This window comes from Alligator mississippiensis, chromosome 4, assembly GCF_030867095.1.
Source record: "Alligator mississippiensis isolate rAllMis1 chromosome 4, rAllMis1, whole genome shotgun sequence".
NCBI lineage: Eukaryota > Metazoa > Chordata > Crocodylia > Alligatoridae > Alligator > Alligator mississippiensis.
Window position 1 is genome coordinate 171,602,244 of NC_081827.1, and position 464,712 is coordinate 172,066,955.

Consider the following 464,712-nt stretch of genomic DNA (forward strand, 5'->3'; position numbering starts at 1 on the left):
GTCAGCAATTAAAACACGAATAAAGTATACTGCAAAGATAAGAGACTTTGTATCTTTCAGCTCTAAATTGTACCTCTTGAGATGATGGAAAAATCAGTTGTAGAGTTTGTCCGATGGTAGACAGGAGTGCATTTTTCAGAGATGGAAGAGAAGACAGTCCAGTGATCCTGGCAGGCAGAGTAACAGTGGAAATTGCTGTTGAGTTCTTGTCCTCTTAATAGATTCATTACATTCATGACAAAAATAATTGGGCTTTTTTTCCTCTAATGACAGGCATTAAGGAGAGCTTAGCAGTTGGTTCATGCTCTGCTCTGCCACAGACTTTCTGTGTGATCCTGCACAAGTTACTTAAGCCCAGGTCTTCAAAGGTAATTGAGGCACCTAGCTTCCATTGGTTAAATGGGAGGCGTCCCAGTATCTATAAGGATTTGGATAAAAGTTTGTCTATGCCTCAGTTCCTCATCTGCAAAATGGGGATAATAGCACTTCCCTGCTTTGCAGAGCAGTGGTGAGAATAAATACATGAGAGGAAGTGCTCAGATGCTAGGGCAATGTGAGTCATAGCAGTACCTAATATAGATAGCATCTAATTACTTCCTAGAAAAAGCAGTGGTATTGTTTATGACCCAAGACCACTTACTGGGGTAGAGAGAAAGTGCAGATAACCCTTCCTCTCCCCCAAGACCTCTTGTATAGGAAGCAGACACTATGTTCCAGGCAATATCCATGGAGTCCTGTAGGGATGGAGCTGCACTATACCTAGAGAGTTGTGACCACATGACATTATCTCTCCACTGCCAGAGCCCAAGGGTTGGAACCAAAATGATGGATGCAAAAAGTTGTCACTCCAGGAGCTTCTATGGCTATGTGAGGCCATTTAATCCAGTATCTGCGTTGCTAGTACCAGCTGCTTTAGAGATAGGTAACAATGAAATATGTGTTAGTCATACATCACAGTACCAGCCCAGATCTTGTCTCTCCAGTCTGTTTTTGTTGGTTCTGTTTGGGGGGGGGGGGGGGGGTTGTTTCTGAAAGAGGAAACATTTGAATTCTGTACAGAAAATGTTTCCCAGCCTCACTATTTCTGGGTAACATCTGAAAGAAACTTCAAGCTGGACTTACTAAACCAAGGTAATGCAGCCATGCTGCATGCAGCAGGGAATCCAGCCATGCATGGTAATGTAGCCATGCAGCAGGGAATCCTGGATACACAATCTCATTCTGGACTCCCTGGTTAGAAGCCTAGAGGGCATTTGCTCCACTCTCATGAATACAGGTACCAGACACAATAAGCCAGGTCACACATGCATGGGGAGCCAGGACTAAGACTCCCATCCTTCAGCACCAGAGCGTGTTCCCAGTTTTACCACTGCTTTGTCTTAAAGCCATTGAGACAGAGATCATTAGGTGACATACATCTCTGTATTGACCTCCCAAAGCAGCTCTCCAATCTTGGCTCCCGCAACAGTGGGGCTGTGTCCTGTTCTATTCGGTTTTCTGTGGTCATAGTTGAAACAAGGCAAGTTTCCCTGTAGTTTGTGAGACCACCTTTCAGGGGATGCAGGAGCGGGGAATAGGCCAGTCAGTTCCTGGTCTCTGCTGCAGTTTTAATGAGCCCAACAAATGCCAGCTAGAATTACTCTGAGAGGGCCATTTGCCCAGCAGGGACCTGTAAGTAAAACTTTACTGAAGCTTTATGGCCTACACAAAGTTCCCTTCCCTTCTTGATAAGGAGAATGAAAAATGAACATGTTCTTTTTTTCATATAAACTGTTAATTGCTCCTTTTTCCCCAGTATCTGCCCTATGAGTTTAGTTCAGCACACTTAAGTCAGAGTGGCCAACATGTGGCATGTTTTTAGCCACAAGTGGAACAGGTAATCTCTGTGTGGCACACAGCAGATCAGGCAGGAAACAGGCAGCCCTGCAGCAGATAGGGAAGGAAACAGAAAGTGGAGCAGCGAATAGAGCAAGGAGCACAGAGGGAGCAAAAAGAGCAACAGACAGGGCAGAAGAAAGGGATCAAAATGGTGCTTGGGCAGGGTGCGGGGCAATTTTGTGGTATGACTGCCAGAAAGGTTGGCCCCCGCTGCATTAAGTAATCAAATATAAATCTGACTGAGCACTTGGGCTACAATGCCAAATAGTGCCCAGTGGGAGCCAGGAACCCAAGCACCCTTCTACAGAGCTAAGCACCAGCTGGGACATGCCACCATTACAATGCAATAATGTCATTCTGCACTGCTTGTGTCACCTGTGGCTTTGGAATAGGCCTTGTGCAAGCAGCCCTGAACCACATCTATACTCCAGTCCTGGTTCATCACCTGAACTTTCAGGCTGCTTGGATCCATTCATCTTTTCCTTGGGCTAACACTGGTCTGGCACCAACTTCCAGGAGGGATCCTGTGTTTAGAGCTAAAGACATCACTATCTGGCTGCAGACTCAGGTCCAAGAGGTTGTGTGCCTTTCTCTAACATTGTGCACATCTCTTCTCCACAGGATTTCAACTGCTTGTGTCACAGGGGATGGATCTGCCCCACAGCTGGTTCATTGCACACCAGGCATCCACCCCATGTGCAAGTCATCGTTACGTGGTCTTTCTGTCCATTCTTGTTCCTTGGCTCTTGCCAAAATACACAACATGATGAAAGATCACTACCTTGTATGACCAGTGTCTACCAGAGAACTGATGATGTGATGTCAAACTGCACAGGAAAACAATCTAGGTGCAACGGTGAAGGTTGCCTGGGCACCCTTGGATCAGTAGGTATCTTGTGGTCTGTAACGGCATGTTTACATTCTATTTTTTCCATGTGTAACATTAGCTTACTGTGCTTTTTCATGTGTGCAATTTTCTGAGGTCTTGAGAAGCAGACTTGTCAACTCTCCCATATCCCCCCTGTGGAACTGTATTGACCTGCACATGTATCCCACCTTTGGAGCAGTTTTGAGGCTTGGGACTTCTAGAGACTGCACTCTGGCGGCTACAGAACATTTTGTAAGGGAGTGATTTTGTGAAAAAAATGAGGACTAGGTTGGAGTATCTCACGCCTGGAGCACAAGTACATTTGTGACCTGGGCCAGAATTTGCTGCCTTTTGATTCTGTAGTGCAGTGATCCTCAATTGGGCTGTAGCACCCTGGGGTCCAGCAAGGTCCTTTGAAGGATGCTATACAAGATAAGCTCAGAGATTTCAGATAGGAATCCATGGTGTCAAAAAACATTCTGCCCTGCTGTGGTCTTTCCGAGGTCTTTGCAACAGAAGAATTGCTCTGTTCTTTTTCTGTAGTCAGAAAACAAATGAAAGCTAGGAGCTGGCATTTTCTGAGGGGTTCCTTAAGTCTCATGAAGAGTGCCTTGAGTCTAAAAAGTTTGAGAACCATTGATTTATTGTAATGGGAGTCATAGAGCCCCATGGCAGAGTAGGGTGAGAAAATAATTTGCTCCTTTAAGAGTGAACACAGGCAAGCCCCCTCCCCCTTTTGCTGTAGCCATATAAGCTTGCAGCTTGCTGGGCTGGCCAGTTGTCTTCATGTCAGCCTGGTAGAAGGAGCTTAGGAGGGAGTAGAGGCTAGACTTGGATCCAGAAAAGTGAGGAGCATGATCCAGTCTGGAGAGCATGTAAGCAAGATGATGAAAGGTAAAAAAAAATGCACCCTGTGGGATTGATCCCTGGGACAGACTACAAAGGGCAGCAGGCCTGAAACTGAAAGCTGTTTGTGTTGTGGACTGGAGACCCTGCAACCTGAGGACTGTTTGGGGGTGTGAGCTGGGTGTGAGAAAATAATCCAAGGACTCTCTGTGGATAGCTGGCCTGATAATGAAGGGGAGAATGAGGCACCTGAGTGTTTGTCTTGCAAGCTAGATTGAGGGCCTATACTTCAGATAACTTCAAAGTTATGACAGGCAAAATGCTCCAATTTTCAGGTGCCGGGAGGGACAGATGAGTAGGTGAGCAGTCCTACCAACTGAGCTGTCACACTACAGAAATGATCAACCTGTCCATCTGGGCACAATAAGCTTTATCTATGGCAATGGTCTATGTGTCACTGCCCAAACCAAGGATTTTGCCCAGACATGAAACTAGACTGAGATGAGTGCTGCCTGGGCTCTCAGCCTATTGCACCAAAATCCAATTATATGTCAACCTAAGTAAAAAGGAAATGAGTCTGGTCTATCTCCAGAATGATGAAGCCAGCAGATCATTTAGTATTTTCTGGAAAGGGGCACCGCTCACACATTACTAGAATCCTGTCTGCTTTCCATTAATTCTCCAATGCATGTTTCTCTGTAAAGCACAAGCAGGGAACGCAAAAGGGAAAGTTAGCAGCCAGAATAATGTACTCCGGAAGCCCACAAACCCAAAGTAAGGCACCTGTCCAGCAACACTAAGTACCACTTTGCTCACACTTCCCTATTTGATAGCTGAATATACACGTCCAGTATGGGAAAGACCAGCTCTTGCAAAGAAGCTAGACCCTGTGTTGAATAACCACTGCCATTGCATTATAGCAGGGCTGCCTCCAGCCATGCACCATGTGGGCTGAACAGCCCCCAGGCCATGTACTGTGCCATGCTGTGTGCCATCCTCCCCTACATCACAGGCATGCATCCACCCTTGCCAAGACTGCAAGTGTGTGCATACCCCCACTACTGTACCACCCTAGCACCCCTGCACTCAGTTTGACTCATGGTTTCACGAACCTATCCCACCGACCTGCACAGCAGGTGCCCCACTGTACGATGCTGGTACCCCATGCTGCACTGAATGGGGTCTCCTGGAGCCAGCCACCTGTGGGCTTCCTCAGCCCTGCCCACAGGAGCAGAGTCAGACAGTGGAAGCTGGAGAAGAGAAGGGGAGCCTGGAAACTCTACTGGCAGCAGTAGTTGCCAGAGCGGTGGAGGGAGTGGCACCAAGACTGGTACCCTTGTGGGGGGCAGGGAGCCACATGTGGCCTCTGGGCCACTGATTGAACATCCTTGCATTTGAGGATTTCTAAAACCAGCCAATGTGAGTAGCCAGCATATGCTTACTGGGATTGCTTTGCTGGACATCAGAAGAACAGTCACAAGCAAAGTAGAATGATTGCAAACTGATGAAGAATACCAGAGGTTCACTATGCAGCCAGTCCTCAGCTGTTAGCAGGAAAATCTGCAAAGTCACTGTATTTACCTGATTCAAAGAGAAGGCTTTCTTTCCATTCAACATGGAAAGGGGGGCAGAGAAACAAAGTCTCATCTTGGAATCAAATGTTAAGTAAAAATGCAGCACCTGCAGGCAGTGCTGATTTCCCTTGCCACTCTGTGGCTCCACACACAACTAGGCAGTGGTGAAAGAATTGGTGCCAATTTCCTTAGTGGCTCCCTGTTGAGCCAGGGGCCTGGTGCAGAGTCACTAGGCAGTGCAGCCTCAGGTAGTGGGTGTGGGGACTGGAGTTACAGATAAAAGACCTGACAGAGGCAGGGTGGGAGTTAGTTGGTTTCTCTTTGCTATTATCAGTCTCTCCATCCTGACTTAAACAATATCAGCAAGGCTGGAGAGAGAGAGAGATGGGGAAGGAGTATGACTTGAGGGTCTTCTATAAATAATGATGGCCTCAGAGCATGGATGTACCTCCACCACTTTCATGTTGTCTTTGAGAGCTCTGCAGTGATGCATGCCCTGCTCTCTCACTCCCATTCCACATAAACCAACCAAACCTGGGCAGTGTAACTGCCTTAGCGCAGCTGTAGGTGTGCCCTTTGAAGTCACATCTCCAGGACAAACTTCCCGCCGGAGGCACTAGCATCCTTCAGCACCCCTCTGCTCTGCACTGATGGTCTTCTAAACCAGAAGCAGGGGAGCTCTTTTTGATTGCCGTATAGCTCCATCTCTCTACCGTGACAAGTTCTGATCATCCCTCTACTCACATATTCCCATAACAGTCACACAACTATTCACTCAAATAAAACACTTCAGTTTCCTTTGCCTGTTTCTCAGCTCCATTCACACTTGATGAAAACTGTAACAAAAGTTAACCGGCAAGATAAGTTAACCAGTTTGTTGCGAATAGCTTTTGCTTGACCAGTCTTATTTCCTTATACAGCTTAAATTTCATCTGCTGGTCTCTGGCAGTGCAATGCTCTCCAATAACTGTTTATAGAAATGATGTAGTGATTGCTTTGGAAAAACTAATAAACCCACAAAAATTACCCACAGCTTCCAGGTAACAAATAAGGACTCTTGACCAGCCAAGCTCCAGAGCCTGTGGGCAGTGCCCGCTGTCTGAGACGGTGTGGCCCCATGGCCAGGCCAAAGGATGTCCCCTGGAGGTCTCTCCCTCATGCTCAGGAGACATGAACCTGTAGGAAGGTGACCTGATAAAAGGGGACAAGGCCACAGGGGTCCCTCTGGAGCTCACCTCCCATCACCCACCCTGAATGGCACGTCTGATATCAGGGCCTCTGTGAGGTCACCACTACTTTTGCTCAGTGGGCTCAAGTCCTGCCAAAGGCCCCTGTGATATCACTGCAGGAAAGCTGTCTGGTAACCAGCCACTTCAGTTTCTGAGCTGCCAAAGGACAGTAAGGAGCAGCAGCTGGGCTGGTCCTGGAGTGCAGATGCAGCTGGTCCCGCAGAGGGGATTCATATCTAGGGTGAACTCAGGAAAGTGTGTGTGGAGCGAGTCAGTGTTTTATAGGTAGATGCTATGGTTTGATGGAGCTTTTGTGTTTGTGAAGCTTCAGCCCCTTTTTATAAGGAGTCTGTCACTCTTGCTGGGACCAGGTGAAGGCAAAGGTCAGGGGTGAAAGTACTCCCTGGTGGTGACATGCGGGACAGAGAGAAGTGGCTGAATTCATCTTGACTCCATCTACTGCTGTAAGCAGGCAGGAGAGGCTGACATCAGGGTGACCACCACCCCACTGCTTCTTGGTGAAGAAGCCCAGCGGCATAACTTGATCAAAGTGACTGGAGCAAAACTGGAAGTCACCGCTGCTCCTATGCATCCTGCTGCCCTGTTGTACCGTGGAGAAGCCCATCTGGTATTGGGGGAGGTGGGATAAGCCCCTTTCTGTAGTTGCCCAGCCTTCTAGGGAGATGGGTTGGCAGGCAGGGGTGAAAAAGGTGTGTGCCCTTGTAACATTGGGAGAGTGGTGACATCAGCCTTTGTGGCATCAAAGGCCCACCCCTGTGGTGAAGCCCTGAGCCCTTGCTCTGGAGCCAAGAGCTGCCAGCTGGCCCTTTCCCATCTTGGGGCCTCCAAGGGCCTCTGTGGCATTGACCTTGCAGGGGAATTCACCCCTGCTGTTGTACTGACTTCCTACAGTCCTCAGTTGCTTCTGTGTACATGAGTCCTAGCAGGCAATAAAGATCCCCTCCCCTTTATAACTGGGCTCTCTGATGCATTTGAATCATCAGGGGAAAATGGCAGGGCACCCTAGAAAAGGCCCAGCAGCACTGCCACTCCAAAGGCATGCTGTAAGGGGAATTTGGCTTATTCTTCTCTGAAGGTAAGAACTCATCTGGTCCTCACTGATTTCTGCCAGGAATTTAGTAAAAGGACACCAGGTCCAAGCATCAGAAACAGCCGTGCTCGGACAGCAGCCAGGGGAAGGCTGCAGCAGGCTCCGTCCAAACATTTGTCAGGCCCTTTCAGTACCTGCTGCCACTGGCCATAACCCAGAGAACATGTTCACCTTGCCCTCAGCTCAGCAGGAACTGAGTAGGCCTGTAGAGACATCCTGAACTAACGTGGCTCAGCACTCCTGCATGTTCCAGGAAGTGCATAACTTAATGCAACCAGAAGCAGGCCTCTCCAGCAAGTATTTGTGTTTTCCTTCCCTTTCCTTAGCTTGATATTGCCTTAGCTGCCAAAGGTTTCCAGCTTGCTTAATTAGTGGACCAAAAAGCATATTTGTAACAAGACTTGCTATTGCATCTGAAATGTCTGTTCATTTTTTGCATTTAATGAGGAGGCACATTAGTTTCTAGAAACTTTTAAATCCTATATGGTATTACTGAGGGTCAATTTTTTTCAGTTATGTTATGATCATGTATATCTGCTTTTCCTTTGACATAAAGGCCATAAGTATATGCCTGAGGGAACATTGTTAAAGTAATCTGTAATTCTTCCACATAACCTATTTATTTACAAGCCAGCTTTGATAGGACACTGAGTAACGGTAAGTCATTTTTTTGCTTGCTTGAAACAATGATCTCAGTCCAGTCCTACTGCACAACCCACTGTCACAATAGACAGTATTGACAAAGAAACCATGGGTGGGCTTAGAGGTCTGATTCTCAGTTACACTGAAATAGGAGTAAAAAACCTTTTGCCAGTGGTGGCCTTACTTTGCAACCTGGCCCCAGCCAAGGCTGCAAGCCTCTGCCCTCTGGAGTGGCCAGCTGTCTACACTTACCCTCACCATTGATCCCCAGACCCTCTGAAATGCAGATGCAGTCAATGCAGCAGGCTCCTCAGTGGATGGGAGCACTGTGGAGAGGATGGCCAGCATGACCCAGGTCCATACCACAGCTCCCCTTACGCTGGATTGGACCTCTTTGTTGACAAGATCTGGCCTGTTAGCAGAAGGTAGCCAACTCTACACAAAGGCCTCCTTTTAATGGCCTTTCTAATAAAGGACTAAGGTTTATTGTACTACTTGGTGCAGGGGAAGAACCCCCCTTAGCCTCTCTAGCCCCCACAGTCTCCCTCCAGGACAAGGGAGGACTTGAGGACCTCCCATTCTGTCCAGCCCAGGGGTTGGACCAAGGTGGTCAAGGGCCCCAAGGCCTGCCACACCAAGGCCCCTGCCCCGCCAGAGCTTTGCAACAGGTACCTCTTGCAGCCCCAGCAGAGCCTGCTGAGTTGCCAGCTCCCACAGGCAACACAGGCACTGCTGTAGCTACCACCCCCACTCTCCCCAAGACAAAACACAAAGTGTTTGTCGTGGGAGACTCCATCCTGAGGGGGACTGAGGGGGTAATCTGCTGCTCCAACCCCTTAGCCCAGGAAGTTTGCTGCTTCCCAGGAGCCCACATCCGAGACATTGCGGAGAAGATCCCTAAACTCCTCCAGCCCACTGACCACTACCCTATGCTCCTCATCCATGTGGACACCAATGACATGGCTCAGAGCGCTCCCAGCCAGGTCATGAAGTGCTACAGGGATTTGGGAGCGGAGCTTAAGGGTCTGGGGGCACAGGTAGTATTTTCATTGATCCTCCCTGTCTCCGGCTATGGGCTGAGGAGGATCCAGGTAGTAAACCAAAGACTGTGGCGCTGGTGTCATCGGGAAGACTTTGGCTTCCATGACCACAGGCTGCTCTTTGGTGAGAGAAGCAGTGAGCTGCTGGGAAGGGATGGCCTCCACCTCTCTCTGCTGGGGAGGAGGCTCTTCTCAGCCAGACTGGCTGACCTGCTCCAACCGGTTTTAAACTAAGCCCGCTGGGGGATGGGGGGACTACTGCCACTGCTGGCCCACTGAGCAACCCTTACAAAGCCAGCAGGTCAAGGCATTTAAGGGATCCCACCCCAGCCCCAGCCCTGGAACAATCTGTAGGCAGGGCAAGGGCCCCCAAGGGGACACTTGCCTGCCTGTACACAAATGCCAGGAGCTTGGGGAATAACTAGGAGGAACTTGTCCTCCTTTTAAACACAAATAACTATGATGTCATAGGGATAATGGAGACCTGGTGGGACTCCACTCATGACTGGACCACAGGTATAGATGGCTATACCCTGCACAGGAGGGATCGAGTGGACAAAAGGGGTGCGGGGGGGGACGGGACCATAGCTCTCTATGTTAAAATCTGTGGGGAACACGGCACAGAGGATACTATGCATGATTGTCATGGGAGACTTTAACTACCCAGACATCTCGTGGGAGGAGCGCTCAGCCAAATCTGAGTGGTCGCAAAACTTTCTCTCATGCGTGGATGAGCTCTATCTAATGCAGGAAGTCTACGGGCCGACAAGAGGTAAAGCACTGCTTGACCTCATACTGGCAACCAGGATGACCTAATCAGTGACCTAACGATCGAAGGGAGCTGGGTGACAGTGTCCACAAGCCAATCTCCTTCACCATCCACCGTAAAGCTGGCAAGTCAGTCAGTAATACACAAGTCCTTGACTTCAGGAAAGCTGACTTTGACAAGCTCAGGAGGCTTGTCAGTGAAGCCCTAAAGGGCCACAACCCAAAGGGGAGGGGAGTTCAAGACAAGTGGTTGCTCCTCAAGAGAGCAATCCTGGATGCATAAGCAAAGTCCATCCCATCTCAGAGGAAAGGCAGCAAAAGGGCACAGGAGCTGTCTTGGCTCTCCAAGGAACTAGCGGACCTCCTGTGTCTTAAAAGGAAGACCTACAAAGAACAGAGGACTTGAACCATCACCAAGGAGGAATACCCTGCTCTGGTCCGGACCTGCAGAGAGCAAACCAGGAAAGCCAAGGCTGCGATGGAACTCCAGCTAGCTACAAATATCCAGGACAATAAAAAGTCCTTTTTTAGGTATGTGGGGAGCCAGAGGAAAAGCAAGGGCAACGCTGGACCCCTGCTAAACCAGATGGGACAACTGACAACCAATGCCCATGAAAAAGCAAACTTGCTTAATGGGTACTTTGTGTCAGTTTTTCATCAGTCCCATGGGACGCCCCTGCCCACTGTGGATCAGGGAGGCCCGGGTGAGGGAGATTCCTTGCCCTCCATCGAAGCTGACCTCGTGAAGGAACACCTTGACAGGCTGGATACCTTCAAGTCAGCCAGCCCTGATGGGTTACACCCAAGGGTACTCAGGGAGCTGGCGAGCATCATAGCTCAGCCCCTGGCACGGATCTTCGAGAACTCCTGGTACTCTGGTGAAGTGCCCGAAGATTGGAAGAAGGCCAATGTGGTGCCTATCTTCAAGAAAGGGAGGAAAGTAGATCCGGCAAACTATAGGCCCATCAGCCTGATCTCTATCCTGGGGAAGGTCTTGGAAAAGATTATCAAAGAGGCCAGCGTTAACAGACTAGTTGACGGCAATATCCTGAGGGATACTCAGCATGGGTTTGTTGCCGGTAGGTCTTGCTTGACCAATCTCATTTCCTTTCATGACCAGGTGACCTATCACCTGGACAAAGGGGAAGAGATTGATATTGTATAGCTTGACTTCAAAAAAGCCTTTGATTTGGTATCCCATGATCACCTTTTGGCAAAACTGGCTAACTGCGGCCTTGACCTCACCATGATCCGCTGGATGGGGAATTGGCTCCGCGGTAGGACCCAGAGGGAGCTGGTTGATGGAAGTCAACTGTCTTGGTGCGCTGTGATGTGGGGTCCCCCAAAGCTCTGTCCTAGGGCCTATACTGTTTAACATCTTCATCAGTGATGTGGACATTGGTGTCAGGAGTGGGCTGGCCAAGTTTGCAGACAGCACCAAACTCTGGGGTAAACCCTCCACACCTGAGGATAGGAGGGTGATCCAGGCAGATCTTGACAGGCTCATGAAATGGGCAGATGAGAACCTAATGGTGTTCAACACTGAAAAATGCAAGGTTCTCCACCTTGGGAGGAAAAACCTGCAGCATGCTTATAGGATCAGCAGTGCTACGCTGGCTAACACTACAGATGAAAGGGACTTGGGGGTCAGGATTGACCACAAGATGAACGTGAGTCTTCAATGTGATGCTGCAGCTAGTAAAGTGAGCAAAACGCTGGCTTGCATCCATAGATCCTTCTCAAGCAAATCCCAGGACGTCATTCTCCCATTATACTCGGCCTTGGTGAAGCCACAGCTGGAGTACTGCATCCAGTTTCAGGCTCCACACTTCAAAAAGGATGTGAAGAAGCTTGAGAGGGTGCAGAGGAGAGCCATGCGCATGATCAGAGGTCAGGAAAACAGACCTTCTGATGAGAGGCTGGGAGCAATGGGACTCTTCAGCCTGGAAAAGCACAGGATTGGGGGTGATCTAGTGGCCACCTATAAGTTTATCAGGGGTGTTCACCAGGATCTGGGGGAACGTCTGTTCACCCGAGTGCCCCAAGGGATGACAAGATCAAACGGTCACAAACTCCGCCACAACCAATTCAGGCTGGACATAAGAAAGAACTTCTTCGCTGTCCAAGCCCCCAAGGTTTGGAATAGACTGCCGCCAGAGGCGGTTCAAGCACCCACTTTGAACGACTTCAGGACACATTTGGATGCTTATCTTGCTGGGATCCTATGATCCCTGCTGACTTCCTGCCCATGGGGCAGGGGGCTGGACTCGATGATCCTCTGGGGTCCCTTCCAGCCCGAATGTCTATGAAATCTATGAAATCTTGTGAGGAAACATGGGCTATTTCTGCCCATGTAACATTTGTGATTAAAAAAATCATGAGCTGGGCCTCAAAAAATGGCTTAAAATATCACACTTTTAAAAATAAAAGCAGGAACTTTTTTTTTCATCTTCTAGTTGTTCTTATGTCTCCTTTTTAAGCTTTTCTCTGAAACTACAATGGATAGAAATATACTTTTAAAAATATATGCAAGAGCTGGGATTCCTGGCTAATCACATGAATCCATGAGATGGGACTATGTGCAAAGCCTCAAATACTGCAAAACTTGCAATAAAACTTCAAGGGTTGGCAAAACAGAGACCGCTAATTGTGGGGAAGTAGTCTGAGTAAGGTGCAAGAGAATTTAATCCTAAGTAGCACATATATAGCTGTGAAATTAGCACTGTTTTACTTTTTTATGTGCAGTTTGGATTGTGTTTCCACCTATGATAAAGCAAGATTGCTGTGCATGTATACCTGCTGGGGCGGGGGAGAGGGCTCTGGGTAATGCTTCATGGGTGGCTGGGGTGAAGGGGACCTAGAACCTGCGTCTCCCTCGACAAGTCCCCAAACCAGTAGGTCAGGGGAGGGAGAGCCCTCTTCCTTCTCCAGTGTTGTGGTTCTCCCACAACTAAACATTCAGGACTTACCTGGTGTTATGCATGTGCTCAAATGATTTAATTCTGCTCAGACACTGACACAGCCTGAGTGGAGCCTTCTGGACATAGACAATTAGGGTTGGAAAGGACCTCAGGAGGTCATCTAGTCCGACTAAAGCACCCGATCTTTACAGACATCAGGCAAGCTGGGTTCAAGTAACTCACGGCCTCTTCTGAGCATGTGTGGGGCTTGACACAGGAACGCACTGAATTTAAAGTAAAACTTTTGGGGGGGCTTACATCTGCAAACACCCACAGTGGTTAACATCCAGGTGCAAGGGAGCCAGGACTAAGGAGGACACTCAGGGATTTGAAAGAAGCCAGCAAACAAGGTGGCTCTTTGGATGGGATGATACACGATAGACAAAAGAACTGGGATATGAGGGGTGAGGAGATGTACAGGCCAGTGTCTGATTGATTCTGGGAATATCTCTAGCACTAGGTCTGAGGACCTGGGGCTTCATTCTGGTATGTCAGACTGCTGCGAGGAGCTGGACTGGGAATGGTTGTGTGTTGGGTTTCTCTCTGTTTTAAACCGTTAAAGCAGTCGTGCTTGAGGGAACTGGACTATAAGCACCCTTTGTTTTCATCAGATTCTGTGAGAGTTGTGGGAACCCAGCTAGACAAATGCCTAGAGGCCCCAGGTACTTGAAACATCTGTGCACCCGCTGCCAACCATGTATGTGCTCATTCATCAAATATCAGACAACTTGGAACAGGTGTACCTCTCCATGCAGCAACTTGCTAAGGTGGGCTCACTTAGTGTATCTTATGGAGGGAGCACAGATAAGGCCAGGCTTGACAAAATGTAAATGTGCTACAGGCACTGCAGAGACCTGAGGAAGCCAACTAGCATACGTGGGCCAGGTGTGTCTCAGAAGGGAATCCTGGCATAACATCTTGGCCTGTAGAAAGGTGAGAGGAAGTGGTCTGCCATTAGCCTCTTGCCTCTATATGAACATACTGTCTTGGGGAATTATGTAAGGAAACTGTGTCCTTTTCCAGACGATCCCTGCTACAGCTGATCCTTTCTTTTATCTGAACTATTTACATCTAAAGCTGAATCTATTGATAGTAGAATCAGTCAGCTGCCATGCTGCACCCACTCCAGACCACTAGGTGTCCCTGCTGTCCTGTTCTAAGCACAAAGTAATTTTTTTTCCTTTTTTTTTAAGCACTGGCTTCTTCTATCCTCTAGCTTCTAACATGAGCAAAATAATACGGATAATTTTCTAGCAGCAGAATTGTCTTTGCTGCCTGTAAAAAAATCCAATACAAAAATAAAAAACTCAGTGTTTTAGTTGTCCATCTGTGCTATAGCCAGGGTGAAAAGATGATCTGTTCCACGATGAAGAATTCCCTTAGTGGTCAGCAACAAGTGAATTCCTACAGCTTAAGAATGTATTATATAAGGCAGGGGCGGGCAATTATTTTGGGCAGAGGGCCGCTTACTGAGTTTTGGCAAGCCATTGAGGGCTACATGACAGGCAGCCCAGGGCAGATAAATATTAATTTTCTAAATTTTTAGGGGCCCCACGGGCTGGATAGAATGGCCTGGTGGGCCGTATCTGGCTCCCCGGCCATGTTTTGCCCACCCCTGATATAAGGGCAGCTAACCAGAGTGGAAGTTATGTTTCTGAATCTCCTGTAATTGATCCTTGTCAACATCTCACATGTGGCTCTTTGTAAAAAATATTTTCAAGGTATTTTTTTCCTTCCCACGTTGGGTATGTCTTTCCTGCAATGAAGAAGAATGCAACTGATGCAGCTGCACTAGTGCTGTGTGTGCAGCTGCGTAATGCATTCTGTTCTGTCTACCTGGAATGTGTTTACCATAATCCGCCTTGGGACATCTTTGCTTTTATGGTTCTTTGGTTAAGAGTGACTGTCCACATAGTTCCTGAGCCAGTCAGAAATGAGGGTCACTGATTCTGGTTGTTTCTGCAAATCTCAAATGTTCAAAACCCAAGGTGAATCTCCAGGGGGCTTCTGACAATGAATAGGGGTAAGACGCCAGGCACCATTCCGAAGTAATATGCTTCCACTTTTACAAGTACAAAAGGGTGGAAAAGAAACTGCAGATTGAGACAGGTCTTTGATTGGGTTGAGATTCAGCCAAATTACATAATGCCACAACTATAGCTTTGTGCAAGAAAATTTCAGAGTGTTCTCTGCTTGGTTTGTTCCTTACCAAGCACTTGTTTTCCCAGATCAGAGGGCTCCACCCTTTTCCTCCCAAGATGCGCTCAAATGGAGTTAATTAGTACGTGTGGAAAACAAAGTGATTTCAAAATCTTTTTAGTGTAGATAGAGGGCATATTAATTTGGGTTTCACAATCTCCCTTCTTTAATTAGCAAATTGTCCATCAAAAATGATGGGGGGGGGGCAGGTGGGGATGGAGCGCTGTCACCCACCACCCCGTGCTGCTTCCGCCTCCCAGGAGAGGGGTGGGGGGAAGCTTGCGTGCCACCGCCGCCGCCACCCACTGCCCTGCGCTGCTGCTGCATTCAGCCGCATGCCACTCCTCCCCGCCGGTTCTGCTTCTGGCCCTGCACCACCCCATCTCCCCGCACCCTGCTCTGTGTCCACCTGTCATTCTTGATGGGCATTCTTGATGCAGCACTGGCTGGAGCCGTGCCCCGCCGGGAGCCATGCCCCCCAAGAGCATTATGGACACACAGGCAGACATACAGACAGATGGATCAAGCCCTTTATATATAGAGAATGTTATGGAAAGAAATGCATGCAAAGCCAGACTGTAAACTGTTGATGTCAAGGACCACATTCTCTAAAGTAGATCTATCAACCACCTATATAAGGTATTTACCACTACAATAAGCACAGAGTATGCATTATTCACTATTAAAATGTCATAATGTATTTTGGTTCCCACATTCCAGTGCCCAAGATACCATGTTTGTTTCCTATTCTAAATTTGTTCTTGGTGTAGTACTGAGGATGATTTCTAATAGTAAGCATTCTCCTTTATTATTCAAGCGGAGTCTTGAAGCTGGAACTGGAGAAATGCACACTGTATCTCCATATAAATATGGATCTCACCTTGGTAATGTTATTCTCACAAGAGCTATGATGGGGCTGTAAGAAAACACAAGCCCTTCTGAGAATAATTACTAAAAGCCAGGCCCCAGACTTGAAGCTGGAAAGTGCATTTTTGTCTTGAACTGCAAATAAATGTTCAGTAACTTGTTTACAGCATGTAGATAGTTTTTTTTTCTCTAAAGTATAGTTTACTTAAATGAAATAGGTTCCAATTCTCTGAACAGCACCAGATTCAGAGCTCCTGTGGATGAGGTCTTTTCTGTGCTGTTGAACCTCTCCCCAGCTAGAAACCCAGAAAATGTTTCTATGACTTGTTTCAGTTGAGAAAAAATTGACACGAGTTCCTTTCAGTCCCTTTGGGCACATCTACATGTCTCCCTGTGCTGACATAGCGATGCGGTACGTCACACTATTGTGATGTAGTGATCACGCAGGTCTACACATGATCACCAGCTATGTTGCCATCATGGTGCACTCCCCTGGTATAGCGTACCACTATGACAACATAGCAACAAAATCTAACCATGCCCCACGCACATGGCGCAGTAACCACCCACACTGCGCTGTAGCAATGTTGCCGTACGATGATATGTAGATGCACTCTCTGTGAGCTACTTCTTATCAGCCACAGGAACCAATTTTGAGTGAACAAACTGTCTCCTCACCCTCCTTTCCCCCCACCAACACCTGAGCCCTGCCTCACAAAATTTAGTGCTGTCATGTTAATCAAATGTCGAATTCATTATGTAAGTTATAATCATGTAAATACACGTAGCAGTGTAAAGTGAGTGTTGACTCTTAAAGAAATTAAACTGGGTGCCTCTCCCTAAATAATTATACTGGGTGCCTCTCCCATCATAATGCATGCAACGGGCTGGTGGGTGCAAATATCTTCTGCATTTTTATCATTATTGCTTTGGAAAATGGGGTTTGCCAGGGGCATGTGTATTCACTTAATGAGAATGAGAGACTGAAGTCTTGGGATATTGTTTTTAAGTTGCAAACCCTTTGTTTAAGGTGTTAATCATGCAATGGTGGGGAAAGTGCTATTTATTTACAGTCGTGAAAGGGCTTTGTTTGTTTATTTATTAATTTTGCTTCATATTTGAGAACCCATCCATTTTGTTGGTTATTTTTCTGTAAGTTAGATTTCTTAGTATCAGAACATCTATCCTCCATCAGTCCACCTGCCTATCCAAATGCCAGAAAGAAATATATACTTTCCAGTACTTCTGAAAGGTTAATAAATCATGACTCTGGCAAAAACCAGTGTAAAGAACATTCCAGCATCAAGGAAACCTCACTGTCAGAAGCATTTCCAGCACCCTTCCAGTTTGAAGGCATAACATTACCCTTAAATCCAAATTATTAAAGTGAATGAATTTAAATTAAGTATTATACCTGTTCCTGGGCCCTGCTGCCAGCATTTGTGTCTCTGCTATTACATTCTACTCCTTTAAGTGTTTTCCTCCCCTGTAGCTGTGTTAAAGACTTATATGAACAAGGAAAACTTTATTAAAGAGGAAAAACAATTAAACTGATTATAGGCAACAGTATGGTTAAGTATATAGGAGTGAAATCTTGATTTTAGATTAGATTGAGAATGATCTGATCTTTTGATTACAGCAATCTTAGATATTAGTCGTAACAACAGAGTCTCAGAGAATTTCGGGAACAATTGTGATTTGAGGCCTCAAGTCATTTACTTTGGCTTGGAACAAGGTATTCATATGTGAACGTGGTATGTTTTAGTAGTTTTTTTAAGCACAGTGTTCTCCATGTGCATTTTGTTGAGCAGTGGAAACTTCTACTCACACACCTCAGATCTTTAACAAAGCTCTCACTACCATTACTGTTTTTGATGAGTCAGAACTGTAAGATTTGTCTCTGTGAGTTTAGATTTTTTTTAAAGGCCTAATTTCTCTGCCTTTTTCATGGTTGATGTTTCACCTGTTTCCATAATTTGTCTATCTTATAGTTACACTGTACAGTTTAGATTTCAGTACCCTTCATGCTGGTTTTACATATCTTTCTGTCTTTGAAGGCATTAAGTATGTTCTGTTTGACACTTTTATAAACAAACCTAGCTGAATATATGCTATATATTTAGCTCTGCTTAGACACTATGTTTGTAGTACTTGAATTTAGCAAGATGTTTTTAAGATTGGTACATCCAAAATTAAATCTGCCATCAGTGATGTCAGTCCCATAGACTGGGTGGTGCCAGGTGCTGAGTACCCAAATACAAGTTGAATCAGTGGGAGCTGAGGCCTCTCATCATCCCACAAGATGAAACACTTCAATTTGACACATGAACGTGTGTTCTTTCTGCCTCCTGCTCTCTCGTCTATTTGCCTGCTTGGTTCATGTCAGATGGTTGGGAAAATGGAGCTAGACAGCAGGCACAAAATGTAGAGCAATGACAATGTCTGTATGTGTTTGAGATCCAAAATAAGCCCAGTGCATTCAGTGGGTTTACAGGTGGGTCACCTAACTGGCTGGTTGAGATAGCGTTGGAAAGCCAATAGTCTTGGAGGAGAAGGTTATTTTTTTCATTCTTATTTGTATTACACTGCACAGAAAGGCAAAGCCTCTGGCCACAGCCTTCCTAAACGGGTATGAAGAAGAAACCACTGAAAAGATAGTGTATTGTCAAAATGTTGGCTTGACACCTTTTGATAGTAGTTTTATGTCTGAAATACAGATTGGTATAAATCAAAATCAAGGTGTCAACAAACTTAACTTTAGGGAAAAATAGGATTTGGTTCTGAATTTTGTGGTTTGCATCTTTGTTTAATTTTAAAATGCTCTAAAGAATCTTTCAGTCTCTGTCCTGTCTTCTTCAAATGTTTGAGAACTCCTTTACTTCTCTATACCATTTTCATAAGCTCTGGTAGTAATATCCTGTTGTAACAAATTATTATTATTTGAGCAAAGGAATATATGAAGGGCACACAGTTTGATTTGGAGCACATACATGATTTTGTGCTGAACTTTTACTCGGACATAATGCACATAGAGCAATTAAACTGTTAGTTATTGGGTGAACAGTGTTCTTAAATGCTTTACATTCTCAGATCCTGTGGAACGGTGCTATTTTTGTAGTAATGTGGGAAATGTTATAGCTTTTACAGAAATCCCCATCCATAAGTACATTCAAAGTTGCAACTTGGTTCTCTGCCATGTGTCTTGCCAACATATTGATCAATGAGCCTTTTTCCTTTTGGTCTCTTGGAAACAGTAAGAGATACTGTTTGAAAGTGTTCTGGATGGTTTTTATTCCTTCTCTCTCTTGCTGTCCCTTTCTCCTTTTTTCCATAACTTCATAGTAACTTGCTGCCAAAGAAGACGTATTTTGGAAGTGCTGAACTGGTAGTGCTGAAGAATATGTAAAGTTCTTTAGATCAAGACATGAGGAATTGTAAAGAGGATTCATGTTACTTCATCCTTCAAGAAATTAGAAAAACCTCGATGCATTAAGAATGAGTAGGTAAACTAGGTTAAAAAATGGTGGGCCTGATCAGGGACGGATCGGGGAGAGGTGGGGTGCAGTGGTGCACTTTCACCCCTCTTTCATTCCTGGTCCACCCAAAGTTTAAAAACACTTGAAGTTCTGGAATTCTGCTGTCTGTTTGCTGCTCCTGGGAATTAAGCTCCTATTTCACAGCCCTGTTGATTGTTTTTAACTCATCCCAATGAAGTTACATCTGTTTGTGCTTCAATCTTAAACTGAATAATACAGTGCTAGACCCCGAGTCCTGAGCATATAGTAAAGCTTCCCTTTTATTCTTAACTGGAGAAAAATATGTGTTGCTTTTATATGTGATGATACATCTCACCATCTGCATCCCCCTGTTTCAAAATTCTAGATCCGGCCATGGGCTTAATTGTCATCTACAAAAAATCTGGGTGAGGGGGTCCATCCTGGAAACTTCCCTTTATGGAATGAATGTCCTATTCTGCTGTCAAAGAACAGGAGTTTCTAACCTTGTACTGGGGAAACAAGTGGACAAACTCTAGTTGCACAGTGGAAGGACAACACAATATATCAAGGACATTAATGCAATTTCAGAGACACTAAGAATCTTTCAATATATTTATCATTCATCACACACTTAAATCTTGATTGCAAATCATAACCAAAGGGGCCTTAAATTAAATAAATTGTAGCTAGTTTCCACTGTACCACTCAGTCATCTTGCAGCAGCCATGCTCTGGCAACCTACTTTAGTCCCTGGATACAGGAGGATGATCCTGTTCATATTCTTTCATCTGCCTGCAGCACTTGACGCCATTGACCGTGACTTATTCCTGGCCTGCCTTAGAAGAGTGCTGGGGATCAATAAGAAGCAGTGATTCAGTTCCATTCTTTTCTTTTGGGAGGCTTGTAGTGGATAGTGAGAGGTAATTGCTTCTCCAACTTCAGGGCATTCACCTGTGGAGAAGGGCTCAGTTCTTTCCAGCCTTGTAGCATCTACAGTAAGACACTGAGGGGAATTGTGAGAAATGCTTGTCGTATTCAAACATTTCTAAAGGCTGGAACTATTCCAAAGGTTGGAAAAGGCCAGTACAAAGATGAGAGACATCAAATCAGCCTACAGGCTTGGAGCCCTTTGACATTCCTGACTGCTGCTGCTACTGGAGTTTCAGCAACAAATGCTTTCTTCCCAGGTAGACCAGCTAGAAGGCTAGATCCTATAGTCTACTGGCAACAGGGACCCACATACTTGTGACCTCTAGGCTATAGTATCATAATCAAAAACCCAAATAAAAAATGGGTGACACTTGGCTGGATGGCAGCACTACAGAAAAGGATCTAGGAGCCTTCGAGGATCACAGACTCAGTGATAGTATAATTCAGCCCCATGAAAGGTGAATGTGCTTTTGGGATGTATCAATAGGAGCGTTAGATGCAAAGCATGGGAGGTGATAGCACCTCTTTACTTGGCACTGGTTAGGTCTCATGGGGCATGTCCAGATGTGTGGATGTTTGGTTCCCCGGGGACAATTAGCAGTGGTGCACCTTGCGCTGCAGCTACTTGTCCCCAGGGAACACCTGTACCATATGCACTTTGGCATGCAGCAAGTTACCTTGCGGGTAGTAGGGGAGGCTGGGGCCAGCACTGTGCTGGCCCCAGCAGCCTTACCCGGGGTCCTGGGGGCCTCCCAGAGCTTCAGCCATGGTTATCCTACTGGGCAGACCCTGACTGGCAGCTGCAGAGCAGCTCCATATGGTCCAGCTCCATTTCTCAGCAGTGCATGCTTAGATTTCATAGATTTCTAGAGTCCGAAGGGACCTGGTAGATCATCGGGTCCACTGATTGGTCCCAAGAATGTGCTACTCTGGGTTTTTGTTCCATTTTTTTTTACCTCTGGATATCCATGGGGTGTATCCACACATGCAGGCACATGTACTTGCAGCAACTCGAATGGTGGCACAAATGTGTACCGGAGATTTGTGCTTCAGCACACATGCCTGAACATACACTTTTGTGTGGGGCAAATTGTGCCACTTGGTGCAAAGTGACCCTGCCCAGCTCCTCATGGATCTTTAGCTAGGGGGAGCTAGAGACTGGGCAGCCCCAGCAGTATAAAAAGCTGCCCTGGTGAGCAGCTCAGGGCTACTTGCCCTCAGGAGCTTCTGAGGCCCAGCCAGTTAGTATCTGGGGACACTACCCCTTGTGCCAGCTGGACTGCCAAAGCAGCCCTGACCTGGAGTGGCTTCTGCAGCAGTCTGGCAGTGGGGGTTGCTGCCTGGCTGTGACCTGCTGCCACCTGTGACAGGATCTGCAACCTTGAACCTGTGACCTCATGGCTGCATGCCTGCCAGACCCATATGGGGACCACATGGCTGCCTGGACTGTGGTATGGGCACTGTAGCAGAGCCACCTGCACCTCTAGGCCAGCTGCCAGTGGGCCATGGCTGCACAGTTGGCCATCAGGCAGCACTGCTGTCACGTCTTTTGGTGTCCTCACTCTGCCATCTAGGCAGCTATCGCCCAGATGATATGCTTCTTGCGGTGGCCCGCTTCAAACTGTCAATGTGTGTCTTCCTGGCCCCAAATAGCCAGGAGGTCAACAAACTTGTCTGCCCTCCAGCTGGGTTCCCAGTGTTGGCCCCCAGGTCCTGCTACTTGCCTTGCTAGCAGAGATCCTGGCATTCCGTGTTTAAAAACTGCAAATTTTCTGATTAAAACCCCCCCAAATTCTCTCATTACAATACCCAAAATCTATGTTTCTCTACAATTAAAATGAAATGCCACTATATAGAGAGGAGATCAGTTGGGCAATGTTTTATTGATATATTTACAATTTTAAAGCAATTTGGAGGCCTACCAGAGCCTCCATCATCATAATAAAATTAACTCTAAATATCTATACCGGGGTGGGCAACCCCTGGCATGGGTGCCAGAGTGTGGCACTTGAAGGCATTTTGCTTAGCACACATGCCTCAGGGCGGATGGTAGGGAAGGGGCCAGGGCTGCACTGCCTCAACAAGCAACGGGCACCTTGTGGCTCCCCCACCATCCGCCCCAGGTATGCCAGCATCTTACAAGTCGAGGTTGGGGGTGTTTTTGGCATTCTGTTCAAAAACGTTGCTGACCCCTGATCTACATACTTCAGCATTTGCTTTTGGGTTTTTTGTCATAGAAAAATCGGAGCTGTCCTTGGCCCCTGTGCTTACCAGGATGTGGGGCACTGAGCAGCACTGATATGCTGGTTCCCTGCCCCTGCCCTTGCCCCTCACTCCCAAACCACAGCCTCCCGCCAAGTGCCCCTCACTCCTAACCCACAGCCCCTGCCTATCCCCTCTAGCTCCCTCCTGGAAGCAGCTCTGTCCAAGCACCAGGACATGAGTCCAGCTGCAGCTGTCCCACCCTCTGCTTTGTGGCTCTGAGCAGTGCCAGATCTTGCTGTTCTGTTCCCTGGGCCTGTGCCTGTGCCCAGGCCACAGCAATCCCTGTGCTGTTCCTGGGAAGCCCTCAATTGGGCTCAGGGACTGGGCTGGGCAAGCCCCTTCCCTTCCAAACCGGCCTCCCCCTGCAGAGGCTGCTTTAGGGGGGATAAGGGGCGGGGGACTATAAGCCCCGCTCTGGCACCTCTCCTACGTGGAGCTCGTCCCCATCTCTGACCCCCATCTCTCTGTCTCTCTCATACACACCCCTGCTGCTACCCCCCCAGCCCATCACACCCCCTCAAGTGGTTCCTGAGACCAGGAGCATCCCCAGGCTAGGGCCGCATGTCCCAGCACTGGTGTGGGCACAGGGCAGGGATGCAGTGTGACAGTTGCCCCTGCAGCCATGGCTCCTGCCAGCAGGTCCCATCCTGTCTTATAGCTAGGCACACAAGGTGTGAAATTTGTGGGGGCGATGTGGGGCTTGGTGGGAGAAGGGGTGTGGAAGGGTGGGAGTGGGGTTTGTGAGGGGCTAGGGAAGTTTGTAGTGGGGGGCTTGTGCAGGGGTTTGGGGTGATGTGGGGTTTGTGGTGGTTTGGGGGTGTGGAATCTCTGGGTGGATTGTGGGGGGTTGTGGGTGTGAGGGAACTGTGTGGGGATGGGAGGGGTGTGTGCTGTGTGGAGGGCGAGCGGGACCCACCCTACTCGCCCTCCACACAGCGCACACCCCCCTCCCACAGCAACAGCAGCTGTCAGAGTGCTCATGCCTGCTTCTGGCAGAGACCCCCAGTAGCTGTACCTGGTGTAGGGCATGGGCCCGGCCCGCTAGCACTCACCCTTGAACAAAAACAAGCTGCTCTTGCTACCACCTGGTGTCCCAGCACCACATGCAGAAGCCATGCACCCTTGGGCTGGGTTGGGTCCAGCCTCCATGTGCCTGGTATGCCGTCAGGCCAGGCCAGCTCCACGGAGGCAGGACCCAGCCTGGCCTGAGGGCACGCAGCTTCTGTGTGTAGTGCCAGGATCCTGGGTGAGAGGAAGAGTGGCCTGGTCCTGGTTGAGGGTATGCGCCAGTGGGCCGGGCCTGTGTAGGGTTGCCAATCTACCCGGATTGACTGGGAGTCTACCGGAATTGGCATCAATCTCCTGGTGACTACTGAAAACAATCCAGGAGATTAATATTGTGAATGGGTTGAACAGTACAATTAATGACTAGAGGTGCACCGATACATTGGTCACATATTGGATCAGCACTGATATAAGGAAAATTGAACAGTATCGGCAATTGGCTTTTTTTGGCTGATGTGGCCAATAATGTCACCAGTAAATGCCAATTGCATGTATGCAGCTGCAGCCCAGCCCCAGCACGCTGAGTGTGCCCTGTGCTGCTTTTTTCCAGCATGTTTATTTTTGGATACCAGGATTTCCTGGTCTCAGATTTAGTATCCATGCTGCAAATATGCAGTGCAGGGAACATTTTTTCATTCATAGCATGCCTTTTGCGGCATCTCAAACTGCTTTGAGGCACCGCAATAGGCATGGGCTCGCTCGTCTGGATGTGGCCATGTATAATATTGTGTACAGTTTTGGGCTCCATATTTTAAAAAGGATATGGAAAAGTTACAGAGGGCCTAGATGTAAGTAACAAAAATGATAATGGGCTTCCAGGGCAAGCCATATAAAGAGAAGTTGAAAAAAAATAGGCATGTTTAGCTTATGGAAAAGGCATTAAGAGGTGACATGATAGCAGTCTTCCAATATCTGAAGGGCTGCCATAAAGATGAGGGAGAATGCTTTTTCTCTAGCAGGATGTGAACCAATGGTTTGAAGTTCCAGCAAAGTAGGTTTAGATTGGATATTAGGAAAAACTTCTTCAGAGTTTGAACACTGCAACAGTGGAATAGACTGCCTTAGGAAGTTGTCAAATCACCATCACTGGAAGTATTCAAGAAGATATTGGACATGTGTTGGTCAGACTGATCAGCATATTTAGGATCATGAAGGAATTTTACCCCAGAGTCAGATTGGTGTGGACTGTGGGATTTGAACAACTCTTGCAGCAGCAGGACATTGACCACCATTGTCCCCTGCTTTACCTATGGCAGGTAAGGGTGCTATGCTTTGTGGCTATGTGACAAGGTTGCTTGTGTAGTAATAAGTTAGACAAGGATTTGTTTGGGATGGTTTGGGTAGGAATGATCCTGCCTCAGCCAAGGTGTTGGACTAGATGACTGACCTCCAGAGGTTCCTTCTAGCCCTACTTTACTATCGTCTGGAAGTTCACCCCAAGTAGGGCCGTTAAAAATAACTTTGGTGTAGAATGCAAGTGTACTTCATCAAGACAGGTCACCAAGAACACATCACCCTCATGCTCCATTCACTGCACTGTTGTGTCAGGGTCAAGATCTCAGTGTTAATCTTCAAGGCCATATATGGATCAGGCCTTAGCTGTCTTAAAGAAAGTCATGTGAATACCATCTTCCTCAGCAGCTGTACAGTCAAGTGGAAGCAAAGGCTTCTTTAGCATCAGAGCTCTTGCAAAGTTCCAACTAAAAGCAGCAAGAGGAGGAGTTAAAAGTGGAGTGTGATTAGGTCTGTAAGTCTCCTTCCATGCTTGGAAGGAAAAAATGAACTGGTCATCTAGCCACTACCTGATGATAAAGGTGCCAGTTCTACTTCAGCTTCAGATGGAAAAGATCGAAGCGGTTTATGTATTTATCACTGCTTGCAGATGTTAAAACAAAACCAAACCAAACCAAAAAAAGCACTTTATTGGGAAAAGCAGCACATTACTTTGACCTGGCTCTGCAGTGTCTGTATAGATTGAGCACTTCAGTGGGGCTCTGGCACTTTTAGCTAAAGCTGATTCAATCAGCTATTAAAAATGCTAAAAAAACCACCAGTATTAGCCTGGAAGTAAGCCTGAGTGAAGGACTATAGGCAGAGGTTAGATGGCCTAGGGCAGCAATTCTCAACTAGGGTGCTGTGGCACCTTGGATTGCCCTGAGATCTTTTCCAGGGTACTATGGGGTGCCACATAATGGTAGGACTGTTAGATGTGGGTATAGGATTCACACAATAAAGTCGGAGATTTCAAATAGGAATCCATAGCACTAAAGACATTCTAACTTGCTGTGATCTTTCTGAGTAGTATGCAACAGAAAAATTGGTTTCTTATTTTTCTGTAGTCAAAAATTAGTGAAAACTAAGAGCTGGCATTTTCCAAGAGGTACCTTAAGTGTAATGAGGGGTGCCTCAAGCCTAAAAAAATGGAGAACCACTAGCATGTAGACAAACTGAAGCTGGGTGTGAGAACTGAGTAACTTGAGAGGCAGTGAGCCACTTGGAGGGGTATGCACCTGGAGAGACTATAAGAGTAAGAGAAGCCAGAGTTTCTTCCCTCTTTATGGACTGGACTGATTCTAAGGATTCAAGTTGCCTCTCTCCTGTTCTGAGGATGATAGTAAGGGAGAATGCAAAGAGATGAGAATGTATTTCCTGACAAAGAGACAAACAAGGAGTATGGAAGAAAGAAGAGAGAAAAAATAGGAGGAACGAGAGAAAAAAAATTCCTAATAATAATACACCCAGCCCTACACACACTCGCTACAAGAAAAAACAACCTATACTTGACCTCTGTAAAAGAAGTAGGGGCAAAAATTAGCTCTGTAGATCAGGCATAGACTTGGTCTCTAATTCTTTGAAGAGACATTACAGTATTTGTTGTTAAAAACTACAGGTATGGCATTATTATGAACATTTGGAAAGAAAATATGGATAGTTATGGGCATCAGTATGAAAATATGGGTACATAAAAACCCCGCCATATTAGTTTCAACAACTAATTTGTAAGTGACATAATCTTTATATTTAAATAAGCAAAAAAAACCACTGTGAAGCAAAGTGGAATGATATAGTTTGCCAACCTTTGCAGGTGCCCAAATAAAAGTGTTGCTTCCACTATCTCTTCTTTCATGTAGGAGCAAATTCGTACTGGAATTCAACAGGGTGTAAGAACTGCCCTGGCTCTTGTTTTTGGTCTGTATGTGAGAAAGTTCCCTGTGCAAAATGAAGCAAAACAGGTGAGGAATAGGAAAGTTGGTATACATCTGGGTTAGAATGGAAGGTAGAGGAATGTTATCTACTTTTCTCCTGTATGATATTGAATTTGGTTGTATCTCGGGCTACTGATTCAGATACTGTTGTAATGCTCTTCTGTAGTAAGTCTTTGTTGTTTGTGCTTTCTTCCTCAATCTCAGGTTAAATGGGTTGGTATAAGCCCATTCAAAAATACGATCTATTTTAAGAATGATCCTAGCCTCAAATGAATGTATAGTACTAGTATATAAAGAATGAAGTTGAATACAAGTGTTGCTCATCAATTTGCTTGAAATGTAGGTGGGAAATTAGACAACAGGATTTTTTCTGGAGAGTAAACTTTAAGGCAGAAAACAAGCCTTTGAGGTGCCTACTTGTATTTGGACAAAGGTATTTGGAATAACATAATTACACTAACTTATAGATTCATAGATGTTAGGGTTGGAAGGGACCTCAATAGATCATCGAGTCCGACCCCCTGCATAGGCAAGAAAGAGTGCTGGGGTCAGATGACCTCAGCTAGATGCCTATCTAACCTCCTCTTGAAGACCCCCAGGGTAGGGGAGAGCACCACCTCCCTTAGGAGCCCATTCCAGGCCTTGGCCACTCTAACTGTGAAGAAGTTCTTCCTAATGTCCAGTCTAAATCTGCTCTCTGCTAGCTTGTGGCCATTATTTCTTGTAACCCCCGGGGGCGCCTTGGTGAATAAAACCTCACCAATTCCCTTCTGTGCCCCCATGATGAACTTATAGGCAGCCACAAGGTCACCTCTCAACCTTCTTTTGCGGAGGCTGAAGAGGTCCAGGTGCCCTAGTCTCTCCTCATAGAGCTTGGTCTGAAGGCCCTTAACCATACGAGTGGCCCTTCTCTGGACCCTCTCCAGGTTATCCACATCCCTCTTGAAGTGCAGCGCCCAGAATTGCATGCAGTATTCCAACTGTGGTCTGACCAGCGCCCGATAGAGGGGAAGTATCACCTCCTTGGATCTGTTCGTCATGCATCTGCTGATGCACGATAAAGTGCCATTAGCTTTTCTGATGACTTTGTCACACTGACGACTCATGTTCATCTTGGAGTCCACTAGGACTCCAAGATCCCTTTCCGCTTCCGTGCCACCAAGCAGGTCATTTCCTAGGCAGTAGGTGTCCCGGACATTTTTCCTCCCTAGGTGCAGCACTTTGCATTTCTCCTTGTTGAATTGCATTCTGTTGTTTTCTGCCCATATGTCCAACCTATCCAGGTCTGCTTGTAGTTGTTCCCTGTCCTCCAGTGTGTCCACTTCTCCCCACAGTTTTGTGTCATCCGCAAACTTGGACAGAGTACACTTCACTCCCTCATCCAAGTCGCTGATGAAGACATTGAAGAGTATTGGTCCAAGGACCGAGCCCTGCGGGACCCCACTGCCCACACCCTTCCAGGTCGATACCGACTCATCCACTATGACTCTCTGGGTACGACCCTCTAGCCAATTTGCCACCCACCGGACTGTGTAGTCATCCAAGTCACAGCTTCTTAACTTGTTCACCAGTATGGGATGGGATACCATATCGAAGGCCTTCCTGAATGTAGCAGGGCACTAAGGTGCCTGCTACTGAGAGAGCCAGGAAGACTTCTCAGGTGCTGGTTGCTGAGGCAACTAGAGGGAGCTAATGATCCACACCTGCCTAGCCAGCTGACAAGAAGGGGCAGGGCCTGGCTCCTATATAAACCACAGGCAGGAGGCCAGGTAGCAGTTCCCTACCAGCAGCCAAGGCAGAAGGAGCTCCCTGCCAGGGGGAAAAGAGAAGCTGAGTGGGAATGCCAGAGCAGTGTTGGTCACCGCAGGAGGATAGAGAACCCTGGTAGGCCTGAGCGCATTTTGGCTGGAGGCTTATGTTTGCGTTGTAGCCCAGGGACTTGTGTTTATGTTACTGTTTGTTTATGACCGGTGGTTTGGGTGAGGCTATAAGGGGCTGGAGGAGGCCTCATAGGGGACTCACAATAGTGTGGGGACCCCAGCGCCAGTGAGGGCGCTGCATACAGGGTACATATACCCCAGCCCCAGAGAGGGGCAGTTGAGAAACCCAGAGAAGGGGGCATTGTTGAGCAGCCCCAGTGCGGGTGTGGTGAGCCCCAGAGAAGGGGGCCGCCTTGTGGTGAGCCCGAGAGACAGGGCGGCGTACGGAGAAGGCCCCGAGAGACAGGGTGGCACAGACTCGAGAGAAGGGCATGGAAAGAGAGAGAGCAAAAGAGATAGACAGGACTACAGAGAGCCCGAGTGCCATAGAGGGCGTGAAGATGGAGAGAGGGACAGAATAACGTCCATTTACATCTGTGAGGCTTGGGGCGTGGTATTGGGGTGGTAGGAGCCACGCATAGCCCATAAGGCTCGGGCACGTGAGACACCCATGACAGGAGAACTGTGGCCAAGAGGACAGAAGGTAGCCTCCCTATAAAGTATAGAAAATCAAAGACGTGGCGGGCGAGAATCGGAGGGTGCAAGAAGGCTGCTTGGCACAGTGAAGGAGGCGGCAGGGGAGAGCACGGCGACCCTGACGTCCCTCCTGTTACACTGAAGTCTAAGATACCATATCGAAGGCCTTCCTGAAGTCTAACTTGTGATTGAACTAATGGTAAAATGTTGCAGAGACCTTTTGCTTTTTCATTGCACTTTGTAACATCTTGGATGCACTGTAAGAACTGCAACTGTGTGAAGGCCATAGGAGTTTGTTTTTCAAGGAATGGAAATCTTCCCCAAAGTCTTCTCTTCTATGGCTTCCAGTTTCATAGAATCATAGAGAAATAGGGCTGGAAGGGACTTCCATAGGTCATTCAGTGCAACCCCCTGCATGAGGCAGGATCATCACTATCCAAACCATCCTCTGCAATCCATAATCTAACTTCTTAGAGTATAAGAAGTACTATAGTAAGTCCTACCTGAGTTTCAGTGCAATAGAGAGCAGGATCTCATGTCAATGTAAATTATCATGCCTAATATCTCCCCCTGGTCCACCCCAAACACCCTCTGTCACGTGCCGCCCCCCCCCCCCTTCCTTGTAGTATGTACACAAATTGTTTTGTAGCAGTCAGGATCCTATTTTGTATTTGTGTCTATTTGCTTCTTGGCTGTCCACTGGTTTCTACCCCCTGACTCTGTAGTGTGCTTATAATGCTATGTATTTGTGGTGCATGACCTGTACATTTGCTTTGGCCTTATTAGGTAATCTTGCTTGTCATCAGTTACACCTGATAGAAATGGAAGATGAAAGATGGACAATAGAGAATAGACTAGAAAACTTTATTCTCTATTTACATATACACAGAAGTGTTTGCATGCAATATTTCTGTAGTACAAAACAGGGTTATTTAATGTATGTACAATGATATCAAGTTGACATATGATGGGGTGGAAGTTGAGAGGAGCATTTAAGGTATCTGAGGATTGCATTTGTAAAGTATACTTAAAAGATTTTTCTCCACAGGAATGCATTTCTGGGACAAGAACATTAAAAATACTAACATTTATGCTAACATTTTTAATCAAATGTTTTTACAAATATTAATTAATCTTCCTCATTCTTGTGATGCAAGCAATGTTATCCTTACTTCCCAGATGAGAAACCTGGGCCGTTACAGGTATCTAATTCTAGAAATAGTGATATAAATAAAACTAGCTTAAATTTCAGAAGTTGGACACCTGCAATTCTCAATGAAGGCAGTGAGTGCCTTGGGCATAAATGACATCATAAAATGGGGTCACTTTTATTTAACTGTTTAAATAAGGATTTAGTCAGGCCACTCACATTTTAAATTAAGATGACTTGCCCAAGGAATTCAAAGAAATATTTGAGTTTAGATTAGAACTCTAAGGTTTCCTAGACTCCATCCTCCTCTCAAGAGTAAAACATACTGTCAGAAATATAAGATGGTCAAGGTAGCTTTACTGCAAGAATCTTGACTGACGAATTTCCTGACGTGTGTATGCTATTTCTTAACCTTATATTTTGCATTAACATGACTCATCTTTAACATCAAGCACTAGAGGAAGATAGTAAATAGCAGAGAAGATTGCTTTTTTGTAATGCAGCCATCCCCCTTTGTTGATGATCTTTGTTTCCATCTCATAAGTTGATAATAGCTTAAGGACATCCACTGAATAATCCTAGCAGTCTGTGCCAAAGAATATCATCTATGGAATACACTGAAGATCAGATAGTGTACTCTAGTTAAAATGATATATATGTAAATTGTGCTTGTTATCAGACTTCCCCACATTACTTTGTATGCAGAATTTCTGCATAAATGATTAAATCCTAAGCACTTCCTGACTTGGTTCATGCTCGTCTGTCTGGATACCTGGCACAAGCATGAAAAGACTTAAATGTGTGGGGTGTTTTTTCACCTGTTTCTAAAAAAATATCTTTGTATAATCTTGCAATTAGGTGTTAAAAAAATTATACAAGGAAAATAATTCTTACTAACTAAATATTCCCAATTTGACACTAATACGGTTGAAGACTGGGCCTTACATGGTAATAGCAAATGCATCATTAATCACTGTATGAAATAAAGCATTAATTTTACAGTTGTATATTATTCAATAAATAGGTCATCACAATGATGATACCAAATTGCAACATCCAATTTACAAGCCATTACTTAAGAGTGTTGTGGGTATTGAAAGTCATCTTCAGTAGTGGAGAAGGAAGAGTAAATTGCCAGTTGTGGTAAAGGAAGGTAGTAAGAAGGACTTAATTTCTTCATGACTTGAGGCCCTTTCCTTGTATCCCAAATATGATTTATGGTCTGCTAGATGGCTTCATTTCCTCTACTGTAAAAACAGAGGTTTACAGTGTAAGCCAACTAAAGATTCTACTTACACATTTCAGTGAGGGGATATGAGTAGCAATGTCGAGGATAACAATAAACTTGCATCAATAGGGAGAAAGGTTTTAAATGTAGCTAGGTCCTCCCCCGTCTCTGTTGCCAAACAAGGAGAGTAACTACGTACATAGGTGGTGACGCTTCTCTTTATTTATTGAATTTGGTAAAAAATAATTGGATGGTTCCATGGATGATGATGGGCTTCTTGTGAAAGATGCTTTGGCAGCTTGGCATCAGGTCAAAGACATGGCTTCAGTTCTTTTAGTTTCTTTTTTTCAGTTTCCTGTACGACTGAAAGCCCCGATTCTTAGGGGCATTTAGGTGCCGAAAACCTAACTCCGTTGGGAGTTAGCTGTTAAATACTTTTTGAGGATCTGGGCTGTCAGGGGTGGATCGGGGGGTAACACCGGTGCACTTGCACCCCTGCTTTGATTCCTGATGCACCCCAAATTTAAAACCAACTGCTTCACAGTGGCAGCAACATTTGGAGTCAAGGAGTGCTGAGGGAGTCTGTTGACTTTAAGGCTCATCATAATCTACCGGATCCCTTCCAAAGTCTTCATTCCAAAGATGTTAACAACCCTCTCTCCTTTTTTTTTTTTTTTTAATGGTGTTAATATTCCACCGATCAGGTTATCCTTTGTTTTGCAGTTCTGTGGTCTGTTAGCTGCTCCTGGTGATGAAGCTCCTATTTCACAGCCTGCAGATTGATTTTTAACTCATTCCAGTAAAACTTGCTTTGTTTGTGCTTCAATCTTAAAACTCGAATGATACAGCCCGAGGCCCCTATTGCAGGGGTTCTCAGCCGTTTTTGTTCCAGGACCCACATGCAAACATCACTGGCCAGTCCCGACGCAGCGCTCCTCACTCCCGACCCGCTGCCCCCCACTCCTAGTGTGTGGGGCAGGGCCGCCCCCAGCAGCCCCTCCTATGCTGGACCTCTGCAAGGGAAAAGCCACAGTTTTTCTCCTTGAAAGGAGAATCCATTTTTTAAATTTGTTTGCAGCCCTTCTATGTGTTTGTGCAACCCACTTTTAGGTGGCGACCCACGGGTGGACAAATGCTGCCCTAGAGTACTCGTACAGCTTGTAGTGTCTTTCTAACTGGAGACAATTGTGTGTTGTGTGGGACCCCTCGCTGCGCCTCCCCCTGGACCCCTTTTCCAAAGCCCTTGATCTGCCCACGTGGGGCGAGGTGGGCCTCCGCGGGTCTCAGTGCGGCCCCTCTGTCTGCCTCTGCCCCAGTTTCGCCTCCGGGCACGAGGGCCGGGCCCCGACCTACGGGAGGAAGTTGGAAGGAACAAAACATAGGGCAAACGCTGCGTGAGTCGTGGGGTGCAAAAACTACTGCGGCTTCTCCTACGGAACCAAAGCTGTGAGGGAGCAAGCGTGTACGGCGGGGATCGCGGGGGAGAGCCCGGGGGCGAGCCCGCACGTATGCAGGGCAGAGGGCAGCCCCGCAGCGCTTGATGCGGGGCACGAGCCCCAGTGGGGAGCCGCGGACCCCGCCCTGTGCGGAACCACTCCCTCCCCGGGTGTCCACCTGCCAGGCTGAGCCCTGCGGGGCGGGGGCGGGACTGACACGGCCGCCCCGAGTGGGTGACAGTGTCCCCACCTCCCCTCCCCGCCCCGCCCCTCCCCCTTCCCCAACGGTCGCGGGGCCGCTTTAAGAGCCCCCCCTCTACACGCGGCTGCTCAGGAGCGCGCGCCGCAGCCAATCGGCGCGCGGCGGCGGCGGGAGCGGGGCCGAGGCGTGTCCAATGGGAGGCGGCGGGGGGCGGGGCAGGTGGCCGGGGCACTATTGTTGATGAGACGCACGGAGCAGTCGGCTCGGCCGCGGGCAGCGCGAGGGGCGTCTAGCGCCCGGCTCGGCGGGGAGCAGCGCCGCGCGCCGGGCTCCCTCTCCCCGCGCCGGCGCGAGCCATGTCCCACCCGCGCGTGAGGCGCAACGGCTCCCCCACCCCGCCCGCCGGCCTGGGGGGAGGGGGCGCCGCCGGGGCCGCCGCTCCCACCCCTGCCGCGGCCGCCGGCGGCCCGGGGGGAGCCAGCAGCCGCCTGCAGCCCATGCGGGCCACAGTGCCCTTCCAGCTCAAGCCGCAGCAGCACGGCAGCCCCACGCGGGGCGGCGGGGCGGCGGGTCTCCCACGCGCGGCGCCCGCCTCGCGCAGCGCCAGCCCCACGCGCGCGGCGCCCGCCAACACCAGCGGCGCGCGCGCCGGCCCGGCCGTGGCCACGCAGACGCCGGGGGGAGGCGGTGGCGGCGGCTCCGCCCCCGCCCCGTCCTCGCGCGGCAGCCCCACGCGCGCGGGGCCCAGGGGCAGCCCCCCGCGGCCGCCCGCCCCGCCGCTGCCTTCGTCGCCCTGCGCCTCGCCCGGGCCGCCGCCACCGCCTGAGGGGAGCGGCGCTGCCGGCCGCGTCCGCCAGCGCCAGAGGCGGCGCTCGCCGGAGCCGCCGCGGAGCTCCCCTGAGAGCAAGAGCCCCAGCTCCCCGGGGGCCCGAGGTAAGCGCTGGGGGGTTAGGCCGCCGGGGTGGGGGGGGGTCTGCGAGCCTTGCTCTGGGCTGGGGGGAAGGGTTTAGAAGAGCCAAGGGGAGGCCACGTGCACACACCCTCCCCCCCCCCCCCCCCCCCCCCCCCCCCGCCTGTCTGTGGGCAAAGGGGTTTTGTGTGGAAGGGCAGTGTGACCTGGGCATGGCCACTCAGCCACCTGTGGGCAAAGGGGTTTTGAGTGGGACCCATTTCCTTAGGAGAACCGCAGGGTGAGGCGGGTGTGGCGGCTGCCCCTGAAAGAGTTCTTTACACTCTTCTCCTTGTAGTATTTCCAGCTTAGAAAGCAAAAAGCGTAGGCAGAGCATGCAGGTGATGGTCAGCCTCTGCGCAGAACGTGAACTTGGGAGCTGCAGGACCTGCGAGCAGCCTGGACGCCACATCTTCCTTTGAGGCACTGCTACGTGTGGTGTATTACGCAATTTACTGGTGAAGCACGCAATAAATGTAGACCGGTCACATGTGTAAAGTGATTTATTGCGCACCAAACTGGTGAATTGCGCAATAAACTTAGACTGGCCGCACGTGAAGTAAGGCCAGCCACCGTGCAAAGTAATTGCCATGCATTGTGCTGAATTAACAAGCTATGAAAGCAGTAAATGTAGACCAGCTGCACATATGAAGTAATTATTGTGTAATGAGCTGGTGAACTGCGCAGTAAGTTTAGACTGGCTGCACACACAAAGTAATTATCACCTGATAAAAATGATTATGTAGCTATAGCTGCTTGCCTCTTTTAATAAAGTTAGTGCTTGAAAATATGTAACAGCTCTGCAGCTGGTTTCTATCTAGCTTTCATTTGAACATGTAGCAGGACCCTTACGTGGCCCCAAAGTTCCTTGGTTGTCCTGTAGCAGTGTCCATGTCTGGTCCAGGAGGAGGTGGCTTGCACTTCTGGGTATTGTCATTTTTTTTCCCCTCCCCAAATATGTGTAATGCCCTCCCATTAACTGTGACCAGTATTGTGTGTACCTGGAGGGGTATAATAAAGTTCACAGTGTAATGAAGACAGGAAGTATAGTGGGAATGATGCACGTTGCTGTTATTGGTATACTGTATTTGCAGAATTAAAATGTATTTACCAAATGACATTAAAACTTGAGGGGTAAGTGATAGCCAAAAGAAGAAAATACAAGCTTGTATGTGCAGTTTATTTTGCCCTGGGGTAAAAGCTTGCTTGAAATTGTATGAGCAACACTTTCCTGCAACATTGTAAAGTGTGTGACTTCAAGGCAGCAAATTTGGCTGCTAAAAAATTACTTTCTCATGAGATTAGTTGCACCGATAAACATCAAATTGTGTAACGTGCTTCGTTTAATTCTAAAACCAAAGCTGTTTTGATTAATCTTTCCACCCTGGCTTCTCTTTCTCCTGATACCGGCTTTCTTGTCATTTTCTGCTATTAATATATAGTCAGAGTTCAGTTCTTGCTTTTCTTTGTATGTGAAGGCAGAGGTCCCAAGTTGGGGTCCTTAGCCAAAATCAACTGCCATGGTTCTCGGGATACCTTGTCTACAGCTTCTTGACAGTGGAAATCAAGCTAATCTCCAGTAAAATTTGTCTGCTTAATTGAAGTGTAAAAGAACAGTGCCAAAACTGTAACTAGGTGACTCCTTTGTTACCTGTTCCTTCCTCTGTTTTGATCTCATGCCTTCCAGAAGTTGGTAGCATGCTTTGTTTGAGTCCCTAAGTCTGTTGTATTGAGAGAGACATTGTCTTTTTTCAGACAATGTAGAAGGTTAGTTATGAGTGATGCTAAGCAGAACTTCTAAAAATAATTATTTAGAGGAACAGCCCCTTCCCTGCCTGAAGCATTACAGGCTGTATGTATCTATGGGTAGACTGATGAAATCATGTGTGAGAGATAAGCAGTGCAAGAGAGAACTGTTGAGAGATTTTTTTTTAAGTCAAAGCAAACTTTCCTTTACTTTCTGTAGGACCTGCTCTGCTAGTGCTAAAACTTCATCAGTATTTTGAAATTTGGATATCCAAAATTAGTCATTTTAAAGCCATATTTAGATGCCTAACACTTGGTAGATTAACCCAAGTGCTGATTGCTCAATCCCTGTAAAATGTGGGTCACTTCTTTAGTTAGATACTTGACCCATGGATTTTTTTTTTTTTACATGGCTTTTAAGAGAAGATACTAGTCTTATTTCTTCTTATTCCCCATCCTTTACATGGCCCCTGGAAGCCTTCAAGTAAATTTGCTCTACACATATTTGTCAAGGAAATATAATATACTCAATTTAAGTGGGACTGGAAAACTGCTATGCATTTAATGAAGGTATTGCTTATCGAGTACAGTTTCTCTGACATCTGGGGAGAGAAACAGCAATAACATCTGTAGCAAGACAGGATAAAAAGGATTAATTTATTTATACTGTATATATGTAAAATCTTAAAGTAGAGGCATCAAAGATGTAGTGCATGGGCTGGATGCTGCATTCTTTCTAGGTGGCTGATCTGGGGTGTATGCTGCATGTGGTGTCCTGCCACAAGGGCTCTGGGGCTGCTGGTTCAGATTGGACCCACCCACTGGAGCCAGCATGTAGGGCCAGTCTGACATGGGCAACTCATGCAGCATGTACTGGTTTCATGTAAGCTTCTGATTGTACCGGTGCATAGTGCATGCAGAGGTGGTCCAGGGTGTGCACTGCATGAGCTGCTGGCTCTGGTGCTTAGGCCTGTAGATCTGATCTAGCTTGCAGGCTGGCCCCACACCCCTTTACTAGCCCATAGCCCACAAGGCCAAATGAGTTTGACACCCCTGTCTTAAAGGATTCTCCTTCACAGAGGTTTGCATTTATCTCACGTAAATCACTAATATACAACTTTTTAGAAGACCTTAAAGCCAATATAAAAATATTTTAATCCTAGAAACTGTTAAAAGCAATGATTTAATTTCTTTCACCTCCCTTACACTGAATTTCAGTTTTTAGTTCTAATGCCTAATCTGGCCAGGAGAGTGAGATACAAGATTGTTTTTAAACTTGGTGTCTTGAATGGAAGTTCATGGAGTTCTGTCTTGGGATATTAGACCAGAACAAACTAATTTCTGATCTATCTTTAAATAATCTTTTAGAAAACCAGCAGCCTGTTCCACTGTCTTGTCAAGCTAGCTTCTTAGTTTATGTAAGAATTGAGGTCTAGAAAGAAACAGATATGTTGGTCACTAAGGCTGTAACTAGACATGGGACTGATTGTCCAGGGTTTGATCCAGACAGAAACAGGCAAGCATACATCAGTCACCCTTCCAAGCTGCATTGCTACTTTTCCACCAGAGAGGAGCATATGGCCCATGTAGCTTCTCCCAAGAAAAAGTGCAATAATTTGGCAGGTGAACTGACAGCCATGTCCTGGGTGGGGGGAAAAAATATTAGCACACTCTTATTACGCGTATTTCAAAGGGACTTGAAGCAAGATTCTGCACTTCCGTCTGTAGGATTCTGGAATAAATGCTGTGTCTGTTTACAGGTTAGGGGCTCGATTCTATTCCATCTATTTAATGGCATAAGTAGACTGGTATCTAAGTCAGGTGGAAGGTAGAATAGTTTTCCAGGAAATAAAGCAGGATAGATGAGAAGCACACTTGAGGAAGTCAGGCAGAAGGTAAGGTTAGGGTGGCATCTTAGAGACTGACTGGTTTAGAGGGGCACAAGCTTTCATCAGCAACAGCCTACTTTGTCATGTACATCTGACAAAGTAGGTTGTTGCCTACAAAAGCTCGTACCTCTCTGAACCAGTTGGTATCTAAGGTGCCACCCTACCTTACCTTCCGCCTGACTTCCCCAAGTGTGCTTCTCATCTATCCTGCTTGAGTTTCTGGAAAACTGATGGCTGGGTCCTCTTTGCTACCTTTTTGCTGATTCAGTCTTCAGGGTAATATGTTGGCATGTTACAAAAGTAGGTGCATTAATGGATTTTCTGGACTTGAACATAGTGGAATAGAATAAGACTTAAGTGCCTAAGCCCACTGAGATGTCTAATAGGTGGAATAAAATTTGTCTCTGTCTGTAAACATATGCCTATAGAGAGAAGCTATGTTTTCTGTTAAGTATGTGGAAATACTTTGTAAAATAACATGCATTTAAATAAGACTAGGAATCAAAGTATTCTAGACCTTGTTTGTTTTTGTCCTGGCATTCTTAGTTTGTTTATATTATTTTTACTGTTGATGCTAAATAGTGTCTTCTTAGATATGTGTTCAGTTGTTAAAATTGATTGAATTACATTTTTCTTTTGTAATTTGGACGAAACTTGGAGTAGTAGCAACCATGAATACATGGAAGAGTGGTTTAGCTAATGGAATTAGGCCAATGAATACATGTAGACCATTACACAGAGATGTTCAAAACTTGTTGCTCAGTATTAATTTCGGCTTTCCTGGTTTTGGATCAGTTAAGGAAGGCTTTAACATAAAACTACAACCACAAGTTGGGAGATTAGAAGTTATTTGGTCTAACCTCAAGGCTTATTTTAAATTTAGATGCTGATACCATAACTTTGTAGAATTTGAGCTTAGTTTTATGTTAAAGTGTTGATTTCTCCAGCAAATAGCTGAAGAGAAATTTCAAATGGAGAGTTGGCAGGATCTGGGAGTTGGCTTGACTCAGATTTAAATTAACAGGCTAGCTGAAAAACTAAGATGTGGCTAAAGATCTTTCAACTTTAGCTTGGGGATTTTGAACTGAGTTAGAACTTAATTGACCTGTTAGTAACAGTCCCTTAATCTTCACTCGCTTCTTGGTGTTAAGCTGTTTTTTTTCCATTGTTCCAATTTGACTGTAGCCTAAGTGTTGGCATTTTACTTTGGGGTGGGGGAGAGCCCCTCACATATTTGTCACTTGCCTTTGACTAACTATTCCTTCTTTGTCTGTTCAGGATGTTTTCTTTTGGTAGTGCAAGGAAAAACATAATGGGAGTATTTAGCAGTTGAAAGCTGAAGCATAACTGCACGTCTGGGGCAGCCACGTGGTGCTTAGGGCAGTGCTGGCTCCTGCCATGCCAATTGTGGCAGCATGATCAGGCACCACTGCAGCAGAGGCTGCTTTTGTGTCCCTCCTTCCCCTCCAAAAAGGCAGGCACTCAAAGTTGCTGCCCCAGTTGCCTCACCCTCAGCTATATTGCTAGGTGGAAGGGAGGGAGATTTAGTAAGGAGCTGCCAAATGGCCAGTTTGAGGCTTCTGTTGTCTGTTACTTTAGGAAAGTACAAGTAAAGGTTAAGAAATGATTCTGCATTGGGGGTTGGAAAATGTCTTTGTACATAACAGAGTGAATGCTACCACTTGGACAGCCAGGTACTTATTTCTGATGTACAGAAAGAAATAGGAGGCAAACCTATTGAAACTTTCTAAATTAAGGTAAAATTGTAGATGTCTATTTTAGGCATTATATGTGTACACTTTACTATGCCACATATGCAAGCAATTCATCACACAGTTAATGTGGAACATCTTTGTGTGTGGTTTGTATTGCACTTTAATTTTCCATGTGGGGAGCCACTCCCTGGTGCCGAGTTGCCCCTGAGCCCTTTGTATTGCTATCGGGGAGCCTGATATTTGGGGAGCTGCCCCTTGATTTCAGGCTCCCTGCATGTATAGCCAGCTGCAAAGGCACCCTTTGAACATTCCAGAACATGGAGAGCCATTCTCCAATCTCAGGCTTCCTGCTTGCTGACAAGATGAAAGGGTGCCATGGAAAGTATGGCATAGGGGACTGGTCCCCAACGCTGTGCTTCCTGCATTGTCTCTTAGAAGTGCCACTGTGTGGGGAGCCCGTGATTCAGGTCTTTGATTCTGCACGTTGGCAAACATACAATGGGAATTAATGTCTGTGAGGGGCCATAGACAACTAAGCCAGGAAAAAAAGAATTACTGAAGAAAAAAGAAGAGGGAAAAGCAAGACTTAGTGTAAACAATTAACTGGAGTCACTAAATCACACAATTTGATATTTTTAACTTGCTTTAATTACTGTGATATCTGCTTGGAGGGTAACAGATAGTCTAGTATGTTTATGCCTTGTGTTGGAAACACAACTTGTTATAGATAGTGGAGAAGAATCTATTCTTGACTTGCTACATTATAACAGGGAGAAATTGATTGAGAATCTGGATGTGGAATGCTGCTGAGGTGGCAGCGATTTACAAAGTGAATGAATTCATGATTTTAAGAGAAGAAATGAGAACAGCAGAATAGAAACACTGGACTGCAGAAAAACAGACTAATTAACTCAAGGAACTGGTAGGCAGGATCCCATGGGGGAAGTCAAAGGGGAGAAAGTAGTCCAGGCAAGTTGGTTGTATCTTAAGCAATTAGGAATTGTTTAGAAATAGCACGTTCTGCATCTCTTCAGGGGTTTGGACTTCAAATATCATTAAGGGTGCCTTCCAACCCTAGGATTCCATGGCCCTAAGGCCACAAGAGCATGCTATTCCAATGGGAAGGGTATCAGGAGAGCTTGGATTAACAGTGAAGAGGCAAGAATGCACTTCATTGGAAAGCTTTTCAAAGTCTGTTTCAACCATGCAGTTGGTTCAATAAAAGGTATCCCCCACAAAAATTCTTGCCTCTTGCATATTTCCTAAACCATCGTGGCTACAATATCACTTCTATGCTGTGTAACAGTAAGTTCCCTCAATGACTTTAAACTTAGAAAAGAATCTCGCAAAAAGAAACTTGGCTGTGTAATTAAGAATGAGCAAAAGAGTATAGTATGGGCATGAAATGAGAAAATTGGGAAGTCCAAGGCACAAATTGAGATTACAGCTAGTAAAAGGCATAAAAGTAAACAGAAAGCAATCTGTAAGTATGTTAGAAGTAAAAGACGACCAAGAATTTTTTTATTATATTTGACTATATGGTGGTAATTGATGAGTAATACCATGAGTAATTGATGTGATTTATATTCTAGTGTTTAGTGCTTTTTACTTCAGCCTTCACACAGACACACACAAGGTTCACTGTAAGATGACAAGCACAACTAGCAGTGGGGGGTGGGGGGAAGCTTAGAGTAGGGGAAAACATCTAAAAGTTCATTTAGATCGGGGGTGTCAAATTTACCCTGAGCTCCAGGTTGGATCCAGACAATAGGGGCTCCTCCCAGACCAGATCTGCAGGGTCAGCAGGAACTGACTGGTAGGTCTGCATTAGGGCAGCAGCATAGGCCCAGAACCAGATTGCAGCTGGGGCTCCATTTGGTTGGTGGTGGAGGACTGGGGACCTGCTGATGATAATGACTATATCTACCAGGATCCATGGAACCTGACTTCTCTGGCAGGCTACATTTTCCTCTCTCCCCAACTTCTGATAGCCTGCTGGACTACTGGTGGGCTGGGTAGAAAAATTCCATAGGCTGTATATTTGCTGCCCCTCATTTAGATAATCTGGATGTTTTCCAATCAGCAGGGCCAGATGAGCAACATCCTAGAGTACTTGGGTATTGGCTAAGGTAGTTTGAGTCGGTAGTAATTGTCTTTCGGAGCTAATGGTTGTGTAAGATCCTAGAAGACTGGACAAGGGTGAATAAAAACTACCTGCTTTATTTAAAAAACTAAACAAACAAACAACCCCCCCCTCCCAAAAAAAAGCCAACAACAATCAAGGGGTGGAGGACAAGAAAACCCAAGGAATTAGACTTGTGGATCTGAACTCCAGTACTTCACAGTGTATAGGTTGCCCAGTATACAAGCTGACCCTATTTTTCTGATCCAAAAAGGTAGGAATTTCATAGATCCTGTGCATAAGTCCACCTAACTTTTTTAAATCAGAAATATGGGTTTGGTTTATACTGGCCCCTTTGTGCCCTCATTGTGTGCCAGGTACCCGATTGCCACTCATAGGGGGCGGGGACAGGTCAGCTGGTGTGGCCCCATCCCCTGCAAGCAGCGTTGCCTGGACTGCACCAGCCGAGTGCTGAGCCTAGCACCACTTGCAGGGGATGGGACTGTGCCAGCCAAGAACCAATCCCCTGCGAACAGTGCTGGGCTCCGCGCTCAGTTGGTATGGCCCAGGCAGCACTGCTCACAGGGGATAGGGCCAGGGCTGGGCTTGGCACTTGGGTGGTGTGGCTGGGTTGGGTACTTGGCTGGTGCAGCCTGGGCAGCACCACTTGCAGGGAGTGAGGCTGTGCCAGCTGAGTGCCAAGCCCATTGCCACTTGCAGGGGATGGGTATGGTGCTGGGCTCAGTTGACGCACCCCATCCCCTGCAAGTGGTGCTGCCTGAGTCGCACCAGCCAAGTGCTGAGACCAGTGCTGTTTGTAGGGGATGGTGATATAGTGTATAAGTAGAGGTTGAATTTAAAGTGTTAAAAATTGGGCTTCAAAACTCGACTTATACACCATGAAATATGGTACCTGTGTAGATACTGGAGCATATCACCAAGGAATGTATTTTTAGCCATCTAGAGAATAACAAGATAATGATAAGAACAGTCAATGTGGATTTGTTAAGAGCAAGTCATGAGCAGGGATCCTAGTTTTCTGTGATCAAAAATTGCAAATGCTTTGCTTTCTTTTTTTTTTTTTTTTTTTTTTTTAAAAACCCCCGAAATCCTGGATTAAAATTAAAGGCCCCCCCATAACCTCCCTCCCCAGCTCTGCTCATACCCCTTGCCCCACAGCCCCTGTCCCTTTGCCCTGCTGAAGAGGTCCCAGCTGCCAGGGCTATGGGACCAGGGATCTATGTCCACAGCTCTCTGCCCCCAACAGAAGGCAGCTGCAGCAGGCACATGGAGCTGCCTCCCCCAGTGCTGCCTGCCTGCTGCTGACTTGGGTAGGGGTGAGGCTGGCTCCTGGAGGCCGCGCATACTCCTGGGGGACAAGTGACCCACACCCCAAGATCTGTGTTGGGGGGGCTGGCTGCAGGCTCGAGTTCCTGCCTGGCTTCCTGCTGTCCTGTGGGGCCACTGTAGCCCTGCAGGCAAGACTTGGCACTGCTGGGAGCAGCAGGGCTGCGCTGGGATCTTTTACCACCCCCCCCTCCCCCCGCACTGCGCCTCCTGCTGCTCTGACTGATGGAGCCTTGCGCCGCTTCCCTGAGTGCAGCCCTGCATGCAGGAGGCGCATTGCTGGGGCAGCACAGAGCGAGCAGCTGCTAGGAGATCCCTGCCTGGTTCCTCTGTCTCCAGCCACACTGGGTCACGGGAAGGGGAGTAGAGCAGCAGGGATCGGGAATCTGCTGCCCTGCCCTGTGACCCTACGCAGCTGGGGACACAGGAGCCATGTGGGGATCTCCTAGCAGCTGCTCGCTCCAAGCTGCCCCAGTGATGCGCCTCCTGCGTGCGGGGCTGCACTGAAGGAAGCGGTGCAGGGCTCCGCCACTCAGAGCAGTGGGGGGGGGGCAAGGAGATCCCGGTGCAGCCCCATTGTTCCCAGCCATGCCAGATCTTGTTTGTGGGACTAGAGCAGCCCTGTGGGAGGGAAGCAGAGAGCGGGTGCTCAAGCCAACAGTCTGCTTCCCGCACAGATCTGGGGGTGCGGGTCCCCTCTGCCCCCTGAGACTGAACAACATGAGTGCCCGGCTGGCTCCACATCTCCCTGCTCCTGGCCGGCACCTCCATGTGCGGTTTCCCTTAAGGGCTACTAGAGCCGCTTTGGCTTTGCATCTCTGGCTGCAAGCGGGGAGATGTAGAGCCAGCCAGGCACTCCTTGTAGTTCCCTAACACCTCCCTGCTCATGACCAGAGTGCCTGGCTGGGGGCACGTGAAACTGAAGCGGCGCCAGCAGCCCTTAAGGGAAGCTGCACATGGAGGTGTTGGCCAAGCACTCATGTATTTCTCCAACATCTCCCTGCTGCCTTAGCCCCTAGGCAGCTTCTACCCCAGCCCTGCCCTGCAACCCCCCAGCCCCCTGCAAACCCCACCTGCCAGTTCACAGGCTTTAGGAGGAAAGTGAGCCTGACCTAGGCCTTACCACTGACTAAAAGCCACCAGCCTTCCCTCTCTCCCTCCCCCTTCCCCTCTCCTGGGCAGGGTTGGGGCTTTCCCAGCCTGTTTGCAAACAGCTCTTGCAGGCTGGAACTCTGTCTGCCTGCAGAGCTCTTTGCAAAAGTGGGAAATCCAATTTTTTTCTCTGATAAAGCCAGGAAATCCGTTGTTTTCTGTTTTTCCTTGGGAAATGGAAAACCCAGATCCCTGGTCATGAGTAACCAACCTGTAATATAACCTTAATATAATTTGCATTTAGCAAATCTACAATCCTCTGACTATTACATACAACTGTGCCAGAGAAATTCAGAGAAGCTTACAAATCATCTTTTTCACCTAACCTACTCCAACAGAGTATCAACTCAAGAAGGAAATCACCACATGCTACAACAACTTAGAAGAGAAAAATCCAGTCATCTTCCCAAACATTATGCAATGTATACAAAGAGACTAATAAAGATTTTCTACAGCATCCATCCAACATAAAAAGAAGGTTTGGAACCAATTACTCCAGGAACAACTTTCCCAACCACAGAACAACCATCAGAGAAACAACACCGACACTGTACAATATTCCAACATCAAGCTCAGTGAAACTGAAAGAAGCAACCAACCCTCCAATATCATCAATCTCTCCATGCCTGCACTTACCAAAACTGGAAAAACTGGCTTCTCTGAAGGCCAGAATTTCTGTCCAGAAAAATACCTTAATGAAATATTTCAATGTGGTGAGCTAGAATAATTCATTTGACACCTCAACCTCAAGGAATATTTTCACAACCAAAATGAATCCACTTCCAACAACACTTTATACTTTGACAACATTGAGGAAAAGATCAACCTCCCAAAAAACATTAAAAAATCAGATTGGGCACCTCCACCGTGGACAAAATTCTAACCGTGACCGTTATATTGACTGCTTCAGGGAAAGAATGAACCATGAAATAGCAACACACACCACCATAACAACCTCTCTCTCTCAGAGAGAGAGAGAGAGAGAGAGAAGTGCCATAGAATCTTTAAGATCTAACCACCAAATATTAATAAAACCAGCAGATAAAGGAGAAGCTATAGTTATCCTTAACCATGAAGACTACATAAAAGAAGCCAACAGACAGCTCTCTGTCACCACTTGGTACAAGTAACTAGGGGAAGATCCTACTCCCCTTTTTACTTTAAAACTCGAAACTACCATCAAATCACTTCCATTTGAACTACAAGAAAAACTAATAAACTTGATTCCCTGCACTGCCTAACCCAGGGACTTTTTACATGCTCCCTAAAATCCACAAACAAGGGAACCCTGGCAGACATGTCATATCCAACCATATCTGGGGAACCCTAACTGAGGAAATATCAGGCTTCATCAAATCCATCCTAAAACCTATTGTTACCCAGACAGCGAGTTTTGTCAAAGACGCAACAGACGTTCTACAAAAACTTAAAAACGTAGGCCGCCTTCCTAGCAACACCCTCCTAGCCATCATACATAATACTAGCTTATATACCAACATCCCACACCAGGATGGCATTCAAGCCTGCCTTACGTACCTACAAGAGCAAGATGACAATGCAGAGTACAGACCTAAAGATATTACTGAACTTGTATACTTCATCTTCACGCGCAACAACTTCACTTTCAATAACCAACACTTCCTCCAGACCATGGGCACAACTGTGGGCACCAAAATGGCCCCACAATATGCCAACCTTTTTATGAGCCACCTGTAAGAAGAATTCCTCAAGAACTGCTCCATCAAACCCTTGCTATACTTAAGATATATTGATGACATCTTCAGCATTTGGATTGAAAACCTGTAATCTTTGATAGATTTTGATCAGAAATTTGTCAATAGTCACTTCTTCCTTCAAACTATCTCTTGAATACTCCAGCACCCATTTCCTTTTTAGACCCTATGATTACTATTCAGAATGATAAAATACAGACCACCATATACAAGAAACCCATGAACCAACATGCATATCTGCACAGTGCAGATATGTAATATACAGCCAAGCCTTCTGGTACCACCGAATTTGCACTGAGGAGAACACCTGTGATCGTCACTTCACAAATCTCAAAAGGGCTTTCACTCAACCAGGACACTCCTCCAGAGAGATGATTTACACTTTTGAAAGATCCACCCAGATACCACATGAAGAATTGCTGCAGTTTAGAAAGAAAACCCCCATGAATCATTGCACACCACTAGTTATGACATAATATCCCTCCCTGGAGTCTATACAGAAAATCCTCAAACAATTGCAACCCATACTAGAAGAAGATGGACCCAATTAGAGATCTTCCCAGAACCACCTATCTTAGCCTTTAAACAAACACCAAACCTTGCCAACCTCAACACCAGAAGCAAACTTCCTAGGGCCCAAAACGTACCGAATGGATCCAGACCATGCCATGACAAGACATGTAAAACCTGCTGACATATCTCTACCATCCCCTCAATAACTGTATCCCCATAACAGAACCATCAGCATTCCTGGATCTCAGACCTGCACCTCCAGAAATGTAATATATCTCATCCAGTGCACCAAATGCCCCAATGACATATATGTAGGAGAAACCAAACAACAGCTGCATACCAGAATGAACCTAGTCGTTATTTACTGGACACTGTAAATTCAGAAAAACATCTGTCTGTGCCAGCCATAAAGATTATCCGTTGGTGCCACCCACTGCGTTTGGGAAATGATGGGCTGTCATTTCTGCAGGGCAGTGTATCTTCTGGATTGTTGGGTGAGATACTGTACTGAATGTTTTTCTCTCTCTGAATATAGAAACAGCTAAGATAATTGTCCCAGGGAGAGACAGGGGGAGGCCTTGGAACACCCCCCCTCCCCCCGCAGTGGGACCCAAGGCAGGGCTGACCCCCCTAAAGAAGAAAGAGAAAAGCAGTGAAGGCAGGGCACGCTTACCTTTTGTAGAAAAAACGGAACCAGATGAGCTATGCCGAGACGAACCGCCTGCGCGGTTCATCAGCTGCTTTTTATTGCAGGCTGGTAATAGTGCCAGCTGATGAAGTCATTAAGAATCGCTGCTCGGCTGATTTAAAATCTGGTGGTGGGGAAGTGTAGAGGAGGGCAGTATCACCATTGGGGTCGGAAGGCAAGGCTACTTCCCGGGCTGCACACAGGCGTGTTGGTAGCCCAAGAAGTATACTGGCAGGGACCTGATGGAGGGGTCCGGGATTTATTGAATGAAGTACTACACTGGCTCAGTGGGGTGGTCAGGGTAGAGAACAGCGTCGAGGGACCTTGGAGCCACAGACACTGGACCCATGAGTGGGGTGGGCGGAAGCCCCGTACCCCAACTGTTCCTTTTCTTTCTTCTTAAATTGTTTTGAGTTTCACAGGGCCCCGAAGCAGGGAGAAGGGGCCAAGGGCAATCTCCACAGACCCGGAGGAGCCAGGACAACACAGCAGGTGGCAGTATAGCAAGCGAAGAGCTGGCATTTTGACCAGGATGATCTAACACCCCGTGGGCAGCTTGTAGGCAGCTGAAAGAAGCTGGGTGATGAGCGAGGAGAAGAGGCAGGCAAAGACATCAGAAGGGCGAGCCAGCATTCCAGCAGCTGGCCATCCTGAGGGTTGGCACATGGCTGAGGTGTAGGGAAGGTGGAGCCCCAAGAACACCCGCTAAGGGCAGCGCCCAGGCCGCAAGGAGTGACAAGAAGGAGCTCCAACACTGAAGGAAAAGACCAAGTCATGGCAGGAACGTATTGGGGCCTCCTTCAGGGTGAACGGGACTCAATGCCAAGGCTGCCGGAACGCTCCCTGCAGCCGGTGCCATGTGCATGCTCCAGGGTGGCAAGAGAGTGCCTCCACAAGGCCAGACGGGAATGTGAAATGAACACAGACAGCTCAGTGTGCTAATATCAAAGTCTAACTTTATCAGTACAACAAATATTATCTTAGCAGTTTCTATATTCAGAGAGAGAAAAACATTCAGTACAATAATCTAACCCAACAACCCAGTGGATACACCGCCCTGCAGAAATAATGCCCCATCATTTCCCGAATGCAGTGGGTGGCATCAGTGGATAATCTTTATGACTGGTACAGATGGATGTTTTCCTGAATTTATGATGAGACGCACTTAACCTTTCTTGCTGTCCCCTTTTTATGGTTTTCTTCAACTTCACTCCTCTGACTCTTTGCTTTCGGATTGGTCACTCTGCGATCAGCATACTGTCCATATTTTATCCTGTCAGTATATTCCTTTGTTCATCATCATGAGGACACCTCTTAATTTGGTCTTTTTCTGGTGTCGTACTTTGGGTATTGTCCATTGGTTTCCCTTACCACCTTTTCATTAACATGTCCAACCATTTCATCCCTCTGATTCAGCTGGTTAGTGCCAAGGTCAGTTCATCTGAGCTAGTAACAAGGCCATTACTATGTTATGTTAGAAGAACTTCTCACAGTGATAGAAAAGAAAAGATGCAATAATAAATATATGAGCACTATGCGCTCTGCAAAAACAACTCAAGGCCAGCTGATAAGCAAAATGAAAAGTTCAGATAATGAGGCTATACGGAACTTAAGCAATGATTAAATAAAGTTGAATATAAAAGAAAAGTTTAAACAAAACTGTAACTCACCACTCTGTAACCAGGTGTACCTTTAAAGCATAAAATATGACCAGCTACCCTAACAGTAAGATATTTCCTAGTTCTCATAATTTATTTCTTGGTTAGCAGCAATATGGGGGAAAGTGGAAGTCAAGTGCAACTACTGTATTTCCTCAATTTCAAGATGAGGTTCACCCCCACCCCCACCATTCAACAAAGGGAAAACAAAGCCTTGTCTTAAAGTGAAAATGCAGTAGTTGCAGTCAATAGAGGCAGCAAGAATCCACTGGGTGAGGCACAGGGCAATGCGGGACCTGGCGGTGAGGTAGGGGCAAGGTGCAGGGTGGAAGGCTGGAGAGAAGAGCTGTGGCTTCTGCTGCCAAATTTCTCTCCCTGTGGGCCTGATGACATGGCTCTGTGCTCCAGATATGGCTGCAGGACTCCCCACAGGGCCAGAAATGTGGTAGGATGAGCAGCAGCTGCTGCCACTTGTCCCACCACAAAATTTTCTAGCCCTCCGGGGAGCCCTGCAGGCTGGATGGCACAGCTCCTGGCCCCTGGGTCAGATCTTTGAAATCCTGTGTTCTAGAACATTTGGCACTTTAACTGCAAAGTTGAATGATGCCACCAACTGGCTGTATGCTTTTTCTTCAGATCTTGATCATGTAGTCCAATGATTCTCAACCTTTTTTCCTGGAGGTCCAGATGGGCAGTGTCTGGTCCAACCATGGGCCAGATGGTGGTCCTGATTCAGTGCCTGGGGCTGGCACAGTGGGCACCATCTGGCCATGCATAGCGGGGTGGGGGGCAGCATGGCCTGAGCCCAGTCCCACCTGAGGGAAAGGGGGCATCACCTGACCTTGCATAGAAAAGAGGGTATGACCTAGCCCTAACTCAGCCCTGTGGGGGAAATGGGGGCATTTCCCAACCTCAGGATGGGGGGGAGGGGAAGAGGGCATAAACCTGGCTCTGAATGGGTGCGTAGGGTTTGGAAATTTGGCAGGGGGTGGGGGAGGTGACATATTATAGCCACCACTCCCCCACCAACAAATTTCCTGACCTGTTGGGAGCCCTGTGGGCCAGACGCAATAGCTCTGCAGGCTGTGTTTTGCCCGTGGGTCAGAGGTTAAGTGCCTCAATGAAGAAGAGGTGCTCTGGAGGCAGCAACCACAGGTACTTTTCCACAATATGTACCCACTAGAGTGCACTTTCCTACAGAGTCTAGAATGGAGCTCAAAAAGCAGTATGTTATCAGTCCACAGCTTCAGTATATATCTGTAAAACCCATTGGGAGAGTATCCCACTCTCTCTAGTGCTTTACCACAGAGGATTAAATATGCTATTCCAGTCACTTATTCATTAGCTGATGTGAGAGATCTTCACTGCTGATGAACCATGTGGGTGTAGTGTATGATAGAGCTTTCACATCATCAGGAAAGTACATGCTAAAAATTGCATTAAAAGCACAAATGTAAGCGCTCAGCAATTAAGTGAAGCCAAAATTAAGATAGCCTGTACAATTTAACTTTCTCCCTTTGTGCATATGCCACTGGTTCTTCACCAGGGTGTTGTGGCACCCTAGGATGCCTTGAGATCCTTTCAAGGGTGCTGTGGGATGTCAAGCAATTTTAGCATTGTTAGGTGTGTAGTAAACATAATTCACAAGATAAACCTAGAGATTTAAAATTGTTTTTGACATAAGGGATTCCTTTCTGAACTGTTGTGGTCTTTCTGAGTTCTTTTGCAACAAGAGAATGCACTGTTATTTTTGTTTAATAAAAAATGTGTGAAAAGTAATGTGGTCCCAATCCTTATTTACTGGACACTATTAAAACCTTGCTCTAAAGGCAGAGTAAGTTCTTAAAACAGGTTTGCTATGCTGTTCATTACTACAGTATTTGAACACTTCTCAAATATGAATTTAGTTTTTCACAAAACCCTGGAAAATGAGATTGGATTTGTGAGCAACAGGTTGCACAAGCAGTAAGTTCAAAAGTATACATTAATTTTGGATGCCCAACTTATTATAGTTAAGACTATGTATTACTTAAAGCATATAGAATTATAAAGCACTTCATGTGTTCAAAAGATGGGTTCCTCTTGATGGACTTTTCTCATTAAAAAACTAGGGGACTGTGGCATTGACACCTACACAGTCAAATGGGTCACTAACTGGCTGGAGGGCTGCACCCAGAGAGTGGTGGTAGACAGGTCATTTTCGATCTGGAGGGATGTGGACAGTGGGGCCCCCCAGGGTTTGGTCCTCGGACCCGCGCTATTCATCATCTTCATCAGTGACTTGGATGACGGGGTAAAAAGCACCCTATTCAGATTTGCCAACGACACTAAGGTGTGGGGGGATGTGGGCATGCTAGAAGGGAGGAATAGGCTGCAATTGGACCTAGACAGGTTACAGGGGTGGGCAGATGAGAACAGGATGGGTTTCAACACTGACAAGTGCAAGGTGATGCACCTGGGGAGGAAGAACCAGCAGCATACCTACAGGCTGGGGAACTCCCTTCTTGTCAGTGCAGAGGCAGAAAAGGATCTTGGAATCATTATTGATGCCAAAATGAACATGGGCCGACTGTGGGGACGTGGTCAGGAAGGCTAACTGCACCTTGTCAAGCATCCACAGATGCATCTCGAGCAGGTCCAAGGAGGTGATCCTCCCCCTCTATGCAACACTGGTCAGGCTGCAATTGGAGCACTGTGTCCGGTTCTGGGCGCTGCACTTCAGGAGGGACGTGGACAGCATTGAGAGGGTCCAGAGGAGGGCCACCTGCATGATCAGGGGGCAGCAGGGCAGGCCCTACGAGGAGAGGCTACGGGACCTGAACCTCTTCAGCCTCCACAAGAGAAGGCTGAGGGGGGATCTAGTGGCCTGTTACAAACTAGTCAGAGGGGACCAGCAGGTATTGGGGGAGTCCCTGTTCCCCCTGAGCACTACCAGGAGTGACTAGAAATAACGGTCACAAGCTGGCAGAGGGTAGATTCAGACTAGACATCAAGAGGCGCTACTTCACAGTCAGGGCGGCTAGGATCTGGAACCAACTTCCAAGAGAAGTGGTGCTAGCTCCTACCTTGGGGGTCTTTAAGAGGAGGCTGGATGAACACCTTGCTGGGGTTATTTGACCCCAGTGCTCTTTCCTGCCATGGCAGAGGGTTGGGCTTGATAATCTGTCGAGGTCCTTTCTGACCCTACAAACTATGAAACTATGACTTGAGCACCACATGGGGAATAAGTGCAGAATATAGGTAATATTTTTGTAGTAGCTGTATGGGGGAATTTCCTTACAGAGATAAGCATTAGGATTGTTGATGCCTCAGTGATTAATGGTCCTGGAAATTAAATGAGTCCATGTTTGCATCTCTGGTTACTAGTTTATTGGTTTTATTCCCTTTCTTTGCACTGTCTATTTTACTGCATGCTACTTGACAGTGATGCCTAGATTGTTGAAGAACTGGGTTTAAAGAAGAAAAAATTGCAAATAAGGAAAGTACATTTTAACTTTACTAAATGAGGTATGTGATTTCTTGTTTTCCAAGAGTTGGACTGCTTTAATAAAAATTAACTGCATTGGAGAGGTTTGATTTCAATGTAACCGATTTAAAATCTTGCATGGTGAGGTTTGTGTGTTTTTTTGCATATTTTTATTCACTATGTGGTTTAAAGTTAGTTGGTATCTACTTCTGGAGACTTGATAAGGTGAGATTAACTTTTCTGTGTTGTAAAAAGATAATAAATCTTAGACTACTTTAAACTTTGTGTAGTATTCATTTAAAGGAAAACAAGTGGTTTCATGTTTTGGTTTCGGACCTTTAAAGTTTCAGTAGCACTGCTTGTACTGATGTGCAGGGTACATGGGTTTCAAGAACCTAATTAATATGTTCCATTACTCATTTTGCCTTTTAAGTATTGTTTCTTTTTTAGCTCTCAATACTTTTGTGAAAAATTCTTTGCAGTTAGTTGGTTGGGAGATGGCCCTCCGTAAGAACCTCTTTATAGGGAGGGGAAAACATTGAAGACATTGTAAAATGAAACTTCCTCCTAATGGAAGCAGGATGTCATGCTTTCTGAATAAATTATATAGGTGAATAATTTGTGCTTCCATACAAATTCATATCTCTTAATCATAGTTGAAGGAATCAATATACATCTTTGTCAGAATTATTATCATGCAGAAAATAAAATGGAAAAGACTTCTGGTTATGTTGTTGTCTTGTCTCACCTCCCCATATAATACCAGGCTATCGGGCTTCTCTGGATTAACTGAGTTTTAATATGTGGTTCCAACATCCAATACTAATTTAAAAATTTACTTTGATGGAGAAACTCATAATTAGGGACCTACTGAAATTGTGATTTCACAGAAAATATTAAATCTGGCATTGCCCACAAGTGTGGGCAATGTCTGCAAATTCACCAGCAGGGGGAATTACTGAAAATAAAATGCTGGTTCTCCAGAAAGTTCTCATGATGCTGTGGCCCAGATACATCATTGCCGGGGGACAGGGCTGGCACATGGGAGCCCAAGATGACTGCTAGCTCTCCCCCCCCTTTGCTGATTTAGCTGAGAGGGCTGCCCTTCTCCACCACCTGGTGGCAAGGGCCAGGGCTGCATGACAGACAGCCCTCTTAGCCAATCAGTGATGAGGGGCAGGGCCTCTGCCACAATTAGCCTGTGAAAATGGCCAACCCTGTGATCTCCCCATGAAATTGGCCAGTCACCGCCTCCAGTTGGGTAGACATCTACTCATAAGCCTGGGTAATAAATTGTTCATGTGCTTAATTGCTTTGTTTTTAACGACAACAAAAACATTTTTATTTCTTTTTTGAATTTGCCTAGCTTCAGCTTCTGACAAATTCCTCACAATGCCATCCCTCCTCCCTTCCCCGCTTCAAGTTTTTTTCCCAAAGTTGCTGCTTCCCAGGTTAGTGTTTTTTTCCTCTCATATAAACATGGCATATGTTATTTGTTCCTAGACAAGTTCTCTTACATTTAGCTGAACTGAAACGCATATTGTTTTTATCCACTTCATCCAGGCAGTCCAGCTGTTTCTGTGTCAGTGACATGCTTTACTTATAATTTACAACTCATCTAGGCTCTACCAAACTCTCAGTATTTTTGTTTGTTAGAAGATAATTAATGTTAATGCTAAATGGGGTAGAATAAAAAACTGTTCCTTCAAGACCCCACTTGAAGCACAGATGTTTGATAGTGATCCTACATTTGTAATGATATTTTGTGAGTTGTCCTTTTAACTGGTTTTCAATACATTTAATGTATGTCTTGTCGGTTTTGTATCATTGTAATTTATTAACTGGGGTATTGTACAGAATCAAGTCAAATGCATTACATAAGTATTTTCCATCAAGAGTATTGCTTTATATAGGTATATTACATCAAGATTAACCTATACTAAGCAAACATGTAATCTGATCAGAAAAATATAGCAACTTAGTATGACAAAGTTTTTTTTTTTTGTTTTTTTTTTAACTCATTATTTTACCTGAGTTTGATGATAGTACAAATTACCAATATCAGTTGTTTCACTCTGGCTTAGCCACAGTTCTGTGGACATTCATGAACTGCTGGTGTGTTGGGGTTCATGGTAACCCACTCCTGGGCAACATCCTAATGCCCTCTTCATTCAGAGTGCATCATAGGTGGCACCACCCAGATGATGAAGATCTAACAGTGCTAAAATTGTGGAGCCATGATTTATGATAAATTGAGGAAAATCTGTTAATAGTCTCAGCAGATCCCCATTTTCCCCATCATGCAGTGGAGATGTGCACTGCTTTAGACATAACTTCTTGTTGTGGGAAAGCCAGAAGCTGAGAAATTAAAAAAAAACCACAACAATCTTACAAAGGCAGAACCTATTAATACACTAATTTTCCTGGCTGTGTGGATATTCTTAATGTGTCCATGCTTGACTAAGATGACTACAGAGCTTCATGTTATTTTCTTCTCCTCTGTCTTTTATCTATTCCTGCTGTGAAAGAACCCCTCTCATGGAGGATTCTTGAGCCATTTAAATATTACCTGGGTTGGAGGAAACTGGACAATAAAGCAAACGAGTCCGGGGCAGTAAACCATGCAGACCCAAGCCTGGAGGGCTGGATTGCTTATTAGGGCTGCGCAAAGCTTTGATCGCTGATTCAGTTGGGCCTGATTCGGCAGCCGAATCTCCAAATCCGAATTGAATCGGGAGACCTTTTAATCTCTCCGAATCGAATTGGAATCCTCTGAATTGATTTGGAGAGATTCGATGATTTGGACATAGACACAGCTTTAAATGTTTTTTCTACATACCCCTAGGTACCAGGCAGCTTGTGAATGCTGAGATGGTGGGGTGGATGGAGCATTGCACAGGAACGTGGGGGCAGGAGTCTCTGGTGCGCTCAGCAGTGGACCAGAAGTACTTCCGGGTCTGCCGCAGAGCGTGCAGGGCACCTGCCCCGGCTTGGTGACTAGTGCCTCCCTGTGTCTGTGGGGGGGGGGGGGGGGAGGGGGGGATCTGGGGGGGTACCTGGGGTCCCCCTGTGGCTGATCGCCGAGCCAGGGGGGCATGGGGGTGTGGTCCCCTGCACGCTCAGCAGTGGACCAGAAATACTTCCGGTCTGCTGCTGAGCACACGGAGTCCCCCCACAGTCCTGTGGGATGCTGCATCCGCCCCACCATCTCAGCGTTCACAAGCTGCGCCTGGTACCTTGAAGTATGTAGAAAAAGCATTTAAAACTGTGTCTGTAGCCAAATTGCTGATTCTCTGAATCGGCATCAAATCTTCAGATTCGGATTCAGCCGAATCAAATCGGGGCAATGATCTGAATCAACTAATCGAATCACTGTGCCCTGAATCGGGCCGAATCCAAATCTAATACAGCCCGCTTCACACCCCCCCAGTGCTTATACAGTATGAAGAGCTGTCCAAGGACTTGGGGTAACGGTAGTATAAGCGAACTCAGTATAATCCCATATGATCTCAGGGCTCTACTCCCATACTTGGACTTACCTCCTGGGTTTACACTGGCCCTTTCACATTAACAGAGGGGACTAAGGTCAACAATCCTTGTGAAAAATAATGCTGTAACCAGCTAGTTCATTCAGAATGAGAGCTCCACTCAGTCCTACCTTTTCTAGGGAATGAAGACACTTGCTCTCCCTGCTATGGCTCTGTTCAAGTTCTCTCTGAATAGCAAAGCTTCACATTCTACAAGCTAGAAATTAGTTGCTGTCCAGTTCTGTCTTTGGTAAGCAGATGCATCTTATATTAAAACCTATTAGGAATGGTTTAGTTTCTTTTTGTATTTGTGCCTAACTGTATAGTTCTCCTTCCTTCTCCCCTCCAAATGAACACTATGACTGTAAGTGAACATCTAATTTGAGCTGGTCTTGATTGTCCCAGGTTTTAACCTAGATCAAAACACTAGCAGCATGGCCGTTTGCGTGCAACATTGCTGCCTCTCTGCCAGTAAGTAGCCAGAGGAGGTACACTAGCAGTTAATTGCAGGTCATTCAAGTTAATTTACAGACTATATGGTATTGTCCCTAGGGAAAAAATACATTTAAAAAAAAAAAAATCTCCCATACTTCACAGGTACTTGAAGCAGGACAGTGGACTCCTATGTCTGTAGGATCCCAGGACATAAAGTTTAGTGATTAAACTTCCATGTATGAATGTGATATTTTGCTTAGAATTTACTTACTATGATTTAGTAAAATAAATAAGAAAGTTTAGGCCTTTAAACACCTTAATTTCAGAGTTGTTTCTAAAATAAAAAACCCAAATGAATAACAGTGCATTTATATTTAAAATACACTGTATTTTTAATATTTTTTTTTATTCCTTCCTTCCTCCAATTTTGAAATCCAAAATGGAAAATCACTGATTAACTTTTACTCACAGTCCCTTTTTCTTTCTTAAGAAGTTACCCTAATTTTAGGACGGGGCCTTGAAATGAGTAATTGTACTGTGATTGGGTAGTACTGAAGGTGGTTGCATTCCTTCAAAGATTTATAGGTTGTCTGTTATATGTTCTTAAAATTCTCGGTGGAGCTGCTCTGCCTATTGTCTTATTTGAAAAGGTACTATTTCACTTATTCCCAGTATCAGAAGACAGTGGGACCCATACACCAGTTTGTAATGTAACCTGTTTTCATGGCTGGTTTAATATATGAAGAACTTAAGCTAAGGTGTTGCTATAAAACATGGACATGTTTCTTATTATCTACTTGCATCAATTTACATGCTGCTTTCAAATTTTAAAATAATCTATTTGTGTGTATATTTAAATCTGGTTCAAGCTTTTTTTAAGAAATCCAGTTTATAGCAAAGTCCAATAGCAGAAACTGATTTTTCCACTATTATTCTGCAGCAGAGTAACAAACCCCATTACAGAGAACACCCTCTTTGTATTAACTTTTCTCTCTGCCCTGTGCTGATATGTTACAATGAGGTTGTACTGCGTTTGTGGAAGGAAGCCTTATTAGAAAAATGGAGCTCCCTCACTCTCTTAAATTACCTTTAAGACCATATATTCAATCATTAAAAAAATTAGAAAATGACAAAGTAATGGGTGCAGAACAGTAAACATGATTTCTTAATTATATGACTGCACGAGCTCTCATCTATAACTGTAAGACTGTAAAAAATGGCAATTTCTGAATCCCTGTGTTGGTTGCTGAAACTGTTTTTCATTAATTGAACTTCCTATATTCTTGCTTTCATGAACCTTCTATGATGTATGCAAACCAATATGCAGTAATAAAAAATAATTGTGCAGATCTAAAGCTGTAGAAAGGAATTGTATTGGCACTGTGATATACTTCATGCTAACAAAGCACAGACATAGAGAAAGAATTAAGCTTTGCCAGCACTATCTCTTCTTGACACTTGAATACTTGTGTAACCTTCTTTATGCAGCTTTGTTGGGCTTTGTTTTGTTTTTTAATAATTTAAGTCTAAGATGGGGGAAATTCCATGAAAAGTTAATTTATATTTATAATCTCACTTTTCTGGCTTCTTGCTGCAGATTTGGCAGAGAAAGTCACTTTGGTTTCATGCTTCATTCACTGGGATCAACAAATTTATTTTTCTTCAGTTTTCTAAAACTATTTTGGAAACCATAAACATCAGGTATATTACTACCAGTGGACAATTTTGGGTTGCTAGGAATCTAAGAACCAAATGGTCTTTTCTTGAAAGCTGCTTCTTTACTAGATAACAACTGGTAAAATATATATATATCTATATATCTCCATCCAAAATTAGGGGCCATATCTTTTTCTGTTGTTTAAGATAGGGAGCTCTTAATTCAAGTTTATGTAATGGAGACTACTGATTGAAATGTATTTAGAAGGGACTTGAGAGTCTGGATATTGTTTTGTTTTGTTTTTTCCAGCGGGTTTGTTCTCAATAATTCATACATATTCTGCTTAAATATCCTTTCTTCTAGTTTTAAATTTTTAGGGCAATTGAAGCAAGCCTGTAAATCCAAAGTATCTTGTTTTAGGTCTTCCCTCTTGTTTCCCTTGTTTTCTTTCCTAAGCTGTAGTTAGAATTGGACACCTCATGGACGCCTTTGTCTTACTTGACTTGATGAAATGTGATGTGTTTCCCCGAGGAAATATTTCATGAGTTCTTCTGGTTGCAGCGGTGGGTCTAATTATAGATTTGTAAAATTTTCATTTAAAAACATGTAGGAATCTATATTTGTTCCTTTTAGATTTGTCTCACTAAGCATTTTAACTGTCTCAAAAATGTATACATAGAGAGAGACAGAACCTATTTCTGTAATGTTCTGCTCAAAAAAGAAATACTCATACATAATTGGAGGCTAGTTCCTGAAAGACCATGACTGTAATGTTGAATCTATCTTCAAGGGGTTGAAGGGCTGATAGTTGTCAGAAGTATTAGTTTAAATAAGATAATTAGGCCAATTAAAAGAGACATAATATTTAAGAGGCTTCTGTTTGCTGAAACAGCTCCATTGTTTTTCATCAGCACAGCTGTTGTAACTGTTATCTCCATGAAAGCAGATCTCTTGTTATGTAGGTCACATCAAGGGAAGCTAGCAGCTGAGCCCTTAGTTCAAGAACTGTGTAGGAAAACACTATAAAAATATTATAGATAACGTTTCTAATATGACATGTTGCAACAACCTAAGGAGTTAAATGGTAGATATTGCAGACTGTACTAAGTTAGGAGTAAAAAATCCGATGGTGAAGTGTCTACTAAGAGCAGGTATGAGTGACTGTTAAAAATGTATTTGAATATTGTCTCCATTTTAAGTAACAGTTTAATAAACCTCAATCCTGAATGACTTCCCATTATTTTGGGAAGAATAGGAAATCTAGGTAAATGTGCAAAGTATATTTTTTAAACTCTGGTATGCCTCTCATATAAACAATTAAGCTGTTTCCCATAGATTTAAAATAGCAAAAAGAATCTTTCCACTTGTAATACATTCTGTGATAATCTTACTGTTCTGTGTGGATTTTATTGAGGGTTGAGTGATTGTAGTGGTCACAACTGCTTTTATTTTGAGGCAGGTACTTTACTAGTCAAGTAACTAACTACACAGGGTTCTTGATCTTGAGCTTTCTTTCTTTTTCCCTTCTGTATGCAAAAGGAATTAAAAAAAAAATACTTTGATTTTTACATAGACACAGATATGGTAGCCATATATTAGTCATGCCCTTCAGGTCTCTGTGTGAAGGCTCTTGAGGATTGCTGACTGCAAAGAAAGGAACCAAACTGACTATTTGCCCCTCCTCTTCTCTACCCAGCATGTGTTGTGTGCTTGGTACCACTGCTGGCCTCGTTATTTTCAGCCTGGCATAGTTTATCAATTGCAGGTATAGCAGTATTACCCCTGGAAGCTGGGAATGAACACCTCGTGCAGGGGTGGGCAAAATGTGGCCTGCCAAGCCATTCTATCTAGCCCGTGGGGCCCCTAAAAAATTTAGAAAATTAATATTTATCTGTCCTGGGCTACCTGTCACGCAGCCCTCACATGCTTGCCAAAATTCAGTAAGCGGCCCTCTGTCCAGAATAATTGCCCGCCCCTGACCTAATGTCTCCTCTCCCTGTGTTCCTTTCTTGTCTGAGCAGCACTGGAAGGTGTTTCTGCTGGAGGCAGAGAGTCATGGCCTACCTGGGTGTGCTTTGCATCCTCTTCTAGCTCATCTACTAGTTGGCAAACAAGACCATGGCAACACATGGCACCATGAAAAATGCCCTGGAAAGGTGCTTCCTCAAGATGTTCTTCTGGCATTGCATGGCTCAAATCAGCATGCTGGAGGATGGTGCCATATAACACACTAGGAATGTCGTTCTCTGGGACCAACTATAAACTGTGTACCTGTGCTTCTGGGCGAGGGAGATGAGCAGCAACTAATGGGAGTTCATAATCCTGGGGACATGAGATGATGAAGAGTTATAGCGAACTTTAGGATGACATGTCAGCTTCATGAAGGTCTGCATCAAGCTGTCCCTGTCACTCAAGCAGCAAGCTCTCCACATGAGACAGTCCTCACTGTGGAGAAGCATATGGCCATTGCTGTCTGCAAGCTAGTGGTCCTAGCAGCTGCTAGTCCACGGTCATCCACTTTAGCATGTGTAGTCCACTGTAGTACCAGTCGTATGGGAAGTGTGCCATGCCATCCAGAGAGTGCTGGCACCATGCTTTCTCCATCTTGCCAACTTTCAGGAGGCCATAGCCAGATTTTCCAGTGTAGCTGAACTGTATCTAGGTTATTGATGGCACCCACACCGTCATCCTATGCCCTGCCACCACAGCTCAATAGAAACTCACATTAGATGAAAGCAGAAGCACAGCTCAGAGCATGCAAGCTGCAAAGGCTGCTTCTCCATTGTGCTGCAGGGCATTTTGAAGCAGTAGAGAGATGGATTGTTTGTATGACTATTGGGTGGTTGGGCAAGGTCAGTAGTAACACCAGGGCATTCAGGAACTCTAGTCTGGGATCTTGATGATGTGGGAGATTTTGCCTGGACAGCTAGCAGCATCAAGATAGAAGGAGTAACTGTTCTATCCCTGATGCTTGGGGACCCGACATACTCGCTTTTCCTTTGGCTCATAAAGTCTTACCCAGGGCATTTGGATGAAAGGAAGGAACTGCTTCACCACTGACTGACTTACTATCAATGGCATATTGTGGAAGGGGTTGGGCAGGACAAGCCTGACCCTGGTGCAGCAGGCTGAGGGGGATAAACTTTGCTGTGTTGTCATAGTATTAAGCCCTGAACTCTGTAAAGGCCCAGCTATCATACTGGTTATATCACTCATGGCTAGTGCCATCTATATATGTATATCTACATGAAACCCACTTGGTAATCCAGTGCAGAGTGGTATTTTTACTTATTACGCTAGAAGTGGGAGAGATGCTTGATAATTTAGGTTGATTTGCCTTCAGTGCTTTAGAGCAATGTCCTGTTTAGCTTGTTTATAGCAGTGTTTCCCAACCTTTTTAGACTGAGGACTGGCAGCCAACCCTTTTTTATACTGAATAAAAAAGGTTGGCTGCCTGTCTGCAGTATGCTGGTCACTTCTGGACTTCTGGTCCAGCAGCCAACCCTTTGTGGCCTGGTACCAGACTGTGGCCTGGGGGTTGGGAACCTCTGATTTATAGCACTAAAACATCTGTCAGCTTCTCTCCTCTTTAGAGCTGATCTCTCCTTTTGCATCTAGTGCTTGAGTACTTCTGATTGCTGGATACCATCCATATTAGATATTCCATCCAGGTCTGTATTAGACCACTTCATTCACATCCTCTTTCTTCCTCTTTTTTTAAGGAGCCTGTCTCATGAGTGTGGATTTTAAGGAAGTAAATTACTTCCTTAGGAAAGGACCCAGAGAAGATGTTCTGCAGGCATAAAAAACAAAAAAAAAATCATTGTTTATTTCTTAACTTCCAACAAAAGGAATAGTTCAAGACCTATCCTGGACCACAGACCTCAATGGATTAATGAGGATATTTAAATTCAGAATTCCCACTCCAGGGGACAGCATTCCTCTTCTACTCTGGGAAAATTAGTGGGGTTTTTTACTTAAATGATACTTCTTCCTTTGGTAGACACTCTCCTCAAGCATCTGAGGTTGTTTGTGGGGTGTCAAGATATTATCTCTTTTTCGGCTTGTCCACAGGCCTACAAGTGGTTGAGTTCCTCATGACCCCAAGGTAGTGTATTTTCACTCTCTTTGATTCTAGGGTTCTTAAGCTAACTCAGTGGGATCTGTTCTTGCTGATCAATGCATATACAGCAGACTTGTCCAACATATGGTTCATGGGCTGCCATGTGGCCCGCCAAGCCGTTTTCTGTGGCCCACGGTGCTGCGATGAGTAATGAAGGTAAACACTGTTTACTTTCGTTCCCACCCCTTGTCCCTCCCCCGGCCCCTCAGCAGCTTCCTAATGGCTGCTGAAGGGCTGGGGAAGGGACAAGGTTCCCACATGCACTGCGTCAGCTTGACATTGCCGATGCGGTGCGTGTGGGAAGAGGAGTAGCCGTGTGCTGCTCGGGACAGGATGAGCCCGGCTGGAGCAGCAGGGGCTCAACTGCACTTTCCCCCTGCCTGTGCTGGTCAGTCGCCAGCGGCACATAGCTCTGCCTCTGCTGGCTGGTGCTGACCTGGGCAGGTCTGTCCCATCTGGAGCAGCACGCAGCTGAAGCCAGATTCCCATGTGCTGCTGGGGACGGGAGGAGCCTGGCCGGGTCGGCACTGGCCAGCAGAAGCGGCGGCGGAGCCGTGTGCCGCTTGGGACGGAACGGTGCAGGCAGGGGGAAAATGCAGCTGAGCCCCTGCTGCTCCGGTTGGGCTCGTCCCGTCCTGAGCGACACACGGCTCCGCTGCCACTTCTGCTGGCTGGTGCAGATCCGGCCGGGCTCCTCCCGTCCCCAGCAGCTCTTGGGAAGCTGGCTTCAGCCGCATGCTGCTGATGGGATGGACCCAGCCGGGTCAGCACCAGCCAGGAAAAGCGGCACGGCTGAAGCTGGCTTCCCACATGCTACTGGGAACGGGAGGAGCCCGGCTGGGTTGGCACCGGCCAGCAGAAGCAGTGGTGGAGCCATATGCCGCTCGGGGCGGGATGAGCCCAGCCAGAGCAGCAGGGTCTCAGCTGCATTTTCCCCCTGCCTGTGCCCATCAGTCCCGAGCGGCACGTGGCTCTGCTGCCGCGTCTGCTGCCTGGTGTTAACCCGGCCGGGCTCCTCCCATCCCCAGTAGCACGTCAGAAGCCAGCTTCAGCTGCATGCTGCTCCGGATGGGACAGACGCGCCTGGGTCAGCACCAGCCAGCGGAGGCGGCAGTGGAGCTGTGTGCTGCTCGGGACTGACCAGTGCAGGTAGGGGGAAAGTGCAGCTGAGCCCCTGCTCCTCTGGCTGGGCTCATCCTGAGGTTCATTTCAGGTTTGTAAAATACTTTTAGAGCCCCACATAGATGCACTGCATAGAAATGCAAAATATATTTTGACTTATTTGGTTGGCACCTTGGGCTGAGATTTTCAAAGCTGAGTCAAAAGGCCAACTTCCATTAAAATGAATGGGATTTAGAGGGCTCCAAATCTTTTATGACAACTTTGTAACATGCCTATCTACCCCTTTTTGCAAATCTCAGCCATAGCTTGGAAGCTCAGCCAAAGAACATAAGAGCTTCTGAACATAAGAGCATAAAAAGTGCCATGTTTGGTCAGCCCCATGGTCCATCTATCTCAGTATCCTTCCCGAACAGTGGCAGAGGTGGATGCTATAGAGGGCGAGTTTTGAACTGGTTATTTAGACCCATTTCATTGTCACTTCCTGCAACTTCATTGGTGTCGAAGGTCACATGACATCACTTCCTGATGTGATGTCACTTCCTGTGAGGTCTTTGAATGTGGCTCGCCGGCCCACTGGGTGATAAAAAGTTCGTGATCCAGCCCCACATTCAAAAAGGTTGGACACCCCTGATATACAGGCTCTTTTAGTCATTGGAATTATCAGTAGAGAGCAATAATTTGTTGTTTGTGCACTTCTTGAGTAAGTGTACTGTGTCTGTATTTGTTAAAAATAGCCTTACCAATGATAATCCAATCTATTAGGAGGGTGACTGAGCATAATGCTTTAGCTATTTTATTTTAGTGTGGGCCACAAAGATAAAATCTGAGGCCCTACTCAGCTCATGTAAGTGGTTTCAGATTCCTACTTGCCTCAGTGTATTTTCATCCTAGTGTTCTTCAGGCTCCATCCTTCCACAACAGAAATCTTTTCTATACATGTAAAGGGGACTCCTCTTTTATGTGAAGAGGTCTTCTAGAAAACCCCAATTATATGGGGAGTGTTGTCAGCAAATCCAGACTCTATCAGAAAAGAAAATGGATCATTGTTACATCCTAGCTAAGAAATCAGTGCCGTATAGTTTAAAAACCCATGCAGCTTACTTCAGCATCAGTGATATTCTGTGCCCTTGTAGAGATATACAGAGCAACACTTTAAATCTGCTGCACATTTTCATCTAATGCTGCTCTTTGGATTTAGTGTTGTTTTAGTTAAGAATTCCCTTCCCACTGGTCCTTTGCTGAAGCACTGACTGCTTATTAATTTCCTGTAAAGGGAAAGGTATAGAGGCCCTAGGAGAAAATAATTTTTTTATCTCTAACTGTTGTTTGACAATTGTCTCTCTATTTACGCTCTTCATCCACCTTCCTCTGAACTTCCCAGGTCTTTATAACCTCACAGCTCTGTGTTTGGAGGGATGATATTCAAACTTTTTAGTGCTGGGGCACCCCTTCCCAACTTCTTCAAATTTGACAGCATCCCTAATTGAGAACCACTCTTGTGCTGCCTCATTTTACTTCAGTGGTCCTCAGCCACTGATGGTGCAAGGTAAGACAGCTCCATGTGCCTCATGTACAGCCAGACTTGGAAGAACTGCAGCACACTTGCATTATCCTGGCTTTATTAGGGTTTTCTGATGAGCCAAAAGCAGGCAGGAGAGCCACCTTGTGCTCCTTCCTGGTCTGACCTTGCACAGTCTCTCAGAAAAGGAGGCATGTAGGATAGGTGGAATTTCCCCATGTGCCTCTTTCCAGGAGGAATGTGGTAGGGGAAAGAACCCTAGTAAGGCAGGCTGTGTACCAGGCGCATGGGGCACTTTGACCTGGCCACTGTGATACCCGTGAGGGGGTCTTGTGGCAACCTGGTTGAGAAGTGTCTTGATTAGAAGGAACAGAAATATTTGGGCGTATGTCCCCTTACAAAAGGCAGAGTGCTGACCTAACCTGTGCATCAAAACACTCATTGTTCTTGCTTAATGGATACTGTTTTTTTCAACGCTGCTACTCAGTTTGATGCCAAATCCAGCAACTGTGAATGCACAGAATATAGCAACTTTTTTTTTTCAAAAACCACCCTGACTCTATGTGGGAGGGTATTCCCTAATTTTAGAACCATGTTTAAGCGGGTTATGTTTTGAGCCTAATTTACCTTTTTTGATAGTAGAACAATCTAAATATTGTATGCATTGAAATAATAATATCATATAGTAGCTGACATTTTGTCTTTTATATCTTTGAAATACTTTATTCTGCACTCTGATATAATGTTTCATGTGTGTTTTTGGTAGGTTTTTATATATGTATATCAAACTCAGTTGTAGTTGTCCATCAGAATGGTAGGTTTCTGCTTAGAAGTGTTGGAACATCAGTTTGAGTATTTATGGAACCAAATGATGTAATATCTGGCACATGGATTAAAAGCATGTATGTTAATATATCCCATATTAAGTTGAAAAATGTGAGCAAAGGTTTGTATCACTACTCCAATCAAAAATGACACTTGGATAATTTAAGCATAGTATAACTATATGCTATTCTAGGAAATGCCTATTGCATCTTTTCAAATGCAGTATTTATCTAATGTTATAGTTGTTTCTCAGCCTTTTTGGAGAACCATGAAAACTTAATTAGTAGCAATTTATGCTCTTAAGGAAAAAAAAGCTAAAATCTGAAATGGCTACAAGTGAAACCTCAAATCCCTGTGTTAACAAATATCTTGTATTGTGCAACCAGTACAAAACATTTTTAGTTTCTTAATAGTGTACTGAAGATAACAAATATATTTCATTTGTCCCTGATATTCAGGTTTTCTTTCTATCTTTTTTTAAAATATAGTTGACAAATCACGACCACCCTCATCAAGCCCTTCTAGTATCATTCGTCGTACGTCATCACTGGATACGCTTGCAGCACCCTACCTAGCTGGGCAATGGCCTCGTGATAATCATGGACAAACTGCTCCATGTATGAGGGACAAAGCCACACAGGTAAGAGCTTTTTAAATATTGCACTTATTTTCCAAACTTGCTCAATCATAATTTCTCTTTATTTGCTAAGCCCTCCCCCATCCCCTGGTTCTATTTTCACCCTTCCTTTCTTGGGGAAAGGGGCAGGAGGATATCCTCTATTTTTCTCTTTCTTTCAGCAGATAAATATTGATTATATTTTGTACCAGTTTTTTTTATGCCTTGGGTATCATGGACAAGGTTCTGAGGCTCACATAAATATTGCATGGCATTTTATTGTGTAACTTCTGAATTTATAGCAGGAGTTGTTACTGACACCTATACTTAGGTTACCACAAAACTTTCTGTTATGAAGGACTCTTACTAGGGGTGCACTGATAAAAATATTTTTGGCCAATACTGATGGTGAATTATTAATCAGCCATATTGGCTGGTACTGATCTGATAGCTGGTATGCAGCCTGGCATCTTGGAGAGCAGCATCCAGCCAGTAAGTGCAGAGGGAAGGAGTGTGTGTGTGTGGGGGGGGGGGGGGCGGGGCAGGAGGGGTACAGGTCAAGGCCCTCATGGTGAGGGAGGGAGTGGGGCAGAGGCAGGCATTGCCCAGTCAGGACACGGCATGAGACAGGGCTGCAGGCAGCTCATCTGACAGGAACCACCACCGCTGCACACATCCCCAGGGGGAGGCATGGGGGAAATGTGCCCCCCAGATTTTTGCGCAGGGTGAGGGCAGGGGAGGGGGATGGCAGCACTGGGAGGGGAGGCTGTGGGGTAGGCTACAGCCCCCCAAAATTCACTGTAGCTGCCCGGCCCCACTTCCGGGAAGAAGCTGGTGCAGCCCCTGGCCCTGAGCCCGCAGCAGGCACCCTCACCCCACATGCAAATCCGGGGGGCAGGCACCCCCCCATGTCTCCCCTGGGGGTGTGTGCGGCAGCAGGGACTAGTCCCCATACTCCCTGCACCCCTGAATGAGCTGCCAGTGGCTCCATCTTGCACCCAGCCCCTGCCCTATTCCCTCCCTCTCTCACCATGGGAGCCTCAGTCTGCACCCCGCACCCCTTCCCTTCCACGGACTTACCGGCCAGACATTGCTCTCCAAGCTGCTGGGCTGCATTCCTGGTTGCATGGATGTTGCCTCTGCGTGCATGCAGATAGCATTCATCGGTGACATTATCAGCCACATTGGCCAAGAAAAGCTAATTGCTGATAATGTCAATTTTACTTTTATTGGTGCTGATACAATACGAACTGATATTGGTGCACCTCTAATTCTTGCAACCTTTATTTTGAGAAGCATTGCTCCCTCTACTGAGTCTTTTTGTTTTTGTTTGTTTGTTTGTTTTGGCAACAGTTCTTTGACATTTAGTTAAGCAAACTCTTAGGCTATAGAAGTAAGTTTTAGTTATCCTAGAAATTCATGTTCTGATTTTAACTGAATTGTTGATCACGCAAATTGCTCCTGTATTTCTCTTACTCAGTCAAGTTTATCAACTTCCCAAAAACAGTAAACTTTCTAAAAGAGCCAAGGTTGACTCTTCCTATAAAATCAGCACTCTGATGCTAGTGTCTCATCCTCTTTTCTGAGAGCCAAACTTGGGCTTGAGCTCCATGCAATGCCTTTGAGCTCCTAGGATGAAGGAGAGGCAAGCAAGACTCCACTTTAAATCTCTGCCCTGAAATACGATACCAGAAGCAAGCCCCCTCGCCATTCCAAGGGTATGTGTAGGTAATCAAGAAGTGATTGTAGCATGTGTAGGCATAACCGAGTTAATCTGTCCAGCTCAATTAACAATGTAGGTGAAGGTGTGGCAGCACTGGGTTCAGTGCACCCAGATTTGACTATGGATAGAATTTGTCTCTTGTTAGTAAGATGTAGCAGAAAGTGTGTAATTATAAAAGACTAATTTCTCAGGTGTGCATTGGGGTTTGCAAAAGAACAGTACAACCTGCAAACAAAAGAAGAGATGGGGAAGAACCTAAGGTTCACACCAGTTCCCAAAAGAAGGATTGTAACTGGGGCTTCTTAGCAAGAAGAATCAACAGGTCAGTCACCAGAGTTGATTTAGAGAAGTTTTGTCATTTGTAGGGACCTACTGAAATTGCGATTTCACAATTTGCATGGAAACCATGATTTTGGGCAGGTTCTGTGAAAAAGTATGGGCTCCTTGTGGTCATTGTGGTCCAGCTGCACAGCCTGCTGGTGGAGGGGAACTGCTGGCATGGCAAGATGGCTGCCACTCCTCGCCTATGATTGGCTGCAAGGGATGTCTGTCATATGGACAGTCAGCAGTGATGGGCAGAACTTTGTAATATAGGCAGCCCTTGCAAGCTAGTCAGTGGTGAGGGGCAGGGCCTGCCATGCTTTGCCCACAAAAATGGCTACCAGCCCCATGGTCTGCTTGCAAAATCAGCCAGTAGCTTCCTCGAGTTCAGTAGACCCTTAGTCATTTGCCAAGAGCAGGGGTGTGGGATGTATACATGAGGCTGAATAAGATTTATCATAGAAGCATGGAAAAATCCACTGTGTATGTCAAGAGAAATGGCACTGTTTCATATGAAACAGATCAAGGAAAACTGACCCAGGCTGCAAAGATACTAGATGTGGAAACTGGTGACTTTTCTCTGGTAGAAGACTTCCAGTCCCTAGAGAGAGAGGATAAAGGCAAGACATGAAGATGAAAATGAATAGATAGCTTAAAGACTGGTGGTCTGAGGAAGATTTTAGAATGTTTGCCACCTGGGAAGCATTCTTGATAAAGGAAATTGACCTGAGTTCTGGACTTCCTAATTTTCTTAGCTAAGGCTGACACAGTTAAGAACTTTAAACTTTTTTTAAAAGGAGGTTGGAGGAGAACCACATACTGTCAACATCTGTTTTTTTGATACACAGGTGAAGGAAAACAGGGTGAACAGGGCTGAAGTAAAAGTTAAATGAACTACAAGGACAAAGTACTAATCTTAATGAGAAGTTAAGTCAGGTGATACAGGTACAGAGACGTCTAAACCTAATCTGCCTAGGAATTTTGATGAGGACAGAGAAACAGCTGAGAAGTTGGTATGTTAATGCAAGGATCCTGTGCAACAGTACAATGGATGAGCTAGAATTGCTGCTCCACATAATGAAACTGAATAGTATAGAGTAACAGAAACATGGTAGAATAGCATAGTGGATATTGATATTGAAGGGTATATGCCTTGCCTTTTTTGTATTTTTCTAAAGAAGCAAAAGGGAAAGCTGGTGAGCTTTGTATGCTCATAATAGAATTGGTTCTGAGCAGTAAAACAATAGATGGAATGTTACCATGTGATGGTCTGATTTTTTTTTTTTTTTCTGGGGAAGGATGGTTAGAGGTTGCCAGTGTTCAGGATCTGCTATAGAGGCTTCAGATCAGATTTTGATATGGGCAAAGTACGTACAAGACAAGAGAGAGAGTGAAGAGTTCTGGGATTAAGGAATACTAACTTCCCAGAAATAGATTGGTGAACAAATAACAGAAAAAGCACAGTCCGTTCCTGTGTGTGATTTTCTTCACTAAATAGCAATGGAATCAAGACCATAAATCATACCATAAATAGTAACCCTGCCCCATGTTAAAGCCCCCCATCTTCCTCCTCCTCCTTCCCCCTCGCCTCCCCACCAGTGGAAGCAGCAGCTGGGAAGCAGGGAACTGCTCACTCCCCAGCTGCCACTTCCATTGGGACCAGGTCCTAGCTGAACACCAGCTTTTTAAACATGCAGGGTGCTGTGAGCCCCGCATCAGGGAGAGCTCCCAAGATCCCTGGTTCTTTAAAAAGCAGGCGTGCACCTATGACCCCAGCTAAATGCTCAGATGTCTGGAAAAGTGCCCACGGAAGGTGCTCCTCATTCTGCAGCTGCGTAAATGGCTTCAAACTGCCTTGCCCTGTAGCTCACATGTAGGTTGCAAGGCAAGGAAGGAAATCTGATTATGTTGAGGGAGCTCTGCAGGTTCCCAAGCTGGGGCTCCCCAGTGCTGCCTGTAGGATTTATTTAGAAGCCCGGCTCATTATATAGTAAGAGTTAAAATGAGGTAATTGTTTTGGGTGCTTTCAGAGTTCTTCCAGAATAATAATTTTCTTTCCTATTCTCATTCTGTAGAAAACATCTGTGATAGACAGTCATAATAAAAGAACCCATGCTCTTATTTTATTTTAAATTCTAGCTGATGGAGGCAGGATGATGCTGTGTACTGAAAAAAGTAAAAAGCTAATAGTAGCAGTTCCTTAAAAATAGTGCAAGTATTGGGAGGGTGTGAGGGTCAAAATACTCTTTTTTTAATCTGTTCTTGCATCTCAGTTTTTTGCTCAAAGTATTGTAGTGTAAATTGCTTTTTATAAATACAGGAATGACATTTAAATGAAGGATTTTGGTTTATGCATTTTTATTTCTGTGTATTAGTGGTTTTATTGAGGTAGTTAAAAATGTACACACATAGGCTTGCAGTTGGAGACTTGGTACATTTCAGGTTCAGAATACTAAAAGGTTTGTAGATTTGCTTTTTTTTTCCTCTCTTGCTCATGGCAAGAAACTGATTTTGGCTAACTTATATACATTTTCAGCATTTAAATGTGAGCATCAAAACAAGTTTTAATCCAGTTAAAATAAATTAGACATGGTTTAAGAACAAAGATTGGGTTTAAGTTAAATGAAAAGATTAAGACACTTCAGCCAATAAAATTTCAGTATGCAGATATAAAAGCCAGCTGTGCTGGATGACTGGAGAGACTGCCCATGATGTCACAGTTTTGCATTCCAACAAAGAGGTGTTGTAAGGCAGCAGCAAGAGATTAAAAAAAAGCCGGAGGAGAGGATTGGAGTATGCAAATGAAATTAATCTTGTATAGTAGACTTTAGGGCAGCCTATCAAAAGCCTGCTATTGAGTGTTCTTTTCTGTTGCACAGCAACAAAGGAATAACAGTAAATTTGCAAGTGCATACATATGAGAACAATAAAAGATGAGCAACAATTATAGCTGGTCATCAGTATACGATCTAGTTTTTAAATTGATACAACATATCTAATGTTGTTTATTACACTAGAGGGAGATGTCAGTGAATAATTGATTGCTCAGATAAAATATTTACATTTATGTAAATGATGTCTATTATACAATGAACGACAGTATTAATACAAATGTATATACTGGATATCATAGGGGGAAGCTAGATAGAGGATATTATTAACAATAACATTCTACAAGCTCTAGCCAAGATGAAACCTTTTTATGCAAAGCATTTTAGAGGCATAGAAAAGGTGGCTTATGCCCCAGAAGTTTCCTATCTAGAAATCAGGTAAGTAGATATAAACAACAAGTTTAGCAATTTGTCAGGAATCAGAAATAAAGCATTGACAGATTTAGTTTCCTTGCTTCTCTCCTTTTTATATAGCAGCATTCCATGTTGCAACAGGATTCGTGTACCATCATTGTTCATTCATTATCATCTATTTTTTTTCCCTGGGCCCAGTATTTCATAGATTTCATAGACATTCAGGCTGGAAACGACCCCGGAGGATCATCGAGTCCAGCCCCCTGCCCAGGGGCAGGAAGTTAGCAGGGATCATAGGATCCCAGCAAGATAAATATCTAAATGTCTCTTGAAGGCGTTCAAAGTGGGTGCTTGAACCACCTCTGGCGGCAGTCTATTCCAAACCTTGGGGGCTCAGACAGTAAAGAAATTCTTCCTTATGTCCAGCCTGAAACGGTTGCAGAGGAGTTTGTGACCATTTGATCTTGTCATCTCTTGGGGCACTCTGGTGAACACCTCTAATAAACTTATAGATGGCCATAGTTTCGTAGTAGGTAGGTCGGAAGGGACTTGAGCAGATCATAAAGTCTGACACCCTGCTGTGGGCAGGAAAAAATGCTGGGGTCAAATGACCCCAGCTAGGTGATTATCTAGTCTGCTTTTGAAGACCCCCAGTGTAGGAGCGAGCACCACTTCCCTTGGAAGTTGGTACCAGCTCCTAGCCGCCCTGACTGTGAAGTAGTGCCTCCTGATATCTAGTCTGAATCGACTGAGAGTAGACTGAATCTACTCTCAGTTGACTTACGGCCATTATTCCTCATTACTCCCGGTAGTGCTCAGGGGAACAGGGACTCTCCTATAGCTTGCTGGTCCCCCTTGGCCAGTTTGTAGATGGCCACCAGATCCCCTCTCAGCCTTCTCTTGTGGAGGCTGAACAGGTTCAGGTGCCGTAGCCTCTGCTTGTAGGGCCTGCCTTGCTGCCCCCTGATCATGCGAGTGGCCCTCCTCTGGACCATCTTGATGCTGTCCACATCCCTCCTGAAGTGCGGCACCCAGAACTGGGCACAGTACTCCAACTGCATCCTGACCAGCCTCCCAACTGTGTAAACAAGCTGGTGACTCTGGTGCACATTCTGCTTATCTCAGAAAGACAAATAACCAAATCTCTCTGCTTTGGAAATGTGATGGAGTGTGGCCTTTTATTTAGTGTCAAGAAGAGGAGCCTCAAGGAGGGAGTTTGGAAGGAAAGAAAAGAACAGATTGGACAAGAAAACTGGGGCTGGCATGAGAATCCTGAAGAATGGAGACTGGAACAAGGATCCAGGGACTGAGATGAGAGAAAGGAAAGGAATAGGCATAGAACAGGTTGGAGATGTTAGGGCAGAAGTCCCTGAGGTAAGGGGGTGACCTGGAAGAAGCACAAGCAGGAAGAGGGCACCAGGGGAGGCATTCTCATTTTTCCTTAAAGTAGGGCATTTAGTTGGTTACCTTGGGTGGTTGTACACAAATGCACAGAGCCTGGGAAACTAGCAGGAAGAACTGGAATTCCTTGCACATTCATGGAACCATGACATGATTGGAATAACAGACATGGGATAGCTGACATGATTGGAGGACTGTCATGGATGAGTATAAACTGTTCAGGAACGATGGGCAGGGATGAAGAGAAGTTGCACTTCATGCAAAAGAGCTCCATGATTGCTCAGAGCTCCTGGATGAAACTAGAGATAGGCTGTGGACAGTCTCTGGGTTAGTGTCAGAGGAGAGAGCAACAAGGGTGATGTGGTGGGTGTTTGCTATAGACCACCAGACCAGGAGGATGTTGTGGATGAGGCTTTCTTCAAATGGCTAGCACAAATTACCCAATCACAGACCCTGGGTTCTCATGGAGAGCAATACAAAGAACGAAGATTGGATTTACTTGAGACTTGATTTACTTGAGAAGCATCTATGTAAAAAATCCAGGAAGTTTTTGGAGAGTTGTTGGGGATCACTTTGGATGGAAGTGCTGGAGCGGCCAAATAGATTTCATAGACATTAAGGCTGGAAGGGACCTCGGAAGATCATCGAGTCCAGCCCCCTTCCTGAGGGGCAGGAAGTCAGCTGGGGTCATAGGATCCCAGCAAGATAAGCATCCAAATTTCTCTTGAAGGTGTTCAATGTGGGTGCTTGAACCACCTCCAATGGCAGGCTATTCCAGACCTTGGGGGATCGGATAGTAAAGAAATTCTTCCTTATGTCCAGCCTGAAATGGTCATGCAGGAATTTATAACCGTTTGACCTTGTCATCCCTTGGGGCATTGTGGTGAACAATCATTCCCCCAGATGCTGGTGAACACCCCTGATGAACTTACAGGTGGCCATCAGATCGCCCCCGAGCCTGCGCTTTTCCAGGCTAAAGAGCCCCATAGCTCTCAGCCTGTCGTCATAAGGTCTGTTTTCCTGACCTCTGATCATGCACGTGGCTCCTCCCTGGACTCTCTCAAGCTTCTCCACATCCTTTTTGAATTGCGGAGCCCAGAACTGGATGCAGTACTCCAGCTGCGGCCTCACCAAGGCCGAGTACGATAGGAGAATGATGTCCTGGGATTTACTTGAGAAGCATCTATGGATGCAAGCCAGTGTTTTGCTCGCTTTACTAGCTGCAGCATCACATTGAAGGCTCATGTCCATCTTGTGGTCAGTCATGATCCCCAAGTCCCTTTCATCCGTAGTGCTAGCCAGCATAGCACTGCCGAACCTATAAGGATGCTGCAGGTTTTTCTTCCCATGGTGGAGAACCTTGCATTTTTTGGCGTTAAACGCCATCAGGTTCTCATCTGCCCATTTCCTGAGCCTGTCAAGGTCAGCCTGGATCGCCCTCCTGTCGCGTGGATGCTTTACCCCAGAGTTTGGTATCATCGGCGTTGGCCAGTCCACTTCCGACTTCAATGTCCACATTGTTAATGAAGATGTTGAACAATATAGGTCCAAGGACAGAGCCTTGGGGGACCCCACTGGTCACAGGGCACCATGATGATTGACTTCCATCAATCGCCACCCTGTGGGTCTGACCTCGAAGCCAATTCCCCAGCCAGTGGATCATGGTGGGCCCGAGGCTGCAGTTGGCCAGTTTTGCCAAAAGGTGATCGTGGGATACCACATCGAAGGCTTTTTTGAAGTCAAGATATATGACATCAATCTCCTCTCCCTCGTCCAGGTGATAGATCACCTGGTCATAAAAGGAAATGAGATTGGTCAAGCAAGACCTATGCACAACAAACCCGTGCTGGGTATCCCTCAAGATATTGCTGTCAAGTAGTCTGTTAAGGATAGCCTCTTTGATAATCTTTTCCAAGACCTTCCCCAGGATAGAGGTCAGGCTGATGGGTCTGTAGTTTGCCAGATCCAGTTTCCTCCCTTTCTTGAAGATAGGCACCACATTGGCCTTCTTCCAATCCTTGGGCACTTCACCAGAGCACCAGGAGTTCTCGAAGATCTGTGCCAGGGGCTGGGCTGTGATGCTAGTCAGCTCTTTGAGTACCCTGGGGTGTAGATTGTCAGGGCCGGCTGACTTGAAGGTGTCCAGCCTCTCAAGGTGATCCTTCACGAGGTCAGCATTGATGGAGGGCAAGGAATCTCCCTCACCCAGGCCTTCCTGTCCCGTAATGGGCATGGGTGTCTTGTGGGACTGATGAAAGACCGACGCAAAGTACCCACTTAATAGGTTGGCTTTTTCCTGGATGTTGGTTGTCAGTTGTCCCATCTGGTTTAGCAGGGGTCCAATGTTGCCCTTGCTTTTCCTCCGGCTCCCCACATATCTGAAAAAGGACTTTTTATTGTTCTTGATACTTGTAGCTAGTTGGAGTTCAGTCGCAGCCTTGGCTTCCCTGGTTTGCTCCCTGCAGGACCGGACCAGTGTGGAATATTCCTCCTTGGAGGTGGATCCCATCCTCCATCCTTCGTAGGCCTTTCCTTTTAGCTGCAGGAGGTCCGCTAGTTCCCTGGAGAGCCAAGGGGGCTGTTGTGCCCTTTTGCTGCCTTTGCTCGAAGACGGAATAGCCTGAGCTTGTGCATCGAGGATTGCTCCCTCAAGGAGCAACCACTCTTCCTAAACTTCCCTCCCCTTTGGGTCGTGGTCCCTTAGGGCCTCACTGACAAGCCTCCTGAACTTGTCAAAGTCAGCTTACCTAAAGTCAAGAACTTCTGTATTGCTGACTGACTTGCCAGCTTTACGGCAGATGGTGAAGGTGATCCGCTCATAGTCGCTGTTGCCCACCTTCCCTTTGATCGTTAGGCCGCTGATTAGGTTGTCCCTGGTTGCCAGTACCAGGTCGAGCAGCGCTTTACCTCTCGTTGGTCCGTAGACCTCTTGAGTAAGATAGAGGTCATCCACGCACGAGAGGAAGCTTTGCGACTGCTCGGATTTAGCCGAGCACTCTTCCCACAAAATGGGTAGTTGAAGTCTCCCATGACAACCATGGACCGGGAGCATGCGGCCTCAGCCAGTTCCCTGGTGAACCCTGGTCAAGCTCTTGACTTCGGGTGGGAGGTCTGTAGTAGACTCCCACCATTGTGTCCCCTGTGCCGTGTTCCCCTCAGATTTTAACCCAGAGGGTCTCCAGTTGTCCACCCTGATTGCCAATATCGGTTTTCAGGGACATGTAGCTCTCCTTGACATAGAGAGCTACACCTCTACCCCTTTTGTCTACTCGATCTCTCCTGTACAGGGTATAGCCATCTATACCCATGGCCCAGTCATGGGTAGAGTCCCACCAGGTCTCCGTTATCCCTATGACGTCGTAATTATTTGTGTTTAGCAGGAGGACAAGTTCCTCCTGGTTATTCGCCAAGCTCCTGGCATTTGTGTACTGGCAGGCAAGTGTCCCCTTGGGGGCCCTTGCCTTGCCCACAGATTGATCTAGGGCTGGGGCAGGGTTGGGCTCCCTTAAGTGCCTAGGCCTGCTAGCTTTGGAAGGGTTGCTTAGCAGGCCAGCAGTGGCAGTAGTCCCTCATCCCCCGGCGGGCTTAGTTTAAAGTCTGGTGGAGCAGGTCAGCCAGTCTGGCTGAGAAGAGCCTCCTCCCCAGCGGAGAGAGGTGGAGGCCATCCCTTCCCAGCAGCTCGCTGTCTCTCTCATCAAAGAGCGAACTGTGGTCATGGAAGCCAAAGCCTTCCCGATGACACCAGCGCCACAGTCTTTGGTTAACTACCTGGATCTTCCTCTCCACTATCCTGGGGACAGTGCTTTTGACCTGCTGCTCACAAATAGGGAAGAATTGTTGGGGAATGTAGTAGTGGATGGCAACTTGGGCAGCAGCGACCCTGAGATGATGGAGTTCAGAAATTTAGGTTGGATATTAGTAAAACCTTTCTCACTAGGAAGGTAGTAAAACATTGGAACAGGTTATCCAGAGAGGTTGTAGAATCTCCATCCTTGGGGGTTTTTAAGACCCGGGTAGATAAAGTCTTGGCTGGGATGATATAGTTGGGGCTGGTCCTGCTTTGTGCAGGACTGAATCAGTTCAGTCTTTGGAGGTTAGTCTAAGCTAACAGTAAGTTTAGTAAGTTTAGCAGGTCAGGAGTTTAGTTGGAACATGTAGGTTGTAGATCGTGGCTCTGTCCTGGCTCCAGACCATACTGTCATTGCTGCAAGGAGCCAGGGCAGAGCCATGACCCACTGCCTGCATGCTCCCACCTGCAACATGCAGGCTGCAAATCATGTCTCTGCCCCGGCTTCAGGCCACACTGTCACTGCTGCAAGTTCCAGTCCAGCCTTGGAGCAGCTCCTCACCCTGCTGTGCACCCTGCCAGCACTGCTGGGGCCAGTCTCCAGAGAGACCCCAGCCCCCCTGTCACAGCGGAGCTTCTGCTGGGGTCTCCACGGAAACTCGCCCGAGCCACGCAGGCAGGGGCTGCTGGGAAATGGAGTCGCTGCTGGCCAGATCCAGCCCATGGGCCAGACTTTGCCTGCTCCTGGTCTGTTCTCTCCAAAGCTCTGAAAGGCCAGTGGAAGGGGAGGAGTGGAGAACAACAATCAGGCAAAAACATTTCACTTAGGATACTTCATACTCTTTCCTCTTAGCAAACCTTGTTTGTGAGAAGAGGGATGCTACAACTAAACCGGTTTTTGGGGTTTTTTTGTCACACTGCAGAACAAAACAAAACAACTTGGCCTGTTGGCTGGCTAGGGCTAGATTCCTGGTACAAAACGCAAAGAAACTGAACACCCACATGCAAAGATAGAAAACTTCTCCTGTACATTTTCTTTGCCACAAAATCTTTCTGACACTGTAGCATTCTGGAAAAAAAGAAGACAGTGCAGGCCAGTTCATAAAGGCAATATGATGAATGCACCCAGAAATGCACCTGAAACATGCAATTATGCAAGAATTCAGTGTTGCAACAGCAGCAAAGTTTGTACACAGAAGGGCACCTGGTCCACATGAACTGGGAGCCTACTGCTCTTTCGTCTCTTTCCCCCCGAGCAGTTCATGCTGCTCATTACATGGCCGCAGGGGAAGTAAATGAAGCATCCCAAACTGTTGTGTGGGCTTGGCAGAACCATATTGAAGACGCTCCATTTCCTCTCCTTACATCCTTGATCACAGGTTTAGACTTTGGAATCTGCAGTCTGGGGTGAAAGGACTATGGGAAAGCAAGGGGGAAAGTCCCTTAGTATGTATGTACATTTGCCCCCTTTCATAGTGTTGGGGAAGGGATTTTTCCAGGTGATTAGTAGCTATGTTATGTCAGCGTGCAACCATCACTCAGCACAGAAAGGGCAACTGTAGAAACCGTTGTCTTTATATTAGATGGACACATGGGAGCCACTGATCCCCATAGTGGATACAGCTCACTGAGAGAGCTTGAGACAGCAAAGAATGGTTAATACTATTGGGAAGCAGCAAATGATGTTACACATCTCTGTTTAACTTGCCTACCTTACTTGCTGTTTGCTTACCTCTCACAATTGGGAATGTACAGAGTCCCTCAAAAATGACAGATTAATTGCTAGTAATCATTATTCTGTGATTTGTCTTTGTGCATGTTACTACTAGACCACCTTCCTCTTTGCTTCAGAATTCTGTTCTGTATCCTTAGCCCTCAGTCTGAAAAGGAACTGAGGCAATAAAGGGGTTAGTTTGCACACTGATACAGGGTATATTAGTTGATAATGCCTTGATGCAGGAATTCTCACCCTCCCAGGAGATGCAGCTTTTCAACGGTATTCTGCAACCTGACACCAAACATACTGTATTAAACAATTATGCACAGTTACCTATTTAAGAATAATTATTGGTAAATAACCTCTATATTCAGAATACGTGTTGAATAGTGTGCAGCAAAATACTACGGGCTGTGTACAGAACAATGAGGATAAAACAAGGCATTGACTAACAGCTTCTTCAGTAAGTAATTACTGTTCTGTCTTCTAAAGGAATAAGGGATTTGGTGTAACAGTATTATGATACTATATTACTGTATCATAATGTAATGAATAATGTAATGCCCTGCAAGCATCCTGAATGAATTTTGTACAGACATCTTTAATTAGAATTAATTTCAGAATTTCCTAACTTTTGAAAGCTCCATGATAGCTGTTTAATACTGTCCCATTATATGTGTATTGTTGCCTATAGACAAGACTATTTGTTTATTCACTTAGCTCAGCAGTACTGAAATTCTGTGTCCACCAGCACAGGTTCAAATTAATACCTGGTGTGTTAATCACTAAACTGAATGTACACTATACCATATGAACATAATAAATCAAATTATTTTCTCATTTTGAATTAAAAAATTATATGTATGTTAGAGTAATATTTAAGGTGATAAGATTTTCCTACATATGAAATGGGAGGGAGGTCTGCTATGTAGACTAAAAGTTTCAAAATCTGTATTAATTTGTTCAGACCTATATCATCATTCTTGTTGGAATATCAGAGCTGGTATGTAAGGTTTTTATTCAGTTATTTATGTTTTCTAGGAGTGTTTTGAATCTGGAAGATCATAATTTATTTCAGTCCTGTAATTTGTCTGTGACTCTCTAGGAAGAATAAGCAAGACCCTCTTTAATCAGTTTTGTAATCTCTCTGCAGACAGAGAGTGCCTGGGCTGAAGAATATTTAGAAAAGAAGAGAGGTTCTCACAAGCGTTCAGCGTCATGGGGCAGCACAGACCAACTCAAGGAGGTCAGGAAAGCTATTGTTTGAAATATGTTGGGTTAAGCCTGTTTTCTGTATAAATCATTGACATTAACTTTGAATAAGCACGGATGTTGAAGTGTCCTGATGTGCTGTGTAAAATTTGGTGGGAGAGAAAATAGAAATACAGAATTACTGATCTTGTATTTTAAAATATGTACCCTGGGCCAGCTATTATTTTTAATTTATAAGATCATGCTACAAACCATTAGTTATTAATGCCTGTGAGGGAAAGCAGCAAGAAAGTGCTAGAAGTTCCTGCAGATCTTGATTTTAAAATGGGAACTAATATTTTAATGTGGTTCTATAGTTGTAGGTAACTGATTTAGCTTTACGCTAACACACATTAGAAGATTCTCAATGTTACAGATGTATTCAAAGGAATTACCTCTTTTTTTTTTTTTTTAAATAGTCCATAAAGTGAACTTGATGCAGTTGTTTGTGCACCTTATGATGCAAAATATACTAACTGAAGTCTAATACACTTTGCTTTGCCAGATTGCAAAATTGCGTCAACAACTGCAGAGAAGTAAGCACAGCAGCAGGCATCATCGGGATAAAGAAAGACAGTCGCCATTCCATGGTAACCATGCAGCCATTAATCAGTGCCAGGTAAGGCCATTCCTTTTTGCTATTAAGCAGCTTAATAATATTTTAAATCTGTGTGTTCTAGAATGTGATTTTTAAAGAAACTTTGGATTGCTGCTGAATGAATTTATAAATGTTGAATGCACAGATCATTTTTCTTGTGAAAATGATGAACTGGGTTCTGAGTGCTTGCCCACCTGGAAGAAAGAAAGGGTTTTGAAATTAACACTGACCTGAAAGGCATTCTGTTCACTTTGTGGTGAAAGAATGATGGTTTGTAAGGTAAGCAGGAAGAATAGTGAATTCACAGATGCGAATTGCAGAGAAACCACATTTTTGTCTAAAATAATAGAGTAGGGTAAGGCAATACATTTACTTAATTGTTTTATTCTGTATCCCTAAATTTATCCTCTATTTTATGATTGTGGAACAGTCTAGATCTTCCTCCTGGGCTCTTTTTATGTGTGTCATTCTCAGACTTTTGAGTTCCTTATAGCAGGGGCAGGCAAAATACAGCCCATGGGCTGAATCAAACCCACCAGGCACTTTGATCCGGCCCATGGCACCCACCAGTAAATTGTACCCCACCCAGCCCTTCTGCCTATGAGGGTGGGAGCGAGGTGCCTGTGTATACACATGCCCCCAGCATACACTATTGTGCCTCGCTCCCACCCTCAGACAGAAAGGGCCAGCCAGGTCAGCACCCAACTTCCAGTTGGGGCTGCTGCTGTTGCTGTTGCAACTGCCAGGGACCTGCTTGGCTTCCTCAGCGATCTGCTCAGTCTGGGCAGCAAATACAAAAGCAGTGGGGGCAGGGGCAGAGCTGCAGCTGGGCAGGAGCACAGAACATGTGGTTGGGGCTGGCTGCAGGGTGGAGCCTGTGCCCAGGGGGGTGGCTGCAGCACAGAGCTCAGGTGGGAAGGATATGGGTGTGGGGGGTGTGGGGATCCATCCATACACCCCCCACGGTGTGCAGCCACAGGAGGTGGTGGCAGCAGCAGTGGGTGGCAGCGCTTATGCCCAGTGCAGGTGCTTATGCCCGGCACACAGCTCCAGCCAGCATGGCATGTTGTGGTGAGGGGTGCAGCCTGGCCGGGCCATTTATCACCAGTGCTCTCCACCACACATGCACAGCTCCCGCACTTGCGCAATACTGTGGGGAAACCCCATGGGCTGGAGCCAGCTGCCTTCCCTGCTCCCAGACCTGTGTGGCAGGGAGCAGAGAAGGCAGCCAGCTCCAGCATGTGGGGCTTCCCTCCCGTGATGCATGAGTGCAGGGGCTGTGCACGTGTGGTAGGGAGGGCTGGCAATAGAGACAGTCCAGCGGGGCTGTGCCCCTTGCTGTGATGTGCCATGCTGGCTGGAACTGGGCACCAGTGCCCTGAGTGCCCCCTGGTGCTGCATCCTAGGGACAGTGGGGGGTGTCCACCCCTGCCACCTTCCCTCACCCCATAAACGCCATACACCCCCACCCTGCCCCCACATACCCCAACATACTGCATGCCCCCCAATACACAGCCACACCTCCTCAAAGTCCCACCACACATGCACGCGTGCGCGCACACACACACACACTACAAGATTAAGAATTTATTATTGAGTTATTATGCAATCCTCCCTATATACAATATGCAAACACAAATCGTGATGAAAGTATTTTTGTAATAACATCAAAATATGTTATAGTAGGTGTTTGACTTTTAGTTTATGATTTGTTTTTTTTCTGGTTCTAAGATGGCAGCCCCCCTCTCTCAAAAGGTGTATTTCTGGGGGGCAAAGAGAGGGACTTCAGGTGACAAAGGTCAGGGTTTGGGGTGGGACTTCATTTCCAAGCTGCCGACCAGGGGGCAGGACTATCCATGCAGCCCTCAACAGCTCACCAAACCTCGTTAAGTGGCCCTCCAGGCAAAATAATTACCTGCCCCTGTCGTATACTGAAGTAACAGGAAAGCTTCACATATAATTTCTTCTTTGTTTCAGATAAATAGATTTTTGTCATGACTATAAGGGCCCCTATGCCTATAAGTATCTCCCTATATTTTCAATAATTTGCAATTTTATATTATGATGATAAAATAGTAATATGTTTGTTGAAAAGTCAAGCTACCAGAAGTGAATCGCCTATAAGATTTCATTCACACTGATTACTTTTGAATGTATATTTGCTGTCACTTGCTCAACCTACAACCTCTACAACCTACAAATGCCAGGTAAAGGCATAATAGGATCTGATGCACAATACACACAATCGCATGTATAGTGTAGCTATAATACACATTTCAAATTAAAACAGGATAAAAATTGACTATAAAGTTATTAAACATTTCCAGCTCTAATTTTATAGCAGATTGGACCTTTTTAAGGCGTAATAGTTAATTTGCATGTGTAGCCAGTCTATATTAATTGTGCAATTAACCGGGCAATTGCATAACACATGTAACATGTAGAGGGGGCCTAAGTTGTAGCTAGTAATCTCTTTACAGTTTTAAGTTTTAGGTATTGTGCCTGACAACATGAATTTTACAAAAAAAAGTTTAAGGCCACATTAATTTATTCCTAATAGTTTCCTTTCTTTGACAAACTAGAGTCTGGACCCGGTATATCAGTCATTAGGAGCAAGTCTCTAGCCCTTTCTATTGGAAGTATACTGGTCTTGTTCTTTCCCCAGACTTCTTGTAGGTGTGTTGTTTTTCAAAAAAAGAATAATATCCACTAAAATGATCAAAGGTATCCAGGTCCCTTTATCTTCCCTAGTAACATCTTAAGATGTGACTTGTTTCTCACTGCATTATTTTATCTTCATGGGTAGTTTCTTTTCTGTAGCTATTAGGCCCTTGATATTTCTATGCTACAAGGAAAGCAAGAAGTAGCTTCTTCTGTTGAAGTTGGATCTCTTCATTACTCTTTAACATCTACTGCAAAGCTTTCTTTACCAATGTGTATATTTATGTATTTTTTATATTCCTATTACAATAAATAAATGAAGGCAAGCCACAGGAAAGACTTAGAAGAATTCCATCTATGGTAGTGCTTAATGCAAGAATACTGGTAGCTACTTTTATCAGGTTTAGTGTACACTGCTGAAGCTGTCAAAAATGTCGACTTACTAACAATTGCCAGAAGGGTTTCAGGGCTTAGCAGTTGCTTAGGTGATGTCAGTAAAACACCTGTCGTTGTTGTCTTTCCAGAAGACTGACAATGCAGGAATTTCCTATGAAAGGCTTTAAACTATTTTAAGGAAGGTGGTAAACGTCTGTAAACCTGAATATGCTACTGCTTTCTATTCATACTTCCCTAACAAATAATCTGTTGCATCACAGTGTAAGAACAGATCTTTAAAGTTGAAAGTATTAGGGGAATGCAACGGATCTCTCAATCCTTTTCATTTCCTTAAAGTCAAAGTTCCCCTTTTGCCCATGACAGATGGGAGACTCATACATTTTCAAAAGTAATACAATGGCTATCAGTAGTTTGGCATTTTCTGTTGTTTTGGGGTTATTAATATGCTTAAAATGCCAGTCTTTGACAATTTCTTACCGACTGATTCTGATAAATTTTGGGGGGCAGGGAAGAAAAAATATTACACAAGATCATTGATTGCCTGGAGCACAGCCACTTGTGTGCCCTTTCCCCAAAGTTTCTTCCCCTGACATCTCCCAAATAAAATGTAAATAATTGATTGGAGACATGAGTCAAGAAATGTTCTTATTTAAACTAGGAGAAGGCTCTTTGTGAAGTAGTCAGAGTAGGTGACTCTTCTGGGATTTTTCTCCTAAACATTCTGGGAAGAATGTCCTCTTTTTGTTTGAATGAGAGGATAAATTATTTAATTTGCCCAGTTTTATATCCAGGGAGCTTTCTATAACTATGCAGGCTCATTGCCCATAAAGAAGATTAGTTCTCAGTAGTTGATGTGTGGAAAAGACCTTTCCAGCTTTCCTCCTAAAGAGTCTGCTGTTTCAAGCAGTCTTCCCCACACTGATGTTATTTCAACACCTGAAAGCGTTTTTCTTTATGGTAGGCAGAGTTTTGGGGAAAAGCATCTTCAGAAATTTACTTTACTAGTGGGAAGTTGGCACTCAAGGATATGAAGGCACAGGCCTACTAGCCATACTACATAATACTTATGTGCATGGTTTGTCTTCTGCCCTACTAAAGCTAGGAACATTAAAGGCCATGGGGATGAACAGACCAGCCAGTAAGGAAAAATGCAGTCAAACTATTAAAGTGTGCCAAAATTTATAAAAAACTGAAAATAAGGTCTTGTAATGGAAAATGTCTGGCTGCTTTCAAAGATGGTGGTCCAAACTTGTTCTGATTAAAATTACATACATTTCACCAGAATTAACATAATTTTCTTGGCACTTGGGAGGAGGGGGCAGATTGCCTGCATTTTGGAAATTATCTCTAAAATACAAACAAAAAAGTCTCTTAATTAACCTCAGTAACTACCTGAGTGTGAATTTTAAGATAGTATGTATATCAGTTCTTTTCTTCTCTTAGCCTATATGTCTGTTCTCATTTGAGTTCATGGTGTCTTAATTGTGTTTTTCTTGCTATTTCCTTTGTCTTCTGTTGTTCAAATTAAAACTTGCTTCACAGAAAACTCTAGGCTGGGGCCTACCCTTCATCTCTTAATCAGGTGCCCTCCCATTCTGCCAGAAATCTTTGTTGTAAAATGAACTGCTTTTATGAAAACTTTCTAGCAGGTCTCTAAAATTTGCATGAATTGTCCTGAATTTGTACAGAATAAGCCTTTTATGAGATGCCAAGTATCTCCCTATATTTTCAATAATTTGCAATTTTATATTGTGATGATAAAATAGTAATATGTTTGTTGAAAAGTCAAGCTACCAGAAGTGAATCTTCTATAAGATTTAATTCACACTGATTACTTTTGAATGTACATTCGCTATCATTTGCTCAACCTACAAATGCTTTTTGTTAGTGAAAATCAAAACTGCATATGTTGTTATTAGGAGTGTTCTTCCACTATTACTTCATGAATGAATTGAAAAGGCTAGATAATCAGGCATTAACCTTCCAAAAATGTGAATTTTTGAGGTCTGAAAAGAAACTTTAAATGGGCATTTTATGTTTTCATAGTGTAGGTGCAGTGTAGTTGGAACTGGAATTTTTATATAACTCAGTCTAAATCTTTTGGGAATATATTTGATACACATTTTTGTGATTAAAATGGATTTTGGTTTCTTTAATCTTGAATGTTTGTATTTAGCCTTCCCATTTTGCAAAACAACATGGAACCTAGAGGTAGATTGGATATAGGAGTCAAGTAATGACTTTTGAGGCTAGACTGGCTCAAAAAAAGAAGTTTCTTTAGTTTTTTGCCTATTACAAATAAGCCATGAAATCATTTTGGAATGTCTGGGTTTTCATATAAAAAGATGTTTGCCTTAACGCAGCTATTTTAAGTTGATGATAATTATTATTAACAAATGACCTCTGGCAGGTTAAACTTTTTTTGTTTGTTTTTGTTTTTCCCAGCAGAAATTTTTATCCTTTTAACTATAGTATCAGTTATAGTTTTAAGCATTTTATAAGCTGGTGGTATAAATCTACAATATTTTCTCACTTCCTGTATGGTTTTCCCATACAGGCTCCCATCCCAAAGAGTGCACTCGTCCCTGTGATACCTATCACCAAATCAGCAGGCTCCCGATTCCGAAACAGCATAGAGGGCCTAAACCAGGAGATTGAGATAATAATTAAAGAGACCGACAAAGAAGAACAGCTTATTGTGAGTATCAGTTGTCCCCAACGTTCTTCAAAATAAGGTTGGTTTATGATTTTTTTTGGTGGGGGGGAGGTTGTTTTGGGTTTGGGGTTTTTTGTTTTTGTTTTTTTTAAAGAAATTTTGGTTCTGCTTCAGTCTTCCACAACTGAAGCAGTACAAAAGATTTTTAGGGATGCACCAATAAAGATTTTCTTGGCCAATACCGATAGCCAATTATTAAACAGTCATATCGTTCAATACTGATAACCAATTTACAGGAATGCAGCCGGGCAGCGTGGAGAGAAGTTCCATGCAGGTAAGTCTGTGGAGGGGGAGGAGTTTTGGGGGCACAGATCAAGGTCCCCACAGTGAGGGAGGGAGTTGGGGCAGGGAGTGCTGCCCAAGCAGGGTAGCAAATGGGACCTGGGGCCAGGGTGGGGAGCGGGATGAAACTGCAGGCAGCTCATCCAGGGAATCAAGCGCCACTGCCGCCATTTTTAAGCATGGGGACACTTTTAACTGGAGCAGAGCAGATTTGGTGCTCTCTGCTCTTCTGTCTTTGTCCCAGGAGCCCCACACCAGCTGTACACCCTCTGGCTGCCTGGCAGTGTGGGGCGCAACTCGCCATCCCCTCTGCTGCCAGGCAGGCAGGAAGCGCGTGGCTGTCACGGGGCTCCTGGGGGGAAAGGCAGCAAAATGGAGAGCCCTGAGCCCACAGCCAGCAGCCCGCATCCACTCTGCACAAATCTGAGAAGGCACATGCTCCCCCTGATGCCTCCCCTTAGGGGTGTGCTAGGCAGTGGGGAGCCCTTCCCCCACGCCCCCTGGATGAGCCACCTGTGGCTCCATTTCACTCCCCACCCTGGCCCCAGGTTCCATTCACCACCCTGGAGCATGGGGGAGAGAAAGGGTGTGGGTGTGAGGGGTACAAATCAAGGCCCAAGGGTGGGAGGAGCGCCCCCTGCCCCACTCCCCTCCCCTGCCTCCCTCCCTCCCTCGGGCCTCAATCTGTCCCCCAGCGGTACCCCTTACCCTCCACAGACTTGCCTGCAGGGCGCTGCTCTCCACACTGCTCGGCTAAGTTCCTGGCCGCATGCGTGCATGCAGCTGCGCACATGCACACAGCATTTATGGGCTCTGGCCAGAAGGTGTATTATAGAATCATAGAACCGGAAGGAACCTGTAAGATCATGGGCAGGAAGTTATTGGGCTCAGATGAGCTCAACAAGATATTTATCCAGTCTTATCTTGAACACCTCCAAGGATGGTGACTGCACCGTCTCAGCTGGCAGTGTGTTCCAGATTCTGGTGACCCTTTCAGATAAGAAGTTTTTTCTTATGTCCAGCCTGAATTTACCTTCTTTTAGCTTATGTCCATTGGTCCTTGTCCTCCCTTGAGGTGCCTTCCTGAAAAGTTGCTCCCCCAGATCCTGATGCTCACTCCTGACGTACTTGTAGGCAGCTATCAAGTCACCTCTCGCCCTTCTCTTACTCAGACTGAACAGGCCCATTCCCTGGAGTCTTTCCTCATAGGGCCTATCCTCCATGCCTCTAATCATATGGGTGGCCCTTCTTTGTACTCTCTCAAGCCTGTCCACATGCTTCTTGAAATGTGCCTAGAACTGGACACAGTACTCTAGCTGTGGTCTTACCAATGCCAAATAGAGAGGGAGGAGCATCTTCCTGGATCTATTGGCAACACATTATAGTTTCATAGTTGGTAGGGTCGGAAGGGACCTGAGCAGATCCTCAAGTACGACCCCCTGCCATGGCAGGAAGGAAGGAGTACTGGGGTCGAACAGCCCCGGCGAGGTGTTCGTCCAGCCTCCTCTTAAAGACCCCCAGGGTAGGAGCCAGCACCACTTCTCTTGGAATAATATTAGCCTGTGCACACCAGAGTTTTATTATATTTATCAGTGAACATTACTGGCTACACTGGCCAAAAAAAGCCAATAACTGATCATGTTAATTTTCCTTTTATTGGTGCTGATACAATATGCAACCAGTATAAATTGGTGCACCTCTAAAGATTTTCCTGAAGCATGAAGGGGGAAGGTGAAAGATTTAAAAGGATGTTTTCAACTTCTGCAGTTGTAGAAGACTGTTAATTATTGAGAAACTTGACAATTAGTACAGTAAATAAATAAAGAAGAAACATTTTCTACCTTTTATGTTGGAGAATTGCTTTAAATGTACCTCTCTGGTCCCCCCACACCTCTTCCTTCAAAACTCTAGAAATTTCTTACATGAATTTGTTTTCAGCAAGTTTGATTTAACAGCAACAAGAAAAGACCTGTTCTTATTTAGTAGATTATCCTTTTAGGAATTGTCTACTCTCCTGAAGTATTTTGGTGGAGTCTGACATGTATCTAATTTTCTTCAGGTTTATAGTCTGCTGGACAAAATTTAAGAAACTGCTTAAGATGTAAAGTAGAGGCCTGATGAATATGTTCTGTTTATAACAGCCACAAGATATTCCAGATGGGCATCGTGCTCCTCCTCCAGTGGTCCAGCGCAGCAGTAGTACTCGCAGCATTGATACCCAAACACCTGGTGGTGCAGATAGGAGCAGTAACAACAGCAGCCGCTCGCAGTCTGTGTCCCCCACCTCATTCCTCACCATCTCGAATGAAGGTAGTGAGGAGAGCCCATGTTCTGCAGATGACCTTCTTGCTGACTCCAGAGACAAAGGTGTGGCATAAAAGGGTTCTGCTTTTACAGTATTTTAAATATGAAGCATATAGTATTCAGGACTTCCTTGCAGTGCATTGTGTTCAGGATGGATATTCTTCAGGATGGATTGTGTGTAGTATACATCACCTCCCTTAGTATAGTGACGGGAAGGAAAGAAGGAGATCTTTCTATTTTCCAGGTCCCTCAGTATGTTCAGATATGCTCTGTGTGTGTATGTATGTACATGTAACATTGTCTGCAGTAGGGAAAATTCTGATAGAGCTTACAGCATTACTTAGTTTCTAGAGAGTTCAAGAACAATCCATACTAAGCTTCCCTTTTTGAGACAGGCTGTACCTTTGGAGACTGTGGTGCATATCATCACTGTGGGCCGTATTTTTAACACCTCTGCTTTAGGTGGAGTTTCTGGAACATGACTGAGATCTGTTTGATCAGCAGCTCCTCTTAGAACCCATTTTATTTTCTTTTGGTTTTGTACTGAAGTGCGTTCTTTCCTCCCCCTGCCCCATCTCTGTTTTATTAAGCAAAAGGTAAGGTATGGTGGCATCTTAGGATGAAGTAGGTTTTTGCCTACAAAAGCTCATGCCTTTCTGAACCAATTAGTTTTTAATGGCGCTTTTACATATGGTCTGGGGGTGGGGAAGGCGGTGCTTTAATTAGAGTGGCTCCGAGAACCGCTCTAAAGCGCCACTGCGTCTCATGTATCAACGTCTCCGCACTTAAAAAATGGCAGTGGGGGTACTTGAAATAAAGCTCGTTTGAGCTTTAATTCAAGTACCACCACCACTATTTTTAAAGTGCGGGGATGCTGATACACAAGACACAAAAAGCTGCTGGAGCACAGTAATTGCCACACTCCAGCAGACTCATTCGAGTCTACTCCTATGCGCTGGATTCCAGTGCATCAGACCAGCCTCTGCGTTCATGTATAGGTGCCTAAGATGCCACTGCCCTACTTTCTGCCTGACTTCAGAGAAACAGGGCTAAGTGCTTATCATTAGTGAAGAAATCTGAGGCTCCTTCAGCCAGGTGAAACTCTTGTTTCCCTCTTACTTCTTCCTGGCCTCCTCTTTGACTGTCAAAACAGCTTCCTCCATGTCCTGTTTTTTAAACTGTGTCTCTCCTTTAATTTTCCCCATGGATGGGAATGCCAAATACCCTTTTTTTGCCTAAGGGAGATTCATATTCCCATGGAGTGTGCTATTTGTAAGTTGTTCACTTACCTAGTCAGGGAAGATGGATGAGGCCAAGCTTCAGGTTTACCTTTGGGGTTAGCTGCTGGTCCTGGAAGGCAAAACTCAGGTGGGTATAGACCTCCCATAAGTATGAGTTTCTTCTCTTATCATTGGTGGCAGAGAAGTCTTCAAGTGCGTGTAGATGCAGGAATGATTGAAGCGAGAATTACCCATCTCCAGAGTTAAAAGTCTCTCATCTATCTCAGACTTTGCAGTCCTACATGGATCCCAGTGAAGCTTGGCAGCATCCAAGACCATGCACTTGTTCCAGAGTCAACCTTTTTCATACTTAAGAAGCACAAGGATAAGCATCTGAGATGCTGTGCTCTACAGTTTCTTTTTCAGCTGTGTGTCATATGTCTGGCACTTCACCATCAAATTCCACAGTGGCATCAGTGCTGGCTGCTCCATAAAGAAATTGTGCCTCTTAGTAGGTTCCTGCTTTGTTCAGTCCACCCATCCCAGTATCTCTGGCAGTGCCACTGTTTCATGACTGTGAATGACATAAAAATCCACCCAGAACTTGAATTTCTGCAAGGATGATATCAACTGTAGATCCTTCAGGCCTGCACTTTCTGATTCTAATCAGTTGAGGGCCTTTTAACACTATCAGTTGTGGTCTTTTCAGCTGTCCATTTTTCTTTGACTAACTCAGGATGTTGTGGTTACAAGAGCAGAGAGAGCTTCCAAGTATATTTACATCTCTCTTCTAAGGCCATGAAACACCTGGGGAGAAGCACTGGACCTCTGAGCTGCCTCCTTATGTCCCCTGACTTCCAGCTTTGTGGTCTCATTGCCTTTTTCCTGCCTTTTTCCCATGTGCCTATCTTACCCAAGGTTTTCCACTTGGGTAGGGGTGATTCCAGGGACAGATCTTGACACTAAGATAAGGTATCCTGTAATTATCTGCATGCACCCAGTTAAGTTAGTTCTTCTTATTGCTGAGGCAAGATTTCCAAAAAAAAAGAAAAAAGATGCCTTTCCTGCCAGCACATGTGGAAAGATTGACAGACATTATCTAGTTCTTACTAGGAGTGCCGTCTTTCTGTACTTGCCTACACCTTCCTTTCTGGTGGCTGCTATGACCAATGAAAGGTATGTATGAGTTTCATAACACCCCAAAAAGACAAGGAGCCAAAGAGGCTGAATTCCTGAAGAGAAAGCAGTATTCCTCTGGTAGCGTGCAGTTCAGTTGCCAGCTACCAAGCACTGTTGGCCTGCTGGTGCCTACTATCCTTTACCACAGATCTTTTACGAGACATGGGGGCAGCAGTCACTGCCCTACTTGTGAAAGGATACTTTGTGACTGGAACTTCTATTCAGGCTGCTTTGTTATACCTCTTTTTGGACTGTGGTCATATCTGTGGTCACAAGATACTCCTCTTGCCTTCTGAGCTCTGGTGTTTGTAGGGGAGGTAGACAACCTTCCCCTATCAGCCCTAAACCAGAAAAAGTTTTTGCACACCCTCAAAGAGAAAGCATAAATACCAACCACGCCCCTAGCCAGAGGTAGCCTCAGCAGTCATATCCTGCTTCATTCTTCACATACTATATTTCAGAGGACTCAAGGATGTGCCAGCATAATCATGAGAGGAAGTAGTCTTCTACTGCAGCCCCCTTTACTCTGCATCCCTTGGGAAATGAGCAGAATCTTCAGGATGGTTGAAAGATGCATTCTTCTACCTGTGGATCCATCACTCCTCCTTTTCCATTTGACAGTCCTTTGCCCCTTTTCTAGCAGTTATGGACCCACATCCCAATAAACCAATGGGTCTTAAATACTGCTAGAGCTTATTACACCATTGGGTTCAACACAGTGGTTATGCCCATCTCCATTTAAGGGAGGACCTTTCTTATGATGGTTTTGTTTTGAAAGCTAAGTCTCCTGCCAGCTAGGCTCAGGAGGCTCCAGCTAGCCTCAGTAGTATTTCTCTAACACAGCAGAGACAATTTTACTGCAGTTCTTGACCCTAGAAAGAAAGGGAGGATAATATCCTATCTTGGACTTTGTAAACATAAGCTCCTTCAACTTCGTGCTCAAACTCCAGTTGCACTAGCCACCATTATTTAGTCTTTGTAACTGGGGCACTAGCCATTTGGACAGCTCTGACTTACTTCAACAAACAAAGAAATGCAAGATTTTTTTTTCTTATTTCCTCCCTCCATCACAGGCAGACAGAAGATTCATCTCTGGTACTGTTCCATCTGTAACCAGATAACTCTAGGTTATTATCCATTAACGTAATGCTCTGAGACCTGTCTCCCCATGAAGTGGGCGTTGCTTTGGGATTGCTCACAATGGAACATGCACATGGACAAGTAGTCAAAGGCAAAGGAGAAATCACATATTGATAACTAACTGGAGTTCCCATGTGCTTATTTATATTCTGCTTATTGTCTTTCCCATCTACCTTTGGAGTGGCTGACGTTGTGGGATTATGTGATTATGCAAACATGCATGCTGTATGGCAGCTGCTAGGGCAAACATGTCTGAAGTTCCAAATGGTGGAAGTGTCTACACATCCCACAGTAGAATGTAGGTAGACAACTCTTGAAGGATATCAAGCACTACTGTTTCCTTCCTGGCTCTGTCATTGATTTACTGTGTAATCTTAGACAAGATACTTATCCTTATAGAATTTGAGTTCTCTGTACTTTAAAAGTGGGGTTGCTGATATTTACCCACCTTCGCAAACCATTTTTCAGATTGTGGAGCCTGCGCCTCGCTCCGTCTGACCTATCAGGGTGTGGCCCCGCCCCTCAACTCGCCTGCCACGCCTTGGATGTACTCAATTACCTTCGGAGGGGTCTCCAGTGGAGCTCTTTATCCTGGGTGGGGCCTCCCGATAGGCGGTGGTACTCACGGTTATCGGACGCGGTGATCCACGGGGCTCCGCTTCCCCTACACCCCGTCCACACGCCAGCTGCCGGGCGATGTCCTTCAGGTGTTGCCGGGCCCAGTGTGATGGCCTCTGCCCGGTTCCCCGGTTCTTGGTCGTTCCCCCCCCTCCTGCAGAGAGGGGTTTCTCCTTTCTCCTCCCTTATAGATAACACTCCTCCAGACCAGGGGGAGCTGGTGGTTGCTTCCCCTGGTTCCAGCCCCCTCCTGGGGCCTCCGCTATCTCCCCTTTCCTCCTGTCCGCAGGGCACTCCCCTGCTTCCTGTGCGGCTGCCGCTTCAGGACGCAGCAGAGAGAGTGCCTCGGCGTGCACTCTCTGACCGCCTCTCACCTGGCTGCTGGCGAAAGGCGTCCCGCTCCTCCCTATACTGCTTGCTTGAGACCCGCAGGTGGGGTCCTCGACGCTCCGTGCGAGAGCCGGCAGCACGGGCCGCGCACCCGTACTCTCTCTCCCTGGCTCTCCCTCCTTCCCTGTCCTGTCAGCGTTTTTGAATCCTCCCGCAGCGGCCGCTCCGGCCGCTGGGATTGGCTCAGCTGTTCGCCGCGCGGTGAACAGCTGTTGCCAGAGCCGGCGTAATGGCGGCTCGCACGGCTGCAGCCGCAGCTGCGGCTCTTCCTCCCGCTGCCTCTCTGCCAGTATGTATGCCCTCCTGGGGGCTTGCTCTCGGGGTCTAGGGTCTGTGGGTCCCCTCTTCTCCCCCTCACTCGCCTGTGGGGGCGCTTCGCCGCCACACAGATCTATGGATGAAAAGTGCAATTAAAAAGCATGATATTTACTCGTTCTAATGCAGCGGCTGGCAGCCTTTTCAAGCCATAGGCTGAAACAACAGTCTGGCACAGGCTGGGTAACTTTGGTGGCATGTCAGTGACAAGGGGTTTTGCCTATACCCATGCTGGGGCCAGGCAGCTGGGAGCTGTGCCAGCCCTGCATTTCCCAGGCCTCGCTCCCCAGCTGGGGTGTGAGTGAAGTTTTCAGTTGGTGGGGAGCTGAGCCAGAGCCGGGCAGCTGGAAGCTGTGTCTGCATTGCTGCCACCATTTCTCCGTAGCCGCCTGCTCCCCAGCTACAGTGCAGGTTTGGATTCTGGATTGTGGGAAGCTGTATTGGGTGTGGGCACCTAGAAGATGTCTGCACTGTTGCCACTTGGCTGTAGTATGGGGGCAGCTGGAAGCTGTCAAGCCCTGGCTCGGTTCCCTCCCAGCTAGAAGCTATTCCCATGCAGCCAGGGAACAGGGTAGGGAGAAATAGCAGCAATGTGAGTGTGGTTGCCTAGCCCCAGTATGGCTCCTCCCAGCCAAGCCGTAGCACGGGTGCATGCAGAAGTAAAGCCTTCTAGCTCTGTGGGCCAGATCCAATGGCTCTGCACAGGCCATGTGTTGCTGACCCCTCTTCTAATGCAATTCAAAAGCAACCTGCTTTGATTTTAAGGTTCACTGTTGACAGGTTCCAAGAGTCTTAACTAGTTAACTTGGTTGCAAGATGAGAAGCAACTGTACACTTCAGATGTGGGGCCGTAAAATGGAGGTGTAAAGGAATGGGGCATTCGCTTGGGTTCTGAAAATGTTTTAAGGGAAAATGATTTTACGAGATATGAGGTGGGGCAGCTGGTTTTAAGAGGAGCAGGTGTAAAGTGGGAGGGAGGGGGAAAACACTTCATTTAACTTCCTGATGTTGATAATGAAGCATTTAGATTTTGGGGGCAGAAGGAGAAGGAGTGTTTTGAAATATGCATTAATTTAATGTCTTAACTGGATTCTCCACTTAAACAGAGAATGGGAATAATTCTCCCCTACCCAAATATGCTACCTCACCGAAACCCAACAACAGCTACATGTTCAAACGTGAACCTCCTGAAGGATGCGAGAAGGTCAAAGTCTTTGAGGAAAGCTTGTAAGTATCTCTTCATTTGATAAGAAATAAAAATAAACAGGGTGATTTGAAATTAGTATACAGGAAAATCTGGCTAATTAAACACATCAAAGGGTAATGAAGTGCCTGACTGACAAAATATTAGTAGTTAGTCCTTTTCAACTTTTCTTGAGAGAGATTTTGCATGCCATAAGGATACACTAAAAAATGATTTTTTGATGTTTATAATGAAGAAAAAAAAAAAGTTCCAAGTATAAATTATACACTCTGACTTGCTATATGAGAATTGGAAAATTATATAGATAAATGGTTAATGTAAAGTTTCTAATACAAAACATCAGAATGCATGCTATATAAGAATTACATGATTCATTGGTAATCTGTCACAGTTGAGGATGATTGTCTTCCATGTTTGCTTTATTGTTGGGTCCAAAGATTACTGATAAGGCTGATCTGGGATCCACAGACTGTTGCAGTCGGGACACATGTTTCCATGCAGGGTGGGTGGCTCTGGATTCTTGATATGGTCTGTGATACGTTTCTGTCACTCCCACATGACCACAGGAGGGCTGTATGATTGGAGGAGTGGGGCTGAGCAGCCTCCATTTTAACTCGGGCTCTTAGGGCTGAACCAGCAGCCTGCTGCTGGCAGCCGGAAGAACACCACCCAGCTGAGCAGCTATTCAGAACATCTATGGAGGTAAGGGCAGGAGCTATGGGGATGATAGGAGGTTCCTGGTCCTGGGGCAATAACCGAAAACTACACCCTGATGGGGAAGGATGGCCTGGTGGGACTTCCCATGGTAGGGTAGTTCCTCAAAAATGCCAGGACAGTTGCCTCCCCAGTGAAAGGCAAGTAGGGGTGCTTTATAACCCCAGCTCCCACTACCCAGTGGGTAATTTTAGAGCAGGGACAGACAGTGGGGCCAAGCACATCCGCAGACACCTGAGCCTGTGGGGTGTAAGACCTTGAGCCCCAGAGAGAGGGCGTAGAGTTGGCCTCAGTGAGGGGGCAGAAAAGGGCCCTGGTGAGGAGCCAGGAGTGTGTAGAGAGACCTGCACAGAGTAGGGTGCACGGTGATGCCTGAAGGGCTGTGCATGAGGGGTGTAGAGTAGGGCCTACACAGGCCTGAAGGGCTGCATCAGGGGGCGTGTAGAGTAGAGTTGCTTGGGAAACCTGACGGGCTACACATGGACCAGCCCCCACAAGTGATGACATGAGCAAGTTGCCCAGAGAGGGGCTAGTGGCTGAGTTCAGCACAGTGTGAGGTATAAGGCCGGCAGTCACAGGGTCTTGAAGGGCTGCGTGTGGGCTGGCCGGAGTGGAAGTAGGAAAACCTGAAGGGCTGTGTAGAGAAGGGCGCAAGGGGGATTCGAAGGGGCTGCACGGATCCATGGCGGGTTGGGAGTGGCCCAGTGAGAGCGGGCAGTGTGAATGAGGCCGAGTGAGAGGGGGCAGAGTGCGAGAGTAAAATGCTAGAGGCCCACCAGGGCTGTTACCAATTTGCGATGCCATATTTGGGCCACAGTGTAGGGCAGGTTGGAGCCATGTATAATGCCCCAGGCATCAGGGCATTAAAAGGGCAGCCTCCCGCATATTTACAGCATGCTTATTAAACAGCAAGTTGTGGCAGGCAAGACGTGGCAGACTCCTCGAGACAGGTAGGCGGGCCAATGTTCGGCTGGCATAGTAATGGCACCCTGTAACACTCATTTTCTTGTAGGACTCAGTAAAGCTGTCGATGATGGCCCAAAGGTCTGCTTCCAAGCAAGCATACACTACAAGCATCATCACTATACTGGAGCTCGATAATTGAGTTCAGGGTGGTCTTGTTATTGACTTGGAGTCAGCTGAAATTAAACAGTTTACCATCCATTCGGTAGTTTAGCTCCACTGCAGCTGGAAGCTTGTTGGTGGTCAGTTGTAGCATTGCAGTAAGGGATGCTGAGAAGAGTGGTGGAGTGATGATGCAGCCTTGCTTAATTCCTGTCTTAACTTCAAAGGGATCTGTGATAGATCCATGTTGAGAAACACTGCTCACATACCATCATAGAGCAGGCAAAAAATGGTGATAAATTTCTGTGGACATCCATACTTCAGAAAGATCCTCCACAGCATTTTTTGGTTGATAGTCTATGGCTTTTGTGAGGTCAAAGTAGGCTATGTAGAGAGGTTTTATGTTGTTTCTGGCTTTTTTTCTGCAGCTGATGAGCAGTAAATATCATATCAGTTGTGCCACTTGATGCCCTAAATCAGGGGTGGCCAATTATTTCAGCTGGAGGGCCACTTAATGAGTTTTAGTGAGCTGTTGAGGGCCACAAGGATAGCCCTGCCCCTTGACAGGTGCCCCACCCTGTGGTTGCCATCTTAGGATCCTGGCCTTTGCCACCTGAAGTCCCTCCTCTTACCCCTGGAAGTACTCCTTTTGGGAGGGCAAGGTTGCCATCTTGGAACCAGAAAAAAAACAAATCATATATTAAAAGTCAAACACCTCCTATAACATTTAAATGTTAATACAAAAAATACTTTTGTCATTTGTGTGCATCCTGTATATAGAGATGATTGCATAATAACTCAAAAGTAGTCTTACTCTTGTATATTGTATGGGGAGGTGTGGGGTGTGGTTGGGAGGGATATGTGTGCATATGGGGGGGTGGGGTTTGTGAGGTGTGGCTGTGGGGGGGCATAGGGTATGTTGAGGGATGTATATGTGGTGTGGGTGTGGGGTTTGTGGGGATATGGGAACCCCCCCACACACTCCCCCTCCATGGCATGCAGCCCCTGCTGCTGGCAGCAGTAGCAGGTGCTCAGGGCACTCATGACTTTTGTAGTTGCTACCGCTCAGCAGCGCACAGCTCTGGGCAGTGCTGCATGGGGCAGCAAGGAATGCAGCCAGGCTGGCCCACCTCTCACATGGGATTTCCTGCGGCACATGTGCAACTAATGGCACTTACGCACTACTGGGAGGAAGCCCTGCGCCATGGAGCTGGCTGCCTTCCCTACCCCCTGCCGATCATGTCCCTGGACTTCACTGCAAGTGGAGCTCCGGGAGCCTTGCCCCCTGCTTCCTGGCAGAGTCCCAGGACCTGCTTCGCAGCGGGCAGGGAAGGCAGCCAGCTCCATCGTGTGGGGCTTTTACCCCTGGTGGTGTGCTAGTGCTGGGAGTTGCATGTGCGCTATGGGAAGCCCCACACAGTAGAGGTGTGCCAGCCTGACTTCGCTCCTTGCTGCTACGTGCAGTGCTGGCCAGAGTGGCAGCGCCTGCATGGGCCACGATTTCCTGCTGCTGCTACCATCAGTGGAAGGGGCTGTGTGCCATGGGGGGAAGGGAGAGGAAGTTTGGGGGAGTCCCCATACCTCCCTACTCTTCTTCACTCCCACGGCCACCCTGGGCGTGAGCTCTGCACTCCCACTAACCCCAGCCCCACAATCTGCACTCCTGCCCAGCTGCGGCTACTGCACCCCTGTTGCTTTCCTACCTGCTGCCTGGAGTGAGCGCTGCAGCAGGGAGACTAAGAGGAGCCACAGGATACAGGGGAAGCTGAGCAGGTCCCCCAGTGGCTGCAGGAGTAGCAGCAGCAGCCCTTGGTGGAAGCTGCATTTTGGCTGAGCCAGGCCCTTCCATGCACAAGGGTGGGAGAGAGACATGCGAGCTGGGCAGGGTACAATTAGTTGTGGGTGCCCGCAGGTCAGATGAAATTGCCTGGTGGGCCGAATCTAGCCCACAGACCGTGTTTTGCCCACCTGTGCCCAAACCTACACTGAGATTCCAGGAGGAGCTCTTCAGCAAGTGGAAGAAGGGGAGATGGTTCAGGGGGGGGTTCTCACAATGATCTTTCCTGTGATGGACAGCAAGGTAATCCCTCTTTTATTTCCACTGTTGGACCCGTCTCCCTCCTTGAAGGTTGTCACAGTCACGGTGTCCCTAAGATCATCCAGATCCTTAAGATGAGGGCACAGAACTGTGATGTAAGCTCCTCCTCCTCCCACTGCTTGAAGATTTTGATGGGGATTCCATCTGCTTCAGATGTCTTGTCATTCTTCATCTGCTTGATGGCTTCCCTCAGCCCATCAGGGGTTGGGGGGATTCCAAGATCATCTCTGACTGGATGTTGCAGGATGGAATTGAGAACACTCATCAGTGACAGAGCTTTGGTTGAGAAGTTCTTCAAAATCCTCTTTCCAACAGGTGTTGATGGCTCCCCTTTCCTATTTCAGGTCTTTTTCATCCTTGGGTCTCAAGTGGGTTGGTCCCCAAGTGCTCAGACCATAGCTGGCTTTGGAGGCATGAAAAAACTACATATTGTGAATGTCAGAGAGATGTTAAATCTCCTTTGCCGTGTTTTCCTACCATCTGTTCTTCATATTGTGGGTCCTCCTTTGGACCTCTTCTTTGGCTTGTTGATGATTTAGTTTCTTTTGCTTGGAATGCATGTCATTCTGCCAAGGACAAAAGGCCTTGCACTTGCAGTCGATCAACTCTTGGATCTTCTGGTCATTCTCTTCAAACCTATCTTTTGTGATAGAGAATCCAAGTGTCTCTTTACAGGCTGATGACTATGGACTTGAAGGCACCACAAGCACTGCCAACTTTCTCCCATTGTTGATTTGGAATTTGCCAGTTTTTCACTGAGGCACTGGTGAAAGAGGTCTCATTTGATTGGGGCCTTGAGTCCTTCAATGGTGATTTTTCATCAGCATTGCATCTGCCACAGCTGTCATTTGGGAGCTGGTTTGAGTGACATAACCAAGCAAATGAGTTGATGATCAGTCCAGCAGTCATCAGGTTCTAGCATAGGTCAGATGATGGGACACCTTTGTGATCCTGGGCATTAAAATGACTTAGTTAATCAAGTGCCCATGGTTAAATTGTGGGTGTTGCCATGATGTCTTGTGCCTATTTTTCTAGCAGACCAGGGTGTGGCTGATGGATGAGTCCATGTTCCCCGCCTTTGGTCAAGAGAAGGATGTTATTAGAGTTGACCTTTCCCGCTCTTACCTTGCTGGTGGCTCCACTCCAGAAGTTCAAGTCCTTTCCAACTTTGGTATTGAAATCACCAAGCAGAATAAGTCTGTCTCCCTCTGGAACATCAGAGAGGACTGGGTCAAGGTTGGCATAGAATTCCTCCTTGGTTTTGTCAGCAGCAGCATAAAGATGACTAATTATCCAGAGCAAATTCCATTGTGTTTTAGTATTTATGTACATTTCAAAATGACATTTGAACAGGTAATGAATTAGCCAAAATTGTTTGACAGTACATCAATACTGTGTCGCCTAAGTTATTAAACCATGATGGTGGTGTGGTGCTCTGGGCATAGACTATTAGGATTATCCATGGGGGTCCTCATGTTCTAGGTCCCAGATTGTGTATTTTCATTGATTTCAACCACAGTAAAAGTGATCCCACTGGACATGGTTATCCAGTCAGGAAAAGGGTAGGTAGACTCTGTTTAGGGAACCTTTTCTAGCCCCCTCCCTATGTAGGCTGAACAGAGCGGATCTTGAGAGCTGCTTAGTCACAATTATCATTGCTGAATTGCACTCCTCCCTCATCCAAGTGCTAGAAGGCCTTCTTGTAACTGCCTTCTTGGCAATTTATGACCAAGAGTTTCCAGACAACTCCCTGCTCCCATTGTCACTGGCTGGTTACCAAAAGGATTGAAAAATATGCTGGAAAAGCCATTTTCATAGAAGATGCCTGTGTGTGACTTTTTTTATTCATGGAGAAGCAAGCAGCTGCATGTCAACTTGCACATGGTTCTTTACAGAATGAGACCTGATCCAATGGCAAAGAAGTCAAGGCAAGAATTACATGAGGGAGTAAAATAAGTCAAATAAATAAATAAATTAATTAAAATTAAAAAACCACCCAAAGAAACCCAACCTTTTATTTTGCACTCTTGTACTTATCATACTAGAAGATAATTTTGCTTAATGAAATGGTTGATTTTTTTTTTTTGTCGTGTTGAGTCAAGATAAGCTGAAGAGTAGCCAATGTTTTGTAATAATTATCTGCTTTGAGAGGTACTATGGATAATATCTTTTAAGATGACTAATTATCTAGAGCAAATTCCATTGTGGTTTAGTATTTATGTACATTTCAAAATGACACTTGAACAGGTAACAAATTAGCCAGAATTGTTTTTTGTGAACATTCAGTGCACTTACTAATAGTGATGAATTTTCTCAGTGTCTAATTAGCCTGATCTCACTGTATTTCTACCTCCCCTTTTTGTCTTCTCCTAAACCTTATTCTCACTCAAGAGTGTTTCCCTTCCATTCTTCCAGTATAAAGAGGAATTTTTGTACCTTGAAAAGGCCCAGCCCCTTAGGAAATCAGATAGATTATTCATAATTTAAGTCATGCTTATAAAGAGGGTTTTATAGAGAGGATTGTTTATTAAATAGTTTTTCAAAGCAGGTGTGTGTCTGTGTGTGCGTGTGTACACGTACATACATGTACACACACACACATACAATCCGTTCACTCCTTTATAATACATTTGAACTTATCTCAAAGAAAAAAGTGATTGAATGATATACTGTAGTTTCACAAGCCACAGTCTCTTTCTAGGAAAGGTCCTGATAATCATAAGAGCACACTAGCTCAAGTCTGTCTTTCTACAGGTTCAGGATGTATTGCTGTCTTTGTTTTTGTACCTGTTATTTCTATGTTCATATGTATGACACTGCTAAAAAGATTGAAAGGATGAGACCAGCTCTTTCTAAAATAACTGATGAGAATGAGGTATTTAGAATGGTTTTTTTTTACATGCAACAATGCTATCCAACCCACTGCATTTAATTAAACCTTAAATGTCTTTCATATAGTGACTACACTCAATTTTAAAAAAAGAGGGAGACAGATGAACAATAATGTAATTTGACAAAATCCAAAAACTTTTGACCAGATGTATAATAAATGCACCAATTTCCTCTGTCTTGTAACTTCACTAAGAAGAATTTTTAAATCTAAGATTAATTTTAACCTTTTCTCTACCACTGTTTCTTAGCCCTGATCAACTGACACATGATTGTATATCTTTTGCATTTGGTACTTTACTGTAACTTTGAAAGCGCCTTAGCTCAGAAGAGAATATTTGTATCAAGATTGTCCAGATGCATAGAAGTTCTAGTACCATAAGTTGCAGGTTTATTTTCTTTAAATCTTGGGATATTAGCCCTTTGGTGCTGGCAATCTGTAATTTATAGAATTTCCAACACTTTGACTGATTGTAATAAATTGTTAAAGGTGCTTTGAGGCAGAGATATTTAGTGTTGTTCATATTAAATTAGAGTTGGTACAGCTGATTCCACTGAGGACTTGGTTACTAACGTAATAAGTTGGCTTTAGGAGCCTGGATTTTCTAAAGATTGATTGCTTCTTTGTTAGTACTTATGGGTTTTAATGACTGAGCTAATTGTTTAAGTTGGAAGAAAACATTGAGACTCAAGTATTTAGGAAAGTGAAGTTGTCTTCTGCTACGTGGGAAGTAGGAGAAAAAAATATGTGAGGTAATCTACACTCTGCCATGGAAAATAAGTCTGTGTATACAAATAAAATAATAGCATACCCTTGTAGCAAGTATCTGCACACACAATACTCTGTCTTGTGTGTGCAACATTTGCTATTTTGATTTCTTGGCAGTTGACTGAACAATCTTCCCTTTCTTAGGGAGTGTGAGTACTCTGTAAATTACTTTAAAAATGAATATATTATTTGGTATGCTTACTGATGTTTTAAATGGTCAAGTAATATGATATAGCAATCATTGTTCCCATCAGGAAATGTTAAACCCTAATAAAATGGTGTAAAAGATGTATTGTGATGCTTCTTGGCACCAGAAGGTTAGTAAAACTGGTTCTATGTACGTACATCTTTTTCTACAAAAATGAGAATCTAACTTAGAGTTTAATTTCTCTTAGATTTTTTTCTATGTCGCATTTCATAACTTGTGTAAAAATACATGCCCTTTTCATCTTGAGGCTTACTGGAACTCTTCCAGAGTAAATATACAACAGCTAATTAAAATTTGTTTAGAATGTGACAATATTGTTAACTTACATGGTGATGGGAACATCTCAGATGGGTGTTAAGTCATCAGCAAAATTGCATGGGTATAAGCAGGCTTGTTCTTCAGTTAAATTACTGTGGACTGTAATCTCCTCCTCCAAGTATAATTAAGTTTAGGCAGCACCTGGACTACTTCTGCCCAAGAAAAATTCATGTGCCTACAGGAAAAGGAGTGATGTAGAATCCAGTGGACTCTGTGGAAGCCTTTTGTTTCATTGACTTTGATAACCTTTGGACTGGTCCTACACAGTTGGAGATTTCCTCAGTGAAGCAGATGACACTTTATTGAAATGCCCATATTTTATAGTAGTGTAAGAAGACATAGGAAAATCCCTCTTTAGAGACAGATACCTGATTTAGTGCTGTTTTGTCTAAATATAAACACTAGACTATGATACAAGATCTGAAGCTCAACATAGTCTGAAAGTCAGTTATGGTCATGGGCACAGGTTATATTGGTACTGTTACAAGTGCCTTTTTAGTCTGAAATCATGTAAAGGTAGGACAAGGTGGCATCTTAGAGACTAGTTCAGAGAGGCATGAGCAGCCTACTTCGCAGATGCTATGAATGGTCTTGCAGAAAGAAAGGGTTTTTAGTAGAAAGGAACTTAAGTATAAAGGAAAGGGACTGGAGGAGGGGGCACTGTTGAGAGAAGCAAAAAGTGGTTTGAATAGATCCAGTTTGCATAAACAAGGCAGTTACCACACTGGGGCGGCATAAGGACAAACATCTGAAGTTAACAGCTAGTCCATGTAACTGGACTAACTATAGTCTCTGAGATGGTTTTACATGGTCCTGTCTGCGGTAATTTCTTTTCCGCAATTTCACATTCAAGTTGGGCTTTAAAGTTTTATTTAAGGATAACCACTCTGAGGTCAGTGGTGGAATGTCCAGGGAGTGTAAAGTATTCTGCCTTGGGCTTTTGTGTGTTTCTAGAATTGATGTCAAATTGATGTCTGTCTAAAAGCAGGTAATGGTATATGATAGACAGTGTTTTCGTTTGGATTGATATCTCTTATTAGTCCAACTTGGAGGTGGGTTGATGTTTCCACCAAGCTTTTGGATAACGCAGTATCCTTTTTCAAGCTAAGTTAAGTGCAGAAGGGGGTGACTTCCCTGTGTATACTGGGGAATCTCTCAGTATTTTATTGTGGCATATCAGAGTGGGATCCAAGATCCCTTGGGTCTGCTGCCTGTTTCCTGCTCTCCACATAAATGGGGAAATCAGAGTGCCCAGTGACTCTACCCACTCCCCTTCCCTCTCTCCTGGAGGTGTAGGGGGTTGGTGGCAGGAGGGAAAGAGTAGAACAATGTGGGATGTTGGGGGACTAAGAGAGACTTTCTGTTATGCTGTGGTACAGATGCATTGTACAGACATTACATTTGATACTACAGAGAAGCTGCTGTTTCATCCAGCAGTATTTCTGATTTGTTTCTGCTTTTTCTGAATGCATCTCAAAGACATACCTAGGTTGCACCCAGGGTCAAGCACATCTGTCTGACTTACATTACACCTCTGTAGTGCTGCGGCTGTCCACAGCTGCTTCTCTCTGGGTTGTGCAGCATCAGCAACACTAAATATTCTCTACATTAAATTCTGCTCTAAGTTATGCTCATGGTGTCTTGGTCATTTGAGTCCTTGTGTTTTGGGAACAGGAGGCCTGTAATTACACCTCTATTTCTGCTACTTACAACAGTAATTTTGTGAGTGGGCAATACACTCCTAGTACACTCCCATTGTCTGTTTTGAAGGTGTTTACAAAGTGCCTGGCAGCAGTAGCATCATTCCCCAGGAAACTGAACATGAGTTTACCCTGGCTAGAGTCAGAGTTGTCTGATCAGCAGGTGGTAGATAACATTCATTTCATTCTCTGTTTATTTGGCAATCTAGGTCACATGGAAACAAGGGGAAAAAATCTGTACCGATTCAGTCACAATAAATAGAATTCATAGGTGCACTGTATACCCATGTTAGTCCAAATTCAACGAAAGGTAAATTAGGACTTGGCTTTGAAACGGCCTTTTAACTCTTGAGTAATTGGCATTCTGCATGTTGTTGTGAAGGTATGGATGTGTTACTGATATCAAATATTACTAACATTAATACATTTGTTACATCTGTCCATGCCCTATAAGTGTTGATATTTTTTCACAACATGTACTGGTCACATTTTTTCAGAAAGATGCTGGCTTTTGTCATGAGTTGAATCTAATTGAAGATGGTAAAAAGATAGTAGTATTCTGCATTCTCAGTTTTTACCAATTTCTTTTTTTTTTTTTCACTGATAAATTCCCTGATTTTTTTTTTTAAGTCATTCAGTTATTACTGACTTACACCCATTTTCCAGTTCAAATCCCTGTCAACCGGCACGAGTGGGGTTAACACTTGTGCTGGTTAATAGGGATTTGAACTGGAAAACAGGTGGTGCCAGTAAGCTAAAAGTGCCACTGTGTTGGTTACCTGAGGCACAGGTTTCTGGCCAGACACTGGGGAGATGGGGGACAGCAGTGGCGGCCATATGCGGAGTGGGGCGTGAGGGGGTGGCAGTGGCCACATTGGGGCTGGGAGATGGTGGCTGGAACCGCTACCCCGCCATCCCATGCCTTGCACCATCTGACAGCTCCCCCCATTCTCCTCCCTGCTGCAGCCCTGGGAGTGGCCGGCGGACTGTGCCATGCCCCTGCCCCCCCGCCCCTTCCCTAGTTCCAGCCTTCCTCCCTCACTGCCATTTCTCTCCCCCCATTTAAACCAATTCCCCCCCGCCTTTCTTCCTTTTACCCCAATTTTCACCCCCGTTTTTATGTTTTGAAGACAAACTCCAAAAATTCCCAGAATTTTTTTAAAAATAAAACTGAAAATGCGGAACACTAAAAGATCCTGCCTTGAGCAGGGCTTTGAAGTAGATGACTTCTTGAGGTACCTCCAGCCCTTCTTTTCTGTTATAAACCACCTTTTTTTTTTTTCCTTAGGCCAAAGCCATTGCATGAAATTCCAGCCTTCTACTGTCCTGACAAGAACAAAGTGAATTTCATTCCCAAAAGCGGCTCTGCTTTCTGCCTTGTTAGTATCCTCAAGCCACTCCTTCCTACACAGGATCTTACACTCAAGGGCACTACTCATAGTCTGACTGTCTCCTCTGGCATGACATCCAGCTTGCTACAGCCCATTTCTATGGCCTCTCTATCTGCAAACACAGATCAAGACCGGATCTCCCGTGGAACAAGTACAGTAACACCACAAACGTCTATCCTCCAGCAGTCAGGACATACTGAGGAAGCTGAGGGATAGGTTTCTATTCTCTTGGCATTGTTCTGGAAAGACTTCTGGGAAAACCTTGATCACACTTTGCATCGTTTTAATGGTTTATGACATTGTTGTAGTCAGACTGTTGTACTGCTGTTCTTATCAACATGACTTTGTTGGTAGCTTGCTGAAGTATCCAGGAAGAAGCAGCAGCTGAAGCACTGCCGTACTATGCTTATGAAAGCTCAAATTCAGTTTTTTGCCTGCATTTTTTAAACATTGGTAAAACAGAGACCATCAGTAATTCTTTGCCCTTGGAAGGACAAGTTATTGTGATACTTTGTGTCCTTATTAGACTTTTCCATTATAAAAAATCTTAAGACTGAGCAGCTGACCCCCAGTCTCTGTTGTGATCTGCAACTAAATGGCTTGCAAGACCCATCTTTTGTACAAAAGAAGTATTTTATAACAACAAAAGTTTGCCTTTTCTGATGCATAGCAGGTAACAGGATGTCTAAAAGACACTTCCCTGACCACTGTTTCCCTTTTTTGGGGAGGAGGGCTTGGTTTTCTCAGCTCTTCCAGCTGCTGGGACCAAAGGATTATTGACATACTTCAGTCTCAGTCATATGTGATCTTCTTCAACAGCCTGCTCCCCATAAATAAAAACGAATGCATTTGAGAATTTCAATATGAAAAGAAATAAAAAAGCTGCATATTATGTGCTGTTGGAGGTTTGTGCTTTGGAAAACCCCAATACTCTTGAAACCCCTCCCTATCTAAAATTTAATTACATAGCTGGAAAAGGCATTTCATAGCATTTGTTTCAATAGTGTAATTTATCCACAGATTTTTTTTTAATATATATTTATTTAGGGGAAGGAGTGGAACATTTCTCCTGCACTTTTTCCCTCTTCAAAAATCCTGTCATTTGCCTCTTGGAAACTCATTTGTCATTCAGTCTGAATCATTAATCACTTTTGGGGGGAAAAAATCATTCTGCTTGGTTCATCGCTGTACTATAGCTCCTAGCCACATGATATTGAAATGTCTGTGCATGGCTTTCTCCTCCTTGTCATGGTGCTGTTTGTGCATCTGTTGAGGATAATAGTTTGTCATGCATGGTATCTGACACCGTATCCACAGCAACAGATATTCCCTTTTGACTAGTAACTTAGTCTAGGATGTTAAGCAGAAGATTTTTTGACAACTGGTTCTAGTCTGCAGCTGTTTACATTTTCTTGTACACCTACATGGTTCTTTTACAATTACAATAAAAAATGAAAATGAGGCGGGGGGTGTGCTTTTCACACGACTCATTCAGGGCTTACACAGAGGCTTGCAGATATTGAAAGTGCACTTCTCAAGTTTGAAGAAAGAAATATAGTGCAAACAACTGCAACTGCTTAATTACCAAAGTAGTTCCTGGTTATAAAATCAATTGACAAGAATGCTGTTGGGAGGCGCAGAGGTTCAATCCTTTCAAATTAAGTGTTGTAACGTTTAGACTCTGGGTCCAAATATTCAACTGCTGTACTTGAGCAGCTTTCATTGACAGCATTTGATTAATACATGGATCTGCTGCATAATCAGGCCCCTGTCTAATTACATTTTTTTATGAACCATATCACAAGTGTGATCATTTTGTTTCTTCTGCAACACACTATGAATTTGGTTACAGATACTTGAATTAGGAAAATGCGTGTGTATCTTTGCAGTTAAGTTACCTTGTACTTTGATGCACAGTGTTGGGTCCCATAAATCCCATAAACAACTGATATAGCAATAAATGTACTAACTGAGTAAAGGTAAATTGCACCAGCCTACACATGTTCTGTATTCATGGTATAATGAGCCCCTTCTTAAACTTCGCTTGATAGCCCAGCAAATAAAAACCACCGTGGACCTTTAAGTACTGAAACTTGCTTATTAGACCTGTTAAATTAATGAGTAGAGGAACAAATCCTGCTCACTTTACTCTTTCTCATTGGAATCAATGATATTACTTATTTATAGGAATATGAGGACTGGGTTTTGAACTAACAGATCTGGTCTGCACCTATAAAGCTGGGATAGAAGGAATTGATAAAAATAAGTGACTAGTGCATCAAAACTCTATTTTACTAGCAATGTTTCCTTAATCATGATTTCTTTGGACACACAGAGAAATCTCTCTCCTAAAATATTTAAGAATCTTGATGGAGACTGAAGTTCAAGATAAATTGTTCTAGTAATGTCAGTGTTGGGACAAAATCTGGTACTATTCTGACTTCATGGAAGACAGGAACACTCAAGCCAAAGGGACTTACTTGTATGATATCCAAACCAGTTTTTAATCCCATAGCAGTAGCAGGTAAGAGCTGCTACTATTAATGCTGCACAGCCTGGTGTTTTATCAGGAGAGCTTAACCAGATAGTTAATTACCAAAGGGCTAAAGTCAGCATATGATAAGCCTTTATTACAGTCTTGGTAGTTATTCAGTCTCTGTCCAGCTGCCTCCTAATGTCCTTTGTTCAGCAGTGAGTGGCTATTGCAAAATACATTGTTTCTGCATTCTTAGAATTGTCTTTAGTGCCCACTAGTGTAATAATTTAACGTTTCTCTTTTTAAGATAGATTAATGCCCTATAAGAAATGTGCACTGGATAAATAGTGGGCTACTCCAGTAGGAAATGTGAGGTTTTCAACTCTTTATAAAAATCATAAATGGAATTCAGGATTTTCATAGATTTTTTTCTGGACTGCATTCATTGTATTGGCAGTTCTATTTTACTATGGAGCTACAGGAGTGACTCAGCATTATGGGTACTGACACATACAATTTCACTGATATCAGTATCCTTAGATATAGTCTGTTACAATGCAATGTTATCTCTGCATTATTCCATAGTAATACAAGTGGCTCCAGTTTTTAATCCTGTTTCATTCAGGGTTGAATTTAGGTCAGTTTAGCTAATTTGTATCACTCCATGCTGATATAACAGTACAATTGCTGCAAGGTCCTGAGGAGCAGCTCCCGTCTCCCCTTTTAAAGCAGCTAATATGTATGTTTGTCCATACCCCAGATCAGGGCTATCTTGGGGGAGAGGCTGCATGCCACTGGCACCACTCACATAGTGACAAGTGGTTCTGGGCTGAAGGGCTGCCCCAGCAGCACTGAAGTTGGGTATCTCCTCCCTAGATAGTAAGTAACAACACCTTTTGTATAAGAAAAGAAAAGATAGGATCAAAATGTGGAAATATTTTGTGCCAGTGCACAATTATCTGGTGAAGCTTTTAGGTCATTTTCAGGACCTTGATCTCAGAATAGTGTGTGGAGGATTTTAAATTTTTCAGAAATTTATTCTTTTGTCTCATGTATTGCTAAAGTAATCTGACCTAAAGGGGTCAAATTAGTCTAATGGTACTTTAATCCCTCAATAGTATATAGGCCAAACAATCTTTTTGATTTCTCTAATATTTTAATAAAACAGCCACTTACGTGGCTGTATAACTTGGTATACCTAGCACTTGATTTTCTGGAGCGTAGTGCATTCTCACCCACAACTGCAAGGCAATAGGTAGCTGAGTGCTTAGCATTACTAAAAAACCCAGGTCCCTAGGCATTTGGGGTTGGGTGCCCCAAAATGATCAATGTAAATTCTGCAGAGTAAATGAGGTTTAAGGCCATTGTATTAATAACGTAGCCACAAGCTGGCAACTGCAACTATTGGAAGACTTTACTTTCCCTCCCTTATTTGAAAAACACAACAATATGCTTTTCTCTTTTAAATTTAATTTACTGTTGGTTCTTCACCTGTTTGTGATATCACAAGAAACTTGATGTCATGGAGAAAAAAGAATGACAGAACCTCTTAGAGATTAACTTCTTGAAGAGAAACTTTTATATAACATGCTTGGTAAGAAGGGGGGGAAAAGAAATAATGGAGCTACTGAATGCCATGGAAACAAAATTGTTTCTAAATTTTTAAGGTTCCTGTAAATCAACAGGATCTCTTAAAGAACATATTTATTCTCAGGGCAATTTTTGGTTTATACTGAACTACAGTTATTGGAAATCAAATTCTGAAGTTATTGTTGAGTACTGCAGAAGTCAAGTTCACTAGGAAAAAAAGAGTTGGGTCTACACATGACTGATCACTGGAACCATGGCTGGAAGGGACCTTGATAGGTCATCTAATCTGTTCTTTTGCCTCACAGCAGCATCCTAAATCATTCTTGGCAAGTATTTGTTTTAAGCATTTCTTAAAAACAGTCCAGTTACGATTCAACACCCCTTGTCCCCTTGATAATGTTTTCCAATACCAAGAGATTTTCCTAATATCCAACCTAAGTCTCTCGTCTTGTAGTTTAAGCCAGTTAAACTTCTTGTCTTAGCTTGATGGAGAAGAGTTTGATTTTCCTCTTTACAGTAACCTTCACATATTATGTTTTTCTCAGATACAGCTTGCACTTTTTGCCAAAAAAGCTGCTGGAAATAGGGGAACACCATTATAGTGGAAATATGGTAACACTTTCTGCTGTTTAAGCTTCTGTCAGGCAAAAGTAACTCTGTGCAGGATTCACAGGGAGCAGAACAGTAAGTAGTTTTGGCTCCCTCGCTACTGCTACTTGGTTACTTACTACAAAGAAAGATTCCCTCTGTCGTCCCCCCCCCATTCTGCCTTTCAGAAACAAGGTGCATATCTTATCAGGGTATGTTGTACATGAGAAAATACGGTATTTGAAAAAACTGTTTCAGTTTAGAGAAGATTGAAACGAGACATAGATCTTCAATCTAGGTCATTTTTCCTAGACCTCTAGTCACTTTTGTTGCTCTCCTGTAGGCTCTTTTATTTGGTCCTGCCTCTCCCCTGTCCAAAAATGGAAAGTTACCCAGCTGAGATTTTACCAGTGCTGAGTAGAATGAAAGGATTACCTCTTGTGTCCTGTATGCAATACTTTATATCCCCCAGTATAGAGTGTTTTCACAACAGAATTACATTATTGACTTTGCTTTCAGCTTGTGATCTACTACAACTCCTAGATTCTCCTCTCCAGAACTACTGGATAGACAGTCCTTCTGGTGAGATTAATGTCATGCAGTGTGTGCATGCACATAAACACTCTGGCTGAATTTAAGGCCTAATACAAGTGAAGCAGTACTTAAAGCTGGTAAACTGCAGTCAAAACTGACCAAAGTGTTAGCACTTCTAGGACACCTTTTGAATCAAGGAATGTTGTGGTGGTATTTGTGGGTTTTGTTTTTTTTAAGGGAGCACTGATTAAAAGGTAAAAACTGAAGTGATAGGGGCAGTCACGAATGGTATCTATTATCCTTTCCCAACTTTGAGGTCTCATTTGTATTGCCATTGGTGTCCTGTATTTAACAGAATGTAATGGTAATGCCAAAGTTCCTTACAAGAGCACCCTCTTTACTGTCTCCTGACCATTTCTGAAACACGGGTCCATCTTTGTTGCAGCAGTTCACTGCCATGGTGTCAAGAAGGAGCACATTGCCATTCTGGTTAATTTTCTTTTGCTGAAATTTCATAGCTATTTTGTTTTGGGGCTTTTCCTCTAACTCTTATGGACTGATGTAAGATCTGTGTCTACAAGACTTCTTTTTTTCCTTAACAAACTTTCAGATCTGTTATTGACATCCTGACCTGATTCCCACATTTTCAATAATAATCTCCAAAGCAGAGCTTTGTGTGTTCCTTCATTTATCCTTTGCTCTCAATTTATCACCGCTCACAAAGGACCTGACTCATGGGCACCTAATACTTCGCAACTGGCAAGGCTTCACCCTGTCCCTCCGGTGTTACAGTCAAGGTGCTATACTGGTTGCAGTTATTGGTGTTGAGAGCCTTGGGCCCAAAGTTGATCAGTGCATTTTAAAACAAAACTTACTTGCTCTCATGAAATTCAACTTAGGGCTTATGTGTCTCAGCCTAAATAGGTCAAAAGTACTATGTGCCAGCTATGTTTCTTTATAGTTAGTGTTCTCATGAGCTTATGGCCATGGTTTTCAAAACTGCAACATAGGCACCTAAAATCAGGCCACATATTTCAATTGTGTTATATGTCTACAGCACTCATTGTCCTGGGATTTTGTGAGCGCACAGCCACCCTGACAATAACAGATTTCTGTTACTTAAGTGCCTAGATAGACAGGAGACTTGGACATGCTTTCTGACAACGTTGGCTTGCATCTACTGTTCAGAGGGAGAATTTTACCTGTATTATATGCAATACATCTATCCTATTTCCAGACTTTGAATTTGAGCAAGCTGCTTTCAAATGCAAATAAAATTTTGTTACTGCATTCTTGGACTCATTGCTTGTCTGTAGACATGGTTTTGTGAGAGTCTCCCATTCTGTTTTGGGATTTATGGTTAGCTCAGCACTAAGTGAGCAGCTGATTTGCCATTTACCAGAACAGCAGATCAATTAATTTAATAAAACTGGAAGTGAGCTTTTCCAATCAGATCTGCAAAGAAAATTTCTCTTGAAAACTAAAGGTCAGTTTAGTGATCATTAAACAGGAATATTGTTTTCATTTCCCACTTCATGAACTGCTTTGCTTTTATTAAATATGCAAATTTTGAGGGTATTGGTATAGAGCTGCCTGGAACTGCCCCTCCATTTTATTTTGTATGAGAGTTGGCTGATGTCTTTTCCTCTGTTACACTGTGATAATTTGTGGAGATGTTCTTGTATATATTGTACTGATAGGTTATTTTGTTGCATGTGAGGCTATTTTCTGTAAGCGAGAGGACCTCTAGAGACGTTATGCAGAAAGGTTTTGGTTCTGACTTATACTGTTGTAAAACTGGGGTGACCTGGTTGACTTCAGTGGAGTTCCAGGTTTACACCAGTCTTTGATATGTGTACTTATGCCAATACTACTTTGCACAACCTTGTTTTGAATCTGAATTCTGATTTGTGAACAATTTCCACTAAAAACACTGAAAATCTTAGAGGCAGCAATAGTGGAATGGGGGCTTTGCCTAAAATAAAAAATCATCACTTCCAGTTAATGGGTTTCATTGTCATTTGTTTCTTGGTAGTGGAGAGTTTTGTGTGCTGTGGTGACTTGGGCATTTGCTTTACTAATTTTCTGAATGCTGGTAAGTATTTAATTTGAATCAAAACTTAACTAACCTTTTGTAGGGAGAGTTGGACAAGGAGGAAGATGTCATTATTTTCCCCTCCAAAACAAAAAATTTAAAGGAAAGGGGGCTTCTTTTTATGTTCATGGGTAAGGAAAAAAGAGAAAGGGGCACTCCAGTTCTATCAGCAGGCAGCATGTACATGTGTTTGCAAACAGCTGCACTGTACTGTGTGCACCAGATTTTGCCCCCAGTCTGCCTGCAGACTGTGCTTCTTTCATTGTGGTGCGCACCAGCTGCTGTCCAATGTTAGCCAGGCTCCTCCTTGATGACTCTGCTGCTGCATCCTTCACATAGTGTTTTAGTATCAACCCTTCTTTATTCCAGGGTGAGATGTTGAGACGGGTCAGAAAATAGCTGCCCTGAAAAGCTTCTATTCCATATATATTCCTTTCCATCGTCTGCTTATTCCTGTTTGAAGGATGTGGGATGCTGCTGACCAGGAGAGGCTCACAGTACAAGTGCCTTGAACCCACAAGGTGGGAATTACTATACAATGGCTCATCAAACAGCCAGGTATCAGTAAGAAGCCCCTCATTTCTTTATTAATATGTGGCTGACATGCATATAACCAAAAATATCAGTAACTGTTTCACTCTGCACTCTGCTATTCAATCCCTTAGTCATGGTTGGTACAAGATCAGCAACCGATTGGCTTCTGGTTCAATGTGAGCTTGCTTTTTCTTAGCCAATAGAAGAGTGTGTTTTTTCTTTACAATTTACACAAACCTGTATGGCTTAAAAAGTGTGAGAATGTTTGAGCCCTGGGCTAGTCTGGTTATTGCAGAGACAGCACTCTCAGATCTTTTCCTATTTAGTCTCCAATTTTTCTCTGCCATTGTAAAATCTGTGCAGGTCAGCAAGATGTTAGTTCTTTGATCAGAGTTTCCACTTGACTATAGTCAGTGTGGTGTTTTGCTCTGGCAGCTCCTGCAGCCAAGCTGGTTTCAAACATACTGACACCTGCCTTTCCTTTGGATTAAACTAGCAAGGCCGAGAGGGGGACACACTGGTGTGTGGGTAGCTCAGTGTCTCCATATACACCGCCCAGTCTTTTGTGCCCTGGAGAGGTCACTCCAACTTCACTTTATTTTTAAGTCAGGATTATGTTCAGCAAGCTGATGTCTCAGCGTAATTCTGTTATTCCATGAGAGACAGATGCTGCCGCCGCTGCCATTGCCATCTCCTTCTCCTTCACCTTCTCCTACTACTACTGTAGTAAAGGTTTTGTCCTGCTCTGCATGGCACTTGCAATAAGTGGTAGGGAATGTTGTCCAAGAGGCTTTTAAAAACGTATTTTATATTTGTATTTTTTTCTCAACATTTATCAATGGTCTGTGGATGTTCTTGGATAGGCTTAGTCTTTCTTGTAGTACAAATAACATTACATGTTTTGCAGTGTGATTAGATATAAGTAGGGACCTACTTCAGTCGCGGTGAGACAAAGCCATTTTCACAGCTTGCAGCACAAAGGGCTGATTTCACAGGCATTTCCCAGCAGCCCTGCCTTTGCTGCTGATTGGCAGAAAGGCTCTGCCATTGCCGCGGACAGTGTCAAGCACCTGAGAGTGAGTGCAGGGATTGCCATGTTATCTAAATATTGTAGTAAAAATTGAAAGATTCTAAAACTGCTTATTATATGAATAATATGCTGGGGAGGGCTGAGGGAGAGGGTTGATTCTTGTAGGAAATTGTGGCCGATAGACTATTTCCTGGCTACCACAAATACCGCTGGTTGTCATAGTTTCTGGAAAACTAGGAATTAAGTAGGTCCCTAGATATAGGAGTCTTCAATAAACAATGAAAGCAAGGCAATGTGACCATATTGTCAAGTTGTTTACAGCCTGCATGTAAGAGATTTTCTATAAAACCATCAGACTGAGTAGCAGAGGCTTTAAACCACCATTAAGTTCTTAACCATAGCAACATACCAATGGCATAATTCCCTAAATCTGTACTAATCCTTCTCCAGCCTCCCCTACTTTGAAAGGAATTGGGCATATGAGGAAAAATCATGACACCCCCCCCCCCCATTTTAAGCTGTTAATCCGTTTTCATTGTAATTGTAATATCTACTCACATTGTGTCTGCTACCTAGTTCATTTTGTCTATGAAATATTAAAATTCAGAAACATACTCTTGCTTATTCCAATTGGTAAAAAAATACGAAAACAAAAATAAAGATAGTAAACTTAAGTTTAAGTTAATAAACTTGAGTTTATTACATGAAAAAAATCTAGCTTCATGACTTAAAGGAAACAGGCCATTTTTCCAGTTACTGTGATGCAAATAATCTAATTGCACAGGATTTACTCCTATATTCCACCGAACTGACATCATTCTGGCATTTTAGCTCTTTTGGGAATTTCTTAGCTCATAAGAAGTGTTCTCTCTGGGATACCAGTTCCTGAGGCTTACTGATGTCCTGATGCATTTGCAGCAGGGCATATATTCTCTTATTCTCTTACTCTATTTCAATAGTAATAACTAATGTTTAGTGTCACTTGGGGTGGTGGGGGGGGCAGGGTGTGGCTGATGAAAAAGGTGGGGGCAGGGGAGGGAGCTAAAGGAATTTTCTCAGGTCAAGCCAGTATCTGAATTATCTGCAACTTACTTGTTTGTATTATACTTTTATCCCTTTGTACACATTAGTTTATTATCTGAGTTCAGGTACACATATTTCTTCTATGCCCCTGGTTCTCAACCTTTTTAGATTAAAGCCTCCCTTGGATAATGCCAGCTCTTAATTTTCACTTTTTTTTTTTTTTTTAACTACAAAAAAAATAATAGAGCAATTCTGTTGCAAAGAACTCGGGAAGACCACACCAGGGCAGAAAGTTTTTTTGGCACTATGGACTCCTGTTTAAAAAGTGTGGGTTTATCATGTAAATCATGTTTGTTCACCTAACAGCACCAACATCATGTGGCACCCTATGGCACCCTTGAAAGGATCTCAAGGCACTCTAGGGTGTCCTGTAGCCCTGGTTGAGAATCACTGTTCTAGCCCATTGCGAGACAACTTTCGTAGTTTATTTCAATGGTCTTGGATATTTCCAGTGACCTAATTCACCTTAGTACTGTTTTAGTCCTCATTTATCTCCCTTGTAGTGTATGTTGCCTGAGAATACAACAGAAGGTTTGTTTAAGCTGGGCTTTTCTATGTGTTTAGTTTTTAGGCATGTTTCTGGTTTACTCTTCTGTGTTAATTATGGTCAAACCAAGTGCTATGTACTGACAGGTCTCAGCATTTGCAGTGCGGGTAGTTGTAAAACAGTAGTGACATGCAAACTTTCCACTCTGTCTTGCTCCTAATACTGGAGGCAATGGAACTGTTCTCTATTTTACTACAGGGCATGCCTGAGGAATGTTAAAAATACCATTTACTATGCTGATGGTTGGCTGTATAAGAGAACAGACAAACTTTTAAGTGCAGCCACTATTACAGGGCTTGGTAAAAGATATGCATGTTGTTAAGTAAAAAGTAGCTGCATGATACCTCACTTGCTGTACAGCATCAACTTGGAGCCCAAAACATGTCTTTTTTTTCCTTTGATTTTATTAGTCAGCCTGGGGATAAGAGAGAGATGTACCTGCCTTTGGTATTGCTGAACAGAGAGGTGGGGAAGGTTTGGGGTTTTTTTGTTTTTGTTTGTTTTTTTTTCTTGTGATAAAGGAGTTTTCCAACTCCTTTCCATAATTCTTGGTTTTAGATCACTCGTACAGACCCAATAGTGAAGGGTTTCATTGACAGCCCATTTCCTTCAGTAGCTGAAAAATATTTAGGCCATTACTGTATAGCCTAAGCCTTATTGTGAAATGTTGTCTTTATACACTGTCACAATACAGCCCTTCTCCCAGGCAGAACTGCCACATACAAATAAGACTCGTTGCCTTGTTACTGAGTGAAGGCTAGGCCCTAGTTCCATCCACCTAAAACTACCTCCCATATCCTGAGTGCAGTGGCTATTGCTGCACCTGGTCTGCCAGCAGAGTGCTAGGATTTCAAAGAGTTTACCTCTGGGTTACTTCCCATTCTCACATCCACATTTTCATCAGGGAAGTGTAGTAAATCACAAAATCTTGCATGCCTCCAATAAAGTATTTACAGATAGCCATCTTAAAAACCAAAAACATGAATTCTTGACTAATTGTGCAGCGTAGAGCAAACAGCAAGTGCTTTACAGAAGGCATATGAACATGGGCGACTTGTGCCTCCCAAGTCTTGGGGGGGGGGGCACCAGATCACCGATGGAGGGGTGGGGGGGTCCCCCAGCGGCTGATCGCTGAGCCAGTGGCGAAACTGGAAGTCCACCTCCAGTTTCACAGCTGGTGGTAGCAGGGGGTGCACAGCTGATCTCGGGCCCCCTACACATCACCGACACATATCAATATAATAATGTACCTGTTGGGCATAACACTTTTTTATGTCTCAATGAAACTGCTTATGTAAAGTACTTCAATATTAGCCTGAGCGCTAACACTTGGAAGCAAAGTGGAGCTTTGGTTCCAGGCTTATGTTTAGGCTGACAAGTGCTAGTAGGGAAGTTCATCCGTTCCTAATCTTTGGTGTTCGTTAGCAAATAATTGCAACTGACTTGTTAGTTTTTCTTTATATGGAGCATCTGAATTATGTTCTTATTGGATATGTGTGCTACAGGAGCAAGTAGCTGTTTGAACAAGGTGGCTAAGGACATTTCTCAGTTTGGTGTGGGAGCCTGTAGGGAGTTCTCTCCCATCACCAGGCAGTGGGCCAGTAGACTAGTTGCTGTGTGTTTGGGATCTGGAGCAGTAAGTACCATGCCAGAATTTGGGAGGTTTAGTGCTGATGACATAGGAGGTAAGAATCCCTGTTCTCTCGCAGAGAGTTAGAACTACTCACTGTGGATCATGGGGGTGTCATAATGAATAACTCTGTGTGACTACAGGTCAGATGTTATGGATTAAGGTATGATCTACTAACATGATGATTCCCTTTTAATTTAAAACTGTGAGCAGTCTTGCCCCACAGAAGTATCTGGCTTTAGCTGCAGCCTGACGCTACCAAACTGGGATGGGGACATTTATATCATTACACTAGAAGCACACTTCTTCTATCCACCTAATTCTAGTAAAGCATATATCATTTGGTGTGTGTCAACCTGAAGAAAACTTGTTGCATCACAGTAAACAATTTGAAGCAATCTGAAAAGCATGCATACAGTCTGAGGTAAAAAGGTAAATACTTATCCAACAAGATTAAATTTACATTCACATACTGAAGTTAGAGAAAGCAACCTTCCCTGTGTGGGAGTGAGTTGCCCTACACATACTGCAGGAACATGCTGCTGGTGTTCACCTATAAATCCCACAAAACAGCTGAAATAGTCCCTTGAGTAACACTTGTTCTCTCTTTAACAAACTACTTAATCTATAGAACTAGAAAATGAAAAACACTTGTCCTATCTCCACAAGAGGGTACCTGGAAAATTCTTCCACAGCCTAGGTCATAGTTAATTTCTGTAACTAATGAATAAAATTCCCAAGTATTTATGGGAATAGCTACTCTAACTACACAGACTATGAACCAAATTCTGCACTGACCTACCACTTTTATAAACCCTCCAAAATAATTGCCACCACTACAAATCAAGGCAGAATTTGAGCTGTGCTTCTAATGAAAAGACAAACTAAATAGGCGGTTTTGCCCTTGGTAGATGCTTTTGTTGTTGTTGTGACAATACAAAATGGCTGTAGAGTGAGTATAACCAGCTATGTGGTTAAATTTAGTGGGACTCGATGGCTCCACAGAGCTGGTGCAGTGGCAATAACAAGGTTTGGCCTGTCGAAAGCAGATGCAACTAAAGTGCCTCTGTGTCTGGCTGACCCTTGTTTTAACAGCCCTTTGGAGAGACAGACAGCTAATGCTGTTTAATATTGTGACAAAAGCCAAAGGGCTGGCTGCTGCCAGAATTGGAAAGTACGGGTGATACCATAATATCACTGCTATTTGCTATCTGTTAGTCCTAGCCCACCTACAGAGTAACCAGTGGTGCCATATTTTACCAGGGGTTGGTGCCATATTTTACCAAGGAACATTCATAATGTGGTTTGTATCTGTTGTCTAGCCCACATGCACATAATTACCCCTAACTTGGGTCCTGTTGCAGACAAATTTTTTGTCCCATTGGAATGGTATATTGCATGGCATTATCAGGTCTGTATGAGGGTGTAGGCTAAAGTCAAAGCTTTGCTTATATTCAGACTTATAGTCAATCCACTTGGCAATATGAATGCAGCTTAAACCATTTTGCTGATTTACACCCTGGTGTCTTCACAGTTCTTCCTGTATGTTCCAATATATGGACAAAAGCTCCCACTATTGATAGGAGGAAAAAAACTTGAGCTTACTGCAGGCGCAAAGGACCATAGATAGAAACCTGGAAATCCTAGTAACTCACACAAGGGAGTACAGCACCAGGACGATGCAGCAGGTAGAAAAACAATTAATGTAGCTTTACAGTGTAGCCACTCAGATCTGAGGTAGCCAAATCCAAGTGCTGATCACCAGAGTTAATTCTGCTATGAAGATATAAACAGTTTTGTTGAATACACAAGGAGGAACAGAATCCAGTGCTCTGTGAAACAGCACTAATTCCATTGCAATTAAAAGCATACCTCATTTGCATAGAGTTTACAGCCCAGGGAAAATTTGTTTTTAACTACAAACTGTTTGTCGTCTTGTGGATTTTGTAAATCTGTTTGAACCATTAATACATTGTGCATAAAATTATTTAATTATTAAATGGTAAGTGCTGTTGTTATATTCAAATATACCCTACTTCCCTCTTGGTCTCTGGCATACAGCATGGTAAGTGTAAAGAGCAAGTGAGACATGCATGCCCGTGAAACCAAGAAGGGTTTGGAACATGCCATCTTACTAGTTGCTGTATAAGCTCACATCTCTCCACGCTACTGTGAAGGCTTCTACATCTGCTGACATCAAGAGACAAATTGATATAATCAGTAACCTACTAAAATTATGACCATGAGCTTACAATGCTTGCTTTACAAGGCTAACACCCAAATGCCAGTCACATTTTGAAAGTGGTTACAAAATGTGGCGTTAGCTTATGTTAGCTGATATTAATATGTTGCTCAGAGCGTTGGTAGAAGCAATTGGCAATGAGTTGTGAAATAAAATACAGAAGGATATTGCAAACAAATTTACAAACTAAAATTATTCTCCTGTTTCTAGTTTAACTGCTCAGAGTTGAGAGAAGTGTGTGTGTCAATTCTTCCAGAGATCACTTTTTGCTAACTAGCAAAATATTCTGTTTGAAATAATAAGGCAAAAATGTAAAGTATGAAATATTCTTTTGAAGAAGCCTAGCTACTTCTCTGTGAAATAACTTACCTGTTGGTGGTATCTTTGCAGTACTGTGTGAAGGGACTGGTTGGTTACCAGGCAGGAATGGAGAATGAGACTGCATAAATACTGACAGATATCCAGCCTTAAAGAAAAAAAGTATTTAATGGATGGCAACACATGCTGAAAATAGTGTAAACTAGAGGTGCACCGATACATCAGTCCATATTGTATCAACACTGATAAAAGCATTATTGGCATTCAGCTCTTTTTGGCTGATGTGGCAGATTAATTTAGCTGATAAATGGTGTATGTGTGTGCGTAGCCTGGCAGCTTGGAGAGCAGCATCTGGCTGGTAAGTCTGTGGGGGGAAAAGAGGCATGGGGGGGCAGATTGAGGGCCCCACAGTGAGGGAGGGAGTGGGGCAGGGGCAGGCGCTGCCCAGCTGGGGTGGGACATGGGTTGGAGCCACGAGCGGCTTGTCTGGGGGCACGGAGAGGGGAGGGGCAGCTCTCACATCTGGCACACTCTGGGGGAGGCACAGAAGGGCACATGCCCCCCAGATCTGTGCAGGGTGAAGGCAGGCTGCTACTGTGGGCTGCAGTCAAGGGTGGTGCTGTGGGGTTGGGCTGGGGCTGAGTTCAGAGTGGGCAGTGGCAGCACTGGAAGGGGGGGCTACGGGGTGGGCTACAGACACCCCCAAATTCTCAGGAGCCCCCCCAAACCTCTTCTCTCAGCACTGCCCCCCTGCTGGGAAGAACCCAGTGCTGTCCCCGGCCCACAGCAGCACCCCACTCTCACCCCATATAGATCCAGGGGGCACATGCCCCCATGCCTCCCCCAGGGTGTGCCAGTGGTGGGAGCTGCCCCCCCACATCCCTGGATGAGCCATTTGCAGCTGTGTCCTGCACCCCAGCCCACCCTGGTTGGGCAGTCCCTGCCCTTGCCCCAGTCCCTACTCTCACCACAAGGGCCTCGATCTGCCCCTCCCATCCCTTCCCTCCCCTTCCCCCTTTACCAGCCAGACACCGCTCTCCAAGCTGCAGGGCTGCATATTGGCAGTCAGATCGGTATCAACCAATATGGCTTGTTAATAAAAGGCCATCAGTATTGGTCCAAAAAATCTTTACCAGTGTACCCCTATGTAAAACAATTCTGGAGCACTAGCACAGAACATGGGACATCTTGTGATAAACTAAACCGACTAGGAACTCACTAATCAATTTCTGGGTTTTTTGCATTGAAGAGCCCAAAGAAATAACCACCTACAACATCCTAAATTTATTAATTGTAATCTTATCTACTTTTCAATATGGTGCTGGATATCTAGTTGTCCCACAAGTGTAAACATTCTATGATGAGATCTTTAATACTGTCAGAAGCATACATGGTTCTGCTGTTTCTGTTCTTAAACAACACCAGATATACACTTGCCTAACTGTGAGCAGAATGTAGCCCAATATGTTAATGTTATTATTCTAAAAGATTTATGGGAAGTTAATCCAAAATAACTAGGACTCAACTGTTCAATGCAAAGTCCATATCTGATTTCTTTCACTGTATTGTAAAAATCTACAAAAATTCCTAGGGATATTCTTAAAGCAAGTAATATAAAATTGACAGGTTGTTCCTCTGATTTTGTGCATTCAAAAATACTCTTTATATACAAGATTAAAAATTAAGCCATGATCTTCAAACCTTGCTCAGATAACCCTTATTCATGCAAGCAATCTCATTAACTTCACAAGGGCTATTCATTTAAGGATGGGAAGACTTAGTCCTCTATGAAATGTTTCCACTCCTGGATGAATGTATTTTGACTATATTAAAAAAAGGCAAATAGGTAAGTGCATTGTATTTAGGAAAAAAGCAAACATTTGCCATGGGGCAAGACAATAACTTTACCATAAGAACACACATTTTCTGTGTCTGTCCTAGGTAATACTCTGGGCTTCATCAAAGAAGCACTTGCATAGTAAAACATCCCCAACCTACATTGCAATACCATTACTGCAAGACAGAGCTCATTTTAGTAACTACTATTTAGTTAACTTTGCACCCAATCCTGCAATGCAAGCCTTGTTACTGACTTCAAATAGAAGCAAACACACAACTAAAAACTATCAATAGCTGAATATTTTGCAGATATTTACTCCTGAAGCTCCTATTGGTGTGAAGGAGTTGGGAAGGCAGAAATCCAGATGAACCAGCCAGAAATTCTGATTCTGTAAGTGGCTGTACAGAAGACAGACTAATAGGAGGACTCCCAAATACATATGGACTTTCCTGGATTTTCTCTCCAGCACCTGAAGACCTGGGACTCGGTAAGTTGCTCAAGAACATTTCTTTTCTCCAAATCCTCTCCTCCTAAAGAATCTATCAGAAGAGTACCTGACCCTGAAGGGAAAAAAAATGAATTTTTTAGAGAAAAGACTACAGGTTTCAAAAATGGGGCTGACAGATGTGCAGCTCCCTACTGTAACTCATAGCACTTTGCAGGAAGTGCCATGAGTTACAGCATTCCCTCCAACCCAACAGACATTTGCTGTTGGATCCAGGGTGGTGGGGGATCAAGGTCTAGTTTGGAGATCTCGGCTGCGTGTCTGCAGCCACTCTCCCCTAGCCCTGCCTTCCCCTTCCAAGCTCTGGGGCTGTCTTCAGAATGGGAGGGACAGAAGGGAAGGGAGGGAGTTCCATCTGGGGCATAGGTGATGCATGGGAGGGGATAGGGGGACACATGCCCCCTCCCCCCCCCAAGAGCACTGGTGCACCCCCTGAAATTGGCTCTGCCAGCGGCACATTGGTGGCGGAAGTATCACTCCCAGTCATGCCCCGCTGGTGCCCCCCTCAGACTTGGTAGGCACCAGTCACTCATGATCTGGGGTTTGTCCAGCCTGCACCAGAGGATGGGTGTGGAGCCTGCGCCTCGCTCCGTCTGACCTATCGGGGTGTGGCCCCTCCCCTCAACTCGCCTGCCACGACTTGGATGTGCTCAATTACCTTCGGAGGGGTCTCCAGTGGAGCTCTTTATCCTGGGTGGGGCCTCCCGATAGGCGGTGGTAGTCACGGTTATCGGACACGGTGATCCACGGGGCTCCGCCTCCCCTACACCCCGTCCACACGCCAGCCGCTGAGCGATGTCCTTCAGATGTTGCCAGGCCCAGTATGATGGCCTCTGACCGGTTCCCCAGTTCTCGGTCGTTCCCCCCCCTCCTGCAGAGAGGGGTTTCTCCTTTCTCCTCCCTTATAGATAACACTCCTCCGGACCAGGGGGAGCTGGTGGTTGCTTCCCCTGGTTCCAGCCCCCTCCTGGGGCCTCCGCTATCTCCCCTTTCCTCCTGTCCGCAGGGCACTCCCCTGCTTCCTGTGCGGCTGCCGCTTCAGGACGCAACAGAGAGAGTGCCTCGGCGTGCACTCTCTGACCGCCTCTCGCCTGGCTGCTGGCGAAAGGCTTCCCGCTCCTGCCTACACTGCTTGCTTGAGACCCGCAGGCGGGGTCCTCGCCACTCCGTGCGAGAGCCTGCAGCACGGGCCGCGCACCCGTACTCTCTCCCCCTGGCTCTCTCTCTTTCCCTGTCCTGTCGGCGTTTTTGAATCCTCCCGCAGCGGCTGCTCCGGCCGCTGGGATTGGCTCAGCTGTTCGCCGCGCGGTGAACAGCTGTTGCCAGAGCCGGCGTAATGGCGGCTCGTGCAGCTGCAGCCGCAGCTGCGGCTCTTCCTCCCGCTGCCCCTCTGCCGGTATGTATGCCCTTCTGGGGGCTTGCTCTCGGGGTCTAGGGTCTGTGGGTCCCCTCTTCTCCCCCTCACTCGCCTGTGGGGGCGCTTCGCCGCCACAATGGGGCAGATGCTTTTTTGTAGTCCCCTGCCCCTACCTTGGGGAGCTCCAACAAACCCCTCCCTTCCAGCTCAGGCTGGGCAAACCCCAGATGGAACTCCCTCCCTTCCCTTCTCCCCTTCCCCTTCTGAAGACAGTACCAGGCACAGGGCTGAGCTGTATGAACCCAGTCCTGCTCCCAGCACATGCTGACAGAAGTTAATGAAGGCATTCCACTGTGGAGCACCTTCATCTGAACCCTCATGTAATGGTTGAGAATGTCATGTGATCAGGCATTTTTAAAGCACTCTGCAGCCATGCTGTCTTATGTAAGGGCACAGTAAATTACAGGTCATAGTATCCTCATTTTAGTAGCATGTCAATAGATCCACTCTATGCTGCTGCTTTAAATGGCTGTTATTGAGAACAGCATCGGGCCCAAAATATCAAATGATATTGCACAGAGAACAAGATGATGTGTTGTGATCCTCCTTTAGGCCTCAGTTCCATAAACAAGCTTTTCATGTTTTCTACATTTGTTACTGATCAAATTGCAGAATTTTGCTAACAGACTGATTGGCAATCACAAGATACAAATATAACTTCATTTTGTTAAGGTGGCAACTTTCCGTAACAATTAATCTTCAAAATGTATGTGAATCTTGAAAATGTAGTAACTACCGTTTTTTATATCAATGAATGCATTTATTTTAAATATGACCAACTAAATCATTATATAGTTATTGGAATAGTAGTGTATCACACGTTTTGACCATTTTCACCAAATGGTTAAAATTTTCTCCATGCATTTCTTCCTATAATTCATTTTAAGATTATGTATAGCTCGACAGTGGGTTTGAGTAATTAAAATGGTATTACAGGGAAGGGGAAGAGATTCTGTGTTTGTTCCAGCTTTCCAGATTAAAGGAAGCAGCATCTCTCTGGGCAATAGAAATCTAGGATCGAGGGGAAGGAGAGATGATCAAGGGAAGGAGACAGACAATGGCATGTCATTCTTAGAAGCATAACATAGACAAGTAGTCTTCTAGGAAGGTTGCTGCTGCTAAGAAACAAGTGCTCTTCATTCCCTGAAGAATTACTAGAGAACACATGCTTATTTTAATTTGTAAACCTTGTCTGATACTCAAGTCCTCTTTTCCAAAATGGAATTTGTTCTCTGTACACAAAGGGTCTCTTGTTTGTGGAAAGACCTTGGAATTGAGTGCTTGGTCAGCCTCTAGTTTGCACTGATGCACGGTGAATTCTGATGTTTTCATTATTGCCTAGTTGGTTGTTTTCACTCGATCTCCCTGAAATAGCTCTCAGTCTTTTGGTTATGACTAGGTGTCTACCCAACTCAAGGAGGCAGCCAGCTGATTTTGCAGGGAGATCATGGAGCTGGCTACCATTTTCGCAAGCTGATTACTATGGGACCCCTCACACCTCTGGCTGAGGGGCCCCAGTGGTCCTATTCCTCACTGCTGATTGATTATAAGGGTTGTCCATCATACAGCTCCACCCCTTGCTGCTTATTGATTGTGAGGGCTGTCTGTCATGTAGCCCCTCCCCTCACCAGCAATTGGTGGAGAGGGGTGAGCCAGCATAACAGACCAGCCTCTCAGCCAATCAGTGGTGAGGGGTGGGGGCAGCAGCCATCTTGGGTTCCCCTTCATGCCAGAAGCCCCTTCCCCCCAGCAAGCTGCATGGCTGGGCCACAGCTCCATGAGTACTGTTGGATCCCTACAGGGAGTCAATATTTTATTTTCAGTTAGTTGTTTTTTCCCACAAATTTCATAGGTATGACCTGATGTCGCAGGGCACGTCAGTGCCTGGCTCCTAAGGAATGAAAACTGCCAGGGAGAGAGCCCTGGCTGAACATAATGGGCACAGCTGCAGGTTGCTGGGGCAACTAATGGGAGTCAGCTGGCCAGAAGGGGGCAGGGCCTGGTCCTTATAAAAGCCCAGGGCTGAGGCCAGGCTGGGAGTTCCCTGCCAACAGCCAGAGAGGCAGGAGCTCCTGGGGGAGAGATGCGAGAAGCAACTGAGAAGCAACCGCAGGTACTGCTTGAGAGTCAGCTCCAAGATGTTGGAGCAGTGTGGTTGTAGCCAGGCGGCTTATAGTTATGTTTCAGCCTAGGGGCTTGTGCTTTGTTTTTTTCATTGAACTGGTGGCTTGGGTGAGGCTATTAGGGGTTGGAGGAGGCCTCATAGGGGGGCTCACGATAAAGTGAGGACCCCAGCGCCAGTGAGGGCGCAACCTACTTATAGGGACCCGCAGCAGTGTGCGGGGACCCCGGCGCCCAGGAGGGCGCAGCATACGGGGTGTATAGACCCCAGCCCTAGGGAAAGGCATTTCTGAAGCCCCAGCATGGGCAGGGCGAGCTCCCAGGAAGGGGGCCATTTTGTAAGCCCAAGCGGGGCACAGCCAGACGCCAGTGAGGGCGCAGTTTATAGGGGCGTAGACCCCGGCCTCAGAGAGGGGCGATTGAGCCCAAGTGTGGGCATAGGGAGCCCCAGAAAGGGGGCAGCATAGTGAGTCCCTGAAAGGGGGCAGAAGAGAGATGACAGCAATTACATCTGCGAGGCTTGGGCTGCGGTATTAGGGGAGGTTGGAGCCGCAGAGCGCCCCCCGGCATCGGGGCATTATAATGGGCAGCCTCCCGCTAATTAATTAATTAACATCAAGACGTGGCAGGTGAGAAGGCGGGTGGTTGCCGCAGGAACAGGTGAGAGGGCCGCAACTTTGCTCGGAAGCAATGCCTGTTACACCTGACTTCACAGGTAATGCCAGATTTCACAATTTCCATAAAATCATGATTTCAGGAGATCCCTAGTTATGACTAACTTAGAAAATGTAATCTGTAAGTGATAACCTCTTACCATTCACTTTTCTTTCCAGATTATAGCTAGGTACCATATTTCTTCATATACCACATGCCCCCATACAAGACATGCCTCTTGTTTTGGGAAGGCAGAATGAAGATGAAAAATGTTCCCTGTCATAGCATGGGCTTATCTTGCCTGAATGTCGGTTGCATTCTGGAGGGGTGAAATCCACTCAACAGCATCACTTACCCTCTCCTTGCAGCTCCATGGCTAAAGGTTTAATTCTGTCACAGCTGCTGCCAATTTGGTGCAAGTGGGATGCAAATAAACAGGGCTTTCAACAACGTTGATCCAAGCACATATTGCTTGAGTTACTTTACTGTTAGCATATTTCCATTTGGAGAATGGGCCACTTATCCTTTGTTTTTTATTTCTAGCTTTTAATCTATGGCAGAACTTTATTTTTCTTCCTGAGGCTACTTATTTCCTTTAATTTTCTCTGCCAAGAAACTTTACTAGCAATAAAGTAGGTGACTGCTACATAGCTGCTTCATTTGTCAATTCATGTGTCAAATAATTGCAGTGATGTATTCAGGCCGGAATGTTCATTTTCTTTAGTAATCTTCATATTTCTCTCTCTTTCCCTCTCCCCCTCTGCATGCATGGGAAAGCCATGGTTTACATCATTTAAGCCAAAGCTGTCCAACTAGTGGCCTATAGAAGCTGCATGTGACCGCTGAGGATTTTGTAGCCCCAAGCTCCCACCTGGTTGCCCACCACTACTCTGGCAACTTAGGTGGCTGGAGTGACCAGGCTCCTCCTTCCTCCTCTGCTTCCTTCCTCTGCTCCTGGGGCCAGAACAGGTGGGGCTGGGTTGCTGGAGAGTGCTGTATGCATGTCAGGGTGCAATCTGGGCTGCTCGCACCGCAAAAAAGGAGCCATGCCTGTGTGGCTGAGTGGACCCATGCTGTCGACAAAGCAGGGGGAGGCAGGCTGCACATGTGAAGGGGAGCTGGTCTGCCTAGGCTGTGTGCATGGTTGAGGGGAGCCAGTCTACCCACATGGTGGGGAGGGTCCTGGGGGTCTGCAGTTTGTGTGGTGTGTGGCCTCTGTTATGCAGAAGCTTACCTGATGTGTTTCTTTTGGTTTAAGATTGTTTGTCCTAAGTCATGTTAGTTACAGGGGAGGAATTTAGTTTTATATACAAAATTTTAACTGAGTACATCCTGATGCTGCATGTCTATTGTTTCTTCAGACAGCTTCCTAAGGCTGATCTTAACAGGCCACTATGGGGAGCTAATCTGTCTGTAAGAGAGTCTCCTCACAAAAATATAGGCATGACAAATGTCAAATATCTCCTTTTTTTAAAGATGGATGGTTGGAGATAAATCTCAGTAAACTGAGAAAATTGTTACCTTTTTCTGTTCTGAAAAGCTGAGATTAACCAAGCTAGTTCATCTGCAAACTATATTTTCCTTGCTGTTACTGGAATAAATCCAGAAACAAAAATAGTCCAAAGATGAGAATACACTGCCAGAAGGGCTGAAAATTGAATCCAGCAGCCTAGATGAAACTCCCCCAAGAAGAGAGGGAGAGTGTGTAGGAATCTAATTAATGACTATTTATTAAAAAAAGGTGAATTTGTAAAATTTAGACAAGGAATAGTCATCTATAGAGTGCGATGTAGTTTAAAATTATTTAAACATAAAAATCACTTTAATCTGAACAGTGTTCCTTATAATGGACACTAACATTTGATTTTTAGACTCCATTGTTTGTAATATCCTCTTGAAGTAAGAACATATTTTCCATTCCTGTCAATTTTGTCCTTTTTTGTTTGACAAACATGGATATTTTTCCTACACTATATATGGAGTGAAAAACACTATTTTTGTTGGCTTGTGAAAACGGTGGCTTCCTCTCTAGTAAGAGCGGCAGATTTATTTTTATAGATGTACAAATATGTAATCTACACAGTTATTTAGCAGAAATGGTTTAACTAGATCTTAAAAAGATATAGTTTAGGCCTTCTGGTTCAGTTTTAGAGGCAGTTTTATATAATCAAAAAATAAACTCCTTTGTATCTGTAACCATGGAATGAACTACGTAACCATGGAATAAAAACTGTCTGTTTAGTGCTTTTGGCTCCCTTATTTTCCTTCTAATCCATCTCCAAGGGGGCTACTTCTAACATTCCAGCCCTCTAAGCAGCTTTCTGACATCTGCCATTAAAAAAATGAAGTTTGTTCTTAGTTTTATTCCCAAGTGTGATCTGGTAAAAGAGAGGGACAAATTCTTCTCTCTTACCAATTCTATACTATTTTATCTCTGTTGACTTCTCCTGATTTACAGCAGTGTGAGAGGAAAACCAAGCCCAGAGTTTGCAAGCAAGAACTGGTAATAATTGGTTATGGACATATGACAATTTTAAGGTCTGAAATAATTGTAATCCCTCCTAACTTTTATACCTCCTCCTCCTCTCCTTGTTGTGAGAAAGTATTTAGCAGAATTCACAGATTTGGTGCAATCTGACAGGGCCATGCTGTAAGCGCTTCTGCTATGGCCTCAAACTTGTGACCTTTGAACTATCAACCGTGTGCCTTAGTGCCCAGCCCAGCCCCGCCCCGCCCCCAGCTTTATATCAATGGTGATGTGGTCAATAATCTATAGTATTTATCCACAACTGTACCAAGAAATGATACAGACCTTAAATTCAAAACATCCTGACATTAAAAAAGGTATTTCACACAACTTTAAAGGAATTGAAAATGAAATAATATTAAGTCTTTGCTGTATATGGTAATTAAGGCAGTTAGAGAGGTCAGTATTAATAAACACATTTTGTGAGAAGCATGGATTCTTCGCAGGATATCTTTTTTTGGACTAACTGCATAGCTGGGATAGAGTTAGACAAGCTTTTGGATGCAAGGCATTCTTTTGAAGGTCTCAATTTAAAATTTTAAAATGTCATCGTTTTAAAATTTCAGTTTTTCCAAAACATGTTTTTTAAAAATGTTGTACAAGCAAAAATTATCATTGGAAAGTGGGGTTGGAAGGGACTTCATGAGGACTAGTCCAGTGCCCTGCTCAAGGCAGGATCATCCTTGACTAAACCATCCCAGCCAAATGTCTGTCCAACCTGATATTGAAAATGTCCTGGGATGGACATCCCACAACTTCTCAAGGTAGTATGATGAAGATGCATGGCAAAACGAGAAGCTCTTGTTAATGGTGCAACACATTTTCCACAAGAATTTCCAGTCATTAGACCCGCATTCTGATAGGTCCAGTAGCCCTTCCTTAGGCCTAATGGGCAGAGCCTTCTTTATCTTCCTTATTTCCACCCTTCCCCAAATGCCCAACTAATGTGTGTCCAACAATGCCCCTCCATGTAGAGGAGGATTTAACCTGTGCCTCAAAGTATTGATGCAAAGTTGGCTTAAAGCTTTTATTCATTTACTATTTTCATGTACTGTAGTCATAATGTTTCCTGACTCTAACCATTTGGGCTGAAATTATCCACATTAGGTCTCTGCCAGAAGCTGAATCATTTTGAAAAGTTTCTATACCACTGGCTCAGTCATTTCCAAAAACAAGATTAGAGAAAAATGCATTGTTTTGCTCATATTAAATGTTTTCTTATACTTGTTTTGTTGTGAAGCTTTAATGAACACATGTTTTGAAGCAATGGCTTAATATCTGGAAGGAAGTGGTTCTAGCATTGAGGATGTGCCTCTTGTCGTTCCTGTGGAAAACAGGCCCAAATCTGATAGTCATAAACCTTTGGAAAATTGGCTTAAATATGTTCAGAAAAGACTTGCTGGGGTTTGGCAGCTAGATAACACTTTCTTAGCAATTGCTGCTTGGTGTAGGAACTAAATGCAGGTGTTTCTCAACCAGAGTGCTGTGGGATCCTTTTAAGGGTGCCACAGGGTGCAAGGCAATGTTAGCACTGTTAGGTGTGCAAGCACCTACACATGGTTCACAAGATAAACCCAGAGATTTCAAGTAGGAATCGGTGTCAAAAGCATTCTGCCCTGTTGTGGTCTTTCTAAGTTCTTTGCAGCGGAAGAATTGCTCTATTATTTTTCTGTAATCAAAGAACAAGTGAAAGTTAAGAGCTGGCATTTTCTGAGCAGGGGCTAAAGTCTAACAAGGGGTGCCTTGCAGTCTATGGCACAGGCCCCATCTACCCACTTCAGTATACCCACACCAAATCTGTAAATGTATCAATGAAGCTGCTGAGACAGGTGCTTCTTGTGATATAACTGAGAAAGAAATCAAGAGTATGTTTAAGAGCAGCCACAGGAGTATCCCTCAGTATGGCTCCACCACTGTATCTTTGAGTTGGGCACATGTTAGCAGGATGCAGTGGCACAGGGCATGTTTAAAAGCAATTTTCTGTCAGAGTGCTAGGGACAGCATAGAAATACCGTTAATGCTTCCCTTGCAGACTAGAAAGCAGGAAGCTACTTCACTCGTATACACACATGACAAGAAATCAATCTGGACTCCTGTGGGGAAGGCTGAAACAGGAAACTGAAAGGAGACTCAGGACTGGCCAAGTAAGGAGACTGAGAACTGGAATCAGTTGGGTGAGTATGAGAAGAAAAGATTAGGACTGACTGGGCAAGGAGACTGGGAGCCAGTGTGAAGGGGAGAGAAAAGAGGGCAGCAAGGACTGTGAACAGGATTTTGGAAAAGGAGCTGAGGGAAATCTGGGACTTGAAGACCAACAAGAGAGGAGAGGGAAAATAGGATTTGTATTGTGGATCAAGGCAGGAAGGGAATCCATATTTAGACTTTAGAGGAGAAAAACCAGGATTGCCTGGGCAAGGGGACTGAAATGAGAATGAAAAGTTGGGAGGGGAGTCAGGCTGAAGGCAACAGAGTAGAGGAGTCAAGCTTTCAGAAACAGGCAGAAGGAACCACAATCCCCTTTAGATTCTGGAACAGAATCAAAATATGAATGCTGTTGTCAGCAAGTAATGGTGAAATCCGCTGACAAAGTGTTTGTTCATTCCCCTGTGAGTGGCTCATACACATAGGCAAAGTACAGACATTCAAAAAGCTCAAGCCTGATTTGATTCAATCTTTGCAGAGTAGTCTAACCTGTGTAAACTGGATGCCCAGCAGGGCTGGAAGGGGGCAGGGAATGGGGGCCCCCCCACCTGTCCTTGGGGCCCTGGAGGTGCAGGTGAGGGAGCTCCAGGAGGAGGTTAGCAGGCTGAGGGGAATCAGGGAGGCAGAGGATGAAACTGATGGGTATTTTCTCTCCCTGCAGGGCCATGCATCCAAGGAAGAAGCACCCCAGGAGGTGCCTTCCACAGCAGAGTAGCAGATGGTCCCCTCCAGAATCAGGGCTGCTCGCAGCAGAGCAGTGCCAGTTCCTCCAGTCCGGCTGGAGAACAGGTACGAGGCCCTGGCAACACTGCAGGAGAAGGAAGTAGAGGAGGAAAACTCTGGAGAGGAGGCAACTCCACACTCTGAACAGGCTGAAGGAGCTAAGCAGACCCAGAGGAAGAAACGTTGAGTGATCGTCATAGGCGACTCTATCCTGAGTGGTACAGAGGGTCCCATCTGTTGCCAGGACCCCTTGACACGCGAGGTCTACTGCCTGCCCCGTGCAAAGGTTCAGGATGTGACGGGGATGATCCAGGCCATTATCCGGCCCACCGATTTACTACCCCATGGTCCTAACCCATGTGGGTACTAAAGATGCGGCCAGGAGAAGCCCTGATCACCTGATGATGGACTACCACACTCTGGGGGGCGTGCTGAAGGAGATAGGGGTAAAGGTGGTATTCTCTTCTGTCCTACCAGTGAGCGGACGTGGAAGATGACATGAGACCTGCATCAGAGAGGTCAGCTTGCGGCTTTGGGAATGGTGTCTCGAGGTGGGCTTCGGCTTCCTAGACAACAACCCACGCATCAGGACGACCTGGGGCTCGGGTGGGATGGGCTTCACCTTTCCCCCAAAAGTAAGCATATGTTCTCTTCTAGGTTGGCTGATCTCCAGCAGGCTTTAAACTAGGCTTGTCGGGAGAAGGGGAAGACAAGGGCGGAGGAAGCCTTGGACCACTAAACCAAGCGTCACCCACAAGAACAGCCCAGCTTAGACCAACGACAAGCAGAACAAATACCCAGGTAAGCAACAGGAGCCCAGGTAGTACTGAGATTAGGGGGCCAGTGCATGCATCTTTAGGAGGCCACAAATGCCTCTACACTAATGCTTGTAGTATGGGGAACAAGCAGGAGGAACTCACCCTCCTGCTAGCTAACACCAACCCAGACATAGTGGGGCTCACTGAAACGTGGTGGGACCCAACACATGACTGGGTGATGAATATCAAAGGCTATAGGCTGTACAGGAGGGATAGGACAAGGAGGAGAGGTGGGGGTGTGGCGCTCTACGTCAAGGAGGAATACACATCCTCATCTAGTAGCACAAGGTCAGATGAGGGGCACACTGAAGTGCTCTGGGTTAGAATACAAGGGAGTCGAGGGGAAAGGGACTTAACAGTGAAGGTCTACTACAGGCCACCCAACCAAGGGGAAGAGCTAGACCGGGAATTCTTAAGTCAACTCACGGAGGTAGTTAGGTCAAAGGACATGGTCATCATGGGTGACCTGAACTTTCTAGACATCTGCTGGGAAGAGCAGTCAGCCAGGTCTGACCGCTCATGTAGGTTCCTAGCTGAGATACAGGACCTCCATCTAACCCAGGAGGTGCACAGCCCCACCAGGGGAGACGTCTTGTTGGAACTAGTCCTGGCCACGGTCGATGACCTGGTAAGGGGTCTGTGGGTGCTCGACCACCTGGGCGACAGTGATCATCGCCTGCTGGAATTCACCATCCAGCACAAGGTGGCAAAGGCCTGGAGCGAGGCAGCAGCCCTGGACTTCAGGAGGGCGGATTTCAATGAAGTAAGGTGATTAGTCGGGGAGGCACTGAGGTCCCAGAGGGGAGGAGAGTCAGGTGTCCAGGAAGAGTGGTCGTTCCTTAAGGAGGCGATCCTCCCAGCCCAAAGGGAGGTAATCCCAACGTGGACCAAAGGGGACAAGAGGGCACAAAAGCCCCCATGGCTCACCAAAAGCATACGGGTACGGGAATGTCTTCTAGTTAAAAAGGAGGTGTACATCCAATGGAAGGGAGGGGCCATCACCAGGGAGGACTATACCTTGGTTGCTTGGGGCTGTAGGGGGGCGGTCAGGAAGGCCAAGGCGGAGATGGAACTGGGACTAGCTACCCAGATCAAAGACAACAAGAAGTCCTTTTTTAAATGCATAGGGGGTAAAAAGAAGGTACCAGGTAATATGGGGCCTCTGCAGGACACGCTAGGAAATCTGGTCGTCGCACGAGACAGCAAAGCTAACCTATTTAACAATTTCTTTGCCTCCATTTTTCTGAGCAGGGACTGGGTCACCCCCCCCCCCCCAAAACCAGGACCCCCGTAGGTCCTGGGGGAGGCACACCCAGGCCTAGGGTCAGTGAGGACCTAGTCAGGGAACTTCTGGAGCAACTGGATGTATTTAAATCAGCAGTTCCTGACGATCTCCACCCCAGAGTGCTGAGGGAATTAGCAGAGGTCAATGCAGGACCCCTGGCATGGCTTTATGAGCACTCATGGTGCTCTGGCATGGTGCCAGAGGACTGGAAAAGGGCCAGTGTGGTTCCCATTTTCAAAAAAGGGAGGAAGAAGGACCCAGGAAACTATAGGCCAGTCAGTCTTACCTCGATCCTGGGGAAGCTTTTTGAGAGAGTTATCCTGGTGCATGTCCGAGAGGGGCCAGCAGGGGAGGTTATGCTTAGGGGCAACCAACATGGGTTCATTAGAGGCAGGTCCTGTCAGACCAACCTGGTGGCCTTCTATGGCCAAGTCACAAAATCCTTAGACGCAGGGGTAGCAGTGGACGTAGTGTTTCTGGATTTTAGGAAGGCCTTCGACACTGTCTCACCCCATTCTCATTAAAAAACTAGGGGACTATGGTGTCACCACCTACACAGTCAAATGGGTCACTAGTTGGCTGGAGGTCCGCACTCAGAGAGTGGTGGTGGATGGGTCATTTTCGACCTGGAGGGATGTGGGCAGGGCTCAGTCCTTGGATCCACACTGTTCAACATCTTCATCAGTGACTCAGATGAGGGTGTAAAAAGCACCCTGTTCACATTCGCAGACAACACTAAGATGTGAGAATAGGCTGCAGTTGGACCTAGACAGGTTACAGGGGTGGGCGGATGAGAACAGGATGGGTTTCAACACTGACAAGTGCAGGGTACTGCACCTGGGGAGGAAGAACCAGCGGCATACCTACAGGCTGGGGAACTGCCTTCTCGTCAGTGCAGAGACAGAAAAGGATCTTGGAATCATTATTGATGCCAAAATGGACATGGGCCGACAGTGTGGGGAAGTGGTCAGGAAGGCCAGCCATACCTTGTTAAGCATCCACAGATGCATCTCAAGCAGGTCCAAGGAGGTGATCCTCCCCCTCTATGCAGCACTGGTCAGGCCACAGTTGGAGTACTACGTCCAGTTCTGGGTGCCGCACTTCAGGAGGGACGTGGACACCATGGAGAAGGTCCAGAGGAGGGCCACCCGCATGATCAGGGGTCAGAATGGTAGATTTTACGAGGAGAGGCTAAGGGACCTGAACCTGTTCAGCCTCCACAAGAGAAAGCTGAGGGGGGATCTAGTGGCCATTTACAAACTGGTCAGGGGGGACCAGCAGGGAATGGGGGAGTCCCTGTTCCCCTGAGCACTATCAGGAGTGACAAGAAATAATGGTCACAAGCTGGCAGAGGGTAGATTTAGAGTAGATATCAGGAGGCGCTACTTCACAGTCAGGGCGGCTAGGATCTGGAACCAACTTCCAAGAGAAGTGGTGCTGGCTCCTACCCTGGGGGTCTTTAAGAGGAGGCTGGATGAACACCTCGCCAGGGTCGTTTGACCCCAGTACTCTTTCCTGCCATGGCAGGGGGTCGCACTTGATGATCTGCTTAGGTCCCTTCTGACCCTACCAACCATGAAACAATTTGCAAGTGAATAGACATTCACTTTTGATTCCAGAAATGCAGCCACATAGCTGCAGTGGCTCAGACTATAGGTGCATGCAGGTGCACATGCATCCCCAGAGATTGGCAGCACACCCCCTGCGATTGGCCACTGCCAATGCTGCCGCCAGTGCCTGTGGGTAGTTGCTGCTTGCCCCTCCCTCTCACCGTCAACACTGCCAGCAGTGTCTGTGGGCAATTGCTGGATCGCCCCTGGCTGACGCTGCCAGTGGCGTCTGTGGGTGATTGCCAACCACCGGTTGCTGCTCTCCACTCCCCCCCCCCACCCGCCCAACACCACCATGGCTGCCTGAGGGAGCTCCCTGCCACCATGCCCCCAACACCGCTGCCACCTGTGCGTGGTCGCCATGTCCCCCCAGCCTCCAGGGGCATGTGGCATTCATTGTGCTAGAGCAAGCCCTCCCTTCCCTTCAGCAGTAGCCACAAGGCTGAAGGGAAACTGAGCTGAGGGCATATGGCCAGGCCCTGGCAGGCCACTGAATATGATTGGGGAGGGGTTTAAACCACCACCCTGGCCTGCAGGGACCCCAGCTGGGGTGTGCCTGGAGGGGGAAGGAGAAGCAGCCCTTGCCAGGTTTCTCCCCGAGAGGTGGGGGCGGGGTGTGGCCAGACACTGGCCTGGGCAGCGCCTCGGGCAAGGGGGGGTAGGGAGGGGGATTAAACACCCCTGCCTCCCCTCTCAGGCACAGGCACAGGGATCCCAGCCTGGGTCTGCTGGGCTTTCCCCCCTGCTCAACATTCGCATGGTGGGGGATGTGGCCAGAGCCCACCTGGGCAGCAGCCTCAGGTGAAGGGAGGGGGATTAAATCCTCCATTTCCCGTCTACCCCGCTGGCATGGGGACCACAGCCAGGGTCTGCCTAGCTTTCTGCCCCACTGGCTGCTTGCACAGCTAGGGGTGTGGCCAGAGCTAACCCAGGCAGTGCCTCATTACTGCTCCCCAGTCCTCTATCCCATCTTGCAGGGGGCTGCTCAGGAATTACCCATCTGCCAATGACCCACTATAAACACGTTGCATTGCCTGGTGCTTGCTGGCTTCCCAGAACGGAAGATGGGAGCAGCTTGTTGGGACACAAGGGTGACTCCACATCCTGGGGTTCTGCTCTAAACAGATCCCTCTGCTGCTTGTCTGCGCCAGCTTTGTTTGTGCAGCCAGGAGACTTGGGGTGGTAGGGGCCAGTGCTGCGTGCTCACAGACTGGGGTCCCATGTGGATGGAAGAGGGGTGGCAGAGGGGTTTTAATCCCCTTCCCTTCCCCTAAGCCTACTGGCGCACACCCCAACCCTCTCCACTCCAGCGGGGTGCCAGGGGCTGCTCTACCCCTGTCAGCACACTGAGCTGTGACAACTGCGTTTCTCACCCCCACCCCCTTGTCAGCCAGCCATCACTGCTCAGACTAGGGAGCAGAGGGGCAGGACCAACCCAGTTCTGCTCAAGCAGACAGCACAGCCCAGCCCAATCCAGGGCTGTGAAGTATGCAGGGATGTCGGGGGGACTCTGATTTAACTTGAACCAGGAAGGGGTCAGGGACAAAAGTTCCATAAATTGGTTTGACCTAAATCAGTTAAGTCTGATACTGCATTCAACCAGGTTTATGTTAAACCAGTTTAGGCCATTTTGAAACCAGTTTATGTGCACTGAAGTTCTGTTCTGTTACAGGTTTAAACCAGTTTCTGATCACTTAAACCAGTTTATGTGTAACTTCTGTTCCCTAGCCATAGAGGATGACAACCTACTAGTGAAGTCATTTAACTTAAATGGCAGAGATCTGTGCTGTTTATCAAAATGTTTCAATTCTGCTAATGATTCATGTGTATCTCATTTTGATCACAAATGATGAAATTTGGGGGATTTGATTTCTTTTCTACATTCATTCCAAAGCATGGTTCATCATCACATGGAGTGTGTCAAACAATGTCTCGGGGAGTTATGTAATTAAAGACCGTATCATAATGCATTTGCACAAGGACACTGAATGAGGGTTGATTAATCTTTACTTCGGGTAACTCAGAACTTTCAAATGCTTGACTTTGCAACCTTATACTTCTTTTTATATAGTTTTTGTAGATATAAATATGTAACAAGTTAGATTGGGACTATAAAATGCACAATGGTATTTTATGAGGTAATGTTTTCATTGGCATAATTTTAAGGTGACTACATTACTTGCTGAATCACCAAATCAAATTATGCAGACTATATAAATCTACCTGTGTGTGTGTGTGTGTGTGTGTATGTACACACACACACACACACACACACACACACACACACACACACACACACAATATACATGTGTGTATATCTATGTATAGGGGTGGGTGTGTGTGTGTCTGTGTGTGCGTGTAACGTAGCTACAAGGCTGGAGGGAAACTGTGACCTATGAGCTCATAGGAAGTTTAAATGTAGCTCTTGAAGGAAGAGAAGTAGTTAAATAAAACATTCTTGTTCTTTCCATCTGTTCATATATTATTTGGAGGGGTGTTATTTTCTGCAATTCTTGTTTATTATTTATTGTAAGAAAAAGTCACCTAACAAATAATAATCAGTATGTGACTTGGAGCGCTGTGTGCAGACTGCTCACTTGGGCATAGGCATCTTGAAACAATTGTGCCCTGAAGTTCTTGGCCATGACAGGATTTAGAATTGTGCCTATAAGTGTTAGGGAATTTGTCCATCCCTGTCAAAAGGTTTGATTCTGAAGGTGCCACCCAACTCTTGTTAGGCATTAAATGGTCATATGTCAGAGGTTGGCAACTTACAGCCAGCAGGCTGGATCTAGCCTACAGAACTTTTGGATTGGCTTATGGATGTGGGACTTTAGCAACCTTTGGGCAGGAGGCGGCATCTTCTGTGGGCACTGTCCCCATGCTGTCATGGGAGTGAACACAGCTGCAGGTGCTCTCCGCATGCCACCATGAGGAAAAGTCCTGGCTGCAGGTTCTTTCACTGAGACACCACAGAGATGAACAACACCGGTGACAGGGTCTTAGCACCTGCCTTCCTCTCACTCTGGGTGAGTCATTCTGGCCCACAGCTAGAAAAGGTTGCCAGTGTCTACGCTATGTTATTTCTGAAGTCAGTAACACTTGTCACTTAACATTTCCACATATTGCAAACTGCAAAGTTCATAAAATAGAATAAACATAAGCTACTAAAAAGAAACATAACAAACTTCCAGGAGCAGAAGGGATGTGTTCATATAATAGTAACTTGGAATTCCCATTGTTCAAAATATAAATATAAATTTAAATGTCATACAATATAATGAGTATTGTGCTCTTGGCAACCCACTTGAGACAAGTGGATGAAGGGATCTGGTCCAGATAGTAAGGTATACATTTCTTCACAGTAGCAGCAGTAGAATAGGAACTGCCTTCAACTTGCAGTTGGCTAAGAGTGGCCAATTATAGCTTGTATAGATAACAGTATATATAGTTTAACCCTAGCTTTTTCAGTTGTTTTTAGCCTTGCCAAATTCTAACCTTTCAGGATGAGACGTGACAAATGTGGTCTCTCTTGCTGGACACTGCTGCCGCTGTTACCAGCTGACCCATGGGGCAGAGGGAGCTCCAGATTCACTCTTGCCCCCATTGAGCCACAAGCTGCAGGGACCAGCTATGTGGGCAGCCAGGCTTAGCAGGGGAGAGAGGTGGTGGCATGCAGGAGAAGACATTGGTAAGAGGAACCTGTGCACTGCCACTGCTGTTCTGAGCTGAGCTTGGCATACTCCCACAGATGCTCTCTGCAGCTTATGGTTGGAGTAGTGTTGGAATAGCTCTGGGCCTCCTCCTGTGCTTGTATCAAACAGGGACAGTGGTGGCAGCAGGGGGTGGGTTCTCCCTCCCAGTGCCTGCTCCCAGCCAGTGGAGATTCCCCTGGGGGAGTAGCAGGGAGCAGATGCAGGAAGAGGAAACCCGCTGCTGCTGTTCCCCACTGAACCCAGAACACCGCACAACACAGCTCACAGATGGAGCCGCACAGGAGTGGCTTTGGATCTCTCCCTGTGCCTAGGTCAGCTGGGGATAGCACTGGTGGCCATTGAAGGTGGGGTATGCCTACACTGCTTCACCCTTCCCCTGAATCTGCTCCTGGTTGTCCCTAACTTGGACAAATATCTCGGTGGCTTAATAAAGTAATGTTTTAACAAGGTCTGTGTGTTTTAAAAATATCTTTCATGAAGGTAACTAAGTTAGTAAGCACTGGATTTTTTAATAATGATATCCCACCATCTCTTCTCACTGTATATGTGCATAACAAAGTGGAATTTTAGAGTACACAAAGATCTGTGAAAAAACTCTCTCGTCTAATGTGCACATATGCAGTCTGTGAGAGTGAAGTCAGTGAGAATCCTTGCTTTAGAATCATAGAAAATGAGGGTTGGAAGGGACCTCAGAAGGTCACCTAGTCCAACCCCCTGCTCAAGGCAGGACCTGGCATATGGCAGTATCTGTCAAATAATTCTAAATTTTTTAATTAACTTTATTATTTTATTTTCATAGATTTTAGGGTCGGAAGGGATCTATTAGATCATTGACTCCGACCCCCTGCCCTGGGCAGGAAAGAATTCTGGGTTCAGATGATGAATGATTTACCTTCTGGGCCTACAGACATTAGCAAAGAACTAGGCTTAGAAAGAAAGAGTAGCGCAGGAGCCTGCAGAAGAGATAAGTCTGGTTCTAAAATCAATCATGTGCAACAAGGAGGGTCTCAAGTCCTGTAAAAAGATGTGGCTGATCTTGGGTTAAACAGCCCAGTGCCACGTTTAGAAATCAACCAGAATTTTATTTTATTTTTAAAAACTTGGAAAATTCTATTAAGACTATTTTGAAGGAATTTAAGAATGATATTCCAGATTAATTTTATACCAGCAGCACTAAACTGCTCACATGCAAGCTATGATGTTTTTGACCTGATCAGAAATTTTCCAGTAGAATGTTTCTCCGTTGGACAATGCTGATTCTTTAAAAGAGAAGCATTTGTCAGCGGTGTGTGGATTTCAACCAATCTTTTGAAGGAAACCAAGGAAGTTTACAATGGACACTCCCTTGATTTCTTGCTAGCTTGCCTACCCACTACATCCATTTTTCTTACTCTTGTACAACCCAAATCTTCAGATTCCTGAGGAGCAGAACTTTCTGAACTGCCAGGTTCCTGGTTCATTGACAACCTGCCTAGAAGGGCGCTTGGAAGTTGGGGTTTCCTATGCTTCTGAATTACCCAGCTACTGAGCAAGTCTGCCTATGCTACCCAGCACCCTACCTGTTTGAGTTGCTCTTGAGCTGAGGCCCCAGGATCCCCTGCTCCTTGGGCTGCTGAGGAGCTGGGAACCTGAGATCTCCGATTTCCCATCAGCTCATTTGAAAGGTTGCTTTGGCTTCCCAGCAGCCTACCTGGCAAGGTGCTATGGATCTTAGGAGTAAATTTTGTTTTGGAAACATCAAAATGAAATGTTCTGGCATTTCACTTCCACAATATTTTTCCAAGGTTTTGGCTTTGAACCCCAGTTTGGCCTCAAAATTTTTCTAGACCAACATTTTTTGTGAAAGCGAGTCTTGCTTTCCTGGCCAGATCTATTTCTGTACATATGCCCTTGGCTTTATCTAATGTATGTATTAGATGTTACATTATGGATAAAACAATGTTAGATAGTGAATGGAACAGGTGCTATGGGTCAACTTGTTTTCAGCTTCCACTCAGTGTAGGCTCCTGTAACTGAGGACTTTTCTAGGGAAGAATTGAAGGCACAGTGTTACAGTATATTATTTAGCATGTTCAAGCTAATATACAATGCATGATTTCTTCAACGTGCTTTTAAAGCAGTCAAGTTAAGCTGCTGAATATACTGAGTATGTATTAAAGGCAGCATGCACTGTTCGTACTAGACTTTTAAGGTCTCCTTGAACAGCAGCATTAAGGCGTGATTATAATATTATAGATGAATATACCTGTGCTTGTTTTCCATATCGTGGAACTGCCTTGGAACCTTATGGACCTTGGAACACTAGGGTCTTGAATCTAAGAGTCTGTGAATGCAACCTTGTATTTATAAGCACCTAATTTAACCCAAGGAAAAAGCATATTAATAAACTGAAAACCTTTTGTTGGGCAAAACAGAGGCTCTTCCCAGTGGCATCCATTATTTTGCCAGCTTGAGTTGCATCATGTTCTGCATGAAACTTAAGAAGGAGCCCTAGCTCATTTTCCTCCTCAGATATAGCTATAAAAGGAAATAATAGCAAAATAAAATGTGAGACACTCTTAACATATTTACTTATTTTAAAAATAGCTCTTAGGGGCTGGGAGAGCAAGCACATTGTTCAATGTGATAAGATGCATAAAAAGACCTTTAAGTTTTGACAACATTTACAGTTGGATATGTTATGTGTAGGAAGGTGGAGGAATTAATTTTAAAATAAAACATACAAATATCCAAGTCAGACTTCCAACTTGTTTTGTTTTGTTTTTAAACGGTGGCAAAGTAGTTTTAGGCTCTGGGTTTGGCAAGAGAAGTGGGCAAGGGTTATAGAAGCATACTACTATTATGTGAAATTTTAGTTTTTGTTTATGGTATTTGTTAGGCCTGTGCAAAGCGGCTAGTATTCGCTTTGGATTCAGATTTGGCTGATTCGGGAGGACAATGAATTTGATTTGATGATTTGAATCATTGTCCCAAAAATCTATGTGGCTAAACCTGATTCAGAGATTCGGCCACTGCCAATTCAGCTGAATCTCCAAATCAAACAGGCCCCATCCCCCTCCCACTCTCCCAGGCCCATTAATGGCTGCCCCACCTTGCCCCAGCATTCTGGCTCTTTAAAAAAAAAAAAAAAAAAAGCAAAAAAAGCCCTGTACTCACTGGCTCCTGCTAGGTGCTGGGGGGGGGCGCGATCCCTGCTGCCCCCCACTGCCCTGTGCTGTGTGTGGGGGCCCTGCCACGAGCCCCCAGAAGCCCTGACAGCTACTCCAGCAACTGGTGAGTGCGGGGCTTTTTGTTTCTTTGCTTGTTCTTTGTAAGTGCCGGGATGCTGGGGCTGGGTGGGGCAGCCATTGACGGGGCTGGGAGAGCAGGTGGGAGATGGAGGCTCATGGCAGAGCCTCCCAAGCAGTGGGGATCGCTCCCCCACCTGGAAGACAATGGTGAGTGCAGGGCTTTTTTTTAAAAAAAAACCTTGCACTCACCAGCTGCTGGCAGGTGGGGGCGCTGTCACTGGTAGGTGTTGTATGGCTTTGGCCCCTTTTCAGTTGGCGCCTTCCTCCCTAGCAACATCAGGGTGAGACCGCACCCTAGGGCCACCTAGATGGTTCCGAGTGCTGCCCCTACTCTCCTGCCACAACTTTGATGTTGATAGATGGGGGAGACACTTCCCTGTTGGTGGTCCCAGAGAGGTCATAGCCCTGGGTCTTTCTTCGTGGGGCTGCAAACCACCCCTTTACCCCATCCTTACCACATCCACGGCCTGGGAGAGCTCAGCCCCCCCGTACCTTTCCCCAGGTGATCTTTCACCCATGAGGCCCTTCCCGAGTGGGGTTGGGTTTGTTCGGCCGTCAGTCTCTCTTGGATTGATCCTTAATCTTCAGGCCAACCCATGGACAACTAAACATGCCCCAGCCTGGGGTAATGATAACTCAAAAGGTCCTTCTCTCTTGGCAAAGGCATTCAGCGTCTACCGGTGAAGTACAGGGGACTCCGGCTCCCAGGACCCTTCTGTCTCCCTGGGATGGGAGAGAGACTCATCATAGGCCCCTCCACATACTCTTCCCAGGGACCTGCAGGCTAGGAGTTAATTACTCCTGTTCCCACCACCTGGTGGGAGTCGCCCCTTTCCCCACCGGGTTCTGGGCCAGTTGCCACCTGCTCCTCTTTCTTCACCCGGCTGCCCACCAGGTCTTGGCGTTGCTTACCGCCCTTCCCCACCAAGATACCTCGCCAATCCCGCAGAGCCTGGTCTTCGCCCATGACTGTAGGGATGACCTTCCTCTCCCTGCCATGCCCCTCTAGCCAATTCCGGCTCCTCAAGCCCAGACCCGGGGTTTTCCCTGCCAGGCTGTCCTTTTGGATGCTGGGGCTTCTTGCCCTGTGCCCCATTCCACCACTCCTACCCAGCTCTGCTGCCTGTGGCTCCTTGCCAGGGTCCTGCTCCTCCCTGCTGATGCTCTGCTTTCCTTTGCTTGGCTCTGCCACCTGAGGCTCTTTGCCAGCGTCCTGCTCCTCCCCACTAGCGCTCTGCTTCCCTCCACTTGGCTTTGCTGCCCAAGGCTCTTTGCCAGCATCCTGGTTCTCTCTGCTGGCGTCCTGCTGTTCCCCGCTCAGCTCCACCATCCGTCTCACGCCAGCAGCCTCTGTCTCTCTCCTGGCAGCTGGGTGTCTCCCCAGCTGCCTTTTGAGCAGCCTGTGCTGCTCTCAGGCTCTGCCCCCGAGGTTTGCTGATCCACAGGCTCAGGCAGCTGCGGAGCCCCTGAGCCTGTGTCGGCATTTTCTCCCAGATGCTGCTTGTCCCAGCCCATGCGATAAGTATCAGGGCTTGTCGGGCGGGGTCCCAAGACATGTTGGGAGAGGGGCTTCTGTCTCCCTTCCCAAAGGGACGATCCCTGCTGCCCCCACTGCCCTGTTCTGCATGGGGGTTTCTGCCATGAGCCACGATCCCCTGCCTGCTCTCCCAGTCCCAGCAATGGTTGCCCTGCCTGGCCTCAGTGTCCTGGCACTTAACCTCTGCCCCCTCTCCTCCAACCTATCCTTATTGTAGCCCATGCCTCACAGATGGCATCCGAAACAAGTTCTTAACCTTTGATCCAAATTTGGTCTCACCATATCTAAAAACTTACCAGGGTCTCAGCCTGTGGCCCAACAGCGGCCTTAGGCATCCGTAGACTTACCTTGGCCTAACTGCTGCCTTCCTAGGCCTTCCACTTATGCCCTCTCACTAGGGCCACTCTGCATCTCTGCCCTGTTGTTGGGGGCTCTGTGGTCTTGCACCTCCATGGGACTCAGTTGTCCAGAGATGTGCCTGGCCCTTAGTCTGGGTAACCCACCAGGATGTGGGGGGCTGGGGTTTTAAGGAGCCTCTACCTGCCTTTCACCAGGGAGGCAACTGGCTTGGCATTTCTGAGGAGCTCCCCTGCTATGGGTAGCCTCACCAAACCATCTTTCCGCAGGTGGATGTAGTTTTCAGTCATACCCAGGACCAGTGCTGGCCTACCTGCCTTTATCTTATCTCTACTGTACCTTGGTTTCAGCCTCCTTCATTTCAGCTTACTGTCTCGCCGAGCCTTTCTTCCCCTTGCCAGTGATGTCCCCCCCCACACTAAAGTGGCCTTCAGCCTCCTTAGGCTCTGGCCCTGCCTCCAGGCCAGTTGGGGTGCTAATAGCTCATCATGGCCCAGGCCTGCCCCTTGTGTTGGGCTTAATTGCCCTTCGGCCTTCCAGCCTGGCCCTCTTGCATTGACAAGTCAGGGTTTGTTGGTCTCAGCCCTGCAGTAGCTGACCTCCTTAGACAACAGGGGTCCCCTTCTGAGCCTCATCATACAGCCATCTCACACTGGGCTTGCTTAGAGCCCCAGAGATCTTAATAACACAGCTCTACTCTCAGCTGAACTCGCTTGAGCCCCAAGCCTCACCCCTGCCTGTTCTAAATCAGGGGCTTGCCAAGCCCCTGTGTAGTTCTGCAAACAATAAGCCCCTTCGCAGGCTTGGTATTGCTCTCTTTAGGCCCAGAGCCTTCTCTCTGGGGCTTGGGAACCTCACTGGGCCCCTAAGAACCTCCTCCTTCTCCACAGTTTCTCCCTAGACCTCCAGATGTACCTGGGAACAGTAAATCTTAAGATAGAGATGTCGTCATAGCAGCGTCCCAACAGCAACTGCCAGCTCTGTCTGCCAGGGCCTGCTCTTATGCCATGGTCCTACAGCTTAGCCCCAATCAGACAGCCAGCTGGGTGTCTTGTGACTGCCTGATTGCCTCTGTACTCACCTGCAGGCTGCCACTCATTCTGCTCCAACCCTTAAAGTGGCAGGTACTGAAGGTGCATTGCCACATACTCCAAATATATTTAGCATTAATGAGTTCAGTCAAGAAACCAACAGTGGGCATGTCTACACATACAATTAATTCATCTGAATTTTCTATTAAGAAAATTCAGGTGCATTAAACTGGGTCCCCCACATGCATCTGAATGTGTGCCCATCGGGAACAAAATTGCAGCGGTCAGGGGAATGTGCAGTAAAGTCTTGTGTACTCGCACGCTGTCTTGAGGGTTCATTTGTGAGAATGTAATTATTTCATTATAAAAAACACTTTTTAAAACATGCTAATGAGTTGTTACAGGTTAAATAGTTGCATGATTTTAACAATGATTTAAAACATTCAAAAGGTTTTAAAAAAAAAAGAGAGAGAGCTGTGATGGTTATTACACCAAACTAAAATATATTTTTCATTGTGTATCACTGAGTCTCTGTTGGTATTTCTCAAAAGTATTTAGAAGATCTGTACAGGTCCCCTGAATAGGGTGAAAACCCTTTGAAAAGAAATGTTAGTACATTAATTTATGGCAGTAGTAATGCAACTCTAAACCAGGGGTCGGCAACGTTTTTGAGCAGTGCCAAAAATACCTACAGCTTTGACTTGTAAGATAGTGTGCTGGGGCAGATGGCAGGGGAGCCACAAGGCGCCCAATTCTTGTTGTGGCAACATAGCTCTGACCCCTTCTCTGCTGTCTGCCCCGGGGCACACATGCCAAGCAGAATGCTTTTGTGTGCTACAGGCAGACAAGGTTCTTTTTGTAAATCCAATATCTTTTATTAGACCAACTAAATAGTTGGACTTTTTTTTCTTACCAAGCTTTCGGGTTTAAAAACCCTTTGTCAGGCTAAGGAAGCATCTGCAGTTTGTGTGCTACACTGTGGCAACTGTGCCAGGGGTTGCCAACCCCAGTCTAAACTATAAAATGTCTTCTCGTTAAGTCAGGGGTCAGATACCTATAGCCTGCAAGCCAGATATGGATCTCAAAGAGACTGGATTCAACCTGCAGCAGCACAGGAAATCATTAGCATGCAGCTCAACTAGTTTGTTCTCTGCCCTGTGCCTGCTGCCAGTCTCCTCCATGACACTCCCCTTTGCAGCTCTTGCACCCTCTGTGGCAGCTGATGTTTATCCTGGCTACTGAATTTGCTTTTTCAAATGGGAATCTGCAGTACTTGGTCATGTGGGTAAACAGAGGAGACAGCAGGTGCTGAAGTGGGGGCCACTGCAGGAAGGATTGGTGGCTCCCAGTTGCAGGTAGGTCACAAGCGCCAGCCTGCTGTTTGTGACTTCCATAATTATTAATATTGGTAAATCCTTTCCAAAGTCTGTAGACCAAGCTCAGCCCTGGTATAATCAAAATGAGTGCATCTGCCTACAATGGGCTGCATCTGACCTGTTTAGAAATAAACAACAAATAAGGATTACTTAATACCAGTCATGGGAAAAGTTTATGAAATTTAGGAGGTCTCTCTGACCTCCTGAATTTGGAGTTCCAGACATGAAGTGTCTTTCACAAGATTCCAGCTTTGAATGACATATGGGGTTCTCCATTCCCCCGTAGGCAAGATTCAGCCTTACCAGCCTCCTGCTCCTCCTTTTCAGTGTGATGGTAATGGAATCTCCATCTCCAGGGGCCATGTAATTCCTGGTTGGCACAATGTCTCTGATCCCTGCCAGGCATTGTTTCCTCTGAGGCAATAGTTCCTATGTAGGGAGCCTGAAAGCAGTTCTCACAGTTCTGGAAACACAGACAGATGATCCTTCTGGAAGTCAAATGCTGCCACCTGTCTTCCTTGTTCTTCAGCCTCTCCTGCACTATTCTTTCATGATTCCTATCTGAGTCTTCATTCTCTCTGACACTGCACAGTGTTGATTGTTGGGATTCCAGGCCTTAAATCTTTTCTTCCAATATTGTCACCAACTTCCACTCGATGTAGGTAACAAACTACTGTATCTGCATTACCAGAGGATTAGAAGATGGGGAACACTACTGTGAACCCAAAATGTATCATTAATATAAACAGAACTACCATCAATGTACACCCATCTCCAGACATTTTCTGTAAGCATGCATTGCCAACAGATAGATGACTTAAAGGATAAATAGTAGGGCTGTACGAAACAGGCCCTATTTGATTCAGATTTGGCCCAAATTGGGGACACTGATTTGATCTGTTGATTTGGATCACTGTCCCTGATTTGATTTGTCCGAATCCGAATCTAAAGATTCAATGCTGATTTGGCGAATCAGCGATTCGGACACAGGCACAGTTTTAAAAGGGTTTTTTTTTCTACATACCTTGAGGTAGCAGCATGGCCCATGATCGCTGCAGTGCTGGGGCAGATGGAGTATCCCACAGGAGCATGAGGTGCTTTCCAGCGTGCTTGGCAGCAAACCCAGAAGTGAACTGGAAGTACTTACGGTCCACTTCCGGGTCTAATGGGGAGTGAGCTGGGGGGCCCCCTGTGTCCTGCCAGCTTGGCGATCAGCTGCAGGGGGGGGCCCTGGGTGCCCCCCCCCGGACCCAGGAGGCATCAGTTGTGCTCCCAGGTGGACCAGGAAGTGGACCAGAAGTGCTTCTGGTCCACTTCCAGGTCTGCTGCCAAGCACACTGGGGAGCCCCCCATGTTCCTGTGGGATGCTGCATCTGCCCCAGCACTGCAGCGTTCAGAGCCCCTGCTACCTATAGGTATATAGAAAAACATTTAAAGCTGTATATCTATGACTGAACTGCCAAATCTGTCTGAATCTCTCTGAATTGATTTGGAGGGTTCCAAATCAATTCGGAGAGGTTAAAGGGTCCTCTAATTCGATTTGGATTTAGAGATTTGGCCACCAAATTGGGTCAAATCTTTGCCAAATCGAATCAGGGACCGAAGCTTCACACAGCCCTAATAATTAGTGTTTGACATTCTCAGTTTTTACTGGGTTTTTTTTTCACTGGTAAATTCCCTGAATTTTTTTAAGTCATTCAGTTTTTACTGATTTACACCCATTTTTTAGTTCAAATCCTTGTTAACCAGCATGAGTGGGGAGTGGCCCATTCTCCACTCATCTCAGTTAACAGGGATTTGAACTGAAAAACAGGTGGTGCTGGTAAGCTAAAAGTGTAACCACTGTGCTGGTTACCTGAGGCACAGGTTTACAGCCGGACATGGTGGGGGACAGTGGCAGCAGCCACATTTGAAGCGGGGTGGCGGTGGCCACGCAGGGGCCGGGGGCTGGTTGCTGGAGCTGATGCCTGGGGGTGCAGGGCTCCTAGTTCTGACCCCGGGCAGAGCAGAATGGGCCACAGGAATTGCTCCCGGGGCAGGCGGGTCTGAGCTGCACCCTGGCAGCTCTGGCTTTGGCCCTGCCCCAGGCACTGGGAGCTGTGAGCCCCACCAGGGGGAGGCAGGTGATAGAGCCTGGCCCTACTTCCTGCAGCAGGTACTTCACTCAGCTGCTTTGCATTGGCCTGCAGGGCTGGAGTTGTTGCCTAGTGGTGCGGGGCTCCCGGCTCTGACCCCAGGTGGGGTGGGAGGTGCCAGGGTTGGTGTCAGGTTCCCCTCCCTCCACATCCAGCCACATGCCACTCCCACCCCCCCTCCACACACCAGGGCAGCGCAGCAGCAGGCTGCTGCAGTGGGGGGGCACAAATGCAGCCAGGGAAGAAAGGCAGGGTGCACCGCCATGTGCTTTCTGCCACTGATCCAGGGGCATGCACCCCCCAAGAAGAGCCCAGCACAGGCCCTTTAGCCCTTCTGGGGGTTGTGTAGTGTTGAGCTGTGCCCTCCCCCACCTCACACCTACTGACAACTCCCCTCTTCTTTGCTCCATGCTGCAGCCCCAGGAGCAGCTGATGGGCTGCGCCATGCCCCTGCCCCCCGCCCCTTCCCTAGTCCCAGCCTTACTCTCTTCCTCCCTCACAGCCATTTTTTCCCTATTTAAACTGATTTTTTTCCTTTTCTTCCTTTTATCCTGATTTCATCCTGGTTTTTATGTTTCAAAAATAAATCCTGAAAAATTCCCAGATTTTTAAAAAATAAAAACTGAGAATGCAGGACACTAAGCATAAAGTTTTATGGGGACTATGCCTTCAGCTGTCAAACCATACAGAGGAGTTATGCCACCCAGTAGCCTTCAAAGCAGCATCTGTTTAAAACTGGATTGAAAAGCACATTCCAAAATCTATCCATAAATAAACACTCTAGGATTGAGAGAGTCCAATCTGGCTGGCAGAGTTGCCATGCTAACCTTCAGTTAATGCAAACAAGAAACATCTAAACTATCCCACGACATTTTATTAAAAATACGAAGTGTTAAATGTGAAGACATACTAATGGAAGTAGAGTTTGTTCTGGAAAATACTTTATTCTGATAACTCCTTTTGGTTGTGAATAGATCTAAAAAGAAATAAATGACACTGCTACATTACATACCACTTCAACTTATCATGATATACAAATACCTAGCCCATTTCAAGTAAGTTATAATTATCAATGTACCATTAACGCAGTTGGAGTAAAAACTGAAAATTTTAAGTTATTCACTAGTTTTGCATGGAGTTATCAGTGATTTTTTGACAACTTTGGCAGACATCTATTCCATTCCCAAATGTTCACAGAATCTTCATGGTTACCCCTAATTTGGCATCCAGCTCTGCATCAGATGCTACCACATGTTCATCTTCTTTCTCTCCTGTAACTTCCATTAGGACTTGTTTTGTTTTCCAGTATTTTGTCTGCATTCTACTAACTCCTGATTGGTCTTCTTACCTATGTTGTCTGTATGTGTCTATGGTGTGACTATGAAAAAGACATAAGCAAGCAAATCACATAGTTGTTTTGACAATGTATTGTAAACACAAAGCAAAAAATTTGTAAGATTTTTAACTTTATTACCACAGAAACATTTAATTAGTGCTGACATAGCGAATATTCTGTAAATTCTTAGCTTTGTTTCCTACACACAGCTACTTCAGAGCCACTTTTTGTTTATGGCCACTGACTAAAAAAACTCATAATGCTTATTATCTATTTTTAACTGTATAGAAATAGAAACTGGAAAACCTAAATAAGATTTTTTTTGGATTGATTACTCAGATACCTATTTTTTTTCCAACACTGATCAGATTACTGATTTTTGTTGATATAGCTGTTAGATGTAGTAAATGTTAATATGCAATCAAAGGTTTAAAGGTGATCTCAAACAGATTCAAGACAATTGCATGTCTTGAAATATATACAGAATGCCTCTAATAGCCTTCAGAAAGATTATTTGCTTCAGTATTTACCTAGTCTTTCAGATTCAATAAGTCACAGCAAGACTCATGTCAAGATTGCATGCATCAGGATATCCATTTGAAAGTCTTTGAAGTATGTTGTATAGTTTTGCAAAGTTTACATCTTTTAATTTTGTATAAAAATATTTTAATCTGCAAACTGAAGCAACACAAATATGTACAAAGTTAAACTGTCACAGTTTGAGTTATTTCTTCAGCCTTTCTAATAGTAAATCACTTAATTGGGACAAACTGATAGATTATCCAAATATATAATGCTATAAAGGCATATAGCTGCAACTCTGTTCTTTCATTTTTCTTTCTTTTTAATTCATAGGATAATTAACACTTGTCTTCACTGCAGAGTTAATTTGATTTATAACTCAGGTGTTGTCCCTAACTCAAGCCCTGTCCTCACGCAAAAAAACCTTTCACCCAGGTATGGAGGTGACAGCAAATTGTGTTGGTAGGTCTATCTATTCAAATGGATTGCAGCCTGATGTAGCACAGCTTGTCAGCAAAAGAAAAGTGTTACAGGATTATTATACTTGCATAGAATTGCTCCAGGTATTTTTCTAATATTTAGGTATGTGAGTAATTCACAGATCTGTTTGGCAATATTTGACATTTGTTGTTACCATATCCATGATAAAGAAGAAATAAGAAGATTTTTTTTAATTAAGAAATTCTATAAATTTGAGGACATGTGAATATGTTAGGTAGCTCTAGAAGATCTGGGTTAAATACAGGCATCTGGTGTTGATATTAGAGCTGGTCAGAAATTTTCTGTCAATGTTGTTGTCTTTTGGAAAAACAACTAAAGTTTCCTCCGATCTAGGATGGAATTTTTGATCCAAGATAGAAAGACAGTGATGCCCACCTTGGACGTAGGATTACCAAGTTCAAGGTTCTACTTTGTGTGATTTAAGACCAAGGATTTATTTCTCGCCCACATTCCAGGTGAGTGTTGTAGATGTATTGTGGCTCTTTATAGACGACTCTCTTCCTCTGCAATAAACTGCAAAAGGTTTTGGTTTCATCCCAGTGCAGTGCATGAAAATTTGTCATATCTCAATTTTTTGCAGGATGGGAAAATTGTTTCCAACTTGGTTCTAATTATTACCATATTTTTTCAATATTTCCCTTAAAGAAAGAGGAGGAAAAGTAAATTGCTTCACAACTTTAGTACCTTGCTAAATATTGGGTTAAGAAACAGGCCAACACATGAAGTGTGCAGTGCTCTTATCCTTGTAAAATGATGCCAGACACTAAATCTACATTTGTTACATGAAGGTTTGATTTAGAAACAGATCAGATGTGTTTTTGCATTTTGGATTAATGCTACTGGATGCTATAGTTCTTAAGACATGATCCTTCAAGGTGATGGATTTGTAGATTTTTGTAGTAATTTATAAAGACCTATGCTGACCTGGTTACAGGGATGACGTCTATGTGAGCATACTGGCTTAGTTTAATAAGAGGCTGTTGAGAAAAACCAAACAGGAAAGGAAAGTCTCTCTCAACATAAGCCACTTCTCAAAGACTCAACTGTGGTACCATTAATAGGAACATACTTTCTCACATGGAAAGAAGCAGGAAACATTTGGGGTAGCTAGATTAAAATACAGGGAGATAAAGAAGCTGTCTAAAAAGTTAAGTCTGCCTACCACCAAGGTCTACAAGGGGTGGTGAGCAGTAGGGCTGTGCAAAACTTTGGCAGCCATTTTGTTTCAGAGGTGTTTTGGCCTGTTTCGGTACCCGAAACACTAAATCTGAAATGAAACAGAAGGCTCCAAAACATCTCTCATAGGCAACTGGTAGGGGCTGCATGTGCCCCCCCCCAACGAGGCCACGGCCCACATTGATGCTGTTGGTAGGGCTGGTGCCCCCCCCCCCCCCCGACGGGGCCACCACTGTTGGCGGGTTCTGCAGGTGCCCCCCCAGATTCAGGAGGCACCTGTCACTCATGACCTTTCTGAAACTAAAGACCTCTCTGAAACTAAATGAAATGGAAGTGGGCTTGCAGGGAAACAAACTCAGAAGAGGGAGGGAGGAAGGACTGCTCTGATATTGACATCTGTAGCTAGCCAGTGTCTGTGATTTGTTCCTGAGGTCCCTTCCAATACCCGTGCTCTGGAGGAGGGATGGCAGCCTGCTGTCATCCCACACACAGCTGCAGGGCCCTGCATGCCTCAGGAGGAGTCTGGCACAGCTCCACAGGCCTCCTTTTAAAGTGGGGGATGGGGCTGGGCAGGGCAGCCATGGGGGCTTCTCTCACGGCTCCCCCCACTGGGGTAGAGGCAGGTACAGTCGAAGGAGCTGTGGGAGAATTCCCCATGGCTGCCCTGCCTGGCCCCATCTCCCACTTGGCCCCAGCCTCCCGGCACTTAAAAAAGCCCTGCATTCACCAGCTGCAGCAGCAATGATCAGGGCCTCTGGGGGCCCATGATAGAGCCCCTCTGCACAGCGTGGGGCAGGGGGGGGGCAGCGGGGATTGCCCCTCCTGCCTGGCACCCGTGTGGCAGCTGTCACATCATGCAGGCACAGTGCAGCTCGGCAGGGCACCATGTGCTGTTTGTGAGCTGGGGTGGCTCCACCTGGCAGCTGGAGCCTGGCACTGCACAGCCCCAGTGGCCCCAGCTCCCAGGCATCGTGTAGCATGCTGCTGAGCTGCATGGGTGCCAGGTAGGGGGGAGAGGCAATCCCTGTTGCCCCCCCCACTGCCCTGTGCTGTGCAGGGGGGATCTTCCATGAGCCTTCAGAGGCCCTGATACGTGCTGCTACATCTGGTGAGTGCAGGGCTCTTTTTTTTTTTTTTTAAATTACCAGGAGGTTGGGGCTGAGGCTGGGCAAGGGATGGAGCCAGGCTGGGCAGCCATGGGGAATTTTCCTGCAGCTCCCCACACCTGGGGAGCGGCAGGCACAGCCGGAGGAGCCTCAGCAGAACCTGCAGCCACTGGCTATGCCTGCCACCAGTCTCACACCACTACTATACGAACAGCAGCCATGTGTAAGGACACTGCAAAGCTGCTGTAGCAATAACAGCAACAATTGGGGCAGGTAGGCTGTGTCATAGCAGAAGCTGTTGGAGATTTTGAATATCTGATACAAGCAAGACTTCTGTATTCAGCATCCTGTTCTATGCTTGGCACCCCTCCTGCTTGGTGCTTGATGGCACCCCCTGGCAGCGTCTCTCTCAGGGCACAAACCTTACTAGTTATGCCTTTATAGCCTATTATGACATCAAGAGACAGTAAGGCTTTAAGTAGGGTAAACATGCATGAAGTCTGTTGTTTATTTTGACAGTAGAAATAAAGTATTTAGCTAAAAAGGTTTTGAGACAATATTTTGGTTTTAAGGCTGTTTTTTTTGTCACTGTATACCCCTGATGATGCATTCCTAAAGGGAAGAACCTCAGGTGTTCAACCTCAGCTGGGTAAGAATGCTTGGTACACATAGTACAGTAGCTGACAGCCCAATCTAACAATGGGAGAACTGTGGAATTCTGTCCTGTGATAGGTCAGACACCTGAATTGGGGTGGACTCAGAGACTAGAAACAGAATGGAAATACAGCTAGCCCTGCAACCAAGATCGTGGTATCTTGAAAATTAAATCCAGAAAGACCTAGCCAGAAGTCTCTTTACCAAAAAGTAGCTGTCATTTTATTTAAAAAACATTCTCCTACAGGCTGCTTTGCACAGATTCTTATCTGCTTCAGTGTGGCTCCAAATAAGCACAGATGCCTTTTCTCAAAGTGCAACTTACAGGAAATAGCACCTGACATAGAACACCTCCAATTCTGCAAATATTTATGCATAAATTTCCTGTTGCATAGCTATTCACATATATATTCACAGGATTGAGCCCTTACTAAGCAAACTGAGTGTGAAGAAAACTATAGAGAATTTTTAAGCATGCTTGAGTGTAGATGACAGGAGAAAAACATGCAAAATAATCTCCTTCATAAACATAAATACATATGTAGTGATAAAAATATTTTAGGTTGACAAAACAAATGTCAGAAAACTCAAAGCTAAGGATGGCACAACAAAACACACTTATGCCACTGGAATTCAGCCTTTATAATGTAAATCTACCTAAATGCGACTTCAGGCAGCAAATATTAAACTTTTCTGTATCCACAGGACAAATTTCTTCAACACCAGTTGAAGTTTTGGGGCGGGGTGGGGGGGGTACTTTTTACAATGTTTACACTATGTAGACCAGTGATTCCCAAAGGCTGTGCTGCAGCATATCATTGTACCACGAGAGCAACAGAAGCCATGAGATTGCTGTGTGAGGAGAGAAATGCTCTCCTCCTCCCATCCAGCACCCTGTTCCTGACCCATCTACTCCAGCAGTGCCTGCAGCTGCTCCTTTGAGGACTGCCACTGCTGCGTCTCTGCCACTTTTCCCACGCACGAGCAGTACCTTTGCCACCACCTGCCTTCCCCCCACACATGCTCCCAGCAGAATGCTCTTCTGTGAGCAAGCAGGCAAGACAAGTGGATGCACAAATGGACATTTACTTTGCAGCCTGGCCCATCCCCTCCACACCTCCCACACTCCCAGGGCCAGCAGGAGGGACCACAAGACTGGTTGCTGGCTTGGAAGACCCTGCGGAAGCAACCTCAGCAGCAGGGGCTGCCCTGGTTTCCTGAGGTACAAACTGGGGGTTGCAAGAAGGCAGACAGTGGAAAGAACACAGTCCATAGCAAGGTGAGGTCCTGCCCCTGCCACTCTTCAGTAGCACCAACTAAGTCAGTGAGTCCCAATATTTTTGCCTAAAGGCTCCCTCCGTATCTTTTCTGAATTTAAATCCATCTCAGTGGGCGCATCCACACATGAAATTAGCACGACGCAATAAAGTCCAGTGCAGTTCACACTAGAGTTTATTGCTCCCTGGCACAACATTTACATGTGCACCTGGGACCACAGCATGTTGAGCCGGGGTGGTGCAGCCCCAGCTGGCAGGGGGTCTGGGAGGTCAGCCTGCCAGCCCAGAGCTGCTCCCCACTAGCTCAATGTGCTGTGGAGGGGCTGCCTGGGGCACATGAATGCTACCCCACCGATTTCCACAGATATTAATTTCATATGTGCCATGTATCTTGAGTTACAAGTTTTGAGTTGCACCTACTATTTATTTGGTGTGATTCAAGTCCATCTGGAAATGGATTTGTGCATGCTGACTTTGGCTGATTGTAGCTTCCTTCTTAATTGTTATTTATAACATTTAAAGGTATTTGGTTATTATAGATTGTTTCTCACACTCAGAAAAATGTCTTGTGTATATAAATAATTATTCTAAGAAATGAAATGATTTTTAGGATAATATCCTTTTGCTTCCCCCCACCCTCCCAGAAAGTAAATTAGCATGGATATATTCTTTTCATTCATCTTGATACCTTGTTTGTTTATAATCTGTTATTCATTCTTTAGATTTGTTAATTGGTTTGGGTTGAAGCCTTAATGAACCGCTTGCAAACTTCCTTTTCTGCGTTTTTGCCAGATGCATCCCGTTTCTATATTTTTCCATTTTTCTGTTGTTTTGGTGAAGTCAAAGCCAAGCTAAGAAAACTACTGTCAATTGTCCTAGCTGCTCACAGAGTATTGGGAAAAGGGTTATTTAATCTGCCCAAATATTCAGCCAACCATATAACTTGTTGAACATTGAAAGTATGCAGTAAATAAATTATTTAATAAAAAACACTGCAGTTTTACTGAAAAGAATCCATATCAGATGCCAACCACTATTCAACCTCCTTTACTAAATAAAGGGAATTTCTCCTCCTACATCTCAACATACTCCCGTGGAGTGAAAATCATCTCATAGTTGCTCTTGCTTATACCTAACTGAGAGACAGAATCCTTATCTTGGAAAATATTTTTCCTTGATATGTTACTTCCCTGGTTACACTATTAAGGCTACCATTTTTCCTTCTCAAATTCTTTTGTAACTGATGGTTCAATTTATTCAGAATATAGATATCAAGTTCAATTTATTCAGAATATAGATATCAAGTCAAGAGAAAATATATAATGTGTGCTTTCATTTTTTTCCTCACAGCAGCCTCCCTTGCTCTCAGCAAAAATGCTACCAGTGACAATTTTACTGAATTATAACTTGCCGTTAGAGGAGCCAGAAGCATCATCCACATGAATAGATCAGGTGACCTATCTATCTAATGCTTCCTCACTTTTTTAATTTAGTTTTCTAGCACTCCTGCTTTATTTCCCACATAGTCTATGTTCCCCTTAAAAGATGTAATATCTTAAGGGTTTGGACACTCAGGATACATATGGACTATAAGGGTCTGCATCATGACAGTCTAAGTTCCTTAATTGAACACCTCTGAGAAGTACTTTTCTTTCTGACACTTTCAAGTTGTTTACTTAGCCCCGAGAGAGAGATTTTCTATTTTCCTTATTAATTAGTTTCTACAGCAGAATTTCCTATAAAAAAAATCATGAGGGGGGAAAAATATCTAGCTTGTTGCTTTAATTAATGTTCTTACCCCTTCTTTAGGCTTCATCCTTTTCCCTGAACTCTCTTTAGAATATTTTTTTTATGTTTATAGGAGAAAATGGATTGCATATATAAATAAAGTAGACTCAGTGTTGCATTATGCACACTCATCAGTGTAAACTTATAATGCATTTACTTTTATCAACTTATGGGTTATCTGTACTAGGAAAGTTGTAGTCATTTAACTGAATGGATGTAAATTCTATAGATTTTCAATCATTCGACCTCCTAATGTAGATGCATTTAAATCTGTTCAGCATTGCTTGTAAATGATCAAACTAAATTATGCTACTTTAAATGAATGTTAAAAATGTTACATAGTAAACATAAAATTACCCTGTCTTCCCCCCCAAAAAAACCCAACAAAAAACAAAAAAAAAACCCAACCCCCCCCCCCCCCAAAAAAAAAAAAAACAACAAAAAACCAGGCACAGGAGTCTGGAGGAGCTGGGGAATAGAATTGCCATAAATTTAGAACAAGAAAGTGGAGCTATGTATATAGGGATGTCTTGCTAAACTATAATATTAAAAATAATACCAAACAAATCTAGTAGCGTAAGTCATTCTGCTCTGAAATGTAACAACCGATTCCCCAGGCTGCTGCTAACTGCCTTGCCCATCTTCTATAGCCCTACTTATGCTGTCTCTGTTCTTGAATCCCTTCCATTTTTCATCTTTTATAGCATCTGATATTTTTAAAAAGCATGATTTATCTTACAGAAACTGGTAAATCTCTTTAGGTGTTCAAATAAGTATTTTAAAACTGTGCAAGAGATTTTTAGCTCTCTAAGACAGGGCTGTTCAATTTCTGAGTGGCCAGGGACACAGGCCACATGGGCCACATACCACACCACATTGCATTGTGGGTTCTACCCTCCCCACTGCACTGTGTGGCAGATACCCCTTGCTACACCATGCCAATGCCCCCATGCCCTGCATGCAGGCTCCCCCAAATCACTGGCCTGACTCCAGCAGGAGCTACACCCAGACAAGAAGCCCAGGGGCCACAGATTAAACCCTCAGGGGCCAGATGCAGCCCACAGGCTGCCAGGTAGACAGGCCTACTCTGCAATAAACTGCTGTATTTTAAATCCAACTTATTTTAAATACATTAAGGATGGTTGTAAAGAGGATAATTGTAGATGATCATGGGTGGCCTCAGGGTACAGGACAAGAATTGCAATAAAAGAAATTTAGGCTGGGTATTAGAATGTCCTAACTGTAAGGGTATAATTAGAATGCCTAAATGTGGTTGTGGAATCTCCATCCTTGGAAGTTTAGAATGGTTTGGAAGATGGAATGGTTTAAACAAGAATGATCCTGCCATATTAAGCTAAATGATCTCCTGAAATCCCTGCCAGCCCTATTTTTCTATTAAAAATTTAATTGGAATAAGCATCTCAGAATATTATTTTAGAAGAAACTTGTTAATCTGTACCCTTTTAATTTAAAAAAAAAGCTTTTCTCCACTTCTCAAAGATGTGATACTAGAGTATTATTGATCTCCAATTATGTAGGAAATTTACCAGCATATAATGCAGTGCTAACTAAAATTATAACTAATATTTGTCAAATGGATGGTACAGCTGAAATATTTTCATTGTGTGGTTACCTAACAAGTTACATGATTCAGGAGCTTGCAGTAGATGATCTCCTGGTCGCCAGGATAGTTTTGTAAGGTTAAAATAGCTGTCAAAGAAACGAGCAATAATGTTAAAAAAATGCTTATCATAGCTCAGTATTAGAGCTTAAAATAGATCATTACAAATTGTGAAGAGAATAACTTGTATGGGTACACAGACTTTAAATAAAATATGCAAGTTTCTATTGTAAATGGATCTCATTTTACAAGCTTTGAAGTAACTTGGTTCTATCAAAATATAGATTTTATAAAATAAGTTGTACAACCAGCACTCCAAAACAGAGATGATTTCCTGGTTGACATATTCACCGTTGGGGGAAAAAGTTTGTTTTCAGATTAGTTGAGGAAAAATTAGGGGTAATTAATCCTAAATATATTTAAATCTCTGCTTTAAAAGTCTGCATTTATTTGTTGATGAACTGTATTTGAGGGATTCGCCCTGTTCTGTTTATCATTTTGCTACTAGTTATTTTAATAGGAGTTTTATATTGAATTTTTCTGTAGACCGTGATTTTCAACTTGGGTGCTGTGAGATCCTTTTGAGGGTGCCGTTATGCCGTGTAGTATTGGCACAATTAGACATGCGAACGTCTACACACAATTCACAAGATAAAACCAGAGATTTAATATAGGAATCCATAATATCAAAAATGTTCTAGCCTATTGTGGTCTTTGTGAATTCTTTGCAACAGAAGAACTGCTCTAGTATTTTTTGATAGTCAGAAAATGAGTGAAAGCTAAGAGCAAGCATTTTCCAGGGGTTGCCTCAAGTCTCAAAAGGCTAAGAACCACTGCCACAGACTGATGACTATAATAATTTTTTCTGATGTTTAATCCAGATAAAACCATGCCAACTTCCTCAAAAGTGGTCTTACATGCTTAGATTTCTCTAAAATAGTTTTTAAGGTCACAGTCTCTGATATGGAAAATAATAAATATTTTTAAATTGCTGCTTAAAAGGGACTTCTTTATGTTGAAAGTTACTAACAATGGTCTGATTTAAACTTGATTGGAATAAGTTGCCTATTCCATGGCAGGTCTTTCACCTGATTTGTCCAAAGATCCTGTTCTATAAGAATTCACAATACTGTGAGAACTGAAGAGTTTTTGAATGGCTGTTTTCCTTCTTCTAGGTTTCATTTTTATTAACTGGGATGTCCCAGCCTCTTTATTTTCTCTGGTTTAGGATATGAAAATGTGACTGAATGTCTGAAAGTTTAAGCATCTAAGAAATTCACTTGGGAAAGGCTGTCGGAAGAAAAGTTCCTTAGATTTAAACAGCCCTATTGTTGAAGTGCACTTTGTGTTTATAAACCTTGAGAAATCTAAGATTGAGGTGAGAGAGGTGGTTAGCTATGTTAGTCTGAAGTCAGTCAAAAGGCATCTGATGAAGCAAACTTGGATTCATGAAAGCTTGTGGTCTCTATGGGCTCCTATAGACATGCAGGGAGCTGGCTTGGACCCACTGGAAATCCAATGCATCAGAGCAGACTCAATTAATCGAGTCTACTGGAGCACAGAAATAAACGTGCTCCAACAGACTCGAGCATTGCATGCATCAGTGTTCCTGCACTGAAAAATGGTAGCAGGGTGCTTTGAACTAAAGCTTGTTCAATGAGCTTTAATTCAAAGTGCCCTGCCTCCATTTTTTAGTGCAGGGGATGCTGATACACATGATGCTCAGGCGCTTTTAATTAGTGCGGTTCACTAATTAAAGGGCACCCCCCCGCACCTTCCGAAGCACGTGTAAAAATGCCTCAAGTATCTTACTTAGTTAGATCATCATCTATAATTCCTAGCAAATGAGAGTTATTAAATTTTTGTTTTGATGACAGTGATGACTCTTGGCTAAAAAGGAGCAAGCTGTCTAATTCTATTCCAATGTCAGTAGATTAAATACAATTTTCTGTTTACTCATAAATCCAATGTAATAATTTCATACTATGATTTGTTCCATAGTAGGGCTCCAGTGCTGCCAATTTCCATAGAGAGAACCTTATGCTTATTCAGAAAATCTTGTAGGCTCAGGGCCAAAAAGGGAACCATCATAAGAATCCTTTTTGTGTGCCAAAACAAAAAAAATCTACTGTCAACCACATTTATTATTAGACTATCCCAAGAAGATAAGAAATTATTTAACTTTTAACAAGTAAAAACAGAGCAAAAATCCTGACAGTGCACCTCTTTCCCATCAACAGTTTAAAGAAAAAAAAAAAAAAAGGACGGAGAAGTAAGGCACTATGTACATCTTGCTTCTAAAAGCGAGTCCTACAGTCCTTATTCAGGCAAACACAAATGAAAGCTGCAATATTTGACCATTTCTCATTTTTTTACCGATAAAATGTCAACTAGGCCTGTGCAAATAGGGAAGTACAGTGGAGTCGCATTATATACGCATTTAACTTGCACGAATTCAACTATATGCGCTCGGCAAAAAAAAAGAAAAAAGAAAAATAACAATTTAAATAGTGTGGGTGATTCTGCTCACCATTCCGGTCCACTTCCAGGTCCTCCAGGGAGCACGCTGAGGACCCCGCCCCCCCCGGCAATCAGATCAGCCACAGGGGGACCCCGGATGCCCCCCAGACCCAGGAGGCACCAGTTGCCGAGCTGGGACCGGGTAATTTTGACTATACGCAATTTTTGCCTTACGCGCTGACTTTAGAACCTAACCCCTGCATAAGATGGACTTCTCTGTATTTGATTTGGATTTGGACAATTTGGAGGACAGGGATTCAATTCAGAGATTTGGATCATTGTCCTGAATCGATTTGGCTGAATCAGCTTTGGAAGATTTGGTGATTTGGGGAGATTTGGTGATTTGGAGAGAAAGGCACAGCCAGGCGGCTGCAAGTTCTCCCGCGGCTCCTCTAGCTGTGCCTGCCTCTGCCCGGGTGGGGGGATCCATGGGAGAAGCCCCCATGGCTGCCCTACCCAGCCCCAGCACTTAAAAAAACAACAACTCCGCATTCGCAGGAGCAGCGATTGGGGCCTCTGGGTGGTTGTGGCAGAACCCTCCTGCACAGCGCAGGGCAGTGGGGATCGGTCCCCCAATGCTTGGCACCCGTGCTGGAGCTGGCCCATGGTACAGATGCGGCATGGCTTGGCAGGGCGCTGCGCACTGCCTGGGAGCTGGGGCCACTGATGCTGAGTGCTGCCAGGTTCCAGCTGACTGCTGGAACTGCCCGTTCCCAGGCTGTGCGCGGCACCCTGCCGAGCTGCACTGCACCTGCGCCATGGGGCAGCTGCCATGTGGGTGCTAGGTGGGGGGGGAGCAATCCCTGCTGCCCCGCACTGCATGGTTGGACTCTGCCGCAAGCCCTCAGAGGCCCCAATCACCGCTGACAGAGCCGGTGAGCACAGGGCTTTAAAAAAGAAGTGTTGGGACTAGGCTGGGCCGGGTGGGGGATGGGGCTGGGCAGGGTAGCCATGGGGGCGTCTTCCACGGCTCCTCTGGCTGCACCTGCCTCTGTCCCCACAGGGAGAGCTGCGGGGGCTCTGCCCTGCTGCCACTTGCCCAACTGGCATGGAGGAGGGGGGGCATGATGCAGGCGCAGCTTGTTCTGGGCAGCAGCAGGGCATAGCCTCCGCTCCCTGCCATGCCTGCATCAGTGCTGGGAGTGAGGCCTCTGCCCTACAGCCACTTGCCAGCTGGCGCAAGGGGGGCACGGTTTTGCGGGCAAGGCTATGCCCTGCTGCCACTTGCCCCCTTTCGCCTAGAGTGAGCTGCACCCACATCCCTCCCTTCTTCTCCCCACTCCCCAACCCACCAGCTAGGCAAGTGGCAGGAAGGCAGAGCCGCCACACCCACATCCCACACCCCTCGCCCCAGCTGAGCAGCTTGTCCCAACCCCAATCCCCACCTCCACAACCTCAACAGACTTACCAGCTGGAGGCAGCTGTGTCAGCTACCTGTTTAGTCTATGGCCGAATCTCCAAATCAGCTGAATCTTTTCCGAAGGTTTTCCAAATCAATTCAGATGCTTTTAATTGATTCAGAGTTTTTCCTTGGTCTCCTGATTCAATTTGGAGATTCGGTCCCTGAATCGAATCAGCTACCAAAGCTTCGCACAGCCCTAATGTCAACTCATTGCTTAAAAAAACAAATAATTTCTGAGTCTACTACCAAATTCTTAATTGCTCCCTATATGTACTGTTCAGGGACCTAAAAGTACCCAAAATAGCTCCACTTATTATAAATATATTTGTATATATCTTATGCGTTATTGGTTCCAAGGGAATTTTTTTTCTGTTCAAAGACTTCATTTACTATTTGTTCCATATTTTAAATCAGCTTATTGACCATTCATATTTCAAGTTGATATAGTGAAGTTGGTAAACATACATACCTTGGGAAAGAAGCTTCTTTACTAAGATCTTTGTAAACTAGACGGTAGGACCAGAAAATGTTTTATTTTATACATTCTCAGAATTCAATAACTGTACTTCCCTGTGAAAAGAATTTTTGAGGGTTAGATCTTTTATTGACCAACTATATGGTTGATCTATGCATAGGCAAACTTTTGGGTGTCACAGTACCTTCCCTGTATTTCCGTGTGTTTTCTAGGGCATGCAAACTAACTATAGAGTGAGGGATGTAACTGGCATTATTCAAGGTTACAAGTGGTATCACACTTTGTATCAGTGATACTCTAACTTTGGCCCTGCAGACCGAAAGAGTGGTGTGGGGCCAATGTGTGTGTTGAATCAGGTCCTGCACTGCCTCCACCCAGCCTGGTGACAGGATCAGGCCTGCGTGTGCCTTCCACTGCCAAATTGCTGGATTCATGGGGAGCTCTGCAGACTGGATGACATGGCTCTGAGGGCCAAATCTGGCCTACAGGCTGGGGGTTGAGCACTCCTGCCTTATACTATGTTTTACTAGCTTTAGGACCCTGGCAAGTGTTAAATTTATAGTGTGGTTAATGTATTATCTTATAAACAGTAACCCTATCACATGTTCAGCCATTTATTGGCAATATAAGAAGAAACTAGCCAAGAGATGTTCCACGTTATGTAGAACATCTCTGTGGATGATTTGCATGGTTCCTTAAAATGACTGTGTGACACCCGGGCTGCCCCCAAGTCATCCCAATACCTCTCTATGCTGACTATCAGCTGATTACTGGCATAGGAGGGTGGGGAGCAGCCTTGTCTCCATGCCAACAGTCTCCCCAGTGGGAGCTACCCAAGGGTCTGCAAGTGCCAGGTAGGGGAAAAGCCCATTAAGTTAATTGCGTGGAAGCTCAAAGCTGAGCATCCAAACCCTCCTATGTAGGGCTACAGGGGCCTGCCTGTGAATTTGCTGCACAGGAGGATCACTTCCCCCCCACATGCTTTGAACTTGCTGGTGCAGTTGGAGCCCCAGCTCTGCTTGCCCTACCTAGCAAGTAGAAAAGATACAACTGGGATCACATGGCCTGTCATGCATGCATGGCATAGCAGGATGCATGTTTGTTGCAATTAGGGATCAGTTCCCATTGCACCATTAAATGAATGTCTGCCAGGGACTTTGGCAGACAAGGTTCCTTGGGTGAATTTGATATCTTTTATTAGACCAACCCAAATAGTTGGAGAAAAGTTATTCAGCAAGCTTTTGGGTTCAAAAACCCTTCGTCAGGCTAAGGACGCTGCAGCAGTTGGTGTGTGCTCTTCCTGGATGGAATGAAAAGTAAAGAAGCCAGGGGCTGCGCTGGGGAGTCAGTTGCCAGGCAGATTGTAATGTATCAAAAATCCAATGTCTATGTTTAGTCCATGATCTCTAGTATCCAGGAGGTTGATGAAATGGAGCTCATAGGCTCGTCTCTGGGAAGCGTTGTGTAAGTTTCCCTTGAGGATCAGGACTGAGAGATTGGAGAGAGAGTGGCCCTCCTGTGAGAAATGTGCCCCCACCGGTAATTGGGTGTTTCTGTCTTTGATGGATTTCCGGTGTGCGTTCATTCTGGTGCGCAGTTGTTGTCTGGTCTCTCCTACATATCTTCCATCAGGACATTTGGTGCATTGGATGAGGTATACTACATTCCTGGAGGTGCAGCTGTAAGATCCTGGGATGCTGATGGCTCTGTTGTGGGGTGTAGTAATAGTGGGGGTGGTGGAGATGTGTTGGCAGGTTTTGCATTTCTTGTCATGGCACGGTCTGGATCCTTTTGGTGTGTTCTGGGCTTGAGGAAGTTTGCTTCTGGTGATGAGGTTGGCGAGGTTCGGTGCTTGTTTAAAGGCTAGGATGGGTGGCTCTGGGTAGATCTTTTTAAGAATAGGGTCTCTGTCTAGTATGGGGTGCCAGGGACTTTAAAACTTTTCTGTCATACTACCCATCTACAGTGAAATATGCATCTGTTACTAAAATCTTATAATTACATCTAATATTGGTGACATTAGTTGATGCAATGGATCATAGGCGATCATCTTTTGAAGCCAAACTAGTTAATTTCAATTAGAACTTTTTAAAATTAGCACAGTATTGTTTGACTTCTTACAACTTCATCAGGTCATCCCAGTGATGCGACTGTAGAAGGCAAGTGATTTTCTCTTACTGCCTTAAACATGTAATAACTTAAGTTGGAGGAATGCAGAGTTTAATGTTAATACCACAGCTCTGCTCTCAACAGCTGTTGGATTGTTTTTCTTTCTTTAAACATCAGAGTTGACATTTAGTGCCAATGGAAATTAACAAAGCAAAGCTCTCAGCACACCTGGAGACAATAGCTGAACATGCATTTAGGGCTGCCTGGTATCTTCCTCCTAAACAGAAGACAAGTTTGGCAAAAATTGCTACTGGAAATAAAAGACAAAATGCCATATATGGGTTCTGGTATTAAGGGATAACCAGCTTCTTAAAACATTTTAATTAGAATTTTAGATTTGTGAAGTTTCCATGAAACTAACATTTCTTAGTACCGCAGGCCTTGGGCAACCTTCTAAATATTCTTTTTTTTAACCTTAAGAGGTTAATGTAAAAAAAAAAAAATGCAATCTTATTTTTGTGCATCTATGTCTTAAGCAGATAGGCTTAAACTTTTTAAACTGTGTAGTTATGGTACTGGTTTGCCAGTTACAAAAATAAACAGTAAGTAAAACTGGAGTTCACTCAGAGTGGCAACACAAAAGACACAACAGTTGGTAACGTAACCACTTCTTAATAAGCTGGTGTTGAAACACAGCTGTCAGCAACTGCTTTGAGTAAAACATAGTAATAGATATAATGATGCGACTAAATATTTTTGACAAAATATCTTTTTTCAAATATTATTTGCCTCTAATGGTTCACAGCTAGAATATACTAGTTTATTGAATCTGACAGCAGTTACAATATCCTTGTCAGTATATCATCAAATATCAAACGCCTCTTCCAAGTTATAATAAAAAGTTTAAAAAAAATAAAGTCCTTCTAATTACTAATGCTAGAATACTAGGCATCACAGATACAATGCCATCAAGGGTCCTGAAGAATAATGAAAATAAATGGATCCTTGATTCCCCATTTTTCTCCATCTATCCACTAAAAAGTCCAATTTTTACTCAGTCAAGGCACAAGTTAGTCATCTTGGACTGAGTAAGGATTACAAGAAGTCTTGGCACAAAGGTGCCAACACATTTTTAAATTATTAAAAATAAACAAACTTTGTAGCTAAATTCTCTCTTTATTCTCCTTCCCTTAATCATCAGTGTCTTTTGCTTAAATTATTTGAAGATCACCAATTATTGCCAGAACATATTTGGAACAAATGTGATGAGTGAAAACCTTTAATCTACAAGTGTGAAATATATATTTTTATAGCAGAGTGGGAAGGAATCTGTTAACAACATATGTTAAATTCTGATTAGTGCCATGGATCTCACAGAAAAACAGCACTTTCTGTATGGGATATACAAAATAAAAATAAACCTACTCAGTAGCTCATGGATTAGCACTACATATGTTTGCTAGTTCCATTTTTCAGAGTAAACTTAAATCTTAGATATCATTAGAAGTAAAATGACAGTATTTTTTAATTTAGGGGAAAGTAAGGAAGAATATAACTGCTGGCTGTACTAAACTGTAGGGTATGGCTGTTGCTGTAGAACAGAGTGAAATGGATATCATGAAGCAAATGGAAAATAAGCTGAAGAAGAAAAGAACTGGGAGTTATACCTGCACTACTAATTATACCTATGTCCCTATTGTTAAAAAGTAGAGGAGCTCCCATTGTTCAACCCAACTGCTCAGCTGACAGTTTAGAGATCCTCCCCCTGGATCCTTTCTGTTTCCTCTGTTAGGTTGGTATAATCAGCCTTGTTTATGACCTGCAACCTGCTTAAAGTTTGTTCAGAATTTAGACTCAACTACAGGGGAGGGGCCACATTTCAATTAATGACCTCCAAATCTAGTATTTAATTTACTTAATATTTTAAGCTTACTATGTTACATAAAAATACTTGGGGGAAGGACTTAGAGGTGACAGGTTGGTTTATGCAACAATACATAAGAATAATGAGTTCTTCTGTCCAACACCCTAACAGTGCAAGGTTGTCCACTTAGACCTTGTACTGGAAATAATTCCAGCAGCAGAGAAAATGGATGTTTAATTGATTTTGTAAGACATTAAAGCTTTGTGATAATTTTTATACTCTCCTTTCCCAGAAAATGAGTGAGTGGTTCTCCAACTTCTAAGATGAAGTTGTTGTTATGCAAACTCTAGTTAGCTCTACATACTTACGTCATGTAAATTGCAAAGAAATATTCCCCCATATAGGTTGCAGTTAGCTGGTCTGAAAATATGCTAGAGGAGAGGAGTAACCATTTAACTTCGCCTTTTTTACAGCAGAATTATGCTGAATTTGTATCCTATTACTGAGATTCTTTGGTGATGGCTAAACGTGTTGGGTTCTGAGTATTTAGACTAGAATATGGTATGGTCTGAGGACTATTATTTATAAGGTAATGTATTAGGTTAATTTTTGAGAAATTCCTACCAATTCTCTAGCTATAAAAAGATAGTTTTAATAAATGTATGCGATTAAACCATTCTTCTATAGTCATTATGTCAGCTATTCTTTAAATCTTCAGTTTGGAGTGGAGCCCCACCCCACTATTGAGACATCACATCAAGGTTCTATAGCGATAAAATATTCCATTAGATGTATATTACTATATAGTATTTTAAATGGGCTAACTTTACCGTGTTTTGCAATAAAAGTCAGTGATGTTTCTTAAAAAGTATAGACTCAGTGCACAGTAGCTTAGCATTTCTAGGAAATAGAATATTCCATCTTCCAATAAAATCTACAGTGAACTGTTCTTCTAAGACTATCATCATTTGCATTGTAACCAGCAAGCACCTCCATGACTACTAAAGCAAACTGGTGTTGTGGAAGCTCACTTCCTACTTGAGTTCATACCCTAATATGCTAAACTTTTAGATAAAAGATTTATTAAAGAAAAAAGGTGAACAGATACAAAATAATTTAATCCAGCAAACAGTACATCTCTAGGTCTCAATAAAACATTACTTTTAATTCACTCCATTTTCTTTAAATAGTCCTCTTTGGTCTAGTCTTAATTCAAATTTGTAAGCCTGCCAAAAAGCAAGAAAAATAACTTATTTTAGTTTCAGATTAGTTAAGTGTGAGGTTGTTTTGCTCCCCTTTTTCTATTATAAATATGCATACAGGTTACTATTCCACAAATACAAAAGATAGAAATGATTGCTCTCAGATACAAAATAGATGAAGAGTCTTCTAGAAGGCTACTTCCTTTCAGATGCCGTTCTGTAGATTGTTATCTGAGGACTTCCAAAAGCTTGAGAGTTCTGCAAAGTACCCTTTAAAATTCTCCTGTCATCCATTTTCATGCTCCAACATCAGAGGTTGCTGCTGAATATCTGTAGGAATATAGCTTGTTGTCTGCTCCTCCACTTAACAGCAACTGTAGTGTGAAAAAAGAAGTTGTGGCAAATCGAGTTTTGGTATCTGAACAACATCTAAGCTTTTTATTTAAAAATAATATTAACAGGTTATGTCCTTCCTCTGAAATTGAATGTGAGGAGTAATGAACAATGGTTGTGTGTACACAAGTGACAATCCTCCCCGCCTCTAATTTAAATGGCTCAACAGCATAAATAATGGTCTACACCTTACCTTCCTATTGAAAGTAATTAAGGAAAGATGCAGCTTATGTAAACATTTTCTAAATCTGTATTGGTTTGCCACAATTTACTCTCCAAAGAATGAGGCCATTGAAACTGTGGCAAAGAATTTCTTTTGTCTGTAGTGGCTATATAGAAATGCACACAGGAACCCTGCCATAAAGTTCAGGCCAAAGGATAATCTTTTCTTCCACTTTCACATGCCTGACAATGTTCCACAGAAGGGGTAGAGCTCCTAGTAAGGGTACTATATACGGATGAGTCTTGGCAGCCTCCATAGTCTCTGGAATAGCAAACAGTGCTTCAAGGTAATACATTTTCATCATCAGACATATCATTGTGAATGGCTGCTGCTGTGACTTTTCTACCATTTCTTGGCTTTGTCCTACTAATGTTTTGGCAGATCTCCCACATTATTCCATGGAGGGGAGAAAGGGAACCATATGGTAGTGATGTAGGGGAAAAATGGTTATGTAATAGCAGCACATACTGTCCATTCCTAGACCATCATTATACAAGTAAGGCTCTACTTTCTTCCATCCCTCATAAAAGAGAGGAAAGCATGGCCCAGCACACACAGGTGTATGTTTCCAGTTACAAAAATACATTATAACTGCCTAATTTAAAATTAAATATCAGCCTTATTATTAGTACGTTTCTCACCCAGAACACATGCACTCTTAAAAGGAATGAAGTCCTGTTCTTTAAGTTCTTACCCCAGCTTCAGTCCAGTCCACACACAAAACCTTGTCTTCATGAGCAGCCAAGTCATAGAGAGGAGCCTTGCAACTGATAATTAGACAATTTGGCAATTTAGATAAAAAGATAATTTAGCATCTTAATTCTTTTCATAAATTTATATCATATATAGAATTGTTTATAATATATATTAAGTTGTTTCTCACACAGAAAATAACTAGGATGCTATTAAAAGAGTAGACATTTAAAAGATAATTGTTTTTCCACAGAAATTAGTGGTAAAAAGTAAGTCATGTGCAGGTTATTCAGCCACTAAATTCAGAAGTCAGTTGTTCCAGATGCTCTCTCATATCTCTAGAAAATTGTGTCTGCATGAGAAAACTAAATCATCAATGACAGACCATAGGGACAAGATACCAGTGGTGCAGTCAGTACAAGACATCATTTGTTTCCAGTTTTGCCCCATGTGTATTCTGTCTTTGTATTTCACCATTACAAAGCTGAACTGCTTTCTGGGTTCTCAGCCAATGGTTTTCAGCAGCTATCTAAAGCAGTGGCTCAGGAAATTTTGAACAGCCTTCTGGAAGCCTGGAGGAATTGTGGAATAAGAGGGCCAGTTCCCAAGAGGCTCTGAGTAGTGGTATTATCGCCTTGTTTCTTCTCAAAATGGAAGCCAGGAACAAACACTTATCCCATGTTTCTTCCTTACCAATGATTTTGAATAATTGGCTGTTATGCAATACTTTAGAATTATAGTCACTGGGGAGAAACAGGAGAAGAAAGTTATCTGTTCTTTTGATGAATAAGTCCTGTTACTACTGCATCACCCTAAAAAACTGAAAGCTCAGATAACCATGGAAAAATTGGCAATAGTTCTATGGTGGCTAACTACCCCAGTTAGATACAAGTGAAGTAGAGCACCATTTAAAAATCTGAAAAAAGTCTTTACTGGGAACTGTTATGTGGAGATATGTATGGTAACATGAACAGCAGACACATACAGGCAGGTCTATGAAGTCTGAGACACCACCTCTAACACAAAGCAGATTACTGTGAGTGTTGATCACCACCCTCCTATGTCCCTACAAGGAAATGCAGAAATATTTTCACCTGCCTGTACCTAGTTAAATGAGATTATAAGGTACAGAGCCTTTTTTTTTTTTTTTTTTTAAATAAAAGACTTGATTATGCACTCAAATCATAGGCTATTTGGTTCCCTTTGATACTTTCCCTTTCAAGCTTAATTTAGACGTCTCGCTTCTGCACATCTCAAGATACAAACCAACCTCTCCTTGCAGACGAGTCTCATATGGAGCAAGTCAAACTGCATGTAATGTTAAGCTCTTCCTGAAGTGAGAGAGAGAGAACATGTACTACTCCTAAAAATCTTGTTGGAATAGCAACATTGATTCCCTGATTCTCAAACCTACTAGCAATTTTGTTAATGAAACCTCCCCGCCAGTCTCATTAATTCAATTTTTATTGTCATAAAAATCCTGTGTTGGAAGATAAGATACCTGATAAGAATGGCAAGACAGATTTGGCATGCACTAGATAGAAGTGCATCTTGCCCTCCACTATATACACCTGTTCTCCAATTGCTTCAGGCATTTCATAAACTGCAGGAGAATCTCCATTTAACTGCCTGGTATATTTTCAATGTATATTAAAGTACTTGAACCTGCAAGTGTTATCTGTGAATGTGTCAAGAACATTTTTTACCTTCTTGTGTCCCATAGCTTGACAACGTTGTCTAGAGAGCCTGAGATCAGCTGTTGCTCATGTGTTGGGGACCACTTAACAGACATGACCCAACCAGTGTGAGAGGTCAGAGAAAGGAGAACCAAGGAGCCGTCTGGACAGAGAAACAGAAATTCTGTAAACCCCGACTTCAGATTTCCACAACAGGTCAGTTTATGATCCTTACAAGATACAGCAAGACAGTAAAGATTAATGTATATGAGTTTTGGGTAATTATTTTTGCTTTTAGCATTCCACATGAACTTTTCAGAGAAAAGCCAGAGATATTAAAACAAAGACATGAAAGCAATATAAGCTCCTATAGAGAGAACAAGAAACCAAAACTCATCATGTTGTTATTATTATACAGAGATTATCTTCACTTCTGAAGGATTTCTTTGAAAAGTAATGAACAACTCAAAGTATTAGGATTGGGATAAGAGAGTCTTATCTCTAGATAATATGTTTAAATCTGGCCTATATTTGTATAAACTAAATAGAATTTCTGTCTATGAAATGAATATGGTAATCTCAATCTATATCCTGAATTGCAATGACTGGCAACCTTATGAGACTCTGTGAGAAATCTAAAAATGGATAGATATGGGATCAGCTACGCTTGCACTTCTAAAAAAGGTCCCTCCTACTGAAGACTTAGACATGCCAGCAAGACAGTTGCATTTATTTTATAAATAGTAACTTTAGGTTTCACAGCTGTTACTTAGATAACTTTTAAGATTAAATAGGGGGAAAATAACATAAAAGAAAGATTAGATTAGTTTTCCAAGGTAACTTCTAAGAAATGAAAAAAGCATGGACCAAAAGACAAAGAGCATAAATAATATGAAAAACCAAGCAAGTACAAGCTACTACTCTGGTCAGCAGGGAAGGAATGATGGCTTCTCACCACTTAGAACAAGCATGCTCCTATGACTATAGGTTATGGTACGTAGCAGACCCTAGTTCATACAGCTTTCCTCAGCCTTCATTGTTCCTGTCATATTTTAGCTAAATGGTATTCATGCTTAGAAAACCCTACTACATGCAATATCAAACTTAAATGTACATCTCTTGAAACACATTAAATGGAGACAAATTAGAGAATGCAGAATGTCAATGTTCCTTCAGTTTACCTTTGCTGCGGGGATCCCACAGTCTGATATGTCTGTCAGAGCTCCCAGATGCGAGACGCCGACATAGCGGTGAGTAGGAGATAGAGTTAAACACTTTATTTCCTGTCTGCATAAGAAAAATTCAGCTATGAAATAGGACCAACTCTTCATCCTTGTAAAAGTTCTTAATCTAATCTGAGATGAGTTACAGCAGACAGGAATTTGTCAAAAAATCCTATCAGCTTCATGCATTGGATACTGTATCTCACCAAAGTTGATTTGAGACCTCCTGTTTCAACATCCCATAACTTAATTGTGTGGTCCCATGATCCACTGCAAATTTCTTCAGCATCTGACCACAGCACAGAGGAGATGGCTTCTGTATGACCAGAGAGGGTTGCCATGGGAGTCTATAAATTAAGGATGAGAAAAAAACCTGGATTAGTTAAAAGGAGAAAAGCCCATTATTTCATTAATGTTAATGTAAATTCAGTGGCAGAAATTCCAACAGAAACTTTTCTTCAGATATATTTAGCAAAAGAGAAACTGATAATGCCATGCTTTTCAACTGAATTTCCATGCAACTTCTAACTTAACCATACCCTTGTCAGTCCAAGTTGTTCAGTTTTCTGCTTCTTTCTTGGTCTGTTTGTTGCTTCTTCCACTTCATCCTCTTCATCTGTAGGTACTATGACAGAAACAAATCCCAGAGCTTTAATAAATCAAGCTGAAGAATTTTTCTATCTATCTAAGTTGTTGTATGTCCCCATGACCACAGAATCCACTAGCCCTCCAGATATGAATGTATTTATGCTCAATACTCCTAGATTAGTATTGTTGCTTTACACATGGTGCACTTAAAACAAATGGATTGTGACCTTTCCAAAATCCCAGTTGAATTCCTTAATAAAGCTATCCTTCCTCATAGGAAAACTCACAGTACATCCATCCTATATTGCATGTGTATTCACTATTTTAAAGCTGAAAGTACACAAACAGACAGCAGACACACGTTTAAAGATACAGGCTAAATATAAACAGGTATTATGCAAGGAAACAGTGACAGTCAGTTGGAGTAGGGAACCTGGATAGGTATCTTATATTTCTGAGAGGATCAGCTTAGTGAGATTATCCCACAATTCAGGATGCAAATAAAAGAATAGGAAGGGAGAGGTAATAACTGCAAGACTTCAAAGCTGATTAAATGCTAAAATGTGTCAAAAATATTTTGGGAATGGAGGGGGAAATAAAAAAAGAAAACAGCTGTAGGCAGTTATCAGCCACATGATAGCTAAGGACATGTGCACACGAACAAATTATCAAGAGGTAAAAAACGGATAGGACTTTACAAAGCATCAGATGCTTTATGATAACCACCTGTGTGCATGTTCCCACTGTGGTAGACGGAAGCTAAACTTGAGTAACTTGGCCCTCAATGGGTACATCTACACATGATGCTATGTTGCTATAGCAATGTGCTATGGCAACATACCGTTGGTGGGCACAAAACATGATGCTGTTGTTATGTTGCTGTACCGATAAGCTACCTTGCTATAGTGCATGGCTACAGCGATGTAGCTGCTAAAAATAACTGTGCACTGCTGGGACAGCACAGTAGCAGCTGTTATGTGCCATTATATAGTACTTCCTAAAGCAAGTGCTAAACATCAGCGCAGTAAAAACTGCACTATTGGGGCATGTGTAGATGTGCCCAATGAAAAACAAAAGCATGCACAGTTATTATGGAATAGCCAACATGCAGTAAATTCCCAACCTTCTACCTCAGAGTAACTACAGTAAAAGCTGTGTTATCCAGCACTTTATCAACTGGAAAGCTCCACTTACTAGCATCTGAGAGATGCGGCAAAAGCAAAACCGGAAGTCCCACTTCCGGTTTCACCGCCATGAGCCGAGTTCTTCTTTTTCTTCACTTCACTACTTCTTCAGCCCATGGCACAGCAGCCTGCACGGGGCCCCATTCCCTGTCCTGGCACACTGATGCCAGGGAGTGCACCAAACGGTGCATATCTGATTAACCAGCATCCCCCATTCCTGGGGGATGACAGATAACAGAGCTTTTGCTGTAGCGTGTATGCACATCCAACTAGTACTCCGATGAGTGTTAAGACAGCATGCTCTTTGGCTAAACTGTGAGATCTGTATATGGATAAAAGCCATAATCTGTTTAAGGTGACCAAATGTCCACTATTGCAGGAAAAGCAGCAAATAAATTATTAAAACGAGGGGAGCACCAATAAAGATTTTCTTGGCCGATACCGATGGCCATATCAGCCAATACCGATCTGATAGCCGATTTACAGGAATGCAGCTGGGCAGCCTGGAGAGCAGCATCCAGCTGGTAAGTCTGTGGGGGAAAGGGGCATGTGGGGGGCGGGGTACAGATCGAGGCCCCCACAATGAGGGACAGAGTGGGGTGGGGGCTGGGGCAGGCACTGCCCAGCCAAGACAGTGAATGCGACCCTAGGGCGGGGCGCAGCTCTGAATGGCTTATCCAGGGAGTGTGGGTGAGGCATGCAGGGCATGTGCTCCCTCAGATTTGTGCTTGGGGTGAGGATGGGCTGCCCGCTGTAGGCTCAGGGCCAAGGGCTGGGTGGAGGGGCTGGAAGGAGTGGCTACAGGGAATTTTGGGGTGGCTAGTCCACCCTGTAGCTACCCCTCCTAGTGCTGCGGCTCCCCCCCCCCCGGAAGAGGCTGGAGCTCTCCTGCCCCACCCTCCCCCTACGCCCTCCAGACAAGCCTCCTGCAACTCCGTTCCACTCCCAGCAGGGTTGCTTTCACTGCCCTGGTTGGGCATCACCTGCCCCTGCCCCACTCCCTCCGAAGCCCCTTCCCTCCACAGACTTACCAGCTGGATGCTGCACTCCAAGCTGCCTAGCTGCATTCGTGGCCCTATGCATGTGTGCAGCTGCATGCATGCATGCGGCATTTATCAGTGCTAGTATCGGCTACACCAGCCAAAAAAAGCCAATTGGCAATAATGTTAATTTTCCTGTTATCAGTGCCGATTCAATATGCGATTGATACATTGTTGTATCTCTAATAAACTCCTATGAATTTCACATATAACTTCTGGTTAAACTCTGCAAGCTCCACTTCTTTCTAGATATTATTCTGTAAAAATATTAGAGTCCAGAATATGTTTGAAGTCAATGGTTTTATATTGAGAAAAGAAATGCATATATACACAGTAATCATGCCAGGGCATTTTGCTGGGTTAGAAAATAGGGAACTTCTTGGTTTAGACACAGCTGAACACAGTACTCAGTCCTGGAACACACTAACTTAATATCTGGTTAATGCTTGCTACCTTGCACAAATCTACCTCTTGCAATTCTCTCCCCCACATTGCAAGAGATACCTCTCTTGTCATGGTAGATTTGTCAAATTAAGGTTCAGTGACTTCATTTTACTAGTTATCTTTTTGTTATTATGGTTAACAATTTGTTGTAAATATAAATACAAACATCATACTACTGATATGTTAGGAATCAGCATACGGAGAGAAACCATATGGACAAGGAACAGGTCCCAGAATGTTTTTTAATTTTTTGCAAAACTGTCAGGAAGGGGCTACACAATCCAATGCAAAATGGATGAAAGGGGTAGTCTTTTTAACTCGTTCTGTTCTTTCTGCATTAACCTAACTTATTTTTTCATCAGACCACCAAAAAAGATAAATAGTGCTCAAAGTTTATATTTTATGATTTAGCTTTTGCCACTTCACTGAGATTGTAGCATAATGCTTTAAAGTTCCTGTTAAAACTGAAATCTATATCACAATCCAAGTGCAGCTATTGTTGCTCCAAAATAATCTACATTAAAAAAATTAGACCCGGCAAAAATGTATACAGCCATGCTTAAGTTTATTACCATGAATATAAAGAATTTCACTGAAATCAATCATCATCACAATAGCAAACTTAAGCATATCTATAAGAGTTTCCAGAATTGGGGCCTCAGATTTACTGGGGCTGTTGACAGATCTTAATCCACAAAACAGCTCAGAAGCAACTAAACTACAATAACCAAAGTTAAATACAAAACCAGGCATTTCTTACATTCTAAATGAAAGTTATATACAAGCTGTAGCATTTGAAAATATGACTTTCTGGTGTAATTGAATAATTGGTTGTATCATATTTTAAAGAGCTAGGGCTTTTTATATAACTCGCCTGAAAGAAGCTGACATTTTCACTTAGATTTGTTAATAAAAGAAAAAGTTAAATATTCACTTTCAGTTTTTACAGAGCTTTCAGAATCATTTTAAAATTCAAGATGGCAAGAATTCTGGAGAAGGTTTAGTAATAAATCTTACCTGCAGACCAGATTTTTAACATCTTATCCCAAGATCCACTGCAGAGCTAGATAAATAGAAATGTCTATTAAAAAAAAATAAAAATCCAACTAGCTCTCAGAAGCCATAGGAAGTAATCCTGCCACAAAATGTTCACCCATACATTTTATTGTACGATGAATCAAAAAATGGATGAGTTGCCCTGGACTCTTCTCTTTTCACTCCTAAACAAGGCTGTGCAATTAGTTCATTTTTTGGATTGGCTGCCAAATCAAAAAGCACAAACACTTTGGTTCAGATTGGACTAGATGTAACTTTTTTTTTGCAAAAACAAAACCTGAATAAGACTTCATTTCACTTGACCTAAATGTTACATTAAGTTTAGTGAATCCCCACAGACTCCAAGGAAGGAAAATGATGCAGTTTGAACCAATGTTTCATTATATCTTTCAGGTATGTATCCAAATCACTTGGATAGGAAATATTCTGATACGGGTGTTCCACCATGCCTCCTGTTTGAGCTGCTCCAATTTGTATACCTTATTTCCCAATAAGCCAGGGGCGGGCAATTATTTTGGGCAGAGGGCCGCTTACTGAGTTTTGGCAAGCTAACGAGGGCTGCATGATAGGCAGCCAGGGGCAGATAAATATTAATTTTCTTAATTTTTTAGGGGCCCCACGGACCAGCCTGGCGGGCCACATTTTGCCCACCCCTGCAATAAGCAGCAAGTCAGGGTGAGTGTTTCCCTGGCCTGGTGGTTAGGACACTCAGGTTAAAAGTGAGATACCTGGGTTTCAGCCTTAATCCCATGAATCTGTATTTGAATTATTGGCATAAAGTAGAGCAGTGGTGATGGAGAGAATGAGAGCTCTGCTAATCCTGAATATTGGAACCTGGTGGTTAAGAAACTCTTTTGGGAGGTGGGTTCAATTCTCCTCACCCAGAAGGGAAAATTTAACCTAAGACCCCTACAGACAGGGTGGAGTGCTGTAGCTAGTGAATAAGATGAATGATCTTCTTTTTCTCCTCCCAGTTTTGTGAAAAACTTTCCCCATCTGAATCCATTTAGTAAATTTGGGTAAAATTCACAAATAATTCCAGTACAACAAAACATGTATTTTCTAACAAAAATACTATACACTGAAAATATTTTGCACAGCTCTACTCCTAAAAGCCCAATTAACTGCGTAACTCAATAAAGCAGTGTCAATATCTGAAGCTACCATCAGATTGTATGTGCAACTCTGGGAACTATGCGAGTCTTTCCAATATAGCACATTTTTACATCAAATGCTATGTTATCACTAATTTATAAAAGTCTTGATATCTCCCATTAATGCACAGACATATACTAACAGGATGCATTTCCAATCCTTGATAATATACAATGATCAATATGTATGTAGATAATAAGAAAGTATATATGTATGCAATCTACACACAACACGTAGGTCACTAACTCAACAAAGACCTTCCCCTGCAAATAACTTACTTTTGTTCTTGTGCAGTCAACAGCAATAGAGTCAACACTTCCAGAGTGTCCTCTGCAGCAATGCAGGGCTTGCACTTTGTTCCTTTCTATATTCCACTCCCATAGCAGGATAGTCTGATCCATAGATGCACTAAGTAGCAGGCATGACAAACTATCTGAGGAAGGAAGAAAGCAAATACTCCTATATAAATCCACTTACAGCAGTCCTTTTAAAAAACTTTTACAGAATGTATAGAAATGACCCAATGTAAGACTCTAAATTTGTAAGTACCATGAAAAGTGCCCAGAGTTAATTTTAGCAGTATTTAAACAGTTAAACAATTATTAGAAGATATGATCATTTTTAAAAATATGGCTTTTGACTTCATAAAGGGATTGCATTAATGAGGTGATTATTCAGTTTCTAACTTATGACCAAGGTTCCTGGTTTTCTCAGTTTAAAAACTGCAAATTCTCTGATTTAAACAAACAAACAAACAAAAAACCCAAAAAAGAGAGAGAATTGTAAATTCTCAGATTAAAAAAACTCAAAATCCATGATTAAAATGAAACACCACTATATATATAGGTAGCAATTGAACACAATGTTTTATTGATATATTTATAATTTTAAAGCAAGTTGGAAGCCTACCAGTGCCTCAATCACTATAATAAAATAAATTCTAAGTACCTATACATTTTGGTATTTGATTTTGGGTTTTTTTTATCATGGAAAATCAGAGCTCCCCCTTCCCCCTTCAGTCACCAGGATATAGGTCCAGGTCCCTCACTCTCAAGCCACAGCCCCCAGTCCTGTGGTGCCCCTCACTGCCCACCCACAGTAACCCCACAGCCCCCAGCCCTGCCAGAGGGGGCTCCCAGCTGCCAGGGCTATGGGGCCAGGAACCCAGGTCCGCAGCCCTTTACAGCAGCGCCCAAGCCCTGGCTGTTGCCTGTGGGAGCCGGCTGCTGCTGCAGTGGAGCAGAGCACAGGTCTTAGCTCCCCTTCCCTCTCCTCCATGGGTATTAAGGCTGGAGCAGAGCCCGTGGTGGGGGGTGAATGCGGTCTGCAGGCTTGAGCTCCCTGCCCTGCTGCCCTCTGCCTGGGGCCTCTGTGGCCCAGTGGGTAAGACCCAGTGTATCATGGCAGAGCAGGGCAGGGAAGCTTGGTGCTGCCATGGCGAGGCGCCCCCTGCCCACCTGGGAGCAGCAAGGGGCACAACTCCATGCCACCACCCCTGCTGCTGCCAGGAGGGCCAGAGGCACCTTGCCATGGTGGTGTGGGGCTTGCAGCAGCAGCACTGAGCCTTCCTGTCCAGCCCTGCTGTGGAGGGTCCTACCCACTGGGCCATGGAGGCCCCAAGGGCAGGGCAGCGGGATGGGGAGCCCAAACCTGCAGTGGGCAGTCCACCCCTGCCCTGTGCACAGATCTGGGGGGCACATACCCCTCTGACCCCCTTGGAAATGCATTCAGTGGCAGGGAGCCAGCCTCCTGGCCCTCCAGACGAGGCCCACAACCCCATCCCACTCCCTGCCCAGGACCTGTGGCTGCACATTCTAGCCCCAGCCCCAAGCCTCATGCACTGCCTAGGATGGGCAGCATCCCCAGCCCTGCCCAACTCCCTCCCTCCCTATAGGGTCCTCAATTCCACCCCCACCTGCCACATGCATGGGTGAGCATGCACAAGACGCCCCTTAACTGACCACCCTCCTCCTGCTCTCCTCAGCCCCTTGCAGACAGGACTCTGCCAGCCTGCAGACAGCTCTTTGCAAAAGTGGAAAATGTGTGTGTTTCTCTGTTAAAATGAAAAATTTGCACTATTCTCAGCTGAGAGAGAAAAATAGGTGTTTTTTTCCCTGTGGGAAACTGAAAACCTGGATCTCTGCTTATAACGGAGTGCTTACAATAACTATAAGCATCGAAGGTTTGTTTGGGGGTTTTTTTCCGGGGGGGGGGAGCGGGGGGGGGGGGAGCGGCGCGCGCGCGGTGGGTGGTGTTTGTTTTGTTTTGATAAATTTTAATCTAATCTCTCTCCAAATCAGAAGGTAATGTACTGACCTTTTTTGACCCATGCCACATCTTTCACAACTTCTGTGTGCCCAGCAATAGTCATGATGGGTTTTCCTTCTAGAGACCATATTCGAGCAGTGTGATCATAAGAGCCAGTTAAAATCCTGCAGGATATAAAAGGTGAAACATGTTTATCTTTGCAGCTAATGCTGCTTCATAGGACATTATTTCTGTGAGGATCTTGGACAATATTAGCCAATAACCAATTGAAAAATGTGAATAAAGAAAAATAGCTCTTGATAGCAAACTTTGTCCCCTTTGAATGCAAAAAGGCTTATTTGCAAATACTGAAAAAAATGACATTTTATTCAATAAAGCTTATACTTTCCTATTAAGTACAGCATTAAAACATGCAGACTTTCAGATGAAAAATAAAGGAAAAAGAAAGAAAGGAGAGATAAGTATGAATATTGAACATCTTGTATATGAATTCTGAAGCGTTATATCTAGGTCAGAACCAATTATTATAAAATTATTATTAATACTTTGTACTTGATAATATCTTATGATTAATGGTTTGAAAGTGCTTTGAGATTCTCTAATTAACAGAGGATTCTCAGTACAGTCAACAGTGAATATAAGATCTGGAAATATACAATAGAAAGGATTAATGGCATGGTTACCTTTTTCTTCTGAATTTTTTAAAAGTACTTTAGGTAAGGTGTCAGATAATTATATTTGTCATCATTACATCGACATTATATTTGAAATATGAATGGTTTTAATTAATAAGTTTAAAGAAACAAAAACACTGAGTAGCATTTATTAATATTAATGTATACAATCAATATTGACTCCTCCTCTCCTAACCATGGTAATTTTCCACTTGGGTTAAAGTTACTTTTAGGGCACATTTACATGTCACCCTACTGCAACGTAGTGACATGCTCTCTGGGTGTAGTGCATTGCTACAGTGATGTAGAGGCTTAACCATGCACACAGCACAGTAACCATCCATACTGCGCCATGCTTTAGTACTTCCAAGAGGAAGTATTTTGATATAAGTACTTCCAAAAGGAAGTACTAAAGCATGGAGCCATAGCAATGTGTAGATGCGCCCTCAAGGTAACAAATAGCTATTCAAACTTCAGCTACTTTCCCAGCTGTATGATCCATCTAAACCTGACAGGCAGAAATACCAGCTTAAAAAAAAGGCAGAAATGGGAGAGGGAGAGGGCACCAATAAACAGAGAACTATAGCATCAGTTACTGAGAACAGGACAAAAATTGGAAATGTAAGACTGGCCGATACCATTCTTCAGTAGCTTCCACAGAACTAATCCAGTCGTCATGGAACATGCACTCCTCAGGTTGAGGTGCCGTGTACTTCTCCACATACTCAATTTCTACCACTTCCTCCTAAACTCTCAAAGACAAAAATATGGTCAGTTTGGGGGACTTGTTTTTCTTATTTCTGTTTTTTCAGCAGCAAAAATACAGTCCAACTGATCAGCCCAAGATCTTGACTATACAAGCATCCTGCCCTCCATATAGTTGTAAACCTCTTCTCTGCCACAAAATTTGAGTTACTACTATAAATAGGATTATAGGCAGCCCTGACTCCATGACAGACAAAAATATGCACAACTGAACATCAAGCAGATAGTAGCAATATCAGGACCTTACTAATCAAGAGTAAATTAACTACCTGCAAATGCAAGTAGCAAATTTACTTGCAATTAGTAATGGTGCAGTAGGGCTTGTGTAGATGCATGACCAGGAGCAAATCTGCTCCCATTCAGCCGGCCACTAGGGGGCAGGAGATTGCTCCCTGCCCCTGGGAGTTTTCTGCTGCTGGGGTGGGCTCCACCACCAAAGCCCGGGCAGGGACTATGTCCCTTTGCCCTGCCAGTTGGGAACTCCACACCTCCCATTCTGTTCCCCACCTGGCTCTAGGAGTGAGGAGCTGGGCAAGGAACAGGCTAGGGAGCTTGCTGCCCAGCCTGTTCCCCACCCAGTTCTGCACTCGTGCAGCTGAGTGGGGAACAAGCTCCCCAGCCTGTTACCCACCAAGCTTCACCCGCGCCCGCAGGAGCTGAGCAGGGAACAAGCTCCCCAGCCTCCACCCCACATGTGGGGTGGGGGGCTGGGAACAGTCTTGGTTAGGGCCAGGTTTCAGCCCTGTGCCCTGATCGGATGAATGAGGCATGGGGCTTGGAAAGAGCTGCAGGGGTGGGGTAGATCCCAGCCTGCTGCCCCACCAGTAGATTGGGGCAGACAGCTGGGACCTGCCCCTCCCCTGCAGCTCTTTCTAAATCCCCTGCCCCTGATCAGGGAGCCAGGCCTAGGAGGACATTGTCCCTGCCCCAGCAGCAGGCAGCCTCCTGGGGCAGGATGTAATGTCCCAGTCCGGGCAGGAGACAGATGTCTTCTGGCCTGGTGCTCCCTGCCAGCCCCTTGGCTAGCACCCAGAGGGAGCCTTAGAGTTCCCACTGGTGGCAGCAGGGGCCCATTGGAGGGTCCCACGAAGTGGGAGCAGTTTGTTGCCATTAGCACAATCTGCTCCCACTTCCCTGCCCGGGAACGTTTACTTATGAGTAGTTTACTCCTGAGTAAACTGATCCCAGATCAAATGCATGTGTAGACACGCCTTAAGAGGCCAATCCTACAAACATTTAAACGTGAGGGTAACTTTACTCGGGAAGCAGTCCCATTGAAATCAATGACTAAAATGAGTAAAATTATAGACATCCTTAAGTGTCTGCAGAACTAGATTCTTATGAACTGCAAGCACATCAGAAGGAAAAAATGGGAAATAATCTGTATTCCTGCAGAAGTGAAAGAACACTAAGAAAGGAAAATAAGCAGAATATTCAGAATTAGGTCACCTTTACATATCAGAGTAAGCAAGGCATGGGGTGGAAAGTTGAACTTTGAAACCTGAATTGAACCAAGTAAACTACCTAGAATCTTTTAAATTCTGTTGTCCTACAGTGAGGTCCAGAGAAAGCGAGCATGACTTACTGTTGAAATGTTTTCCAGTTCTACGTGTTTGACCAATGACATACGCAGGAATTGGCCTTTGATAAGGAAGTCGAATTCCACATATTTGTGGTTCTCTGAGGAAACCGAGAGAAACAATTAGTTTTAGTATATCATAACTTAATTCATACTCTCAAGAAAAGGATTCAGCAATGGCAGTTTTTAGAAAATGAAGCCAACATTTCATTTAAATTAAATGCAATGCCAGCTTCTTTTTCCAGATACAACTGTACTCAATAGGATTATAACAAATATCCACAGAATATTTTAAGCAGCATTTTGGCAGTTCCACTTAGAGTGGTAATAAGCAATCAAGACAAAGAGAGGGCTGTAAAGCAAAGCTGTATTTCTTAATCCTGTTATTTTATAGTTCATTTTTCACCATCACTCTACCAAATACATAAAATCTTTGTAAGTTCATATCAAAGTAAACTATTTAAAGGCAGGGGACAGGCTGGAGTTCCAAAAACACCCAAACCTCCACCCATGCCTTGGCTCGGCGTGCCAAAGTCAGTGCTGTGAGGGGCCCGATCCTCCTTGTTGGCAGTGGCTGCATGTATGCTTCTGGGCAGATGGCAGGGGAGAGGCCAGGGTTGTTCTGCCTGGGCCCCTTCCTCACCATGTGCTGTGAAGCGTGCATGTATCTGCTGCTGCCACAGCTGGTGTTGGGGCTCTGGAGTCTGGCACAACTGTTTGCAGCCTGCCAACCACCTGCTGCAGCTGCCCAGAGCCTGGGCCAGCGGTGGCAGGCTGCAAACAGCTGCACCAGGCTCCACAGCCCTGGTACCAACTCCATGGTGGTAGCTGCATGTGTGCTTCTGGGTCCACAGCCAGAAAAGGGTCTGGGGCAGCACAACTCTGGTCCCTCCCCTGCTGTCCATCCCAAGGTGCAGCTGCCACCAGCACAAAGCCGGGTTGGGGAATCCAGTGCAGCAGTTTGCAGCAGATGCCTGGTACAGCCAGCCCAGACTCTGGGCAGCTATAGCAGGTGGCAGCCAGGCTGTAAACAGCTGTGCTGAACTCCGCAGCACCAGTTCTGTGGCAGCAGCAGCTGCACGTGCGCTTCTGGGCAGACAGCAGGGGTGGTGCCAGGGTTGCACTGTGCCCTTGGGTCCGTTCCCGGCCATGTGCTGGAGCCACTGCAGCCACAGACCTGGTGCTAGGGCTGTGGAGCATGGCATAGCTGTTTGTAGCCTCCCAGTTGCAGCTGGCCCAGGTTCTGGGCAGCAGCTGCCTACAAGAGCCCAGGTTGCTTGCAGCCTCCCAGCCGCCTGCTGTGAGCAGCCTGGGCTCTGTGGCTGGTGGCAGCTGCCCAGAGCCCAGGCCGGCTGTGGCACGCCAAGGAAAATGGCCTCACGTCATACTCTGGCCAGGGGTTGCTGATCCCTGTTTTAAGGTAAGGTACTCCTCTCAGATTCAGAAAGCATATCTTGCCTTCAATATTGTTATGTGCATGGAATCCTGCCCATGTCCCCTAAATGCACCTGGATATACAGTAGCGGATGCGATTCATGAATGTCTTTAGAGTTTGTTACTGCTATTCTTCATCAACATCAAGGTGGGACCACTGTAATCACCACCAGGAGGGGTAGCCTCTGAAGAACTCTTAGCTTTAAACATTCAGTCTTTAATGCACACCTTCAAAATGTTATGGGTAATTGGAGAATACAACACACATTTAATGCCAGAGGCTAGAAACAATATAAAGCCCTTTTTGGATGGAGAGAGAGTTATTTGAAAGACCACGTCCATTCACATCTGCTCAAACATTTCAGTAGTTAATACCTGGAATTGGGTTATTCAGCCCTTGAAACTTGTATTCTCTGTTGGCTTGCACACCACAACTGAACTCTGGTGAGCTTCAGCTCATATTGCAAGATTTTATTGTTTAGGCAGCGAACTGAATTATTTTTTTTGTTTCCATTTCTCATCTCTCCTTTAATTTGATGCCTCAGAAAGTTTTATTATTGGTTTTATTTTGAATATGCCCCCAACACTACCTCAGGACCCCACTAACAAAATGAAGACAAAGCTTGCAGACTATAAAGAAGGACAGAAGTGTCTGTGTGTCTTACACTCTGGATTGTCCCAATCCTGCCTACAATCAGTTCTGCGCAACTGGTCCCTTCTGTATGCACACAGTTCCACTCACTTAAGTGAAACTCTGCAGGGAAGCAAAGGTTCATCTGCATGGACACTCTTGCCGGATCTACATTTTCAACGACCATTGTACAATACCAAGGAACTGTTACATTCCACGTAAGGCAGGTATAGTCACACAAATACAGGAATGACAACTATTTTCCCTCATGAGTATTTATAGGGAATTTGGTGATCTTTGATGTAACTAGTGGTTCGTATCTAATATAACTTGCAAAGGCTTATATGTGTACTTAACTTTATTCATATGCATAAACTGTTGTAGGATCCAGACCCTTCTAATTTAAATCTCTGTAGCAGTGGTTTTCAACTTGTGGTCAACGGACCCATGGGGGTCTGCAGACTATGTCAAAGGAGTCTTCAAAAGATTACTGTGATCAATCAAAAGCATGTGAATACCCATGCTTAGACTACAAAGGGGTCCACACTTCCATTCAAGATTTCCAAATGGGTACACAATCATGGAAAGTTAGTGTTGGAAGGGACCTCAGGAGGTCATTTAGTCCAGTCCCCTGCTCATGGGCAACTAGTGCCACCTTAGTGGCCGGGGGGGGGGGGGGGGGGGGGGGGAGAATGACGACAGACATGCCCCCCCCCGCAGCTAATCTTACTGACCAGAGGCAGGGTCCCCCCACGGCTGATCGCACCAACTGCAAACTGGCCATGGTGCTACTGGTAGTGGCTGCGGCATTTCATCTGGCACTCCCACTCCCTAGCCAGCGCTTGCGGGGGGGGCACCAGTGCTCCTGCCTACCCGTCGCCTAAGCAGGGAGCGTAGCCTGTCAGGGGGTGCACCAGCGCTCTCAGGGAGTGCACGTGCACCCCCTACATGTCACCACTGCCCCTGCTCAAAGCAGGACCATCCCCAACTAGATCATCCCAGCCAAAGCTTTATCTAGGCGGGTTTTAAAAACCTCCAGGGATGGAGTTGTCACCACCACTCTGGGTAACCTGTTCCAGAGTTTTACTACCCTCCTAATGAGAAAACTCTTCCTAATATCTAACTTAAACTTCCCTTACTGCAACCTAAGACTGCTGCTCCTTGTTCTGTTATCTGTCACCATGCAGAACAGTCTAAATTCATCTTCTCTTCTCTAGACTAAATAAGCCCAGTTCCCTCAGTCTTTCCTCATTAAGTCATGTCCCCCAGACCCCTCACCATTTCTGTCGCCCTCTGCTGGACTCTCCAATTTGTCCGTATCTTTTCTGTAGTGGGGGCACCAAAGCTGGACACAGTACTCCAGATATGGCCTCACCAGTGCTCACTAGAAGGGAATAATCACTTCCCTCAATCTGCTGCCACTGCTCCTACCAATGCAGCCCAGTACGCAGTTAGCCTTCTTCGCGACAAGGGCATACATACCTCTTGGCTCACATTCAGACTCCTGATCACTGTAACCCCCAGGTCCTTTTCTGCAGAGCTGCTGTGCAGCCTGTACCAGTGCATAGGATTCTTCCATCCTAAGTGCAGGACTTGTCCTTGTTGAACCTCACGAGATTCAGCAAGGGTCCGGAAATAAAAAAAGGTGGAAAACCACTGCTCTACAGTACAGGTTCTTAAGAAGAGATTCTGAATACATCAGCGTGTTCCTAGCTATGTCTTCTCAAATTAGTAAGTTACCTTCTAAGTACATACCATTTTTAGCTTCCAGCAATTTATTGATGACGTTACTGAGGTCAGCGATTTCCGAGGCGGCGGGGACGGAGAATGGAACATCGTCTACTACGTACCTACAGAGAAAAAAAAATCAGGATGAACTTTTCAGACACGCAGACAAAAACCACGCAACAAGCAGAAAGCAAATTCATTAGTTGCTGTTACAGTCCCGTGTCTTTTCTTCAGTAGTCCATCACCCCTGTAGCGAACAAAGCCAATATTCACGTGGTTGGACCCCACGACTTGCCCCTACCCTTTGCCAAGATTTTTGGAGCGCCTCTCACACGGACGTGACCCAGCAGATGCAGCATCAGGCCACTGGGTATATCTACACGTCCTGCAGGGACCACAAGGCGCCTGTGTGCAAGCAGCATCGAGGCGGCTCTAGGGTTTTATGCTGCGACTCCTATGGGCAGGAGACCAGGGCAAAAGAGGTACCACCTCGGCTCCCACACCCGGCTGCCCCTTGACGGCGCCTGCCCGTGCTCGGGCCCCGCCGGGAGCGGGACCAGGACCGCCCCACGCCGCGCTCCCGCCCCGCACTCACTTCTGGTTGTCCGTGAGGAACCGGGCCTGCAGCTGGGCCATGGCCGCGAGCGGTCCCAGTCGGCGGCAGGCGGCTCAAGACCGCGCCGGCCCCGCGTGCAGTAGAGCCGCGCGCGCTCGCTCGCCCGGGCCCAGGCGGCGACGCGGATCAACAGTCCCGCAAGCAGCTCGTCGCGCCTGTCGTTAAAGGCCCAGGGCAGATCCACCCTCCCGCAGCGCGGGGACAGCCCGCGGAGCACACGCGGAGCCTCGGGCCCGCCCTCGCGCAGCCGCCCCAGGAACCTGCCAGTGCCCGCACGCGGCCGGCTGGGACCTCAGGAGAGACTGCGACTCCCAGGAGCTCCCGCGCGAGGAACCACATCTCCCAGCATGCCGCGCGCCCCGCCGCTCCCAGTTTGCTGCGTCTCCCCTGCTTTGCCAGAACCGGACTGTGGCTTCGGGTGAGGACGGGAGCGGCCCGTCCTTCCGGGCACTACGGTGTCCCGCGGGGGCCGTGCGGGCTCGGGCTTGCGCCTGCGCGGCACGGCAGTCTCCATGGTGGCGACCGCGGGAGCCAAGACGAGGTTGAGTAGACTCGTTCTGGATCCTCTGCCGGCCGCGCCCAGCCTCCTCCCCTTCCCTCCCCTCCCCCTGCCCCGCGGGCCGCCCGCGGCTGAGGGGCGGTGCCAGTGCCAGCGGGGCCCCGTGGGGGGCGGGGGCGATGCTCGTGGGCCCGCGGCAACCCCCGCCCCCACTATGTGGTGCGTGGCGCCCCCGCCCCACCCCCGTCCCGGGGCCTCAGACTTGCCCTCCGCCCAGCTGCTCCGTGGGGCCCCGGGAGGAGCCGGCGGTGCCGGGGTCCCAGCTGGGCCCATCGCGGGCTGCGCGGGGCCGCGGGCGGGACAGGCTGAGCCGGGTTGCCAGGAGCCAGGACCCGAGTGCCTTCCCCGCAGATGGCACGAAGTCCCTGTACCCGTGCTTTCCTGTTCACGTTTGCAGCCTCCGCCATGATCCGTTTCTTGCAGAAAGGCCGCGCAGAAGCTTTCCCGCCTGCTTCTCTTCTTCGAGGCCCACCTGGCTCCGCCGTCCTGGGGAGCAGGCGGCTCAGAGGCTGTGCGGACCCACGGTTCCAGGCTGGGCCTTCCCCGGCGGTCCCCTGAAGGAGGAGGGCAGCGCGCTGGTGCTGGTTCAAGGATGGACGCGGCCAAGGTAACGCCGTTATTTGAGTGCACAAGGGCATGACTCTGCTTGGCCTTTTTTCCCCGTTACACTTCATTTGTGCCCATTACGATGTCTCTGTGCCAAGTAGATCAGCGGTTCCCAATCTGTGGTACACGCGCCACCAGCGGTACGCAGACAGCCTGTCAGCAGTACGCATTAATGGATTTATATTATAATTACTTTATATGACAAAAATGTGTTGGTGGTACTTACAGTTGCATCGTTGGTACTAAAGGTTGTATCATTTTAAATTGGTGGTGGGCAGTGTCAGAGTTTAGGAACTGCTAAAGTAGAGCGCTAACGTGTTGTCCTGAGCCTGCCAGCTGTGGGGCGGTTGGTGTTGGAGAGGGCTGGCCGACCTGCGGCACTAAGTGACTGGGGCAGGGACAGGCAACAGAATGGCAGCTCGGGCAGAGAGCAGGAAGCAGCAGATTGGGCCAGGGAAAGGAATCGAAATGGCAGGCGGGGAGGGTGCAGGGCTGATTTCTGGCACGCCTGTCCAAAAAGATGGCTCCCACTGGCATACAAGCTACTTCAGGTAAGGGTGATCATTAGTTTAAACATGTTGTCTAACCCTTCTCAGGTCTACTTGATGGGCATACCATCATCTGATGGTAAACATCATCACCTAGTCCAGGACAATATTTTTGGGCAGTGCTGAAAACACCCACAACCTCAACTTGTAAGATGTTGGTGTGCCAGGGGTGGACAGCTGTAGGACCATGAGGGGCCTGATCGTTGTTGCGGTAGCGCAGCCCTGGCCCCTTCCCCACCCCTGCCCCAAGGCACATGTGCCAAGCAAAATGCCTTTGCATGTCATGCATACCGGGGGTTGCCTAACCCTGACCTAGTCCACACTAGCACTTCCAGCTGGCTAGGATTCTCTTTAGGGAGCTGTACCACTGATAGTAATACAGCTACATTTTTAAGTTACTTAGTGTAGCATGTGCTATTTGTTGTACAAACTATCCTTTTCAGGGTGTTGGAACTGCTGGTACTATATTTGCTTGAAGAATATGAAGAAGCTACAGCTTCCAACCAAGCACAGTGCACACATTAAGTTTATATATCTATGAATTAAAGTCCAATACAGCAGCTAGTGTGAAAGTAGAACTCGTTCTCAATATGTTTAATTTTAAAATGTCCTTAAAACTAAATATTTCTGTTAAGTAGTTCCATTGTATTTCATAGCTTTCTTCTAAATTTTTAAGCCTTGTGCCTAACAGAAAAGGAATTACCTGGGTCCAGTAGTTGATAGGCTTCCATTGAGTATTTGCTTACAAGTTGCTGTTGTTTAGTGTTGCTCTGAAATAGTTTTACTGAATTTTGCTACAGACTTGATGTGGGTGCCTTTGTGAAAATCCATTAGAATTTTTATAGCACTTTGATGTCCCTTTGGATAAAGGATATTATATAAATGTCAGATTATTTATAAAAGTGCTTAAATATGTGCATACACACAGGGAGTCAGTGTGCTGATTCAGAAAAGGCAAAATGTTTTGCATTCAGGGCCTAACTTTAATTCTCTAGAAGAAAACAACTGTAATTTTACTTGGGTAAGAACTGAATAAAAATGTAAAGATTTAGAACTTTGTGAAAAATTCCATGGAAGTTTTGTCTTTGAGTTCCGAGGAGGCTAGATTTTGACCTAAACTTATAAGATTTACATTTTAAAAAGCAATTAGGAAGCAACATCTCTAAGCTGAGGTAAAGTGCACTCTGAATGAGGGGCTGAAATGAAGTACTGCAGTTTTTTTTTCCAGGTTGCCTTCTAATGGAAGAAAATGGAGTTGATCATGATGTCAGCATGGAGAGAGCCAAAGACTTACTGGTAGTCAACTTGAATAGGACGGGAGAGTCAGAAATACATGGCCATTCGTTTCAGGTGAGACAAACTGGAATGTAGTTGTCCCAGTAACTTATTTCCATCATCTGTGAAGAGTTTATAACACAGCAATTTGTTTACATTAAATATCAATAAATCTTATCTATTTTTCCTCTCATTACTTTATATCATGTACAGAATTGTCCTTACTTTGATTTTTAATACTGTTTAATTTAAAATGAATGGCTATCTGGGTGTTAATTCTAATTAGATTGCATTCTGGTAATGAATTTAATAAACTGCAGATCTTTCAAGGATGGTATGCTTGTATTACTTAAAAAAAAAAAAAAAAGTTATTGAAAGATTTCTGAAAGAAATATTAACTGGAGTGGATGAGAGTGGTGGGTGTTGAACACTTCTGAAAATCAGTCTGCTTATATTGGTGTCTAAATATGCATTTAGAAGCTTGTTTAGCTACCAGGGACTCTTCTGGCTGTTGCCATCTATCTTCTATCAAAGTATTTTCATCCAGTTCCTGAAAATATGTATTAACGTTCCTTTGTTCATTTTACAGTTTTGTGCATTCTAAGATGGTCATGTTCTCAAAATAAAATACTGTATTTTGTCCTTCATATAGTATGGTAAAGCAACTTATGCAATATATGAGTTATCATTGTTCTGATTTAATTGAATAGAGCAAGCCATCAATCCTCTTTCCTGAAAATAGGTGCTTGGAGTTAAGACCATTTTATTTAGAGGAGGAGCATCAAACGTATGGCCTGCTGGCTGGATCTGACCTGTGGAGCTATGTGATCTAACCCATAGGTCAGGGAGGGCAATTATTTCCAGCGGAGGGCTGCTTACTCCATTTTGGCAAGCTCTTGAGGACCACATGGGTAGCCCTGCCCCTTGACAGATGCCCTGCCCCCTGGTCACCATCTTGGGACCAATGTCTTGGGACCAATGTCTCAGGGCTAGCACCAGTGGGGTTCAGAGTGGGGCACAGGCTAGCAGGGGTCTGTGGAGCCAAGCTGGGCTGTACCAGCAGAGAGAGGGGGGAGCTGGCTCAGCTCCATAGAGCTCCTGATGCCCTGCTCTGCGCCCTGCTGGTGCTGGCCCTGGGACACTGGACTGGGTCCTATGCACCCGCTCACTCCCAGTGCCCCCCGGCCCCATGGTACAGGCAGGGGGCAGTGCGCAGCCCCGACCCCCTGCTCCCCAGCAGGGAAAGAGCTGGTGCTGAGCGCAAAGAAAAGCAGCCCTGCCCTGTGGCCGGCACTCCCTGCTGCAGCTGCTCACAGTCCACCTGGGGCTGTCCTGAGCAGGCACAGGAAGCCCCATGCGGGCTGGAAGCGGCTACAGCATGGGGCGCCAGCCACAGGACGGGCGATGGGCCGCTTTTCCCCACGCTTAGCACCAACTTGTAACCCACCCCTGCTGCCAGCCTGGGCCCCGCACCAGCTCCAGGCTCACCCGTCAGGGGTACACCGCAGTCGCAGCAGCTGCTCGGCGCGAAGGAAAGCGGTGCCCCTGCTTGCCATGCTGGGAAATGTTTGCCACCGCTGCCTCTGGGCTGCCCAGCATTCAAGCTTTGGGTGGGCAGCAGCAGCAGTAAACACTGCCTGGCACTGCAAGCGGGGGGGCCGCAGCTGCTGCTCTTCCCCTGCCCTATGGCAGGCGCCTCACGCCGCAGTCGCTTGCAGCCTGCGTGGGGCTACCTGTGCCTTCTCAGGACAGCCTGCATAGGCTGTGAGCCGAGCACCAGCCAGGGGGCGGGGGAGGGGCCGCTTTTCCCCAGGCTCAGCACCAGCTTGTAAGCTGCCCCTGCTGCCAGCCTGGGCCCTGCGCTGGCTCTAGGCTTGCCTGTCAGGGCTGCGCCACGGCGGCAGCAGCTGCAGCCCCCCGCTTGCCATGCCAGGCAGCGTTTGCTGCTGCCCTCCCAGAGCTCGCATGCTGGGCATGCTTCTTCCCCCCTCCCCCCCTTACCTGAGTTTCTGGTGCGGGTGCGGCCACATGTTCCCAGGTCAGAAACCCCTCCTGGGTCTTCCGGCTGCGGGGTGGGGCCGGGCAGGCCCTGCTGTTGCAGGAGTCCACTGGGGCTTCCCCTGGGGCTTCCCCTGGGCCCTACTGCCCCTGGCTCCTGTTATTTTTGACAGAAACCAAAGACAGATAAATATTAATTTTCTAAAATTTTTAGAGGCCCCGTGGGTCAGATAGAATGGCCTCGCGGGCCGAATCCGGCCTGTGAGCTGTATTTTGCCCACCCTTGTCGTAGGTCATGGGATCAACCTCCATATGCTGGCCCCCAGACACTCTGGACAGCATGGGGGGTTGGTTGGGGTGCCACTTGTAGCCCATGCCCTGGACCTCTGCTGCGTGCAGTGCTGGGTCCAGATTGTGGGTAGTGCATGCCCCTTTCTAGCCTCAGGAACCACGTACACACCGAACCTCAGGGCTGGCGCTTGCTGTATGCAACATGTGGGACTGGGCTGGCTGTGCACCTTGTACGCAGCACAGGGGGTCAGTCTGGTTCTGCATGCTGACTTCGGAGTTGGTCCAGATCGAGCCGTGCCAGAGTCAGCGCACAGGGCCAGTCTAGCGGGGTGTCACATGGAGTGTATAGCCTGTACTGGCCCCCTGTACCATGTGTAGCAAATGTGGCCAGTCCAATGCAGCATGCACTTGCTTCAGGGCTTCTTGTGCACAGGGCTGGCATGGGTGTTTGGCTTGGACCCTTCACATGGTATAAGGGCCTGGCACATAGGCTGGATGCAGCATCCTGGACTAATCTATGCTGCCCATAGTACAGATAGTGCACACCCTGTGCCAGCCATGAGGGCCCAGTGACATTCAGATTTGACACTCCTGATTTACAAGGTTTTTGACTTTGGTATAGAGTTTAGAAACTTTTTCTTTTTTTTCATATATTAGAACTAGTGATTAAACAACTTTGTGTTGTCATAGTGATTAGTTTATAAAGCACCATACAATAATTAATGGACATATGATTACTAGAAAAAGCTAAACAAACTCCACTTCTCTTCATATCGTTCAAATGAGATTAAAACAGTCCATTATACAAATAAACAACCCATTCTTTAGTTCTCAAAAACCATGCTAACATGAAAGAAAAAAAAACTAAGTTGCCAGTTAGTGCACAAGGTTCAAAAAGGAAAACGTGATGTGCTATGGTTATACCAAATTCTATAGACTTGGTGAAATCAAAAGACAGTTTATATTTTACCGGTTTATTCAACCTATTGAGTATATATGTTATGCTTTGTGTTGTTACCATTGCTTGATAATGCTATGAAAATTGAAAAAAAAAATTGTTTGTTTTAGTTTTATTTTGGCTATGGATAGAAAAGTAAAGGTTTGTTCATTTGAAATTCAAGTGACACCATATTTACAACGTGTTAAAAAGCTTGATACTTTGAAATTTAGTTTTGGAGCAGGTATTAGTTGGGATTGTTTCCCTTTTTAACTTTTTAAGCATTATTGTTCTTACGTCTTCTGCAGCAATCTAATAACTTGAAATAATTAGCTTTCTCTTTTTTTTTTTTTTTTTCTTGTACAAGAAGCATTGAGCACAACGTTTTGTTTTACTGTAGTAGAGAGTCATTCTAAGAGACATGAAGGGCTAGATTTGGGGGAATAAGAACAGAAAATAGTCACTTGAGCAGTTGTGGGGGGAAAAAAGCAAGGACAATAAAAGTTGGGACAATACAATGTGGCAAATACCACGTCAAATATATGATTCTTTAAAATATTATTTTACTGTCTTTCCTCTATGAAAGCATCTAACCTGCATGGATTCCAGAGAACCGTCATTTGGACAGAACGACTCTCCAACAGTCTTGCCCATTACAGTGCATGTTTCGGACAGTTCTTCTGCACCTTCAAATAAAGCAGTTCACCTGTCCCAGCAGCAGCCTCCTTCCATAGAAGAATTTCATCTAGTAGACCCGAATGGTCAGCCTCTCTATGAGCTTCAGTCAATAGGGGGTTCCAGTACACAGATGGTGAGTACAGCTGAATCCACATAGACACTGAGCTTCCAAAAGAAGAGCACGTTTTAAGGACAAAAGTCCTGATGTAATTTTTGAAACATTTTATAAAAAAAATTTCAGAATGATTTAATTAGTTTCCCAGTTTTCTCCTCTCAGGTCTCAAATTCCCAAAATAAGCCATCACTAGTTTTTTTTTCTGAAATAAAGAGACAGTGTATATATACATTCTTAAAACATGTAGAAGCCCATCTTAAAGTGAGCATGGTCTGTGATGCTTTCCTGCTTTTAATTCCCCCTCTTCTCCTCTGCTCTCCTATGCTGAATGCTTGTCCTTCGAGTGGAATTATGGCATCAGCAGTAAATTAGCCAGTTACAGCCCTCCATCTTTCTGCCATCTGATTAATTTGTATGTAAAAGAAAGCTTCAAACTATGCGTTGCGAATCTGAAACCCTTTTTCAGTAAAGACATATCTCTGAGTGAAAGTTTTTTGGTATCTCCTGAACATCTGCAGAGAGAGAAATTAAAAATACGTCTTGCTTATTAGAATTGCTAAGGGGGGAAAAAAACTTTAAAAACGTAGAAAACTATTTATTAGGTAGGGCATTTAAAAAAAAAAAATGATTTTGCAAAAATGTAAACTTGTGGATGTTGTGCCTGGCTATAACACTTTAATTTAAGGGAATAATGGCAACTTAAGATAGTAAATACCATTTTCAAAGTTCTTGTTGATAGAACCATTGGTTATGTTCAAAGCTTTGACACAAAAAGTCACAAGTGCTTACCTCTGCTTTGAGCTTATTAAATATTACATTTTAAAAAGTTCTTAAGCAGCTGACAATCAATTGTACCTATACTGCAGGGTGGTATTCTCTTCCATCATAAACTAGCAGTTTTATCCATGTTGTGAAATCAAATTGGAATTGTGAAAGCAAATGTAAAACCTTTTCGAAAGGAATTGATGTTGTGGTAGTAACCCAAGTATGTTAATGAAAATACAAACCAGTTAACCACATCATGGCTCAGTTAGTAACTAGCCCCACACATCTTGTTGTGTGCTTACTTTAAAGATGATTGTTGCCAGCCAGTCAGAAAATGGACAGGTATTACATGTAATACCTTCTACCCAGCCAGGAATGGCGCAAGTGATTATTCCTCAAGGGCAGCTTTTGGATGTAACCAGCGCTCAAGGTCAGTGTTATCTGTGGGGCTTGAGGGTTGTGTATTTTTGTGACCCAGTGCATCAGATGATCCCTTCTGATGAGCTTCTTGCACTTTCTCCTATCTTCAGTCACAATTAGGCATATAATGCCAAGAACTTGCATTTATAGCAACTGTAATCTGAAGATCTTAATTCACATTACAAACATTATTTAAAATGGACTGGGTTCCTGTGGAACAAGTGTTGTGCATTACGCTCATCTCTAGTTATGTTATGGGGAAGTGGAGATACTAAGAGCAAAATTCTATCCTGATTTACGTTTTGTATTGTCCCATAACTTTTTGTGAGAGTCCATAGAGTGTTTGACTAAGAAGGATTGAGTACCTTGCTCAGGTTTATGCATTGAGTTATTGTTACAGCCTGAAAATAAATCTAGTAGTTCTTGCATTGTCTGTGAACTAATAACTACATAAGTCAAATTACTGCATTTCTCACATACAGCATGCTTCCCCACTCCCCCCCCCCCCCCAAAAAAAAATAAAAAAAATCAGCCAGTGGAAATTGGGGGGGTGCATTATAAATAAGGAAATGTAGCAATAGTATTTTCTGTATGGTCAGTCTTTTCCCAGGGAAAGTGAAAGTAACCTGTGCTGCTTCACGGGGAGCAGCATAATGGGCTTGCTGTTCTCTCTAATTGTGGTAACTCAGATACTTGCTGCAACTTAGTAGTATTTTCAAGAAAAGATCCTTTTTTCTGCATCCTGCTTTTAAAAAATGAAGTGTCTTCATATGGGGCATGTTAGGATTAACACAAGGATTAGAACACGCAAGGATTGCCAAAGCTTGGTGACTTAAAACTTACTCAAGGTAAATGAAAAATAACCTTTGCCTTCTGGCCTGATTTCAAGTATACAGCTGTGTTGTTCAATTACTGTATTTTCTCGCATATAACATATAAATAAACTGAAACAGGACATTAATTTCAATGGGCTTTTAGTCAGTCCCACAATCCAAAAAACCTGTGAACAATCAATGAGAGTTCCCAAACCAGTCCTGAAACTAGGGATAGGCAAGAGGGGCACCATCTATGGGTGCCAACTTGAGTGGCACAAGGGTCACCAGCTACTCCCATGGAGTCCATGTCCCAACAGGAAGAGGCTCCATTCCCATGTAGCCTGGGGCACTAAGTGCAATCCTGACTCAGCCATCATAGCAATTGTACAGGCTGTGCCCTGTTGTTGCTGGTCGAGGCAGGGGCTGTAGTCAGTGACCCAGGCTGCAATGTGAATGGAGCCTGTTGGTACAGAGCAAGAGTAATTGTGGGTGAGGGGATGGGAGGGAGAGGATGCAGGGGGCAAATGGTGGGGTTTAGGGACAGTGGGTGGAGGCAATTGCTGCAGCTATGACCCTGACTCTGGGTAGGGTTGGAGCCAGAGCCATAGCAGCTCCCTGATACCCCATCCAATCCCATGGCAACATTAGTTTGGGATTTTTTGTTTGCTTTTTTAAGCCTTTGATGAGGGGCCTTGTCAAAAGCTTTTTCTGAAAGTCCAAATATATTTTGTCAGCTAGGTCCCCTTTGTCCACACGCTTGTTGACACCCTCTACAAATCCAGTAGATTGGTGAGGCAGGATTTCCTTTTACAAAAACAATGCTAACTCTTCCCCAGCAGATCATACTGTCCATGTGACTGCTGATTTGATTCTTTATTATACATTCTATCAATTTGCTAAGAATGGAAATGAGATTCACTAGTCTGTAGGGTCCCAGGAGCCCTTTTTGAAGATGGGTGTTATGTTGGCACCCTATCGGTCCTCTGGCACAGAAGCCATTTGTAATGATAGGTTACATACTGTTGTCAGCAGTTGTGCAATTTCACCTTTGAGTTCCTTTAGAACTCCTGGGTGAATGTCATCCAGTCCTGGTGACTTTTTAATAATATTTAATGAGACCTATGTACTACAAAGGCTTGATTTGGCTTGAGAAGTTCCCCAGCATTTTCAGTAAAAACTGATGCAAATAATTCATTTAGCTTCTCTGCAATGACCTTATCATCCATGAGTGCACCTTTTACTACCCGGTCATCTAATGGTCCTACAGATTCTCTAGCTGACTTCCTGCTCCTGATGTATTTAAGCAGGTTTCTATATTAACTTTAGCATCTTTTGCTAGACACTTCTTAGATTTGTTTTTTGAGTTGCTTTATTTCATTTTTGTGCTTGATGTGCCAGAGTTTGTGAGCTTTCTGGTTTTCCTTACTTGCACATAATCTATTTTTTTGAAGGATGCCTTTTTGCCTTGAATGGCCTCTTTAATTCTGCTATTAAATCATACAGGAGTTTTATTGGTCTGCTTTGTACCCTTTTTGATTTGTGACATATAAACCTTTCCTGAGCCTCTAATATGGTCTGTTTAAACAGCTTCCAAACTGCTTGCAGACTTATCTACCATCATCTCTATCCAAAAATAATATTTTTGCTCTTTCTATTTGTTTGTGTGTGGTAGTAATAAAAAGAAAACCTGACTTTTTTTGCCAGGGATTTGAAGACATGATTTTGTAATCATGTTGTTAAATTCTTTGATGATAAAAAGAGCTGTGAGTGTATTATCACTTTCACATGCAAATGACTTTAATGACCCACCATAATTAATGTACAGTGCAGATGCCTTTGCTCACTTAGATGGAATTATCTAAGGCCTTTGCCTCTCCATTTTTTTTTTTTGGTATTCCTTTTTATGAGAGAAACTGCTTTTAGTTTCTTAAGACATTCTTATTACGAAGTGAACCAGTGTGTAACGATCAATGTGTAATGCAACCCTGATACCTTTTTGTGAAAATGCAGGACCGAATTTTTTGTAATAAGTTATATACAATTATTTGCTTCGTTATATAAAACGAATCTTCTGTAATGGGGTTACCAAATACAACAATATAAGGGTATGGAGACTGCACGCATTTGGAACAGTTTCAAATGGGCAGTAGCTGTTATGTTTCTTTTATTGTGGGCAAACCAGCAACAGTGCAGAGGTTGCAAAAACACTCCATCTTTTAACATTATTTCATTCAGGGTTTAAGTTGGAGCAGTTTTGAAACATTTTATCATTCCCAGCTTGTCCACATATAATAAAAGGAACATAATACCTTCAGTCCTTTTGAAATGGCTCCAAATGTACACATATCTGTAACCTAATATTAAACATCCACATTTGTATATACATCCCTAGACTTCATCAGTAATGATACATAATTAATTATTAAACAACTCCAGAAACTGCCACCTCCATAATCTTATTTCATGTGCAAAAATGTTTACTTTCCCTACAGATCAAGATTAATCAGACCTTGTCATTTTCCCATTCTGTGGTTCAGTTATTAAATGGGAGGATTTTTTATTTTTGCAAAGATGTTTCAGAAGATAAACGCAATGCTGGGAACTTACAGACTGTTGCAGTGGCTGCTATTGCAGATGGTACAAGCAGTTATATCCTTCATCCTCACGCGTCCCTCACAGTCTCCAAAAAGACAGGTTCCAGGTAGGTCAGAAGTTTAGACTGCTAGCTACCACTTTGCATCGCTAATGCCTCTACAGTTAGTGTTTTTCATTAATTAAATTTATAATGTTTTTGTGCAGAACTATCACAGAATTCCCCCCTTTCCCCCTTCCAAGATATTAGTCTGTTACTACTATTGAGTGACATACAAAAGGTTTCAATATAGCAGGTAAAAAATGTCTAAACCTGATAGTGCAAGCCAGATGGGTGTTAAATGTAAATAGGGAGGCATGTAGTCTGATCTCAACAGCAGTGTACTCCGTTTTGACCATTAAAGTTATTCTAGACTGATATTTGTATAATGAGAATGGAAAATGGTCCAGTGAGTGAAAAAGGACAGTGGGAGTTTGAGGGAATACAATTCCTTGTATTTGCATTGATTGATTGATTGATTTTAAGGAATCATAGGTAAGAGCTTGATCTTAAAATGGCTTTTTAAAGATCTAGTCTGACTTGCATCTGTTGTGTTCCAGTACACTGATAAACTTTGTCTAAAGTCTCTAGCTGAGAGAAGTTTAGTATTTTTCTTTATATAAAAATTTATTTTTGTTTTAGAAAAAAGAAAAAAACTTATAAATATTAGTTTAGATTTCTTCCTGGTCTTTGTTCCCTATCTGGCGAGCATGTAATCTTACAAAAGTATTTGACGTAAACAAAAAAGACAGAAATTTACAATAATCTTAACCATGTAAAGTAATATTGTTTTACATATTGAGTATACTGAAGACTTCCATAAAATGTAAGGAAAATTTTTGTGAATGGATGCTTGGATTCATTTTTAAAGTTTTTGAAGATGTTAATATTAAAACTCCCAAGAGTTAGGCAGGTCTGGAGCTTGATTTTTAGGGTATGGTGATTAACTTAGGTCTTTGAATGGTAAGACAGAAGTAGGTTTTAGGGAGCTGGAAATATTCCCTGAACTGATATTGCATCTCACTCCTGAAAGAAGCATGGAAACACAATTCTCAATTTAAACACTTGATTCAGTCTCCAGAGTTCTACTACAGATGTCAGTAAATCTCCAACAAAATTGGTCAGTTTGTCTTAAAAGTGTTCTGGCTGTGATTTTTATTTATGTATTTATTTAGTCTGTAAGCAAACATTATGAAAAAAAATCTAATATTTGCCAGTGAAGCTAAAAAGTTCTAATATAAGGATATACTTTTGTGCTTTTACTGAATGACAGCTTGAGTGAATACAAAAGTTAGTTGTAGTTTAAATATGGCATTGTTGATTATATAATTGTTAATTATTTCAGCAGTAACTTGCAGAAAAATATATTATGAAAAAAATATCCACTGTTTTTAAAAACAATTGCCAAAGTCATGGGAGCGGCTACCATGACTACAGTTTCATGATAAACATTAACCATAGTCATAATGCAATGATATAGAACAAAGGAATTCTTTATTACCTGTAGCTTTGAGTAGATGTTGCTCTTCTCTCCTGGTTATCTATGTTGTTGAATTTTCTTTTCAGGATGGTGGAAGACCCTTTTCCTGTCCCTCTTCAACCACTACCCCCAAACACTCCTGCGTGGGCTCGTCGTCTCAGGCACTGCGAGGTGGGCTGCAAACAATCCTAACTTTTTCAATTCATCTAAACTGAGGAATACCCAAAGAAATAAAATGTTAGATATAGAATTTTTTTGTGTTTTAAATTTCACAAGTATATTAAAAATGTCTGGTGTCTTTTTAAAATGGAAATGTTTTAGAGCCATTCATGAGTGTTGGGGAAACTCAGGTGCTTATTCAGGTATTGTTTCTTTTTATTTTATTGAATAATCCATGGATTAAAGTATTTCTTCCTGAGGGCCCGATTCTGCAACTGTATGTAGCTTACTATACCTTTGTGAGTAGCCCTGTACCAGTTGAGTTCAACCTATTTACATGAGCAAAAAAATTCCCTGTATGGTTGCAGGATAGAGCCATTTGTATAAGTACTCTAAATGATCTGAGATGTTTGAAAAGTATCTTGTGATTTTGCTTAATGGCACTCCCCACAGACAACACAATGTTTGCTTGTTTGTTTCATTAATCAAGAGGATTTTCTTATTTTACCACAGATATTTTCCTCCTTGAAGTAAATAGACAGCTCTTTGCTATGGCAGTCATATGGGAAATGTGGTTGCAATTTCGCAACAGTTAATTCCTTTATGTTCCTCGACATTTCCCAAAACTTGGGAAATTATATATTCCTTGTTGTTCAGTATGCAGTTCTCAACACTTATAAAACTAACTATAAAATGGTATGTAACTATAGGTTGAATGCTTGTCCCTTACTCTTGATCCCTAGACTTAAGCCAGAGGCCTCCTGATGCCAAGCTCTCTCATTCACAGGCCTTTGGTCCTGTGCAGTTCCTATTTGTGTGAAGGGATAACTACTACTTATAGTGAAAGGCTGCATGTTATATTAAAGTTGCTTTTATAAATACTTACAAGGCTTTAATAAATGATTGATTATTATAAACAAATGGTTACTTGTTAGAGTTCAGGGGTCAATACATTTCATATAATTATTTAATTCCTTCTATCGTGTTTATCATGAATATGCTATTCTTGTCTGTAACACCTGTTCAGGCTGTAATAAGTATTTAGTCATTTAATCTTGCTCTTAGTTTTTTTAAAGTCTTTTATATAAAAATAAAGTGGCAGTTAGGTATCTCTCTCTGTTGGGTCCTTTAAAAAATCTATATAAAAGTCGCATTAGCACAATATTCAGGTACCATAGTGTTCTGATGTCTGCTGCTCCTGCTTCCTGCCCCCCCCACCCCCAAAATAAAAATAACCATAAAAATTGCGCTCAAATTGTATGCAAAATTGACTTGTAAGTGGGTCCCCGACAATCCAGTAGTAATCATGCTGCAGCCCCCGCAGAAACATTAAACAGACCAGTATAGAATGCTGTCACATCTGGTGGGGAGGCTGGGGAGTTGTGTTCTCTCCTCCCCTAAATTTTGAACCTGAAAATGTGAGGTTGCCTTCTTGGAACAGTACAGTAGTTGGTTAATTTTTATTTTTATTTTTCTTAAAAAAAAATAAAAATAAATAAAATCACACCTGCCACTGCTTAAAGGGGCAGTTCTACTGTGAGGGTGTAAAATCTCTGCTGCTCAACAGAACTATTCTGTGTGTGTATTCAGAGGCCTCTTCACCTCTTAGTAATAGAAACCTTTTTTTCTGTTTTTATTTATTTATTTCTTGTTCCTATTTGTCCCTCAGAGCCAACAGGGCTAATGAGAAATGAGCTGAATTCCATTCTATATGTATCATCAGCTGACATGTTTTATTAAACTCCAGATGTTTGCACTGTGTAAATCCACTAAAGGCAGTCGGGTTGTACTGATGTCACCAAGGATATAGTATGGAAACAATGGGATTTTTTTGGGATGTAACTTGTCCCCTCCTGTCCTGCAGAAATTTAATGGTAGGGTAAAAAGAATATGGGCTGAGTTTGTAGGACTGTTAAATTTGAGAGCGAACTTCTTTTTATTTCTGACTTGAACATGCTTGCAGCAGAAATCCTTGAACCCAAAACAGGGGACCCTTCAATTCCGTTTTTTCAGTCACTTGACAGGCTAGAACCAGACTTAAACAATGTCAGACTGTGTGTGTATGCTGAGGGGGAAAAGAGCAAGTGAATGCAGTGTCAGTATGCCATTGGTCATATATAATAACTGGCATGACCTTGAATCCATGGTTTCTTTGAATAGTAGGCTCAGCCCTTAGCATTCAGTAGCATTCTTTTGCTCCAAAGGGTGAAGGGTAATCTGGCCAGTGCTGTAATGCTGATTTTCAGCAACAAAAGCTTTCCAGAGGTATAAAGGAATCCTGATAACAATACTCTCCCTGAGCCTACTTGAATCATTCTGCCTATCTGCTCTAAACACACAACTTGCCTTAGGGTGCCATGTGTGCCACAAGTTGGCTCGAGATAAGGCCATCTTTGTGTGGCATGTGACGTATCAGGGAGGAGACAGGTGAGCACAGCAGCTGGTAGAGTAGGGAGCAGAATAGCAGATCAGGTAGGGAGCACAGGGCAGGAAGCAGGAAATCTCAGCAGATCAGGCAAGGGAAGGGGATTGGATTGGCCCCTGGGAAGGGTCCTTGGGGCTCACTTGTGGCATGCCTGTCAAAAATGTTGGCCCCCAGTCCCCTAGGACTTCTACATGCTGATGCTATTGCTTCCTGCACATTTCACGTAAGAAAAACTATGATCATATAAGATTTTATATTCATTTCACCGAAGTGAATGGTGCAGAAAAGGGGAAGAGCTGATGCTTTGCTTGGAAATAAGACAGGCGAACAGTGTAGTTGTCCATCTCACAATGATTGGCTGTTGACATATATCCCCCTGCAGCCCCTTCTTCCCATCTCTGAATTAGAAACGATCTTCCAATAATTAGATTCTATACATGGAAAAGTATTACAAACTTGCACATTTTCCATGTATAGAATCTAATTATTCAGGGTTGTCTTAAATTCAGGGTTGTCTTAGAAATGATACTGTATTTACTCAAATCTATTTAAAAATTGCCCAAGTCTTTGGTAGCCTTTTGACCCTTTTCAGCTTTATCAGACAGCTGATCAAGTGATTTATTTTGAAGCAAACAACTTTATTTCCACAGAATCCTAAGAGAAAACTGGGGTTAAAAATATAACAAAATATTCCACTTACATTTTGAAATCACGTGAACTTTGAGTTGCTTCCAAAGCATGTTTAAGCCCATCATTGAACAAACAAGTTCAGTCATTTTGCAAGTCATGAAGGAGAGAAAAACAGCTGATCTTGAGGGGGGTGAATTTGTAATTATAAATTTTGTTGGAGGATTTTGTGGAATGCCACATTTTTTGTGTAAATGCTTCCAAGTTTGGTATTATTCTTTGTTCATTTCTCTGTATAATTTGCATTTTCAGCTTGGCAAATTATTTCGCTCTTGATATTTGCAACATAGCTGGCCATGTACAAACAGAGGCTGTGGTAGGCAAACACCTGCTGTAAGAAGTACTTGACCCTGGTATTACAGAGCACCCTCTGGAGTGATGGAGAGTGTTCAGGGACCACCCTTTTTGGCCTTTGAGAGTACCACCTTGCCCCCCTGAAGCAACTAGGCTTGGCTCCTAGAGCAGGAGAGGACCCCAAGCTCCTTCCAGCTTTGAGAATTTTGGCATTTTGGTTCCTCACTCTCCATGGCTCTCCAGACTCAAGGAGCTAGCATCTAGTTTCTCTCCTGAGAGAGGGGCTTCACCTCCTTGCAGGAATTGAGTGCAGCCAAAAATTCCAAGCAGCACAGAAGCCAGTCTGTTTATTAAAGGCATTTATTGGGGCAAGGGCCATCCAGCCAGTTAAAGGAGTTAAGCAGTTCCTCTCTCCCCAGTCCGGCCCACACAGCCTTGAGCATCCCCAAAGATACTCACTTGTTCCCTTTCCAACTCCCCAAAGCTCCTTCACTTCTCTGTCCTCCAGTCTTTCTGGCCGGGAGCTGACAGGCTGCCTTCCCTGCTCCCCCGTCTGCTCTTCCGTTTTCAATTTTATTTCCTTTGGATACTTCTTGGATTAATATGTCAGCAAAACCTTTTAAAACTTGATGCAAAGGGTCCACCTTGTCTCATCCTACATGTAGGCAGCCCTAGCACATAGCCCTTTTATTTTCTTTGCACAGGAAATTGAATCACAGATGTTATAACAATATGAACACAGTTAACACACAAATATCACAATAAAATCCATAGTTCATCACACTTGGCTTTTGTTGTTAATCATTGTAAAAGTGATTCTGATAGGAAATTGCCTCCTGCATATTTTAAAAGATGGAACTGTGTCCAGTAACATGGTGGAGAATGGGAGGATGTGAATGGGACACTAACCCTGAGTGTATATGATGAGGGGATGTTGGGTGGGGGGAATGGCACCTTGCCCCAGGAGCTGTTGCCACAGCAGAGACAGCCCTGTGCCCAATAGTATATTTTAGGGGGCTGTGAAATGGAGTACATGGGGCTTGAATTTATGAAAGCGTATGCTCTTTCTATATATCATAGTTAGCTAGTTTGAGGTACATAAGTACCCTGCCTTCTGCTGACTCTAGACTACCATGACTGACTAGCTTTCTGTCTTTCAAAAAGTCACTGCCATAGACCACTTGATTAAGTTGCCTTCTTAAATGCATGTTTTTGGTAATCTGATAAAATCGGAGCAATCTTTGTACGTAGGCTCAGTCCCCTCTCCGATCCTCTTGAGATAAACAGCAAATTAATCTGCTGTAGTTGTAACTCCTTGTGTTATGGTGAAGTTTTGACTATTTTAAAATGGGTACAAGACAGTGGATTATGTATATCTGTACAATCATGGGACAAAAGACTTTTTTCCCTGTACAAATGCAGTGCCTATTTATAGCCTAAAAGCGACTTGCCTAAGGAGTTACAAAAAACCTGGTGGAGCGGAGAACTGAACTTTGGTTTCCAAATTCTCAGACTAATATTCTAACTACTAAACTGTCTTTCTTCTGTGTTCCCTCTATTATATGCATGCTTTTGTAACCTTCGGTTTGGATTGTTGCTGTGGATTCTAGATGGGGCTATCCTTAAAGACTTAGAAACTGAATGTAGAATACATACAATCACCAATTTAAAGAGCAGATCTGGTTGCAGGGAGTATGTTGTCCTAACTTCTGCAGATTGAGTTCTCTTTCACTTCTTGGTGCAGTATAAGGTATTTTGTGTGTTCAACAGAAACTTCAGTGCTCTGGGTCCTTCCTACACAAGGTTCTCTCCTCTGTGCAGCATTACAGTGGTTTAAACAGAGCCTCCAGCATCTGGGCTAGTAGTACCTATGATTTGAACAGAGGAGCAAGTCAAGTTTATAGATTTTTCAGGGCATGGAATAAGGATTACTTGTTTCCTTGATGATGGTTGTAGGAATGGGTTTATTACAAGTTTGAGGTAAGTTGTTCAGTGTTTTATTTTCTAGTGTAGGCTTAGGTGCTGAGTAAAAAGATACAAGATTAGATATCTAAATGCTTACTGCAGTTTAGCTCTCAAGTCATAACACATTTCCTGCTGCTAACGGACAGATCTGCTCAGAGTAGGTTTTAATGAAAAATGGTCTAGAAGAGCAATGCTAGTGTTTTAAAGGAGTAGCAGAATTAGTACTGTTCAGCTGTGAATTCACTGTGTCCATTTCACATATCTATTCCCATCCCATGGTAAGCAGAACTTAGTGGGGCAGCATACCTCTGAGTAAATTAGGATTAAATTAGTATGATTTAGCTTCTGTAGGATGGTCAGGAGCAGATTCAGGGGTGGTGCACTGTTACAGTTGCACCCCCATTTGATTCTTGCTTAACCCAAAATTTCAAACAAACTGTCTGGCAGTGGCAACATCACTTAATTCTAAACTCCATTCCACGGGTGTTAATCATCCTCTCACCTTTTTAATGGTCTTGATGTTCCACTAGTCAAGCTAGCCTTTCTTTTGCAGTTCTGTTGTCTGATAATGTCTTATTTTACAGCCCAGCAGATTGTTTTTAACTCATTCCAATAAAGTTATATTTGTTTTTGCTTCCATCTTAAACTGAATAATATAGCTTTAAGCCCCTACTTTATTAATAACATTTCTAGTTTCTTTTTACCTGGAGAAAATGAATACATTGTATTATATGGGATGATGAACTGCACCATCTGCACCCCCCTTTCCAGAATCCTAGATCTGCCCATGGGGATGGTACTGGACAGACCAGTCAAGTATGATGGATCAGCTGTGATTTATACTCAGAAGTGTTTGGCCGCCCATTCATATTAAAATAGTGTCATTGTCTGTCCACTAATTACCACGGCTGAGCATTCAGGCTGTTGTGGCAAAGACGAAACGCAGAGTGGTTGTTGTGGGAGACTTTGTCCTGAGAGGGACTGAGGGAGCAATTTGCCACCCCAACCCCCTAGCTTGGGAAGTCTGCTACTTCCCGGGGGGGCACATCTGGGACATAGTAGAGAGGATCCCAAAGATTATCCAGCCCTCCGACTACTACCCTATGCTCCTTATCCATGTTGGCATGAATGACACAGCTTGGAGCAATCCCAGCCAGGTCACGAGAGACTACAGGGCTCTGGGAGTGGGGCTTAGAGGGTTGGGGGTGCAGGTGGTCTTTTCCTCGCTCGTTCCGGTTGTGGGTCATGGGCTGAGGAGGGAGAGATGGGTCAAGGTAGTCAACCAAAGACTAGCACTGGTGTCATGGATTTAAACTAAGCTGGCTGAGGGAATTACTGCCACTGCAAGCCCACTGGGCAACCTTTGTAAATCCAGCAAGCTAAGGCATTTAAGGGAACCCACCCCTACCCTAGTCACAAAATGATCTGTAGGGAAGGCAGGGGCCCCCAGTGGGACACTTACCTGCCTATACACCAATGCCAGGAGCTTGGAAAATAAACAGGAGGAACTGGTCCTCCTGCTAAACAAGAATGACTGCAACCTCATAGGGATAACGGAGACCTGGTGGGATTCCACCTATGACTGGGCCACCGGTATAGATGGTTATACCCTGTACAGGCGAGATTGTATAGATAAAAGGGGTGGGGGTGCTACAGCTACACATCCCTGCAAATTGACGTTGGCTCCCGGGAAGGACAACTGGAGTCTCTGGGTTAGAATACGTAGGGAATGTGGTGGGCCAGTAGGGGGTGCTCCTGTGTTGAGCCACGCACCTCACTGTGCCCAACCACCTTCCAGGCTCCGAGTGCCTCCCTGGGGGCACCTCACATTTGGCCAACCCCCTTCCTGGAGCACACCTGCTAGCCTGGGGGTAGAGCTGCCACCACCCAGGGATGGGTTTGATTCTGGCACTGCACCCCCTGGGAAACACAGGCCTTGTAGCCCTCGAGGCTACTTGACTTGCTTCAAGAACTTGGGATGCTTCCCTCAGTTGGAAGCACAAGTAGTGGTCTCCCTTAGTCAGCCAAACCAAGGGGACCCCAAGGTATAATCTAGACCTAATCCCAATAAATCTCCCACGCTAGGTACAAAGGAGAACTTTATTGGTTACTAGGAGTAGGGTTGGAATAGGATACAGAGTTAAGTAGTATCAGATAAATCCCATAGAGCAAACAGGGTGGCTGGAGTAGCCTTTGATCATGCATATGAGTTACTGCAAGCTTATATATCTAGTTAGATCTCAGGTAGCTTACTCACAAGTATCATCCAGAGGCAGGTGGAGATTCCCTCTGGAGGCAGGCAGTTCATTGATCATGAGTTTTGAGAGAGAGAGCAAGTTACAGATGGTCCAGCTCTTCTCTCTCTCCGAGTTTTCCTCATGGCTACTGCTCCTCCTCCTAGGCAGTCCTTAACTTATATAGCCCTTATGACCTCATTTACCTGGTCCAATGGAGGCCAGCACCTGTTGGCTGTCAGTCAACCAATTTGAAATGCATCATTGGTTGCTGGGCAGACTGTCAGTCTCTAGCCTACCAAGGAGTCCCAAGTCCCTCACCCAGCTATGTGATGCCAGTCATGTAGGCAGAGGGAGCAGGTTTCCTCTCTTCCTCAGGAATGTATCCAGCTCAGGTTACCTAAAGAGATAGGGTAAGGTGTGTACCCTCTGCAAGGCCTATACTAACCAAATTGTCACAGAGCAGAGTTTTTGGGGAGAAACAGAGGTGGCCTTCTGCCACACTGAAAATGGCACAGGGGACATCATGGTAGGAGTCTACTACAGACCTCCTAACCAGAAACAAGACTTGGACCAGCAGTTCACCAGGGAACTGGCTGAGGCTGCATGCTCTTGGTGCATGGTTGTCATGGGAGACTTTAACCACCCAGACGTCTAATGGGAAGAGCACTCGGCCAAACCCGATTGGTTGCAAAGCTTAGTCACGTGTGTGGACGAGCTCTACCTGACTCGAGAAGTCTATGGGGCAGCGAGAGGTAAAGCGTTGCTGGACCTGATACTGGCCAAATGGGATGACCTAGTCAGTGACCTAAGAATCGATGGAAAACTGGGTGATAGTGACCACAAGCTTCAGGAAAAACGACTTTGACAAGCTCAGGAGGCTTGTTGTTGAGGCCCTAAGGGACCACGACGCGACAGGAAGAGGAGTCCAAGAGGATTGGTTGCTCTTCAAGGGAGCAATCCTGACAGCACAAGGGATGGCCATCCCATCTCGGAGGAAGGGTAGCAAAAGGGCACAGCAACCCCCTTGGTTCACCACGGAACTTGAGGACCTCCTACGCCTCAAAAGAGAGACTTACAAAGGATGGAAGGATGGAATTACCACCAAGGAGGAGTACTCAGTACTGGGCTGTACCTGCAGGGGGCGGATCAGAAAAGCCAAGGCTGCAACTGAGCTCCATCTGGCTTCACATATCAAGGATAACAAAGTCCTTTTTCAGATATGTAGGGAGTCAGAAAAAAGGCAAGGGTAACATTGGACCCCTGCTGAACCAAACAGGACAGCTGATAACTGACACCCAGGAAAAGACCAATCTGCTTAATAGGTACTTTGCATCGGTCTTTCATCAGTCCAGTAGGACCGCCCTGCCTAGCAAGATGTGGGAGGGCCAGGGTGAGGGTGTATCTATACTCAGCATCGGTGTTGATGTAGTAAAGGATCACCTTGAGAGGCTGGACACCTTCAAGTCAGCTGCTCCTGACACATTGCACCCTAGAGTACTCAAGGGCACTGGCAGGTGTCATAGCCCAACCATTGGCAAAAATATTCGAAAACTCGTGGTGCTCAGGTGAAGTACCTGAAGACTAGAAAAAGGCCAATGTGGTACCCATCTTCAAGGAAGGGCAAAAAATAGATCCTGGGAATTACAGGCCAATTAGCTTGACTTCAACCTTGGTAAGCTTCTGGAGAAAATTATCAAGGAGACCCTTCTGGATAAGCTGGCTGAGGGCAACATCCTGAGGGACAGCCAGCATGGGTTTGTCACAGGTAGGTCTTTCCTGACCAATCTCATCTCCTTCTATGACCAGGTGACATATCACCTGGGCAAGAGAGAAGACATTGATGTCATATATCTGGACTTTAAAAAAGCCTTTGATCTGGTGTCCCATGACCTCCTCATGAAAAAATTGGCAAACTGTGGCCCCGGCTACACCACAGTCCGATGGCTGCGGAATTGGCTCCGAGGTCGGACCCAGGGAGTAGTGGTCAATGGTAGCAAATCATTATGGCACTCTGTGACCAGTGGCGTCCCCCAAGGCTCTGTCCTTGGACCGGTTCTCTTTAACATCTTTATCAATGATGTGGACATTGGTGTCAGAAGCGCACTGGCTAAGTTTGCCGATGACACTAAACTTTGGGGCATAGCATCCACACCTGAGGACAGGCTAGTGATCCAGACTGACTTGGATAAACTTAGTAAGTGGGCAGATACAAACCTGATGAAGTTCAATACTGATAAATGTAAGATACTCCACCTCGGGGGGCGGGGGAAACCCTGCAGCATACTTATAGGCTCGGCAGCGCTACTCTTACTAGCACCACTGCTGAAAGAGACTTGGGGTCATGATTGACCACAAGATGAACATGAGCCACCAATGCGATGTCACAGCTGGTAAAGCAAACAAAACTCTGGCTTGCATCTAGATGCTTCTCAGGTAAATCACAGGACGTCATCCTCCCATTGTACTCGGCTTTGGTGAGGCCACAGCTGGAGTACTGCATCCAGTTCTGGGCTCCACAGTTCAAGGAGGATGTTGAGAAGCTTGAGAGAGTCCAGAGGAAAGCCGTGCACATGATCAGAGGGCAAAAGAATAGGCCTTATGAAGAGAGGCTAAGAGCCATGGGACTCTTCAGTCTGGAAAAGCGCAGGCTCAGTGGGGACCTGGTGGCTGCTTGTAAGTACATAAGGGGTATACATCAGGACCTGGGAGAACATCTGTTCACCAGAGCACCCCAAGAAAAAAACAAGGGCCAACAGTCATAAACTCCTCCAAGACCGTTTTAGGCTGGACATAAGAAAAAATTTCTTTACTGTCCGAGCCCCCGAGACCTGGCTGACTTCCTGACCCTGGGGCAGGGGGCTGGACTTGATGATCTTCGAGGTCTCTTCCAGCCCTAATGTCTATAAAATCTATGAAATAAAATCAGACTATCACTAGAAAATGCATACGACTTTTTTTTTGTGGTCAGCTTGAGATAGAGGCGCATAGCTGGCATGGGCCAGGTTTTCCAGATTCAGTGGGAAATGTTTTTCTTAATACAGTACAAAATGATAGAACCTAAAATACATAAGGTAGCATTTTAAAAACAAAACAAAAATCTAAAAAGATTGAAGCCAAACAAAATTTTAAAAATTAAATATTAAAAAAAAAATCACATTCCTGTTATTTAAGTGTTGTCCTTAAAATCAGTCTGTGATATAAACATGATTTTCCTGATCAGATGTTTGGTGCAGGAAACATTCTAATATAATTTTCTTTATATGCAACTGATTTTTTATATTTTAGCTGTATTTTATTTTAAAATACCCAGAATATCTAGAGAGAAGTGAATGTTTTCTCTGATTTCTTAGGCTTTGGACTCGTTTTTTACTTCCTATATAGAGCAGATTGAGGGGTGGGGAAGGGAAGAAGAAATTATCCTTTTGGTATCTTGGGCTGTAAAAGGCAGTGAATTATTATGCCTCCCACATCTTCTCTGTCCTGCTCCCTCTTCCTGTCTTCCATGCGTACGGATTTAAATAATTTTTCTTAAATTTAAGCTTAAAAATTATAAGTAAAGATTTATAGCAGAATCTGTTTCTGTCTTCAGTTGCCTTCCTCTTCCCACAGGAAATCTCAGATGTATTTTTAGCACAAACTTGGCTTCAAGGATCTCAGTGTTATGCTTATGAGTCTCTGCAAATTATAAAGACTATTTATTCCTCCTTTGCAAGAATGAGTACTCTCTAAATGTTAGTGGTATGTTTGTTGGACTAACCTAACTTGTTGTAGTTTTGCTCAACTCCATTGTCTTCAGCGCAGTTCTGTCCATGGGGTTGAGTTTGACTCTACAAATTCCTTTTCTTTCTTTTTGTGTCTGCTCCAGAACAGTTTGCAGAGAATTGATAGATAACCTTGTTGTTCACTTTGTGCTAGATAGCACTTGTTCCCTGCTTCTCTCTTCTGATGCTTTCTCATCTCTTAATTGGTAGGTCTTTTGGGATATAGACTCAAATGATCACCTCTCTTCAAAAGTTTGATTGCTAGGTGGAGTGTTGCACTATACCAGACGTAGGCAAAATAGTGGAACAAGCCAGGAGTCAGATTCCATTTCCCAGCAGCCCCTGCCCACATTGCTGGGGCCAGTTTCTGTGGAGATCCCAGCAGCAGCCGCACTGTGATATCGCAAGGCTGGGGTTTCTGTGGAGACTGACTTCAGCAGCGCTGGTAGGAGGTATGGCAGGGTGCAGAACTGCTCCAGAGCCCAGCTAGGATCTTGCAGCAGTGACAACATGGTTCAGAGCTGGGGCAGAGCTATGATCTGCAGCCTACATGCCCCTGGCCAGAGCATGCAGGATACAGATCATGGCTCTGCCCTTGCTCTGAATCAAGCTGTCACCACTGCAAGATCCCAGCTGGGCTCCAGAGCAGGGGCAGCACTAGGGGGAGGCTTGTGGGGGCTATAGCCCCCTGTAGCCACCCCTCCAGTGGCATCATTGCCTTGCCCACCGGGCATAGGCAGCGGCAGCTGAGCCTGCCCCGTTCCATTTCAGACCACAGCACAGCCCCCCCACCAGGAGGAGGCTGGCACCACTGCTGCCTGCCAGTGCTGCTGGGGCCAGCCTCCATGGAAACCCTGGCCCCGAGTGGCTGGATCTGGCCTGTGGGCCAGACTTTGCCTGCTCCTGCACTTAGTGATCCTGTGGCCCATTCTGAATTGTTGTGCTTTGCAGAAAACCAAAAAAATCCCCAACAGGTGGGGAATGAGGCAGTTTTAGTACTGAGTCCATTGGGGCAGGGGGAAGTAGGGCTGAACAGTTTGACTCCCTTAGGGGTGTCAAACTCACCTGGTGCCTTGGACTGCAGGACTTCCTGTCAGCAGGATCTAACATGGGGCACCCAGGCAGCTGCCAGGGCCACCACAGCATTGGTGGTGGGTCTGGCGGCGGCAGCAGCGAGGGATGCAAGTGCAGTGGGTCTAGAGGCAATGAGGTGCTTGGGTGCAGGGGCCTGGTGGTGGCAGTGGGTCTGGGGGAAGATTGCAGAGGCACTGGTGATGGCCATGGCCAGCGGAGTCCAAGGGGCCTGAATTTGGTGGTAGCCCCCTCCTCTTCTCCCCCCTCCCCCCCAGCTTCCAATAACCCACTGATAGCCTGGTCAGCCAGCTAGGGTAGCTCTGCAAATCCTGTTTGATGCCTGTGATCATATGATGATGATGATAATATGATACAAGATTCTGTGAATGCATGGCTGTGACTGCAATCTTCAAGGAATAAAATGCTTGATATGTTCTCCTTCATAATATAGCCAGTAACTCACCAAAAACAACCTTTCTAATATTAATTGACTAGTAATAAGTATTAATTATACTAGAAAAACAGGAATTTGAGAGAAATCCAGGCTGAAAGAATTAACTTGATTCTGTCTTGGTGCTTATACAACCACTGTGTAGTAGGAAGTTCAGTCTTTGTTGCATGTCTTGTTCTCTTTTGCCCAAAACTTAGTATGTGCTTAAAAGGTTTCAGAGATCTCCAGACCCTTCAGAAAATGGGAGTTATACTACAGATAGTAGTGTGGCAATTTTAACCACTGCTGAGACATTTGCAGTACTTCACCTAGTGTCTCAGGCCAGTGATGTTATCAACTCAACAAAGGCAGGTGCTCATTCTTTGGCAAATATGGCTGGGATGCAACCAGTACAAAAGCCAGTGAAAAAACCACCCAAACATTTTAGATAGTACCTTCACCTGCTTGCATCCCAGAATCTTTGACTGCATTTTTTTTTTTTTTTTTTTTGGTATACTGAATAGCAGTCGGATTGGTGAATAATCCTATTATTTCACCTCCTTTCCATGCAGAAAATTGGGGACTCGTACCGTGGCTATTGTGTGAGCGAGACAGAATTAGAGAGTGTTCTAACGCTACACAAGCAGCAAACACAAAGTGTGTGGGGGACACGCCAGTCTCCAAGCCCAGCCAAACCTGCCACACGGTTGATGTGGAAATCTCAGTATGTCCCATATGATGGGATCCCTTTTGTCAATGCAGGTAATTACATTTCTTTAATAACTGGTTTTCAAAGTTTCAACATCTGTAAACCTTTTGGCCATTAAAAAGAACCCACTTGAGACTGTATCTCAGTATTCTGGCAGAGTATTTCTAGGTATTGGTAAAGTCAAGTCACAAACATGGAAAAAGTTGCCTTAGTGAGTTGAGCCTCAAATTTGATGCATATGGGTTCCCTGGAACCACAGATTCATATTGTAATGTAAATATTTGAGTCTCTTGATTTTATTAGAAGTAGATTAACTAAGCACTGGGGCAGGAGTCTTTTTTTCAAATGAGACTTTTAAAAAGAAGGGTTTGTTTGCTCTGCTTGGAGATTGCAGTTCTCAGAAGGCAGTTCCAGCAGTCATGCAGTTTTGACAGCTTACTGAAAACCTTGGACAGCAAGAACCTGTAAAATATTTTAAATCGCCTTTAAATATATTTTTTAGTAATTTCATACTTTTTAATTTATGGAGCAGGTATTATATGATAGAATGAGTGAGCATTTAGATGTGATCATACTAATCAACCCTCAATTGTAACTTGATGTACTTATTGTGTCTGGTTGGGTCCAGGTTGTGTATGTACTGAAAGTAATTGGAAAAAATTGTCACTTGAATTAAAATATAAGCCTTCCAACTATAAAGTGAAACAAGACTAGAAAGGACAAATACAGAAAAACAAGCCTTTTTTCCAAGAGATGTGCCAGATGTTTTGGGGTACTTACAAGATCACTCTAATGAGCAATTCCTTCCCTCCCCAAAATGAGAAGGTTAGAGTTGGAACATGCTAAATTCATCACTTTGTTTCTTTGTTCAAAAAAATGATTGTTGGCTTTGAATCAGAGGGGATATATAATAGGGGTGTGCAAAGCGGGCAGTATTCGATTTGGATTTGGATTCAGACAGCTGTGATTTGATTAGCTGATTCAGATCACTGTCCTGATTCGATTTGGCCAAATCTGAAGATTCGATGCTGATTCTCTGAATCAGCGATTTGGCCATAGACACAGCTTTATATGTTTTTTCCATGTACCTTGAGGTACCAGGCACAGCTCCTGAACACAGACATGGTGGGGTGGATGGAGCGTCCTATGGGAGCATGGGAGGGGTCCCCCACGCACTCTGCAGCGGACCTGGAAGTAGACTAGAAGTACTTCCAGTCCACTTCTGGGTCTGCCACCCAGCGCGTGGCATCCCCCCCTCCCCCCCACCACTCTGGCTCAGCAGTTGACTGTGGTGGCTCAGCAATTGGTGCCTCCTGGGTCTGGGAGAACACGTGGGGTCCCCCCACAGCCAATCACCGAGCTGGGGGGCAGGGCAGTCCCCATCATGCTTGGCGATGGACCCAGAAGTGCTGTCAAGCATGCGGGGGAGCCCCCTGTGCTCCCTGTGACACTCCATCCGCCCCACCAGCTCAGCATTCATGAGCTGCACCTGGTATCTTGAAGTACATAAAAAAACCCATATAAAGCTGTGTCTTTGGCCAAATCTTCAAATCTCTGTGAACCGATTTGGAGGCTTCTGATTCAATTTGAAGAGATTAATGGGTCTCCTGATTTGATTCAGAGATTCGGCCACCGAATCCAGCCGTATCTACTCCGATTTGAACCAGCGACTGAAGCTTCACACATCCCTAATATATAATGCTTGCCTGGTCAGACTTAGAGCAAGGAGGGATTATGTAATATCTCTACATCAAGGGCGGGCAATTATTTTGGGCAGAGGGCCGCTTACTGAGTTTCGGCAAGCCATCGAGGGCCGCATGATGGTCAGCCTAGTGCAGATTAGTATTAATTTTCTAAATTTTTTAGGGGCCCCGTGGGCTGGATAGAATGACCTGGTGAGCCACATCCGGCCCCGAGGCTACATTTTGCCCGTCCCTGTCCTACATACTACTCCACTAACACATTTTATTTCTAGCCTGCAACATTCCCACTATTAAAATCTTTAGAGCAGAGTCTGTCAGTTACCAAGAGTGGCTGATTTACTGAATTGTAGTTATCTGAAATTCCTAAATAACTGAAGGTCAGTGACACTATTCCAGAGTTACACTTGCCAGAGGCTTTACTGAGGTACAGTTTCAGGCTTCCAGAGATCCTGAGCTGTTCAGGTTTGAAGTACCATTCTTCAATAGCTTGTAACCTCTATGTAAGTGGAGTTTTTGTGTTACCTTGTTTGCCTCTCTTTCTGTTGAAGCAGGTAGCCTTGAGAAAGCTAGCTAGCTTCATATATTGTAAAATAGGATGTTCTGATCATCAAGATCCTGACTTTACTAAGATTTCAGACATGCTATACCTTTGTAAAATTGAGGTCCTGCCAATTTTTTGCAATGCCTGTAAATAGGGACAGTTTTGATACTACCAAAAATTATTCTTCATAAGTTACATGAGCCAAAACTTGTTTTCTGAGGGTTTTGTTCATTAAACCAAAGTACATTAAACTATTTCTGAATTAGTCTCTGGTTTTATGTGCATTGATTTTTTATTTTTATTTTTTTTAATGGTACATGCTTGTACAAGGGATTATCATTCATGTAGAACCATTTGTCTCAACAGTATGATGCATTGAAAGTGCTAGCTGTTTCACAAGCTAGGAAGTGGCATATAAAAAGAAAAGGTCAAGGGTAGTTTGATTGTGGGAAAAGAAGTGCTAGGGACTAAACTTAAGTGTTTAGTATAAATAATCTCCCTTCTTAGCTATGCTCTGCCAAACTATAGCCAGCATTTCACTCCACTTGATCAGATGTCTGAATAAAAGAATGAAGTTTTTTCAGTGAAGTTTACAGCTAAATTAAGTTCTGTTTTGTAATGCTTTTAGGGGTTCTATATTCATGTCACATTGGTTAACATAAGAGATTGATCAAATGTGGTCAAAAGAACAGAACTTTGAAGGAGCATTCAAGTTCAGATTTTTTTTTTCTTACAATTGATTTGCTGTGTAATTTAGGACAGATCCTATAATTCGGGGAAGATCCTGCTACCCTTATTCATGCTTATCAGCATCTTATTCTGTGACTAGCTCAGAAAATGAATCATTATGTAAAGTAAGGATGCTAATAGGAGTAAAGGTGTCAAAATATGGCCTTTATCCTCCCTGTAAAATGATTGTTGCAATATTTTAGTTTCCTACCTGATAGAAGTACTCTGAGGAATAATTATTTTGGAAAATGCTATGAACAATGTACAGTGCTCTCTGTAAGTGCCAAGTTTCATTTTCAGAAAGGCTGGTACTCGGTAACTCAGGTATTTACTACCCTGAACACACTAGTCCTCAAAGTATGTGAAAATAATTTAAATAAAGTGTTTCAAATTTTTTTCCTTCAGAATTTTTTTAATAGAGTTTATGGAATTATTGGACGCTTGAATTTATAGTTGAGCCGGTTAATTTCTATCCACAGGAAGTAGAGCCATTGTGATGGAGTGCCAGTATGGGCCAAGGAGGAAAGGTTTCCAGCCCCGAAAAGCTGGTGAGCAGGAAAATTCCTCAGGCCATCTGTACAAAGCCACTTGTCCAGCGCGGTAAGCATTAGCAAGAAAATTGAAAAAAAACCCAACCAAGGCTCTCATCTGAAGACGCTGCCAGTGCTACAAGAGCTTGTTTCTCAAGAAATATGACTGATAACTGTATGCTATTAGAATGACATTTGTCTTGATCCTGGTACCTGTTCACACCATTGTCTACCAGATAGTGCGTAGGGATCATTAAAGCACAATTAACCCTTAAATAGAACATGAAATATGAACACAGACAACTCGAGCGTCCTAAAATCAAAGTCTAACTTTATTAGTAAAACAAGTATTATCTTAGCAGTTTCTATATTCAGAGAGAGAAAAACACTTAGTACAATGATCTCACCCCATACCAGATGTTACTTTGCTTCACAGAAAAGATGGCCACTCAGTTCCTGAAGCAAAGGGTGTGTCATTGGCTGGGACAATCCAGACAGGTGTTGAAAGTTGGATTCATAATGCAAATGATGATAACAACAACACATGCTTAACTTTCTTGCTCCCCCTTTTATGCTTTTCTTTAAACTTAACTTCTTTGACTCCTCACTTTTGGATTGGTCTCTCTGCAGTCAGCATATTTTATCCTGTCACCATGTTCCTTTATTCAACAGACCCATTACGAGCACAGCTCTTAATTTGGCCTTTTTCCAGTGTCTTACTTTTAGGCGTTGTCCATTGGTCTCCTTTATCACCTTCATTAACATATCCAATCATTTCATCCCTCTGATTCAGCTGGTTAGTGCCAAGTTCAGTTAATTTGAGCTAGTAACAAAACTATTACTATGTTGTGTTAGAAAAACTTCTCACAGTGATAGAAAAAGGAAAGAAACATCATGCCATGCGAGCAAACTTAAAGCAGGAAGCTGCTTGCAAGAAACAAGGCCAGCTGATATTGCCAGCACCAGCAAAATGAAAAGTTCAGATAACAATGAGGCTATACAGAACTTTAGGCTAGAACTTTAGGCTGGATATAAAGGAAACATTAAACAGTACTATATTTCACCACTCTATAAACAGGTACAACTTTAAAGCCTAAAATATGACAAGATACCCTAATATACCAGTCTTGGTCTTAGTACCAGTCTATGTTAAATGTATGTTCAGAAGAAGAATGAATAATTTTCTGAGTGGATGTTGTTAAAATTGATGGGTTTCTTAAATCTTCTATTTTGGGTCCCACTTGCTAGGAATTCCAGTATACCTTATAAGTCCAGCCCACAGACCGGACTGGGCCCCTCCAGCCATGCTCACTGCCAGAGCTGCTGGGGCTAGTCTCCATGGAAACCCTGGCCCCCCCACTGTGACCACTCTGCTGCTTGTGGGGTCTCCATGGAAACCGCCCACAGCAATGCAGGCAGGGACTGCTGGGAAATGGAGTCCGGCTGCCGGCTGGATCCTCTATTTTGCTCACCCCTGCCTTACAGGCTCTTAAATCATTATACATGTAGGTTATAACAACACCATTGGCATTTATTCTGGTCTTCATTTTGGCAGTATATAAGCTGGGTAACAGTTATTTCAATTTATTTCAATTTTCTAAAAAGGGCAAAAAAGCCTTATAGATTTTGGTTGACCTGTTTGTTTTTGCCTCTAGTAATTTGGAAGAATATATTTTTTTCAAATTAACATTGACAATGGATCATAGTGTCAAACTGTTTATTGTGAAGTTGGTGGTTGGGGAACTTTAGGTGAAAGGGGGGCAGGAAACCTCCTAAGTTACCAGGGTTATCAATTAATGACGTGTGCAGTTTTTTAAAATGAAAGTTTCATATGAATTTATGGTGTTTTATATTACCCTGTGGACTGATATATCCAGAAGCTATGCAGACTGATTTGCAGCCAGTAATTGATCAAAATGATGGGATAGAATGCAGTATGGCAGTGACCCAGATTTATTGGCGAAATCTCTGTCTAACCTACATATGGAATCCAAATTTACCAAAGCACTTCTTCTTATCTAACTCCAATAACATCCTCCAGTCTCCATCCTTCTCCTCCTCCTTCTCTGTGAACTTTCTGCTATTAATTTTCTGTGCTTTGGTTCTTCAGTCTTCCAGTTCACTTACTATCTTGCGAACAAACCTTTGTGTGTACTTCTGGGGTTTCTCTAGAGCTTCTCTGCAATAAATTTTATAATCTGAAATAAAATAGCTGGTGTTTCTGTCTCCTCCTGAAGAAAAGTATAATGAAACCAGGTGTTTTCTGGTCTGTTTTATTCCCTGGAAGAATCTATATTAAAAAGGTTCAAAAGTTTCCTGAGTACAGAGTTCCTACTGACCCCAAAATTGACAAGAAAATCATACGAGTGGAGCAAGAGAAAGCATTCAACATGCTGAAGAAGAATTTGATGGATGCAGGAGGGGTTCTCAGGTGAAATTTCCATCTATTTAATTATCTTGACAAATTAATGATAAACAAATTTGTTGCTGGGGGGGGGGGGGGGGGGGGGTTCCTCTCCCCTTCTCTATCACCATCCCACAAGACAATTTAAAATTTTTTGTAAAAAGCAGAAAGATGCTTTCAGTATTCTTGTTTAGTGTGGAAGATGTTATGTTGTGGGATTAATGCAAAAATACTTCATGATAAAAAGGCAGAAATGGGGTGCAACTTGGGTGTTTAACAGAGACTCATGCTGACTATTGCTAGAATGGCCTTATGCTTTAAATGCAGTTGGTCACTGGAGGTTCACTCCAGATATTGGCAGAGAAGTGGGTGGAGAGAGTCCTTCAGCAGAATAACCTTAAAGCAGTTGCTTTTCCTTTAGATTGTAGGGAAGGGGAAGGACATCAGAGGAGCACAGTAGTGAAGTAAAATCATCTTTGTGTGCATGCACCTTGCCCCTGAGCTGTGGTGTGCAGCTCTGCCATGCTCTCTGTGACCTTTTGAAGTCTTAACAACTGTGGAAAATCAGCTGTCTGGAAAGAGCAGCATCAATGCCCACAATTAATGCTACTGGGGTGAGAGTGTTTTGGACATAGTAGAGGTGTATGTGCACATACCTCAAATCCTGTTGGTAGCCTTAATGATGAGGTCCTCATTCACTAGATTTTGTTCCAAAACCTGGAAAAGAATTTAAATAGTCTTGTTTTGCTGTCTCTACTTGGGAATTGGACCTGGAAACTCTCTCTGTCTCGTCAGGTGGTATGTGCAGTTACCCACCCAGCAAGCGCACCAGTACCATGAAATGGAGCCCTTCTGCCTTCCTCTTTCACCCTCCCATTTCCCCATATCTTCTCCTGAGGAAGAGGAAGATGGACTGAGAGATGAGAACTGTGCTTTGCCCTCTCGGCTTCATCCGCAAGTAGCAGATAAAATCCGAGAACTGGTATCTCAGGGAACAGAACAAGTGTATGCTGTGAGGAAACAACTAAGGTATAGCATAATCTACTCTAAGTCAGTTAGCTTCTTTCTATAGTGCTATATCAACCATTGCATTAATTTGCCTTGCAACAGTAGGGCAAGGCTGACTTTTTTTTCTCCACAAATGATATTAGCATTTGTTTTAACTGAACCTTTACCCTTACATGTTAATATCAGATGTGTTGTCTTCTCTTGCCTCATTATATATTATTGCTTAAGGCTGCTCTTCCAAGTATTGAAACTCCAAGTTTTGCTAAAATAGCTCCCTAAAAATTTTAGGTCATGAGATTGGATGCAAAGGGAGTCATGCTGTGAACTATATTACCATATTTACCTAAATCCAAGACAACTTTGAATTTAAGATGACCCCTGCCCCCCAAAAGTTAGATTCTTTACATATGGAAAAATAACACATTTATAAAGTTTTCTATATAGAATTTAATAAATTATTGGAGGGAGTTCTTAAATTTACCCCGCCCTCCCACTGCTAAAGCAGGGGGAGGAGGATGCAGGCAGTGGGGTGGCAAGTGATGAAGGGGACAGGAAGCCTGACCCCTACATCTTTCTGCCCCCTGCTGCTTACTGTGTACAACAGTTCTGGCTCTGGTTCTGGCTCCAGGCACACAGTGGCTTCAGGTCTGGGGAGGCAGCTACTCTAGCCCTAGTCATGCAGCCGTGACAGCAGCAGCTCCAGCTCTGACCCTGGGTCCAAGTTGGGGCTGTAGCCAGAGCTGCAGCAGCTGTGAGCCCCAGGCCAGTACATCAAATCCAAGATGAGGTTCCCCACTCCCATCCATACTGAATGGGGGAGAATCCTTGTCTTGGATTTGAGAAAATACAGTAACTTGTTCGGATCATATTTGTGGAAAGAGGAGAAGACTGTTGGGAGGGTGTGGGGAAGTAAAATCTGCTAATACGCAAATATATTTTTAACTGCTTCCTCTTGCCATCCTCCATTTTCTAACACACGACAGAAAATATGTGGAACGCGAGCTTTTCAAACCGGATGAAGTGCCAGAGAGGCATAACCTGTCTTTTTTCCCCACTGTGAATGACATCAAGAACCACATCCATGAGGTGCAGAAGTCCCTGAGAAATGGGGAGATGGTGTATAACTCTGAAAGCATCCCAGCAACGGTACTATTGGTGCTATACTCACTTCTATCCCTCTTTTCTTTTTTTTTCTAACTTTGGTTGAAGGATTTCAGGATTCATCTAAAAGTTTCTGCTGACTCTTGTATTCCTAATAATAACATTTTCAAAGGACACTTTGCCTGGGGAGTAATAAATGATATCTGAGTAAGGGTCTTTAGGCCTTTGATAGCTATATTTATCTCATCAATTGACAGTTTGTGCAATAGTCGCATATAATGACGTCATGAAATGAAGGATGTGTCTTCTGGAAGAATGATCATAGCATTGCGAGGTTGTAATTCTTGCCCTGTCATCTTGAGTGTCTTGAAGTCATTTCTTGCTTTTCCTCTGGAAAAGAGGGATGAAATGTACCTTCCTACTTCATGTGAGATAGTTAATGCCTATGTAGTGTTTTGAACAGGTAAAGGACTATACTAGTAAATAGTACTTAACATACCTAAAAATGAATACAAAATAAATATTTAAAATTGTGCAGTAACTGTAATGTATATTGTCCATTAATTTTCTGTGGGGTCATTTAGAACACACAATGACAGTAATTTCTCTAGTTTGAAAGGCAAAGTTTATATTGGCTACGAGGAAATTCCCTGGATGTAAACCCATTTCTGCCAGAATGTAGTATGGTGAAGATTTTGTATTGCTTAATATATGCTGCCATGATAACCAGGGTATATCCTCCAGCTTCACAGCACTTCTGGTCATAGTGAATAGATGCATCTTCAATACCTAGTATGGTGGTTAACATTAAGGCTGCTTACAGATATAAAAAGCCCCCAAAAAACAGCACTCTACTTTAAACTTCATGTGCCCCTGTGCCGAGCCCAGCACATGGCCAGAATAGGCATCATGTTAGTTTGAACCAGCTTGCCCAACGTCTGTATAGATCGGGCGCTTCAGTGGGACTTTTTTGATGCTTTTATCTAATAGCTGATTGAATTGGCTTTAGGTAAAAGCACCAAAACCCCCCTGCCGAAGTGCACGATTTATACAGATGCTATGGAGCTGGGTCATAGATTCATAGATTGTAAGGCTGGAAGGGACCTCGGAAGATCATCAGGTCCAACCCCCTGCACCAGTCAGGAAAGATAGCTGGGGTCAAGTGACCCCAGCAAAGTGACTGTCCAGTCTCCCCTTGAAGATTTCTAGGGCAGGCGATTGCACCACCTCTGGAGGGAGCTTATTCCACAATCTAGACACTCTAACTGTAAAGAAGGTTTTCCTAATGTTGAGCCTGAAAAAATCTTCCAGGAGTTTGTGGCCATTACTCCTGGTTTTCCCCAAGGGTGCCCTGGTGAACAGTTGTTCAACAAGCCCTTGATGTATTCCCCTGATATAGCATTAAGCTGCTACCAAGTCCCCTCTCAGTCTTCTCTTTTCCAGGCTGAAGAGTCCCAGGTCCCTCAACCTTTCCTCATATGGCTTGCTGTGCAAGTCTCTGATCATATGGGTGACCCTTCTCTGGACTCTCTTAAGCTTCACCATGTCTTAGTTAAAGTGCGGTGCCTAGAATTGGACGTAGTACTCCAGCTGGGGTCTCACCAATGCTGAGTAGAGTGGAAGAATCACTTCCTTGGTTTTGCTGGAGATGCATTGATTGATGCATGCTACAGTGTTATTTGTCCTGCCAGTTACAATGTCGCACTGCCGGCTCATATTCATACTGTGATCTATTATTACCCCCAGGTCTCTTTCATTTGTGGTGTGTCAGTTCGGCACCACCAGGCCTGTAGGTGTTTAGGGAGTTGTTCCTCCCCAGGTGGAGCACTTTACATTTCTCAACATTGAACTTCATCTGGTTCTGGTCCTCCCAACTTGCTAGCCTGTCTAGATCCACCTGTATCTGTAGCCTATCTTCAAGTGTGACCACACTTCCCCATAATTTGGTGTTGTCTGCAAACTTGGCCAGTGAGCTCTTCACCCCCACATCCCAATCATTGATAAAGATGTTGAAAAGTACCGGACCAAGCACCGACCCCCATGGGACACCTCTGGCCACTTCTTGCCAGGATGACACAGATCAGTTCATTAGAACTCTCTGGGTCCTACCCCGCAGCCAGCTTCATACCCACCTAACTGTCTCACAGTTAAGCCCACAATCCTCCAATATTCTTGTGAGAACATCGTGGGATACCAGGTCAAAGGCTTTATGGAAATCAAGGATACAATGTCAACCTCTTCTCTCTTATCCAGGTGGCAAGTTATCTGATCATAAAAGGAGGTGAGGTTGGTAAGACAAGACCTGCCCGTGATGAAGCCATCCTGGCTGTCATTCAGAATCCTACCTTCTGCAAGCCTATCGCACACAGATTCCTTAATGAATTTTTCCAGGATTTTCCCTGGGATAGAAGTTAGGCTAATTGGCCTATAGTTACCTGGGTCCCCCCCCCTCCTCCCCTTCTTGAAGGATGAGCACAACATTGGTCCCAGTCCTCAGGGACCTCTCTGGAGTGCCACGATTTTTTGGAAGAGTTTTGCCAGGGGCTCCACGATGATTTTGGCCAGCTCCTTCAGCACTCTTGGTTGAAGTTCATCCAGTCCTGCTGACTTGTATGTCTAATTTCTTTAATTGATCACACACCAGTTCTACGGCAATAGTAGGAAGGCAGTCATTCCTGACCTCATTCTATAGTCTATCTGGCATGATTTTCCCTTGGCTTGGTGAAAGACCGAAGCAAAGTAGTCATTCAGGAATTAAGTTTTCTCCTGAGTGCTGGTAACCAGATGTCCTGAATTGTTGAGCAATGGCCCCACACTCCCATTTCTTTTCCTCCAGTTCCCTATGTACCTAAAGAAGGACTTCTTGTTGTCCTTGATTCCTGTTGCTCATTTTAGTTCAGTCACCACCTTAGCCTTTCTAATTCGTTCCCTACAAGGGTCAAACTAATGCAGTGCTTCTGGTAAAGTGCATTTGTTTTGGGTTTTTTGCCATGTCTGTCATCAGCCTAAATGGACCAGACAGAATATCAGGAGAGTGAGAGGGCAGCAATACGTGAGAGACAGAAAGTGTGTGTATGTGGGAGAGAGAAAATGGGAGGTGAGAGAGAATGTTATGTTGATGTGTGTTACTTTTACGCTTCATAAGAGGAGGAGGATTTCAGCCAAGATCTGAATAAGGGTATGTGCATTGGGGAATAAGAGGTCTGATGTATATTGGATGGCTTGGAAGAAGGCATGAGGGAAGAAAGGGACTTGCATCAATGGAGTGAAGGGAATGAAATTTATTGTTATAACAGATGGTTTGACTTGGGGAGCAAGTAAATCTATTTGTAAAGGTGTTTGAAGAGCGGAATGACTTGGTGTAAGTAGTGAGGAAGGATGAAAATACTGGCTATTGCATTTGGGATGAGTGCAAAGGAAGTGAGACAAGGAGATTGCAGTAATTGGATGAGAAAGCAGTACATGACTCTGAACCCAGAAAGTTGTATGCAGGGCTTAAATGAGGTTTTTAACAACCTCTGATTTGTATGTCACTGCTCTAATGGAACTTCAGTCACACTATTTAGAAGTCAGTTGATGTTTTAGGGTTTCTTTTAAATAAAAATGTCTAATTACATTTCAAAGCTTAATTTATTAATACATTTTATAAGTAAATTTTAGGGGTTTTTTTTCTTTTTGTTCTAACTTGCCCAGACCTGAATTCATGGCTCTGTTTCTCCTGCAATGACATAAGTATATAAAGAGGGCACACTGAAGAATTATTTTATTCTTTTATAGGCATTTGTGATATTTTCTGCTTTTGCAAGATACAAACAGAATCTTGAATTCAAGTCCTATCCTGTAAATAAAAAAAAACCTTATTTTCAGATCGTTTGTTTTTATATGTTTAATTTTCAGTTTTAAAGTCTACCCACAACCTGTGGCAGTTTAACCTACCAGTTACAGAGTGTTTTAAATCCTTTTGAAACATGGCACTTTATCTTTAAGAATCTGAAAAATTACCCAAGACTTCAGAAAATACACAGTATAAGGAAATAAGAAGGTAATATTTTGGCTGTTAGTTTTCATTATGGTTTGAACCTTTCCAGTATCATAGAGAATATTCAGGTGCTTTTCCCATTTTAGACGACTAACTTTTTTTTCTCCTTTCAGTTGCAGTGGACCACAGACAGTGGGAATATATTCACGGAGACAGTAACTGTTACATTTGCATCACCACCTGCAGAGGGTAGGAGCATGTCATATCTTGGTTGTCTTCAATTTTTGTTTCAGGTGTGTCACAAAGTAAAACTTCCTGCCAGAGAGCTTAGCATACTTAGTCATTAAAGGAAAAATGATGGCAAGAACCGACTATTGGAGAAGAATCTTCCCCCACTCCTACCCCTTCCCCTGTCCCCCTTCACTACATATATGAGAAATGTGTTTGAAGTTCCCAGTATAGCAAGTAGCAGTCATTAAAACCATAGACTTTGCCTTCTAGACAGCCTTTAACATGTCAAGATTTGGGTTTCTATGAATGTAGTAGTGTGAGCATATTAAAGAGCTACTTCAGTTTTGATTCACAGAAAATGCTAATAATGTCTGGATATAGAATCATGAAACATGCTCTGTGGAGTGATGTTTGTAACAGGATATGATGATCTCAATAGGGTTCAGTTCGCTGATACCCTTAAAATGTGTGAGCTCTCACATGCTTTACAGCTACACCTGGGCACCTTGCTGACTCAGGACCAAGTGAAGTTGGTGGCACATTGATTTCACGTGCAAATCTTTAAGACTCTGATTATGTCATTGGAATGCAATTTAATTTTTCCTAGTCGTAATTATAATAAAACACAGATTTTTAGCTGACACCAGTTCAGCAAGACACATTTTTTTGTTAAGTAATACTTTTGTCAAGTAACCTCTCTCTTAGCTAAAGCACGTTGCGAAGTCAGTATCTCTTCACAGCAATTACTGTGCCATTAACAGAGAAATGAAGAAAAGCCAAAATGTGATTTCTGAAGGAGTTAGTGCTGTCAGAATGGAGTCATATTGCAAGATTAGTTGTTGAGAGAAGCTCATTGCACATAATGCTTTTGTCTTAAGTGGGTAACTATTACTGCTTTAGATCAGATTATTTGATGAGCAGAGATCCTATTTTTCGCTAATTAAAATGGCAAATTCTCTGATAAAAATGCAAATTATCTGATGAAAACACAAAAATCCGCAATTAAAATGAAATGCCACGATAGATAGATAGATAGATATCAATTGAATATGATGTTTCATTGATATATTTACAATTTTAAAGCAGTTTAGAAGCCTACCAGTGCCTCACTCACCATAATAAAATAAATTCTAGATACCTCTACATTTTGGTATTTGATTTTGGGTTTTTTATCATGGAAAACCAGAGCTCACCCTGCCCCTTAGCTGACAGACTGCAAGCCAGACCCCTCACTCTTCCCTCCCCACCCCACCCCACCCCCCAACAGGCCCTGGCCCTGCTGGTGCCCCTTGCCCCTCACCCCCCACCCACAGCCCTCTCCCCCCCGCCCCAGCCCTGCTGGAGAGGAGCCTCCAGCTGCTAGGGCTACAGGGCCAGGAACCCAAGTCCGCAGCACCCGAGCCCTAGCATCTGCTAGCGGGAGGCCACTCCTGTGGTGGAGCAGAGCACAGAGCCTGGCTTCCCCTTCTCCTGTGGGTGGCATGGCTGGAGTGGAACCCATGGGGGTAGGGGCAGACTGCCTGCTGCAGGCTTGGGCAGGGAGGCAGGGGTATCCGTGCCCGCTAGATCTGTGTTGGGGGTCAGGGCAGACTGCCTGCTGCAGGATTGAGCTCCCTGCCTTGCTGCCCTCCCCCAGGGCCGCCTTGGCCCTGCAGTCAGGACCTGGCATGGCAGGGCAGGGTGGAACTGGACAAGGAAGCTCCTTGCTGCTGCAAGCCCTGTGCAATGTGTTCCCTGCTTGCCCAGCAGCAGTAAGGGGCACAAGCCTGCACTGCTGCTGCTAGGTGCTGAGGGGATGCCTTGGCTGGGTGATTCAGGGCTAGGAGCTTCCCTGCCTGGCCCCACTTTGCCCTTCTGTACCAGGTCCCACCCACTGAGCTGCAGAGGGGGAGCCTCTGCTCCATACACAGGTCCCCCCTGCCCCCTTAGGAGTGCATGCAGCGGTGGGGAGCTGGACCCCCACCCCCTGGACGAGCCGCCCGCATCCCTGTCCTGCTCCCCACTGGGGCCCTTTGGCCATCCATTCCAGCCCCAGGCCCCAAGCCCCATGCACTGCCTGGTTAGGTAGCAGTCCCAGCCCCAGCCCTGCCCAACTCCCCCCCTCCCTCCTTCTCTCTCAATGGGGGCCTGAATCCTCTCTTCTCCCTCTCCCCCTCCCCCCCGACCTGTGGCAACTGCTCTCCAGGTTGCTTGGTGGCCATTTGCATGTCCAGTAGACCTGTGCGAAGCTTCAGTAGCTGATTCAATTTGCAGGAGATTTGGCCCGATTCAGGGACCGAATATCGGAATCTGAATCAAATCGGGAGACCAATTAAAAGCTCCAAATTGATTCAAAGCATCCAGATTGATTAGGAAAAGCTTTGGAAAAGATTCAACCACTTCAGAGACAAAGCCATAAACTAAACAGGCAGCTGACACAGCTGCCTCCAGCTGGTAAGTGTTGGGGGAGGGAGTAGGGAAGGGGCGTGGGGGAGGGCTGGGGCTGGGACATGCTGCCCAGCCAGGGCAGGGGGGGGGCGCATTACTTGGGGAGGGGGGCAAGTGGGCACGGGATGTGGGTGCGGCAGCACTGGGAGCAGGGGCTCTGCTGCTTGCCCAGCTGGAGAGGGAGGGCGGGATGTGGGCATGGTTCACTCCAGGTGAAAGGGGGCAGGTGGTAGCAGGGCATAGCCCTCTCTCCCAGCACTGCCGCGCCTACATCCCACACCCCCGGCAGCAGGTGGCAGCAGGGCAGAGCCCCTGCTCCCAGCACTAATGTGGGTGCGGCAGCACTGGGAGTGGGGTCTATGCCCTGCTGCCTGAAGCGAGCCACGCCTGCATCACACAGACACACCCCACTCCACGCCAGCGGGGCAAGTGGCAGCAGGGCATAAGCCCCCATGGCCCCCTTTGCCAGGGCAGAGGCAGGCACAGCCAGAGAAGCCATAGGAGAAGCCCCCATGGCTGCCCTACCCGGCCCCATCCTCCATCCAGCCCCAGCCTCCTGGTACTTCGGGGGGGGGAAAAAAAAAGCCCCATACTCACTGGCTGTAGTAGCGGCATTCAAGGCCTCTAAGGGCTTGTGGCAGAGCCCCACCATGCATTGGGGGACAGTGGGGATCACATCCCCCACTTGGCACCCTTGCAGCAGCTGTCACATCGCACGGGTGCAGCGTGGCTCAGCAGGGTGCTGTGCTCTGTCTGGGAGCTGGGGTGGCTCCAGCAATCACCTGGAGCCTGGTACCACTGTACCCCAGCTCCCAGACAGCACATGGCGCCCTACAGAGCTGCGCTGCACCCGCATGATGCGGGCAAACCCTGCTGCACCCGCCCGCTGCCGCTGCCTGCCCCTGCCCTGTGCTGTGTGGGGGCGCTCTGCCACAAGCCGCTAAAGGCCCCAGTCACCACTACCAAAGCCTGTAAGTGCGGAGCTTTAAACAAAAACACCCCCCCAAAAACGCTGCACTCACTGGCTGCAACAAGGGCAATTGGGGTCTTTGGGCAGACGTGGCAGAGCCCCACCATGCAATGCAGGGCAGCAGGGATCATGCCCCACCCCGCCTAGCGCCCATGTGGCAACTGCCTCGTGGTGTGGGTGCAGTGTGGCTTGGCAGGGCACTGCACGCTATCCCGAAGCTGGGGCAGCTCCACTTGCCAGCTGGAGCCTGGCACTGCTCAGCCCCAGTGACCCCAGCTCCCATGCAGCGCATGGCGCCCCGCCAAGCCAAGCTGCACCCGCATCATGGGGCAGCTGCCGGGTGGGTGCCAGGCAAGGGGGGGTGATCCTAACCCTAACCACTGCCCCCCACTACGCTGTGTTATGTGGGGGGGGCTCTGCCATGAGCGCCCAGAGGCCCCAATCGCTGTTGCTGCAGTCGGAGAGTGCAGGGCTTCTTTTTAAAAAAAAAAAGTGTGGGGACTAGGCTGGAGCTGGGTGGAGGATGGGGCCAGGCTAGGCAGCCATGGGGGGTTCTCCCGTGGGTCTCCCTGCCCGGGGAGAGGTAGGCACAGCCAGAGGAGCTGCGGGAGAACCTGCAGCCACACAGCTGTGCCTGCCTCTCCCTGGCCGATCAAAATTGCTGAACCTCTCCAAATCAGTGCCAAATCTTTCAAACCTGATTTGGCCAAATCGATTCAGGACAGTGATCTAAATCTCTGAATCGAATCACTGTCCTCCGAATCAGCTGAAACCGAATCCTAATCGAATACTTCCTTATGCGCACAGGCCTAATGTCCATGCACATGGTGCCCCCTGCCTGACCACCCTCCTCCCACTGGAACTCTGCCAGCCTGCAGAGAGCTCTTTGCAAAAGTGCAAAATCCACGTGTTTCTTCATTAAAATGAGAAATCTGTTTTTCTTGGTTTTTCTGTCTGAAATAGAAAACCCGGATCCCTACTGGTAAGGCTTGTATCTAGACCGTTGACTGTTTCCATATTTTTAAACCTGTTTAACCCTGCAAGTAGAACATTGTGGCACAAAAGAAGGCTCTTCCCTATTCTTTCCCCTCTCTTGTATATATGATCATTTTCAATGTGTTAAAATGACTCTAAGCATCTGTAATTTAGTTAATATCAGTGGTCGTCTTGTACCATTATGTCTTTGGGATGTAGCATTGTAGTACCTTATAAAAAAGGTGTTTGATACAGGATTCTGTAGATTATTAAAGGAACACTGTCAAGGTTGTTATGCTTAAAGATTTACCTGTATTGACAGTTATCCTGCATTGCAGTTCTTGCCTGAAGAATTCCTGATAGGTTTGATTCTTCCTATAACCTAATCTAATCCTTATTGATATTGTAGCAGTAAAGGTACAAAAACAAAAGTTTGGCTTAATGTGTGATGTGTTATTTTTCATAAATGACCTGGTGAACGTAGTTCGTGGTGAGAGGTTGTGTACACCAGTGCATTTACAACCAGTTGCACACTAAGTTAGGCCTTTGTTTTTTGTTTTTAATTTTTATTTTAGCTGCTGTTGCAATGGACCAATTTGAACTGAAAAACATCCCCTACGCTTGGAACTCTTAAGGTAAGAATTTCAGGATGGACAACTGTCAAAATACAGGAGATCAAGTTTTAGATTTAATAATTTGAATAGCGTTTCTCTTCTAAGGAAGGCTTATTTTAGAGCAGAGGGAACCTAGAAAGCATCAGTTTCTGTTTATCTTTATACACATGCTTCTTAATGACTAGTTTTTTATAGTTGGGCCCATGGTGTTTGTGCCTTTAGAAGCTTTTAGGAGCAGGTCATCAGTGGGTGGTCCTAGGGTGTTTAGTTCCTGAAGGTAGGAAGTAATGTGGAAAGATCAAATCTTGTTTTATTCAAAGCCCACAAATAGCTCACTAGCACAAATTAAACTCATGAAACAAGATGCTGTTTTAGACATGTGGGTTTACCCAGGTGTCTGTACAACTTAACTAGACGCCTCAGTTATCTAACAATTAACACTTTTCTTTCCAGCCTATTTTGTCATCTTAATCCTGCTCAAATGAGTCTGTGGTGTTTATAACATTGTATTAATTTTTGCAGAAACAGAGTATGATATAACAAATATAGGCATATATAATTTAACTTAAAAAATAAGTAAAAAGAGAGGATACCTAAGTCACTTTCACGCATTTGAAATGGTGGCAAGTGGAAAAGAGCAACTGATGCCCAAGTAAACTGCTTTTAGTATGAGGGGTTTGTTTTTTTTCAGTTTGTCCCAAATGTGGACAAATCTTATCTTGCAGAGAAGTATCAGCAGAGGAAATGGTGGTTTGCTTTTCTATTAGGAATACTCTATTATTTTACATTTGGGTTCTTCAGGGTATGGCAGCCTTTTTCTTGTCCTCTGCAAAGCATAGAATCAGTTGCATTGTAGCTTTGTAAGTCTAGAGGTTCTTTCAACTCTGTTGTGAAGTAGTGTTCTCTATTTAAGCAAAAAAGTTTCAGAAACTGTTAAAAGGCTATACACTTAACCAGAGTATGTATTTATCCTGGAAAATGAGCCTTGATTAGCTTCTGTCAATTTCAAGGCTTCTTATAACAGCCTTTTGATAGCTGATTCCACTTAAGCATTTCTGCCACCAGTTATTAGACAATTCAATGGAATACAGTTATAATTCATAGTAGACAGTGGTGCTGAAAGATGCTAGGCATTTAACCAATATGCAGATAGCTAATGTTTGCTCTAATGTAAGTAGGAGGCAAAACATTGGGACTAGCAATGTGTTGTTCAGTTCAATAAACTGTTCTCGTATCTAGTATGCATACAGTGTATACGTAGACATTGTATTAAATACAGTGGACCATTCTTATACTGTGGGACATAAGGTAATAATCAGCCTCACAGAGTGCCATGTGCATAGATGCATTATATGGTATTGAAAATATTTTGAGCAGTGGTTTTCAGCCTGTTGTCTGTGGAACCCTGGGGTCCACAAACTGTCTAAGGGGTCTGCGAAAGATGTCTATGATCAATCAAAGGTATGTGATTGTCCACACTTCAAAGGGGTCTGCACCTCCATTCAAAAATGTTTTGGAGTCTGCAAATGAAAAAGGTTGAAAACCACTGATCTACAGCAATAGTGTACTAGCTATAGGATAGCAAGGTAATTGGACTTAAACAGAAATGGGAACTATATCTTATAGGTGGCCAGTTCTGAACTCAGGATACGTTAAAGTGTCTCTCCTTCCATAGTAACATTGGTGGAAAAGCTAATGTGATTTGCTGAAAGAAGTTTTGTAATTTCTGACTATTCAGTTTCCAGTATTTCTACTTACCAAGCTAATTCTCATAATTACAGATTTTGGATGAGTGATTTTCTTGCTGATTGTGCCTGCTGCTGATTTTGGGAATTAAATTGCATGCCTCTATAAATTTAATGTCATTAAATATATTAAAAATGTTTTGGGTTTTATACAGTGGAAATATGATCATCCAGTAGAAGATACTTTTTTGGGAAGCAGTCATAATAAAGTCTGTTTTGGTTTTGGTTTTTCACAGTAGTGCTTGGGGAGATGGAGGCAATAAAACTTCCCCAGAATATGTCTTCCCATATGGAAATACTGTACAATAACCTGCAAAGAAAGGCTTATGGATAAAAGGGATTTCTTTCAAATTCAAGTTGGCATAGTAGTTTACCTGTACTGATGTTATCTGAATTCCACAGAGCAGGCAGAAACTGCCCTGCAGAAAGCTACAAAGGATAGTACATTTTGTTTTTGTTCTTTTTATACCACTTTTCTCCTAATGGCTGTTCCTTTAGGATGTGTATGCATTAAGACAATTTGCTTTCTGCTTTGACAATAATTCTTTTACTTTTTACATTGCCTAGAATTTGACAGGCAAGGTGTAGAGCAGTTGCTTTTCTTCTTCTTCATTTTACTATCTCTGCCTTGATATATATGCCTGTCATCTTGCTACTGATTGACTTCTGTTCTTCCCCTCCCCCCTTCACTTAATCCTTTCTCATTCCTTTAGTCTTAAATTCTTTGCAGAATAAAAACATTTATTTAAATGTAAGTCTATATGTGTTCCAGTGTTGTAATATAATATATTTGAGCTTTCGAACATCAGATTTATTTAAGGAATCTTTAAACGAAAAGAGAGAATATTTGTTGTACCTGTTTATTCTTCTGTAGGGAGCTCACCAGGAGAATCCGTCATCACCAAAGTGGAACACAGTCAGACTGAGGAGTCCTTGCCTCTGGAGACAGCTCAGCTATTGTCTTCACTCTCATCACTCCGGCCCAAGATATTTGCACAACTTCAGGTAAAATTAAATTCTTAAACACCCTCCATCAAATAGCCAGAATTCCAATACATTTTGTTGTGGAAATCCTGATAGAGATTGGGGACTGCGAGTTTCATCTCCATTATTGCACACTCCCTGCATGAATGTTTGCTAGGTAAAACCAGATTTTGAAGTACCTCAGTTGTTCCTCTGGCAGCTTTCTTTCTTTTTATATCAGCCTCCAACTCATCTCCACTGAAACAGAAAGTTTAGGTTCAAAGATGAACACCTCAGCCCCCTCTCCCTCCTCAGTTAATGTTATCATCTGGGCATCAAGAGGGGTAGATTTTAGGAAGTCCTGGCTATAGTGTTCCTTTCCTTGTCTGCCTTCTTCCCTAAGCTGTCTCCTGTACAGTTATCTAAAGCCTCAAAAATAGGACTGAAAAGGACCTTGAGAGGTCACCTAGTCCACCTCACTGCTCAAAGGCAGCAACAGCTATATCTAAAATGATACCTGAATCGTGAAAGAAACCTTAGTCATGTCCCAGGAACTAGAGGTGCACCGATACATTGGTCCATATCGTATTGGTGCTGGTAAAAGGAAAATTGATGTTATTGGCAATTGGCTTTTTTGGTTGATGTGGCCCATAATGTTGTTAATAAATGCCACGTGCCTGGATAGGAGAAGGGAAGAGGCATGGGGGGGCAGGTCAAGACCTCTGCAGTGAGGGAGAGAGTGGGGCTGAGGCAGGTGTGGGAGGGTGACACGAACAGCTTGTCCGGGGCAGCAGGGGCATCTCCTGCAGCACCCATGGGGAAGGCATGGGGGGCATGTGCCTCCTGGATCTGTGCACGGGGCCAGGACAGGCTGCTGCTGTGGGCTGGAGGTGGCACCAGGCTCTTCCTTGTGGTGGAGGTTGGGCCAGGGGTAGGCAGAAGTGCCATAGCTGCGCGCCCCCCCCCCCCCCCCCCCCCCCCCCCCCCCTGCTCTGCCACCATTCACCTCAAGCGCAGCCCCAGCCCTACCTCCCCACCAGGAAGAGCCTGGTGCTGCCTGCAGCAGCAGCCTACCCTGACCCTGCACACAGATCCAGGGGGCACATGCCCCCATGCTTCCCCTTGGGGTGTGCACAGTGGTAGGAGACACTGCCCCTGTGGCTCCCTCCCGCACTCTGCCCCACCTGCTCCAGCTGGGCAGTGCCTGCCCCACTCCCTCACCACAGGGGCCTCAATCTGCCCCCCGACACACCCCTTCACTCGCCTCCTCCTGCCCCTTCTCCCCCAGCAGACTTACCAGTTGGACGCTGCTCCCTAAACTACTGGGCTGCATATTGGCAATCAGATCAATATTGGCAATCAGATCGGTATTGGCCGATATGTGTCATTGGTATCAGCCTAAAAATTAATGTACCCGTACCAGGAACTCATCTGTTTTTCCAGTTATATCCAAAATTGCAAATCTCTATCCTTTCCTCTATCCATGTTCTTCAGGGATGCTTTCCATGCCTCCTCTTCCCATTCCCCCTCAATCACTCTCATCTAGCCTTGCTTCCTCTTTTCTCCCTGTTTCACCCCTTAATCCATTAATGTGAGGTACTGGGGGTCTGTAGTGCTCCTTCAAGGCATTAAAAACTCATAAAATTCTTTAAAATAAGCATTACTGCCCCTTTTCTGTTTTTGTGGGATGCTTCCTATTAATGTCCCTCTTCTGTGTGCTCTCTGTCCTGAATTCCAGCCTTCTCTGCTATTAGCCACTGTATTGTTTGTTTTCCCCCCCCCTTCATGCTGTGGAAATGACATGCCTCCAGCACTCTGCTCTTTCCCAGCCAACTCTATCATTTTAACGGAGCAGCAGTTCAGGACTGCTTTGCCCTTTTATGCCCACCCTCCTCCTGGGAATATGAGCTAGTGGGGGAATGCTAATACTAAATACAAACAGTACGTTTTAATTTAGGCTTGCAGTTAAGACAGCTGAAAGTGGCCATGAGGCAAAAGGTTGGACACTTCTAACCTATGTCTGTTCTTGTAAGTCATGTGAAACGAGCCTGGGATTGCATAAAATCTCTTCCTGTCTGCAGTAAATTACAAATAGGGATTCCTCCAACACCAGCATACAGTATAAAGTAATAAGGCCAAAGTCCTCGCACTTTATTATTGAGATAGTCAATACCAGGGTGGATAAAAATCAACAATTTTTTTAATTAAAAAAAAATCTAATTTTTTTATAAATTTAAATCAGATTTTTTTGTTTAATCTTTTTATTTTTTTAAGATGCACTAAAACTATTTTTATATAGGTTTACTTAAAGTAAAATAGGTTAAAGCTCAAAGATAGCACCATGGAATAGGGATTATAACTTCTAATTATATACTATTTGAGACAATATATTCATATAACCTTTTTAGAAAAGTTTTATAAATAGGTCACAATAGGCCATGGGCTATATTAGAATCCCAATCTTATGGGGTTCCCAGAGGCTCAGTTTATAGATTAGTAAAGATTAAAGAAAACCACTGTACCCAATGGGGCTCAGGGCTCAGTGCTCAGTCTAGAACAGTGGTCACCAACCGGTCAATCGCGATTGACTGGTCAATCACGGAGCCTCTTGCAATTGATCTGAGGCTGGCGGGGGCACAGGGGGGCTCCCGCCACTGTGCACACCCTGGTGGAGGGCCCCCCCCAATCTATGCACACCAGAGATGGCTGCCATTGACGGCTGGGCTTTGTGCCCTAAGTCCCGCTGCAGCTAGCCCAGGACTGGCCCAATGTTATGTGCATCCCGCCACTGGGCAGGCAGCAGACGAAACTTAGCCAAGCGGTAGGACACATGTGGCATTGAGCCACTCCCAGGCCAGCTGCAGCAGAGCTTGGGGTGTAAAGTCCAGCCTGCAACAGCAGCAGCCTCCTCTGCCCTGCACACAGATTGGCGGCAGTGCTGGGAGTGGGTCTACGGGGAAAGGTGGGGTGGGTTTGGCAACCACCTGAAAATTCACTGTAGCCTCCTGCCCTGGGCACAGCATAGTCTAGCCTCCTGCCAGCAAATTTTCAGGTGGCTGCAGCCTCCCTCTCTTCCCTCCCCTGTAGCCCTGCTCTCAGTACTACCATCACCCAGCCCAATCACAGCCCAGCCTAACACCCCTGCCAGGTAGAGCCCAGCACCACCCCACCCTGCATGCCAATCTGGGGGCACACCCCCCCCAGGCCCTCCCAGACTGCATGCCCCATGCCCCCCGAGCAAGCTGCTCGCAGCTCTGTCCCGCACCCTGTCCCGGCTGTGCAGGGCCTGCCAGTGCCCCAGCCCCAGTCCCTCCCTCACCGCTGTAGATCTTAGGTTGGTTTTTAATTAAAAAAATGATCTCCCACTTAAAAAGGTTGAAGACCGCTGGTCTATAAGGTCCCATTAAGCATCTCTGTGATGCTTAGTTTCAGTTCTGAAACTGGATTCGTCTCCCCAGAGATCCTTGTTAACAGCAGTATATGGATATGAAAGATAACAGACCTGATTACAGCCCTCCTGTCTCTCTGCAAGTTTGCATACGCAGTCAAGCCCTTACCTTTCTCTAAAAGTGCAAAGTTTCAAGAAGTTAAATTAAGGATATCAAACAAGAATTCAAACTTTTTGTAGAAAACAGTGATTAAATCGAGGCTTCCTGACCAGTGATTTAAACCATGATTTCAGTCAAATCCATACTGGTCAATACTAAAGTATTTCTGTCTTCTTTTTTTAGGGATTGCAGCTGCAGCCAACATATGCCTCTACAGATGGAGCATCAGCCCTCATAGCTGTAAATAGCCACTCTCTTCCCAGCCCCGCCACCCTTCTGGATTCCATAGGGAGTGCAATAACTAACCACTCTCTAGTACTCAGCCAAGGACATAACCTTCAAACAGGTGCCAGTTTAACGCAGGGCAACATTAATGCTTCCAGTCTTGGAAATCTGCCTGTACCAGATCAAAATTTGGTTGCTATGGGCCAACTGGTAACTGTCAGAGGTGTGGAGGACACAGGAAACTTGGAAGGAAGTATCCATCAGATTCTTTTGGGAGATGTACAAACTATTCCAATACGGATAGTGGACAACCACCCAGCTCTTAGTAAGTTTGTCTGATTAATGATATTAAAAAAATATAAACTGAAAATATAATTTCTGTAACCAAGTGTGTTCTGGGGTGCTATAGGAAGTTTGTGACTACCAAGTTATTGCTTCAAGTAACTGAATTGGCTGATCTTACTTAGGCTTTATTGCAACTAGTTATATATATTTAAGTTGAAAGTTCAAAAGCAGTGTTGTTAAAAACGTAACTTTTTAAAACTTTAAATCTTTATTCAGTTTTTCATAACCCTTTAATTGAACATTTCTCATTTTTCTTACCCTGAGTTACTATGATTTTCCGTAAATAATATTTTTATTTCTTTTCTAAACTAGCAATTAAAAGGAAATCAACCAACATAGATGCATTTCAAACTCTGTAACTTCAGGTTCTTTTGGCTTTCCCTCCCCTTCACTCTACTACTTTGTGTAAGACCTGTTCTGTTCTTTGGGTAGGTTCAGTTTGTGCTTCCTGTATTTTACTGTGCTGAAATACTTCCAGAGATGCTGGAAGTTGGAGGTTTTTTAATTGTTACTTGTGGGGCTGTCAAACACTTATTTTAAAAAGATAATCATATAATCAAATCAGACTCTTATACTTTCCTAAAACAGAAAGCCCCTAAAAAATCCTCAGGATCCTGTGTAGTCAGAAAAGCCCCAGGTGTAGGATTGAATACAGAATGTATATTCTACTGACAACTGTGTTTTAAGAATCCAGACTTTCATTTAAAAAGTTTCTGGGTCTTTCAGTTGTGAAGAAAACTCTCTGATTGTGTACCACAAACAAATCAATGCAGTCATGTCTTTCTGGGTCTGCAGACAGCCTGAGAGATGATAGCTGGAAGTTACTCCTAGTTTTCTCTTTGTGAATTTCTTTAACCATATGTACTGAGCAGTTTAGCAGAAATATTCCGTGAATAATTTGCTTATTCTGCAATTCCAAATCACTTCCTACATCTTTCCAAGTGTGAAAGCCACTTGTTGAATAAGATAATAAAATTGTGCAAACTGTATTTAAACTATAAACTGTTTTAACAAAGCAAAACAGTCCTTTTATGTTTTCCTAAAGGCCATCCACCACTCTTGAGGGATATTCATTTTTATGCTACAGTTCTATTACTTCTGTCTGCAGGGTTTCTGTGTACAATCTCCATCCTGTTAGACACTTGTAAACTATGAGGAAACCCTTTCAGAGCATATCAGTGTTACTTCTGTTTTATCTGAGAGAGTTGTCTCTATCCAAAACAAATGTTTCTTCTGCTCAAGGGGCCAAATCCTCCTGCTGCTCTGGAGAGTAGGAGGTCGGGAGACAAATTAGGGCTAGATCCAAGGGAAAAGACTATTAAGTAACAAACCCAATCTGAAATCATTTACCAGAGGACACATTTTATAAGCAAACTTTCTGATCTTAACATTATGCATTTTGAGGTATCATTCCCCCACGTGCAAGCACCCATATACATAATCTGGACAAACCAATTGTAATTGTGCTGTATAATCCTTACCCCCTACCCCAATCCTTCCCCCTCCCCCCCAATCCTTTACTGAATGGTCATTAAGTATGAGAGTATTTCAACGAACTGATTCCAAACTAAGTAGGTATCTTTTTTGTTTTGGGGCAAGGTATAAATAAGCTGCTTTAAAACAGCACTTATAAAACAGCTAAGTGTTAGCAGTCTGCAAAAAACTGTTTGGTAACACCCTGCTTCCCCAAAGTACTATATGAAGATGACAACCTGGTGTACTGAAATGGATGGACCACATTCAGTCTTGTTTTTTAATTTGGTGCAATTCCAGTATTTTTGCTGTCAAAGCAGTTACGCACATTAGGGCTGATTGCAGTCTAGTAAATTTTTCAGATAGGATTCACTGGAGAATGGACTATTCTTTTAACAAAAGAAAGGATCTCTTCAGGAAAAACTAATCATATTATTAGTTCTTTTTTCTGGATAAAGCTATTCTAGCTTTGTATTTGTGAGCTGATTATTGAAATGAATTGATTTCTGCTTGTTTCATCTTTTAACATGACAGATGACATAACTTTTACCTCAAATTACTGAATTACCATGGTTTCCTGAACTGCAACCATTATATCTTGCTCCTAAATGTATACAGATCATAGCATCTAAGTGGTTTTTTTGTTCTCTTCTTTTTAACACACGTGTTTAACAAACTAGAATTTTAACCTTTGTTTTTTGTATGTGTTTTTGTTTTCAAAGTTGAAGAAAATCCTGAAGGTACCGTATGTGTGGGCCAAGTTAAACAAGAACCCAGAGAACAAGCATTGTCTGTAGAGGGAGATAAAATCAGAGACTGCCACAGCTCCTCCACTATTTAAATCTATGAATGCTTTAAGGATTTGCAACTCAGAGGACTCTACACTTCTTGGAAAAGAAGGCGAATATTCTCAAAATAATGCCATTCTTCAAAATGGCATTGTGACATTCATCGTAGGCACCATGTACTAGTTCTGACAGACCGCTGCTTTGATTTACAGCTGATACGGTTCACTGCCAATTCCAGGTCATGCAGCTCCCATGTGGAGCACGACCTCCCTCTTCCTTCCAAATTTTGGGTAATTCATATATTATCCAGACTGGTCAGTGTTTCAGCAGGTCTTCCACAATTAAATCCATGAGTTCTATAATGTGGGTCTAAAAACTGCTCTTGCTAGTCTCTTTGAAACCCTTTCTTGTCTTGGTTCTCCGAAGGCGCACAATCTGCCCTGAAATATTAATTGTATCTACAATGACAATAGTTTTATGGGAAAACTAATGTCTTTGAAAAGCAAGATGCTAAACTTAAGAGTGCTGAGGGATAGCAGACATTTGAAAAATGTGGGCTGGAACTCTAGGAGTTTTAGTGAAGTAAAGATAAAGAAAAAAAGGGAAAGTGCTGTTGCCACATGAAAGCAAAGATGTATAATGAACAGAAGTGTATGGATTGAAGTGGTAAAGGAGTCTTTATGTTTTGCCACTTACATTTAGCCTTCTGGCATTTACAATGGGGTTTATTTTCTCAGCCTGCAGTCTTTATTCTGAAAGGGCAGCTGCCAGCTGGTCATAATAACCAAAAGCAACAGTCCTGTCTCTTGGTGAATGATTACTTCAGCTTATTTCTCTTTTACTTTGTGCACTTACACCATGCATTCAGATAAGCATTATACAGTTTAACACATTGATGTTTACAGGGAAGGTATTAGTGGTACCATGCTACAAAAGAGCCTCCCAAACCTTTAGCTACCTGAGGAATTGATACAAGCAATAGGAATACAAGCAATATGCATAAGTATGCTGTTTTCAGTATTCGGAGAATAAATGAGTTTCTCAAATTTTAACCAGAAACCAGTTAAAAGTCCTTTTCGGATTTAAAAAGGTTCTGTATTGTTTCTAATAGATTACAGGTATATTTAAGGAGCGAATTCAATTAAGATTAGAGGAATTTTTTTTCTACATCATATTCCAGCATTAGCTAGGCCCCTATTAAACAGTAAAAATAGTCATAGTCAGCATGACAAGCATCATTCTTAACAAATGCCTCATGCTTTCAGAAAGTATATACAAATCAGTTTTAAGCACTAAGTGAAATTTTAAAAAAGGTCCATTATAACTTCCAAATTAACTCTAATTGGTTTGCTTCAGCTACTGAGTTTTAGTCTGTCATTCTCAACCACTATAGGTAAAGCTTTAACAGCATTTCCACTATTAATCCCTATTTCAAGTGATTGATAACTCAGTAATTTTTAATAAATCATTATAACTTGTATGACTTTCAGAAACTTGACCCAAGAACTTTTTCCATTTACATATTCATCCCAAAAAAACAGCTTGTCAATTTTATCTACTGATGTGAAAAAAAGAAAGAATTGTAAGTGTTTGTAGATGAAAGGATAAAAAAAGATACACTTAACATATGCAAAGAATGTGCAAAAATCTATAACTATTAGACATTTGAAATTATTTTTGACCTTTAAATGTTACCAGTGTTAGGTTACAGATTTTTTACAGTAAAAAACCTAAGTTCACAACAGTTTTAAATTCTCACTGTTCTTGTTTCTCCAGGGAGCAGGATACTCATTTAATAGTTACTGTTCTCCCTAATTTGATTCATTAATTATCTGATCTACAATAAACAAGGATATAAACTTCTGTTCGTGGTGATGCAGACTGTTAAAGGAAATACTTCTTCCATTCATTTTCAATAGCAGCCTGAGTGCCTATTTATAATCTACGTGGAATTGCACACTACTCTGTAAAGAATAGAATAAAAATGTTGCCATTAAAAGGAGATAAGATATTAAAGGGCAGCAATGTAGTAGAATAAATTACAAACAAATAAAAATGTTACAAGCCTATTTCTCTAGTTTGTTCATAGAAACATGAAAAATCATTTGTTTTTCATTTTGAACTGCTTTTTTTTGCTGAAACTCATAGTTTATAAAAAAAACTTCAGCTTCTCAAAATTCGAATTCTTCTATCCTCAGGTTTTTTGCTAGTGTCATTCTTTGAGATACCACAGTCCTCCCTCATACAAAGTTATGTTTATGTAATTTGTCATGTTTCACAAAAAACTGAAGTGAACTGGGCACATAGACCTAGTCATTTTACTCAGATTGATAGTGGACTAGTTTTCAGTGGAAGGTTACAGTTGAGAGAGACCTTTCTTCTCTCATGTATATTTGTGTAAATCAGAAATAAAATGCATTGATTTCAGTGCAGTCAGACTGGTTGAGTGAGAGACCAATCAAGCCCAGTGCTTTTTTGAGAATGTTGCAGTAAGATCCTTAGAAATTTGGGTTTGAGTTTACATTGAAAGCAGTTGGTTATGAGTTTACAGTAGCAGTGGTTCTAATGTTACATCCATTTCTTTAGGGTTGTCCTGTTCAAACCTTTACTTTCCATGCCTACTAATGTTGAGCTTCCACATTTGTTTAAAACAGTCTAATTCTTTACTGATCTTTCCTCTATGTATCAGTTGCTAATGGCAGCAATTGGTCAGTTACATAAGGGCTTTGTGTGTGTGCATGCTCGCAAAAACTCTGCTAAAATGCAGAAAAAACACTTGAGAGATATGAGTCTGTTTTATGTACAAAGATAGAAGCCTCTCAGATGGAAGCCAACAGAGTCAACTGGTCATCTGTTCTTTTTTGTGTTATTGAGACACAAGCTTGATGGTGTGCTTATGAGGAAACTTTCAGCTTGTATGAAGTCTAAAGAGGGGAATGTACATGTATGTTTGTGTATATACATTTGTGTACATATAAATACATATATGTGTGTGTGTGTGTGTGTGTGTGTGTGTGTGTATGTATATATATATATATATATATATACTGTAACAATGTATAGTGTTCTTTGTTTGGTTGTAAAGTTTTTTTTTTTAAAACAAGAGAGCTGTGTGTTGCGTTTTCTTTAAGTTTTGGTTGTTTTTCCTGGTTGAAGTGCTGTTTGTTGATATTGATTATATAAAATAACCATTTTCAATATGACTATTGCTACTAACTCCTTAGTATGTATTCATCAGACTTTGAAGAATACCAAGTCTTAGATCAAAAGCCTAGAACTAACTGGCCCTTATCAACATGACAATAGATTAGCTTCTTTAAAGTGAAAGGCTTCTAGGGACACTTATCACAAACTAAAATAAATAGGGCAGCGGTTGTCAACCAGGGGTACCCGTACCCCTAGGGGTACTTAAAAAGGGAGTCCGCAGATCTAATGTGGCTAATAAATGCCATGTGTATGTGTGCAGCTGCAATGCAGCACACAGGCAGCCAAAAGAGCAGCCAGGTCCAGCTGGTAAGTGTGTTGTGAGGGAAGGGGCCTGGGGGAAGGAGTGGGGAGGACAGATTAAGGTCCCAGTGCAGGGGAGGGAGTAGGGCTGGGGCAGGAGCTGGGCTGGGTTGTGCTGTGGGCGGACAGCAGCGATGCTCAGAGGGGACTATGAGAGGGCTGCAGCCACTCTAGAATTCGCCGTAGCACCCCCATAGCCCCCTCCCAGTGCTGCTACTGCCCGCTCTGAGTACAGCCCAGCCCCCCACCCTGAACAGCCCAGTCCACAGCTGCAGCCTGCCCCACCCTGCATAGATCAGGGGGCATATCCATCCCCCAAGCCCTCCCGAGATGCATTCAGCAACAGAAGCTTCCCCCCACATCCCCCTGATGAACTGTTCACTGCCTCAATCGAGGCCCCTGTGGTCAGGGAGGGAGTGGGCCAGAGTGGCTTCCGCTGCTGCGCACACCCCAGCAGGGCACAGGGGGCATGTGCCCCTGGATCTGTGCGGGGCAAGATGCTGCTGCAGGCTGGAGCCAGGGCTGTTCCAGGCTCTTCCTAATGGGGTTGGGCTGGGCTGTGCTTGGGCCTGGCGGCAGTGGTGCTGGGAGGGGGACTATGAGTGGGCTGCAGCTACCCCAATATTCGCCATAGCCTCCCACACCCCCTCCCAGCACCACCGCCACCTGCCCTGAGCACAGCCCAGCCTGGCCCAACCCAACCCAACCCAGCTCCCACCTGGAACAGCCTGGTGCTGGCCCCAGCCTGCAGCAGCAACCCACCTCCCCTGTGCAGATCCAGCGGCACACACCCCCATGCCCTCCTAGGGTGTATGCACCGGCAGAAGCTACCACCCCCTCCGCATCCCCCCCCGCCCCGGACAAGTCACTCGTGGCTGCATCCTGCACTCTGCCCCGGCTGTGCAGCCCCAGCCCCACTCCCTCCCTCACCTTTGGGGCCTCAATCTGCTCCCCCCCACTTAAAAACCAATAAAAAAATACAAAGGGATATATGAGCTGGAACTGTGAGAGAGAAGGGGTACACTTGTTAGGTTGAAAACCCCTGAACTAGGGCATTTTATGTTTCCTGCCACAGGCTTATGACTAGGGACCTACTCAGGTCTCAGTTTTGTGAATTTCACAGAAATTGTAAAATCAGGCATAGTTGGGAAATGAGGCAATGTCCGCAAAATCTGAAAAAAAAAAAAAAAAAAAAGAAATGCTGACTCCCCTGTGGGAGCCAGTGGTTCTCGTGGCTGCTGTGGCCCAGCCATGCATCCTGCTGGGAGGAGTTCTGCCAATGTGAAGGGGAGTAGCCAAGATGGTGGCCACCTCTTTCTCCCCTGTCTTCCCCCACCCCTCACTTGGCTGAGCGCTGCCTGTTGTGCAGCCCTGCCCTTCTCCACTAAGCAGCAGTGAGGGTTGGGGCCACGCAATGGACAGCCCTTGGCCCATCAGCAGCAAGGGGCAGAGCTGCATGATGGACAGTCCCCATAATCAGCAGCAAGGGGTGGGGCCACTAGGCCCCCTCAGCCAATCAGAGAGGGGGGCCTCCACCAAACTAAGACCACAAAAATACAGAGGGTTAAAGATCCCCAGTACAAATACTTTCTGTTTATTATCTATATAACACTGTAAGTATGCATGTTGCTATACATACCTATGTAAGGATTTCTCTGTAACAATAAGCTTGATGTTTGAAGCTGGATTGAGAGCATCCAAGTTTGCTGTATCCTGTTAAAAAAAAAAAAAATGTCCATTGGTAGGACTGGATGTTTTTGAAAATTTCTACAAAGGTGAGATGCTTTTGCATTGTTGTATCAAGCAATTAAGTTTGACACAAAATAGGTCCTAAACCCTATTTAAGCTTGTGGGATTTACATCTCTGTGGAAGTTGCTCATCTCTGTGAGCAATTTGCTCGTTACGGCCTGCTTCATTGTTGCCTGTGTGGCTCCTTTGGGGCTGCGCTTGCCAAAAAATACCCCCTAGATGACACTACAGGAGAGACGAGGCTGAGAGGACTCAGTGGAAAAGAATGCTGCTTTGTGTTGTGTTTTCCTAAATTATTTTACAGGAAGGAGGGGATGCACAAAAGGGGCATCACCAAGACTAGTGTTTCTCAACATTTTTAAACTCGAGCAAACTTAAGTCTTTGCTCTTCTGTTGCAAGGAACTCAGAAAGAACACAGGAGGTCAGAAGGTTTTTGACACTATGGATTCCTATTTGAAATCTCTGGGTTTTTCTTTTGAATTGAGTGTAGGTGTTTGCATGTCTAACTGCAAATATCGTGTGTCACCCGTAAATGGATCTCAAAGCACCCTGGGGTACTGCGGCACCCTGGTTGAGAATCGCTGCCCAAGATAGAAGGGCATGGACTGATTCGAGGCAAAAGCAGGAAGATGCAGCTCTTGACAATGGTAGAGTTAATGAAGTAGGGGCATGCTAGCTACGATGGGAGACTGAGTCTCTCTGAAAAAACTTGGGCTATCTCCTTGGTGGCTTTTCACAGAAGAGTCTCCAGAGGGAGTAAGTTCTTGGGAGTGAGTTTCCCAAAGGAGTATGTTGCTGAGAGCTGAATACAGGGATGTCCATGGGATTCTGCAGCTGGATTCTGAACTTGTCACAAAGACCTGCGGAATCTGTGGCTATTGGAGACCGGGGAAGGTCAGTACAGGGAGCCATAACCATGTACCAGATGAAATGGCGTATGCTTCCCAGAAACCAGCAACATTGTTCCTGGTTCGGTTGGTATCAGGGTCAAATAACGGCCCTTCTCTAGACTCACGTGCTTCTCTTAATGTGCAGGGGAGAAACGTTTGCTTTGAAGCCTCCCTTTAGTCTTACCAGGAGGCTATAGCTATTTTCCTAGGCTTAATATCCCTCATTACTCTATAGTTCCTTTTATAGGCCTCCACCATGGCCCTCTACTCTAAATGTATAATCTCCACTGATACTCCTAGGCCTTCTTCAGTCTGCTCACTTAATAGTGCCCCCATCCAAATCCACCAACTTCAGACTCCATAGTTCTAGGTGATTTCAGCTTTCTGTTTTTGGAATTGCCCTTCCCATGGGAGCAGTTGGTTAGCACCTGTCAGTTCCTGGTCCCTACTTTATCTTACAGTGCTCACAACTAAACTGCTTTTATGGTGATGGTGGGAGGAGGTAGTTTTGATCTGAGGTCTGGCAATTCTCTTCCTTCTCTCTGCCTTTCTTTTCTGACCCAGGTCTACAACAGAGTAAACCCGTATACTCAAGAGATCTAGATACAGAAACTACTCTTTCCCTGGTAACGAGAACATCTTCCTTATGTTGCCACCTCTTGGCTACGCTTCAGTGGTTACTAGCTAACACCCTGCTCCCCCACCTACTGATAAAATAAGGTTCTCTGTCTCCATATAACAAGCCAGGTGGTCTCCCAAAAAAGTTAGCTTCCTTACCAGTTAGTGATTGGACGTGCTATTACTGGGATTGCAGCTGTGTATAGACTGCTCTTGTTTGGCGTTTGGATAAGGAATGTCACCCACCTGTCCTGTTGTGGGAAAGGCTTCATAAACCCAGACTAAATTGGACTACCTGATCAGTAAGAATGAACTTTTATCCAGCAACAGTAGTATATCTTATTAATGAATGTTAAAAATAGTGTTTAAAACAAGCTGTATTATTGATTTATAGATCAGAAGTTAGCCATCTCATTTGACCAGCAGAGAACTTTTAAGGTATGATCTTTTCTGTGCTGATACCTCAGTGTTTATCAACTTTTATCACCTGTTCATCAACTCCTCTTGAATAAGATAGTTGATTTAGTGCTTTTCTCAAGTAGTATATTGGCTTTAAATAATTCAGTTATGATGTGTTTTTCCAGAACCCCTTTGGAAGATAAACCCTAGCAGTAAAAAAAGTAATGGATTTTGACATATTAGGTCCATATCCTAAGCCGTCCCAATGCAAAGCAGATTTAGCTACTCTAGCATAGCTTTGACAGCTCCTGTTGTAAGGTAAAGGGGCTGACAGAGTTAGGAATGTAGGAATTATTCAACTGGATCAGAGTCATTTGGCTAATCTAGTGCTGAATCACCAAGAGTGACTTGTGCCAGAAGCAAAAAATCCTGGGCACCTATACACAAGACGGAGCTCTGCTCTGACACATGTTGGAGCAGACTCGATTAATTGAGTCTGCTGTAAGTCTGCCACCACCATTTTGAAGTGGAGGACGCTGAATACATGTGACACTGCAGGCGCTTTAATTAGAGCAGCTTTCAGAGCCTCTTTAATTAAAGCGCCTCTTCCCCCTGGAGAACATGTATAGATGCCCACTGTGATCGGAAGCTTTGAGATAACCTGCCCCCTGCAAAAAGATCTGTTCTAATGTGCAATAGCTGAAGGAAGTTTTAAGCCCTGAAAGGGGGAGGAGTGCATGGGCGACTGGTGCCTCCTCAGTCTGAGAGGGCACCAGTGGCTGATCACCAACTGGGGGGTAGGGGGTGGGGGGGGTCTCCCAGAGGCTTATCACCAATCCCAGAAGCACCAGCAGCAAAACTGGAAGTACTGCTGGCACTTTTCTTGGCTCTTGGGGTCCCTGGCCAGCGCCAATCTCAGGGGGGCACCAGCCAGTGCTTCTCTCAAAGCTCCCACTCCCCAGCCAGTGAGGGCCAATCTCAGGGGGTACATGTGCCCCCACTTACTCCCCCTACGCTTAGCCTATGGAGGAGTGCCATATACCTTCCAAGCTCAGGTTTTATTTAAAGACAAGCTCTCAGTAGCGTTTCTTCTATGCCCATACCTGCTTTTAATGTGTACTTTATACTAACATAAAAATAAGAAGAATGGGGGACAAGAAACATACATGATTGGGTTTATAGGGTCCTGGTAAATATGTTTTCTAATAAAATCACTTTTAGAGCAGTTAGGAAAGGAAGAAAATTGATTTGTTATTTTTTATTTGATACCTGAGAAACCAGGAATCAAAGTTTGTTTTTGATTAACTGGATTGGAATCTATGTCAATTTTACATTTAATCTTTTACAGTTTAGTTTGTTTAGCAATGTTTGTGATATTTCTTTTAAATGTTTCTTATGTCTAATGAAGTGACTCTCAACTCATGCCGTGGCACCCTGGGGTGCCTTGAGATCCTTTCAAGGGTGCCACAGGGTGCCAAGCAATGTTAGTACCGTTACATTGTGCAAACATGACCCACAAGATAAACCCAAAGATTTCAAATAGAAATCCATAATGCTAAAAACATGCTGACCTGCTGTGGTCTTTCTGAATTCTTTGCAACAGGAGAATTGCTCTATTGTTTTTGTGTAGTCAAAAAATGAGTGAAAGCTAGGAGGTGATATTTTCCAAAGGATTTCTCACGTCTAAAAAGGTTGAGAATCACTGATCTAGTGTAAAAGGGCATGTGGGTTGAGGCAGCCATTCAGCCTGTGGACTAATGTATCTGTTTTTCTCTTGGAGTGACCTTTTTCTGCTTTCAGTAAAGATGCAGTAGTGTGCTTTGTTTCAGTGAGGTGATTGGTTAATGCTCTAAAAATGCGGAGTTCTCCAGATCCCTATTCAACCAGCAACTTAAGATGTTTAACACTTGTACTTCCCCTTCTGTTTGGTATAATAGTAGTAACATAAGCAGAGCATGATTTTGTCCTACGCTAAGGTTTGTAACCTGCTTATAAATCAATGGCATCTTGACATTCATCCCTGAATCTTACTGATTGCTAATAGAACATAAGCTGTCATTCCCTAATTGCCAAGCAACATGTTACGGTAAGCCATTTAACCATCTTCTTTTCCTGGAACCTTTTTCTGATCAAGAATGACATAGCTTGAAGAAAAACAATCTCATAGTAACATTGTGGTCACATAATTATTAATTACGTTTGAGGTACTTTGAGGTGCCTGAGTTAAAATCTGTCGATAGTGGACCATAAAAGCTTTCTGGTCTTTGTGCTTCCAAAGGCACCTGTGGGTTCTTTTTCTTGCAGATCAGCGGCTATTGTACAGTTAGTCATATCACTAAAATATTACTAAGCTGTAATGTCTGTTATGTTCTTAAATTAAAGATTAATGAGTTTAATATTCAGTGGCTCCTGTGGAGATCAGGACTACATTGTACTGTATACACCATGAGAAAGTCTTTGCTCCATGTTACTTATAATCTAAAAAGCTATGACAGACAAAAGTGGGGGAGGGAAACAGGCCTAGAGAAGGAAGGTAACTTGTCCAAAGTCTCAAAGTTGATGAATGGCAAAAGCGAGGAATAGAACCTAGATGTCCAAACTCTCAATCTGGTATATCATCCATAAGATGCTGCAGCCAGTCATTATAAATATAAATGATTACTAGCCAATTGCCCATCAAGAATAACGGGTGGGGAGCATGGGACGGAGCCCCGTGACCCTCCCCCACCATCCAGACCCACTCCCCCTTTACCCACTGCTGCTTGGGGTCCAGGCCCGCTCCCCACCTCCTTGCCGCAGCGGTGGGGGGGAGGGGAGGCCAGGGCCCAAGGGTGGGGAGAAGCCGGCCTGCTGCAGTGGGGGAAGCAGTGGGCCTGGGCCAGCCCGGCAGCGGCGGGGGAACAGGAGGAGCAGGCCCGCTGACGAGAAGGTAGTGGAAGGAGGAGTGGTTGTTCCTCCCTGCACTGCCGCCACGTATAAGGAGTGCGTGGGGGGAGACGGGGCCAGCTCCCATGGTCTCGCCACCCCCCCTTCCCCCGCTCCGTTCTTGCCACCTCTGGGAGCAGGGCAGGGGAGGCCTGGCCTCACGCCCCTTCCCCCCCGGTCTCCTGTGTTCAGACCTTCATGGCAGTGCTCTACCGCCGCCAGCCCCTATTCGAACGCTTGTTCACACTCTGGTTGGCTGTTTGCGAATAAAGCATTACAGACAGATGGACAGACTTAGGCTTTTTATAATATTAGAATTCTTACATTAGACTTAATTATTTCCTGTGCTTGTCCTTTTAAGAGTTTGTACGAGGTTACATTGGACATCATGATCAAGAGCAGGGTGTGCAAGATCTTCTGGCAGGGACTAAGAAGATTCAAAGAATTTCAGTTCATTTATGTGACTACTGAAGCATGCCAGACCTTTGGTGTGGAAGAAGTAAGGAATTTTTTTACATAAAGGAGGCTTCTCCTTCATTATAACAGGATCAATTATTACTTGGCTTTGTGCATGCATTTAAGTGTGCCTGTTACCCAGGTGCTATAAGCAGTTACCTCAAATGTAATGACTTACCAATGGTCACAGTTCACAGCTATTCCCAAATGGAGTTGGAGGTCCCTGTAGCCCAGTAGAATCTCTGGTCTTGTACTATCTAACATATTTTTATAACATGAATAGTGTGTTTATTTCTCACTGAAGTGAATTAAGACTTTTATTTGAAGTCCTCTGTAGTGTGTGTGTGTGTGTGTGTGTGTGTGTGTGTGTGTGTTTAAAGAACCGAAAAAAATTAACATTATTGTTAAAAAACGCCTTGTTGAAATGTCCCTATCTGCTAACTCTATGACATTTCTAATTCAACCAATTCTTCTTTTTTTGTTTTTTCTTTCTTCTCTTTTTTATTCAGGGCGAGAAGTATACCAAACTGTCCTTCAACTACAATGAGTTCAAGATCAGAAAGGTCTGATTGCCCTTCTGTTTTTGCTTTGAGCCTAGTCTCTTTCCATCTACTGTGCCAGTCCTTAAAATGTTTTAAGGCAGTCTCCAAGGCAGGAGTTGGAACTGGGGATGCCAACAAAACCACTGTATAACTCATTCCAGATCCCTTGCTTTGTCACTTATTTCACATGAGCGCACTTCCCTTTTCCTCTGTTTAATCTATAAAATTAAGACACGTGACAGAAGTACAAACTTTTTAATCATATATTTTCTTCCAAGAAAATTTCATATACACAGACTTTTTTTGTTTGGCCTAAAGCACCTACATGAAAAAAGGAGGGTGATTCAATTAATGCAAACACTGGTGCTGATAACTGGTTTCTGAGCATGGATGGCCAAGTCCCAAGTACTGAAAAAACCTCAGAGAAATTGGATTCTTTGCAGAGCACTGTGAAAGGAAAACAAAGGATTTTACCTTCCTCACTGTGGGCCCTGTACAAGCTGTAGACAAGTTTTGACATTGTGTTGCAGGTCTTCTCTTGCATAGCACTGAAGAAATATCTTAATCTAGTGCATGCTACCAAGGAGGATGCCAGCTTCTCAAGTTCCTTGCTCTGGCTTGCTCCACATGCTGTTCTTTCACTGTTTCAGGAATGGTGTGTGGAACTCTGCTTTTCATCATTAGGGTGGTGTCAGGCCCTTTCTGAAAACTTGGCCTACAGTGTTCTCAGGCTGCATGAACCTAGAGATTACAACAGTGACAATATTAAGCATGGAGTCTGCAGACTCTACGGTGCATATGTAGGGGGAGCTGAAGTCATGGGAATAAGTAGTTGAAGTATTAGAGACTCCATTATGGAAAGGTAGGCCTTCTTCACTGGGCATAAGTAATACTCAATGCATTTGACATTTTTAAGAAAGCTTTTTTTTTAAACTTAATTTTACTTTTTCAAAAGAAAGCTTTTGTACCATTTTGACATTGAAAACCTGCTCAATAATGACTCATCTTATTAGCTGCAAACTTGCCTAATAATAGATCCACTGGCATAAAACTGAGCACCCAATGTTTTATTTCAGGATTCTTTTAAAAAATGAACTAATGTGGGCATTATTAAACAAACTTAAGTTTTACCATTTTGCACAAATTCCTTTCCTTGAGGCTAAAATGAAAGAGGGAAAAAAAACTGTTTGGAATTGTTTCCATTACATCTCTGGAAGATGATGCTGATTAGTCTTCTGGAGCATGCAGGTGTTTCCTTTTTGGCTTTGTTTCATTTGAGGCTCCATTAGTTAATGTGTTGGATGCTTTCTCAGGATCACCTTCCTCTCAGAGCAATCCAGATAACCAAGAAGAAACCAGAATGGAGGACTGAGAAGGAAATTAAGCTGTTACAAAACTGCTTGCAGTTGCTAGAAAGCTACCGTAATTATAGCCCAAATCTACAGCATCTTCTGGCTAAGGTGATTCGCTTTGAACGGTAAATATTCTTTCAAGGATGGGTAGTAATTTTTAAAGTTGGCTTTTAGAATTCAGTATTCCAAAATTAAAAATTATATGAATCTTAGCCTAAATTTAGAAAAAACTACATCTTTATCTCTCCATTTATTTTCAGTCTATTAGGCATCTTATGACTGTAAATGAGTGTGATATATGACAGCAAGAACATATAGTCATCTAATTTGTTCTGTATGTATAATGACATACTGTTATGTCTCTTAAAGCCTAGAGCCATCCCAAAGCTTGACATTTTTCAAACAGACTGAAGGATTTAGATATTCAATTTCCATTAATTAATTAATAAGAATTAGGTATCAAAGTCTCCTTGGAGACTTGAAATCTCAACTAAAAAAATCATATTAGGAGTTTACATTGGGTATAAATCTAGTTATAGAACCATAGAAAAATAGCTCTGAAAGGGACATCAGCAGTTCATTTAGTTCAATCTTCTGCTCAAGGCTGGAACATCCCTCTCTAAAGTATCCCATTATTTCTTCAACTTTCACTTAAAAGCATATAATGATGGAGAGTCCACAAACTTTCTAGGTCAGGGGTTGGCAACCTATGGCTTCTGGGCTGAATCTGGCTCACAAAGAGTTTATATCCAGGAAGGTCTGAGCTGGTCTGTGGTAGCACAAGGAATTAGGTGGCACAGAGTTGTGCTGAGTCATCATTCCTCATAACAGCACTCTCCTCCAAAGCCCACCCTTAGGCTATCTCCTGAGTACAATTACTCTTGCTGAAAAAGTGCCAAGTATCTTCAGTGAGGGGAAAGTGCAGGCAGCTCTCTAAGGAACAGAGATTTGTGTCCTGCGGTAGGGAAGCAAAACATTGCCAACCCATTCTAGGGTAATCTGTTCCCCTACTTAACCACACTCATGGTTAGAAAATTCTAACCTACATGTCCTGCATTGAAATTAAAGCCCAGTATTACTTGTCCTAGTCCCTGTAGGCCTGAAGAATAGTCAATCATTATAACCTCTTTATAAGATCTTTTTTTTTATATAGGACGGCTGTTTAAAAAACAGAAAAATCTTATCTTCTCCAAACTAAATAAATCCAGTTCTTCCAACCTACCATCTGACATCATGTTTTCTAAACTTCTAATCGTTGTTGCTTTCCTCTGAACTCTTTCCAATAGGCCAAATCTTTCTTGAAGTACAGGACCCAACACTGTACAGGACCCTAAGCAGAAGGGCAAGATCATCCAAACAGGAACCTCTGGGTTTGGTCCCAGCATTAGCACTGGCATACCTCAGTCAAAATCCCCAGCCTTGGCTGTAGTCAACACCCAAAGCCTTTTGAGGGAGTCTTAAAAAACACTCTGACACAGGTAGCAGAAAGAGTGGGCGGGGTAACCAGCAAAGCCTAGAAGCATGGGAAATACCCATAGTAGAACACAAGTATAACAATGCCTGGATCATCCCCAGTCTAACCTCTGAGTCCACAACTTCCCTAGGTAGTCTGTTCCACTGCCTTACTATTAACCATAAAGAAGTGTTCCCTGATATCCAATCTAAACTTACTTTGCTGCAACTTCAAGCCATTGATTCATTTCCTCCTCTCTGCAGCAAGAAAGAAAAGGTGATTTATGTCAGCCTTTCAGGTATTTAAAGACTGCTATCATGTCCCCTCTTAAGCACCTTTTTCATAAGCTGAACATACCTAACTCTTTCAGCCTCTCCTCGTATGATTTGCTTTCTAAGCCCTTTATCATCTCTGTTGCCCGCCTCTGGACTCTCTCTAGTTTCTCCACATCTTTTAAAAAATGTGTAGCCTAGAACTGCACACACTACTTCAGATGAGACCTAACCAGTGCCAAGTAGAAAGGCACTATCACCTCCCATGTCTTGCACCTAATGCTTCTATTGATGCATTCCAAAACCACATTTTCCATTTGTGCAGCTGCATCACACTGCAAACTTAGATTGAGTCTGTATTCTACCAAGACTTCTTTTCCATAGTGCTGCTGTGCAACCAGGTGTCACTCATTTTTTCATTTGTGTTTTTGATTATTCTTCCCAAGGTGTAGCACCTTGCATTTGTCCATATTGAACATCATCCTGTTAGCTCTAGCCCAGCTGTCCAGTTTGTTGGGATCCTTCTGAATTGCACTCACATCCTCCAATGTGTTCACAATCCTTCCCAGTTTCATGTCATCTGCAAACTTGCTCAAGAAGCTTTATATGCCAACGTCCAAATTGTTAATAAACACATTGAACAGCACTGGGCCCAGGACAGACCCCTGGTCAAAACCTTCTGCCATTCTGACGTGGACCTGTTAATAATTACCCTTTGCTTGCAGCTATTGAGCCAGTTATCTATCCACCTTGTAGCAGTTTTGTCTACCCCACATTTCTCCAATTTGTTAATTGGAAGCTTGTGGGTGACTTTGTCAAAAGCCTTGCTGAAGTCCAGATATATTCTATCCACAGTATTCCCTTCATCCACCCAAGTAGTTACTTTGTCAAAGAAGGAGATCAAGTTTGTTTGATATGATTTGTTTTTTCATAGATCCATGCTGGCTGTTTGTGATCAGCCTTTCCTCCTTAAGATGTTTGCAAATGTCTGTCCTTATGATATGCTCTGGTAACTTGTCTCATATTAAGGTGAGGCTAACCACTCTGTAGTTCCCCAGCTCCTCCTTTTTGCTTTTTTTTAAAGGGCTCTATGTTGGCCCTTTTCCAGTCCTCTGGCACCTGGACTGTCTCCCATGACTTCATGAAGATCATTGCCAAGGGTTCCAAGATTTCCTGTGCCGGTTCCTTCAGTACCCTGGCATCAAGTCCTGCTGCCTTGAATTCATTCAGGGCTATCAAAAGGTCTTTGACCATCTCTTTTGTTATCTCCTCCCTCAGCTTGCTCCCTCCCTTATCCAGATAACCCTTATTAGGTTTCTGGCCTCAGCTTAATTTTTTTATGAAGACTGAGGGAACATAGTTGTTGAATAGCTCCACCTTCTTAGCCTCTTCTGCTAGGAGTTCCCCTGGCTTGTTAACAAAGGACTCACAGCTTCCTTGGTCCTTCTTTTCTGGCCAACATACTACAGAACCTCTTCTTGTCCTTAACCGCCTTTGCCAAGTGCAGCTCAGTTTTTATCTTTGCCTTCCTGATTCTGTCCCTGAAGGTTCTTGCTATTTCCTGGTATGCTTCCTTGGTGATCTGCCCTTTCTTCCATTGCCTGTATGCTTTCCTTTTTCATTTGTGGCATCCTAAAATCTCCTTGTACAGCCACATTGGTCTCCTGCTGTTCTTCTTGTGCTTTCACTGTGTGGGGACAGTTTCTTGTTGGGCTTCCAATACTGTGCCCATTAGAAGCTCCCAGCTCTCCTGCCTTTATCCTTCAGTCTGTCTACCCATGGCACTGTGCTTATTAACTCCTTGAGTCAGATGAAATCTGCCCTTTTGAAATCTAACGTATTATTTTGCTGACCTCATGCTTTCACTATCTCAGGATCTGGAATTCTATCATATTGTGATCACTTTCTCCCAAGTTGGCCATCACCTTAACACCCTCCACCAGTTCTTCCCTTTTGGTTAGGACAGGATCCCCTAGATGATACCCTAGTTGTAATCCTCCACCTTCTGAAGCAGGAAGTTGTCCTCCACGCAATTTAGGACCTGGCTTGACATTTTATGTTTGGCTGCATTCAGAGACGATCCGAGCAGGGTGCGGGGCCTGAAGCAAATCAACCTGTGCAGGGCCCTGCCCCTGGATGTGAGGAAGCCGGCGGTGGATTAGGCAGTGGGAGCAGAGCGGGGTGGCAAGCGGCTGGATGTGCTGGATTCAGCAGCAGATTTGGCAGCAAGGGAAGTGGGGGGCATGCCGAGCAGCCGGATGTGAAGCCGGCAGTGGCACGGAGTTGCTGTGCCTCTTTGCTCGGCTCCATGGTGCCCCCAAAGCATGGGGCCCAGGGCAGTCGCCCCAATTCGTCCCCCCCTAGGGATGGCTGTGGCTGCATTGTTCTTCTAGCAGATGTACAGAAAATTGAAGTTTCCTATCAGTATCATCCCATAGCTTTTGGATAGATTTGTCACCTGCTTAAAGAGTGCCTCATTTACCTTCTCTTCTTTATGTTGGTGGCTTATAATAAATCCCCACCATTATATCAGTGGTGCATCTTTCACTTTTCATCTTCACCTATCATCCTTGCTTCATTGTAAGATACTAAGTTTTCTTCTAATGTCTTAGACTTTACTTTACTGGTGGCTTTATTTCATTGCTTGACTGAAATACAAGATCACATGACATTTTGTTTCTATTAAAGGTCTGGAGGTGGAGGTGTGTTTTTCTCTCTCAGCTCTAGAAATCATTCCATTTTTCCCACTTCAGTATTATCTCCTCTCTCCCAGTCACATATCCCAGCCTAGCAAGACCATATATGAACTAATTTTGACTCTACTTTGCTGGCAGTTATTACTGTTGAATAAGCTGAGACACTTCTTAGATTCTGAATCTGCTAGTTCTGCAAGGCTGCCGTCTGTCCTTGCCAAGTAAATAACTGGAAATGAGAACAAAACGCAAGTCTCAAAAACGCAAGTCTCAGAAGTAAATGCCAATAGCTTTTTGAGCAATCTCTTTTTGACCAAGACAAATAAGTATATCCCTGATTGTTTATGCTCAAGCAAAATACTTTTCAGTCAATACCATTCTGTGGATAGAGAATAGTGTTCTGAAGTTCCAAACTGACCTTTCACACATTTCTGGGAGCACCCCGATTTGGTGCTTCAGTTCAGTGCAGTTCAGCATGTTTTAGAGAGATCTGAGATCAATAATTAGTAATGGATAGGGAGTCTGATTAGAAGAGGTTCTAGTTCAGGCTCATTACTGCTAGGAGGGAATAGAAGCTGCATTCCTGTTTTCCAGGTTTGGACGCAGAAGAGTTATCATCAAGAAGGGGCACTATGGAAACACTTTTTACTTCATCTATTTTGGTACTGTTGCTGTTACTGAAGATGAGGATGGTAACAGTGCCTTTCTGGATGGAGATCCAACTTTGCTTCGGAAGGGTGCTGCATTTGGAGTAAGTGGTGTTTTTAGTATAACTCCCATCAGTTGAGACATAGGAAAAGTTATTAAATGGCAAAATAAATAGTTGAGCATTTTGGAAGGTGTATAAATCCTCAAGTTTCTGGGCTTATGATATTTAAACTATGGAGGAATAGGGAGAAATTTTCACTGAAGACAAGGTATCTTTCAACTGCCCTTTATAGAGTTTCTTATACCTTCTTCTGAAGGTCTAGTGTTTGCTACCATTGGTGACAGGATACAAAATAAGATAGACTTCAAATCTTCCAAGCTGAATTGGCATTTGGAGTGTAACAGTGGAAGATCAATTGCTAATACTAACTCAGTTCACCTTCCTTCTCTGTATGAAAGGAGATTGCTCTTTTAAAAGGAACAAGGAGAGTTGCTACGGTTGTCTGCATGGAAGAAACTGAACTGCTGGTGGTAGATAAAGAAGACTTCTTTGCTAATAAACTAGATGAAGAGCTTCAGAAAGAATTACAGTATTGTTACACCTTTTTCAAGTAATTACTTTCAATGAGATAACTTGTTTCTGGCTCTGCCACTGCATTTTGTTTTACTTGCTTAATGATTTGACTGTTCAAGTACAGTATTTTTATTCTAGGTTCACCACTAAGTGCCTAGATGGTAAGGTATATTGTTACATGCAGTGTTGTCCTGCTTTCACTGAAGATGAACTATCGTACCCCTTTTAAGGTGATGCAGGTTTAATACATACTTTCTGTAGGTGTTAACACTTCTACAATTTAATCTGACATGGTACTGTATAGTCTCTCCCCTTTTTGCCCCAAGTGTCATAAAAAATGTAGGCACTGTGGGGTGTTTTCATTAGGAAGAGAAATTGACGCTAATAAATCCTTTATATGTGAACACGGGAAGAATAAAGTGTGTTTTACCATGTGCCTTTGTTTTGTGAGACTGTCAAGTGGGGCTGTACAAAGCTTCAGTCGCTGATTCGATTTGGCAGAGATTCGACTTGATTCAGTGACCGAATCTGAATTGAATCAGGAGACCCTTTGAATCTGTTTGATGATTCAGACATAGACACAGCTTTAAATGTTTTTTCTGCATACCTCAGGAGCAGATGGAGCGACCCATGGAAGCATGGGGGGGCAGTCCCCAGCGCACTCAGTGGTGGATCCGGAAGTGGACTAGAAGCACTTTTGGTCAACTTCCAGGTCTGCTGCAGAGCACGCGGAAGACCCCTCTCGCCCCCCAACTCAGTGACTGGTGCCTCCTGGATCTAGGGGGACACCCAGGGTCCCCCCGCGGCCGATTGCCAAGCTGGGTGGGAGCACGGGGGATCCAGTGGAACACTCCACCTGCCCCACCATCACAGTGTTCACAAGCCACGCCTGGTACCTCAAGGTATGCAGAAAAAACATTTAAAGTTGTCTATGGCCGAATCACTGATTCTCTGAATTGGCATCAAATCTCCAGATTCGGATTCGGCCAAATCAAATCAGGACAGTGATCCGAATCAATGAATCGAATCACTGTCCCCAGTTTGGGCTGAATCTGAATCGAATATGGCGTGTTTCGCACACCCCTAATGTCAAGTATTTTGGGTGTGGCTTGGGTGTATAAAAGATTTTAATGGCTTCTTATGGCTATCTAAAAATGGTAGTGACTACACCCAACTCATAATAATACTGGTAGGGAGAAATATTGTAACATGCAAGTTTTTCATCATACCTAGAAAGAAATGGGGAAAAAAACACTTGAGAATTACAGTGAATGTTGTCATAGAACAATAAGTCTGTAGGTTTTTATGAATGTAAGGATGAGTTTGCTTTTATTCTTTTCTAATGTACATAATCCTCCTGACATCCACTCTATATACAATTTTAGAATGCTCTAAGGCAATGGTTCTCAATCTTTTTAGACTCAAGACAACTCTCATTAGATTCAAGGCACCCCTTGGAAAATGTCAGCTCTTAGCTTTCACTCATTTTGGATTGTGGAAAAATAAAAGAACGGTTCTTCTGTTGCAAATTGTTCACAAAGACTATAACAGGCTAGAAAGTTTTTGACACTATGAATTCTTATTTGAAATATCTGGGTTTATCTTGTGAATTCTGTGTAGATGTTTGCATATCTAACAGTGCTAATATTGTGTGGCACCCTCTGACCCCCTTAAAAGGATAGCACTTTTAAGGATCTCAATCCTAGGGCTTCTGCAGGTGTTTAGGTGATAGAATCTGATGGACAATCCACACAGTCACACCTCCTGCTGTGCTACTTGTAAATAGCAGGAGGTGTGATTGTGGGATTGAGTATCAGATCCAGTCACGCCTTATTGCCAGTGTAGGCAAAGCCCAGGATCATGATCCTGGTCTTCCCCTGCACTGGTTTCTACTGCTGCAAGGCCCACAGCTGGTGGGCTCACAGTGGGGGCAGCATTCCATGCACTGCCACTATTGCAAGCCTCATCAACTGGTGGGGTTTGCAGCAGGACCAGCATTCAGTGCACTGCCCCCACTGCAAGCCCTGTCAGCTGATGAGGCTCACAGTGGGGTGAGTGATCCACATGGGTTCCAAGCACTGGCCCCTTTTTTGTGGCATAAGTTTGTAGCTTATTCCTTGTTTTATCACACCATTAATTAATTGACTATGTAGCTGGGTCACAATTGGTTAACCATGCCTTAAGTATAATGTGTAGATGGGGCCCTAGTTAATTTACTGAGGTTTCAAGCATGTTCAGGAGTCTGTCTGCATAATGTAACTTGCAGAACCAAGACTTAAGCCAGTAAAGCTAAAGTCTAAGCCAGTAAATCAAAGCCACTAAGGCTTCTTTCTCCTATCAGTTACAACAGCAAAAAGAACACATTTTCCTTGGTGAAAGTAGTTCTCTTGATAGGATACAGTGGTCATATAAAAAAATTATCTGCATATATTTCCTTTTCAGAGGTTTAGATGTCTTTCGAACATGGCCTGAGTACTCAATAGAGAAAATAGCTAATCACTGCAGAGCAGAGAAGTTTCATTCTGGACAAGTGATTGTTAGGGACATTGTGGAGTCAACCAGCATAATATTCATTACAAAGGTATGATCCCTCAGAGATTATTCCAGTGCTGAAAGACCTAATGTTCATCTCAGGCCAGCAGAAAAAAATACTGACCATAGGTTATAACAGACACAACAGAGAAATGAACAGCTTCTTCAAACAGACTCCCTTGCTGTTTCTTTTTTCTGTTGCTTTTGTCTTGTCTTTGCATAAGGCCTTTGCTTTTGTGCTGAGCCAATTACTAGACAACATGAATACAGCAATCAGAATTTAACTCATAATCTCTTCAGGGCAAGAAGTATATCCCTGATATGCTCTGTAAGGCACCTAGTTCATTTTCAGTGCTAAACAAATGTTAACAGTAGTTATCAGGAGGTATTATGGAGAAAAAACAACTCTGCTACCACAAATTTCTTCCTTATTTCTGGTCTTGTCCCTTTCCTTTGGATTCATTCTTATTGCTTTCATGGGACCATTTGTTTGCACTAAAATAGTTAACAACTTGCTATTAGAATATTGGCTACAGTAGAAATATCTGAGCTAGGTAGGCAGTCAGAAACTTATTTAATTTTAAAGAGCACCCTTACTTCTTAAGAAAGCAGACAGACATTTTATTTGCTTACAGTCTCACTACATACTCCACAAACTTTCATTACTCTTATGGTTATCTAGATGTCTAGATGGGTTACGCTGGGATGATGTGTCTGTGTGCATAGTACTACAGGCAAAACTTAAAAAAAAAGGTTTTGTGGAATTTTAATTTAAATTAAATAATTTCTGCCATCTTACCAAAGGTACTGAAAACCCGAAGGTATGAAGAAGCAATGCAATCAGTTTATTCTAACCCTTGTCTTTTCCTATTTACTTTTCTGTTCTTGTCATTTTGACCTTTGTTGAGTCGCATATAAAAGTTTGTAGGAAGCTCATTAGACCACAGATTTGAGTCAATAACATATTTCTGAGAGGTGCCTAGCTTTCTTTTGGATTTGCTAAAATATATAACAACAGTATTGCACTAACTGAGACACCAACTCAAAAAGATGCCAACAAAATTAAACACAGCATAATGATATAGCAGTGATATTTTTTGCTCAGTCATCCTGTGGAAATCCAAAACAAGACAGAATAATTGGTATAACTGTAGTCTTTACATAAATGAACTCTTTTGAGATGGTTGAGGTTTGAATTAATGGTTTATTTTCAGGGTTGTTATCTGGCAACAAAAAATTATATGTTAAATATGCTGAGAGGACTTTCTAAGACCCAACTGTCCCAATTCACTTTTTCGTTGCTTAGCATTTATGGTATGAAGCAGTGGTTCTCAGTCTTTTTTAGATTCAGGATATCGCTTGTTAGACTGAAAAGCATCCCTTGGAAAGTGCCAGCTATTCGCTTTCACTCATTTTTTGACTACAGAAAAAATATTGAGCAATTCTTCTGTTACCAAAAATGAAATAACAAAATTTGTTAACAAAAATGAGATAAATGGTCTTTCCAGAGACAAGACTACAGCATGGCTATGATTAAGACTTTTTTGCAAGCTTAGACTCAGAATTCAGGAGCAGTTACAATTTTCTTACTGATTACTCCTTTTGTAAACCAAGTTAAGATACAGTCACATTTTTCAATGATTTTTCGTTTCCTTTTAGCAGGTAAAGCATTGCTACCACCCAAGTCAGACAAAGAGTCAAGAGACAGGTCTAGAACCCAACTTTTTATTCATTATAACTCAAACCATAAGCATAAACCCTTGTTTCTATGCCTATTTAGCTACCTGCAACAGCACAATACAGATTTTTATCTATACTGGCTGGGAGAGACTCAAGAGGAAGGAGCTGGCATGCAGGCTGGCAAAAGGTTGTTTTGACTTTGCAGAGGTCTTCCCAAAGATTCCCTATTTCCACCCAATATTTTTATGTGGGTTACCTAAATAAATATTCTGATTGGTGTTATTCAAATTTGTTTAACTGAAACTTTGGCCTGTACTGAACTAGTTTTCCTGTGGACTTGGATGATGCCAGTTAGCTGGGATCTGTGGTCTTGAAAAGAGTAGAGTTATGGGAGGGAAGACTTTTTGTCTTTCCCTCACCATCTGGGAATGCTACTTGCCATGTTTTGTTTCTTCTGCTTTGCTGAGTAGACTAATTATAGTGTACAACAAGTTAATGAAACAAAACATTGGTTGTTACTTCTAGCTATTGTTACACACCTTTTCAAAATGCAGTTATTCATTTTTGGGTTAGTCTAATATTAAAGGCTTAATAAACAGATTCTTATTTTACTTTCGCAGGCTATTGTGATTTGAATCCAAGCTTATTGATTGTTGAGTGTATACCAGTTTAAGTATGTGTCATTCATAACTTGGGCTTTTGCTAGGGCTGTAGTCTGCACTAGTCAGTGTGGTCTGTCAGTCACAGACCATGTCTACAGCCTACACTTCTGTTGTAGAGAACTCAGGCCACAACAGGTCAGAATATTTTTCTATTTGAATGGATCCCTTTTTGAAATCTCTGGGTCTAGGTAGTGAATTATGTGTAAGCTTTAGCATACCATAGTGCTACTAACGAGTGATATTCTGTGCGACCTTTAAAAGGATCTCGCAGCACCCTGGTTGAGAAACTCTGGTATAAAGGATCTATTGAAAGCCTACCCAGGTGGATGGAAAAACTCACAATTTTACAAATCTTTTGCAAGCAAGTACTCTATTCACAAAAGTCACCTCTCTTTCTCCAGTGAAATTATACATTTGACTCAGAGTTGTAGGACTGATTCCTCATTGGCTTAGAACAGATTTGTTACTCTTGCCTAGATAACTTACAGTACAGGTAGTACAATAATATAATTACTGAAAATTAATAAACTGTGAATGTAATGCTACATACCATTTGCTACAGCAGGAGTAGGCAACCCACAGCACACATGCCAGATTGTGGCTCACAAAGGCATTTTGCTTGGCACGTGCATCTCGGGGAAGGAGCTGGAGCTGCCCTGCCACAAGGATTGGACCCCTTGTAGCTCCCCTACCATCTGCTCCTGGCATGCCAACTGCTTACAGGTCAAGGTTGTGGGTGTTTTTGTCACCCTGCCCAAAAATGTTGCTGACCCCTGTGATATAGCATTTCTTATCCAGAGATCTTGAAACATTTTCAGCAGAAATATCATCTCTGTATTACAGGTGATGAAGTGACATGTCCAAAGGTATGCCCCACAATAGAGGTAGTGCCAGTGTTAAACTTTCTTATGCCTTGCTCTTTATTAGGGAACATGTGAAGTTTTACATCTGGTTGATCTCACTGCTTGCCCATCCTATCACAAGTGGATCTGTCAGCAAATGGATCTTCCCAAATACAATCCTCATTCCACAATGGAGACTGGTATAGTATATTGATCTCTAGCCACATATAATCTGGGAAGTTCTCATGCTACCATTCTGTTGTTTAGTAGTTAGTGAATCAGAACTTCATGTTGTTTTCTCGTCTACATATATATTTATAACCTAATAGATTAAAGGTAGAAGGAATCATCACCAGCTGGTGTATGTAACACAAGCCAGTTAAAACTCAGTGTGACAGGGGCCTGTCATTCGGCCATCTAACTGTTGGCCAGCCCACCTGTCTAGGGCAGTCCGCCCACCTGCCTTGCCTGCCATGCCTTTGATGTAACTCAGAGAAGTTGTTTATAAAGCGGGAGGCTGCCCATTTAATGCCTGATGCCAAGGGTATAATACTCTGCTCTGAACCTCCCCTTATACCGTGTCCCGTACCTGGCAGATGGCATCACTAAATGGCTTCACCCCACAATGGACCTCGCTTTATGCCCACTTGATGTTTGGACCCCACCTGGATCCCTTCTCCTCAGACAGTCCAATAGCCACCCTCATTCTGGGTTGCAAACTCCCTAGACCCCTTTCCCTCTCGGCAGTGGCCTCCTCTGGGACCTTTGGCCTCGGAGGCCCTGGTCCTGCCTCTAGGCCAGTCGGAACTCCAGGCCCCTAGCTCTGGCTGTCCCTTGCAGTAGGCATCCTTGCCCTTTGACCGTTCTGGTCCTGGCCCCAGCATTGACCAGTCAAGGGTTTCCTGGCTAGGTTCTTGAGCAGCTAGCCCTCTCCCTCTCATATGCATCCGCCTTCTCGGGCCCTTCCAGACACAGCTCACTCAATCTCTAGGGCCCAGCCTATGAGCACTCCTTCAGGCCCACCCATGTAGACCCTACTCTACAAGGCCCACACACAGTCCTTCTGGCCCACCCATGTGGACCCTTCTCTACACAGCCTACTCACTTGAGTGTACTGCTTTCTCACATTGCCCTCTCCCTGAGCCATGAATGATGCCCCCAGAGGCTGGTGGGGCACAGCGACTGCCTGCAGGCAGCGGCAGTGGTGGTGGGGGCATGGGGGTGGTGAGTGGGGAGCTCCCACAGGTGGCAGCAGTGATGTCAGCGGTGGGTGGGGGGGGTGGCAAACGCCAACCAGCAGTCAGTGACCAGCCACAGACACCACCAGCAGTGTTGGCGGCGGCCAGCAGCAATCAGCGACTGCCTACAGATGCCATCAGTGGCAAGGCGGGGGGGTGGTGAGCAGCTACTGCCTGCAGGTGCCACCAGCAGCATTGGTGGCATGTCTCTCAGGGGGTGCATGTGTACCCATGTGCACCCCCTATGAGTTGCCAATGCCCTGGGCCCACTACTCTGGCCCCTCACTGGGGCTCTAGGCCTTATGCCCCTTAGATCTCAAGCCTAATGACATGCCTGAACCCTTTGCCTGTCCCATCTCCAGGGTAACCCACCAGGTTGTGGGGGCTGAGGCTATACGGTACCCCGTACTCATCTTTCACTAGGGAGGCACTGATGTGGCATTTCCTGGGGACCATCCTGCCACAGGCAGCCCTACCACACCATCCAGCCCTAGCAGGGTATAATTTTAGGTCATTCCCTATGACCAGGAACCTCCTCCATCCCCATAGTTCCTATCCTTGACCTCTAGATGTTCTGGGAGCAGCAGATCGCTGCTGGGCAATGTTACTCCAGTGCCATCCCTACAGCAACTGCCCACCTAGCTGTGAGGGCCTGGTTTTATACTGAGGCTGCCCAGCCCCATCCTCCAATCCAGGAGCCCTCTTGCAGTCATGTGACTGTCTTTTTAAACCACACCGAACCTGCTGGCTGTTCTTAAAAGCCTCTTAAAAAGTGGCAGGCACCAAAGGTGCCCTGCCACACCCAACAACAAGAATGTTTAGCCCTAGAAGCATGCAAAGCTGAACTTGACCTCAGTCCTGTGCTCAGTGGGGAAACTCATGGGTACACCACACAAATGGTCAAAGTCCTCTTTTCTCAGCCTTCTCTCCCCCAATCTGTTTTTTTGAGGAAAGAGATTTTTTTTATAGTCACACCTTGTTTTATTCCTGGGATACTGGAAAATTCATACAGGTTTAATTGTCCACTAAGTGTCTGAGAATTATCTTTATGAGAGGGTCTAGTAGTCATTAAAAATAATAATTAGCTTGTAATGATTAATTAGTCCTGCAAAGGGGCTGCCCATGTAAATGTTTATGCTCACACCGTGTCCCCTTGACTTCTACAGAGCTCAAGTCAAGTGTAGAAGTCTGTGTAGATGAATCCATTTACAGGGCTGATCTTTTAGTAGGCTAATTTAGCTCTCTACTTACAAAGGAGATTTAACTTCCTTTCTTTGTAGGTGTCACAGGAAGAAAAAAATTCAATGATTTTATGTGGAAATCCTTTCCTGTGCAAGACCTGAGTAATCTGAAATCTCTGTATATCCTGCCTTTGAAGCACCACAGAGATGAATGTTTTAAAAAACCTAGCCATGTTATAAATGGGAAACATGAAAATATAAACAGAAAGCTGGAGAAACAAAAGAGAGATGACAGAAACAGGTAGAATGAAATAAGGGTTCCTTCATACCTTGCTGATCTAGGACATTAGGAGTAACTATTGCATGCTTTCATTTTATGGCTGGTATTTATATAAATACATCTTTATTTTTTACAAAGTATTTCTGAGATATACTATGTTTTTTCACATATAGCATACACCTAATTGTCTTAATGTGTCATTGTTCTTCACTCCAGAGATGTTAACAATTCTCTCTCCTTTTTAATGGTCTTGATGTTCCACTCTTCAAGCTAATCTTTTTAAGGCCAGTATTGTTATCTGATAGCTATTCCCAGACTTTTCTCCTATTTTAGAGCCTTGGAGATTCTTTAGCTCTTTTCAAAATCATAGATCCACCCATGGAGACCAGCCTTCAGCAGCAGGTAGGGTTTCAGTATTAGTGAAGCAGGAAAGGGAGGGTGAGTGAGGTGAAGATTAGGCCCTGTCCCTCTTCTAGGCAGCCATAGCTCTGGGAAAATCTTTTTTTCCCTTTATTCTGCCTTTCAAAAACAAGGTGCTTATTATATTCTGGGGCGTGTTATATGAAAGAAACTATGGTAGTAAGTCTGTTCCTTATCTGATAAATAGTAATTATTTTTATATTCTTTTCAAGTATTTTCAAAGCCAGCCTTGGCATAAGCAACTTCTTTGTGAATAATTGATGGCGGTACCCATTTTTCGTTTTTGGAATCCTTTTGTGATTTGTGAATTTTTATCTAAACATTATTAAACTATTTTTATACAGAAACAAAAATTAAGGTTTACAATAAAAATATCAGAATATTTTAATGACATTTCAGTAAAAGCAGTGCATTTTTTATGCTTCCAAATTAAAGAAAAGAAAATTTCAAGTTTTATCACAAAATTAGATTTTTATTTTTTGACCAGTTCAGCTTTTTTGACCAGTTCTACCAGTTCTGCTGGAACAATTCTACTGAAAACCATGGAATGGCAATGGTGTAAAATTAAATAAGATCTGGACCCAACATTGCAACTTTTACAGAAAGATGTTAACTCCCCTTTATTTATTGTAATGTAAGGACATATATACAAAAAAAAGTTAATAATAAGATATATATGTAGGGCTAAGAAGAGAGAAGAAGAGAAAGAAAGAATAGTTGTGATGATACTGACAACAGGACTGTGGGGCAGGGATGAGTATAGGAAAGCAGCTATTAAGCTCAATTTTAGGTATGCTCTGTCCTGGCACCAGGGTCACATTTACCACCCTGGGTGGACAGCGCCTGCCCCTGCCCCACTCCCTCCTCACCATTGGGAGCCTCCATCACCCCTCCTCCAAGGCCCCTTCCCTACCCCCACCCCTTTCCCCCAACAGACTTATTGGCTGAACGCTGCTCTCCAAGCTGCCCAGCCGCATTCCTGTAAGTTGGCTATCAGATCAATATCGGCCAATATGGCTGGTTAATAATCGGCCATCAATATCAGTCAAGAAAATCTTTATCAGTGCACCCCTAGTTAAAGTTATGTGCATGAAAGAGTATCAACCAAGGGGGGAGTCTAGATCAGTGGTTCTCAAACTTTTTTGTGCCAGGACCCATTTGTAAACATTGGTCAGTCCTGACCCAGTGCCTCTCACTCCTGACCCACTGCCCCTGCCCGCAGGCTCTAGCCCCGCTGTGTGTGGGGTAGGGGGTGTGTGTGGGGCATGGGTGGCCCCAGGCAGCCTGTTGCAGGCTGGAACTCTGACAGCCTGCAAGGGAAAAGCCATGGTTTCCCACATTTTATTCCTTTAAAGGAGAATCCATTGTGTTGATCCTTTTTTAAAGTTTGTTTGCAACCCTTTCAAAAATTCTTCCAACCCACTTTTGGATTGTGACCCACGGGTTGAGAAACACTGGCCTAGATGAAGAAGAGCCTTCAGAACCTGTGGGAGATCAGACAGGAAAAGGAGAAATAGGAGAGGAGGCCAAAAGTGCTAAAGGAGATGGGGACTTCCACTTGTGACAGAGAAATCAAGGACAATGAGGGTTAGAGAAGAGGCTATTAGGTTTGAATACACATGGCAAAAGTGAAGAACTAATATTTTCTTTGATACAAACAATAGTTATATTGCTTGATATGGTGTCACAATAAATGCCTGAAAAGATGGGTTCAAATTTCTAACATTTTTTAAAGGGTTTGTAGATTTGACAACAGCCCCATTGGGGATGAAGGTGAGAGAGAAGTTGTTCAGAATGAAGTATTGGGGCTTATACGAAAGAAGCTAACCATTCTCACACCATATGGAGAACTACCCACAGCTCTTGCTGCAGCAGTTTATACAAGAGTGGATGAAATCCATGCAGGAGAATTCTTGGTGCGTACATTTAGAGAGAAAGGTTACTTTAACAAACTTGAATTCTATATGGCAAGCAACAAATCTTCAGCATCACAGAAAAACCAAGAGACATCATATCTTCGTACCTCGGAGTGTTCTGAGATGGAGGACTTATGCAAATTAGCTTTCCATACCCTATGGCCCATGTATTTAGTGGTCAGTTTTATAATGGAGAGTTCCTCTGCAGAGGAGAGGATATTAAATGCTTTGTTCTGTACAAATTCTGTGCCTGGGGAAGGGAGCATTTTCTCAGAAGAATTATATAATCTCCAAGTCTGTGGATCACAAAACAACCCTCCCTGCATCCAAGGCTGATAGCCATAGAACAGGGGTGGGCAAAATATGGCTTGCGGGTAGGATCTGGCCCACCAATTGATTGTATCTGGCCCACAGCTGCCCTCATGGCACTCCGCATGGGGCCGTGCCTGCCTGCTCCCACCTGAGGCAGCCTGTGCCATGCTCCCACCCACACCTGCCTCATGCCCGTGCCTGCTGATAGCACTGCTCTGGCCCCAGCCAGCATTCACAACTTCCCATTGAGGCTACTCCAGCTGCTGGTGCAGCCACCTGGGCAGGTACTGCTCAGCTCCCTTTGCTTCACTGCAGCTTCCCCACGTCTGGAGTGGGGCAGCTGGAGGAGGAGGAGCAGGAGGAGCCAAGCAACTATGGTGGCAGTGAAAAACAGCTCCATCAGGAAGCTGTGCATGGTGGCTGGGGCCAGGGCCAGGACCAGGGCAGTGCCATCAGCAGGTGTAGGGCAGGTGTGAGCATGGGCTGCCCTGGGAGGGAGCAGGTGGGGCTCAGCCCCATGCAGAGCACTGCCTGGGCAGCCATGGGCCAAATGAGGGGGAAAAAAACACACCTGCACCACACTGCCCAGTGAGCTGCCCCCTGCCCTCCCCCGATCCCTCCCCCACCCCCAGCCAGCTCCTGGGACCTAGCATGTGGGTAGCCCTCCCCATAATCTGCCACACAACCATCCACTCCACACCCTCCCCCCCACACAAACACCCTCACCCACTTCTCTCGCCCGCATAATATACAAGAGTAAGATTTTATTTTGAGCTATTATGCAATCACCTCTATATACACTGCTCAATAAAACACAAATCAGGACACAAATATTTTTTGAAATAAGATTAAAATATGTTGTCACAGACATTTGATTTTTAGTATATGAATTTTTTTATTTATAATTTGTAAAATTCTGAAAGATTTTATGTATGCATCCCTCAATAGCTCACCAAAACTTAAGTGGCCTACCAACCAAAACTTAAGTGGCTTCTACCCTACCATAGAAGCTGATTCGAGCCAACTCAAGTCAATGGGATAATTATTTAACATAAAAGATAATGTGAAATAGGTCCTGTCATATTAAATTGTATTTTTAGTGTAGAGTGAGGGATAATGCCCAAGAACCTAATGGAAATTTTTGTTTAGTCACAATTCTAGGTTGCTGCGTCCCATTCATTAAGACAGCCATAGAGGGTACAAAACAAAAGCAAAAAGACATGCATTAATTTAGGGTATTGCTTCAATATTATTTCTGATGGGGAGTCCAACTACAAACTTTTATAGGTGCTTCCTCTCGTACAGATCAAAAAGGAGTGCAGGCAGTACTAATACTGATTGCCCTTCTTCATGATGGATTTCCTCTAGGGAACAGGTGTCTTGGCTGCTGCAGGGCTGTGCAACTGAAACCATCCTGTCTTGCTTGTATGGACTTTAAAGTAATAAACTCTCTTGCTATAAAGTATCAGTTGTAGCAAGGAGTTTCCACAGTGACACATTCTAAAGCAGGGTTGTCCAGATGACAGCCCCTGGACACAGCCACCACTCCCCTACATTGCTTTGGTTGCAACAGCAGCTGGAGTTTCTGGAGTCCCTATTCCTCCTCCAGCTTTCACTACCTTCTCTTGTCCCAGGGACAAGGCAGCATAGCGTGGCACAGTCAGGGGAGATTAGGGCACATAGTGCAGCATGGGGCAGGGAAGGGACAATGGCTTATGAGGTGCAGCAGTGGAGGGAGCATACATGGTACAGCAGTATGTATGTAGTATGACCTGAGGGATCCATGGCTAGTCCTGGTGCAACCTGTGGGCATGTGGCCCCCAGCCACTTAGAAGTCGGACAGCCCTGCTCTAAAGTAACCTTCTAAATCATATCTCATATACCATACTTAACTCTTATTCTGCATTTCTCAATGCAAAGAACAGCAGCATACATGTGTATAGAAGTCAACAGAGACTCATGATGTGCAGATGGTGTTCTTTGTTTTGTTTTCCTCTCAGGGGATCAGTCAGCATCTCTTACCAGAATATATGCAAGATAAGCGATGCTTCGTTTTGGTTAGCCGAGGAGCTGAAATAATACGGTTGAAAAAGGACAGGTTTGAGGAGTTAGCAGATGATACGACAATAATGAAATTACACAAAATAAAGACCACATACCCCAGGTAAGTGAATGAATGCATCTGGGGAGAGAATTGACCCATAAATCAGTGAACTGGTACTCAACAAAAATTGAGGTGGTTGGCCTCAATTTATACAACTTCATCTTAATTCCATTGGAAATTAAGGCTAAAAACTGGCTTCCCTAATGTTAGTGGGAGCTCTGCCCCTGACTTCAGTAGAGCCAGACTTTCACCGCTAAGTATCTTTGGATCTTTTCAGTGATGATGAGCTTTGTCAGAAGTTCCTAAAACAAAACAACTGGAAAATGTTCAGGAAAGATGTGGTGAATCTTATATTGGACCAAAAATTCATGATGATGGCAAGCCCTCCATCTGTAAAGCCCAAGGAGGATGCTAATAGTTCCTGGAGCGTGAATCGAGCAGGTGTTCTGGACTTGGCTGCTCTTCGCCGTCCTGCTCCTTCAGGCGCTAGACAACAACAACACAGATTTGTCCCGGTCCAAACACAACAAAGACAGGATTCTCAGGCCCTTCCTAATATAGAGTTAAGGTTGATTCATGGCATTGCTTTACCACGGCCTCGTTTGAAAGGATTGTTTTAGTGAGCATGAGGAAGTCAGACCAGCAGGTTGAAAAAGTACAAATGCAGCTTAACAAACCAAAAAGTGAAACGGTATTTTTATTTGTTAAAAAATGTTAAAAAATAAATTAAAATATATTTTGTTGTTGCTGTTGTTGAGCTTTTTAATTTGTAGCTTTTTCCGCAGTTTCTGTGGAAGAAAGGTGGTGTTTCCCACACTTCACACAGATTCTTATGGATGTTTTCAACTTGGATCTTTGCTTTAAACTATGAAGTATATCTTATTTTCTATGTGGCAATTTGTATTTCTTTTAGCTGTGATAAGAAAACCCATTTTCACTGTGAAACACTTTTTCAGTCCATGTTGCACTTTGGAGGATGCATCTTTATATACAAAATTAAGGCATTCTGATTTATTTTTTGATACTGAAATACTTTCATATTATTCACATCCTAATTACAAGTAAAAATAAAGTTGAATAGAGAATTTAATATCTTTCTCATTCCACGTGACCAGCAAACTTAATGAAATTATTAATGTATTTTTTTTAAATGGTATGTAGGTACTGCTGTAATCTTTGCTGTGACTCAGTTTTCAGGGGACATTTATACACATACATTTGTCTGCTCTGACACACTGGAGATCTGGCGTGTCAGAGCAGGCTTAATTGATTGAGTCTGCTCTGCACGCGAGCTGACTGTTGGCACAGTACAAGATAAGGCTGCAGGCCCCTGCAGCCCTGCACCCAATGAGACTGGGCTGTGAAGGTGCGGATTCCCTTAGTTTGATCACTCAGCAAAAGGTCGCCTAATTCTCACCTGCCATGTCTTGTTGCTGAAGGTCTGTTTGGCAGGAGGTGGTTGAACCTGCTGCATGCTGGCTGTATGGGATCTGCTTCTTCTTTGGGGCTCTTACCTCCCTTACACCCCATCCAAGCACCACCCAGATGTTAATGCATCATTATGCCCTGATTTTGTATGGGCATTCCTCTACTTTCATTTGATCTTATAGGCCTGTGGTCTTCTTGTGCCTGGAGCCAAGGAAATGTTTGCCAAGTTGGCCTCCCCAGAAGGTTGTTCTGTTGAGGCTTGGTAAATGAAGAGAAATGAGGGACAACACAAGGTACAAAACTGAACTCAGGTAAGTCTTTTGGCCCTAAGGTCTTTGAACCGCTGGCTGCAGTGTCCCACAACCACATAAGTCAGTCCTGAAAGGGGGAAGGGGGCTTGTTCTCTCAGTCCCAGCCCTATCAAGTAAAAGCAATAATAATAAAAAAAAAGAAACACAGGAAAATCTCCAGTTGGTCTCCCTTACATGTTGGACCTTTCTATCTGCCTTGGACACCTCAGTGTCCTTCCTCTGTGCTGTTGCAGCATGGGTCAGCTCACCACATGAGATGGGCCCTCTACAGCCCTTACCAACTTGGCTCTGTCCAAAGGCCAAGGAGGATCCTTTCCCACTGTCCCTCCAGCTTGGGTCATTGCTGGCTGCTCTTTTTTTTTCTTTTCTGGATGGTCAGGACCCAGCCTAATAGGCTCTTCTCTTCTCGCACCCCCAGCCAAAATGAAAGAAAAATAACTGAAATAAAAAGACCTCACCTGGGGCATTGTCAGCTCTCTGGCCAGCTTGTTTCCTAATATGGTTTCCTACCAGCCCCTCCAACAGCTCTTGTGCTACTGTGGGCTCGGCTGTGGCGGCCCAGACTATTGGAGTCCCTCCAAGCTCCTGGGCTGGGAATCAGCCTTCTCTCCATCCCTTGGGGTTCTGGCTGTGGCATTCAGTGTTCCAGCATCCATGTCTCCTTCCCCCCTCGGTCCTGTCACTCTTCCTGCCTTGGCACTGGGCCAGAAATACCGGTGCAGCTGCGGGCAGGTCCAATCCAGACTGAGCAGCTGCTAATAAAGCAGGGCTCCCACATCAGCTACCAATCCCTTGTTGCTGCTGGCTCAGGCATTGCAGGTAGGTTTCTTCCTGCTGTGGGTGCACAAGGGACTTTTCTCTCTCCTTCACATTTATATGCCCAGCGCTGCGTAACATACGTTTATATAAACAGTGAACTGTGTGTCAGTGCTGGGAAAATGGCAGCTGTGTGCTTTTGAACTAAAACACCTTCATAGTGTTTTAGTTCAAAAGTGCGCCACCACCATTTTCTCAGCACTGATGCACATTTTGACATTTATACAAATGTATGTGCTGTGTACAAGTGCCCAGGGAGATGTGACGTGGCTTTAGCATTTCATAGTTAGACCACTGAGATGTGCTCAAGACAGGTGTACATGTTAGAGTTTCCAATACTGCAGGTGAAATTTTATTTTAAAGTTTTCTATGAATTACAAAATATTGAAAAAAATGATCTAATTTTTTTTGTTAAAATCTTATGTCACAGTCCTTATAATAAGGAGCATCTTTAATATAGAATTTAAAAGTCAATAATTAGACCACAAAAAATGCTTTTCTCCAAGCAGTTTTGAGAACTGTCTATCCTTCATATCAGTCTTGCCTGAAAGAGAGTTTTGATATCTCATTAGACCAGTGGTTCTCAGTGGTGCATCTACACATGCACATTTACTGCTCAGTAACTGAAATTACTGCACAGTACAGGTGCATGTCTACACATGCATGCCCATACTGCACAGGAAGTATGGCGACTTATGCCAACTTGAGCGTAAATTTGATACCTGCATCATGCAGGTATCACACTTACGCCCAATTAGTTACTGTGCAGTAATACACATGTAGATGTCTTACTGCACAGTAACATTGTGTGTGTGGACTGATTTGGGATTAACTTTAGTACCAAGTCAGTCCACATACAGTGCTAATGTGCTTTAATACCTGCACGTGTAGATGCCGGCTTATTCCCACTTACTGCACAGTAAATTTAAGCTGGCATAAATGCAGGTGTAGACATACCCAGTCTTTTTAGATTCAAGTTACCCCCTCTGAAAATGCCATCTTTTAATTCTTCTCACACATTTTTTGACTTCAGAAAAATATAATAACAATTCTTCTGTTACAAAGAACTTAGAAAGACCGCAACAGGTTAGTATGTTTTAAACCCAGAGGAATCCATAATGTTAATCTTGTGAATCATGTCTGCACACCTAACAGTGCTAACATTGTGAGACACACTACATCATCCTTGGAAGGATCTCAAGGAGCCCAAGGGTGCTATGGCATCCTGGTTGAGAATCACTAGACAGTATGGAAAAGAGACATTCCATGATCCTACTAGTATACCTGCTTAACTTCATGCACTATACTTAGTACCCATAAAGTTACTAAGACTGTTGAGGGTCCACAGAGATAAGTATTTTGGAGGATTGGCATCAAAATTGTTTTGTTTTTTTTTAATATTTCTCTATGCTAATTATATAAAACAATGCATTAAAATAGATACTTTAGCAGTAGAGGTGCACAAATACATTGGTCCAGTATTTGATCAGCACTGATATAAAGAAAATTGACTATACTGGAAATCAGCCTGAAGTGGCCAATAATTTGGCCGATAAATTCGTGTGTGTGCCTGCAGCCACAGCACAGCACACAGGCAGCAAGGAGCACAGCCCAGCAGCCTGGAGAGCTGAATACAGCTGGTAAGTCTGTGGTGGAAGGGGAGTGGGGGAGGGAAGGGGTGGAGGGGGTAGATCAATGCCCTTCCATGGTAAGGGAGGGAGTGGGGCTGGAGCTGGGGTAGGTGCTGCCCAGCTGGGGGGGGTGTGGGCACAGGTTGGAGTTGCGTCTTGTCCAGGGTGGCCAGGGGTGCGAAGAGGCGAGGCAGCTCCCACTCCTGTGGGATGGAGCCAAGCACCCAACTGCTCATCTGGTGACTCCCACCACTGCTCCCACCACTTGTCCGGGAGGGCATGGGGCAGGGGGGGCGGCATGTGCCCCTGGATCTGTGTGGGGTGGAGCAGGGTGGGCTGCAGCTGTGGGCTGGGGCTGGTGCTGCACTTGGGGTGGGTGGCAGCAGCACTGATAGCGGGGGGCCTATGGCGAAATTTGGGATAGCTGCAGCACCCTCCTGTAAAACCCTCCCAGCACCGCCGCTGCCTGCCCCAAGCACAGTGCAGATCCCAGCCTCAGTCCACAGCTGCAGCCTGCCTTGTGCAGATCCAGGGGCACACCCCCACCCCTCCATGCCCTCGAGTACAAGTGGCAGGAGCAAGATGAGGTGTGCGCAGCAGCGGGAGCTGCCCCCTCCCCATGCCCCCTGGATTAGCCGTGACTCTCTTGTGCCTGCCCTGCCCCAGCTGGGCAGCACCTACCCCAGCCCCACTCCCTCCCTCACCATGGGGGGCGTTGATCTGGCCTCCCACACCCCTTCCCTTCCTGCTCCCCTTCCACCACAACAAACTTACCAGCTGGATGCAGCTGTATCAAAAATTGGATCGATATCAGCCGATATGCCTCCTTAAAAATTGGCTATCAGTATCAGCCCCCAAAATCTCTATTTGTGCACCCCTATTTAGCAGTAGCTTAACCAGAGCTGGGCAATCACATCATGAGCCGTGGGTGCTATGCTGTGAAGGGCCAGAATGGACTCAGGTTTGGGGGGAGAGGGGGGGGGGGGGTCACCAGTGGAACGTGGCAGTGACCAGCCTTGGCACAGGCTCACCCCAAGGCTGTAACCTCCAGCCATACAGACCAGTAGTAGTATTCCCCTCATCAGCCTCCCTCTCCTCTGCTGGGAGGCCAACAGCTACTGAGATAACTGTCTCACAGCCACTGTAGAATTAAGGCTTTTACAATGTCATACTGTATACAATTCAGTGGCAGCTGTGAAAAGTTTAACCCTGTAGCTGTTGCAGCAGTGGCATCTCCCATGGGGGCTGGGGGAGTGAGACTAATAAGGGGAATCCACCCCCAACCCCCGTTTAGTCCAGGGGATGGCAATTATTTGGGCCCAAGGGACCCATAGGGAATTTTAATGATTTATCTTGGACCGGGTAACACTTCCCCCCCACCCCCCATGCAGCAATTCACCAAAACTCCCTGTGGGGCTTTGGGCAGACAGGGAGCAGTTTTCAGGAACAGGATGGGTGGGTGAGGCTGGGATCATGAGGCTGCATTGCGAGGTGCTGATACCTTGGGGCTGGGGCCCAGGCTGAGCTGTAATCCACTCCCTGCATGCCCTGCCCTGTGAGGATTGTATGGGGCCTGGGGGGCAGGGGAGGTTGCCTGGGTCATAGGTCCTGGGAGCCAGCTGGGGGTAATGGGAGGAAAGGGGAAGGGGCACATGCAGCAGAGCTTGCCCAGCTACCCCCATGGTGCTCCATGTGGGGCCAACCCCCACCTGGGCCCACCTGTCTGTTCCTGCCTGCCTGGCCCCAGCTCCAGCCCTGGCCAGTGCATACCTTCTGGTGAGGCTGTTCCTGGTGCAGCTGCAGGCAGCCAGGTGCTGCTCCGCTTCCCTCACCTCCAGCAGGAGCTGCCCTGCTGAAGCTTCTCTACTGTGTGCCCAGCCACCTGGAATGGCACAGCAAGGGCAGGAGTGGGAGGAGAAGCCACCACTAGAGGCAAGGGATTGCAGAGCAGCACCTGGCTGGCTGCAGCCACACCAGCAACAGCCCCGCTGGAGCCTGTGTGCACTGGCTGGAGCCTGGGTTGGTGGGGTGGTTCTGCTCCCCTTGCCTTCAGCAGTGGCTCCTCCTCTTGCTCCTGCCCCGGCTGCGCTGCTCCAGGTGGGCAGGTAGGTGGGGGGAGCTTCATTTGGGCAGCTCCTGCCCCAGCATGCTGGGCTTTGCCCTCTGCTTGAGCTCCAGCTCCCAGCTGTCTTTTACCCACTTCGCCTGCCTGCAGGTGGTGGATCATTGGCTCGGTGGGCAGAGCCAGTGGAAGGCAGTTGGGAGCTGGAGCCCTGCATGCTGACACAGGAGCAACCCACCTGAATCCCCCCTCCCCACCCAGCTGGAGTGGTGCAGCAGGGAAAGAAGCAGGAGGCAGAACCACCACTGGAGGTGAGAAGAACACAACAGCCCCACCAGCCTGGGCTCTGGCCAGCACTTGTAGCTTCTGGCAGGGCTATTCCTGCTGTGGCTGCAGCTGGTCAGGTGCTGCTGTGTTTGCTCCACCTCCAGTGGTAGCTCCTCCTCCCAATCCTGCCCCTGCTGTGCTGCTTTGGGTGTGCAAGCAGGCGTGGGGAAGCTTTAGCTGGGCAGCACCTGCTGAAGGTGAGGGGAGCAGAGCAGCACTGGGAACAGTCCTGCCAGAAGCTGCGCACACTGGTCAGGGCCTGGCCGGTGGGTGTGGAAGGGAGCATGATGCAGGCTGCCCTGACGGAAGTGGATGGGGCCTCAGCCCCATGCAGAACATCACAGAGGCAGCTGTGGGCCAAATCCAGTCAACTGGCAGGCCGGATCCAGCCTGCAGGCCATATTTTGCCCACCCCTGCTCTAGTTCTTTGAGCTAACCCTTCCATCCCTATTCTCCTGTGCTCAGTACAAGCCACCCCTGGCCCCTTTACCCAAGGTGCAGAAAGAGCTAGCTACACCTCTGTGCTTTAGGATGACAATGATAAAACATCTTTATCCTAAAGGACCTGGATGAGTGAATCAAATTTAAATCTTTGTGTAATAGTTATATTTCCAAGTTCATTAGAACAATCAAAAGTATAAACAAATTAAATGTTAGGGAAAATATAATTTCTGTTCTCTCAAAAGGTAAGTTATTTGAAACAGAAGATGCATAGGATCTAATTTTCTTCTTTATACATATAGCGTGTCACATGCATGAAGACTTCAGGACTGGAAGTGATACACACATAGAAATTATATAGCAACTTATTAAAAGTTGTTGCAGAATAACTTATAGGGAAGGGAGTATTGAAGAGAACCTAGAAAATTGGCTTGGAAAACTGTAGCTGCTATCTATCCCATAGAGCTCTATACTTCATGGTCTGAAATAGTGTTTACTGAAGAATATTAATCATGATGAGTGCAGTAGGATGTAAAATCTTTTCATGTAGGCTTTGGAGTTCTCTGCATGTTATCTGACCCAGATATGTGCATGAACAATTAATATACTTCAGACATGCTGTTGTCTGAGAGTACTAATCCATAGACATGATTTTAAATAATCACCCAGTATGGTACTGAAATCTCTTTACTAACAATGTGAATTATCATAACAATAGAGAGAAAATGAGATGACAGAATACAAATGTCAAGAGCATTTATGCACTGTGATGAGAGTGCAAGAAATTCTGGACTTAAGTTTTCAGAAATGCAGGATAGTCATGATGGATGTTCTTTCTAAAGAATTAACTTCTCTAACTTAGCATATTCTTTCTGTAGCTAAGTGCAGCTTTGAAAAAGAACTCGGACAATTTTAATTCTAAAGTACATATATATTTAATACATTGCCTTATATTTACATAAAAATATTCCATCAGTTTAGTCTCCAACAATCCAGTTCTCTAGTTCACTAGTTAGGCCAGGTTATTGGTTCACATCCAACCCAGGATGGTAATGACCTGAAGTTAATGATATTCGATTATTTGTTTACTGCAAAATGAGGTGGTAGTTTTGAATTAAGGGTGAAGAGTGACCAAGACAAAAATAATTAATAATTAACATCCTTGTTGTCAGTCTTGCTTCCATAAGAGCTCATCAGGACAGGATGATGGCACACTGATAGGAAATGTGGGAAAGTATGTACTATTGTTTTCCTTGCTGTATTTGTTCTCTGGATAACCAGGAGGTTTAGTATTAGATACATCTGTCAACAATCTCAGATGATGTGCAGCAACAGTCAAAAAACTGTTAGGACTTACAAGAGAAGGGTCTGAAAATATTATGCCATGAGATGAGCTAATGGTACCTCACCTGAAATGCTGCATCTCAAAAGAAACTAGAATAGTTTATAGGCACTGTTAGAAATATGGAAGTATTTCTGAGAAGAGATTTAAAAGATTGGGACTATCTAGTTAATTGATAAGAGGCACTATGAGAAGGGTATCCAAACCAATGATTACTATAGAGAAGGTAAACTGTGTGCTCCTGTGTGCGATTTGTTTTAATAATAACAAAGTGACGTAAAAGAAAAAGTTGAAACAACAAATTTAAAACCAAATAAAGGAAATATTTTGTGTAGTATATCAGTAATCTGGAGAACTCGGTGCTATAAGATGTTATTGACATCAAGGATTTAAAACAATTAAAAAAATTACGTACATCAAGAGTTGAACTTCCAATTATTTTAAATATTAGAATTTTTGCTGAGAAGGGATATAAACGTCCATGCCTCAGGGCACAGCTGCTCAGTAAGCGAAGCCTGAATGGTAGGTTATTCCAGAATTGTATGTGGGCAGTGTCAGTGGTGGGTCTTTGCGCTTCAGAAGCATCTGGTACTAGTGATGTCAGAAGGAGGATAGTAGACAATTATATTGATAAGTGGTCCGATATGCAATGATAATTCCTTTATATGTTCAAAGGCTGCTGATCAGGAGTGAACATTTATTAAAGATGGAAGCAAATTATTTATTGCGTAGACATGCCAGTGTCAGTACTTTTATTTATGTGTCAAAGTGAATATATTACCAGTCTTTAAAAAAAAATGTGTTAGCATTCAGGTCTTTGGTGCCTCATTCTTTTCCCCCTGAAAGTTCTGTGCTCTGCTGAGAATTATTTGTAGGTCATCAGCAGGGGCCAGGCAGCAGACACTGCCTATAAGGGTGCAGCTGTAAAACAACAGCTACATAAATTATAATGTTAGCAAAGGGAATGAATCTATATCCCCCATATCCAGCAGGTGTCAGAGAACAAGTCTGGAGGGAAGGAAATGGAAGGGACTTATACAGGTCATACTCCTCATCCTCCCAGCAACAGATCAAAGGGATTCTAGTTAGGCTAGTGGATCACTGCATGCTGTACCACGCATAGGTGCCAACTTTTATTTTTGCTGGGAGGGCAGAGGGTGGTGGCAAGCTAAATGATCCCCGCCCCCAGTGGCATGTCCGGAGCCGAGCTGATTGAAGCCCATGGCGGGGAGTGGCAGAGGCAGATGCAGGGTGCCTGCTGCGGGGTCAGGGCTCCCTAACATGCTACTCTCCCTCTGGGAGCCCTGCATTGGCTACACCGCTATGGTAAGACACCCCCTGCCTACCCTGCAGCAGCAGGGAGCACAACTCTGCACTGCTGCCCCGTGCTGTGGCTGGGTGGGCACGGGGAACCTTGCCATGGTGGCACAGCTGGCATGGGGCTCCTGGAGGGAGGGCAGCATGGTGGGGAGCCCTAAGGCTGCAGCAGGCAGCCCACATCTGCACCTACCCCACATACAAATCTGCGGGGCATGTGCCCCTCATGCCTCTCTCTGGAAGTGTGCGCAGCAGCAGGCAGCGCCCCCCACCCACCCCCTGGATGAGCCACCCGTGGCTCTGTCCTGCTCCCTGCTCCTGCCCTGGTCCCCATGTACCACCTTAGCTGGGCAGCAGCTCCAGGGCCAGCCTCTGCCCCACTCCCTCCCTCACTATGGGGGCCTCAACTGCCCCCCCCCAATCATAGACTTACCTGCAGGCAGCTGTGGGAGCTGCTCTTCACTGCTGCCTGGGGCTGTATTCCTGGCCACGTGCATGTGTGCACATGTAGACATGTGTGTGCTGCCCCCTGCATCCAGCTCCCCGCAGCCCCTTACAGGCTGGAGCTCTGCCAGCCTACAAGGGGAAACCGGCCGTTTCCCACATTTTTCCAGTGAACAGAAAACTCAGATCCCTGCATGATACTGGGAATCCAGGATAAATACTGTCTTAAGAGTCACGGAGCCCAGGACCAGGACTTGATGTTCCCATTTCAGGACAGTCCCACCCAGTCCCTCTTCCCAAGGGGGTCCTGTGTCTTCAGGCTTCAGTGCCTATGGTAGCAGGAGCGACTGGGAGTTTAACACTCATAGCTGGCTGACCACCCATGTATAGCCCATCTCTCTCCCCCTTTTGTTTGGCATGATGACATTTTTTTGCAACCACTTCTTCAGGCAGCTTGGGAGAGGCATATGTCTTACAGAAATTGTTCATTTTTCCTAGCTCAGCCTGATTTTTGGACCCTGGTTGATCCAGTTCGTCCATAACGTGGGTGCTCAACCTCCAGCCTGCGGGCCAAATGTGGCCCGTGGAGCTGTGGTATCCAGCCCGTGGGGCTCCACATCTGTTGCAAAATGTGGTGGTGGGAGGCGGTGGCCATAAATATGGACACCTCGCCCGGCGCCAAATTCCCAAACCCCAAGCTGCACCCAGCAGGTCGGGGCCAGGCTGGCTCCGAGGGGCTGGGTCTCCCCCCCGGCACTGCCCATCCAGCCTGCTGGCAAAGCAGGTTGAATGAGCACCACTGATGTGTAAGGTGCATCTAAATGCCACCGGCCTTTCTGAGGGGCAAACGGGCTGAACTCTCTGCGGGCTCCCCAGCGGTGCCCAGGAGTGACGGCTGGAGCGCTCCCCCCCAAGTCGCGCGCACAGCGGGGAGGAAGGCGCCATTCTGCAGCTGGCCCTGCCGCTGCCATGCTCCGGACCAGCCCTGCGCCTCGGCACGCAGTGAGGGAGGGAGGGAAGTGCGGCGGCGGACGGGCGGGCAAGCGCTGTGCAGGGAGGGGACAGGAGAAGCAGCCTTAACCCCCTTCAGCATTGGGAGGTGCTGCCAGCACTTAAGATGGCCGCCGCCCTTCCCGGCCTCAGTCGCCATGGCGGGGGCGGGCGCGGCTGCGCTGGAATGTGGGCGGGGCCTGGAACGGGACGATGTGGACGGGCTCGGCCGCGCCCCGCCCCCCAAGCCGAGCTGGGCCCTGGGGCGGCGGCGGCGGCGGCAGCAGCAGCAGCAGCAGCAGCAGCAGCAGCTGCGCGGACAGGGCTCCCGCACGCGCCCGGTCGGTTCTCGGGGCGGGAGCAGGGGCCGGGGCGGGAGAAGGGTGGGGTGGGGAGCCCCCCCATAGCGCGGAGACCTGGCCTCGCCCCGCTCCCCCGCGGCGGGTGCCGTGCTCGGCCCGCCTTGCTCGCCCGGTCCCGGCTGCGATGCGGGGGGTGCTGCTTTCTCGGGCACCGGGTCGTCCCCTGCTCCCTGCCCCTCTAGTGCCTCTCGCCTTTGTTATTTTTGTGTTTTCTTCTTTTGCACCCGCAGGTGAATCATCCCCATTCATCTTGCCTCGTCCCTGTGCTGCCGAGGCCGCTTCTTCCCGGCCCGGGGCTGGGTTTGGAGGAATCTCCCGTTTCATCTGACATGCGTCCTGGTGCGGCGCAGGCAGACTCCTGAGGGTCCTGTCTGACAGGGGAGGATGGTCTCCGTGTAGAAACCACCCGCGACCTCAGGAGCTACTGGGTTGTTTTTCTGTGTCTTCCATTGTAACACTGAAGGGATTTCTTTCTCTTTTTTTTTTTTTTTTGGACTTTGAGATGAACACTAAGGTGCCATCGATCATCGAGGAAAAGGGCCGTGCCCAGTAGTCGCCTTTAACTGTTTGAGCTGTGCGACGTTTATTTTACCCGGGGAAGAGTCTGAGACCATTTGCTTTCATCCTTGATTTCTGGTTTCCCTGGGTTATGGTAACGTTTGACTATAAAACAAAATCGTACAAAGGGACCTTGGATTATAGCTGAGCATGGTAGGATCTTGAACTCGTGTTGGAAACAGAAGAGGTAAAGGAATGGCATCCAGAGAGCGGCTCTATGAACTTTGGATGCTTTATTGCAACAAGGTAATGGTTTCCTTGGTCTTCTTCCTCCCTCCCTGCAATGTGCCTGTAAACTCTCTTTCTATGTCTTAAGCCAATGGTTTCCAAACTGTGGGTCACGACCCCAAATGGGGTCACAACATCAGCGGATGGGGTCGCAGGGGTGGGAGGCTGCGGTTTGGGAGTGAGGGGCCGTGCTGAGGAAATGGGGCCATGAATGGGGTCACACTGAGGAAAAGTTTGGGAAGCACTCTTAGGCTGGCATGCTTTCCTGTTTTCCTAGATGTCTAATATTTTGCATGGTTTGTGAAGCAAGGTTATAGCTGACCAAAAATAGAATCACATTATTTATGACTTTGTTCCACCTCTTTATTTTCATGTTTCGTTTAACTTTTGCATGTGTAACACATTTTTAAAAGATTGTTGTTACAGCAGCCAAGTCAAGCATTCAAAAGTTTAAAAAATGTCTAAGTACTAGATCAGGTGTTTTTTTCCACAGGACCTCTGGCTCAGGTTGGCCAGTGTTCATTCAGTTAGCAGCTGTCCAGTGTTTTGTTATATCTTATCTTATTGTTCTGTGTATGGCATTAGGCCTTGCTTACAACACATTATTCAAACTGTTTTCCAATGTTGGAGGTTGGACAGCCACTGGTTGGGGATGATCTAGGTATATGTTCTACTGTGGGTATTTCCCATGCTTTACTGGTTGCTGCATGGGGGCTGGGTGGTAATTCCTTGTCTCCTTCCCCCTTCCCCCCTTCTCTTGATACTTGCGTCAGGATTTTTTTCGAGCCTCCCTCAGAGGCACTGGGTGTTGGCTACAGCCAAAGCTGAGGATTTTTACTGGGACATGCCAGTGCTCTGCTGGGACCAAAGCCCAGAGGTTCCTAGCTGGAGGGTCTTGCCTCCTCCACTTAGGGTCGGATTGATTGCTGTATTTTGGGTCAGGAAGGAATTTTACCCCATAGTTAGATTGGTATGGACTGTGGGGGGGTTTTGACTTCTTCTAGCAAAGGGCATCGCCTTTTACCTGGGACCTCTTGAGCATATATTGACATTTTATAGAAGTAGGATGTTTGTTGGCTGATATGGTTCCCCTGCTTTACCTGTGGCAGGTTACGGTGTTATATTTGGTGTTGTCAGGGTTGATTTGTGTAGTTTTGTTAAGAGGTTAGACAACAGATTTGTATAGGATGGGTTGGATAGGGATGATTCTGTCTTAATCAGGGGGTTGCATTTGGTGTCCTGTGGAAGTCCCTTCCAGCCCCTACTTCTCTATGATTCTTTGGAAATTTTATTAATTTCCTCATAAGCCTTTCTGTGATGCTTATTATTACTATAGTATCTGAATACTTTCTAAAAATTGACAGTTCTGCCATGTGAAGGGGTGGTATTTGCTGTATTGTGTATAGCATTATATAGCAATTCATTTATTCAAACTACAGATCCCACTCAATTTACTATACCAAGTGTTGTTCCCCCCCTTCATTTGCTGTTCAGTTGCCAACTTCTGCAACAAAAGAGGCAGCAGGGGGCCTGTAAACAATGGTTTTCTTCTCTCAGCAACCTTGATGCATCCCCAGGACAGGTCCAGATCATGGCCTGAATGGGGCAGGCATCCCATAGAAAAAGTACTGTGTCGTCAAAGACTGTATGAAAATACATATTAACAGGAGGATTGAATTAAGATTACACAGGTAATGGGCATTTCCTAGTCTGGAATGCCTCACATTACTGCCACAATGTTCCTCTGACAGTTTTGTATGTGTGCATACTTTACTAACTTTAAAGAAATAAAACCAAAAAAGCCCCTATCTAATGTTATGTTAATGATAAGCAAGTAGTTTATTGCCTTACTAGAATCTGTAAATCCAGCTCACAGGCTTCTGCTTCTTGAGCTGATGGAGTGACACTAGTTAGTAACAGTTATAGGTTGTTTTCTGCTTTGTGTTCTAACACTGGATGGGGCTGAGAAGTGTGCTTTGCCAGTTGGTTTCACAGATATTTGTTGTCATAAGAGTAAACGGTGAGATTAGGAGTCTTGAGCTCCTTTCCATGCTTTATATTGAGGTGAGCTCTGTTGTATTTTAAATTCTTCTGCCTTGCCTCTTCCAGCCTGCCTCAGTCTCCACTTGCTTCACTGCTCTTGCCCTACTGCAGCTCCATTCCCTTCTGGTCTCAGTTTCTGCTCCTTTGGCTTTTCCTCTCAGTCCCACTCCAGTTGCCCTACCAGACCCAGTTCTTCCTCTGCACTCCAGTTCACATTTCAACTTCAGTGCCTTCTCTTTGAACTCAGCTTTTTGCAGGTGTTCCCCGACTTTCCAGGCTCTTAGTAACTTCGAGCCCATGTCTGTCTCACCTTCTCTCCCACCCACCTCAGTACCAGTCATACCAGCCTGTTTGTCCCAGTGTACTCTTTTTCCTCTTCTCTGGTTTGGCATTTGCCTCCTTTGCATTAAAATTGGACAAACTCCATGCTGTCTGATGCCAGCAGCAGAGTTATTGAGAGCAAAGGAGAGACAGGCTCTTTGCTCTTAGTTCCGTTGTCAGGCCTGGAGCATCTTGGAGGAGTCAGTCATTCTAGGGAAAGACTGCCTTCACCTCTCTAGCTGCAAAGGCCTGGAGAAATGATAGTAAGTTATTTTTTGGGAATGCCTTGTGCAGTCTGATCAGCAGTGGCAACTTGGGGGAGATGAGAAGTGGGAAGGTATGGACCCTCGGGAAGCTTTAGCTGCTAAAATTTAGTATTATATTATTTGATTCCAAGATGAGGGTGTCTGACCCCAGTTGTCATGGGGGGAAAAAAGCCCCTCATCTTATAATTGTGTACAAGGAAATCTCACTAAATACACTGTCTATTGTTAAACTGCTGCCAAAAGCAGCATGTGCTCAGCAATGGAAACCAACTATGAAGTGAATTAAATGTTGCCAACACTGAGCATGATTATAAAACATATGGCCCACATTGGGCAAATGTGCTGATGGAACCTTGTTGTTGTTGTCGTTTTCGGGCGTTTTGTTTTGGGGTTTTTTTTTGGCATGCAACCTATGTGCAAGCCCCAAGCCTGAAGGCCTTGGGGTTCAGATGACCCCTAGTCTTGCTTGCTCCTAGCCAAAAGGCTGAGGAGGAAGCAGGAGCGCAGTCCCCCATTGCCACAAAATCATGCAGAGAGGTTTTCTGCTTTCTGAATAGAGGAGAGAGCAAAACTCAAGCTTAGCCATTGTGTGGCATTTCAGGTTACTGCTAGTACGTCAGTCCGGTTTAGTTTTTCTTCTTTGAGATGAACAGGTGCTTGGGTTTGCATATTAAGTATAGCGGTAATGCCGGTATTCTACAGAAGTGGGGTGTTTAAACTACATTTACCTTCAGTGTGGATTATACTGAGATTGTGTCTCTTTGACTATCTACTTATGATTTCATGGATCGTGTCTTCTGGCTCATGTGATCACTTAACAATCCCGTGGCAAGCAGAGTAACTGCTTACTGGCAATGCAATGTTAGGAAAACAGTTAGGTATTTTTAGATGGCTTTAATGCAGTTTAGCAACTGGAAACAAGGACAGGGAGTACCATATGAGGAGCCAGCTCTCTGCAGATATTATTAGGAATTTCTCGGTTAACAGTACATTTGCCATCTCTGTTTGGTCCTCCCTCCATTTTTTTTCTTTTTTTCACAACCTTTCTTATGCATGAATCTAAAAACTCCTTTTATCTTTGTATTTGGTTATTAAAAATAGCTCTTATGTTGCAATTTTGAGTTGACACAAGGCTTTTGATCTAGTTCAGCTGATATCCCATTAAGAACACAGTTCTGAGTGTATCGAATTCTCATCCTAGAAGCTACTAGCTGCCTGTCTTCTTTTTAAAAAGTCTAATGACTGTAATAGCCACAAATGTTCTGTGACACTTTGGCTGCTGCTAGGAGGTGGTTTTAAAATTAATTGAATTAATTTTAGTGACGTTCAGGTTTGAGTCACAGCATTATATTGTTCATCAGCTGTGCTGTTTCTGACGTGATTCTTTTTAAAGAAAGCATTGTTCAGGATGCAGATTGCTGGCTTGATCTTTCTTGGTGGCTTTCAATGTAAAATGAGACCTCTTTATTCGGAGTGAACACTTTTCAGCAACATGCATTTTTAAATTTTAATGAGTGTACGGTACTATTGTCTAGTGCTTCTTACTGTTAGTGCTGACCCTACTCGTCTAAAAGAAAGAATACAAGCTTGTTAAAGAGAGCTAAGCTATATCAAGTAGTGTAGCTAACTCATGTAATTTAAGCACTTGATCCTGTTCCAAAGAAGCCACTAGTGAAAACAATTTCTACAGCAGCAGACTACGCAGAGGATGATAACACTAAGTGTTACTTACATGTATGGTACCATCAAAAGAGAGCTTCAGGTGACCTGAAGCAATATGAAAAGGTTGATTGGTGGGGGCAAAAATGATGTCTGAAATTACCTACTATTCTAAGTTTAGCAACTTCCTTAAATATTCATTGCTTGGTTAATAGCTTAAGAAGTATAATTAATGTATATGACATGTAACCCTGTTGAAGTGATTTTCCTTCACAAGGTATTTCGCCTTTGTGCAGCCTACCAAAATCTGATATCCCTTTGAAAGCTTTTGGCTACGTGTATTTGATCTGTCTTTTTTCCCCCCATTTAATAGGCTAATTCTTGTATCTGATATTGATTTAAGTTATATCATACTATGATATTTTTTATAAACAATTATAAAAAAAAAAAAATGTGGTGGGGCTGGAGTGTTGTTGTAGCTGTTATGGGCCAGGAAAAGTATGAGGCACAGGTGTGTTTTGTGATATTTTTTGTTGGACTAGCTCTATAGTTGGGAGAGAAGTGTGACAAGCTTTTGGGCACAAAGCACGCTTCTTTAATCCTGGTTTCTCTCTGAACTTTATAGTTGATCCAATAGAAGATATCACAGATAACCCTTGGCTAAAAAATACTCAGAAAATTTTATGGAGAAAGAAACTCATGTCTTCAGAGGAGGCTTTCAGATGCATAAATAGTAGTCCCCTAGCTCTTTTAGGTGCTTTTGAGAACATTCACCTTTCACTGTTCTGTTCATAAAACTGTTCTTTCACTATTGCTTAAGCATGTAAAATACGTAATATTAATAAAGCAAATGTTAATGGTTAATAGAAATAATTCGCATTGAGAGAGGAAAGATAGAATTAGGACCAGACTTGACTTCTAGTCTTTGGGAGGGCTGACTGCTTTGTTAGAGAGTCTTCATACATAGGCAAATATCAGGGGAGGCAAGGGGGGGGGGGGCATGTGTCCCCCCCCTCCCCCCCCAGGTTTCTGTGCCAACAGCAGGGTGTGGGGCACAGGGCTATAGCCTGGCCAGAGCCAGGGCCTGGCAGCAGTGGAAGTGTTAGCAGCAAAGCCATTTCTGTGCCAACAGTGGTGTGTGGGGATGCAGCCTGGCTGGACCCAACACTTGGCAGCAGCAGGGTTGGCATTGGTGGTGCAGAGTTGTGCCTCCCCACCTCTGCCCTCTCCCACTGTCATCATATATTTGAAATCTCTTAATTACATTTTCTTTCTTATATTTAGATAGATCCTATCTTCTCTTCTTTCTAGAAGCTGGAGGTCTTCACCAAGGTGTTGGTGTACTTGAAAGTTGAAGTCACATGAGTCAGCATTTAAACCTTTTGAGTTAGAAACAACTTCTGCTCTGCTCCTGTGTTCCTTTTACTAATCTAAAGAAATCTTTGCAACTTGGTTCACGTTTTCAGCTGCTGTTTATAAGGTGGGGAGGACCGGAAAAATGGTTCTAATTGTAGAACCATTTCTAATTGGTTCTAATTGTAGGGGCCACAACTATCCCTAGGTGATTTACTTAACCTAAACTACAACTGGAAACTCCATTTTGGGGTGGGGAGGAAGGTTTATCTAGTTAGCCTGGCAGTGTTGGAGCCCAAATGGCTGTCAGGGTAAGTAAGGCTCTTGTCATTGTTTGTAACTGCACAGGGTCAGACTCTGTTAAAGGCTTTGAAAATAGAGAGGGTCACCTTTAAAAATCAGTCTGCTTTGTTATGAACAGCTCACAAGGATTTCAGGATGGCATGTACCACAACTGCTTAGGCCAATGAGCCTGCTTTCTGCACTAGCTGAAACCAGGAAACAAGTCCCAACTATTTAAGGAACTTAGTTCTGCCCAAGCAGGTTTTCACCAACTGGTTTGTTCTGGGTTTCACTCATGCCCTTGTGTAGCTGGTAGGTCAGTTACTGGTTTGAAGCCTGCATTCTTTGTTCTTGAGCCCGCTGCTAGTTTATATGATAAACATTCTGCCTTAATGAGACTGAATACTATGATTGTATCATTTCTACCTGTAGGCCCCCAGAGTAGAGAAAATCTTAAAGTTATGCTAAAATTCTGATGGTAGATAAGACCATATTAATTGAGACAACCAAACTCATCCCTACTTATGACTTTAAAAAGTCCATAAATAACTACTGGACTATAGTGTTTTTTTTCTCGCTCTCAATAAAGTGTGGACAGAGAATTGTGATTTTAAAATTATAACTGGGGGATGATGTTTAAGCTTAAGTGATTGTATTGGGAAATGGTGTCTTAGCCTAAAAATGGGTAAAACACTATTCTCTTAAAGTTTTTTGGGGGTTTTTTATTTGTTTTTTTTCCCCTGTAGGAGAAGAATTCCCAGCAAGTCTCTGACACACTTTTTCAAAGTCTGATAAACAGATTTGGCTCAGGAAGTACAGCTTTAAGTGTCCTTGAGGCACCAGTTCAACTCCTTTCTACATCTTCCATTTATCACAGCATTGTAGGTACTCAAATGCTGTACACTGAGATATATGTGTAATATCTCTTTCTGTTCTGCACACACTCTTTTTTTAACGCATCTATGTGCCAGTTAAATGTTCTTCATACCTTAGAATAGTTTCTATGATGTGACTGTTTGTATTAAAGTTCTGTCTTACATTAATTTGAGTTCTTCCTCATTTGCTTTGTGGATGACTAATAGGCCTGTGCAAAGCGGCTAGTATTTGCTTCAAATTCGGATTCGGGGGACAGCGATTCAGTTTGGGGATTTGAATCACTGTCCTGATTTTGATTTGGCCAAATCTGATTCGGAGATTTGGCTCATGCCGAATCTTTGAATCAGCCAGGCCAGGGCCATCCCCCACCTACTCTCCCAACCCTGCAATGGCTGCCCTGCCTGCCCCAGCTCCCTGCACTTGTTTAAAAAAAGCCCCAACTCAGTGGATGCTGCTGGGTGGGGGGAGAGGGGGATCCCTACTGCCCCACACTGCATGGGGGCTCTGCACAAGCCCCCTGCCCCCCCCCGCCCCTTGTTCCCTCAGCCCCCTCACGGGTGCCCTGCCCGGGCTAGCTTTAAGAAAAACAAAAAAACCTGAAATAATCCCCAGACGCACGGCTCCTGCTAGCGGCAGTTGTGGGGGGGCTCTGCATGAGCCCCCGAGGCTGCTGCAGGAATGGTGAGTCCTGGCTCTTGGTTCTTTTTTGTTTGTTTTTGTTTGTTTGTTTTTTGTTTGTTTTTGTTTTTCCTTTAAGGGCTGGAGCTGGCGCCAGTGGGGCATCTGTAGGGGGGACCCAGGGGGGGTGTCAGGGGGCTTTACCAAAAGCAGCAGTAGGGGGCAGCAGGGATCACTTCTCCTGCACAGCAACACCTGGTAAGCACCGGGGGGGGGGGGGGGGGGGTTTGTTTGTTGTTGTTTTTTTTTAAAGTACCGAGTTGGAGTGGGTGGGGGCAGCCATGGGGAGGGGTTGGGGGGGCTGGCAAAGGTCCCCCCCATCCCCGCCCCCTTCTTACCAGCTTGAAGTCAGCTGTAGCTCCCTGCTGCAGCCACCAGGGACTGCCCAAATCATCAAAGCTCTCCGAATCTTTTCAAAGCTCTCCGAATCTTCAGAATCGATTTGGGCCTTTAAATTGGTCCCCTGATTCAATTCAGATTTGGAGACTTGGCCACTGAATCAGGCCTAATCTCCTCTGAATTGAATCACCACCCAAACCTTTGCACAGCCCTAATGAATAGGACCTTATTATTCATAACTGTCCATTTGACAGTCTTCACTAGAACAAAATAGTTAATTTGAGCAAACCTGTGTGCCTGGTGTTATGCCTAAATTATTGTAGAGTGAGTCCAAGCTGGATTGCATTTGTAAGAAAGCAATCATTCATTAGTAGTGATCTTGTCTTTGAAACGTCAGTACTATAGAAAACAAAGATTAAGTTGTTCTTGAGATGAGGGAACACTCTTACATACCTTTTGCTACTTCTGAGCATTAAGAATATGCTTCTCATGAAAAATGATGTGTAGCCAAGTATATAACTTGTAAATTGTGGCTGTAAAATGAATTGGAGCAGAATTTAATATGTCAACCTTAACTACTCATTTTCAGAAGTCGTCATCCTCCACTGAGTATTTTACAACTTAATCTACTGTCAAAGTGATCTGTATGTTTTGTTTTCTTTTTAATAATTTAATTGGATTCATATGCAACAATGCAAAAGTGAGTTTTGTATGGTTTCCTCTCAGATGATTGAATCTAATGTTTATACTTGTAAATCCTTTTTCATATTGCATGATGCTAAAATAAGCTTGGATAACTTTATATAAGTGTGTATGTGCGTGTTGAAAAGTAGTGTGTTTATTAACAGAATAAAGTGGATTTGGGTCAGACCAACATGAGCATGGTATTGTAGAGCAAAGGTAAGCCCCATAATGGAAATGAATTAATTTACATAAATGATCTTTTAGTCTCATATCTAAAACACACTTAGCACTCACTCTCAAAATAATATTTAGCTGTGGTGAGAGGGATGCAATTTAACCAGCACGCAATCTTTTTTAAATGTTGAGCTTTGAAGTCTGGAAACACTGAACTTTGTACCCCTCTCCCCCATGAGATCATCCTGACTACAGCGTGCACTGCTCTTCCCTGTTGTTTAATTGTTGATTTGTCCAAGTGATTCATGTAAAAACACACGAAGTACAATTATTGCTCTTTGCCACATCAAATCATTCAATATACTTGCAGTCAGAATCTATGTACAGTGGTAAAACTTAAATATTTGGTTGCTTGAAATAGTTATACATAACAGTCCTAATTTTTCATGTCTTTCCCTTCCTAGAGAATTTTGATTTTTTTAAATTACTTAAATATTTATATTTTTCTAAATAAATTCAGTTTCCTTTAATTTTAATTAAAAGGAATCTGTTGTATTGTAGAAAAGATTTGCGAATACTCTATTTCTTTTAAAGGTATCTGCAACTGTGAGTGGAGGAAATTTGACTTGGTTGTAAATGTTCTTTACTAATTTTGTAACAGTGGTTCCACAAATAACACTCTGTAGATATTTACAGAAATTCTTTCAGATCTAGATACATGAGACAAAACATCACTGTTCACTACTTAGAGATTTCTCAGTGTCTAATAACCATCATTTATATAAATATAAAACATTTAGTTTTGTGAGTTGGATAATGTGTATTTATGCCACTGATGTCTACAATGTAGAATCTCACTTACTGAGAAGCCCATATTAGGGGGCAACGACTTGTGTATCTTGTGAATTATGTGCAGATATTTGCACATGGAAAAGTGTTAATATAGAGTGGCACCCCATGACACTCTTCAGAGGATCCTGTGTCACCTTGGATCAAAATCACTGACATAAAACAACCCCAAATGCATATTAATAATTTTTTAAAAAACTTGTAAAAGAGGTCAAGCAAGAAAACAGCTTATTCCACTTTCTTTAAAAATAGTTTCGTTCTATGTAAGAGAGTTCTTACAAGGGGGAAAGATATAGTAACAAGCATTCAGAAGTATGTGTGGAGAAAACTAAGCCTAACTGCCTTCCTCAGACACACAGTATTCAAGTTTAGCTTTTTTACTAAGGGCTAAGACACTACTGTTTTATATACTTTAGTAGTGACGTATGTTGAAGTGTTCTTTTGAATTCTTGCACTTAAAACTGATTCAAAGATGAAGTTAGTAGACCCAAATAAGTTATTATACTTGTTTCAAATGCTCAATCTGTTTTCAGTTATTTTTTTTATATTATTGTAATAAAAAGAATAGAATTTATATTCTGCAGTTATTTTGAAAAATGATTAACATAAAGAACCAAAAGTAACTTTGTGTAGAAATGAGAATTATTCCCACTTTCTGAAAATGGATAACTTTTTCAAGAGCCACTGAGTGACATAGGAACTCAAGTTTAGAAAATTTTGAATATTTAGAGACGTATGGACAAAACAACATCTCTTAATGGTTAATATATTCTTCCTTTTGTCCAGGAGTGAAAAGTAATGCAGTTGAGACAAATGACAAACCTTTAAGTAGCTACTAAAGTGTAAATGAAGGTAGGTAATGTAATTTTAGTTAACCTAAATCCTAGAGCTAGACTTTTATTTATGTTGAATAAAGAACAGTTTTGTTTTTTTTAAGGAAAGGACAGCACAGCACAGCTTTATCTTAAAATGCTTCTCATGCAAATGCAGAACTATGAAAACTGAAAATGGTTGAAATGGGCAACAAATGGCAGAAGTTACTGAAAAAAATATAGTAAAAAAAAAGGAAAGCAATGGAATAAAACTAATCTGTAACCTTGGCAATAATGTGAGGAACATTTATAGAAATCAAAGAGCAAAGTAAGGACTTTGCCCTTATGTCTTTGTTAGAATTATCACAAGACTGGATGTAGGACGTTGGTCATCATTACAGGTATAAGCTATAAATGCAGGGAGAATCTAGGAACCAAAAACATTTCTCATTGATTTTGATTTATTTTGTCTAGGCACATCAAACAGTAAAAACAATGAATCAGACTTGTACATTGAATTAAGCTATTATTTGTAGGACCTCGGTCTCATTTGCTGCCTGTGGTGATATAATTAACAATTAGTATGCTAAGCACAAGAGGCCAAATTAGGATTGCACAGGCGACTGTAAACATGCTCTTTTCTAACGTTCGAGTGCTTAATTATGTAATGTTTTTAACACAGCTTTTTAATGCAATCTACTGTAACAATGCACATATTAATTAGTTGCAGTAGGCCATAACGGAAGAACTGAGCATACTAAGTAGTCACAAAAACTATTAAATACTTGATTAAACACATCACAATCAATATTTGGAAAAGTTTGATGCATCGTAATCAAAGTAGGTGACGCTTTGCAACAAGGATGTAAAAAAGAAAAAATGTGCCAGTATTCTACTCGGAACACACCTTTGCCACAGTGCCTAAAACATCCTTTGAAAATGCTTAGACCACCCAGGCCCAAGACCACTGGCCCTTACACAGACTATTATTATTTCATTGTGCATTCCTGTGAGTCAGCCTGCATCCATGTCTTGACTCTTCTGTACTTGGATTATAAGTTCTTTGGGCCACAGGAGGTCTTTCTGTTGTGTGTGTGTGTAATAGTGCCTGATACAATGAGGTCCTGGACCATGCTCGAGGTTCCAATTGCTAGTCATTAATCTACAAAATGAGTGTGTTTATTACTACATTTCTGTTTTTATAACACTGTGATCTATTTGTGTTCTAATATTTCTCTTTGCTGTTATATGGCTCATGAGTACAAACTTCTCTTGCGTTGGGGGGGACACCGATAATGTGAAGAAAGGTATAGAAATTGCTAGTCTTCTACAAGAGAAATAACGATAGTTATTCTTTTTCTTACTTTGAATCAGTGACAAAATTCTTATTAATTCGTAAGGGAGAAGAATCTGAACCATAAACTTTCCTTTGAAATGCTGGTCAAAATTTCCATTAACCTAGTGTCCTGTGACTTCAGACTTCTGCTCCACACATGTTTGTTCTAGTTGGCCGGGGAATTGCTCAGACTGTTTCCTGTTGCCATATCATTAAATGTGTCTTTCAGTTCTTACTGCTAGTGGGTGGTTGTGTCAGCTTGGATAGCAATGTGAAAATCTTTACATCTAATGCAATAGTATGGTAAATCCTGATTTTTTTTTGTCTTGCTTCAAAGTTGACTGAGTAACAGAACAGAAGTTGACTGGCAGAACAGAAAGCTGTGAGTCAGCTGTACATAGTACTTTTCCAGTCATACAGAGGAGGCAGTGTAGATAATTTGTAACTTAGAATGTAGGGACATCATTCAAATCTGTTTTGCATAGTCAGTGGAGGCCCTTCCTTTCTGTCCAATCTGCTGCCCTGCTTTCTGCTCCCTGTTCCCTGCTTGATCTCTTCTTCTTTCTGCTTTGTGCCTTGTTTTCCCTATCTGATCCACTGCTCTTCTTTCTCCTTCCTGCCCTGTCTGCTGCATTGCCTGTTCCCCCTCCCTGATCTGCTGCATGCCACAGAGGCTGCCCATGCTACTCGTACCACTTGTGCTGCAGGTGCACCATTCCTGAACTAGGTGATGATTGCTCTCATGATGTCTAATACACCTGTCATCTAGACCTACCCTGAGAAGGTCTGGACAACGTGGAGCATTTATACACATGCTCTGGGAGTGGGGCGGGCGTGGAGGAGGGCGCTTTAATTAGATCAGCTCCTGGAGCTGCTCTAATTAAAGCACCCAGAAAGTCTTGTTTCAATGTTCCCCACACTTAAAAATGGGCAGTGGGGGCACTTTATCTAAAGCTCATTGAATGAGCTTTAGTTAAAGCACCCCCACTGTCATTTTTAAGTGTGAGGACACTAATACATGAGACACTGGAGTCTGCTGGAACATGATAATTACCACGCTCCAGCAGACTCAATTTAATTGAGTCTGCTTCAATGTGCTGTAATTACAGCGCATTGGAGCAGTCTTGCTGCTTGTGTATAGGCGCCCATGGTGCTTAAATTAATGATCACCATACCTGTCATAGTTTATATGTTTGTGGGAACCAACATTTTTGGCAGGTGTGCCACAGATTAATAGTGTTGCCAGCTTTCAAGGTTTTTTGCCTTGTTCTTAAAGGAGAAGAAAGATTACTAAGCTGCTTTTTGTTATTTTTGTGTGTTTTATGGTGCATCTTTCATATTTGCTACATGGACAGATTTAATTGTAATATGCTTTAGAGGTATGCTGTTAAAAATTAAATGTTTAAATTCCAAAAGTTGCTCAGAATACTTTAAAAATGCAATTTTAAAAGATGGAAACCAACACGTGCTGATCAGATGTCATAAATTAATTTGTTTTTCCTTACCTGTCCAAATATGTGCTATATCCTTGAGATGTTTTTTTCTTCTACAGTGGATGACATCCTCAGTAGTTATCTTGAGCTGCTGTTCATTTCAAACTTGGAAAAATAACTTTATATTCCAGCTTAGACTAAGTATGAAATGTAGCTAGGGATTGTTATTTTTCTACTTAAAATTGATCAGAAATAAGAGGTTCTTCTATACACATTTATGTCAACTCATAATTATGCTGTTGATGCTGTAATAGAAGTTCTCAGGCTTACAGCTGAAGTTTACAGCTTTGAAATTTTTTAAAATAAGCCTGAGACATAAAAAGAAAGACCATAGAAGCGTCTCAGAATGAAACTGTCATTTTGCATGTGTACATTGCTATCTTTCTGACTAGTCTAAAAGGGGAAAGCATTCCTCAAAAATAATAATAATATACGCAAAACTGTCAAAATATTGTTAAGTTCTGCTTTAGATGGATTCGTTCAACCAGAGTTAAGGCTCTTAGATATATCCAGTGAATTAAGGACAGAGTTTCATAGTTAATTCTAAATGTATTATTTTTGTTGTAAGCATACTTCAGTCTTAATACTGTCTGGGTTTTTTTTTTAATTTTAAAATAGTACTCAGGAAAAATGAGATGTAGAGAAACTTGCTGGCTAAGTCAACTGAAGTCAATCTTGCAAGGTTGACTGACTGGAAAACTACACATTATTTAAATTAACCCTGCCTGGATGCTTTGTGATAGCATGCAAACTTAATGCCTTCAAACAACTGTCCAGTTGGGCAAGTCTGACAAGCATTTTTGAATTGCAACGTTGGGAATTTTTGCCTTCAGAGCATGGGATGTAACACTGAAAATAGCCCCAGGCAGATCAAGCTTTTGTTTATAGCAGCTAGTATTTCCTGTAGCTATAAAAGCTGTACTGAACTTTGTTCTTCTAATTCTGGCTCCAATTCTGTTTCTAACCCCTGCAATTATAATGAAGAGATCAGAGAAATATAAACTATTTGTTATCTAGAAAGCAACAGATTTGTGAGTAGATAAAAAAAATAAATAAAAAAAATAGAGTTTTCGAGAGGCAATTGTTTTGAAATCGGGGTCAAATTTTTCCGAAATATCCAATTGCACTGAGCCCAAGTCCCACTGACTTTTAATGAGAAGGCTTAAGCTCTGTAGGCACTTATCTTTACTCTTAGCTAATTAAAAGCAATAGTTTGATACTGATCACCAGGGTTTTCAAAATGTGTATTACAAACAAAGCACCCTTTGTTCTTTTGGTCTTCCATTTACCTGGGCAAATAAATCAGTGACTAAAAACAAAAAGGTGGTTTAGTTAAGATACTTTCTGCTACATATTTTGTCATTGTTTTCATAAGTAGTAGAGAAGAAAATTGTTAAGTAGGCACCCATCATTGATGTGCCAAACTGTCATGTGTTACTACTTTCTTTTACAGATGATTTTTGTAGCGTTGCTCCTGAAGCTTGTAATGTCTTTCGAAGAGATACAAGCTAATCATTTTAGTCACTTTATTCTTCATTTGAATTTGTGTGTTCTAACTGAAAGCTTATTTCCCTGTTGCATTGTCTTATTCCAGGGGTGTCCAAGATGGTGAAATGGCCCCCAGTCCACACACACTCAGCCTGTGGAGCTAGTATAGGGGTGGGGCCTGACTCTGAATTCCCAGTGACAGCGTCCTAAAGGGCACATGCATGTTAAAGGCAGTGGGGCAAACGATAGCTGCACTAATTGTTGTGCTGCTGTTCACCGTGCTGCCACCTTTGGGTCAAGATATGACCTATGGAGCAGATCCTGTGGAGTGGATCTGACCTACAGGGGTGGCAGAGTTTGACAGTGCTGTCTTAATTTACAGATAGCTCTTCTAGAGCTAAAAATTCCCTGCACAGCTCATAGATCTTACAATATATTTGTTAATTATACAGTGACTTGCGTAACTATATAAAACATGCAGATTAAGCTGTCCTTGAAGTTTTATAATGGCAGTCTTGGTAAAATGTGACAGGACACTGGTTGGAATCACTGTATTTTATGTTGTGGGAGCATTTTAAACTCTAATGAATGGTAAATACTATTCCATTAAGAAAATGTTAAGAAGGCGGCATGAGGTATGTTATGTTGGTGGCAAAAAAACTAAAAATAGTTGAAAGGAAAAAATAGAGAAACATTTTCATTTTCAGGCTGTAGATCATGGCTCTGCCCCAGCTCTGGACCACACCGTCACTACAGCAAGATCCCAGCTGGACTCCAGAGCAGCTCTGCACCATGCTGCGTGCCCTGCCAGCACTGCTGCAGCTGGTCTCCATGGAAACCCTGGCCTTGTACTATCACAGCATGCTGCTGCTGCGGTCTCCATGGAAACTGGCCCCAGCCACACGAGCAGGGGTTGCTGGGAAATTGAGTCCAGCCACTGGCTGGATCTGCCATTTTGCCCACCTCTAGAGTAGAGCATGGAAACAGGGAATAAGACAGCAGAACAAAAATAAGTGTAAAAATATAAAGATGCAGATGTGAATATCTGAATAGACATTAACTGTTTATCTCTGATTGCCTGGTAAGGATGGCTTGGCAGTAAAGACTTAAATTTGTTTTGTCAGTTTATTTCTAAAAAAAAATGAAAACTTTTTGCCTTTTGAAATGAGGTTAGGCAAACTTTTTTCATTTGCTGTAAAGGAGATAACTTCCATTATTTCCTCCCTTTGGCTGCAAACTTCTCTCTTTGAAGTGAGGAATGTAGATGAGAAGAGAGGAATGCATGAGACTAGTTCACTTGCATTAGAGCCTGAAATGCCAGTGCTCACTAACATAGTCCTTAGTAGTGAACTGGTGTGGGAGTTGGGCCCCCTGTGAAAAGATAGTGAGTGGCAATAGAATGTCACTAATACGCTCTAATGAGAAATTGGTCAAATGGGTCATAAGCTTTTTTTTCTATTCTTGAAACAGACTTGTTTCTCTGGTAGTCCAGAAGTTCACTTTTTGCTCCCATGCTGTTCTGCAGGTTGTGGCTGACATGCATATTCCTAGGTAGAATCATAGGCTTGAAAGGAAGGAACCTTGTCAGTCGTCCAGTCCAATCTCCCAGTCTTCTGTACTTGTGCAAGATTCTTTGTTCCTAAATCAACTTTGATAAATGCCTATCTAGCCTCATCTCAAAAACCTCCAATGAAAGAAATGCCATAACTTCCCTTGGCAGCTCATTCCATTTCTTAGGAAGTTTTTCCCCCACCTTAGAATGTAATCTGTTTTATGCATTGTGGTTGTTTAATTGCATGTAATTAAATATACTAAAAAAAGAAAAAACAATATTCCATCTGCTCCTTGATTTTTGATAAGCAACTTGTCCTCCTGTGTTGGTTCATAGCAGGGGTGCTCAACCCCTAACCCACGGGCAACATCCAGCCTACAGCACTGTATAATCCAGCCTACAAGGCTCACGTGGGTCCAGAAATTTGGTGGTGGGAAAGTGGTGCCATTCCCCTGCTGCCAAATTTCCAGATTCATGAGGAGCCCCGAGCCCTGTGTGCTGGATTGGGCACCTGATCCTAGTGTGCAGGGCTGGGCAGGGGCAGCACTGGGGCCCAGGGCCCAATCTTGGTTTGGGAGGGGGAGAAGCTAGGTCTCTGGCTCCAGGATCCAATCCCAGAGTATAGGGTAGGGCTGGGGACAGCACTGGGTTCCAGGGCCTGATTATAGTGTGCAGGGCTCAGTCCAGCCCATGGACTGGCCCCATGCTACTCAAGGCCAAAAGTTTGAGCAGGTTTATAATTACCTCAGAGTAGGTTATTAAGGTCACTTAAGATCTTTTAAATAAAAACTTCTCTCTGTTAAAGTCCATTGTAGGTAAGTTTGTTCTGTATTCCTGCCACTGCCAGGGCACAAGCTGAAAACTTACCTTACCTACTCACTCCCACTAAGGACCAGACACAGGCATGGGCAAACTGGGTGGCTGCCCGGGGCCTAGACAGAAACGGGGCCCAAAAATGGTAATTTTTTGATGATGATTATTATTATTCTCTGCTGAAGTGGGGTCCAATACTAAACGTTTGCCTGGGGCCGCCAGGAGTCTAGGCACGGTGATGCTCCCATTCTCACACACCAAACCTCAAAATGTAGTGTTGAAGTCAACTTGGGAGCAGGCACCTAATGTCACTAAATTCTGGAATTTGGTGGCATTGCTGATGAATATGCATCTTGGTCACTGGTATGTTGCCATGGCAGCTTTGGGGGAAACCCCTAAAATGTCTTCACTGCTGAATTTGGCTTGTGGGAGTGGGACATGCTCCAGAATATGTCCCTGGCAATAGCAGGGACACAGTGGAGACATCCTAAAAGAAAAAGTCATTTGGTTCATGTAACAGGTCACCCTTCCCAGCACCATCTTCCTAGTAATCCGTGCCTTGCGTGAGGCGCCCTTGGAGCCTTCTTTGGGGTTCTTATGTCCCACCCTGTCATGTCTTGATGGAAATTATGATGATGTTCTTGCAAGCGGGAGGCTGCCTATTGTATTGTATGTTGGGGCCTTTCCCCTATGTGGGCCCGACCCCTGTTTTTCCCTAGCTAGGCCTCCCTGTCTAAACCCACTAAACAGGGTTTGACTCCGAGGCTCTAGCCTTTTCTGTTGTCTTGAGGCTCGTGGCCCCTTTTTCTGCTCCAATCTGGAGCCCGGCCCTCCCTGGCCCAGAGTCCGGGGCACCAGCCCCACAGCCAGGGGGCTGCAAGTTTGATACCAGGGGACGACCCCGACCTTGCACCCTCTCAGCCCAAAAAACCCCCCAAAAACAAAACAAGACTACACCACAGGCACACCAGACCTCCCTGACCTTTTTAAGATTGCGCCTTCAGGCACCGGGGTCTGTGCCCCCCAAAATGAGGCCTCCTCCTTCCCCTAATAGTCTCACCCAAACCCCCGGTCTTATTCATTGATCAGAAAAGAAAAAAAAATAAACAGTCCTGTCCATGGGTGATAACTGCCCCCAGCTAATGTGAAAAAGAAAGAAAACCCATCATGTCCGCTTACTTTCACAGGGTCCGTGCTTCAGCTCCCTGCCGTCAGCTCAGGTCCTTGCTGTGATGTGGTTGCCTGCCTCTCCAGGGCTTCCATGGCTCCCCTCGTACTGCCTTTGGGCTGCTCCTTCGTGGAGCTCTCTGAGGCACCCCTTCCCCTTCAGTGGCTACCCCCCTAACTGCTGTTCCGCCCAAAGTTTTTATAGTCCTGCCCCTTCTGGTCAGCTGACTAGCTGGCCAGGCTCAGCATTTAACCTCTTCTCTTCCAGCCTTCTGTGCCCAGAAAGTTCTGGCTTTAGAGGGGTGGACATGTCTTCTGGTAACAGGGCTAGGGTCCCCTGTTACAGTTCACCATGTCCATAGTACAGACATTCTCAAGCCTCATACACGGGTGAGGAAAGTGTGGGAAAAGACTAGCAGGGCCCATGGAGACTAGCACTTGCTGAGTGCACAGATGCTCTTTCTCAAGTGGGAAACCGCGGAAGCAATGGTAGCAACAACAGAGCAAAGGAGCCAGCATCTTCAGAACCCATAGACATCTCTCTATTGCATGAGTAATGGTTGGCTGTTGTTTGTAATTTAGGACTAAAATAATATGAGATCAAACGTCCCTATGATTTACCCTTGATGTTTGCCTGTCTTGTCTAAATTGTAGTTGAGTGTAGGGTTTGTTAACGTTCCATTATGTCTTGCACACTGCAGTGTTGATTCTGACTGCATAGTAATTCATAATAATAGGGTTGACCTCTTGTATGATGAGGAAATAAAGTACTACTATGAAAACTGCAGGAAAACATATTCTTAATAGATTTCACTCCTTAGTGTGATGTTCAGTGGCACAGCCATGCACAGTGCAAACATACACTTATAAACAGTATATAATTCTTTACTTGGTTATTGCTGGAACACAGGACAACGTAAATCTTACATTATTTTGAAATAGGGCATGAGACAAATACATTGCTTAAAATAATAAGCCAGCAAACATTCTAGTGAACTTTGTACTCCAAAATATAATGTTGTATCTATTTCCTGTTGTAAGTGTGTGTTGACTTTTTTTTTTAAAGCCTCTATTAGGAAGTTGGTAACCTCTGGAGAATAATTGAAACTTGTTATAAAGAGACTATATGAAATATTTTGGTTGGTATGGATACCAGGAAGTAGAGAAGTACTAAGATGGAGCTTTACCTAATGCCAAGGAATTACATCTGTATAATATGGCTGATAATTTCAGCAGAGAGACAATTTATTCTAGCACTAAAATTATTCTCTCTTTTTCTTTTGATCAATTTTTTTTAAGTTAATTTTCAAATAAGCAACTTTGTCATGTAGATGAGATCATTTCTCATGCAGTGCTGACTACAAGCATACAATACAAACTTTCTTAATATTTTTCTCTCTTTACAGAAAGACCCAGATTACTTGAAGCTCTGGTTGGACAGTTTTGTTTCTAGCTATGAACAGTTTCTGGATGTGGACTTTGAGAAGCTTCCCACTAGGTATGTCAAAGTACAGACCTGCTCATTATTGTGTTTGGTGTGAGGATAGAACTTGACTGAGCTCCCAGACCTTTTTTAAAATAAGTTCATCCCCTTGTTCAACCACTGTATTGCTTGACCAGCTCTCCTCATCCTGTTCTTTGGAGGTTGGGTTTGGACTGGTAATGATAAAAGTAGGTAAACAAAAGAATTTCTGTTCAACCAGGAAATGGTGTTAACAAACGCTTGTTTTTGTTAACAGAAATTTATACATTACAGCACTTTATATGTTGCTAAAATAAATATTTTTGCAGTAATCATGAAAAGTGAAATAGTAGTGATTATATTTTAAAATAAATGTGTGCATATTAGAGGCAAAATCAACACAGGGTGATTCTATAGATTTGCTTTCTGGAATTGGTTTAATAGAAAGCATGAATTAAATTTCTGTTTAACTGAATTTGTCTTTAAATCTGCTAAACGTAACTAAATATTTTTAAAAATTGGTTTTTACTTTATGTAGCTGCCAAGAACTCAGCCTAGTGTTTTGTGTTTTTCTTTGCTACAGTAGTGTTTCCAGCCTCTTTCATTGGAATATCATGTTTGATTTAAAAAAAAAAAAAGTCTAAAAATAATACATATGGAGTTCTTGTTTGCTTTCTTTTGTTTCTCTCTCTCTTTTTTTAATCTTTAGGGGTTATGTTTATAAGCTTTTCTTTGTAGCCATGTGGGCTTGAAACTCCCTCTCTTCCTGCTCTGTGTGCGCCTCTTCCCCCCCTTTTTTTAAATGAAGGCTAAGGTTATGTAATCACACAACTCCAGGAGCTGGGACTTTCAGAGAAATAGAGTATTATTAGACTCATGAAGAAATTGTGTGTGTTTAACTGTACCACAATTGAGATCTTTGTCAGTATAATGAATGCAGGGAACGAAGCTTTTCATGCTCTGTGCACTATGATTCTGTTCTAATTCATTGAGTCAATGGAAATTGACTGAAAGGGTCTTGGATCAGGTCCTATTTGAGGTGTTGGTGATATCTTCAGCACTGATTTTTTTTAAAGAAAATATTGGACCTTCAAATAGATCTTAAGTCAAAAGGCAAAATAAGTTAGCAATATGTCATAAATAATAACATAGATTTCATAGACATTAGGGCTGGAAGGGACCTCGGAAGATCATCGAGTCCAGCCCCCTGCCCAAAGGGCAGGAAGTCAGCTGGGGTCACAGGATCCCAGCAAGATAAGCATCCAGTTTGCTCTTGAAGTGTTTAATGTAGGCGCTTGAACCACCTCCGGTGGCAGGCTGTTCCAGACCTTGGGGGCTTGGACAGTAAAGAAATTATTCCTTATGTCCAGCCTGAAACGGTCTTGTAATAGTTTATGACCGTTCCACCTAGTTGTCATCCCTTGGGGCGCTCTGGTGAACAAACGTTCCCCCAGATACTGGTGGTCACCCCTGATAAACTTGTAGGTGGCCATCAGATCACCCCTGAGCCTGCACTTTTCCAGGCTAAAGAGCCCCAGGGCTCTCAGCCTGTCATCGTAGGGTCTGCTTCCCTGACCTCTGATCATGCACGTGGCTCTTCTCTGGACTCTCTCAAGCTTGTCCACATCCTTTTTGAATTGTGGAGCCCAAAACTGGACGCAGTACTCCAGCTGCGGCCTCACTAAGGCCGAGTACAAGGGGAGAATGACGTCCCGGGATTTGCTTGAGAAGCATCTATGGATGCAAGCCAGCGTTTTGGTCGCTTTACTAGCCGCAGCATCGCATTGCAGGCTCATGTTCATCTTGTGGTTAGTGATGACCCCCAAGTCTCTTTCTTCCATAGTGCTAGCCAACATAGCACTGCCGAGCCTATAAGGATGCTGTGGGTTTTTCTTCCCAAGGTGGAGAACCTTGCATTTATCGGCATTGAACACCATCAGATTCTCATCCACCCACTTGCTGAGCCTGTCCAGGTCAGCCTGGATCACCCGCCTGTCTTCTGGTGTGGATGCTTTGCCTCAAAGTTTGGTGTCATCAGCGAACTTGGCCAGTCCGCTTCTGACTCCAGTGTCCACATCATTAATGAAGATGTTGAACAGTATGGGTCCAAGGACAGAGCCTTGGGGGACCCCACTGGTCACAGGACACCATGATGAGTGACTTCCATCAATTACTACCCTCTGGGTCCGACCCCGGAGCCAATTTTCCAGCCAGTGGATTGTGGAGGACCCAAGGTGACAATTGGGCAGTTTCTCCAAGAGGTGATCATGGGAAACCAGATCAAAGGCTTTTTTGAAGTCAAGATATATGACATCAATCTCTTCTCCCTTGTCCAGGTGATAGGTCACCTGGTCGTAGAAGGAAATGAGATTGGTCATGCAAGACCTACCCGCAACAAACCCGTGCTGGCTATCCCTTAAGATGTTGGCGTCAGCCAGTCCATTAAGGATGGCCTCTTTAATAAACTTTTCTAAGATCTTCCCCAGGATAGAAGTCAGGCTAATGGGCCTATAGTTAGCCGGATCCACTTTCCTCCCTTTCTTGAAGATAGGCACCACGTTGGCCTTCTTCCAGTCTTCGGGCACTACACCAGAGCGCCAAGAGTTTTCAAAGATCCGTGCTAGAGGCTGGGCTATGATGCTCGCCAGCTCCTTGAGTACCCTGGGGTGAAGATTGTCAGGGCCGGCTGACTTGAAGGTATCCAGCTTCTCAAGATGTTCCTTCATGAAGTCAGCATTAGTGGAAGGCAGGGGATCACCCTCACCCGGACTTCCCTGTCCCGTAGCAGGCATGGGCATCCCATGGGACTGATGAAAGACTGATGCAAAGTACCTATTTAATAGGTTGGCTTTTTCCTGGGCGTCAGTTGTCAATTGCCCCATCTGGTTCAGCAGGGGTTCAGTGTTGCCCCTGCTTTTCCTCCGGCTCCCCACATATCTGAAAAAGGACTTTTTATTGTCCTTGATGCTCAAAGCTAGTTGGAGTTCAGTTGCAGCCTTGGCTTTCCTGGTCTGCTCCCTACAGGACCGGACCAGTGCAGAATAATCCTCCTTAACATTTTAATGAACATATTACCTTAGAAATAATATATAGTGAAATTGCTAATATGCAGCTGATAAAAGCTACAAATTCATTCTGTTTTGTCTTGCATCATAAGATCCTAGGAAAGTAGGGCTGGAAGTGACCTTACAAGGTCATTTAGTCCAGCCCCCTGCTCAAGGCAGGATCATCCCTGACTAGACCATCCCAGCTAAGTGTCTATCCAGCCTACTCTTGAGAATTTCCAAGGATGAAGATTCTGCAGCTTCTCTAGGAAGCCTGTTCCAATGTTTTACCACCCTCATGATCAAAATTCCTCCCAATCTCCAACGTAAATTTCCTCTGCTGTTGCTTGAGGCCTTCACTTCTATCCCTTATGGCCACAGATAAAAAGCCCATCACCATCCTCTCTATAATCACATTTCAGGTATTTGAAGACTGTTATCAAAACCCACCCCAGTCTTCTCTTCTCCAGGCTAAATAGCCCTTATTCTTTCAGGCTTTCCTCATAAGTCTTTCTTTCCAGGCCCAAAATCATTTTTGTTGCTCTGTGCTTGACTCTTTCCAGTCTGTCTACATCCTTCTTGAAGTGTGGGGCCCAAAACTGGACACACAGCTCCAGGTGAGGCCTCACTAATGCTGAGTAGAACAGAAGAAATTGCTTCTCCCTTGTTTTGCAAGTGACAAATGTTGATACAATCCAGCATGCTATTGACTTTTTTGTAACAAGAACATGCTGTTAGCTCCTATTCAGGTTTTGTGGTCCACTGTAACCCCCAGGTCTTTCTCTGCAGTATTGCTTCCTAGCCCATCTGTATTTGTGCATGCAATTATTCTGTCCCTAATGCAGGACTTCACAATTTGCCTTGCTGAATCTGATCTGATGATTTTGTACCATTTCTCCAGTTAATCCGGGTTATTCTGGATCCTATCCCTGCCTTCTAGAGTGTCTGTGACTATACCCAATTTGGTGCAATCCACCAATCTGCTAAGTGTGCACTCAATTTCATCATCCCAATCATTAATGAAGATATTAAACAGTACCACACCCAGGACAGACCCCTGGGGACTACCCTCTTGATACCTCTTCCCAACTGGATGTTTAACCATTGATGATTACTCAGTGAGCATAATGATCTGACCAGTTATGCATCTGCTGTACAGCACCTTCATTTAGGCTGCATTTCCTTAGTTTATTAAAGAGAATGACATGTGAGAGTATCAAAAACTAGGGGTGCACGAATAGAAATTTTTGGGGCAGATACTGAGAGCTGATTTTTAAGGAGGAGGCATATCAGTTGATACTGATCCAGTTTCTGATATGCAGCTCAGCAGCTTGAAGGGCAGCATCTGGCTGGTAAGTTTGTTGTGGTGGAAGGGAAGGGGTGTGTGTGGGGGCATAGATAGAGGCCCTTGCAGTGTGGGAGAGGTGGGGCTGGGGCAGGTGCTGCCTAGCCGGGGCGGTGCAGCATGCAGGACAGTGCCATGGTTCATCCAGGGGTTGCAGGAAGGGGAAGGGCAGTTCTTGCTGCTGTGTACATTCCAGGAGAGCATGGGGGGACGTATACCCATGGATCTGCGCAGGCTAGGGTGGGCTGAAGTCAGGGCTGTGGGTGGGGCTCTTCCTAGCCGGGGCTGGGCCAGGCTGTGTTTGGGGTAGGCAGTGGTGGTGTTGGGAGAGGGCTATGGAGGGGCTGCAGTCATCACAAAATTTGCCATAGCCTCCCCAACCCCCCCCCGCCACTGCCCACCCCATCCCACCCTGTGCAGATCTATGGACACATGTTTTCCACCCCCTCCCAGGGTGCGCGCAGCAGTGGGAGCCGCCCTTCTCTCCCCATGCCTGCCAGACAATCTGTGGCTCTGTCTCGCACCCTGCCCAGCCCCACTTCCTTCCTCACCGAGGGGGCTCTGATCTACCCCTCCACGCCCCTCCCCTTCTCTCTCTCCCTTCCCCGTTCCCTTTCCACCACAACAGACTTACCAGCTGCCAGGCTGTGCTCCTTGCTGCCTATGTGCTGCGCTGCAGCTGCTCACATTTATGGGGCATTTATCAGTCGCATCAAGTTGATTTCTGATATGGTCAGTTTTCTTTATGTCAGTGCCAATCCGATATCGGACCGGTGTATTGGTGTACCTCTATCAAAAACCTTACTCGGCTCAAAGTGTATCACATTCATTACTCTCTCCCCAATCCACAGAGCTTGTCACTTTATCATAGAAGGAAATCAGGTCAGTCAGATATGGCTTGCTCTTGGTGAATCAATGCTGGCTGTTCTTGATCACCTTGTTCTCTAAGAAGTGCTTCACAATGGATTCTTTGAGAACTTGCTCCATGATTATTCAGGGTATTGAGGTCAGGCTGACTGACCTGTAACTTGCTGGACATTCCTTCTTCCCTTTCTTAAGGATGGACACTATATTTGTTCTTTTAGAATCGTCCAACCTCCACAAGTTCTCAGAGAGGTTAGCAAATGGCTCTGAAAAGACCTCAGCCAGTTCCATCATCTTTTACTTTTGCTGTCCTTCCTTGCTTTTTCATGTCCTTCTGACAAGGTATTAAGCAGAATTTACAGATTTCATTTGAATCTGATGGGCTGTACTGTGAACGCTTCTGCTGTGGCCTTGAACTTGTGACCTCTTAGGCTATTAGTTGTGAACCTCAGTGCCTATGCCACCCTAACCCCCTTGTTTTCCTTTAGGTACTTAGAAATACTCTTTGATGGCCTGCTTCATAATCTTTCTGGTGTTGAGGCCAGATTGACTACTCAAGCAGTTCTCAACTTTTCTGAATACAAGACATACCTTGCTGGACTTGAGGCACCCCTCCAGAACTTTTGTGAACTGAGTGGCATCCAGTTTCAAAATTCATATATGTATTAGTGCTTACCTTGCACAGGGGCTAGGCAGTAGATGTGGGGGATTGTCCAGGTAGGGACAAGCCTGAGCCTGGCTTATCTGTTTAGTTTATCTCCTTATCTCCTCATACCTCACTTACCTCCTCACACTTTGTGGCACCTACCAAAGATCTGGCAGCATCCCAGGGTGCCTTAGCACCCTGATTGAAAATCACTGAACTAGTCTATAATCGTAATGAGTCAAAATGCCTCCTCCCAGGATTATATTTTTTCCAAATTATAGACTAGTCTAGTGATTCTCAACCAGGGTGCCAGGGCACCCTGCGGTGCTGCCAGATTTTTTGATAGGTGCCACAAGGTGTTAGAAGATAAGTGAGGAGATAAGTGGATAAGCCAGGCTCAGGCTTGTCCCTGCCTGGACAGTCCCCCAGGAGCACATACTTTAATTTGAGAAACACTAATGTTGGAAAGATTTGACAAAATTAGAAGTTCATAATATTTGGATATGTTAGGTGGTTATATTTTTAGAACAGCTGCATTTTTATGGCAGCATGGCAAAAGATTAAAAGGAAAAATCCATAAACATAAAGCTTAGCATGCAAGAACCATGGCAGCATTTTCATTGTGTTGAGTGATGGTTTCAAAAGCCCCATATAAAATCCAATATACTGGTGAGATTAATAACACAATTAATGTTGCAGTCTAAAAGAGTAGGTAACTATAGTATTTGGACACATTTTATACCAGATATGAGAAGTGTCTAAACAACTAAAGGCTGTTGATTGATGACAACTGTGTTTTGGTGACTGAAATTGAATATCATGCTGTTAGACGGTGTGTGCTTATTTTAATAATAAATAATTGATTCCATTTCTTATAGCACTTCCATGTAAAAAGTGACCTAATTCTGGTTTAGTTCAGTTACTTATTTATTCTTTTAAATTCAATACTGTATTACCAAAGCTGCAAACATTTAAAAAAAATGAAAAATATCAGAAATAAAGGATTCAAAATATATATGGAAGTATCTTCCTCTGTAACCTGTGTATTACAGTGTGGCTGTCATTGATATCAAAGCTTTTCTCTAATAGTGTGCCAGAATTTCCTTTATTTTTCTTTCTTTTTTCTTTTTTTAAAGCTATTTTTGCTTTGATCTTGGAATTCAGCGTGTGTTGCAAGCTGAAATAAGTAACTGTTTAGTGGGTGAATACATTAATTTTTTATGTTACAAAATCTCCAATTGTTTTACAGCTATTGCATTTACATGCAGCACCCCTGAAAGATGCTTCTGAGTGAAGGGAACAGCTTTAAAACTGCAAAATAGGCATTTGTGCAGAGACAGCAGGGCAAGACCCCCTTATGATAAATGCCATGGTAGTGTTAGAGCAGTGGTCATGAACCAGTAGATCTTGATCCACCGGTAGATCTCGGAGTCTCCTGGAGTCAATCTGAGGCTGGGATGGGGGACTGGGTGCCCACGTGCATGCAGCGCATACCCCAGCTCAGCAAGTCAGTCCGTACGGGAGGGAAGGGGCAGGGGCTAGATCGAGGCCTCCATGGTGGGGGATAGTGCCGCAGAAGCAGGAGCAGGGATAAGTTGAGTGGGACCCCGGCCAGGTGGGACTTACCTGCTGGAGAGGCATGCCCCTAAATCATTTTTTCTCTCTCTACCTCGATCTGTCCCCTGACTTCCCTCCCCACAGACTTACCTGCTGGGCAGGGGGCTGTGGGGCTGGTGGTGGCACATGGTAGATCTTGGGCTGCTTTTAAATGCCAAAGGTGATCTCCTGCTTAAAGAGGTCGGAGACCACTGTCTTAGAGTGATGTTGTAGCTGTGATGGTTCATGAATTATTCAAGAGGCAAGGATTTCTTAGGGTAATCTCTGTTTCTGAGCCAACTGTATAGCTGGTGTAGAGTTAGAAAAGATTTTCAATGCAGAATATTCTTCATCAGGTCTGAGTAGTGAGACCCATGACATTTATGTCTGTGAAAAGTATATGGGCTTTCATTTGTCCTACTCTCAAGGCTGACTCAAAGCAAACTTAATAGAACCCTAAGTTACCTGTCTTTTGAAGTATAAAGGATTGAGCTGATGTTCTGAAATATGAATTGAAAATGTTTATGTTGCTCCTTGGTGTAATTGGGATTTATAAGAAAATCATTTGTAGAAATAAACACAGTTCCCTTATAAACTTAGTAGGAAGAGCTTGGGAACTTGAGAGATGCTGTTTTGTAGAATGCAGAAATGTATGTGTACTTGTGAATATACCAACCCATTAGAAAAAGCCCCCAAGAATTCATATGACAAGATATTTTCTTACCCTATTACCAAATTTCTTAGGTCTATGTTTTATGTTCTACCGTCATGCATCAGCACAGTTGTGCTCTGCAGCTTTCTACAATTTTTTTTTTCCCATAGCGGTGGTTAGCTGAGTTAGTCTGAAGCTAGGCAGCAGACAGGGCAGGATGGCACCTTATAGACTAAGTTGTTCAGAGAGGCCTGAGCTTTCATAGGCTACACTATACTTCGGATGAACAGTCTGTAATTAGGGGTCTACTGAAGTCGAGGTGGCCGCTGGCCAAGTTCTGTGGGCAGATGGTGGGCCTGGCAGCCATTTTTACAAGTGGAGTATGGTAGAGCCCCACACCTTGGAGGCCCCACACCTTGCCACTGATTGGCTGAGAGGGCTGTCCACCATATGGCCCCATTCCTCACTGCTGATTGGCTTCAAGGGCTGTCCATCATGTGGCCCTGCCTCTCACTACCAATTGGTGGTGAGGGGTGGGGCTGTATGACTGATGACCCTCAGCCAATCAGTGAAAAGGGGTAGCGGGGGGAGGGGGGTGGCAGCAGCCATCTTGTCATGCCAGCAGACTGCCACCTTCCCCTTCCCCTCCCAGCAAGCTGTGCGGCCACAAGACTGCTGCCTCCTCAGAGGAAGCCAGTATTTTGTTTTCAGTGAGGGTTTTTTTTTTTTGTTTTGTTTTGTTTTGTTTTGTTTTGTTTTTATTCAGGGAGACCACAAGTTGTGGATCCTGCTTTTTTTTTTTTTTGGCAGGGGGCCTGCCCAAAATCACGGTTTCCACAGAAATCACAATTTCGGTATGTCCCTATTTATAACATGTCACCTTGCCCTGCCTTCTGGTTTGGGAACTATTTTTCCCCTAGTTTAGATTTAAATGTTGCAGCAAGAGGATTTATACCACTTTATTTAGAAAGACCAGCACTCTTCATATAATTCTTTTACATATAATTGATATGCTGACAGCTGTGCACATTGTGTCAAGGATTAATCCACTCTGTTCTGCATTTCCCATAAGCATCTATGGCATCTCTGCTCTATTTACAATTGAAAGGGTAAAGCTTTACCAGCTGGTGAGAAGTTATTTTCCCCACTGAAGAAGGAAGACATTTTCACTTCATTTAATAAATGCTTTTGTTACAAAGACCATTCTGGCATTCCTTTGTTAGTTTTTGACTTAACTATAAAATAAAGGAGCTTAGAGGAAGTCCTTGCAAAGTAACTCAGGCAGTCTGTTTTTGGTTACTTTTATGTTGGTGTTACAACCCACAAAAATGATGTAAAAATTACAAATATTGCATATTTAGTAGAAATAAATGGATAACTGGTAAAATCTGTTTTTTTTTCCCCATAGCTGTTGGTTTTTAAATTCAAAATTCCTTTTTAAAAAGCCTAATGCTTTGTTTAAGTTGCAGTGGGATGAACATAATTTGAAACTGGTTTGCCCTCCATTCAAATAATTAGTGAGATGGATTATAGCTACTCATCTGTCTTAAAGCAAAGGCTGAAAAGATTCTTAATGAAAGAACTACTAGGGCTGTGCAAAATTTCAGCAGCCATTTCATTTTGGAGATGTTTGGGGCTGTTTTGGCACCTGAAACACCAAATCTGAATTGAAACGGAAGACTCTGAAACGTTTTGGAAATGTTTCAGAGAATTTCGAAGTTTCGGAGCTGAGCTTGCAGGGAAACAAAAACTAAGAAGAGGGAGGGGAAAGAGGAGGGGAAGGACTGCTCTGATATTGACATCTAGCTCCCAGTTCAATTTCCCCAGCTCTCTGATCATTTCCCCAGCTCTTTCTGGGGGGCGCAGGTCCCTGATCTACGTGCAGAGTTTCAGCAAGCTGCTGCTGCAGGTTGGGGCTAGCGGCAGCCTCTTGGCACAGCCTGTGCTGAGCACCAGGAAGACTGTGGTGCTGCTGCTGGCCTCAACCTGCAGCGGCAGCCTGCTAAAACCCAGTGTGCAGATCCGGGGACTCACGCTCCTCCGGGAAGAACTGGGGGAATGATCAGAGAGCTGGGGAATTGAACTGGGGGCTGGGGTGTCCCTGCCACGCAACCTGGCTCTGCAAGGAGCAGAGATCTGCATCGGGGTCTCCTCGCCACTGCTGCCCGCTCCACACAGCCCCATGTTGCCGGGGCAGCACGAGGTGGGCAGTGGCAGTGAGGAGACCCCTGGTGTGGATCTCTGCTCCCTGAGGAACAGAGTCGCATGGCAGGGACCAGCAGGTTTGCTTGCCGCTCTGTGCTGTTTCCCTGCCCTGTGACCTGGCGCAACAGGGATCAGAGATCCATGTGGGGGTTTCCTCACCTGCACAGAGGGCAGCGGCCCTCCTGCTCCCCTGGACGAGCTACCCATAGCCCCATCCTGCTCCCCACTGGGGCCCTGCAGCCCCTGGCCCAAGCCTTGCCCAGCTGGGTAGGGCCGTGTGAAGCTTCCCTTGCAGCCCATTTGAAACAGATTCGGAGGTACGAACCAGGACAGTGATCCGAAACACCAAAACAAATTGCTGTCCTCTGAAATGGCCAAATCTGAAACTGAATTGAAATGCAGCCATTTCACGCAGCCCTAAGAACTATTTTAGGTTGAAGTGCCTATTGTATGTTTGACTTGTGCTTACAAAATTATGAATAAAAACCCCTCAGCTAATATTAGATGTTGGCTTTGGATTTAGGACCCTGAGGCCTTGTCCCTCAGACTGACCAGGACCTTTCCATTTGATAATAAGCAAATTTATTGATACACAGTGATAACAGAAAAGAAGCAATACAAACAATCAAGCAATGCCATATATCTACCAAATCCTAGGGCTGTCATCTGAGTCAAAGTACATGGGCAGGATGCAGTCTTCACTCTGAGGCTGTTTCTTAGGTGTCAGATGTCAGGATTCTGGAGGTGGGATGCAGAGGCCCACACCCCCCTCCAGTGGGGTGGATGAGACAGGGTGCTGGTGTGTGCTCTCAGTCCATGGTGGCGTTGGGGACTCTTCCCAGGGACTGGAACAGGGAGAAGAAGAGGGAGGTAGGGAGGGACAGAGAGGAAGGGACCTGGGGTAGGACCCTTTGTTACTCTCAAGTCTCTGCTTTTGTGTTCTTCTTCCCTCTTGATGACTCCTGATGACTTCATCCATGGCTATTGCTGGTTGGTTGTCTCTCTGTGGTCACACATCCACATAGTTTTCCAGGCCTTCCCCTAATTTGGTCTGTTCCCACAAAACCCGGACTCGGCGCACCCCCCCCCCCCCGCACCCCCCAACTCCGCTGTGGGCCTTGTTACCTGGTGGCACTTATCTCATGTTATGGGCAGTATGGTATGTACCCCTTGGTTCCCAGACTGTATGTCCTTGTTGTGTTAGACAACCTGTTTGCTTGAAGGCTATGATCTTGTGTTATAGCATTTCTCCTCAGAGTTCTCAGGTCATGTGTCCATCCGTTGGCCTTGTTGTGTTAGACAGCCCGTCTGCTTCCAGGGCTGTAAGTAACTTTATGCATGAGACCCAAGCTCTTTAGAAATCAGTTAATCCCTGCTGCCCATCTTGAACCATTATAATGTATATAACCATACCTATAAGCCAGTTTCCAAAAAACAACCCTTTAATTGCCATTTGAATATGTTGTTTACAAAGATAATTATTTTAGTAAAAGCTGGTACAGCATTTTCACAGATGTGAAGAATGAATTTGTTGTAGTGATATGCTAATTACTTGCTTTATAATTATTGGGGGGTGGAATCTAGTTTGTTTTAAATAAACCTGTTCTTCATGTTCAGTTTGAGCAGCTAAAAAGTTTGCAGTCTTTACCTTATGTAGACTGGTCTATATGCATTTTAAACCTGAAATGGGCAGACATAGAAGCCTATTACACTGGTTTAAAGCCTCCTGGAACAATTCTAAAATATACCTGGAAAGCCAGTAATTCTTTTGTACCAGTGTACTGTGAACCAGCTATGCGTTGCATGTGGACACCAAGCATTCTGTGAGGTGGGTCGGGTCTGGTCTGTCCTCCAGGCATCCCACACTGCATCCTGTCACTCCACAAAAGGGAAGGAGTACACTGGATCATGGAAGATGTAGTTCAGCCAGGGGTGTTGACCAGTTGGAAAGAATGAAAATCATTAGCTCTCCAAACTACAGCTCACGTGGGGCAGTGTTTCACAGTAGGAAAATGCAATTAGTATGGTTGCTGTTTAGTTGCTTGTAAGCCCATAGCAAGCATGCTTGGTGACCATTCCATGACTTCTGTTGTGAAATTTACTAAAAAATTACTTTGTCATAGCTTCATCATGGAATACTTTTTGTCCCCTCTGGCCCCTCAGACCCCACTGTCATGGCAGCACTCTGCTGTCTGTCTGTGTAGGGCACTCTGATTGGCTGCTGAGACAGCCAATCAGCACAAAGTATTACGGGCAGAAAGACAGACAGACTTAGGCTTTTAGTGTGTGTGTGTGTGTGTGTGTGTGTGTAGATTGTAAGGCCAGATGGGAATTGGAAGATCATTGGGTCCAGCCCCCTGCACTGAGCAGGAAAGATAACTGGGGGTCAGGTGACCCCAGCAAGGTGACTGTCTAGTTTCCTCTTGAAGATTTCCAGGGTAGGTGACTGTGGAATAAGCTGTCTCCAGAGGTGGTGCAGTGTGGACACTCTGACTGTGAAGTTTTTCCTAATGTTGAGCCTTAATCTTCCAGGAGTTTGTGGCCATTACTCCTGGTTTTTCCCCTGTGTGCCGTGATAAACAGTTGCTCACTGAGCCCTTGATGTACTCCCCTAGTGCAGTGGTAAGCTGCTACCAGGTCCCCTGTCAGCCTTGTTTTCCTCAGGCTGAAGAGTCCCGGATCCCACGTCCTTTTCTCATATGACTTGCCTTTTAGGACTTTGATCATATGGGTAGCTCTTCTTTGGACTCTCTCAAGCTTGTTCATGTCCTTGTTAAAGTGCGGTGCCCAGAACTGGACACAGTGCTCCAGGTGTGGTCTCACCAGTGCTGAGTAGAGTGGAGGAATCGCCTCCATGGTTTTGCTGGAGATGCATTGATTGATGCATGCCAGAGTATTATTTGCCCCACTGGCTACAGCATCGCACTGCCAACTCATATACATACTGTCGTCTATTATTACCCCCAGGACCCTTTCATTCATGGTGCTAGTCAATTTGGTGCCGCCAAGCCTGGAAGTGTGTTGGGGGTTGCTTGTCCCCAGGTGGAGCACTTTACATTTCTCGATGTTGAACTTCATCGAGTTCTGATCCACCCAATTTGCTAGCCTGTTTAGGTCTGCCTGTTGGTGTCATTCACAAACTTGACCAGTGACCTCTTCACCCCCATATCCAAATCTTTAATAAAGATGTTGAAAAGTACTGGACTGAACACTGACCCCTGCGGGACACCACTACCTACTTTTGTGCACACGCACACGGGCACACATGGGCAGGGGGGGTGATGTGTATACATATGTATAGTTTTTTCCTCAACAGAAGTTAACTTTTCAGTGTTAGGGAATAAAAATTATAATTGTTTTTCCCTGAAATAGTGCTACATTTTGTTTTTAAGTATTGCAGTTTTGAGCTAAATGTGGGTTGTTTGTTTTTCCCTCATGCTACTTTACACTTTAGGATTTGATTTTGGTTTTGGATAATGATGGTTTCTATCCCTTCTTCATTTGGATTTAACTAAAGGCTGTGACAGACTGGGTTCTTTGGTTGTTCCCACCCTGTTTTTCTTGTAATGATTTACCATGTTTTCCTGAATTGTCCTATCATAGTCAAACAGCTGACATCAAAATAGTGTCTTTTCACCGGCTGGAAGAGTAGACAAGAGTGGCTGTTGTACAGAAAACTGCTCTCTCTGCCATCTAGATGGTGCCAAAAGGAGCTCCATTTTTAACCTTGGAATGCATTACTGCTTCAACCCACCTAAACATTTCCAAGATGCTTTTGAACCAAAGTTTTCTCTATGTTAGTATTTTGTCCTCTGGCATAGCTGCTATTTTTGTCATTTCTTTCTGCTTCTGGTTTTCTTTGATACTCTCCAGAAGTCTTTCTGTGTAGAAAGACCAATTGGTGATCATGCTTAATGTGCTCTGTGGTGAGGCCTGGGCATAACAGAACACTTGTACTTTGTGCCAGCACCACAGTACTGAGATTTTCTGTTTCTTTTCTTTGTTTTGTAAAACTAATTAGAGGAGCAAATCTATTTCCTGTCTTAATGATATCCAGAAAATAGCAACGCTGGGGTAACAGTTATTAATTGGTCAAATGCCAAGAGTCAAATGGATTGTTGGAGCTTTGTGTGTGCTAGACCCTTATTTTCCAATATTCAGTGATGTAGTATTAACATAAAACTTATTTGTGCATCATGTACAAGTAGGGGAGACCATGTTCATTGTGGATATTTAACGTAGAGCTACACTACATCCTCAGGACTTTTGTGGAGAGACCCTCTCAAGCATGCTTTGCCTGCCTGTTTTTGTTCAGGCACATTTAAACAGGGAAGTATGGCAGTGGGACTGCTCCAGGGATGCCCCACATAGCTGCTTTTGAAACTTCTGATTCCAGCATGCTTGAGGGCAACTATGTGGGCACTCCCACCTCGTATCTGGGGTGGAGCAGGAATGGGTCGCTGGAGTGTGCTCAAAAACATTCTTCCCAAGAGGACCAGGGATGAGTTGTAGACCTACCTTTCTGGTCTTTAGTAGCATTCTGTAACTAATATCTAATTAAGTAAGTTTCTTTTGATTTTCAACAGGCATTCCAAAACTGTTCACAGTGGGGTCCATATCTTATTACAGAAAATATACTGGAGATTACTTTCCCCTTGATTTTGGGCTTTACTGACAACCTCCTTTCATGCTGCTTTCCTGTTGCAACTCCAGTGGTTAACTACATGGAAAAGGAATATTAGGAAAGCCCCTTGGGGAAACCATTTTCATGTATTTTTAGCTGTCTTTCCATTAAGGTCAACAGCTGGGAATAAGGAGGAGCAGACAGTAAGTGCTATGTAATCATATAGCTCTATGTAGATTATCAGCAAATGCTTGTGGAAGACCAGTCACTGCAGTTCGGTGAGTTCCTGTCCTGCTGTGCTTGTGGAACAGTACACAATGACACAAAGGATGCACAAATAACAAATTCCATTGACATGTTTTAAATTGTTTCTATATCTTTGTTTTTAGGGTAGATGACGTTCCTCCGGGAATATCGCTACTTCCTGATAACATTCTCCAGGTCCTGAGGCTCCAGCTGCTACAATGTGTCCAAAAAATGTCAGATGGACTAGAGGAGCAGCAACAAGCTCTGTCGCTTTTGCTTGTCAAATTCTTCATCATCCTTTGCAGGTATCGGTTTGGTTTGGTGGCTGTTTTGACTGGACTGTAATTTTGGTTGGGGAAATTTTGATTTATTGCACATGCATAGATATAGGTTTCAACGCACATACGGGGCATGTATTTGCCATCAGAGGACTGGACTAGGGAATGTTACAGTGAAACCTGGCATGCATGCTTTTTATATGCTACACCTGGAAGGTTATAATGTAGCTGTCTTTAGCGCAGTACTTGGTCACATGTCAGTAAATATACCTGACCAGGAGAGCTGTTGTTATATGTTCAATAGTACCTATGCTTTATTATTTTGGGGTGTAGCATGTGTGGACAGGGCAGGCTGAGCATCACTGTGGTGTACTTTAGTGCAGTCCTTCTGTAGTATAGACATGTCCGTGGTGATAAAGTTTTAAGAGTCCCCTCCTCCTAAATTGTAAATTGTTATACTTAAATTATGTTAGTGGACATAGTTATTTCTAATAGTGCTTATTGACACAGAGTTCTTTTTAATTCACACACTATGGACAGGGTGACCGTATTTCCTTTCACTAGTTTCAACAGAGGATAGCGTATTGTCTGGGATGCTCAGCTTTTTCTGAGCTTTCTTCAGCTTAGCAGGCTGGAGAACATGGGGTTAATGAAACAGTCCTGTTTAAAACACTAGTCCTGGGTGCTCCACTGAAAATGAAACAAAAGCATTGCTTTGATAAGATGCCTGGGCCAGGTGTTTAAAACAGGACTGACCTGTTGAAAATTGGGCATATGGCCACACTGCTTAGGCCAGGGATATTTACCAGATGAGAAAAGTCTCTTTGGCCAGGTTCTTTGTTGCCTCCAGTATCTCCCCATGATTGGAAGCTGTTGAGGGACTAAGATAGCCTCAAGAAAAAAATCTTCTTTTGTGGGGATATTCCATCCCCCCTTGGCTTTGCTTTTCACCAAACAAATACCATGGACAGAGCTTCTGTTTGAAGTGCTTCAGGTGCCTTTGAAGCTATTTAAAAATGGCCCTCAAAAAAAGAGGGAATGTCTTCTGAAGCGTTTCATTTTGAGTTCCTGATTTTAGTGGCTTGTCATTAAGGTTGAGAAATGTTTGTATACCATCCATATTGAATGTGGTTTTCTGTTGCCTTTATGATTTATTTGGTGTTCTAAAAATATTTTTATAGTTTCCTTTCTTCCTTTAGAGACATAGAAACTGGTAATGGACATTGCTCAAGGTTTAGGAACCATTAGTAGTTAAGTCATTAGTTTTCTTGTGTTGTCTAACAGTGTGGGAGAAATAGAAGTTGTTATTTTCCGTATCAGGCTCTGATCTCTGTATTTGGAATGCTCTGTAAATCAACTTAACCCAAAATCCAAGCACCCAGCTAAAACTGGCTTGTAGTCAGAGCTCTGGTTGTACTTAAGTTTTCTTCCAGCTCTGAAATATTTACAGTATATTAAAGTGAGGTGAATAAACATTTCAATATTAAAAAATATTGTTGTGGAAATTTTCTTGAAATACTGACACTTTTTGTAATTTATTCTTAAAAGCTAAGATAAGCATTAGGGGCTAGTTTTAAAAAGTGTTACAGCATAAAAATGACTGAGATTGATATTGGTCCTACAGAAATTTGGCTAATGTGGAGGAGATTGGCATGTGCTCCTACATAAACCATGTCATCACGATGACTACTCTGTATATTCAGCAGGTATGTACAAGTACAATTATCATACACATTTGTGGATGGCAGGGTTGGTGGGAAAGGAGAATTGAGGCCTTAAGATGGGGAACTATGAGAACTGAATTTTTTCTGAACTCTGCCACAAAGTTCTTATGCGACTTGCAGTCAGTTGCATATTCTCTCGCTGTCTCATTTTTTTTCTGGCTTTAAAATGGCTTAACATTTTTAATGGTGATGCCTGTTTACCTTGATGGAACACTCTGCAGCAAGGTTTATTCATCAAAGTGCTTTGAAATACTAAGTTCAGAGCATTTTAATTAATTAGATAAATTTTGATAAATTCCAGATTTCATTAAAGAGGATGAAAAGGAGGATCAGGTATTACATATTTATATGTAGCTGTCCCTAGACTTAAGCTATCACAAGTATATTTAAGTTATGCTTTATAGGTATCTGAAAATGAATCACAACAAAACAGTTCTTAAGTACATTTCAAGTGAATAAGCTAAATAATTTATTTTAAAATTAATTAGTTCTTTTAGTTCAGAGATGATCTCAGTACTTTAATTTTTGTTGCCTGTTCAGAGTTCAGCCATTGTTAACTTTTTGGAAAGGGAATATTTAACATTTGTTTTCCTTATGGATCAAGTGAGTTGATGGCTTGTATGAATGTATATCGTGGAGGAAATGGTATTTTGAGTTGGTACCTGTTCTGAGGGTACATTCTGTATTGCATATATCAGAAAATAGAGTGAATGGATGCTTAGTCTTGGTTTTCAAAGGAGCCTAGAGGAGGTAGGTGTCCCAGTGCCTATGAAAGACGGAGATAATAGGACACCCAATGTTCTCTGGTTCTTTTGAGCATCCTAGATGTAACTTTTGTTATTGGATTCTCAGTTCACAAAAGTTTCTAGGAACATTATGACTACAATTCTGTATTTTCCCTCTCTCAGTTAAAAAGTAAAACAAAAGAGAAAGAAGTGGCAGATCAAACACCTATAGAAGAATTTGTAAGACATGCACTGGCTTTTTGTGAAAGTCTCTATGATCCATATCGAAATTGGAGACAGAGAATTGCAGGGTACGTATGACTTAACATGGTACATTTCAATATTATGATAATTACTTTAAAATGTCACTGTGGTGTTATTTAAGAGTTTAAGCACAACTGGGATTCTCCAGTGTCAAGCCAAAATGAAACATTAATTACACCAAAACTTCTGTGCTCTTGCATTTTTCAGTTGTAAAATTGAGGATTAGTTTTGATATCAATTGACTTGGTCAGAGATGTATTTCTACTGAAAACATGAATGTATTATCCAAGAAAATCTCTCATTTGAAGCAAGCGTCCTAATTTATTAAAAATGTCAGGGTACTAATATATCCAGTTCCAGCCAAAACTCAGTTTTAATTTTTGAAAGCTGGGGAGAGTAGACAGTTAGGATCCAGACTTGAGGATTTCTGTGAACCATTTTTATAGCAGATTAATGGGGTTTTCTTTATGCTAGGTTCAAATAATTGGAATAGTAAAAAAATTGTGGATGAAATTATACTTGCGCTCGTATCTTCATTTGAAAATGTAGATAGAATCATTCTATCAGAATATTTTTGGACCTCTGCTTATCTTTAAAAATGCTTAAAATATGTTAATTGTTGTTGAATATATACGAAGTAGAAATAGATACTGTTTATTTTATTGGCACTATTGGGATATTCATTACAATAATATTGAAGTTCTTGTATACTGTATGACTATCACCTTTTATTCTGTTGGAATTTTTTTTCAGACATTCAGACCCTGAGACTAATTGTGAAACAGGAGGGCTAGAGTACTAATTGGTTACATCTGTGAGTGTAAAAAACAGAAAGCCAACACACTGTTTTAAGAGTGGCCCTGAGGGCCCTGCTACACATTCAAATTAAAGCTGGGTAGAAACCAGCTATAGAGTTGTTACACAATTTCGAGCACTAAATTTATACCTGGATGGATAGTCATTTTTATTGTGTGCAAATTCTTTTGCTCATGTGGGGGGTCTGAATTTTATTGCGTGATTAACCAGTTAATTTCATAACATATGTGATGTGTAGTAGGGACCTCAGAAAAAGCAGGGGGACAGAACCAGAGCCCCTTGGGGCATACAGAAGAGAGAGGCCTAGAAATTATTTGCTTCTCTTTCAGGTGGGTACATGAATAGAGAATTGTGTAAATGATTTGCAAATAAACACTTTACACTTGAGAAACACTTGAGAAATACCTGACTTGTGTGATCAGTCTCTCCTCCTAATGGAAACAAACAAGCAAGGCCCTAAATATTTTGGCCAAAAATGGGTAGCAATTCAAAGCTACAGTTTGAATAAGCATTAAAGAGTACATCCTTGTTTTAGTAAACTTTTACAATGATACTTCTACGGTACTTAATTAGTTGATAAACTGCTGCACAAATATAGGCTTTGCCTCAATTTGTATAATGAGATGCTTGTTCCATGTGCATTCTCTCTTTTGCAGGTATAGTAGATACATTTATATATTGATAACTTATTATAATTAGTAGCATTCCTCCTTAAATCCACTTGGAGGGTTGAATCAGTTGAGACAGTCTATAATAATAAGTATTATCATGCTTCCCTTAACAGAAAGATTTATAATTTTCGTCTCTAAGTCCTTTGTGAGATTTCCTTAAAAAAAAAAAAAGAATGAATGTGTGAAACTTGAGCAAAGTCCCTCAACAGGACTATTTTTTTTTAAATCTGTTCCATTTCAAGAGCAGGAGGTTGTAGAACAGTGGCCAGTAATTATAGTTACTGTGTAGGAGCAGTTAGCTAGTTTTTTGTTTAAGTAATTTTTTTATTTCTGAAGAACTTGGGTGTTCTTGTGTATGTGTGAGATTCATCAACATAACATTATAATTAATTATGGTATGAAAATTTGGAACTGTTTGATTATCTTGCAGACACTGCCAGAAAGGTTGCATAAATGATTTTAAAAAAAGGAAGGTCAGCATCCTCTTCCTACATGCTAAGAACAGGCATAATGGACATGTTAATATAATTACATATATAAAAGGCAGGGCAAGGTGGCACTAACTGGTTCAAAGAGGCATAAGTTAGCATAGGCGACAGCGTAACTTCATCACATGTTCATAATACAAGCATCTGCTTCCTACAAAAGCTTGTGCCCCTCTGAACCAGGTAGGACAGAGTGGCACCTTACAGACTATCTTCTGCCTGACTTCAGACTGACATGGCTAACTGCCCCTCCCTTGTGTTCTTGTGTGCACATTCACACTTTCACACATGCCGTCTCATTCTACCTTTGTGTGTGTTCTGTCTGTGTGTGTACGTGCACATACACACTCTTATAATTATACATATAATAAAATAACATTTCCATTATGCAACCTATATGGCAGTATCTGCAAGTGTATTAAAATAGTTCCATATTTTAGTATCCTAATTAATTAGTGTTATCTTGATGAATCACACAATGGCACTACTTACTGTGTACAATGTCAAAAAAACCATACATCACAAGTTGTGCTCCTTGTATTTTTGGAGGATGTTGAGATTCTAATTTCATACAGTAAGGCATGGTTGCCCACAGTTCACTAGGTTCTTTCTTCATATAAACTATTTTAACTTTTTGCTCTTGTAACACTGTCTTAGCTACAATGTATCTTATTGTTTGTGCTTAATGCATTTTAAATGTATATAATCTTAAATGCCTAATATTTTATATAATGAAGATGTACAAGTTCATGATGAGTCATAAAAGTCCCATACTATGGAAACAGTGCCATGTGCTCTGGCTTCTATTCCAGTATTCATCTGAATGTAGTAAAGATCTAATTGAAACTACTTGTTTTACAAAAAAAAGACCCCAAAAAACCCCCCCACACACATCCCAGATCTGAAAAACAAGCTGTGTCTCTTAAGTCAGAATGAAGGAAAAAATGGTTTTTCCAGAGTGCAGCGTGCACAGACTAGGGACAGAGTTTAATTTTCAACTTATTGTCCCTTCACTGCTCAGGCAAAAGCCACAGTTTTAACCCTTTTACAGCTGAACTGTCAGTAGCTCTTGGCTGCACAGCCAAAAGATGAAGCCATAGTTGCTGCTGAAGACTGGATTGCATGGACAAGTATAGGATTTTGAAAAGATCTGTTAACAGTCTACAGAGCTGCAAAATTGGCTGAGAGGGACCAGGAGTAGCTAACAGATAACAAAATTGCTGAACAAAGGATACCTTGATTAGTGGAACATCCAAACCATTAAAAGGAGAGAGGGTTGTTATCACCTTTACAGTGAAGAACAATTAGCAGGAATCAGATAAATGATAATGAGCTGTTAAGCCAGTTGATCCTGTCAGTGCTGTGTGAATAGAAATGCCATTGCTGCTTTTGGACAGTTAGTTTCAAACTATTGGTAGAGCAGGAATCAAAGCAGGGTGCAGCTATATCATTACACCCTGTCTGGATCTGCTTCTGTTGGAATCGAAGGAAAATAAGCAGCAGGCATCTTGTGGTGTTTCAGTGCTTCTATTCTGGGTAGAAAATCATTTTCCCCAATTTTGGAAGGCATGGTTTTTGGGGGAGAGGTGTGAATGGTATGTGAATAAATAAGATTTGTTTATAACTACAAATACATATGCTGGTTGCCTGCCCGTGTGTTTAAAATTAAATCTGAATATAAACTAGAGGGAGCTTGCCACCAACTAATACACTTCAAGCTTTCATTATTACTTTCTTGATTCTAAAGCATGACCCATTATTTCTGTATTGGCAGGAAGAAGCTAAGAAAAAAAAAAGGAAAAAGAATCATGTTTTCTTTAAAATTGAACTGTTTCTTTTCTTCAAAAGTTCTCTTTCCCATGTCAGATTGCCTGTCATAGAAGCTTGCCCTGCCCCTTAAATTGATGACTCATTGCAATAGTAAAGTAAAATAACAGATTACTGTTTTTTTAAATCAAAACCATATTTTAAAAAATTAAGCCATTTTTAAATGTGGAGCAGTAAATACATGATTAACAGTGATTACTTATTTTGGATGCAACTATTTTATTCTTTCCTTTTTTCTTGTAGGATAAAGATATATTTTATTTATTCAAGGTCTCTATGAACATGTCCCAAAAACCTTATCTCTAATATCTCTTATGTATCTTTTCTTTTTTAATTGTAGACGAATTCTTAGTAATGTTGAAAAGAGCAGACAGAAGTATAAACCAGCCTCTCTTACTGTGGAGTTTGTCCCTTTCTTTTACCGTAAGTAATATTACTCATTTAGTAATGATCACTGTTCAAGAAACAGACTTCTTGTTGACATAGTTTAATTCCCATTGTAAATATTTGATAAGTGTCAAAAGTCTTCTGTACCCTTTCCAAGATGAGTTTGATGAAGTTATTTGTTGTCCTTCTTGAATTTAAGACTTTAGCTTTGTCTTTAGTATCATCATCTTGGTATCTGCGTTTATGGTATTACGGACTTTCTGAGCTTGTAAGTTATATTAAACTTTAATGCGATTCAACAGATAGAAACAACAAGTATAAACTTCAAATGCTCGTTGAACCATAGTTTGGTAATTCCTGCTTTAAGCCATTTTGTTTTTGGTGTGAAGTCATTAAATGTAGTTGTGACTACTCCATATTGTATAGTCCAAATGTTCTTAGCGTTACAGATTTGCCAAAGGGAGACATGACTTCTGGCTTGTTTCCTGCCTGAATCACCCTTTAGTACTTGGATGCAGGGAATCATAATACTCCCTGCACAACCTTAGCTAGGCTGAAACACAACATGGGGAAGGGGAAAGGCTGGGGGCTCTTTTGTGCATGGCACTGAATCCAACCTCACCTTCTCTGAATGTGCCTACATTCACTTAAAGAAGGAAAAAAAGGCCTGCAAAATAGGGGTGCACCAATAGAGATTTTGGGGGCCAGTACCGATAACTGTTTTTTTTAGGAGGCATATTGGCCAATACTGATCCAATTTCTGATACAGCTGCATGCAGCTGGTAATTCTGTTGTGGTAAAAGGGGAGGGGGGAGAGAGAGGGCATGGGGGGGTAGATCAAGGCCCCTGCGGTGAGGGAGGGAGTGGGGGTAGGGCTGGGACTACCCAGCTGTGGTGAGGCGCGGGATGGAGCCACAGCTTGTCTGGGGGGTGTGGGTTGCGGGGGTGGCTCCTGCTGCTGCGTGCACCCTGGGAGGGCACGGGAGTAGGGGTGCCCCGCATCTCCGTGGAGGGGCAAGGGGGGGATGCAGCTGTAGGCTGGAGCTGGGGCTCTTCCGGGCTCTTCCCGGCATACAGGGGCTGTTCTGGGTGGGTGGCAGTGGTGTTGGGTGGAGGGTTATGGGGCAGCTACAGTGAAATTTGGTGTGGCTGCAGCCCTCCTCTGTAACCCTAATCCTAGCACTGCCACTGCCTACCCTGAGCACAACTCCCACGTGCAGGGAACAGCCTAACACAGCCCTGACCCCAGCCTGCAGCTGCAGTCCAGCCCGATTCCCCTCCCGCCCCCCACCCCATTCATATCCAGGGTACAAGTCCCCCCCCACCCCCCATGCCATCCTAGGGTGCGTGCAGCAGCAGGAGCCCTGCTCCATGCCCCCTGGATGAGCTGCAGATCCATCCTGTGCTCTGCCGCACCCCAGGTGGGCAGCCCCAGCTCCTCGTCTCCCTCACCACAAGGGCTTTGATCCGCGCCCCCACGCCTCTTCCTTCTCCTCTCCCCTTGTACTACAACAGACTTACCAGCTGCAGGCAGCTCTTCAACCTGCCGGGCTGTGCTCCTAACTGCCTACACGCTGTGGTGCTGCTGCGCGAATGTACAGGAATTTATCAGCCGCATCAGGCTGATTTCTGATGCAATAGATTTTCTTTATCAGTGCCGATCTGATATTGGACTGATGTATCGGTGCACCTCTACGGCAGAGCTCTCTGCTGGGCTACGTGGTGCACGACCCCCTGCCTGTCCAGCATCTGTACTGAAGGCTCCTTGCTTTTCTGTCTGAACTTCTGTGCAGGTCAGTTTTTCTCTCAAGAAAACAAACCTGGGAGAGCTGTGCTGGGTGATTTGATTGTGTGTACACACCCTGAGTCTCTGTTTGGTGTAGTCTTTAGGGCTTATCCAAGTATGAAGGCTAAGTATAGACATTTGGGATGTTAGGGGGCAGTTAAATCAGTTAAAAATGGTTGCCTGATATCAGGTAAGTCAGGATGGGGGACTAGCGGGGAGGGGGTTGGATGTCCAGCAAGCTTCTGGGGAGGGGGGAGGGCTTGCGTCATGAGGGGTGGAGGAAGGGGCTGGGGGGCAAAAATCATAGCCCAGTGTGGGAGAGGGAGAGGAAGGGGGATGAAAAGAGCAGCCCAGGGACTGGGGTCAGTGGCTGGGTTTTCCCAGCCCCAGGCTGTGCAGGGAAAGGGTACAGAAGTTCTACGCACTGGTTTGTCCTAAATCAAATACGTTTGATACTGCATATATCCAGGTTTATCTTAAACCAGGTTCTGCAATTTTAAGACCAGTTTGTGTACATGGAAATTCTGTACAGTTAGCAGTTTAGACTGATTGCCAGTCACAGCGATTGGGTCTGTAAGTGTAAGTTCAGCACTGGGATGTGCTAGGTTTAAACTGGGCAACCATTTTGAACCTGATTTAACCTCCCCAAGTGTCTGTGTTCAGCCTAATTGGTTTTCCAGTACAGCTATATAGGCAGACCTTCCTAATGGTTTTACAGCATCTATCATTGAAAGAGTTTTTTGTGGGTGTAGTTTATACCAGTTCCCTGAATGAAATAAGTATTCTAGGAAAGGAGATTTTGGTGGTGTAACTGCATTCACATTAGGACTCTTGCCAGCATAGATAGATATGTGTGTTGGTTTAGGGGTTTAAGGCTTATTTTCAAGACTGATGTAGCTGTACTGAGAAATGTAGGTGTGAACCAAGTCTTGATTTTTATTTTTGCCTTCTAAACCGGTTTTTCATGATCCTTTGTACCAGTGGTTTCCAGACTGTGTTCTATGGAACCCTGCGGTTCTGCAGTAGATCATCAGGGGCTCTGCAAACAGACCGGCCATAGCAGGCCAGGAGGCAGTGCAGCTCTGTTGCTGGGCTGGGTCATCTGGCTCTGCGTCAGTTCACATGGCCCAGGCAGCCGGGGGTAGGGGTTCCATGGTAGAAGAAGTGATGTGCTTAAGTTCCATTGAAGTTACTGAGGTTTAAGCACGTGCTTTCCTGCTATTATGAATTGGGACCATAATACATTCCTGTGACATTTCTTTCTGGTTGCAAAGTAAACAGATCCTTGTAAACAAATCTTAGCTGTTGTCCAGGTCGTTAACTATCCGTCAGCCTTCCTGGAATAGATGAAGCACTTCTGTGTTTCTATATTTCTCATAAAAAGATAGCTGAAAAGAAACTTGGATACCTGTTACAGCTCCCAAGTGGTTAATAGTAGAAATTTGCATATATAGCAGAAGGCTTAGGTGCATCAGCCTGGTCATGAGCACAAATTACTGATTTAAGGGTGGGGATCTAGTCTAAAGATTTATCATTTGGAAATGTTTATAGGTAATTTTTTCCTATGTGGCAATATACACTAGTTTCAAGAGTTTGAGAAAGTGCACAGAATGAGAAATAGGAAAAAAAAATGGTAGCTGTTTCTCCATATTCTTTTGAAGTGGGGTAATGCACACAGAAATTTTTTACTGTGTGCACAGAAACATTTAGTTAGGCACAGATGTAATTACTAGATTATAGCACTTATTTCTACCTTTTGCCTGGCAATTCAAGCTTTGTGAAAATGACATTTTAACAGTGTTGGCTTGTGTTGTTACTGAAAGTTTCTCAAGGACTAATTCCAAACATAATAATCGATTGTGGCTTTAGTTGAAGCTATTTTGAGGTTATTGCTATAGCAACAACTTCCAGGTTAATGTTTATTGTTAAGAGAAATTGCTAAGGCTATTTGTAAATGGTTTATGTTCGGGTATGGTACGAACAAAGATGAAGGACAATTAACTTTCAAGAGACTGCTAAGAAGATTATGGGCCTGTGCATACTACTATTGGAGTCAACAAGGGTTTTTTCCCATTAACTTTGCATGTACAACAATAGGCAATGGGTGCTTAACATAGCTACACTGAAATCAGGGAGAGAATATGTACATTAGATTAGACTTTATATGTTTGAATAGATTTCTTTTTGGAAGAGTCCTTGCATATTTTTAACAGAATTGGAATGAAGTAAGCATCTAATTAGAAATTTTAGTATCGATCATCAGATGAAATAGACATGTAGCTTTGTTGATTTCAGGGGAACTATTGTAGTACTATCAGTAACCCACACTTGTACTCAAATCAAGACAAGGGACTACCCCCCCCCCCCCCAACCCCAATGCTCAATTGGGGAAAAAAACCCTTGTCTTGGATTTGAGCAAGTATGGTAGTATATTGTTGAAACTGTTTAAAAGCTTCTCTGTAACAAAGAATGAAGAAGATTTTATGTTGTGCTTCTATTTTCTTTGAAGGGAAGACATTGTAATGTTTTCTTATTTTGGGATTTACAAATTACTTTTCCTTTTATTTCAATCAGAATGCTTTCAAGAAAGTGAGCATCTTAAGGAAAGTCTTAAATGCTGTCTGCTACATCTCTTTGGAGCCATTGTGGCTGGTGGACAGGTAAGGACAATATTGGAAACTATTATTAACTAACTTAAACCTGTAGAATTCAATTTCTGTTCAACATATAAGATCTATAGTTTTAGTTTTATAGGGTATTCATCAATATACAAAGACTTATTGCAGAAAAGAAGACTATCCATGCTTAAATGTGAATTATTTCTTCACTTGCCTTACAAGGATTGGAGGCTCATTGTGCTGGGTGGTATATTAACACTTCCTTGCTGTTGGAAATTGTTTCATGCTTTATATACATGCAACTGTGTAAGCTTGCATGTGTTTGTTAGTACATAGTGCATATACTTTTAAACTATCATGTGACAAGAAAGGGTACAGGAAATTGGACTGAACAGTTTCAAACATACAGATATAGTCTAATATTAAATCCCAATATCCAAGTAGACATACCCATACTGAGGGAGTAACTGTATCAGTGGGAGGTTCTCATTGATTGGATACTATATATTCTCAAAGCACAAGATCATCAGTAGGCTGAGTGAAATTGTATGAGAGTCAGTAAAATACCTCTGCTGGACCAAGAACATGATTTTCTCTGTTGGCACAATGAGCATAATGTTCTAACCTAAAGGACTACTTGTGTGTGACCGTGCGCCAACAAATTTAGAAAAGAATATAAGAATAGACTGTAATGCAATAGCACTTCACTAAATCATCAAGTTTAGTATTTCAGAGGAAGGCTTTTGAAGTGTACCTGTGCTTCACTGAGGCTTGTGCTAAGGTAGCATAAGTGGCATTAAAAGAGTAGGTGAGGAAGACTAGGAATTATATAAATCCCTGAATTGTATTTGATTTAGATGCAAACATCCTGTGCAAAATTTTTTGGGTAAACTTTGGAAAAATGCTGTTCTCTGACCATCAGATGATGCTGCACTGTGTTGTGCCTGCTTTCTCAAAGTACTCAAGAATTTGCCACAAGTAAACACCATTGCTGTTTTTTAGTAATTGATTATCTTTTGGAAGTTTTATTTTCTCTGTGCAACTCCAGGCTAGTAAAATATGACTGCAGATTGTAAGAGCATATTACCTTTGTTGTCAAAATAATACCAATTTGAATTCTATCCAATTTAGTTTGTAAAAGGTTATCAGATGACATCTAAGAATATCTGTGCGGCACAGTGCGGTGGTACCCTGTCCTACAAAAATTGCGTGGGGTACAAAAATTATGAAACTATAACTAAAATAAGATTCTATTTAATCTTAAAACTCATAATAACCCTATGACTGAAGAATATTAATGTAAAACCAAAGAAAGGGATAGAGAAATGTAGAAGTTGAGATCTGGAGGGAGCATTAATCATGCACATTATATATAGTACAACAATTTCAAAGTAGTTAAGAATGCCAGGAGTGTTTAATTGCTTATCTGATGTGCAGTTGCACATAATACTATTTATTTATGTGTTTATTATATTTATATGTCCCTCTTCCAAACAAAGGTTCAGAGCATCTTGCAGTAAGACAAAATAATTTATTAAAATAAAACTATAACAAAACAAACTCCCCAAAATACTGTGTGCACACAATTCTAAAACGGCATATACAAATATGTCTGTTTTCAGTTACTTGATTTGTATTGTCACTCGCACACATACATTTTAGATTTTTTGAACATTTTGTTCAGCATGTTGTTGATTTTTTTGTTTTGTTTTGTTTAGGTGGTCTTGTATATATGTATCAATAGTCTCAGTGTAAGCCTATTCATTCATTAACAGTTTTTTTTTCATTTTATATACATTATGTACTCATGCTGTATATGGGAAACCCCTATTTTTCCCCATAAATGTTCTTATTGAAGCTAATAGATCTAATCAAGTGATAAGAGGACCAGGATTTGACCTATACATTATGGTGATCAACAGAATCAAAGTTGAATATTGAGGTACTCTAACAGTGATCTTATTAGTACCATTTTTATTAGAGTTCAAAGTACTTAATTCAGGGAATTCAGAAATCAGAGTTGTCATTGTAACTATTTGGAAGGGACTTGATGCTTTTGATTTAAGATACAATTGTTTTTATCCTGTATTTCAGAGAAATGCTCTTCAGGCGATATCTCCTGCCACCATGGAAGTCTTGATGCGTGTTTTGGCAGACTGTGATACCTGGGATGATAGGAACCCTGAGGAAGTGAATAGGAAGGCAGAACTGACTCTTAAGTGCCTGACAGAAGTAGTGCATATCCTTCTGACCAGCAGTTCAGACCAGCGACAAGTGGAGACCAGTAGCATATTGGAGAACTATTTCAAATTACTTAATTCAGACCATTCAGCTTTGCCTAACCCAAGAAGATCTAGACAGTGGGAGAGCAGATTTATAGCACTACAGATCCAAATGCTCAGTGAGTGATACATCCATGTAATTCCTCCAAATCTGCTTAGTTAATTTTTTAAAAAAGAAATAGAACAAGTAGAAATGTAATTGTTATGTGAAACAGAATGTTTCCTTATAATTGAAATTGATTCAGACACATTCCATTTTGCTTTTTCAAGAAAAGATGTGAAAAAAAAATTACGACTTCATTAAAGTTTGGCATGAGGATGTTACAGTGAAGATCTTTTAGGTTCAACAGCCCCAGAATACAAAATAAAGATTAAATGGTTTGCGTGTATGCTAGCCTTTGGTAACAGCTTCCATGCAATAGTATCTTAAAGATACAAGAATAACTGGAGTATTGTGTACTTTATTAAGGTTTTGAAGTTGTTAGTGTTGTAAAAGGAATCATTAGGACAATAGTTTTAAACCATTGATTGTAACCTGTTTGGTTGTGTACCTGCCTCCACTCTGTTAGACGCTCTCACGCCGCCTTCGCCTGAGCAGTTTTTCTAGCTTGCCAGGGACCCATGTGCGGACCCCAGGGTGCACCTCAGCTGTCTTCAGGATAATCCCCTAACTCGCCTGCCACAACTTTGATTGGTTCTTCAGTGGAGGGGTCTCCTGTGAGGTTGCCTCCTGGGCTGTCACACGTCCTGGCAGACGTTTATGGGGCTCCAACCTCCCCTATACCCCAACCCTGTGCCACCCTTTGAGACGGGCCTCTGGATCTTCTTTCTTCCTTTTGGTTGTGGCTATCTATCCCCTGCTGGTATCTTCCCTGGTCTCCATGTTGCTGCTCGATGGTGACCTCTAGATCTCCCGACGTGCATCAACAACGACCTAAACCCAGCACTGTGACTACCAAAGAAGCGTGGGAGAAGAGAATAAAGGAAGGGAGGGGCAACCCCAAAGGAAACGGAACACCCCAGTGAGGGATTAATAACCCTTTTGCCCCTAATGTTCCTAGGTTAGAGCGCCCTGTGAGTCAGGACCCACACTTCCACCCCAGCTGGGGGGTCTCTGTTTTCTCCCCCGAGCTTCACCTCAGATGGGGAACTGCAGCCCCTTGCTGCCCCGAATTGGGGCTCTCCCACTGGTTCTCCCAGTGGTCGCTGCCAGTCTCTCCACTGACTCCTCCAATCCCTGCCGGGCTTCTCTAACACTGGGGTTCCCCACAGCTCTTACTGCAGTCGCTGCTGCTGCTGTTGCCACTGCTGGCCTTCCTACCAGCTCCCCTGCTGGCATCTTTGATCCCCACCAGTCTAATCTGGCTCGGGGATCCTTTGCCGCTCCAGCTGCCTTCACCACCGCTGGTGTATCTGCTGCTGTTGCTGCCGCCGCTGCTGCCAGCCTTCCTGCTGGCTCCCCTGCCAGTGTCTTCGATCCCCACCGGTCTAATCCGGCTCAGGGATCCTTTGCTGCTGCTGTTGCTGCTGCTGCTGCTGCCAGCTGCAGCGGCTAGATGCCCTCTATCCAGTGGTTCCCCGGTGTTCCTCCAGTCTTCAGTGGCCCTCCTGCACTTTCACGGCTTCCTTTCATCTCCGCCGGGCGGCATCTCATCATGACGTCACCCAGCTCCAGCTGTATATGGGCACATTTTACAAACCCCGCGGTCGGTTTCTCGCCTTATGTTTCCTTGCTCCTCCCAGCCCCTGAAACAGGTATGCTGTTTCCTTCTTTTTTTTTTTTCTACGGTCTGGGGTTTGCCTCTGAGCGAGGCTTCCCCCTCTTCCGATCCTGTGCCCCTGGCACAGGTTGGTATTAATTTCTTAAGCTGATGAAGCAGAATGTGAAAATGTAAACTAAAAACATCTATAGCCCCAAGCACTTTAATTTTCTCAGTATTTTGAGAGAAGAATGAGGTGATACACAGCACTGGCAAAATAGGACTGCACTGTAATGTTGAGGAATGATTTGCTAATGAGGAAGCAAATATGAGCATAGGTGTTAAATATGAAAAACATGCTGCTTTATACTTGTAAACGACAGTGATTTTAATCAGAACCCAAAGGCAATCGAAGATGTTTGGTTGCTGAAATGTTTCCAGGTTTAGTAGGTTGTGTGTTCATTTCTGCTAGATTAAAATGTTCTCTAGACCTGTTGGTTTATGCACCAATTCACTTACTTTCATCAAAACATTAATAATATTTGACTGTGGTTTGTAATACAATATATTTTGTGTGCTATGTATTTTTCTTTTTTATCAAATGGATATTTTAAGGAAAGCAAATTAAAAGATTAGTGTACTACTTGTTTGATGTATTTTTTTATTTTTATAGACACCATCACAGCCATGTTAGATTGCACAGACAGGCCTGTTCTGCAGGCAATTTTCCTTAACAGCAATTGCTTTGAGCATCTCATCCGCCTCCTGCAGAACTGCAAGGTAAATTTCTATTAATAAGAATATATTCTTTCTTGTAACAAAGTGCTTCTTATGACAGTGTAGCTACATTAAATACTTTTGTAATTCTTTCTAAATTAGACAAAATTCTACTTAGTATACACATGAACGAAGTCAAGGACTGGGCCTGTTTATTACCATTGTCTTGGAGAATGTTTCAAAAGTTTTGAATAATTAGAATTTTATGAAGTAGACATGCTCCATATCTTCTAAATATATTTAAAGCAGAGACTGCTTAATAGATGTGTGCAGTTTTAGCTTTCTTTACATTTTTAGTTTGGTATCAGAATTGATCTTTCCTACTATGAGTATATTTGTCACTGAGAAGTTGCTTATAACGCTTACCAGATGGAGGGATAAATTCTAATTTTAGGGATACATTTTTTGTGTGGGTGTTTCTTAATTTAAAAAAAAAAAAATTTTTAATCCAGTCTGGTGTTCAGCTGTAAATATTTCAAACTACTTGGTGGCAATTTCAACATAGCTGAACTATATAAATGAACCTAAGCTGTTACAAAATGCTCCCCTTGGATGCTGTCTTCTTTTAGATAGGACATAATGTTCATATTTCCTGTGAATATTTATGCAGTTCCAGTATTAATCCCAGATGGCAATTAATTGTAAACCAGTGCCTGCCACTGAAGTTATTATGCTGTCCTAAGATGGATTTTCCTGCAACAAAAATGGGCATAAACACTAAGAACCTTTTAAGAGTTTTGTATTTTTTTTCTGTTGATATGTCTGTATTGAATGTTTTTAAATAGTTTAATGCCAGCCACAATATGTGAATTATTCTCCAACGTTTCCTCTAGTTTATGATTAGGAAATATTTTAAATACAATGTCCATGTACTAAGTATTGTCTGAGTTAGCTGTGATTTATTTTAATGAGAAGCAAAATCCCAGATGCCTTCAGGAGAACCATACTGGGGTTTTACATAGTATTTGCTTTAACTTCTGGTTGAAAATATTGTGTCATCTTTCCATATTTTTTTCAGCGTCCGTCTAGGAACATACTCATTTCTGTACCTTTCAGTCTTTACTAGGCTTCTGTAAAATAATTATTTCGTTTCTAGCCTGATTCTTAAACTATCAAACTACAGGTGATTAGCTGATTCATGTGGACACTAGCTCGCTTCTAGGGTTGAAGTCGTATTGACTTCAGTGAGAACTGGAGCAGCCACTCTGCTTTAATTTTTTTGTGTGTGTGCTGCACTATACAAAATTGTCACCAGAAGTCCTTCTTGAATCATACCCTGTGGACGTGTCTAAGTGTGCATTACTTTGCAGTAAATGGAAATAGGTCAGCATCTACATGTGCAGGCGTTAAAGAGCGTTAACACTGTGCGTGTGCGTGTGCGTGTGCGTATGCGTGTGTGTGTGTGTGTGTGTGTGTGGTCTAGCTTGGGACTATAGTTAGTCCCAAATCAGTCCACATGCACAGTGTTACTGCGCAGTAAGGTGTCTGCATGTGCGTTACCATGCAGTAATTAATCAGGCATAAATTTGATACTTGCATCATGCAGTTCGGCCTAAGTCATTATAGTTACTGCACGGTACAGGCGCACACGTGTAGATGCGTGCCTGTACTGCACAGTAATTTCAGGTTACTGTGCAGTAAATGTGAACGTGTAGATGAACCCTGTAATTTTCACTACTTTCATGCTGAAGTGGTTCTTATGTATTGACGTTTTATATACAGTACTACTTAGCCTTTTCTAAGACAACGACACTTTTTTTTCTTCTAAATACAGTACAACTCTCTTCAAAGCCATACTGCAAAGATTAAGTCAGTTTGAGGCTGGCAGTTTTTGTGCTGAACACCTTCGGCAGCCAGGCAGAACTTGTTAAACATACTTTTTTCTCATCCGTGGCAATCTGCCAGACTTGTGTATTCACTTGCGTGCCCCTATTGTGGATAATAGAATCAGTACACCAGAATAGTATTTGACACACTAGAATAAATTGTCTCTACTAAGTCTGGACAGTTAGAGGCTTTCATGGAGGAGAGTGAATAAGAGCTGAATCACAATTTACTTCAGTTGGTGTTTTTCCCAGAAGTTAAGTGTTAGGAGGGGCAGTCAGCACATATTACTGATCGTATCTCAAAATTGTCTACAGCTTTTCAAATCCTCTTTATCTTCAATTCACTTAACCTTAACTGAAGCTTTTGTATCTTATGCAGAGCCACTTTCTTTTCATTTTGCTTTGGCTATGCACCCAGATCATTAGCTCTGAATTGATCAGACAGTTTAGGGATTGATCTAATACCTCATTTAATTGAGAATTATAGCTGTTACCTGTAACATTTGGGTAAAAGGAGGTTGTACTTGGATGTTGAGAGGGGTTTATCTATATGTTAACAACATCTTACGTTGCCACTTCATAAATCTAGAACTTTGTTATTGGGTAACCTCCTTAAAAAAGGAATAGGTTTGGGGAAGGGCAGTGATCATTATGCCTTCCTGTATAGCTGCTGAAGAAAACATTTTTAAGTTAATATTCTTCAGGGTGAAAGAATTAAAGGCAGAGAGAGCACTGTTTATGAGAATTTTAATACATGTATAGTTTCTAAATCTCATTTTTTTTCCCCTTCTACAGATCTATTATGGAAAATCACACAATAACAAATTGCAGTCATTTTATTTTTTCACACCTGTCATTTTCTGCTCATGGTTTTATCTCCGATTGCTAATGCTATAACTTCCTAAACATATTATAGTTAGTTATTTTTCAGTGTCACCAGGGGTTTAACTGATTTAATCTTGACAAATGCCTTTCAAAATGATCTGTGTTTTCGAAATGTGTTCTGACACATCTGTCATACAAAGTAGCATATTTGAGTGTGTTCAGTGTTTGTCCTTGAATACAGAGTGAGAGTCTTTACTATGAGCATACTCTCCAGTGGGTGTCTACATGTGCAATTAATTTGAAGCAATAAACTCTGCAGCAGTTTGAGCCAGAGTAAATTGCTCCTGGGCACAAGATCTACACAGCTGTTTCATCACAGTTAATTTCTCCTCTGCAAGATAGTACTGTCCCTGACGGTATTACTTTATAGTGACTCCACCATAAAATAGTACTGTCCCTGATAGTACTGTGTTCAGGCAGTGTTAATTAGTTTACTGTGGCTACTACTGTTGTGCATGTAGATAGTGATGGTGACTAATCTTTTAACTTTGCAGCCAATTAGTCTTCTCCACAGTAAAGCGCACATATAGACATGGCCAGTGAGTACAAAAAAAAGTGATGTTTAAAAATAGTTTCTTTCAACTCTGTTTTCTGTTGAGTGTTTTCTCTGCATTAAGTTGGCACTCCTGTGCTTCCAAATGTCCTTTTTAAGTTTTTGATCAGGAAACCCATGCATTTCTAAGAGTCTCTTGAACATCAAATCTAAAAAAGCAGAAGAGAGCAAAGCTTTTGTTTTGAATGGGGATGTCTCTCTACTTCAGTCATTTGAAGAACATAAATTGCCACACTGAAAAAATGACTGCAACAAGCAAGGGTTAGCACCCTACAGCCTGCAGAAGCTTTAGATCCAGTCTGCAGACCTGCGGTTTTGATGGCATTTGGTGGAGCGGTGAGGCCATCTCTCCATGGTGCCACAGGGACAAACACCAGCTGTGGGAGCTTTCCCTGTGCTGCTGTGGGAGAAGTGCTGGCTGTGGGCAATTTCCCTTTGCCTCTGGAGAGATGAGTGCTGGCAATGGCAGAAGGGTCTTAGTGCCTCTGCCCACTGCTGACCCAGGATGGATCATTCTGGCCTGCAGCTGGAAAAGGTTTCCTACTCCTGGCATAGAGATGATATCTGGGTTATCTCAGGCATCAGTGACTGTCTAGCCATGGTAATGTTGACCTTAGAGCTGCTGTGACTGTAATGAAGACATGCCCTCAGTTAAAGCTCCTGAAAAATTTACCCTTCTCCAGCGTATCTTGAAGATTATATCCCCAGCAAAACATCTGCCATTGTTACCTCAAGATTATGAAATCTATAGCAGTCGGTATCTGTGCTCCTTATGGACAGTAAAACCAGACTAAAATGCTAGGAGGCATCTGTATGCTTCTTTGTCTTTCCCATTATTAAAACTATACAATCTTCCTTCTTTTAAAAAAAAAAGTAAGAGTCTGATAACCTCCTATCCTGCATCTTACTTTCCATTAATTTAAGAGCACTAAGTCAGTAACAAAAGCACTGCTTAATTGTCTTACTAATGACATCTGTTGATCTGTTTCTGAAAAAAAAAAATCTAGTAAGTATTTAACAGTGGTTTGGTGTAACCTTATTACTAGAAGAATTAACAAAAGACTAATATACATGTGGCTCACCCATGTAAGATTTTGCAGGTTGTATATGAAATATAAATTCATGGCAGCCTTCCCAGTTTGGCTGCGGGCAACTATTTAATGCACCTCTTTCCATTATTTTTGTCTCTGTTTCTAACAGCTGTTTTTAAATGCTAACAATAAAGTGGCAGACAAGAGTGAAAAAGACCTTGCCAACAAATTACTGACAGAAATGACTGAGGACCAGGTATCTACACAACTCGCATTTTGCTTCAGTTGAAGTCCAGAGACAGTCCAGTCAGTAATAAAAATGATTCCTGTACTTCACCTTAACCATTCTCCTTACACTGCTGCAGCAAGATGAAATTATGCTGCTGCACAGATGAGTATTTGTTATCACTAACAACTAATCTTTTAACTGTACAGATAGGCTTCAAATTGCAGACATCAAAACACATTTATTCCCTGATGTGCAGTTTTTAATCTGAGGAAGGTGAAGTACATGAATAAAATCCAAATATCAACACTATCAACCTGGTGGTGATTTCACTTTTTTTCTTGTATACTTTTTTTTCTTAGCACTGTGGTGTATTGGGTTCTGGGGCTTTGTTTGTGAATCTCTATGGTTGTATTTAATGTTCTGATTCTTTGCTTGTTTTGTCAAGAACAAATGTGCACAGTACAATGGACAGGCTGAATCTGGGAGGTGGGAAGAGCCTGTTTTGAGTTTTCATTAGCATAATTGAAAACATCAAATGCAGATTCTTATTGTATCGCTTCTTATATCAGCATAAAAGGTTTTACTGAATCAGAGATGCTGCAATGCTAAATGCAAGGAAGGACTGCAGTCTAAAACACCTAGTTCTGATAAATAGCCAGGGCTTTTTTAGAAACTCAGTGTGAGGGTAAACATAAACATTTATTCACCTAATGTTGTCTTCTCATTTTGACTTCTCACTGTCCAAACGTGTCTGATATGTGATACTATTTCAGTGGCTGTCATATGGAGTCTGTTCATTTCACCATTCTGCCAGTCAGGCTTATACATTGACCTACTGGTAGAGTGGTACAATATTTTCTGTTCATAAAGCAAGATGAAAAAAGTCTCAAGATTCAGAAATATTCACAGAAAAAAAATAAAAGGGAATGAATTTGTACCTCAGTTGGTCTGGAAGAAGTGTATTGACCACCAGGTGATATGATAGTTGATGAAATCAGTAGACTGTACTATTTTAACTAATCACTTCTGTGCGTTGCTCTGATGTGCAGGAATCTGCACTAAAAAGAAAATCTGTTAACCCCAAGCTGGTTAAAGGACTGATTGCAGAACTTGAGTGTTCTGCGATGCACATATGCTAAAAGGATTTGTTTAATTTCTTTTCCTCCCTCCCTTTTGAGGTTGTCCATTACAGCATGAGGAAAGCTTGTAAGTTTGTCTGTTAGACTGTTGAACTGTAATGTGTGTGAATGCTTCTCCTCTCCTGAAGTATGTCGCTAGTTGTCTGTCATTATATATCCTCTCTTGTAGGTTGGGCTGTCATGAAATCCGTGTTGATGGGATGATGATTTTGAAGCATGTTTAATTAATTTAACTCTTGTTTTCATCCTGACTGAGGTGCACAGGGTATCCAGCAAAGCAGAATTATAGTTAATGTTTGTTTTTAATATTTGTTTCTTGTGCTGTCAGGTGTTTCAGGGGCAGCTAGACTGCTTGGCAGTTTCTACCATTCAAGCCCTTACAGCAGTAATGCACAAATCTCCGGCTGCTAAGGTATGTATACACATACACTGATCTGTTTATGATAGCTCTCATCTCATTTCTTGTTCCATTTTTTAAATGTAAGATCTTATAAGAATTGTTTTATCATCAGCATTCCTGGACACCTATATTGTCTCATTTATAGGATTTGGTAGAGGAAGAATAAGTGGTCAGGGCATGCTTTGTGGTGACAATCCTGGGTGCGATATGGATACATTGTAGACAAGTATTTAGATCCTACAACATTTTTTTGGAAAAATTTTCAGCACACTCTTACACACGTGCTCTTTTCTATATGCACATCACCTAAAACCCTGCATCTGCTAAAACATTTATTCATTTAATTTTTTGAGCATTAGTACAGAAAGCAATCAAAGCAATGCGGAAATAGCGTATTCATTTAGCAGGATTTATTTGCTGTTCATTGACTGATAGAGATTTGTATCTGTTTAAGTTTCATAGTTTTTGAGAGTTGTTTTTCAGTGTAAAAGTAACCAATTTTAAGAATATTTTAAAAATATTTTTCTATTGCACATTTTTCAAATGTTGTTCTTTCAGAAAAATATTTCATTCAGATTTGTCACTGAGTACTTCACATGCTGAACCTGTACTTGTTTTGTTTTTTTCTGCTTATGTGCTAGTTCGCCTTGAAAAAAAATGTGTTTTGTAATAAATTTGAAAGGACATGGAAATATATGAAAATGGTTATGTTGTTATATTTTTGTATTGTAATGATTAACACTTATATTAAAACTGGAGTTTTTTTATGGTGTAGTGTTAAGTAAAATGCAGCCTTGCTTTTTAGGATATACTTCTGTTGTAATTTGCCTGCTAGAACGAAAACTTTCATGAAGTTGTTTTCTTGAAGCCACTTATAGAAAAAACAAATTATATTGATTTCTCTAGGCATTGGATCAAGATCTGTGGTATTTTTATAAAGGGTATCCTAACACCTGAATTACTTTGCCTCTAGTGTTTTTATTAGATTAAATCTCATTAAGGCAGACAAGCCATTTGTGCCTTCTTTTCTAATGAAACTTTTTTTAATCTTCAGGAGGTCTTTAAAGAACGGATTGGTTATGCACATTTATATGAGGTACTCAAATCTCTGGGTCAGCCCTCACGGGAGTTGCTGGAAGAACTTATGAATATGGTAAGATGAGCTTATTTTGAACGTTAACCAGAATGGTTATGTCTCTTGGATAGTTTTTTGTAGCATTATTTTATTTCAGTAGAACAGTAGCTCACCTTTTGAGTTCTCTGCTCTTTCCTAGGCTGTTGAAGGTGACCACATGTCTGTTGGACTGTTGGGCATTAGTAATGTCCAGCCCTTACTGCTGCTAATCCAGTGGCTTCCAGAACTAGAGTCACATGACCTGCAGATCTTCATCTCAAATTGGTTGAGGCGAATCTGCTGTATTAACAGGCAGAGCCGTGCAACATGTGTCAATGCAAACATGGTCACCCGCATCATTGAGACGTTAAACTTCCACTCTGCCCTCCATTGCACTCTTGCTGAGAACATGATTGCCCTTCTAGGGTCTTTGGGGAGTCAGTCAATGAGCTCTGAAGAACTGCTTCAACTAATACAACTCCTGAGGACTGATGAACCAAAAGAGCCTCACCCTTATGTCATCCCTGTGATGCGTGCAATTCTGGCAATGGCTCGGAAGCAGGGCCTGGACAGTGCCTTGCAATATTTTGACTTATCCCATAGCATGGCAGGAATTGCTGTGCCACCTATTCATAAATGGCCAGGCTCTGCCTTTTCTTTCAATGTTTGGCTATGTCTCGATCAGGACCAAGCAATTCCTGGCCTCAGCAGCAAGGGTGGCAAGAGGAAGCAACTGTACAGGTATGCTTGCTATGATTACTTTGTGTGGTAGAACAGTTCTGGGTAATGTACTCCCTGTCACATACTTGGTACTAATGTTCACATTTATATAGCACATTTTGTACCAAAATACTTTTTGTTTGAGTTTGTAAATGGCAATTGTTATGTTGTCCCAGGGCCTTCATAATAAATTATTCCATCCACAAGTATGGGAAAGTGCTGCCAGACTGGCAGGCACAGATTGTCTTGAAAACACAAAGTAAAACTCAACATGTATTGGAATGAGCTGATTTAACAGAAAGTAACTGTAAGATTTACACATGCTGATTCATTATATTTGCATATGTCACAGTGGTAGCTTTATCCATCCACTCTCAGAGTTTAGTTTGCTACAGGAATGCAGACTTACAGGACAGGAACACCCAATTCTATAACTGTATTCAGGTTAAATCAGAAGGCTAAAATACTGCCTCCCACAAGGATTGCAGGATGGCTTTTTCTGTTTGAAAACAGGAGGGAAATGGACCACATATTGGGCATGTAAACATATATTAACATGTTTCCATAGTGTCTAACAGGTCATAAAATGCAGCTAGTTCTAGTGAAAACTGCAGCTGGAATTGCAGAGGATAATGTCTAAATTTGTACTTGGCCAGGACACCAGAGTTAACCCTCTTCTTTTGTGAATTATATCAGGAAATAATACCTTCCTTTTTAATGACCAGAGAGTTCAGGCTTTGATTTTATTTTTTTTTAAATCTGAAATGCTGGGTTTCCAGTAGCACAGCACCAGATAACATTATGTTGGGTTATGAGCACAGCATTACTCGGTGAACAGTGCCATCTGCTGAACTCCCAGCACCATTTCTTGTATATTTAAATCCAGACCCCTTCAGTTTTTGAAATCTGACGAGATTACAACATAAGATTGAAGAGCTGCATTTGGATTTGGGTTTGATAATGCTAGAGTAGTAGTATTGGTCATTAAATTGAATTCACAATAAATTGTGTCTTCTAATAAGTTGGTGGAGTTAGTATATTGTATATGATACCATATGTCTGCTCACTGGTTAAGGATTGTTGTTGGAGATCTTGGGTTAAGATAGCAGGGTGTCAAGAGATGTATGAGTAAAATTACAATTGTTACTAAACTGAGAAATATTTTTAAGCTTACAACTGAGTTAAAGCATGACAAGACTGGCCTTACTGCTATCCTCATGCTTTGTGGTCTCTAAATATGTTGTAGCTTTCATTTCATAGGAGGATTATGCAATGGTAAAATGCAATATGATCATGGACAAAATGTCTCTGCTCCATAATAATAGCTACATTTCCTCAGGTGCAAGTCTGACAGTATTTCTTAGCATGTCTTGAAGACTACATTAGAGTTTTTACATAAGAAAAGCTAACAAGCCTTCCTATTATAGATAAAGCTTATTTTGGTATAAAAATACATTGCTGATATAGCTTATGCTTATGTAGGTTTGGCAAGCGAAATAAACTATACTCACAAAAGTACTTGTTTGCCAGTTTAGGGCATGCCCTAGGGCTTTTGTGTGTATCAAAAATGTGCATCAAAAAACCCATCCAGAGTCCAAACTCTACACCAGTAGTTCTCACCCCTTTTACAGTCAGAGCCCCCCTCAAACCCTTTTTGAATTTGGCAGTATCCCCAGTTGAGAACCACTGTTGTACTGCCTCTGCTTACTGCAGTGGTTCTCAAGCAGGGTGATATCATATACTCCTGCCTATATATTAGGGTTATCTGATAAACCTTAAGCCAGCAGGCGTAGAGGCATAACTAATGAGTTGTGTGCCTAAGCAAAATTCCGCTGTACCCTGTGGGGCTGCTGGGTGGATGAGGAAGGAGGGTAGTCTTACTTTAATAGCCTTGGATGTGCCTGCACTTGACTCCTCCAGCCTGGCCTGGCTCCTCTTGCCAAACACTGCTGTAGCTGGAGCACGTGCTCTTCCTACAGCCCTTCATAGTCCAACCCTATGTGCTCCTCCCAATGAAGGGGTATGGAACAATCATAGGAAAGTAGAGCTGAAAAGGACATTACAAGGTCATCTAGTCCAGCCCTCCACTCCAGGCAGGATTATCCCTCACTAAACCATCCACAGTTTCCCTAGGTAGTCCTGTTCTAAGACTTGATCATCTTCATGGTCAGAAAGTTCTTCCTAATCCCCAACCTAAATTTCTTCTCTGGCAGCTTGAGGCCATTGCTCCTATTCTTGTCTGTTATGGTCACAGAGAGAAAAGCCTGTTGCTGCCCTCTCTGTTATTGCCCTTCCTGTACTTGAAGACTATTATCAAGTCCCCCCTCAGTCTTTTCTTCTCCAGACTAAATAACCCTAGTTCTTTTAGCCTTTTCTCTAAGTCTTGCTTCCCAAGGCCCTATTCATTTTTGTGGTTCTGCACTGGACTCTTTCCAGTGTGTCCACATCCTTCTTGAAATGTGGGACCTGAAACTGGACACACAACTCCAGGTGAAGTTTCACCAATGCTGCATAGAGCAGAAGAATCATTTCCCTTGATTTGCAAGTGACACTCCTGTTGATACAATCCAGCATGCTGTTGGCTTCTTTTGTAATAAGAACACTGTTGCCTTTTATATTCAGGTTGTAGTCCACTGTAACCCCCAGGTCCTTCACTGCAGTACTGCAGCCTAGCCAGTCATTCCACAGTCTGTATTTGTGTATGCAATTATTCTGTCCCCAGTGTAGGACTTTGCAGTTGTCCTTGTTGAATCTTATCGGATTGATTGTGGACCGTTTTTCCAGTCCACCCAGATCATTCTGACCGAGGTCCTTGCCTTGCCATCCAGAGTGTCTGCCACTGTACCCAACTTGGTGCCATCTACAGATCTGCTAAGTTCCCACTCAGTCCTATCATCCAAATCATCAGTGAAGATGTTGAACAATCTGGACCCAGGACAGACCCTTGTGGAACCCCCTTGATACCTCTTTCCAACTAGGCATTGAGCCATTGCTGACTACTAGTTGGGTATGATGATCTAACCAGTTATGGACTTCATCATACAGTACCTTCATTTAAATCACCTTTCCTTAGCTTGTTACTGAGAACGTTATGGGAGACAGTGTCAAAAGCCTTGTTACCTTATTGTAGAAGAAAACTAGGTTGGTTAATATGACTTGCTTTTGGTGAATCAGTGCTGGCTTTTTCTGATCACCTTCTCTAGATGCTTGATATAGTAAGTTCCTTAAGGACATGCTCTGTCACAGGCCAGCTGGGCACTGTGAGTATATCAACTTAGTTGCGGGTTGACTGTGTGCTGCGACTGTATCAGCCACTGGGCTGTTTAAAACAACAAATAAACAGACATAGGTTGGCAACATATTGATAGTCCATCAATGCCAGGTGTGCACTAAGTGATTCCAGCAAAGTTAGGCATCCCCAATCGATGCTGTTGGAAGGGTTACCAGGGAATATCCCTTGATCAGGATCCAATCCTCATTCACACCGGGAGTTCAGATCCCGGCTTGGAAAAGCAATTACCATTCTGTTCCCTCCTTCCTGCTGGTTACCTGACACGTGATTTTTTTGTACCTAATTTTATGCTAATCTGTTGGCTTTAGAGTCGCTCACAATCTTGCCCTATAGCTGTTACCCTGTGAGATTGAAAGGTGTTAAAAATTATCATAAAAGGTTACTACCCAAACTTGGGTTTATCCAATATGCAAATTACAATGCAGCATCTTCAGGTTTGAAATGAACATTACTCTGCCTAAATCCAACCCCTTTAGATTTCTCTGACTATGCTTTCTTGAGATGTGCTTTCCTGGAATGTGCTGGGTATACCAGGCAGTTGAATCCAGTTTTTATCATCAAGGCTGAACTCTGAGCAAAAACAGTTAGGTCAGCTAATCTTACAGCTATAGCTTCGCCTTTGAGGTTCAGTCAGGAGTCCACAAACAGTTAGTTTTATCATTTTGGTTAAACTTATGACAGGCAAGTTACATTTGAAGGTTACAACCTTACAAGCTTTATATTAGACAAAAATTCCAAATGCCTCCAAGAAACACATATTTATTGCTTATTCATTTCTTTGGTTCTGGCCGTCACACTGCTCCATGATTTTTTCCATGTATTGAGGTCAGGTTGACGCATTTAATTCCCCAAATCCTCCTTCTTCCCTTTCTTAAAGATGAGCATTTTACCCTTTTCCATTCATCTTGGATTTCACCCAAACTCTACCAGTTCTTAAAGAGGATAGGTTGTGTTTCTGAAATTACTCAGCCAGTTCCTTTAGTACCCTAGGGTACCTCCCATTCAGACTCCTGCCTTGCAGCCTGGGTAACCAGGTCAGCTGTGTAAAGCTCAGTCAGGTTCCAGCTGTGTAGCCCTTTAACTGGGTCATTCTCACTTAACAACTAATCAAGGACTGCCAGGCCTTTCCCTCTGGTTGGTTCTAGGACTGCTTTTAAGGAATTCCTCCAGAACCAGAGCCTTGCTTCACAACTTACTGGTCTACAGTCCCTGTGCAGCTCTTGTCCCAGCTCCTGTCCCTTCCTGGTTCTAGCCTTGGATTTCCCTGCAGATCTGTTTCCTGGCTCTTGAACTTGGTTTGGCTCTGTTCTTGGACCTCATCCTGTGGATTGCCTCTCGGGGTGCCTATACATGTGCAGTGAGGCTGCTGTGACATGCTGCAATTATAGTGTGTCAGAGCAGGCTCAATTAATCGAGTTTGCAGGAGCATGGTAATTACCACGCTCCAGCAGACTTTAGTATCTTATGTATCAGCGTCTCTCTGCTTCAAAGTGGTGGCAGGGGTGCTTTATGAGGTTTATGAGGTTTAGTTAAAGTGCCGCCCCCCGACCCCCCCCCCCACCTTTTTTCATTGCAGGGATGCTGATACACGAGACGCTCACTCTGGGCGCTTTAATTAGAGTGGCTCTCAGAGATGCTCTAATTAAAGCATTTCTCCCCCCCCCCCCCCCCCCCCCCCCCCCCCAATCCCAGCGAACATGTATAAATGCTCTCAGATTTGGTAACTGGGCCTCTGATCCCTGGATCCTGACCCTGGCTTGATATTTGGTGCCTGAGTCATGGCTTTTGACCTCCAACCTGTAATCCCCAGTCCCACCTCCAGCTCTGGCCATGAGGCCAGGTGGACTGTGACACTGCCAACTTGAAAACATCTAGCTTCTTTAAGTAATAATCCCTAATGTGTTCTACTACTCCAAGTTTCATAGATGTTAGGGTTGGAAGGGACCTCAATAGATCATCAAGTCCGACCCCCTGCATAAGCAGGAAAGAGTGCTGGGTCTAGATGACCCCAGCTAGATACTCGTCTAACCTCCTCTTGAAGACCCCCAGGGTAGGGGAGAGCACCACCTCCCTTGGGAGCCCGTTCCAGACCTTGGCCACTCGAACTGTGAAGAAGTTCTTCCTAATGTCCAGTCTAAATCTGCTCTCTGCTAGCTTGTGGCCATTGTTTCTTGTAACCCCCAGGGGCGCCTTGGTGAATAAATCCTCACCAATTCCCTTCTGTGCCCCCGTGATGAACTTATAGGCAGCCACAAGGTTGCCTCTCAACCTTCTCTTGCGGAGGCTGAAAAGGTCCAGTTTCTCTAGTCTTTCCTCGTAGGGCTTGGTCTGCAGGCCCTTGACCATACGAGTTGCCCTTCTCTGTACCCTCTCCAGGTTATCCGCATCCTTCCTGAAGTGTGGCGCCCAGAATTGCACGCAGTACTCCCAACTGCGGTCTGACCAATGCCCTGTAGAGGGGAAGTATCACCTCCCTGGACCTATTCGTCATGCATCTGCTGATGCACGATAAAGTGCCATTGGCTTTTCTGATGGCTTCGTCACACTGCCGACTCACGTTCATCTTGGAGTCCACTAGGACTCCAAGATCCCTTTCCACCTCTGTGCCACCCAGCAGGTCATTCCCTAGGCTGTAGGTGTGCTGGACATTTTTCCTCCCTAGGTGCAGCACTTTGCATTTCTCCTTGTTGAACTGCATCCTGTTGTTTTCTGCCCACTTGTGCAACCTATCCAGGTCTGCCTGCAGCTGTTCCCTGCCCTCCGGCATGTCCACTTCTCCCCATAGCTTTGTGTCATCTGCAAACTTGGACAGAGTACATTTGACTCCCTCGTCCAAGTCGCTGATGAAGACATTAAAGAGTATCGGTCCAAGGACCGAACCCTGCGGGACCCCACTGCCCACACCCTTCCAGGTTGAGACTGACCCATCTACCACGACTCTTTGGGTGCGACCCTCTAGCCAATTCACCACCCACCGGACTGTGCAGTCATCCACATCACAGCCTCTTAGCTTGTTCACCAGTATGGGGTGGGATACCGTATCGAAGGCCTTCCTGAAGTCTAAGTATACGACATCCACCCCTCCTCCTGTGTCCAGGCGTTTCGTAACCTGGTCATAGAAAGAGACTAGGTTGGTCAGGCACGATCTGCCCGCCACAAACCCATGCTGGTTTCCCCTCAGCATAATTTGCCCTGCCAGGCTCTCACAAATGTGAGCCTTGATAATTTTTTCAAAGACTTTACCAAGGATAGAGGTGAGACTGACTGGCCTATAGTTGCCCGGGTCCTCCTTCCTCCCCTTTTTGAAAATGGGGACCACGTTAGCCCTTTTCCAGTCTTCTGGGACTTGGCCCGTGCGCCATGAGCATTCGAATATTCCCGCCAGTGGCTCTGCAATGATGTCGGCCAGTGCCTTCAGCACCCTCGGATGGAGCCCATCCGGGCCTGCCGATTTAAAGGCATCCAGTTCTTCCAAATGACTCTGCACCACCTCAGGATCTACGTATGGAAGTCCGGTGCCTTGCTGCTGCCTCTCTACAACCCCAGTGAGAGACTTGTCGTGCCCCTCACTTAGGAACACTGAGGCAAAGAACTCGTTGAGGAGTTCAGCCTTGTCCCCCCTATCTGTCACCAGTTGTTTCTGCCCATTTAGCAGCGGTCCTATTCCTCCCTGGGCCTTCCTTTTACTCCCAATATATCTAAAAAAAAATTTCTTGTTGTCTTTTACTTGGGTTGCCATCCTCAGCTCCATGGTAGCTTTGGCCCGCCTAACTGCCTCCCTACAAGCACGAGCAGAGGAGGTATATTCATCTTTAGTGATCTTGCCCTGTTTCCACTTTTTATGTGCTCCCCTTTTGGCCCTTAGGCTGCCCTGGATTTCTCTGGTCAGCCATGGAGGCCTCCTGGCCCCTTTCCCTCTTTTGCCTCGCTCGGGGATCGTCTTGCTTTGTGCCCGAAGGATCATTTCCTTTAGGCGCAGCCACCCTTCTTGGGCTCCCATCCCATCAAAACTCCTACTCTGCAGTGCTTCCTTGACTAATCGCCTGAGTGCATTGAGATCAGCTTTCCTAAAGTCTAGCACTTTCACCCTACTAGTTACCTTACCCACTCGCCGTCTTATGTTGAATTCTATTATAAGGTGATCACTGTCTCCCAAAGGTGATCACTGTCTTCCAAGTTGTTTGTCTCCTTCCCTGTCTTTGCTACCAAGTGCACTTGTCATCTGGTTTTTGTCCCTGTTTGTGAAGTCTGAAGTAAAAAAGACATGAAATACTTCAGCTTTCTCTGTATCCTCTGTAACTAGATTGCCTTCTGTCTTCCATAAGGAACCTATGATTTTTTAGTCTTCCTCTTACTTTTGATGTGTGATTCACCCTGTTCCCAGACACACAGCCTGATTGCACCTCTGAGACACATTCCCAGGGTGCTCTCGCACTTTCAGGGGCACTCTTCAGCTCCAGACTCTTCCCTGCCATCTGCTGCTTGACTACTGAGACCCAACTGATATGCACCAGTTCTTCTACTCCCCCCAGCTTGGTGTCATCTGTAGACTTGCTGAGGGTGCATTCCATAACCTCTTCCAGATCATTGATGAAGATATTGGACAAAACATGTCTAAAGACATTTTTAAATTTGCATAAAATGGGACAGGTTGCAGGCTTGTGTTTTCTTTATTACAGTGGCATGTCTTGCAAAAACTAGGGTATGTTGTACTTTGTATTGAAACCAGCTGAAACTCTGAGAATCAAACTAGAGCACTGCATGCTGAGACCCTGGGTCCACCATCATATAAAAGAGGGGGATGGTTACCAGCTTTTTTGAGAGATTTTGTGGAACGCTTTTGACTTGCACACCAGGACCTGTTTAGTATTCCTTGTACCTATGCTATTTACTTTTCTTTGTTAGTTTTAATGAAATGGGCCCATTGAAAGTCCTTTGGTTAAATAGTCCATTAGTGGTGATAAATGGTTTCAGGTGTGCCAATTTTTTGCAAGTTTTGTTCTGAATTATAGCACAGCTAGATTGTTTTCCAAATTTTATTGTGCTGTATTTCATTTTTTTTCCTTCATTCTGTAGCTTTTTTACAGGAAGTGGAATGGGGTTTGAGGCCTTTATTACCTACTCTGGAGTGCTGGTGGTTGCTGTTTGCACAAAGCGAGAATATGCAACAGTGATGCTACCAGACCATTGTTTTTGTGACTCTCTCTGGGTAAGACCTGCTTTGTAAGCCCACTTGGTTTAGGACAGAATAACTTCAGTTTGTAAAGATAAAACTGGTAGCTTTTGCAAGTGGTTTAATCTTTATATTGCATAAGGACAAATTCGAATTCTAAGAATAGGGCACAGTCCATGTAAGTAGTCTGTGCTTATTTAGGTCTTAGAGATGTGTTATTTGTATATTTATGCCAAAAACTTTTTCTAGTTTGTGTTAGACTGTTTAGAGCCTCTTTGTGTACATCTGTGTGTCTGTCCTTTTTAACGTTAAATCTCACGGAATATTAATGTCATGAAGGATCCTTGGATGCGTTAATTAGATAGGGTCTGTAATGTTTACTATGTGTATTATCTATGGTATGGTCATGCTAATGTCATGCTAGTGCTCTAGATATTTAAGTTCTCCAAGAGTAATTCTTACATGTGACACAAGTGTCCCTTTGACTTCATTTTTTAAAGAAGGATATACACAAATGAGTGGATCTTTGGGATGGGTTTTGGAAGCTGGGATGCATTTTGGGCTCTTGTTATGTCTATACACTGTAAATGAGTTCCAAGTCAAAGACTTAGAAAATGCAAATGTGTTACTATGTTGCCATTCTTCTTCCTTCCTATATATGAGGAATCTCTTATTATGAAAAGTCAGCTCTCTTTTTATGTAAATTTAAGGAAATCCTTGAATGAAATAAAATCTTCCTAATTCTGACAGAAAGAACCTTTAAAATGTTGCCCAACTAAACAAAATATTGGCAAATTATCAGGAGACTAGAGAAAGCCTTAGCAAGTCTTTTTGCGGGGTGGGAGGGAGAGTGGGGGAATCTTTTTATTTTTTTTTAATGCATGCATTTTTGTGTTACTTTTTTTTAAGAAGCATTTGATTTGGTTATTTAGTCTAGTCTACCAATTATGCTATAAAAGTTTATTTACTGCAATGATTTTTTTCACTCATTTCATAGTGAGAGTGAGTAGTTATATAGAATTATTTCATTGCTTTTTAGTAATGTCCTAATTAATTCTTGTTGTTATATTGCTAAACTAGCACAATATAACTATTGTTCATGTGCCTGGAAAAAGGCCCTTTGGTCAAAGCCTTGTCTACATTTATGTCAATGGACAGCAGAAGGTATCTGCCCCACTCAGATTTCCTGCAATGAATGAAGTAAGTCAGCCCTTCTCATCATATCTATTGATTTCTAAAATTATCTCCTTTAAAAATGTTAAATAAAACTGAGAACTAAAAGGAAAATGGCTCGTCGGTGATTTAAAAAAACTATGGTAGAAACCAATTAGCAGTTACTGCAGTTTAAAAACATTTAGGTTAGTGTAGCTCATCCCCAGCATGTCTCTTGTTCAGCATTGGATCATCTCAAATACAGCAGCTTAGAAAGTAAATAAATGTTGACCAAGAATTCTTTACTGATCTCTGTTCAGCAGCCTATGTAAAAGAATTTTACTCCAGGTTATATTTTTTTTTCCTACTGCAATCAACTGAGCATTATCACAGTTAGCATCAATGGTCTGTCTTTTTGGCAGTCTTGCAACAGATGATGTTCTGATGACGCACAACAGAAAAATAGTTCCTACAGTTAGAGGTGGTTCTCTTTTGTACTTTAGAGAGGCACTCAAAGTGAGAGTAATGTTGTATAGGCTGTTATCTGTGCTGTCCTTGGTTAGTGGATATGTTTACAGGAGACAACAGTTTATGGTGGTGTTAATCTGATCATTTCTACAGGAATGAATCAAATTCACTTGAAAAAGTACCAGTCAACAAAATGTCAACATGATTTATAAAAACAAATGATACAGAAAAATAAAATATGTGGATGTTCTCTGTCAATGTAGTCGCTCCTCTTTGTGGAACGAGTCAGTGTTAAACCTGGGCTACAATATTATGAAGTTAAATCAATACTCTCTTTTAAAGGAAAGAAGTTAGACAAGTTGGAAGGCCATTTTGTGCCTGAAGGTTATCTAACATCTATCCCAACTCTGTAGTTAATCCCATAAATTATATTACCAAACAAATCCTGTTGCTTATATTTGCCTGGACCATCATGGCTACAGTGGCACTACATTTTTTTAGTCAGACAGGTCTGACTAATATTAACATTTAATATTTCTTGGATTTAGTTAAACTTAATTCCATTTTATCTAATTGATTTTTGTGAAAGTCTCAAGGATAGTTGATATTTTTCTGTAGCATTATTTAATATTATTTTTTCCTTACACTTGGGTTTCCAGCCATTTACTTCTTGTTGCATTGGTTCAGCTGGTCAGAGGACAACTACTCCACCTCCATCTCAAATACCAGACCCACCTTTCTCCTCTCCTATTCTGCCTCATCGAACATCACTAGGTGGGATTCTTTCCCCAGCAAGCTGGGGTGGGCTACTTACAAAACCAGAGTTGATCACCAAGATGATCTCAGCAGGAACCCAGGATAGTGAATGGGGATGTCCAACATCTCTGGAGGGCCAGCTTGGGTCAGTTATCATCTTCCATGAAGCACTCCAACCCTCTCAGGTGAAAGCATTATATTTAGCAGGTAAGTGGTCATTGTGTTGATAGCATCACTGAGCTCCAGTTATGGGTTGGGACTCCATTGTACTATACACTGTTCAAATGTATAAAAAAAGATGGGGATGATTTTAAAGAATATATCATGTTAGTAAGAACGTTCAGCTATAATAACTATGTTAGCTGGTAGATACGTCCTTAAAAATGAACAAGTTTAAAATTGATTTCTTCATGCATATTTGAAAAGAGACATTGTATCTTAAAATAAATTTGCTACATTTACACAGATTTCTCTGTTACCTATCAGATTTACAAAACTGCAAAAAGACCAGATTACTTTTTTTATTTGCCAGCCTCTCTAGCTAGGTCAAAATTATAAATACAGGTATTGACTAGTTTTGGTTCTCATTTCATTTGGTGAAATCTTTAATATCGCCATTGAATCCAGTGGAGTTTGGATTTCAACCATTTAAACTAAAAGAATTTGGCCCATTAGGTAAAATAGTTTAAAATGTTCTGATTGGTAACCCAAGAAAAAAGTGTCGTAAAAAATATTACTTAACTGTTAAATTACACGACTTAAGTAAAGACCAAAATTAAGCTAGTCTCTATCCACTTTCAGCCTGATTGTGGATGTTTAAAATTATATCTTCACAGGACTGTAATTATTAGCTCAGTTTCTAAATCCCTCAGATTTTTAGCTGTAAGTTAAAAAAAAGTATATAAATGCCAACCATGAGTCTTCTCAAATTACTTCCCAACATATTGGCTTGTAAGTGAAACTATTCAATTTTCTTGCCCTCTTTAAGTCAGTTAAAAGGTAGTTATTCATCTTTGAAGATTCATCTTTAGGAACTATATTAGCAATTAAAGAAGGAGTTTTTTCTCCATAACATTTTTGATAATGTATTTCAAGCATGTCTTAAAAACTGAGGAGGGGTGAGGGGCTTTGCCTATATGACCATTAGGGGTGTGTGAAACGGGCCCTATTTAATTCAGATTTGGCCCAAATCAGCAACAGTGATTTGATTCATTGATTCGGATAAGTCCTGGATTCGATTCGGCCAAATCTGAAGATTCAATGCTGATTCAGAGAATTAGCAATTCGGACATAGACACAGCTTTAAATGTTTTTTTTCTACGTACCTCAAGGTACTAGCGCAGCTTGTGATTGCTATGCTAGAGCAGATGGAACATCCCACAGGAGTGCGAGGGGGTGCTCCACGTGTTTGGCAGCTAACCCGGAAGTTCACATCCATGTCTGCCAGGGAGTGTGCAAGGGGGGCCCTCTGTGCCCCCTGGGCTCGGTGATCAGCGACAGGGGGATCCTGAGTGTTCTCTGAGACCCAGGAGGCACCAGTCACTGAGCCGGGGAGGTTTGGGGGGGGCTCCCAGAGTACTCCCTGGGGGACGCAGAAGTGGACCAAAAGTGCTTCTGGTCCATTTCTGGGTCTTTACCAAGCATGCTGAATCTCTCTGAATCGATTTGGAGGATTACGATTCAGTTCGGACAGATTAAAGGGTCCTCTGATTCAATTCTGATTTGGAGATTTGGCCACCAAATTTGGCTGAATCTCCACTGAATCGAATTGGGGACCAAAGCTTTGCACAGCCCTACCAGGTATATGGTTCAAGGTGTCCTGGATCTTTAGCAGAGTGTAATGTATATATTTTATATCACTAATATTAAGATCTAGTATGTTCTTTAAAATATTTTACAGGTCCAAACTGCTTGACTCCATGGAAATCCCAAGAGTCTGAAGTAGCAGATCTGCTCAGTAAAGTGCTCCTTCACTATATACCCAAGGTAGAAATGAACACATGATTTCTTTTTAAGAACACATTCTAGACAGTAGTTCCAAAAGTAGGCATACCTTAAGAACATATGAAGTACCTTGCTAGGTTAGACTGGTCCATCTATCCAAGAATACTTTCTCTGACAGTGGCAGAAGTGGATGTGTTAGAGGAAGAGCGTTAAACCAAGTACACTATCTAAAGCAGGGCTGTCCAACTTCTGGGCATCTGGGGGTCCCCTCTCCCCCACTGGTCCCATTTGCCAGGCAGGCTCTCCAGCAGCCCCTTTTCACCACGCGACATGCACAGCTTACTCACCTACTGTGTGGCACATGCAACTAGGGAGGAATGGTGCGGTTGTGTGGCTGAGAGGGAGGATGGCTGTGCATGTGTCATGTACATCTGGAAGAGGAAGGGAGTTGGGCTACACAGCACCACTCCCTGCCCACCCCCTTTCCCTAGCTACACGCACCAGCCACCTGCAGCGTGGGCAATCCAGTTTCCTACTTTGCCATGCATATAGCTTTGGGCACTCCAGCTCCCTCCCAGCCACCACAGAAGGAGCAACTGGGTAGAGGGTGGGTGGTAGCCAGGCAGGAGCCCACAGGCTGCATTCTTACCCTTCAGGGACCGTATATGGCCTGAAGGCTACCAGTTGGACAGCCCTGGTCTAGAGTGATCTAGAGTGATTTGTCCCATAGTGCTTTTCCTGGCATTCACCATCATTAGTTTAGAGGTATCAAAGAATACATCTCTGACTTATGTTCTTAAAATATAAAAATATATTCTAGGTATCCTATCTCATTCAAGTCTTGCCTTTAGTGTTACTACAATGCCACTTTGTTTCTTACTGTGTTATGCTATATATTTTATGTAAATATATACAAGTAATTCAGAAACTTTGAATTTTTCAGCAGTTACGTTGAAGCTGTTTTTTTCCCTCCTCTTAAAGGCCTGCAGAACTCCAATCTGCCTTGACCTGTCCACAAATCTTTTACATGGAAGGTTAACTGGAAACAAAGTAGTGAACTGGGATATCAAGGTAAATGTATAGTAAACCAATGCAATGTGATATAAATGCATACTGGTTACATTAGGAGTGCTAGAAGTTGCCATGATATCAGAAAGTTGCTTGACAGGCTTTTTCCCCCAAGGAGAATTAATTATAGAGCTGTAACAATTGCAGTAAATTTTAGGAAAAGTATGGAGGAATTCTACTAATAAAGTCATCATGAATAATGTTTTAAAACAAAATTTAAATATTAAAAAGCTGTGATGAGCAAATGACTACTGCAGAATCAGCCCAGTTCATATATTGTGTATTTTGAAAAAACTTCAAGAATACTAGCATGTTCTATTATTTCCTAATAATATTTTAGTATTCAGCATCAATCCTTTACATCTTTAAGTGACCTATGGACATCAATTTAATATAGTCCTCCATGTAGACCAGTTCTTTTCTCATGTTCCCTTAGCCTCATAAAATACCCTAAGGTAGCAGTCAGCAACATTTCAGAGCCATAGGCCCAACCAACCCAACTCAGGTGCAAGGTGGGTCAATGTTCCTTTTCAGCCACCACCACCACTGCTGCTTCCTGCTGTTGCTTGTTCCCACTCCCTGGCTGTGGTGGATGCAGCTTCCCACTGTCCAGCTCCAGCACATTTCCTCATTGTCAGCCCCAAAACCACCTGCCACCAGACCACCATCAAAGCCAGTGGGTCAGATCCAGTTGCTTGTTGGCTGGATGTTGCTAATCCCTGCCCTAAAGAGCTAAGTCTTGCAAATCACTGGGAAAAGGAAGGGATCCACTTAGTGTGCAGCAGTTTTAGCTATTATGTCCCTGTTTGTCAGCTTGTTCAGTAATTTACCCACCAGCCAACTCTTTAGCACAAGCTAATTTCAAAGGTTAGAATCAGACTCAGTGTATGCATGAGTAACTCCATTGATTTCCAGTGACTGAGCTGGAATCTTTTAGTACAAACTAATGAATGATGCCTTAGAGAATTCTTAGTTTTGCAGTAAATACCATTTCATAGTATCTTAAGAATGAATACTTGAACAAATAAAATGTGAGCTCTCTCTAGCAAGGACAAAGTTCAAACTCTTTTGAAAGACTTTGTCAAGAATAGTGTACATATAATCATAGTTATTCTCCACTGACATGCCTTTTCATTTTCACAAGGAAGTATTGTAGGAGTATGGGCTTTGTGCAAGTTGGCAAATACTTCCTTTTAAAGTAGAGGCATGCTTGCTAGCTAATGCGGTAATGTGATTCACATGAACAGTTGATAATGATATAATATTGCTATCCTTACCTGATAGAATGTGATTTTGACTCCACTGCCTCTGTGGGAATTTATATTTAGCAGAAGTCTGTTGAGCCGAACAAGTGTAGCATTTATTTTGAGAGAGAAAGAGAGAGTCAGCACTTACCTCCTGGGGTCTTTCAAGAAGCTTCAGAATGAGGAGAATTCAGAAAGATGGTTGTGAACACCCTTTAGGAGTTCTTTTTGGCTAAAGAGATGGTGCAACTAATGCTCTCAGACTTCAGACATGTTTCCTGTTTGTAAATTATTAAGCTTTAGCTTGTTCCCATATGAAACATGACTACACTTCCTCGTATTTTTACCCCTAGGTACAAAAAAGACCTATCCAAAATCAGCGTTTTTTCAGGTGTGAAAAATAAAGGCTTTTAAAATAGAATTCTGCAGGCTGAAGATGGGGACATTTATGAGGAGGTATGGGGTTCAGAGCAGTAATGAAGGAACTAATGGCAGTAAAGAGATGGGGAGACAAAGGATGAGAACACGTGTCCATTCTCCTCTTCTCCTCCCCCCAAAAAAGCTTCTGTTCCCAAAACAGGTTGAAGAAAGAGTAGTGTCCCTTTCCAGTACCCGAAAGGAAGAGGAAGACGCACACTCTGTTTTTGCATGCAAATGAGTAGACAATGTCCCTGAGCATTATGCTTTAAGAAATATTTTTTTAGATAAGAAGAATTGAGGTTTTGAGTGATTTTACTTAGCAAGCCAGTGTAGAAACAAATTTGATTAATATTTTATTTCAATTTAAAATTTATGAAATGGGGATTTGAAAAGGATAGTATTAAATTAAGAAATGTTTGTTTGTTTGTTTGTTAATTTGTTAAACTAAGGCCTCTGGCAACCATTACATTTATTGTGTGATTAACATAATAGTCATTGAATAAACTGCTACATGCCACACATTCAGCCATTTATCGCATGATAAATTTAACATGGAACATCTTTGTGGCTGGTTTGTATCATGCTTTAATTTAAATGTGTAACATGTTAAAGCTGCACCCTGCAGCCCAATGCTGGGCTGCATGGCATGGCCTTAACATGCTACAAGTTCAAATTAAAGCGTGCCTGATCCCCAGTGCTGTAGGAATTAAACGTAGCTGTAGTAACTTGCATATAGAACCCATAGATTTATTTCATCCAGATCCAGAATTGATGCACATTACCTTTTTTGAAACTGCTGCAAGTTTCTGAATAGGTACTCCATAAGCACCAAAGGATATATATGATGATTAGCCCCTCACTCATGACTGGAACCGAGTGTTCTTGTTATGAGTTGTGGGATGCTCAAAAAATGTATATGCAGATAAGGGGCAGGGCAAGCTGGTGTGGCTTCACCTCATGGAGCCACACTAATCATATGTGACAAGTTGAGATAGGGAAGCAACAGAGGGATTCTGGGTGAACCTTTTAGGGCTCTGTTTGCTAGACATTTAAGGCTGGTGAAGAAACAGGACTCATTGGAAATGGGAAAGAAAAGTGATGGAAGTGAAGAGGAAGTATAATGCATTCAGTATGGTGACTTACCATGACTTGTAAAAGAGTTGGCACTGAGGAAGACTGTGTGCACTAAGATTTTATTCAGATAGCTTGCACTAACCTATACTTGTGGTAGGTTCCCATCAGGAGACTTACTTGGCTGAGGAGATACCATGATCTTCTTGGCCTCGAATGACTCAGTGTAGTTAGAGCATGGGTGGCAAAATATGACCTGTGGGTCACACTTGAGGGGGGTGGGGGTGGTGTCTGGGAGCAGGATGGGCTGGTGGGACTGGGAATGCGGGGTGGTGACAGTGTGGGGCTGGGACTTAGGACTGAACTGCAATCCACTCCCCACATGTCCCTTCCTGTGAAACCGACACGTGTCTCAGGGATGTGCGCAGAGTTGATTGCAGCTCTCCCCTGGGCCCTGGCCCTGTGCTGTCACTGCCCCATGATCCTGGTCCTGCTCATTCGTCCTGTTCCTAGACACCACTCCCTGTCCACCTGCCCCATCCTATCTACCTGGCTGAGCACACCCTACTTGTGGGGGTCCTGGGCCAGTCTCCATGGAGACCCTGCCTGCCCACCCATTCTTTCTTAATTTGGAACTGATTTGGCCTTGGAAACTAAATTTAAAAAAAAACAAGCATCTTGGCCTTTTGGCTAAGATCATGCATTTTTGGCACTAAGGGGAGGATGTCAGGGCTGGCTCTGGCCCACCCAGTGCCAGCCTGGTATTGCAGTACCTCTAGGCCCAGTGCCAGTTCCCTGTGTAGGCGATACCTGCCCATTATTTTTAAGAGCCAAAAAAAAAAAATAGTTGCCAGCAATTTTGTGAAAATGGGGGACTGCTTTTGTGCTTTCCCCCTACCTGCTCCTTTGCCTTTTGGCTAGGAGCAAGCAAGAATAGAGGGCATCTGAACTCCAAGGCTTCTGGTTCTGGGACTTGCACATCGGATTGCCCTCCCCCCACAAAAAAAGGTAGGTTCCCTTCAGCATGGTTGCTCAATATGGGCCATGTGTTTTATAGTCATGCTCAGTGTTAGCTGCATTTTAATCAGCTTCATAGTTGATTTCTACTGCTGAGTATATGCTGCTTTTGGCAGCAATTTAATGATAGACAGTGTATTTAATGAGGATTCTTTATATGCAAATGTAAGATAAGGGACTTTTCCCCCCATGCTGATTGTGGGGGGGAAAAACCTTGTCTTGTAGTCAAGTAAATATGGTATGCCTTTCTTAAAGAAGAGGATACTTTTTCTTTTACATTTAAAAATATACATACAATATGTATATACCTATTTTTTTTTCTCCTGTCTGTTTCTCTTGCTCTCTCTTCAGGATATGATAAATTGTATCGGTGGATTAAATGTGTTTTTTCCACTGCTGGAGCAGATCAGCTTTCTCAGTGGACAGGTTCCTGAGAGGTCTGATGGGACCACTATACCTCCAGAACTGCTGACTCCTATTGAAGGAGACTGGGTAGTATTAACTTCCACCAAGGCTTCAGGTAGGAAAGTACTATGGACCAGAAATTATGTTAAAGCTAAGGATTTAATTAAAAAAAATAGGATGCCACTATTAGTGCACACTTAGTGATTCAAATCTGGCTTCTATGACTAAATGCTACTTTAATGTAGTAACTGTATAATACTAATAAACTATTCTTACTCCTGAGCATCTGAATTAGCCATCAAAGTGTTGGTATTGCTTAAAATTAATGGAAGAGCGTATACATTGAATATTAATTACCTTAACTGTGATATCTTAACGTTTTGTTATTTATTTGTGACATATATTAAGGAGTAAAAAATGTAGTTGTTCCATTTCTAAACAAAATGTGGCTTGACTATTTAGAAAAATAATAGAGGCTGATTCAATGTCCATTAAAGTTAATGGAAGAATATATCATTTGTTTCAGTGGTGCTGGATAAGACAAATACAGTACTTCCTCATGTTATAGACCAGTAACCTATACATTTTCATTTAGATTTTTCAAGCTATTTGTTTATGGACAAATTTCACTCATTTAAATTTAAAAAGGGAAAACTATTTAAGCACCTTTTTAGCTGTGTTGAATTTCAGCTTGGCATGAATTCTTGTAGTTTAAACAGAACCCCTTTAGAAATCAGTATTTGTAAAGAAAAAATTAGACATTAATTTTGGAATAAAAATGGTGAAGTAAAATTTAAAAATCTTTCTAGATATACTATGCAAAACAAAAAGAGGGGAGAGAAGAGGACATTTTGAACTTTAGGTGGAGAGCAAGTGCAGAGAGATGATCCAAATTGTGAGTTTAAAGAGAGGAATGCCTTGTCCAAGTGGCACAATTGAATAGACGCTAAAGTCATGATTGGAGATGAAAGTAATGACTCTGGCTCTACATTTCAGGTTCTAAAAACTGGTTACAGCTAGATGGTAAATATATTGGGAGTTAGGAAGTTCAAGAATACAGTGAGAAAGTTAAGACATTTGATTTCATGTCTCTTTCCTCCTAATTTAACAAAATAGCACAACTGTAAAACAGGGTTTAACTAAAGGATATGCTGTTTTGCAGAGGCTCGCCTGGAAAAGAATATTGTTGCAACTTTCATCTTGATGATAAAACACTTTATCCAAAGGCATCCTATTAATCAAGAAAATCTCATTCACTCCCATGGAGTTGCTACCCTAGGAGCCTTGTTACAGAAGGTGAGCAAACCTGAATTCCTTATACAGTGAATATGGCAGGTGAAATGCAGCCTCCACTGAAACCCATTGACTTCAGTGAGGCCATGATTTTACTGTAAATAGCAATACTTTTCAGAGATTCACACCACTGGGTGCATCTACATGTGCCCTTAAGGTGCCGTGATGGCACATGTAGATGCTCAAACTGTTGAGGTCCAGGGTGCATGTGCAGACACTGTGCCTGGGATTGCAGCAGTTTGAGCTGGGGCAGAGCAGCCCCAGGCTGGCAGGGGACTTGGGAGTTGGGGGTCAGCTTCAGGCTCCGGGTGTTGGTGTTGGGGCTGGCTGTCCCAGTGTGTGGAGCCCTGTAGCTAGGCAGCAGGCAGGGGTCTGACCCCCTGCTGCCTGGGCTGACTGGGTACAATATATGCCCAGGTCAGCATTTACATGTGTGTTTAGGTGCAGTTATTTTCACTGCAGTAAGATAGTACTTTTCCCTGACAGTACTTATGTCAGTTAAAATTAGTTTGCTGCTGTCTAATAGTGTTGCTTGTGCAGACTGTGATGCTTTATACTGCAGCAAATTAGTCTACTGCGCAATTAAACGCATGTGTAGATGCATCTACTGTGAAGAAAATATTTAGGCTTGGTGGTATACAGCATGGAATTAGCCTAACTAACTTTGTGCTTCTCTTCTGACTGTCATATGTACAGATACATATTGTAGAAGTATAAATATTCATTATAGACTTCTGAAGACAGTATTTTGATGAAAGAAAGTGATACAGTTTTTTGTTATGCCTTCAAAAAGAAATAGTGATTTGTCTGTCTTCTATGTTTTGTTGTGGATTTTGCTGTCTAGCTATTTAAATAGGAACACAAACCAGACAAAAATATTATACAAAAAGTATTTTAAAATCAGAAAAGGATTTTTAAATTATTTCTAAGAGCTCTTTGCTTGAACAGAATTGCCATATGGAAAGAAAATATTGATATGTGAAATTCAAGACGGTCTTATTTTTTAGGTAGCAGTTTAACAGAAGGTACATATGCTGCACATTAAATAACCAGCACCAGATTATTACTAGTAGGCTTGGAGACTTGTAGCTGCGATGATCCAGGCAGTGTATAAGAGTCAAGGATTTTTTTTATAGTTTTTATGATCTCTTTTGTGCCTCTTATACACTGCCTGGACCATCATAAAGAAAACAATACTCCAGCCCTACTATAGCATGGAAGACTATACAGTTGGTTCAATAAAAGACATCATAAAAATCCTTGCCCCTCATAATTAGCATTACTAATATATATTCTTTATCTTGTTGGCTTGAATTTTAGGTGCCAAGGAACTTGATGGATGTGAATGTATTGGTGGCTGTGCAGTTATTGATTGAACAAGTCTCTGTAGAAAAAAATGTGCAACTCTTGCAACAGATGTATCAACACTTACTCTTTGACTTCAGTATCTGGAACCATGGAGACTTCCCTTTCCGAATTGGTGAGAATGTGCAGTTTGATTTATATTAAAACACTGTACCTTTTTTCCTATGTGGGTGTCTCTCTGTAGGTTCTAACAGGAAACATTTTGTATTTTAGGACATATACAATACCTTTCCACGACTATCAAAGATAGTAGGAGGTTCTTCAGAAAGAAGTATGGAGTGCAGTTCCTACTTGACACACTTAGGATTTATTATGGGTATGACTCAAGTTATTCTGCTGCTTCATATTTTGTTGTATTCTATCAACAGCTTCCTTTCAAGAAGCCAGGCACAAAACAAGAATTAAGATTGTAGGCTGCACATGTTCCTATAGTTAGTTAATTCTCCTTCACCTTAGTTGACTTTTACAAGATTATATAAAACTCATGCTAAAAGCACTGGAAATTTGTTGAAAACTTAGTTGAGTTTACAAGATGGAAGAGGTTTTTTTAGTATTTTTGTGGAGTATCATGGCTATCCAGAAAAAACAATTGGTTGATGATCACTAAATCTACCACATTCAAGCTCTAAAGGGTGAAAGTGTCTAAAAGAAGCTGAGTAATGTGATTGATAAGTTGTCCTGATGATTCTAATAATCTTAGTGATAAACTTAAAGCAATTTAGAACTTTCAATGAAACTTCAAGAGCAATGGCTAATGATCTTTCTGTATAAATGAAAGCTGAAATCCTGTTTTATGTTCTGCCCAAATCAGAGTTATTCTGTACCAGAGGGCATTACAGAACCAAAAAGCTGCTCCTATTCTGTTCTTTTACTTCAAAGAGGATGACAGTATCACTCAATTGATTAAATTGCAGGTTTATTAATCAGTAGGGATGTAAATATCATTAAAAAATATATATTTGTTTAACCTCCTTTAATTATGTCAGTTAAACAGGTAACCAAAAACACAGCAGCTTGGCCACAGCTACTGCTGGGAGCCACTCCTGGGGACCTTCGGGGGTGGGGGGATGGAGGAGAGGGGAAGTCAGTGGCAAGCCCAACCAGACAATACAGCCCACAACCACCTGTGAATGACCAGCTATTGCTTAATTGAAGAGTCATTAGGCTGCCTGTTGTTTTCCTCTTTAACTTCCTGGGCTATAGATACTAGTCCCCCTGGCTCCTCCCTCGCCCCTTCTCCTTCCTCCTGCCTGCCCTGGTCTTCTGGTTCCTGCTGGGGTACCGCATGGCTTCACTTCACCCCCTTTCCTGCCATATTGTGCCCTGTCCCACACTAAACAATAACCAGTAAGCTGATCAGTTATCACTGGGCTTATTGGTGAAAGGATTAATTTTAACCTTTCACATCCCTGCAGGTAGTCCAAAGTATTGGCAATCAACTTCTTATTTCTAAGTCTCCCATTGCACAATGTAAGAAACATCATTTCTTTACTGTCTGTTTTTCTTGTCTCCATTAGAAGTGGCTACGAAGACAGTGACTTGGCTCCAGATGACCTCAGAACAATACGTACATCCCTCTTTGGACTGATTAAGTATTTCTTAAGCAAAGGTGGGGCACATGAGGAAATACAGAGCATCATGGGATACATAGCTGCCACTAATGAAGAGGAACAAGTGAGTGAACAGTTATGGTTGCTTCTGTCTTTCAGTTTAAGAGTCTTGATCATATCTTCATCAGAAGGAGAAGATAAGAAAAATACAGTTCAGTATGATGCTTTATTGATATAATTGAGGCCAGCCATAGAATCAAGTGAACTGTGAAACTGCATTGAGTACTGCACTGTTAGTAGTATCATATTTACCCACATCCAAGATGACTTTGAATTTAAGATGACCATGCACAATAATTAGATTCTAAATTTGTTATAATTTTCCATGTGTATGATCTAATTGGAGAATCATCCTGAGTTTGTTCCCCCCCCACCACTCTGGCAGGGAAAGCAGCAGCAGGGGGGTGGGGCAGGGCATGGGGACAGGCAGCTTGACTTCTGCCCCTTGTTCCCCTGCCTGCTATCCACTTCCACTGCCATCCCCAGCTGATTCAGTCACAGGAAGAGCCCCAGAGCGACTCCTGGCCCACTCCTCTCCCATGCTGTAGAGAGTAGCTAGTCAGGGAGCCCAACACAGCAAGGGATGGTGGCAGCAGCATGCAGGTTCCTCCTTTAATGCCTGTTTCCTGCCTACATTCTCCTTCCCCTTTCTCCCGTGCCACCTGGGAGCAGGCACTGGAAGGAGGAATCTGTGCACTGATGCTGCTGTTCCTTGTCAAATGGGGCTTCCTGCATAGCTGGTCTCTGCAGTGTGGTGCAGGAGCAGCTCTGTGGTTCCTGCATCTGGATCAGACAGGGACATGCTGCAGCTCCCCAGAGCTCCTGACTGAAGTGGTTCTGTTCTTGATACTAAAACAAGGTTTTGTTTTCCCCATGTTTTTTTTCCACAGGGAAAAAATGTGTCTGGGAATCAGGGAAATGTGGTATTTTAATTGATGCTCCTAGTTTTAAATATAGTATGATTTCTAGTTCTGAATATAGGAAGTTAGGGAAGTATATTTGGACTATTCAGAATATGTGAAATAGTGTGCTGTATAGGAACCAAGAATATTTTCCCCTAAATGTGGCATCATAATGAAGGTTCTATACAGTCAGGGTTTAATTAATTTTTGTTTTGTTTTTACTTTGTAGCTTTGTGGTATTCTGGATGTTCTTTTCAGCCTACTTCATACCAGCCCAAACCCAGACCAGCTTTTTTTGTTGCTTTTTGAACCAGGAAATGCTGACATCCTGTATGCTTTGTTATTGAACCAGAGATATACTGATAAGCTAAGGGAATTTGTATTCAAGGTAATACATTGAATTTTATGTTTCTTAATAGTAGCTTTACAAATATATACATACATACTCTTTCATATGAACTACATTTTGCAGTAAACCACTCTTAAAAATATATACAGTTATGTAAAACATTTGTAGGACTATTTTATGTTTTTTTTTTCTTTGCTCTTGGTGTACTGACTAGAAGTTGTCAAAAAATCTACACAGGTTTTACTTGCTGTACTTAACACTGTGGAGTTTGTTGCATTCCAGTAAATTAGAATATTTTACTCATTGGGATGTTAAAAGAGAAAAAGACAAAATACAGTAAAACTAGGTTCACTCATCTACATTTATATTGGCATTTCTTTTTGGAGGTGACTTCTTTAGCACATGCACACACACTGGCAGACACAATTAGTTTAAAAAAAAAAAAGGTCGTTTGGTATTTGTGTATGAAAGTCCCATATACCTTTCTTTGTAGATTGTAGAGCAGATGCTGAAATGTACTAAAGTTTATGAACGGAGTAAACAACGTTTGAGACTCAGAGAAGTGGGATATTCTGGACTGGGTCTGCTTCTGAATGATTCGCCGGTTACCATTTCTCTCATTAAAAATCTTCTCAACCAAGTTCTATATGCAGGTAACTGGAGATATGTGGGTAGCTACTAGTATATATTAGTGAAAGCTGGATAATATAACTCCTCTTTATATTGACTTTCATCAACAACAGCTGATTTCACTACATCATAATGAAAAAATGTATAATTACTATTAAAGAAGTGCTTCATCTCAACAATTTAACCATTTGCCCCTTCATAAATTAAACACTTATTTTCATGATTAACAAAATGTACTTCATGATTGAATTAGTTAGCAATTATTGTCAAAATAATTTGCTTTGTTGAAGAAGTATAGTTGAAGAAATACAAGAACAAAAACTTGGCCGATCTGGCGGGGTTTCTTTATAACTGTAAGATATAGGCTTGCTTTGTGCTTGTGAATTAAAGGTACCACCAGAGCTTGTGTAGGGCTTATGTAGAGCTTTAGTGCTGTATGTGTAACTTATATCATAGTTAAATGATTTAGTATTGCATGTGTTCTTACTATATGGCATAACTTTTGGGTTATAGTTTCTGAAACTCGTGGGGAGGAAAAAGACAGAAAATTAATAAAAGGATCAGAGAGTGGATACAGTTCAGGCATGAGGCCACCTATGAGAACTTGAGCTTTCTTTACTTCTTTGTACAGTATGTGGCAGGGCACACTTGGTGCCTGCCACTTCGAGGGCTGAGCCAAGCAGCCAGCAGGTGCTTGATTGTGGTGGCCATTTTAGATCTCTGGCTGCATATATAAACAGAGCAGTTTGCTGCTAGCAGGCTAGGCAGAAGCATTGCCTGGCTGCAAGGCTGCATGCAACATTCTGGAGGTAAGGGCAGGAGCTAAAGGGGATGGTTTGGAGGCTCCAGGTCCTGAACATAACCAAAAACTGCACCCTGCTGGGAGTGGGTGGCCTGGTGGGGCTCTGTGTCATGGGAGCTCCCTGGAAATGCCAGGCCAGTTACCACCATGGTGAAAGGCAAGTAGGGGTGCCTTAACCCCAGCCCTCACCTTTGGATGGGTTGTTTGAACCATCTGATCCAGGGAAGGCCAGATAAGCTCCATGGGGCACCTGAGCCTGCTGGGGTGAGTGACCCTGCGGGACCAGGCATGCTTCATGAAGCACCTCCCTCAGGAATGGGGGACCCCAATCCCTGAATGCAGGCAGGAGGCATAGACCCAACCAAGGGACTCGACTGGTCAATGCTGGGGCCAGGACCGGAAGGGTCAAAGGGCCAGGAGTACACCATGAGGGGTGCTCATATAAAGCAAAGAAGCTTGGGGTCCTGACTGGCCTGAGATGGGGCCAGGGCTTAAAGGGAAGCCAAAGTTCCCAAGGAAGGGGCCACAGCTAATGGGAGAAGGGGCCGGTTGAGTTGACTGCCTGAGATGGCATCTGCAAGGCTTGGGCTGCAGTGTAGGGAAGTAATGGAGCCGCAGATAGCACCCCTGGCATCGGGGCAAGACTGGGCAGCCTCCTGCCTAATTAACACCTCAGTTATGTTCTATCAAGGCATGGTAGGCGAGACAGGTGGATGGCATGCCCAGAGGCAGGTGGGGAAACTAGCACTGTGGCTTGTCAGGGAGCCCCACTTTGCCACACAGTAATATAGCTGCTAGCCGCTCCTCTCTTCAGTTCATTAGTATATTTTTAATGCAGCGTTGGTTTATGATTGTTTCATTTGTCATGTTAAATAAGTGTAGCAATTGGACACAACATAAACTTAAATACACAAAAATAATTGGGTATGAATTCCAGCTTCTCCAAACTTACAGCCATGACATCTCCCCTTCTGAAGCGATCAGACCTCAAGTACATTTTGTGATTAGCTACCACAAACTACATATTCACAGTGAAAGTAGCCTTTTATCATTTGCTGTCATCTTTTAAATTACTTCTTCATGTGTCAACAGCTGGTGTTAAACTAGTTGTTGTCAGTTCCACTTAATATTACAGGACTTTGTCAGTCCAGTATATGAGATATTATCAGAATATGACTAAAACTGTTATTTTTATGGCAAATGTATTTGACAATGATATTCTCTAAGCAACCTCTCCTACTCTGTATATCTGCTTGTTGCAATTAACACTCAGATAAAGTCTGTTTTTAATGAGTTACAGGTTTAATGTCTATTCATAGAAAAGTAGGGCTGGAAGGAACTCGGGAGTCATCTAGTCCAGCTTCCTGCTCAAGGCAAGATCATCCCAGACTGAAGTTAGTTAAGTGTCTGTTTAACCTGCTCTTGAAAATTGTTAAGGATGGGGATTCCACAGCCACTACAGGTAGCCTGTTCCAATGCTTAGCCACCCTCATAACAAGAGATTCTTTCTTGTCTCCAGTCTCAATTTCCTCTGCTCCAGTTTGATACCATTGCTCCTAGTTCTGTCTTCTACAGCCACACAGAATAGTCTGTCACCATCTTCTTTATAACTGCCTTTTAAGTATTTGAAATCTGTTATCAAATCCCCCTCAGTCTTCTCTTTTCCAGACTAAATAATCCTAGTTCTGTCATCTTTTCCTCAAATAATTTTTCCCAGGTAATCATTTTTGTCTCACACTGCTGGATTTTTCCCAATTTGTCTATATCCTTCTTGAAGGGTGGGGCCCAAAACTGGACAACTTTCAGGTGAGGTCTCACCTGCACTGAATGTAACAGAAGGATCACTTCTCTTGATTAGTAAGTGACACTGCTGTTAATACGTTATGTTTTGGGGGTTTTTTTTGCCAACAAGAACCCACTGTTGGCTTGTATTGATGTTATTGTCCAGTATATCCTCCAGATCCTTCTCTGCAGTCATTCCGAAGTCTGTGTTTACAGAAGAAACTGTTTCATCCTAAGAGCAGGACTTTGCACTTGTTCTTGCTGGATTTCATCCGATTAACCTGCAGAAATGTCTAAAATCATTCAGGTCATTCTGAATCCTAGCCCTACCCTCCAGAGTGTTTGCACCCAACTTGGGGTCATCTGAAAATTTGCTACACTGAGTCCCCAGATCATTAATGGAGATATTAAACAATATGAGCCCAAGACAGACCCTGGGGAAATCCACTTATTACCTCCTCCCAACAAGACATTGAGCCATTAATGACTATGCATTGAGCATGATGATGCAGCCAGTTACGTATCTGCTTTATAGTCCTTTCATCTAGTCTGTATTTCCTTAGCTTATTAATGAGAACATTGTGAGAGACAATGTCAAGCGCCTTGTTAAAGTTCAGGTATATCATATCCACTGCTCTCCTGCATCCCCACAGCATGTCACTTTATCATAGAAGGAAATTGATTTAGGCATGACTCACTCTTGGTGAATCCAAGCTGGCTGTCTCTGATCACTTTGTTCTCTTCTGGGTGCTTAGAAATAGATTCCTTAATGTCCTGCTCTATCATCTTTCCAGCTGTTGACTGGTCTATAATTCTCCAGAACTACTATTTTTCTTTCTTAAAGATGGGCACTATGTTTGCCCTTTTCCAGTCATCCTGGACCTCACCTGACCTCCAGGGATTCTCAAAATAATAGCTAATGGCTCTGAAATTAGTTAACCAATTCCTTCAGTACTCTAGGGTATCTCTCATCTGGCCTTGCCAACTTTGAAAGTGTCTAGCTTCTCTAAGTAATCCCTAACCGCAGTGCCGCAGTAGTCTGGGCTACCGTGACATCCTTTCAAGGATGGCATACAATGTTAACACTGTTAGATGTGCAAACATAATTCATAAGATAAACTCAGAAATGTTAAATGGGAATTCCTAGTGCCCTGCTGTGGTCTTTCTGAGTTCTTCCCAATGGAAGAATTGGTCTGTAATTTTTCTGTGGTGAGAAAACTGAGTGAAAACTAAGAGCTGGTGTTTCCCCAGGTGTATCTTGCATCTAATGAAGAGTGCCTTGAATCTAATGAGGAGTACTATGTGTCCAACTAGGCTGAGAACTGCCCTACCCTGTTCTTCTACCACTCAAGGTGGTTTGTCTCCTTCCCTATCTTTACTGCCAACTGCACTCATCATCTGGTAGCTGACTTGATTTGCGAAGACTGAAGTAAAAAAAGGTATTAAATACTTCAGCCTCTCTGCACCATCCACAATTAAATTGCCTTTTACTTTCTATAACAGACCTGTCTTGCCTTGATATTGGTGGTTTCAATTTAATTAGTCTGTTAGTGTACTCTCTTTAAAGGTGAATTGAAAAAGATTTGTTTGGACCACTTGCACATGGTTGGGATAGAGTTAGAAAAGCCTTTGAATGCAATTAGTTCTTCTTAAGGTCTCTTGCATGCTTCATATTCAAAAGCTTGTCTAAATCTATCCCAGTCATGCAGTTGATCCAGTAAGAGATATCACTCGCAGAAATCCTTGCCTCCTTGTATGCTTCCTGGACCATCACAGGTACAACATCACTCCAACACTACCAAAACAATTGTTTGCTATTTCTCTATGTATAAAGATTGCCTGGAAGTTTTTGAATGTACTCTTTCTTTTTTCTCTTGGTTTCTCCCTGCAGATCCTGTTGTGAGTTATAGAGACCTAATAGCTGTAGTACACCTGGGTCATAGAGCAGATGTAAATGTCAGAGTGGCCATCTGCAGAAAGGTAGGTGCTGCTAATTTAAAAATAGCAAGTAACACTAACTTACGGACACACAGGGCTTCAGCATCTCATATATTGGTTATGGTATATGATGATGTATGTTATGTCTTTATACTAATTACATGAAGTGATGAAGCTTGATGTGCTGTTTGAAGCTATACTTTCAGTGATTTTTTTTTAAAACTCTTTGGCATTCAGTAAATGCCAAAGGTAATGTTTTCTGTGTCAAACATGTATTTTTCTACAGATAAATGCAGAATCCACACAAGATTTTGTGCAGGTCTTCTTTTACAAGTTTTTTTTTTTCCTGTGAGCATTTTCTTTCAATTTATTTTTTCATTTGTGTTTAAAAAGGTTATGAGCTTATGGAAATGCAAGGGAGGAACAGAATTTAGTTTCATCCTAAACTGTACTGTTTCTGGAGAAGGTCACTGAAATATTTCATGGCATAGGGTCAGGCTGTGAGATGCTATATTGTCTGTTGCAGATTTCATCACAGTTTGTCAAGTTGAACTGGAAATGAGACATGATAGTAATGCTGGTTCTTGGTTAATCAGAAAATATATATGATTTGTGTGTATACAGTGTTGTTTGTCCTCTCTGTTACCACCTCAAGAGTTAATAACACAAATTTTGTAGTTTATTGATTTTGAAAAGCAGTGTTCTGAATGTATATATAATTATGTAGATACATATTCTGAGTATATTTTCTGGGAATAGTTGCAAAATAGTGCCCATGACTTAAAAACATTATTGATATAATGTAGTTAAATTTCTTTGCTGAAATAAAATATAAAACTTTCTTTCTATGTAGTAATGAATAAATGGGTCATTATGACTACTGACAGACATTCATTTAAAGGCATGATGGTATCTGATCCCCAATCCCAACAATTGCACCTCTTGACATGCCTCACATGCATAGGAGTAGGTGTGATTTTTGAGATCGGGGATCAGATCTGTATCATGCCATACTTGCCAGTGTAGCAGGAACCTGGGATCATGATGACCTGGCAAGCTGAGAGTCAGATGCCTGACAGCAATCAGTTGTCACCTGGTTTCAGGGACTGCACTGAGGTCTGAAATCAGCCATCCAGAGCTACTCAGCATGGAGTTTTAAGTCCCCTACGGAGGAAGGCAAAGGCTTCCTCTGCTGCGAGTCTCTGTTTCCCTACACTAGCAGCATAGCCAGGGCTGCCTGGCACAGAGGTTAAAGTCCTGGCATGGGGTAACAGAAGCTCCTGGCCGGGGGGTGTAGAGGCTTTCCCTTGCTAGGGACTTTAAGCCCTATGTGGAGCTGCTCTGGCTGGGAAGCCTAGCATGGGGCAGTCTCTGCTGCTTCTGCCAGGAGCCTCTTCTTCCCCATGCCAGGTTGCCTGGCCAGAGCTGCTCTGTGCAGTGCTTTTAAACCCCTGGTGGGGTAAATTGAAGGCTTCCCTCATCTACACTGGGAGCCTCTGCTTTCCTGTGTCAGGTAGCCCAGCCAGAGTTTGCTGGCATACAGTTTTTATGTCCCAGCACAAGGTAGCATAGCCTTCCCCTGCAGGTACTTTAAGCCCTGTACCACGCATCTCTGGCTGGGCTGTCTGGTGCAGGAAAGCCTCTGCTCCCCCACTCCTGACTAGTGCTGCTCTGTACAGGATTTAAAACCCCAGAGAAATAAGCCAATGGGTTCTCCCTCGGCCCCCCCCGGAAGCCTCTGCTCTCCTGTACCAGGCAGCCCAGCGAGGGCTGCCAGCGGAGTGGTGTTCAAATCCAGGTAGGGAAAACCAAAATGGTTGGGCTGGCAGGACACATTGGTTAGACTATTCCTGAAAGAAGAGAACTCTGATATCAAGCATGGCGTTAGAGAGAGCAGGGCTGATTCCACAAAGGAAGATGAAAGGAAAGGCTTTCCCTCATCCAGCCTATGGGAAGGCCAAAAATCAGCTTTCTCAGCTACCTGCCACGTGTTAAATTTCCAGGCACAATTTAATGTAGAACATTTTTATGGCCCAGTCCAGTCACCAGTTTGGGGAAGAAGCAGGGCGCAGCAGGGTAAAGCCCCCAGCCCATTCTTCAATCTAAGCAGTTCTTGGTCTGGGGAAGAGGTAGGGAGCATTGCCCTGCTGTTCCCTTCCCCTTCCAGACCAGACTGAGAGATTGCAGGCATTCATTTTGCAAGAGCGTTTTTCTGCAAGGGAGAACTTCTAGGTGTCAACCTGAAAAATCTTTTTCCTGGAAGGCGGATTTCTGGGAAGGTGGGTTTCCCCTGGGAGAAATTGAATGAAAGTTTGTATGCTCCTAATTTCTACCAGGAGAGCAGCAATTCTTATAGAAGCATGATGCCTGTACACGGCCTGAGTTACTTGTCATATACAGTAGAAGAAAATAATGTGGTTTACTATTTTAATTCGCACAGAATAGATCCACACAGGCTTAACTTTCTCAGTGACTGTTTCGCTTTCTATTGTGAAGAATTATCTCTGGATCTCATATTCTCAATGGTCATTGACTAACTGTGTCACAAGAACATTTTTCTGTACCAGGCATCAAATGGAATGAGACTATAATGTTTATTATTAAAGGCTTGACTGGCTACCACCATGTAGCATAAGTTAATTTTTACATGCTTTGGAATCTTGTGTTCAATGCAGGTGTTACATCTTTTGCATTACCAGCTGGATGCAGCACAACAGATTGGTCAGCAGTTGGGCTGGCAGGACACGTTGGTTAGACTGTTCCTAAAAGAGAACTCTGATATCAAGCACGGCATTAGAGAGAGCAGGGCTGATTCCACAAAGGAAGATGAAAGAAAATTTTCTGCTGAAGAGCTTCGGAAACACTATGCTGACAAGGCAGAGGGGGAGAAATCTGGTGGTTTTGCCTCGGTTAATGGTTCATGTGATCAGTGGAGTTTGGAAGATGGCAGATCTGTAGATGCTGCTGCTCCTTTTTCTGGGACACTGCTGGAGGATACCTCTGTGGCTGAGATGTCTTTTAGGACAGAGGACCAAGAAGAGTTATGGCACAGTAATACTTCACACTTGAGTTTAGATTTGTCCCTTGTTGACTCCTATGTACTGGGTGATGGTGGGAATCAAATGACAGACAGCTTACCCAGCACACCATCACCTGTGGAGAACTCTAAACCTTTCTCTGGTCAGCCTGATAAAGAATCAAGCACTCTAAATGATATGGGCTTCAACCTTGATCTTTCTTTATTTGAATACCAAGGAGTAAGTAATTCTCCCCTTCCTCAAACATGTTTGACTTCCATTTTTATTTTTAATGTTTTTTAAAAAGCTCACCAGTTATACTGTTTTTTCTCTGAGAAAAGGGCAAACCAACTGGCTCTTTCATAGTGGGTGGCAATGCTTCTTTTTACTTAGTAAAAACATGTTTTTGAAGCACCTATATTAAAGTGATTATTTGAAATTGAAACTTTCTTCAAATCTGTGTCAACCAGATTTCCTTATGGCCATGAAAAATTGTGCATGGACCAAATCTGTGGTACCAAGGCTGAAATGTTAAATTTGTGGGTAGAGAAAACCAATTAGATTAAAAATCATAACAAGCTGCTATTGCAGCAATAATTTTATGTTAGCATTTTGTTTAATAGACCTTTTAGACCAGAGGCTGGGGACCTATGGCCCGTGGACCAGATCTGGCCTGCAGAGCCAGGATGTTGATAGCAATTCTGTGGTGTGGGAAATGACACACGGTAGTGTTCCTCTCCCTAAGCAGTTTTTCTGCCGCCTCCTGCCCCAGCCCTCCCTTCGCTCTCTCTTGTGCCCCCTTACTGTGCCCATCACTTTTGCTTTTGAATTAGTCCATGGTGGGAGTTGGTGGTGAGGCGTAAGGGGCAGCAGTAGCTGCAAGAAGGATAGAGCAGCTCTAGGCACAGGAGGGGAAAGCTAAAACAGCAGCAGCAGCGATGGTGGTTGGGTTACAGGCAGCAGCCTGCTTTTGTTCCCAGCTGCCTCATTTCAGTCCACAACTCCCTGAAGTTTAACAGTCTGGTCTAAAATGGGCATTGGCAAAGATGGATGAAATATGTAATCATTGTGTACTGTGATAAATAACAAACTTTTTGGAAACTTTTTACACTAAAAAGAGTACTTTTTTCACCATTTCCCAGGGATCTGAAGATGACCTCACACAATTGCTCACAGATAGTTTGCTCTGTGTAATGTGGAAAGGTCTAGAAAAGTCTGATGATGCTGCCTGGATTGAGAGGGGACAGGTGTTTTCTGCATTGACCAAGCTGGGGATATCCAATGAGTTGCTGCGACCTTCAGATGAAATAAAACTCAAGTGGGTACCATGTGATGGCATATTTCTTCTTTTGGAAGAGAAGGTGAAAGAGATGGTGTTACGGGTATTGTTAAGTTCTGGTGACAGAAGTTTAATAGGTTGTCTTTGATCTACTGTTGTTCTCACGCAAATATGATCAAAAGCATACTTATGCATCTGTATCTAATCAGTAATGGAGTTTAGTTGACAAAACTTATATGTATGCCTCTGACTTGCGTGACTCTAACAATCTTCTTTACCTCATTGGCTTATAGAGTAAAAGGCAATTACAGCACTACATATGCTTAGGCTCAATTAAATATGTAAGCTGATTTTTTTAAGCCACTTATTCTCAGAAAATCTAATAATTGCTTTGGGATTTTGTTTTCCATTTAGCTTGCTAGAGAAGATGCTGGAATGGGCAGTCACTGATAACAGAGATGCAAAAGCTCTCCTAACACACGCTGAAAATGCTTTTCGGCTCCTGCTCATTGTACAGGATTTTTTACAGGCAGAAGGGCTAGTCAATTCCAACTTGTGGACGGAGAAGGTAAGTAAATTTAATATGGTCTCAGATATTTATTAACATGCCAGTTTGGGTGATGTCAGCCCTTTAATCGTGTGATATTTTGTCTGTTGACAAGAGATTAAACAGCTTTAGCAGTTGATAGGGCAGTGAATTTGACTGTACTCCATTGGTGCTAATTTAATAATAAATTATCATTCTGTTTAAGTTAAGTAAATGTGAAAAAGGAGAAAGAAATGGAATCTAAATCAGTGACTGAACTAATGATTAAGTTTTATAGTACCTATCCTTTAGATTAGAGCCTTTATAACCAAAGCAATCATGTTTATAACTGCTCTACTTTTTGTGGAAATGAAATTTTATAGTGATAATTTAGAGAAACAGGATTTTTAGCTTTATGTGCACAAATAATTTCCTTCTTGTTTTATCAAATTGCATTGTAATGCAAATTGCTTTTGAAATGCTGAACTCTGTTAAATTGGTAGTTGTACTTCAGTCCTACAGTATATTTATTTTAATCACTTGGTTTAAGGTATGAGGACAGTCTGATTTGTCTGTAGATTTCTCAGCTCTTTAAAATTACTGTGCAATCCCATAGTTGTATTAGTATCTGAAAACTATTTTTTTTCTCTTTTTATTTTATGCCATACAATTCTTTCACTGTTAAAATAGCTCTTGGAAGAGCTGGTGACTCTGATGGATGACCTGTCAGTTTGGTACCCCGATGGCCCGGAATCAATCAAACTCTCCCAAGTGCAGGTGCAGTTGCTCCTTGGATTCATTGGACAAGATAATTTACAGGTTTGTTACTTATTTATGCATAGGATACTGTGCAAGACGCATGCCAACTATGTATAGTAAAAGCTGTGTTAACCGGCCTGAGTGGGGTAAGGGGGGTGCTAGGTATCTAAAAATTCCGGTTATCTGAGGCAAGGGTTTTCAACCTTTTTGAAACCCCCTGGGGGATGCGGGGGAAGCGCCATGTGTGAACTTCCCGTGCGCCTGCCCCCTCCCATGTCCAGCCGGAAATTCCGGTTAATAGAGTATTCCGGATAGCAGAATGCTGGTTAAGATAGCTGTTACTGTATATAACTATTAGTGAATATAAGGATTAAGCTTACTACAGTGGGTTTCCTGTAGATATCCTTGACCTTGTAAATTGGACACTTCAACAGCTTTTACCACATGCATATTTACACCTGTTTGTCCTCATCCCCTTAAAGTAGTTGCATATTTAATTGATTAAATGAAACTGTAAACTTTTCCTTGGTGCATATATGCAGTAGTTGCCACAATGGGGCAGTGATCCAGACTGAGGCTTTTGAACACTTTAGTACAAAAATATTAGCACAGTGTAGTGAAATCTGATCTGACTTATTGTGAGTTTCTGTATACCTGAGAAGCAGCTTGCAGTATGCATGCATCTCTGGTAAAATGTTAAATGCTTGCCACTAGCTTCATAGATTTTTGTGTGTTGAATTTGTATTTGCTTTTCTTTTTCTCTGTCTAGGTTTGTGCTATGGCAGCAGCTAAGCTAAACACCCTCCTTCAAACCAAAGTAATTGAGAGTCAAACTGAGGCATGCTACCTGCTGGGCAAGCTGGAAGGCATTCTGAGTAGATCAATCAAAGAGAAGACAGAAACATACTCATTCCTGATTCCTCTGGTTCGAACACTGGTATCCAAAATTTACCAACTTCTTTTTATGAACCTGCATCTACCTTCGTTGCCTTCTGCCAATGGCAGCCCTTCTTTCTTTGAGGATTTCCAAGAGTATTGCAGCTCTAGTGAATGGCAAATTTATATTGATAAATATGTAAGTAATGGCTTCTTTTGGGTATTCATCTATTTTCTCTTTACTGGGGCGAAGGGAATCTACTCAACCATCTTGTTTGGTTTTTTTTCCCCAAATATTTTTGTTTACCAGATTATTCCATACATGAAACAGTATGAAGACAATACGTTCAGAGAGGGCCGTGAGCATATGGCACTTTATTGGAAGGACTGTTATGAGGCTTTAATGGTGAATATGCATAAGCGAGACCGAGAGAGGGGAGAAAGCAAGCTGAAATTTCAGGTAAAGTTTTTAAGTTTCTAAAATCTATTTGCAGTGTTGCACAAAAAAGTGGAATCAGCTGCCAGCAGATGAAGGAGTTTATTTGTAAGGTGATCTCTGACCCCAGTATTCTGAGGGGAAAAAAAACATACCAAAGGCATATCCTACAAATGTGCATCTTGGAAGAACTGCTTTGAAAAATTTTTAATATCAAATCAAGCTGTAAAACTGAGTTATAGTAGAACATGTATGCCCCTCTCATAATACATTATCCCAGAATTATGCTTAGTGTTAGTTGCATCTTTTTAGCCCATTTTGAATTACCGAAAGCTGTTAGTCCCTACTACATTATGTCTTAAGTTAATGAATTTTTTTAAAGTTATTTTAATAAAATGAAAAAGGTTCAAAATTGTACCTAACATGAACTGCTCCCACATTAAACTTTGATTCATTTTTGTGTGCAGTGAATTAAATCAAAACTATTTTTTCTGTGTTCAGTTAAGATTGAAATTTAGTAGTAAAGGTACTACTTGCAGAAAGAATAGCAAATGTGGAAGAATAGCAAATTGCTTGCAGGAAAAATAGCAAATGTGGCATGCAACCAGCTTGGCTTGGCAGAGAACTCTTTGGTGAGCTTAAACAGAAAAAGCGAGCTTACAAGGAGTGACGGTTTGGACAAACAACTTTGGAGGAGTATAAGAATATTACTTTGTCATGCAGGGATGAAGTCAGAATGGCCAAGCACAATTGGGGTTGAAGCTAGTAAGGGATGTGAAGAGTAACAAGAAGGGTTTCTACAAGTATGTTAGCAACAAAAGCAAGGTCAGGGGAAGTGTGGGTCCCTTACTGAGTGAGGGGGCAACCTAGTGACAGATGATGCTGAAAAGGCTGAAGTACTCAATGCCTTTTTTTACCTTGGTTTTCACAGGTCAGCTCCCATAGTACTGCACTGGGCAATACAGTTTGGGGAGAAAATGGTGAAAGAACAGGTTAGGGACATTTACAAGTCCATGGGGCTGGATGCAGTGCATCTGAGGGGGCTGAGGGTATTAGCTGATGTGATTGCAGAGCTGCTGGCCATTATCTTTGAAAACTCGTGGTGACTGGGGGAGGTCCCAGATGATTGGGAAAGGGCAAATATAGTGCCTATCTTTAAGAAATGGAAAAAGGAGGATATAGTGAGCCTCACCTCAGTCCCTGGAAAAATCATGGAATGGGTCCTCAGAGAATCCGTTTCTAAGCACTTAAAGGTGAAGGCAATTAGGAACAGTCAGCATGGATTCACCAAGGGCAAGTCATGCCTAACCAACCTGATTGTCTTCTATGACAAGATAATTGGCTCAGTGGATGTGGGGAAAGCAGTGGATGTGGGGAAAGCAGTGGATGTAACATACCTTGACTTCAGCAAGGCTTTTGACACAGTCTCCCACAACATTCTTGCAAGCAACCATAGGAAGTACAGATTGGATGAATGGACTGTAAGGCAGATACAAATCTGACTAGATTGTTGGGCTCAATGGGTAGTAATCAATGGCTTGATGTCTAGTTGGCAGGCGGTATCAAGTGGACTGCCCCAGGGGTTGGTCCTGGGGCTAGTTTTGTTCAATATCTTAATTAACCATCTGGAAGACCGGATGAATTGCACCCTCAGATGACACCAAGGGGGGGGGGGTGGCATGTAGTAGATACGCTGGAGGGTAGACCTAGACATTTTGGAGGATTGGACCAGAAATCTCATGAGGTTAGATTCTGTGATTTCAAGTTACCTGTTAATTACAGTGAACAGTACAGTGGTTACATTTATTTATCTTTCCTTGCATTATATAAAAGATCCATATATGAGTTCTTTTCTTTGCCAGGCCACTAAAGCTAAATTACATTATAAAAAGCCAGAATGGTACTGAAAAATTCTAACGCTTCTGAAACCATAACTGGAACTCAAGTGCAGTCCATTTAGCATCCTGAACATGCAAACTCGTTTATACTTGACACATTTCATATGGCCAGTATCTGTCTTTCATTGTAAAATCTCTGATGTTTAACATACATGTTTTAAGTTTGCAGAATTTGTCAAGTTACTTGACAGTGTTTCCTCTTCACTGGTAGAAATTTATCCTTTGCTTTGAGCAAATGACTTCTGCAAATTCCAGGATTCTTGTAGGAAGCTGAGTAAGACTTATTTCCAGTTTTCTTTCAGGAGTATTTTGTGGAGCCATTTAACCGAAGGGCTCGCCAGGAAAATCTGCGTTACAACAGCACACTAAAACAACTTAATAGTCAGCGGACAGCTATACTGAGACAGTGGAGAGCAGCACAACTTTACCTCACTTGTGAAAGGGGCCCATGGGCCGAAAGGTAGGAGTGTAATCTTTTACTTAAATGCCATCTTGCATCTAAGAGAATTGCCCAGTCCCTTTATTTAATATTTCATACAGCTGGAATTGTAAAAGGTATTTAAACTATTTTAGTAGCCATTTTTGGTAGTCCTATTGATTGTTCTATTGAAGTATTTCCTGAATTATCAAAATACCAGTACTGATATTTAATATGTATCTGATTTCTTGGTAGATGAATATCACTGGGTGTATCTACTTGTGCAATTAATGCAAAGCAATAAACTCTGGAGCGCTTTGAACCAAAGTAAACTGCTCCTGGGCACAGCATCTACACATGTGCCCAGGACAACAGCAATATGAGCCAGGGCAGTCACTGTCTACGTGTGCATTTCAATACAGTAAATTACTCTGCTGAAAGGTAGTACTGTTTTACAGCAGAGTTGATTAGTTTACCAATTGGTCTACTCCACAGTGAAGTGGATGCGTAGATGCACCCACTGACAAATAACATGAAAATTAACTGAACAGAGAATTTTTAAAATTCATGACAGATAAATAGGATGTGCAGCAGACCAACAGTTGCTTAATATGCTTCAGAAAAATGAGATGTAATCTGTAATCAGAATTTGCCTTTGTATATAGGAATAGTTACAACATAGTTCATTTCCCTCTGTCGTCTTGAATTTTCCTGGAAGTTGTAGTTGTATAAGATATTCCTTACCTTGATGCTTATCAGCTGCTGAATTACAGTGGAGGGTAGATGTAGTTTGTAAAGTGCTTTGGGATCTGGGGGCACCTACACGTGAGTGCAGAGGCTGCTCCAACGCACTGGAATTCCAGCACTTTGGGGCAGGCTCAATAATCAAGTCTGCTGGAGAATGACAATTACTGCACTCTAGCAGCCTCCTGCATCTTGTGTATCGGTGTCCCCATGCTTAAAAATGGTAGCAGGGGTGCTTGAACTGAAGCTCATCAAATGAGCCACCCCCTCACCCCCAGAGCACATGTAAAAGTACCCTTTGGGACTGGAATGTAAAATAAAATTCATCTTTTTTACACGCTACTTCTGAAGTTGCTTATGTACTATAATTACTCAAATCCAAGATGAGATTTTTTTTTTTTCCCCTCAGGGAACATGGGGGGGAAAACAAGCCTCAGCTTGGATTTGAGTACCAGTACTCCGGCTCCTTCCCAGGGCAGCAAGCGTTGCTGCTGCTTGGAGTCAGCAACCATGGAATCAGCAGCAGTTCTGTGAGCCCCAGTCGGGGGCCAGGGCTAACATCCAAGATTGCGTAGTAGAGGGGGCCAGGGATCAGGCAGCATGGGTCAGGAAATATGGCAGCAGTGTGCAAGGGGGATTGGGCAGCAGCACAGGTCAGAGGGTGGACAAGCAGCTCATTGTGGGATGGGGCAGTAGTGCATGCTGCTGTCCCATCCCCTGACCTGCTCTGCTTCCCATTCCCCCTCCTGATGATCAGTGCAGGCTTCTGCCCCATCCCCAGCCCTGTGCTTCTGATGGAGCGGTAGTGCAGGTCAAGGGATGCAGCAGCAGTGCACGTGGGGGATCAAGCTGGAGATTGGGCAGCAATGGGAGTTATGGATCAGGCTGTACTGTGGGTTAGGGATCAAGTGGGGGACAGGCGGCAGGGCTCAGGCCAGGGCAAATGGTAGTGAGAGTAGGGGTTTAGGCAGGGGGGATAAGTGTCAGGAGACACGAGACAGGTATTGGGGGGGGTGGTAAGTGGCAGGGGTGCAAGGCACAGGAGTCAGGCTACTTGCCCCCCCACCATGATTGGTGACAAATTTAAGACAACATTCCAATAATTAGATTCTATACATGGAAAATTGCATCACGTTTTTATTTTCCATGTATAGAGTCTAATTGGGGGGGCGGGGGCTCATCTTAAATTTGAAGTTGCCTTGGATTTAGGTAGATACAGTAAATGTACACACAGCTTATGCTTTTGAATACAAAGCTGGCTAGATCCAGTTAATTTTCTTAATATTGGATTTTATATCTTTGTCACTTCTAGGAAAGAGAGTCCTATGCATTGGAAACTTTCAAATGTGGAAAATTACTCGCGTATGAGGCTAAAACTAGTGCAGAATTACAGCTTCAACTCCCATCAAGAGGCCAGTGCCCTAAGGGACAATCTAGGTGAGATGTGCTTACTGCTGCATTCTTCCTTTGAGAATTTGAATGGTTGACTACTTATTTTTATGATTATCAACATTTTCACAAATTTAAGGCATGGTGTTTGGTAGCTGTTTAAAATACATACATTTTTTTTCTCTAAACCACACCATGTTTCCTTATAACGAAATACACGCAACAAGATAAATGAGAGAGGGATGGTAGACTTGAATAAAGTTTTCATGAAAAATCTGTTTCACTGGGACACTGTTGCTTAAATCCCAAACAGAAGGAGATTTACTAATAAGGAAAGCTTTATCCATATATGTGTTGTTGCCAGAAGGCCTAGAGCAGTTCCTTCCCGCCCACCCCAAAAAGGAATAAGCAAATATGTAATAGGGTGATAGAACTATAATGGTCGTGGAAATGTATGGAAGGCAAAGATTTTTTTGTGATATCTTTTATTGAATCAACTGTATAATTGGGAGAAATGTTAGAGAAGCTTTTAGGCACGAAGTGCCCTTCAGGTTCAGATTACAAAAAAAACCCCTTTCCTCTCAAACATAAGTGATCTTTCTTAGTTATCAGATAGTCTGGGTTCAAATTTAAAGAGAACATCTGACATCATAAAGAATTATAAATGTGATCAAGTGTCTGATCATAATTATAACTAGGTAAGCAGATGATGTTGCATTTTTCATATATAGAAAAACTCCAAAAATATAATTAAGCAGATTTATTAAAAGAACTTCTGATCAATAATATAGCACCAGGAGGGTATTTTTAAAAAATTGTTTGATTAAACTAATATTTTAATATAGCCTCACAATACAGAAACTGGAGCTAGGGGTCATAAAAAGAAACTAGTATACAGTAAGTTTAAAACTAACAAGAAGTTCTTTCTCACACATCATGTAACTGAAGTGTGGAACTCATTGCCACAAGATGTGGAAGCTGACAATTTAACTATTTTCAAAAAGGAATTGGACAATTTCTTGGAGGAAAAATCCATCAGTAGCTTTTGAGCATGGGAGTTAGGGGTACAGCCTCTGAATCGGAACTTCATAGACGTTAAATGCTGGAAGTTGCAAGTGAGAAAGGAACAGTAGGAAAACCCCTGGTCATACGCTGTTCACTCTCCTTTTCAGCATCCACACTCTGCTACTGTGTGACACAGGGAGACTGGGCCAGATAGACCTATGGTCTGACCTGATAAATGGCAGTTCTTACATTCTTAACCTTCCAAGGACACTTCTTCGAAATTTTTCTTTGAAAGAGGAGGCCTTGCCCAGCTCAGGTTACAGTAGATGCTTGGGAAATGTTATTAAATATAAAGGATAGAAACCCCATTCACATCCGGAGCAGAATAATGAGAGTATTTTATGCTTAGGGGAGGTGCTAGTCTAAAGGTAACTGTTATTAAAAGAAATATTATTGCAAGAAATATCTGCAACAAAAACACACAAAATGTCTGTGACTGCAATCTCTACACTCATATTATACACATTTTATATTAACCTTGACCTAGTTTAGTTAGAGCACTTGTATCTTAACTTGAAAATTCATTTTATTGAAGCTATGCTATGTTAGCTCTTTTTCTCTATGATTGTTATGTAGTGCTTTGCAGTAAAAATTGAAGAGAAGGACTCATGTAAAAACAGATAGAAATGGTTTAGGTCAAAGCATTTTAATGCAGTGAGCAAGAGACAGAAACTGTTTGAAGGTTTGATTGCTCTGTTTTTACTTCTTATGAAATGCCAGAGAGTCTGTGTCATGTAATAATGGATGGATAGAGCTTACTGACCTGCAGTGACCAAACTTGGTTTTGATTTTTAGGTATTTATTCATTCCAGGACTCAAAACTACAACACTCCTAAGTTTGAACCCATGGCCATGCCAGAACATGTTTATGCAAAACATTACAAAGTATTCATTGATGCTGCTGAATAGACTATAAGCTCACAAGTAACTTGTATTCGTGTCCTCCTTGGCTTAGCTACAGTTATAATACCTTGCTATAAACTTGGAGATGTTTTTAAACTATTCTACTTGCCTCCCTGCGGTATATTTTCTTAATTCCAAGCTGCTCCTTCTCCAGTAAGAATAATGTGCAGCAGCAATAAACATAGTCAGTTGCTACCATTCAACTATCAAGAAGCATTGTGAAATTTAAAAAATCTGGTTTTTGTTTGAGTTGAAAATCTGTCTCTTATTCCAAAAGGAGTACATCAGACACAGCCAGCTAGCGAGTCTCTGCTTCTGGAAGTGGTAAAGCAGGTGAAAGTCAGTGACATGGAGGATGATGTCCTTGAATTGCCAGAAGAAGACACAGCAGCCAGTATAAACAAGTATGTACAGCAGCTTGGAGAACCTTGAAATTCATTTCTACCCAGCTCTGAACAACTTTGTTCAGAGTTGGCCCTAGGGATAGCAGGGCTTATCTAACGTGCTAGTTGGCAATAATTCCCAAGGTTGTACCAACAACGTAAGTATAGCTTGAATTTAACAGTCTGCAGTCCTCACTCTTCCAGTCGCATGCAGGTTAAGAGGTGTAGGTGTCACTTATGCTGTCCACATGTCCATGAAAATTCCCCTGCCTGAAAGATTCACCGTCCAGGGGATGCAGTCAAACTGTGGTTTCCTTCATATCACCAAAATGGCCAGAAACGAATGGAACTGAGTAGATAATGTGTCTAGTAACTGCATATGCAGAATCTTTTGAACAATTCTTTGTCCCTACAAAATCTCAGAAGTGAAAATGGAAGCCTCTGTGAAGATCATATATTTTGTTTTATACATTGAATAATAAATATTTACTGTCTTATATGTATTATAACTTTAAAGTTACTAAAGCCAGCACATGTATCTATGTAATAATTAAACCTTTTATCACAAAAGGTTCATTAACCTATTTAAAATATTCCTGTGGTTAATTTGCAGTATCTTGGAAAGTAGTACTAAGGACATTTACCAGATAAAGCTCTTCTACAGACTGAGAATCTGATTTGGCTTTCTTCTAAGCTTTTAGCACTTTGTGAGCAATATGAAAATTGGCATTATGCTTTATACTGTTGATAATATCAGATCCATCCTGTCAGATCTTATTAGATAAATAAAATGACTGGGAAGGAAAGATATGTAAAATTCTGCCAAGAAAGAACTGAGGCTTGAAGTCTAGTGTTTCAATCTGAGGTAAGATGGTTGCGTAAATGAAATAACGGGTGTAGGTTGTAGCCTACACCTGTCTGCTTGTTGGTCTAAGGACACAGGCAGATAAGGTTCTATGGGTAAATCTGATCTCTTTTATTAGACCAACTCAAATAGTTGGAAAAATTCTTCTTAGCAAGCTTTCGGGCACAAACACCCTTCATCAGGGTGAGGAAGTGTCTGCAGATGGCCTGTGCTCTCCCTGGATGGAGTGGTAAAGCAGCCAGAGGCCAGTGCATATGCAAGAAAGTAAAGCCAGTCAGTGAAAATATAAATTGAGGTGGTCAGTAGATGGGACACAGATGCGGGTGTTGCAGGGAGGAATAAATGTAACTGCATTCAAACGATGAGATAAGAGAGTGGGGAGGAAAGGGAATGAGAATTTCTGGTAAAAAGTGGAGGGTTTACTTGGGGAGTCAGATATTAGGCAGGTTATGATGTGTCACAAATCCAATGTCTGTATTTAGTCCATTATTTTTGTTTGTATCCAGTAGATTGAAGTGAAGTTGATAGGCTCATCTGTGAAAGGTATTTTGTAAATTCCCTTTGAGGATTAGAACTGAGAATTAGAGAGAGCGTGGTTTTCTTGTGAAATGAAATAATGTACATGAAATAATGGAACTTTTTGTGTGATGCTCTTAAAACAGATCAGATTTAATTCTTTTCTAAATTGTTCTTTTATTTTTCTACTTGATGGAACTGGAAAATTCAGAAAAAACAATGACAGTTGGTTGTGTTGTTGTAGGGATGAGAAGGAGGAGCAAAGCCAGAAAGAAAAGTTAGTATTGTCTGAAGACTGTGAACTTGTTACAGTAATTGATTTAATACCTGGAAGACTGGAGGTAACTACTCAGCACATATGTTTTTTTGATGGTAGCATTGAAAAAGAAGGTGAGCGTTACTAATAACTCATTTTCCTTCTTAACATAGTGCATCATGATGTTCTTACAAATATTATTAACATCCTTTTTTTCAATGAACATCAAACTGAGTTCCAGAAACCTTTCTGCTAGTTAGCAAAATTGTTCATAAAGTTCACTAAACAGGCGACTTGAATAATTCTTTTGGAGCAAAGGTTTTGTAAACATAACTGTTCACTGAGCCATTTTGTTAACCCAGGCTGCTTAGATTTTATTTTCTTGGGTAATACCAGGGTTTTTCATATATTTCATAGACATTTGGGCTGGAAGGGGCCCCGGAGGATCGAGTCCAGCCCCCTGCCCCAGAGGCAGGAAGTCAGCAGGGATCATAGGATCCCAGCAAGATAAGCATCCAAATGTGTCTTGAAGGCATTCAGAGTGGGTGCTTGAACTGCCTCCGGTGGCAGTCTATTTCAAACCTTGGGGGCTTAGACAGTGAAGAAGTTCTTTCTTATGTCCAGCCTGAATTGGTCGCAGCGGAGTTTGTGACAGTTCGATCTTGTCATCCCTTGGGGTGCTCTGGTGAACAGACGTTCCCCCAGATCCTGATGAGCACCCCTGATAAACGTATAGGTGGCCACCAGATCACCCCTGAGCCTGTGCTTTTCCAGGCTAGAGTCCCATGGCTCTCAGCCTCTCATCATAAGGTCTATGTTCCTGACCTCTGATCATGTGCATGGCTCTTCTCTGCACCCTCTCAAGCTTCTCCACATCCTTTTTGAATTGTGAAGCCCAAAACTGGACGCAGTACTCCAGCTGTGGCCTCACCAAGGCCAAGTACAACGGGAGAATGCTGTCCCGGGATTTGCTTGAGAAGCATCTATGGATGCAAGCCAGCGTTTTGCTTGCTTTACTAGCCGCAGCATTACACTGAAGGCTTGTGTTCATCTTGTGGTCAACCATGACCCCCAAGTCCCTTTCATCTGTAGTGCTAACCAGCATAGCACTACCGAGCCTATAAGCATGCTGCAGGTTTTTCCTCCCAAGGTGGAGAACCTTGTGTTTTTCAGTGTTGAACACCATCAGGTTCTCATCTGCCCATTTCATGAGCCTGTCAAGATCCGCCTGGATCACCCTCCTGTCCTCAGGCGTGGATGCTTTACCCCAGAGTTTGATGTCATCGGCAAACTTGGCCAGTCTGCTTCTGACACCAATGTCCACATCACTGATGAAGATGTTAAACAGTATAGGCCCTAGGACAGAGCTTTGGGGGACCCCACATCACAGCGCACCAAGACAGTTGACTTCCATCAACCACCACCCTCTGGGTCCTACCGCGGAGCCAATTCCCCAGCCAGTGGATTGTGGTGAAACCGAGGCTGCAGTTAACCAGTTTAGCCAAGAGGTGATCAGATTGGGATACCTGATTGAAGGCTTTTTAAAAGTCAAGATATACAATGTCCATCTCTTTCCCCTTGTCCAGGTGATAAGTCACCTGGTCATAAAAGGAAATGAGATTGGTCAAGCAAGACCTACCCGCAACAAACCTATGCTGAGTATCCCTCAGGATATTGCTGTCAACTAGTCTGTTAAGGATGGCCTCTTTGATAATCTTTTCCAAGACCTTCCCCAGGATAGCGGTCAGGCTGATGGGCCTGTAGTTTGCCAGATCTACTTTCCTCCCTTTCTTGAAGATAGGCACGACATTGGCCCTCTTCCAATCATCGAGCACTTCACCAGAGCGCCTGGAGCTCTCAAAGATCCGTGCCAGGGGCTGAGCTATGATACTCGCCAGCTCCTTGAGTACCCTTGGGTGTAACCCATCAGGGCTGGCTGACTTGAAGGTATCCAGCCTGTCAAGGTGTTCCTTCATGAGGTCAGCTTCAATGGAGGGCAAGGAATCTCCCTCACCTGGGCCTCCCTGACCCACAGTGGGCAGGGCCGTCCCATGGGACTGCTGAAAAACTGATGCAAAGTACCCATTTATCAAGTTCACATTTTCCTGGGCGTCAGTTGTCAGTTGCCCCATCTGGCTTAGCCAGGGGTCCAGCGTTGCCCTTGCTTTTCCTCTGGCTCCCCACATATCTAAAAAGACTTTTTATTTTCCTCGATATTTGTAGCTAGCTGGAGTTCCATTGCAGTCTTGGCTTTCCTGATTTGCTTTCTGAAGGTCCAGATAAGAGCAGAGTATTCCTTCTTGGTGGCGGTTCCAGTCCTCCATTCTTTGTAGGTCTTCCTTTTAAGACACAGGAGGTCCACCAGTTCCTTGGAGAGCCAAGGGGGCTGCTGTGCCCTTTTGCTGCCTTTCCTCCGAGACGGGATGGACTTTGCTTGCGCATCCAAGATTGCTTCCTTGAGGAGCAACCACTCGTCCTGAACTCCCCTCTCCATTGGGTTGTGGCCTTTTAGGGCCTCTCTGACAAGCGTTCTTAGCTTGTCAAAGTCAGCTTTCCTGAAGACAAGGACTTCTGTATTATTGACTGACTTACCAGCTTTATGGCACATGGTGAAGGTGATCAGCTCATGGTCACTGTCACCCAGCTCCCTTCGATCGTTAGGTCACTGATTAGGTCATCCCCGGTTGCCAATATGAGGTCAAGCAGCGCTTTACCTCTTGTTGGCCCATAGACTTCCTGCGTCAGATAGAGGTCATCCACACGAGAGAGAGCTTTGCGTCCACTCAGATTTGGCCGAGCGCTCTTCTCACGAGATATCTGGGTAGTTAAAGTCTCCCATGACAACCATACACTGGGATCGTGTGGCCTCAGCCAATTCCCTGGTGAACTCCTGGTCAAGGTCTTGACTCTGGGTAGGGGGTCTGTAGTATCCCTTGTGCCGTTGTTACTATGTTATTAAGAAATAAAGTACCTTTCATTTTACAGGGATAAATGAGAGTTCCCTGTAATCTCTTCCATGCTAGTGACCAATTATACTGAAAGATGAGCTTTGTTCCCCATATGAATAGATAAAAGAAGTAGTTTGAAGCATTAATTAGCTATAACCATTTGATGACCTTTTGTAGGGAAGTTAATATGTGCTAACAGCCCAACATGTGATTTGAACTTGGGAAAGTGAACTGAACTGTTTGACCAAAGGAAATATAAAAACTTTACACAAATGGCATATTAACAAGCTAGTCTTTTCAGTTAGTGGTCTACTACTAAGGACTGTTTTTGAGCAAATCTTGGTTTTGTCAAGGGCTTTTAAGGATGAAAAAATTATCTTTCAGTTTACCAAAAAATGAGAAAAGAAACATTTACTTCTATTTCTCTATCACAGGAACACTGCTTGAAGGCTGGAATGATTGCCAGCCAAGTATCCGTAGTTGTATATAGCTACAGATAATCTTGCATTAAATGAAACTACCATTTCTAGATGACAGTGCAGTATTAGGAATTTATTTTGACTTGTGGAGTACAAGTACCACTGTGAAGTATATTTTTGATCAATAACTGAAGTTGTTTTGTTCCCAGGGGTAGGTTATGATTTCAAATGGGCTCTTTCTCAAATTCGAGAGATACACTTGCGTCGTTACAACTTGAGGAGGTCAGCTTTGGAGATCTTTCTTACTGATCAGACCAACTACTTCCTTAACTTCAATAAGGAGGTATGAACATGTCATATGTCCCTAATGATCATTCAGCACAAATGGAAAGTTGTAGCTCAGTGGCCATTTCAAATTTGACTCACTGCATCATCTATAGTATTATCATAGTTGCATCAAAATATGTGCTAGATTAAGCTATGTTGGGAAATAAGGATATGGACCGTATCTTGTTGGAATAATCAAAAGGAGAAAAAATGTTCCAACGTTGAACAGCTATGCAATTCTACCTCACCAGAAATTATATGAAGGGTAACTTTCATATTATACAGATTTTAAATAATTTCTACAAATGAATCATGAAATGGTGGATACTGTGTTCTGTGTAACACTGGGATTGGAAAATAGAAATTATTACAATTTTTCCCTCCTGATGGTTTGAAAAATTGTTTTTCTCTAAAATGATCCCTTTTAGGTAGGGCTACAAGAACTAACTGAACATGGATGGATTAAATACTGAACTGATGAGTTAGTTTTACTGGTAGCTGCTATGTACAAGGCATTTAAAGTGAAGATATCAGACGAGTAACTTGTACAGTAAACATTTTTTACAACTGAAGATGCATAATAGAGTTTTCAGTGGAATTGGTTTGGATATGATGATTAGTTTTGCTGGTTGTGATTTGTGCAAGAGTCAAATTTGTTTTAGTCACAAATATTATCTATTCCTAGTTCCTACAGCTGAATAAAAATGTTTTTTGGCAACATGAGAAGAGCATAATTCAAAATGCAATCATTTTTTTAATTAATCGATGATGAAGGTTGCAGACTGTTTTGTTAGCTGCATTCTTTAGTGTGATTTTTTTTTTGCATGTTTGTTTGTTTGTTTTTACAGGTGAGAAACAAAGTATACAGTCGAATTTTGTCACTTCGCTCTCCAAATATTTATGGGACCAGGTCTCCTCAGGAACAGTTTAAAGCTTCAGACTTGATGCAGGTACATAGATTTTAGTGGGAATAGATGTAGAGAATTTGAGCATTTTTCAAAGAACTGGTTTAAAAATAAAATTCTGAAGCTAGGGTTTATGATAATTTTTCACTGTTTCTGGACATGAATGGCAAGGGGGCTATCTTTTCCCCTCACTTCTGTCTGTCAGGACCACCAGCCAGATCCGGCCCACAGACAGCCTGGGCACTGCCTGTCCAGCCCACTGGCCAAAGAGGTTGAGCACCATCAGTCTAAACCAAGACTCTTATTCCATTACCTGGATTAGCTTTTATAACACGCAAGTCCCTCAATGGGTTAACTGCATTTTTTTCCTCTCCTACTCACCTTGCCTCTCTCACCAGCGCCTCCTCATTTTCCCTCCCCCTTTCCCTGCCCTTTGTATTCTAATCACAGCTTTCTATTTAGAAGCTCTGCTTCCTTCAGTCCCTTCACAGCATCTGATGAAGTAAGCCCTTTGCTTATGAAAACTTATGCTATAAATCCCTAATTTAGCTAGTCTGTAAAGTGCAAATCTACCCTGCCTTTATAAAGATCTGTAGCCACAAACTCAAAGCCCAAGAACCAACTTCAACCATGGATAGCAGTTAAATAATTCCTTCAGGCCTCAAGTGTTTCTAGAAGAAAATCTGCTTGGTAAAAAACTCAACATATGGCATTTGACAAGTTAGAGTTTATTCCCCACTTGAGTCAAATTCATGTCTTCCTATACTAAGTGCTTTCCTTAGTGTATACAGTTACCAGATTCATACCACTTTATCAATCTGGGTGTCTGCAGGAGCATCGTGTGCAAAAAAATTAGAGGACACTTGCAGTAATTTTACTTCTGGTGTTAGCAAATAGGTTTGGCCAAACATTTGTTTCTTTCATTACCCACCAAAATAATTTGCCATGCAACCTATTATAATGGGTATCTGCAGCAAAACCCAGTTGAAGTATGACATGTATAGGTCCTACTTCCCACTTACAGTGCAGTAATCGTAGCTTGCAAGTAAAATGTCAATTTTCAGAAGAAAGAAAAATTACCATATTTTTTCTGACTTCACTCAACAGCCTTATCTGTGTCTTTGGCAGATACATTAATTATGCAATAAATGCAATATCACTCATATGATAATTGTAACACGATGCTGTAAAATGGCAAACCAGCTACAAAGATGCTTCATATTTAATGTGGAACATCTTTGTGGCTGGTATGTGTGGTGCTTTAATTTAAATGTGTGGCATGCAGAGTGGCAGAGCAAGGCATTTTAAAAGTTCTGCAGTGCTGCGGAGCCAAAGGGCTCCCCCTGCACTAGACATGGTTGCAACCTTCCCTGGTTGCTGATATGCTCCATATAGGCCAGGACATATAGAAAAGCTATGGTGCAGGGAATTCATGTGTATCCCTTGTGCCCAGCATGGTTGCAGCCCCATCCCAATGCAGGCTGTAGGGCAAGGCTGCAACTTGGACACAGGTAAGGGGGGGCCTGTCAGCTCCCCATGCTGTGGCATTTTCAAATGCTTTGCTCTGCACCCTGCGTGTGGGTGCAGGTCAAGCCTCAAAACATAAACAGTACACACTTTCCCCCATGGCCAATGTATAGATTCTGAGATTTGAACCCCAAATGGGGCTGCCCTATGTCCCATCGTGAAACTCAGCTGAGTATATCATGCATGGTAAGACTCACTGTGTTTGAGATAGCACATAAAATTCCTCAGATCCCAGTTGCACTGTTAGTTTAATATCTGCTGCAGGCCTATGTCTTTTTGCATCACTAGACCTATATTTTCTTTGAGGAAAAGAGGGGGAGTTGTACTGTTGTTCAAAGGTTTAGTATTTCCCAATGTTTCTCCATTTTACATTTTCTCCTTCCTGACACTTGAGCTCCACCATTTTGCTCTCAAAGTGTAATAGACAGAGCTCCATAGAAACAGTCTGCACAGGGTTCAGAGTTACATAAGACATTTGGCAGTGCTTTCACAAAGACAATAATAACTCACTAAGATCTGCATAGTTAACAGAGCAAGATGTAGAGACTTTACCCTTTTAAATTGGAAGTTTGAATCGTGTGTCAGGTTCCTGCTCTTTCTTATCCAGTGCTACCTATTTTTCTCCTTTGCTGTTTAAACTTCATTCCATTTTCCTCATCTTCTTTCCCCCAATAGCTCTTTTTCCCTATTTTTTAATCTATCCTCTTTCTCTTCTTTCTAACAGAACTTTTAAAATTGTTTTTATTGCCAGTCTGGGAAAGTGGCTGCACTGCATTTAAAACAATTTGGTACATCAGTCAGCTCTCTGTTGATCTCAAGGGATGGGCAGCCTAGCCTCAGAAGCAGCTGGACTGTAAACTAGGTTATGAAAAGTGAAACTTGTAAATTCATATCATGTTTGTAAAGTAGTGCCCCTTATTTATTAACAACTGATAGCTAGACACAGAGAAAAATATATAATCTATAACTGCAACAATTATTCCAGTTTAATAATTTCAGTGTTCCCTTTTTCTCTTATCCTTCAGAAATGGGTGAACAGAGAAATATCTAACTTTGACTACCTCATTCAACTGAATACTATGGCAGGACGAACTTACAATGACCTTGCACAATATCCAGTGGTAAATTTGTTTAGTTGCTGCTCAGTGTCCTCTATATCTATATTATTTATTTTTGTTGAAAGATGGGGTTTATACCTGAGTTTTGAACTACCATTTTCTAGTTTCCCTGGGTCCTTAGAGATTATACTTCAGAAGAGTTGGACCTGAATAATCCTGCTGTTTTCAGAGATCTGTCCAAGCCCATTGGGGTAGTGAATGAAAAGAATGCTAAAGCTGTGAAAGAAAAGTAGGTATTTTTTATTATTTCCATTTCTTTCTCAAATTCTATTTCTTCTTGGTGGAAGGTTTTCAGACTAATAATAATTGTTCGTTTTGCTAATTCCTTAATTTCTGTGACTGATGTTAAATACTATTAACCTTTTTATTTGATAGAAATGTATTTGCAGAGTTAACTAGGAAAATGCTAGGTAATTATATTGGAAGCAATGGAAAAACAAGTTTTACTGTCTTCAGTTCTAGAAGATCAAATCTTTAAGTTGGTTTATTTAAAAGGAGGGCGGGATGGAAAGGATGGAGTGAAGAAATGAAGTGTTATGAACTAACCCAGAGTCACCCCTCTGCAGTTGACTTGACCCAGACGCTTTAAAGTGACTTATCCTGTGTCTGATTCCTTTTTCTGAATAGAAGTGGTTCATATGAAATAAGAGTGGTGGACTGAACTGGAAGGAGAGATTGGTACTATTTCTGAATTTGGTCTTCCCTTGGCTTTTTTTTTTTTTTTTTGAGCTAAAATCTCATCTTTGAAATGAGTTCAGTTTCTTCTGATAGCTGATTCTATGCACTGATATCAGTCTCTTGCACTCATGGTATGAGCATAGTGAATCATGGATTTGGCTCTAGTAGGGAACAAATCCTTTGGCTTGTCAAATGCCATATGTTGAGGATCTTACCAAGCAGGTTTTCTTCTACAAACACTTGAGGCATGAAGGAATTATTTAACTGCTATCCATGGTTGAAGTTGGTTCTTGGGCTTTGAGTTTGTGGCTACAGATCTTTATAAAGGCAGGGTAGATTTGCACTTTACAGACTAGCTAAATTAGAGATTTATAGCATAAGCTTTCATAAGCGAAGGGCTTACTTCATCAGATGCTGTGAAGGGGGGGAGGGAAAGTGAGGAGGCGCTGGTGAGAGAGGCAAGGTGAGTAGGAGAGGGGAAAAAATGCAGTTAACCCATCGAGGGACTTGCATATTATAAAAACTAATCCAGGTAATGGAATAAGGGTCCTGGTTTAGACTAATGGGGCGCATCTACACATGCAAGCACGTGTGCTTGCAGCAGCTTAAATAGAGGTGGTGCAAATCTGAGCCGGTACTTTTTGCTTCAGCACACATGCTCAGACATGTACTTTGTTGTGGAGCAAATTGTGCCACTTGGGGAAAAATAACCCAGCCTGGCTCCTCCCGGATCTTCAGCCAGGGGGAGCTAGAGCCCAGGGCCAGCACCTGTGCTGTCCCCAGCTGTATAAAAAGCTACCCTGTCCTGGCCCCAGCAGTATAAAAAGCCGCCCTGGCAAGTAGTTCAGGACTACTAGCTTTTAGGAGCTTCTGGGGCCCAGCCAATTGGTACCTGGGGACACTACCCCTTGTGCCAGCTGGACTGCTGAAGCAGCCCTGAGAGTTCCCTGCACCCTATACCCACTGCAGCAGTCTGGCAGTGGGGGTTGCTACCTGGCTTTGACCTGCTGTGGATCTGCCAGACTCGGATGGGGACTGCAGAGCCAGTAGAGATGCCTCTACCCCTCTGGGCCAGCTGCCAGTGGACTGCGGTTGCAGTGTTGGCTTTTGTGCGGCACTACTGCCATTTGTGCTCCCTGCCCGGCCATCTGGGCAGCTATCACCCGGAAGACGTTCCGGGTGTGGTGGCCTGCTTTGAACTGTCAAAACATGTCCTCCTGGCCCCATGTATCCAGGAGGTCAGCCACAGCCAGATGGGTCCAAGGTGCCAGCTCTGAGCAAGCAGGGTTCTGCCACTGGCCTCCCTAGCAGGAATTCTGGTGTTCCCTATTGGAAAACTGAAAAATCCCTGATAAAAATAAAAAAAAATCCCAAAGTCACTCTGTAAAATACCCCCAAATCCATGTTCCTCCACAAGTAAAACAAAAGACCACTATAAAGACAGAGCAAGAAAGAGACAGTGATCAGTTGGACAGTGTTTTATTGATATATCTTACAGAGTTAAAGCAAGTCTCATATTAAAATACAGTGAACTCTAAATATGTTTCATCAATACATGTTTTGCTGCACTCCCACAGGGTGATGGCCCCCCAACAGGGGGTTCAACCCCCCAAACAAGGGGTACAGGCCCCCAAAGGGGGCCAAATGGCCCTGACAGGGGCTACCACCCCCTTGCAAGGCCCAGATGCCCCACCCCAGTCCCCCAATTATTGCCTCACCTGGCCCCATCCCCCGTCAGTTCCTGCAGCCCCCCCAATGGCTGCCCCATCCCTGTACTGCCAGCTGGCACAAGGGGTGGTGTCCCCAGGTACCAATTGGCTGGGCCCCAGAAGCCCCCAGGCCCCCCAATGGCTGCCCCACCCAGCCTTACCCCCCCCAACTTGCACCCCCAGGTCCCCATGGCTACTCCCACAACCCCAGGCACCATCACTTAAAAAAAACCCAGGAAAAAAATGGGGAAAAAATGCTCTGCTTACCTTAGAAGCAGGGGTGGGGTGCTCCATGGCCACCTGGCAGAGCCCGCCGGCCAGCACAGGACAGCGGGGAGGCAGGAGGGCTCAGACTGGGGCCACTGGGGCTGTCACCCTGCCCCGCACTGTGCGGGTGGGGCCCCAGGCAGCCAAACGGCAGCTCCAACTGCTGGTAAGTGCCAGGGTTTTTTGGGTTTTTTTGTTCGTTTTTTTTAAGTATGGGTTGGGGGGGCTTGGGGGGATGGGGCCGGTCAGGGCAGGGGGAGGGGCCAGCTAGGGCAGGGCTCGGGGAGTCTTGGGGGGGGCTGGCAGGGGGGCCGGGGCCTCGGGGGGGCTGGGGAAGTGGGTGGGGCTGTCGGGGGTCCCCCCATGGTCCCCTCCCCCCTCCTCCAGCCCCCCCAACCCCTTACTCACTGGCACTGAAGCCCTGGTGCTGAACACACGGCTTGATTGGCTGCATGTTTCAGCACCAGGGTGAGGGCCAACCATAGAGACGCTCTGGCAGCCAGAGCGTCTCTGTGGAGGACCCAGCCTCTGGTTGCCTCAGGGCACAGTCAGGGACCATGCCCTGCTCTGCTTTTTTAAACATCGATCTAATTTTCTCCCCGTGCTGCAAGTTTGCATCGTGTGGACGCACCCATGGTGTTCAACCTCTTTGGCCAGTGGCCCAAATAGGCAGTACCCTGGCTATCTGAGGGCCAGATCTGGCTGGTGGTCCTGATCTGACATGGGGCAGTTGCAGCAGGGCCTCATTCAGCTGTGCGGAGGAGGGCAGGGAGCATCCTGGCTCCAACCTGGCCCCACAGTGGGCAGGGGGTGAGACCCTGCCCTTTTGGGGAGAGGGGCTTGTCCCAACCCCAGCCCAGCCCCATGTGGGGGAAAGGGGTGTGTGGCCCATCCCTACAGGGGAAAGGGGGCTTGACTGACTCCAGTCCAGCCCCATGGGGGAAATGTGGTATGGTCCAGCCCCATCTGGTACAAGGAGAGGGGCCTCATCTAGCTGTTGAGGTGAGGAGAAGGGGCGTGACCTGGCTCCAACCTGTCCTGGGATTTGGGAGTTTGGCAGCCAGGGCAAGGGGATGGCCATATTTATTGCCACCACTCTCCTGCCACCAAGTTTCCCGATCCATGGGGAGCCTCATGGGCTGGATACCTATGGGTCCCTGGGCCTCATTTGGCTTGCAGATCAGAGTTTGAGCACCCTTGGTTTAGCCCATACTTAACATAATCCAGTCTGTGGATGATTTATTGGTCTGCTATTTCCTATTCAAGTTCAATTTTAAAGTTTTGTTATCTAAGAGCCTTCTGAAGTCGGCAATGGAAGGTCCAAGGAGGTTAAAGTACTCTGACACAGGCTTGTGAGTCTTTCTGGAACTGATGTCAGATCGGTGTTCATCCATTCTTACATGTAGGGATCACCCTGTCTGTACAGTGTAGACAACATAGTTGTTTCTGCCAGGCTCACAACCTTCAAGGATACAAAATATTTGGTGTCATAGCAGTGGAATATCTTGCCAGTTGAATCTCTTGCAATCTAAAATGGAAAGATCTGGCACTTACTTAAATGTTAAATACCTTTATTCTTTGTACAGTTTGAGGTATTTGGTATATATTGATCCTTATATTTTAACAGAATTGCTATAGTCCCCCTGGGTTTGTTTTTTGTTTTTTTTATTTCGTAAAACATTTATGTTGTTTCTGTACATAACCATAGTCTGTGTATTAGTGCACTGTAGAAAAAGTAGTTATACTTGTAGTTAGACAGAGATATTAATTGTATTTAGATTATTTGGTAATAGCTACTTAATAATAACTAAGCAAGCATGCCTAATTATAAATGTATATAGTTATATCATTATGATGTTTATAAAGATATCTCTCCATTTAGATACGAGAATTTTGAAGATCCTCTTGGGATTATTGACAAATTTCACTATGGTACACACTATTCAAATGCTGCTGGTGTGATGCATTACCTCATTCGGGTAGAACCTTTTACCACACTTCATATCCAGCTTCAGAGTGGCAGGTATATTGTGAGCAAATTAATATCATCCTTCTCCCTCTTTTTCTCCTCAGGTTCTTCAAGGATGGTTTTATGAGAGTAATCAAAATGTAATTTGTCTTTTCCAACCTACAGGTTTGATTGTGCAGACCGGCAGTTCCATTCCATTCCTGCTATGTGGCAGGCTCTCATGGACAACCCAAATGATGTGAAGGAGCTTATTCCAGAGTTCTTCTGCTTCCCAGAGTTTTTACAGAATCAAAATGGTAAACAGAATTTTTGGAACGAATTATGTAGACTATACCTCTCATGCTTCTTTATTAAGAATTGTTGCAACCTGTTTCAATGTACTCAGGAAAACTGTTCTCAAGATCATGCTATCTTTTAATCATTTACCAAGATATCAGTTATGTTAAGCCACTGTTTAATCGTGTGATTTCAAATTTGGAGAAAAAATGTCAGGATGGCTAAAAGTAGTAACATTTGGTTAACAAAAGAACAAAACCGTTACGTTTTTAAAATATTTACAATTTAAACTGCATTGATCCTGGATAACTTGCTTCCCCTGTCTTTTTTCTTTTGTGAAAGAACAAGGGCATTCTTAAATTATATAGGATCTTTTATTTGTTTTTGGTGGGTCTGTAGAATCAATGCTAATTAGCATTTTCAGAAGTGTTCTAAAATAACTGGAATTTACAGAAGTCTAAGGTTCCAAGATTTTTTAGAAGAAATAAAAGCTGTTACATTCTGTAAACTATGTTTATTGAAAAACAGCTTCCCTGCATATTGGTAGGAGACCTATATTTTTTTGTTATTTTTTCACTTCACTTATTAGCTAGGAAAAAAAATCATGCTTGATGTCTCATTTCCCAGAGGCCAGTTTACAAGAAGGATTTGTATTGCGTTTATGCTGTTAAAGAAAAACAACAGTTTTAAGACTGGCATGTAAAGCCCATTACAGCTTTGGAGTAAAATCTTTAAGAGCCATGAAGTCCATGAAAAATTAGCATTAAGTGTTTGCAGACCTGCAACCTAAATTAATTAGTCACTTTTAACATTGTGATTTAAGTTCCTAAGTTATTTAAATAGTTTTGAAAATTTTACCAGATATCATATACCTGTTTAAAAACTTCAGAGCAAAACTGTCCCTCCGATACTATTAAGAGCACTATCTTTCTCTGAAGCACTTTGATCTCCTTCCATGTGTCTCGAATATAACATCTAGTACAGGAGACAAATCTACCTTTTTAATCTCTTTATAATGATTAAGGTATTTGAAACATTGTCATGAGTTTTAAACTAAGTTGTCTCATTTTGACTTCCTAGGTTTTAACTTGGGTCAGTTACAGATCTCCAGAGAAGTAGTGAATGATGTTATTCTCCCCAAATGGGCCCATTCACCTGAAGATTTCATTTGTAAACACAGGAAGGCACTGGTAAGACAAAGGATAAGTTGATTTCTTTGGATTAAGTACCAAGAAACAGAAATATAGTACTTGGTATCACAATGGCTAACTTAAGATAGTGGGAGCAGAATTAGAACTGTACTGTGATGTGTCACGTACCAGTTTCCATTTCTCAATAACAATTTTGTGAGGGAAAGCTGTATGACAGTTGATTTAATCTGTATATTGCTTTATGAACAAGTAGATCTTAATTCCCTAACGTTGTTAATACAAAAACATTCATGAATTCTAAACTCTCTAGGAAGAAGACCTGAAAAGGAGTTGGTTACCTAGAAGTAGTGTTTGAATTTACAGTTCAAAATGCTGTGAGTGTAATGCCCTCCAAGGCCACATCCACACAAGTGTGGACGTTTTGGTTCCCCGAGGACAACTAGCAGTGGGGCACCTTGTGCCACTGCTAGTTGTCCCCCGGGAACATCTGTGCCACAAGCTCTCTGATGTGCAGCCAGTTACCCTGGGTGGGGTAAGGTAGTCTGGAGCCAGCACTGGGCTGGCCCCAGCAGCATTACTTGGGTCCTGGGGCTGGCTGCGGGAGTGGTGCTCCTTTCACTCGAAGCCTGGCTGGCAACTGGAGTATGACACTGGCCAGCCAGGCTCCAGTTCCGAGTTGCACGTGCTGCATGCGCCCCTCTACTTTTATTTTGCACAGGATTTTGGACCCTTGGATATCCAGGGGTCCAAAAAAAACCCCCATTCTGCTACCTTGCAGTGTGCAGAGCTGCTGACTGCGGTATGTGGCACCACACTCTTCTGAACTTAACCCAAAAGGGAAAAAAGCAAAGTTTCTAAGATCTTACTGTAAGGGAGTTTGTTGTTTTATTTAGGAAATCATATATAAAGTGGTGAACTTTTTGCCACTGTTGTGAAAATTATTCTACTGTTCATAGTTAATATTAGGAAATTTACTGATAATCTTTCTAATTTTTTCTTTTCTCAATTTCACACAATTACTCTGTTATAATCCTTTGCTATGTTAAACTGTTCCCCTTACTTCATATTAACTAGGGTAAATAGACATGCATATTCTATGTCTTTGCAACCTGTTGGCATACGTACACTTTTGGGGCATGTTTAAATCTTTTTTTGTGTGTTTAACATCAGTAGAGACACCCAGAAGACAGTGCGTACCTTTAAAAAAAAAAAAAAAAAAGGAATATTATGCCCAGGATTTTATTTCAATTGCTGTCATAAATTCTTTCTCTTAGGAGTCTGAGTACATCTCTGCTCATCTCCATGAATGGATAGATCTAATTTTTGGCTACAAGCAGAGGGGACCAGCTGCAGTGGAGGCACTCAATGTATTCTATTATTGTAGTTATGAAGGTACAAAGCCTTGTGCTTTTTCCTTGACATTACTGTCATATTTGTGGTTTACTGAGCAATATCTGGAAAGAAATGTATCTATGTACATTTAGTAATGTAGCATATGGTAAAAGGACAGAATTAACAGAAGTATAGCAGAGTATTTTGCAAATTCATCACATCTAGAATATTTGATGTTCCGATAAGGGAATGTGAATCTTTAATTTAAAAAAACCTCTTCAGCACTTATTTAGGGATTGCTGATGTTCCTTCGGCTTGTTTAAAAAATATAGTGTATTAAGAAACTGGATTTTTTTTTCTGGTCTACTCATAGTAATTTACAATTTACAAGTTTTAGAAGGTAAACCTAAAAGATATATTTAATGAAAAATGTGTATGCTGGGTTGTTTTACATACCTTAAATAGATGAAAGTTAAATTTTTCCAGAACCAGATTCTATAATCAAAGCATGTATTGATTTCATTAGAAATTCTATATGCAGAATATTTGCAGAATGAAATCTTTAGAAGACTAAATACATAGGCTGTCATTGGAAATTTTCTGTTGTGGAAAGGATGATGGTGTTAAAAATAATGTTCAGTTTTCTACATTTGTTTCACATCTTTTTCCTCAGTGAATTATGTATAGATAGTGTTGTGGTTTGATTTTTTTCCTCTTTTTACTACCCTCCATCATTCTGATTGATTCCAGGAGCTGTGGATTTGGATGCTTTAACAGATGAGAAAGAAAGGAAAGCCTTAGAAGGGATGATTAACAATTTTGGACAAACACCCTGTCAGCTGCTAAAGGTAAATCTCCATATCCATCCCTGGCAGTAGGAGGCAAGTACCCTTGAGGACCAAAGTCCTGTTAATCTTTAATGAATTTTAAGCACTTGAGAATCTATGTCACTTTTTAAAATAGGAATTAGACTCCAGAGTCACTTAAGAGCCTTTGAAAATTCTCCCTGAACACCTCAACTTTTGAAATAACTAAAATAGGTGTATCCACATGTGTGTAGGAAAGGTCAACATTCTTGCCTTACCCTGAATAACTTATGGGTGTGTTTGCTTGGCTACAAGTCTCTCTCCTAGCACAAAAAGGGGTCCAGGATAGTTTGAACCATAGGCGAATGCACCTCCTGCCCATCCTGACAATCGGCTATTTAGAGGTGACCAGGTAGGGGTGGGGCATTCTCCCCAGGGCTCCAGGACAGCTCCAGCCCAGGCCCATCTGCCTTCTGCCCCTTTGCATCCCTCTGGGGTAACTTGGAAGGATACACTGAGCAGCAGGGGTATTCTGCCATTCCTCAGGCAGATCCAGCTGCATTGCCTCCTGGATACCTAGAGCTGTGCAGGGGATGGGAGGCAGAGGCAGGCTGGAGACACCTTGTTTGCCATGGGGGCGAAGAAAAGCAAGGGAGCAGCTTCACCTTAATTGAAGAGCTCACCTTTGAGGCAGCTCTGTTGCTCTCTAGCCACAGGGCTGGAATGCTTGTACGCCTCCCTCCCTTGGCTTCTCTTTAGGGAAATTTGCAGAGCTGAAAGTAAACACCTGTCCTACCCCATGGCACAAGGCAGCATCATGCAGAGAGAGATTTCTCACTAGCCTAGTGTGCACTTTTTCCACAACCAGAAGCAGTACAATTGTGTTACTGTAGCATGGCTCACAAGCTAAAAAGTATTAGTCATCAGGCTAAGTGTGGCCGCAGCTGGAGTACTGCATCCAGTTTTGGGCTCCACAATGCAAAAAGGATGTGGAGAAGCTTGAGAGAGTCCAGAGAAGAGCCACGTGCATGATCAGAGGTCAGGGAAGCAGACCCTACGATGACAGGCTGAGAGCCCTGGGGCTCTTTAGCCTGGAAAAGCGCAGGCTCAGGGGTGATCTGATGGCCACCTACAATTTTATCAGGGGTGACCGCCAGTATCTGGGGGAACGTTTGTTCACCAGAGCGCCCCAAGGGATGACGACTAGGTCGAATGGTCATAAACTACTACAAGACCGTTTCAGGCTGGACATAAGGAATAATTTCTTTACTGTCCGAGCCCCCAAGGTCTGGAACAGCCTGCCACCGGAGGTGGTTCAAGCGCCTACATTGAACACCTTCAAGAGCAAACTGGATGCTTACCTTGCTGGGATCCTATGACCCCAGCTGACTTCCTGCCCTTTGGGCAGGGGGCTGGACTCGATGATCTTCCGAGGTCCCTTCCAGCCCTAATGTCTATGAAATCTATGAAAGTACTAACCAGAAGCTAATAAACATGGCACAATAACACAGCTATCCTGCCTTTAGTTCCTGAGCTAGCACCCACTGAGTTAGTACATGATATCTTGGCATAGTGCTGCTTTGTTCCTTGTAGACACATCCTATGTGACTTGAATAAACCTATTAAAGATCTTGTATAATTTTGACTGTATTTTTTCCTAGGAACCTCATCCTCCTAGATTATCTGCGGAAGAAGTGGTGCAGAAGCTGACCAAAAGTGATACTGCCACCCTGAATCTTTTCCAGCATCTCCCTGAGCTTAAGTCATTTTTCATTGAGGTATAAGTTGACAGGCACAGCACGTCTTCTATGTCTGTTCTAAAACTTGTTGCTATACTGAATAAAAGGTCATAAACCAACAATTTAAAGAATATAGTATATCCATATGGAATCAGTTTTTCCTTTGTAATGAGTTTGTAAGTGTTGAATGCCACAAGTTACTGGCTCTTATCTTACAGTAGTTATGTAACGCTTATTTTGACCATCTAAATGCTATTCTTTTAATCATTTTTTGCATCCCTAGACATGTCTCCCTGCTTCTTAAGTGACTGCCCTGTGGTTGGACAAAGTCATGTATGAAGTCCTGGCCCATTGATTTCAGTGACAGAACTCCCACTGACTTAAATAGGGTTAGAATATCACCCTCTGATATTAGTGGCAAAATGCAGCCATTTTAGATATACGTGTACCTATACCCAGTACTATAATTTAGTGGTTTTTTTCCTGTTTCTAGTAAGTCACTGAATTATCTGTACCATCTCTCGATGTTTGCCAGCTAAAACTGTCATTTTTCTTAGGGAATCAGTGATGGTGTTCCCATTGTGAAGGCGGCTGTCCCTAGAAACCAGTCACGTTCCTTTATGTCTCAGGGGAGCCCAGAGATCTTGGTGAGTCAGAAGTGAAATGCTGGGCAGTCAGATTTTCATTAGAAATTCCTGAATAATGATTTTTTCTAAGTTATAGAGAAACCATCATTCCTATATCTGAACAGTGCCCACTTGTCCTAAGGTAAGGACAAAGTTATAAGCTGAGTGTTTGTAGTGTGAAATGACATTAATCAAAAAGAAATATAAGACATAGACAAGGTGTTAAAACAAGGTACCTCCTCAGCAATGTAAATAACCAACTTGATCCATACTGTACTGCAGCATGACTGGAAAAGGTCAAATGTGGTTCCCATTTTCAAAAAAGGGAGGAAGGAGGACCCAGGAAACTATAGGCTTGTTAGTCTTACCTCGGTCCTAGGGAAGCTTTTTGAGAAAATTATCCTGGCGCATGTCCACGAGGGGCCAGCAGGGGAGATTATGCTTAGGGGCAACCAACACGCGTTCATTAGAGGCAAGTCCTGTCAGACCAACCTGGTGGCCTCCTATGGCCAGGTCACAAAATCCTTAGACGCAGGGGTAATGTTTCTGGACTTCAGGAAGGCTTTCGACACTGTCTCTTACCCCATTCTCATTAAAAAACTAGGGGACTGTGGCTTCGACACCTACACAGTCAAATGAGTCACTAGTTGGCTGGAGGGCCTAACCCAGAGAGTGGTGGTAGACGGGTCATTTTCGACCTGGAGGGATGTGGGCAGTGGGGTTCCACAGGGCTCGATCCTCGGGCCCACACTGTTCAACATCTTCGTCAGCAACTTGGACGAGGGGGTAAAAAGCACCCTGTTCAAATTTGCAGGTGACACTAAGATGTGGGGGGAAGTGGGCACACTAAAAGGGAAGAATAGGCTGCAGTTGGACCTAGACAGGTTACAGGGGTGGGCGGATGAGAACAGGATGGGTTTCAGCACTGACAAGTGCAAGGTACTGCAACTGGGGAGGAAGGACCAGCTGCAGACCTACACACTGGGGAACTCCCTTCTCATCAGTGCAGAGGCAGAAAAGGATCTTGGAGTCATTATTGATGCCAAAATGAACATGGGCTGACAGTGTGGGGAAGCGATCAGGAAGGCCAACCATACCTTGTCATGCATCCACAGATGCATCTCAAGCAGGTCCAAGCAGGTGATCCTCCCCCTCTATGCAACACTGGTCAGGCTGCAGTTAGAGTACTGCGTCCAGTTCTGGGCACCGCACTTCAGGAAGGATGTGGACAGCATGGGGAGGGTCGAGAGTAGTGCCACCCGCATGATCAGGAGTCAGCAGGGCAGGCCCTGTGAGGAGAGGCTAAGGGACCTGAACCTGTTCAGGCTCCACAAGAGAAGGCTGAGGGGGGATCTAGTGGCCATTTACAAACTGGTCAGGGGGGGACCAGCAGGCATTGGGGAAGTCCCTGTTCCCCTGAGCATTACCAGGAGTGACAAGAAATAACGGTTGCAAGATAGCAGAGGGTAGATTCAGACTAGACATCAGGAGGCGCTACTTCACTGTCAGAGCGACTAGGATTTGGAACCAGCTTCCAAGAGAAGTGGTGCCCTGGGGGTCTTTAAAAGGAGGCTGGATGAACACCTCGCCGGTGTCATTTGACCCCAGTACTCTTTCCTGCCATGGCAGGGGGTCGCACTTGATGATCTGCTCAGGTCTCTTCCAACCCTACCAACTGTGAAACTATGTCAACTCTCTTGTTTTTCTAAACTGTTATATTGGAGTCTTAATAGCTGCAGTGCATTCTTTACTCCTGTAAGAGCCTTTGAGTGGGGGGTTGGACTAGATGACTTCCTGAGGTTCCTTCCAGCTCTAATTTTCTATGATTCTATGATCCTTAATTTTTATCATTGGAAATCTATTCTGATTTATGTGCATTACACATGACTGCATTGTTCCTAAAATTAAATTTTGTATTGATAAAAGTATGGGTACAGTAATGTTCCTGATCCTGATGATGTTGGGAATAAATAAGTTGTTACTTTCTGTATTTAGATTTTTGTAACTACCCTCCTTCCTGTAGCATCTGAGCATTTTCCGATTGTCTTGTCTTCCTTCACTCACATTTGCATAGACCAAATTAAGTACGCACATGTATGACTTGTGCTTATATTAGTTAGGATTTGCACATGTGTATCTAAAGATTTGGTTCTGTTTCTTTCAGGTTGCTGAAAAAGTACTGCAGTGCATTCAAATGAGATTATATTCACACTGATTTAGGAACAAAAATGTTATTGGGAGTATCTTAAATTTGTCATAAGTTTAAATGATAGTTATTACAACTGATTTTCAAAGAAAAGAAAACGCAAGAATTAAATGGCTGTGAAATACATATGTAAATCATAAGCCTTCTTTCAAGGCTGCATCTCACGTGCTAATCTAGAACATATACTGTTCTGTGTCAGCAGTATATGCAGCATAAATCAGAATTGCAATCCACTGATTACTGAGAAAAAAGGGAAAAAATACAAAAAGATGAACAGTAATGCTTCATCCTACCATCGTGCTATCCACAACTATGAGCATGATTGATTAGGAGGTGAACTCTCAAGGGGCCTATGTTTGCTCACATGTAAGCTCTCTTATTGAGAAAGATGCACCAAGAAGAATGTTTTTCACAAATACACAATTTAATTTATTTCTTTCAAACTTTTTCAGGTAACTGTAAGCCTGAATTACATTGTTGGAACCCATGGGTGGCTACCTTATGATAGAAATATCTCTAACTATTTTACATTTCTCAAAGATACAACTGTGACAAACCCTAAGTAAGTAAAGAGGACAAAATGTGCTGTAGTGGACATCCACTATAACAAAATATTTTGAAGATAGATACTAGAATAATAGTTTGATAGTGATTTGATAGCACCCCTTCTATTTGTTGAAATGTTATTTAACAAGTTAGCTCCCAGAGTATATTGGATATTTTTTGAAGAATTGTACATTCCCTAATATTAATTCACAGTCCTGTTCCAAAAACAGTGCAAATGACATTGCAAGATGTCATACAATTCTGCCTTTGTTCTCAGTCAGGTTTGCCATTAAAATGTATTTTTTCCTTGCGAAGTCTCCCTGAACTGTGAGTCAAGCTGGGCTCATTCCTTCCCATGCATTATAATCCATAATAAGGATTCTGCAAACTTGCCCTTAGTTATACATGTGCTGTTCCATTGTTGCCTTATGTTCTTATCTAAAGCATTGGGTACTAGCTACCATCGGAGACAGGATGTGAGGCTAGATGGATCTCTGGCCTGTTCAGGGTGTCGGTTCTTACATTTTCATGTTCAGGGTGTCGGTTCTTACATTTTCATGTTCAGCAATGCCTTTAGTGACGTGTATGCAGCCTCTATTGCACTTACCAGTTCTGCACAAGATAAGTGACTGGAATTTAACAAAGTAATTTGTTGGCATTGGGTCAAGGATGAGAGTGACCACTATTTCTTTCTCTTAGGCCCCCTGTACACATGCAGGTAAAGGCGCAATGGGAGTTAATGCGTGATTCATAGTCGCGCCTCCTGCCAAACCACACATCCATAGCAGGAGCAATTGTGGGACCGTGGATTAGATCCCATTGTGCCTGTGGCAGGGCACCTTTTGGGTGCCTACCACTTTAAGGGCTGAGGCAGGCAGCTGCCAGGTGCCTGATGAGGGCAGCCATTCTCAAACATAGTCCAGCCAGCAATTGGCTGCTTACAGCTGAGGGAGCATCACCATCCAGCTCCACTGTGGCGTGCAGCATTCTGGAGGTAAGAGCAGGAGCTAGGAGGAAGGCTTGGAGGCTCTTCATCCTGGGTAAGACCTAAAACTGCACCCTGCCAGGGACGGGTGGCCTGGTGGGGCTCCTGGTGACGTGGGAGCCCCCAGGAAATGCCAGGCCAGTTAGCTCCCCAGTGAAAGGTGAGTATGGGGTGCCTCCTAACCCTGGCCCCACATCCCTGGTGGAACTAAGGCCTGACAGGGGGAGCCCAGACTCCAGGTGAGCTCCGAGGCAGGGCCAGGGTCACAAGGAGGGACCCTGGGCAGCACGCAGGCTCACCATAGAGTCCTGTGGCTGCAGAAGGGGAGCCAGAGGGAAGCTCCCCAGAGTAGTGGCCCGGAGAGGGGGCGTAGTGAAGAGGCCCTGAGAGGGGGCATAGTGGCCTGGAGAGAGGCGAGAGTAGTGGCTCTGGTGAAGGGGCTGAGAGAGAGAAGTGAGAGAATCCAGTGTGGGGGTGCTGGGACCACAAGCTCTGGTGGGGAGTGAGAGTCCTATGTGAGGCTCCAGAGCTCGGGTCCGTGTGCCAACTGCTGAAGAAACATCTGGAAGGCATGGGACATGTAAAGGGGAGGCTGGAACGTGTACTAAGGCCCTGGTGATCAGGAGGGCGAAGAAAATGGGTAGCCTCCTGCCTTAGTAACAATTTTCATATTTTTTCTATCAAGGTGTAACAGGCGAACAAGGCAAGAGGTTACTCCAGAGACAGATGGGCAGTCGGCATAGACCTGGTGAAGAGGCTACCCTGTTACAGTGCCTTATTGTCAGTGCAAGGGGCGCCTGATCTCAGGTTCCCCCTTCATTGACAAGAAGCAGGCTTTCATAGCTGGAAACCTCATGTACCCCAGTTGAGAGGCTCCAAGCCATGGGGTTGCCCCACATACCCCCAGGGCTGCAGGAGCCCCATTGCAGCAATTTCCCTGCCCTTGGGGTACGGGGAGGGAAAACGCTGGGGCTGGAGGATTGCTACACAAGTGATCTCCCTGCCCAAAGGTGCAGGGAAACTCCCTGGACTAGAGGATCACTGCAGAGGTAGTCCTCCCACCCTGGGGATGTAAGGAAACTCCCACTTTGCAGATGTAGCTGATCTCCAGGTAATTGTGCAGTTAACTAGTCAGTTGTGCAATACCTGTAAGCCTCAGCTTTATAGTACTAACAAGAGTGAAGGGTAATTAAAGTTGTTGTTTTTTAAATAACCAAAATGACTGAACACACATGAGAAATAGACCTCCTGAATAAGTAATTGCCATTTTTAGTATTTTTTTTTTACAGGAGAACTCCTTAAAAGACAAAAAAGAAAATAAAATTGATTTTTTTTTTCCATGAAAAGATGATGTTTCTTTTTAACACATTTGGTAACTTTGCTCCTTTTTTCAGTAAATCACACTGTATGCTGTGTACACACTATATAAATCACAGTTATCTCAATTCAGAACCTTAATTCAGGTAAAATATCATGAAAAGGATCAGGATCTGAGAGAACGCCTGTTCACCAGAGCTCCCCAAGGGGCAACAAGGTCAAATGGTCACAAACTCCTCCAAAACCGTTTCAGACTGGACAGAAGGAAGAACTTCTTTACTGTCTGAGGCCTGGAACAGACTGCCTCCAGAGGTGGTGCAAGCACCTACTGTGGACTCCTTTAAGAGACATTTGGACGTTTATCTTGCTGGCATCCTTTGACCCCAGCTGACTTCTTGTCCATGGGACAGGGGGCTGGACTCAATGATCTTCTGAGGTCCCATCCAGCCCTAATGTCTATGAAATCTATGAAAAGAAAGATAGTAAATTCCTGCCCTCCATGAAAGGAATTAGATTTTTGCTACTGAAATTAGTGGGTGTGTTTACACATGATGCTTTACTGCACAGCAGACTAATTTCCTCTGAAGTAAAGCATCAATGTCTGCACATGTGTGACAATTAGGGCACAGTAGACTAATTTATTGCGCTGCTGGATAGTCCTGTCAGATACAAGTAGTATCCAGCAGCACAGTAAATTACTGCACTTAAACACATACATAGACAATGATATTGGGATTAGTTTATCTAGGTTCAAATTGAGCCCGAGTGTATTCAGTCACATTAATTGCACGTGTAGCAACGCCCAGTGGCACCATGCTTTCATTCCTACTGTTTTTGTGTGTTGGTTATTTACTGGTTGCTTTTGTTTGTTTATAAGCATGTGACAGATCATAATATTATCAGAGGGCACATCTTAACTGTAAAATTTATTTGTAGAACCCAGCGTAGCATGAGTGGCCCTTTTGCTCCAGGGCTAGAGATCACCTCCAAACTATTTGCAGTGTCCCATGATGCAAAGTTGCTGTTTAGTGGAGGACATTGGGACAATAGTATCAGAGTGACATCGCTTACAAAAGGCAAACTGATAGGACAGCATATCAGACACATGGGTAAGTTAGGTCTTAGTTTTAATTTATGAAATTAAAACTTGTATAAAAGTTTTGTAGTGTGTAGGTTTAATGCTTTGAGCATTACAAGGCTCATTTTGGTATAAGAAATACTAGGCCAGTGTGTTTGGACAAGGCAGGTTGAACACACAGGAATTGCAAGATATGTTGTATATAAGAATTTGCTAATTTCTTTTATTTTTATAACTGCCTTTTGTAGGTTCAGTCAGAACTAATGGAAATACTATACAAATATTGATAGGACCATTTCAATTAAAAACAAACTGTTGGATAGCTTAATGATTTATATTTAATGGTTTTTTATTCCAGGCTGGAGCTTTTTTACAAAGCCCAATATACATCTTTTTCAGTTGTCAAAATTTATGCAGTGCTCATGCTGTGGAGTTGGCAGTTTTGTTTCTATTCGCTCACTGCTGGAACAGTGTGCAGCAGCTCATGGCTACTATATGTAAAACTAATCTTAAATGCTGACAAAACTTTTACCTTAATTTTGCATTTCAACTGTTTCCTTTCCTTTGTAGATATTGTGACCTGCTTGGCTATAGATTTCTGTGGGATCCATTTAATTTCTGGTTCCAGAGACACTACATGTATGATATGGCAAATAATTCAACAGGTGGGTTGCTCCTAAATACTACTAGAAGCTACCTTTTGACAGCTTTCTTCCTTCGTGCTTACTTTACCACTGTACCAGTTCTGTAAATTCACAGATACAGTAGTATTCCATTAAGGCTGATCATTCATTTGCTTTCTTTGTCATGCTTTAGGGAGCCCATTACAAATTATAAATTCAGTGATTCTATTCACGTCATATAACAACCCTGCAAGTAAGAAAATATTATTGCTATTTTACAGATAGGAGAGCTGAAGAAGGTGACATGTCGAGACCCATACTGTTTGTCAGAGAGGATTAGAATGTGGTAGTTCCTGACTGCTAATATACTGACCACACAATGCAGATATCCATATTTGCATTTACTCAGTGGGAAATTCTATCTTGTACCCCAAGAATTATTAATGAGAGCAGCAGCATCCTTTCTCCTTGACACTAAACAAGTATCTTACTTTAATAACTGATTTGTGGTTTTAAAAATGGCAAGGTTTTCAGTATGCCAACTTAAGCTACTATGCATGCATTATATGCCCGTGCATTATAGACTGAAACATAGAAAGAGATGGCAGGTTCTTATTTAAACAGTGAACCTGCAAGGGAGTAATGCAGGAAAGACTGAACATAGGTTGTAAGCTAAAGTAAAACACAGCTAAGAGCACAGGTTAACTTTGTACTATAGGGTTGGAGTGTACAAGTGGGTAGTTACCATGAAACAGCTGATGCATGATAAATCTGTGTACCCTTGCACCTTATAGTTAGAGGGTCTTGTTCCTCTGCTCAGATTGATTGCCATGTTTGGGATCAGGAAGGAATTTCACCCTACGGTCAGGCTGACTGTGGGGATTTTTGCCTTCTTTGGAGCAGGGTCATGCTCCTCTTCTGTTGATCTCTAGGGTGTATTTTAACAAACTATTCCTGTGTTTGCAATGGCAGGACATAAACAGTGCCCTTCCCTGCCCCCGCTTTATCTGTGGCAAGTTAGAGTGATCTTGATGTTTTGGGGCATTCTGCCTGGTAGTTGTACAAGAAAGTTGTTTGCAAAGGTTTTAGGACAAACACTTGACTGGGGTGCTTTAGATGGGGATGATCCTCCTTGAGCAGATGGTTGGACAAGATCAGCATTTCTCAACCCATGAGTTGCAACCCAAAAGTAGGTCACAAGAAGGTTTCAGAGGGTTGCAACTCACGGATTGAGAAATGCTAGTCCCGGGAAAGCATGGAAATTGTGGCAGGGCAAAGTGGCAGGGGGAAGGGGGCAGGGGAGAGCTGCGAGGCAGAGCTGGATGCTTATGAGGGCGGGGTGGCTGGGAGACGCTGCACAGTGGGTGGAAGGTGGAATGAGCTGTGATCTGGCTGCTTGGTGCAGCATTGCAGCCCCAGGGGCTGCCACAGTCCTCCCCTCCTCCTTCCTCCAGCTTGCTGCACTACCACCTGCATGAGCTGGCACCGCCACAGCCACCATGCTTCAGCCTGAGCAGGAGCAGCTGGGGGCCCCTTCGGCAGGGATGGGTGGGGCAGGGAACTGCAGGTTGAGAGTGAGGGGAACTGGCAAGGCTAGGGGGACGGGGAGCTGCAGGTCGGGAGAGAGGGGCACTGGCAGGGCTGGGGAGGGGCAGGGGTTGCGGGTCAGGGGTGAGGGGCACCAGCAGGGCTAAGGGAAGAGGGGGCTGCAGGTTGGGAGTGAGGGGCACAAGTATGGGCAGTGGGGTGGGGACTGTGGGTGGTGCACTGGCAGGGCCAGCAGGGTGTGGGTTGGGACAGCCCATGAACCTTTGGACCTGGGTCCTGGTAGGAAAAAGATTGAGAACCACTGGCCTAGATGACCTACCAATGTCCTTTCCAGCCCTGCTTCAATGATTCTATGATAACCAGGCAGTTTTGACAGACGAGTGACTTGAAAGATGAATCCTATTCTTTCTGAGCAGGATTTCTCACGTGTGGTTTATGTTATACATTGTAAGAACATCGTTTGCAGTTTTCAGGAGCAAAATATTTTGTCAAAGTTGCCAAGGCCAGAAAGAAAAAGGTTAAGTTTTCACTTATAGAAATCTTTCTTCCTAGAGCTGAATAAAACGAGCAATTTCTGTTCCACAGGAAATCCCAAACTTTCAACAGTTATTTTTGTCCAAATCAGGTTGCAACATTGAAATTACAAATTATTTTGTAAAATCAGAACTCTGTAAAAAATTAGTTCAGAAATGATAACATTTTAAAAATTAAAATTAAACATTTTAAAGTTCCTGAAATCAAAATATTTAACGTCAGTTCACTACATTGAAATGTATCTTCCCCGAGTGGCGCATAGGAGATGGTGGGCATCTTCACCCCACTATACCACCCAGCCCATTCCCAAGGTTTAATACTCTAATCCTCCTGTATTGGTGGGCTCCTTTCCTGCCTGCACTAGATATCTGATAATATGCCCAGAGTCATGTGAATCCCTAAGGCAGGGGTGGGCAATTTTGGGGGCCTGAGGGCCACAAAGGGAGTTTTGGTGAGCTGTTGCAGGCTGGGTCAGCACCACCCTCACCTCACCCTGCACAACAACTCACCAAAACTCCCTAAGTGGTTCTGCTCCCCACTCAGCTGGACAGCTGAGATAGGGCTGTGAGGGGACAGGGAGTGGCACCTGGGAACAAGACGGGCAGGCAGGGATGGGATTGGGATCATGGGGTGATGACAGTGTGGGGCTGGTTGTGCAGGCAAGGGCATGCCGGGAGCAGATTGCAGCTCAGATTGCAGCTCCAGCCCCACATTGTCACCACCCCACAGTATTCATGGAGACTGGCCAAAACCCACAAGGGCAGGGGCAGGAAGGGGAGCCTGGAGACACCAGCTGCTGCCACCACCAGAGCAATGGGAGGAGCAGTGGTTGGGTGGGAGCCCAGTGATTGCAAATTGACCCTTCACAGACTGCATGTGGTCCACAGACCATTGGTTAGACAGCTGTGATTCAGTCATTTGAGGTACAAATAGAGCTGCTAATTTAGTAGAAAGAAAATGAGAACGAAGTCCTACATCAGCTGTGTTGAAGATGCCTAGTATGTGTCCCTCAGCTATAAGAGAATCTGTAATTGTATTATTTATGCTTGTATCAGGGAGGAGTTCCTATAGGCCTCGCACCTAAACCCTTACAGATTCTCTATGGACATACAGATGAGGTACTGAGTGTTGGCATCAGCACTGAACTGGACATGGTGGTGTCAGGAGGCAGGGTAAGTTGCTTCAGGTTTTTTCATTTTTTTGGAAGTAATGATTTTTATTATTGGGATCAGTGTGATACCAAAAAAATGTTGCTGTTCCCTGATTTCTTCTTTTAACCTTTTGTATAAAGAAGAAATTGGATATCGTGTCAGCACGTTGCTGCTTCATTCTGGTAATTTCAAACTGTGCTGCCTGCAGTGTAACGACCTTATGTAAAGTCTGTGTGCTGCCTACAGTGTAACAACAAATAATGATCTTATAGCAATACTTATGTAAAGAAATAGATCCTAAGTTTTTTGTTTTTACAGGATGGCACGGTGATTATCCATACTATTCGCAAGGGTCAATACATGAGAACCCTGCGACCACCTTGTGAGAGTTCCCTCCTCCTGACTGTTCCCAACCTGGCAGTGTCCTGGGAAGGACACATAGTTGTCCACACCAGTATAGAAGGAAAGACCACTCTCAAGGTACTTAGCAAGTTACAACCCAAAGTTATAGAATGTTTTTGCTATTTTCTTTTAAGCATTCAACATAAACGTGCCTATTGTTTTTGCAGCAGAGCCTCATGCAGGCTGTCCCATACGTTTTCTCAGCCCTAACCTAGAGAGACCAGTAGCTTTAGGATTCACAGTATAATTCATTCTCATTGCTTATTCGGTATTTGTGTGTAGTCTGCCTTCTGTGACTAAAACTAGGGAGGCCTGCTGCGATGATGGCTTCTATAATTATACCAGGGATTGCAAAGAGGCTTCTGATTAATAATAATAGTCTGAACATTAGCCTTCAAAATACACTGAACAGCCCATTTCTTCTCCTTGTTCTGTGGGGAGCCTGAAGTATTTGGGTTATGGCAGAGTAGAAGGATTCTGTTGGTGCTTTTATTGATGGGATTTATTAAACTTTTGTTGTAATTCCAGGGTCCAGTATTCTCTTTCGTTATGTCAAGGTGCTCTGTGTGCATCTATTCTTCATACCAAGGTTTCCTCCAGTTGCCCCTTGCTAGAGGATCTGTATGCTCTGCTTCTCCCATTCCATGGGCCCCATGCCGGCAGTTCTTTGTGGACCTCTATTTCTCCGTCTCTCCAAGCTAGGGGCTCTATGTTGCCTCCCTTCTCAGTACTAGTGTTCCTCTGTTCCAGTAGGGTTTTGGGTACTCCTCATTTCCGCCTCTCCCCATATTAGGGCTGTGTTCACTCTCCTGGGCTTCTCAGTATAATCATCTTTGTATCTGAGTGGTAAGTCACTTTAAGTGTCAGCATGTTAAATAAAATCAGGAAGATGGACAGAGGCATTGTTATGATGAAGAACATTTAATGGGTCCTGATAAAATATTCTTTGATCTATAGACAATTACAGAAGTGCTTGAGGCTGTGACTAAGAAGAAAGAGAAAGGGATTGTTCTGTTGTGTTGTCTTCTCCTTCCAGTTGTTTTTCCTGTCAATAGTGTTCTTCCCATCAATACTATGAATGTTCCCTAGAAGTTTGGAATTGGTCACGTGATATTAATTAATATGACTTCATTATAGACCAAGGCCCAACCAGAGTAATGCTATCAGATTGAGTGTTAGGCTTCTCAAGCAATGCCAGATACAGAAGTCAACAATCTGCCATGAGAAACACTCTTTAGGATACCCCCAAGTTTGTAATCCTGCTAGTGAGCTGATGGTATAACTAATAAATTTCTAATCCAGTCAGTCCTCCAGGACAAATTTCTTCTTAATCTCCGCAGGATAAGAATGCATTACATCTCTATTCTGTGAATGGGAAGTATTTGGGCTCAGAGAGTCTAAAGGAGGAGCTATCAGACATGTGTGTGACTGGTGAATACATTGTGACTGGCAGCCTACAGGGATTCCTCTCCATCCGAGATCTCTACAGGTAATGGGCTGGTGACTATGGGATCACTGAGATGCCAGTATAGTGGCTTAAGTAAAATGACATGGGCTAGGGACAGACATTCAAAAAGTTTTAGCTTGAATTGATTCAGTCTTTGCAGGTTAGTCTAACCTAACTAAGCTAAACTAGTTTGTAACTGTACAGACATCCCAGAAATGCAGGCACATGGCTGCAGTGGCTCAGGCTAGAAGTCAGGGGGGTGCTAGAGCAGTCTTTCCTTCCCTTCTCTAGTGCTGAGCCAGGGAGGTGTAGCCAGGCCCCAGGAGCACGCTCCAATTAGTGAGAGGTGTAGTGTGTTGTCTGCCGTGTCGTGTGTCGTCGTTCCCCCACCCCCCGCCTTCTGCTCAACCCAGCAGGGAATTGATAAGTGTTTATCACCCCATTAAGAAAACAACAGAGGCACATTACCAGCTACCCATTGATTCTGCCTTTGTCCCATTTGTCACAGCATGGACTGTAGCCAGCATGTGGTATGCTAGCTAATGCTGAGGAGTGTTAGTAAGGCAGAGGGGATAGGGGAAATCCCTGTTTATCGGGAAGGGTGGGGGAGCAAGGGGAAGCCAGGCGGATGCCTGCAGTCTGTGCCAGAGCTGCCACCAGGGAGCAGAGGACAGAGCCCTGCCCAGCCCAAAGAATAAGATAGGATGCTGGGGGATTCTGGTTTAACTTAACCAGCAGGTGGTCTGGGACAGACATTGCACAAACCTATTTGACCCAAATCAGTTAAGTCTGGTACTACATTAAGCCAGGTTTATCTCAAACTGGTTTCAGCCATTTTTAAACTGGTTTATGTGCACTGAACATCTGTTCTGTTACAGGTTTAAACCAATTTCTGATCAGGTTTATGTGTAATGTCTGTCCCTAGCCTTAGAGAGCATGGAACGTTGCTCCTTTGTTATTGGGCTGTTACTTGAAATGGGAAAATCCATTTGTATAAAAAATTAAAAATGCAAACAGAACCTTGGGCTTTATGGTCCTGTTTGGATTTTTCTGGAATTGGGGGGCCAACAGACCTATTCGTCACCTGTGAAGTTCCACTTACCATTTATTATTTGCATTAGTGTGGCATTGAGGAGTTGTGTACAAGGAAAGACTCTCATTTTGCTAAGCGCTGTATAGAAATAGAGCAAGAAGTATATTTCTGTTCTATTAGTATTTTAGAAAGGACAGGACTGGACAGCAGATTGGGGACTCAGTCCTGTTAATTGTTAGTCCTTGATTTTTTCCCTCTGAGTTGATGGGCATAGCACCTTGCAGGACTAATCCTATGGAATGCAGTTTTGATTTTGGTTTAAAAACCCTGTCTTCCCTCCTCTATAGAAACCATTGGCCATTGTCTGCAATAAGGGGCAATTGCAAGATTGTCTGTCTATTCCTACTCCTGTAGAAAGTTTGTTTGTTTTCCTTTAGTAAATTACTAACCTGTTATTAAAGTGCTCCTCTGGAGATGAGACGACCTCTGAGTGGAGGTTCACTGTGCCTGGAATTGCAGTGCATTTAAACAAATTGGGCCTCAGTGGCACTCTAGTTTATGCATCTGAACTCACTCTATGCAAGTTCAGCTTTAGTGTGGTTCTACCTATTATGCATAATGTATAGCAGTTAAATATTTTATGTATTTTTCTGTGTTTTTGTTCATTTCAGCCTGAATCTCAGCATCTCCCCCTTAGCCATGAGACTGCCAGTTCACTGCATTTCAGTTACCAAAGAATACAGCCACATCCTTGTGGGCTTGGAGGATGGCAAGTTGATTATCATTGGTGTTGGCAAGCCAGCTGAGGTAAAACCTACCATCAAGAACTTTATCTACTGCACAGTGGGCACTTCCCTTATTTCTGCTTTCCAGTTGAGCAAGAAGTCTCCTCTGTGGCAGGGCAAATTTAAGAGCAGGTTTCAATGGGGAATAAATAATTGTTGAGATGACACTATTTATAGAGATTTCTCTGTAAGAAGCAAGAGCGTATAGGGAATGCTAATGGAAACAGTCAGAATCAGTTGGACCTACAGACTTTTATTACTGACATCCGAATAAGAAAGAGGTTAGAAATAAGTAACATTTTTGGAATGTGGTAATTTGTAAGCCTCTTCTTGGTGAAGTAATATCCGTGAAGAAAATTGGAAGCAAAAAAGGATGAGCTATTTAAGTTTGGTATATGCCAGACACACTTTGCTGTATACTGACTTCCTTTTTAAATATTGCTATTCTTCATTGTTCAGAATCTCTAATGGTAAATGTACAGAGATAGCCTGTGTAGTCTCCTGACATGCTCTGTACTTTCCGTATGGTGGATGTACATTTGCCAGTACTGCATACGCAATATCAAATACAGAGCATCTATCTATAGCTCTGTCTACTTAGTCGTGTGTAAAGCAGAGGTCTTGCTGTTGGTACTTTTTGTAACAACTCTGTCAAAGTACTTCAGTTGTATTATGAATAGAAGCAGGTTTTCTGAATCTATGAAACACTGCACTAAATTTTAACTGAAACAGTTAGTACTCCTAGTTATAATCAGAAAAAAATTAAATTAAAGGAACCTTATGACTTTTGGATTCGTGCTAAAGTATAAATTAAATTAATTTAATTGAGTGTTAGAAATGTTTCCAGTTAGGGGATTATACCGTTCATTTTCCTGAAACAGACTGCTTAGGCTCTTGATAAAGTGAGAGCCAGATCCTGCTTCGGTTAAAATCAGTGATGAAACTTCCACTGACTTTTGAATTAGACAACTTTTTCTATTATAGAATTCATTAATAGCTGCTGGTGTTATAATTAGCATGCCTTTATGACAACCATTTAGACAATCACCAGCTTTTAAACAATTTTTCCAGTCTTAAGAAAGCTCTTCGTTAAGCTGGAACTTGGGTGGTTAATTGTCTTAGATTTACACTTAGAAAAGTGAATTTTATCACACCTGACTTCCACATTGTGCATTTTTTTTCACAGAACTGGCTCCTCCTATAGGTGGGGAGGCTTTTCTACATTTTTCCAAGTTATAATTCAGCTTATTTGCAGGATTAATATCATGTAAACAGATTTTTAAAAAATGTGTTGGGGACAACACATTTCTCCTGCATTTCCCCATTTTCTAAAATATATGTGAATCAGTTTATTGTGCCTGAAAGATTTTTTTTCCACTTAGCATTTGATGGGCTTTTTCAACAAAGTGATAGACTGGGAAACACAAACTCATTCACAGCACTTAAGTATAAGAAACTTTTTTTTCAACCTTGTGCAATCAAGGGATGTTTTATTTAACCATATGGGATCTCCAGAATAGAATTGCCACTAGCTAGTCTCAGCTCTGGGAGCTGAGTAGTTAATTAATTTTTTTTACAAAATACCATTTGATTTTCAAATAAAATACAAATTCAAATTCACATTGCCTTTAGCTGCTTGTTACTTGTCTTTCCTTATGGAATAGTCACTGTAGATTACACTTTTTAAATGGTTCTTGAATTGAGCACTTCAACTCTATCTCAGTGTTGCCACAAGAACTCCTCTCTCCCCGCACAATCAGCCATCACTTAAAGGACATTGTAAAATATTCTTTTTTAAATGCCTTTTACTCTTCAGTTCTAATAATTCTCTTTTGAAATAGAATGCACTTTTCATGAACTTGAACATTTTTTTTTTTTTATTCAGCATTGACTTTTACTCTTCAGTAGTAAATTAGATTTCATACATAGGCAGTTTCCCACAAAATCAGAACATTTTTAAGATGCATTAAATACTGGATTTAAATTGCTTGCCACAGTCTCTCTCAATTATCCACAAGTGGAAAAGACAGTGATCAGTGTTTATCTTTGTTTTGTGTCAGTCCCCAGAATCATCCCAAATTTTTAATTTTGTTGCTCAAATTTTGTGTTTAATCAGTGCCTTTTGTTGTCTGGTCTTCTCCAGAATTGGTGTCTGAAGTTCCTTTTTAATTTATCCACCTTATCCCTTCCCCCTCCTTTTGTTTCTCTGGATTACTTTGAACAGATGCGCTCAGGTCAGCTTTCCCGAAAGTTGTGGGGATCAAGCAAACGGCTCAGCCAGATTTCATCAGGAGAGACTGAATATAACACTCAAGATTCCAAGTGATTGCTGCTTCTGTCTTCTCTCGTGGATCCCAGAAACTTAAAAAAAAAAATTTAGGTCACTTTATGCATATCTCTCAACTTTGAGTATTTGAGGGATTTTTGATCCTTGATAGTCAGTTAACGAACAAGCTGTGGTAGAGTTACAGTAATTTGCTTTCTATATACATGCAAATTCACCTACAACATCTTGCATAATTTTCTTTCTTTATCATTTTAATTTGGTAACATAGAGAGTCTCTAGAAAATTTTTTTCAGAAAACCACCTTTAATTGGATATAAAAGACAAATGACATCAGATACTGGTGATACATGCCAGATGCTCTCCACTTGCTTGGAAAATATTAACTAACATGGAAGGAAAATATTTGGTCTTACTTCGGCTTTGTAAGTTCAGGATAGTGAAGTTAAAGTTCCTTCAATTACACATGTTCTAAAAAAATTGGGACAGTTGAGAGTGTATGACTTTAAATATGCTCCTTAGACCAATCAACTTGCAGTTTATTGCTGCAAATTTATTATCATCTTATATAGTGTGCCTCCTGAAGGAATCCATTTTAAACTCTTCTGTAAGGAGCACCTTTATTGCACTACTTTATTTTCAGAAATTGCTCAATTATAGAAATGAATGATAATCTCATAGGAACTGGGAAATACTTTCTTCATAACACTTACACTGGCCAACACAGCTTTTTCTTGGGATTTTGGCATTTTCAGCAAGGACATGTTAATGAAAAGTGTTTCAGTAGTTACTGTTGGGAAAGCCTGATTTTTAGGGGAAAGGCTTAATGTTTGTTAGGCAGGGAAGAGGTGAGTGCATGTGTGAGACCTCAAAAATATCATTCCTTTCCATCTTTTCAGGAAGGAGGAGTAGTTTAAAAGGAAGATGTAGAATTGACTCTTAGTTATTTTCTTTTCTCAGAGAACCTTTCTTCAGCTCCTGCCACAGCTTTCCTTCTTTTTTTATGGAAATGCATTTGAATGAATCTCTTCTAAATATTGTCTGCTTTCCCTCCATGAGTGGGGAGTTGTTGAATCACCTGAGGGGTCCTATGATGTTATCATTTCATTTAATTCATTTTTAGTACCGTATTTGTTGTTATAAATGCGAAGTAGCAGCAATCCTTTTTCCACCAAGGAGGATATTTAGAAGACACATTGGTCTCCTTAAGTCTGCAACTTCTTATTCTTAATTTCTTAAAGCAAGTAAAGGTCTTATGTTGCTTTTAAAGACTTTTTAATGATCTTATTATGGAATATTCTAACACTAATTTTATATTGTTCTGCTTAACCTTTAGTGAAGGAAATAAGAAAACTGAACATTAGGGATCCTGTAGCTTTAACCCATACATAACTAATTAGTGTAGCAGATCAAATCTTCTGGAAAGTTCTGGGAAAAAATAAACATTTATTTGGGGCACTTAACAGTTTCTTTTTTTAATTCCTAAAAATAATTTAAAGTAGCCTGTTTTGCATATGGTTAGACAATTTAGAAATTAATGTAATTTTTTTTAGAAGGGGGAGGTTTATGTCACTCTAACCTATACACATACCCACCAGTATGTTTTGAAATGAGCTATAGATGTAAAGAAATTCTAAAGGAAAAATATTAATCTAGTCACTGATTCAGCAACAATGCCAAGGATACTCTGAAAGTATTAAGCACGTATGTGAATGTGAAATAGGTTTGTCTTTGTAATTTTTATGAGCAAGGGATTTTTGAAGAGTTATTTAGACAGAGAAGTGTAAAAAAATTACAGGTTTGAATGTGCGATTTATTGTAAATTGGGGTCATGTTTTCAAAAAAACTTGTTTTGGGGCATTGTGTTGATGTTTTTTCTAAATGTATATTTAAGAGGTTAAATATGTATATTTGGATTTAAAAATAGCAAGGCTAATTCAGAGTAGCAGAAACAAAATGGAAAAATGAAGTCAGTCATTGGTTTGTATGATGCTTAGCCAGAAAACAAGTTTTCATTGTCATTTGTGTAAAGGGGTGTGCATGTGGGTTTGAATACATCTGTGTTTGTTTGAGGCATGTTATTTATAAATTACAATTTTTGAGTTGATACCAGATTTTTAGCATTTTAACCAAACAAATGGGGAAACTAGATCATGTTAGAAAAATAACATAGATATGCAAACCCAGATGCAGACATGTATATCATAATGGTAATTTAAATACGGAACACTAATTAATTGATTGGGATACTTCACAAGCATTTCTTAACTTGCAAACACTAGCTATCAGTATAAATTAAAGCAGCTCGCAGACTGCTGCAACTTGGTGCTAGATGGCCAACCCTGTACAAAGCAGCAGGAGGATAACAGGAATGCAAAGGTGAGCTTAAGCTACTTTTGTAAACACTAGTGACAAGTACTTTGTACAGATTGGCCATAGCTGAAGATCTGGCCCCTTGAAAATAGAGAGTGATTATGAATACAAAAGTGTCTGTTCTTATCATGCCCCACCAGCAGCTGGATTTCTCAGTCTCTGACCAGTGTCTGTCTGGAAGCATTCTGCCTTTATCTTAAACAGTCAACACCTTCCCTAAAATTTGGCTGTTAATAAAGATGTGGTTTATGACTCTAGTTCAGACTTTAGCTGATATTTATTTCTTGTATTTTTTATAGATTTAAGTAAAACGCTACTTTTCACCTTTTTTGTTGTTGCATTCTGGCTGATTTGCTGCCTGGACTAAATGGTGGATAGTGGATTAGTGAACTGCACTTTTTTCCTTTGGTTTCTTAGATTTTTTTCACTCTTGAATAGCGTTTTCAGATTCTACCAGATTGACTTTTTGGGGTATAGTAGACATGTCAGGACTCAGGTTCTCCTTAGCTTTTTTTCTGAGATTTATTTATTTAATTTTAGGAAGAGTAATGCTGTGTCATGAAGCAATTCTGACCTGTAATTCAGATCAGACATACCTGAATGCACAGCTGTTCATAACACTAAGAACAGTTCCAAACCTTTTTTGAGGCATTCTTGTCTTTTTTTTTTTAATTCTTTGGAAACCATGGTTATATCTATAGAAGTTTAAAAAATATTATGGTTACGTATGAAGTGGACTTGAAATTAGCAATATAAATATACATATTTAAGCGAAGTGGAAATTTGTCTTATTTCTTCTTAACAATTTATAAATGGAATCAAGTGATTAGTGATATTTTATCTATAACTTCTGTTTAACATAGTCTGAACTTACTTACAAAAGTATGGTGCTTAGAAAAAAATTCCATTTATTTTTAATACAATACAGTGCATTTGTTAAACTTCTCTCTCATTATCAATTTGTTATAAGTCTTGGTGGTGGTAATTTTTGTGTGCTACTCTTATGTACTGTGGAGAATCTGTCATCCAGTCATCTTTAAGTGTGTGTTTGGAAGATGACAGCATTTAGAGTTAAACCCTCAGTGTCAAAGCTAAGATATGTGTGGATTATTATGTCAGAGTATTCTTCATTTTCAGTGTATAGTCCTCATTTTGTGCAACACTTAAGAACTTTATCCCTTTCATTATTCACCTATATTTCCATCACCAGCACCAAAAAATATCCCATTTTAAACTCTTATTTCTGTTCACATGTAAAATGTTTTGCAAAGGGAAGTGCTTAGAAGCCCATTTGATTCACGAAGTATCATGTTAAATATTTCTCTCTGTAATTGTCTAGACATTCACTGAAATCTTTTCATCATGGCCTACTTAGGTAAAAACACTAAGAATAGTTATTTCAAAACTGACTGACTTTTTTTAATTGCACAAGGGGTATTAAGAATTGACTATTTTTGTAAGGAGCCTCTTTTGGAAGCTAGATTTTGTCTTAAAATAGAGAGCAGAGTTGAAACAAAAAAAAATGTCCCTACTGTGAAATATTAGTCTTTGAAGGAACAGGCAATTACCTCTGATTTTCATTTGTTTTAAGATGGTTCTGTTGAAACTTTGATTTTTATTTTTTTTTAAATGCACAAAAGGAAGTTAGGTGTGTGACTTCTGCTGGAAGTTAATGGGAGCTCGTTACTTGACTCCCTTAGACTCCTAAGAATATCCCTCCCATTGAATGTATATGTCCTTACTTGAGATTGCAAGAAATAAAATTGTACCTATCATTCAACTGAAGATTTTTTTTATCGTGTAGATTTTTTTTTTTTAGTTTAAGAAGTATATGTATATATGACAGCAATACTGTAGAGAGCTTTAGGGATTAGGTTACATTTTATTTTTCAGGGACTCTTAAAAATTCTGTTTTTTTTTTTACTATTAAGTATACTGTTATATGAACATAAGGCCGGATCTGATTAATACTGTCAGGCAAAGGCTCTAATTTTAGAAGGCATTTAAGGATGTGTATAATTTTAGTGGGAATTAAACATGTACTTAAGTGCTGCCTTCACTAGGTATGATTTTTTTGAACCAGTCGATAGTGCTTATTATTGTGACACCAACTTAGCTGTTCGTGGTTATAAATGCTATACGTGCTAGTGTTCATGTGATTGGGCATGCAGATTCTGTAAAAAAAATAAATCTAAATGATCTAAATCAGGTATCTTGAACAAATATATAATCTCAGATTTGATTAACAGAAGATACTAAGTACACTAAAAAAATTCAAAATAACCTGCACAAGATGAGTTAAAAGGAGAGTGAAGAAATTTGTGAGAGTTGGTGCCCAGATAATTTGTACTTCAAAATACTGCTGTGTGGTAATAGTGCGAACTGGGCTGTTCTTGACACTACAGCATTCTTTTTGAAAATGCAGTTTCAGGTGGCTATGCAATGTAACACTTTACAGATGAAGGTCTGAGCAAATACCAGTTGGTGATAAGGGGTTTGAGGGATGGGTTTTATGGGTTTGTATGTGTAGCTTTAAATTCACACACACCGTTTGAGGCTCATGAGTTGTGTTCACTATTACATGAAGTTCTCCCTTCTTTTTGATGGTAGTGGTTGCTCAGTAACTGCTTGTGTGCCTATGGGGCAACTGGATGCCCACATCTGACTCCAGTGGAGGTGGTGAAGGTGGAGGGACCTCCCTTCTTCCATTGTGAGGGACCAAATTACAATTGCTGCATTTCTCACCTCCTCTGATAAACCTTATAAGTGCACACTCCAAATATGGGGAGCTTTGTCCCTTGGAAAGCAAGTATGCTGTGTATTGCTAGCAAATTATGGTTGTCCCCCAAACCAAGCACATTTCCTTCTAAGCACCTGATAAACCTCAGGAGATGAGAGTATGGAAATGCCAGTTGGACCCATTAACTGACCGTGCAGAATTTCAGCTTAAATGGGGAGAGTGCTTTGTGCAGTTTAAATTTTAATGAATCAAGGGTCAGGGTTTCCACTTACTATCATGGAAAATGATTCCACAGTGTGAAACTTGTGGTTGTAGAATTATTTCTGATACTTAATTTAAAGTTTTATTTATTCAATGTCATCTCATCTCTCCTGGTTGTACCCCTTTGAAATAGTGGAGACCTTTTCTCTCTCTGTTTTGGCATAAGCTGTTCAGAGATGGTATTTTATCACCATCTAGGCAAGCTGCTCATGTATATTTCAGTCTCTCTTCATAATCCATTTCCTCCAGCTCTGTTAGTCATTGCTGCTTCTCTTAAACATTTCTGGAGCTCAGATGTTATGTTCTGGTTATAGCACTACTTCTAGCATTATAGAAAGAGATTATTGTCTTCCTGATGCCAGGAAGTCTTACTGGCTTTTAGTACTGCAATTCCATAACTTATCTGCTATCCACTATTACTTGCCAGGCAGTATGACAAAAGAGAAGGTAGTCTTCTGCTCCATTACTCTGTAGTATTTAAGATAATATACACTCTGCAGCTTCCATTTTTAAACTAAGAAACTGTTACAGCAAAAATGCAACATGAAATATCCAACATCTGCTAGGCAGGGGGTAGGGAGCAGGCAGGGTGGTCAGAAGCCAATCTTGTATGTAATTGTGGTATCTAACTGACTTCCTATATTTTTTTTACTTTTCAAAGCAGCCATAATGTGTCTAGAAACAAACATTTGAGACCAGGTTGCCCTCAAACATCTAAATAGCAGTATTGTCTTTAATGGTTAACAGCCAGGCATGATCAGTGGTGAGCAAGGCTAAAGGAAGTAGTTAAAAAACACTTGAGCAATGGAGAGTTGGTTCATGGGTTCTGACCTTGCAAGAAGCCTGGTGTAACCAGACAGAGCTTGCTATGGGATTTGGGCTATAGTGGGTGGATCTACAAATTAATTAATGCACCTTAGATACTGTGCATTTAGTTTAATACTTCCTTAATAGAATACCAACTAAATGCGCAGTACGTAGTTACTACACAGTAGTGCCAGCGCATGGTTATTTAGTGATGCTTACTGTACATTAGCCTAATACCACTATGCAGTAGGCTATTAGCACAGTTTTGGCCATGACATGATACTTACAGCACAGTGTTATTAGGCTAATGTGCAGTAAGTGTCTTGTGTAGACATGCCCAGTTCCTACAAAACTATCGCTTTCTTTAATCAAATGCTTCAAGATTGTGCTGCTGCTCCCTAAAACAAAGCTTTCTTAATGGTTCTAGGGTAAGAAGTGAGACTCTTTAGATTATGCCTCAGTACTTGTTCAAATCACAGACTTACAGTGGAAACAGAATACTAAGCCTTACTTATAGTGTGATAATTAACTACATACATTTTATAGTAATTCTTATAATTGTGCAATTAGGTGATTACAAATGGATTTCATGCCAAAAATGCCTTTATATATAAAGTCCAACAAATTTTAGTTATGAGTGTTGAATACATCTAGTTTCAAGTAAGAGCCTTCAAGCACTGTTAGTAACTTGCTGTTAGTCCTCTGTGCAATAACTTCTTCCCTTCTGGGTGCTTTAAAGATTAAGTATATATTGTTTGTCTTTCTTGAATGTTTGTTTGTTCTGTTCAGGTGGATAAGTTCTAATAATTTTAAGTGTGTGTGTATATTGGCTAATGATGGATTTGTTTCTGTACAGCATGACAAGATGTTTTAAAATTTTGCACTTTTCTAGTATTTGCAAGTTTGTAATCTAACGATTTTTAAAAAGCACACTTTTGTACATAATTATTAAATTAGCTTTGTATATAATTTGGGTCTGGAGCTAATAAAAGAAAGGATTGGATGTGTGTTCCTTCTTCACAGTGGTACATGCAGGGTTAAGTATCTATGACAAAATGTTGTTTATGGTGTGGACTTCAGGAATTGCTAAGATGTTGCCCCCTTTTCATGAAAGTGGTTACTGTAGGTTGTGGGACAACTGAAAATAACTTGGCCAGGCCTCCTGACCTGCTACTGCCAAGGATAATTTTATTTTGGAGGGGTTGAGAGAAGAAAGGAGAGGTGTTGAAAAGAGAAAAAAATCCCTTTTTTCCGTCTGCGTAAAGAAGAGAGCCAGACCACTGTACATGAATAAGCTGAATTTCTTGCGTTTCCCAGTATGGTAATGAGGGAATGGCTAGAGAACCAGGAACTTTTCAGGTGGCACGTTAGGTTCCTCATACCTTTACTTCACTTGCCCCTACATAATAAATCCTCATTTTAGCTACCACAGAGAACTTGCTTTCATATATGCTCCTGTTATAACTATACATAATAAAGTAGTGCCACATGAAACTCAGGAATGCTTTCCCTGACTGTAAAAGTATTGAGATGAACTATTTGCTAAACAGTGACCGCATCTACACATGCACTTTACTGCAGAGTAGACTAATTAACTGTGGAGTAAAGCATCACCATCTATACATGCACTGGTATTAGGCCACAGTAAACTAATTTACATTGATTGAAAATAGTACTGTAGGTGACAGTATTATCTTATGGTTGGGTAATTGACTGCAATTAAACACACGTGTAGATTATGTCCAGTCAGCCTAGCCAGCTGGAAGCCAAACTCCTGCCTGCTGCCTACCCACATGGCTCTGCACTTTCAGCACCCTCATGCCCCAGCCAACCCTGATGCCGCTACCTGGAGCCCAGGATTGACACCCCCCCCCCCTTGCTTCCTGTCAGCTTGGGCCTGCTCCGCCTTAGCTCAGATTGCTGCTGTCTTGGGTACACCTGTATACATTGTGCCAGGGAGTAGCTTACTCTGGCCCAAACTGCTCCAGAGTTGATTGCTTCACATTAATTGCATGTGTAAACACACCCAGTAAGAGCTGAGGTCACATGTACGTTTAAATCCAGCTTTATTTATAGAAGTAAGTCTATTTTCCCCCTCATTCCCAAGAACTGGAAGCTTCTTTTTCATCTCTTTCCATCTGGATACTGTAGTGCTGCATCTTGTTCCACTTTAAGAAAGGTTATGGTGCTTGGGGGTTACCAGCCATCAGCAGGAAACTGAAATCTGTACCAGGCTCATGTTCAGTTGGTGGCTTACCCCTGCAGTCAAAACAGATTGTGCTATAAGCTTACATTTCTTCTTTAACTGCTAACAGAGAATTTTTAGGATCCAGTCCCAATAAAAGAAGAAAACACATTTTCATATATCAAAAGCAGCAGTGAGTGCCCAGTGAAGGTAACTGGCTAGTTTTATAGACATTTATTTATTGGTCCATAGTACTAGTCATGAAACTAAAGACTAAAAATGCATGGCTATTAGGACTCAGTCTTGCACTTACTCAAATCTGATGGCACTGATCCCTTTTATTAACATACTATGAAATCAACACCTTAGCTAATAAGGCTGTTATATCCCAGTAGACAACTGTAGTCATAAGTAACAGAGAATGCTATAAACCAGCAAGGACAAGTAGAATGGCAACCCTATAAAGCTGCCTAGATAAAGACAATGTTGTCATCTCTTACAATCCTTCACCATGTTGTCACCATTTTCTTTAATCCTGGAAAGTAAGGAAGTATTCCTATGTCACAGCTGGGAAACGGAGATGAGCAAGTAAGAGACTTCCCAGCAGTATAGGATACAACAAAATTTGATCTGGCAAATGAACTGTGATCTCAGAGTCCCAGTCCATGCCTTAAAATCATAACTAACTTTCTCCTGGCTGAAGAACAGAATTCATTCCAAGTTTAAAAAGGTTGCACAGTGTTGAATGTAACCAGTACCTTAAAAACAGTCTAGCTCTGGTTACTCCTTGCAGAGTGGCTTTATCTCCTTCCACTAGTAACATTGATCCTTCACGCAAGCCCTTAATTGGAGAAAAGCAGAAACGCTGGTTGTGACACTTAAAAAAACAGGTGAGTTGATTTATACTGGATTCGAATGTTTAAAATAAGCCTTTAATGACAATTTACTTTTAGAGTTATTTTAGGTGGCATCCTTCATCTCTGGCAGTCCAATGTTTGTTTAAACAGTTTCCAGATAGTTTTGTCTTGATGATCTCAAAACATCTGCAGATGACAAGTCTAACACCGCACCCTATTGCAGACGATTCCCTTTAAGATGAAGGTACAAGACAAAGCAAACAAGTTCTTCATAGTGTTAAGAGGAAGGTGACTTCTCTTTTAGGCGATCAGCCTAACTGTGCTTTTTAAAATACACAATAATGCACCACACATAGCACCCAAAGGACAAGGGAAGGAAAGTAGTCCCTGGGATCTCTTCTGCAATTGACCTCAAATCTAGTTTGTGCCATGCAGCAGCCAGATTAATCTGTTACGAGCAGAGAACAGCAATCTTTTCAAGCCAGGGGATGGAAGGACAGCAACCTTTTCAAGCCAGGGGATGGAACAACCCAGCTTCAGTTGTGCATTAGCAGCAGACAGGTTTTCCTGTGTCCATGCCACAGCCAGGCAGCTGGGAGCTGCCACTTCTCAGCCCCTACTCCCCAGCTGAATGTGAACATAGGTTCCAGCCAGACTCGAGTTGTGCCAGAGCCAGGCAGCTAGGAGCTGCCTCTATGCTGCTGCTTCTCTGTACACCTGTCTCCTTCCCCCTGCTACTCACCTGTGGCATGGACTCAGGTGGAAGCTACCTGGCCTCTCCAGCTGCCCACCAGCTGGAAGCTGCCCATGTTGCAGCCCTAGGGAAGTGGGATGAGGAGAAATGGCAGTGGCACAAAAGCAGCTTCCAGCCACAATACTGCATCTGGGTAGCAGGAAGGCAGGGGTAGGGAAAAGTGGTTCCATAGGTCAGATCTAGTGGTTCTATTGGCTAGATTGAGCCTGCTCACCATATGTTGTCAACCCCTGTGTTAGTGCACAACCATTCACCAAACAGGACATACTGGCTGTAAGGAAAGGCAACAGCAATGCTGATTTTCCATGTAGCTGTGGGTTGTCATGACATTACAATGCGTTTTCACTGGGTATGTATAAGTTTTAGTAGACAATAAGTGAGTTAGCTTTTCACCTCTCTTTCTCTTTCTAAGGAATGATTAGAGAAAATGCATGAGAGAGGGCAAGGGGTACTCAAGAGGAGCTTCCTACTCTGCCCAGTTCTCTTTATGAACCTAATGGCACCAGAATCAGGGAAGGTCACAGCAAGCTGAATGAGGCATACAACTAGTTAAGTTCAACCTTTGAACTCTTATAAAAACTTTGAGGACAGGAGGGGTGAGGAGGAAGGAAATTGTCCACATTATTATTAAGTGGAAAGAACCAGAAAGACAAATCCATCTAAAATTAGATGAATGGTTGGCAGAGGAGTCGGGGTAAAGGTGGTATATATACAGGAGATATGAACCTCTCGAGTAGCAAGTATCACTTACCAGTACTGGAGGGGTATTTGGTTCCTCATGATATTGACGAATCCTTTCCTCACGTGTCTCCTGGAATGGAAGGACCTAATGAGTGTCAGCTTAAATAAACTGTTACTGTGTAAGTATCTAAAGACTACTAGCAAAGTGTCACAGAATACTTAAAATTTGATCAAGTTTTACACACACTGAAGGAGGTACGCATTGTTCCCAGGCAAATTGCTTCTTGAGCCAAGCTTCAAGTTTGTCATTGAAGCACTTGGTTCTGTTTGGGTCCATGGCAAGACTCTTGACCACTGGACCTAGGTTTCCCCTTAAATATCCAATACTACCCTTGGAGAAGAGGCCTTAAAGGAATGTAGATTAAACAAACAACCTATGGCTTAAACTTGGGAATTCATAAAGTTCAATTGGAGGGACTTCCCCCAGTTTAAGCAATTAAATCATTCAGTTTAGGGACTGCTCCATCTCAATGTGCTTGCCCTCAAAACAGAAACATATTAATGGAGGTGATTTCAAAATCAATGTCTGCATGAGGTGTCCAAGAAGACTGCCTTGGACAGAGCAGAGCAAAAGGGTTTTCCAGAGTTTCAGGAAGAAAATACTAAGTTCTCCGTACTTGCTAACATTTCAAACAGCTCCAAAATAAGAGACTAGCTAGCAGCTAGTGCTTAAAAGTTAGAGTATGTATACATTCTAACCACACCTTTATTCATCCCCTTGCATAGCTAGTGCACAATAGTTTACTTACACCCATGTGAGTGTTTTTTTTATCTGGGTCCAAGAAATGGGGGTTGATGTTAAAAGGAACCAATCCCAGGGCCTGGAAGGAAGGTGGGTACACAATTGGCATGTCATTGGTTGTGTTTATGCTGACGGTAGCTACATTAGTTCCTGCGCTGGACCCCATGTACGGAACTCCATCCTGAAAGACAAAGGAACACTGTAAAGGGATGTATTATTGAAGCCTGTCAATTTCTCATCTCTGGCTGAAAAGACTCAACATTGTCAGTTCCAGCCACTACCCCTTTCTAATGCAATTTTTATAGATCAGAGGGGAGGGGAAAACAGTGGAAGTGACTTGTTCAATGTCCATGACCAAGCTGGAAACAGAATTCAGCCAACAAACTTAGAACTTTGTTGCTAAGATGTTAACTAGCCACTGCAGGAAACGTGGTGTAGAAGTTTCCTGAAAATTTGCTGCTGGGAAAACAGGCAGTATTCTAGAAAGAACATACAGTAGTTTTTTTCAAGGATATTTAACTGGGTTGTTTCTACTTGCAGCGAAGTATAAAAGGATTTACTTGTTTTGCACAGATAGGATTGTATCAGTGTGTCATCCCTGCCACCACTAGCAGACATATGTTTGTTGAAACAAGTCCACAAGACTATCCACTCCAGCCCCACCAGCAAGACTCACATGCCTACCCTTTATACCTACCAACCATCCTTGCTAATCTGGCCTGTTGGAAAATCCCTTCTTGGTCCTAAATATGGCTTTATATGAATCCCATGTGCATGGGCAAAACGCACCAGTCAGAGAGGTTTCTCAGTGTACCTCAGCTGTTTGAAATTTCAGAGAAAGGTGGAAAGAACGCAAATATGAGCTTTTCTGGGCCTTGCTGGCAACCACCAGAAGCTCTGAAGCTGGGGTTTAGAATAGTGTAAGCTTACATGAAATCTGAGAACCCCCATCAGATGAACAAGAGAAGGAAAACTAATCCTGAAAGGGCCATCAAAATTACTCAGCCTAGCCTTCCCTGCAAGGTTGCATGTGTAAATGCACACACACACACTCATATAGAATTGATGTGATTTAGAACTAAAGCACATCTAAACTTGCATCCAGAATTGTAGGGTATTACAGGCCTACTTGGCAATGCTCAACCTCCTACTGCCAGGAATAAAACTACTTTATCTAGCTTCTGCCTGTGCCTTCAAAAAACATCACTCAGTAAGGGCAGCATTCATTTCATTTCCCTCTTGGGGACACCAAAACACTTTAATGTTCATCCATTTCTGTTCTCTGTAATGTAGTGTTCCTTAAACTTTTGGAGCTGGTGACCCCCTTGGGAAGTCCATGCCCTGTGTTTAGGGTCAAAAGTCCTAGGGGAATAGAAAGGCCACAGGCTCACATGACTCAAGTTTGCCTAGCTCTTGATGTCACTGTAGCTACATCATTTTAAGCCAACTGAGAATCTAAGTCAATGTTACAGTTATAACAATGCCAAAGTACAGAGAATAAATTCACAATTCAAGGTACTAAGGAGGTCCCTCTTGCTGGAGGAATGTTCTGTGCTAGTCTGAAGGGGGGAAAATTGTCATTTGACAGATAACTGGTTGCTGTATATTAGTTTAAAAAAATAACCATCAGTTCATGGCTATACTGCATCACAGCACTCAGACACATCACTGAGACAATAAACTCCATCCACCCACTCCTCTGCAAAAGTCTGCCAGAAATGAGGTCAGACTTGGTCCAGCCTTAAGGGCATCTTGTACTCAAGACTTGGGTTTTCAGCCAACTCAGAGTGCATCCAGGACATCCTCAACACTTCATTACTAGGCCTAATGTATGTGGAGAGGAAATAAACAGGCAGGGCTTTCTTCAGCAGCATAACAGAGCTGTCTGCTGCCACCGGGCAGACATACCCTAAGATAGTTGATTCACAAATGTGGGAGTACAATTGTATAACATTATGTTCTTTTGAGAGGGACAGCCAGCCAAAAGGTCTGTGGTATAACAAGTAGAGTTGGTGCCCCTGACCAAGTCCTGCAGCAGAGGGGGAAGAGAGAAACAGTTCCAAGAGATGGTGGGGAGAAGTGTGCCACCACCACATACTCTGCCCTACTCAGCTGTTGCTCTTCAAGTGGTGGCAGCAAGAGCAGCAGCTAGGGACTGTTTTGGAGTTTCCAGCATGGGTGGGGTAGAGGCGATTCTAGCACCTCTCCTAACTTGGTGCCCCTCTCACCCACCCTAGTTATACTACTTCAAAAGGTATATCTGTACCATGGTCACAGGAGTGAATTCACCCTCGTGAAGAGAACAAGTTTAAAAAACTAGTTGCTCAGGGTGAGTTACTCCATACTGAGTGCCATGCTGTCACACTGCTGCCAATAGTTGAGCTAGTTAGTTTAAAGCTGGCTGCGAAGTCTCTATGTCAAGCTACAGTCACTTCTGGCTGCAGTATCTGTATAGCTGAAGGCTATTGAGTTTCTGATTATCAGCTGCAGTCTTATCACAGGCCACATCTATCATTTTCTTGCATTTCAGTCAGTTTTGTCAAATCAAAAGCAGCTCTTTCCTTTGGGTTGGGTCCATAGCTGGGCCTGAAGTTCTAATGGCAACTCTGGTTTCCAAATGGCTCTTCACTTCCTTCTGACTCAAAGACAAGAGGAAATAAGAAATGATGCTACATCTCTCTGTGCATCAAGAGAATAAAATCTGTTTCCTGTTCAATGTTTCTATGCTTTGTAGGGTCAGAACACTTATTCACTTATAATTCACCCCTGAAGGGTAGAAACCAGTTGTTAGTGCCCAGACATCAGCTAAGATTGACTAAGTGCATTCACAAGATGGACTGCTTGAAGGTGTCAGCTGGGGGGGGGGAGAAACAAAGTTCTGGAACAAGTCAAGCTAGCACTTTCACACTAAAATGAAGCAGTTCTTCTGAGGTGAAAAGAAATAGTTTTAGGGGAACTTATGCTATCAGAGCTGTAAAAGTGGTTGGAATTAAGTTAAAGGTCTTTTAAAACAATGCCTTAGTCTAAGGTGCACGTTACACAGGTTGTCAGGAGTTTTTCATAGCTATTGGAGCTTGATGGTGCTGGTAGCATTCAGATGGGACAATCTGGATTTGCTTGATGAGATCACTTTTCTCAAGTGCCACCCCCTCAACTCCTTCTCTGTGGACTGCAATCCACCACTCCAAAAAGCATGAAAATATTTGGCTGCTTGTTGATGTTCTGTTATGCTGTCTCCTCACGAATCTCTTTTGTGGCACATCTTCAATAGACTTGTCAAGTGCACCTTAAAGCATATAAGATACCATGCTGCATGAGATTAATTTTTTTATCCTGTGCATTTTCTAAGTAGCTCTCTTCTTCACACTGGGGTGAATGTAACTTCTCCAGTTACTAGATACATTACTAATCAAAACCCATCATCTCAGGTCATGTAACAGCCCTTTTAGATATCGGTCCTGGTTTTAGACTTTACCCTTTGAAACACTTATCATACAAGTAATGATAAGATTTTTCTTCAACGCTGTGTATGCAAAGATTGTGACAGAGGTGCAGCAAGCTCTTTCAGTGCCTGGGCAGGGGAGGGGGAGTCGAGTCTTACTTGCCCTGACTCTTGTCACTGGAGCTGCTACAGCTGCAGCTGTTGATGTACCATGGCAGGCTTTGGCTGCTGCCACTGGGGGACAAGCAGAGGAATGGGCTCCCTGGGGCTACTCCTGGTACCCTGCTCACTCCACCCCCCACCACTCCAGTCACAGGGTTGTGCCTCTCATGACAAATGCTCCTGGGGTGGAAAGAGGATCGTCATTCCACACACATAACCTTCAGATACTCTACTGGGTAGGGGCTGCATCTGCCTGGTTCCTATGGCCAGGCCGAGCAGAGCTGTGCCTGCCATGGCAAAGACTCCTGTGTGGAGGGGCCATCCTGGCACCCCCTCTAGGTTAGCACGCAGGACTGGTGTCCTTCTTGCACACCCTCCTCCCCTCTCCCCTTTCTTATGCTACTGGGTTGTGGAGCAAACTGTAGAGATAATACACAACATATCTGAAGAGGCTTAGTGTTGGCATTGCCAAGCTACGTAATTAAATCTTACCAATTATTTCAAAGGTTCTCTAGAAGAAAAAAAATCCTTAGGTTTGCTTTTTCAATAGTGGATATTTGCTTTCTAAATACTAGAGCAGCTCTGAAGGCTTTCACTTCTGGCAGGGGGCATTTTTAAGTACAAGCCATGTGGCATTTATCCCATTTTGGCATTGTTATTCTAGCTTATTTCTATTCTTTTAAATTAAGGGTTACCCTATGTGACTCACTCAGCCATGCTGGGCTAGAAGTGATTAACTCCATTAATGCTGTTGGCTCTTGGTAATACTTCATGTATCCCAAGTCAATACCATGTTTCAGGAAGTGCCAGGTATGCAAGCTGTATATAATCTTGTCCGGTGGAGTTTGTCCTATTCTGTATCAAGGCACATATGAGTAAAAGTCTAATGCTGTTATGTTGGCAAAGGCTCCAGCTGCCTGCTGCATACATTTAGTCTTTATTAGTCTTAAAGGAGCTTCATGCTGGTTTTCTCAGGCTACAAAACAGGGGGTTAAAAGAGACCTATCATCATACAATTTAAGTTGGATGTGGAACAGTGTGTCCAGTTATTTTTTAAGACTTTTTTAACAAACAATCTCCTACACCCTAGGAGGTGACAGCCCAGTTTGGGAAGTCCCAAATTAAAAAACTACTCCAGAGTGATTAGATATTCTCATTCCATAAGACTAAGACCTGGCTCTGAGAAAGTCACGTGGCCAAGTTACCTCAAGAACTCTCTTCCTGATCTCCAGTAGCAAACTGTTGTCATAAAGGGCTTTCAAGAGACGAAATGTGTTTCCACCCCCTGCAGGAAAAGAGTCAATGCTATTTGATGTGTTTTCCACTTGCTTTAATTGAGACCATCAGCAGAACTGCCAGACACCTATAGATTGTTTCAGCTGTAAGGGAAGCCAGATGCTTTAAAAGAATGCCAGCCTCAAATGTCAATCAGCTAATGCCCTAGAGATCCCTTCTCAGCTTTACACTACCCTCACATAACAAATCTGCTGTTCTAACATGCAAGTGTGTAATAGATTCTTAACATGATCGTAATAATAATACTCCAATAGAGGAATTAAAGTCTCATTAGAATGTATTTTTCAAACGACTGGATGGAGGATTTGTCAAAGAAAAAGGAGGATTCCAGAGCTCAGGCTGTGTCCTCAGGCTTCAGAAAGTAATAATATCTTCCTGAAGACAAATAAGGGGGCAAGAGTTAGACTTCTCTAAAGCCTAACTGCTAGGGATTCTGTGCACTGAAGAGTTGTTATTATTAAAATTATGGCTTAGTTGGTTTGTTGGGTCCAGTGTATTGTTACTAGACCTAGATTCCAGCCTAGACACTGTGCTTACTACACTGGACATTCTTTATTATAAGTTTATTGAGGTCTGTATAAGAAGTAGACAAGACCCCTTTGAAAGAGAGCTTTGACTTTGCCTTGTTCATCTTTTTTTTTTTTTTTTGAAGTGTTACAAATAAGTTGAAACAACTAGGGCTAGAGCTGTGTTCAGCAAGAATTTGTTTAGGGCAGGGGTGTCAAAGATCCAGCCTGTTACCAGAGCTGTACCACCTAGCCCCCGGGTGCTGCCTGTAGGTCTTAAAAGTGACCCACAAGATAGCATGCAGGGTGCGCAGTTGGTCCTATGCCCCACAGCCCTGCCTGCTCCAGCTTGCATCCTGGAGTGGTGGAGCGGCTGCTGGGTGCAGCACAGCCCCAAAGCAAACACATGTCACTCTTAGGTTGTGTAGCACAGCCCTGCAGTGACTGGAAGAGGACCATGCCACATTTGATACCCACTCCAGATCCAGAATGCAGAGTGTCTGTGGGTCCAGCCCCACAACTATCACCCAGCCCTCAGGGCCAGAAGAGTTTGACACCCCTGGCTTAGGGAATGGAGCTTAGGCAAGTGTCTTATTTCTGTGAGAGCACAAGCCACTGTGGAGTCATGAATAAAAATAATAGCCTGGGGTCCCTTGGTTCTGACGCTACAGTTTTAAAGAGATTTATTTTTATCCTTTTTGTTTTGGTTTAGTATTTTGCATATTTTTGGTTTATATATCTAGACCAAGCTAAGCAGCGTGCTGCTAGGCATGGTAGTGTAGCTCAGGCCTAAATCATAGGGTTTTCAAAAAAAGTAAATGAATTATCTTCAAAGGGGAGAGAGATGGAATTGGAGAGCAGGCTTTTTGCAGCCCAAACACTTAGTGCAGGGCAATCTAAAATGGACTAGACCAGAGTAGGCAACTCCTGGCATGGGTGCCAGAGCGTGGCATATGAAGGCATTTTCAGTGTTCTTATTTTTTCTAACAAATACCCGTGTTAAACAGGGTCAGATCCTTCATTCCCCTTCCTGCTGTATCTGTATGAAGTGTGACTGCAATAATTAATCCACATGAATCATAAATGGAAAGAGATGGAACTAAACACTTACCTATAAATATTGCTTCAGATTTCCTTACAGATTCTATGGGATCAGAAGATTCATGTATGCTGTCTAGCCCGTAGCCTAAAAAAAGGGGAGGGGGAAAATATATATCTGTTTAAAGAGAGAACACGGGATAAATCTTACCTGTTTTTGGAACTCTTACAAGAAGCTATTAAGGAAATGTTTTACTTATGTAGTGAGAGATAACATTGCACACTGACTAGGAGATCAAAGAGGGGATGATTTTCATTGTGGTAAATGGCTCACATGGGACATTTCAGGATTGCTACAGGAATGGTGGTGCATGTTAGCAAGTGATCAAAAGGTGATTAAGACAAAGGTAGCGCAGTTTGAAGATGGCTAGACAAAGCTGTTGAGGTTAGGCAGGGCTAGGGAAAAAGTGTAGAAGAATGTTAGAGGACCCCAGAAGACTGGGCACTGCCCTGACCGATGCTATTCACTGGAGACAAACGGTGGATAAGGAATAACTTGTGTTACTAAGCAAACTCACACTGGAATGAATAACTGAATTACTCATATCATATTGCTGAGTTTTAAGTTATCTGGAACCAACCAGGACATTATGCAGAGGGCATCACTGTTGACAGTTCAAGAAGATCTCTGCTTTTCTAGTACTGTAGTACATTCAGCAAACAATGCCGTACGTGGTATGAAAGAGACTGGAGCATGGTGATGACCACATCACCTCTTCCTTGTTTCAAGTGTAAAGAAACAGTGGAGCCCTGCCTCCATTGCCAATGGGCCACAGTGGCCTGTAAACAGGACACCTCTATCTTTATGAGGAATAGCTCGATAATTCAGTCTTTTGTTCTATTACCTCAGTAGTAAATCTTTTTAAAAAGAGTTTTAAATAAGTGTGTGAAAATATCCATTATATGATTAGACAGGGTATGAAAGATTCGGAAACAAAGAGAGATTATTCCTAATATGTAAAGGCTAACCCATTAAACCATCCATTATTTGATTTGTTGCCTCATTCTCTGAAGTGCTACCTAGAAACAAAGCTACCCACCAGAGAAGCGGTCTAACAATTCCTATATTTCTGTTGATGGCAGCTTAATTACGATCTAATGAAAATATTGTAACAGAATAAGCAGAACTCTGTGAGGGAGATGTGCAAAAACACCCCCACCCAACTGCATGAAGATCCTGGGAAGCTTGTATATATACAGAAAGCAATGAAAAGGTGGTTTGACTAGGTGTTGCGTGCTGGTTATGGCATGGATATACAAGTCACACACCGGTCTCACAATCCTAAATTTTGGACAGGTGAAAGAGCACGCCTGTTTTCTTTATCAGAGAAACTTCACCTGGCTAAAAGCTCACAGAAAATATTTTAATGTCACGCCACTTTTATTACGTCGTTCAAAGGGCTGTATAACCAGTCTGTCGTCTTACCCAAACTTTCAAATTTCTCTCTCGCAGTCTTGGCGTAGGCATCTTGGTCATGAAGCGCATATGGAATGAACAAGATCCTCTTGACTTTTCTGGAAAACATGACGGTGGGGACTCAAGTTTGGGCTCTGCCAACTCTTCCCTTTGTGGGGGCTTAAGCACAACTGATCCAGGAGCCTGCTGGATGCCCTGCCCTGCCCGGCCCTGCCCTTTCCCAGCAGCCCTGCCGGCCTAATGAACAAGCACTGGCAGGGCAGAGACGGGCCCAGGCTGGGGCGGACACTGTGGCTTCTCAGGTGGAAGGGAAGCAGTGCTCTGGCTAAGTAACAGGAGGCTTTTAAAGGCCTTTAGTGCTGCAACCCTCCTCCCCCCTGCGTTTTATTCCTCAGAAGAGGTGTTGCCTTTCCCTGCTCTCTCTCCCCCGGGGGCTGCCTGATCCCTGAAGCTGGAGGGGCCTCCGCAGCACTGCTGGGGGCGGGCACCAAGGCAGCAGCGGGGCAGGAGCGCGGCTCTCGCTCAGGCCCCGGCTCCTTGGAGGCGCAGCCAGACCCGCCCGGCCCTGGCCTAGGAGCCCTCAGGAGCAGGGGCGGCGGGCTGCAGAGCCGGCCTCGGGCACTTACTCCCCGAAGAAAGCGGCGACCTGCTGCTGGCAGTGGCCCAGGTACCCGCCGCAGCCGTACAGCCTGGAGTTGGAGACCAGCAGCAGCCTCCGCGAGCCGCCCATCGCCGCCGCCAGCAGCGCCTGGGCGGGCCGGGGCGGGGCGTGCAGCCGCCACCGCCCCCAGGCCAGCGCAGACGTGGAGAGCCCCAGCCCCAGCCCCGGCCCGGCCCGGCCCGGCCCCGCCATGCTGGACTTCGCCATCTTCGCTGTCACCTTCGTGCTGCTGCTGGTGGGCGCCGTGCTCTACCTCTACCCGGTGAGCGCCGCGCATTTGCCTCGCCCGGCCCGGCCCTGCGGCCCGCAGCGCGCTGCAGGAGCCCGGCCCGGCCCGGCCCGGCCGGGTGTGTGGGACACGGGTGCGGGTGGGGCACGCGGGGGCCCAAGCAGCCCCTCGCAGGCGGGACCTCTGCAGGGGAAAAGCCACCGGTTCCCACGTTTCTCCTTTAAAGGAGAACCCATTGTTTAAAGTTTTTGGATCCATGTTTAAAGTTTGTTCACGCCCCTGTCAGGAGTTCTTGCCGCCCGCTTTTGGGTCGCGACCCACAGCCTGAGAAACACTGATCTAGTCCAGCCCCCCGCTCAAAGCAGCACCCTCCCCACCTGTTCCTGGGGGCGATTCCCACCATCCAGCAGCTCTTTTATCACCTTGTAGTGAGCCTTGTGTGGGCATCTCCGCGGCTGGAGCAGAGCCATGTCCAGGTGTCTGCAGTGAGAGTCTTGACCCTGCACAATCGCACAGGTGCTTTTCTTCAAAGCAGTGATCCTCAGCCAGGCTGCCGCTGCACCCCGGGATGCCTTGAGATCATGTCAAGGGTGCCGCGGGGTGCCACACAGTGTTAGCACTGTTCGGGGCTCAAACAAGATCATGCCAGAGGTTTCAAATAGAAAGTCATAATATGGCAAACTTGCTGAGCTGTTGTGGTCTTGCCCAAGTTTTTTGCAAGAGGAGAATAGCTTTATTATTTTTCCTTAGTCAAAAAAAGCCAACAAGTGGGGACCAAGAACTGGCATTGTCCAAGGGGGGCCAGGAGCCTAATGAGGGTTTAAAAACAGTTGGGAATCATTGCTTTAAAGAGATGAGTAATCCTAGCTAATTCTGTGGGACTGAACCCGTGCTGGGAGTTAAGCTCCTTCAGGATCAGGTCTGGGGATGCTGCATCCTGCCCAGTTTTGTATAGAAATACATCAATATTGTTTTATTATATATTATACAACAATATCATGCATTGATGGTGAGCTGCACTTTTGATCATGGGTGACTGATGCCTCTTGATCCTGGAGGGTCACCAACATCCCATCACTGACTGGTCCACCAGGGGTTGATCACCAACAGGGGGTTCCCCCTGTGGCTTATCACCTCCAGCAGAAGTGCCAGCAGCAAACCCAGAAGTGCCACTGATGCCATTCTCCAGGAGGGGTGGCAGCGGCCGTCACCCCTCCACTCCCCGGCCGGCGAGGGCCAGTCTCAGGGGGGCACATGCCCCACCATGCGTTACCTAATCTTAAGACAAAGAGAAGACGGTTTTCACTACAAGTGTGTCTTTACTGGCCACGTCTACACGAGCAATGGACTGCATAGTTGTTACTGCACAGTACTATACCCGCACAGTTTTTTTCAGACGCTACTGCACAGTATCTCATCACTTCCCAGTAGCATCATGTCACAGTTAGCGCCTGCTAGTGCTACTGTGCAGTAGTGTCTCGTGTAGATGCGCCCACTGTGTGGCAAATATTACCATCTCTTTTCTGGCAGCTGCAGTTGAAAACATGTAAATCAAACTTTGCTGTCCTTTGCTGAAAATTCATACTACTTAACTGGTTTTAAGTAAGTAAAACTGGCCCTAAAATTAGTATAGATAGGAAAGCAAATGAACCCCTGATAAGTTAAATGTAATTCCCTCTGCTCCTTAGCTCACAGTAGTAGAAACTAAATATAATAACAGGGAGGGAGAACTCAAATTGCTGAGAGCGTATGAGCATGGCCTCTTATGAGAAGAAACAATCATGGCTTATTGTCAGATTTGTTCAGCGTGAGCTTGGAAGTTTATACAACAATCTTTTAAACTACTATAAAAAGTTTGGAGCAGCAGGCCAACAGGTGCTAAAATGTGAGTCTTACAAAGTTTATGCAAAACCCTGAGGAGTGTTTTCCTTCTTCCTTAGGCTTCTAGGCAAGCTTTGGATATCCCGGGAATGGCTCCAACAGATGAAAAGTAAGTGGCTTCCTGCTTCATTTGTCTTATATTTTACCTTTGCTGTTGATTCTGCTCATAAAGTAAATTTTGGTTTTTGTTCCTTCAGGGATGGCAACCTGCCAGACATCATAACCAGTGGCAGCCTGCATGAGTTCTTGGTGACTTTGCATGAGAAGTATGGCTCAATTGTTTCCTTTTGGTTTGGAAGACGCCTTGTGGTCAGTCTGGGATCAGTTGATCTCTTGAAGCAGCACATTAACCCCAATAGGATATGTAAGTTTAATTTGCTGTCTCTTATCTGCATTTCTGTTCGCTGTGGTCCAGCGAAAATCAGTGAGAGTTTTGGCACAACCATCCATTGGAGTCAAAATTCACTCTCGGTGTTTATGAGGATAAGAGTAATTTGGAACTGAAATATAGTGGTTTAAGCTCCTGGTACTGTTTGTAGGTGAAAATGGTTGTCACTGAAAAATCACTCTTATTGACTGGCTCTTACAAAATGAGAGAGATGCTGAAAGGGGAACTCAGGTTGGTGGGGATCACTGATGGAGTTTGCAAGGATAAGTCTTGCAACTAATCTGAATCAAAATTAAAGAATGACTTTGGTACACAAAGAAACACCTTAATTAAATTTGCTGGGGTTTCAAAGTTGAGAGGTATGGATAATGCAGAAAAGGTTTAGAATATGAGAGAAATAATTGGACCTTAAGGAGTGGAGTAATACAATTGAAACAGAGGAGGAGAAAGACTTGGTTATGTTTGATGATCAACAGTACGTCTGTGAACTCTTAGTAAAATGCAGCCATGAAAATGCAAATATTATCACAGGATTTATCAGGTGAGGGTATTTGTAGTAGGGAAAGGGAAGTATTAGTGCCATTGTACAGGACCCTTGAGAGATTTCACCTAGAATGCTGTGTATGGTTCCGATTACCAAGTTCAGGAAAAAATAATTAAAATTGGAACAGGTGGAGAGGAGAACTACTAGGATAATCAAGGGCATGGAGATCCAGTCTTAAGAGACTAGAAGGATTTAGCTATAAATGCAGCAGAAGTGTAAAGACCAGCAAAGACAAATACCTATTTAAGTTGAAGGAGGTTGTTGGTACAAAAGCAAATATGTATAAATTGGCCATAAATAAGTTTGGGCTGGAAATGGAAAGATTTCCAGTCATCCAAGGGATGATGCTCTGGAGCAGCTTTCCAATTAGAGTAGTGGGGGCAAAAAGCCTTTAATTAATTTTAATTTTAGGGAAGGTGATTAAGTGATTCAGTTGCTTCCACCAGCAGGGGACGGTACTTGATTACCCAAGATGTCCTGTGTTCCTTGAAACATTTTTTTTTTTCTTTTCTCCACAATTTTGAAATGAAAGTTTGGATTCTAGATCAAGATTCTGCAGCTAATCCCCTTACCCCTGGCCTGTGAAATGCACAGGGCCTAGAGCTGGTTGAAAAACCCATACTGGCACCTGAATGTGATTGTCTGGGCTACAACCTAGAGCAGACATGGGGTAAGGTGGAGGAGCTTTGTGCCACCTGTGCTGAACTCCACCTGAAGCAAGGTGAAGGAAGTCAGTCAGTTGCGCATGCCTCTCCCTAATGCTAAGACATCTCCAGAAATTTAAATCTGCTTGAAAAATATGACCTGTTCCCTTATTTTTTTAATCCTGGAGTCACCTCTTAGGCAGAAATGGAACCTGTCATTTGAACGATTACAAGACCATTTGTGTACCTTTTTCTTGCAGTTGAGAAGGACAGGGTATCCTTAAACTGTTGGTTGATCACTTAAGAAAAGATTGGCTTGTAGTTTTAGTCCAGGCTCGATGCTAGTGATGTCTCATAGGGCAATTCTCTGGGCCAGTGAGGCAGTCCTAGTCCACACTGAGGTTGCTAAGGGTGTCAAACACACAAATCCCATTGGCATTCAATGGAAGTGAGGTGTCTTTAGCTCCCTTATGCTCCTTTGGAAATCCCAGCCCCAATGCTGTGCTGTGAGGTAGAGGCAGGGCCTGTTTCCATTCCCCTGTGTAATGCTTGTTTGTTTGGGGCTGGGAGCAAATGTCATAGACCATTGTTGAGCATTTTATGGCTAGCAGCTGTTATGATGCTGGTGAACTCAGGCTTGCTTCAGTGAGTAGGCCTGCTGGTGTCCTGATGTGGTGTTTGCCCTATTGCTGCCAGTCCCATCCAAAGTTTATAGTCCACTGCAAAGCTCTCCTATTTGAATGAGTGTCAGGAAAGGATGCAGGCAAGTGAGGCTTTTAGGGCCCTTTTGGAGGGAATGTGTTTAGATTTGGTTCCTGGATGGTGTTCTGCTCTGTGTTTGGGTTACGGTCAGTGACAGTGGGTGATTTCCTGCTCCTGGATAATCTTTTGTGTCAATTTTGTTTATAATTACTTTGCCGGACATGTAGTGCATGAGAGAGTGTTCGCTCATGTGCTGCCTCTTTGCTGCCTTTGTTCAAATTGAATTATGTTGATGTAAATCGATAGTGGGAGCTCTGACCTGCTGAAGCCCCAGTTGAGGCTGGCTTACATAGAGAGAGAGAGAGTAGGAGAGCTCAATATTTATAGTTTGGCCAGGCAATTATAATGGGTGCTGACAAGATGCTATAGAGATACCTTAAAGATACAAAGATGAAGGAGTATGAGTGGTTATGTGTCTGCGGGTAACAGCTAGGAACAGTGGATTAAAAAACCAGATCCATTGAAACCTGTAAAAAGGCTCCCTGTAAATTTCAGTGGCCTTTACACATGGCAAAGGAAAATATAGGTGGGGTGAAAGCCAAGATTTCTTGAGATATCTCCAGGGAAACATCTGAAGTCGTGTCAACTGAGCTTTTAAAAGTGAAAGGTGATGAGGTGTGGAGAGTGTGCTTCAGGGACCAATCTTGCTAGAGCAGGAAGTTTGACAGAGTGCCTATATGGTCCTTTCTATCTCTAGCCTCTAGAATTCAAAGAATCCTTAATGTCAGGGATTTAATCATTTTCATATATAAATGGTACCCAGGATTGCTGGTATTTTGGAGTCTTTTGCTTGTGGGTATGTGACTGAGGCAGGCACTTTAACATGCTTCACTGAGAGCACTGTACAAGATTAAGGCAGAATAAAAGCTCAGCAATGACACTGGTGGTGCAGATTACCAGGCCAAGGATTTATCAACCAGAATCATGAGGTTCCTTCTTCCTCACTGCAGTGAAGAATATCAAAAATACTTGGTGAGAGGGTATAGCTTGCCAAAATTAAACTTATAGCAGCACATGCACATGCCCTGGGCTGCTTTTTTGTACTAAAATGGGAAAGAAATAAAGACAAACTTGGATGTAGCACACTGCCTGTGACCTGATAATGGGTTTTTTGGGGAGGGTTTTGTTTTCTTTCCTGTTTCCATTACACCTATTAAAAATGTCAAGCTCCAAATATAATGGTGCAGTCCAGGTTTTCTTCTTCAAAATGCTTATGTCTGATAGATCTGCAGTAACATCTTGGCCACCTTCCATGAGCCCATCTATCATTCTAATTGGTTGGTAGTGTGCCGGTTGTTTAAACACCATTTGACCCATCAGGAGAGCATTGTGGAGTGATTGACAGCAGCAAAAGCCACACCATGGCAAAACACTTTGCAGAGAGATTCAGCAGAGAAATGATGACTTTTCAGCTTTCTCTATACGTAGAGTTCATTTGCTTTTGTATACCTGATCATCCAAGTTTGTTTGTGGTACCCAGTATTTGGGATGCAGGGCAAGAGAGACTTTCAAACTATATTGCCAAGATGTGCCGGGGAGAGAGAAGAAGAAATGTCATGGTCCAGTAAATAAGGTCCCGCCCTGGGACTCAAGAGATTCTATTCCTGGCTCTGCTGCTGCCTTGCTACATGATCATGGTCAAATCTCATCACTTCAATGTGTCTGTTTTTTCCTTCCATTGTTTCTGTCTTGTCTGCTTATATTGTAAGCTCTTTGGGGGCAGGGACTGTCCTGTGCTATGTGCATACCCCCATAACTTTAGTTAAAAACTCCAGACACTATTAAGGCCTGGTACAGTAATAGAGCATTGTACTCGCATTGGTGATTTTGGGGGGTCTGAACTATGTGGAACAGCAGAGGCTTGGAGATCTGTGGAAGCCTCATATTTCTACTCAGAAGCAATGTTGTCTAAATATAGAGGAGTCCTAGGATGCACTAGAAATGATTTTGGGATCAGGAGCAGTACAAGTGTTAAGAGGGGTAGTACTTGTAACTGCCCCTCTTCCCTATTCCTCGTGTCTTCCCAAGGACTGGGAGGATCCCAGGCTAGGGAAGGTACGGGCTGTTCCCGTCCTTCCATTCCCTCAAGGACTCCAGAACATGGGGCAAAGACCCCTGCCCAATTCACACTCTGGAGACCAGAGTGAGAGGAGCCAGTGGGAAGCAGCTAATAGTTGCTTCTTCCTTTCCCACTCTGTCTATGGGAGGGGCAGGAGCAGCTGCTCCCCTTGCCTTCCCCAGACCTGATGACCTTGGTCTCTGGAAAGCATAGAAGCCTTTCCCCACATCTCTGCTCCTCCTGATCCCTGGGAGCTGTTAAGTTGGAGGAAAGTATACAAGAATTTATTCTCCCAGGAGAAACTCTTCTGAGACTGACTTCTGCTCCTCCCCACATCTGTTCTGTTTACTCATATTCCAGACTCTTTTTGATTTCTTTTTTCCCCTTGATTGCAGCGGATCCTTTTGAAATGATACTCAAATCCTTGTTGAGATACCAGTCCGGCCTGAGTGGTGATGCAGGAGAGAGTCACCTGAGGAAAAAGCTGTATGAAAATGGTGTGACTAAGTCCTTGCAGAGTAACTTTGCTGTCATCCAAAAGGTGAAGGACTGAACCTGAGGGTTTGCAAGTTACACTTTCCCTAGGAGAGTGGCAATTAGTGGATTGTAGTGGAAGCTTGAAGCGGGGTGGTGTTTGGATGAAGTAGCAGAGTAAAGGTTGGTGCTGCAACCATAACCATGTCCAAATTTTTAGGTTTTTGGTTTTTTTTTTAATTGCAGTGTTTTCACTTTCTGAGTTTTTTTTTTTTTTACTTTTTTGTTGTGCAGAGGCAGTGGATTTCACTTATAAGCTTGATTTATGTCTTCTCTTCCTCAGTTCTCAAAAAATATCATTTTTGCTTCACAATATGCCCATTCTTTATGAAACAGGGGTGTTTGTTTTGTTTTACTTTAAAGTTATTTGGATAAATCAGTATTAAAAGAAGTTTTTCAGGGATGAGGGGGAGGAAGGGTAGAAGGAGGTATTAATATTTCACTGGGTAACACTTATAGGCCATATCATATTTAAAGTGGCTTCTCCTGTAGTGTTGATAGCAAAATGACTTTTTTAGAGTGTAATTACTAGACATTCCTGAGCAGGCCTGACATGCCCTAAAAGTCACTGGAATCTGGATCATCTATGAAGGGACAGACACACAGGTGTATCTCACCTTTCCGTTTTAAATCAGAATAGTGGAACACACTTCTATAAAAATGCTTTCAAGTGTTCAGAGTTAGAAAACTGAAGAAATCCTGCTTTTCCTTCATCTTTCAGTTATGGTTGTCTTTGTTACTATAGCAGTGAAAGGTAAAACCTTTTAAAGCAAAAAAGTGGCAGTGTCTGCCAATCTGTTTAAATATAGTACAAAAATATCTTTTTGGTGGCATTGGCTCATTGCATTCAGGGTAGGGGAAGGCATGTGGCTAAAATAATTTGAGGATCTCAGAGATAACCAGGGATACTGGAACATGTGAATTCTAGTAGCTCTGGAGTGGAACAGAGATCATCCACAGATGCAGAGCTTTTCTGTTGACTTGTCATAGCAGCCCAGTAAGGTGGCATCCCCACAAGCAGGAATGTGAAGTTTGTGGTGCTTCAAAGGCTTTTGAGGTGCCACAAAACGCATGTGGCACACATGAATTGGTTCCCCAAAATTAAATACCGGGAACTCCGGGTACCTAAAAAAAATGGGGCAGAAAACAGCAGCGTGGTACATGTGGCTGGAGCATGCACTGCCTGAAACCAGAACCTGGCCAGCCAGAGCCACCCTCCAGCTGCTGGCCAGGCTCCGTACGCGCGGATCACCACTGCTGCAGCGCCAGGAGGCCCTCACCCCAGGTAAGAGTGCTGGGACCAGCCCAGGTGCTGGCCCCAACCTCCACTACCCCTCCTGGGGAAATCTGCCATACACCAGAGTGCGTGTGCAGGGGCATGGCTGGGGACAACTAAATATGAGCCACTGCTATTTGTCCCTGAGGAAATACATGTTCCTGCTCATGGGGATGCACCCTAATAGTGCATATTATTAACACCAGACCAAAAGTATCAAATGGTTTAAGTGTTCCTGGCCAGTTAGAAGGGAACAAGAGTCAAAGAAAGAAAAATCTGTAAAGGAAAAACCTTGCAACAGCCAAGGAATCTTGGGCTGAAGTTTATTTTAGTTTGAGTTAATAAAAGAAAGGCCCAGGAAGAAAGTAAGTTTGAATTGCATCTGGTATGTGTGAACTGGGTGGAAACACCTCCTCTTACAGCTTTATTTGGATTGTGGAGACCCACGCACTTTTATGATTTCTTTCCTTTCAGCTGTCAGAAGAGTTGCTAGCAAAATGGTTGTCCTTTCCCGAGTCTCAACACGTGCCTCTTTGCCAGCACATGCTGGGTTTTGCCATGAAATCTGTTACACAGACAGCAATGGGCAGTTACTTTGAAGATGATCGGGAAGTAATTCACTTCCGTAGGAACCACGATGCGGTAAGTCTGGGGAAAAGCCAAGGATCTCTTCCTAAGTCCTGTTCCCATTCCTCTTATAAGTTGATAGTCAGTGCATAGCCATCACCACCATTCAGGTGAGCAAAGGTATGAGATGCTGGAACGGAAGCCTTCATCTTGCATGTTCAAGTTGGGAGGTTCAGATTAGAGCAGGTATGCTCTTTTCTTGTTCTAACTGTTTTTGTCAGGAAAAAAAGAAACAGATAGTAAATGCAATAAAATTTGCATATGGCAGAGGTTCTAGTAAGGCTGGGGTTTCCTAAAGAGCCTGCAGGAATTAGGCAGTCAAATCCCATTGATATTAAGTGACATTTGGTTTTTCTGAATTCTGTTAAACTCCCTTGAAACTTCCATATCATGGCTAGTTGCTTTGGCCAGAAAGCAGATGGTTCCCCAGAGGGAAATCCAGTGGCAGAATAATGTTGACCCTTTTAAAACAAACCTTTGCAGCTCATCTTTAAAATTGGTCTTGTGCCCTGGTGTGCTTTATATGAAAGGCTAGATAGATAGATAGCTATGTTAAATAAACAAGGCCTAAAATAATGTTTTTTCTTCTTTTTTATATCATAAATATTAGGAATGTTGATGGGTTCCTGTAGTAGTGCTTCAGTCACTTGGACTGGGGCTATGAGTTAAGCTATCCAGATCCCAGCCAGTGACTTAAAGGTTTCCCACTTAGAGTTTGCATGTTCTCATCTCCTCCAGCTCCTTCCTTATTGTGGGAGAGCTCAGTGACCTGTTTCATCTTAGCTCATTATTAGCAGCGCTCAGCAAAACTGTCACAGACATAGTAGCCCATGTGACTATGTCTGTACTTACAAATTAAATTTCCTGTTTAGGCCCAATTTGGGGAAGTAGAATTCTCTTGTGTTTTATGTATGTGAAAAAATAAAGCTAGGCAGGACTTTATGTAGTCTGACTAGAAAGAGTAACTCTGTCCCTCTTTCAGATCTGGGCTGAAATTGGGAAGGGTTTCTTGGATGGATCACTTGACAAAAGTACTACCAGGAAAAAGCAGTATGAAGATGGTAAGTTCTTCTACCCCTTGCATGTCAACTCTTCAATAGTTAGCATGGTGAGATTCCCAGTACCCAAAAGTATCTCCCTGAATGCTTGTCCTGGAAATGGAGGTGTACAAGGTAAGTGGAACTGTCCTATATGTCTCTGTTTCCAAGAGGAGAGGGTGTGGTCAGACTGGGAAGAGCTACAGCAAAGACAGTTGCTCCTGCCTGTTCAGTTTATCAGATAACCCTATTGAAGGCAGGAACATATGCTCCTGCCACAGCCACTTCCCGATCCGGCTCCACAAGAGTCACATAGGGCAATTCCACCTAGCTGTCATGGCTGTGGCATCGCCTTGTTTGATAATCACTGAGGTAAGCTGTAAGCAGTACAGAAAGGGGTCTACCAGTGTGCCACCAAATTCAAAAACGTTCTGGATGGATGCCTTGAATTAGGGGTGCACTGATAGAGAATTTTTGGGCTGATACTGATGGCCGATTTTTAAGGAGCCATATTGGCCAATACTGATCCTTTTCCAATATGCAGCTGGGTAGCATGGAGAGCGGTGTCCAGCTGGTAAGTCTGTTGTGGGGGGGCAGCTCAAGACCCCTGTGATGAGGGAGGGAGTAGGGCTGGGGCAGGGGCAGGCACTGGCACTGCATAGCCAGGGCAGGACGTGGGATGGAGTTGTGAGCAGCTCATCCCAGTGAGGGACAGCTTCTGCCGCTGCGTGCACCCCAGGAGGGCATGGAGGGTGTACCCCCAGATCTGCGCGGGGTGGGGCAGGGCAGACTGCCTCTGCAGGCTGGGTCGGGGCAGCTCCAGGCTCTTCTTGGCAGGGGGCTGGGCTGGGCTGTGCTTGGAGCAGGCAGCGGCAGTAGCACTGGGAGGTGGCTATGTGGGGGGCTGCAACCGCCCCAGAATTCACCGTAGGCCCCCCCCCCTCCAGGAAGTTTATTTGAACTTTATTTGACCATGCATTTGTGTGATTTGTATATGTGCATCATGGGTTACCTATGCAGTGTGTTTTGTGAGCTCTTTGTAACATTTGGCGCTCATACTTTTCAGATTAAATTACAGTAAACTTCTTCCAAAACGATACTAACGTGCTCAGTACAGGATCCACTTCTGCCATTGACTCCAACGGCTATGTGGAAGACTGATTCTAGCAGAGTCCTTTGCAGCTTCAGGGGACCCCAGCACCATACCTAGACTCCTGAAGGCCCTGGACAAACTTTTAGCATCAGGCCCCCCTTTGCCAGAGATAATGATGATAATAATCGGACAGTGGAAAAAACAAACAAACCATTTTTGGGTCCCCTTTCTGTCTGGGTCCTAGGTGGCCATCCAGGTCACCTGTGTCTGGGAGAGCCCCAGGTTCTGAAATAGCATCTTACTTGTGTTCTTGAAGCTTTAATGGAGATGGAATCGGTCTTAAAGAAAGTCATAAAGGAGCGGCGGGGCAGGAGCTTCAACCGGCATATCTTCATCGACTCCTTACTGCAAGGGAAACTGAGTGACAAGCAGGTCTGAACAGCTGTTGTGTAATTAAATACTGATGGAGTTTTGCTAGATCAGTTGCTAATTGCGTCGTAGCATTTGATTAATTTAATTGGCTATCTTGCATCTCATTCCATCTAGCCTCTACTAACATTATATTTTTGGTAGCTTTCCATTCCACTGCTTTAGTATTAATCATCTGTCTTTGCTTAAGAAGTGTTATAGTGGCAGTACTGCAGAGAGTTTTGTTCTTTCTTCCCATGCTGCATTTCATGCTCCCTGAGTTAAGGTGGTTTTGAATGGAGGATGTGATTTTATGTTTTGTAATGTTTCCTCTGACTTCGTCTGAATCAGATTTTATTTCCTAGATCCTAGAAGACACAATGATATTCTCCCTGGCAGGATGCGTAATCACTGCTAACTGTAAGTAAAAAAACATGAATAGCCCTCTACTCTCCAAAACGGGTTTAGGGGCTGAGCTGTATCAAAAATAGTACAGCCAGATGAATGTTTTTCTGTGCTAAAGAAAAGCAACATTTCCCCTACCTTTGCTTCTCTACTGCAAATGTATTTAGGCAGGTATTTTTATAGCAGTGTTGATGACACTGCTGTATGAGGGGCATTTTTTTAGGAGAGTACTGACACAGCTTTGAGTACGTGGATTGAAGCTAATCTGTTATTGACAGCCCTCCCAGCAATACAGTGAGCCTTAGAATTTCCTGCTGCCATTTTTTCACTTAGACTCTAAGCTTAGCCAGCTAATTCTAAATTCAGTGAAACACACCAAAAGATGAAGCCCACAAAGATCATGACCAGAAATTGACTTCATTGCTCTGTGAGGATTTAGAACTGCTTGCTGATGTTTGACTGGATGCTTCAGATTCCCCTCTGTGGTACATGTGTTAACACTTTTTTTAAAGAGTTACTTGGTATTCGTATAAGGATTATGAGGATAGCAAATGGAAATGGAAAGCTTCTGTTTGTGCATACTGTCAGTGCGTAGGGGAATTGTTCTAAACTAAAGCTATGGGACTACAAAACCCAAAGTCATCTGCTTAGCAAATCATAAAATCATGGGGAAAATAGGACTGGATGGCACCTCAGGAGGTCATCTAAGTTACTCCTTTGCTCAGAGTATGAAAATATCCTAGATACATATTGATGTAAACTATACTTAAACTTCTAATGACAGAGATTCCTCGGCTTCTCTACGTAATCTGTTCCAGTACTTAACCACCCTCACAGTTGGAAAGTTCTTCCTAATATCCAACTTGGAATCTTGAAAGAAAATCTCTCGCGTTTGAGGGTACTAAAGCAAAACTCACCTGAAGAGAGTGTCTTGACATGGTGATACAGAAGGACAGAATTTTTTTCCAGGTTTTGGCTGTTTGTTTTTTCTCGAAGGATCTCCATACAACTCAGTGAATGGACAATTTGGAACGATAGAGTGCCTGCTAGTTGTTTACTTTGGCTTAGGAAAAACCACATTGTGTGTGCTTATTTCATATTTGGATTATTTTTTCTAATTACATTATTGAAGAAGTCTGCAACGCATCATAAATAATCTATTAACAGATACATGAAGGACCCAATCCAGAGTAACTGAGAGAAGGGGTTATACACGTTTTTTTCTCCTGTCCCATCGTTTGTCATTTGATTCCCCTTTTTAACAGCAAGATTCACTTGGAAAAGGAATTGCCTTGTTGCTGTTGCTACCTGCTTTCTCTCAGACCTGCATCAGGGAATGTAACTTCAATTCCTTCCTTGACTGGTAATAAGATTTCTGCTGAGGGAAGTACTAAACTGGTGACTGTTCAGCCACTCTGGCCAAATGCCTTCCTAGCCAGCATTTCTCAGCTGTGTTCTGAGCCTCTGTACCAGAGGTTGTGGTTGCTCCCTTCATCTCTGCTACAGGCTCCCCATTGTAGATCTACTCCTTAGGGGCCTTTTAACAGAATATAGCCTGTCTATTTTACCCTGAGGGCTGGCCCTCGTATTGAATAGATATGGTGTAGTATAGAGCTAGGTTCCTGAGACTGGGGAAAGAGCAGCTATAGGAAGTATCTGACCCTTCCTAAGAGCACCTGGTTCCTCTCCTGTCTGTTAAGCTGCACTCCAAGCCCTTCAGATGACTGTTCCCTTCTTGATTCACTGTTGTCTCATCACAACAGGAAAGAGAATATTCAACTGGTATCCCTTATTAGCAGGAACTGTCTGAAATAATTCTGTTCGTCATGGAATAGCTAAAGTCTGCTAGGCAAATTTTATGCCATTACATCTTATATTTCATAAGGATGTTACCCTTTCATGTTTGTGTTTTGTGTATTTTCCTTCCGACTCTTCACTGTCTTAGCTGATTAAAGCTGGAGTTACGGAGATAAGGAATACTGGACTTGATTTGGCTTTCTTAAAGGGTAATGTCTGCTGAGTCAGCACTTCCATTATTTCTTTCCTAGTGTGCACCTGGGCAGTTTATTTCCTGACTACCTCAGAAGAAATCCAGAAGAACCTCTATAAAGAGATAGACCAAGTTTTTGGGAAGGGCCCAGTTACACTTGAGAAAATTGAGCAGCTCAGGTATGTTTATTTGAAGAGTGGGAGAGGCACCTGGGCTGATCAAGGTATTACTATGGCAGTGGTTCTCAGCCTTTTTAGACTTAAGGCACCCCACAATAGACTCAAGGCACCCCTTAGAAAATGCAGCTCTTAGCTTTCACTCATTTTTTACTACAAAAAAAAATAAGAGAGCAAAACAAACTCTGAAAGACCATAACTGGCCAGAAAGTTTTTAATGCTATGGATTCTTATTTGAAATATCTGGGTTTATCTTGTGAATCATGTTTGTGCACCTAGCAGTACCAACATTGAGTGGCACCCTTGAAATGAACTCAAGGCACCCCAAGGTGCTGCTGCACCCTGGTTGAGAATTACTGGAGTATGGTCCTACATGCTGTAAGATGATTCCCAGGCTGGCTAATGAACTGAGGCCAGTGATGAGTGTGTTTTCTAATGACCTCTAGGGACCTTGTCAATATTTGCTTAAGAAAACTGATTGGAGTAAATAAGTACATTTCCCTTTACTTCATTTGGATCTGGATTGGGTCCCATGACAAGACTCCTTGTGGTGGTCTTGGAACAGAAAGCTGTGGACAGCATACATGACCGGAAAGTTCAGGTTAAGTGATTAGGCGATGATACCTTTTTCTGTAGGCATTGGACTCATCCTATGGAATGCTGTAGAAGATAAGTTCCTACAGGGGATTCAAAACACCTGTGTCGGAACCTGATTGTTTAGATAATTCCCCTAGAAACTTCTGTCTTTCAACATTGGCTGTGTGTTTGTTATTTGTGATGTAGGAGCTCTGCCAGGATGGGTGCCCTAGTGTGTTCAATGCAGCATACGACTCTGACTAATTCTTGCTGAGCCAGTGCATTGCTGAGCTGAAACTGCTGGTGCCTTCCAAAGTGTGTGTGGTTGGGAATACAATTGGAGCCCTCCTTCCACAGCCCTTCCTTCTCCCCCAGTGCCTCTTGCTTTCTCTGCATAGATCCTGGGACTTCTCATAGACAAGGGAAAGTGTCTGATGTATGCTGGAAGCAATTTGGGACCAGGCCATAATCCTGGATGCACAGGGTTCACCAGTTGATGTAGCTTTCCTCAGAGCAGCACCGCCTAATATCAGAGGCATGTGGACTTGCCTATTTTTTAAAAAGGGTTATTGATATAGCCTTGTGCTTGCAGGTACTGCCGACAGGTGCTGTGTGAGACTGTACGGACAGCAAAGCTTACTCCAGTTGCTGCACGGCTGCAGGAGCTGGAGGGAAGAGTTGACCAGCATGTTATCCCCAAAGAGGTACGACATGGCTATGAGCTCACACCCAGACTCCTTGGTTGATTTTTGTCTTTTTCACTTCCAAAGTGGGACCAGTTACAGTGAGTAGTGATTATTATTACAGTGATTATTATTCTAACAAAGTTTACTCAGAGCTGGCTCTAATGTCTGTCTAGTTTAGCTGGGAGCCTAGAACGTGCTTTTCCCTTTTCCTCAATGAGAGGGCCATTACACAGCCCTGTGTGGCTTGCATGTGGTAGTTAGTTATAATGCTCTTCCATGCTGATGTTTGGAGGTATCCCAGGGTTCAGGTATGTGTAGAAGATTTGAATTTAGGCCTGGCCTCTCATGCAGAGTAGCATCTTACTGTGCATAGTCATACATGGGTTCCAGTGAGATTTAATTACTTTCCAAGTAAGGACCTGAGCTGAAGCCCACAGAAGTGGATAGGAGTGGGGCAATGAAGCATGCTCCATGGTACTACTGAGGATGAATAAGGGTAGTAGAACTGGGCCCTTAAGTTATAAAATGCTAGTTTGCAAGCATCGCTGCATTCCTAACTCACAGTAGAGTCCAACTGAAGTCAGGGGCAGCAGAATAAGGCCTGGTGTTGTTCCATTGACTTCTCTGAAATTGCACAAGCTAATAAATGTAGCTTGATCTAGGAAGACTGACTCTCATAAAGGAACAGGATTTGCCTTGTGGACTGTAAGCCTTCAGGTCAGGGATGCCAGTTTATAATGGTCAGTAAAGTGCCATTTACAACCAGGTACTGAATAAATAATAACAAAAAGCCCCAAGGTCATTTGGAATCCACAAATGGCTGACATGCACAAAGGCAGGTGCTGCTTTTGAGTAGTCATCTGTCCTTGAGACCTGTATTTATAAGTGGTTGGATTAAACGGGGCTGGCAAAGGGTTCCATTTCATTTATACTGAGCTGCCCACCACTCCTTAATTTCAAGATGGTTTTGAGTAGGTTCATTATAAAATGGAAATATGTTGGCTTGTATTTATACTGAGAGGCCCTTTGGGATTGGCTGTGTCCTGATCTTTAAATGTCTTCATATGATTGAAACGTGACCATTTTATAACGTGGAAGAAAGAGAAGATATGTATAGATGAAGCATGTTTCAGCTGCACGTTCTGAACATAGGACTGACCCAGAGCAGTGGAGCCAAATAGGTCCTCTGTTCCCTAAACCCCACAAAAAAGGCAGCTGGAGTTTGGGCTTGGCATTTAATGTGTCAGGATTAAAACACGTGGGGCCAGTTAAAGTCCCTCTGAAAACGTATGCAATTTATTGGAGATTGAGAGCCTTAATATAAGTTGTGCTGCCTTTTTTAACAATCCTGTAGGGGATATCTTTGCTTGTTGAGGACAGGGTTTGCTATTCAATATAAAAACACATTGAATAATTTATCCTTTTTCCATTAAGTTAGTTTGGACTTTTCTGTAAGGGTTGTCCATTGTGTAAATGTAACTTTCTGGAGTATTAAATACAGATACTGACTTGGGTGCCTCTTCTGTTTCAGACTCTTGTGCTCTATGCTCTCGGGGTGGTGCTCCAGGACAGCTCAGCTTGGCCATCACCTTACAAGTATGCAACCCCAGGAACTTTTATTACTGTTTGCTTTCTTTCTTTTCTTCCTTCCCCTTTGGGGTCCTGCTTGGATGAGCATCTGAGTAGGCTTTCAGAGCTGCCTTAAGCAGCCTATTGTAGTGAAATAGAGGCCCCCAGAAGATTTCTTCAGGTCTTTGTGTTTGTCTCCAAAAACAGGATTTTGGTTAATTCCAAACATAATCTGACCAGGCTACACACTTGTGTTCACTGTGAGTGTTGAGGAGGTAGAAAGCAGATTTCCCCCCCCCCATATCTCTCTCTGCAAATTCACAGACTTTCAACAGCAAATGCTGTGTGATTTTATTTTTCAGGTTTGCTGTGAAAGGGAAGCCATGATTAAAATGGAATTGGAATCACTTTTCATTACCATAAAACAATGGCTCACAGGAAGAAATGTCAGTCAAAGATTTCTGTCTTTAAGAGGAAGAAAACTATCTCATTATTTCCACCCAGAAACACTTAAAAAGGGATCCTGTTCTGAAAAATCAGAATTCCAGAAGCGGGGAAATTGCTGCAGTTTGCTTTGCCTGCCCCCCCCCCCCCCCCCCCCCCCCCGGGGTAGTTTTTAATGCTGGTAGTTTTTAATGCTGGTCTAATGTAGCCTGGGCAGGAGAGAATGTAGGTCAGCTATTCTATTTGGAAGGGAAAGACAGTAAAGCTTGTGGGAGAGCAAATTACACTAAGGGATCCATTCTGCCTCTTAGCCATCCGTATTGCTTTAGGGGAAGGGGGAGCATGTGGAGGCCTTCTGTTTTAGCAGCATCGTACTAGCTATGGCCCCTAAGAGCCTGAGGGAATCACACACCAGAATGGGAGCTGGGATATAGTAAAGAGTGCATCAGGATCTGGGGACTCATGTAGAAGAGAGGACAAGGCCATAGCCTGCTGCCAGATATTGCCTGCCAGAAATTCAATGGCTGCAGTTATGGCTAGAGACCTACCAAAATTGCGATTTTGCAGAAATCGTAAGATCCAGCATTGCCTGTGAAAGGTTAGGCCTGGAGCCAAAGCTTTGAAGCATAATAGAACGAATCTAATACACAGTAAAACAGGACTGCCTTCAAGTCACAGAATGGCACATTTTCTGTAATATAATCACTCATGTTTTAAACTGCCGTAGATTATATTAGTCTCCTTTCAGTTACTTGATTATGAGAATCTCATTTTAACTAAAGCCTGTACATGTGAGTTGTTCCCTGAGAGGCTCTGACAACCCAAAGCTGAAGCAAGCTCTTCTCATTCAAATGAATCACCAGTTCTCACATACACACACAGCAGCTGCTGGCAATGGAAAGTGAGGGGCAATGAAAGCAGTGGAGAAGGAAGGATGAGGGAGAAATTAAACTGTATGTACTTTTTGAAAACTGGATTAGCCTCAATTTGTCTTAAGTGTATGTATACAGGTACACACAGGAAGTATCAATGCTTGTTTTGCCTTTTATAGATTTGATCCAGACAGATTTCATGATGAACCCACCATGAAAAACCTTTCCCTGTTGGGGTTCTCAGGAAGTCAAGAGTGCCCAGAGCTGAGGTAGATAAAAGAAAAATGTGCATGTGTGGTGGTGAAAGGGAGGGAAGAGCCATGTCAGCCTGTTCCTGTTAAATTCTGCCGTCCCTGCTGATCCAATCTGTCAGGGCTGGCAATGGTGACTTGACAGATTTATCTCATGGTGTGTTTTGTTACTCTTTCCTCCTAGGTTTGCTTATATGGTGGCTACAGTGTTGCTGAGTGTGCTGGTCAGGAAACTGTACCTGCATCCTGTGAAAGAGCAAGTCACAGAGTCCAAATATGAGCTGGTCACCTCACCAAAGGAGGAGGCATGGATAACTGTGTCCAAAAGAAGCTAAGAGGAAGCAAGGCAAGGAGTAGGAAAGATTGTGCTTCAGAAAGGCACCGTCCAGCATCATGTCACCATTTCAATGTCACTATTTTGTTACCTTCCATTTTCTAACTCAGCAGCCCCTTGTTATTTTTTTTCTAACTCAAAAAATTGTCACATTAAAGTAGAATTAATTTTTATGCCTTTTGGACATGTAATTCTTTAAAGAATGGACCTCTAGCCATTTTGCTGTGGAAGAAGCAGCATAAACTTCCTGACTTCTCTATAAGAACTGCCCTTTGTATCAGATTTGTGCTTCAGCTTAGTCCAGTCTCTGCTGGATAGTCCCAAAACTGGATGCCTCCGAGGAAGTGTAAAGCTTTCTAATGTATGGCTGCTATGGGGAACTTTTAATCCTGATCCCATCTTCAGGCCCTAAAGGCATGAAGATTGAGCCTTTCTCTTCCATATTTTATTCAAATTAGCATTTTCCCATTCTGTGAGTTACAGTTATAACAATATCTCTTGGCCTCTTGATAGGTTTTGGGAGAATGTGACCATGGGTGTGAGCAATAAAATAAGAAAGGAATTTCATACCACTATTGCATCCCTTACTGTGCAATCCTGCTGATGTGGGGCATAAACGAATGGACAGTATAGATGTGTGCTTATCAAACTGGAGTAAGGAAACTGTGGTATGGATCTGACAAAATAGCTATGGCATTTTTAATTAACTTAAGACAGGGAATCTCCATCTGGCAGATGTTGAAATCAGTGTCCCATTTAATTGGTATCAGGAATGATGTAAGATGTGTGGTGAGTGTACAGAGTTAGGTCACTGTGAGACTGGCAGAGCCAAGCAGGGAAGTAGAAAGTGCTGATTTTTATAGTGCTGGGATTGATGCCCTACTTAACAACTTAAAAGCCTTTAAAGCATCTTCCTCCTCCCAAACATTGGCAGCCAAGACAGCACCAAGCATAGCAAGATCATGTGGTCTCTACACTCCTTCATTTCCCATTGTCTGAATACAGTGGTTCCCAGCATTTCTCTCCCTTTTAGAGCCCTTTGAGGTAACATTCAGTTTATTTCTTGATTGTCTTAAGTGTGCAGGTTTGGTCAAAGTGCCAAAAATGTCACTTATGAACCCAGACTAGAAATAAGTACTGGCAAGACAATGAGAGCACATTCCCGCTCTTTGCCCCTAACAGCTCAGTGACTAGGGTACTCATCTGGGAAGCTGGAGGTCTGGGGTTTTTGGCCCTCCGCTTTTACCTGGGGAGGGAAGAGTTTGAACCTTGGTGTCTCTGACTTTGCAGCACAACATTCTAACCACTGTACTGCAGGTTAGTTATTATCCAGTCCATGCTCTATTCCTTTTGAAGCTGGCCTTCTGGGAAGCTGTGGGGTAAAGAGAAAGGCAGCCAGAGGGTCTGTGGATCAGTATGGTGGGTGCTGGCCTGGAAGAGAAGGGATTCTGGGTATTACCTGGGATCCTTGCTCCCAGTGAGGTAAAAGCTTATACCCTCCACTGCCCTCCATCCATTTTCTTCCAATAACTATGTTAGTAACTCAGTTTCAGAAGGAGTTCCAAAGGAGGGCCTAATGTCTGACCTATGGCATGGTGTTTGGAGTACTGTCCTGGGAAGTCAGGGAAACTTAGGTCCAAAGTCCTTCTGGGCAAAGGGAGCCCAAGAGCTCCAGCTTCCCAGGTGACTACCCTAGCCACTGTGCTATGAGGACAAAAGACACCCACCTCCTTTTCTGTTCCTGAGTCTCAGTTTGGTAGTCATGGATTTTGGCATTTGGGGGCATCCGAGGCTGCACCCACAAAGAACATGCGTATGTGTCATGCTTACTTTGGTGTGTTCCCAGTCCATACAAATATGTAGGTGCACAGTCATCCACATGCACACAGGAATGCTGACCTGTGGGTATGTGGCATTTTTGACACACAGACAACCAAAATTGCCATGTAAACTAAATCTGGACACTTGGGCAACCAAGAAGGGAACAGAATGTCACCCTTGGTATATGTTTCCAGAAGGACACACCTCACCTGCTGCTGGATGCAGCTATTGTCATTTCTTCTTATTTTATGTTGAACTATAGCGTTGCTGCACCAGGAACAAAGAGAGGCCTGGGCTCTTGTTACCCCAGTTATAAGTAACCTTGTGGGTTGGCTGCTGATAATAGGCAGAAATGTGTCTACAGCCTTAGCTTTTATTTGCTTGCACTTCAAAAGACAAAAATAAACATTTATCTTAAAGTCTATATGGCTATCTGTGACAGCACACCATAGATTCTCACCTGTACCAGCTGGGTAGGCTCTAGAGGTAGAGGATGGTGGCACACAGATTGGCGGCAGGTCTTCTTGAATTTGCCAAGTTCTCCAAATTTCCCCCCAGTGTATACTCAGTATTTATAGATGGCTGATTCTAATAAATTACTTCTGATGTGGTTTGTTTTCAGCTTTCTTGTGTCACTGAAACATTTGGAACTGGACTGAATCAGATCTCTTGTGGACTTGGGAAGTGTCAATTAGTTGGGATTTGTATGCTTAGGAAAGTAAAACAAAGAGGTTATTATCTCCTTTCTTTCCCCATTGTGGAATGCTGTTCAACACTGTCTTGTTTCTTCTGATCTTAGTTTGTGGTTTTCTTTGAAAAGGTTGTTTTGTTTTTACAAATTAAATAAGCATCTTAAGAAAAATATATCTATTATAGCAAAATAGTACCTAATATGTTTGATTACATCACTTGCTACTACTATTACTTTAAGATAAAGCTATGATACAGTATGTTTGGATTATTTACTGTAAGGTCTTCCCTTATAATGTCTCCTTTCAGGCCTTGTGCTTTATTTAATTTAGGGGTGCACTGATAAATATTTTCTCGACTGATACGAATAGCTGATTATATATAGATTTATATAGATAAAACCATATCAGCCAATACTGATCTGATAACTAATTTACAGGAATCCAGCCGGGCAGCATGGAGAGCAGCTCCCTGCAGGTAGGTCTGTGGAGGGGAAGGGACCTGGAGGAGGGAAGAGGCATGAGGGGGCAGGTTGAGGCCCCCATGGTGAGGGAGGGAATGGCATGGGCTGGGGGCACTGCCCAGCCAGGGTGGTGAATAGACCCAGGCCTGGGGCAGGGAGCAGGATAGAGCCATGGGTGGCTCATCTAGGGAATCAGTGCCATGGCGCTTAAAAATGGAGGTGGTGGTGCTTGAACTAAAGCTCGTCAAATGAGCTTTAGTTCAAGTGCCGCCACCACCATTATTTTTAAGAATGGGGATGCTTTTAACTGGAGCTGAGCTGAGCGGAGTGAGGGTGGATGTGTGCTGCCCACTGTGGGCTTGAGGCTCTCCACCCTGCTGTCTTTGCCTCGGGGGCCCCATGTCAGCCACGCATCCCCAGCCTGCCCAGCAGCAGGAAGCACAACTGGCCACCCCCAGTGCTGCTGGGTGGGCAGGGGATGCACAGCCAGTGTGGGGCTCCTGAGGGAAAGACAGCGGATCAGAGAGCCCCAAGCCCACAGTGGGCAGCCCGCATCTGCCCTGTGCACAAATCTGGGGGGCCACATGCCCCCTCACACCTCCCCCTCAGCGGTGCACACAGTAGCGGGGAGCTGCCTCCCCCCCTCCCCCCACCAGCCATCCTCGCAGCTCTGTCCCACTTCCTGCCCTGTCCCTGGGTCCCATTCACTGCCCTGGCTGGACAGCACCTCCAGTCCCTGCCCCACTCCCTCCCTTACTGTGGGGGTCTCGATCTGCCCCCCCCCACCACACCCCTTTCCTCCCCCACACCCTTTCCTCTCCA

The 464,712-nt window shown here is 43.6% G+C and overlaps 7 protein-coding genes and 1 long non-coding RNA gene across 15 annotated transcripts; 6 read left to right on the forward strand and 2 right to left on the reverse strand.

The window, feature by feature from the left end:
- The first annotated feature begins 33,682 nt into the window (after positions 1–33,682).
- On the forward strand, positions 33,683–113,032 carry FAM117B (family with sequence similarity 117 member B). The gene is made up of 8 exons (XM_059727080.1): positions 33,683–34,350; positions 66,092–66,243; positions 79,567–79,659; positions 80,170–80,283; positions 85,877–86,017; positions 88,459–88,684; positions 94,590–94,710; positions 105,737–113,032. Exons 1-8 carry the CDS (start codon positions 33,774–33,776, stop codon positions 106,053–106,055), a joined length of 1,743 nt encoding a protein of 580 aa, XP_059583063.1. The 5' UTR covers positions 33,683–33,773; the 3' UTR covers positions 106,056–113,032.
- Positions 113,033–128,273: 15,241 nt separating this feature from the next.
- Positions 128,274–157,668, forward strand: LOC109284257 (uncharacterized). 3 transcript variants are annotated; one of them, XR_009462030.1, is made up of 4 exons: positions 128,274–133,046; positions 133,153–133,296; positions 152,343–152,464; positions 157,573–157,668. It is a non-coding gene; the product is annotated as an uncharacterized LOC109284257 (long non-coding RNA). The 3 variants fall into 3 exon arrangements; XR_009462029.1 differs by having other exon boundaries at positions 128,274–131,744; positions 132,434–133,296; XR_009462028.1 differs by having other exon boundaries at positions 128,274–133,296.
- An 8,805-nt stretch (positions 157,669–166,473) lies between these two features.
- Positions 166,474–188,784, reverse strand: WDR12 (WD repeat domain 12). Its single transcript, XM_006273505.4, has 13 exons — positions 188,553–188,784; positions 187,985–188,079; positions 184,171–184,265; positions 182,459–182,565; positions 181,195–181,310; positions 179,157–179,311; positions 177,685–177,730; positions 173,951–174,036; positions 173,618–173,758; positions 173,370–173,475; positions 172,219–172,351; positions 170,514–170,586; positions 166,474–169,577 (listed from the first exon to the last, which is right to left on the reverse strand). Exons 1-13 carry the CDS (start codon positions 188,591–188,593, stop codon positions 169,500–169,502), a joined length of 1,272 nt encoding a protein of 423 aa, XP_006273567.1. The 5' UTR covers positions 188,594–188,784; the 3' UTR covers positions 166,474–169,499.
- Positions 188,785–189,026: 242 nt separating this feature from the next.
- Positions 189,027–244,837, forward strand: CARF (calcium responsive transcription factor). Of its 5 annotated transcripts, XM_006273499.4 has the most exons (16): positions 189,027–189,114; positions 189,556–189,739; positions 191,515–191,636; positions 195,374–195,598; positions 196,655–196,775; positions 200,152–200,281; positions 201,779–201,863; positions 215,297–215,486; positions 218,886–219,006; positions 221,224–221,367; positions 222,136–222,369; positions 223,332–223,494; positions 227,602–227,677; positions 235,265–235,395; positions 239,085–239,451; positions 241,667–244,837. In XM_006273499.4, the coding sequence occupies exons 3-16, from the start codon at positions 191,526–191,528 to the stop codon at positions 241,783–241,785; spliced, it is 2,217 nt and encodes a 738-aa protein (XP_006273561.1). In that variant the 5' UTR covers positions 189,027–189,114; positions 189,556–189,739; positions 191,515–191,525; the 3' UTR covers positions 241,786–244,837. The 5 variants fall into 5 exon arrangements, with proteins under 5 accessions (XP_006273561.1, XP_019347716.1, XP_019347718.1 ...); XM_019492171.2 differs by lacking the exon at positions 189,027–189,114 and having other exon boundaries at positions 189,216–189,739; XM_019492173.2 differs by lacking the exons at positions 189,027–189,114; positions 189,556–189,739; positions 191,515–191,636; positions 196,655–196,775 and having other exon boundaries at positions 195,513–195,598.
- Positions 244,838–247,779: 2,942 nt separating this feature from the next.
- CNBD2 (cyclic nucleotide binding domain containing 2) lies at positions 247,780–273,725 on the forward strand. The gene is made up of 12 exons (XM_059726258.1): positions 247,780–247,968; positions 252,121–252,321; positions 252,788–252,841; positions 254,134–254,297; positions 259,185–259,341; positions 259,698–259,849; positions 262,255–262,393; positions 265,614–265,728; positions 268,047–268,248; positions 270,383–270,563; positions 272,876–273,039; positions 273,257–273,725. The coding sequence occupies exons 1-12, from the start codon at positions 247,780–247,782 to the stop codon at positions 273,597–273,599; spliced, it is 2,061 nt and encodes a 686-aa protein (XP_059582241.1). The 3' UTR covers positions 273,600–273,725.
- Positions 273,726–284,342: 10,617 nt separating this feature from the next.
- On the forward strand, positions 284,343–429,273 carry NBEAL1 (neurobeachin like 1). Of its 2 annotated transcripts, XM_059727082.1 has the most exons (56): positions 284,343–284,429; positions 284,681–285,254; positions 304,828–304,919; positions 320,249–320,410; positions 322,008–322,089; positions 323,016–323,143; positions 327,236–327,318; positions 331,643–331,728; positions 333,781–334,087; positions 336,342–336,448; positions 340,910–340,996; positions 342,437–342,520; positions 343,563–343,661; positions 343,783–344,363; positions 352,711–352,843; positions 353,888–354,007; positions 355,087–355,390; positions 357,084–357,169; positions 358,109–358,198; positions 362,299–362,467; positions 363,515–363,648; positions 364,966–365,125; positions 365,224–365,326; positions 366,528–366,684; positions 367,752–367,910; positions 368,365–368,524; positions 372,977–373,065; positions 375,699–376,280; positions 377,183–377,358; positions 377,734–377,887; positions 378,536–378,664; positions 379,374–379,679; positions 379,791–379,940; positions 382,117–382,274; positions 384,289–384,413; positions 386,611–386,737; positions 388,342–388,487; positions 391,930–392,063; positions 392,896–392,997; positions 395,505–395,600; positions 395,702–395,826; positions 400,134–400,274; positions 400,386–400,516; positions 401,577–401,686; positions 402,922–403,039; positions 403,730–403,827; positions 405,447–405,563; positions 406,082–406,171; positions 408,809–408,918; positions 412,141–412,313; positions 412,853–412,947; positions 416,043–416,159; positions 416,457–416,618; positions 417,881–418,029; positions 419,692–419,827; positions 422,030–429,273. In XM_059727082.1, exons 2-56 carry the CDS (start codon positions 285,204–285,206, stop codon positions 422,129–422,131), a joined length of 8,172 nt encoding a protein of 2,723 aa, XP_059583065.1. In that variant the 5' UTR covers positions 284,343–284,429; positions 284,681–285,203; the 3' UTR covers positions 422,132–429,273. The 2 variants fall into 2 exon arrangements, with proteins under 2 accessions (XP_059583065.1, XP_059583066.1); XM_059727083.1 differs by lacking the exon at positions 340,910–340,996 and having other exon boundaries at positions 284,344–284,429.
- Positions 429,274–430,319: 1,046 nt separating this feature from the next.
- On the reverse strand, positions 430,320–442,224 carry LOC102575008 (alpha-aspartyl dipeptidase). Its single transcript, XM_006273497.4, has 8 exons — positions 442,097–442,224; positions 441,480–441,568; positions 440,067–440,141; positions 438,359–438,438; positions 433,557–433,730; positions 432,818–432,877; positions 431,214–431,296; positions 430,320–430,529 (listed from the first exon to the last, which is right to left on the reverse strand). Exons 1-8 carry the CDS (start codon positions 442,198–442,200, stop codon positions 430,451–430,453), a joined length of 744 nt encoding a protein of 247 aa, XP_006273559.1. The 5' UTR covers positions 442,201–442,224; the 3' UTR covers positions 430,320–430,450.
- A 34-nt stretch (positions 442,225–442,258) lies between these two features.
- Positions 442,259–461,089, forward strand: LOC102575241 (cytochrome P450 20A1). The gene is made up of 13 exons (XM_006273498.4): positions 442,259–442,393; positions 444,301–444,350; positions 444,439–444,605; positions 449,034–449,179; positions 450,923–451,090; positions 452,058–452,136; positions 453,522–453,637; positions 453,979–454,033; positions 456,067–456,187; positions 457,353–457,464; positions 458,978–459,042; positions 460,511–460,600; positions 460,767–461,089. The coding sequence occupies exons 1-13, from the start codon at positions 442,322–442,324 to the stop codon at positions 460,915–460,917; spliced, it is 1,392 nt and encodes a 463-aa protein (XP_006273560.1). The 5' UTR covers positions 442,259–442,321; the 3' UTR covers positions 460,918–461,089.
- Positions 461,090–464,712: the final 3,623 nt, after the last annotated feature.

What these genes read in the sequence shown, in the direction of transcription:
- FAM117B (XM_059727080.1), top strand. Translation starts at nt 33,774, where the DNA reads ATGTCCCACCCGCGCGTGAGGCGCAACGGCTCCCCCACCCCGCCCGCC. An exon ending in CAGCTCCCCGGGGGCCCGAG is followed by an intron (nt 34,351 to 66,091) that starts GTAAGCGCTGGG and finishes TTTAAAATATAG; the next exon opens with TTGACAAATCACGACCACCC. An exon ending in CAGCCATTAATCAGTGCCAG is followed by an intron (nt 80,284 to 85,876) that starts GTAAGGCCATTC and finishes TTTCCCATACAG; the next exon opens with GCTCCCATCCCAAAGAGTGC.
- WDR12 (XM_006273505.4), bottom strand. Translation starts at nt 188,593, where the DNA reads ATGGCCCAGCTGCAGGCCCGGTTCCTCACGGACAACCAGAA. An exon ending in ATTGCTGGAAGCTAAAAATG is followed by an intron (nt 184,266 to 187,984) that starts GTATGTACTTAG and finishes CGGTTTCCTCAG; the next exon opens with AGAACCACAAATATGTGGAA. An exon ending in AAGCTATGGGACACAAGAAG is followed by an intron (nt 170,587 to 172,218) that starts GTAAAAAATGTT and finishes TCTAATTATCAG; the next exon opens with TTGCAAGGCTCCTCTCTATG.
- CARF (XM_006273499.4), top strand. Translation starts at nt 191,526, where the DNA reads ATGGAAGAAAATGGAGTTGATCATGATGTCAGCATGGAGAGAGCCAAA. An exon ending in GGATGTAACCAGCGCTCAAG is followed by an intron (nt 196,776 to 200,151) that starts GTCAGTGTTATC and finishes ATTTTTGCAAAG; the next exon opens with ATGTTTCAGAAGATAAACGC. An exon ending in TGCATCACCACCTGCAGAGG is followed by an intron (nt 227,678 to 235,264) that starts GTAGGAGCATGT and finishes ATTCTTCTGTAG; the next exon opens with GGAGCTCACCAGGAGAATCC.
- CNBD2 (XM_059726258.1), top strand. Translation starts at nt 247,780, where the DNA reads ATGTTGCTGAGAGCTGAATACAGGGATGTCCATGGGATTCTGCAGCTG. An exon ending in AGACCTTTGGTGTGGAAGAA is followed by an intron (nt 252,322 to 252,787) that starts GTAAGGAATTTT and finishes TTTTTTATTCAG; the next exon opens with GGCGAGAAGTATACCAAACT. An exon ending in GCATAATATTCATTACAAAG is followed by an intron (nt 262,394 to 265,613) that starts GTATGATCCCTC and finishes GCTCTTTATTAG; the next exon opens with GGAACATGTGAAGTTTTACA.
- NBEAL1 (XM_059727082.1), top strand. Translation starts at nt 285,204, where the DNA reads ATGGCATCCAGAGAGCGGCTCTATGAACTTTGGATGCTTTATTGCAAC. An exon ending in TCCTTCACTATATACCCAAG is followed by an intron (nt 357,170 to 358,108) that starts GTAGAAATGAAC and finishes CTCCTCTTAAAG; the next exon opens with GCCTGCAGAACTCCAATCTG. An exon ending in GCTAAAGCTGTGAAAGAAAA is followed by an intron (nt 395,827 to 400,133) that starts GTAGGTATTTTT and finishes CTCTCCATTTAG; the next exon opens with ATACGAGAATTTTGAAGATC.
- LOC102575008 (XM_006273497.4), bottom strand. Translation starts at nt 442,200, where the DNA reads ATGGGCGGCTCGCGGAGGCTGCTGCTGGTCTCCAACTCCAGGCTGTAC. An exon ending in ATCTGAAGCAATATTTATAG is followed by an intron (nt 438,439 to 440,066) that starts GTAAGTGTTTAG and finishes CTTTTCCTGCAG; the next exon opens with GGGGTGGAAACACATTTCGT. An exon ending in AGAGCTAGACTGTTTTTAAG is followed by an intron (nt 430,530 to 431,213) that starts GTACTGGTTACA and finishes TTTTGACTGCAG; the next exon opens with GGGTAAGCCACCAACTGAAC.
- LOC102575241 (XM_006273498.4), top strand. Translation starts at nt 442,322, where the DNA reads ATGCTGGACTTCGCCATCTTCGCTGTCACCTTCGTGCTGCTGCTGGTG. An exon ending in ACTTTGCTGTCATCCAAAAG is followed by an intron (nt 449,180 to 450,922) that starts GTGAAGGACTGA and finishes CTTTCCTTTCAG; the next exon opens with CTGTCAGAAGAGTTGCTAGC. An exon ending in GGAAACTGAGTGACAAGCAG is followed by an intron (nt 453,638 to 453,978) that starts GTCTGAACAGCT and finishes TTTATTTCCTAG; the next exon opens with ATCCTAGAAGACACAATGAT.